Genomic DNA, 404,090 nt, shown 5'->3' with positions numbered 1-404,090 from the left:
CCATCACGTGGACGGCATGGTTGTTCCTAGCCAGCGACTAAGCAAGCCGGATATACGGTACGGATATTTTGCGCAGGCCCTTATCGTTGGTATCCACCACTTGGTAAAGGGGAATCGTGAATTGAGCTATGCAGATTGATTGATTGAAAAGCCATGTTCAAAAATGTTTGTAACTATCTATGTACTATCTGATCTCAATACTTGGATTGAACGAGATGTGTAGGAAAGGGGCTCTTTATGTATCGACAAAGGAAAACACACAGACACACACACACACACACACACACATATAAAAAACAAAACAGACATAGTGCAAATCCTAGTCCACTCGCCCAAACTGAAATGATATGTCCTCCGAGTTCCATTTTTGAGTCATTCAAGTTCAATTATAGCCAGTTGAGACCATATTCTTCTTTGTTTCCTTCGCTGCCAACTTTTTGTAATCATTTCGCTCGTCATCAAAATTCCCGGGGTATCTCTGATATTTGAATCTTTCCTTTCCTTCTTCTGGTGATCATTACATCTATCCGTCATTACAATTCGTCATCAAGGGGGCTTTTTGGTTTTTGATTTGTTTTGGTCCTGGTCATGGCCTTATGGGATCGAGATTAACCTCGTCCTTTATTTGTTGAGCCATGAGGCGAGTTCCATCACCTCCTTGCGGCGTTCGTCTTCCAACTGGTCATCATCGGAGAGGACGGCCTGGAAGATGGGAAGAAGCTGAGGAGTGAGTTGACGCACGGTAGGGTCCTCCCATTTGTCTAAAATCATATCAGCAGATGTTAATAGATGTTATTGTCACGAGTAACTTACAGAGCTGTGCAATCATCTTGTACAAGGGCTCATTCTCCTCATAGTCGTTCTTCAAGGGAAGAATACTGACAATGGCAGGGAGCACGTCCGCAATTGGAACCTTATCGTGCTGCTTGAGGATCATGCGAGACAAGCAACCAGTGGCGTTGTCAGGCAGACGAGAAGCCTGCTGCTGGAGGCAAGGCTCGAGCTTCTGGAGGATGGTAGGGAACTGAGAAACGATAGACGCATCATTGGTTGCCTCGATCAGACGTCCGGTGGCATAGGCAGCGTTGGACTTGGTCTGAGGGTCCTCGTCATCGAGACGCTTCAAGAGGAGAGGCAAGAAACGACCAGTCAACGGAGTGACGGCATCCTTCATTCCAGTGATGACCTCAGCGAGGGTACCAACGGCAGTAGCGCGCTCGATGTTCTCAGAGCTGCTGACGAAGCGGAGAACGCTCTTCTCAAAGATCTTCCAAAGCTCAGGGAAGTCAGGGCCAAGCGCTGCAGCCAATCCCGAAACCACATCAAGAGCACGGTCAATAACAATCCAATCGAACTCAGATGTCTCATCACCAGCCTCTTGGAGCTCTTCATCTTCGGCAAATTCCTGCTGGCAGGGGTGCTTCTTGTTGATGAGGTCAGTGACCTGTTGGACAACGTTGGTCAAGACCGACTCGTTGGCAACAAGGGCGGGACCGGTGTAACGAAGGTTTTCGGCAAGGTTTCCGCAGAGATCACCAACAGTGGCCCTATATTCGCATCTGATTAGCATATATCAAAGTATTTTTTGTCGCGGGTAAATGTGCATAATGATATAACAAATCAGGTTACGTTGGAATACGTTGTTAACATCAATCATGCTTTTATATAGCATGTCTGAGTGAGCTGGGTAACGGTGTTGTCATCATATAAGACTGACGTGTGGGCCAGGCGAGTGTGGAATAGAACACAAAAGAATATTAAAAAGGGGGATACGTACGGGTCACTTTCCTCACCCCACAACTTGATGGTGGCAGTCATCAGAATCTCGGCGAACTTTTGAACCTCAACAGGAAGCTGCACCTTAAGCGGAAGACCGGCTTGCCACTTGGGCATCTGGCCGTTCTCCTCTGCCAAAGCGAACAATGTGGCATAAGCACGGTGGAGAGTGCTAATAGTGCTCTTGCGAACACCTTCATAGGGGTGTTCAGTAAGAGGAAGAACCAACTCAATGGTCTTCTCGAAGTATGGGAGATAAGCACCCTTGGTGTGGCTGATCAAATCGCCGATAACCTCGACGGCAATCTCCTTCTCAAGAGCCAAGGGCGTGACGGTAGTGAAATCCTCCCAGTCATCCTCATCATCGAGATCAATGTCCTCAATATCACCATCCTCGTCATCAGAAGCTTCGGCAACCTTGATCTTGCGGCCACCGATGGTAACTTCCTGGCCAACAAGGTCCTTGGCGGCATCACCAAGTTCTACCTCAAGATCGGCTTCTTCCTGTTCGATACAAGCACTCAAGCCCTTGAAGACGCCATCGAGAAAAGGCTTGAAGTCCTCTCCGTAAACCTTGGAAATAGAGCCCCACAGCATGTAGGTGCTCTCCTTGAGGCGAGAGTGGTCGAGATGGAGGGCTTCCTCGCTAGCACGCATCAAAGGCTCAACATAAGGTTGGTAGTGTTGAGGACCAGCAGCAGCGGACATCTCACCCATGGCATCAATGATGCTAGCACGAAGGTCAAGCTCATCCTCGCTTTCCTTCTTGGTGGCATATTCCTGCATAAGGTGCATGGACTTTTCGAAGAATGGAAGGAAAGCTTCGCCAGAAGAAGATGCAAGGGATCCAATTGCGCTAGCAGTGAGGCCCTTGATCTTGAAGTCAGGGTGTTGGAATAGCTTGTGCAAGAGAGGAACAAGCTCATCCTGGTAAGCAACGACATCCTTGTCATCGAGACCGTCAACAACGGCATCAATGGCGCTGACAGCTGCTTTCATGATGTTTACAGTAGGGCCAGTCTCCTCGCCCTTGTAGTTCTCCATAGCACTGGCGAGGTTCTGGACCAAAAGGGGCATGAGCTTGGCATGTTCTTTGCCAACATCCTCTGCAAGATCGTCGGCAAGGCGGGCAACACCGTGCAAGGTGGCCTGACGGACCTTGGGTTCCTTATCGCTGAGGAGGTGAAGAACAATAGGGAAGATTTCATTGAACTGGCTGCTAATGAAGTCTGGGGCACCTTCAACACACATACCCAAGGCCAAGATACCGGCACGACGATAATCGGGGTTTTCACTGTTGAAGTATTGGCCAAGGGCCTGGAGGAGAGGAACAACAACTTGGCTGGGGGGCAAGCTCTGGGCAAGCATGTCGAGGAGACCAAGTGCGGAACGAGCGGGAGTAATTTCATCCTCGTCGTCGTCATCATCAAGTTCAGTCGCAATGTGAAGAGCGGTGCGGGTGAGCTGTTCACCAACACGCAGACCCTGAACCTTGAGCTTGCGGTATTTGACGCACTGCATCAAGAAGCTAATTGACTGTGTACGCGTATCCTCGGCAAGCTGTATATTTGCAGAGACTTCGTTCATGAAAGTGATCAAATCCTTAAGATGGACGTTCATCAAAGCAGGATCACATCCAAGCAAGGTTTGGAAGACCTCAAAGGCCTGCATGATGCGGTCCTCATCAGTAGTGTCAATGGCATCCTTGAGAACTCGGACCATGTCGGGGAAAACCTGCTGGAATGCCTTGACAGGAGCGGGGTCCTCATCTGAGTCCAGGTGCATAGCCAGCTTGCTTAAAGCCAAGAGAGTATTGATGCGGACTTCGGCACTCTCGGGGTCACGGATGGTCTTGCTGAAAAGAGTGAACAAGTCCTGGAACTTATCTTCGAATCCTTCTCCTAGAGACTCCAGGATGGTAAAGAAGATGTAGACACCGATGGCCCTTTCGTCTTTGTTTCCGCTCTGGGCAGCCTGGAGCAGGAAGTTGGGCAAATCGGCCCACTCGCCGTCTTGAAGGTCGATCTTGGCTACGGAAGAAACGATGCGGGCAATAGCGTGACGAACGAGTTCAGAGCTGCTGCTCATAGTTCCGCGTAACAATTGTTCACGGATCTGAGGCTTTTGATTTGCAGGAACTTTGAGCCAGAATTTGCCTACAAGACCGCGGGCCTCGACGGCAGCCAACTGACGGAGGTCATCACTTTCGTGTGAGGTGGCCAACTGAAGGAGGAAGAGGAAGGATTCGGGCTTGTTGTAGTATTCTTTTTGGAGGACGCCGGTGGCTTCCTTCAAGTCCCCGGTGGAAGCTGTATTGTTTGGAGGTTAGTTTCGCACGAACGGATCAGCAGTAGCAAGAAGATGGTATGCTCACGATTGAGGATAATTTGCAGTTGCTGCAAAAATCGTTGCTGATCCATGATGGACAACTTATATATGCGATATACTTTTCTCTTTTTATAGATCTATCCCCTCTTTTTGACGCGAAGCGTCGTGGTGAGGTTTTCAGAAAAAGAAAAGAAAACTTGCAAGATGCGGGGCTACAAGCGAGAAACTTGATGCCAAATCTGTTCAAATAAACACAAACTTCTGCAGTCTCCTGAAAGGCCGCGTGGAGAAAAAGAAATACAAAATAAACGCAGAAAAGAGGAAAAAAAGAGAAATGTGTGTGTTTTTGATTTTCCACTTAACGGAATTAATAGAGAGGAAACGAGGAGGAGAAAAAAAGTAAACGTCGTACGTAGTAAATTTTTTTGCGGTTGTCCCACCAGCTATTATACCTGATTAGGTCTAGCGTGGCTCTGACGAAGCTGCTGTAGCCAATCAGACCGTCACACGCGTCTCCACCCCGCACTTTTCCCTTTTGGGACTTTTGTTTTGCCCCTCTAAGTTTTCTACTCTTCTTTCTTTCGCCTCGAGCAGAACAGGGGCATCTGTCAATCCTGGTAATCTGAGGAGACATACTCATATCTTCAGTAACGTAGGAAATCTTGTCGGGAGTTGCGTCGGACCTATCGTGAATGGCTAGGAACGTGGGTGTAAGTACAGTTGTATATATATATCAATAGTTATCCCAGCTCGACATAGCTAAGTATTTGTTCGAGTCAACACTGAACATGCACGAGTGTGCTCGTAGGTTATTCTTTTTGAATAGGTCATTTGCAAGGTCTTTTGGATTTCTCATAAAATAGTAAGAGGGTAGCGAAGCCTTTTGCGATTCTCTCACACGCTGATATAAGGATATGACGTACCGCCTGTTTCCCTTGGTTAGGGTTTGACTCCGTGAGACCCTACAGTCCTAAACACCGAGATAGTTCTAGGGCTATTATGTGATACGTGTCGATATTCTGGGTTCTGGTTGAATTTCTTGTCGACGGGGATTGTCCAGATCGTAAGGAATCTTGTACCCCCCTTTGGTTCTCTTGACTTCGTGACGATTGTGACGATGTCTCAAAGTCATAAGCATGAGAGCCAAGATGAGGCTCAACAGGTGAGTTGCCCTTGGTCTAAGTCACCTGTACGTTAGCCCCCCTCCCCTATCTTCCAATTGCCTATTTTGCCTAGGTCGTAGGGTATCATCTGTCCAAAATCTAGTTCCTTGATCTCAGCCCTAGCCCTAACCTCAAGACCTAATATTTTTCAAGTGTCCATCCATCAGAAGGACATCGATTGATGTTATGTAAATCCTTTATACTAGTTACTCCACACTTGGATCAAAACAGAGAAGTGCCGATGTTCTTGGACACAGTGTGAGCGAATACCGAAATAAGACGGGTTTTGCTTTCTAGTGGCTTCTTTAGCTGTCAATGCTCTGACCTAGCTTTTCGACCGTTACCGGTATAAATGAAACTATTACTCTTTACATATACCGGTATTAATGACGGAAAGTTATCGGGAAATTGTGCTCACGCCTCTGTTGAGCTCATTTTCGAAGTGCATTCTTCTACTCGGTTGTTGTAGAGATTATCGGGTTAATTTCGCTGCAGTACGTACCAGATTAGGAAAGCGTCATGACGTTCAATTCTCCTTCTGATGTCGGGATACCATGGTCATGATGATGGTTCTGGCACGCTTTGTAGCATTGGAAAACCGGTGAACCTGCTAGACCTCAGAGAGATCCATAAATAATCAAATTCGAATTTCTTAAGCGTGGTGTGGCGCAGATTCACATACCTACCATCAATGGTATGGTTCAGGTCCGGTAATTGTCCGTGTGCGGAGAATTGACTTTAACCAATCCTTTTCGTTTTGAATCATCTATTTTCCATGATTGCCTCACGTAAGCCCATGTATAGCAAGAGCGGATTATGAAAGGCGCCTAAAATGAGGCGTTTACTGAATGTAACCTCTTTTCCGTGGATGGCTTCGTCGTTAGGCCAGGTGATCAGCAAAAAATAAACAGAAAATGATCCGGGTGTTCTGTTTGAGGTTTTGAGGCCTCTGCACATGTGACGGTGTTTTGGGTAGTGAAGAGTCATAATGGAGTCTGTTATTCTTGGGGTTTATCCGTCTACTCTACGGAGATTCAAGACTCAAGAGAGAGCCCTGGAATCTGCCTCTGTCCAGCGAATAGTAAATAGTCTGGCGCGTGCCCTACCAACATCCAGATGAGTGAGTACGTACTCTTTCGACTGGGAAGACCGTAATAAATTAAATTCGTCTGTGTCATTAATTTAAACTCATGAAGATCTTCCAAATCACCGGAAACACTCACTCTTTTGCCAACAAGAGAGCAATATCCGCCTCATCCAATTGGATATGAGCGAGACGCCTAGAAACGAACCGAATACGACGGAGTAGGATCAGGACACGCAGTGCCAATACGAACTAGTCAGGAGGAAAGGTAAAAGAGGCTTGACCCCACGTTGCTTGGCCAATGTCAGAATTGGCTGCAGACAATGTTGTCCAGTGCATAGCGCGGGGGTTAGCGTTTCGGCAATGAAACATTCCATGCAGATTAGGATTACGCAGTTGATGCTTTGAGAATAAACTAGTAAAACTTCTATACTCCGGAGTATTTCAGCTAGCTCGATACGCACTAAAAATAGTCATTTGAAGGGAAGGAATCAACTGACTGGTGGGAGAGTCCCCGGCAATTGAGACTGGTCGACATTAGGGTTTTGCTCTGCCGGCAGCATCTCCAGTGTTCTCCACGTAACCCCAGCAAGCCACAAGCGCCCTTTTACGCTGTGAAGAAACTAATCCCAAAGGAACAGCCGGCATCCAGCCTTCTTCCAAATTTGTCGAGTATATAAAGATGGAGAAAATCGCATCAATATGTCCCTTTCATCAAGAAGTAACTGCCTCTTGAGTTTGTGCAAACACTTCGGCAGTAGCTGAACCATCGCCAAAATGAGGCTACCCACAGCTTCCCTTGTTTGGAGCGCTCTTGCTAGCGTAGCACTCGGATTGACCGCGAGTGAATGGCGCAGTCAATCAATCTACTTTGTGCTTACGGATCGTTTTGGATTGACGAGCAATTCCACCACGACTTCTTGTACTGCCGCTGATGCAGTGAGTCAAGATACCTTTTAGTCCTTCGAGTATTTTTTTTAGGGCTAATATTAACCCGGGTAATAGGTATACTGCGGTGGTAGCTGGCAGGGTTTGATCAACCAAGTATGTGATTCACAGTCATATCAGACATTGAACCAAAGTCAGTGATTGACTTGTTATCCACAGCTCGATTACATCCAGGGTATGGGCTTTACAGCCATATGGATAACACCCGTAACCCAGAATTTTGAAGGCAACACCCATGATGGTGAAGCTTATCATGGCTACTGGCAGCAGAACGCGTACTTCATCCCCTTGATTCCACATATTGAATTTTAACAACAGAGTGTCTGACTTTGAGGCCATTTTAGTTACGCGACGAACCCTCACTATGGTACTTCTTCAGACTTGCTCAAACTTTCCAACGCGTTGCACGCACGAGGAATGTACCTCATGGTCGACATTGTGGTGAACAACATGGTGCGCCATATTCTCCATTAGGATCAGAAATCTGCCGAAATAGCTGACTGAGACTCTCGTATGTAGGCATACAATGGAGTGGGCACCAACGTCGACTACAGCATTTTCAATCCTTTCCCATCTCAAAGTTATTACCATCCCTACTGTCTGATTTCCAACTATGACAACCAGACCAATGTTGTGGACTGCTGGGAAGGAGATACCTATGTCTCTTTACCGGATCTCGACACTACCCAGACATATGTGAAGAATACCTGGAATGCGTGGGTCAAGTCATTTGTAGCAAATTACTCCAGTATGATTCTCCCAGATCGATTATCACCTCTGAAAATCTGTACTGACCACATGATCCAGTTGACGGACTTCGTATCGACTCCGCAAAACATATCCAGAAGGATTTCTTCGCCAATTTCGAAGCTTCAGCTGGCGTTTACTGTATCGGAGAAGTGTTTAACGGCGATCCAGCATTTGTATGCCCGTATCAGAGTGTTATGAGCGGAGTTTTGAATTACCCAATGTAAGTTGACATCTGTGCATCTGGTAGCTTGGACTGGTTTACTAATGGTGGGTACCACGCAGCTACTGGCAATTGCTCTACGCCTTTCAATCTACCAGCGGCAGCATCAGCAATTTGTACAACATGATCAACACCGTAAAATCCGATTGTGTCGACACATCTCTCCTCGGAAACTTTATTGAGAACCACGACAACCCTCGATTCGCATAGTAAGTCATCCATCTTCCTTCCTCAATGCGAAGATTGGCGGCGTCTTTCTTACATACAATTCCAATACAGCTACACGAGCGACTACTCTGAAGCCAAGAACGTCATATCTTTCATGTTCCTGACAGACGGTATCCCAATCATGTACTATGGACAAGAACAGCATTACAGCGGAGGAAACGTTCCACTTAACCGCGAAGCTCTCTGGCCATCGGCCTACTCGACCACTGCTCAATTGTACACTCATACTGCAAGATCAAACACCATCCGCACGCTGGCCATGTCAAAAGACTCTGCTTACTTGACTTACCAGGTGAGACTCACACACCCCCCTCCTTAAACACATGCTTGCATGATGACTAACAGCAAATAGAATAACCCCATCTATCAAGACTCCAACACCATCGCAATGCGCAAAGGCACAACAGGCCTACAACTAGTCACCGTCCTCTCCAACCTCGGCGCAAGCGGTAGCTCATACACCCTCACCCTCAGCGGCAGCGGCTACGCATCTGGCACTCTGCTTACAGAACTGTACACATGCACCAACGTCACCGTTAGTTCTAGCGGCACCATCGCCGTGCCCATGACCTCTGGCTTACCAAGAGCATTTTTGCCCTGGTCATCTGTGTCCGGTAGCTCGATCTGTAATAGCCGTAGTTCGGGGTGCACAGCCGCATCAACGGTTGCGGTCACGTTCGAGGAAGTAGTCACCACTACATACGGCCAGAAAGTCTATCTCGTCGGATCAATAAGTGCACTCGGTTCTTGGAGTGCATCCAGTGCTGTCCTGTTGTCGGCGAGTCAATATACCGCGTCTGACCCAGTGTGGACTGGCACGGTGAATTTGCCAGCTGGCGAGTCGTTTCAGTATAAGTTTATTGTTGTGAACACTGATGGCAGTGTTAAGTGGGAGAGTGATCCCAACCGGAGCTATACTGTGCCGACGGGTTGTCAGGGGTTGACTGCCACTGTTGATGATACTTGGAGGTGATGATGTTCATGATGATGATAATGACGACGATATGAAATGATCTTCCTGCTCTCGTACCGATTTTGAGGGGCAGGTGCATGTAGTTGATATGGATTAAACATTTGTATATATTGAAATCCAATACACATTTAGCTATCCAGCAAGTCATGCCCTAATATTAGGCAGACGAAGAATCAAATCACAAAGACGATAGTGTCACAAACTCATTTTCTCTATTGCTCGAGAAATGTTTTATATTGCCAGAAATTTGCTATTTACATTTCCGTCTCTCATAAGATAGATGTACGGAATATTATCTACTTCGCCTGCCCATTAAAGAGAAACCAACTCCATCCGAAAAAACACCCAACCAAAAAGCGAAAACATAAAGAAAAATTCCAAGTTACATGAGGGGTCTTTGAGTTACGTATAAAATATAAGACTCCATACGATCGATCCTAATCTTCTTCTTCAGAGTCATAGTCGTCGTTCATTAGAAGTGACCGATAGCCGCGCGCAGCGAGGTTATCCTCCAGGCCGCCATCTGATTCGGGATCCACGTAGCCTAATACAAGAGATAATGATTAGTAAATGGATACGAAGTTAGGAAGCCGGATATGAAAACTCACCCTCTCCGCCGAAATAACTCAAAGCAACAGGCAAGAAGATTAAGGCATGTGTGGCAGCGAAGATCACGAGGGCCAGCCAGATACGGAAGTAGTAGATTTCAAAGATCTTACTGCGTGTAAATGCAAGTACACAGACGCCAAGCAGCTTGGTAATGGTAATTCCACTGAAGACGCTACCTCCCACATTGATGAGGGCAGCCCACACACGTGCGTCCTTACCACGCAACTTGGAGCTCTTTTCCAGCATATTGCGGGATGGGAACATGAAAGCACGAGCAATATGCGCACAGAACTCAACTCCGATACCCGCGCAGATGACCAGGTTGACGAGGGAAACTGCATTGAGCGAAACACCGGCAACAGCCATGGTTCCAATAACGTCTACGACTATCATAACGACAGTCGTGGTAACAACTGCACCAGTAGCCAAAGATCCCAGTAAAACGGAGCTGACGACAAAAATGATACCGATAGCGGTTCCGAGCAGTGTGCCGGTGAGGCGAACAATAGACGCATATTGATCAAAGAAAATATAGAACTTCGAATACGGGAAAACGTCGATGTCATGTTCCTTGGACAGATAGTCCGATATGCGTCGAGCCGAGGCTTGTGCATTGATGAAATCAGTCTGAGTCTTCAAGGGAGTGTGGCTCGTCCGGAAATGAGTGGCATTCGTGGTAACGCGTTTGTGGTCTATCACAAGCGCATTGCTATATGGAGCTTTGCCTCCAAGAGGACAATTTTCATCCGTGGGTGATTCGAGCCACTTCTCAACGTAGTGGATAAACTCTTCTCCCTCCGGCATGCCGGATAAGGTAATATTCCAAGCTGGTGTACGATCTTCAAAACAAACCTTTCCATTCTCTTTGCAACAATTCTGTTGAGGATTGAGCCAGTAAAAGAAGTCGTCCAGCCAACTAGCGGTAGATCCGGATATATAGGAAACGTTGGGGCGTTTAGATTCTTGTTCCAACACAAAAGGAAGTGAATATTCTTCGCATGTGGAGAATCTACCACAAACCTGGCGTTGGTGTGATCTTTCTGTTATGTTGACGTTGCGTGTGACGAAATACACCGGGGGACCAGTTTGGAAATACTGGTCAAGATCGTCAAAGTATTGGATAAGATGAGAGTCAGTCGGGAGCGCAATGCGTTGGTCAAGACCTAGCTGGACTTCAGGTATTAGGGCCAGACCTGCAGTGAAGAAGCCAAGGAAGATGACTATAATAGCTGCCTTTACTCTCCGATCTAGCAGAGCTGGTGCATAGACGCGGCGGATGAACCTTTGCAGGAAACTTTCTCCAGCCATATCATCATAATCGACACCATCCGGTAGACCGGAAGATGTTGCCCGCCGAACGGTGAAACAAGGAAAACAGTCAGCACGAAGACTCTCAACTCGCCTCTGGTTGAGCGCGAGAACAGCAATGAACATGGTGACCTGGAGAATGGCATTGATGAAAACAGCACCAGCGGCATAAGCAGCAAAGTTCTTGACTGCTGGCATGCCGACGAATATACCCATAGCAAACGCCACAGTTTCAGTAATGGCTGATAGGAGAATGCTAGGTCCCATGCGACCAAGAGCACGGCCAATACGCTCGTCGATTTCCTCATCGGGATGACTGATGTTCACGCGGTCAAATTCGTGGACAATAAGGAAAATGTTATCGACTCCAACGGCAAGTACTAGGAATGGAATGACTTCTGCGATAATGAGGGTCACTTTGATGCCAAGCGCAGAGAACAATCCAATTGAAGAGGAAACCGACATCAGAACAATTACGATTCCGACAATTGCTAGGGTGAATTTGGACTGGACCAGTGCGTTCGATGGGTTAGTCAACAGCGACCGAAGAGTTAGTGCTCCAGATCCCAACGCAATAGATGCATAGATGAACATGATCACATAACTGACAACCACAATCTTGGCATCCGTATTGGTTGATTTGTTCAACTCCTGCTCCAGGCTCATCTCTGTATTGAAAGATAGACGGAGACCGCGCTCCCATGCTTCTTCATGCACGACCTCCAAGACTTGCTTCAAGCTTTCTTCCCAATCGATTGCTCTGCTTTCGCCTTCGGTACCCGGCGCAAAATTGTTTACAACCCATGTGACCACAATGGCGTTTGCATCAAGCACATTGTTGGTATCCTCATAGCCACCAAGAATCATGGTAGGTTGAAGAGGTTGTTTGAAATCGGGGAGACAGCTAACATCACCGGGTGATTCAGTGCAGTGAGTGAGGGTTTTTTCCCAGTTCCAAGGAGTAACGCCAGCCAACGAGCCACCATAATATCCTGTGAGGGATTGTACCACGCAGGCATCACCCGTCGGCTTGAAACACACATCATCTAGAGTCAAACCCTGCTTCAAGGATATCATGCGGCGAACGCGACTTTCAACATCGAACCACCAGCTCAATGTATCATAGTTCAATACAGGCCCCGTATCGTTGACCAAAAAGGCTTGCTCAGCGCGGAAGAATGGGCCGAAATTTTCATCGAAAAACTCCTTGTCTTGAGCGGCGTCTGAGGTAGGGCTAACCCAGAGGCGAACGGGATCTGTCTCTACAGTGAATTGAAGCCAGCCCAAGCTGAGGAGCCCGACGATAAGAATGCTCCCGAAGATCGTAATCGCAGGAAAACGGGCACAGATATTGCCAAGGCAATTGAACGCTTTGTCGCAGATAGCATTCAACTTGTAGTGCTTATGAGGGGTGTCCAAATAGCCAATGCCACGAACAAACTCACCGTCGTCCTCGTCATCACTTTGTACCGGATCCTGCAACAATCTGACCCGTTCGGGTTTGCGATATCGTCGTTCCAGGTATGCTACATAGCTCGAAATTGATACAACGAGAGATAGGAATACCGAGTAGATGATAATGACTGCGAAGGACATACACGGCATAAGTCCAACGTGGCAATAATCTTGAGACTTGACTTCCGGCAACGTTGGGCAGACTGAGGGGCAATCCACACAAGAGCAACGATAAGCTGGATCTGAATCATTGCAGGCCTTTGGAACGATGGGTAGAGCTTCCATGCCGTGAGGATCCGGGTTTCGAGGCTCCGTTTCGTAATTGATCTGGAACGGACTGCCGAGCAGCTTCTTGTCTCCTAGAAATTTCATGAATTGGGTGTAATTCTTGGCTCCTCCGCCGATGAAATCAATCGCCTTGCCTCCTGACGCGCCATTCTTCACATTCTTGCAACTGTCGTAAAAGCCGTTCTGGTATTCTTCCGACCAGAGATTGTCTATTTCCGTGACCAAAAATTTGTCTCCCTTGGGCTCGGTTTGTGTGACATTGACGAACAGCGACTGGTCGGGCGAGCATGTAAATGTACAGAACATGTTGAAGAAATTATCGACGCATGCGGGACAGGAGGCGATAATACCCTCTGCGAGCTTCAGGTTCTTTTTCAAAGCGTCAACCTATTTCATCGAGCTTCGTCAGTAAACTAGCCCAATATCCGAGACACGATGCCTACCTGTTCTTCTTTGCAACACACAGGGCCCTCAGACCATTTGTTCCCACATAATGAGACCAGCTTTTCTCTCACGGCGTCATCCGGGTCATGCGCCAGCCCATTGTCCGGACAAGGCAACTCCCCACCAAAAATGCTCTTCTTTCCACAGTGACCACGGATAGCGCATCGACCAGGTTCATGTATAGCAGTGATTCCCTGTGCCGTAACCGCAGAAAGCAACGTGCTGCAGATCAAGCCTGCGGCCAGGCTTTGCAAGCCTCTCATCCTCTACAACCAGTGGCGCGTGACCAACCAAGCCGGCACCGGCAGTCGCCCAACAGTCTTATATCCCTTCCTTCACTCTCTGCCGACGTGTGATGCGTTTCAGTGTTATATAATATAAGAACAGGTGCGATTATGCATGAGAAGCGACCGAACGGAACGACACGAAGCTGTGGAAAAGGCGTTGACGAGTGTTGGTTGCGGAGTCGTGTAAGCCGTTAACTTCGCAAAGACCGATCCACACAAGACCGACGGCGGGGCTGCTACGGTAAGTTCGGGATTAAAAGATGATAGAGTTCGTAAAAGCGACAAATATAGAGATAGAACCGAGAAGACCAAGAGACAATCGGTGTGTTAAGGATAGTTCGGCGACCGGCGAGTTGTCTGAAGGGTTTGAGTTGAGTCTGGGAGGATGGTCGCTGATGGGCGACGGAACTAAGGAAGGGAGGGAGCGGCAGTGCCTGGCGACTCACGGTACCAAGGCACACTAACTGAAGGGTTAACGTTAACTTAACGAGGTAGTCGATGACATCAACCGCTCTCCACACTGGTTAACTTAGTTACAACTTACAACCTCTCTGTACTCCATTCATCTGTTGCACTACACTGCATCTCATATTGAATCCATCCTGGTTATAATCCCCTGGCTCGTTGGTAAACGATGCTCATGTGCCTCGAAAGATTGATGGCTTATGGCTCCGCGATAGTCTGGCCTCGGTCGGACACCACCCGGACAGGCCGATTTATGACTCGTTTCCACTGGATGCCATTCGCAAGAGGTCCCTGATCCGCATTGGCGCCACGTGTTCCGGCAGATTGGGACGAGAATATCCTACATAACAGGGCTGTTGGGACGACTAGACAATGCTCTCTTGATGAAGCTAGCCAACAGGCGGCAGATGCAAGGAGCGCTGCTTAGGGGACGTGTAGACTCAACTGGTTACACTGTCTTTGAAGGTGGAATTGGTTGCACCAATGCTCCAGACCATTGATTGCCTCCGGGCTTCGATGTTCAGTTCCGTGATCACATGCCATAATAGTGCTCATTACGGTGATGTATATATAATGGTAGTAGTGTTCTAACAAATCCTGCCGGATACGGTAGGTCTAGCTCTTGGCTGAGCCTCATCTATTCGTCTACTTCAGAACACCAACCCGCGTCTATCATACCCTTTCGTCGGTCACATCACAGGCTTGTGTGATGATCTTGACTGATAGGAATTCTGTTTGTGGTGTCTTGATGGCTTTTTTCTTTCTATTGCTCTTGGAAGGTCAAATAATGCGAGCCTAGTGAAGCTGTGTTGTAGTAAAGCTCGCGCTGAGGTTAAGAGCCTGCATCCTAGCGCCACCAGTCACTACGTAAGCATATCCAGTAGATGCCACTCATTGATAGTAGAAATTAGACGAATAATTCATACAAACTGCATTTCCGAGTGCCTCGAACCTGGTAACAGCTAGCTCAGCTGGTTTGCTTTGTGCAGGGTATGGTTTTGGCGGAGGGCCTTGGATGACCTCAGGAAGCAATCTCGAAATTTCCCAGTTGCATCATCAATGGTTAAGAAATAAAGGAAGGAAAGCTGAGTACGGGGAATACTCATCCCTGCTCAACTCAGGAAAACCCTAATCGAACATCTTATTGCACTGGTTGATCTTATATTCTTTCTTTCATGGCAATGTTGATCAATCTGGTGGCGGATTCCAGGTTATTTGTTAGATATATAATTATATATAGTTATGTAACCAGTTTCCATAGCATAAGATATTCCAATCTTAAAGGGAAATCCACGGTAGTTGTTCGATCAATCACTGGTGAAAAGCCAGTCACAGTATTGTGTAGGAGAGACCTTGAACTTGTCAAGAACAATGAACCACTCAGAGACTCCTTAACTCAATAACATCATCGACAGAAAGATTGTCCAACGACTGAACTCGGCGAAGCATATGTTCGATCCGGTCTCCTGCCTGATGCTCCATGCTGATGATAGATGGTTATATACTGGAGGGGTGGTTGATATAATAACGGTAGGATATAGCTTTCCATCATATACCGTTGATATAGTGACGGTGTAGTAAATATGGTTCTTAATACTATGGCATAGAGAGTTTTTGCTCATTGACTACTGTTACGTTTCCTTCTGCCCCTACTATGTAGAAGCTGAACTTTCAAGTCCTCCCGATTTAGCGGGCTATACTCGTAGCTAAGTGTGATATATCCCTATGGGGATGAAAACATCTTGTTGGTGCTAGTGTAATTTAAAATCGCCATTTTGGGATTAGTAGATGCCACGATATCGCCATCAGCTAGTTATATGTCCTTTCACCTCCTATGGGATAGCATTAAAGTGATCCTGTCAACTACACGTCCTATCCTGGTGCGGCTGAACGTGCCATACAAAATGACCTCAACCCTTCACATTCTATTTTGTCCTTCTAACCGCTTCACCATAGTTCATTGTATCTCTAGCAGGCAGTCTCCCATTCATTATCACTCTCAACATGGCCTCTAGCTCTGAGCTGGGAGTTGTTCTGGTCGTCGGTGGCTGTGGCTATCTGGGTTCCAATCTGGTCAAGGCGCTACAGGCAGAGTCAACATGCACCGCCATCCACGTTTGTCAGCCGGAAACCAACCCAGAACCTATATCCAGACGACGTCACTTACTATGCAAGAGATATCAGTGATTCCCAGCAGGTCGGTGACCTCTTCGCAAAAATCAATCCACATGTGGTTTTCCACACTGCCTCGCCAAAGGACATCGCTCTAGAACCTCTCTTGCGCAAGCCAATGTAGACGGCATCCGCAACCTCTTGAAGGCTACTCGTGAGACGGAGAACACGCGTGCCTTTATCTACACTGGTTCACACTCTGCGTTGGAGCAAATGCCTGTCATAAAACAGACAGAAGAGACCGCCAAGCTCTACTCTGAGTTCAGCAAAGATGCTAATCCATATGCCAAATCCAAGGCTATCGCAGATGCTGAGGTGCAGGCTGCAGACACACCATCCGCCCTGACCACCGCTGTCATACGCATCCCTGAACTTTATGGCGAAAACGACGATAACTGTGTGGGCACACTGCTGGACACAATCAAAAAAGGCCAACACAACGTGCAGCTTGGCGATAACAAACCACTCTTTTGAATTCGTCTACGTAGAAAAGGCCTGCGAAGCACATATTCTGGCAGCTAAACGAATACTTGAGGGACGTCTCAACGGCGGCCAAGCTTTCTTCATTTCTGACGGTGTAAGTCTCCCCTACTTTGATTTTGCGCGTAAATTGTACGCTGGTGCCGGTCATCCGGTTCCACCAGATCAAATCAAAGTCATACCGCTCTGGCTTGTGGTCAGCATTGCACAGCTTGGCGAATAGCTTTATTGGGCTTTAACTTTGAATACTAGATTTCCGGAAATGCGCAGTCAGCGCCTTAGATACCTTGCGGGTGGTTGCCAATGGGATATCAGCAAAGCAAAGAATCAACTGGGCTATAAGCCAGTTGTAGACCAAGATGCGGGTTCTCGAGAAGGTTGCGCAAGCCGAAAGCATACGTTTGGGCATCAAGAAATAGCCAGCATACATGATGAACGGCGATTCCATCTGTCTTCAAGACGTTTCAGGAGTCATCCGACGCATCGTTGTCCTTCTCTATACGCGAGATCACTCTCCTAGTTCAACCGATAGTTAGCTAAATGTATATATTTTGTATAAGAGCACCTAGAGATATATCTTCTATGCAATGCGTTCGAGTGCCACTGGTGCTATGAGTAGATTAGCCAAGGAAGTTGCACTCTGCAATATTGACGCACACTGCGATTCCGGAGGCGATTCAGAATCCTCGGTTGATATCTAGAACCGTGGTAGTCGCAACAACGCCCTTGGTACTTGGCATAGCTGGAAGGAAATAGGACACATCGGCCCTCCCCAGTCCAAGCGCTAGGTAGGTAAAAGGCTGGGACAGAAACGTGATAAAAAGAGCGAGGCACCAGGATTGAAGAGTTGTTTGTAATCCCACCAACGTTTGTCTCCAGCGTTCAACCCAAGCTCCTCTTCCAACTCTCGCAGCTGAAGTTTCACATATAGCCAGTCCGTGTTGAGGTTTCGTTCATTTGTGCTCTAGTCAGCCTCGGTTTCTATGCGCGGCTATCCACAAGCCTACTCTGTGAAAACTGAGTCGCCAGTACCAGCGTATGAATCACCACTCTAGACCCAGATGTGAGTGATTAACAGTTGTCAATCTCTTGGGTCGTTGATATATGTTCAGTGTCAATGAGAGTTTTCCTTCCCGGCTGAGAACTTAATGCCTGGCTTGGATCTCGTTTCATCTCAAGTTATCCGACTATTGCACTAAAAGTGTTTGGATATAACCGCTTATGTTGATCAATTGCATTGATTAATTTCAGATTGTCTTGTCTCAGTACGTTGCAAGTCTTATATTTAAGGCACATTTAGCTCACTTGAGTTATTACTCAGAGAAGAGAATTAGCAACTGAAGTTTAATACTGAGGCAATATCCTAAAGCGGCAGACATTTCAAGCTTCTCAGCTATTGATCTTATTTTGGGCAGGCAGTCTTATCTTATATTTTCCTGAAACTTTTCTTTACTTTCTCTCTGTTAGCAGAATGAGATAATCCAACGAAGGGACTGTCCAATCACTGGAGCGCCCGAAAGAAGTCCTCGACTGCAGCAAGCGCGTAATCCACATCCTTCTCTTCGTGCATCAAGTTGAGCGAGAGGAAGCCCCTCTTCCCAATATAAATGGACCTGCTGATCAGGAAGAAGAAAAACGTATCCCGGAGTCTCGTTGGATAAGGACCGCTGTAGTGAAGACCAATCGTGCTCCCAAAGCCCGTTGCCTGCAGCCAATCGCTTTTATAACGAGCCACAATCTCGTTAATGCCTTCTCGAAGCTTCTCTCCGAGAGCGTTGATGCGTGATATGCTCTCTGCTGTCAGAATCTTACTGGCGGCAACGCCGGCAGCCATAGAGAAGGTGTTGTTGTTGTGGGTGCCGGAATGGAACAACCCGTTGGGGTTGAGAGCAGACATTATGTCTGCGCGTCCACCAAATGCGCCAAAGCTGAAGCCACCCGCCAGGTATTTACCAACCGTGGTCATATCTGGATAGATCCCGTGGTATTCCTGTAGTCCTCCCATATGGAACCTCGACGTTATAATCTCGTCGTAGATGAGGATTGCACCGGTTCCCGTAGCTGCGTTGCGCAGGTATTCAAGGAATGCCTTGCTTGCTGGTATCATTCCGTTTGCGCCCTGCATTGGTTCAACTAAGATAGCAGCGAGTTCTTCGGTGATGTATTTGTTGTTGTAGCTGGTATCGTTGTATTGACCGATAACAAATTGGTGTGGCAGATTCAGAGCATTTGGGCCGGCCGCGCCGAAGTGTGCGAACGCCCCGTGGTAACCTCCGGCAAAGACGAGTATCTAATATGATCAATGAAAACAGTGAGTTGTTGCGGACAGTTAATGGGTCAGGTAGGGAACTCTATGGACGGCTACCTTTTTACGTCCGGTGTGTGCTAACGCTACTGCGAGTGCCATTGTGTTGGCTTCGGTACCCGAGTTTGTGAATCGCACTTTCTCTATGCTCCTAAATCGATGAACAATGTGCCGAGCCAAGATGACTTCATTCTCGCTAGTACCTCCCAGATTGAAACCTCGGCTCTGAACAGTATTTTGGACGGCCGTGACAATGTCAGGGTGAGAATGTCCGAAAAGGGCGGCCGAGAACTCGGACACGAAATCCAGATATTCATGCCCATCTAACGAGGTGACACGACACCCCTTGCCTGATTTGATGCTCATTGGGAAGGGATAATAGTGTAGAACAGAGCGTGTATTACCGCCTGGCATATACTTGAGAGCCTCTTCGTGATTGGCTTGGGATTTTAGATTCGCGGCAGAGTATGACTCAGTGACTGATTCATATAACGCGTCCAATCTATCAGATAAGTTTATTTTGCTTGCGAGCTCTGTGCCAGACAACGGCTTCCGATACTCTGATTCCACGTAGATGGTGCTCAGGTTTTTGCTCCTCACAAGCACCGAGGTCGACCCTTTTGGAAACCAGATCATACTGCCCGACTTGGCGATAAAGCGCCGTCTAGAGGTGGCATCTTCCCATTCTGACTCGCCTAGCTGGGAGTCAGTGGTCACTCGTGAAGCGCAGACCACGAAATATACTTACCTGTTAAAACGTATTTCATCTCGTCCCATTCAGCCGTAAATTGTTCCTTGCCATCCTCGACGTCATCCGCATTCCAGACACCGCATACTACGGGAGCCGTCGACGACGGACTAGATCCTGTCAGCAATGACTAATTGCCCTTCATCGGTAACGTTATTGGGAAGGGGTTGTCGATACCTTGAAGCCACCAGATCGGAATACTCTCCAGGGCCATCCCGAACGCAACGAGGCAAGGACGGTACGTCCGACAGCACGCTGAGAGACGGCAACTGCTCCATAACAAGGTAATGAATGAATAACTTGTTCTCACAAAGGGTAATCGTTAGTGTGAGGAAATGCGCGAACTTGACAATGAATACGTGTTTTTATACCTACCATCTATACTGTACCTAAATGACCGCCGGGCATTTCCACTACCGGTATCGTCTCCAACAGACTTGGTACCTAGGTATTTCCCGCCGGAGCACCCCACCAGATTCTCTAAGGTCACGCAACCACGGACTTCACTTAAAAATATAAGGATACTGACATAGCAGCGATATGTCAATCGCAATTCAAAATCGATTCAGCCGAGTGGCCCGCAAAGTTAACAATGGCGACTTGGATGGAAAAGGAACAATTTGCGTCCCAAGTGGGCGACGCGGACTTGGAAGCCCAAGCCCCCAACCCCGCGGAATTTCCCCTGCGGACAAAGGAAGGCATTAGCTATTGGATCGGAGAGCACCATATTGACTGGGATGATGAATTCAGAGACCGAAGCCTACCCACTGAAGTGGACGTGGCCATTATCGGCAGCGGAATCACTGGCGCTACAGTGGTCCACGAACTGTGCAAGGCGCGACCTGGCCTCCGAGTCGCCGTCCTGGAAGCTCGCGGAATCTGTACAGGAGGAACTGGAAGGAATGGCGGGCACCTTTGCCGACCGGAGGCCTTTGATATTCGTGAGCTAGCGGCCACTTTTGGCGTCGAGGATGCGGTACGACTACGCCAGTTGATGCTTGTCAACCGGGACATGACTTTGGATGTTGTGGCCGAGCTGGGAGTTGCCGATGAAATTGACCTTCGCCTAGACGGTACGATTGTAGTTTTCAAGACGGCGGAACAACGCGAAGCCTACGCGGAAGATTTGAAATTTGGCATCGAACATGGCCTCCGTCATGAAGGTTACCTGCTGACCCCTGAGGAGGTCCTTCAAGTACGTACTCTCCTTCCAGATCAGGGATCTGCAGTTGTGTTACAATGGAACTGACCGCTACACAGAGAGTAGATATTCCACCTACATTAGCGGAGAACGGAGCTGCTTTCATCGAAAAGTCGGGGACCTTGTACCCTCGAAAACTAGTCCACGCCATGCTCAAACACGCGAAGTCGCAAATGCCCTCTCTAACGCTTCATCCATATGCACCAGTCTCGAATGTCTCTTATGATGCGAACGCTGCAAGCTACAAATACACAGTAACAACTGGAAAAGGCTCCATCTCTGCACGCTGCGTCTTCCACGCAACGAATGCATACGCTAGCCACCTTCTTCCTCCCTTGAAAGGCACCAAGGGCGTGTTTGCTGCTAAATGTCATGTGATGGCGGTCCAACCGAATGTTCCCAGTCGACCCGAACTGAAACCTGGATTCGGGTACGATGATATGTGGCAGTGGATGATCCAGAGGAAGAACGGAGGCCTTTTTCTCTACGGCGACTCTACGGCTGAGTTTATAGGCGATTTTGACGACTCTGTCACACTTCCCGAGACTCACCCGGTTCGTAAAAATATGTTCGACTTTCTCGAGACAATGTTTCCCAGCTTTTTTGAGAATATTGATTCAAAGGATGTGACCTATGACTGGACGGGTATTCTAGCATTTACGAACAACGGGGCAAGTATCGTTGGCAGGCCGTACAAGGAGCGCAAGGGTGAGTTCATGTCCGTGGGACACAATGGAGAGGGGATGACTCGGTGCGTATCCTGCGCATCGGCTTTGACAGGGGCTCTGATTCAATATCTGGATGGGAATCCGGAGACTTGGGTTGCCCCTACTTGGCTTCCTATAGGATTTCGTCGGAATATCTGAACCACGCGAAGGGTACAATCTACTATTTAGTTCAGTATACGTATGAATACATCGGTTTATTGCTGGCTATACTTGTCTCCTGTAAGGCTAGCAGTTCGTCATGCGATACTCATTTCCACGCCACAGCCCTCTATTTTACCGACACTTTCTGAACATGTAGTCACAGATGCCAACGGCAACTAATTTCTGTTCACCTTCCCCGGAATTATTTCTCCTCGAAAGATCATATCGCAAAGGAGAAGTGCCCCGCACAGGGAATTGATCAAGCTTGGGACTGTCTTGCAACAATCTGCATGGAGGCTCTTCGTGTCTGTGTACCATTGCTTCCTGCGTCACAAGCTCACGCACTATGGCGAGAGTATCTAGCGTGAGCTTCACGGCCTTGCCGGTAAAGTTACATGGCTTTCGTCAGCGTTGGTCAATCCCTGTTGCTCCGGAGCAGAGCGTTTGGAACTGCTGCGACTTTATTATATGGTTTCATCCTCTGTGAACGTTTCGTAAGGAGAGGCTCTTCTAGCTTCTACGTGTTGGAAATCGCGTTATCAGTCAGGTTCTGGGAGAAGCTCCGGCGGGTCAAGTTTCGGAGTGGATAGGTAATCAACATGGTTAATTTTCTGGCTAATGAACGATTTCGTGCTTCTCAATGTCCGACACTAGCTACAACAATTCATACATAAGAGTTTTAGACCAAGAAACTGCCTGGCGAAGGCAAAAAAGTGTAAAGTAATGGTAGAGTAGGTACATGCTGGTGAGTACCCAAGTATCGTAATAATTCCCCGGCGGGGGATTTTTTGTTTTCCATTTAGGTCGCCCCGGCAAACGAGACAAAAGAAAGGAGTGAGAGGAATAACTTATGAAACACGACATCTCTTGATTTATTTTCTGAATTCTGCATATAAAATTTGTATAGGGACGAACGCTGCTCCAGATACTCGTACCGCTCTCAAATTATCATCAGAAAATGGTAGCCAACATTGAACTCACGGCACCTAACGGCCGGACCTTGAGTCTGCCAGTCGGACTTTTTATCAACAATGAATTCGTGGAAGGAGTCAAATCACAGAAGCTCACGAGCATTAATCCCGCGTGAGATTCTCCAAAACCAGCGCTGAGGTCAAATTTGATGACAACTGACAGAATAGCATAGGGACGAGAATCCGATAGCTACAATTGAGATTGCAACAGCCGAAGATGTCGACTTGGCCGTTGCGGCTGCTCAAAAAGCTTTCTCACATCCATGTTGGGCCGGTTTGGATGCTTCGAAAAGAGGAAAACTTCTCTATGCCCTTGCCCAGCTCATCAGAGACCATAGAGAAGACCTCGCCACGCTCGAGGCCTGGGATAACGGGAAGCCATACAAGGCCGCACTAGAAGAAGATTTGGAAGAAACAATTACCTGCTTTGAGTATTATGCTGGGTGGGCAGATAAGACCCATGGCGCAGTTGTTCAGGGCCCGCCGGAGAAGCTGATTTACACCCTGCGCGAGCCAATTGGAGTTTGTGGACAGATCATCCCTTGGAATTATCCCTTGAGTATGGCTGCATGGAAACTCGGTCCAGCACTTGCGGTACGTTTTGCCTTCATCTAAATCCCTCCGCCTCGTTGTATCATAACCTGACCTTAAAATAGTGTGGTAACACGGTGATCCTCAAGCCTGCTGAACAGACACCGCTCAGCGCTTTATACCTCGCCCAACTGATCAAGGAAGCTGGATTTCCTCCAGGAGTAGTTAATGTACTGAATGGATTCGGTTACGATGTGGGCGCGGCTATTGCGAAACACCCGGGCGTCGAGAAGGTGGCATTCACGGGAAGTACGGCGACAGGAAAAGAGATTATGAAGCTGGCTGCGGGAAATTTAAAAAACATCACGCTTGAGACAGGAGGAAAATCTCCCCTAATCGTATTTAACGATGCAGATCTTGACCAGGCAGCTAAATGGGCATATGTTGGGATCATGAGCAACCAGGGCCAGATCTGCACGGCAACCAGCCGGATCTTTGTGCAGGATACGATTTACGACAGCTTCCTGGAGCAGTTTGTCGGTGTAATTGAGCAGGAAACTCATGTTGGAGATCCATTTGCTGAAGAAACATCACACGGGCCTCAGGTGAGCAAAGCCCAATACGATCGTATACTCAGCTATATCGAGCGGGGCAAGAAAGAGGGAGCTACTGTTCTACTTGGAGGAACTCGATCTAGTTACCAGCAGAAAGGGTTTTTCATCATGCCTACAGTGTTTACTGAAGTCGCTGATAACATGACAATCTACCGAGAGGAAATATTCGGTCCTGTGGTGGTGATCTGCAAGTTCTCCTCGGAGGATGAGGTCATCCAGAGAGCCAATGACACGCTCTATGGGCTAGGAGGAGCGGTGTTCACCGAGAGTATCACACGAGCGCATCGGGTAGCTCATCAGATCCAGGCAGGCTCTGTTTGGGTCAACAGTAGTAATGATGGTGATATTCGGGCCCCCTTTGGTGGCATGAAACAGAGTGGGATCGGGAGGGAATTGGGGCAAGCTGGTCTAGAGGGCTACTCGACTATCAAAACTGTATACATCAATACAGGACTTAGAATATAGATGTTAGCTTCTGGAATCAGGCCTTACTAGAACCCTTATGTGCCGTTGATTATGTTAGCTCGAGTAGCTTCCAGAATACCACCCGCTAGTCCCCATGCCGTGCAAGCATTGATATTGATCCTAGAGCTGCATCGTAAGTCGTAACTGAGGCTTTCAAACAGACGTTAACCCAAGAACGGCATCCGAAGAATTATTCCTTCGGAGATTTCCACGGTGGCGGGGAGTCTGGGGGAAAAAGGAACAAAGAAAATGATGATTGATCGTATTTTTTGGCTTGTTTTTAAGAGAGAGGGGGCTACTGGTACATTACCTAGGTAGTCGTAACTGACACGATAGTTGAACTAGCAGAGGGTTTGAGCGTCTCTCTAAGGTACCTTCCTGTGAGGCGACCATTTATATAGCACTTATTTGTATTTAGGGCAGTGTTGCAGTTAAAGAGGCAAGAGAGAAGAGCACTCCAGGTACCATCTATGGATGGATGATGTCCAAAAGGTCTATCGACCTCCCCTTCCAGACCTCGGAATTAGACACGCATTTGAAGTAAGAGAAAATCCGTGATTGGCATAGACTACTAGCATTGAGAAATAGGCATTCCATGCAATACAGTCCCCGATGCTACCTAGATAGTACAGGCAACTATAATGGATGTACCGATTTAAACTATACGAAAATTATTCAAGGTGATCATGACATCATTGGCATATGTAAATATAAGTATTCGATCGTGCAAAGAGCTTAGCAGCTATGAAACTCTAATGAATGAAACAAAGAAGAATAGATGAATCATATCCACAAATAAAAACGCCTATGATTCAAAATAGGGGTATACAGAGATCAAATTGTCGGCTCAGTCCCTGTAGATTCAGCATGCCCTGCATTCCGGGAGAAGCCTCCGAGACAGGATTATCAGCCCGAATCCACAGCTCCTGTAAGAGACGAGATACATGGTCGAAATGAGCTATTGAGAAATGTTTTTGCGCTCGGTCCAGCAATCGCAGAACTTCCTGACGCAGCATCGGCTGCATGCAGCACTCATTTCCCACAACAACCAGGCTCCAGAGCATGGCGTTGGCTATCGTGAGACCTTCCGATTCAGCATGATCAACTAGGCTGCCAATGCTGTAGGTTAATAGTCGAATGTACGATTCAGAGATCTCGCTGCGGGTTGAAGTGAGTGCTATCATCGGGTTCGCTTCGAAGCCTCCACGCCACAAGTAAATCAAAGCAGCTTTCCGAATACATTCCCAGGCGGTCAATACTGAAGTAGCAAGGTGAGGTGAAAGATTATTAACTGCGCCTGGAGGAATCCATGATTCGAGAAGCACTTCTATCATCGTGACACAAGAAAGGCCGTTTAGTGTGTTGTTGACAGCGGGGTCATTGAAAACTGGTAGCCGTGATTCCGCCATAGTGTTGTCAAAGGCATGTTTCAGGCGACCATATAGTGATGTGCTGATTCGAGCACAAATCCGCTTTTCTTCGAACATGGCTGACATCATAGCAATAATCGTAATGAGGGATTCAGGGTACCCGATTGTGACTTCAAACGGGGTAAAGCTGGGCGTTTGAGAATGGGGATAAGCCTTGCCAGATCCCCCGACCGGGCAGATATTCCACTTTAGCCACGCCAGGTGGCTATCCTCCAGACGTCCGAGAGAGAAAGCCGAAATATCATTATAAGCGGCACAAGTACGCACGAACCGAGCAACGGAAAGAGAATCAATGATAGTCGGCTCGGTAGATTCGATCAGTGCGATCATTCCTTGAACGTGCAAGGACCAATTATTGACTTGCAGTGGAAATCCGAACATAGAAAGCAATAGGGACGCAGCTAAGACTTCCTTTAAATCACCTTCTTGGGTACCTCCAGATTGAAGACGAATCAGTTTTGATCGAATACCCGAAATAGTAACCTGATGCCAATTCAAAGCGTCTGTGGATGGCGATTCTGTGTCTGAGATGGTTAGATTGTCGTCAACAGCTCTCACTGCTATATTTGCAGAGTCTACAACTGTTTGCAATCGGGCTGCGAGGGCTAGAAGCGCGGTCAGAATGCTTGAAAATGTGCTTGCAAGAGGTAGAATCTCGTCCAGCAATGGGCAGCCGGATTGTCCGATGGCGACGAACGAGCGATGGCATCGCCGTATAACTGGCCACAAAAGATAGATTAATAAACGCCAACCCTCCTCTGGGTGGATGTTGGATCATAGAACTTACGGAAGCGGATGGCCTGGTTTTTCTGGCCGTTAAGGACCAGCCGTCTTATATCTGAGTTGTCGTTGTTTCTGGTCGGTAGCTTCTGGTCACATAGGGACAGATCAAAATATCCAGGTTGGCACATTCGCATGGTGGGATCACAAAGCCTTGTAACTACAGCATACAGAGTCACTTCCAGTTCACCATTCCATGACCAAATTTCCTCGTCAGGCGGGACTGGGAATGTCCACTCTGAAAGTGCAGCAGTATTGCTCAAGGCGAGGATGCCAGTACCATGCCCGCACCATCTGTATTGCATCAAAACAAGAGCAGATATTTTGCTGTGGTTGGTAGAAGATCGATCAAGTGCTTGAGAAGTGCAATAGAGAAGCAAACGATATATCTCCGACACGACAGGGTGTTCCCATCGTCCCACATTCTCATGGAGTAGAGAAAGGACTTTTAAGTGGATACGGGAAGAATTGTCCAATTTTTCGGGTACAACAATAGCGGGATTCTCCAGACCATCGGCCAAAGAAATGTATTGACGAAGAGCCAGACACTGGATAACAGAGGAAAGAACAACGAAATAGACAGAAGCGGGCGACAGACATGTCAGATAGGGGTCGAGCCGTATTAAATGAGGTAGGACCTGAAGAGTCAGTCCATTTGGTTAGCGAGCTACGGGCGTGATATAGAGATCAGAGGATTGACATTACCTCAGCGATAAGAAGTGAATGATCCAATAAATCAGCAAATTCGGTGTGTTGCAGGAATTGTGGATCAAGAAGAAGGTTAAGTAGATCCATGTCGCCATCTAGACTTGTTGAGTCAGAAGCGTGATGCGGTAGTCTGCATACAGAAAACGGGCTGATACTAACAGAGTATTAGGAATATTCCATGCAGCCATATCATTGACTCGGCCTGGTAGAGGAGACTCAAAGCATTGAAGTTCAGCAACTGTGGTGGAAAATCGAAAAAGAAATCCTTGGCCAATTCAATAGCCAGTTCCCAGTTTCTGTTGCGCTCGGCATAATTATCCAGGACGTAGTTTAATAGTCTTGTATTGCTCAGCCTAAGATCAAAGTCTGATGGTAGGAATAGTAGAAGGGTGGGGGACTTACTGGACTAGTGGACAATACAACTGAAAGTAGGAATGTTGAGGGTTTGTTGTAGTTGTCGACTCCTGGTGCATGGCAAACTGCTCCCGTGATATCCCTCCATGCCAAAGATCATCTGGTATGAACGGCATGGAACAGCAACGGGAACCAGTTTTGGAAGCTGGGGGGCGTTCATGATGTAGTAAGGCAAGGATACTGCAGCGTGTTAGAGGTAAGGCGCGTTGGTGAAGGAGACTGGAAGGCAGGCCATGCAAGTTACCTGTCTTGAAAAGATAAGCCCATTGCGGTGCTTCATACACATTGTTAGTTTGAAGCCGACACGGGGAAGAGATGATTCTACGCTGACGTACCGCCTCTCCACCTCATGTTCGGCTGATGTGCAGTCCCTGCCCCGGACCTGGTCATTGAAAATGACCCACGCAAGATGGTTCCAGCGTATTGCAATCTCTACAAACTCACTACTTAGACAATATGTGTAACTGAGAAATAACAGACAGAGAGAATTACAGAGCTTGACCTGACGGCTTTTCCACGACAGGTTCGGTGTCAATGCCAAGGCACTCATGCGAAGAGTATCCTTGGCTAACGCGCGCTCATTTTCGTAGTCCACCCCATCGTTATACGGCAGGAGCTCAAGCGATATGGCAAGCAGCGCGTACAAAAGCTCGATGCCAAGCGACTCTCTGAACGAGTGGGTAATGTGGCAATTCTGGGGTAAGATGCCGTATAGTCCCAGCTCGCCCGATTGTGAAAGCAGCTGATGCAGGAGATCAGCCGCGGACAGAGCATCGATGGGCAAATTAGGGAGGTTTTCGACCAGGGTCAGACAGTTGACGAACCCACTTGACGAGTCTGCCGGCCTTGGCCGCCTGGCTGAGGGTACCACCGTGGCCGTTGCCGGCGAGCTGGTCTGGGGTTGTGGGGAATCTATGCAAGATGGGTCGTGATCGGTCGCCAGCGATGGGAGGCTAGGAGAAGCGGCCCTTTCACTGGGGGTCGTAGCAAGGGGGGACGGATAAAGGACACGAGAGGATTGCTTTCTCGGCCGGCCCCTGCTTCGCAGCGGCCGTTCTCTTTTGCATTGCAAGTTCAGCCGAGTGCACCGCGCACAGGGGTCTTCATAGTTGCACTGGGTTTTCTATAGCATCTGTTTAGTTGTCTCTGCAAAGCGAAGAACGAGGAAATTCCACGCACTAGCTTCGAGCAGCGGTCGCAGGCCCTAGACATGGGGGATCTGTCACAATACCGAACCGAGTCCTCCACGATCTGGCTGACATTCATTCAGGGGGCTCAGTATTGAATAGCAGAGAGAGTAAAATCGACGACGGGAAATAATGCAGGTGGGAACGGGGGATAAAGTAGAGAAATTGATGCTTGTGCGAGGTCGTCGAGGCGACGACCCCGCATCACAGCGGGAGTTCCGGTACAAATTCTCCGGCGGCAATATTTCCTGCAGTTGCCAATAATGTCAATACGTATCTGCAGAGGCCGAGGCCGGGGCTGAGCTGCCACATAATTCTGGCCAGGGGCACAGAATGCCGTTCAGTATGATTTGTCCCTTGATTCTTCGCTTTCCTTCCGCTTGCTCGCTGTTGTGCTGGGTCGAGTTCATTACCACTGTTCCCTCTGCACCATGGGATCGATTACAGCCAACGGCCAAATGGCGGACTGGGAATCTCGTGCTTTGAAGAAAAGAAAGGAGCGAGAAGACAAGATCTATCAATGGGGATTGGAAACCCCTCGTGTTCCCCCGGACGTAACCTGCGTCAAGAACTTCCCCCAATCCTGCGGCGCCTTGACCCAGGAGGAGATTGAAGTAACCGAGACTCCGCCAACTTTGATCGTCAAGAAGCTGCAAGAACGTACATGGTCAGCAGAAAAAGTCATACGCGCGTTCATTTCTCGCACAGTCATCGCACATTCCCTGGTGAATCCACTCACTGAAGTTTTCTTCAACGATGCCATCGAACGCGCCCAACGGCTGGATTCGTTCTATGAGAAGACGGGTAGGCCGGTAGGCCCATTGCATGGGTTCCCGATGAGCATCAAGGACGTGATGATCATCGATAATCATGACGCAACCCTGGGGTTTGTGGCTTGGATCGGTCGTAAACGTCCTGTCGAAGATCGCCTTGTGACGAAGCTACAATCCGCCGGCGTCGTGTTTTATTGCAAGACCAACGTCCCACAAAGTCTGATGTCTGGAGAGTGCGTGAATTTTATATTCGGAAGAACTTCCACTCCCTGGAACACTTGGCTGTCTGCCGGGGGATCGAGCGGTGGAGAGGCAGCCCTCATTTCTCTAGGCGGAAGTCCGCTGGGTATCGGCACTGATATTGCGGGATCTATTCGGACCCCCGCTAATTTTAACGGGATCTACGGTCTTTGTCCATCTCCAGACCGGTTTCCATTGCATAGTGCAGAGAATAGTGGCGGCTCTAGTATCATCCGCGCGGTTGCCGGGCCTTTGGCTCGTGGCGTGGATGGTCTCGAGCTGTATGTTCGAACTGTGCTGGGTTTCAACCCTTGGGAGTGGGATTTCAGCACTGTGCATCTCCCCTGGAGAGAGGCGGAGTATCTTATTGGAAAGCGACGAAGACTTTGCTTTGCTTTCATGCCGCACGACTCCGTGGTCTTACCGCACCCACCCATCCAGCGGGGTATGAACCTATTGAAGAATGCGCTCCAAGAAGCGGGACATCAGGTTATAGATATTGAACCGTTTGACGGCAAAGAAATCATTGACCTATCACGCAAGATATGGGCCGCAAGCGGAAGCGAAGAACTGATCGAGATCCTAGCAACCTTACAAGAACCTCTGATTCCAGAAGCTGAGCAGCCTGATCTATCCCAAGCACTCACTTCCAGGGAATACCAAGATTGCTACGTCCAGGCAAATATAATCCGCCAGAAATATTTAGACAAGTGGCAGGAAACAAAATACCGTACCAGAACCGGCCACCCTGTTGACGTTATCATAATGCCTTCAGGCGGACATGTCGCCCCTCCACACGGAACGATGGAATACTTTACATACGAAGCAATTTCGAATCTTTTAGAATGGACTTGCGCGACTGTGCCGGTAACTCATGTTGACCCAGCATTAGACCAGAAGCCAGACGACCTCACCTTTGTGCCAATGTCTGACTTTGACCAAAGGAACTGGGACAGGTGTAAGTTTCTTTCTTTTATTTGTTTTTTTATCTCCCCCCTCCCCGGGGCGCCTCTTTCTTTCCAATAACACATCGTCTGATTGACAAAACCCGTGACCAGACACACCGGAGTTATATCAGGATGGGCCTGTATGCCTTCAAGTCTTGGGACAGCGGTTCACCGAGGAAAAGGTATTGGGCATTTTACGTGTGATTGACCAGGCCTTAGGACGGGATGAGTACTATATGGCATGAAAATGATGTACATTGGGGAAATTGAATTTAGAATGCTCCCCGTGAGTATGCTAGTCAGTGGGTCTGCAAGCCTTCAAGTAAGAAGGAATTATGCCCATAGTTTTGGGCCTTTCGTGAACATCAGGCTGATAATAAATAGACATAGAAAGGTGATAATGTGGCCCTTAACTCTAGGTAACTCTCCATACAGCCCTAATCTGTACGATCTAACTATCGGCTCTATCCTGAGACGTACTGGTACACCTCTCGCACTTTTAATCAGGAGACCCTTATAACCTACACTACTTTCCGAGGGTGATCGGCGAATACCTCCGCTGACAGTTTGAATTCATCAAATCAAAAATTGGGATATAAAGGCCATGCAAAAATGTTCACCCATTGGCACCGTAAGTACCCGTCAGAGGGATAATGTACATGAATAAGTGGCGAATTATTGACCCATGAAGCATATTTAACATTGTTGTAACCCGTTCATCGAAGCCATCCTGTATTCTCGATGCCGTACCCTCCTATATTCAACTGTGTTTCTTCCCTTCATTCCGAGGTGGATCAAGAGAAACCCCAATCAACGCGCTTCAAATCCATGTCAATTTCCTAAGGTGCCTGGAATTTCCAGAAGCTATAGGATTCGCGAGTTTCCCATCGACTTTGAGGAGCAATGCAGCGGTCTTTTGACGCTGCCCGAAGAGGTAGATACGGTCATCATTGGACCAGGGATATTCAGGCGCACGCAGCGTATCAGCTTTCTATAGCGAGACTTGATCTGCGAGTCCCGATGATCGACGTTCGTGGGATTTGCATTGGTGCCACGGGTCGTAACGATGGACACATAAGCCATCCTGCGGTTTATCATCTGAGACAGCTTGCAAAGAAATTTGGTGCAAAAGAAGCGGTGCAAATACGACAACTCAGTCAGAGGAATGAGACATGATGCTAGAAGCCATCGAGCGCCTGGACGCAGTCGCTGAAACGGACATGAGATTGAATGGGACTGTTGTTATTTTTGAGATGGTGGATGAGAGACAAGAATTCATCGATGATCTTGCATTATTCTGTATTGCCTTCCCAACACTTATGACTACCTTAGAACAATGATTAAAGACTTGCATTTCAAATTGGCCTGGGACCAAGCCAATACTCTCCTCTAATCATGATGTATGTAGTACTCTGGACTTGATGAACGGATCGCATGGTCATAACCAGCACTAGGCTACTAAGTACAGCAATATGCTATTTACAGACAGTTTCGCGAGGAGAAGCAATGATAAATCGTGCATAGAGGTGAACAAGAAGGCATTAGAGTGGGAAGCTTCTACATTAAATGTATGTAATGATTTATCATTCGCAACGCCGCTCAGATTTTACTCGCTTGGACCTCCGGAAGTTGCACCTCCCCAATCGACCGTTCCAGCGTCAGAGACGTTTGCAACCTCTTGTCAGTGATCAAATAACAATCTGGGAACCACTCCGGTGCGGTGCCTCCTAAAGCAAGCTTAGCTAGAACCTCTCCCACCAGCCAACAGTTAGGCATTCCATATCCATTGAATGCCACAGCTGCAAACTCTCCAGATCCGCGACGCAAAGAAAGAGATGATGGGACCTGCCCAACGACAGGCACGCCATCGGCGGAGAAACCCATCGTCCCGGTCCACGCAGATACAAGCTTGCCCTTTTGAGGCGGCACGTCTTTCTCCTTCCCTTCGAAATAGAGGGGCAAAGTCTTTTGTAGGACGTCAACGGAGGTATCGCACATTCTACTATCATCGGCATGCAGCAATTCCTCCCAAGTTGCGTAATCCCCACCGAAAAAAAATAGATTAGACTTCGGACTTTGAATCAGATATTGAAGACCATCCATGATCTTCCCGGTTTGGTAGTCTTGCCGCATCAAATAATGGAACCCCCAAGAATAGCTCGTGCCTCGATTCGGAATGCTAGATTGAAGATTCTGTACTGTCATGGAGCCAGTCAAAGGAAACATGCATCCCCGAAGACCTGGCAGAAGGTGGCCAGCGTATCCATTTGTACAATGAATCACCTTGGTACAACGCACCGTTCCTCGGGGAGTATGAAGCTGATACGGATGGGAACCGGGGCCGTCGTATGTGATGCTAGTGACAGGCGTGTTTGTTTCAATGGTGAATCGAGCCCGATGTTGCTCAAGTAGCGCCTCAAAAACTTTGGTAATAAAACGATACGGCCACACACTGCCTGCGCGATGCAGCATAGCTCCGTAACCCTTGCTAATGCCATAATCCTGAGTTGTTTTAAGACCCACCATTAGCCCTAGCCCCAACAGTTCAAGGTCATAGGGTGAATTTTTGCTTACCTTGATCTTTTGGGATCCAATTATTTTGAACTCGCCTTTCAAGAGTGGATGGTCTCGCTCCAACTGCTCGACGCTCGATTTGGCTGCCTGGAATGAGGCACTGTCAAGGTATACCCGAATTTTGGTAGTATCTTGAAAATCGCACGAGGTTGGGGCGTATTTGAGAATCATTTCTCGCATCTTAGACGTTGTTTTTATGGTAAGGTTAACAATCTTGCCGGCTGTCTCAGCTCCAAAATTTGCGACAAGAGAACTGTAGTCACCCCCGGCAGCTGTTGCAAGTTGTCCACCATTCCGACCGGTGGCTCCAGAACACAAAGTTCGTGCTTCAAAGAGAGCGACTCGTAGCTTAGGATCATTTTCTAGAATTGCTTTCGATACACTAGCACCGGTGACTCCAGACCCGATGATGGCGATGTCAACAGTTCGGGGGAGGACTGGGGAGCGAGTTGATGCTAACGCGTGGGGATCCCTCTGCCAATAGGACTGAGTGGGACTTGCCACTGGAAGTCCAGGGTCGGCAGTGAGCAATCGGACGATTTCATCTAGTTTTTATATTAGACGCATAATCCAGTCAGTTTAAAGCGTGTGTGTAACAGCTTTTCCTCGCCTCGTAGAAAACGTACTAACCTCGCGTTTGCTGCGGTCTCATTCTGCACCGTTTTGTCTCCTAAGCTCCGTGTTGATTTCGAAAGGCGGCACGAGCTTGACTTGACAAACTCATGAAGGAAAAGAGAAAGATATAAGCTGCTGCGTCCAGCTGGTGAACAATCATACGATCCATGCGCTTTGCTTTTGCGAGCCGGGAAAGGAATTGCATCGTCTGGAAGCTTGGAGCTCCTCTTTCCAAGGTTGTTAACAGATAAGATAAAGAGCGTACCGGTATCTAGGTACAGGGGAAAACTCGCCGGCGGGGAATTTTGGACACCACCCAAAGGACCAGAACGAAGGCCATCGTACGACCGGAGGGCTATTTGATTTTCATATTGTCTTACTATTTCTACGTACAGAATATCTCAGACCCATGAGGGAATAGGTAAGAACAGGCATCGCTACGATAAGAGTCCTTATAGAGACCCAGTGATAGATTTTGGAAAATCAGCACCCACTAGGAGCGAGTACATCACTGTAAAACGACAGGGATTTCTTTCCTCGGAAAGTTCGTTAGGGTGTAATCTCCAACAGTCATTAACAGCTTTTCCGTCTGTTCTTGCGAGAAACTAACGCTGATCGAGCCCTCTTCGTCAATGGTCAATGAATTCCTCAGTAACCAGTAGGCGTGATTTAGAATTTATATATTTTAGTGCTCATGTTGTCGCTGTAGTGAGTACATCTTTTAGGAGGATTAAGAATCGGTTTGAAGGTTCATAATACAATGTCCAGGTATGATACTTTAAGCTAGAAGATATATGGGAGACACGATTCAACGGTCAATGTGTGATGATGGTCGATTCAATAAAACCGACCCAGTCGAAAGAACAAGGTAGCATCAGGTTGAGCAAATAGGTTTGTTTCTTTAAAAGTCCCTCGACAATGGCTGTAATTTCGCGAAGTGTGCGTATCTTCCTGCTGTCCGGATTCGAGCCTTCTTGCCCCAAATGATCATCGGAATGGAGACATTGAGGGTTATAAAGGACAGGGCCCCGCAGAGAATAAAAGTATTCCGGAGGCCCATTCCGTCCAACCAAGGGGTGATAACAAACATAATTATCACTGATACGGCGTTTCGCAAGAATGCAACTCCAACAAATGCATCTCCGAGAATCTGCGAGAGATTGTCAGCTTTTTCTGGGATCCCCTTCGGCATTCAACGTATCAGCCGAAGTTCACAAACACCTATACTTACATCTTGGTAACAATCCATGAGGTAGGTTAATGCCACATCACCCCCAAGTCCTAATCCGACGCAGTAGAGGGCGTTTGCTACAGCAAGGACGATCCAAGGCAATTCCTACAGAGATGAGTTATCATGTTTTCTAATGAGGGGGGTGGAACTTACCCTATCCAGCGTGAAACCAAAAAGCAACAAACCGGCTGCAGAGAAGAACGCTGTTGGAACGCCGAGATATAAACGGAATTCGGGTTCATAGATGCCGGAATTTCTCTTGGACAGTCTCACAACCACAAAGTCATTCAGTGGTCCACCACATATAGCGCCAATTAGGGTGCCAACCAATGAGGATAAGTTAAAGAGACCAATTTGCGCGCTGTCGAAATTATAGGGGGGATAGAGTAGCCATAGCGATTGGACTGTTCCCAAAACAGAAACCCACACGAGTAGACTGGCATAGATGATAGCACTATATGTAACAGCCGGGAATTGAATTAGAATAAAGAACGGATTCCACGCATGTTGGAAAAGCGGAATGTCCGTCTTGGTGATGAGACCCAATCGCTCACGACGCGACTTCTGTCGCCACATGATCTCTTCGCTCTGCGGGACGTCGTCTAAAGAAGGTTCCGGGGATTTGGCGGTCGTGGTAGTTGGCTTTGAGGCTGATGCTGTCGATGATGGGGCAACAACCTGCCCTCCGATCTCAGGTACATATTTCGTTTCTTCGAAGAGCCCAATAGCTAATATCAAGTTGATGCCGATAAGAAGGGCAGTCCACCACCACATATACTGCCAGCTTTGGGCTTGGATGATATATCCCGCAACCAGCGGCCCGAGGAAGGAGCCTATAGTTTCCATGGCCAAGAAAATTCCATTTGCCATGCCGCGTTGATGAACAAAAAAGAGGTCGGCAATGGTGATCTGAACGATGGTTTCGCTGATGGCGCCACCGAGGCCGGCGAATAGGTTGAATACAATAAACTGCGCCGCAGTGTCGGCCCAGCCTGCCCACAGTGTCACAGCCAACTGCAGCGTCAAACTAAACAGGTAGATTGGCCGCCGACCATATTTGTATACAAATGGAATGAAGAATAGGCATCCGAGACCCAGGCCCGCGTAGTTGGCCGCAATGGCATTGTTTAAGTCTCCGTACGAGAGCCCCATTTCTAGATAAGGCCCGTAAGCAACGCCTGCGATGTCAAGCATCACGAATGTCGAAATGACATAGAGTAAAGCAATGGAAAAATTAGTCCATTTCCTCCCGGTGGTCCAGTTCTAGATTCTTGTGTCAGTTCTGCGTAGCTATTGAAAGGACATCCAGGCCAGGGGCTTCCCGTACTAGGGGATCATTGGGATCTTCCGTAGGTTTTGGCTGAAGGACCAAGTAGTCTGATCGTTCAGTTTCTGTTTTTATGTGTTATTTCTCGATTAACACAAGAATTTTCAGGGTGTATTTTCTTTTCAAAGGACAGCAGACTCACTGTTCTCGAGCCGGACGGTGCCTGGGGCCCACACGTAGCCCTGGTCGTCGGTGGTAACATGTTGATCCATGGTGAGATCCTCAGGCGTTCATAGTCCGGGACAATTGGTAATTCTTCTCTGTAGACGGGTAACGGAGCATGAAGTATCCAGACGTCATGGTCCACTCCGTGCTTCACAGGGCATTTTTATACGGGAAACGTGGAGACCAATTTATTGCAAATACCCACGAATACCTTAGAGTTTACCCTTTTTTTCCCCACACATCTCAATGATCTCACCCCAACCAAAGTTGCCCTGGCATTGTATTTCCCGGCGGAGAGTCATGCCAGAAAATCGACCGGTGGCTAATTCATGTCTGTCCAACTGCCTACTGGGCCAATTGGGTGTCGGATGCCTCCTGAGCCTGGTCCATCAATGCTGCTAAGGGAACTCAGGGGACACCTAGGTTTGAGAGATAACACAGCGAGCTAGCATTGGAGACTACTCCTCAAAAAGACCGCCGGACGTTATCAACCTGCGCATCCCAAGGGCAGCTGGTCGTTTTCGCAGACACTTTAGGACGATAAGAGATGCTCTGCCTCATATCAATATCTTGCATAGTTAGTTAACTAGTTAGTTACTACATAGGCTGCCATAAATGATTATGTATAAGACGGTGGGGGATCCTTGGCAAATCCTTGTAACGAGGACCGGTTGATAGCTTGATATCCAATGAGAGCCATCGCCTTTATCTCAACTCAGCCGCCATAGTGAAGGGTGCACCGCCTCAGTTTGATTACTAAGACGAGTTGTTAGTCTAGTTAACTATAAAAGGAATAGGAATAATGATGTTAGTTGGTGTGGCTGTGTTGAGATAACAATCGCCCTATCCGGGATGGCCATAGAGTAATTGGATTCTATCACATTAGTTGCTATCGAGTACGGATCCATCCATGGTCGGGGATGAAATACCAGCGAGGATCGCAGGCTTGTAGATTACGGACCCCCTGACAAGATCGAAATTCCCGACGCTTCTTTCTTTCTTCGTCTTTCTATAGGTACGGTACCGGTTCCGCTCCCCCAAAACACCCGACGGGGAATCAAAATTCTCCCTCCTTCCGCGCACTGTGGCTCTCTCTCGCGCGCGCGGAGCCCCAGCTCGAACGCTGCTTGTTCGTGACGACCGTGAAGATGATTGGACTAGAGAGTGCCACTGGTGCTTTGAAATTTTGTTGCGGGGAATGAAAGGTCAAACAGTTTTCTTTACTCCTCCGTCGCGGTGTTATAATTAAGAGGCGGACTCCCCAGGGCCGTTGACCAGAGCTCCCGTCACTAGAACAACACGAACTGTCCATTTTTGACAGTCCAAAAGAAGAGAAAAAGGAAAAATCATGTCCGGATTCCAGAACCCTACAGGTAAAACCCGTCTCGCAGTCGATGGACTGGGCACGGTTGAAGGTCTAGAGTTCGCGCAAGGTGTCTGTCAGTTTTCGGGTATTCCCTATGGCACGTTGAGCAAACGATGGACTCGCTCAGGCCTCCAGACTACTTGGCCTTCAGGCTTTCATGATGGCACCAAACTTGGGTATGCGGCCTGGTATTGAACGAGATCCACAGCCACTGACATCCGTATCAGACCGAATGCTCCCAATCCCACCGAGTACAACAGCTTCCCCGGGATTTTGCCCGACTTACCTCATCACCCGACCCCCATCGAAGATGAACTCAACTGTCTCGTGCTCAACATCGTCAGCCCTCCCAACACTGCCGGCCAGAAGCTTCCCGTTCTCGCTTTCATTCACGGCGGATCCTTCCTGTCTGGCGGCGCCAATATGTCTGCTTACGATTGCGTCAACCTGTGTTCATTCTCGGTCTCCCGCGGCACACCTGCTGTATTCGTGAATTTGAATTATCGTGTCGGACTTGGCGGCTTCTTAGCCTCCAGGGCCATCAAAGCTGATCTCGAACGCGATGGCTACGAGGGTTGCGGGAATTTTGGACTGTATGATCAACAGATCGCACTTCATTGGATTAATCGTTACATCAGTTCATTTGGAGGTGACCCCGAACAAGTCATGATCTTTGGGGAGTCGGCCGGTGGAATAAGTGTTTGCAATCAAATTGTCGCAAAGGACCCTCCTCCCTTCCAGCGTGCAATCGCGATGTCGGGCCATCTTAACACGATTTTTGCCTGGAGCCTAGAACAGCATGAGAAGCATTATCGAGCGTTACTGACCCATCTAAAGATCGATCCCGATGCATCTGACTCTTTGGAACAGCTGCGAACTCGCTCCCAGGATGAGGTAGCAGGCGCGACCCTGACAGTGGCCGGTACGGTCATTGCTACCGGTAATCCTTGTCTGGACGGGAACTTTTATGCGGATACACCCGGATTTGATAACGTAACAACTCCTCCGAGCTGGCTCAAGGGCTATATGGTCGGGGATGTAATGCATGAGGCAATGATTTTTGATCAGAGTTTTAAAGAAGAGACCTTCGACTCTCTTCGAGCTCGGCTCACTATTCACCTAGGCGAGGAAGACGCCGACTTCGTCCTCAATCTTTATGGAATTCACAAGGACCTGTCGGATGACGAGCGATTTGTCAGATTAGAAGAACTTGTTAGTGACATCTACTTCAAGGCACATAATTGGGTCGCAGCTCGTCGCTCCAATCTCCCCCAAACATTTGCCTACCATTTCGATCAGAGGTCTGCCTTCGAGGATGACCCTTTCAAGGGACTGGCTTACCACGCAATCGATCTCCACTACATATTTTTGAATTCCATGGAAAGGCATACACCAGAAGGAAAGGAGCTTGCCTATGCCATGGCTGGTCATTTTATTGATTTTGCCTACGGCAAGGATCCCTGGACCAAATATGCTGATGGGTATAGCTGGATGCGTTATGGTCCAGACAACAAGTGCACCGTTGTCACCGAGAGCGAGGACGAACCAGTCCGCCACTTTTCTCGGATGCAAAAGATCATTGACAAGGGCATTTTCCAAAGGGCTCTGGAGGCTGTGGATGACATTTCAACTAAGAGATACCGGATGGGAACAGGCTATAAGGTGCCTGATTTGTCACTTTTCATGGAGAATCCCTGCTAGGTTAATAATATTTTGTTCAATATTATAATTAAAATCAGGGGCCGCGGGGAGGGGGGGATGAGCGATGTCTCACGACTATTACTGTGAAGCGTAGTGGGATGTATAACGTTTTGTACGAAGTGAACGATATTATATATCGCAGCGTCATGTCTGATTCAACATGGAGAAGCTCATTAACATCTCCGCAAAGACTTTCGGTGGGGAGCGTTGTGTCCGTGTGGAAAACTTCAGCAATAGAATGTTCAACAAAAGTTTCGTCCTCACTATGTAATATGTAAACGAAGTTGTAGGAAAGTCCGGCCCCATGTATATAGATGATAAGGGTCTGACAAAGGGCAATCCACTGACTGCACCAGTAGAGTACATTACTAGTGATGAAGACCAGTTTTGATGCCGAGGATCGAGGCCCCAATCTGCTCCTAGAAGAAAGGCATGTCTAGCAGATTGCTCATGAGACTTGCATCATATCCTGATATACCATCACCAACAAATACGACGCCATAGATAACATATAACTGTACCATTCATTTACTCAGCTTCGAGGCGGGCTCTTGACTCTCAGTTCAACAGGAAGTTACTTGACATAGTCAGGCATTGGGCCTTTTGTCCTGTTGTTAGACATGATTTGGATAGCTGAAATAGTGGCTGTAGACCAGGAGCAGCAAGTAACCCCGGCTTAGCGGATTCCTCTAGAAGGTGTTGAGGGTTGAAGAACTAAGTGACAGTACCACTGGAGAAAAGAGCATATCCATTTATAAAAGACCCAATTATGAAAGAAGTGCGATGACGACAATTGATCCCTCACCAAATATTGCTCTTAATATCTCGATGTTAGGCGCAGGTTCTTATCCAAAGTGGGCCGCCAGTAAGTTGGAAATTCTACACACGGCTATCCTGCCTCGTTTCAATTGGCCTCTACATGTACCCCCATGGGGTTTTGTGCACAGAGCAGAGGCCGTGTTGCATGTCACATATTGTTTTGATCCAAAGAGCCAGGTACCGAAATCTCCCACAACACCGTCCAATTGGCATCTGTTCTGGAGAGATGCGTACCCCAGTGAACCTGGGGCAAAGAGAAGAACAAAGTCCGGTTAAGCATGGCCCCAATCATTTTACTGGGGCCGTAAGGTTCGGCCAAGCTCTGTATACCGGTATATATCCGCGACTCCTCATTCATTAACACTAGAGCCGAGGGGTGTGAGGGGGTGGAGGGGCGATCCTGTTAGCCTCCAGGAGTCAAAGCTTGCAGACATGTGCATACCTACAAACCGAGAGTCAATAAACTTGCAATAGTTGGTCACCAAAATGGACACTTTTGAAGCACACATGCAGCAGGCCACGGCCCCGGGCCCTGATCGAATACTCCCAGGCGTTGTTCTGACAGTTGTAAATAAGGATGGTGCGTACCTTTCAGCTGTCAAATAGTCTGCAGACAAGCTCGAACAATAGCGATCTCCCTCACCGTAAATAAGACGAGCAAATTGCTAATCACTGACCATGTCCAGGCATCGCGTACTCGAAGAGCTTCGGCTCAATGTCGATGGACCCTGCTTCAGAGCTATCGAGCCCACCTCTTACTCCGGACACAACCATGTGGATAGCGTCATGCACGAAACTTATGACAGCTATCTCTGCTATGCAGTGCGTGGAGAGAGGACTTCTGAAGCTCGATGAAGATGTGTCTAGTATTCTACCCGAGTGGAAAACCCCGCAGATCCTTGTCGGATTTGAGGATGATTCCGGGAAGCCCATTTTCAAAGATACAAAAAATAAAATTACGCTCAGAATGTTGCTCTCGCATCAAAGTGGACTGGGATACGGCTTTGCAGAACCTGAACTGAGACGCTACTGTACATATGCAAATGTGCCGGGTATCGGCCAAGGGCCTGTTGTATGCATCTCACGTATATTCAAATTCTTTGTTTTTTTTGGGAGGGGACTTGTTGAAAACACTTACTGAACAACTTTTCATAGGTCGAATCTTACTTCCTTCCATTATTACATGAGCCAGGAAGTTCTTGGACTTATGGGGTCGGCCTCGATTGGGCGGGTCAGATGATCGAGCGCGTGACCAACAAAACCCTAGGCTCATTCATGGAAGAGAATATCTGGAAACCACTTGGGATGAACTCGACGACGTTTAGGCTCCAGGAACGACCGGACATTTTATCTAGGCGCGCAGACATGGCAGAGAGAACCGCCGACGGCACTTTAGGCCCTAGCCCAACGCGGTTCTTCCCTGATGAAGTTAGCGACGACCAGGGCGGTGGTGGGATTTTTTCTTGTCCAGCAGACTATGCGAAACTCCTGATCTCGATTCTTAAGAATGATGGTACTCTGCTCAAGGCATCCACAATGGACGATCTTTTCACTCCATGCCTGACCGCTGGAGGAATTACAGCAGTACGTGAAAACAGGGCTTCGAGTTATAAGAATTTCCGAGAAAGCAAAGCAGGCTCCGAGGCGACCAAGCAAGTCGTTCTGCCGCACGAAATTAATTACTCAGTTGGCGGTCAAATATCAGAGAAAGGTTGGGTTAATGGCCGAAAGGCTGGAAGTATGTCCTGGAGTGGCCTACCCAATCTTAATTGGGTAATAGATCGTGAGTCTGGTATTGCTTTTCTCTATTTCAGCCAGTTATTGCCAGCTGGAGATGCTGTGTCGAGAGCAACACTTGAGAGATTTGAATATGCGATATATAACGGAGAGCTTGAAGACCTCAGTCCTAAAGCGTCATAATCATGTAAGTAGATATAGGATTTATGACAAGACTGTAGATAAACACTAAATTTGAAATTTGGTATCAGACTGGCATAGAGCGTATTATGGAAGCGAGGTATCCATCATATTTGGCACTGACTTGTACATTCAAGACAAGGCGGCGAGAACCCCAGAAGAGGAGGCAATATCTACTTATGTCCGTAAAGACTGAGCAGCCTTTTCCAAAGACCATGTTAATGGGCTGATAGAGTGAGTCCTTCCTTTGTGCACCATTTCCTCCGACCTACCTAGAAATGAATTCTCCTTGAGCGTCTCGTATGTCCGATATGAATTGCATTCTCGTGCTTTGATGTTTATCCTACTAGCCGCATGTATTACTCAGTTAGTGAACCAGGTTCGGGCTAGGATTATCTATTATGTGTGGATTAAATCTAATAATAATCTCTATTAGCTCCACTACATGTATATAAATCTCTCACTTAGAGCAAACAGGCCTAGTGTCAACTGGAGAAACAAATCTGAACCTCAAGACGAGTTGAAGGCATCACTCAGGCTGGACTACGCAACATCAGGTTCCACCCGCTGCAGAGCCATCTTCGGCATGAATTGATCCTTGTAGATGTCAAAGAACTGTGGCGGCTCAATTGGATGCGAGCCTGTAACATCATGGAAGCAATTGGTAGAGATGTAATTGGTCTTTCCTTCTCGTACCAGAGAGTAATATTCCAGTAGATACTGTCTTTCTGCTTCATCTTGGCTGGTTTGGAAACGGAGGAGACGGCGAGCCTCGTTGCTTTGTTGTACGTTAGTCACTACAAATTTTGTGGATTATGACATGAAGAGCTGCACAGTACCCTGAAACATCATCGAAGGCCAATTTGACACCAAGCGTTTTGCTAGCGATCTCGGCTAGTTCGTCGCCGGTGACTAGCATGGGTCCTATTTATCCAATTAGATCTCGCAAAACCAGCTTCAAAAGATGGCGGCTTACCTGTCATGGTCATAAGTTGACCGCGATGTTGATCGCTGAAGCCGTGTTTCCCTTTGCCGGTAAGCACATGAGCCGCCAATTCGGCGACATCCTAAACCGTGTCAACTTTGACTCTCAACTTTAAATCCAATACCTACTTTTAAAGCAATGGGAGGGAATTGATGATCCTTTCCAATGGGGATTGGAAGTAGCCCTTCCGCTTGAGCCTCAGGAGTATAGAGCAGAAGATTCTCCGCATAGAAACCCGGCCTGTCCTCGTAAGCATACTTTAATGAGATGGGCGGTAATCCCAGAAAGGACAAACCTGATAATGCAATTCGAATAACCTGTCCTAGTACTTGGATTACCCTTCATCTTCATCAAAGCCACCTCCAGCTCAATAAACTCTCTCAATCTCGGCTGCGCATCTCGATCCGCCAGATCACAACCGGCTGCACTGAGCAGACACACATTCCCAATGTTAACTCTCTTTGCAGCTTCGAGGATCTCCAACGTTATATCAATCTTGTTCACGTGTGCTGGCGGAATAAGCATCAACGTATCCGCTTCTGTATATCGGAGGACTTGGGTAGTATCGCGAACACGACCGGGTCTGTGTTGAGCGATTACTGCGCCGAGTTTTTCAAGTTCTTGGACATATGGTGATTGAGTATTTATAGCCAATGCTGTGACCCGATCAACTTTCTTTCTGAATTTGGGGTCGGTGAGAAGGAGTTTTGTGATGAGAAAGCCGGTGTTGCCCTCGGCTGTGGTAACGCATATGTTTCGCGACATGTTACAACAATGAGAACAGAACTGATACCATGTATGGAATGTTTTTAATTTTCAATTTTCAAAATAAGTGAAGAATATCATATATAATTTGAGGAATTGATACTTTTTCAATACTTATAGAGTGTCGTGATGTCATTTTGACTCTCGGAGTAAAACTCCGCTGGCAAAGTGGCATGTCCATTGAGTTGTTGAATATAGAGAATAAAGGCAAGGATTGATCGACCTTTCCGATTCGCTGATATATTATGTGACGATGGGTATTAATGATCTAGATACAGGCATACATATAACAAACATGCTTCGGCGAGACGCTTCAACAAGAATTACCTCCAATATTTTTTGGTACGACCCCTTGATGGCCTCTAATCTCCTTGAATAGCCTCCATAAGTGAAACAACCAATATCCCCAAACATATGATCTTCCATTTTGTCATAAGGACCTCTATGCCACTCCCATCAGCCGTGAAAAATTGGCTACAAATATCCTCAAACTCGTCAAGAAAGAAGGAGTCATCTCCAATGTAGTAACAGTAGCACTAGGCGTCGCTGACGAAGTTGATGTCGGGTCGGCTTTGTCTGCTTTGTCTGCTTTGTTTGCTTTACTGCCCGCCCCGATATCTGCCAAGGGAGGATTGGGGAGAAGGCGCAGTGTCGGATGTGTCTCGGGCGTCGGACCAGCCGTTGAGCTCACGATTTGACTGGTCGATTGCATACTGAAAGATTCTGATGGTAATGGTAAAGTCTGTGTCGGTGTGGTGTTTGAGCGTAGGACCTGTGTTGCTGCCTATTAGACATGTGTTTCCTATGATGATGGATATGGACGTACCCTCGGTAAAGCACTAACAGAGACCAGCAAGAAGGCGAACAGCGCGAAGAAGAAAGTCGAGGGGGTCTTGGTGTGCATGTCGAATGATTATAATGCGTTGGTAACCTAGATCTGTCTTGTCAATTGTTCAATGTATCATGTATAACTCACGACTTGAAGCACTATAGAGCTTCCTTTCCGTTGATAGGTGCGGCGGTATTGGGAGGAGATTGAAAGAACAAGGTTGATGGTAATGAAAAGTTTTAGAGAAGGCCTTCGGTGTCGGACAGGTGGATGTAGTAACATGTTTATATTTTCGATATGGCAGACAAATATTGTTTACTTCCATCCGGCAATTGTCGGTGAAGTATCAAGTATCCATAGAGTTAGGGTGGAATGCGGACTCCCCTAGATACAGATTCCAGCCAGATAGGCGCAACACGTTGCTACCATAGCAACATCTGGCTATGGAATGTGGACTTACTACCTACTCAATGCTTATTTTTGACAAGCACTACAATGCTAGATCTTTCAGATACAAAATTCCTTCACTGAACTCAACAGCCACATTCAAGATGCTACATGCCACACCTTAGTCTTCCAAAGTAACAGATTGAACATCAAATTTCTACCTCTTATAATCAACAAGGAAGCAAACGGCCACCACATATTTGTATGACTCGAGCAAAGGAAGGAATGCGATGTTGTATCCGTACGTCAACTGATGCATTCCTTAACTTGTCGTACGGGAAACATAGGTTCAGGGTGCTGATATCCAACATGCCAGGATGTTTATAACTTTAGTATTCCATATGTCTATACGTCCTTCTACCATCTACTGGTGTCTGGTACCTTCATATCCTCACGATGAAGAGAACAAATAACAAGTTAGCGTTCCAGTTAGATCCTATTACAGGGTTAGCGTTGAGCCATCATCATTACTAATTAAAACTATACCTATAGGTAAAATACTAAAGAAACTGTGCATAAATTGATATCATTAAAAGTAGTTAACCAGGATCGATCGATGCTAGGCTCGGTATTCATATTCAGTGTGGAACAGATTTTCGACTTTTCAATATTTAGGTCAAATAGGTGAGGTCGCATCAACTGCCGTGCTTCTTTCTGAGACACATTGGCATATCGTTCTGGTTCACAATGGATATTATGCTGCCAATTCCTCGACTGTCAATCTATACATCTTTTCCGAAATGATTATCAACATATGCGAATTGAACTAAACCTAATAGCCTTGACGATGAGGTCGTCTTCACAACTTGGGATACTTATAGATGTGGATTCATCGACCTCGCCATTGAACGTTGGGTTCTTTCAAACCCTTAAATTACTGCCAGAAGACACAGTTCTCATTCGAGAGAAGCTGTACGGCGAACATACCGGTTCGGAGCCAATATTAGTGGAACTACTTCGTTCTCCTACATCCCTCCAATTGATAGGTATCTGTCAATACGGCGTAACAGCTTTATTGGGCTTCACTCCTTAAGTAACCCACTTCAAGCACTCTGTAGGCGCATTCCTACTGGTATAGAAAGTCTGCTCCAGTCTCGAGGAGCAGGTTGCTGGAGATTCTTACCAGGGTTTTTGGCAGTTATTGCGGAGTGCATCTCATCCTAACGAACCGGACACAATGAAGCCGTTCGAGTGAGACGGTCTGGGGTTACTGAGAGTATCTTCTCATGACTATCTAGAACGATAACCAGACTGCTGCCAATACCTAGGTATACAGATGGTTCCAAGGTTGTGGATCCATCAACATCCTCACAAGTACATAATCACGTACCTTACCTGTGAATATATAACACACTGTACAAATTAAAAGATCCAATTCCTAGAAACATGCCAAGCAACCTCGAAAACAGGTGACTGACTGATTGCTACCAAGCGCTTGGCCGTAGCCCTAAAATTTCCCTTTCCGGCAATTCAGAGCGCAATCTTAGGACACGGCGCGCCAATGAGTGCTGCGCAAATACGATGTTCGATGGATCAACCATCCGGGATTAGCCTCACAACGTAGTCTAAGTTCACGAGGCGGAATTGAGTGATTTTTTGTTCATTGATGAGGTATATATTTGACCGTATCCCTCATGTTTTGGATCTAAGGATCAATAACATATCATATACCGATTACTGCGATCAAAGAAGGACGGTTTCGGAAGACCATCCTGACAAGACAACGAACAAACGCATCTCTGGATATCAGAACATTGAGCACTTCCAAAGGCTTCAAGCAGTCGTACTCTCACCTACAATAAAACGATTCGAAATAATAAAAAAAATGGCCGGAGGTAACAGTAACAAAAGCGACAATGCTATCCCCGAAAACGAAATATTCTCCTGCTTCACCGACACCCACGGCGTCATCACAAGCACCATGAACGACTTACCCGGCTACAAAATCACCAAGGTCCTAGGGACAGTCTACGGGCTAACCGTGCGCTCACGCAACTGGGGTGCTGGCCTAGGCGGCATTGCGCGCTCAGTGGTTGGCGGCGAAATTCGCGTCTTTACAAAATTGCTGTATACGGCTCGCAATGAAGCTGTGGAGAGGATGGTGGGAGAGTGTATGTCCAGGGGTGGGAATGCGTTGGTGGCGATGAGGTTTGATATTGTTGATATGGGCGGGTTTTCGCAGATTTGTGCTTATGGGACTGCTTGTCTTGTGGAGAAGTTGGATGATTGAATATGCCTTAGGTCTACCTCCTGGGTGCTCATTGTTTCGACGATATATCGTGATCGTTCTCATTGACTGGAACAGTTGTTTCCAATTCCAGTATATACCCGATTTTCGATTAACACCTGGATTTTCCAAGTCTTTCTCTTGTGTATATTAATGTTTTATTGAGAAAAACGTGTATGAATTCAGACAGTTTTGAAACACAAACGAGAAAATGCAGAAAACTTTCGACCAATGGGATGAGCCTACTGGAGTAGTGCTCCATATTCCCATATTCCCGTGGACCACCATCAATCTTGTCCCTGAGCATATCCTCAACCTGAACTCATTCCTTTCATCACCGGACAATGTACAGCCAATCCCCAATAACTATCCCGTACAAATGGAGTGCCGTCTGATATCAGTCTGGCCAGGCATGCCAGACACCAATCCAGCCGCTTACCACTACCTAAGAAACAACGACCGGTAAAGAGCTGCAACGCAACCATGACCTCCGAATCCAACTCCGCAATAACTAGAAAAAACTACAACCTTCTCCTAAACCTCCCCCTCGAACTGCTACTCGTTATAATGGACAGTCTAGACAGCATCTACACCCTCAAAGCCCTCCTCGACGCCTTTCCGAACGAACTTCTTCCCCTTTTCAAAGCCCACTCCAAATCGATTCTGAACACAATCTTCTGGCGCCCGGTGCGGCATTACAGTGATGAGTCAGGGGTTGTATATCGGTGGATGATACGGGAATTGGAATTGGAGTATTTATTCAAGTCGCCCGTTGAGGAAGGAGAGCAAGGGGTTGGTAATGGTGGCGCCGTCGGGTATGGGAATGGAACCACGGCCCAAGCCGCAGAGACGGATTATAGGAAAGATATGTGGGAGGGGTTTAGGCGGAAAATCAGGGATAGATTTATCTTCTCAGATGGAAATGATATCGATTGAGAGGTATATCTGAGGACATAGTATTTATGAAGAGAGGAGGCTTTGAGGTTCTTGATACGATCGTCCACTACACGATCAAGAATGCATGAATCGCATGTCAAGCAGAGACATGTCACGTCCATGCCTAGATTCGATAGCTGCATGCAACGGCATGAGCACACTACGAAGGCCGACAGACACAAGCCTAGCCTACAGGTACTGACCGTTCCTGAACAACACTAGCATAAGCACAAATCTCGAAACGGGGCTCATCAACACAAACATTCAAACGAGGATGCATGATACCCAGCCATGAACAAATTTCATATTGATCAACTATAAATACGCCTGCGCCACTAACACCATAGTTAGCCATGAGATCAAATCAGAAATAACAGAACATAACATCAAAGAAAGAATCGCTCTGGAGTAATGATAACTGTAAGAATGGTCCACCATTCCCGCCTATCTCACAAAGCTTCAGTAGCCTTCTTCCTCGCCTTGCTGGTAAATGTGACGGCTGCGCGTGGGGTCCTTGCGCATTGCTTGACCGGAACCAACGAAGCCCACTATCACGAAATGTAAGTACAGGCACACGTAAGTAATAGCTTGAAGTGAAAACATACCTCTAGCGTTGACACCTTCCGGTGTGCGAAACATACTCTCTTTCTTCGCCGCCTTTCCAAACTTTGACTTGCTCGTAAAATCTTGCCATTTCGATTTCCCAGCCTCCAGTTCTTTGTTCGCCTTCACCTTTCGCGGTACCTTGTTCGGTCGTGTAGGTCCATCGCTAACTTTGCTGGGCTCGTTGCGAGCCTGGTCGGCAAGAGTAGGATTAATATCGGCCGCCGCCGAAATGATACCCGTATGTTGCGGCGTGCTAGACTGCGATGACGGTGTGCCTGGCGTTCCATCAGCTTTGCGTTTTCGTGAATCAGCTCCACTTGAAATAGGCTTGATATCTCTCGCCGACAATGTCTCAGTCGTGCCATATGACTTAAACGAAATAATATACACCGGGTTACTGGATGATCCGGTAATCGAAGTTATTCGTGCGGGATAATATGAACCATCTCCAGATTTCCACCGCGCGAGCACGCTATCATTGACGGAGAATGAGACAGGGGCGGCAGGTTCGTCGGGCGGGGCAGAATCCGTGGCTTTGCGATAACCAGACTGAAAAGCGGGATGACTATCTCTAGACCACTTCTCTTTTGCGGATGGTTGTGAAGGTGCTGGCGTAGGTGTAGCCGGTTTGAGTTCGGCGATCGATGCTTCTGTCAAGCCAATGAATTCTTCTAATTCAGCCTTGAGGCTTTGAAGCTCCGCATTATCGGGATCTACCTGCAAGCTTGATTGAACAGTTTCAAGCTGGAAAAATCAGTCCAAGAATCCGCACGATGTATGCGCGCTACCTCACCTGTAATTTGAATTCTTTGACCTCTGCCTCGAGGGCCGCCACATCGGACGCCATTTGCGGGTGTGAAAGATTTTGCGAGACGCTGCGCGAAGGTGCTTTAAAAATAAGAACGTCGTTGTAGGATTACTCTGAAAGTAATGCGGGCTAGGCCTATGTGTAAATATAGAAGATGTCGAGTCACTGCGGGGATTGCTCTACAATCTACGCTGGTGACGATCCTCTTCAAAGGGGAGAAACTCACAAAATAGGTCACGTGGTTCACGGTCGTCCAAACAGGGACTGTCAAGCAGCACACTAACCAAATATGGAATAGACCAACCAGGAATCGGTTTAATATTTGGATAGAGTCCGCATTGACGACTACGGAATACTCATGTTGGAATGTCTATTAAACTAAACTTAAATATGCAACAACTTGTACTACGTAGTGGCTTATTGCGGGGTTTCAATGCACATGACTTATAAATTCTCCTAGCTCAGTAATCGTATCACAGAGAAATGCTGAAATGCCTGCTTCTATCCTCATTACTCTTAAATTGCAACTTTTTGATTGATATCCGATACATCACTATACAGAATGTGGCCACGTCCTCCACCCCCTTCCGTTGAGCCAAAACCAACGCTACCTATACCTTACAAGGATTACCTGCAGGGGCCGTCTAAGGATAGTGTCCAACACTTTCTGACCCTCGCAGAAACTGGGTGTAGTTCTTCATTGATCAACGAATCGTATGGGCTCGTCCTCGCTGCCATTGACCCGGAGACGGGCGACTCGGTGTTACATCGGATCGGGCTGCTGCTGTAGGCAATGTGGAGTTCCTCATTGCTGTCAGACGTACATTTGGCAAGCAGCTCAGTCAGTCGCCCAGGGTAGAGCGGCTTTGGTCTAGGATGTAGTCACGGCGGTGATTGCATCGGTCCCCTCTGCGACCATGGTGGCGGGTGCGGACCATTGCGATGTCCTCCTGGGGATTGCTTTGGCCCGGACTGCAAGACGACTGGCAATGATGACGGCGATGATGATAGCAATGACAGCGATAAGTTACACCCTTTTGTTTTTACTCATATAGAGCTTGCAGATTTCTGATTCCAACAACCCCAACAGCGTCGACCCTAGTTCGCAATCATGCACTACCGGCACCTTCAGCTCTTGCAGAACACTCTGTGTCGCTGCTTCCACTGCGTCCTGTGTCTCATCATCAACTACCTGCAGCGATAGTATTGGCTGCCAACCCACAAGGACTGTCTGGGCTAGCACGATAACACCATGTCTAGCCCGACATCAACCACTTCTGCACCTTCCACGAGTAGTGCATGCTCATTTCCCACAAACACAGCCATCAACACCGGCAATGCACTTTGTTTCTCGAATTACAACGACGATGGCAAATACCAGTCATTCACCTTATCAGACGCCCAAAAAGTTATCGACGCGTTTTGTGAAAATAACTACGTTCTAGATCCAGGAAATACCTACGGATACGTTGAGAACGGAGCTAACAACATCTACGTCTCTATCTCCTGGACAGAAGACCAAAGTGGATGTGGTACGGAGGTAGACTTCCCTTTCGGCGTACCACTTTGTGAAGATGCCTGGGATCTTCCTTTAGCTATATGTAAGCCAGAATACCTAATCTCTGGATTCCATTCCAAAAATTGAATCAACCAACTGCCCCAAAAAGACCAATTTGACCGCAGGTGACGATGGAAGCACGACTGCTAACTATGGCGGCGGTTTTGTTTTCGAAGTGAATCCACCAGGTTCGAGTGGATGCGTGCTTATAGAAATTGAAGCATTAACTTCAGAAGATGCGCATACAGTGATAAACCCCCATTTTTCATCGGCGCATAACTCGAGTCAGACACAATGGTATGCTGTATCTCGTGCAAACCCAACACTCGATGAATAGCTCAGTACGGCCACCTTGACTTCGACGTCAGGATCGTCAAGAATCACAGCTTAGAAATCTTACTATTTGATCAGAAAGTTATGTTGAAGTCGGTTTATATCAAGTGCTTGTGGATGCGACTAGGTGAAAGACTTTCGCTAGCTAAAATCAAAATCGAAGGACTTAGGGCTTGAGTACCAAGCCCTAACTTGTACCACGAGACGCAACCTTGACGACTTTGAACAATGACTCGGGCAATCAAATCTCCATTGTAAATATGTCCATTACAAGATATACAGCGCTACTACTACAGTAGAGCCTTGCTATAACGAAGAGAATCCTCCCAACATCCGAATCTGATGAGCGCTCAATATAATGACGTGTCTTATTAATGATGATTCTGTACACTCTCCATGATCATATGAATAACATCTAAATTAATGTCGAAAAGGGTCCATCTGTTCTTTATAGCTAGGCTCTATTGTAATAGATCTAACGATATCTAATATCTCTTTCTTCTTCAGATAGGTCTAAGATCGAGCGATATCCCATTGATGACGCGGCTCGGCTGAGGTATCCCGAAGGGGTGAATGCCGCTGATAAACCAACCAATCGGGGGATAATTTTCATATATCGTTCTTCTAGAGGGGCTGATTACCCCAAAAGCAGGACACAGGAGCTATGATAGGTAAACGGGATGTGCGTTGATGGTTCTAGACAAAACTGAACCTTTGTGTAGTTATATCTCGATTGGCTTAACTACAAAAGATGTTCAGAGAACAGGAAACAAATCTAGCCTAAGACTCGCGCTTTGGCGCGAGCAATAACGATCAAGCGAATTCTATTCTCAATAAATCAACACTAGTGATCTGACATGGTATGAAACGCAGAAGATCCGAACTGCCTTGGAAAAGCTGCTCATAGCGGGAGTTATTGAGTTCCCTCTCAAAAGTAGTGATTAGAGAAGCGCTTCGTTACAATAGTTAGGGGTTGATCTCGGCTTAGACGAATGCTATACACTGTATAAATAACTAGCAATGCAGCCTGGTGGTTGAAGGGATAATCCATGTGCTCCGTAATGCTCTGTGACTCACCACCCACCGCGATACGAACGAAACGATGCCCATTCCAGCAAATGCCCTGCGGCGCGCATGTAGCGCTTCGGCAATTCCCATCGGGTGCATCCCAGGGTTGGTTAGTAAGTGCTAAGCCGTGCGCTATTTTCAGGCTGGAAGTAGGTTGGGCGTGGCTCTGATTGGCTGCCCGCAAGTAGTCATCGACCAGTTTCTGGATTTATAAGCAGATGGTGGAGGATGGAACCCTTCAGAGCAGCCACGCCGCATCGCCGGCCTCTGATTGGGCAATCCACGCTCGCGCTCGCCATTTATGATTTGCCTTTGGCCCTTTTGCAGCATTCATCCGAGGCGCCCCGCTGCTCGCCGCTTTTAACGGACGGAGTTAAGTCCCTAGGCTGCCAGCGCCAGGATCAGCAACGCTCGCTCCGACTTAGGTGCTCCGTAGTAAAAGCTAACTTAACTAACCAACCTAACCTAACTCTCAGATCAGCCCACTGCCCGGACAGCCGAGAGCCGTTCTTGCCCGCCGCCCCAACTGCCCATTCGCCTCCCATCACCTTCCGCAGCTTTCTCTCCACTCCATCCTCCATGCCCTTGACTACTACACCTTAGTACGGAGTACTACGTTTCAATCACCCATGCGACTCGTGTCCTCTTCGTGCTAGTCGAATTCGAGACTGCAGTTGACACTGTCCTCGGAGTGCGCGCAGTGCTGCCTTTTATCTTTTCCTCATCCCTCTGCGTATCTTCTAGAATTTCCTGCCTTAGTCATCCAGCTCTCCATCTCCGACCTCATCCCGTCCTCCCGCGCCCCGCCCCAAAATCTCTACCACCGACCATTACCAGCCTGTACGTACGTCAATCGTGCCATCCATCGCTACTCTTCGTCAGTGCCTCTTGCCAGGTATCCCGGGCTCCTGGCGTTGGAGTCTTGATTGAGTGGAAACGTTGACTATCGGCTCTATCAACTGAACTGGTAAGCCACACCCGACAGACGTTCGTTCCTGAAAGTCTGTTCAAAGCCCGTCTCATCTCTATCTGTCCTAGACCTCGTCTTTGTTCAAGAATCCTGGTGCTGTTTATACCTCTTGCCTCATTATGCTTCCCCTCATATAGAAGAATATATATCACACCCTTGGTTCCATATCATACGTCGACCGGACTCGTTCTACTATTCTTGCTTTAAACAGCGTTGATTCCGCCCTCAACTAACACGGTCTCTTTCAATAGAACTATTCCAGAACTTACTCGGATTATTGGTCTCTTTGATTGATATTCGTCAATCAATCAGTCATCGACTCAACTGTAGTCGATTGTTGAATACGTGCCGAAGCCAGCACGGGCGGGAAGCCCGACCTTTTACTACACACACATACACACACAGACACGATATTTATCGACAGTCTATCGGCATCTCCACACCTCATCTATACTTGACGTCTAATATTATTCATCATGTCCGACTTTAATTCCATGTACCAACAGGGTCTTTATCTGTCACCCGAGCAGCAGAATCTCCTCATGGCTGCTCTGAACTCCAACAACCCGTCTCAGAAGCAGGATGAGAACCAGAAAGACTCGCAGAATCGTTCTCGAACACAATCTTCTTCCAACGACACGACACCATCGAATAGCAATGGTTTTGAACCAGCATCATCGAGTTATTTCGAATCTCCCCTGTTACAAGATGCCCCCGGCTCGGGCCGGTTGGGCTTCGGAACAGATGAAAGTCCATTCCTCGATTTCGATCCCGACGTTGATTTTGATTTCCAGGGTAGCGATCAATTGATTGGGGACCTTCCTGAATTCGAAGGTCACGAGTTGGGTGACAAGAGGAAGTCCTTCGACGGAAATGAAGATGATACTAGTAATGGCAAGAAGAGACGGGAAAGCGATGATAAAGATAAGGCCGCTAAGAAACCCGGCCGAAAGCCACTCACATCTGAGCCTACTACCGTACGTATATCATGTGAACTTCTCGTTTTGGACAACGACTGACTGTTATAGAAACGGAAAGCTCAAAATCGCGCTGCACAGCGTGCCTTCCGTGAGCGCAAGGAGAAGCACCTCAAAGATCTCGAAACCAAAGTAGACGAACTCGAGAAAGCATCACAGACCGCCAACCAAGAAAACGGGCTTCTCCGAGCTCAAGTTGAGCGATTGCAAGTGGAACTGAAGGAATATCGCAAACGAATTTCCTGGCTCAGTGGAGGAAATGGCTTATCAACTATGGCCGCTATGAGCACCATGAACTCGCGCAACCTTTCTAACCTCAACAATAATGACTTCTATTTCGACTTCCCCAAATTCGGTGACTTGCCTGGAAAACACATGTTCAGCCATGGGCAGAACAAGCAAAAGCCTACTACCCCCTCGACAACAGCCGTGTCACCTACGGCTCAGGTCCCCGACAATAGTCGTAACTCATTGAACAGCAAGAATTTGTCCAACGCGGCAAAAGCCAATGCTTTCACTAATGGACAATCAAATTATCCGAGTCAGACCAGTACCAGTTCGGCAGCATCAAACACCGATTCGCCAAGTGCATCTTCAGAGTCTCAGCACGGCCAATCGTCGATAGGTACTTCACCCGAGCCGAGCTTGAACTCGCCGAATGTTGGAAAGATGGGAGATAATGTGTTTGACTTTTATGGAAAGGAAGCTGCTACGAATTACGGCACCATTGATGGTGAGAAATCCTTCTGTGAGAAGCTAGGCATGGCCTGTGGCAATATCAACAACCCGACGCCGGCGGCTTTGAATAAGAATAATGACAATCCACAATTATTAGGCCAATTACAACCCGCTGCAGCTGATCAATCCCTCTCATTCGACTGGTTGGCCCAACAGAATGGTGGTTCCTTCGACCCCGTACTATTCAACGACTACCGTGAGCCACAGGATGCTATATTGTCCCAAGACTTTGGAGCGTTTTTCAACGATGCTTTCCCATTGCCTGACCTCGACAGTCCATTTGGTAACTCCAACGACGTCAACAGTCCTAAGGATTCTACTGGCACTGCCAAGACGGGGTCCGCTGCTCAGAAGCAGGACGATGAGGAAGAAGTCGTTCCTGGAGAGGATAAGGCACAGATTATGTCATGCACCAACATATGGTATGTATTATCTTGTAACGAATTCCTACCCCAACTCGCTGACTGTATTGTAGGGATCGTCTTCAATCTATGGAGAAGTTCCGCAACGGCGAAATCGATATTGACTCGCTTTGTACGGAGCTGCGCACCAAAGCACGCTGTTCAGAAGGCGGCGTAGTTGTCTACAGGAAGGATGTAGATGATATTGTTGGACGTGCAGGTCACGAAACGCATTCCCACTAGTCGTCCCGGTATCCAGAAACTTGTTGATTTTTTTATTCCCCTCATGCTTCCTTGTTCGGTCGTTTGGTGTTGCAGTTTTTCTTAACTGGTCGCTTTATATCTCGTCCCCTCTCCACGTAGAGGATGCATCGAAAATGGAGAAATGGTAATGGTACGGCGAAAAGATATTGGATCCGGAATCGATCCTTTGATGATAGTATGTCTGTCTATTTTATATTTTAAAACTTCAGGCTTTCATTATGCCTTGCCTTATTTCTGGTATCAGGTTCATGTATTTCACGATTTTACATTTGCTCACCTTCGGAACACGAATAATCAGGTTGGCGCGAAGGCGGAATCTGTCTTGATAATAAGATGTATATCCGAGTTCGTCAATGAAATTTTGTACAATTTGAAGAACGTAATGTCGAGATGTCTAGAAAAGAATTTCGGAATCATTTCAACGAACATATATTGTCTGGCATACTTTAACACTGAAACTTCGCATTCACGCTCTCAATCTGTTCCGTTCTGATTCATACCTCTCACGCAGCCTTCCAAGATTCAAACATGCCTCCTTTCCCATCCATCATGTCGCTTATCTATCCTGCTTTCCCTCCCCAGTGCCCATTTTCCACGCCTCCTTTCCTACTGTTCTAATCCCTTAAGGAAACACGCCAAGTAAACCCTCACATAGAGAGGGGGGAGAAAGAAGAAAAAAGGAAAAAAAAGAAAGAAAAAAAAAAGTTGATACAAAGGGTACACAAAAGAAGAGAATCGAAAAGAGAAAGGCCATTGAATTTTTTTACTCAAACATAGAAACATAAAAAATGTTTTCAGTTTCTGTTTAGAAGAAGAGGTAAGGTAGTTAGTTAGTTAGACACATACATGGACGGATGATGAGTTTCGCTCAAAAAGGAAACAGAAGAGTAATTAGGAGACGGAGGATGGGAGGAAAAGGGGGGAATCAGTAAAAAAAAATTATTGGACATTTTTCTAATGGAAACTGAAAAGGAGGAAAGGTATGGAAGGAAACACAGCACGAAGGGTAAAAGGTAAAAGATAAAAGAGAAAAAGCATGTCGTCACGAGATAGAAGAGGGTTTCGTTGAATTACATTCAAGACTCGCCGCCGGTAGAAGCTGCTGCAGGCTTGTCGGTGGCAGGCGAATCGCCGGACCTGCTGAATCCACCGCGTCCACGACCTCGTCCTCCACGATCAGATCCGCGACCTCCACGCCCACGGCCAAAGCCTCCGCGGCCCCGTCCAGTTTCGCTGTCGCTAGCACCGCTCTGGTAGCCGCCGCGGGTTGGTGCAGAGGCACCACCGCGAGAGCTAGCTTGCCATGTGCCTGCATTTCCTTCACGGCGAGAGCCGCGGTCCTCGAAGAACTTGACGTTGGGCTTGCGGGGTTGGCCTTGGGGTGTGGGTTTCTTGTGGTCAAGAGGCTGTCGGTCGAGTGCTGCCTTGGCCTCTTCGGGTGTACCAAAGGTTACGACATGACCAAACTTGCCCCATTTCTCAACCTTGACGATTTTACCTTGGTCCTCATCTGGGAATAGATCACGTGCTGCCTGTTCGTTTTCAACGTTGGAGATAAACAATCCGTTGCTGTGTTTCTTCTCTCCCTTGAGTGCCGGGGATTCTGAAGTCTTTTCGGCTTCCTTGTTGCCGTTGGTCTCCTTCTCTGTGGCGGTAGGTTGAGGAGTAGCGGGTTTAGGGATGATGGGAGCTGGAGAAACTGTGGTGGCCGGAGGAGCTTGAGGCTTGGCTTGAGCAGCCTGGAATGGTGCAGGGCGACCGGCAGGAGGAGCTTGGCTGAACTGAGGAGCACCGGGTCCACCGCCGAGCTGAGTGGCAGCAGGAGCTGCTACGCCTGGCTTGCCTGTCCTGTGAGAGAAGTTGAATCCCTGCGCGCGCATTTCAGTACCGATTCTACCGTTGTCGATTTCAAGTACAAGGTAACCAAAAGCAGCATCAGCCAAGTTAAAGTTCCACATGTTCTTAAAGGCACTCTCATCCACCTGTCCTCCAGCGTTGGCGGCAGCGACGGGGCCACCGAATGGGTTTCCACCATTGGCCACAGAAGGCATCTTTTCGACAATGTCAAGTGCATTTTCCAAAAGCGTTTTCTGAGCTTCGTTAGAGGAGATAGCCGACTCGACCTCGCTGCGGACAGTATCCCAAACATCGTTGAATGATGCTTTGGATGCTGCGAGCTTGCCACGATAATGGTCGAGGGTAGGATTGACAGAGAATTCGTTATAAGAAGAGCCATATCGGAAGTGGAGACCAGCGGATATCGAAAAGTCGGCCTTCAAGGTAACTGAAAGCTGGTTCAACATGCCCTCACGGGCAGGGGAAGCATGGGTAACGAAGACACGGGTTTCGGAGGGATCGTAGACACGGTTGGCGGTGTCGACGAGCTCGCCCATTTGTAGCAAAGTAGTCCACATGGTTCCCTGGCCACCAGCAATAGTTGTCTTGCCCTCCCCGTTGTCAAACAGTTTGTGCATGACGACAGCACCGCCAAGACCCAACAAACGAAGCCTAATGCCGCCAATATCGAGAAGTCTAGAGTTGGCTTCGTCGATAATGTGAAGGTTGTCGACTTTATATTCGCCGGAGCGGAACTTTTCCAAAACTCTGACATCCTCACAAGCACCCCACACAGTATAAACAGGCACTTCAAGGGTGAGTCGCTTGTCCAAGAGCTGGGGGAGTTCGGAAAGAGGCAGTTGGTCGGCGGTGAAACGAGCCTTAACGGGCTGCTGTGGAGGAATCTGTGAAATGGAGCGCTTCACGTGGTCAGGCAGGAGAGGAGAGTACTGAACGACATGTTTCAAGGTCCTGTTATGCGAAGCGAGAAGCGTTAGCAAATAGAGCTGCGTCAAACACCAAGCGTTTCCAACTCACTTGTCAGCAATTCTCTCCAGCGATGTGTCATCGTAGAATCCAAAATCGCCAGTATGAATGATATGATCGGCGTTGGCTTGCTTGGCGAGCTCGTTTAGAGATTTCAAGTTTCCTGGATGACAACGACGTCAGCACGCTTCACTGTTGATAACTTCGTCATAGCTAGCTAGCTCCACGACATTCGCCCAAGCTCCAGCTATCCACAAATGAATCATACCTCGAACATCCGCAACACAGAGAACCCTCACAGGACCGTTCTGGATGATTCTGCCATTATTTGGGAGAAGGGGGGTTGCGCCTGGGACGGGGCCACTGGGCGCCGCACCGTTGGGAAGAGGACTCGAAATACCGAAGTTGTGAGGAGGGCGGGGCTAACGTAGAGAAATAAGTAAACCATCAGCAAACTATTAAAAGAAAAGAGAAAAGAGAAAATCCAAGGTAAAGCTGTGAATCTGCCTCTCAGACACGGCGCAATGCGTTCATGGACAGGTCCAAGGGGGTTTTGCGGAGCTCAGAACAACAACTTACTGAAGCCATGAGTGAGATTTAAGGCAAAAGGTGAGAGAGCTATGTGCTGGTCTTGTGGTCAACAGCCAAAAGTATGATAGAGCGAGTTGGAATGAGGGGTATGAGAGAGGAGGAATGAATGAGCGAGGCCGTAAGGGGAAGGATGAGGGACAGAATCGTTCTTCTTGATGGACGAAGTTTGCTTAGTTTGATGAATTTGATGGCGGCGAGAGAGAGTCAGGAAATAAGACGCGCTAGCCCAATACGGAACCTTGTTGTTGCCGCCGCCCAGCCATTCGTTTGACCATTTCTTCTTTTTTGAAGAACAAAAATGATTATCATTTTCACTACTAAATGAATTAATTACAAAGAGCTGCTTAAGCAAGCACATTAATCTAATGAAGCTGCGAGGGCAGCAGGGGTGGTACTGCCGATGCTGTGGTCGCAACCCATTCATCACCCGCGCTCCAGCTACACTTGAATGATATTTCTCAGCCTTGCTACGTGATTATCGGAGTATATTTAGAAGTACATCAAAATATGTTGAATTTTGCCTAATCAAACGCCTAGTATGCACAACATCCTCCCTCAGCTTCTAAACAACTTCAAGCCACCCTCTTCTAGATCCTCATCCTCCGACGCAGCTCCATTCATTTGTTCATCCTCATCTTCTCCGAGCAACCCACTAGCAGTCTTACCGAGCAGAGAAGCAAAAAACTCGTCTCGTGCTCGGTCGGTCCAGGTACCGCGATCTTCAGGTGCCATGAAATTCTGGAGCTTTTCATGAATATTGTAGCGCATTTTACGGCCCTTGGATGCTTTGGTGTCGACATCCTTGCGGACCTTGTCCTTCCGCATACCCGAAGCGGGATGCGTTGGAATTTGTAAATGTAGAGCATCAAGGCCGTTGGTGACGGCGTCTGAAGATGACATTCGCTGTTCCACCAGGTCGCGTAGGAGGGTTTGGTAGAAAGATGTGTCATCGTAGACAGCGTCGGATGGTTCGGCAGTACGTTGTTTCTTGGTGGATCGTTCACTAAGCTCCGTAGCGACATGAGCGTCGAGCACAGCCGTGATGGAGTTTTCCGAGTTGGCGATAAGTTTGCCTCTCGCGTTAGGGAGACTGGCGTTCGTTCCCCTGACTTTGTGGTTCCATTTCTCAAGAATGGCACGGCGATGGGTCTGAGAGTCCATTTCTAGATCCTGCATACGCTGCCAGAGTGACTCAGTAGAAGTGGCATGCGAGACTGGGCCTGATCGCTTTCGCTTCTTGGCACCTTCTTTTGTCTGGACATCCGCAAGAGTTAATCGCAGATCTTCCAGTGTTGACCACAAAGCCAACGCAGCTGACTCCGCTGATTTTATAGCGTCGGTATTTTCTTCGGCTGTCTCCCAGGAGATATCGGACGAGTTGATGATTGCTGTGAAACCTTTCTGTAATTTAATTCTAGCATTCAGCAAAGCATCGAATGCGACTCGTTGTTGCTTGACCGCGAAACCCTTGGCGGCATCGGCTTTGGCCGCTTGGGATATTGTTGCAGCGACAGATTTCTGGTCAGTTGCCATTAATCTTCGCAGCTCTGCGCGTTCGTCAGACAAGGCCTCCTTGTTCGCCTCCCCGTCGTCCGAGACATCTTCGTCATCGTCCTCCGAGAGATCCTCCTCCTCATCCTCCTCATCATCATCCTCCATCTCCTCTTCGTCGACTTCAGATCCCCTTCTTTCCTCGTCATCTTCTTCATCAAGGTCTTCATCGTCCTCCTCATCAGAACCTCGTTCAAAAGGATTTTCATCGTCGCTGCCATCCTCTAATGCGTCCCTGCTCACGCGCGATCCTGCATATTCTTTTCCGAGGGTAACTGTTTCCGGTTTCCTAAGTTTGCTCTTGCTGATAGCACATTTACGTTAGCCCGGCCTTATAATTCAAGGACATCATATATTACACTTACCCAACTTTCTCGTAGTGTCCACGTCCAGCATTCTCGTCTACCTCAGCTCCAGATTCATCCTCGCTACCTTGTTGTCCATTGTCTTCATCTTCGGGGTCAAAATCTGCGCAAGTATCGTTAGCGAATGTAACCCATTTTTCCCTTCAATGCGATCGCAACGAACCTTTAGGTGTAGGATCCTCCAAATCAGCAAGCTGATCTGCAAGACTTCTAAATCCAGATTTCTTGGCTGCCATTGTAATTCATGAACTTCGTGGTCAGGTGTTGAGTTGAGGAACGAGTCAAAATTTCTTCTGCATCAAAACTTTTTTGAAGATGCGGAGCTAAGAATTTAAAAGTGGGGCCGCTTTTTAGCCAGAGGGAAAGTGCTGCCGGATAACGAAGAGCTTCCATAGCTTCAATCTTTAACTACAACTTCAAATCATTTGTCCAGTGGATTGCCGAGTTGAATGAGTAGCAGGACTATTGATCTTGAGATCGCACGTTTATTGTCTAATAGCTTTTGCAATATAGAGAAGAAAGATGTGCCTGCGGCGTTTCTTTTCCACTGTCCGTGCTCTACAACATGAGAATCCTCTAGTAAGTCCATCATCAATTACCACTTCTTTCATTATGAGATCCCAATAACCCTATCGATGTTTGCAGGGACTACCACAATCAGGAACGCCTCCAACGTTTAAAAGCCGCCGCGGCCTACCCCAAAAACGCAGAATCCGTGATGTCGCAAAAGTTGTCGCAGTGTCTTCGGCCAAAGGCGGGGTGGGAAAATCAACAATTGCTGGTATGTAAGCACTTTCCGGCAGCCAGCAGGATCGATCGCTCATATTTCTCCTATACAGTGAATTTAGCACTCGCTCTAGCCCGTCGAGGTATTCGCACTGGTATCCTCGACACCGACATCTTCGGACCATCGATACCCACTCTTTTAAATCTTCACGGTGAACCACGCCTCGACAGCAACAATTGCCTCATCCCCTTGACAAACTACGGACTAAAATCCATGTCAATGGGATATCTCCTCCCTCAAGCCTCGTCCTCTACTACCTCCGATAACGAACTCACCCCTTCCTCTCTTCCACCTATGGACACAACACCTATAAGCTGGCGCGGCCTAATGGTCACAAAAGCAATGCAACAGCTCCTTCACTCCGTATCCTGGGGCCCCCTCGACATCCTAATCCTCGACCTCCCGCCCGGAACAGGCGATGTCCAACTCACAATCGGCCAAGAAATCATCCTCGACGGCGCCGTGATCGTCTCAACACCACAGGACATCGCCCTTCGCGACGCAGTCCGCGGATTCGGAATGTTTCAAAAGATGAACGTACCCGTACTAGGTATGGTTCAAAACATGGCATTCTTTGCGTGCCCGAATTGCGGGCATGAGACGAAGATATTCTCCCATTCACATTCGCATGCTGCTGACGCCGCGGGTGGTGTTGTGGCGCAGTGCCAGAGACTGGGTATTGAGTTTTTGGGCGATATACCTCTTGATGCGAGAGTGTGTGAGGATGCAGATCGGGGGATGCCGACTGTTGTTGCGGAAGAAGGGGATCCGAATAGTGCGCGGAGGAAAGCGTTTATGAGGATAGCGGAGAAGGTTGCCAAGGGGGTGGGGATAGAATGGGCGTAATCTATAAAAATCACTGTATTATAATGACCGATTGGTCATGGCATATGTACTATATTGACAGGCTTTATCTGGTTATTGGCTAGTGTATACTATTTACGAAGAGAGAGATAAAGGCACAGATTATGTATAGATAGATCAAAAATATATTGTATGGTACCTAACGCTAACTGATGCAACTTTCACTGTATCCCAAATCTTCAAAACGCAAATCAAAATCGCTTAACATAGAAAAGGCCGATATGGGATATCGTGTATATATATCGAATCAAAAAAACTCCAAAAAACAAAAAAATCAAGAAATCAAAAATATAAACCAGTAACCAAGAATCACGGTATATATTTAGTACAACTCAAGTCCGAATTTCCTCAGCAGTCACAAACTCATCTCGATCAGAGATTTCAGGTTGCTCCTTCTCCGAATGGAATGGCGACGCATCTTTATGTTGTCCGTTCATTTTAGGTATTTCAGCTCCATTGCTGATAATTCCATTTGCAGAAATGTCTCCTTCAGCGTGTGGCAAGACTTGGCCAACTGTACTCGGTCTGTTATGCTTTTCATCCTCATGTTCCTTGAGAATGTAAGGAACATATCGAACATCAATCGTGATAGCGTTTGAGTAATCTACTCCCAGTTCTGCGGCGGTCTCCGTGGTGATGCTTGAGTTATGAGGTCTGCCGTCTCAGAAAGTTGCATTGACGCTGCCATTTTGATCGCCTAGTGGTCAGGGCTTCGGGACAGTGCTGGCGTCTGATTGTAGTGTTGGGGCGTTTGTGGTGGTGAGGACGCCGTCAGCATTCAAGACTGCGATTGTGCTCATGTTGTCTGGTGTTTTATCAGACGATTCGGCGTCCGCGTGGATGTTGACTCGAGGAATCGAGTACGACAGGAATGGAGGTGCTTTCGGATTGATCGGTGTCATGTTCTCTGACTTGACCGGCATCACTCACAATTCGTGACCGACTACGAGAACGACTATGAGATCGTTCCCCAACAGGAAAAGGAGACAATTCGCAACGACCTGGTGCTGAGATACTCTCCTCCTGTCGTGATCTGGTCTTTTGCACAATGCTATCTGTACCTCCCTGACCCTTCTGACCTTCCCGTGGTTTATTGGTGATATGCGGAATGGTATCTTCCCTTGCCTCTCTCGTGACGATATCCTTGTCATGCTTACTAGCAAGAAGAGACCACATCATCATGCCATAACTCTTGCGTATCTTGGCTGCATTCAGGTCCTTCTCCATGCGTCTACTAGCCATGGAGCATGCGGGAGGGAGCTCGCCATCAAACCCGAAATACCCCGCTTCGAAATCCTTGATTCGACGACGTTGAACTGCGAGTTTCTCCTTTGCGAATTTCTCGTCCCACGCCTTCTTTGCACCCATCCATTTCTTGACGATATCAGGATTCAGGGCGCCGACTTTTTCACGCGGGTGTTGAAGAGCAGGCAAAGATTGAGGGGGGTCGAGATGGCATACCATACCATGTCTGTCAACTCTCTGTCGAATAATGTGTTTTCGGAAAGGGGGTAAGGGATCTCCTGCCTTCCCCACGGATGCTGTCGGCTCTTCATTGTCTTCATTGTCCGACGTCGAAGCTGATTCACTCGGATTAGAGGAGCCATCATCCTCGGGAATATCGATCTCCGCATGTTGAGCGTGTGCCAGGGCCCATGCACCAAACTGCGCAATGGAGCGATACATGAACTTTGCAGGTCTGGTCCAACTCAATGTGGGAGCAACGTGACATAGATCATCCCAAACTTGTAATTGTACGTTCGTTGGCCCATACTTATGTATTAAGGTTCTGTCTGGATCATGTTCGTCGAGAAAGATATCCGCTGGAAGGTAGGCCAGTGGATCTGCTGCTTTGTGCGCCAGGTAGATTTGCTCATCTCGAAGTAATTCTCCGCCACCTGTGAGAATCAACAATGGCGGCAAACCGCCGAGGGTAGGTTGCAAGACCGGAGATACCAGCGGATGGGACACCATCCGGTTCGGAGCATACATCTGAATCTGGTCCTTGATCTCGACGACAGTATTGTCTGGCATGGGAACGACGATGTTGTCTGCATGGGCTGTTCCTACATCCGCCGCTCCGACTTGGCTGATGCCACTGTGTAAACCGGGATATGCATGGGTAGCACCCGCTGTGTCTTCCTCCCGGACGGTGAATCCTTGAATTGCGGTTTGCTCGTCGTAGTTGTTCATTTTCCCAATTCCATCTGTTTGCACACGATTGACCATATTGCCCGGCTCTTTCTGGTGGGCATTCTGATAAATGTACGCCAAATCATCTGAGTTTGGTGGTGGCCAGCTCGGTGACGGACGATGCAAGAAGCCATACTCTGGGATGTAGTCGAAATTGCTAGCCCTTGCAACGGATGGAAAGGAGTGCGTCAGGTCTGCCCATGGAGAGATCAGAATCGCGCCAGCAGGTAGTGGGATACCCTGGTCACGGAGGATAACCAACATGCTAGAAACATCAGACATCAAGAAGTTCGCAATTTATTTTGAGACAACTTACGCAAGTACCATGCCGCCACCAGCAGAGTCGCCAGCCAGGATAATCTCCGTTGGGTCTTGCAGCGTCAAAAGATAAAGATATGCAGCTAGACAGTCATGCAACCCACATGGAAAAGGGAATTGTGGCGACAGGCGATATGCAGCTATCAACACGATTAGGTAAAGCCGTTTCCTCTCGAGCGGGAGCACTTACTAGACGCCAGTTAGTAAAGATTAGTATCAATCAATCTATAACAAAGAAAACATACCGAGCAAAAACACGAGCCTTCAGCTTCCGCGCATGACGCTGCATTTGATACCGATGCGTCTCCAAACTACCAAAGAAATACGCACCACCATGCACATACAACATCACCCGCTTACAATGCGCATTCGCCTGCTTCCTCGCCCTATAATCGCTCTTCATCTCAATCCATTCGCATTTCAGGTCACCCTGCTGACCACGCCATTGCCACCATGTCTTACCACCAACGCGCTTTATGCCTCGCTCGCCTAATTGCGCATTTACATGGTCCGCGGCTTTGGTTAAGTGCTCGCTGGGGATGACTTGTTCCTGAACCTTGACCCACGTTGGTGAGGGGATCTTTTGGGCGGTGAAGGCTTGCAAGTCTTCGACTGTGTGGTGCGCGGCATGTTTAAGGAAGGCCCGGACGATATTGAGACCTTCGTCGTAGGAAATGTGAGCGGTGGGTTTGAGGTGCCGGGTTTTTCTGTCGATATACTATCGCATGTCTTAGTTAGTTGATCTGCTTCAATTGACTAATATTCAAGGCAGGTATAGCTCACATGAGCGAGCCACGTTGATAGCATCGTCGGAGCGACGCTGGCGCCAACACAAGCTGTGTTTAGAGGCATATTAGCGATTGCGAGTGTCTCTGGTCAGTCCCAGATGCACTAGAACAGACGAGCTTCAATGGAAATACATGCGAAACAAAACAAAAACATCTAGAATATATGCTGGAATATGCTAGTAGAGATAGAGCAGAGATATCTTATGTATGTACAGCCATAATGGAGGGCAAAAGAGGAGTTCGGCGGAAGATCTTGCTGCCTCGTTCGCGATGTGATGTCATTGTGTTCCCGATGCCTCGGTCCCCTTGATCGTGCGCTAGTCCGTTTTAGGCTGCAGTTCTTGCATGAATGCCGCGTGGCCTTCCTGACTGCCTGAGGCATGATAGACAGTCTTTGAATGCTCTACTCGTATGATTTACAAATGAATTCAATTATATATCGTAGGCAGTTCCACCATGAATAGTCCAAAGGGCCAAACCGTCACAGGATTGCCCTTTTGCCCTTGTCAATTTGCGATCGATCTAAGATGGCCCGTGCACACGTCTCCATCTTTTGGGTTTGGAGTCTCACCTCTGTATCAGACATTTCCTTTCCTTTACCTTCATCATTTAGCGACTCAACTCTCTACAATTCTATATTCAATTCATCCTACCAGGTAACTCAATCTATGATAGTGGCACCATGACAGACAACACCTCCCAAATCCCCTCCATCATGACCGCTTGGCTCTGGTCCAGCACAGCGGGCGGTCTCCAAACAAACCTCTACAAGTCCGACACAGCGTACCGCCCCGGCCAGACCCTACGCCCCCACCAATGCCTCATCAAAATCTCGTCCACCTCTCTGAACCCAGCAGACTACAAAGTGCCCGAGGACGCACCGTCCTTGCTCTGGAAATGTGTAGTCTCATCACCGGCATCGCCCGGCATGGATTTCAGTGGAGTTGTAGTCGCCACCGGCGCAAAAGTGACGAATGTCAGGATTGGGCAGCGAGTGTTTGGATGTTTGCCTTTACCGCGCCAGTATGGCACGTTGGCGGAGTATTCGGTTGCGGATGCCGGGCTTGTTGTGCCTGTGCCCGAGGGCGTGGATCTTGATGATGCCGCGACTGTGGGGATTGCGGGCCAGACTGCGCTGCAGGTTATCAAGGGACAGGTCCAGTCTGGGGATCATATTTTTATTAATGGTGGTTCGGGGGGTGTGGGCACATATGCCATTCAGATCGCGAAGGCATACGGATGTCATGTAACAGCTACGTGCTCGACACGGAATGTTGAGCTGCTCAAAAGTCTCGGCGCCGACGAAGTCCTTGATTATACGACAGTCGACGTTGTCGATTATCTGCGAAAACAAGGGCCTTTATTCAGTCTGGCCCTAGACATGATCGGAAAACCAGACGATATGTATCGCGAAAGCCACAATTTCCTGCTTCCAGGCAAACCATATGCACAGGTTGGGAATGAATCTCATCTCTCGACTGCAGGACGGCTGATCACCCCGCGCATTCTGGGTGGTGGACAGCGACCATATCAACTCGTCTTCTTTAAGAATAGGTATGAAGATATGAAAGAGATTGCAGATTTGATGCAGGATGGCAAAGTGAAGCCGGTTATCGATACGGTGTTTGAGTTTGATGATGCCGTCAAGGCCTTTGAGAGGTTGAGGACGAACAGGGCTAGAGGGAAGGTGATTGTTAGGGTTGCTCCTAGAGTAGAGTAACTTAAATCATGTGCGATTTCTTAGAGTTAATACTTGTATAATATTGTTGGCTGGGCTAACCGAGGTCCAGACATCCCAGAAGCTTATTGCAACACCAATGTCAGACGATGGTGGAACCTTCGTGTCAAGTTTAATCCAACGGTCTTGTTGCAAATTGTATGCAATCGGTATTCTGGTATAAGTATAGTACTTGATTAAATACATAATAATACACAAATTTCGTCCGCATTAGTCTAGTATCAACTAGGTCGCGTTAAAATTAGCATATGTATATGTATATGGCATAAGCTATGCAACATGCCTTGCTCCAAAATCTCCAGAGATGATGAAATCTAGAAAAGAGTTCCCTTGTTCTGGGCCTTGTCCACCCGGTAGTTCTTCCACATTCCAATTGCAGGAATCAACAAAATGGTGACGCAGGTTGCGGCAATGGCGCCGTACTTCTGACTGTAACCCCAGGCATAGTTGATTGCATCCCGTGTTGGGCTTCCAACAGGGTACAGAAGCTGTGTTGCATACCCACCGAGATAAATAGCCGTGGCATTGACTTTTTCTTCCTCAGGAAGAGCCCGGAGGAGACCTTGGGGGAATGTATGGGAGTAGATAGCAGTAGATACGGCGGATCCAATAGAACTGCCAATGCTACTACACAAGCTGACGAGAGAAAGCATCATAGGCAAGCTCTGGCGGTCAGAGGCTGCCATGACAGCCATGTCTTCACCAATGACCAAAGTACCACCAGCGAAAGCGATGAAGATTTGACACATGATGATATAATTGATAGACCCATCTTGGCCACGGAAGTGAATCATCAATCCGGCTCCCAGAAACAAAAGTGGGATGCCAAAACAGAAACAAAACCACTTGAATTCCTTGGTGTATCGAACGTACATACCGAAAATCGGGCCAAAGAAGCAGGACCCGACATTGTAAATCTGTGACATGTATCCGGTCAGGGAAATATCAAGGTTGTATACTACCATAATGAAGTAATAGTAGTACAAGTCCCAGCAGTAGAAGGCAAAATTGACTGTCGCGGCGCAAATACAAGCACCAAGAACAGTGCGGTTTTTGAAAAGTTCCCATTGGATAAATTGTGTGCGCGCAAAGTATGCCTCCCAGATGGCAAAGGCTGGAAATAGCAAAATACCGATAACAACCATGGCAATAAAAGCGGCGCTGTCATAAGTGATGCGGTTGGATGTTTGCAAACTGAATGGGAGTAGGAATAGAACAAAGGCAGCCATGAGCAGGAACGCGCCGATGACTACAAAAATGTCAGCATAAGTTGTCAAAAACTAGGCATATGCGAACTTACTATCAAACTCATGGAAATAGTGAATAATTGACTGCATCGTTGTACGACCGCTAGATTCCCGTTTGAAGAGTCCTAGCTTGATAGCTTTGCGTTCATAGAATTTAAACACAACCGCCAGAGGTATGAATACGAAAGGCATGATAATGGTGAAGGCTCCGTAACCCCATCTCCACCCGCTCGTTCTGACAAAAGATTGAGCAGCCAATGAGCCAGTAAAAGCAGTGCAAATAAATGGGGTAGTGACGAATCCAAAGGCGAAAGCACGGTTCCGCAAACCCGAGGTATCGGCCATGAAGACGTCGAGGATCAGGTAGATGGCGTTGTACCCGATCCAGTACAGTACATAACCAGCTGCATAGGCATCTGGACCATTGCACGAGGCAAGCAATATGATGCCCAAAATGTAGACAGCCACAAAGAATAAGAGCCCTTCAGCACGGCCCACCAAGTTGAGCGTCTTACCAATAGCCAATTTAAGTACACCACCGATGACGCTGGCTAAGATGCTGGCGGTCGATACGGCGGGGGCTAAAGCGAACTCGGAATACGCAGTGTAAAACAAGTTGTTACCTACGGCTGACTGGAAGGCCAGCATGAAGAAGCAGATCCAAATCCTTCGACAAATTAGTGTATATTCACTTCACAGCAAAAGATCCGTACCCACCATGCGTAAACTGCATAGACAGTCCTCTTGCTCCAAACGAGAGTGACAGCTTCGGCCTTTTGGACACCAAGCTCTGCATTAGCAGTAATTTGGTCTGGGTTAAGCTGGACTTCCTTTTCATTTCGAGCCTCCAGACTCAAGGTATCGGAGTCGCTTGCAATCATATCTTGGGTATGGCCAGGAGATTTCTGCTCAACGGGAACATCAGCGGGTTCCGAGCGGTACACAGCAGCGTTGAGCTGAGAAGTGTCGCGACCGCGAATGTTGTCGAGAACACCCATGCTGTCGGTATGGACTTGACCGATAATCAACAATTAACCAATAATTGATTATTGAAAGGCAGCCGCACTGAAACCGATCTGAAGTACAGGTTCGGATGGAAAGAAAGCATGCCACAAGAGGAAGAGAAAAGAAGCCGGCTGGTAAGGGGAGGGCATACGATGGGAATATATATATGCCCAACTACGCACCAGCACTGCTCCGATGCAGGAATAGCATGCGATAACTATATTTCATAAGAGAGAAAAGAAAGAAATTTGCCTAGGCTGCGACGACTAGGCAGTACGGCCAACGGTCAGGAACGGCAAGAGGGGCAGGGCGCACGCCCGGATCAGATAACTTTGTTAGTGTGTGTCGAAAGCGGATCTGATAAAAAAATCAACGCATACGCAACCGTACCATCTAATCATTCCGCCCGCTGATTGGTCGATTGTGCACTGTTTGGATACAGCTGCATGTACCGTCACGTCCGAAACAGTCTGTTACGGCAATTTCTCTATTCAAACTCTCGTAATATTCAAGTACATACACGTAATCAATTTGACGCCGATATACCCACGAGATCTAAACGAACTTCAAGTGGAGATCTTGCCAGGCTTCGATCTGATAAAAAATGAAAAGTAAAAAAAAAGCCACCGACTCCACATCGCCTGCAAGGAGAGCGATTTTCACGTGGGCTGCGGCTGAAGTATCATCTTTTCTATTTGCCTGCGATTGGCATTGTAGTGAGAGGGCCCATGTTCGACTGACAGATCGGGAGATTGGAAGACAAGGTTTCCCATATCTGTGCATGACATGCAGGAGTTTCAATGAAACACCAACTTAGTAAGTATACCGTCGTGGCCTCGCGAGGCCGAAAAAATCTTTCCGTCGAGCCACTCCGAGGCTAGAAGCCTCGGACTCCACCTACTGCACTTCTGGACGGATTTTATTCCATGTGCTAGCAGCTACTGGCTAATTGTCCCTGTCTCCACAGTAAAAACCCTTCATCATCTGATGCCCAGCTCAAGATGACTCCATGCAATTCCTAAATCGAGTCACCTTGAACTGTACTATTGTCCGATAGCGGAAGGTGCTTCTTCTTCTATAGGACGATGTCGTGACTCCGGATCGAAACAATCGGGTCAAGCTCGAAGATTCTTTTGACCAATACTGTCCGCCAGACAAGCACACACAAGCACACTAGAGCTAAATTTTTTTTATCAGATTGATAATCTCTCTGGTGGAATTCAAGCTTCTTTAGTCGGCGCTATCTTCCATGTGGCTTTTCACCAGAACACCAGCGTCAAAATCAAGATTCAAGAAGGAATTGAGTTTGTTATAGATTCTACACTGGCATTGCGGTGATCAATTAATTGATGGTTCTGGGAGCATTTCGGGCTCTTGATAGTTTGTAAATGCTAAGTAGGAGAAGCCGACGAATACGCTTGAAAGTTCGTATTTGTCGGAGTGGTTAGAACAGTGTCTGATAAATTGTTGTTCTATAGATCTTGCTTCTCTGATGTCTCGACATGGTCGACAGAGTGCAAAAACCATTGGATTCCAACCATGATGGGTGATTCCCACAAAATGAAATCTTTTTTTTCCGGCTGCTTTTGATTGTGTGCGGGTTATTTAGGGTTATGAACATTAGGGTTACTACTAACCCTAATGCATCAGAATTTTCTGAAGTATACATCGTATGATCATGTTTACTAGTTATATCTGGAGGTATGGGATTACTTACTATACATCTAGTCATATTCTAGAATATGTTCAGCCCCCGACGCGCTCGGCGTTTCATCAGGGACGAGTGTTCGGGTCAGGATCAGGCCAGTTCCAGAGGGCTGGGATCACCCATATAGAATTCTCTACGCGGGTCCCCTGGAATCATTAGCGAATGGGGCTTTTTTCTCAATATCAAGCCTGACGAGGCTGACAGGTCCGCAATCGGGAGATGCAGGTACGAGTATCCAAAATACATACTTTGAACGAGAATTTCATAACTTGTATTTCTCAACGCGGGTCCGATGAAATGGTTATTGAACTAGCTATTACCACGACCTCGCTCTCGGTGCATGAGCATAAATAAAATCATGAGGTCCCCAGACAAGATGGTGAAGATGCGGGATAACCGTCTAATCGAGTCCAGACCTTTGCGATGCGAGCAACAACTGTTTCAATAGTCGCGCTCACGGGCGCATTCGCTGCCCTAACCAGCGGGTCCACGACCGGCCGACCGCTGAATGGTGTGCAATGTGTAAGTTAATAACCTAGAGAATGCTTGGTCTGTTTGATTGGAATCAATGATCCCTGATCGATGTCTGTCTTTGCCAGTGCCGTGCCTTGAAAGGAATCCTGCCTGACGATACCTCGCTTCACAACACCACTGTATACAACGCTGAGTATCATGACTATTGGTGTACGTTGGATGTTTACAAAGAATGTACTCGAGACAACCTAACTGAGAATAGCATCCACTGAGAACCTCAATCCTGCTTGTGTCTTTCTCCCAGACACGTCGGACAAGGTGTCGCGAGCCGTCCGGCTTTTCACCCGCCTCAACTGCCAATGGGCCATCAGAGGTGGTGGACATAGCCCCATTCCGGGGGCAGCTAATATTGATGGAGGAATCCTCATGGGAACGGATAAACTCAATGCAATTGACATTAAAGATGGTTATGTTCGCGTCGGTGCTGGCAACCGTCTCGGTGCAGTCTATACTGCAACTGATCCACACAACGTGGTGCCCATTATCGGGAGGTACGAGGATGTTGGTCTTGGTCTCGCTGTTGGGGCTGGATTCTCATTCTTGTGCAATCGTGAGGGTTTGACGATCGACAACGTGCTCAACTACGAGGTTGTGATCGCAAACGGAACGGTTGTCAACGCCAACAGTACCAGCCACCCGGACCTCTTCTGGGCTCTGAAGGGCGGTAATAATAACTTTGGTGTCGTCACTCACTTTCATCTAAAGACATTTCCATACAATGGCACAGTATATGGAGGCAACATCGCTCATCCGGAGTCCTCCTTCGACCAGGTCGCGGAGCTCTTTTATGACTATTATACATACCAGGCGATCAACGACACTCTAACCCATGTAATGCCCTCCTACGAATATATAGGTGCCACCGATGTCGCATCTGCAGTCAGTCTTGTGGTATACAATGCCCCCGTCGACGAGTTACCTCCGATCTTGCAACCCTGGCTCGAGGTCCCATATGACAGCGACACATTTTCTCGGAGAACATATGGAAGCCTCGCTAAGGAGGAGGGGAGTGGCGTCTTTGATGGCTCTTCGTTAGTACTTCAATTTTCTTTCCCTGCTCACTTCCGCATGGACAAGCAGAGGGTAGAACGCAGGGGCTGACTGATTCTATAGCGTGGACCAGCGTCTGTTCAGTGTCTTTGCCGACCGAGAATTCCTCAAAGAGGCATGGGACATACAACTCAAATGGCTCCGGGCTCGTAAGGATGTCCCGGGTCTGTTTGGAGTTCAGGTTCCTATGCCTATCACCCCCAACCAGATCGCACAGGGTGTTGCCAAAGGCGGAAACGCCCTTGGCTTGGAGTCAACCAATGAAGGTAAATCCATAGTAGGTAAGTATCTGCTATTCTCAACAAAATATCATCATGGAAGTATAGTGGATGCTTATGATTATTGTTTTAGTCATCTTGATGCTACTTAGCTTTAATAACCTCTCCGATGTCCCACGTTTGAGGGCAGAGCACAATGCCTTGATGGAACAGCTGGTGGATCTGGCGAAAAAGCGAGGCGTTTACCATCCTTATATGTACAAATGACAATCCTGCCCCTAGCAGCCGTTCAAAATTGAAAACAAAGCTAATTACGCCTCGTCACAGAATGCTTACCTACTCGGGAGCCGGCCAGCCGGCCATCGCCTCGTACGGCGCAGACAATGTTGCGAGATTGTGGAAAGTTGCCAAGGCTTACGACCCAACCGGTGTATTCCAGCGCCTGGTTCCCGGAGGTCAGAAACTCCCTCCAGCCTAGAGCCAAGAAGTAGACGATATGGATACGAAGACTGAGTGCGAGGGGCTTGAAGGGTTGGTTTTAAAAAACAGATAGCAGTGGAAAATAGAAATTTTGTCATCTTGCCTAGGGGTCTTTCCATAGCCGCAATTTGGATCACTATTAGAGTTCCAATGCAACAAGTAACTGATTCTGGACAAGTATCTTATCGTCTGTTTATCGTCTATGCATACACGTTCATTTGCGTTGTCCCATTCCACTGGTGAATTCTTCACATATTTTCCATGACTGTAGATATCCACCGAGCTTCAAAGCCTAGCGGAAATGCCCGCTCTCTAATATTTAACCTACCTCATAAGTATGTGCATATCACTCTATGTACTATATGATCCGCGCAGGAACTCATTCCCGGTTCACGATTTTTACGTCAATTGGTGTGTTCCATGAGAGCAGCAAATCCATGACACGTGAGATTTGCTCAGGTTGCATCTGCTGAAGAATCATAGTCCTGCTCTTGATAGATTCCCGATCTTGCGGCTCCAAGTCCGTATCTGGGATTTGATCCCAATCCCACCCAAGACTTGATTGCAACTCGTCGACTGCAAGCCTCGGATCAGTGTTGGTGGAAGTAGTAGTAGTAGTAATAGTAGGGTCAAGTTGCATTTCGCCTTCTTCGCTCCGAGTCGTGTCCATTCTGCTATCGTCGTCACAGAGTGCTGGTGGAGAGCAGTCGGTTCCCGCCAGTAAACCGTTACCAATCACGTAATCTACCCAGGACTCTAGTGACGATGCTGTGGGCTCTGTGTCCATCTCTCCTAGTATTTCAGAAGTGCTACCACTCGGTCTCATGAAAGAAGGGCTGGCTGTGTTTGAAGGCTCCTTGCCAGCTCTGTTGGCACTTTGGAAAAACATATTATTACTACCAAGATGGAAATCGTCATGCCCTAATTCCGCGGAGACATGTGCCTCTCCACGTATCTTAGGGTTAGAGTTTACATGAGAGCTACCCATGGACTCAGGAGTCATGCCGTAGAACTGCGGATTAAAGTCGGGCTGTGGTGAAGGTGAGGACTCTGCAGTAGCCGTCGTCGGTCTGCTTGTAGGCCGTGGGGAGGCAGAGTTTGAATTGTTCGTAGTTTGTCTCATGCGGTGTAAGATTGTGAACCTGTGGTGGAAGTATTAGTTAGCAGATGTGATATGTGTAGGTATATCGTCAAGCAGCATCAAGATAACCAACCTGTTTTTTGCATCATTGGCGGACCTACGAGGTAGCACTTCATCAACTATCTGTTTCCAATTTCGACCTTTCTTCTCAACTTCTGCGAGCAAGATATTGTCTTCCTCTGACGTCCATTCACTGCGATCCAAGCCCGGGTCCAAAAAGTGTTGCCAACGTTTGGCACATTCTTTGTGAAATCAGTCAGTTCGGTCATTCGAATTTGATAGAAGACATTCGAGTAGTATAGTTAAGTAAGGAAGCTACTCACGGTCTGGTTGACGAGTGCCGACTGCCTGAGCAACCTCGGTCCATCTGCAATACGGTTAGTTTCAATGAGTAACAACGTGGATATGCACTGCAATGGCGTTGTTTTAAGTGGAGTGTGAAGGGGGACTGACACAGTAGAATACTTTGCAACGGCCTCATGAAGGCGCTTGTTCTCCTCTTGACTCCAAAGACCCTTGTTGATCTTACTATCCAGCTTGATCCAGCGTTTCCTACAATCTTCGCACTCCACCCGTCAGAATTGGTGTCCAACAAAGAAAAAAAGTCGTACCTTTGTTACTTCTCCCCGGCAACTTCTCGGCAATTGCTCGCCAGTCTCTAGGCTTTCCCAGTCTCGATGCTGTAGACGGCAAACTACCATGTCAACCCTGTGTTCTTGTCCCAGAATACATAGAACTGACTCAAGAGGCAACAGTCTCATTACAGGTAGGACATTGTACCTTGCTTGATAACCTCGCTACGCAATATTCTGTCCTCTTCTTCCGCCCACAAGTTTCGTGCTTTCAGTGTGTTCTCGCCATTCATTGTACCGCATGGACATCAAAAATGATAAATGCAAAAGGGAAAAATGTTGCATGAAAAAAAGAAAGGAAAGGAAAAAATATAAAGGTCAACGTAATTTAGGAAGAAGGATTGCGGCTCTCGGGAGGCAATCTTGGGTTGGTAGGGACATCAGGCCCTGGTCACCTACATAAACTTGCAGCTAAAAGTTTGGGGAAAGTCATAAAAACATAACGAAGATAATTAATTGAGATGAAAGGTGTGGGATTGTCCAATACGCGGGTCCCGGAAGCATCAACACATCTGAATAACTACTCTACAGCATTTCAGCCCTGGCTTTTGTCATGCAGTACGGCCGGCACGAATTGCAGTGTTGCTGGAATTGCTTCCTTTTAGGTTGAATACGGTCTTTTCGCGGGGGCGAAATAGCGAGAACTAACATGGATAACAGCTGATGATTCGACGTCTTACTCAGCCTTTAGCCAGTGGCCACGCGATGCTTGCATTTTCCCCCTCGTTCATTCGACTGCATCATAACAGGGCTGTACATCTTATTTACGAAGAAGCTCACGAATCAAGAAGCTAGCCCGATAGTAGAGGCCAAAGATAACTTAAAAGGTGAGCTAATATTCTAGGCCGCCGCCCATTATTGTACCTTTGGAGCGCTCGATCGCTTGGCTTTATCGCGCAGCAGACCTGATTGGCGGGAGGCGGATGTATAGATCCCAGCTGCCAGCAGGGTTACTTCCACAGGCCCTTCCATCATTGATTATGTTTGATTGTCTTTTGGGTTTACGAGGCAGGGTCCACCTCAGCACCATATTTTGTGGCGCACACTCCCCATGCTCCTAAATATTAAGTCGACGACGAATCTTATATCAGAGATATGCATGATGAATCAGAGCGTCACACTTGATTTGCGTTCTTCGTCAGCTCAATATTTTTTTCTAACTGTATACAGATCGAGTCGATAAGGTGTACCGAGAATAAATTTGATGTGTGACTACATTGTTGGAAGAAAACCACAACGTTGCAGTTTCATTAGTTGAGCATATATGCGGGGTTCGGAGTTCCACTAAAGCAAGAAACCCGCTTTAGGTATTAACCTACTTAAGTTAACTAGTTAGATTGCTGACTGTACTCTGTACAGAGTAGTTAGTTACACTCTGGCAGGTGCCCCTCTCCATATAACTAGAGGTCATAGCCAATGATTAACTTTTATGGGGGATAAGCACCCTTCGTGTGTAGTAAGGCTGTCTTCACTGCCTTGTTCGGGTTAGCCGAGGTGATTAGGGTTTGTCTACACTGGGTAGGTGATACAGTATACACATATCAGTCGATAGTTAGTGGGAAGGCTGCTGGCCAATGTGTGCTAAACCATTGTAACCCCACGTTTCGTTCTTCGTAGTCTCGTGTTTCGTTCCGTCCCGAGGTTGACGTGTGCGAGAACAACTAACTATAGCTTCTAGCCAGATATAGTGTCAACCTCCCCTCCCTGTCTGCCTCCGGGTTACGATTCAATTCCAGCCCGAAGCCTGCAGGACTGATCGTTTAAACCGACATCAGGGGCTCCAAGCCAACACATAACAAAACTCCATACCAAAGCGCTAGGGCAGAAGTGGAATGAAGCTTTAAACAAATAACTAACTTATAGTAACTAATTAACTAACTTAGTTAAGTTAGTTAGTCAGTTAGTTAGTTAACTAGTTAACTAAGTTAGTTAACTAACACCAATATAAAACCCTTTATGTAATCATGGTGTTCCTTCCTTGCGTTAGCGCTAAACGGGTACCCCATAGATATTCATTCTACTTCATTACGAGGTGAGTATCCTAAATCTTAAAGGAGCATATAGCGCACGGAGCAAGCTCGGCAACTCGGACTTATATCCACGGTTTTAGGTATATTTAATTCCGGTGTTTGCACTGCTGTTTACTTTAAACACGGTGGTCCATATCCTCACGATACCACCAAAGCTAGCGCATACCGGTATAGGTACCAATTAACAAGGAAGCGTACATCCTCTTATATGGATCCATGCCTCGGTCTCGTATACGCCAGTTGAAAAGCCATTTAATGAGCAAGCATACGTGTTCCCTTATGGTTTCTAGATACGTGCTTCGATAAAAATCCATACATAGCTCACATGCGTGCCACCAAGGAAGCTAATTTACAATTAAGTAATTGGAATGGGCATATAGACTAACTAACTTAACTAACTAGTTAGTAAACAGGGTCTATAAGCTTATAGTTATATATAGTTTAAACTACACATTCTCACTGTGCAGAAAAGAAGCTTGAAGGAAGATCAATTGTGGAAATAAATAAGTATATGTGGCCAAATGTATTTCTGATGGATGTACGACGCTGTGGCGCCTTAAGAACGAGCCACCAGCCCCACATTACATGTATATTCCCCATATTCTCGTGTTTCGTAACATCCCCATGATTTATGTAACATGCGAGGTAAACATCTGGTTACTGTTTGGTGACATGTGGCGAGCGCTCTGGAATGCCCCATGGGTCAATGCAATGCAAGGCTAACTGGACAAATTGTCCGATGAGACTTGAAGCCGGTTGGTCAGAGGAAAGGCGTCCGTGAACGAGGCCTGGTAAACCGTTTCGATAGAGGCAATGATGGCTAATCTGAGTGCACACTGCACATACGACCTGGTAGTGGACCTCCAGAAAGCTCGAATGGTTAACTGGAAAAGGGTTAGATAGTAAGTTCAAACTTATCTCGACGGCGTTTTCCCCGCCCGGCGCCAGCTTCCCTTGCCGCAAGTAGATCTGGTGATTTTAGCCGTACGAGGTGTATTGCCTGAAATATGATAGCTTGCAAAGAGGAAAAAATGGGGGCTAGAAACAGAATAAATATACGAGAAAGCAGAATGAGCAGGAATCATCTGAGTCATGCTTGGCAAGCGTGACTCTGTAGTAGTGTTGGCGCCTTGTAATTACAAAAAGTGTAATTTCAATGTAAATTAGAAATGCGTAATGTAAATAAATTTACATTTGTAATTACAAATTTACTAACAATTAGTATGCGCCCCAGAAATTCTCGATATTTTTACATTTTTCAGAATAATAACAGCACCCCAACCAAATTAGGCGAATAAAGCACCGAAAAGACACGTAAAAAGCGTATAAAAATGTTGCCAATTTGACACATATCCTCGTCCTCAATATTGGCCTATCCAACTATCCAACTAATCATATTACCCAATTCGCAAGCGCTTGTACGCTCTCGGGGCCTCCAGCTCCAAATCAGGCTCCGGCGATGCCTCTATAAGATCTGTTGCAGGTTTCTGATCCATGGAATTGAGGTTATTCAGAATTGAAGAGAATTCAAGGCTCTGCTCTCTATAGACTCTTGCTGATTCGGCCTCCTCGTCCTCTAACTGTTGCTCTGGCGTAGGCTCTTCATTGAGCTTCTCTTGCAGTTGATATTCATTGATTTGTAAAAAAAAGAAGCTTTTCAACCTGCTCAACGCTGAGTCGATTCCGTATCTTGGTGTGCTGTAAATTCATCAAGGAAAAGGCACGTTCGGCAGTTACTGAGTTAGCAACTGTATGAATAAGACGATTTGCGAAGGAAGCGAGCTTTGGAGCGATATCAGCCTAGAAAATATTAGTAATTAGAATATAAAAAGGATGACTCTATTCCCACTTACTGCTTCAAGCCAGAATATTGTAATCTCGCTTTCTTCCCAGCACCGTGCCTTATAAAAGGCGCCATCTTGTTGCCGGAAATGTAAGAAATCATGCCATACTTCTTGAGGCTCTAAAATTGCACGAATTTTCTCTTTTGTCGAGCTCTCAAGCGGTTGACGAATTCTCTTCGGATCGAGCCAATATGCGACCCAGTGGATAGATAATATTTGTAGATTTGCACGCGCTGTAAAGCCTCCTTCGTTAAAATATGCCTTTATATCCTCATGAAGTTGTGTATATAAAGCTGCAGTCCTCATCTCATTCTCAAGCTTCAACCAGCGTGGTATGACGTTGAAGATAGTCGCATTCAAAGCCTCGGAGTCTTTTTGAGCGATATGTAAAGGTTTAAAAACCCTACACAAATCATTGAGGATATTCCAAAAAGTGATATCTTGAATGATTCCAATAATCTCAACAAGCTTGCTTTTATCGCTATCCTCACTAACGCTTTGAGCCCACTGAATAAGCGATTCCTTTAGCTCATTAACCGAGTTAATGAGGTTATATTGAGATCCCCAACGTGTTATAACAGAGGCAATAAGCGCCTTCTTTCTGCCATTCCTAGCTTTCTCAATCGCTTGTAAATCGGCGTATCTTAATGGGCTTCGGTGGAAAAACGTCACGATATCGTTGGCTTCTTTGAAGATATGCTTCACGGTCATCGCTTGCGAGACTTTCATATCTAAAAGATCCTTAAAAATTAGCTGTAGGCCATGAGAATCACAAGGAATCATAAAAGCATGTTGAAGTGGTGATTTGCGCTGTAAAATTTCCCAAACAAGCCTCATTGTAGAGCACGTATCTGTCGATAAAGAATTGATACATTTCCAATCAATATCTCCATCAAAAAGTGTCGCTAAAAGTGCTTCAAGTTGGTGTAAAAGCCACTCAGTAATATTCTTCGCATTCAGACGTTCATTTTCCATATCTTTGAGGCAATAGAGCCAGGATCTTTGCGGTGTAGTAATTGTAATCACCATAACACGTTGATGATTGATATTTGAGGTCTCATCAACCGTGATATTGAGATGCTGAATCTGGCGCCAAATGCCTATCGTTTTTGTATAAGATTCGGTATAAAGCTCAGTCAAAAGACTGCCTCCAATTCGGTGCCGATCTGGTGGGATATAGCCTTTTCTCAAGAGTTGTAAGGCTTCACGCATAAAAGGCTGCGACCACATGGAAAATGGTCGGTTTCCAGTAAAAGTTGCACGAGCAAGAGCGCAGTCAATCCGCGTTTCTAATGTATCAACTTTTATCCCATTTGGTAGCTCCATTAGGGTCTTTTGCCTTGTTCTTTGAAGCAATTGTAGCGCTGCAGGACAACTTTCAATGTGCTGGTGGAAGCGGGTGTGATTCTTAGCCCAGGTGCGTTGACAGCCGCGGCAGCGCGCAAGGCCTGACTTTAATCCGGTTCAAAATCAGAAAAGTATTTTTAAGCATATTTGTATGGTAAATCACCTTATTTTTACTCGGAAGAATTTCGAATATCTTCTCTCGGTCTCGCTCTCTCTGCGCCTGCTCTTCTTTCCGAATTTGGCCCATTTTTGGTGGTGTTGGCTGCTAATATTGATGCTTGGAATGCCAGGCGCTCAAAATATTGATTCAATTATATATAATCAATATTGACATTGCTCTTGTTTCTAGGGGGATACAGGAAGAGCGGCAAAAACTATTTCAGAGGCTCTGATTGGTTTAAACAGGCTCACCGCCGGCTACTGCAGATCACGTGAGACTTGGCATAAACATGGCGTATGTACGTCTGTATGTAAATTAATGATCAAAATTTTGGTGGTAATTACAAATTACTGTAAATTAAAGAAATTTTTGTAATTACACCAACACTACGGAGTCGGAGTCTGTAGTCGTACGCGGGTCCAGCGATGGCGGCTCTTGGCGGCCCGTCCCGGATTTCAGATTTCAAGAATTACTATTGGCTAGGCACGGTTTAAAGTTTAAACTGCATGTATGGTTAAACTCTGTTATATTCGTCTAGATTGGGGACCCGCGTACATCGTGCCAGGAACGAAGAGAGGTGCAATGCACAGATGGCGCCACCTCCAGCTCGAGAGGACTGGCTTCTGGGCCGTTGCCACGGCCACTACTGCAGTGGACTCTCGCTCTTCCAAAGACACCAAATCAACCTGACCTCAACTCGTCTTCTTGGGTTGGCCAGCCGGGCCCGAGTCTTTCCCCCGAAGTCCATTAAGGCTGTTTCAAACTGACATAATGTGAGCTGAGACACATGCCGGAGAGTTTGGGCATTATCCAGACTCTGCTTTTTCTCGCGAGTTCCATTCATTGAAGGGGAAGGAAGAAAAACAGTGGGACAATCAATACTCACAGCCATGTTGTTGCCAATCCTCTACACATGGTTCGGACTGTCAATTTTTACTTGGTATTTGCGATCATATCTGCGGCTGCGACATATTCCCGGGCCATTCTGGGCTAAGTTCAGCAACCTGCCTCGCCTCCTCTGGGTTGCTGGAGGAAAGTCGCATGATGTTCACATTGCCCTGCACCGCAAGTATGGGGATATAGTACGGATTGGCCCAAATATTGTCTCCGTGACAGATCCAGAGGATGTTCCAAAAATATATGATTTTGCAGGAAGATATCTCAAGGTGGGACAATCCGGCTTCCAGTGACCAAAATACACGCTATTTCAATTAAAAAATGTCGAATATAACAGGAATGATGAATGGAAGGAAAATGGTGCGCTGACATACCTACTAAACAGACGGACTTTTACCGTGTTTTTACGTTCACTGCTAGGGGGAAACTCGTCCGGACGATTTTCTCTACTCAGGATAGTCAAGAACATCAGACCTTGAGAAAACCAATTGCCAACTTATACTCAATGAGCTACATTGCCTCCCATGAAAAACTTGTGGATCAGACAATAGCTCATTTTTTCAGGCGTCTGGACGAGCTTTTTGTTGAGACAAATGGTGTTTGCGACTTTGGTACCTGGATCCAGTATTTCGCCTGGGACGTGATAGGGAATCTCACCTTCTCCAAGCCGCTCGGTTTCTTGGAGCTTGGTGACGATGTGGAGAACATCACTGTGAACATTGAGAAGTTCTTTGGTCTCAACGCAATGGTATGTATGCATCTCTCCATCCTGGTAAATCTCCCCATGATTCTAATCAAAATAGGTAACGCAAATGCCTTGGCTGGACTACCTTTTCTACAAGAATCCCATCCTCCAGAAGATGAAGAAAGAGAATGCAAGCCCGGTTGTTACATTTGCCATGGCAAGAGCAAACGAAAGACTTGAGGAGCTTGAAAAGAATAAAGAGAATACAGTCCAGGATAGAGATTTTCTCTCAGGATTTATAAATGCGATGTCCAAAGATGCATCGATTCCAAAATCGTATGTCTTTTCCCTTTTCAAGATTTAATAGTAAACTATTTTAATCCTTTTGTCCCTTGCTTATATCCAAACCCCTGCCTATACATACAGGGCCTTGGCTGCATGGGCAACTTCCAATATGACAGCTGGCAGCGACACGACCTCCATTCTAACCCGAAGCGTTTTCTATCAGCTCCTGAAACACCCCGACAAGCTCCAGCGTCTACTGGATGAGCTTCACCAAGCGGAGCGAGAGGGTCGTCTGTCTGAATATGTGTCCTGGCAGGAAGCGCAACAACTCCCATATCTGGATGCTGTGATCAAGGAAGCGGGACGCCTGCACCCACCATTTGGACTTCATTTGGAGCGTTATGTGCCTCCCGAAGGTGCAGTCATCTGTGGCGCACATTTGCCTGGTGACACCATTGTTGGGATCAATTCATGGGCGATTCATCGACGTGAAGATCCGTTTGGAAAGGATCCCGACGAGTTCAGACCGGAACGATGGCTGTGCGATGAGGCACAACGACGGAAAATGGGACGAGCTCTCCTAACTGTACGTAAAACCCTAGTTATTTCTGTTTTGTTTAGCCTTCGCTTTCAACATGATCAAACGCTTAATTTACCCTTCTCTCTCTAGTTTGGTGCCGGTCGTCGAGTTTGTCTGGGTAAGCACATCTCGGTTATAGAGATGTATAAACTTATCCCCAGTGTTTTTCGGCGGTACAAGGTTGGTTTTCTCTTGCGACGTTCCTCAATGCGATTCATAGAGCAAGAGTCGATTTTCAGAGCTGACAAAACAATAACAAAACAGCTTGAATTTGCGGTGCCTGATGGCTGTTCCTATCATGTGCACAATAGATGGTTTGTACATCAGACTGGCTTGGATATTAAATTCAAGAAGCGGGCCGCTTAAAGCGTCGGATATAAGTGTACTCATCTCAGCATCTCCCAGTGCATCTCTGTTATTTTTCATGCTGCTGCATTGTATAGCATTTACATACGTAGTTCATATTAGATAAGAGGATGTCTTGCGATTGTCGGGCCGGTCTTCGTTATAAAGCGTTGATCAGGCAATAAAGCCATCAAGACGTATGGCATGCCGCCTGTTGAAGATCCGTTCCTCAGGAATCAATCTCCTTACCATATCCTACTATTTTAGGAGCTATAGGGGCCGGTTGAGCGATTGAGAAATCACCCTATTATTTATTTACTATTCTAGCAGCTCTAGACTTAGTCCTAGGGGTTGGGTGGGGTATTAAGTAATTGAAAAATCAGGTTAGTTAGTTAGTTGATAGGTTCGTTAACTTATATATACATCTTCAGGTCAGTGGCTTGGCTAGCCTTCGTAATATACAGACAGGTTCCCTAGTAATGCCTCCTTCCACAACTTGTTCCTCTCCTGTTTCTCACCGTCGTTCGTGTACCTAGGTAGCCTTATCCCCTTTCCTGGAGGAATAAAACTATACTCCTTTCTGTCACCACGTTAACAATGTTAGCCCTATTAAGGAGGTTGCTTCATATTGCTACACCCTACCTGTCACTCTAGGCGGCCTTGTAGACACTGACCATAGTGATCAGCTGCCTATTACGCACCATCATTACAGTAATTTATAAAGCGAGGATCAGCGCACTTTATTTATTTCCAACACCATCAGTCGATATGAATATGAAAACCTTGAGGAACAAACTTACGCCTATAATTGTACACTATATGTGTGTTAGCTTCAGATTTCAACAATTGGCATAATATTTTACTTACCCAAACTGGGTTATGTTCACATATAGTGCCTTTTGGACAATCCGTGCAATCTGTCACACAATCACAAGCGTGTGCAACACTTCCAAAAAACATAATAAGAACAAGAAGTTTTGTAGGAGACCACATTATGATAGTTCAATGATAATTTTCTGACCTTAAAATAGATCTAAAAGGACGCTGTAGAAAGTCTGTATAATTGTAGGAAAGAGAATTGAGAGATTTTTGTTTTTGTTATCTCTAAATGCCTCAAGCGATGGGGTTCCCTTTTATGTCGAAACTGCAAGAGTATCCCAACTTGAATAATCATGAATGATATGTGCACATGGATTGCAACCTGACTTACCCAATGCGTAGCAAATATATCGGCATATTAATGATGCGAGGCAGTGCCTTCATCTTTCGTCTATTTTAACGTAATCATGACGCAGTAACTAACTAAATGAGATAATTGTGTAGAGCAATAGTTAGTCAGTTTTACAATTAACTAGCCCCTTATTCAGATCCACATGGCACCGCACCATGGGAATTTATCAAACAGTTTACCGGTACTGTTTTGATCCTTGCCCAAACACACGGCAAACAGGCAGGATACAGCAACAAATCGATTCTAACCGGGGTTACATACCAGTAGAGCTAGTAATTACCACCGCCAAGTCCAAGTTGGTACCAATCCTCGTTGCAGACGGCATAGTTACTCAGTAAGCGAGTGCCCGAAACCGTTGGGCTAGGAGGACCTTGGAACGGGATACCAGTAGAAGCATACGGTAGATACTAGTACAATCCCGGCCAATTACGTGCAGATGGCGGTTGGACGTCACTCATCATAACCTACTATGTAACTAACTAGTTAACTACATACGTAGTAACCATGCCCATAAGGAATTAGATCAACCAATTTATGCTTCATCAAATAAGAGTTTCACAATTCGCCAACAATTAAAAAGTCATTCATCAAAGTTAGTGCTGACTAAGAGTACAAGAATCCTACCTAGTTACCTAAGTTACCCCTCAGCTAACCTTCAGATAGCCTTGGAACTCTTTTAGAAGTCCAAGTCCCTCCTCTCAAGATGTTAATCGGCTATTGGCTTACAAGGCCACGTGAACTACGACAGAGTGTGTGCCCGTGGAACACTGTCAAACAGGCCTAATACCGGTAACTACCGGTAACTAGGTACCGTGTGGATTATTGAGAATTTGAGTGGGACGCTGTAATGTATTGTATTGTGTGTCTACCTAAGAGGGAAAATTATCTGGCACAGGTGGCCTTACATAATTGTGTGTAGATGTCACGGACCTGGATCCACCTTAGTTAAGCAGTGTTGTGTCGAGGTACGCTAGGCTTGGTTGAACCACACAAAGGTTCCTTGAGTTGCAGAAGATAAAGTAGCTTGAGTAAACAAAGTAACAATAGTCGAACTGGTGTCTGGAAGTCTTAAACGTAACTAAGATAGAAGAGATCCCCCATACAGCCGGGTGCCCGTACGAGTTAGAATGCCTTGCTGACTCTCACTGTCAAAGTCTAATATCAAGTGACTTAGATTAAAGAGCTATGAAGAACTAAATACATGATGGTGAATGAGTGTCCTTATATATCCAGTCCTCCCTGTTCCGTATATTTTATATTATATACTTTATACTCATTCCTGAGTATCCCATAGCAAGTATATAATATACTATCCAATCACGTTCCTTCATAAGATATATTCGTATCTTATCGGTGTCTTTGTGGTTTCGAGTATATCTTTGGTCACGTGATTTCTGTAGTCCAATTATCTTTCTTGGGTTTTCCGTTTCTATTGTCCAATCGTTCCTTCCGGTCTGTTTCTTATATCGCGTAGCATATGCAGGTGATTGGTTTCGTAACAGTAGAACTGTGCGCGCTATTTTAGTAAGGAGGTCTCTTGGCAAATCCTTGTAATGAGGACCGGTTGATATCCAATGAGAGCAGCTGAGTGGATTTATGCGCTGCAATAACCGTATCCGGGATAGCCGTAAAATAACGTCTGTCAATTATGTACTATGGAACGAGAAATGGCCATGCCAGCCGCCCAGAGTCGCATACCGGTATATACTCTAGGCGGAAATTATACGATCCTTACTTACTACAAACAATAGCCGATTCCCAAGATTCCGAACCGGGCATTACTGTGAATTCAACAGATATTCGCAGGTGTTATTTGATGGAGTTGGAAGTACAGTACTACGTAATAGAGTGGTAAATTATTGGTTCTTTTGTGCCAAGATTTTGCTTCTAAAAAGGATCAAGATCCTCTAGGGTTAGGGTTACCAATACGAAGCACTCCGCAGCGGCCTTACAATAGGTATCAATAATGGCGGACCCGCGTACACAAGTGGTATCTTTATGTACCTGCTACTTAGCGCTTAAATCTTTTCTTCCAGTAGATTAGTCACACCAAAAAGCAGCCTATAAAACACTTTGCTGCAGTCTTTATCGTCGGCTTTTCATACTCCTGTAGTAGAAAATGTGTCGATAGTGACGGACCCGAGTATTCGTATCTTTGTGTGCTACTTGAGACTTCCCTTCAGATAGATTAGTGCCTCCTATTCAGAGCTGCAAATTTAACATAAAAAGTTTGGATCTATTCAATAGTGAGATTCGCTGTTTGGTCCTTGTAATAACGCCACACTCTAGTGCATACTCGATAAGGAAGGGGTTTGCTTCTTCGATCGCTTGAATCAGCAAGCTCGCCGACACTAGGTCTAGGGCTTCGCCCTAACCATAGCTCAATTAATATAACTTGTACGCTGGGTTGCAAATTATTGGAGCTTATGTTTCAATGATTCAATATTCCATTCAGGCCCCGCGTGCTAGCAAGCCTCCAGCTTAGGCATACGCCCCCATCATGACTCGGTGTACGAGTGTGCATATAACAATGCCTGTTCCCATAGCTTTAGGTTTGAAGACCTCCCTTTGGAATCGCATGTCATCTGTTTCGGTGCAAAATGCTTTCGTTTCTCCGATTCAGCCACGCTTTGGGGCTGCTTGCGCAACTGGCTGTGGCCTCCGGACCCTACAACCTATCTCCCCTGGTTGGACAACTGTCTCCTGGCGCAGAAGTATTTTATCCCTCCGCCGCGAACTGGTCAGAGGTAACTCCACGATGGTCAACCAACGATGCCCCGACTTTCTTTGCTGCTATAAAACCAAACACTACAGGCGACGTTCAAAAAATCGTCCGTTATGCCTCAAAGAAGAAAATTCCTTTCCTTGGCGTGGGGGGGGGTCACGGCTTCACGACGACGTTGGGTGAACTGAAGAATGGCCTAGAAATAGACCTAAGTTTGTTTAACACGGTCTTGGTCGACGGTCCAAACAACCGCCTGACAATTGGTGGGAGTGTAACGTTTGGGGATATTTTAGACCCCGTATATGCTGCTGGCAAGGAAATTCGTAGGTCAAACCCATGGGATTTCGTTACAATCTACCCAAACTCAACTGCTAACGGGAGCATGGCCCTCGGCGCTTTGTAGAAACCGGAAGTTGTCCCTGTGTCGGCATGGTTGGAGGTTCTCTCGGAGCTGGTGTTGGAAAGTATCAGGGCGTTCATGGACTGATCATCGATGCCTTGGAATCCGTGGAACTAGTTACTGCTGCAGGAGACTTGATCACAGTATCCAAGGAGCAGGAACCTGAGCTTTTCTGGGGTATGCGTGGTGCTGGTTTCCAATTCGGAATTATTACCCACGCCACTTATCAGCTTCATGATCTGACAAATAACGGTTCCGTGATGAATGCCGATTTTCAGTTTGCAGGAAATATCAATGAGACTGTTTTCGAGATCTTGGCCTTCTTTAATGGCAAATTACCTACGAAGTTAGCCTTATTTGGCGTTCTCGCCAACGATGCCACCCACGGGGTGAGTTATATCCGATCACCATCCAATGTACCCTTTGTGAGCAAGCTCGACTGACTCGCCTTCCTGTAACTCTTTGCCAGCCTTCGATTCTTCTGAACGCCGTATATATCGGCCCCCAAGAGGAAGGTCTTTCTTATCTTAAACCTCTTTTGGACCTTCCCTACCTCCAACGGAATATTACTCAATTGACGTGGAACACGTTATTTGCTGCACACATGTTCGGCTCTATAGCGGCCACCTGCGAAAAGGGAAACCCACAGAACAATTGGTCACAGGGGCTGGCTAAAATCGACGTACCAACGCACGTTGCCTATTTTAACGCGTTGGCCGATCTCTGGACCCAACATCCTGCTGCAGCCAATGCGATTCTTTCAATAGAGATCTTCTCTCCACAGATAGCGCTTACTGTTCCTGACTGGGAGACAGCGTATCCATGGCGCGATACCGCGGTCCAGATGTGAGTAAAATACACACAAGCGAGCAGCCTTGGTAACAATTTTGATCACTAGTGCATTGACGGACTGACGTGTTTTGTTCTACCTAGCATTCTCAACTTCCCTGTCAATGATGATACGGTGACGGACTTTGCGAAGCAATGGGTCCCTGAATTCACCGAGACTGGCGGCTTCAATGAGTCGCGGGTCTACGTGAGTTATGCGCACGGCGATGAAAGTCTTGCGGAAAAATATGGCAAGAGAAAACTGCCTCGTCTCTTGGACTTGAAAAAGAAGTGGGATCCTAAGGGCCTTTTCAGTTTTAATAACGCGTTGCTAGTTCATTAAGTTGAGGAACCCCTGTAGATGCGGACAATGGGTATGTGACTCCCAAGAGGGTTCACTGATTCTTCTACAGCGTATTTCACTGTTAATTCTTGAAAGTCATAAGAAGATAGACGTCCTCATACCTGTAAATACCTAATGGAATAGATCTCACATGTTGCGGCCTTTGTTTCCTCCCTTCACTTCCTTTTGTAGTATTAAGGGTTTGAAAAAAGTAGTCCTCAATGGCATAACTCACCAGTCCAAATTGAACAACATACTACAATCAATGTACTACTTCCCCTTTATTCCGGCTGATGGGGCATCTGATGACATTGACTAGGGCTGGTTTTCTGGAATTGAGGAGATGGAAGTTTTCATGAAATTTGAGGTTTAGAGAAAGGAAAAGAGGGAAAAATAAAAGGATAATAGCCATACTAACCCAAAGGCTAGAGAAGCAGGGAACGTTCCAATATTCTACTAAAACCTTTTTTCCTTATCGTACTTGATACTCGTCACGTCCCCAAGAAGGTAGGCAGGCATATTTGGATGTATTTCCGAGGTCTCTCTCTTGAGTAGTCACCTACATACCTGCGATAGGTAGGTAGCTATGGAGGAACTAGATCCAAATATCAAAAGGTGACGTTAAATTGAATTGGTTGGGGAGACATGGCGTTGGTGATCATGGTAAGACAACAAGGGTGACGTCTCTCCTTCAGTGTGAGCCCCTAGCCGGACTCCAAGAACTATCTTAACACTCCCTGAAATCTCTCAGTTATCGGAATACTCAATTAATGAATGACTGAGTGACTAAGGTGGTCGTCAAGGATTCCGAAGCCCGCCGACCCCGCCGGTCTGAACCACTTAGGTCTTCTCCCTGCTGCATCTTTGCAACACAAGAGAGATAAACAAATAGATAAGAATCTTCAGGACAGCACTGATGCGGGCCCGCGTGGAGAAGTTTTGGAGGTGTCCCTGATACTCCAGTGAGCTCCTGAAACTCGACGGATGGGGCCTGGCGCCGCATCTGAGGGTCACCTAGCCCTAAGACGGGACCCGCGCAGCAATCGACTTGCCTTTGCGAAATATTTGAACTATTTTCATATTCATTTGAATCGAATATGAATAAATTAGAAGCCTTTCATATACTGCTTTTGAACATCACACTTGACTTTCTTTTCATCCAAACATCTCAACACTCTTTCCGCACTCTTCAACGACCGGAAAAGGGATTGACGATCAGCTCACCCCAAGAAAATGGTTGACGGTTACCCAGACAATGCCGTCGCCGTCATTGGCATGGCCTGCAAGTTTCCAGGCGCCGACTCCTTAGAAGAGTACTGGCAGCTGCTGGACGAGGGCAGGTCTATGTGCGAACCGGCACCTGAAGGTCGCTTCGCCACAACAGAAAGTCGACGGCACCAGGAGAAATCCATTTACAACGGCAACTGGATTTCCGATATCGACGCCTTTGACCACAAGTTCTTCCGCAAGTCCAGCCGTGAAGCTGCCTCGATGGACCCTCAGCAACGTCTTCTCCTACAGGTGGCCTATCACGCGCTCGAATCATCGGGATATTTTGGTCCAGTCCAGCCGCGCACAGATGTCGGTTGCTATGTCGGTGTCTGCGCATCCGATTATAATGATAACGTAGCAGCACATCCACCAAATGCATTCTCTACCCTAGGAACCCTTCGTGCCTTTTTGACCGGGAAGATCAGTCACTACTTTGGCTGGACGGGCCCTTCTGTATCCGTTGATACAGCGTGTTCATCTTCTATGGTGGCCATTGATGCTGCCTGCCAGGCGATCCTGCTTGGAAATTGTTACAGCGCCGTCGCGGGTGGTGCTTCCCTCTTTACGAGTCCATATTTCTTTCAGAATCTATCCGGAGCTTCATTCTTGAGTGCAACAGGGCCAACAAAGTCATTTGATGCAGATGCAGATGGTTACTGCCGTGGAGAGGGTATTGGATTGGTCGTATTAAAAAAGCTATCGAATGCGTTGGCTGACAACGATAACATTCAAGGCGTGATCTTATCCACTGCCGTAGCTCAGAGCAGTAACCTTGTTCCAATCACTGTGCCATACAGCCCCTCACAGACCTCCCTATACCGCAGAGTTCTGCAGCAAGCGAATGTATCTCCACAAGAAGTGACCTACCTGGAAGCCCACGGCACTGGGACAAGGATCGGTGATCCACAAGAATATGACGGTATTCGAGAGGTATTTGGCTGCCAGGGACGACGTGAACAGCCTCTTTATTTCGCTTCGGTAAAGGGCAACATTGGCCACACTGAAGGTGCATCGGGTGTGGCTGGCCTTATTAAAACATTGCTGATGATGGAGCGAGGTGTGGTACCCAGACAAGGCAGCTTCAAGCAACTAAACCCGAAGATCAAGTTGGAACAGAACCTGATGATTCCAACATCCTCTGTGCCATGGACGGCGAAGACATTAATTGCTTGCATCAACAACTATGGTGCCGGCGGCAGTATCGCAGCCGCAATGGTTAAGGAGGCTCCCAAGGCATTTGCACCGACGAGACCCTCTTCGCTGGCTTCTCAGGTTCGCTATCCTGTTTTTCTCTCGGCACACTCCCCTCAAAGTCTGAGTGAGTTGGCTTCGCGACTGCGCACGTACCTCAACCAGCTGCCCCCTTCATCAAGCAGGAACACCCTGGCAGATTTTGCCTTCAACCTCTCTGATCGACAAAATCGATCCCTACCGAATATCATGGCGACTTCTGTTTCCAGCATGTCGGAGCTGGATGATCAGCTGCGTATCGTAGCTTCCGTTCCCGATTCTGCTCCTTCGCAGACCGCCGTGACTAACCCCAAGCCTATTGTGCTCGCATTTGGGGGCCAGACAAACCGATCTGTCGGCCTCAACCCGGCTGTGACGGAGGCCTCAGGACTATTTCGCTCTTATCTCGATGAATGTGATCGAATTTTGAAAGCATTCGGTAGCAACAGCATTTACCCTGGTATTTTTGAGTCCAATCCGCGTGATGACATCGTTGGTCTTCAGACAATGCAGTTTGCCGTGCAGTATGCCTCCGCCAAAACCTGGATGGACTCTGGCCTGCACGTTGACTATATTGTGGGCCACTCGTTCGGCCAGCTAGTTGGAATGACTGTCGCAGGGATCCTCTCTCTCGAGGATGGCCTAAAGCTGGTTCACGGCCGCGCTGCGCTGATGCAACATGAGTGGGGACTTGAGCGCGGAGAAATGGTTGCCCTAGACGCCGACCTTAAGACGACGCGGGAGCTCATCGCAAGCTCATCGCCAAACGACAAGCTAGAGATTGCATGCTTCAACGGACCGAAAAGCCATGTTGTGGTTGGCTCTAACGCCGCCATCGACGAACTTATCGACAAACTTCGGCTTTCCTCGGCGGTGAAGTATAAGAAGCTGAACGTAACGCATGGCTTCCATTCTCGCTTTACTGACGATATTTTACTGGCTCTAAAATCTCTGGCGGAAACTTTGACTTACTGTTCCCCACAGATTCCTCTTGAAACCTGCTCAGATAGCTCATCATGGCCCGCGCCCACTCCACAGCTGATCGCCGAACATACCCGAGTACCAGTATATTTAGGCCAGGCGATCAATCGCATAGCAAATCGTCTTGGGTCTTGTATCTGGCTTGAGGCAGGATCCAACTCATCCATCACAAGCATGGCACGTCGTGCCGTAGGTGACGACGTTCAGAGCCACAGCTTTATTCCCCTCAATCTTAGCAGCCCTAGTGCTATTGGGTCTTTGGCGGATGCGACAGTCCAGTTGTGGCGTAATGGCCATCACCGTGTCCAGTTCTGGCCATTCCACCGTGTCGAGAGATCCTCTTACACTCAGCTGAATCTACCCCCCTTCCCGTTTGAGAAGACTAGGCACTGGCTGGAGTGGGTGGAGGAAACGCCTGCCGCTGCCCCAGTCTCCATCACTCAGGACGCAGACAAGGATACTAACAATAACCAGCTGCTTTTCTCTCCCATGTGGCTCAACGGTAACCGGCAAACTGCGAGGATTCGCGTCAATACCCGCAGCGATGAATGGCAGCGAGTAGTCCAAGGCCATGCTGTCCTCAACAATCCTCTCTGTCCTGCGCCGCTCTACATTGAGTTGGTCGCCCGGGCGATCAAAATCCTGGGGCTTGGTGATGTGTCCTCATTCCGCTCTCTCGAGATTGTGGCGCCTTTGGGGCTCAGCCAAGATGCGGATTTGGCTCTGCAGCTTAATCAGCAAACCGACAGCTGGTCGTTTTCCTTTGTCTCACAAGCGCTGAATGCATCACAGCACCAGGAGCCGGCTGTGCACGCGACTGGAGCTGTCACTATTGTCGAGGACAGTAATAGTACAAAGGCCGAGTTTGCTCGAACTGCGCGGCTACTTCCCTATAACCGGGTCAAGGAACTTCTTTCCCATGCCGATGGTGAGGCCATGAATGGTGCTCTCGTTTACAAGGTGTTTAACCGGGTCGTCCAATACGACGACTATTACAAGGGGGTCTCGCGCGTTGTGGCCAAATCCGGCCAAGTTGCCGCCGACGTCGTCCTTCGCAATCCGCCATTGCCGTGGGCCGCAGAGCAGGTCTGTAATCCTCTAGCCTTGGATAACTTCTTGCAGGTTGCTGGACTGCATGTCAACAGTCTCCGAGACTGTGCGGACACAGATGTTTACGTTTGCACCAAGGTTGATCGACTATCAATAAGTCCAAGTTTCGCTGCTTCATCGTCACAACCTGGGCACGGTAGCTGGGGAGTATTTTCGAATTTAAACGTCGTCAATGACAAGCAGGTTGAGAATGACGTTTATGTCTTTGATGCTACAACCGGGGAGCTCATTTTGATGGTTGTTGGTGCTCAGTTCAGCAGAGTTCTCATCACATCGCTTAGCAGGGTGCTGTCGAGAGCTAATAACTCGACGACATCTACCACCGCAGCAGCACTATCCATCCCTGTAGCGGCATCATTCTCTGATATTCCCTTTGCTGCTCCTCGAACGCCTGCAGCGCAATCGTCAGCTCCCGCAAAGGCCCGGGCGGTGCGAAAACAAAAAGCGCCTGGTATTGAAAAAGAACTTCGACAGCTTCTTTCAAAGATCACAGACGTCCCCGAGCAGGAATTCCGCAGTCAAGCAACACTGGAAGATCTCGGTATTGACTCATTGATGATCACGGAAATTGTCTCCGAGATTAGCACAGCATTCAGAATCAACATTCCGCAGGAAGATCTTGCAGATTTAGTAACCTTTGAATCCCTAAGCACCTATCTTGTCCGCAGGGGTGCTCGCGGAAACAGTGCCAATGAGGAAGAGGATATTGTTGAAGATGAGGATTCGCAAAACCAGGTGTCTCTTCCCGATATCGCAGCCGCAGTATCGAAGGCTGCCCGGCCTGACTCTCAGAGAGACGAAAATCTCCGAGTGCAGTTGGCCCAATTGGTCGCCAGTCACTTGGAAGTCGCGGCCAGCAACTTTGTTCGAACAACAAATCTCGCTGATCAGGGACTTGACTCACTTCTCTGCATGGAACTAGCAAGCGATATTGAGCGATCTTTTGCTGTGAGAATTGACGTAACGCTGCTCACTACGGAGTCTACCTTTAGTGACCTAGCCGACATGGTTTTTGGAAAGGGTAGTGGGAGCGAAAGGGCACTACTTCCATCTTCATCACCATCCAGTTCAGAAACCGAGAGCTTAGGAACTTCTACCCCAGCAGGTACTGATACTGACTATGAGCAGATCTCACTCCCAGACAATGGGTACAGTCCTCAACAGGCGTTTGAGAAGATTCAATTCGACTATGATCAGTATGCAAAGGAGTTAGGGTTCATAGGGTTCTGGAAGAATGTCTATCCCACGCAGGCACGACTTGTACTTGCTTACGTTGTTGAAACCTTCCGTGACCTGGGTTGTCCACTGGGTGCGCTCCAGCCGGGACAGACTATCCCACTACTGCCCATCTTGCCCAAGCACGACCGTATCCGTGGCGTGTTTTATGAAGTCCTGAGAGACGGTCAGATCGCGGAATACACGGGCAAGGAGTATATCCGCTCTGAAAAACCCCTTGACCCGGCAAGCTCCGCAGAGATCTACTCAGAGATCATCCGCGCTCACCCACAGCACGCTAAGGAGCACGAGCTACTCCATTTGTGTGGCTCAATCATGGCAAAGCTTGTCAGCGGTGAACGGGATCCCCTTCAACTGCTATTTGGAACCAAGAAGAACAAGGAGTTGTTGGAAGAAGTGTACAGCAATGGGCCAATGTATCGGGCAATGAGTCAGTTACTGGCTGCGTTCCTCAAACAGGCACTGAGTAACCGCTCAATGCCGGTTCGCATCCTTGAACTAGGCGCGGGAACAGGCTCGACAACAAAATGGGTCGTTGATATCCTCGTACGTTCTGGGATTGCATTCAATTATACCTTCACCGACATATCGCCATCGCTAGTCGCCGCTGGAAGGCGCAAGTTCTCCAAATACGACTGCATGGAGTTCCAGGTATTGGATATAGAGAAGGACATCCCTCAGAAATTCTTGAAGTCCTTTGATACCATCCTCTCGACAAACTGCATCCACGCAACAAGTAACTTGCCGAACTCCCTTTCCCATATTTACCAGATGTTGCGACCTGGTGGATTTGTTTCTCTGGTCGAGTTTACCAAGAACATGTTCTGGTTCGATCTTGTCTTTGGTCTCTTGGAAGGTTGGTGGTTGTTCAACGATGGTCGTCAGCACGTTCTTGCCGATGAAGCCTTCTGGGAGCGTTGCATGCGGAATGTTGGGTTCCAACACGTCGCAATGACCGAAGGTCCGAGCCTAGAGTCTAACACCGTGCGGATCATCACTGGCTTCACTAACAAGGCGACCGAACCGCCTCGCACCGCGTCATGGATTGACAGGAAGAAAGACGAAACCGAGATGGAAACAGTGGCTTTCAACACCACTAAGGATGGTGTGATCTTGCGTGTCGATATCTACTATCCATCAGCGTCTTCAACGATGGGCTCGTCAGGATCATCCTCACCTAAACAATGGCCGGTTGGTACGTACTGTTTATTATTTTCCTTGTATTCATTGCGACTCAATACGCTAACTCTCTCGTCACTAGCGCTGTTGATCCACGGAGGCGGACATATCATGCTTTCGAGGAAAGATATTCGAACAAAGCAAGTCCAACATCTGATCCGTCATGGTATTCTTCCTGTCAGCGTGGACTACCGACTATGTCCCGAGGTTAATATTGTTGACGGCCCAATGCGTGATGTCCAGGATGCCTTCGTCTGGGCTCGAACCCAGCTGTCTTCCCTGAAGCTATCCGCGTCGCCCTTCTTGTGCATTGATGATAGCCGTGTTGCCGTAGTTGGCTGGTCCACTGGTGGCACATTGGCTTTGACGCTAGGATGGACTCCTGAAGTCAAGGCTCCAGATGCGATCCTCTCATTTTACTGCCCGACTGACTATGAAGATCCATGTAAGTGTTATGCTGCAATTGCAACTACAAGTCGAGAGAAACATCAGACTAACTTGAACTCAAGGCTGGCAAGCACCAAACTTCCCCAGTAAATCCGAGACTGAGGCCCAGAATGAAGATTATGATCTTTTGGATGGAGTGTATAACCAGCCTGTAAGCTTTCCTTCTCTTGTACACATGCATGCTGCCTGTTGGGTGTTGACCAATGGCGTGAATTAGATCACGAGCTACAACGTGCCGCCCTCAAAGCGGGCAACTGGGGGATGGATGTGCCCGTCAGACCCGCGATCTCGCATTATCCTCCATATGAATTGGCGCGGCCAGATGCTCCCAGTACTTTTCAACGGCCTACCGTCCAAGACTGCTGCTCATCAACTGTCACCCGAGGAACAAAAGCAATTAGCGTGTCTCCCGCAACCATCTCCTGAGCAGATCGCCAAGTTCAGCCCTCTTGCCCACATCGTGAAGAACGAGGTCCAGTCGCCCACGTACCTTGTGCACGGGACTGAAGACGATCTGATCCCATGGCAGCAGTCGCAGCGGACATACGAGGCTCTTGTTGCGGCTGGGGTGGATGCTGGTATCTCAGTGCTGGAAGGCCAGCCGCATCTCTTTGATCTGTTCAGCGATGGGGATGGGAAGAAGTGGGAACGAATATTGGAGGCTTTTGACTTTGTTTTCCGGCACCTTGGTGTTGCATAAAGCAATAGATAGATGAGTGTTTGTGTTAGAGTCGTCAGCTACCTAGGTAGTCTCATCTGAATTGTTATATATATTTCGAAACTTTCTCATTCTTCTATCCCACGCGAAATGGAGATTTGGGAAACGCTAACGTGATAGCGATGGGCAGTGGTAGAGAAAAAGTTACCATGATATCACACAGAACGCGTTACTATTTCTATGGCTGTAGGTAGCTAATCCGTACCAGGCAGTCCCTAAGTATTAGGCTAGATTCCGTGATATAGTTTCCACTATAATATCCCATCTGAAGCGCTATATATTTACGGACACCTCAACTAAATGTCACTCGTTCTAAATAGGCAAGGCAAATATGATGTTGGCGCGGGCCTTGCGGTGTTTTGGCTGTCAATAAAACACGTTGTGGATGTGGTTGTATTGTACCTTATTGTAATAGCCTACCTGAGTTACAAGATGTACCGTGAATTACATACCTACATTTCTGCTAATATTATACGAGCTAAGGATGTAATGCGTGTGTATAGGCCGTGAAATTTGACAGGGTTGTGGAATTCCGTGAGATCGTGGGAGAAACTGACAAGTAAACTGAGCGTTTAAGACTTGAATTGTGAACAAACGAAAAAAAATTATCTATGGTCGCCAAACAGCCTCAACCAGAGAAACTATGCTGCCTTCAGGAGTCTTCGTCCCAACAAACTCCAAACGAGGGTCAACTGACGCAAAGAGGGATTGCCAGTCCGATTCTGTACGTTCCAGGGAATTCCAGCCTAACATTTGAATCATATCAAGATTCCTAACAAGGTAACAGTCAATGCTTGTTCCAAAATGTATTAAGGGTTAGATGAGGATTCTTACCGCCACTGTTTCTTCGTCCATTCCGGCTGCGAGACGTCGGGTAGGAGGAATTCATAGATTATCACACGAGATCCGGCTTTCATCGCCGGGATCAAGTTCCGTAGGATCTGAATTGCATACTTGTCTGCCCAGTTGTGCAAAATGTAACGGAAGAAGTAGACATCAGCGTGCTTCACAGGCTGCGGCGTAAAGAAATCATGGGATTGGAAGCTGATACGATCCTGAAGATGCTGAGGCAAGATGCGCTGGCCTTCAAGGACCGTGCCCTCGAGGTCCTGGACGACGAAGCGGATATTAGAAGTTGCTCCAGCAAGAGCCTGACTTACGCCGCCTTGACCACCTCCAACATCCACCACAACGCTACCTGGCACGTCCAGGGACTTCCAGTCATAACCTCGAACCAGATGAGAGATATCGTAAAAATTCCCGCTGGTCATGAAGCGCATAGCAGCACCAAAACGCCTCGCGCGTTCGCTTGTCTTTGCGATCTCCAGATAGAATGAATCGGCGGTATTGAACTCGACGTTGAAACCTGTCTCGTTTGGCTCTGCCGAGTCGGGCCATCTAGCCTCAGCTTCGATGACCTTAGTCCCTGCCGGCGCGAGCTCTTCGACGAGGAAACCCACGGTGTCCAGAGCTGCGGGGTTGACTTTTAGGAGACGGGAAACTTGAGAATGGGCAACGAATCCCGGGCGGGACTCGACGAATACGCGATACATCATGGTGTGCTGAAGGTATCTCCGGAGCCGGATAGGATCTAGCTTGGTCTTCTCGGCGAGGTTATGGATAGAGATGTCGCCTTCGAGGGGAACATAATGTGGGATATTATGTCGGTAGATGAAGCGAATGCTCATAAGATCCGTGAACTGAGAAAGTCAGTGGTGTGACAGTTCCTTCGCTCAAAACGGATTTGCACACATACTGCGAACAAAACATCGTAGAGCTGGCCGATGGGGCCTTGAACTAGAGCTTTTAGCTCAGTGGTTGAACCTACGAGCTTCTTTCGGACTACCTCTATATCTCCAGAGAGAGTTGGTAGAGTATGCTGGGTGAATGATGTGGGCTCTAGCCCATGAGATTCAGTGTACTCGTCAAGCGCACGAGCACTTTCGAGGATGTTCTGAGCAATTTCTGTCAAGGTAGGCATTGTTCTGTCTTTCGTTCAATTTCTTCGCAATCTATCTTCTTCTTCTCTCTTTCATTGATTAATTGATTGTAAATCCCCCCTTTTTGTAAAGAATCTCCCAAATCCTCCGTCAATGGACCCGAGTGGAGCGGACCCGAGCCTGAGGATTGTGAAAAGGACTATAACTTTGTGGGAAACAACCTATCAAGAGAAATAAAATGTTAAGTACATTAAATCCGTCATGCTTGATAAGGCTTGCGCTGAGGAGCTCTGTACGGAGGTCAACGCTTGAAGCATATGGCGTTCCTGGATATGTATTTCATGTAGATACATCAGGTCCAACCAGCCACTTAGAGGTGGGGATAGAGATTTTTGTTTTGGAGATTTTAGTGAATATTGGACGAATGCCCATGACAGAAAAGGTTATTGCCTTGTCTTGGAATGCAGTGGAATTTACTAATAAAAGTTACTTTCCAATACAAAATCAATTATACGGTTTATCGACTCCCTGTGCACTGCGACAAATCCTCTAAAATGCTATCCGTTGAATCTCTTTTTTGAAGTCCTTGTAGTCCCTGCAGGCAAAAGTTACCATTTTCTAGGTATGGGAAAAAGGAGCGTTTCTTGTCTATAAGTTTTGTAATCGAATTCCTAACCCCTCGTAGTAGCTGGATATAGTCCGCCTCTCATGTGTTTGAATGTACTTCCTCCCCTCCGTTCACGGTGAGATTTCGTCGACCCACCACATTGCCAATCGTGGACCTTGCTCGCTTCTCCCAATCTCTATCTCTTTTAATAAAAAAGGAAAGAATCACTGCAAGGGCACCGCAGATGATTGGCACAATGTATGCCTTGCTGAGGCTAGCGGCGATACTCTGAGAGACTCTATCCCTGTCTGCCTGGTTCAAGGAGGAGAGGATATCAGACCCTAGTCCAGAAAGGATTTTTTGGATACTGTCGCGGGATACACTGGGCAGAATATCGCTAATTTCCCGGATCGCAACGTTCAAGAACACGCTGTTAGAGATCGCCAGGGTGAAAGCGGCACCACCCTGTTGCGCAAAGCCCATGAAAGCCACCGCTTGTGGAATCTCCGCTTTATTGTCCACTTGGGTCTGTGCCGCTGCAAAACACAGCGTCACGAAACAACCCGCACCGACGCCGATGAGGATTGTATAGCCGTATACTCGTGCGTCGTTGGTTGTTTCGTCCACAGTATACAGAAGCACAGCACCTACCAAGCCGAAAATGGATCCCATAAGGAACCAAGGTTGGAACCAAGGATAACGTGAGGTGGCCATGCCATTACCAATGATGGTGACAACCAGAAATATGACCAACGGGAAACACTTGACTCCAGACTGGAGAGCGGTATCTCCCTGGACCAACTGGAAGTACAGCGGCAGGAAATATATTGGTATGAAGGTGAGCGTTATTGCACAGATCTCTGCGGCAAATATCAAGAGTACCTGCGGGTTACGCAAGAACTGTGCTGGGAACGATCGATTGTTGGGGGTGGTTCCGAGGCAGAAGGCTTGTTGAACAGCAAATGCGATTGTCAGGACCCCAGTTACAACGAAAAGCGCAATAATCTGTCCGCTATCCCAGGGATAGAGAATGCCCCCAAAATTGATTGCCATGAGACACGAGATGAGCAATCCAACAACCAAGATTGTACCCAGAAAGTCGACCTGCTTCCACCGGGAGATAATCGATCCTTTCGCCGTTTGCAATGCTGGGATCATTAGAAAGTATACTGGGGCTGCGATCGCGCCAAATATTAGATTGATGTACAGCCCCCATCTCCAGCTTACGTGTAGGGCGAACGCGCCGCCGATAATTGGGCCTAGCACCGTCCCTAGGCCCCAGGTGAGTCCAGTCAACCCCAGATACGCCGGGCGTTCCTCGGGTGTTGTAAGGAAGCTCAACATCGTCATCACTCCTGTGTACATTCCACATCCTCCAAGACCGCAGATTGTACGGCCCACAAGGAATGAAGTCATGGACGGGGCAGCACCGCACACCGCAGAGCCCACCTCGAACATCGTGACGCAGATGATGTAGGTCCATTTCACATCGAATAGGCTATAAACTTGGCCCGTACACCTCACATATCAAAGGTCAGCATATTTTCAACTTAATTGTGCAAGAATCACAACACTTATCAGAAGAAATTCGTGGATGCCGCTCCGATCAGAAACGTGACCGAGATCCAAGGGAGTCTGTCGATAGCGTCGAATCTCTGAACCACAGTCGGCTGGATGTCTGCCACAACTGTGTTATCAAGGCCGTAGAAGAAAGTTGAAGAGAGAATAGACAACACCACGACAACCCATCGTAGACCTTGAATCGATCGGGTGGAAGTTGGCGCAGGGGGAACATCTCCCCGTTCGGTGTCTGATGCAACTTTCTCGGACATGTTTTTGAGCGTTGATCGCGAACAGTCTCTAACCTTGAATGGATGATATTCGGTTCTAGAATACTTCCAATACGGCAAGTGATTCCATTTTACTACGTAGTAATAGGTATTTCAAGACATTTCGGGGACCCGCGTCGTTCGCTATATCCACGTGATTGGTGCGCTACACTTGTTCGTATTTGGCAGGGCAACATGCATTGTGGACAGGGTATGGGCGGCCTTATAGGGAACCCCTGCTTGGGCATTGCTGTGTTAGATGAAAATTATGCCGTTGATTATCTCCGTCGTGTCTCCGATGTTAGGTGCGAGTTTACTCCGTTAGTTATTCCCATTGTTTCTCAGTTTTAACTTTTAACAATATTTTCTTTGATTCCATTGGAACCATTGCATGGCCAGTTAGTCCGTAGGCCTTCTGTGTCGTCTGTGTCCTTAGGGTTATAAGGGCTAGGGTAGTAGGGCACCATGAAACGCTGCCTGCAATTATTGGTTCCAATCTTGGGAAGAGCATTGTCGACTTTATGCTATCCGGACTACGGGGGTAAATGTAGATATTATTATAAGAAAAGTAGTCATATTTCTCAACCAGTGAAAGTATTGTACTATCAGCGAAAGCGCCTAGGGGTTTCAAGTTCACTTCTTGTAGCTCTCCGCGACCCTACGGATCATGTGTTGCTCGACAGTGAGCGGATTATCCTCCTCCGACCCATCCAGCGGAGATAGCTTTGCATCACCATTTCCATCAAAGAAGAACACAATACTATACCGGTCCCCGGGCTCGCGATTCACAACACGATGCACGCTGCTCTTGTACTCGTTCTTGGTCCAGAAACTGAGCATGTCGCCAATATTGACCACGTACACGTCTGGATTTGGTGGAACGGGCTTCCAATCGCTGGTTCGGGAATCGAGGACCTCCAACCCAGGACTCTTCTCCTGAAGTAGCAGAGTAATGGCGCCAAAGTCGGTATGCGCGCTAGCACCATATTGGGTAGTGCCGTTTCTCTCCTCCTCCGTGCGCGCTGGCGGGTAATGTAGCACGCGCATCGGTGTGATGGGATCGTTGGCAATAAATTCATCGAAAATGCCTGGTCCGTACGGAAGCGTGCGCTCAATGAGTTTCAAGACATTGATAGAGAGCTTCATCAGCGCGTCGTGGTACTTCTTAGCGGGCTTGCAAAATTCATCCTTGGGAAGCAAGGATGCATCGGGCCAGACGTTGGTTCCCATTAGGAACCGTCTTGCCTGAACACGCGGGTCATCAGCCGGCAGGTCAACGCCCGTATAGAAGCCTTCTTTGAGGTCAGGCAGGACGCCATCTTCGTAAGACTGCGAGGCCAGTACGTCGTAGCCTCTAAGACCCTGGTTCAAATGAGCATCTAGGGCCTTTTTAGTCTCATAGGGGAGGGAGAAGAATTTTTTTGCGCCGGCAAACACCTCCTGTTGAAGATCCTTGTCAATGCCATGGCCAGTGATCTGGAAAAACCCTGTTGAGCGGCAGGCGGACCGCACGATGGGAATGATGGCCTGAGCCTCGGGAGATTCTGGGTCAGCCAAAAAGCTCGAGATGTTAACAGTGGGGATCTCGAAGCTATCGCCTCTGTCGACTGCAGTGGTCGCCTTGCTCGTGGGATTTACTGTAGCCGAAGTATTTTGCTCGGCGATGATGACACTGGGAGACATGATGACGGAGACAGTGGGTGGGAGGTTACCTGGAAGTCCTTACGCGCCAATCAGAGAGCGCAACTATTGTTGTTTGAGTTGATTTTACAATTAATTGTCGACCAGACCACGGTCATTTTTGAGTCTCGCCCTTGGGGACGGCTGACGGACCCGCGTATGGCAGATGTATATATATGCCATCGGAGAGGTTTTATTGAGGGAGAAAGGAAAAGTCCGGCAAGCAAGCTGATACATATGACTGCAATGGATTATGCTCGACCAAGAGCAAAAAATAATGTACCTGTTTGTTTATGAGGTTGAAAATCCAAAACCGCCGGCCTGATAACATGTGCATACGCGGGCCCGACCGACTGTCGCGTCAAACTTTCGATCAGATCGATTTGGCCCGCACGAGTGGGGAAAAGTACGAGAGCGGGGCCGATTACTCCGTACTAGCGTCATACCCCAACTCATTCAGCCACGCCAGTTTATGTATTTCCACGATCGATGTTCATTTACTTCACTAAATATCTGTTTTTTGCTAATCAGGGTATGTAGTTAACGAGCTAAGACTGTTCATCTAAACGTATAGAGTCCGCCGATCAACTGATTCAGCCATAAGCCGATTAATTAGTATGGGGTATCTACGTATGTTTCTGGACTAGCTTAGGGTTAGCCACCATAAGTGGGCACGGAAGAGGAAGAGCCTCTCGAGGACGATCTGCTCCGCATTTGCATCTGTACATTCATGCATAGAATGATGTATGTGAAAGAGTGTAGTTATAGTAAAAGTTGAACACAAGATGATGGATAATACTAGGCTTAGGTCGAGACTTCGGATCCTCGGGCGGAAATAATGCTAAAACCGAGTTCGATGGAATAAACCTAAAACCGAGCAGGGGTGAACTCAACAAAGAAAACCCGTTGCCGGCCCCGCGTCTACCAGATGACGTCCAACATCAGACACATTATAAGTTAGACCAGAGCTCAGTTATGTTAGGATCTGACTTGCATGAAATCGTTCCACAATAGCGACAAACACACACACACACACACACCTGTACAACTCCATTATACTAAGCCAGCAGCCATGACACGAACCCTTCTTACCGGGGGAAGCGGCTTCATTGCCTCTCATATTCTCGATGCGTTGCTCAAACGCGGCCATTCCGTTGTGACTACCGTCCGCTCACAGGAAAAGGCAGACCAGATCAAGGCATCGTACCCGGCTGTCTCGCAGGAGAATCTGGATTTTGCAATTGTGCCTGACGTTTCCGAGCCTGATGGTATTTATCCTACTTAGCCCAGTGTTTTGCCATTTGGATGACCTATATGAACTAACTGTATGTGATATCCAGCCTTCGATCAGGCGGTTGTTTCTGACCCACCATTTGAGGCGGTGATCCATACAGCCAGCCCATTCCATTTCCGGATTCAGGACATCAAGAAAGATCTCATTGATCCAGGTTCGTGCCACAGATTTTCAGGACTCCACTTGGAAAGGGACTTACTTACGAGACTGTCCTTCAGCTATCAACGGCACCGTTGGTATCCTCAACGCTATCAAAAAGAACGCCCCGTCAGTCAAGCGAGTGGTGGTTACATCTTCCGGCGCCGCAGTCATGGACTTTTCCCAGCCTCCGACACATACTTATACAGAGGTAACAACCTGATGAATTTTGTATTATGAGAGAAGTTATATACAGTACCCATGCTAACTTTGAACAAGGCGGATTGGAACAACATGACCTGGGAGGAGGGTACTTCCACCCCCCTCAATGGTTACCGCGCAAGTAAATCTTTCTCTGTGAGTTCACAATTGATCTCTTGGGTTTGAGGACTATGCTGACTATTGAGCAGGAGAAAGCTGCATGGGACTTTGTGGAAAAGGAGAAGCCCAACTTTTCCCTCACAAGTGTAAGTCAGACAAAGTAACCACCGCAATTCTACAGCATTACTCACACGTATTATTACTTATCAGATAAACCCACCCATGGTATACGGTCCTATAATTCATCGCATCAAGGATCTCGATGCGCTGAACACTTCCAACGAGCGCATTCGGGACATAGCCTTTGGTAAGACAAAGGATGGCTTGCCATACACTGGGATTTTCATGTGGGTGGATGTCCGTGACCTGGCAGTGGCACACGTTCTAGCAATCGAGAAACCTGAAGCAGCTGGCCAGCGGTTCTTGGTTTCTCCAGGCCAGTATTCCAACAAGGAGATTGCCGAATGTATCCGGGAGGCATTCCCTGAACTCCGAGACGGTTTGCCGACGGGAGACGCATTGAAGGGGGGTGATTTCCCTCCTACAGGATGGTATGGGTGGGATAATACCAAGTCTAAGGAGGTCTTAGGCGTCACCTATCGGCCGTTGAAGGAGTGTATTGTCGACGCGGTTAACAGTCTTAAGCCGTTTGTCAAATAAACCCGAAGGCAGAGACGATAGCATTTGAAATATAAGCAAGGAAGCCTGCTAAAGATTGTATTAGAATTAGTCATCAGCTATCAGATAGATGGTGGTTGATTTTAATTACTTATGATATTTTTATGCAAAGGGAACTCAATGTGTCTTATCGTAGTGTGCGTGGATGAGGCGGCCGAGCAGCAAGCGGAGCGCTCGATCAACTGGCTTTCCGTGACCGCAACAACTAGCTAGGCAAACCGTATTCCTTCGTTTTCTAAATCTTGCCGCGGGTTGGGAAATGGGCCCCAGTGGACTGCCAGCAGTGGGGGAAGCGACGAGACGAGTAGTAGATGAATGCGTTTTGCACACGGACCCGCGTACGTCGTCTAAGATTGGCCTGGGATCAAGCCAGGCGCAAAAAGATAATATAGAATCCGAACCGAACTTTGTGTAGTAGGAAAGATAGACGGCACAGAACAAAAAAATATCTGGCCATCGGTTCTCAGTCACATGGAATGATTGGACATCTTATTCCATTTTCCCTGTCCATTTATTGCAGCTTTTTCTCACCAAAAGATCAAGATGACTGTGAATGAACTTGGGACAGCATTTACATGGCCGAAACTCAGCCTTCTGGAAGGGGAAGGCGACGCCAGATCGCTTCCAGAGTTAATCGACTTCCAAGCCAGGGTAAACCCGCACCGCCGATTTTGCATCCAGGCACAGAAAAGCACGGATGCACCACTGCTAGATGTAACATACGCACAACTGAAGCATGCTGTCTCGTGCTGTCAAGACTGGCTCGGCAAAAATGTGCCTGAGATCCAGCTAGAGAATGGCACAAAGGACCGGCCAGTTGGCTTGCTCATGGACAGCGATCTGACACTCGTCATATACCTCTTTGCATTGATGGGTCTGGGGATACCCACTGTCTTACTTTCGACGCGACTCAGTGCCGAAGCTGTCAAACACCTGGTGCAAAAAACACGGACGAGCGCGATCCTCGTATCGGCGCGGTTGGATGGCACAGCCAATGAAGCCCTGTCGTCATGGGATGCGAGTGATTCTTCTCCACCGTCAAAGTACTGTCCTGCTGCGTACAGGGATTTTATGACCGAAAACACAACATCATCCACTGCTTTCACAGAAAGTAACGTCGGCCGAAAGAATCACTTTGTCTCGGAATCGGACTGTAATGTGCTCATTCTGCACTCCAGTGGGACGACGGGTCTACCTAAACCAATTTATACCTCTCATCGGCATTATCTCAGCTTTGCTCTTTGCCATGAGTTCAAGAACGCGGAAGAAATGCTCTCACCAGCCCTGTCGACATCTCCGCTGTTTCACGTAAGTCTTTCTCTCTCAACTATTCCTCTATACATCGATGAGGGGGTGACTTACTAGGTCATACTAACAGGGATTTGGATTGCTGCCACCGTGCCTGTCACTGGGCATGGGAAAACCATTTTGCCTTCCAGAGGCAGGCACCATCTTCACTGGTCCATCAACAGCACAGCTCTTGCGGAACAGTGGTGCAAAATCGCTGCTTACAGTGCCGTCAGTTCTTGAGGAAATTGCTCTGCTACCAGATGATGAGGGAATCCATGTCCTGCAAGAACTGCACTTCATCGTTTTCGGCGGCGGATTGCCCAAGGAGACCATTGGCGACAAATTAACAGCTGCTGGAGTGAAGCTCCTCAATCACTACGGCGCCACCGAAACGGGGCCCTTGGCTCCATTGTATGTGCCACAACGGGGTTATGATTGGCATTATTTCAAGCTGCGCACAGATATCCAGGACGCGCTACAGGTTTCTCTCGAACCCATCGTTGAAGAAAACCAAGAATCAGAGAGTCGGTGGAAATTGAGTCTACAGCCAGTAGGCTGGACCGAAAGATTTCCGCTTCAGGATATCCTCGTTCCTCGTCCATCATCAGATTCTGATAATGAGTATACAGTGCTGGGTCGAAGTGATGATCTTATTCGCTTGGCGACGGGCGAAAAAGTCCGTCCTACGATCGTCGAATCCATGCTCGCTCAAAGCGAGGCCGTCAAAGCTGCGGTGGCATTTGGGGACGGCCAGTTCGAGATCGGAGTGTTGATTGAGCCGACGTTTAAAATCTCGTCTGCAGAGGAGGAAGATGCATTGAAGTCCAGCCTCTGGCCAATTATTCAGCTGGCTGGTGAGAAGATGGATGCCCACGCTCGCATTTCGTCTTCTCAGGCAATCGTTGTGGTGCAGGCAGGGAGTCTCCCTAGGTCTGATAAAGGGACAGTCTTACGACGAGAGGTCAACCAGCGGTTTGAAAAGGAGATTGCTGAGGTTTACCGTAAACTCGATGGGGTGATCGACTATTCGATCCCGCCACTCCGATTAAACTCCCTCGAAGCCGATCTACGCAAGCTCATTAACGACAATTTGAAGTGGACAAATAACAGCGAGTGGACGGATGAACGGGACTTTTTCGAACTGGGCATGGATAGCCTCCAATCAACTATATTGCGTAGGTTGCTTGTATCATCTCTACGCGACGGGCTCTCCAAGGTTTCGATTGGTCGGGATTTTGTATACCAACATCCGTCCGTTGCTGAACTTGCCAAAGCCGTGAGAGAAGGGTGCGGAAATCAAGCTGCATCGTCAGTGGACGGTAGCCTCCTTGACGTGTTCATCGACATGTACTCCCTGCAGCGGCAGCAGAAATCTAACGGGTACGGCGAAAATGACACCGCGACTGTCCTCTTGACCGGAGGCACAGGCAGTCTCGGGTCACACCTCCTAGCTCATCTCGTTCAGAAGTCCGTGGTACGTCACGTCGTCTGCATGAATCGTCCATCTACAGGGAAGCAGGACCCGTATGATCGGCAGGCAGCGGCTCTGAAATCGAAAGGCCTAAGTATCTCACCCGAGGAATGGTCCAAAGTTATTGTATTTGAGACCAATACGGGTTCCCCGAAATTGGGTCTGTCGGGGGCTGATTATACCTGGCTGTGCGAACGAATCACTCACATTGTCCACAACGCTTGGCCCATGAATTTCAAAATGCACGTATCCTCGTACAAATCTCAGTTCCGTGTGCTGCAGCATCTTTTGCTACTTGCTAGAGATGCGCATGCCCATCAGCAACCAACAAGAAGAACCCGCGTTCTCTTCATCTCATCAATATCTACTGTTGGTTGGTACGGGAAATTCACTGCAGAGACGATCGTGCCTGAGACGCCAATACAGGACTTCCGTACAGCTCTCGATTTAGGATACGCGCAGGCCAAACTAGTCTGCGAAAAAATAATCGAACGAGCGCGTAACGATTTTGGCACCGAGATCGAAGTTGGGTACATTCGCATTGGGCAGATCGCTGGCGCTCAAGGGGGATTTTGGAACACAGACGAACACTTTGCTAGCCTTGTCGCATCGTCAGAGGCGCTAGGACACCTTCCAGACATCCGCGGAGTAAGTTCACCCCTTGCACTAACTTATATTTCTGTGCAATTTTCCCAACTGACTGACAATTTTTTTTCTTTCCTCTGTCCAGACACTCTCATGGCTTCCCGTTGATCTCGCCAGCACTGTGCTAGAAGAGATCATTTTCAGCCCAGAGCCTATGGAACTCGTTTATCATCTGGAGAACCCAGTGCGGCAGCCGTGGAACGAAGTGCTCGATATTCTAGCTTCGGAGTTGGACGTGGACAAGCACAACCGTATACCGATGGCCGAGTGGCTAGAAGATATAATGAAGCGGCGACCCGATGATGGCAATCCCGCTGCCGCGCTTGCAGACTTTTTCCAGGAAGATTTTGAGTGGATGTCTGGAGGGAGCATAGTATTGTCTACAGAGACATCCAGACGGCATTCGCCCACGTTGAGGCGAGCAGGTCCTGTGCACGACGAGACGATTCGAAGATATGTCCAATATTGGAGGGGTATTGGCCTCATTCGCGGGCTCAAGAACCAGGCCCTCCCTGTCGATTCATCTTCGTTACTTAGTTTTTCTTAGAATTTCGTTAATATTCTTAATTTTAGTGTTACACGCAGAGTGTGGTTGTTCTTATCTTGATTCTCAAGCCGTGATGCAGCCCCGATTCATAGTACCTTCATATCTGGCCGGCCGGTGTCGCTAATAGACAAGACAGCATCTTGTGTTTTTGTTGTTCTGGTCCCCACACTATGTAGAAAATATCTATCCATACAAAGGACTCTGCGATGCTAGCTTATGCGCTCAGAAGGATTCAATGCAGTATACTATAGGTGCTTAGATACGCTCGCTTATCGGAGAAAGTCCAGCAAGTATGTCTATACCAACCACAAGAATAATACATGTACCGTTCCGAGACATAGGGATATATCAGCCTACGCACTCATGCTTAGAGCAGCTCACATAAAAGGAATATTTTTATACCTAAAAATATAGCTGCTTGTAGTACGAGTTTTGTGAAACTTTCAAGCTGCTACTTAGCCATTGGCTTTATATTAGAGCCTTTCAAAAATAGTAAAAGTTCTTCGACAAGCAAATACTGCAGCCTGGGGTTATTTAACCCAGAGGAAGCTATTAGAGGGTGAATATCATTGTTCCACCGAAGTCCGGATACCTACCTAAATGTTACCGTATTCCAGTCATGCGCGGTCACTTCCCTTCCAGATCGTCGAAGAACAACCAAAGCTTGAAGTTCAGCCTGCCTCCATAAGTGATGTTGCAGAAATATTGAAAACAACTCTCAGATCATCTCATATTCGTTTCTTTCCCTTGTCGTTGCCCCATGGCTGGTGAAGGATCGGGAAATGATAAACATCACAAGTAGCGACGACATCAATGATATCCATGCTAAAATGGTATGAAGTTGCTAACCATAACTCAGCAAAATAGAATCCTAAAATGGTCACAAAACCCGCTAATCGAGCGATACAGCCGAACAGTCAGCCGAGCTACTTGAAAAGCACAGCGGCTTGATTTACCAAAAAATGTTAATATTGTGCATCTATCTTCTACAACTGTATTGAAAGGCAGAGAATTTTTTTTAAAAACATGATGTTGCAGCCCCAGGTGAGATGCAAACGATATTCTCCGAACAACTAGTCTCATCAAAAATCATAGTGGTATGGTTGGCCAGGAGTGCGCTGGCTACGCTGATGCTTCGTCGACGGATATGCCCAACATTACAAGTCAAGCAATTTGACTGTAACCGAATTATACCGGTGGCCCTCAAGGGCCTCACGATTAAGTTAAAAAAAATTAAAAAAATTGAAAGGATCTGCGCATTCTAAAATTCAGCTCGACCTGTGGACAGCCAATATCTAGCGGGTGTAACTATTTGAGCCAGCAGTCATTTCTTTTTCTAGAATCAGTATCTCCGAGTTGGTGCTCTATACATGTTCTTCACGTCCAAGCCATAGGTATATAAAGGCTTTAGGTACTCAAAGAAATTGCATCTTATTTCCATTCTGATCAACGTTTGAATTCGAACTATTAGACTGCAGTAAAGAGCGTATCACGCAACAACCACATCAGTGATCATGGCTATCCCTTTGCACCGTTTCCTGCATACTCTCTTAGCCATGTTGCCATTGATCATGGCTTTACGACAGGTCCGGCATGACAGCAACTTTAAGCCCGACTACGTTCTGAGAATCACTGCCGAAAATATCACCACTGCATGTAGGACAAGGCTTTCTGCTGTGGTTAATAGTATGTCGATCAAGCTAATGTCTAACAAACATGGGAACGACTTAGTGTTAACGTATCTAAGGAACCTTGCCTGGGCCTACTCTTTATCTGAAAGAAAATCAGACCACATGGATCAGGGTATACAACGATCTACCCTCTGACAATTCAACATTAGTGCGTGGGAGAACGTGTCCATATCTCAAGAATTAATTTAATTGTTTCTGATATTTACAGCATTGGCACGGTTTAAGTCAATCCGTTGCACCGTGGGCAGATGGTACTCCCCAAGCAAGCCAATGGCCTATCAAAGTGAGATTATACAAGTCCTGCCATATATAGAGAAAAACACTAATAATGATAAGGCACAACATTTCTTCGATTATGAACTTCGACCTCAGATCGGTGAAGCCGGTACTTACTTCTATCACTCTCATGTTGGTTTCCAAGCAGTCTCCGCTTCTGGACCACTGATTGTGGAAGAAGCGGAGAGACTCGTTCCGTACGAATATGACGAGGAGCGGATGCTGTTCTTGTCGGAGTTGTTTAACAATACGGATAAGACGATTCAAGAGGGACTTACTGCTCCTCTGACTGGATTCCTGTGGTTAGTACGATCTTTTTGTTGAGGTTATCTCACCTACAATTTTGTTCGGCTGACTTGTACCTCTTTTTGCTTAGGCCTGGAGAATCAGAGTCGATACTTGTTAATGGTAACGGGCTCCCAGCACTTCTCGGAAACGAAACAGATGCCAACATGCCTCCTGACAATGCAGATCTGTCTGGCGGCAACACAACATGTCACCCTGAAATCATCGAAGTCGAAGCAAACAAGACATACCGTTTCCGAGCAATCGGAGGAGTGGCTTTGAGCCCGTTAGTCCTTGCTTTTGAAGACCATGGCAACCTTACTGTTATCGCGGCGGATTCATCGTATACGCAACCGGCTGAAACTGATATCATCCAGATGGCCGCGGGACAGCGATATGACTTTTTACTCCATACGAAGACAGAGGAAGAGCTACAAGCCCTTGCCAAGAACAAGTTTTGGATACAGATCGAAACGAGGTATCGTGAGCAAAACGATACATTTTATGCGGTTCTTTCATATACGCAAAACAACGCCAGCGCTAAGGCATTGTCGCCGCCTGCTCAATCCCCAGTGTCGATTCCGTATGACTTACAAGATTGGTTGGAGTATACTTTGGAGCCATTAACGCCAAATGACTTTCCCAGTTCTGATCAAGTAACTCGCCGAGTAGTCATGACTGCCGCCCGACTAAACGCCGCATCTGGTCAATTTTGGACCATCAATAACCACACGTGGACAGACACCAATCAACACGAAGGAGATACACCATTCAATAGTACTACCCCAACTGATGATACTCCCTACTTAGTGAACGTGTATAAGCAAGGCGAACGAGCCCTACCAAACTATGAAAATTCCATCAAAAATAACGGGTGGGATGCCGAGCTCAACGTGTTCGCAGCTGAAATGGGCGAGGTAGTCGATATTATTCTTGTTAATGAACCAGTCGGTGTTGTTGGGGGATACGATGCCCATCCATTCCATTTCCATGGAGCTCACGTGTGGGATATGGGAAGTGGTCCAGGAGTATATAACGCTACAGTCAATGAAGAAAGACTGAAGAGCTATAATCCCATTGTTCGAGATACGAGCTTGTTGTTTAGATATGGTAGTTCTTATCTTGGAGATGGCCATAATTATACCAGTCAAGGATGGAGAGCTTGGAGGTTGAAAGTGACGGATCCTGGGTAAGTCAAGTTTTCCCTGTTCTTTGGAAGACTTTGCTAACATTCACAGTGTCTGGATGGTGCATTGTCATATTTTACAACACATGATTCTGGGTATGCAGGCTGTCTGGATTATGGGAAATGCAACGGAGATAACACATGGTGCGTTCCCGGAGTTGGTGGCAGGCTATCTTACTTATGGTGGAGATGCATATGGGAATGCGACTTATGCTCCATTTGTGACTCACTACTATGAAGATTGAATTACGCCTTAATTTTACATGGACAAAGTGCTATGCAGAATGTCGGCATGAATGTAAATAATGATATGTGTACGGATAGGCCTTTATCTCCGTCTCCGGCGACTTAAATAATGGGACATACACATGGCATCATGTTTGCATCTCCCTAAATACTTGTGTATTTCTTGAAATACACATTTGATAGCGTTAGAAAGGTCTCACAGAGAACCTTTATACAGTTTACCCCCTTTCCATACATGTGTGACCTTCTCCGGTTCTCCCAGGATCTTGATATCGTCCAAAGGATTACTCGCCACTGCTATCACATCAGCATCATATCCTTCCTTTAACTGACCCGATAAGGGCGCAAAATGCGACCCCAGTGTTTCTGGACATCGAGCCGTACAAGCCTCAATAGCTTGCAAGGGAGACATGCCGGCTTCAACAGCATAAGCGAGTTCCTTTCCATTCTCGCCGGCTGTCCAGTCTGTACCGAGTGCCACTTTGACCCCGGATTTGATGGCCAATGCGTATGCTTTTTTATGCGCATCACTGATCTTGAGTAGCTTCTGATAACTACTTGGTGGGAAGACGTTGGGATTTTTGAGGCCCTCCTCAACAATCAATCTAGTCGAAACGAAAATAGCATTCTTTACCCTCATCAATGAAGCAACCTCCTCATCCAGATAACTTCCATGCTCAATAGTGTGTACACCATTATTCAGAGCATTCATTATACCCTCTTTCCCATGACAGTGTGCTGCAACTATTCTCTTCGTGCGTGCTGCCTCGTCGACAATGGCTTTGATTTCTTCTGGTGAGAATTGGGCATCCTCTGGATCATCCAGCAAGGAACCCACGCCACCAGTTGCGCAAATCTTAATAAGTGTCGCGCCTCTGCGTACCATTAATCTAACAGTCTTGATGCAGTCCGAAACTCCATCGCATACAACAAAAGGGCCAGTGCTCCGTCTGGCAAGAACTTCTTCGATGGGTACGTTATGGATATCTGAATGACCACCGGTTATGCCCAACACGCCGATGCTGGAGTACACGTTCGGACCAACGAGAGTACCCTTTTTTATAGCTGGCCATATCTCTCCTGCTATTCCACCTACCTCGCGTATAGTGGTAACGCCGGCCATTAAGGCCGTCTCAAGCTCCTTCGCAGCGCGTGCACCTTGCAGCGCCGCAGAGCTGAATAAAACTTGTATATTGTCGTCTTCGTTATCCATCCCTTGGAAGTGTGTATGACAGTCCCAGAGACCCGGCATCAAGACTGGGACGTCTTTGAACCCAACGTCTTCATACTTGGTTGGAATAGCGGACTGATCGCCGACCCAGGCGATTTTCGGGCCATCAATCACAACTGCGCCATCTTTTATGGGCTCCCCACGGCCGGGTATCAGAAGTGAAGCCTTCAATCCTTTTAATTTTTTATCAGAGATAATCGAACGTTGTGTCGTCGACGCTGGGCGCTGTGGTAGCCTAGAGCTGGCTTCCTGATCCACACGTACACGCATTTCAATGTTGTAATACCTAGTTTTCGTCTGCAGAATAGTAATAAAAGTTTGTCGGATTGTTGTCGCTCAGATTCTTTCTCTTAATGATTCTGAGGCCTGATTTATGTATGTATTTGTTTATTTCTGCCTTGTAGACAAGTAAGGGAGATAAAAGTTGATAAGGATGAAGTCTCCGCATTTATATTAAAGCTGGCACTGGACCCTCTACGATAATCGGAATTCGGATGGTGGCATTACTCGAAATTACTTAGGTAGAGTAGGCTACTCCAACTCCGAAACCAACTCCGAGTTTTCTATCCTCTGGTTTTATTGCTATCCATACACGAGGATTCACCCAAATGGTCAATTTTGATACTATGTTTCGCTCCATAGATGCTATTTCTCGATCTTGATCTAGACACCAAAGTCTCTCGTGAATGATTCCTCTGGGTTGAGTCGATAGAATCTACCTACCTATGTGGATGAGATATATGTATCTGCAACACGGCGAAGCGGACATGATAATCATTCATCTGTGTATACTTCCTGTCCAAGACGATGTTTCGATCTAGAAAGACACCATACAATTTACGACAAACAGGGTGCCTTGATTGAGAATATTGTAACATAACATGTGTCCTTGCCTAGTTAGCGCATAGACAAACAATCCTTAAGTAAAAGCGGCTTTGATCTGCTAGTTGCATGTGGAATACTCAAGATATATGGAGGTTGGCTTTTAATATATTCTTACACGCAAAGTACCAGTAGAAAATGTCTTAGAATCCCGTTTGTATTCCTTTCTGTAGAAATTACCTCACATAGTCAAGTGTGATTTTTGAGTTGCCATTGTTTTTTTTCCATAGTTAACTTCCATGAAAAGAGTGAAATATATTAGTCTTTGTGTCTTTGCCTTATTGGAATGTCGTTCATCTATGTCAAAATTCTCAGATATGGAGACAATAGAAAATACGTGAAAGAACAACACTCCGAATTTGGAGTATATAAGTCATGTAAGACTCCCTGCTCAAGAATCTCCATCTAGTTATCATCGTTATTATCATCATACCTGAAACCCCTGCCAGTTCCAATAAACCAGCGCATATTTTCTCCTGTTTCCAACGAATCAATTGTCGATGACCAGGTTCCACATCAAGGCAGACCAGGTCAACATCAAAATGCCTTGTCCTGCCAACCCTAAACCGGGCTTCTCCGTGCTCCGCATCCACAGTAGCAAAAGGCCACACAACATCGCGAACCTATCCAGCAAAGCAAAAAAAGAGCTGATTAATTCTATTGCGCAAGACATCGAAGGTTGCATCTGGGCTGTCGGTCATTATGTGAAGCTTGGTGTATTAGACTCCACACACACGCTCGGGTTTGACCAAGTCATCAATGACATCCACAATACTGAACGCTACGAGAACGAGGAGGTCCTACATTGGGCAGTTCGCAGACTGAAGCGATACAAGAAGCGGGCAAGAGCAGAAAGAAAGAGATGCAAAAAACTTGAGACCAAATTGAGAAAAGAAACAGAAAAAGACAGTGAAGAGGATTCCACCGACTCAGAATCGTCGCCTGTGTATTCAAAAATGGCTTCCATGCAAACAACGTTTTCGTCAAGAGACAACGGCAGCCCCGGCGAAGGGTGTTCGACAACAATCAACACGAGAAACGGCATAGGACAAGGAATGAAAGGTAATGTATCGATCCAGTCGGTAGAGTCTGTTGATGAGCCTATGATTTCTCCTCCCCCTGCTCCTCTGTCTCCTCAAAGAAGTATGGAGGTTGAGTTTGAGAAACACGTGCGTTTTGAGACTCCCTCTCAATAAAGGACTGTGCCTTCGATAACCTTTAACTCATGAGGGTATATTTAGAGGCAAGCATTAGCCATATTGGTCGAGGCTTCCTCTTCATAATGTACTTTAGTCAGTTTGGGTAATAAGGAGCTGAAATCAACATAATTACACATGTAATTACACCTGCAATGGCCATGCTAACTGCCGGGTCGCCTAGATGTACGATTTTAATGTACCATTGTGCGTAAAACTGAATTAATTTCTGGATAGACTGCAAGAGATGCTGTACTTCATATTGGGTCGATCTTGAGGTCAGGGCATAATTCCTACCTGTTTCGGACCACATCCATAGTATTGTTTCTTGACCTTATCTAACCAAAAACGGTGAAGTCTACTGCACGGACGCTGTTTGTCTTAAGAGTATCTAGTTTGGGCGGCTCTCACATGCAGATATGTCAAACGACAGTTTTGAGAGCAATATTACCGGTACGCAAGGTAAAAATAGTGACAACATCAACCAGCACAACGCACAAAATGGAGCGACTACCGCGATTTACCTCGGCAAGTCCTCCGTCGGATGACGATAAGGAAGTTGAGATAAGAAAAAAAAATCATCGGTGTGGAGCTCCTTATCAATTTCTGCGGTTCTCGTTGGTAATTTCGAGTTCTCGTTCCACTCGATGGCGATAGGAACAAACTGCGGGCCCGTGGGTGTTCCGATATTGTTGCAGCACCCGAATCAACACTTCGTGAACCTCATCCTTCCTCTTTCCAAATTGTCATTACTCTGTATATCCTACAACAGCGAAACGGTGAATTTTGAAACGATAGACACAAGTGCGAAAAAGACAGAAGCCATTTCTTTCAATCACAAAAATTCTTTCGTTGTTCTCGGCCGAAAGGTACACAAAAATGGTCAGTCAACCTGACGACTACGCAGCGGTGCGTAAAGACATCGCCGCCCAGCTTGAGAAGCCCGGCTATGACGACGGTAGTGCAGGTCCCGTGTTTCTTCGTTTGGCATGGTAAGTCCTATCTTTTCTTGCGCGTGGCTATCGATTCTCAGGTCCCATGATGCGGGTTTTTGTGCACCTCTGAGACGTGTAGTGGACTCTGTTAACGAGCATGTATGGAATTCAGGCATTCAGCCGGCACGTATGATGCAGAGACAGACACGGGCGGATCAAATGGAGCGGGTATGCGATACGAAGCGGAGGGCGGTGACCCAGCGAATGCAGGACTTCAGATTGCGCGTGCGTTTCTCGAGCCGGTGAAAGAGCGCAATCCGTGGATTACGTATGCGGATCTTTGGACATTGGCCGGTGTCGTTGCTCTGAAAGAGATGGGTGGTCCAGATGTGAAATGGTTGCCTGGAAGAACGGATTATGTTGACGACAGCAAGCTGCCTCCACGCGGTCGCTTGCCCGATGCAGCCCAGGGATCTGACCATTTGCGACACATCTTCTATCGTATGGGTTTTAACGATCAGGAAATCGTCGCACTAGCGGGTGCACACAACTTAGGACGCGGACATATGGATCGAAGCGGTTTTGAAGGTCCTTGGGTGAACAATCCGACGCGATTCTCGAACCAATTTTTCAGGTTGCTTTTGAATCTTGATTGGAAGCCGCGGACTCTCTCGAACGGTGTGAAACAGTTCAGCTATAGTGACCCTGACGCATCCGAAGACGAAAAGGAAGAGCCGTTGATGATGCTGCCCACTGATATGGCGTTGATTTCCGACACAGGGTTTTTGCCATGGGTCAAGAAGTACGCGGAAGATAAAGATATGTTCTTCCAACACTTCGCCGACGTATTTGCGAAATTGCTGGAGCTTGGAATCAAGCGTGACGCAAAAGGAAACGTGATGAACACGGACAATGTACTCGGTGGTTACATCTCCGCTCCCAAGAAGAGTGCAGCACCTACAGGACCGCTCAAATCAGAGGAACAGAGGCAGCAAATTGTTACGAAGGCACGATTGTAGGGTGTTCGCAATATATTCTGATGAGGTTTTCGCACATACAACGTTGGAAGGGATTTGTCATTCGAGGTATAGAGTAATAGAGAAGGACTAGATGTAGACAATAGATCGAATAGAGCGTTTTGGAAGTATCCTCACCAGATCATAATGAAAATCGAGAGCAGAGTGTGAATAAAGAAGTAAAATGACGGGATGAGAAGAGGAAGAAGAGAAGAGAAACGGTGGGGATAAAACGGGGGAAGGAAGGCGGAGGCGGCAATAAGAACGCGGGGAAAGCACCTCCGTTCGGGGCAGGTTCATCATTTATCAGGTGACCCCAAAAGCCCTAAGCGCCCATCATGACTTCAAATCTTTCTCAATGATTACAGAAGCATAAGACGAAGTACGTAGTCCTTCGACCTCTTGCTGCAACTTGTTCAGAGCGCTCAAAATCTCCTGGTGACCAGCCTCAGCGGCACTATCGGCTAGGGTTCTAATCCATGCTGCGGCCAATAACGCCAAATCTATTTCTTCTCAATTGAAATGATAATCTCAAAGTATGGTCTTGATCTTTCCACAACTCCCATGCCGCAGGGTTTTGGGGGCTTTCCGTAGATGCGACTAGGAGAGGACGGGAAAGAACCCATCCTGCGTTGAAGGCTACTGGTAAACAATTGATGCAAGAAAACCCTAGCCAATATTTCAATTTAATAGTTCGATTTATAGCTCTCAGCTTCAATCCCTTGCCTAGGTAACGTCAGAACTTGTTGCTCACAAGTTGTACTAAGGATTCCCTACGCAGGATTATGCGTTCACAACGTAACTACGTACGGAATATTCGTCTTAATATTGTAAAATACTCTCAGACTCGGCACAAGTTATGAATGGTATGTGTCTCAGATTTAGCTAGTGCAAATTGATTCGACTTTACTTCCAGCGAGACGTGAAGTCTAGAAGATGCTTCTCGAGTTCCTGCGGATGCTTAGAACCCAGGAAATGAACCCCTTCGTTGATTACGACAAGTTTGGCATCAACTGAATTGATAAAACGTGAAATCCCTTCTTGCGCATTTGCAATGCTAAACACAACATCCGAAGTGCCCTATGTGAAGAGTAAGTTAAAGGCCACATATATCGTGGGACATTCTGCGTATAAAAAACTCACATGCAACCAGAGAACTGGACATTTTATGTATGGAAGCCGTTGGTACAATCCATCTCGCGAGACGAGGTTGATTGCAGACATGCAAATCCTCTTTTTACCCTCATCTCCTCGGTACGTGTGTTTGAGGGTCTCCGCCCAAAATGCCCTCGTGGAGGCGTCAGCATCTTTCCCAAGCCCGACGTCCACGACATAATCGCAATACTCTTGCACTGGCTCAAAGTCAGGAGTGGGTGTCAAGTCAGCCCCAAGCTGGACAAGTCCGGCAGTTGCTGCTGGGCAATCCCAGCAGCCTAGTTCACGGCTTTGAGGAGACTCATAATCCATCGATGTGCCCAGCACAATAAGTCCTTGAATCTTTATTTGTATAATAACAAATATTAGTAAGGTTGATTTACTATAAGGCCATGTAGGAGAAGAGATCAACCTTTTCTGGCGCCAATAGTGCCATCTGCGTTACTATCCATCCACCTTGAGATGTGCCTAGTGCAAACACCCGGTCAACACCAAGTGACTCCAAGAGTTGTACGTTGACCATTGCAGAGTCCCAATATGTCCATGTCTCGCTTTTTGTGACTGTTGCTCCATGGCCCAGTGGCTCGATTGCGATAAGATTTAGGGCCTTTGTAATTTCGGGGTTTTCAAATTCATTCTTATAATAGTCGACAGTGGCCGTAAAGGGATTCACCAGCACTACGGTTGGCTTTGTAGGATCAAGACTAGGCGTAGATAACCGATAACCTACTGTGGTTCCTCCAAGGTGAGGTACTTGTAAGGTTTGTCGCACGGTAGTCGCCATTGTATACCGATCTTGAATAGGAATAGTGATATGTGTTTTTGAAAAGTAGTGAAGAGAATAATTAGAAAAACGGGTCGACTCTCTCTCTTATACCTGTTTTCTTACTAGCGAGAATGCAAGCGGGACGGGTATTGTATTGTATTCTGTCTCTATTTAGGAATAAACTCTCTGGCATACTCCGTCGGCCTCCATAACTACATGATACCGGGATAGTGCAAGCACTACTGTGTGCGCTAGTTTAGTGAGGGGATTAATCTTTAACAGATCCTTATAACGAGGACCGGTTGACATCCAATGAGAGCATACGAGTGGATTTATGTGCTGCAATCACCATGTCCTGAATAGCCATAAAATAACCGTGCCAGGAATCTTAAGATATAACATCAGAAAGATGAGGCAGACTTTCTTCATGCCGCACATGTTGGGCCTCGACAAAGCGGGGGAATGCTACAAATACGATATCAGTCCCACTCTAGGCCGTCTCATGTACTAAATTTTGACCCCCGTATATCCACTAAATATTCTTGGTCCAGCCGAGCCCATATCTGAAAGTTGTGATTGGGCGCTTCCTAACTCAAGCCAACCAAAGCTAGTGGGTAGGCTTGGGGTTTGTAGAGAGCATATACCGATACATAGTACACTTTCCTAGTGAAAGCTAACTTGGCATGCAGAAAATCACAGCTTGCGAATACACGAGCGAGAACTAGAAACGTGGGTTTTGAGATCCATGCTAGTAATATCACCCAGTTCAAGCAGAATTACTCAGAGCTTGCAGGTACCGTCAAGCTCTTTGGGCGGCGGGACCCTAAAAATAACATCTTCCAGCCTGTGCATGACTAGCTGTGTATATTAAGAATGGAAAGTAGGTTCTAATATTCGACAACAAATGTCGGGGATGCTCATTTCCTTATCAATCGCCCTGATCACATGCAGGGACAGGCTAGTTGTGAAAACACCGGAGCGAATCGCCCATTGCGAGAATACCTTCCGGGAAGTCCTAATGGATCTCTTCTAATAACATCGCAGAGCAGGAGGCCGCACTGCAGCTAGTAGACCAGCGTAATATTATTGCAATCGACCTGATGGATGAGGGCAATGCACAAGCACTATGGAAGATGAAGCTGGAAATGAAGAGTGAGACAGAGTACGATAGCCAGGATATTATGGAACTTACAGCATTAGAATGCATCCCGCTGACAATTGTCTAAGCTGCAGAGTATATTCCCGACCTGGATCGGGACTACTCAATACAACAGTATGTCGATGAGTTCTGAAAAAGCGATTGCAAGAAGCTTCATATATTAGATAGGCGAGGATGGCAGGTTGTAAGATCGAAAATGTATCAGACCTATCTGGCCTTCCTGAGCCGACCGCACACAAAGGGGCGCAAACCAACCTATTTGCACGTCGTGAGGGCCATGGGTAGATGTTAATGAACATGGTGACGATGATGCCGTGAGTTGATATTTGATCCTGGCACCCTACAACCGTTGCTTTAGAGATCAGCAGAGCTAAACAATAGCGTTGAGTTAACCCTACTATCGTTAAGCTATTAGAAAAATTACGGAGCTAGCACTAACTCAGCAAGAGGTCCTAAAAAGATACATGTAATGTATTAGAATTATCACCTATCTTTATTCCCTTATTTCTATGTAGAATATCTAATCCTTTATATATATAAAATCCTTACAATTTCTATTACTTATCTTGCTCTCCGATGTATTCGACTCTGTGTAGGAATGTTGGTTCTAAGTGCTCCGATTCCGTGGGAAAAGGACTCCGTTTCCTATCCATAGTTGAACTCTGTTTCCTAGTTAAAATGTTAAATACATTAATGCCTTGGCTATCTCGATTAGTACTGGCGCCATTATCTCCAACATGAGCCAGGAAGTGGGACTTCCTGGCTTAATGCATCATTTTGGTCCGGAAGTCTATGTAGAGTATCCAACAAGACACGAGTTGGTAACCGACTGTAGATGAGGGACCAAAATATCCAGTTTGCCCTCGAGCTATGTCCTTATAACATTGGTGTCCTGGTTCTTTTGGCCATTGCGCTTGCAAATCGAGTCGGTTGGCTGGCATTTTGTTGGGACGACGCTGGGGTGGGGTAAATTTGGCTATCTAGATATCTAGCGGATATATGGGGGTCAGATTTGGTGTGTTGTAACCCGTGTTACACCACTTTACTAGGCAGATTACTATGTGTTGGATACCTTAAGCTGTTTTATCTTCAGTCCTAACCTAAAGCCTGCAGCAGATATATCAATTTAAGAAGTATAATAGTCCGGTCGCTAGTAGTGAGAACTATTTAAGATATCACTAAGGAGCCCGTCAATGTCAGACATTCCATTCCATCTCCCATGATCTGCATGTAGGAGGTCATCAAATAGGTTCGGATACTCTAAAGATGCATGTGGAGTAGAGGCATATGGTTGCGTAGTGGCTCGTACTCCTGCAGAGGTATTTCCGGTGTTCTCTGCAGATGTCTGTCGTTGGATATTACTACTTGGAGTTACTGGGATTTGATCGGAATCTCGAGAGGACCGTTCCAAGTTCGTTGCTTGGATATCTTCATGTCGCAAAGTCATGTCACTGAAAGGCCCGCCGGTTGGTTTTTCAATAAACGCTGGATGGTAACATTCGACAATCGAGCAATGCAATCCCGTGCACTGAGAGCTTCAGCCCAGTGTTCTCCAATGCTGCTTAATATATTTTGTGCAATGTTGAATTTGATAATGAGCTGATCGATTGAGAATTTCGAAGCTGTCCTTGGAAATTTCCAGATGCAGTGCAGCATGACCAGAGTGCCTAAAAAGACCGAATGTACTATGAACCGGCTGTACAGCAGATTCCCCTTCTCGTACAAGTCACCAAAACACTGAAGCAGTGCAAATGCATGATCGGAGCATATATCAAATATTTCATCTGCTGGATCTGGAATTGCTGGACTAGGCCGTAATAGTAGTATCATGAGCTCATGATACTTTGCGATACAATATTCTTTCATCCCACTGTCGCCATCTTCTGTATGCTGCAGCGCATCGTAATACCAGCCGTCAAGAGTTCTCATCATGTCTCGTTGCCACGTGAGGATATCCTTGACTGGCGGATATGCGTAAGAGGGAATATCCCGACGAATACTGTGCATAACGTATTTAATCTCGGAATTGAGCTGTGCCAGTCTAAATAGGCGAATCGAGAGTGACATGTGTGAGGGATTTCCGTCAGATGTGGATTGGTTAGCGACGGTGTTAATGATATCACAATCTGAGATATCCAAAGGGAACTGGTATTTATTTATGTATGCATCAGCTCATCAATGCCGATATAAAATGTCTTGATTTGGATTGGCTCACTCTTATCTCTCAGGCTTCATCTCTAATTCCAATCGGCCGACCCATCATCGTGCATAGCGTTCGATCAATTGTGTATACCACCCAAAAGACGCGAGTTCTCATTTCTTGTTTGAACAGTGACATTGGATAATTTGGCGAAGCACGAACGTCACGCTGAAGTCCAAGATCGATCACACTAGCAAGACATTGGTAGTTGAGATTCCAGATATTTATCTTGCATGATGGATTGTATAAAGCGTACGCCATTAGTAGCAATAGGCACTGAAGTGCTGCCATTGACCCATGATAACAGATATGGTCAACATGTTTCATTGCAGATGCGTAGTATCCCTCCATAGGTAATAATTGTTTACATTGGCGAGACAAGTTCAATGAAGCGATTGCCATGACCATATATATCTGAAAATTGCTTATGGGATCGGAATCTTTCTCCTGTAATTGGTACACCTCATCGATCATTTGCATATGAGTCTGTTCATGCAGAAATGGGTAAATAAGGTGGATACTCCAAAAATATTGAACTGAGAGCTTCAAAGCTACCTCCTTCTGCTGTGGTAATGGTGTCGGGAAATTTAACAATTCGATGGGGAAATGAGACACATTTCCAGTTGTTGTGGCTTCGATGGAGTCATGTCTTCCTCGCCAGCCTGTATTTGAGAATATCCGTTTAGTGAAGAAGTAACCGCTGGATGGACCGATATATCAAGGGTCCTCGCCCCGAAATAACGAAACCAAGCCGATTTCATGTCCCTGTTGTGTCTCATCTTCAACAACGGGGGCGGAATTTTTCAAGCTTGACTGCTCCCGCGGTCTGTTGTCTTGATCAGAAAGCCGTATCTGGTCTTGAATGGCCCGGGGAGTAGATTGAGTTTGAGGATTATTCTGGACACTGGCTTCAACCAGCGCTTCAATCGGCGGCTCATCCAAAGAATCTAGGTTTCTGTCGGTGCAATTTTCCAGGTCAATAGTAGAACATCTCTCGCGAATTATTGATTCTAGCCATTTGATCCGATTTTCCATATTGGCGATGTACCTTTTTTCTGTCAGCACGACTGGAGCAGGGGATAAACAAACCGAAACTCACGAGCGATGAACTTCTTGTGTGCCGTCATTGACACAGCCAACGCCTGCCTTTTGGCATTCACCGCATGAAGGTGTGATTCCATCGCACTGTGAATGGATTGACAAGATTGAGGTTATAAAAATGGCACTAAATAGTCTTTTCAACAACACAAAGCACATACGCGGATTTTCCGCCGCTGACAGCGCCTGCATGCGGCTCGGTTCCGAGCTCTCCTTGAAGAATCCATTTCTCATTCATGTTTAGGCGGAGTAATGGACATGTAATATCAGCAAAATCACTGTCCAACGACTAGTTGAAAAGTACTGGCAATATTATAAGGTCTTGTCTATGGCGATTCTTAAAATTAGAGAGTTTGCTCTCAAGCACTACACACCTAACTGCTTTTGGATGGTGGTTCCGAAATATTGGAGTTTTTTACCACTAGCACAAAACAGGTGAAGTTCGAATCTATGGGTGGAAAATCCTTGTCATCTTGATCTCCTCCCTCTATCATTTCTAGCTGAGATTCCTGTCCCTTTTATATATGCGAATCCCATACAAATAATCGACTGTGATTCTTTCAATCTGTGTGTCAAATGGTATGCCTCATAATGTGTCATAATGGGTCATATGGTGTTGTGAATATAGCGTATTTTATGTCAAATAGATTCACGCGCTATATCCTTTCTTAGCGTAGCGGTAAAATATGGCCAACACCAACACGAAAGAAGGGTTAGGGCTATATTCCAATCTGTGTATTTATACTGTCGCATTGAAGCATTTCAAAATTTGTAAACCGTTTTACGCTTCAACAAGTCTATCTGGTAGCTAATGGAAGAAATTGGTACATTTCCTCGTCTTCAGGGTCAACTTCAAAATCAAATCGCACCAAATCCTCCTTGTACGGAAACATGAATGTCGAAGTTATCCTACAAGAACGTCAGTATCGATCTACTCTATAGTTTTTGCTAGATATAATTAATACCAGTGATACTCTTGACTTGCTTGGTATTGTATCAAAGCTGCCAGGTTCTCGTGGTAGCTGACCAGGGCGATCTGGAATCCCTTGCTGCGATCAATGGGATCCGTGACACTAGGGCCCCCAACAATAAGTCGTCCGTCTTTGACGCAGGAGAGTTTTTTTCAATTTCTTGAGTTCGGTAACGAAATTTTTCTTGTGTTCATCGCTGACTTCGGAGCGGAACTTGAAAAGAACTATACAAGACACCAATTAGCAAGATGCATGGAACTATTCAAAATAGAGGAGGGAACGAACCAATATGTACGAGAGTCATGGCGTCCAGGTGTGTATACGATCAAGCTCATATGATCATATGATGCAGTCAAAAGCGTATGTTTAATAATCAGCTCTTACTAAAGCAATTAGCTACGTTAATTTATATGATTGACCAGATATTGACCAGGTGCTTGGTCCGTAATCGCATCGGATGATAACCGGTCAGCCCGCGGGTGTCTTCCGAATGGTACGGAGGTCCGTGAGCAAGGACCTAATTTTGACGAGCAGTTGTATGGTTAATTTATAGGCATGATAGGCCCTGGCCTGAATGGTATTAAGACTGTTATTGCATCGTCCGCTACAAGTTGTATCAGGCAGCAACTAGACTATATCATGGAGCCTATAAACCAGGATTACAACTTGCAACAATCGATTGTTTCCATAACAGGATTACGAAGAGGTCTTACTTCATATGGCGATGCCCGTTTTACATTGTTCTTGCGAAAAGTCTTTATCAAAGCTTTGGGATACTCTGAAGATGCACTTTCGTGTCCAATCATTGGAATCGTTAATATTGGCTCGGGCTTCAATCCCTGTCAGGGGCAATGTGCCCCAACTGATCGAGGCTGTATGAAATACCATATCATCAATAAGTTTTTTACGGACTGCTACATAATATGAGGCAGACACGGAAGTTGTCAAGCTGATACGAAATAATATCCAAGTCAGGAAGATATATTCACAGAGGATTTTCGTCAAACCGGAGTGAGCTGTTAATCATACTGTAGTTCCCAGCGGAGACGTTCCAAAAATTCGGATGCATCCTACTTCGTAAACATGCTAGCATACCTGAACAATCAAAGTGATGGGTTTATAGCAAGATTTATCCCATTCAAAGTTCTTGCGCGAAGGGTCTCCAAATCAATCTGATTTCAGATTTACTAAAATCTTGACCAAGTCTGAAACAATGCTAAGACTAGACAACAAAGTCGTCTTAATCACCGGCCTCGGCCAAACCTCAAACGAAGGCTGGGGTATCGGCGCTGCAATAGCATGCAATCTCGCGAAACAAGGCGCACTCATCTTCGGCGGCAACAGATCATTAGCATCAGCACAGCTCATAAAATCTCTCATCGAGGATGCTGGCGGTATATGCGACGTCCAGGAGACAAATGTCACCGATTCGGTATCGGTCAAAGCATTGGTAGATGCCTGCATGCAACGTTATGGTCGCATCGGTATCCTCATCAACAACGTCGGTAAATCCGAACCGGGTTGTCCAGCGACAATGGTTGAGGCGGTCTGGGACTCTCAGGTCGATCTGAATTTGAAAAGCGTGTACTTGACTTGTCACCATGTCCTACCCATCATGGAGAAGCAGACAACCGGTGACTCGGTCGTTAATGTTTCCAGCATCGCTGGATTACGATATATCGAAAAACCACAGGTCGCATACTCTGCAACCAAGGCAGCCATTATGCAATCCACAAAAGCTACTGCTGTTATATACGCTGGGAAGAATTTGAGATTGAATACAATTGTGCCGGGTTTGATATACACACCGTATACACAGGAAATGGCTAAACGATATGCACCCGGAGGAGATGAGGGGGAGTATATGCGTAAAAGAGATGGGCAAGTTCCTATGGGCCGTATGGGAGATGCCTGGGATGTGGCTAATGCAGTCTTGTTTCTTGCTGCTGATGAGTCCAAATACATTACCGGACAGGAGTTAGTAATTGATGGTGGGATTACTTCATCGACAGGAAGGGTATAGCATGTCTTGAATCAAAACAAAGAAATACAAGCAAGTTGTACTTCCAGTACATAAGCTCAAATAATAAGAATATTTGATTACTTGCGTATCTAATTAGGTCAATCTATGTTATCCCATACATAATCTAGAAGCAGGGTCTAAGCTTTATCGTTCATGGATTAGTCGAATACAAATCTGAAATCAAGAATCTAAAATGGATTTCATAACCAGTACCTAGGTACTAAATATTCAACTTTTCAGCACCAACTAACTCTGCTTCCTGATTCAAATTTGCAATCTCGAATTCCGTGAATGGAATGCCCTCAGCCAACCGTCTATCTCGCGTAATCTGCTCGATTTCTCCAGGGTAGTAGATCTTGTCGACACCAACAGCCTTATCAGCGGTAACGACACGCTGGTACAAGTAATCCATGCGCGATTTAAATTCTTCCAGATCCATGAACAAGTCAGGTTTGATAGCAACCAAGAAATGACCAACATCCGCTGGCTTCGACGGGTCGTATGGCCCCGTTACATGACCTGCAAATGCAGATCCAGAAAGGACACCAGAAAATACATCCATCATAATCGATAATGCAGACCCCTTTGGTCCACCCATAGGAAGCATAACTCCCTCAAGAGCCTTCGCAGGATCATCCGTCGCATTACCATCCTTATCAAGAGCCCAATCAGTAGGAATCTTTTCGCCTCTTCTGAGAGCTTTGTAGATCTTGCCTCGTGCGGCAACTGAGGGCGCCATGTCCAAAATGAACGGCCGCTCTTCGCCAGCTGGTGCTCCGCAGGCAATAGGTGACACACCCATAAGCTGAGACTTACCTCCCCAGACAGGAAGTGCGGGCGAGGAGTTGGTGAATACTAGCGACATCATGCCCGCATCAATAGCCTGTTGAACCAGCCACGCCGACATGCCAAAATGATTCGAATGCTTGATTGATACCATTCCAATACCAATCTGTTGCGCCATTTCAATCGCTTTCTGCATTCCCTGATGAGCTGCGACAAAGCCGAAGCCATTCTTTGCATCGACAATCGCCACGGCTGGGGTAACTTGTTTCAGCTCTGGGGTTGTAGATGCATCCAGCACCTTTTGGCGGATACGCTTCATGTATGATGGAATACGATTTGAGCCGTGTGTGTCGACTCCTCGGAGGTCTGCTTGGACGAGACATTGCGCAACTATGGTAGCATGGTTGTCCGGTACGCCGTTGCCGACTAGGACTCGATGAACGAAGTTTTGAAGCTCATCTGGCTGAATATGATGGACTTGTTGGGTGGTGGGTTCAGTCATCTTTGGTGATAAGCTCTATTTTTGGTCGGGGAATTTAATCTGTCAAAGATCTTAAGTCGCAGAGCGGATGTCATCCGCATAAGAGGGGTGCCGTGCGGTATAGTGCCGAGGGGCATCGGTTACATTTAACTATGGCTAAGGCTAGGTTTATTCTTACAAGCTGGCATGATTTCGTCAGATTCGACAGTGGTACCATGCATCTACTCTGGGTATATACACCCACAATACATTAATTCATAGATCAGCATATTAAATGTCTATTTTAGATCTGGGTAGGATATAGGGTCCGAGTGATCATGCCATGCATTAGGTAATTCTGTCTAATAACTTATAACTAACTAGCCAGGATATGTGACTAGGAAACTCAGAGCGCAAAAGGCAATGGGGAAAAAAATAACCGAGCATGGGGGTGATGTCACTATGCAAATTCCCCATCACAGTATCGTTTTATACCCTGTTGAGACTGATATCCTCCTGACGATGTTCCACCGGGGCAGCTCGGCAGCGTATCCAATATATCTCGCGGAACCTGTGAAGAGTTCATTGGTATTGTGGAACCAAAGAGATCATCATAAACATTCTCGAGCTTGTCGCCAGTAAAATCTTGTTCTCCATAAGTTTCTAGTGGATTTCGTAGAGGCGCGTTTAGATTAGCCAAGTGAGGTGTTATTTGGATGAAGTCGCTGAGAGTGAATGTAGGACTAGGGAGTCCGCTGCCAGTATGCGCGGTAATTGTCTGGTTTACAGAGTTCAAAGGTTGAGACAAACGTATATCGCCCTTCCCGGGTACTACCGATTCAAACTGAGCAGTCACTTGTGTGTTTTGAGCCGTAGAACTCAAACCCTGGACGGTTGAAGGTTGAACAGGTATAAATTGTAAACGATTGTCGAGATCGCGGGGAGCAAAGTTCGAAGTGGAGATTTTTGTGGCTGCGGGTTGACTATAATGCTCTGTAAGCAGGCTTCTAGGTCGATCAGGTGCTACTTGACTCATGTCACTGTTGAATGCACGAAACATTCCGTGATTGTCTGAGGCTGGTCGGGTTGATGGAGGCATAAGGCCTCGGATCAGATTCGAATTGTATCCAGCCTCAGCATCTCCTGTGTTTCCATTATTCTGGGAGAAAGTATGGGACGGCTGTGATATTTCGTTGTAATCAACACCATCTTGCATATGAACATCTCCAGAATCCAGATCGTTCAACGCCGTATCAAAGGCTGCACCTGCATATCCTGTGATATTTTCATAAGGTGAGGTTCCCGATGGGCCCCCAGTTGTAGGAGGTGGATTGGGACGCGGGGAATTAGAGTCACCCTGGTCCCTAGGCTGGTCGTTGGACAGTGGTGAAAATTTCCACTGAGGGTCATGAACCTGCAGTATATATTGGCTGTTATCGGACACATGCTTCATATCACCAAGTATAGCAGCAGCGAGAGTAATATCCAGCATGTCAGGATTAAATACACGTTCATAAAATAGAACTGGTTTGAATTTATCCTGCCACCATCCTGCCGGGATAGGTTCATTCTGAGAAGCTGGGAATACTCCCTCAATCACCTGACCATCCGCTTGAAGTGGATCGTAAATTGAAATGGTCTCGCTCGGTTGTCCTCCTCGCAGTGAGTCAGTCCAGTAAACTCTATAATGTGTAATCGAATTCTCGATTTGTGTATCGGCATAAATCCCGCCGACCCAGCGGTATACAGCGATATCCTCCGCGCCTCCTTTATCATCATTGTAGAACTTGATCCTGATGTCATTGCTTGTATGACCTACTGGCGAGACCTGTGAGGACAAGCTGACTGCTATGCGTAAAGGCATGGAACGGTGGACAATTGTTTTATTGGGCTTTCCTTCACAGATCTTAACCGTACAAGGATGATCGTGGGTCTGATCTTTATATACCGGAGGAAGTTCCTGCTGCGGGAAGAGCGATTGCAAAACTTCCTGCATGGTAGCACGAGTAGCGTCGTCTTTGGTATATGGTTCATCAAAACAAACTAGCGAGGTCGTCACTGTATCTGGTGGAGCAGTCATTTCGTGATCATTCTCGCATTGAATTTGGCGAGAGATAGTGTGACTGAATTGCGGGCGCAAGAGAGTTGATTTGTACATAAGATCCCTAAAGTCCTTGGCCTCGAGGTCATTAAATCGCCGATGAAAATACAATCTTGCTAGCTGGCTTTTATCACTGTCGCCTTGTTTCCAGTCAGTTTGGACCATATTCAAGAAATTTCTATGAGAATTTGTCTGCTGTGCACCATGAGAGTGGAGATTTTCAGTATCGACTTTCGTGAACCCAGCATCAAGGAATTTGCCAGCTATCATTATACAGTCAAATCTCGAATTGTTGGCAGGTTCAAAGTCGTTACCAACAGGCCCCTTTTCTCGAGATGGATATTGCGGCTGAGTAAAGCCACCAAAATTCGGTTCCACTTTATGATTATTGTCGAGTGTCAAGGGTACCTTTCGAATCGGCAAGCGCTTTCTCCGACTCCCCTCGGACGAATCAATTAGGGCATGGAATAGTTCCTCCTCCCGTGTCGGATTCACTACTTCCAGCTCTCGATACCTCAATTGAATCAGGAGTCTCTCCAGGCACTCTCGAATGAGATCCAGATTAGGCGGAGTTTCTTCTAAAGCGAGAGCACCAGGTCCATCCCCGTCTTCGCATCCATCATTTCCTCCTGACGCTTGATTCTTAGGAAGATGTGTAGGGCGGATCCGCTGTTCCTCCCAGTCAGTACCTTCTGTGAATTCCGGATAATGTCGACTAATAGGCAGCTTCCCAAGCCGACGAAGGATCTCTGGTTTCAGCAACCTAGGTCCGGCATCGCGTGTCAGGTCAGAAAGCTCCCTAAGATCGCGAGGTCTATGTTGTTCATCTTGATTGTAGGCTAATTTCCGGAACAGTTTAATTCTATCCCCTACATTTTTTGGATATACCTGCGGATTTATATTCCAGAAATGATGTACTAATAGGGCAAATCCATCAGCCATTTCTGGATGCCTAGTATCAAGATTCTGGATTTTGAAGTTGTCCGGCGGGTCCAGGAGCTGGGATAGATCGATGATTTGACTATCGACTTCTTCCGGGTCCTTATAATTCTTGTGATTCTCTTTTACGAAGCCCCTGTGCAGTTTTCTTGTCTCTCTATTATATTTTTCCCGTAGCTTCGATTTCGCTTCCTTGTTAGTGAGTCTTGGGTTCTCTGAGGCTGCGTTCTCGTTCTCTTGCCATACAGGCGTTGCCGCGATGTTTTCATCTGCCATGTTCGTTGTGTATCTGCGATGATTCTACTTTTCGTCGTCGGTTGTTGGTTTGTCTGGAGACCACTATATATAGCGACACTGACTATCATCTCCCTCGTTTATATAGACATATGACTCCCTCCATCCTGTCGAAATCCTCTTCGATAGCAAGGAGTTATGACACATAATGAACTTGAATAAAGTATCGGATATACGGCGACGTCTTTATTCTCAACAAGACAAGGCCGAATGAACAAGGCTATTGTATCGATTCAAAGAGCCTGACTCTCCAAGTCTGAGTGGCAATATCTTGGCCATTGAAAGTTGACGCAAAACGTGCATGCAAGTGTGCCAGTTGGTTTGCGTTCTCGTTCTACAACGAATGTGGTTTTCCATCGACCCCTTTATTGGAGTTAACAACGGGGTACCATCATTGTCCTCTTCCACCTGCTTTGCTCGAAACATTCTTGAGATCGGGGTTACGGCCGAATGATCGATCGTGTTCAAGCTTATTAAGGTGAGATTCATGCTAGAAGATGCGCTATTGAAGGAAAACTTTTTTTCCGTATATCCCGTTACCTAGGTATGGAACACGGCATTCCCTGAGAGAAATAGACGCGTCAAAGAGCGGATCAGATGTGGGCGGATTGTCCTTGTTCTCAAGATGAGATCCTCGCCAGTAGATGTAACTATAGAGCATTGATCAATCTCCCATCTGACAATATTTTTCCCCAGTCGGGAAAATGTGCGAAGAACCGTCCGACGGCTCGATGAAAGTGTCCCAACCCCAAAAGTTAGTGTGCTTTAAACCTTTTTAGCCTCAGACGCCGGCCCTCATACGTGGCTCAGTAGCGCATCGACCCCCCTGTGATGATGAGGTGGCGCCAGAGATCGCCCCACGAGTCCACGCCGACCTTGGAAGACCTGAAGGATGGCTTTGCGCCGAGCTATCCAGACTCCACAGCGAAAGTTACATCAGCTTTGCAACTCGTGGACAACATGTGTAAAGTGTGAACCCACCCGAAATCTTGGGCTTTTGAAACACCCGAATACACATGGAGACGCAAGCAATCACAATCATTCCCAATTTTTGCGGTATGCGAAATGTCAGGATACTGTTATGCAAGGGGTATCCGGAACCGTCCCATCTAGGTCATCCGGCTTCAGGGCATCCCGAATTGTATGTAGCAATGCGCCATATATATTCCTCAGCATGATTGGCCGTCCAACGATCTGTGGCGGTGTAAATCGTACCGTATAAGGTTAGTCGATATCGAGCCCGGGGTTTGCTTTGAGATCAAGATTCAAGGCAATAGTTGCTCCGCAACCCTGACTAGCTCCGTGCATAATGATGTACGGCAAGCTAAGGAGAGCTCACAGACTGGTCAATTCGGTTGTGGAGAAGAGTATGCTATTGGCTCTCCTCAGATCCCAAGCTTGAAAAGATTTCGAATCGAGAAAACTCAAGGAAATTGTCATCAGGATTGGGCAACAGCTCGCCTTGGTTACCCCACCTAATAGGTACTCCGTGCGCAGTGGTCATTTCATCCGGTTTAGGGCAGGTTCCGTTGGCGACCTCGAGGTTCTTGGGCTCGTTGCGATTGGGCTAAGCTGAAGTTACTCGAGGCAACGTCGTTCGCTTGCAGCTCCATGTAGTGCAGCTGCTGGCCAAGTTTTCGGCGGTGGATGGGATGATGGGATTGGCTCTATTCCGCGCAGAGGGGCCAACAAAGCCCAGCTCCGTACCAATTGCACGCCGGAATCAAACATTGGGACGTGGACGGCCGGAGTGTGGCCGATAGATCACAATTGATATGGATCAGCCCGACAAGATACACAAACAAGCCCGCACTAGGAACTAGCGTGCAAAGATAACCATGGAGACGGCGTGTTCGTGGCATTCAAGGAACAGAGTTTATGAAATGAAGCCGGAGAAAGGAAGGGGAGTGTCGTCGTCAGTCAATCACGCCCTGAACACTTCCTAGGAAGGAAGGAGACTCCTCCTTCCCCGCTAGCATCAGTACTCCCTGCCTCCTCTGTATAAGATCTCGATCATCGTACCCTTTTCCTCTCTCGCCCTTTGTTTCCTCTCCTCTTTTCTTCTTCACCTCATCTCTCTTTCCCCATCCCATCCACGGTTTTACCCACAACATCCAATCTCTTCAGAGTCGCTGGTATTCACACCCATCTTCAACATGAAGGCCGTTACACTCTCCGCAGCTATCCTCGCGACCTCTGTCGCTGCCGTCGACATCAGCTCTTGCGCTGTAAGTCGTCCCACGATGCAATCAAACAATGAGGGTACTAACAGCTACAGCAAATGTGCTACAACAATGTCGTCGCTCTAGCTCCGACTTTGGGATGTGCGCCCAACGATCTCGCCTGTCTCTGCAACAACAAGGACTTCGGCTACGGTATCCGCGACTGCACTACTGAGGCCTGCTCTGGTGTCAATGTGCAAGACGTCGAGGCATACGCTGCTGCCATTTGCGCTTCAGCCTGTACGTACTCTTGTCTTTCTGGTCTTTCAATCGTCTCTAATGGAATGTGACTATAGCTGCATCTGGCGCTCACTCTACCACTGCTACTGGAACTGGGGCTGCTGCCTCAGGCACACATTCTGGCGCAGTATGTTACCTGCCTGCCTTGGACGTCTGAATCAAGCTAACTTTACATAGGGAGCCAGCGAGACCGGTGCTAGTGGTACCGGTGCCGCCGAAACCAGTGCCGGTGCCTCTTCGACTGCTATCACTACAGAAGCTGTCGTGACCACCATTACCTCCGGTTCTAGTGTCATCACCAGCACCATTGGAAGCACTACCTTGTACAGCGCCATCGGTGCAGGTGCTAGTGAAACTGGCGCTGCATCCATCCCATACACCACCGAGCCTGTCGTGACAACCATCACTTCCGGATCTGAGGTAATTACCAGCACAATCGGCAGCACTACCCTTTATACCGCTGTTAGTGGAGCAGAAGCATCCTCCACCGGCTCTGCTGCTGGCTCGGAGACTACTGGCTCAAGCACTGGAACCGAAACTGGAGCTGGAGCCGGAAATGGTGCCAGCAGCACTGGCTCTGGATCTGGCTCTCACTCAGCTACCTCCGGTGCATCAGGCGCAGGTGCTAGCAGCACCTCATCTCACGGCGCTGCAGCTGCCATGGCCACTATCGGCAGTGGTCTGGCTGGCGCCGTCGGTATTGCTGCCCTTCTCGTTCTCTAAAAAAGTCGCATGACATGTCTGAAAAGCGTTCCTTTTCAAAATCTGACGACACCGAGAATTGAGCCGACGTTATGACGTCCTTACGATTACGTACTTAATAAATTTTGTTCATACCACTTATGTGCTTAATGAGTCATTCTTTCGATCGATGTATGTATGAGCTTGGACAGGTAGTTATATAACAGGCACGGACTATTATCATGGTCTATTGGTTGTCTGTACTTAGGTACCTATATAATAAACATCATTGAATAACAGTAGTAATACACATCCTCCCTCCTCTATTCTCACTAGTCTAAGAAGACACATACGGATGTAGTCCAAGGTTCATTGAGTGCCTAGTTACAATCAGACAAGAGAACTGAACATCAGGAGCATAATTAAAAAGTGGCATACAGACATATATACAAGACTAGAGCTATATAAACAAGACACTTCTAAACGCCTTCGACAAATCATTCAAAGATAAATAATCAAAACCCCCCCAAAAAAAGTTCTCCCAACTAAACAGACTCCGATATCCCGGTAGATGGTACAAAGACATCCAATAATGCAAAATTGTTGATAGGTGATCATGGTAGGCAGAATTAGTATATCAACTTCTCCTCCCCTCTCGCGGTAGCACCAAGTGCATCAAGCTCCTTATTATGCACATCGAGTTGTGTTTGCGATCTGATAAATGATCCTCTATCATCACGCACGGGCCCATAGCGGAGATCCGGGTTCTTGCTGAAAATAGCGTAGAAGGCGGAGACGAGAACCATTATGAGCAGGACAAGAGCGAAGATGGCGTTGTAGAGGACTAAGACGACGCCCATGACGGAGTTTACGATTGGCTAGAGAGGAGAGAAAAAAAAGATTAGTCTGGGGGCATGCTTAGAAGGAATTGGGGGAGGGACGTACAGGTTGATCGAAGACACTGGTAAACATGAGCAGGAACACGGCGTTGATGAAGTGGACAGCACAAATGGCGATGTTGAAGGTATTCGTTTTCTTGTCCATCCATGGTCTGAAGACCGATGAGAAGATGAGGTTTGTCGTCTCAATGCACAGCAAGCCAATAGTTTGCGTGAGGGGAGATGACTGCGAGAGACCGATGAATGCGCCTTTGATGAAAATGTAGAATAACGTGGGAAAGACCCAGTAGTAAGCTGTGGCACGGTAAGAGACGTATATGAAACCCCAGGTGTGGAGGAACGTCGGGTTGGAGTAGAGAATGTATCCTGGGTTTTTGTGCATTGCTACCGAGCGCTTGGCGATTCGGTGTACATTAAAGGCAACCCATAGGAGAATGGAGGTCATGGAGACGATTATCAAGACGGCCAGAATTACTTCAGCAACTGAGTCGCGGCGTGTGAGTTCCCACAGGCACAAGACGACCATTTGAGGGTATGCGATAAGAATCTGCAGGAATATTAGTCAATAATATATAAGTTATATCCACTAGACATTGGCTTACAAGTCGAAACAGAATTCCACGTATGACGCTAGTCCCATTGCGGAATTCATGAAATGCTCCAGGGCTCATCCATTCCCACTTGATCGCAACTTTGATATACAACTTGAACATAAAAATGAGAAGTATGGCGGTGATGAAAGCGGCGGCAAGGAAAATCAAACCGGTCATGAAAATATTGCTGGGTTCGATATGCGCTCGGAAACCAACTCGTAAAATGCCTTTTATAACGGTGATACCTGAGTACATGGTATCATCTGTTGCCCGAGCTGTCAAAGTAGGAAACGCCCTTTTAGACAAATCCCAAGATCGCTTTTGCACACTGACTGATTGCACGGATAGACTAGCGAGTAATGTCGACGGTTTACCGCCTGTTGCCTGCTGATACCAAGTGCTTAGGGATTGCAGAAAGTTCACGTGAATGATGCCCATGGTCCACTGGAAATTCTGAGTCCAGGCTTCAACAATAGGCGGCATAGACACTGAAGTCATTCCGTACATAGCCTGGGCTTGGAAGAACCCAAAGAATGACAGCGCATTTGCAGCAACGTGCGCGGCTGTATTCGAGAAACCAAGACCGGACGCGATAGCTGACGCAGTCAATGCCACAAAAGCGATGGCTACCAATGTCCATCCTACGGCTTTTTGATAGACTGTCTTGCCGTTGGTGAGTTGGGCTTGTAGACATGCGACTGTGGCGTTTTGATCGGTCGAAGAAATCATGATCCGCACCTTTCCGTCGAGATCTGGCACCGTATAGGCGATTCCTGCGTTTCTTGTTAGCAAGTATCAAAAGCGTAGAAGAAGGGTTCTTTGGTACCAGGAATCCTGCTCGCAATGTCAGATGGCACTTGACTAGAAGCTTGCAAATCGATTGGCTCGCCGGCGGTTTGGATAGGACAGAAGTTGGTCGACAATGACGAACCGTCACAAGGGTTGATGTCAATCGGCTGCAGATAGTAGCCGTACGCAATGACTTGTAGGGTCATTGAGACGTTACCCGTAACTGAGGCATTTGCGTTGATATCATAATAAATTGTATCATTTCCAGGAAAGAACGTAACGTCGAACAAGCTTGCGGTAATGAGAGAGTCTTCTTGGCATGTGTCCAGAGATGTCGATGCTAGATAGCTCTCAGCAGCCACATATTGCAGGCTGCATGCTGCCAACAGCAGCGAAACGGAAGAACGCAGCCACATATATATAATCCGATAGGTTTGTAGACACGTCGAGTCGCAATCTGCCTAGACCTCTTTCTTTCTTCGCCTTGTTGTAGCGTCACTTTTGTTGAAACGGTTTCCCGTCACGCGATCCAGATCAGTCTGACTGTTGTGAGTATATTTTTCCCCTTTCTATATTTTTCGTAGCGGACAATTGTCGCAAGAACGAAAACGGTAGTGCGAGGATTCGATACAAGAGTAACGATAAAATCCCAACGATTAATGAACAGCGCGCCGGACAGATTCCGGGAAGAGCGGGAAACCGATTGAGAAAGATACGGTATCTATCGGTAGGAGTTCGTCGAAATGAGTCGGCAGGGATGAGTACGCGGCCGTGGCCTTTTCGGATGACGTGAATAATGTAGGAGGGAAGTTGAGATGAGGCGGACGTTGGAAACCTGAATCACTCTTTCATCCCTCCTGGTGCTGTTCCAGATGTCGGAATGAGAGAGGCTCAGTGAGACCTCTGTGCCCAATGAGAAAGCCGTGAGAAAGGGTGTCCCACTGTCCCTAAAAGAGTCGAGGCGCTAGTCCCGGTCTGGGAAATGTGTCTCGGCGACATTCTTTGGCCGTTCCCACTACGGCAAGAATGGGGGGCTGCTGCTGGGATGAGCCAATCACCATCCGTTGTGTCCCTCCATCGGAGTCCATCCCACCAGCCCGTTATCCCAGACCGGCCTAGTGCGGTCGTAATCTGCTGTTTCCACCACGATTGGTCCATCGTTTTGTTGATACAGAGCGCATTCTCCAGGCCATTTTACTGAGATGGTCGACCTACCAAGAGATCATTTAACTTGGAACATTGAAGGATCGCAATACCTAGAGTCAACTGTCAACTGTCAACTGTCAACTCGTGGTTTTTATTTCATGGTCTCCGTCAGGCTGTGCAACAAAGTATTGAGGGATATGGACCCGGGATGATATATACATCAACAGTCGACTCCCTTCTCAACATTGAAAGCCATGATCTGATTACATATCAATGTACCTAGGTATAATCTACAGGTATGGTCCAGCTGTGCCGCGGCTCACTACATATCAATGTGGATACTTCGAGTCGGAGCGTCGCCTACATGTAGTGCAGTGTTCCCAATATGGAAGGAACACCCTGCGAGGAGCGGATGGGCTGGTCGCGCCTTCTCTCCCAACGGTCCGTGGTTTCCGTCTTTCCTGGACTACTTGGGCAGGCACGGAAAGTCGCAGATGACATCTGGGACGTCTGGTTGACAAATATCCATCAGAAGCACCGTTCCTTGTCAACCCCGTCCAGGAGACCTTGAAACATTGTCAGCCATCGGAAGGAAGTGAGCGCCTGTTCTTTCAATCGTCCCAAGTGCTGTCCTGATATTGATCTTCTCTTTCCGCAGTTGCCTGTCAACTCCGAATTAATCATTCTTTGTTCAACAGACATCGTCAAGTGGAAAATGGCAAAGTCGTTCCGGCTGTCTGTACTTTATGCCCTTGGGCTCGCCGCTTCATCCATGGCAGGAACAAACAACTACATCAACCTCTACGACAACCACAACTGCACCACTCCATTCACTGAAATGGCAATCTCCCACAACGAGGCCTGCCTCAACTCCTTGTCTGGTGACAAGCTAGCCAGGGCGAGTTCTGGTGTTTTGATCGAAAAGGGGTGCTTTAGTTCGTTCTCCTCCGCCGATCAACCACCTGACATCCGGTAAGCTGACCCACGAGCAGTCCTGGGATACGAGAATGCGCAGTGCAACGGCAGCGCTGTCAATATGACTTGGACAAACGCCACCGACTGCTTCACTCCTTCCAGGAATGATGCGTACTTTGAAGCTTTCCAGTTGATGAACTGCGACTGAATTAGCTTACCGAATCAAGACGCAGAATGTGTGGATGAACATGTAGCTAATATTGTCTAGAGTGGAATGGTGAAGGGGTCTTGATTGGCTATCTTGCAGTGGCCATGGTTTGATTTATTTTGAAAAAATTGTAATCGAAGAGATACCCCCAGGTTAGCAGAGCAATTCACTCTGATTGACTGCATCGAGCATTATGTGGCGGATTGAGCGTATTGCAAGCCGTACCGTAACTTAGTAAGTCCGAATCGCTCATACATCGCTATTTCATTTTGTACCCAGTAGGTATGTCTGGACGAAGGCCATAGTATTGAAGTTCAAGAGTGTTTCGCGTGTGGTACTGTGTCTGCTAATAACTACATATCCGCCGATGAATGCAAGTGTGTACCAGCCGAGCTCTAATCAGCTTCATGAGATAGATGGCTCTCACAGTGTACGTAGTATGTAGTAGTAGTAGTAGTAGCACATGTGGCATGTTGTCCAGCAAGGCCATACAGCGTCAGTGAACAGGCCACGCGGAGCCCAGGCGACGTTGCATTCGGGCCTAAACAGCTTACCTCAGCTGTCTATCCGCCGTGGGGCCCCTTCGGAAGTTATCCATGCATCCCTTCCCGTTCTCTGAGTCTCAAAAGAAGAAAAAATTTCAGACAGCCAGACACAAAGAAAATAAGTGATAGCCCATCAGCATAGCTTCTTTATTCACCCTCCTTGCAAATGAATTATAGAGCAACTTCTGACAGGTTGCTGAAGCCGGTGCTCCGAAGACGAAGGGATGACTGACATCGTCTAGCTAATACGTCACTGACGCATTGCCTACAGCTACCCCACGTTTTTTATACCTACACGAAGTGAAGCCCACATTGACAACGCGACCTGAGTAGTGGGTATTAGGACTGAATATGGAGATGCCACAAGAAGGAAAAATAAGCAAACCGCCGGCGGTTGTCATCATTGCTAGGTAATTCATTGCGACGGGTTATATGAGCTGTTAACTAATGTATGGATGCGCAGGCACGGCGCGCGGATCGATGCGGTTGACAAGGAATGGCATCTCACTTCTCCCACACCATACGACCCTCCTTTGACATATGGCGGCTGGATCCAAGGACGTGCGCTGGGTGCGCGGATAGCTAGTCTATTGAAAGCGAGAGAAGATTCAGTACATGACGAAACGATACCTACAACGAACATCTCGGTATCCCTAGCAAGCAGCTCCATGAGTGAGATCATATCACCCGAGGACAGTCACCCAAAACCGCCTAAAAAAGTACGGAAACACAAAGTCATAATTCACTCTTCTCCATTTTTACGATGCGTTCAGACGTCCGTTGCGATCAGCGCTGGCATGAGCCAGTTCTACCGAGCCGACAACGAGCCTTCGAACAGCCACACCCCAGTTTCATCTACTCCGGCGTCTGAAGATATATCGCCTATGGGCACACCATCACGATCATCCACGCCGACGTTGTCGGATCAATGGAACAGACATAATGGAAAGGATAGGTTCAGCCATGGAAAACGCGCCAAGGTTGCTCCACGTACACGCCTTCGCATTGATGCATTTCTAGGAGAATGGTTGTCGCCGGACTACTTCGATCAAATTACACCACCTCCAGGGTCAGTTATGATGGTAGCAGGTGCCAAAGCAGAGCTCTTGCGACGTGGGGAAATTCTTCACCGCGCGAATAACCTCGGGAGCAACTCTTTCTCTGGAAATTTCCCCGGTGGTTGGAAGAGTAATCAGCCACCTTTATCACCGGAGATACTAACTGATACAACTTTCGGAATGTCTTCACTTGCCGAGGCTTTACCTTTCGAAGACCATTTAGGCACCGAGGATGGTCGCTTTAGTCGTTCGATCAAAGGAATAACCATTCGAGATGTGCTTTCACGATCACCATCACGTTCTCAGGAAGACCTCTCGGCCGGTTATATGCCACCAACCCCGTCATATGCTATTTCGCCATCTGAGCCGATTCCAACGGGCTATGTTTCGCATGCAAGAGATTCTTGTGTTGACGTGGACTATCAGTGGGATAGCTTGAAGGATCCACAAAATTGGGGTGATGGCGGCGAATATGACGAGGAGTGGAGTACAATGCATAAACGCTTCCGAAACGGACTTATAAAAATGATAGACTGGTATAGCCATGAGAAGCCGCCCAGGTCGCATCGTCATCATCATCATCACCACCACCATCATCATGAAGACGATGATGAGACTGATACAGTACTTGTCCTTGTTACTCACGGAGCTGGCTGTAATGCTCTTATCGGAGCATTGACGAATCAGCCTGTATTGATCAATGTGGCAATGGCATCCTTGACGATGGCAGTTCGCAAAGACATTTTTAAGACAAAGGCCTCGAACCACCAATCGGTTGATACGATGCGTAACGGTCGCACTGAACATCATCATCACTTACCATCTTCCATTCCTCTTTATCATATCTACAACCTGTCTCTGATTGCATCCACCGAACATCTTCGCGTAACGTCGAACCCTCTATCCATTCCACAACTGCCGAGTCCCACTCTTGAAAGATCGAGATCAATATCTGCCTACCGACACCGCACCGCATCCAGCCCTCTTAGAATTACGGCCAACACCTTAGGCAACAAAGACAACAAGTCTGCGCACCCACGTGGCCTTCAGCGATCGGCGACAATCACCTCCACACATCAACATCATCCCTCTCGCAGCCTGGTCGGTTTATGGGCATCCAAAGATAAGAAAAATACCATCGACGAAATTCCGAGCTATCAATTTGAGCAGCGCTATCCCGACTCCGACACGCAAACAGTCACTTCCCCCAGTCTTCAAGAACAAAAGGAAAATATCGAAGACCCTATTGCAGAACAGCCGAAATCACAGTTTGGTCTATGGGGCAGTGCAGCCATCGCGCAGGCACGCGAACCAGCTTTGAAGAGACGATGGACCGTGACCGACCAGCATAGACAGTGAATCTGATCTGCTGCCATCTCAAACCCCTATGATCGTACCATGAAGACATAAGGTTTTCCATTCTTATTCTTATCTGAAGATCCCACCTCTATTATGAGCTCATGAAAATCATGCCTCCCGACTAGAACAATGATTCTACCTACTCGGACAGGTTCCCACTTGCCACTCTTGCTTTTCATATCAATACCCCAGATATTTCGTTGAAACGAATCCAAAATCTATGCATGTACCTATTATTGCAATGAAGTCATTCGTCCAAATTATTTCCTCAACTTAACCAAGCAATCGTACACTTCGGCTCTGTAGACTGTATATACAGTATGGGTTTGAGGCAGGCGATGGGCACATGACCAGTTGTAGGTAACCCTAACTTCCGACCTACACTTCCCGAAAATTCAAATCCTCAATCTGATCACCATATCGAAAAGATCGGCTATGCTTAGCTTTAACATGCTTGTTCATCGAATTAATCACTGCACAATACCATATCAACAAGTTCTCCAGATTCTGACGGTGGTGATTTTCATCTGAAAATGTAAGAAACTTAGTCTCAACCCCTTAAACTGCAAGGCGTGAAACGCAGCCAGTCCCTAAGCAATCGATTGCCGAAGATTAAGTTCGTTACGGATGATCAGTGGCGTTTTTCAATGACCGGCATGCTGCGCTGGATCCCATTTCTGCCCTTCAGATGGATTCTCCCACACGATCTTTTGAGAGGATAAGGGCCCAGATCATAGAAACGGTGATTTGTAGTCATATTATCCATTGACTCATTATGTTGTTGGGTGTATCTTATTTAGCAAGCTGGAGTGGGAGAATATTCCCATGTTTTGGCCTGCATCTGATATCAGCAAGTTCGTCCGAACAATGGGACTTACGGTTTGCCAGACCACCTCATTATCATGACACCATGTTTTTGACTCAAGCACAGGGAGTCGCCATTGGAAAGAGTAATATTGGTTCATCGGCTTGGCTCAAGCTTATAAAGAGCTATGGCTCCCTGTTTCACATACAGTCACTCCGCTCTGTTCTACTCGAGAACCACATCCTCATTTATCAACTTCTTGGCGTTGAATGCCAACAATGGCTGCTAATAACGATGAACCAAAAATTCCATGTCTCGATGGTGTAGAGCAGGCCGCCCTGTTCGAGGAAGCTATACAGCTCAAAATGGTCCCATACGATTTCAGGGTCGGGAGTCGATACCTTTTTGATCAGTGTGACTCTATATAGTCAAATTACAGATATGGTAAATCTCCTTTTGGACTTACTAAATATTCAACAGGTTGATGGTCTACAAATTGGCATCTGGTCCTCGACAGGCAAGCCTTAAACCGACAGACTCGCCTCATACGCCCCATTATGTATCAATTCCACTTTCAATATAACCAAATCGAAGCCAGCTTGGATCTTGAGGCTTATCCTATGTATATTTTATCGAAACAAGCATGTTGTGCACTCTCTTAATTAAGGGCTTATGTCATTATTCTACATGCTTAGCTAGCTATCTAGACTAGCGAAAAGACTTTTTTGTAAGGTTGTTCAGTTTGATATTAATGACCAGTAATTTCTGCAATGCCAACCTTGGAAGCCTTCAACATAAAAGATACACGAAATTCACGCTATACTTCCCTATTCTTCTCCACTTCGCCCCATATCATTAATTATGACAGTAGATTGGACTCATAATAGCAATCACAATAGAAAGACTCATACTAATTCATTGGCCCGGCGTGAGTGCTCTTACATGGAAGGGGATACCCTCGTATATGGGATATAAAACAGCACGACTACGGGAAAGCCGCTTCATCAAGGAACTTTGGAGGCACTACGGCGTGCTGATAACCGAAATCTTGTCCTACCTAAACACCTCTGAAACAGGAGTGATAGAAAAGGCGTAAAAAATAGATCAAAGCATAAGCAACAAGCCTACTTGGTCCAGTTGGTAGTTATACCAAGGCGTCCTTCGAGTTGACGATCCGTGATGGTATAATACCATCCCTGACCTGTATCCAGCCTCGAAACATTCGTTTCTATTAATATATTTCCCATACATGCATTTTTTATTTCCGGGTTTATGCGCTATCCTCAAATTGCCTTAATTTCTTGTTTCCACATGCTGCGTTGATTTGGCGATTTCAAATATTAGTGGTACATTTAATCCAGATTGAGGCTTCAATAGAATACAAGACTACAGATGTTTTAGTACACAAGTAGATTAAAAAAATGAGATATTCCCGTAATCTTGGTCCATATTTGATAATATTATTACCCATTTCGGCTGAACTTGGGGAAGAATCTTAAAATAGGAGAGCATAAGCGTCACACCTAACTTATCAATACTTGTGCATCTCATCTCATCTCATTTAATGAAGGATGACAACATATTTGAGTCAGACAAGAGTCATGACTAGGGAGTCACATTGATTCATCAACGTAGCACAAGCTTATAAGGAAGGTAAGTTCTCCTTCATAGAACTAAAGCTTGACAACATAGAGCACTCTTTCCGCCCGTTGAGTTTCAACCCTAGGGTACGATCGTTGTTAACCCCTTGTTTGATTATTCTAAGTCTCTCGATTGAAGTGCATTGAAAAAAAAAACATGGCTTCCAGTGTGGATGAAATCCCGATACCTGCAGAATATGGCAACATCATCAAGGAAGCTGTGAGGCTTAGAATGATTCCCTATGATTGGAATGTGTGGAATGCGTACCTCTTTCCCGGTCTTAGAGATCATCTGTCAGTTGGGAAATTACTTGATATTTATGATCAATTACTTCTTGACCATGAAGTGGATGCCCTAGAAATAGCCCGGTGGTGCAGGGATGGAAGTTTTCGCGAAGAAGCCAAACTCAGACTCGAAAGAAAACACCATCCCTTTCTCAACACGCGTCCTTTTTCTAAGCTCGACAATGAGTTCCACAAGGACCAAGCAACATACAATGTGTGGAAGCATCAAGCTGAAGAATGTTATGAATGCAATGAATGTCGAGAGAGTGCACGTGACAATGGTACGTCGATGGAATACCCATACCCTTATTTCCTTTTTGGAATGATTTTAGGGGAAATGGAATCAAGGCCAGAAAAACCTATCAATCATACCATTTTGCGACACTTGGGATTTGCTGCAGCTGAATACTATACGCACTTGGGTTTTTTTGATCAGTACGCATCGCCTTTTCTTCAACAGATTGCTGAAAATAGGACTACTGCCTTGAAAGAACAGCAAGACTGTGACGAATTCACCCTACAAATTGTCATGGTCCTACTACAAGACGATCGCTCTACTAACATATCTTTGTATTCAAAGCTCGCCATATTTTTCAAAAATGTGCCGACAAGAACTGAAGGATGTGCCTGGCGCTTGAGATATGCACTATCTTCCGAACTCAACTGGAAATATCTTCTGCTGGATCCTCGATTCAAGAGAACTCTAGAAGATTATGGCATTGGGAACCTCTATATGATAGCGGGAACTGACGACTTTGTTGAAAAAGTGTATTTAAATATCAGACAAGCATACATTTCAACCTTCGATAATGCTGGTCCCTTCATGCTATTTATTGCGCTAGAGAAACACTCGATGCTAGACCTTGTACGGGCATTCAACCGGCAGACACTTCGTCCAGAGTCTGAGCAAGTGCTGGAACTTCTTGATAATGTCGACACAATCCTATCCGATACCTAGCATGACAAATAAATGTCAAAGGACAGAGGGTGAAAGAAAACAATTGACAATCGCACGGAAAGCCTGCTCCATTCAGATGATGTGTACCTAAATACCATTGTGCCCGTTACATTGATTATCTTTGGGGTCCATTTTGAGAATATTCATTTTAATATTTGATGGTCTACATCTTTCCTCTATATATCTATTTCCTTTTATTTCATTTCTTATTCCTGTATCTCTCATGACTTCCCTCATATTTTACTTTCTTGTGTTACTTTCCTTCATTGCCCCCTATTTGTTGCGTTCATGTACTCATGTCATGTGCTACTTATTTATACCCAGATTGAAGCCTAGATAGAATGAGAGACTCTTTCTCTACGACTGTCCACTTTCCCAACTCTCCCATTAACCTCATGCAGCGTATATCGTACCCATAAGAACAGTTGCGTCTCCGCCGTAGGCCTGGAGACAGAAGCATATAGTCTCATACTCTCTCCATATGCATTGGAACCCTTTCCGGGCTAGCCAGTACCTCATCTTGAATTACCTTTCCGTTGCTATTACTGTTCGTTATTGTAATCTCAGAGAATACTCTATCTTCTTCAATGGCAATAATCGTAGCTAATAGGTCTACCGTATGTATACATGTATACCTAGGTACATATTCTGAATAGGAGGTATCTAAACCAGGTACCGCGGCGCTTGTCTTCGTACCAATAGTAATCGGCATTGCAGCAGTGTTGAAGAGTGGCAATCCAATGCCTCACTCAAATGTGAAATGTAGTCTTAACCAGTTTGTAAACGAGCCAAGATGGTATCTCTCTTATATTATTCTAGCAAATCTATTGCGTAAGTACCATGCCACCATTGATATTCTCCGTTCTCTTCCCCTCTCCAAGTCCCACACCGCCATCCTCCACAACCCTCGCCCTCACCAAAATCCTCCCTTCACACCTGGGCGCAATGCCCCATGTCCACGGCGGCGTAAATTCTTCACCCGCCTCATCAACAACACCTGTCTTACCATGCACACCTGCAAGACGCATCCACTTTTTGAGGACTTTTCTCGCTAGTCGTAAGCGCTGGTCTTCCTCGGCGGGCGATGTTGCTGTTGTGGTGATGTAATTCGTTTCTTCATGCGAGGAAACAAGGATTTCAGGCTCGGAGTCTGAGTCCGAGTCTAAGTGTGAGTCGACTGATCGCTTGCTGACTGATGAATCATTCGAGGACGAGTAGGAAGTTGAGAGAGGCGTTGTTGGTTTGTTCTTACTCGTACCGTCATGGGTATGATGGCGACGGGGTTCATAGTAACGACCATACCTCCTAACATGGGGGCGTGGTTTACTTTTTGTATGTGTATGCTGGATATGACGTTCAATTATAGTTGTTGTGGTTGTTGTCGTAGTGGTGGTGGGACTGGCGGTGGCTATGGTCGAGTTAAAAGGATCATTATTCAACATACTCGGTTCCGTCCTTTCAACATCCGGAGAGGGAGTTCTGATCCAATTTCCCCCAATTTGTGCGTGTAACTGTGCATGCACACCATCCCAATGCTTGTGCAAGGATGCACTCATTCGTTTCCATTTACCCATAATCTTCAAACTTAAAAAGTACTGTCGCAAGATAGCAGAGATCAACATCCCGTTCTCTTCGCTAACGACTTCTTCAATCTCGCCGCCTTCTGATTGCACCAATAATGATGTATAGCCATCTTTGCCGCGAGCCATATACCCCCGCGTTGCCAGGGTGTATTGTTGCTTATAATCGACTGGTTTGTCACCAACTTTGACCCAGTTAATGCGGCTGCCTGGAGGTGACGAAGCAGTGTATTCAAATGTGATGTTCGACACCTGCGGAAAGCGACCTTCAAGAGCAGGTAACTGGCTTACGCCATTTTCCAACGCCTCAACTAAATCTCGGCCAGTCACTTTGATGACAACGACAGGGTCCTCAAAGGGAAAGCAGTTCAACACATCTTTCAATCTCAAGAGACCAGGCGGGTAGACTTGATCGCCACGGATAGTACCGCCAGCCATTATAGCACAATCCGCATGATAATAGAAGCGCATTAAATCGCATACAAAATTACCCAAATTCGACTCTCGTGTCCTCACAGTCGTAAAGCGTCCGTCCAAAGCAGACGCGGTATACCCAACGGGTTTTTCCAACTTAGCCTTGAGCGTCGAGGTAAGCTTGTCGACAAGAACTTGGCATTCTGGATCAACGGGGATAGATCTGACAATATCACGACGAATGATATTGAAGTCCCAACCCTTGGAATCCGGTTTGCGAAATGCTTCTATGTAACTTAATTGCCTGAAATCAGTGCCAGATCGCAGAACGTGAATGTTATTTATCACGGAATGTGCGTAAAAATGGTCATGACCACCAAGAATAATATCAATTAGTCCAGGCGGCATTTTCTCGGCCAGCTTGATATCGTTGGGTTCGCGCTGATGGGTAAGCGCAATCACAATTTCCGCGCCTTGTTTGCGTAGCTCTGGCACTAGCTCGATAGCAGTCTGGGAGGCAGACTTGTATATAAGACCTGGCGGTAGAGAATTTATCGTACCTAGCCTGTATATAGTCCAAATTAGCGCCGCATATTCAAGCAAGAGAGATAAAACTCACCACTCTCGCTCACCTAGGCCAATAATGCCTATCTTTATTCCATTGGACGAAGTCAACATCACCGTTTTTTCGCAGTTGGCGAGCGGCACATTATCTCCAAGCGCTGGGTCAAGCACATTGGCCAGCAGCCAAGGAAACTTGCATTGGCTTCGTAAATGTCGAAACTGCGCAACACCAAAATCTAGGTCATGATTCTTGTCGCAAGTTAGCAAGTCAAACCACCAACTGGAAAAGGACGTTCTCAAATACCCCGATACAAGCGACATCCGTCCCAATCTTGTTCAAAAATGGTATCATATGCTGTCCCTTTGTGACTGTACTTTCCAAACTTGGATTGAACACATCTCCGGAAAACAGGGTGATCACTTCCGAGAGACCGTTGTATTGAGGCGCGGTTCGGTAGTCTTTGATGACGGTTTGGAATCGTTCAACGCCGCCGATGGGATCGGATGAGCCTGGTCTAAACTCGAGAAAACTATATCAGCCTGGCTGTTCCAAGAAAGATAGATAATTGTTATCTTTCGATATCCCGCATGTGCTCATAGTTCTATCTCCCTTGCTAGAGGAGCTGGAGTACACCCACAGATGATCGTATGATATAGGACGTCAAACTCACTCCACATGGTATACATCATTATAATGGATCAGACGCAGATCCGGAGCTCCTTCGCGACCGGACGAATATGTTACCGTAAGGCCTTCGGCCATTTCCGGTGCTGAGCTCATCGTTGCTCAGCACACTGAGCTATCTACGTAGATTGTAGGTAACGTGTGGAGAAATCGCGCGTGCGCGGGGAAGTGCACGGATCGTTCACGGGTAGATTGGTAAGATTGTCCTGAACGACTCTCTAAAGAGCTAAAGGAATGCCGTAAAAAATTGAAGTAGTCAAGGAATGAAGAGATATTCAGAACATAATGTGGGAAAGAGTTTTGTTGACTAATGCCATTGATCGGGAATGGCAGTGGGGAAGTACCGTGGTGTGCTGAATCCAATGCTTGTGCCATCTTTAAGCGCTTGCATAGCAATCAAGCCTATCGACACAAAACAGCTGGTAGCACTTGACAACAGCTTGATTGTCCAGCTATTATTTATCCAAAATTCTAGTGGGAGTGCTGGGTTCATATCATATGCGAGTCGTCGAGTCCATGTGAGATTGAAGTATTTAATACAGGCAGATCTGATATCACATGCGTCCAGACCTATCTAGGTATCTAAGATTACGTTAATGCATGTGACCACTAGGTAGCTATCTCTCTCTCTTTTCAATATTATCAACACAGAAAAGCACATAGGTACTTCATGGCAACATTGGGAATTAGATACAAGCTATATGTAATCCGATATGAGATCAAGTCTCCAATTTTTGTTCTCCATGGGGTGCACGCAATGAGATATCGCTGTAGATCCGCTGAGATGGTGGTCTCCAAATTGAAAGGGAAACAGCATTGATTTGGACTTTCTGCCGAGCTCTCCTTTGGGGGAAGAAGATGATTAATGGCGACTAATGCCAGAAAGTGCCGTGCTGCATTAAATAGCGACAGGGCGCTGTCATGATCCGACCACTAGCATTGCACAAGGTGTCGTCTGTCAAAGAAGCAACCGAGTGTGGAGTGCGTCAGATGTCAGGGTTGAGAATGTTGCGAGCGTTGTGAGGGAGGTTGTTCCTTCAGCCTTCCTTGTAATACGTGCCTTTTGAAGTGGCCAGACATTTGCAAGGCTGAGAGGAAGCAAGGCAGAACAAGGCGGATATAAACCCTAATATATCGTAACAGGCTCTTCCCGAGCTCGCCGTCATACTTTTCCCAGTCCTCAAAATGGTAGAGAATAGGTACTATGATATCCTCCAATTGGAATATAGATCTTCGGAAACCTGCGTTTGACCGAAAACACATGAATTCGGCAGAAGGGAACTGATATTTCAAGTGAAATACATTAAGACACTTGTTGAACCTTACGAACCAACCGCTTTGGCACCCTTCAAATTGACAACACGGCCACCAGCAGAAGAAGCAACTGCAGAGAACGCTGCCTGAGTGGGGAACGGATGTTTTGCAACAATCCAAGCTGGCACATCCTCGCCGTAATTGTGCTGCTGGCTGCTGATTGTTTGCCAAATGTTGGGAAATCCCTTCGCCAGAGCGCCTACATGTTTTGCTCCGGGGATGACAAATCGTGCTGGATTGTGCGTCAGGTAACCACCAAGCAGGTTTTGTTTGATCAAAGATGCCACGATCGATTCGATTTCCTGTAAAAGTTTCGGTGCATGCTCAGTGTCGGTATAGCTTCCATGGATTTCTGGATATAGATCATCTAATGAGTCGATATATTGTTCATATTCAGGTCCTGGAACAAGTTGTCCACTGATATTCTGGATTAATTCCCCGTTCTCGTCATAATACCCTTTACTGAACAAATAGTCGTGGACTTCGGGGTCAGATGTGGGTAACACAAGGCCGGCGATGCCATCGAAATCACTATCATCGGACAAGCGGATTGTAATGACCCTTATCCCTGAGGGTTTAGATGTTGATGCGTCTAAAGAAGAGTTTACTCCATGACGATTCTGCAACAATCGCACCGCGGTTTCGACTTTGCTCAGATGTAGGATTGGTGGAGGGCCGCGTGTTGCTGAGGGATCTCCATGAAACCCACCAAGAATAAACACTTTCCGAATCAAGGACCGCCATACGAGGAGTTCACAACGATTTCGCATCTGATAAAGCAGTTCTTTTTGTAGAAACCACTGCGCTGTCGGGCTGCCAATATCAAAGTGTTTCCTGAATGCCAAATAGTCACCTGATCGAATAATCATGCACACTGGATAGAAGATATCATAAAGGCCTTGCGCTTCGGGTTTTTGTAGGAGCTGAAGGGAGGGAAACCGTCCCATTATGATGTTGCATGATATTAGGTATGTGAGAATGAGCCGTTTCTGCTTAAGACATTGCACATGACATTGGTTGTAAGCTTCTTGCAGCGCGTTTCGAGCGAGGTAAAAACTGTTGTTTGCAAATAGGTATCGGCCAAGATAGTAAAGATAGGTGACTCGATGGGCTGCGGGATAATACTCGAGTGGAGGTGACTGTGCAGAGATGCTTTTGAAGATTGTGTCGGCGCTTCTAAGTTTTCCACACTGTGCTTTTTAGTATGTGGTTCCCCGGAATAACAAGAAAGAACCTTACTTTGTGAAGTAATTTCAGACAATGGTTGGCCATCAAATATATTCCAGCACGCTTGCCCTCTGGTTTTCCCTTTGGGCCAGCCGCGCCGCCACGATCAGATAAACACTTGATGAATCCTTCTCGCACAACATTCGCAGCGTCTTCTACCAGACTTGTCCGTTCAAAAGCATCTTGCGGTCGATCTAGTCGTAGTTGTGCCAGCAACTGCGGGTTTTTCTCAAGTGTCATTGCGAGACCAGCGACGATTTGGGACAAGTACACGACGGTGCGAAGGACGATGGCGCCCATTTGCGTATCTCCGAGAGCCTGCAGACATTGGCTTGTTTTATGTCAATGGAATTTCGATATGCATCTTTTGCTGTTGCACTTACTTCAGAAGTCCGCTAAGAGCCTTGTAAGCTTCCAACAAATTCGAGACCTTGCCATCTCTGAGATAGGCGAGGTAAGATCGAATGAAAAGAGGAAAAGCAGGCCATGTTGTTCCGTCCGCACTTTTTGGGACCAATGCTTCGCATCGTTTTAACAAGGCATCGTCGCCAGGTCCTTTGGGATAAGACTTTTGTAATTCCACAGCCATGTGTCGGTATCCATCTCGCATCTGTTCCGGTACGACTTGGAGATAGTCTTGGAGATTATCACCTTGTCGCTTGGAGACTAGGTCTGCTACACCAGCGAGAAACTGGTCGAGCATGGGGGTCGCCATGGTAGGTGTCGTGTTGGAGCTATCTCGTGGAGCTCATCTAACGGAAAGGCGATCGGACGAGATTTGAGGCCGCAGACAAGTATCGGCGCATGTCGATCAATCGCATATTATCAGAAATGTCGATTGTCTAATCCATTGCATTGACGTCGGGGGCGCGGAGGGGGATTGAGCTGTGGTATTTCGCGTTGATGTCTGATGAGGTTGCTTGAAATCGATTGTTTTTCCACCTGCCGGACCCATACGTACCGTAGAGTCGTAGACCCATGACGGCAGCCACTTTTACCGCTCGACCACAGTGGCAGACCCATCGAATCCGGCAAGGTCGGCGATTCGATTCTCCCACGGGAAGAATATTCTACACTCAACAACATCATCAATTCTATCAGCTCTATCCTGAACCATTTATATTTTGCTGCTCACATAGCTTTCGAGACTTTGACTGGGGAATATTGGTATTACATCCCTTACCTCAACGGTAGAATAAGCCCGTGTCTTCGGTCTCGTCACATCCATGGATGTCAAGGCAACAACCACCATCTTACTGAGACGCAGTCACGATGAAATGCCATTGACATACTCAATGATCGACTCAAACAAGGCACACAGCGGGTCTACTACTCCGTATAGATCTCCACTGGCACTGATCCAGGACACACAGAGCGGCTTGAATGCTTGAGACTCGCGACATGCCCGCAATCACATGCAGATACCTACGTCATCGGTTTGCAACCACAATAAATAGCTGCATCTTCCACTTCGAAAAATATGATCCCACTTGCATCAATTGTGATAGCAGACTTAATCTAAGAGTCTTCCTTGTAATTCTTTTTACATCCAATTTGTTTTGTTTTGTTTTCTTCGCCCCTTCGTTTCTCTTGCTTCTCCTGAAGCGCCTTCACAATGGAGAAGACCGCTATCCAAGCAAAATCCATCCTCTCCTTCGCCATCACACAGCCATTGGGCTTTGTTTATCTCGTCATCCAGCAGATATTAAATTGGATCTTTTCACCGGCACCTCCTCCACCATCAGAAAAGCTTCATCGACCCAGAATTGCGGTTATTGGAGCTGGTCTGACAGGAGTATCATCGGCAGCGCACTGTGTTGGCCATGGATTCGACGTGAAGCTTTTCGAGGCAAGGTCTAGAGAGAAGGGGCTAGGTGGCATTTGGAGCGTAAGCATTTTAACTCTCTGAAAGTTAGATGGTGAAATTTACAATTCATAGCGAGTGAACTCGACATCCGCCTTGCAAATCCATTCAATTATGTTCCGTTTCCACCCCTCTGTAAAATGGGATACGGCTTACCCTACCCAGGAAAAAATTAAAGAGCAAATTGTGTCTGTGTGGAAACGGTACGGTCTCGACAACAAGACGGTCTTCGACACTCCCATCACTTCTGTCAAAAAGACCTCGTCCGGACGATGGGTTATCAATGACAACGAAGCAGAACACGGAACATTTGACGGTATAATTGCAGCAGTTGGCTCATGTGGAGATCCTCAAATGCCCCATCTACCTGACCATGAGCAATTTAGCGGTCCGACTTTCCACTCTTCGGAACTCGATGGTAAAGACGTTAAGGGGAAGAAAGTGCTCATCATCGGCGGTGGAGCGAGTGTAGTTGAAGCCTTGGAGTTTGCAGTTCGAAGTGACGCTGCCGAAATCGACGTCTTGTCTCGATCGGATAAATGGATTATTCCTCGAAATGTCTTTGTCGATGTCTTGCTATCCTTGAACATATTCGGAGGGGAAACCTCCTTCTCCTGGATCCCAGAATGGTCTCTGCGAAGATTCTTTTATCGGGATTTACAAGACATCTCGCCATCTAAAAAAGGTTTATACACCGACACACCTATGGTCAACTCTGAGCTTTTCGAGCAGATCCGTGCTGGCAAGGCTCGCTGGCTACGAGGGGATATTCTTGCTTGCAAAGAAGAAGGCATCCTGTTCAATAATCGTGCCCAGGGAGTGCCCAAGGGCGGTCCAGGGCATGAATCAATCGTAAACGGAGACGTTATTATCATGGCCACAGGATACAAACGACCATACCTTTCTTTTCTTCCGGATAACGTCTTTGAAAAGAAGTATCAGCCACCTAATTGGTACTTGCAAGTGTTCCCTCCACAAGACCCAACCATCTGTGCTACCAACAGCACTTATCTCAACGCCATCGGAACCGTGGGCAACTACCACATTGGCATCTATACTCGATTCCTATTGATGTTTCTCGTGGATCCTCTAACACGTCCTCGCGAGGGTTTGATGAAACTCTGGATCAACTTCACACGGGTTGTCAAAAGGTTCGCGCCTACGGGAGCCTTTGACTTTTTTACATATGCAGAACTGATTTATTGGTACTGCTTTGTGAGCATCATTAACCCATTCCGATGGAAGTGGGTGCCGTTCATCTTCTTCGGTTGGTTCCGGGGCCTACCATTGGCCATTGTTGAGGAAGAGGATCGCTTCAGACAGAATGGAAAGACTAAGTGATATGATGTATACATCGATTTATCCGTGTTGTTACAATGATATGTAGATATATTGATATGTTTCCTATATAACCGTTCTTCCGGGGTTTCTATCTGGATTCATAGATTCAGCAAATTAGTATTATACATTATTCTCATTCTAGTCGTACATATCAGTATTATACAAACCTCCAGCCTCATTAAACATTATCCAATCTTAATATCCCAACCCTCAATTCTCCACGATAACCCCCTCCTCATCCTCTGATCTATCATCCTTCGCAACCCTATAAACCAAAAACCGATACACGCTTCTCCCCAAACAATACAACCAAAACAAGTTGAGTGCCTGCAAACACGCCAACAACCCAAACGTAACGATTTGCGAAATCCAACACTTGTACTGCTCCGTCGCCCAGTTCAGCTCGTAAGGGCCAACAGTCTGAAAGGCACCACCGGGAAGAAGAGAAACTAAAATACGGAGATTAAGGTAGTGTCGTAGATAGATCCATGCCGTGACACAGATTGCAAAGGCCGGTGGGACGAGGGGACTATTCGTGTATTGGAGGGATTTGCCAATCTACATCAATCCAATCAGCCAGCATCCTCTAATACGCATCAGAGGGGGAAGAAAGGGGAACTTACAGCGAGAAAAAAATCACTAACATCATGCGTAACATAAACTGCAATCCCCATATAGGTAAAATGAAACCGATAACTCAACCCAATCAACGCCAATGTGACCACATGATGCACCACCAACTCCTTATAATCCTTTCTCGGCTTTTCAAGTCCCATAATCATAACAAGAGCCTGTTGAGCCCAATACGCCGCTTGAAACAGATAATAAAACTTGAACATCGCATCGTGCGATCTGTGCGGGAAAGAAGAGTACATGCCCGGCGTGTTGAAGTACCATACTTCCGGCACGCTGTGGCGCATTACGTACAACCCCAAAGGGCCCATGAGGCCAAAGTAGATGACGGTGTACATTTGTTCTATGTACCGTAGTTGCTTGGCCTTTGATTTGATGCCGTAGTGGATGGATAAGGGGCGGAGAAATTCTTGCATTATGAGTTCGCGGGTGAAGGATAGGAGAATGGTGTAGAAGAGGGTGAAGGCAATGTCCCATAGTCCTTTACCATATTGAGCGGATTGAGTTTCTGGTCGTTGGAATTTGTATGAGAGGAATAGGAAGTAGTGGATAATATTTGATTCCGACGGATTGAGAAGGTATGCGAATATGAATGCAAGAAGAGGGACGAGTGGAATGGTCCAACGATGTTTGATTGAGAATCTCGCAAGACGTCTCCAGACTGGGCGGTGTTTGTGCTTTGTTTTCTTGATGTTGGACTTTTCGTTTGCGGGCTCTGTTTTGTCTGTAGCATCGACCAGTCGACGTTGTCTGGTGCCAGCATGCTTTGATTCGCCCGCAAACGACGATGTAGTGGTCGACATCATGCTTTTCGAAAGGGCTTTCAAAGTAAAAAAGGTTGCCTCCGAAGTGACGCCGAAATAATATAAATATGAAGAGTTAGAATGCTGTCGACAAACAATTCCTGATTTGGATGAATTAGGGCTAGGAGAAAAAGTGGGGTCTCGCAAGCGACTCGCAACATCGCAATGTTGGGACATCCAATCACTTGATGCTGATTTGGCGATATTCAAGCCATATTACAGATGGCTGTTCCTGTTCCTGGACTACCGCGATTGCGCTTTTCCTACTTGGTGATTATTGGTCACAGACCGGGGTACGTCAGGTACGGCTCGATGACTTGCTTGACTTTGGTAAAGTGCTCATTACAAGGACAAGAGTAAGCAAAGGGATTTGATATGTTGGTCATGTTAATGTTGTTCTTCTATCAGTCAAACTCTGCTTAGAATGTTCCAAATACTCGACACTAAATAATTCATCTCATCACATCACAAATTTTACTCTATCAGGGCCTGAACGACACACATCCAATTAGGAAGAAATACAGACAAAAGAAACATCACACCATCTGAGATCGATACGGCTCATTCCCGTCAGTCCTGTCGTTCCTGCCATTCCTCCACATTGGTGAAGTGCTCGTATAAGGATCCCGCTCAACCGACGTCAACTCCTCCTGCGACGGACGCTCACTATCCACAGTCACAGTCTTCTTCTTACGTCCACCCCCACAACATCGACAACAACAATAACCGCAACAGAGAATCCTCCCCAGCCCACTAGACGGTAGTTTTGCATCCGGCCCTGTAAGAATCCTGCCGGGGTGCATGATACACCAAACACCCCCAGCCAACAACATGGGGAACGCATCAAACACATACATGAACCATTCGTGCGTTGTGATCGGATTGTTGAGTCCAACACCAGAGGTGTACTCAACCAAACGATAGATAATCCGCACGCTGATAGCAATCAAACTGAAATACAGACTGAACAACAATCCCTTCCACCTCGTCTTATCCCCCTGCAACGCACCTTGTCTTTCCAGCTGAAGCATCCGACGATGAAACAGGACTGTTAATACCAAAAAGCAGCAGATGAAAAACTGCTGAATACCGATTCCGCCCATGTATATATTCAAGCCGGTCTGGATCGTGGACGCGGTCCCTCCAGGACTAGCAATTGAACCGCCAGTGGCTTGGACCATGAAGGAGCCGAAATCGAGGCAGACGAAGATGATTGCTAGTAGGGAGGGTTTGAAGAACCAGATGCGTTTTTCGGGAACGAAGAAGTATATCATTCGTGCGAGGACCATGTAATCGAATGCATTGACCCCTACGTCAGTCATTAGCCATTGTCCATCTCTAGGGAAAGAGGGTAGGACATACACAAGGGCGCAAGCAAAACCAGAAGCTGCGTAATAATCACCAATCCCAGACTCTGTTGATTTTTAGTACTGAAGATTCGTACTAGATAACCGCCAAACTCCCATGCAATGCCCATGATGATAACCCAGACGAATCCGGTCTTGTACGTGAACATTTGCACGGTGTGCGCTAGCAGAAGCATTCCGAAGAGCACGGTGACAGCAACAGCGGCGCTGGATGATGGGTAGTAGTCGTATATGGCATTACACTCCGTTGGAGGAACGTAGCCATTTTTGTCGGGTGCAATGGTAGGTCTGCAAGTATTGGTCGGTAAGTCTAGTGAGAGACTGAGAGAGAACTGTGTTCGGGTGGATGTTGTCGAAGAAGAGTCGGTCTCGGCGGGTGCTCGCCGTTGCAAAAGGCCTGTAGGGGTTGCAATTGGAGCTGTAGTCCTGATTGGGGTTATGGCAGTTGAACTTGCTGTTTCGAGTGGTATGGCGTGGACGGTTTGGAGTGATGCCAGCAATGGTATCAACAAGCCGATGAGATGCATTTTCATGGTGAGCGATAACGATGGCAATGGAGCGCAAAAAATGAATTAAATGCAAGATTAAAACAATGATTGTCTTTGGTTTTGATTCTACTTCTTGAGATTATTTCCATCAATGGACCTGAGCAGAGGCCATTTAAATAATGCATCCATCACGAACAATTCGGTATACGCAACTATTTTTAGATAGCAATAACTGTCAATTACCTATATGTAAGCTCCATAATTTCTAATTAGATTAATACGAACTCAATTAGCCTCCATGTCCAAGCCTGAATGAAGCCCAGGCATCCTCATAATGCGGCCCGCTGATTGGCTACGTCGTCTAATGTTCAGGCAGCTTAATTTCTTCAACATCGTAATACCTCCACGACATAGCTCCATTGAGCTGAGTGCTGTGCAATTTTCCATAATTTCTGTCGGGTTGTAACATATGTGCTTCAGACAAATTTAATGTGTCTCAGTATAGACTGTTGAGCTGAGTAAAGTGCAGTTTTAGTCGCACCAGCAATGTCAGCTTGTCATTGTAACGATCTAGGTAACTACATTTTTCCTCTCGTCCACCTCGGATGCCCAAAATGGACCTCGGGGCAGATGAAGAAATCATCGCATGCGTATATCCAAGTCTAATATCTATCATAACCTTAACTAAATTCATCAAGGCAACACCCACGTTGTCACGCTCGAATTCGGCACATTCCCTGCCCAAGCACCGCCACTCTCCAAATAAACCGTAACATTAACATCATTCTCAAACGTATTCTCAATCACTACCGTCCTCGATCCATCCGGATTCAGACTTGCGATCGCCTGGATTCCGTCGCCGTTGCCGTCAACTGCGCTCCCGTCGGTTTGTAGGATGCGTGCGCCGGGAGGGATGAATTTGCTGAATTGTGACATGATATAGTACGAGAGGTTGAATGTATAGTCTGTACCATCGTTGCTGTTGCTGCTGCGATCTGCGCTGACGGTAGTATTTACGCTCACTATCCCATCGCACGACGAGCAACCGCCCGACTCGAGATGAGGACCGGCATTGTCGTTCGTCCCTAACGTCCAGGCCGTAACGCCATTTGCCCAATTCTGCAGAGGGCCCATGGTAAAGTTGACGACGTGCGTCCAGCTGAGATTGGTCGGTGTCCAACATTCAGTCATATATTGGCTGATATTGGGGTATTCGTTGTGGAATTCCGTCAGGACGGTCCAGTTTAGAGTCGATGCGTAGCAGTGCCAGGCTACTGCGTCGATGTAATCTTCTGCATAGTCCATGACGGTGTAGGCATAATCGGCGTCATCTTTCTCATTAGTATACTTTCTACTAATTGAAGAGAAGGGGAGAATACCTGTATTATCATCAAGAGCCCACACGGTCGTACGCAAATTCGCCTTTTGCAACGCTGGCCCAACATACCCATTAATCAACTTTGCCGACTCATTAGCCGCAACATACATAGTCGGATAACCCGCCTGACTATTCAACGGCTCATTCTGGATGGTGATAGCATCAATATTCACGCCCAAATCGGCATATGCCTGAATATACTTGACAAAGTACTGCGCAAACGCGTGGGTGTGGCCGGTACTCCCGAGGCCGTGGCTGGTGCTGTATCCATCATTGAGATTATTGTTGGTGGTATTTCCAACCAGTTGGCCATTGAGTTTCATCCATCCGGGTGGACTCCACGGCGACCCGAGGATTGTTATATCGCTATTCAATTGTTTCATTCGCGCCAATAATTGCGCCATTGCCGTTCCCTGCTCCCCCAGCGAGAAGCTCGATAAATCATCATCCACCGTTCCATTATTGTCGTCGTATGTATATGCGTTAGACGATAAATCACTTGATCCGATAGTATGTCTCATCAATGAAAAATTCGCGCCATCGCCAGTCACCAATTTCTGCAGAATTGCTTTTTGCGTTTCGTTAGTTTGTGAGCTGAGCGAAGAGACCGTTGCATCTGTGACCGTAGCGCCGAACCCGGCGATAATTTGTTTGTAGCCGGATGCTGTGTCGTCGACACTCAGATGCCACATTGTTTTATTTGTATATGTAGTTGACGATGACCCGGCGTTAGCCGTTGAATTGTTAGCAGCATTGAGTCTGAGAGGAGCGGTAATGTTATCGACTTTGTATGATCCAGCGGCATTAGAGCAAAATGCCGTCGCGTTTCTCGGCGGATTGTGATTATGATGCCCTTTGAGGCCGACGCCTAATCCGACTCCTAATGCGATTGCGAGAACGACAATGGAACCGACAATAATCCATAAAAGTTTTGAGCGTCGAGTTGGCAACCAGGACGGTTTGGTGAGTTTGGCGGGATTTTTGGCGTCCATCCTCGTTATTCTTTCCGATCGTCAAATTGGCTCGGAATTTTCTTATTTATTTCTACTCGATCATATTTTCATTGCGAACTCAGCCATTTTGGCTGATTTATCTGCTGTGTAAAATGCGAATGAATTCCGTGTGGCGCAAGACAAAGTGAACAGTCCCAACTCGAAAGACGGAGTCAAAAAGAATTCCCTTATCAACGTGCATGAAGTACGTTTCATCGTCCGCCAACGAAGATCACGGTCCGATTGGCTGATGATCTTCCTCAGGTACTCAGCCACCTTGTTGATGAGCAGCGTTGCACTAGTTAGATATAGGAATATTGTCCTTTAATCGACACATTTCCGGGGCTGAATTCCGAGGAAGCATTATTGGATGAGACAAGAGCGGTAAAGCTTGTCGATCACATAAGCTTTTCTCTGTGGCATTCGGAGGATAAATATATTTATCTTCAACCCTTCTATTGGTTCTCACTTTCTAGGAACCATCATTCCCTATCATCGCAGCATGGAGTCATGTCCCTCTGTCGAAGCAAATATGAATATATATATATCTAGGTACCAAGCCGGTAAGTAAGTCGGGAAGTACCTACGCGATAGATATATACAGTACAACAAGAGGCAAACCCGGTGCCGGGCTCTTTATTGCTTGTTTGTCAAACATATTCTAAGAGGGTGCTAAACTACTTTTAAGTTAACGTGATAAACATTGGTTGGCATATTTGTAACACGGGTCATAACTGCTTTTTACACGAACTTGGAGATGATCACTCTTGCGACATCGTTCCTCGAATATTCACAGTCAAATACATGTATTGAGCAGTGTAGATGATCATATGTAGGTAATTCTGTATAGGATCGAGATGCATTCGGAGAAGCTTTGATCTGCGATCCGCCCCCCGATTAGGTTGCATACGTAGGGTTGAGCCATGGTTTGACAAACTCCACTCCAGATTCCGTGCTTAGTCCAAAGTGTGCCAACAACAATAGGGGAAATAACACTTTTTAGAACTGTTACGCAGTTTGGTAATTTTGAGGACGGTCAAAACGTACGTTGTAGTTGTTCTATGATTATACAAGGGGCTATACATACAATATTGATTATTGCAATCCGGTATCTAATTTACGCTCAGAACGAGACAAGGTAAACTCATCATAAATCATGACCACAAACTTTCCCACCAAGGCAGTTTAGTAGCGCGTGGAATTTCCACCAACAGGGCGGCTGTTGTCCAAGTCTGAGTCGACACGAAGATCAAGCTTGTTGGCAATGCTCGAATCGTGAGGACCAGCAGCGCCGCTGCCAGGGGTCGTGTAGCTGCTACCAGCGGGAGCACCGCTATCACCTAGATTCTGGTGAGGGACGTGGTTATCGAAGTCAGAGTCAACGCGAGGACCAGCCTATTAGCCACGTTGCAGTCGTGGGGACCGGCGTTGGTCGAGTGACTGGGCTTGTCGTGGTGGCTGGTCACGGCGTCCTTGACCTTCTACACGATGTTCGACATGATGGTTGTTTGATAAAATGCGATGTGGTTAACCATTCTTGATTGCAATGATTGAGCCATCAGGGAGATGCAGAAAAAAGAAAATCCGGGTCTCTATATAACCTATCGTCTCTCTATTTCAAGGTCGGCATGACGATATCGTGTCTGTCGGCACCTTCATCAGACTGATGATAAATGACATCACGCTGCTCTATACCGTGCGACAAATGACATGACACGAAGCAATAGTTGTCATACGAAGAGTTGCCAAGCAGACCACGTAGAGTAGCACATCTGGGGAAACGATGGAAGCGTGGGTGTTGGACAAACGAACGTCATGCCTGATACGTCCATGGACGATGCCAAGTAAGCATTGCCAAGCCCCGCCAAGCCGCACTCTGGGGAGTCAATCAAAAATAGGTAAGTGGCGGCAGCCCGAGGAGTCAGGACACAAAAACAACCGTTTTTCTTTTCCGTGCGTTTTGGCATCATCAAAGTTTATCCCTTTACCCCTGATCTACTCCCTATATGTAAATAACCATGATTACAACTTACGCATCCAGTCTGTTTGCATGTTTTCCTGTCACTAAATCGTGTGCTCCGTACTTCCTTCTATTCGAAAAACATCATGTTTCTATGACTTACCTAACTACCGCAATTACCGGATCTCCAGTAACTATGTCTCAGTACTGTCCCAATCAGGAAAAGCAGCGGACATGATCGACATCCCCCCACCACAAACAAGCCGAAGATCCCGATAAGTCATCAGATAAGGATCTCTCGGACGGGGACGGTGCCTCGTACTCAGGTTCCTCTATGAAATATCACTCTGGCAATAACCCCTCTCTGTCATCCCCCCGCGAACAGCTTCACGACCCGGTGATTATACAGGAAAACTACGCCGTAGCATTTGCCAAGCCTGCCTGTCTGTCCAAATGGCTTCGGTACAGCAGGATAGAAAGCGAAGCAGATTCAAAAGCTTGTTGCTGCCGTCTTCGCAATCGGGGCTGTCTACTTCGATTTCGCTTTTAGAGCAGGCCATTTTTGTCAATGCCTCTCTATCGGCGCCGTCGGTGCTACGAGGATGCATCAATGTAGACGTTTCGAAGAATGTACAGGTTCGAGATTTATGCATCAAGTTTACCGGTGTAAATCGGGTTCACAAATTTGGTCGTACGTAGAAATACTAAAGTATACTGCATGGAAGACGATGAGGCTAACTCTGGCAGGCTTCTATGACAAAGAACATGTAATAGACCAGTCGTGGCTTGTTCCCCGGCTCGAAGCTCGAAATGCTTCGTCTCAAGTACATATAATCCACCTAAACCAGACCGACCACGGAGAATGGCCAACGCTGCTCCAACCGGGTCACTATCTGTACGATTTTGAACTGACTTTCAACGAACCCCTTCCTGAAACATTCAATGTCGGTGGATGCAAGCTGAAGTATCGCATTCAAGCTATAGCCAGTCTGCACGGGCTTCGACAGCAACTCTCGCCGAATCAAGAAGTCATTGTTGTGCACTGTCCGCACGACGAGATCTACCTCCACGGCGCGAACCAGATTAGTCTATCGCGAATATGGAACAAACAGATCATGTACAACGTCGAGTTGGCCGACAAAGGCGCAGCAATCGGTGGAAACATTCCGATTTCTATCCGCATTGGATCCTCGCAGATTATGTATCTTGCTCTGCAGGTTTACTTGGTTCAGAAAATCAAATTTCCTGGGATTCCGGGACGGCAACCCCAATTACGCAGAAGACTGTTACTCAAGTCGAAATGCAATGATCCGTCGATAGGCAAATTCGGTGAAACGCTATCGCTGAACGTGGATGGAGAGTCAAATTCGACCCTCATTGCAGGCAGTGTGCCCTTGCTTAACGAATCGAGTTCACAGTTGAGACTGCATCCCGATGTGAATTCTGTAAAAATAAAAGTGAGCCATACGATACTGGTAGGTCTTTTTTTTTTGCTCTCACTATTGATTGAGTTGTTCTAACATTTCTAGTTCCTTATCGACATCACCATACCCAACCCACAAGACAACAAAAGATTCACCGTCTGTCGACTCACTGCCGAAGCACCATTCCGTGTCCGGTCATCACAGACGCACTTGTACGATTTGTCAGTCCCTCGATACTCCGAAACACATAACCTGGCCATCGACTCGGGTGATTTCAACAGTTCCAGACTCTTGCCGCCGCCGTTTCCTTGCGAGACCCTATCCCCGCAGTCGTCAGAAACCCCTACGATGGATTTCGAGGGAGTCGGATGTTCGCGACCGGTATCGACGTGTTCTCTGTGGATTGATGAATTAACACCGCCACCTGCATATGATCCCCCAGCGTACGATTCGATTGCGGTTGCGGCTAGTTGAGATGTGACGGATATACCATCGCGATATAAATATTACGACCACTGCTGCTGTCGTCGTCGGCCTTGTCGTCCCGACCCGATATAGAAACACATCAACTGCTCATGCAAGCAATGTGAACACCGCGGTCTCTGCCCGTCACACGTTGCATTTCGTTCGTTGCAAGCTTTGCACGCCACGCCGACGGTGGTAGGTTGAAGAGAATGACTATGCAGCAAGTCTGTCGATGACGATGACGTCGATGACGACGATGACGAAGCGTCACAAGAAACGATAGAGGCAGCTTCCGGCGGAGACGACGAAAGCCATTCCAAGACCCGTTCGATACTCGCCCTGGTCCTCATTGTGCTGCCGCTGCTGTCTTCACGATGGCATTCCCGGGTGTGTTTGGTATATGTTTATGAAGTAATGTCTGATTCTGTTAGTTCTCAGCTGACTGGAGGCGAATATGACCGATGGCTTACCCTCATCCCATTATTTCATGGGTCAAGGATCATGGGACATAGAACTAGAGATGGGCGTCTCATCTGACTGTTCCTTCGGTTCGCAGATACGTATATATAACTAAACATCGAAAGGCCAACTCATCACAGCCCCTCAGATGGGAAAAATAAAAATAAAAAAAAATAAGAAAAAGCAAAAGAGAGAAATAAAAGCACCCCTCAAATTCTGCCAGCTTTCTAGGTCTGTGTTGTCGCATACAACGAAAAATTTCAATTTGTTAGTTACTTGCAGAGTATAAGCATGTAGCATCGCCCAAATGCCCGAGCAAATGGTTCCCGGACCCCATTCCCCGTGTCCAATAGCTTGTGTTGGGGCGGGATTTCGATCCGAGCGCAAGATCCACTGTTTCGGTTCGATGAGAATCTGATTTGAGATTTTGGCGTGGTTTGAGTCCGGTTTGAGTCCTTTGACACGCTCCTTTTTGGCTTGGCGGAAGTGTATTGTTGGGTGTAGTGTAGCCAGCGATCGCGTGAGCTTGGCTACGCGGTACGGGCGGGATGATGGACGGAGTTGGACGGCGAGATTCGAATGGAAGTACGTAGTATATATATGTACCTAGGTAGTAGAGAGAGAGAGAGAGAGAGAGAGAGATAGAGATATATATATATACACTATGAGTATATCCAAGGTAAATAAATTCTTGGTTCATCTCACACAGAACGGTCATGCCATATTTTGGCGGGCACCCTTTTTCCATTCCACGCCATGACACGGTGACACCCGACAGAGGTCCCTGAGTACCTTGTTGGAACTTACTCATAGTACATAACTACTCCGTAGTAGAAGGGCCCACACAGCATCGTTCCGATATTACGGAGTACTGCCGGCTAACTATGGCATGCCTCCTTGCGTGGAACCGATGGCCTCGCTAGCCAACCAACTCAACAATATTTAGTTAATATTTTTCTCCTGAATGGCTGTTTTGTGTGCATTTGCTCATTCTCAATCTAGTATATAATTGTCCCTGTCAGTCAAGACCAATGAACAGTTCGCACGCATCGTAGTCGAGACATACCTCATACCACACCTCCTCTCGGCCAACCGGAGGTGTCACATTCTTCAAGACCGTCCTAATTGTGCCGATGCTGTAAGCCTCTCTGTCTATAACTAACCGCAGGAGTCAACAGGAACGAATCTGATTATTGCAAAAATTACTGCGCTAGCACAAACCCAGCAAGAGGTCATGAAAAGGTCTTGTATTGGATCTGTCGCTTGTCCCTAACCACATTTCTATCTGTACTGGTTGATCCTTTTTATATGTGAAATCCTCCCAATTCCGATCTCCTATCTTGTACTCCGATGTCTCCAAGTCCGTGTAGAAACGTCGTTTTCTGGTGCTCCGATTCTGTAGGAATAGCACTCTATTTCCTGTCCAAATTATAATCCTTTCTAAGTCAAATACATCCGTTAGCTATCTCAATTTACATTGGAGATGCCTCGTCAAGTAGGCGAGTACTAAACAGAGGATCAACCACATTGTCATGTAGCCTGCGCCTATGTGAGGAAGATAACCAATACCAATATCCTATAGGAGCCAATGGGACAGCGAACCAATGTACATAGACCAATCTACCAATCTAAGGAGTGATGATATTCTATATTCTCTCTATCTACGCTACGCTACTATATATATAATAATATAAAGGACAGGCCAGAACAATAAAAGACTTAGACTATAATCTATTATATATATAAAAACACAGACCACTACTACATATACAACCAGACCTAAAGTTAACTAACCCCTAGACTTCTGTTTAGACTGTTTAATTCATACAGCACTAGTCACATGGCACAGTAGCTGCCAGCAGCCACTTGACCGCGCCTGCGGGACACGGCACTCCCCTGCATAGCGGCATGTATATATATATATAGCTCGCTCTAATAGGATCGAGTTCAAAGCTGGCCATAGTTACTACACAAGGGTAATAGAGACGCACTTCCATAATATTCTTTATTCATTCGAATTGTTCAACTCAATATTTAAATCGAATCTTGGAACAATACATAACATACAATCTTTGCATCCATTCTCCTCTCCATCTATTAGGAATTTAGGATATCACATTATTGATATAATACCAGTAATAGTCTAAAACCATTGCCGAAGCGCCCTTAATATAACTATCACCATTTCTTTTTCCATCAGAGTCAATCTTCTATAGTAGATCCTCAAACCATTTAATTAAAATATTATTCCTACTTTCCTAAGCTAGAGCAGCTGTGACAGCCGTACGGTAAGCTATCACCAAGGCGCCGTGACGGAGGCTCTCGGCAGAGCTGATAGGGCTGAGGAGGGTATTCCCGTCGATAGGGCTTCGAACCCTGACAGTGCCATATTGGGATTGCTCCTTGAGCGGTGCCTAGTTGGGAAAGGCCCTCACACAAAGGAAGGCATAAATATCCTTTGCCAGGCGGATAGCTTCTTCTTCTTTCCTTTTCTTTGTGACAGTGGTCAAAACCATGGATTGAGCTATCTAGGTGCACCGAGTCTACAGGCAATATCAAACATGGAGAAGAAAAGGAAAGAAGAAAAAGAAGCTATCCGCCTAGCAAAGGATATTTATGCCTTCCCTTGTGTGAGGGCCTTTCCCAACTAGGCACCGCTCAAGGAGCAATCCCAATATGGCACTGTCAGGGTTCGAAGCCCTATCGACGGGAATACCCTCCTCAGTCCTACCAGCTCTGCCAAGAGTCTCCGCCACGGCGCCTTGGTGATAGCTTACCGTACGGCTGTCACATCCTTCTCCATGCTTGATATTGCCTGTAGACCTGGTACACCTAGATAGCTCAATCCATGGGTTTGACCACTGTCACAGCAGCAGTATCTAGTCCATCCTTATTCTTTATACAGACAAATATCATAGCTTAATAAATATAGAATAAATCCTCCTTAATATCCTACTCCCATTCATCGGCTGGGGGATTATTATTATTATTATAATCCTCATCAAGCACCTAGTTATAATAAAGTAGTCTATAAATAGCTTATACACCCTAGAGGCTATCCTAGTGAGCTACTACATAAAGAGCAGTATCCTTAATAATATTCTATTATATTATCAAAACCTGGAATAATCGTGAACGCCCTATATCTATACTCTAGCTTTTACCAAAGCATTTATGTATATTATTCAAAAACCTAGTATTTCCAACAGACGCCGCGTGATGAATGACCGAGTCTCCTGTAAGTGGGTTAATAGCTACGAGAAGATTAATAGACCTGTAACGGGTTGAAACTGATTTAATCCCTGTGATTGCAGAGTCTAGAAGCCTCTAAAGTCCATTCTCTAGCATATAGCTATTGAGAGCCTTATACCGGAGAGGCAGTTCTGGTTTAGGCTTCAGAGGTGGCGGTGGTTGGTTATGTATAACGGATCGTTTCGACTGCAAGCTCGCCTGATCGGTTTAGTGTAAGAAAAGGAGCAGACTCACTAATATTGAAAAGATGGGAAAGAAAATAGTTGGGAAGAACTGTGCTGAACTAAATTGAACATTCTGCCTCGCATACCTACCTAACACAGTAACACTATTATTACTATAATAAGCTCCCATGCATTCTTCCCTAGTATAATCATTTATACCTTGGTCAATGAGCATGTCAAGTGTAGTGGCAGTGGGATATATGTATATGGAATGATATCATCTTGTATAATTTGAAACGAAAAGGCGGGGGAGTCTGAATGTTGTGTTGACATGTGGAAGCTAGATTTCGTTGATATTACGTGCTCTAGATTTGCTGTGATATAACATGACGATTTGGTTGACTTCTCTTGCGGTAACTAAACCATCCAGAAGGCTAGGGATTGGATCAGATTCATTCAATTTGGAGATTCGATTTATTCCAGAAAAATCGAAATTCCAGAATTAGTCGAATCCCAGCATTAATCGAAATTTCCAGGATTATCAATTCTGGAATTCGACCAATTCGAATCATTCGGGAAAATCGAATTGGGCCGACAAATTCAGAATTTTATCAAAAAACCGAAACCGAAGCTGGAGATCAAGAATATGAAGCCATATTCAACTCAACGTGTCACGAAACGCAGAAACACGAATCAGGAGCTGCACTTACCATGGCGAATGAGGTTGCAGGAAAGAAGTAAGAGAAGAGGGTCAATGGGACCCCGCGATTATTTTTATGTGTGGGCGCCGCTGACTAGCACCAAAATCATACCTATATGACTACATCTGAACGGACAAGTGGTGTGACGGGCACCTCAAATTACTCAACAACCACAAAGAATTTGGATCTAGAATTTGACTAGGAGCTTCGATTCATGGCATGCTAGCTACCATTCAATTTTGGCCCCGAGGCCGTGACCCTACAAGAAGGGGGATAGCTGTAAGACCGTGGAATGAATGACACTGCGTATAGCTTCATGTACCGACGGCACGTGACTCACGTGACTGACCTCGGCTAGCGCTAGTCACGCTTTTATTACCATATATTCTTGAAACTGACAGTGGCTAATATTGACTCTATCGGACTGACTGCTGTCTCTCTCTCTGTGTGTGGAAGGATATCCCCCCTCTGTCTAAATGCGCTAACTACATGCGGAGGGCGATGCTGGAGACAAGGGCAGGGAACTTCTCGCCAACGGCTGATCATATGTCGGCCGAAGTGATCTCTTTCGCAACTGGATAGTCTGTATACCCGATAGTATTATCCTCAAATGGACCGTAAAATCGAGTACGATCGTACGCCGCGAGCGGGATACCATCCTTCAGCCTGGTTACCAGATCTGGGTTACTGATAAAGTAGCGGCCATAAAGCAAGGCATCATATTTGCCTGATTCAATCACACCCCAAGAGTTGGCGTCGTTCCAGCCGCCGGCTGAGAAAAAAGGAGTGTCTCCAAAGATCTCACGGAACCCGTCTAAGGTCACATCGGGAAGACCCCAGCTGGCGAGAAACTTGCCTTTCTCTTCGTAGCTGAATATTTGTTCGTACCGCTTATGCATGTGTCAACGACTATTCAAATCCAGATCGATTTCCAAAGGATTGGTAGTCGATACTTACAGGCTCAACGAAGCTGACATAAGACAACGCCGGATGAGCGTGCTTCAAAGATTTGCAAAGATAAGTCCAAGTTTCCAAGCGTTGCTCACTACGAGCTTGATTAAAGAGACCAAAGGGCGAAAGACGAATGGCAAGACTTCCTTCGCCGATTCGCTTAGCCACTTCATCCATCAACTCGAGAACAAAGCGGCATCTCTTTTCCGGTGACCCGCCGTATTCATCTGTTCTCTGGTTAATGTTCGAGCTTAGGAACTGCTCTGGCAAGTAGCCGTTTCCTGCATGGATCTCAACTCCGTCGAAGCCTATGTGCATAGCCTTCTCCGCCGCGTCGCAGTAGTCTTTAATAGTCTTTTCTATATGCTCGACGGACAATTCCACCGGCGGATGGTTCGCATAGCGAACAGGCTTCGACTCACCTACAGGAATGTGAGAATAGCATTCGTCCGGAGAATCCCAGACACTGGCAGAGGCTGATACTGGGTGTGAACCTGAGATCTGAGGAATAGTAGCCCGACCGGCATGCCAAAGCTGGCAGTAAATATAACCTCCTTTTTCGTGCACGGCATCGACAACTTTGCGCCAGCCGTCGGCTTGCTCTTGAGTGAAGAGACCGGGCACTCCAGGCATTCCATTGCTCTAAAGGTCATCAGTTGATAACACCAGCTGAATCCAATTGAGACGACAAATTTAGGGAAAGGGGGTCCGAAGAGTCAAAAAAAAAATAAATAAAAAAAAATACCTCAAGTGAAGGTGGAATGCCCTCTGAAATCAAAAGACCGCCTTTCGTCGTTCGCTGAACATAGTACTCAACCATGAGATCCCCAGGATACCAAATGCGGTTTGGGTTCTGTGGAGTGCTGATGGGATTCAAAGGCACTCCTCGATTTCTGGTCAATGGGGCGAAGACAACCCTGTGATCAAGCCATACTTTTCCATTTCCAATCACAAGAGGCTGAAAAAGTTTGGATTGAGCCTTGTCAATCATTCTAGTAGATTTTGTTTTTTATCTTTCCTTTATTTTCGTGCAAGCTTTTCGACCTTCTGCTAATGAAACGATCGATTTGTACACTCCACAGGCAGCCGAATGATTGATACTATTTTTCTCTGACAAGGGTCTGGAGGATTTTTTGGGGGGGAGGGGAAACCTTTTTCAATTTGTTCGTATCAACATAATAATGATCACACTAAGAATCCAAAAGGTTCCCATTCCCTGGCAATCTTGCAGGACGACATACGACTACACTATTAAGACAGGATTATTTTACGGCTATCCCGGATATGGTGATTACAACTGCACTTGCCTGTTATTATTGGATGGCAAGACTTCCCCGATATAAGGATTTGCCAAGAAGCCTCCTTACTAAATTATTGCACACGGTCCTGCTGTTACGAAACCAATCACCTGCGAACGGGACGCGATATAAGAAACAGGCTAGAAGGAATAATTGGATAACTAACAACAACGGAAAAGACATTACGATTGGACACGAAGAATCACGTGATCACTGAAAAATACCAAGGCACGATAATCTAGATACGTACTAGTGACGCGCGCTCCCGCACGCTATGCCCTGAAACAGTACAACACGTGAGATGGTATCGAATTGGGCCAATGAGAGAGCCGTCTGGGGGTGGTCTTGGCGCGAGATTTTCCCTTCGGTCGTTTCAGGGCACCAAGTAATAAGTATATCTTACGAAGAAACGTGATTGGACGACATATTGCATACTTCCTACGATATCGAAAAACAAGTAGGAAGTATACGATATATATACAATATACAGAACGAGGAGGACTGGATATATAAGGACGCTAGTTACCATCATGTATTTCACACCTCATTAATCTAAGTCACTTGATATTAGACTTCGACAGTGAGAGTCAGCAAGGCATTCTAAATCTTACGGGCACCAGGCTGTATGGGAAATCTCTTCTATCTTAGTTACGTTTACTATGAGTAAGACTTTCAGACCATCAACTGATCTATTGTTACTTCGTTTACTCAAGTTACCACCATCGACGATCCAAGGAACCTGTGTGAGCTTCAACCAAGCCTAACGTATCTCGACACACCACTGTTTAACTAGGGTGTGACACCTGCGCTGTGTCATGTATGGCACACAGATGTCAGTTACTTTCATTCTACGGAGTACGTAGTAGTAGTAGTAGTAGTAGTAGTTTTAGACACACATGAATACAATACAATACACGTTCGCACTCGATTTCTCAATTAATTTCTAACTGGAAAAGTTGGCGTGGGACACTAATGTATGGTATTGATCCTTGTCTACCTGAGTGTCAACCTGTAATCAAGTCTTAATCATGCTTCACAGTGGGCTGTTACGGTACTAATGGGATAGCTGTATAATATTGCTGTCACTAATATACAGCAATTATTATAAAAACCCCTTCCTTAGTTAGTTATTTAACCAGGTCAACTATAGTACTCTGTAGTATAGTAATGTTCCAAAAAAGGGAGAGATCAGCTATTTTACTCCGCACGGAATCCTGTCACGGACCTGAATCCACCTTAGTTATCACTGTAGTATATTTAGCGTCATGCAGGCTTGTTCGTAACACTTTCCTAATCCTGTCTCTCAAGGGGAGTAAGACCCCCTTATTAAACTTCCCGGACTGGAAGGTCATGGATTTCTCAAGGCATACCGTGTTTGACTTGGGGCTTACAGGGATTCTGCCAGCTTTTTTGTAAGTTAGTAACTACTTAACTAGTTAACTAGTTAGTTATTTCTTATTGATTATTAAGCTAATCGGCGGCCTATCACGGCTTGACATCCATGTGCTATATCAGGTAGGCGGTAATTACCAAGGCAAAGGCCTAACCACCTAAAATAATCAAGATGCTCTCTACTCTGTACTACGTAAGCCACCGTACTATGGAAATCACCGGGATCAACCTGTAGTAGTTATGTACCTGGTCCTGGATTTAACCTCGAGGGGATTTGCGAGAGAGAATAGAATTCAAGTCTTCCAGGTGAAGGGTAAAAGTTCTTTGTTGAATGGATTTGTTGCTCTTGCATTCACATCTTGAACGGCTTCGTCCTCTCTCCCATAGATCCATTTTCAGAGGTTGACGATGTCAGGGACCGACCTGCCTGCTCTGGGCAGTCCCAGTGGGATGACGCCTAACTTTACTCATCCGAGAGACGCTCTTCGCACTATTCTTTTCGTTACACAATGTCTCTGCATTCCCATTGTTTCCATCCTTGTCGTGCTTCGGTTATATGTGAGATTTCGGTTCCAGCAGCAGCTAGGAGTTGACGAATGTAAGTGTTGTATATAGGCAACTTGGAAATAGGCTGATCTGTGTAAAGATTTCAGCTTTGTTGCTTGGGTATGTAGACCTGATAGTCAATGCTGTTTGTGCCACGCACTTACAATTGCTTAAGATCCATTTTATGGGATATTGTATAAGTGCAATTTTGTGTAGGTGCTCTCAATCCTGCTTGTACCCAGGTTATGTTAACTGCTGGTTCAGTGTCGAAACATGGCGGTGGTTGCTATCAGTGGGAGCTTTATAGATCTGAGGTGGTAGAATTCCTAAAGGTGAGCCTGGCACTCACAGATCATTTTACTTGCAACATTGAGCAATTGATCAAGGTACAGATTTCCTATATTGCAACTCTATTCTACGCTCCGATGGCCCTCTTTGTCAAGGTCGCACTGTTAACCCTCTTAGCCCGCGTTTTCAAACCATACCGCAAATGGGTCATCTTCATCTATGTCAACCTTGGAGTTATTTTGACCTAGTACATACCTGCCTTCATCATCAAAGCCCGTATATGCAGTCCCGTATCGGCCTACTGGAACGGCACCGACAGCGGCGGCTCGTGCCTCAACCAGGGCAAAGTCATAGTGGCCGACTCTGTCATGAGTGTGGTGACCGATTTGGCGATTCTCATCCTCCCCTTGCCACTGACCTGGTCGCTTCAGATGCCGCTCGAGAAGAAATTGAAAGTTATTGGACTTTTGAGCGCGGGAGGGCTTGCGACGGGCTTTAGCCTTTATCGATTGGTGATGATTGTGCAGGATGGACAGTCCCCCGATCAAACAATGGTGTTTACTCGCGTTGTACACTTACAGGGTATGCTTCATCCCCACCTGCAGGCACACTCCGTACTAACTTAAATGATAGGAATGCAGAGGGTGCCGTCGGACTGATATGTGCCTGTCTTCCGGCACTTAACGTTCTCATTTCTCGTACCCGCAAAGAAAGCTCATACTATTCGAAACAAGAATCGGATAACGGCTCACGATTACAACTAAGAAACATCCGAGGATCAAAGAGTGATCATCGGCCTAGGATAAACAGGAACGCAGAGGACGGAACAGCGTTTGGCTCAGATGAGAGAGTCTTAATATCGAATGCCGATGCATCGCATAGTGTTAATGACTTCTCTGATCCCACTCCATTTGATGGGGTCAAAAGTGTCGCAGTTTCTCAGTCAGTCGAGATGACGGGCACATTAACGTCATGGGTTGGATATTGATAAGACAGTATGTAGATATTCCCTTTATCCTCTAATTTGCATGTAAAGACATAACGATCATTCTCTCAAGCATATTAAGCATAAGCCACCCTTCAAAGGTCTTTATCCTTGAATTTATCTTATTTCAATATATATGAACCAGTACTTGAATAATCAATGGTTGATCCTATTGCATCATTTACGCTATTGAGAGTCACTCACGCTGCTTAAAGACAAAGATCATCATGATCATCAGTTCAGATAGTTAAATAATCCTACTGGTATAACTATAGGGTTAGTTCCCACCGGCGAAATAAACATCATTCATTCATTCCAATTCTTCTTCGCAGCAAAAGTGGATGAAACGAAACTCCGAGCCCAAAGCCCTACCCACCGGTGGGCTCATACTGGCCCAGAATCAGCAACACCTCCGGAATAATGCCAGATTGGAGGCCCGTACAATTGAACTGGCATATCAATTCCAACGGCAGCGGGCTCTGGCCACCAATAAGTCGTACGACAAGCCGCAGGAGGAATACCGAGAATGGTGCCATGAGCATGGATTTGCAGATGGGAGCATGTTACTGAGAAGTTAATCGAATTCCAGAATTATTCGATTTTCCAGACCACTTGTTGATCATTAAGTGAGTCTCGTTCGAACCTGGTTAGGCCCGTGTTGGACTGGAAGACACAAGTGTTTCAGTTACTCATAAATCATCAGTTATATCCATTGCTGCCTAGACCATCCAGACGACGTATCAAGAAGTAGGTTAAGTAAGAATGATACAATCTGGCTGGATAAAGTCAAGATTGACCGCGACAAAAAACCGACCTGAGAGAAGCGATGACATAGCAGAAGATTGCGTTTAGGACTGGTTGATCATGAATCCAGACACGACGCGCTCTGATTGGCCGACATCGTTGATGAAACTACATCTAACAGACTCACTCGATGCGAGTTGCTATCGTATTATATGTTCTTTCTTGCTAGTGGGTTGCTTCCTTGTATTGATGCTGCTATTACTAGCAGCAAAGCCGCGACACATGATATCATGCTCAACATCCGACGCTATGAACCGTTGTCGTGCCCACACTGACGTTCCAACTTTTAATCGCTGGGCCGTGTAGCGATGGACGATGATAATGAGCAATCATGATGAAGGGCCATGCTTACGAGATATAGTGATGGAGCAAGCTACGTGCTGGGTGGTGTGATATATAAATATTGCACTTCCTCGTACTAAGAAGACTAGCGCCATCCGTCAAGCATCTCAGACCGACACATCTACAATTCTACCTACCTAGGTACTAGATGCATTATCAACTATAAAAACCATCGAAATACCGTCAAAAGAAAATGGCACCGGGTAAAATAAATATCAGCAACGGGACAGCAGAGGCACATATCCAAGAACCCCCCACCCCCAACCCGGGAAACCCAAGTCAACACCCACCAATGTTTCCGCGAATTCGACCTCCAAGACAAAGTCTTTGTCGTAACCGGCGGCGCCCGCGGTCTCGGTTTCAGTCTCGCAATGGCCGAAGCCCTCGTCGAAGCAGGCGCTCAAGTCCACTGCGCCGACCGTCTGCCCGGACCCGATGAAGAATTTCAAAAGGCAGAAAAACGTGCAAACCCAGCCTTTGGCAGCTCGTTGCACTACCGACGCATCGACGTCAGGGATGTGGATAATGTGGCCAAGACGTTCGCGGAGATTGGAGAGTTGAATAATCGGTTTGATGGCATATTGGCTGCCGCGGGGGTGAATCATGTCGATAAAGCGGTGGCGCATACACCGGACGAAGTCAATGAGGCGACGAGCATCAATTATACCGGTGTCTTTGTCTGTGCGACCGAAGCGGCGAAGCAGATGATGAAATACAAATGTCGGGGCACAATCTTGCTGGCCGCGAGTATGAGTGGTATGATTGCGTACAAGGGTATGACCTCGCCGGTGTACAACTCGTCAAAAGCAGCTGTCATTCAACTCACGTGCAGTCTGGCGATGGAATGGGGCGAAGTGAACGAAAATGGAGAAGGCGGTATTCGTGTCAATTGCCCCTGTCCGGGCCATATCATAACCCCTATGGTCCTACAAGTGTTTGGGGAAGAGCCAAAGTCGAAGGAAGTATGGTAAGCGGAGAATATGATGGGTCGTCTGGCTCAGCCGGAGGAGTTTCGAGGTGTGGCTCTGTTCTTGCTCAATGATGCGAGCAGTTTTATGGCGTCGCTCGTGATTCATGGAGGACATACGGCTTGGTAGATACGAGCTTGACCATCTGTTCATCCGTTGAGACTTTTGCTCATATCTTGCGGTTGTGGAATGGTTTCACAACTCGCAATGCATGACGGCGTTGTTGACTACCTTTGGGGCTATCGTATACAGCAGTTATGTGGATATTTGGGTCTTCAATGTTAGTTGGGGCTTGAAGTGCCAGCGCATGGAGGCTACTGTTTCAGCGCCAACCTCTCTTCAACAGCGCTTTTACAGGGTTGACAACTAGTTCAAAACATCTGATTCTCTAGCTGGTTTGATCAGTTTAGTACTGACGTATATGGTGCATCTAGATTCAAGATGGATTGATTAGACTGATTCAACAAGGTCATACTCATTCCGTGAGACAATAATCAATAACAGGACAGGACGCATTCTCCGATGTTTGCCCGTCCACCTAACACAGACCTCTACATAGTACGCCTTTATTCCCGTCTGAGACGATCCACGGAACTAGGAAAGTAGGCTGTTCGAATCATGGCTCGAATCCAGAAAAAGAAATAACCACGCATGTCATCATGCGAGTCAGGTCAGTCAGTCGGCAGGCTTACCCCCGCAAAAGCCAGTTAGATTAATTAATCTACGGAGTATGTTAGTTAGTTAATAAACTCTGTATTAATAATAACTACTACCTACGGTATACTTACATATGTACGTACTAACTACTCATAGTATGTCCGGAGTAAGTGGCTGGCATTTCCAGAACAGGACTAGCTTGCGACATTTATAAGACGGAGTATGCATTGGATTCCATAATCCATGACATGCACTTAAGTTATTTGCATGTAATCACGATATTAATTTGTTTGGACGTTTTCTACTGCCACAAATGGGTCGATAATTGCATTATCTTCACGCATCATGATTGGCCACATCTGCTGCCATACTCTTGAACAATCTTGCGTCGCGTGACCCGGCTTCTTGGCATCTTTGCTTGTTTCCTCTAGATGACGGCGAGTTTGGTACGCCGCGGTTTGCGAATACTGCACAGAGTAAGTATGACATTTGTAGGGCAGAACTCGTTGATGGTGACGTCAGTACACCGTATCAGACAGTATGAGCCACTTCGAGATGGGTTTAATTTACCCCGCGAACTTGCAGGACGTGTACCATGTTCTCGTCGGTCAAACGATTGATGCAATTGGATCGACGACTCAGGTTAAGCCGCGACGCTTATTCACGGGAAAGAAACATGAAACAAACCCGAGGCAAGTGAAACCCCCAAGCGTTGGTAAATAAGCATTAGAGTTGCGGGGAGAATTCGAATACGGCTGAACCATATACGCGCGCAACGTATTTGGCCGTTGCAAAGTCAATCTGTTCCTACTGGAAGAAAGAGTTTGATCCGTGACTGGTAAGCCTCCAGGCAGGAAGGAACTGCTCAGATGAGCACATGTTACATCACGACTTGTGTATGAATCATAGCATGTATAGTTAGTTCAGTTGTACTCGAGTCTGCCTCGCTCGCCGCTCTTGCGCGTCAAGCATCGAGTACTATGGTAGAGTGTTGATCGTGTGACCCTCTCGTAGGAACTGCCGGATGCTCACTCTTCGGCAGCCGACGCGCTGAGTAATTAATTGTCTGGTGTCAGTATGGGTGGCAGGAATGGAACCAGATGAAAAACTCCCGGCATGACCAGCATGCCGCCAATCAGAAAACGCAGATCTGCTGGATTAGGGCTTAGGGCATGCAAATTTGGACCCTGTGCCTTCCGCGTTGCTCGTAAGAGGCAAGCGCGATCCTGGATCGGCGCCCGGGGTGGGTTGTTACCCGCTCTTTCTGCCGCCCTCATTGGGCGTAAATTAAACAAGAGGCAAAGGTGGATCTGCAACGGTAGCTGCGCTAAGCCCTACTTGGTAATTACAAGATGTTCCTGGACTTAAGCCAATCAAGGCTATGACAGTTACGCAATGGATGGATCAATTTTCACCCTCCGAAACCGCTGAGCCGACGGTTCTCCTTCCAGTGCCGAGTCCTTACTTATACGATGCTCTCCTCTTTCTCCCATCCTCGATCTCAGTACCTACCTGGTCCGATACTCCATCCGATCATCCCTCGTCTCGCTCAACGGCTACCTCCGCAGGGAGACCCAGACGATAATACAAACACCATGTCGTCCCAAGACACCATTTCCTCCTCCGACCATGAGGGCAACAAGACCTCGCTGCCCGAGTACACCATGGGCGAAAAGGAGATAAAGAGCAATGTCCCATTCGACCAGGAACTTGGTGAGATGATGACAGAGGAGGAACGTCGTGGTCACGCCAAGTTCAACCGCCTGGGTTGGAAGCGTCTTACCGTCGTGCTTATAGTCGAGGCCATTGCGCTAGGAAGTCTGTCGATTCCGTCCTCGTTTGCAACTCTTGGAATGGTCGCCGGTGTGATCAGCAGTCTCGGTATAGGTTTCCTCGCTATCTACACTAGTTACGTGGTCGGTCAGGTCAAACTCAAATTCCCCCACGTCGCCCACTATCCCGACGCTGGCCGTTTGATGTTTGGTCGATTCGGATATGAGTTGATCAATGCCATGTTGATTTGTATTTTGACCTTCTTGGTTGCCTCCCATTGCCTGACCGGCACCATTGCATGGATGAACATCACCAGCAGCGGTGTTTGCTCGATCGTATGGACCGTCGTCTCGGCCGTCATTCTGTTCGCTCTCGCCCTCCCTCCCAGTTTCGCCGAGGTTGCTATCCTGGGATACGTCGATTTTGCATCTATCATCATGGCGATCGGTATTACGGTTATCGGGACCGGTGTCCAGGCAAGCAATGCTCCTGGTGGGCTGTCGGCTGTGAACTGGTCCGCATGGCCAAAGGAAGGTGTTACATTTACCGACGCCTTTATTGCCGTCTCCAACATCATTTTCGCCTACAGTTTCGCCATGTGCCAGTTCTCTTTCATGGATGAGATGCACACCCCGAAGCATTTTGTCAAGTCTATCTGGTCTTTGGGAATTATAGAAATCGTTATTTACACCACCACCGGTGCACTGGTTTATGCCTTTGTCGGACTAGATGTTTCAAGCCCTGCGCTGACCTCGGCTGGTGATCTACTTAGCAAAGTCGCCTATGGTCTTGCGCTGCCGGTCATTTTCATTAGTGGTTCTATCAACGGTACCGTCGTCGGCCGTCTCATTCATGGCCGCATCTACAAGAACTCTCCGATTCGATTCGTTAACTCGAAGATGGGTTGGCTTACATGGACGGTGTTGATTGCTGTCATCGCCCTGGTTGCCTTTATTATTGCCGAAGTGATTCCGTTCTTCTCTGATTTGTTGTCCATCATGTCTGCGCTTTTTATTTCCGGATTCACCTTCTACTTCCCCGCCTTGATGTGGTTTATGTTGATCCGAGAAGGGTCATGGTACTCTTCCAAGAATTTGCCGTGGGCTATCCTCAATGGTATCGTATTCATCATTGGTGTTATTACGTTGGTGGGTGGCACCTATGCAAGTATCGCCGACATTGTAAGTTTTCCCTCTTTCCATCTTATTGGCTTGTGCTAACTGCGGTTCACTAGATCCACAACTATAACAATGGCTCCATTAAAGGCGTCTTTACATGCGCCAGTCCTGCATAAGCGATTGCCTTATTTGTTGCATTTATTAGACTACATGTACAGCATCATGATTATTTGATTCCACAATACTCTGGTCGATCCTGGTGATTTCCATAGGACTGTTTTCTTTTTCCGGGGTTAGCTATACACCAATGAATTCTAAAGAGTAGAACCCCGTAATTCTTGCTTACTAAGCTAATATTTTGTAACTAGTTAGTCGTGCCACCATCGGCATCGATTACGGCTTGATACCTAGCTTCCATGGAATCAAGCAATTCCTTGCGAAATCCCTGCTAAAGCATCCCAAGAAGTCCGCATAGCCTGGACATTGCTCCTTCATCCAATCCTTCATCCAATTTATACTGCTTCAATTAGGTTGAGATCAGGAGAAAAAAAGCCAATGAATAGGATATATGTTCCGGATATGAAGTTCCCCAAGAGTATCTGTATCTTGTCGATTCAAGTGAATATATAACCCGGCTACCAAATCTAGTAGGCGGTAAGGCCTAACATCGTGACCGCCACAGGAATCGAATCCAAATATCCCATTGGCCCTTGTAACGGTAGTACGATAAGGCCCCACTGCACTATGGAAATTGCCGATACGTAGTAACTATTGTCCCTGACCATATAATTTCTGCCTTCTGATTGGCCCAACATTTTTATTTTTCACCCTTGTCTAACCATCTCCAGGCTAGTGTCATTAGAATAAAGCAAGATTTCATCGCGGCTCCAGGCATCAAGGCATCAAGGCACCAAGCCAGGGGAGCTTTATCGCCTTATCTCGTGCTTCCTCAAAGTTTTCATCGGTGTTGGTGCCCCTCCAGACTCTGCCGTTTTATGTCTGGAGACAAGCTTCCCCTTTTCTTTTTTCCTCCCCCCTCATCTCTAAATTTCTCTTAGTCAAACCTACGACGCAATTGTCCATTTTCAGACTGGCTTCATGTACCACCATGCCACGTATCGCATCATCACAGAGCAATTGATTTAACTGTAGCCGCACCTCGCGATCACGCCGGACATACAGCTAGGCTTTGCAAAAGCCTCATATATATACCCGATCACGCCTTCGCCAGTCCACACAGTACGATTGACGAATTTTCTATAGTTTCTGGCATTGTCAGAAAAATCCATGCCTAGTGTTCGATTGTAGACAGTGCATGCCGTAAGCAACAAACCACACACAATGACGAAAGGACTGCCTGTGATCGACACCACCAAGGACCTCTCGGCTCTTTTCATTAAGCAAGCTGCTGTCAGTCCCGATGCTGTGGCTCTGGAGGATGGCGATGTTACATATACCTACGCCCAGTTGGATGCCGAAGTAGACACTCTCGCTGCGCGTCTACGTGGCTATGGCGTTGGTCGCAACACACAAGCCGGGGTACTTCTACCGCGATGCGCTCATTACGTGATTGCCTGTTTGGCCATCCTACGGGCGGGCGGTGCCTTTCTCTCCCTCGAGTTAGCCTATCCCCCGGAACTTCTATCAGACGTGATCGAGGATGCGAAACCGGTGGTCGTGATTACACACGCTTCTGAGGAGCCCAAGGTCGTTAAACAGGTACCCGTCATTTGTCTCGATCAGCCTCCAACGGAGCTCAATGGAAACGGCAAAGACCCAGGTCCCCTGCCCACAGATGACGATTTGGATCGACTTTGCTTTGTGTCCTATTCATCCGGCACCACCGGCAAGCCCAAGGGTATCGCAAACCCACACCGAGCTCCTGTGCTTTCATACAACCTACGATTCCTCGTGCAAGATGTGAAGCCTGGAGACCGAGTTGCATGCAATGTGTTTTTCATTTGGGAGATAATACGTCCGCTTTTGCGAGGAGCTACCGTCGTAGTAGTACCAGACGAAGTCAGCTACGATCCTGCTGCACTGGTTGACCTACTTGCTTCGAAGCGTATTACGGAGACTTTGATGACACCCACTCTTCTCGCTACTGTTCTCGCTTCCAATCCAGATATCCAGTCACGCCTGCCAGAGCTGCGCACTCTTTGGTTTAATGGTGAAGTCGTCACCACAGATCTTGCCGGCCGGTCAATGAAAGGGCTCCCTCATACGCGTCTGCTGAATTGTTATAGCGCCTGTGAGACTCACGAAATTGCTTGTGGTGATATTCGCGAAATGTACGACGAGAATTCTCTATATTGTCCTGTTGGGCCACCAATGGACCCTGAGCACACCTATATTCTTGACGAACAAGGAAAACGAATTACCACGAACGAGGTCGGAGAGCTGTTCATTGGTGGATCAATGTTGGCATGGGGATACATCAACCGTCCAGAGACCACCGCCGAAGCTTTCACTCCTAATCCATACGACACGGCTCCTGGTGCTCGCATGTACAAGACGGGCGACCGAGCGCGTATTTTACCTTCCGGCATACTCGAAATTAGCGGTCGAGTGGGCACCATGATTAAACTGCGTGGCTACTCGGTTGTTCCAGGAAAAGTTCAAAGCGAAATCTTGAAACGCTTTGCTGCCTGCAATTGCAGTGTAGTCGCGCACGGTGAAGGGCTGGAAAGACAACTAGTGGCATATGTAGTACGCGACCGGGAAGCTTCACAAGATCGCCTGCCTATTGTCATCGATGAATCAGGACGCAGTCCAGAAGCGCGTCGTGCGCTCGCTCCTTATCTTGCGCATTACATGATTCCGACACTCTGGGTTGAGATGGATGCTCTACCCACAAACGAAGTCTCCGGCAAAGTAGACGTGAAGAATCTCCCACCTCCGCCAAAACCAGTGCAAGTCAACGGCAACCATAAGCCAACTGTATCAGATTCTGTCAGCTTCAAAGATATTGCAGCGTTCTGGGCTGCCATCCTCAAAGTACCACAGAGCAGTCTCAAACCCGAGGATGACTTTTTCATTCTAGGTGGACAGTCATTGATGCTAGCTGATTTGTCCTCAAGGCTCGCAAAGAACTACGGTTTCCGTGTGTCTATTGCACGATTGGCTGAGGTTCCAACTCTCGCTGGACATCTTGCGGCAGTTCGTGCAGCAAGAGACGGCCACAGCGCGGCAGTACAAGCTGAACTCCCTTCCATTCTACGAAAGGACTCTACGTTAGACGACGACATCAAGCCCTACAATCTCAATTTACGTCCCATTGATACCGCAGAGACCGTGCTTCTGACAGGAGTCACTGGATTCCTCGGCGCTTTCCTTCTCAACGAGTTGTTGGAGAGCACGAGTGCCCATATCATCTGCCTAGTGCGTTTCGGCCATCCGACACTGGATGGCCAGCCGGAAGCCGTTGCAAGAATACGCAAGAACCTGCTGGATTTGGGCTTGTGGCGTGATTCGATCATGGAAAGAGTAGAGATTCTCCCCGGCAACTTGTCTTTGGATAGATTCGGTCTTTCTCACGAAGAATTTGACGATTTGGCATCCCGTGTTCAAGTGATTGTTCATGCAGCCGCCACTGTCAACCTTGTATACCCATACGCGGCTTTACAAAAGGCCAATGTTGAAGGTACAAGAGAGATCATTCGTCTCGCATGCAAGAGCGGTGCCACATTACAATACGTGTCCACAAACGGAGTATTACCACCATCAGGCAAGGATGGCTGGTCAGAAGACACCATCCTGCCTGTCGAGGATGTACCCGAAAAGCTTCCCGATGGCTATGGGCAAACAAAATGGGTAGCTGAGCAGCTTGTACTGGAAGCTGGTCGTCGTGGATTACCAGTGAAGATTCATCGAGCAGGAACGATTAGTGGACACAGCACGACTGGTGCTTCCAATGCCTGGGACTTGTTGTCTGCCATAATCGTGGAATCAATTAGACTCGGATATGCGCCGGATGTGGATGGTTGGAGGGCCGAGATGACCCCGGTAGACTTTGTCAGCAAGTCAATCATTCATCTTTCGTCTCAAACCGCTCCCCAGCAGACTATATTCCACCTAGGTGATCCCGACCCCATCACCATCAGATCAGTTTTCGATCAACTTGAGCAATTGGGCTATCCAACAAAACCTCTAGGATGGGGTGAATGGGTTACTCTATGGAATGAGAAGCGGGGTATTGTGAAAGGTGGGGACGGCGCGTTTACTGTGGATATTCTTCGAAGTGGCATGCCGACCGTGGACTTCTTGAAAGGCATTGTTGTCTTGAACAACAGCAAAACGCGGCCTTTCCGAATTGCAGTCGAAAGACCCAAGGTTGATACTGCCTTGCTCAGTACTTATACTCGCCATTGGTTCGCAAGAGGCTGGTTGCCACAAGCTCCACGAAAAGGTGTTGCCATGTCCGCAAAACAAGTGAACAGATCGCCATTGTATGGGCGCGTTGCAGTGATTACTGGTGCATCTTCTGGTATTGGTGCTGCTGTTGCCACCGCATTGGTGAAGCAAGGATGCCATGTAGCACTTGGTGCTAGGCGAGTGGAAGCTTTGGAAGCTGTCCAGCGCAACTTTGGTACCGCCGAAGGCAAAAGCATCATTCGGGCAACGGATGTAACGGACAAGAAGCAAGTGGAGGAACTTGTTCGTACGGCGACCGATGAGCTTGGAGCAGTGGACATACTTGTCTCTTGTGCCGGTGTAATGTATTTCACCATGATGGCGAATGTGCAGACCGAAGAGTGGGAACGTACCGTGGACGTGAACTGCAAGGGTCTATTACATTGTCTGTCTAGCACAGTACCAGGAATGCTGTCCCGTGGCAGTGGCCACATCGTCGCTATTTCATCCGATGCAGGACGAAAAGTGTTCCCCGGTCTGGGCGTGTATTCAGCCAGCAAATTCTTCGTTGAGGCGACTCTGCAATCACTGCGTCTCGAAACCGCCGGTAAAGGACTACGTGTTACCAGTGTGCAGCCAGGAAACACCGCCACTGACCTACTCAACATGTCGACCGACGCCGAAGCAATCAAGAAATATGGCGAGCCGACGGGAGCTCAAATACTCGACCCGAGTGATGTTGCCAACTCGATCGTCTACGCGCTGTCGCAACCGGCACATGTTTCTGTCAATGAAGTATTGATCGAACCTAGAGATGAGCCTATATAGACACGTCACAAATTTTGATGTTTATGAACCTGTTTCGGGTGTATTAGAGATAGATATAGATTGGATAATCGATAGTGCCTCATATAGGATCTAATATAACAAAGTTCTTTAACCGAAACATACGACAGTGCCGGACGTAATCAAATAGTAGAAACAAAACGAGATCCTCTGTTCTTCAGGAACATTGCCGACTGGAACGAAGCCGTTACCCGTTTTTGCTGGCCCTATTCCGATCGTCGGGTATGTTCCGAGGCCCCATTCATATCTATCGTGCTGTCTCACTTATCTGTTCCATTTTCAGATATGAACAATTGCATGCCTTTTTTTTTCCTTTCTTTTTAACCCAAATATGAAATCTCAATTGATCCCTAATATCAATCAAAACTGCATCCACGAATACAAATTCCCAGCACTGTAGTAGACACTAACATAACACAATGTTCGTGGACATCAGCAAGCCTCCTCCCCCGCTCCCCGTGCCGCGCTGCACAGCGATAAGCCCTGGAGTCTCTCTTCTTCAACCACTCTCTCGTCGCGGCACGGGGCCTGGTATGATCATTGTCGTGCCAGACTCGACTCAGTCGAATCTTTCAATCATTGAAGGCGTCCCGTCGCCGCTCATCAAATGGGCCGAGGAAAGTTATACGGTTGTCGAGATACAGGAAAGCGCTATATCGTCCGATATTATTCAGCGTGCGATCAAAGCACTTTTTGAGTCAGAAAGTTGTGTGCCCAAGGAGAAGGTTGGTATAGTTGGTAAGTGAAAAAAGTTACCTACATAGTTGAGTCCTGGAGACTGACAACGGCTATAGTTTACAACGGCCACGTGTGGAATCTCATAGCTCCATTGCTGTCATCCACACCCGAAATTTCCGGCGCAGTCATTTACACAAACGCAGAAGAACTATCTTCACTATTAGAATCTTCAATCCCATGTCTAAAACATCTCTCCGGAAACCCATCTTCTACAAACGACAACACATCCTCGGCCCGGCTATACACCTACCCGAGCGCAAAATCATCTTCCTTCGCGCTTCCATTCCAAGACGACTTTTCCTACTCCCTTGAAGCATTATCTCACACCCGAAACTTGACATTCTTGAAGCCATTGATGAATGGCCCATACTTTGACCTAGAGCAGATATGGGATGAGCATACGTACTTCGAGTTTGAGAATCGGTCTGTAGAATGGACGATGAGTACCATGGTGCAGGAGCCGTATGTTAATCATATCCCTACTGTAAGTTTCTCCTTTTTTTTGGGGGGAGGGGGGATGTATACCTGGAGGCTGGGCTGACATGGAACTGATGTAGATGACTGGCGGCGTTGGCCGAGAGAAACTCTCGGATTTCTACGCGAATCACTTCATTTTCAAGAATCCGGCTGATGCGGAGTTGGAGGTTATCAGCCGTACTGTCGGTATAGACAGGGTGGTCGATGAGTTCATCTATAAAATCACGCATGACTGTGAGGTTGACTGGCTGTATGCTCCCCTTTCCACATCAGTCTTGCCTTTCATACTAATTTACCTACAGTATCCCCGGCATCCCACCAACAGGCAAAAAAGTCCAAGTCCCGATGACGGCAATAGTCAATATTCGCGGTGACAGGCTGTACCATGAACATATCGCATGGGACCAAGGCACGGTTCTGAGTCAGCTGGATATTATCCCCGAGTACCTACGGTTTGCGTATCCAGTAGCAGGTCAAGAACCAAAGGAAGGGAAGAGATTTGAGATCAAAGTACCCGTAGCTGCAGCGACGACGGCGGCGAAGATAAGGGATCGGAATGCAGTGGAGTCGAATGGGATGTTTGCATTTAAGGTTCGAGAGGTTGAGAATTGAAGATATTACCGGTAGAGGTCGCTTAGATTTATTTAAATCGTTTCAAGAGAAACGAAATGTATTCATGTCTTTTACAGTACTTTATGTACCCGAATCATTCGATCAACGAAATAATCATCTCACTATACCTAAGTGAACACTGAAATTCTATTAGTCCTTGTTTTCTACTCACTCAACTAGAATCAGGTTTAATCTCCTCCTCATCCAACGGCCAGTTCTCAATCGTCACCGCATCACCCGTCAACTTAATATCCCACACCACCGACCGGTCCACATTTAGCGTCAATTGATAATCACCAGGATACACAATTCTATTTCCATTCTTATCAACACGTGCAATTGCGCCAATAGGTACGGGAATAACGAGATCCGCTGATTTTCCGGGCTCAATGCTTGGGAGTCTGTCATACCCGACGAGCCATTTGTTAGGATATGGGGCTGGGCCGGCGTTGGTGGTGTTTGCAAAGAGCATTGCTGTGTATGGAGAGGCGGTTTTGCCAGTGTTTTTGATTGTGGCGGTGACATTGAGGAAGGGTACGAGTTCGCTGTATTCGTAGCTGGGCGAACGGGGTGAGGAGACGATTTCGGAGATATCGAAAGATGACGACGATGATCCTAGTTTCTTCGCAGTTTCTTTGAAGGTGGTATAGAAAAGACCATAGCCGAATTCATAGACTGGTTTGCCAATGTACCACATATAAGTCTGACCAGGGTTAGACTTGCCATCTGGTCGAAGACTCATGTCCGTAGCTGGAAACTGAGTTGCATACTCGGCAGGGTATTGTGTCGATACCAGACGACCCGCTGGAGCACGTTTGCCCTTTAGGATATCAAAGATGGCCTTGCCACCGGATTGACCGGGATACCCGCCCCAGATAAGAGCGTTAACCTTTGAGTTGCTCTTGATGGACGAAGAGTCAACCTGTCCACCGCCCATTTGAAGCACAACCAAGGGCTTTCCAGTCTGACTGAGCTGCTGGATGAGGTCGAGCTGATTTCTAGGCCATGTAACATTCATACGATCAGTACCTTCGGCTTCAATGGTGTTGTCAATTCCACCCAGATACACGATGACATCCGACTTTTTCGCTGCACTCAATGCGTTTGCAAAGCCATCTGTTGTGTTCCCCGAGATGTTGGTTCCGAGGGCATAGTTAACCTTGTATCCCGCATCACTGGCACCTTGCAGGGGGGTAATCAGATACGGAGCGGTTCCAAAATAGTTGCCCTGCAACTGTTTAGTAGCATTTGCCCAAGGCCCAACGAGGGCGACACTCTTCACATTCTTGGATAGTGGCAATACTCCATCATTCTTGAGGAGCACGATACCCTCGACAGCGGCCTCATAGGAAATGTTCCATGCATCTGTCGTCACGACATCATTCCAGCCGAGCTGGCGGTACTCGTTCTTGTCGCCGTCAAAGTAGCCAAGCTTGACGAGGTTGGAGTACAGACGAAGTATAGAGCGCTCAATCTCGCCACGAGTCACGGAGCCTTCGATGAAAGATTGATTCAAGTGCCAGGAGTAGGTCTGTCCGCAGTCAATATCCGTTCCAGCTCTGAGAGACTCTGCAGCAGCAGAAGATTGGTTGCTCGCATAGCCGTGAGGATTGAACACGTTATAGACCGCATCACAATCCGAAGAAACATAACCGTACTCCGGGAAATCCCACTGCTCTCTCAGCAAGGTCTGCAAGAGAAAACTGCTAGAACAACTTGGAATACCATTAACAGAGTTGTATGAACACATGAAACTGCGCGCCTTGGCATAACGAGATGCAGCTAAAAACTGAGGAGTATAGTACTCGGCCAGGTCCTGTTGGGTGATACGCGCATCGAACCCTAGACGCGAGTTACCGCCCCAATTCTCAAGGTCATATCCAGCAAAATGCTTTGCAGTAGCAGCTATCTTGAGGTTATCCGGGTCAATTCCGCCTTGTAAACCGGTGATGTACTCGTATGCGTACGACGAAGTAAGGAAATTCGCGTCTTCGCCGGGGGTCTCTTGACCACGGCCCCATAGCGGGCTACGGAAACCGTTGATGTTCGGCGCATAAGCATCAAGTCCGTATCGACCAACATTGTTGAAAGCGCGAGCCTGTGTGGCAATGATGCTAGCAATCTGGTTGATAAGTGTGCGATTGAGAACAGCCATAGACAAAATCGGCATAGGGAACGAAGTAGCCCACGTCCATTCGTCACCAGATTTCACAAAGTGGGCGCGATCAAGGCCGTGTAACCCTTCACTCCAGACTTCATATGGAGGCAAACCCAGGCGCGGAACTCCAGGGCCGCTGTTTTGAGTGTTGTTGATTAATTCTTCCAGGGTGAAGAGAGCGATTAGGCCTTCTGCACGGTCGACGTAGTTCGCGGATGTGTCGCAGACGATATTGTCTTTGAGTGGGCCACTAACACAGTCTGGAAAGGAAAAGTTCAAGGCTGCCATTGTCTGTGGGTAGAGGTCCGGCTGAGACTGGGAGGAGTAATTGGCATATGTCTGGTTGTTCTGTGCCAGCACTGCACTCGGCAGCATGGCCGCTGCCAATGCCAGGAATTGCGTGGTGTAAACCATCCTTAAGCAGTGTGCCTTCACCAACGAGTTGATACTTCGTTGCAGCGTGTGAGAACATGACTGTATTTATAACATTCGTCCCGTTTCCGTATCACCCGTCTTGCCCTTGCTATAACTGCCCCAAATTATTCTCTACTTCCCCACACTTCTAACCCATCCATCTATTGATCGTCACGGGTAATTCGGTGCGGTGTACATGTAGATCATCTTGTTTAGATTGCTTGGCTGTATTTAGCCTGAAGGAGCCTGCTTACTACATAAGCATGCATGTCTGTCTCCCCACATGCGGCATTTAAGTAAGGCAGTCGAGGTTGGCCTTTTCGTAATGATGGGGAGATTCTCGAGGGAAGAAAAAAGAGCAGGATGCCAACAGGCGGGGTGTGGAGAGATATCAACCCCGAACAAGTTGATGTGCACAGACTGTAGAGGAGTTGCCTAATGAGGAAATAATGCGTGCTGGCTGGAGAGTGTGTGTTGTATCACGCACGCATTCCACGAGCCTCGATGGATGCAATTTAGGAATTGAATGAGGGGCTATTTTAAGCTTATTGTAGTCGGCAGAATTGTTTTCTGGTGTTTGAAATCTAATACAATGAGCAGGTTTTCCTAGGGGCTGCCGTTGTTACCGAGTTGAGGGGCTTCACGGAGATGCTCCGCAGCGCAAACCAACAGTTATTCAAGCAATCGCAAGGTTATTTAGCCTAATTATTGAATTTGGAGAAAGTTTTGTAGATCAATGCAGTTTTTGAGTTATACGTTATAAACGCCATGGCGTGAGTTAATATCAACCTGTATCTTTATATCAGTGAATATATGTTATATAGTTCTAGCCGAGCACTCTCATTATTGCCAACATTCATTCAAACCAACCGACAATTGGGAAGTCAATTATATTGATGGACATATTTAAAGATGATCTAGACTATGCGAATTTCGAGCTGATGGATTAAGAGGTATACACGTGGTTCCCTCGCGTTGCTTAGAAAGGACCAAACCGTATATGGTCAGATTACCTATTTAGGAAGGTTATGAACCAACTAGCAGGTCATCATAGAAACCTTGAGTGCTCGATTTAAGGAGCATCGTGTTGTGTTCTATTAAGTTGACCAGTACATTAGCATGGCTAGCAAGGCCGGTAGCTGGTCATCTTGTCCAATACAATAAATGAACTAGCACATATTCAACTAACACATATTTCATCAAATTCAATGTTCTAGATATACGCGGTCTAAACGCATTGGCCAATCACGTTAGCTACGGTACGGGTCTTATCTTGCTATTGGCCCTAATTGGTCAACCTGGACACAGTAGCCCTAATCAATAGCCCTAACGACCTGAAAAGCATCTCACTTAAGCATAGATTGAATGACGACTAGGGCTGAGTGAAGCTAATACGTTAACTTAGCTATATATTCATAGGTATTCCTTAAACCAAGCTATCGCCTGTGCGAATGCCTGTTCCTTGGACCACTTGTGGTGCCGAGTCTCCATTTCACACTTGACAGCAAAACCATGAGACACTCCACTAAATAAATTGATCTGGTATGGCTGGCCGGTCTTTGCAAGGATATCTTCCGACTTGTGTCGCAACTCTCTTGTGAAGATGGCGTCGGTTTCTATCGTTTGTTAGCCAATGCACTACCCCGAAGCAGAGGAGATACGCACCACTCGCACTGATTGCCAATGGTTTTTGAATGGCTGCAAGTTCGTCCTCGGTGACGAAAGAGGGATGAGCAATGTATCCCGCGTCGATAGCAGTGCTGCGTTGCCCCGCTAGGAAGCGAACAACATACTGTAAATTAAAATCAGCAAGCATGAACAGGCTAGATAGTTACAAGTGAAATCAATGACTAACCTTGCCACCAAAGCAGTAACCAACAGCGCCGATCTTCTTGAATTGTTTCTCCTCTTGCAGATACTTGATTGTCCGTTCAATGATAGGATCAACGGTCTCAACTGTATGCTTCTGTAGCCACGAATTCAAATCAACAAGCCCCTTCTCAAACGCATCGGCCGGAATAGCATCCCCATTAAACAGATCCGGCATGACAACGGTGCATTTCAGTGTCTGCGCAAAGGCGTCGGCTTGTAGTTTAGCATTGACGTATATCCCTAAAATGTCGGTGATGAAGAGGATTGCCGTGTCTGAGGAATCGGTTGCTGTATCGGTGCCTGCGTCGGGGTAGGCAAAGTATGTAGATACTATTTAGACATCATTGGATTAGTTAGTTGGCTCGTTGGGCTATAATAGACATAGAGGAAATTAGTTTTCCAAACGAAGCAACATACTCTGGTCGATCTTCCCTAATGTCCCTTTAGGAGTTCCATCGTGTGGAAAGTTCGCCACGCAGCATTGTCCTGGAGGATTTGAAGCCATTTCTGTTGTAGATTTGATTCCTTTACCGTACGGTAGTTAGGTAGCTGTCGGCGATATGGAGTCAACGTTGGTTTAAAGTCGGTTGATGTCAAACGCCGGTGTTTTTCCTCGGCGGGGAAGCTGTCTTTTATGATTCCCGGGAACTGGGGAAAACAATTAGTCAAGTTAGTTAACTAACTAACTAGCTAATTAGTTAGTTATTTAGTTACCTATCAATGAAGCTGACTAAGGATACCGTAATGATTCGGTGAATTTGTGGTACTCACTTCAATCGCTGAATCGCTGTGTGGGAATCTTGGCACTGGTTCTCGCTGCGGACACTGCGGAGAAGTCCTGTGGAGCTCCCGTCCAAAATTCCCTCAAAACTCGCTACAACATGCCTTGGGAACCCATATACTCCGTAGATTTGTACTCGAAAAGTTTATCGAGCGCCAAAAACTTGTGGTTTAGGGCAGTAGTTGCGCACCTAGCCGGTCTTGCGTGCGGACTGTCGGACCGATGCACTGGCGGACTTGCGGATTTATGTGTCAGTTACCGCCTGATGACTAGAACCACCTGATGACTGATTTTGACGGGTTACTATATAAAATATTTTGAAGCTTTACAACACCATATATGAATAAATTATAATAAATTTCTGGTGTAGCACTAAATAAGATATAAGGAATCGAACAAGCATAAAAATTAGTCCCGAAAACGCGCAGGGGGCCGGATCGCGCGGCCCCTACGATTTGTAGTAACAACCGCCCCATTATCCTCTGTATGAGCCTCAGGCTGCGCTTTTACCTTTACTTGCTTGGAAACTTGCTTTTTTGCTCTTTTTGGAGCACTTGGAGTTGCTAGAACATCATTTTGAAGCTGTAAATGAGCTAACTTAGCGAGTTCTTGCTCGTCCTTAAGGCGTTGTTTTTCCGTAGCCTCTTGCAGGCGCTGTTCTTGCTTTTCTTGCCGGATTTGAGCTCTTTCAGCCTTTTCTTGCTCTTTGGCTTGCTTTGTAAGCTCTTGTTGAAGCTTTTTATCATCTTTACGAGCCTGCTCCTGCGCGGCTTGCTCATCCTTTTTGAGTATATTATCCCGCGCTTGCTGCACCTTTGACGGGCTCATAAAAAGTGCTCCACCTTCATTTTCTGTAGGAATATCGAATAATAAAGCCCTCCCCTTGGTTGAGCGCTTTTTCGAATGAATGAGGGCTCTTTGTAGACCTGCAATCTCATTTTTGAGTAGAATATTCTCTGTAGAAAGGTGGAGCACCGTATCCTTGAGTTGAATCGCTTTTTGATCATATAAATCCTCAAAAACGCCTTGTACAAGCTTCCGAAGCCGTCTCCAATCCTCAGCGGGAATAATTGAAGCTCCAGAATCGCTAGATGAGGGCCGGCTCTCGATTTTCTTAGTAAATTTCTGTATAACGAGGTCCGGATTGAAGGGACATAAACCGGTATGCTTGAACGCTGAGAGTATATTCTCGCTTGTAAAAGTAGCCTCCCAACTCGCCCAAAAAAAGCCTAAAAAGTCCCGTTTTGTAAGCCGGGTGAAGCCCTGGCAATCGTTTATAAAGCGCCTCAGTTGCTCCGTATAAGCCGTAGAAAGAGGTGAGAAAATAGCGACATCAAGAGGCTGCAAAGTATGTGTTGAATGAGCTGGGAAAATTGCTAATAAGATTCTATTTTTATCACAATATTCAATAAAGCGCATTGTGACGTGGGAGCCATGGCCATCTAGGATAAGCAAGCGCCATCCCCGGCTTGCTTGAGATTTGGTCTCTTTATCAAAAACATTGACCAACCAGGCGAATCCGACCTCATTATTGGTCCATCCTGACTCTGAGGTTGCAAAGAAACAGCGGTGTTGCTCAGCATCAAAATCTTGAAGCCATGAATCCTGCAAATTACCTGATTTGGCCATATAGATAAGAGCAGGCGATATAGCGGTTCCATTGGCACAAATACAGCCAATTGTAGTTATCCATTCCCGGTTTCCATCCTGTAGGTGTTGCTTATATCCTCCTTGCTCATATTTGCGCCGGGTAAAGATTCTTCGCTCTTTTGTGCTTACACCAAGCATAAAGCCCTTCTCATCCATATTATAAATTTGGTCTGGCGTGAGGTTATATTGCTCGATTTTCCGGCCAATAAGCTCAAAATATAATGTGTATTTGTATGCTGAATCTGCCTTCTTTCTATCCGAATCGAGGCCTTTGGAATAGCGAGAAATGACCTTATCCGAATGAGCCTTGAGCCAGCGTGAGGCCCAGTTTTGCCAGGCTCTTTACCAGATATCTCCCTTGCAAAGTTCTCCAACATGGAATTCGTAGGTGGCAGGCCGCGCTCAGTGAGTTGATTGATCCATTTTATAAGCGTTCTCGATTGCTCCTTGCTCAGTAATCGTTGATTATTATATTGTGCTTCTTTTGAGCCTGTAACACCGCGGAAACGCTTTGAAAGATTTGATTGGTTGACACCGTATGTTCTTGCAACTAAACTGATATTAGGCTTTTCGTCCGGCTTCAAGGAGCGTAACGCTTCAAGTGCGAGCTCATATGAAGCCATATTGGTTGATATATCGCGCTTTGAATTATTCGCGATTTTTCGCGATTTCTACAAAAATCAGTCATCAGGTGGGTCTAGTCATCAGGCGGTGAAGGACGGTATAGGTACCACCGATTTCCCATTACCGATTCGTGTTCCGAAGAATTTCAGATGAACATGGATAAGACACGCCTTGCCTTGACAGCAGTCGCGAGTTCCAAGCTTGCAACAATGCCTCGATAGAAATGTGCCATTCTGTTTCAATGATGCAAATAGCCTAAAGGATCATCGTCGCCGTCCTGAAGCACAAAATGTTTCTCCTTGACGGATGTTTTATCTTCCACCAAACAGACGGCTCTGGGATGAGTGGACTTAAATGCAAACATGATCTGTTGCAATGTGGTACCTGAACAATTGAGAATATGATTTTGTTCACAGAGAAATCAATGTATCGATCTTCAACTATTGCACGGCTAGTTATATAATGCTTTGATTGTTTGCTATAACGTACCTGCTGGCAGCCCACATTGTAAGCAGCACAGCCCTTCCGCCGTCAAAAACAATCGAGAAACGTGCTATCTGTACGCCCGGCGGTTATGGCAACGCATCAAAAGACGATACACCCGCAATTGCATCCGCCATCGCAACATGCGGTAAAGGTGGCAGTATTGTGATTCCGTCCGGCACAACTTATAACCTCAGAAGCACCCTTGACTTCGCCGGCTGCTTCGGATGCGAATTGCAACTGAAAGGCACATTGAAAGTATCTAATGACTACCAGTGCTGGAGTGACTACAAGGCAATTATCCTCGTGAGTGATATCACCGGAGCAACTATTACCTCGACGACCGGAGCCGGTGTCATCGATGGGAATGGTCAAGATGCTTACGATGCATTCGCCGCTGATAGTTTGCTCTCTCGGCCCACCCTTGTGTACATCATTGGCAGCTCGGATATCACTATGTCCGGCTTCAGAGTTAAGGACCCGCCCAACGTGTTCTTCAGCAACACCGGATCTTCGAGAAATATCGAATATGCCAGCTTGACCATGATTGCTTCGTCCAAGTCCACTAATGCCCCCAAGAACACCGATGGTTTTGATGTCGGTACAAGTACTTTCACTACTATCCATAATGTCTATGTCAGCAACCAGGATGACTGCATTACCTTCAAGCCCGGCGCAAACTATGCTACCGTCGACAACGTAACGTGCGCCGGAACAAACCACGGCGTCAGCATCGGCTCATTGGGAGAGAGCGGAGACAATACCGTGACAAACATCTATGTCACCAATCTCAGCGTGAGCGGCTGCAGCAAGGCCGCTGGTATCAAACTATATGCGTCTGGACCCGACTACGGAACAGCCACGGTCCACAACGTTACTTATCAAGGCGTCACCGTTGATGACTGTGATTATGGTCTTCAGATTCAGAGCTGCTATAATAGCAATAGTTCATACTGTGCAGAGTATCCCACCACTGCGTCGTTGACGGATGTCTATTTCAAGGATTTCTCAGGTACGACCAGTGGGAAACATGGATCTGTAGTGGCGAACTTGGACTGTTCTGCTGATATGACTTGCGATGTTTATGTTGAGAACTTTAGTATCAAGCCACCTAGTGGCACGGCTGAGGTGTTGTGTGCAAATTTTGATGGTAGTCCAGGCGTTACCTGTACGCCTGGGGCATCTGGTTAGCCAGTACGGTATTTAATTGGTCAATTACGGTACAATGGATATCTGAAACGTGTTTGAAAAATGGTTATACTTCTTTTAGCTCAAAGTCAAATGTGCATAACTTTAAAAAAAAAAGTCTCATCAGATCGTACATCATATTAAAGTTGTTCGTCATAAAAGTCTCCAGAACGCCCAAATCATAATTCCTCCTGAAAGAAGTCGCCCGCTTATATACCTTCACAAACACGATAATATCTAGTCTATAATGACTAATTCTTTCTCCTCCGAGGCAAAAGATTATCTTTGAGAATCCGAACTTCGCCCTCCAAGGCACGATTCCTCTCTTCGAGCTGCTTGATATATCTTATAGCTTCGCTGAGGACTTCGCCCTTGTTCCGATGCTGTTGCACGGGCTCATCGTTTTGGTCTTGTTTTTCCAGTAAACTCTGCACCGTCTCGGATACAGGCAATATATTATTGAGAGCGGTGAATTTGGCGTTAATGTTTGATCGATATCGCTTCTCCACTTTGTTGTGTGCCGCTTTGTTGACAACGGGGCTTCGTTTTCTTTTTGGTTTCGCAACTGCGGGGAGCTCCTCTGATACCGGGCTAGTGCTGCGACTGCTGCTCTGGCTTGAGCTGTGCGTCAGGGAGGGAGATGACAATTCCATGCCAGGGCTGGACATGCTCGTGTGCATAGCGTGGTCTGATTGACTGGGGGCATCACATTGTGATGATTCAATTTGTTTTAGGTTCTACGTCGATTCATCAGCATCGCACTACTACACGTTGGGACACTTTGCGGGTGAACGCACCTCGGTCGATATAGTGTATGAAGGCGTATCAAATAATTTAGAATCAGCGTCGTTGATGGCGAAATTTGTGTAATCGAAATTCCACAGCAGGTCATCCATCTGATCGGCTGAGGTGGTGTTGTTACTCAGGCTAAGTAAATTGTCGGCGGGATTGTTGTTGTAGATGAGAAAATCATCATTCGCCATCACAAAATCTTGGAGATCATAGGGAAGAGCATACGATGCCGTCATGTTGAAGTATGGATTATATAAAGCGGAATAAAAATAGAGACTGATTTAATTGATTCGAAGGGGGGGGGTTGAGTGGCGATTTTGTTTTCGCTCTTCTTGATGTTGATGGGAAGTTCAAACTTGTGATGACGATTGTACCGTTATTTTCCACCAACGTTCTGAGCAGTCTACCCACATCTACTTATACCTGAATGCGTCATTGTGGACGTGTATCCAGAGTCTAGAGGATGAAAAAATCATGATCCGAGGGCAACCCGACAGAATGCCGAGATGGGAAACGTGTGTCGATAGCATGTACTCTGTTGTAGGGCTAGGATAAGAGTATATTCGTTGAATCATTGAATCATCCATGGCCTGTTCTAGCCGGCGCAGCCACTCGTACTACTTTTGAAGGAGACAGTCATGTAGCTATGGACGTATTTGGTTAGCGACAGAATGCAACGAGTCGCGCAGCCAATAGTGCGACGCCCTCATCGGCTAGGCTTGTCGATGTTGTATAATGTTTTGCCGGCAGTGAGCGTGGTGTTCCGTCGTGCAGTCCGACAAATGACACATGCAGGGAGTGTATTATGTATGTACATGGCCTACTCCGTAGTTACTCTCTCTACGTTATCAGAGTAGGTAACTTAACACTAGTCAGTAGTCACTATAGCTTAAAAAGTTTAATTTTTTTTATTTTTTTAATATACGTACGTACTCCGTACATATATTTTTCTTCTTAACCGGGGATAACTCGGCGAGGACTTCCCAGGGCAGACCTAGCCTGGCCTGGCACGACAACTCCGAGGCGGCTCCGAGGGATTTTCTTTCTTCCTTTTCTTCTTCCTAGAACTATGGAGTAGTTACTTGCTACTTACTGGTGTATGTACAGAGCAGTAGACCAGCGGAGACCTCCGGGCAATCGACAAATACATTTAGTCGTCTTGTTATCGTCGGCGGTAACTACTCTGTAGTACCAGAGTACCCAGAGTGTATACTAACTATAGCATACCGTAGCAGGGGACATAAGAGGTACGTAGGAGGTACGTAAGAGGTACGGCTTTACCCAGGCGGCCGATTCGTGCACGGACCACAGTGATTCGCAGCCGGCCCCGAGATCACGGAAACGGAAAAGAAATCTTTTCGTACTATATCCCCTGGTCGATTTAAGACACACACCGGAGGCTGCGACGCTCAGTGAACGTTGAACGTGAACTTGTTAACCTCGTTGGCCTCGAAAGGTTGTTTAACAATGTTAAACAGTTCGAGCTTATCGGAACTCGCCGTGGTCCAGCTGCCATCCTCTGCGGCTTGTAGTACACCCGGATATTCATTTATGACCTTCACAAACCTCGGGATTTCTTCGATCATATTCGGACGAGACCAATAATAGTAGCCGTTTTCGAGTGCATGCGTACATACTACTCCATACGAGTAGTATGCCGGTAATATGTGCGTAGTATGGGAGCAATATGCGGTGGTCCCCGTCAGGTGATGATGCAACGGATCGGTGGGCAACGTCATACAAGGGCGAATCGTATGGTGTTGCACTCACGGTCGCCGTCATTGACTTCAACCACCCCCCATCATAAGAAGGGAGTCTGATACTAGGAGAAGACCAGAGAAAAGAAAGAAGGCATGTTATTTGATAGCATTTGCACAACTCCCAAAACACTTCAATTGCTATTAATACCACACACAACCTCCCGTGCAAGAAAAAAGATACAATCAAAATGGCCTCGACTCGCGACATCCTCCACCCCAAGAACAACGGCATCCCACAGCTCTTCCACGTTCTCTACATAAGCTACCACCTCCAAAATGACCCCAATGCCGTGATCCAGAAACTCCGCGTGATCGGCTCATACACCTCTCTCGACGCCGCCAAGACCGCCGCATATAGCTGTCTCTACGACGCCGGCTACTCAAAGTCATGGTTCACACAGTACGACGTACACCGCGACAGCAACGACGGCAAGGTGGTAACGGCTACAGGAATCGACGGGACCAAGTTTGCCGTCCAGATTCTAAATTCTGTGATTGACGGCGGTGTGCCACAAGGCGCCTCGAAACTATGGAACTACAGCGTCGAAGAAAAGAACCAACGCGTCTCCACAGAGTTGTTCTACGTCGTGCAGGTGAAAACCCGCTACGACGACGAGGAACGTCGCGAAATCAACATTGAGGGCACCTTCCTTACATACACCGCTGCACGGGACTATGCCAAGGTGGTACTATTAAGCCCCGCGGACGGCATCGATGCGAAGAGCTACGCCGAGTACGACGAAGCAGAACCCGATCAACACGATTGTGGCTTTGGCGCGAATGTAATTGTGCATGCTGTGGGCGAGCATGGAGAGAACTTCTTGGTTAGCGTGGTCAAGAGTCAGACGATGGAGAATGTGAGGCTGGGCGAGGCGGCGATGCGGGTTGCTTGATTTTGAATCCATGGGAGAGGGATATGGACTGCGGTAACTATGACGTAGGATGATTAGCTAATGTTGATTTCCTAGCTAACTTATGTATAACTAAGTTATTAGATGAATAATGATATCTACTACGTACATCCTTATCACGAACATTTCCCACCGCGGAGAGGCTGGAGAGCTACCATAAACGGCCAACGAGGAGGACGAGGCTAATCCAGCTTCGCCTCATCCTTATTATCCCTGGAAGAGGAATGTTCGGCGGGACTGATGTGGCCACTGGGGCTGGTAAGAGGCAACGTCTGCCCTTCAGTAATATGTCCACTCTCCAACCCATGCAGACTGATATGACTCCTCTCTCCTTCGAAAAAGAGAGCATACGCCTCCTCACCGTGCACAGCGTCATCGCCAACCATGAGATGCTCATCCGACATGCGCAGCGGGATCCGTAAGACGTATTTGATAAACAGACAGATAACGCTGGTCATGAACAAGTTCAGGCCGATGATGAATAGTGCGCCCACGATCTGGAGCCAGACTTGTTTGCCGTTTCCCTCAATGGCGCCACCGGGATTCGTGAGGCCAAACGCTGCGCACCCGTCGCTTGTCGCGAATATGCCAGTTAGAAACCCGCCGGTGAAGCCGGCAACCATATGTGTATGCACTGTACCCACTGCAAGCCGTTAATCCTCATCTACATTTTGCCCTACCTACCATAGTAGTATGTACTACATACGGAGGCAGTAAGGGGGTCGGCCAATACATACTAACGTCATCAACCTGTTTCATCCACTTCTGCCGTCCAAGGACATTCATCGAAATCCAGGGAATAGATCCCGAACAAGCGCCAATGACAATAGCACCCCAGCCAGTCACGAAGCCCGCCGCAGGAGTAATAGCGACGAGTCCCGTGATCTCACCCTGCACCGCACCAATGACCGACGGTTTCTTGAAAAAGATGTAGTCCAGCGTTGTCCACACTAAGAGGCTCATGGCGGTGCAGATGTTGGTGTTGAGCACGGCAACGCCGGCATCGGGACTGGCGGCGTAGGGGTCACCGCCATTGAAGCCGTTCCAGCATACCCATAGGATGCCTGCACCGACTAACATGAGGAGGATGTTGTTGGGGTAGAACGAGTCACGATCTCGCTGTAGACGTGGACCGAGCCAATATGCAGCCGTGAATCCTGATCCGTCAGCCCTAGCGATCGATCTACATCGATCGACTGGATAGACTTACCAGCCGTGCCGGAGCTTAAGTGAATGACATAGCCGCCTGAATAATCGAGAACCCCCATCTGATACAAGAAGCCTCCTCCCCAAATACTGTGTCCGATCAAATTAGAGAGTAACGTACTCCGTACCCTGGGGGACAACTCACCTAAACGCACCAACGGTATAACTAAACGTAATCCACAACGGCACAAACACCATCCAAGCCAAAATATTAATCCTACCAAGCAACGAGCCGCCCAGAATAATGACCGTGATGGCCGCAAACACAAACTGGAAATAAATCATAGTCGACAGATTAAAGTTGGTTGAGAGTGCCGCAGCTGGTAGTTCGGTTTGAGCGAGGTTCTGTTGCATTGTCAACACCGGACCAGGGGCGCCGACCAGGGGAAATGCACCCCATTGTGTACCAAAGCCCATTTTGTAGGCCCAGATTACCCAGCAGATTAGTGTGGCGGAGAAGGCGTAGAAGACCTGATATCAAAAGTCAATCAATAGGGCCCATATCTCTTCAGGCGGTATGATGCGAATTCGAACCATGAATGCGGAATTGATAGCCCATTTTCTAAGAAGGGGTTGATCAGCTTTTGATCATGGCAAGATCGGAGCTTGAAACTAACTTCTTCACAAAGCCGGCGTAGAGAATAGCGAGACCTGGAATGGATTGCAGCGCAACCAGTGTACCTGCAGTCAACTGCCAAGCTTGATCGCCTTTGTTCATCCAGCTACACCAATGTCAGGGCACCAGCCGTTAGTAAACAATCTCCATAAGAATCTGCTGAAGCGAGTACAACATACGCGGGATCAGGATTTGTCAAATCTGAAGACATGGCTGCTGTCCTGAAATGCCCAACTCAATCTCTCAGTTGAAACAAGTGCAGTGAGTCTCGAAGAACATTCGTTGATGCTAAGCTTCCGATGACAAAAAGTAGAACTTCTGTTCTCTCAACAACGCGATACAAGAACAATATATACCCTGCCCCACCGATGACAGCCCTGTTCAAGCTAGTTCAAGCTACCTAGGTAGTCACGTCGAACTCGGACTTGTATCAAAGCCCTATCATTTACCTATGGACTCCATCTAGTGGCTTGCTAGATGCAAACATGCGCATGGCATGGCACGTTATCAACTATGTGTCGATTTGAGTTCGTCCTTGACCATACGATAGCAAATCCCACGACACGTCCTACTCCATTTGTAGCAGTCATAAACGACAGAGATAAGAGTAAGCACCTCCTAGGTTCCAGTAACCAATGGCAACGAAGGCATATATCATTCGGTCCTATTCCTCTCAGGCCCTCGAATGCGTCATTCCGCCATTAGAGCGTGGATGATATGCCGGGATTAGTATGGGGTACTTGGTGCGAGCACGGCTAAGGCGCAAGGAAGTCCTTGATGTACCAGTCATAACTCGAAGAGCTATCTTTCATGATGGATTGAGCATCCGAGTAGTTCATATCCAAGAGTCATGCCTGGTTAGTATATTGCTTAGTCGAGTAGACTGGACCTTATCGGTGCCGCTTTGTGAAGAATACATCTGGCCCAGGGTCAAGGACTCACACCTTGGGGGGGGGAAGAAAAACCAACAAAAAAGAGACTAGACTGGTTGGAGATTGACGAAATCCATAAGGCAAGCATATCGATTACGAGCACAATTTACCACATATCATCCCATAAACCTTGGTACCAACACAAGGCAGTGGGAGTTATCTCAAAGCTATAAAGTTGATGTTTATACCAACCAGTTACCGGTAATCAATTCTTTTACGGTAGTTAGTACTACGGAGTAGCACAGAATAAAACGCCAACCCAATCCCCTCGAAGCTTAGCCAAAGCCTCCAGCCCAGACAACCAATGACCATCGCGAATGTTATCTCTGCCCATGTCGCTCTGGCAGGGGGGGGAAATTACTCCAAACATGGCTACGTAGTATGGTAGAACTGCCTGTTTTGACCTGCTGTGTTGAGAGGTACGATGGCGATCGTGACTCCCTCAGCCAGTGAATATGGCTACGTGTAGCTCCGGGCTCAAAGGTGATATTTGATCAAATGGTACTGTACCGTAGAGTGAGTCCGTGTCCGTGTCACACTGTACACGAAGTAACTAAGTTAGTCATTGTACACGCAATAGTTACTAGAGTCAATACCTATGTCAGACCACACAAGTGATCGCTCGCGTAACTAAACAAGTCGGCTACAGAATATAAAATAAGTTGTATGACCGTATCGCTTCGTCGTAGTACAAATGACTACTATGCAGACAAATGTCTAATCGCACCGGCCGGTCTGAAAAATCTATGGGTGAGTCTTCCATTATTAGACCCTCAATATCAGACTCTCGTCATCGTCAGAAAATCCGGGGAAGCCAAGCAATGCTAAGCATTTTGTTCCCACTTCTCATCAGATAGCGGCGCCAAACAGTTTTGCGTCTGAAATCATTCTCCATACTAGTACAGAGCTAGCAGCATACCTGCCTACCCAGGTGGCTCGCAGACGAAAATGCTTGGCTTCCGCTGGCCAAGCTCGCCATCTTCTTGGCGCAGGACGATATCCAACAAATACAAACACAACAATTGCCATTCTACTTATTATGGAGATAATGGCGATGACGGCGATGGTCAGGCCCAGCGCCTTTTAGTAGCTAAGCCGGCCGTTGAGCAAGTGCGATATGTGGGGTTTGGGATTGGAGGCGCGGGGAATATTCGCAGGTACGAATCAACCTACCCTTGAAGTACCATACCTACGGGTGCATTCAAAAGTATTGTGTCAATACTAAAAGCTCCAGGGTATCGATATACAATGGACAGGTTGTGCTGTGAATAATGACATAAGTTGTACCTTTTTTTTTTTACTATTGATACAGGATAACCAACGAAATATACCACAAACCCCACAACCTGCAATATAAACAGAGAGAAGCACAATCGCCGGAATAGTATGGAGTAGTATGAACTGGTAGTAAAATAATCAAAGCATATCCAAGTGAAAGAAACTTCAGCCGAGATGTAGACAGTCTGGTCTACATATCAAGGACATAGATAGAATTCGGGGGAAAAACATATCATCAAAGAAATTATTCACTGCCTGCCACCGTCCAGTAGACGACTGAGATAATGACAACAGCAAACAGAGCAGTCAGAATACCAGCTCCGGCTCTATCAGCGGAAGTGATAGCCTTCAAATTTGAGGCCTTGTTGGTCGAATCTTTTGTTCCCGCGGTAGGATCACTGCTACTGTTTCCTCCTGTGCGCGACGTGAGCGGAGCATATGCACTAGCGTTGGGCATCATGATTAGATTCGACCAAAAGATATTCAAAGCGCTCATTTGCTCTTCCAGTCCGATCTCGCCGTCCCAGGATTTAGTGTACCATTTCACTCCGCAGGTGTTGTTGTTGTCGCCCGAGCAGGACGCGGCGGCGGCGGCGCTAGATGCTTGCAGTTTCGGCACGATCGTGCCGTATATCGACGGAACGATCAAAGCGGCCAAGGCCATCCAGCCAGCAGTAAGGCCTTTGAAGAGAATCTCGTTACGGTTGCAGATTTCCGTCGTTTCGCATTCGAATTCAGTGAGAATGTTGCCGTAGGCGTCGGATGCAAAGGTGTTCCAAGTTGCGGTCAAGAGTCCATTGACCGGGGTCAACCATTCGGTCGATCCGTTGGTCTGTCGAGCAGAGCATGAGTATAAACAGATCGAAGGGGGAAAAAATATGATTTAGACGACACTTACATAGTTGTACATATATGCCGCTCCGCTAAGATATGTGCCGTAATTATATGACCATCGCGTGGAATCCACAGTCGTACAATTGTCGCCCATGCTGACCGAATCGCCAATTTCCCAGGTCGCGGTGTTGACCAGCGGACTCGCAACACTCCACTTCCAGATCTTGTCTGCCCACACGGCGTAGGTATCGTTATAAGTATATCGGGCCAGTCGCGCGGCCAGCTGGAAGAGACCGCCGTTGGAGATACTGTTCTTCATCGTATAGCCAGCCTCCCAGCCCCAAATCTGCCATCTCATTCCTCCACCGCAAGCGGTCGTGTCCCATCGGTCGATTTGCGTGTTGAAGACACCTTGCGCGAGCGAAAGCCAAGAATAACCAGTGGACGCTTCGGGGTATCCCAGCTCAGCCGCCGTCATGGCAGCGAGACCCCAGAACATTTGATCGTCGTTACCCTGCGACACGAGTAATTAGACTTCGTTCTAGAAGGCTTGGTCTTTTGCCAAGATTCCCAAGAAAGCCCAGGAAAGCCCAGGAATGTCAAGAAGGCAAGGGCTTACAATATAATTACTGTAATTCGACGGCATATAGTCGCCATACCCCGCCTGAAATTGCATACCCACAGTCACTTCGTTGTTGTAGGTTGTATCACCGGTGAAATGCCAGTATTGAATAAGAGCCATAAACATCGCACCGCCTTCCCACCAGGTGTCGATCAGCTTTCCAGGAATCTGGCCGGTCTCGTTCCCGGCGTACCATGTCATCATACCGTACGCCGCCTCGCTCGCCGCATCGATGACCGATTCTGTCGTGAAGCAAAAGACATTAGCGTTATCATCTAGTGGTACCCCGGCTCCTACGTACGGCGGTTGGTAGGATCAATCGTAATGGCTTGTGTCGCTGGTGCCAGCAGCAGCGACAGTAGCAACGAGAGACTCCGCCATGATCCGTGGGTCGGCATCGTGGCCAGTGTGAATCCAAATCGACTTATCGCACGACGCCGTTGATTCGTCCTCCTTTTCTTTCTTTTGTTTGACCTGGGGACGAAAACGCGACAAACGACCGACCGCTCGAATGAAGGCCGGAAAGTGTATGGCGATATATTGAACGAGAGTACTGTACGACGCAAAGACGACCGGAAGCAAGCAAAAAGGGTATGATCAATAATGAATGAATGAATGAATGAAAGAGCGATTGTTCTAGGTTGGTGTGGATCAACGTTTGTCGCAGAGAGCAGAAGGGGGGGGGCGGTCGGCTAGGCTGTGCTAGTCTGGGGGCAGCGCAACGCAGAGTGTCTGACAAAGGGTTTCAGCTTCTCCAGCAAAGGGAGTATTCAACTGGCGCCTAAAATACTAAAATAGAGTCTCTTCTAGTGTTCTTTCCGTACATACTACGAGTACGTAGTACGGAGTGCAGGGCTGTGCTAATTGTACCGGCCACATCTTAGGTAACCGACGCATGGAGTACGAGACAGACGAGACTCCGAGGACGGGAGCAAAGCGGCGATGCGATGCGAGGATGTCGCCGTCGGCAAGAATACCCATCCAAGGACGGAGTAAATAACTCTACCAGAGTACTAAGTTAAGACGAGTCTAGTGGGGCTTTGGTGCTTGTTGACAGTAAAGCCGGAATCCCCATTGGCCGCGGAGTCTCCAGGAGGTACGGACTCTACCGAGATTAATCTGGTGGGCTACATACTAGAGGTGTTCCGCAAAGTTTTGTGGAAAACCGAACTTACTGCCGGTAAACCCCGAATAGGTTTAGCGCGTCAAAAAAGGTATAGCGTAGCATAAATAACACCTTTCCTAATATGGAATATACAGAACCTCGGGAGCGGCCTCATATCGCGTATAAACGTGTAGAAAAGGGGTTACGATATTTGTATGCCCCCAATATTGAGCCTTAACACCAAGAAATGCCTACAAATGGAGAAATATTTGTTATATGGAGATATCTGCAGAGACGGCGATTTTCAGATGCAATGATTTGGGCTCTTATTGCTAAGAAATATCAAGAACGACAGATCCGGGAGTCATATTATATGCCGTTCGAATTCGACATTGATCTAATCACGGATCAGCAATTCGTGGAGCAATTCCGGTATGCATTTCTAAAAAGATTATATAAAATATATTAACAATCTTTATACAGATTTACTAGAGCGGAATTTATGGAACTGCTAGTCCATTTTGAATTGAATACGATCATATACCGTGACCGGAGATCGCCCTCGGAGGAGCTCGCTTTTGCTATACTCCTTCAACGCCTTTCATTTCCTCATAGAATTCGAGATCTTGAGGTTTTTTTTGGTATGGCTTACGGCCCAATCAGCTCAATATTTAATGATGTTTTACAACACATTTACAAGCGATATAAAACCATGTTAGATTGGCACCCTTCATTAACTCATGAACGGTGCTCTCAATATGCTGCAATCTTCGAACAACAAGGAGGAATCCCCGGTTGCTGGGCCTGCGTTGATGGCACTTTTCGAGCGTTCTGTCGCCCAATTAGGAATCAAAGAATTTATTACTCTGGTTACAAGAAAAAGCACGGCTTCAAATATCAGGGAATCGTTACACCTGACGGTCTTATATTATTATTGAAGGGCCCGGTAGAGGGCAAATGCAGCGATATTACTCTTTTTAGAATAATGAATACGGCCGCAAAGCTTCAAGAGCTTCAAAGCGAAAATGAACCACTATATTTATATGGGGATATCGCTTACCAAAGCTGCTTCGGTGTTATAACTGCATTCCGCCAAAATCAACAGCGCACTATGAGTGTGAATTGCTTCAACGATTGGCATGCCTCACACCGGATTACAATCGAGCAGATGTTTGGTGCAACAATTATGCAGTGGCAGGCTAATTCTCTTACTACGAATCTACGCTCTCTTTCTCAATCAGTAGCTGCTTGGTACGCAGTATCGGTTTTACTTATAAATTGTTTATCTTGTTTACGTGGCAATTGCTCTAGTGCAAGATATAAAATTAATACAATGAGCCTTAGAGAGTATCTGATTGCTGATATTGAAGTTATTCTAAATAATATACATACAAATTAGTTAGATCTCTTCTCTAGATGTTTCAAAATCAAATCGAACTTCCCATTAATATTTTCTTCCAGCGTATCAACTCGCTTACTAATATTCTTGACCTGTTGGGCTAGGGCATCATGATCCTTATTACTAGAAGGTGTAATAAGGCTTTTAATAAGGCGGCGATCCTGCTTTAGATTCTCTTGATGTAGAGTCATAAAATCCTCAAAAGAAAAGGCGGCTTGCCCACGCTTCTGTTTCTTGCCCCTAGAAGCCTTCGAGGATCCCCTAGTAAGCATATTATTATCCTCAGAATCGTCTTCAGAACCAGGGTTTGAAGTGCTGGATTCTAAACTGTCAGTTAATTGACTTGATTGAGCACGTCTCTTGGCTGCCTTTTCCATAGTTTCAAGAAGACCGTCACGGTAAAGAACTTGTTGCTGTTGAAATAATATATCTTGCGTTTTTGAGCAGACTCCTCCTTCTCTTCCTCTGAATACTCTTGTAAGAACTCAATCCACTCATCAATAGCGACATCGAGAGGTGTTGAGGCCTCGGTTTCCCGGCCGGTCTCATATTTCTGCGTGTAGGCCTCCCTCGCGCGTACGCGAGCCTCAATTTTGCTCTTGCAGGATTTCCATGAGTAAGAGTGTCGCGCCTCAATGATAAATTGAGCCTCCACGAGCTCCCAAAAGCTCTTTTTACCGCCATTATATTGATCCTGAAGCGCTAGAGCGCAGTTGAAAAGAACAAGAACCTCATCTTCGTTGAGGGTCCTGCCACGTGCGTTTGAACTAATATTTCTCAATTGAGAAGCCTCACGCAATTGGCTGCGCTCAATGCTTGGAGCAATTGGTGTTTGTGAGGTCTCACAGTTAGGTGTAACCGGTGTAAATAGCGCTTCAATTGGTGTTGAGGATTGACGTGGTAAAGGGGTTGATATTGGTGGTGCGGTTATTCCACGCTGGGGAGTGGAACTCGCATTGGAATTAGGAATTTGAAAGAACTCAATATTATCCATATTGATACTTCTAATTGTAATTTTATATGGCGTTTATATGGTAATAAGAAAGTATGCAGATCATGCGTTATATATTGAATTATTTAGATTTGGTGCGGCGTAGTCACCTGACAGGGCAGCTAAACCCAATAAGGATGAGGAAGTTCGGCACCAGGGGGGTCGAACAGATCGACCCCCCTGGTGCCGAACTTCCTCACCGCTTACTGTTTTGAGCATGTGGTCACTTCTATATTAGGCTTAGCGGTAAAAAGTTCGGTTTTCCACGGAGTTCGACCCCCTTGCGGAACACCTCTACTACGTAGTCGTACGTACCACGCATGCGTTAGCTTCTTGATTGTAGCAGGAGTTGGCGATTTTGTTGTACCGACCCTAGCTACCCTAGTAGCTCGGTCTTGCCCCAGTAACACTGGGATCCATCGACCGTAGCTCTTGACTCCAGGAATAAACCGCAAAATTTAGTCCTCTTTGACCGGAACTGGGCGGGCAATTTCAACGATTTAATTCACGTAGAAAGACTTGCTCGGTCTTCTCAACCTCGAACTGCCGTAGGTACCTAATACCGGTAAATATATTTAATAGGTCCTGCCCTCCTAGAGTTTCTTACCCCTAGTGAATTTCATAAACAGTTGCTCTCCAATGTATCCGATTCCATCGACATGTCCGTTTCTATACATATGTATGCTCCGTTATGCGCAGAAAGGACTCTGTACCCCATCCAAACTCCCTCCGTTCCTGCTATGCTCTTGCTCAACGCAACCAAACATTAGGCCTGGGCCGCGATACCGATCTGCGGATTTTTGGGGTTGCCATAGAAAATAACATACTGGCCCTTTAGGAAGAGATCGCCGAGATAATTCCTATCGCGTCTAGGGGTGACTTGGATACCACCATAGCAATGGGTACTATTAGTAGCTCTAAACTTGATGAATTTGCCAGGAATGATAGCGATGTGATGACCAATCTTAAGTCTGAATTCAGGAATGACACTCGTCTCAGTGCACGGGAAGATGTATCCGCCCTCATAAATGGAGTAATCGGAATCAGGAACCCTTTGATAGTAGGCTTGGACAATGCTCTCCTCAAGGAGTACAAGGGTGGTACCAGTGTCGATAACAGCAAAAAAAGGGGTAGAACTAAACACATCGTCGCCAATACTATATCCACTAACGGAAATATTCCATAATCCCAGGCTGGCATGAACAGGCGTCCAGGCAAGACTCCCCTGATACTTGCTAGAATCAATCCAACCAAAATCATAGCCACCAGGAGCCTGATGCCTGAGGAAGGCAGCAAAGAGAGGAGCTTGAAGCATTTCTCTAATATTTTCAAAGAAGGTCGGCTGCTTTACAGGCTTAACGGTATTCTTTTCTGGGAAGGCCAATCCCAAAATAGCATCATATGCTCTCGCCGGATTGAGCATAACTTCGATGGGTTGAACAAAGTCAACAACCTGAATAGCCTGTTCGGGATACAGAAGATGATTAAGTTTAAGCTTATCCAAGAACACGCGACCGCCGAAAACGATGCTCTGTCCGCTTCTGGATCGCCAGTAATAATCTGATAACAATCTACCAGTTTGAGGGTTATAGACACCGTGGGATCCAACAGAGGGGGTTTCAGCAGTATAGGCCCAAGTATTACCAGAGGCAGTATCAAGGTAAACTTGCAAGGTGTCAGCACCGAATTGAATAGGAGTGAGGTATACGATATCATGGCTATAGGGAAGGGCGATAACAGAGTCCTTCCAACCACACCTCGCTGCTAAGGCTACGTGATGAGGAACCTCAACACCAAGCCTAGCATGAGCCTCAGCGTATATAGCAGCTGGGTGCGCAGCAGGAATCTTAACAGGAACTTGTGAGATAGAGAAGTTGGTATTGCTGGAGAAAGGGGCAGCAGCAGTAAGGGCCGAGAGGGCCAAAGTAGAGATGGTAGTCTTAGAATTAACCATTTTGACACAGATGCTAATAATGACATTTCATTACCTAGGTATGAGCGGGAAAAGCTAATCGTGGACCTGGCTTGATATTTATTATTCTTTTAATCAGAAGAATAATCTAATATCGGCCTATACCTGTAATATCGTATCTTTGTTTTTGTTATTCCTGATTTGTCTGTACCTAATGCTTCTACCGAGGAAAGCTTAGCTACCATGTTGATTCATCTACTTTATGAGACTTAACCAACCAGGACTACTAACTGCTGGGATAGACACATGGAGAGACACGGTTATTGCACACGGCTATCAAAGGATCTCCAATCAAGTCCTACTGAGCTATATATGTAGTGGATGAACACTAAAAACAGTTACCTTTTTTTTTTTTTTTTATTATACTTCTATACAGTATCGCGATAAATGGTTCCATGTCCTTAACTCAAAATTAGTAAGAGTTGATTCTCCTTCATGTGATTAAATCTAATATCCTACTGCCTAGTACTGTGCCCATTGGTATGGTAGTCTCCAGCCCGCACCTGTCCCCGACTTCAAATGCTCAATGTTCTTGGTGATGTCTTCATAAAGACCCAGTCCAGTACACTTATTTCAACGGTGATGACCTCAGGAAAATCCCAAGTTGGTATCGGTTCCCAGGCCCCTTAGTTGGCGCTAAGCCACATGACTAGGCTGGCTGTTGGAGGATGAACGGAGTATTGATCCTAGGACCTTGGTACAAATTGAGAATTCAGAGAAACCTCTCTCTATACCTAGGTATGTAAGCTGTCTAACCTCGCTGCGGTCAGCCGTGGAATGGACATTTGACGAAGTATGGTTTTATACAATCGGCCAATCAGAGTGCGTAGTCTAAACTATCCACGAGCTCCAATAGAGCTTATCTACTAGCCTTTATTTACTTGATAGTTATCAAGCTTCTTTACTGTTCGAATTAGTCACCGGCAGCGGAAAAAAAAGGGTGATAAAAATATGAAGCAGTTAATTATAGGATTTGTCGGATTGGTGGGTTTACTCCAGGCCAATCCTAAATAGTATCTTATATGGATGGAAAGGAAGAAGTGACTAGCAAGATTGTATATATTCAGTTGTTGCTCTCTCTGAATACATCAGGTTCCAAAGCCGGGTTTATATAGACATATTGGCGGGGTGATTTTTGTGAGCTATCAAGAGGGGTAGACATTGGGCTGAAATCTAGGTGCCCAAATATATATCCTAAGGTCACTAGCTGGCCTTCAAGATGGAGAGTCCAGTCTTTCTGTCTCGTTGGATATCCGGATTATCTGACAGGATTCATTGATGACAGACGTTATTTTACGGCTATCCCGGATACGGTTATTGCAGCGCATAAATCCACTCAGCTGCTCTCATTGGATATCAACCGGTCCTCATTACAAGGATTTGCCAAGAGACCTCCTTACTAAAATAGCGCGCACAGTTCTACTGTTACGAAACCAATCACCTGCATATGCTACGCGATATAAGAAACAGACCGGAAGGAACGATTGGACAACAGAAACGGAAAACCCAAGAAAGATAATTGGACTACATAAATCACGTGACCAAAGATATACTCGAAACCACAAAAGACACCGATAAGATACGAAGTATATCTTATGAAGGAACGTGATTGGATAGTATATTATATACTTGCTATGGGATACTCAGGAATGAGTATAAAGTATATAATATAAAATATACGGAACAGGGAGGACTGGATATATAAGGACACTCATTCACCATCATGTATTTAGTTCTTCATAGTTCTTTGACATAAGTCACTTGAATACAACAGTGAGAGTCAGCAAGGCATTCATACTCGTACGGGCACCAGGCTGTACGGGGGATCTCTTCTATCTTAGTTACATTTAAGACTTCCAGACACAAGTTCGACTATTGTTACTGTCGGAATATTGATCTCATGATTCGGCGCTTCTACACCCCCGGCGCAGAACCGACATGTACGTACGGAGCGGGATTACTATATCCCTAGCGCCCCCGGAGCAACCTCGTATATAGCTCACTAGGCACCCCTATGCCCCTACGGTTTCGGGGAGTCAGTCGTTTATAATTGAATATTTATGCTTATAAGCAGGCTCACCACGTAGGGCTGTTGGACCGCCCTTGCTCCCTAATCTATGCTTCGTGATACGGATTATAGCTAAACCAACAGTTACTTCGTTCACTCAAGCCACTCTATCGACGATTATCAAGGAACCTTTGTGTGGTTCAACCAAGCCTAGCGTACCTCGACACAACGCTGTTTAACTAAGGCAGATCCAGGTCCGTGACAGGTATCCTCTCATTGGCTAGGAAGCTACCAGTAATCAACTTGCCTACTTTTGCTAGGTCTGAGACGTGAAGATATCTGACTGTTCTGACAGACCGTCTGTTATTGTTTCCCTTAGTTCAAGAGGGCCTTTGGAAATATGCCTACAGATCAGACCAAAGCGCCACTTATCGAGACCGCAAGTATGCTTGTGATACGTATCCTGCTGTTCGCATACTGCTCAATAGTGTATGTATTTCATACTACTTGTATCGTCCTGTCGCGCCTCATCCAGGAGTCTCCAAATCCTACGGCGATTCAGCAAGGCTTCTGGCAAGCATTCTAATACGCCGCCCAACTCAAAAGAATCATATCGCGCCAATTGTCGAACTAAACGCTCCCAGTCCCATAAGTCCTCATCTAGCTCGATGCTAGGAGATTGACCCATGTCTGCCTGAACCGCTTGTTTATTGACACTCAAATCTCGAATTGATCCCGTGAGGATATCCCGGTCTATAACTGTCACTTCGGGTTCCTCTAAGTCCCATAACCAGGGAAGAAGCTTTCCATGGAGTAAAAGATCTTTCCAAGTTGAAGAGGCAAGATGGCGACTGCATTCAGTTGGTGGATTCTTGAATGGGTGCAAGTATTGATATATCTGCTGCTGAATTTCTATGAGAAGTCGATTCATCTGGGACTGCAGGGTGGGAGCAGAAATACTAGAGGATTCTGCGGGAAGTGGTTCAAGGTAGTATAATATTTCTGATACTAGGTCCTCAATTGGGAAAGGAGCAGCTTCGTATTCCTGTTGTTGTTTAATAGTTTTTGTCAGTATATGAATCTCGTTATTTATAGTTATAGGGAAAGTTCAAGATCCACATACAGCGGTATAACGAGATCCCCATGGCCACTGAACCGTCCCAAAGAGGTCTACGTGCTTGTCATTGTGATATTGTCCATTATAGTAATATCAGTGTGGCTCTAACACTTTCCATGAGGGATGAGTGTGGCTCGATCGCCAGTGGACTCCGGGCATATTATAGATTCGAGATTGATACACCTCATACATCTCACCTATATTTGTCGGAACGCGGATGCTTTTGTGACCAGTTCGAAGTATAGTATCATCCTGCATGAGCTCAAAGCATTTCACATGCAACCCGACCCAGGGGAAGAGTATAAGGCTGTTATTCAGTATTCTAGGTCCCTCTGGTGCATGCCATTGATAAAATTCGAAATTCCCTTCATGAGGTTAAAATTTGGTATGAGACTCGTGATAATGAGGGAGCAGTGGAGCACACACCATGAATTAGAAGAATCTCTAACGGCTTTCCATCGCCGTGAAATCGTTCTGTCTTGGTATTCCGATCTGGATGCCAGCGGGATGTCTCCCGATCCGTACCTCGTTGTAGTGATGATGGGCGAAAAGCGACCGCATCTAAGCACCAACGGAATTTCTCTGTCTCAATTTCTAATATTGGTGCTGGACTTCTAATCAGACCAAGAGTCATTCGAAAAATCCCGATTCTATCACTTACCAGCACATTCAAGGGGACACCGCACACAGCACAAAAGGTGTCATTATTATCACCATAATCATCACCGCGCCTATCTGGAAATATGCCAAACAACGGATCATCCGTTTCATGAGTATCATCTCCGCCTCCGATGTCGTCCATATTGCCACTCTTGTTTCGCACGGCCACAGCTCAGGATGGGAGCAGACAGAGACAATGTAGAGAATGGAAAAACAGCAACACCAGAGCCTCTTATTGGCGCGGCTCACATTTTTCTTGCCGAATTTGAGCCTTTTTAGCGCTTTCAATCTCCTTCCGAGGTTAGCTTGCTTGTTCTCCGTAGAAAGATGAAGCACCGTATTGTTGAATTGCATAAACTTTTCATCGTAAACATCCTCAACAACGCTTCTCACAAGCTTCCTAAGTCGTCTCCAGTCCTCAGCGTCGAATTGCTTGGCGATGGCTAGGTCTCGACTTTCCTAGTAAATTTATGTCCTATCTGAATCGCGGCCTTGAGAATGGCGAGAAATAACCCTATCCGAACGAGACTTTATCCAGCGTGAGGCCCATTCTTTACAAAGCTCTTTTCCAGAGGTCTATATTGGTCCATATTGACTGATTTATCGCGTGAAGTCTTCCCAGTTTTTCATGATTGGAACCAAGCTCGTGTTTCAGGCGATGAAGGCTCCGACCAAGCCCTTTGCCAAGACCAGCCGAGGCTACCGGTACCGGTAATGTCGGACCGGCGCCACGTGATGTCCGTTGATGTTTTCTGCTTTTTCGTTCCCTCCTTCAGTTTAATCGTCGACGACGTGGTTTCTATCGTTCGTGGAACAGTTAGGACAATGTCTATCAAGTTAGGGGAGCTATCAGATCTCATCAACGCGCGCTATGTGGTCCATCTATCCGATGGCAAGCGTCTAGTGCTGTTCCGCCTACCATCGATCGAATCATCCCTCCAGAAGCCCCACGAATCTCTAGATGGCTGGTCATACTACGCCATGGAGGCAGAATGCCCACACGCAGGAGGCCCAATGGAAGAGTCAAGCGTGGATATAGAAGATTCGGCATATATTGTGTCATGTCCTTGGCATGCGTACGATTTCAATGTGGAGACTGGTGAATCTAGCATGGGTATGAAAACATGCACTTACCCTATTCGTATCCAAGACCAAGCCGTGTTTTTAAACTACACCCAAGAAGACCGTGGCGTGGAGGTCGTCAGGCTTGAGGCTGTTTCCGAGAACGTCAAGCTGAAGCACCATCAAGATTCGGAACATTTTACAACAACGCACACTAGCAAGATTGCTTCACGTTCTTTGGACGAAAATTCCTCATTTTGTGACTGGGCCGTGGAGATCCTTAACAGTGCGGATCCAGAGCGCAAGATCGAGCTCACTCACCGGCTGTACACCGTATTCAACGACAAAGAGACCTCGCCATCACCCATGGCATTAGGAAAGGGGACGGTAGTACCCCCTGATCAGCCTCCTCGCCAAGGCTTAGTAGAAGTCATGCCATGGCAATCCCAGTATCATGGACGTGGAGGTTCGGTAAAGAGCAGAATCGCGATGCTACACGCTCTAGCAAACATTGAATTATGGGCGATCGACCTTGCTATTGATATTTGCGTTCGGTTTGCATCTTTTCACACAGAACAAAACGAACATGAGCTACCACGAGCTTTCTTTCAAGACTGGTTGAAAGTGGCAAACGACGAGGCGAAGCACTTTTCACTGCTCCGCACAAGAATTGAAGAGCTAGGCTCACATTTCGGTGCTTTATCGGTACATCATGGTTTATGGGAATCAGCAACTCGGACAGCCCATGATATTAGAGCACGAATTAGCATCATCGCATTAGTTCATGAAGCTCGTGGCCTGGACATCAACCCGATGACCATCGAAAAGTTTCGCAAATCTGGAGATCTCGACAGTGTCAAGGCTCTGGAGATCATCCACCATGACGAGATTACCCATGTCACCACTGGTCACAGATGGCTGACTTGGATTTGTGACCAGGAAGGAACGGATCCTATTCAAGTTTTCCGCAGCAACGTTCAAAAGTACTTCCGAGGTTCTATTCGTGGGCCTTTCAATAAGGAAGCACGACTGCAGGCCGGAATGGATCAACGATGGTACGGCGGTGACAATGCTGTGAAATCTTAACATTCATTTCTTGATTGATGCCGAAAGACTCCATGGTCCGGCTTGTCATTAGCTGACTTGACTTCGCTTCCTCGGCCCCACACGTTATAATCCATCAGAACTCATGTCGAGACAGCAAACACGCTCAGGCTCGACTCTGCGTATGGCTTTACGACCTCATAGCACGCTGTTCCACACTTTCATCTGATAGAAGTAGTTTCAGAAGTGCGAAGTCAGACCGCACGTCACCAGTCAATGTGAATTTCCCGGATTGGTGTCCTGTCTGCCTTGAACGCCGGGCACAGCTAACTAGATGTAAGTCTAACTACATTTTACGGTTTTTGGGTGCTTGATTCTCACTCAATAACGTCTCGTTTCGCAAAAGTGACTCAACAACCGTTGCTTAAGGTGCATGTTCAAATGTGGCTGGTACTCGGCAAGAATTCTACTGTCCGAAGAATTAACAAACGCGATTACATGTGATTAAACCATGTCCAGATCTTGGTAGACAAAAAGAACAGCATCACCACTCGCGAATGAATAATTCTAGGCCAAATCCTTTAGAAGGTTGGCACAATATAAGGCATATACTTAATCTTTGCTTTGTATACTAGAGTATATTTGATTGGCACAAATGACACTTTCGATACACCACGCATTCACACGATGGCAGCGACTTCCAGATGTTGCTGGTATATTACTGACCTCTCCTTGGTCGAATGAATCATATACAAATTGTGATTATCCTTGTATCCTGCTGAAAATTGCTGGCTTTCAAGAAAACTGTGGTAATTTTGATAGAATGGGGCCGATTACGTGGATTGTTTCTAGGTCGAATGCATGAGGTGGCCAATTGAGTTCAGTATGTTGTTGTACTGCGGCATATACACAAGGATAGACAATCGGCTTGCCTAAAATGGAGCAATAATGAGATATATTTCTAGCGGCCACTGAAGGAGGGGCTGTGTAAATGTCCATGTCTCGTCTCTACTGTATTGGGGATCGCCTGTTTATTGCGTACTTCTAATTCGTTGGGCTTGCATAATTGAGCAATACTTTTTCCCAATGAATTGTATTTCCCATACCATAACACCCACTTCATATATCCGAACATTCAGCTTTGCGGGCGGAACTGAGTTCGTCTCTTTAGTAACCGATTTTACGAGGCTGTGTATACGTAATGGACCAATAAGTTACAAAGTATGACTGATTGACGTCAAACTGGGTTTAAATCTATCTGTATTTATAGGAAGAATCGCTCAAAGACAGAGACCTCTGTGGCAAGCATCTGACCTTGAGCATATAAAGAGAAATCACCTCTTTCCCAAAGCATATAAAGATAGTAAACATACAAACAAACCCAAGTAGAGCCAGATTTCCATTGCCCTCTTGTCTTTCCAAATATGATTGATTCTAGTCCATAACATGGCATCTACAAAACCAAATGTGGCCATCATAGGCTCAGGCCTGGCCGGCTTAAGCCTTGCACTGGCTCTGCACCAAGAATCCATTTCAGTTACTGTATACGAATCTCGTCCAGGTCCTCTCAACATCGGCGGAGCAGTGATGCTGTCGCCTAATGCATTACGCATCCTTGACAATCTAGGAATTTACAAGTCAGTGAAAGAGAAAGGTTACAATTTTGAGACCCTCCATTACCGAGACATATCTGGCAAGCTGCTGGAGACTTATGATTTTGGAGGAGAGGAGAAGTACGGGTACAAGGGTCTTCGTATCTACCGCTACGTCCTCATCGATGAATTGCTGGAAGCAATCAAAGAGAAAGAAATTCCAATACGGTTCGGAAGGAAATTTGTGAACGTCATCAAGGACTGTGCTACGGATGGTGTAACTTTTGCATTTGCTGATGGCAGCACAGAATCCGCCAGAATTCTGGTCGGTGCCGATGGCATTCATTCAACAGTCCGCAAATATCTATACCCAAATCTGGAACCAAAATTCATCGGAATGGCAGGTATCACAGCAGCTGTACCATCAACCCAACTCAAGCTGCCCGAGGACTACCACATCCCGGTGACAATAACCTCTCCACAGGGGGGATTTGTGATAGCTCCCCAACAGATCGATGGTTCTGAGGTATTGATCGGCAAACAGCAACGCGTGTCCGTAGGTGGACGTGGTTGGGATCGCGAATTTGTTGCTGATAAACAAGGTGGAGTGGAGTTTCTTCAGGCAGATAATGCGCATTTCCCAGACTTCGTTCTCAATGCCGTCTCTAAAATCGATCCTGCTAAGGTCAATAAATGGCCGTTCTTTATTGTTCCTAAACTCGATAAATGGACTTCGGAGTCGAAGAGAGTACTCATTGTAGGAGACGCTGCACATGCTATTCCCCCATCCGCTGGACAAGGTATCAACCAGGCTTTTGAGGATGTTTACATTCTAGCCTTGCTACTCGGCAAGGCAGGCAAGATTACTAGCATGCAAGATGCTTTAAGCTTTTGGCAGAGCTACCGCCAAGAAAGGGTTGATAAGATTCTGGAACTCAACAAACAGATTGATTTACGGCGAATGCCATCCGATGATGCAGTGGTTGGTGTTGATAGCGGTTTTGTTAGGGAGAAATTTGATCTGACTTGGTTGTACAACACGGATTTTCAGAAGACTGTTAATGATTGGGTTTCTGTAAACCGGAAATAGATCATTATTTCATGTACACCGATTTGATTACCCCGCAGAACTTGACATCACCCTTCTGATGTCTTTTTGATGGTTTGCCGTCACAGCTAGCTAGATTCTTCTTCCTCAACTGTTGTGATTTGAATTTTCATTTCTGATTAAATATCAGTAGTATAGGAAAGGCATATCATGCAAGACTAACCATCAAAGCTGACAATGAAAGCATAACAACCAAAAGCTTCCCAATGTCTGTGAAACCGGAGAATAAGTCGATACAGGAGACGTAGAATGAAAATTACTAACGTGGCCATCGTTAGAAGCGCTGGGGTAAGTTTGAATAAAATATCCATCTGTGACATGCATCGCCCAAATGAGATAATTCTGACTATGCAACGCAACGCTCCTGACTGAACCATCGCTTGCCCTACCTACTTACTCAGCGCCATCAAGCTTACACCGACAAATCACCAACGACGGTAGATTTACCCAAAACAGTATATGTGATACGTTAAAAGACTAATAATTTGTACCTTGAACATATATGACTGAATCTGTTAGCCCGAAGTCTAAAAAAGTACACTTTGATGTGGGTGAGAACCATCGGAGTTTCCCGCGTATCCTAAATGTGATGCGCTTCGCACAACTCCGCTGCATTGTGTTCCACAGTAGGAACTTCACAATGGCCAATTTTGTATCCGCAGACCGAGCAGAACTATAGTAATATAGCGGCAACGGGTCAATGATTGAGCAATCTTGGGAAATGAGAAAACAAGATACAATGTCAACCGAGCTCAAGTCAGTATTGGTCTTCGGGGCCACTGGAGTTATTGGACAATATGTAATCACTTCGTTGATAAAAGCAGAGACCTGCTTCGAGCGCTTAGCAATATTTACGTCTCCATCAACTGTGGATAAGAAAGCAAAACAGGTTGGAGCACTCAAAGAAAAGGGAGTCGAGATCATAGTAGGCGATTTTACCAATAAGGAAGATGTTTTGAAGGCTTATGCAGGTCAGTCCCTCGTTTCATGCGATATCTTTCTATGGACTCTTGAAAAAGACTACTGACAGTTCTGGTTTGAACGAATAGGCTTCGACGTTGTCGTTAGCTGCGTCGGTCGGAACATGATCACGGCTCAGATTGATCTAATCCGATGGGCAGAGGAGTCCAGCCCCAACATCAAACGATTCTTCCCATCAGAGTACGGGACTGATATTGAATACGGGCCGGAATCAGCTTTTGAGAAGCCGCACCAGGCAAAATTGGAAGTAAGGAATTACATCAAAAGTTCAATTCGTCGTGTGGAATATACGTATCTTGTCACTGGGCCATATGCGGATCTCTACATTGCAAAACTCAGTCAGAATCCTCATTTGGGATCGTTTGATCATGAAGAAAAGAAGGCCACACTCTTGGGATCCGGTAATGATCCAATTAGTTTGACAACCATGAATGAGTAAGTTGCTATCTTGTGCATTTAAATCGAGAAAAGGCATCGTATAAGTACTGATCTCCACCTATAGTGTCGGAAAGCTTCTCGTTGCTGCGCTTCGGAATCAAACTGCATCTCGCAATCGAGCCCTAAGGGTGAATTCGTTCACCACAACCCCAAACCAGATATTGGCAGAGTACGAAAGGCAAACTGGCACAAAGTGGGATGTGAACTATACATCGCTCGAAGAGTTGAATACGTTAGAGAAGAATGCCTGGAAATCTGGGGATTCGTTGGCTGCCATCTATACTCTGAGAAGAATCTGGACCGAAGGAGGGACCGTCTACGAGTCCACTGATAACAAAGATATAGATATGCATCCTGTTGACTTGGATTCACTGGAAGATGCAGTCAAAATGGCTGTTTCATTGCACGGACAAGAAGCGTTTAGGAGTGGAGACTTATAGCTTCTAAGAATAGGCAAAGTTATTGAAGTATGTTGTAGAACATGAAGCTCCAGGCCTGAAAATAGAAAAAAGGATTCGATTATGGATAAGGAAAGATGCAGTTCTTATTCATCCGGCTCTAGTCCTCGTCCGAGGAACGTCGACTCCCCTAATTCTCGTTCGGCCACTTGGAAAAGAGGCAATCCCATGAAATAACCTCCGGACTGATGACCAAGGGCTTGCCATGTCGAAAGAGCTTCCGTCTCTCCAATTTTCACCAAGGGCTTTCCCGTGCCATTCGCACTAGCATCAGCAGCCAGTTGGACCTGGCAGCATTTATCAAGTAAAACAAACCACGCAACGACCGCTTCAATTGAAGATCCCACGGTCAAAAGCCCATGGTTGCCCAATAAAGCCGCCTTTTTTGGGCCTAACTGTTTAGCTATGGCTTTTCCTTCTTCGGAGGCAAGCACAACACCAGCAAAATTGGAGTATAGAATATGGTCATTATAAAAGACACAGGAGTCTTGGGTAAGCATGTCAAGTGTCCTCCCAGTAGCACAAAAAGCACGACCATAAACACTATGAGAATGTGCTGCACATAGCACGTCCGAGCGGGCAGTATGAATCTCAGAATGGATGGTATACGCGGCATAATTCAACCGTTTATTCTTGCCACCCTCGACAACCTTTCCCGTATGATCAACACGGATGAGGTCTTCATCCTTCATAAGACTGAAATGCTTGCCGAACGGATTGACCCAAAAGCTCGTAGGGTCAACGGGATCTCGGACTGTAATGTGGCCAGCAACACCTTCACTAAATCCAAATTGAGCAAAGACACGAAAGGCAAGGACGAGTCGATGTTTGAGGTACTTTCGCTCCTCGTATGGATCGGAGAATTTGGGTGGAGCGCTTGTTTCGTCACGAATGAATGCGAGATCTGGGTCTCCGGAAGAGTGTACCGTGGTGCTTGCAGGCGCTTCCTCTGTGATAGTTGTACTCATATTGAGTAAAAGTTGTGATTTATGCTGGCTTGTATTATTGCAAGACTACAGATTGCAATCAAGAGAAGGCACTGGATGGTAGCTGTCTGGACGAAGTCTACCGTGTATCAAGATGACGGGGCTATTTACTGCTGTCTCGCTAATTCTGACAAGCTAGGCTGTCCCATTCGTATGACGGGTCGGTATCCATCCGGTCATTTTCAATTTTCGTGAGCTTGCCCCGCCATAGTAAAGGCCGAGATAAGCTCATTTTGGTGGTCGCTCTTCTCCGTCGATGGCATTTGGAGAGATGTCCGACTCGATTCCGATGCCCACCGCGGTAGGATAGATCTATTCTACAACAAATAAAAAATTGAAATGTACAGAAAGCAAGGATTAATTGATACGTGGGATTTGAAACACAACCACATTGCAAATACATAATTTACGTCAGAATGGCAAACCATCAAACAATCGTTGCATTAGAAACATTCGTGTGTCCCATTCCGCCTCTGGATTCACTTCCATGTCCTTATACCCTCCATTCATACGAACGAACGCATATATCGGAAATCCACGAGCGAATCGCACAGGCCACAGTCCTACTTGTCACTACAATCCCAATTCGCGCAGATGCCCTCGACGTTACAGTCTCTCCGCATTTGCGAGCTATCGTTGTTATGGCGTCGGGCACGAATAACATTGATCTCCACGTTTGTGCACAACGGGGCGTCGTGGTCATGAACTCGCCGGGAGCCAATGCCAACTCCGTGGCACAGCATGCTTTGACACTTTTGCTGGCAGCTAGGAGACAGCTTATCCCTTCTCATGTAGCCACCGTGGGCTTAGATCAGAAGGATGATGAAGAGAGTCAGTGGGAGAAGAAGGGCACATTAATGATGATGTTGAGGAATACAAGAGATAATCGGTTTCCTATAGCATTGAAAGAAGAAATTATCGGTATTATCGGTTATGGAATTGTTGGTAAGCTTCGCTCCATCTACTTAATACACCGCCCCATCCCATCACTAAGCAACGGGCGAATAGGTAAACTGGTGGCAGATATGTGCCGAGCTCTTGGTATGACCGTGATAGTCGCAGATCGCAAAAATCCATCGACATCAACCATAACAAGTGGCGATCGCGTTCCATTCGAAGAGGTCCTTCGAAAATCGACTGCAGTGGTGCTTTGTGTACCACTCACATCGTCAACCATGAACTTAATATCCGTCGCAGAGCTGCAGTTGATGGGCGAACAATCGCTCCTTATAAATGTATCAAGAGGAGGCGTCGTGAACGAAGATGCGCTAGCTGAGGCTCTGAAGTCGGACTCGATTGGCGGTGCTGCCACCGATGTCTTTGCAAAAGAGCCGGCATCCTCCACAACGAGCCCATTGTTACGAGCAGATGTGAGAAATACCAACCTCACAGTTACACCGCATTTGGCATGGTTGGCTCAATCAACAATTGGGAACTATCAACGAGTATTGATAGAGAATTTATGCTCATTTTTCGACAATAAGCCAATCAATGTCGTAGCTGCAGTGGCATAGTTTTGTTCCATCTTAGATAGTGGTCCAAATGAACTGCTGAGCTGCTACCATACCATTTTCTTGCATGCGTCTAGCAATATCTTCATCATAATAATTATTGGGTAATTGTACAAGATCATTGAGTGGTTATTTCGGCAAAGCCATCATCCATAAACCAATGATCAAGCAAATCCCAGTCCAAGTGAGTGGTACTATCGTGAGGATTAGGGGCATGGTCTCCCGTAGCAGTCACAGCATACTCGTTCGTAAATGATTCGAATAAATCATCCGGAAGACTCATTAGATCAGGACCCATGCCAAATCGTAGCGGTTCTGATTGTGCGGGTCCAGGGTACAGGTAGCGATTAAGTTCTGAGTCTTGGGTGGGACTAAAATGAAGTACGTGGTCAGGAGAGAATACAGACTCCAGTAAGGTGCCGAGGAGTCTTTCGTATATTCCTGCACAGGCTGCTACCTCTCCCCAGCCCTGTGAGGCAATGATAAGAAAGTTTGACGTGAGCAATTTCGTTCGCTCAAATAGCTGCTGGGTATCAAATTTCCGACGAATAGCAGTACCAGCATGCCGAAGTGAGAAAAGCACAACCATGGCCGCTTCAAAATTGTGGTGTGTAGCGAACCATGGTCGACGAAAATAGCCATGTTCAAAGTGCTCCTTGGCTATCTGGGCCCATTGCGTTGCCGCTTCAAAACATGTAAGTAGACTACTCTCCGAGGGAAACGGCACACGGGGTGATGGCCGATGTAAGGTGAAGAGAAACCGGCAGAAAGAGAAGTGTTTCATCTCGTCGACTCCTTTAGTTGTGGTTTGCCAGTGTTTATTCAATGTGCGGCCCCTTTCCTCCATATAGACTAACCAGTCATCCCATGACATTCCTTCTGGTAAAGCACCTCCTTGAAAATGAACCTCGATCATCTCCGATTGTAGACGATGCAGCTTTGACCATTGGATATATGCTCCCGACATTGCGGCAAGTATCGAATTTTGTTGTGGGTTTTTTTGTATTGAGGGAAAGGGTGCATCAATAGCCGCGTCTGGAATCGACAAGGGCCGATGGAGAACACTACATATTGATCGATCTAAGCAGTATGCAGACCAGAATATTCGTCGGCGGAGGTCAAGTGTTTCGGGGCCCAAACTCCACTTCATCTCAGCGGCCTCTCTATGCAGGCCCAACTGGAAACATAATCTCATTGCAGTGCCGCAAAGAACCCACACGTTTCCAGCTCTCGGATTAATAGATGCAAAGAGTAGAATCAACAACGTGAGTTGTACTTCGGCCAAATCTGATGGAATAGAAGATCTGCTTGGCCAATGCTGGATTCCTTCTTCATATAAAGCATTGGAAAACGCAAAGCAACGACCTTGATGACCGCCCTTTGCACTACCAAGGGTCACTGATATTGCCATGATCAGGTATATGATCAAACAATCATAGCTGGAAGCTCGACAAAGACCAGTGGAGCTTACTGGGGATGTCACATTGGCACGATGAACGAATTCAAGAACACACTCCAGTTGATCGCGAATGGTGTCTGGTTGGAGAAACGGGTACTGTGGCAGTAGATGATGAATGTATTTCTCAGTCAAGCTTTTGGCAAGAGAGACCGGAAGATTTTTCAAGACTTTTATATCAATAGTAGATCTATCTGCACGTGGGCTAATTGCACTTCTCCGAATCTCTGTCGGAGTCGTCGAAACTTTGCTGGAGGAAGGTGTAAGTCCCATGCGCACCTGTGAGACAAGATCCGTCAAATCAGATTCAAGTGGCGACACAGCTGCAATCATGGTTTGAATATCCTCACTTTCCAGGATCGCCTTGTGTATAGGGTCCAGAGTCAGAGATGGGGTCCCCCTATGATCATCCTCAATATGGCCCAGCCTATTGACGTCAAAGCCATGGACATCTCGGTGCAAGTCCAGTATCAGGATGTCAGATGCATTCAAGATATCCAAGCCACCCATCTGAGAAAGCTCCGTCTCCAGGGTTGCAATTTCGTCTTCTAGAAATTGGACGATGCTTCGGGGTACTGGAGCCTCCCCGCCACGCGGGTTAGAGCCAGCACATTCGGCCCTAGCCTTGATACATTGGGAACAAGATGGGATCCTTCGATCACACTTCACTCAAACCATATTGTGTTAGAATGAGCTAAACAGTAAGCATGATCTATAGGGTAGCTGTTGGACAGAAAACTGACCTTGATTTTGCGCCGTCGACAACGACCGCATGACAGTATACTCCTTTGGCATTGGCGTTCTCCCATGTCTGTCTACCAATTGTCATTTTATCCACATTCAGTACCCCGCTATTGATATAAAACGGACAAAATGTACAGATGTAGCATACGCTGGGACATTTGAATCTTCGGAGTGTAGCGACACATGCAATTTGCGAATAGCTGAAAGTGCGAAGAAGAAGAAAAGATGAAGGTGCGGCGATGTCCGCATCAACAATTCCCGCATCGTTAGCCTTATCGGAGCAAGGGCTGTTGATTGGCCAACACCAGGTTAATGAGTACTTCGGTCATCCTAGTTGAAGATAACCTGTCGTTGTTTTTTTTTAAAGAAAAAAGAAAACGTAAATTAGATATTATCATACGATCAAGAAAGAGTCTGTGGTTGAGGAAAACAAGTGCAATACTATTTATCCTTCCATCAATAACAATGGCCACCCAGTCAGTGCAGCCCATCGAAGCATCTGGGCTATCGCCCAAATATGCCGAACTCAACATCAATGCCGAACGGCTGATGAGTACCTTGGAAGAGTCCTGCTCATGGGGAAAGTAAGCATGCGGGAGTTGTCACATAAGTTATGAAGCAAATTCACTAAACGATATAGCACACCGGACGGAGGAATGAACCGCCTCGCCGCAAACGACGACGACAAGAAAGTCAGAGCCTGGTTTATCGAAGAGACGGGGAAATATGGATGCCACCACAAGGTTGATGAAATGGGCAACATATTCGCCATCCGGCCGGGAAAGAACAATGACCTGGCACCTATCGGATTGGGTTCGCACTTGGATACCCAGCCGACCGGCGGAAAATATGACGGTATCTTGGGAGTAATCTCGGCGATCGAGGTTCTCAAGGTCCTCCATCAATATAACATAACCACCTATGCACCGGTTGCTGTGGTTAATTGGACAAACGAAGAGGGCGCTCGATTCCCGCCTGCAATGCTAGGTTCCGGGGTTTGGGGAGCCAATTTTGATGTTGACTGGGCTCACGCAAGAGCGGATCTTGAAGGTCATACATTGAAGGAAGAACTGCAAAAGATTGGATATCTTGGAACAGTTCCATGCTCATACGATGCCAATCCTCTCCTTGCCCATTTCGAAGTACACATTGAACAGGGCCCCATATTGGATCGAGCAGAGCAGCCGGCTGCTGTAGTCAAAGGAGTGCAGAGTATCCGATGGTATAATGTTCAAATTACCGGACGAGAGGCGCATACTGGAACCACGCCTATGGAAAGTCGAAGTGATGCTCTCCTTGGAGCTGCAAAGATGATTGTGGCTACCAACAAGATCGTTACCGAGGGCGCCATCTTTGAGCGCAGTGCTCGTGCCACGATTGCCGTTATCAATTCTCTGCCGCAAAGTATCAATACAATTGCTGGTAATGTCCGTCTAGGGCTGGATATCCGGGCACCTGTCGACTCCGACGTAGAATTGATTGAATCATTGTGCAAGAAGCAGTTTCAGGAAATCTGTGACGAGCATGGTCTCAGAATGGAGATTGACAACTTTTGGGTTTCACCAGCTTTGAACTTCGACCCTACTATGGTCCAGTGTGTGAGAGATTCCTGTGGCTCCGTCAGTTGTGACAATATAGAATTGGTGAGTGGAGCAGGGCATGACAGCGTATATACCAGCCGTAAGGTACCCACTGCCATGATCTTTGTGAGGTGTCGTGATGGTGTCAGTCATAATCCGGCTGAATATTCAAGACCAGAGGAGTAAGTTTCTTGCCATCGCAACGCAGTTCCATAGACTAACATTTCTGGTGTAGTTGTGCGGCTGGTGCCCAAGTTCTTCTCGGTGCATATCTCAGATATGACGAGCTCATTCAACGATCTACTGAAGCAAAGATTTGATCTCTCATTCATTGTGGTCACATTTCTTGGTTGAAGGTCTTCTAGTGTTGGTATATAATCATTGGGCAGATAGCTTCAATAAGAAACATAACATGATCGCGAATAAAATATATCGAACAACTAGGCAAAGAGTTATCACGAAATTGTTGCCATATGTGCATATGTAAGCAACTTCATTATCCTATACACCTACATATATACTCAAGATAGAAGAGAATCGAGTTAGATCATTCGGATTGTTGGCTAACACTATTAAAGGGAACAAAGAGAAAGTATATATGTCTTAAGCAGCCACCTCCTGAAGCGTAGAATCTGCATGCCTTTTTTTAATGTTCGCATACAATGCTTCGTGTTTCGTGGCAATATCCTGGAATAAATCATACTCCATCACCCATCGCATTCGCTCCCGCATCACGAAATAGTTGAAAATTTCAGGCCACTTCTCCTCTGGAATGTCACAACTAGCCATCTTCCCCGTTTCAGCACTAGTTTTTGTGATTCTATCGGTACGGGGTTTGCGAAGGTCTTGGAAGAATTGAAGGGCGTCGTCGAGGTTAGATGTTTTCCATTGCTGGAGAACTTGGGCTAGAGCAAAGCCGGACTCGATGGCCATGCATGCGCCTTGACCTATAATTGGAGTAGAAATTAGAACCCATAAACATTCGATTAAATTGAGACACAAGCTTACCTTGATGCGGTAGGGTGGAATGTACGGAATCACCAATGAGAATAATTCCACTGGATGGTGAGCTAGTCTCAGTTGCGAACCATTTGTCCGTAGGCTCACGGACGTAAAGTGTTTGTTTCAGTATGCGTCCATCAGGGTGACCTTTTCGTAGACCAGCAATGATCTCCTGTACCGCGCCAGTCCAGTCTTTCACGTGTTCAAAAAAGTCATCAATAGGCGCTTTATCAAGCCAACTCTCCGATGTCCAGCCCTCAAGGGGCTCTGTCATAAACGCAATAATTCCAACTCGTGAAGTATTGGATTCGTCATTTCCGATAGGCAGTGTCAGAACGTGTTTCTTTGGTCCACGGAAGTTGACGGTCTTTCTTAATAGAGCCGAAGTCGCAGGAGAAAGATCTTCGTATGCCACGTAGCCACGGTAGACCATTTGGCCGGAATAGATGGGGTGGTCTCCATGACCCAAATGCTTTCGTACTACTGATTTGATGCCGTCGCATCCAATTATGATATCAGCTGTAGCAGAAGTTCCGTCTTGAAACGACAAGACATACTCCTTTCTGTTGTTATCCCAACTGATGGTTATCAGTCGCTTTCCGGTCGAGAGCAGTTCGTTCGATACATTTTTGCGAAGAGCTTCCAGAAGATGTGCCCGGTGAATCTGGCGTGATTTTGGGTTTCCAAATTCGTCGATTTGTCCGAGATATTCGCCAGTACGGTAATGGTAATATTCCATGTATGAAGGAGGATTCCTTGATGATTTCCACAGGACGTCATCTTTTAGGCCAAATGCATCGAGTGCTCGGTTTGCATTCCTTGTGATGTTGACACCAGCGCCAACCTCCGTGAACTCGGGTGCAGCTTCGTACAAGTGGACATTCTGAAGTCCTGCATGTCTAGCGGAGTTCATGAAGGCCATGCCACCTAGCCCTCCCCCAATAACCGCAATCTTCTTGTCGGCGAAACCCATACTGAAGTCACGGCTGATATAATCTAATGGTTTGGAAAAATAGAGGAACGGTTAGTACTGTATTTTATTTTCGTATTTGTCCTGGAAGGGATTTGGAATCCTTTTGACTCCCAACTTAGTAAAATCAACAAATCGGAATGAGATCATATCCAGAATTGACGCTGTTGATTGAGCGGAGATACCCGAGGGCCTGCGATAAGAGGGCGTGCTAAAGCACCCCGCTTCGAATGAGTGCCGGCACTAGACGGCTTGATAGCCGCTTGTACACGTTCAACATGGAAACCATTTCTGGCCATCTATCTGAGCACCACGTTAGTAAAACAAGACAGGATGCCGAAACCTCCGAAATGGCGCTAAAGTCTACGCCGGGATAAGCAGTCTCTTGCGGCAGGTCGGAGAATGGCGGCATGACGGGGATGCGTTTGTCCACGGCTAAGAGACAGTGCGTCATCAAAGTAAGACCAGCAAGATAGATGTAGTGTGCGGAGAGGAAGGTCATGGGATATGCACTCAGAGCAGATTCGTGCGGTGAGCGAATCACTTTTTCGTATGTGCGGATTAGCTCGCATGCGGCGTAATAGTTATCCTGAGGAATCCAGTAGGATTCACTATATGCTTCGTCGTTGGTCATGGTGGCACTTTGCTTGGTTCTCTCAAGTAGAGTCATCATCGCCGGCTGAAAAATGAAGCAGATGGTGGAATAATATCCCACGTCACAAGTTACCGTTGACACGCCAGTCATCTCATCGTCGATTTGCATCTCACGTCGCCAAGTCAGAAGGCCCTTGAACCGATCTTTGTACCATCCTACGGGAAGCACAGGCATATCTGTGGAAAGATACAGGTGTCGATAAATCTCGGACCGTATATAGACAAGTCTGTAATGATGAGCAATGGTGATAGCTTGAATATTCTCAAATTCGTCCGTAGACTGTGAAAGCCTGGGACTCGGGTAATGCACAGTGATGATGGCTTCTGGTAAGTCGGCCCCTCTTCCCAAAAGCTGACCAACAATTCTCTCTATAGCATACAATCCCCAAAAAGTGGACCTCCGCAGGTTTCTTTGGTCTTCGTTCTCATTCTCAATGTCAAGCTCAGTGTGGTATCCTAATTCAATGCTTAGGCGACAAGCATAATCCAATAGTTTCCACAAGTCACCTTTTCGTGGATAGAATAGACAAAATACTATGAGCAGAAGCAACGCTTGTAGGGACTCCGGCGAGACTTCGGAAGTCACATCTTCCACGCATGTGACTGCAGCCGTAAAAAATGCCATGCTATTAGCGTGCTCAATCGGCTCATGTCTGGCTCGATTGGCGCATGCAATAGCACATATCATGTTGATGCGAAAGTATTGATGGGCTTGACTACTTTCTAGATTCTGTGACACGACGGAACTATCATGTGTCAATTGCAAGTAAGCCTGCAGGTCCGCATCGGTCGTCCACGGGTCAATAAAACCATACAGGATATTTATTGAGGTAAGGAACAAGCCGATGAGAATATTCAATCGTTCCCTAGAATGGGTGGTAGCAACGATGGGATATTCAGGTTCCTGCTTTGGCGGATAAGAGCTTCTAGGTGTCGATGAAGTGAACTCATCTGAAATTAGTCCCTTGACAAGCGCACTGTTCAGTAGATGAACCGTTAAGGGAAACACAGAGCTAGCACCAAAGTATCGAGTGGTCGGCCCACTCCGTAAAAATAACGTGAGATTGATATCAAATGATGGACGATGCTCGCTACCAAACTCCTGGGTATCAGGAAGTACAAAGGGTTCAGATATCGCCATTTGCTCAAGCGACTGGCCAGTCTCACCAGGACCATCGGAGTTTGTAACAGGAGGCGAGCTAGATACACGCGCTTTAACGGCTCTCAGTTGCTCCAGTCTAGTGATTAACGCCTGCACATAACTATCGAGTCTCAGGTTTTACGCTCAAGACAGTAAATGGATATGAATGCGATACTAACGCTCGTGGTCGAACCTCCTGCATAGCATGATCGAATATCATACATTCCACCTTGGCCTTCTGACACAGTCGACAGGCCGGTAGTTGTGTGTCACATTTTCGTCTTTGACGGTGACACCGTTGACAAGTTGGGATCAAATTGAGAAGCACCTGGGATTGCTCCATTGGGGCATCCTCGTCTACCATAACAGGCGTCTTGTACGATCAAGACTTGTATGTATATCATACACTACTGCAATCGTATAGAAATAATCAGTATCCCACTCTATCACCGGCTCACTCAGGTTCGGTGGTCGGACTTGTCTGGTGGGGGAAAGTCAGTGGACAGGCGACGGTTGACTTCGTTCCTCTAACATTTGGTGGGCTTGGTACCAGTCAGTATATTACAATCAAAATACAATTAATTACGTATTCTGGCTGGTGCTCGAACCGAGATCGAATACGATACGGGGCCAAGAACCACTAGTCCTATTCAGGACAGGCGGAGCTTAAGCTTATCCGCCCGCGGCGCCCGATAAGATAAGCGCGCCCAAACATTTTTATCTTTCATCTTCTCTCAGCAATGAACACCATTCTAGCTGTCCGACGATCAAGTCCTCGAATCAAACATACGTCTAGCTTAGAACTAGGGCGATACGTAGTTTAAAGGGAAATGTATGTTGGTACACAATACTCGATGCTTCAAATTTGTCCAGGTGCACACCCTATATCTAGTGAGTCTAATCATTGTCCAAGCTCCCCCAATTCATCTAATTGTAACAAGACCGAACTCGCGGCATCTAGCCGAGTCATGGCTGATCCCCAAGCGCATATGCGGACTTCTCCGTTTTGGTTTACCCACGGCGGATCGTACATCTCCGTTCTATCACTTTACCTGATTCTCATTGGAGCTTCGCTAGCAGTCTGTCGTACATCTAGAAGTGGTCTATACGTATAGAATAAATACTGTGAAATGCTTATGTACTATATTTGTGGAATATGATATATCTATGTTGCAACAGTAAAACTGAAAGACAATTACGATCAGCATATAAAACCACCAACCCGCACAAAATGGGCAAGATCGTAGCTGCTATTGGTCTATCCCATGCTCCCGGTATGTAGACAGTGACTTTGCTCATCAAATACACAAAATTGACTATCTGCATAGGAGCCATTGGGTTTCCGGAGACAGCACAACCAGATGCGCGAGCTCGTACCGAAGAAGCGACTCTCAAACTTGGTGAAACACTCACAAGAGCCAAGCCAAATGTGATCTTTGCGTTCCTTGATGATCATTTTGAGAACTTCTTCCGCACGAATATGCCCACCATCGCGATTGGCGTGGCCGAGACACACAGTGGTCCGGCCGACCAACTCATGGAAGCCCTCCGTGTGCCCAAGAAACACTACTTTCCAGGTAACCCAAAAGTTGCAGAGCAGCTACTCACAGCGCTTGTCCATGATGGCTTTGACTGCTCGCGGACAGCCGAAGCCGAATTTGGTCAAAATGTGCTTATGCCCTGGGTCTTGATGAAGGCGGACCTTCCGGACGTGAGCGTCATTCCTATTTACCTCAATGTCTTTACACCACCTCTCATGAAATATTCTCGTGCATATGCTCTCGGCCAAGCCGTTCGAAAAGCAATCACGGACCTTCCAGACGATTGCCGAGTCGCATTGATGTGCACGGGTGGCCTTTCACATTGGCCGCCATACTGGAACCCAAACCAAGCTGGTGAATTACCAACTGATCCATTTTTGCAGAAGATGAAAGAATATCAGACATATGGTCACCCGGTTTTGAAAAAGTATCCCAATTTGTTCGTTGAGCTAGACGAATACGAAATCGAGATGGCAAAGAAGAATGAATACCCTCTTAACTCAAAGCATCCGTTGATCAACGCCGAATGGGATAAGAAATTCCTCAAACACTACTGTAATGGTGATAGTGAGTGGTTGAAGAACCTTACTTATGAGGAGGTAGAAGAAGAAGCCGGTCATGGAGGCCATGAAGTTCTGAATTACGTGGCTGTTGCAGGTGCTATGGATGGCAAGAAAGCAAAGCTCTTGTTGTATGAGCCGGTACTTGAATGGATTTGCGGTATGGCATATGTTGATTATGAAGTTGGGGAGTCTGAGACTGAGAACGTGAATGGTACCAATGGAGTTCATTGATGTAATTATTTTATATATAAAGTCAACTTTTTATCTGCTTTCAGATGTTTACACAAAAGCTCTTACACAACATTTAACACGTTCGCACTTTAGGAAACAACTACCATGTTGAGTTCTACACGGGTTCGAGAAAGATAAAGGGCGTCTAGCTATGGTGAAAATATGGATCATCGACTTAAATTTGTATTTGATACCTATCAGGAGAAGTTTCCATTACCCGTGGGGGTAAGCGGAGAATTCCGCCAACATTAGGTAACTGATAAGAAGCGCCAACCCTGAGAAACTCATTACCGACATGGAGGTCCACCATAAGTAGCGGCTCGCTTATATGCTAAAAAAAGTTGACATAGTAGAGAGAATACAGACACCCAAGATACTTGAAAGACTTTGGTCGATATGAATATCGAAGAGCTCACTATCTCGCAGGTACATGAGGCCTATCGTGATGGCACCTGGACCTGTCGGAATCTCATTCAAGCATTCTTGAACCGCATTGAAATGCTGGACAAAAATGGCCCGTGTATTAACTCAACACTTGCAATTTCCGATGTCGCCGTTCAGGAGGCCGCCGCTCTCGATGACTACTTCAAAACGAAGGGCCAGTTCATTGGCCGTCTTCACGGTATTCCGGTACTGGTCAAGGACCAGGCTGATACCAAGGGAATGGTGACTACGTATGGCTCCCATGTTGCTAAGAACAACATACCAACCAAAGACGCTTTTGTAGTTGAAAAACTAAAAAGCGAAGGCGCAATCATTCTGGGAAAGACTACGATGGGCGATTGGGCGACTACATGGTTCTCAACGTCATCTGTGACTAATTGGAAGTTTACCCACAATCCCTATAAACTCGGACACGATGTTGGAGGCTCATCTTCCGGATCTGCTGCGGCTGTGGCGGCTAATTTCTCAATTCTGGCCGTAGCAGAAGATACTGGAGGTTCAATTCGCTGTCCTGCATCATTCACAAATCTTGTTGGCCTTCGTTGCACTCCTGGGCTGATCAGTCGGACTGGATTCTGCCCGCTTGTCAAAACTCAGGATACACCGGGCCCGATTGCCCGTACCGTAAGCGATTGCGCTTTGATGCTGGATTGCATGGTCGGCTTTGATCCAAACGATGAATGGACCGCTGTGGCGGTTACTGCACCCAGACCAAACGGTGGAAGTTATGCGGCAGAGCTCGACCCTAACGCTATTTGCAAGTCAAAAATTGGGATCATACGATCACTTTTTGGGTCAGATTCGGATCCCGCTTGCAATGCCGTAAACAAATTAGTTAACCACGCGATTTCAACCCTCCAAAAAACGGGGACGATCTTCGTGGACGTAGAATTACCACGTCTGAGGGACTATATGACAACTACACCAGCATATGTGGTCCGCTCACGCTCAGATATCAATGCTTTTTTGTCCACTAAACCACACCTACCTCAGGATGTTGCAGACATTGTTCCTGAGAACCCCCCTCATCCTTCTCTCGATTTTACTTCCCAAGTTGCACATGGCCCATCCGATCCAACAACCGACCCGACGTATCTACAACGTCTCCTCGATCGTGATGAGTTCCAGAGACGCCTCACTTGTCTTATGGCAACACATGGTCTTGATGCATTGGCCTTTCCGGATGTCCAAATCCCACCACCACGTCACGAAGATTCGACAAATGGTCGCTTTCCGACCTGCTGGGAGTTTCCCACTAACACATTACTTGCAAGTCAAGCTAGGGTCCCAGCGATCAGTGTCCCCGTAGGGTTCACAGAGGATGGACTGCCTGTGGGGATGGAGCTCGTGAGCTGGGAATACCGGGAACAGGCGCTATTAGAAATGGCCAGGGGAATCGAGTATCACATTCCTTCGCGTCGGGCACCACAGCTTTGAGCTTTTGAGACCGGAATGGGGTTTGAGGAAGTGCTTAACAGGTGAATTATCTATGATAGGGCGATGAAAGATCATCGGTTGATTTAGAAGGACCATCCCTAACTCTAAGACCAGGATGGGATTTGCACGGGGATTTTTTGCACCACTGTCTACTAACTACAGAGTATATATACTGTCAATATGCCTAGGTAGATTCGGCTATTCTCGGCTCATTCATCCCACATACCTAATTAAATAAATAGGTAACTAACTTACTCCGTACATTTCGAACCCGAACCCAATCGGAAGGATTCAAAGGATCCAACATACCCCACATATCCCCGCGTATTTCCTTCATATCCTTCGGGTAGTAATACTACTATGATATACTACTATACCACGCTGTGGTAAACCAAGCACTACTGATCCATTTCAAACACTTACATGAAAACTGCGAAAATCTACACTCTAAGGCTTTAAGCTGTTCAAGAAAATGTCGATCAAGCTTGCAGATTATCTCTTCACCCGCCTCCGCCAGCTGGGTGTTGACTCCGCCTTTGGCGTACCAGGCGACTTCAACCTCCGTTTACTAGATTTCGTGGAACCCTCAGGTCTGCGATGGGTAGGCAATTGTAATGAGCTGAATGGCGCCTATGCAGCAGATGGATATGCTCGCATCAAAGGTCTCTCGGCGTTGATAACTACTTTTGGTGTCGGAGAGCTCTCGGCAATCAATGGGATTGCAGGCGCCTTTACCGAAAAAGCACCGGTCGTTCATATCGTGGGAACCCCACCACGACCAAAACAAGAAGCTCGAACTTTTGTGCATCACACCCTTGGAGATGGAGACTACCGGCACTTTGCAAATATGGCCACACATGTGACAGTGGCACAGGCGAGTTTGAGCGATCCACGGCTGGTTCCCGACCAGATCGACTGGGTGCTGAAACAGGCGATTGTGCACAGTAGACCAGTCTATCTGGAGGTGCCAGATGATATGCCTGATGTTCTTGTCGAGGGAGGAAATCTCAATAATGTGATCAAACTTGATTTTGGCCGTCAGATTGAGTCTGATACAGCCGCCTTGGAACAGGTTATGGAAAGAATATACCAAGCCAAACAGCCCATGATCATAGTTGATGGGGATACCAGAGCTATGGGTATATCAACCGAAGCTGAGGCTTTGGTTAAATTGACTAATTGGCCGACGTGGACCACGGCATTCGGAAGGGCTTTAATCAACGAACAGCTTCAGAATGTATATGGGATTTACACTGGTCAATTTGGTGATCCACAGTGGAAGGAGTACCATGACACTGCTGATTTGATCATAATCCTTGGGCCGCATTACAGCGATACCAACACTTCGATATTCACAGCCTTGCCTAATCCGGCAGTTTCAGTTGCATTTTCCCCAAACACCATTCAGATCGGTGACATCATTCACCGAGACGTTTCTAATAAGTGTCTCGGCCATCTCGTCAACAGTCTCGATGCATCACGCATCGCAAAGGTTGAGGGCCCTTCTAAGTCGATTATAACGGAACAAGCTCTAGATCCATCTGGTCTCATCACACAAGAACACTTCTGGCACAAGGTGAATGGTCTATTTCAAGAAGGTGATTTGATTCTCGCAGAAACTGGAACTTCCTCGTATGGAAGCCAGACCTTCACGGTTCCCAAAAACGCGCGTCTTTTCAACGCTGTCACGTGGTTGTCAATCGGATACATGCTTCCTGCCACGTTGGGAGCCACTCTGGCGCAACGAGACCGGACTAAAGACGACACAACACGTGCGTTTCTTTTCATTGGAGATGGAAGTTTACAGATGTCGGTGCAAGAAATTAGCACGATGATTAGGGAGAAGTTGAATGTCGTTATCTTCGTCATCAACAATGGTGGATACACTATTGAGCGAGCAATTCATGGGCGCACCCAGAAATACAACGATGTTGCGAATTGGAGGCATACTCAAGCGATGGGTTTCTTTGGTGCAGATGAAAACCACTCTATGAACAATAACTTCGTGGCTAGGACCTGGTCAGATCTAGAGTGGATATTGGAAAATGAAAATATCCAAAAAGGTAGCGGTGTCAGGTTGGTCGAGGTCTTTATGGAAAGGGATGATGTGAGAGGGATTCTGTTACAACTAATGAAGACTCGAATTGCCAATGGTGACTAGTTGAATCGGTTGACCTGGCTGATAACGACATAAATGGGTTGTGATAGAAATACCATGGTCGATTTGATTCCTTTGCTTCATGAAAATTGACATTCCAGATATGTATGACTTCCCTGTTCCTTTTCAAACAACTTGCAATCGCATACCTACATGCAGTAGTAACATTGCTCACCCATAGATCCACTAGTACTACTATCCCATAAGAATGAGGTGAGGATCGAGGCCATTCACGTATATTTGCTACTGTTATTCAACCATAGCTAGCTACAGCAGGTATATCAATTTTATTACTACTTCTGCTGCTTCTGTTATTCCTGGTTTGTCTGTATGCTTCTACCAAGAAAAGTTTACCAGATCATCGCATCATGCATACGCCGCGACCAATAGGTATTTAGACTCATTCTAAGTCACGAGGGTCAACAATCATTGCTAAAGGACAGTCCTGGTTGGTAGAGTCTCACAAGTAAATCATTGTGATTTAGGGCTAGGCTTGATTGTACCATGAACCCAACCCAGTCTTGGCACTAACCAGAACCCTGAAGGATTAAGTCGAGGTGAGCAACCTCACAGCGCTCCGGCATCCCAGATAATGGCATCTTGCATAAGCTGCCGTCTATAGATATTTAGACCCATTCTAAGTCATGAGGATCAACAATCATTGCTAGAGAGTAGTCCTGCTAGGTTAAGTCTCATAAGCAAATAGATAAGCCAATATTAGATTAGCTTTGTGATTAAAAGGTATAAATTTGATCTGGAGATATCCTATTGCGGTATACGCACACTCCTTCCGCGCCAATTAATAAGCATTTCACAGCACCAGAAGGGGAACCTGGAGATTTGTTATCTACATTTATTTGTATGGGAATAGCTTCATGTTTTTATGACATAGGTTCTTATATTGTCTCCTGAAAGCCCCCTTTATCCAAAAGTTGTTTGAATGAGCCCAGATAGAAGTATTTGTGTGGTTATACGTATAGGACCTCTTCCCCAACAGATAGTCTTAGGAATCAGCTCATCATTAGTTATCAATTGGAAGCTATTTTACTATACGGATTAATTCACCCTCGACAGGCTCATCGGACTAGCCTTACACAAATCCTTGCTTTGTTTCTATGACCCTGTAGAACTGACATATACCATATTCAAATCTATGCCGCGCTCACGTACAGTTCAGTTGACGAGCGTACGTATATACCCTATTCAAATTCGTGCCGCGCTCAGGTATCCGAGGAATCCGGTTGACGATGAAGCGTACATAGCAGTTGACAGGTCTATATGTATACAGGCTCACGTATTGTGTCAGTATAGACGGCCGTGGAATAGAAATTTACCAATATAATGTTTTAAAAAATCAGTTAATATTCTTTTTAGCCGATCAAAGTGCGCAGTATAATTATTTCATTAACTTATATAAAGCCTACTTGATGATCTATATCATATACACTTTATTTACTTAATAGTTATTAGGCGCGCGTAGTGAGGCTAGATAGCTTGTATAGGTATAGAGAGATATTCTCTAATTCCCAACTTGTACTAAGATCAATAACTTTCCAACAGCTATCTCTTGGCGTAACGCAAACTAATAGGCCTGGGAAGCAATACCAACCCTGGGGTTTTTGGGGTCACTGTGGTCCAAAACGAGGTACTGGGTCTTTATGAAGATATCACCAAGCACACTGGTGTCGCGTCGACCGCCCGGTAAGGACTGGGCACCACCATAGCAATACGTACCGTTGGAAAGATACTTCATATAATCACCAGGAATCTCAGCAGAGTATGGACCAATATTAAAAATGAGGTTAGGAATGATATCATCGCATCTGAAGACCCATCCACCGTTCGCGGAGTCGTAATAGGCACTGGAAATCATTTTGTAGTACTCTTTAACAATCTTCTCCTCAAGGAGGAGAATGCTGGTGCCAGTGTCAATAATGGCATTGAAAGAATAAGGACTAGAAAACTCGTTGCCAATAGCGTATCCGTCAACAATAATCTTCCATAATCCCTGGCTGCTATCAACACCCATCCAGACAAGGTCCCCCTTGAATTTCTTGTCATCAACCCAACCAAAGTCGAAGGCACCAGGAGCCCCATGCTTAAGGTAAATACCAAGGACGGGATCAACAAGCTTGTCTTTAATATTCTCAAAGAAGGTCTGTTGCAGGTTGGGTCTAACAGGATTACGTTGAGACAGGGCGAATCCGACGATACCGTCATATGGTCTCTTAGACAAACCAGCTGAAGCGGGAATGACGATTTTAACAGTCTGAACAGCCTGGTCCCCGTAGGTAATACCAGCAATAGTAACCTTATCCCTGTACACACCACCTTGTAAAGTGACGCCCTTTCCGTTTTTAGCACTCCAGAAATAATCCTTCATCAATCTGCCAGTGCGGGGGTCATAGGTCTTATGGGATCCAATATCAGGGGTACTCTTAGTCATGACCCATAGACTAGCAGAACCAGTATCAAAGTTCATCAATAAGTTGTTGTTGCCAACTTTGACAGGAGTGAGGTACGTAGCATCATTTTTATAGGGATTGGTGATCACAGAGCCCTTCTCACAGGTGCTGGCAGCTCGGGCAATATGCTCAGGAACCTCAAGATCAAACCTGGCAAGAGCCCTAGCATATAGGGCAGCTGGGTGGACATCATGGCCCTTGACAGCAACCTGTCTAATAGAGAAGTTAGAGGGGGCAGGGGCAGCAGCAGCAAGGGCTGAGAGGGTCAAAGCAGAGACGATAGTCTTAGAGGCAATCATTTTGACAGAGATGAGCCTGGAAGGTTATAATGATGATGAAACGCCACTTATAGACTTGACTTAATAATTATCCCTTTTAATCATCGGGATAATCTAATATTAGCGTATGATTTTGTATCTTTGCTTCCATTATTCCTAGTATATTTATAATGCTTCAACCAAGGAATATTTACCATGTTAATATATCTTTCTACTTTATGAGACGTAACCAGCCTGGATAATTCCTTGGTAATGATTATTGATCCTTGGAATTTAGATAGACCTTGACAATGCCCATGGGACTTTGATGAGGTCGCTCCCAAGTCCCATGCCCATACTCCCATGGAACCTTTACAAGCTCCTTACTCCCGCCCATGGGAATTCCCAAGGTCCCATTGGGAATTCCCATTAGTCCCGCCAAGACCGAAATCTGTGCATAACTAACCAAGATAGGACGGAAGAATTGCTGAGTCATTAGTGTAAAATATCGATATTTACATCTGTTTTAACTGTTACACCGAAATCGTTCAAATAGCGATCAAGAGATTCGTCCAGTTCTTCATCAAATGTTATCCATTTTCTATAATCCACAAGTCAAGCTACTTTTTGGGTTCGAAAAACCTATATGAAGCTAAGATTTCGAATGATTTAGAGGAGTACTGACTCAAACGTTAACTATGTACTCTTATTCAAGCAATACCCATTGATATATATATATATGCCTACACAATATATTAGGTAGCAATGCTCGTCGCAATCAATCTATCAGGTATCTATTGTTTAAGTGTCATTCCAGTCATTAATTTAACTGTTATCATAACTATAGAGCTAACACAATCATCTAACCAAGCTCTAACAGCTTTCTATATGTCAATTCCGACTGTTGTTCTCGATAGTGGTGCACAATTCTCGCTATCAATCTCATCCCATGACTCCATTTTCTATGATCAAGTTTGGGAGTAATGGGAACTCCCATGGGACTACTGGGAAATTCCCAAGAAAACTGGAACTTCCTATGGAAGTAATGGGAATTCCCATTACAATAACCAATCATAATTATATTTACACGGGGCTTTACATTAGCTTGATAGATCTATCCAAAAGTTATTGCTTTTTATAATAACTAGGTACTACGACTCCCCCTCAGAAATGGAGGACTAATATACTCTTTCTCCTTCAGATTGATTGTTCCAAGTAAGTTCTTCACATCTATTCCCCAAATCGTATGATATACCTATGTCTCAATTAAGTCAATTCTCTGATGCTGGTCCGTCATCTCTCTATAAAGATGATACAGATACCTTTTCATATTTCCCAACAGACGAGCTACCTATATCTGCCTCAGATCCTCCATCTTCGATTGCGGATACAGACTTCTTACGACCACTTTCTGTCCCAAGTACTCTTAAACGGATCGGTCCTGACTATAAGAAACTCTGGGTTCTTTTTTCTGATATGGGCAAGGACGAATTTATCAACTAGTGGCTACAAACAGAGTATGGAAGTCAGTCAGAATATCAAAAGAAGATTCGCTGGGATGCGAAGCGCTCCTCTTCTACGTGGAAGAACTATGATCAAGTAGCTCACCATATATCTGGTGAGCCAAAGGTAATATATCGGAGATGTGGAAAGGATTTTACCCATCCACATCAATATGCAAATGGCACCAATTTAATGAAGAGACATTTCGAGGCAAATAAATGCAAACGGGTAGGTGATCAAGCAGCAAAATAATAGAGTATATAACAGTTAATAGAATTTGCAGTAGGTCTTATAATACCTTATTATATTTACTAAGATATTATTAATCTTGATTAACCAGACTCATATTTCTTCTATACCAAAGCGTTTCAGCTAAGAAAGTTGGGAACGAAAACAAGTTATATTTCTTACTAAGTCCAATCTTCTATTTCAAATTCTCGCACATCTAGAGCTTCTAGAGCTTATCAAAACTGCACGGCTATCTCCAACAACTCCTTCATTACTCTCTCCTAAGACTGCTCGGCGTCGGCTTCAGACTATAGCTAAAGAAGGGCAAGAAAAAGTTCTCTCAAGCCTTCCAAAGGGTTCAAAACTTTCAATTGCCTTAGACTGTTGGACGTCACCATTTCAACAAGCTTTTATGGCTATTACCGGCTATTTCCTCGATCGAGACTGGAATTATCATGAGATTCTACTGGGTTTTAAGCCTATTCATGGAATGCATACAGGTGCCAATCTTAGCGCGGTTCTTCTTAAGCGACTACAACAATTTGATATCCAGGACCGTGTTCTAGCAATCACAACAGATAATGCATCTAATAATAATACACTGATCACAAGCATACAAGATTCTATGCAATCACTCAACCTACCCAATAACACTCTAATTGTTCAGATTCCATGCCTAGCACATGTTATCCAACTAAGCCTAAAAGAGCTCCTAGGTCTTATCAAGGCCAATCCTAAGAATGATACCACGGATCACCAATGGTCTGACAGCCAAGCTCAGTCTCTACGTACCTGTCAATAACAATAAGGAATTATCTATACTCTTTCTAAGATATGTATATGATAATTACAGAAGCTATTATAAGAAAGAACCCTGTGAAAAGTATCTAATCTATGAAGAGCTTTCCCAAGGTCACCCTTTGATATCATTCTCTTGCTAGTGCTGGTTGCTAATCTATTCCTTAGATTCGTGGCTTAGCAGTCTTTATCAATGCAAGTCCCCAGCGTCGAGAAGCTTTTCTCAGCCTTCAGACCGAAGCAATAAAACTCGTTCCAATCTAAGATATGCGAACCCGCTGGAATTCAACATTCCTCATGCTCCGACGGGCAAGGCGTTTATCTTCGACCTATAACAAATACTGTATTAAGCATAATTAATTCCAATTCAAGCTTAATAAAGAAGAATGGCGGCAAATTGATTATCTCCTCAATATTACACAACCATTCTATAAATGGACGACTGGTCTTTCAAAGATCAAGGATGTTACTATCTATAATGTCTTTAGAGTCTATAACAAGCTCTTCGATCATCTTAAGACTTCAATCCGACAGCTAGAGCAAAAACGGATACCATGGAAACAAGCAATACTCTGTGCTCTTTACGCAGGAAAGGAAAAACTGACAGTCTACTACGCTAAGACCGAGCAAATCTATAGCAACCTCTATACGATTAGCACTATTCTTACTCCACAGCACAAGCTTTAATTCTTTTTAAAGAAGGATTGGGCAGATAATAATTTTGAATGGCGCACATAATATAAACAATACTTGGAGAGATACCTTGAACCTTATTCTCAACAATAATCCAAGAATAGACCACACATATCAGTCAAATCCTCTAATCATATTAGAGATAATATAGAATGTCTCTTTGCTGAAGACATGCCTTAAGCTTCTGCACAGCCAAAGTTGAGTTTTCACAATGAATTAACTCGATATCTAGAGAGTGGTATGTATATTCTTACCTATTTTAGCTTTGAGAACTTATTCTTATATATGTAGAAACTGTTAATATTTCTCCTTATGAGTTCTGGAGGGGGAAAGAAAAACAGTATCTAATATTAGCTGCACTTGCTCGGGATATATTCTCTATTCCTGCGACAGGAGCAGGTGTTGAACATCTGTTTAACTCTGCTCGTGATGTGTGCAATTATCAACGAGGCTCCTTGAGTGCTACAACAATCCAGGATCTTATAATGTTCCGGTGCATCTCTAGCTTTGAGATTGAACAGGAAGATAGTCTTAACCCTGACGATCTAATCCTAACTCAAGATGAAAGATAGGCAGAGGATGAGCGTAAAGAGGCTCAATCTGCTCAACACAACCCTGATCCAATTAGTGATGATAAGGAAGAGATCGATGCTTCAGTTTCAAATAATCAATCTTCTATTAAGATACAACAGCATTCTAAGGATAAGCAGCCACAGAACGTTATAGATATACCCGAAATAGAGGAAGCTGAAAGGTCAGAGAATGAGCTAGATCTTCCACCACCTCATACATAACAACGAACATCGCAAAGAGTTCGGAAACGTCCTCGACGAGAAGATGAGGAATATGATTATTATTAGTATGTGTCATCAATGGCTATGTTGAGATATCATGCTTCCGCACCTAGGATGTTATACTGAGCATATTGAGTCGTGAGCGCACTGAGTACACGGAGTACACACGGAGCATACTAAGCGACCTGAGCGAAGCTATTACTCTAATAGAATATATATTTAGTTTTACTCTATCATCTTGAATTAACTGTTTAATCTTAAGTATACGATTACTTATAGATCTATTCAAGTAGGCTCCTTTGAATATCTCGTAGAAGTTAGGCCAAATAGCTTCATAAATTCGAACTTTGAGTGAAATCAGAATACCGAAAAATACAGCTAAGAATCATGACTTTTGCATACCGTCCTTCACCGCCTGATCACTAGAACCACCTGATGACTGATTTTGACGGGTTACTATATAAAATATTTTGAAGCTTTACAACACCATATAAGAATAAATTATAATAAATTTCTGGTGTAGCACTAAATAAGATATAAGGAATCGAACAAGCATAAAAATTAGTCCCGAAAACGCGCAGGGGGCCGGATCGCGCGGCCCCTACGATTTGTAGTAACAACCACCCCATTATCCTCTGTATGAGCCTCAGGCTGCGCTTTTAGCTTTACTTGCTTGGAAACTTGCTTTTTTGCTCTTTTTGGAGCACTTGGAGTTGCTAGAACATCATTTTGAAGCTGTAAATGAGCTAACTTAGCGAGTTCTTGCTCGTCCTTAAGGCGTTGTTTTTCCGTAGCCTCTTGCAGGCGCTGTTCTTGCTTTTCTTGCCGGATTTGAGCTCTTTCAGCCTTTTCTTGCTCTTTGGCTTGCTTTGTAAGCTCTTGTTGAAGCTTTTTATCATCTTTACGAGCCTGCTCCTGCGCGGCTTGCTCATCCTTTTTGAGTATATTATCCCGCGCTTGCTGCACCTTTGACGGGCTCATAAAAAGTGCTCCACCTTCATTTTCTGTAGGAATATCGAATAATAAAGCCCTCCCCTTAGTTGAGCGCTTTTTCGAATGAATGAGGGCTCTTTGTAGACCTGCAATCTCATTTTTGAGTAGAATATTCTCTGTAGAAAGGTGGAGCACCGTATCCTTGAGTTGAATCGCTTTTTGATCATATAAATCCTCAAAAACGCCTTGTACAAGCTTCCGAAGCCGTCTCCAATCCTCAGCGGGAATAATTGAAGCTCCAGAATCGCTAGATGAGGGCCGGCTCTCGATTTTCTTAGTAAATTTCTGTATAACGAGGTCCGGATTGAAGGGACATAAACCGGTATGCTTGAACGCTGAGAGTATATTCTCGCTTGTAAAAGTAGCCTCCCAACTCGCCCAAAAAAGCCTAAAAAAGTCCCGTTTTGTAAGCCGGGTGAAGCCCTGGCAATCGTTTATAAAGCGCCTCAGTTGCTCCGTATAAGCCGTAGAAAGAGGTGAGAAAATAGCGACATCAAGAGGCTGCAAAGTATGTGTTGAATGAGCTGGGAAAATTGCTAATAAGATTCTATTTTTATCACAATATTCAATAAAGCGCATTGTGACGTGGGAGCCATGGCCATCTAGGATAAGCAAGCGCCATCCCCGGCTTGCTTGAGATTTGGTCTCTTTATCAAAAACATTGACCAACCAGGCGAATCCGACCTCATTATTGGTCCATCCTGACTCTGAGGTTGCAAAGAAACAGCGGTGTTGCTCAGCATCAAAATCTTGAAGCCATGAATCCTGCAAATTACCTGATTTGGCCATATAGATAAGAGCAGGCGATATAGCGGTTCCATTGGCACAAATACAGCCAATTGTAGTTATCCATTCCCGGTTTCCATCCTGTAGGTGTTGCTTATATCCTCCTTGCTCATATTTGCGCCGGGTAAAGATTCTTCGCTCTTTTGTGCTTACACCAAGCATAAAGCCCTTCTCATCCATATTATAAATTTGGTCTGGCGTGAGGTTATATTGCTCGATTTTCCGGCCAATAAGCTCAAAATATAATGTGTATTTGTATGCTGAATCTGCCTTCTTTCTATCCGAATCGAGGCCTTTGGAATAGCGAGAAATGACCTTATCCGAATGAGCCTTGAGCCAGCGTGAGGCCCAGTTTTTGCCAGGCTCTTTACCAGATATCTCCCTTGCAAAGTTCTCCAACATGGAATTCGTAGGTGGCAGGCCGCGCTCAGTGAGTTGATTGATCCATTTTATAAGCGTTCTCGATTGCTCCTTGCTCAGTAATCGTTGATTATTATATTGTGCTTCTTTTGAGCCTGTAACACCGCGGAAACGCTTTGAAAGATTTGATTGGTTGACACCGTATGTTCTTGCAACTAAACTGATATTAGGCTTTTCGTCCGGCTTCAAGGAGCGTAACGCTTCAAGTGCGAGCTCATATGAAGCCATATTGGTTGATATATCGCGCTTTGAATTATTCGCGATTTTTCGCGATTTCTACAAAAATCAGTCATCAGGTGGGTCTAGTCATCAGGCGGTGAAGGACGGTAATTTGTGCAAGTCCTATGTTTGCACTGTTTACAGTCCCATTGGGAAGTCCCAATTCCCAATGGAACTTCCATAGCAATTCTAGTCCCGCCCATTGGGACCAAAATTTCTGAATTTTAGTCCCATGGACGGGCATGGGAATTTCCCATGGACAAGGTTCCATGGGCATTGTCAAGGTCTAAATTTAGAACAAGGTTAAGGATATATAGGCATGAGGTTTACACCAGATCTATCATCTAGATATACCTTATCTCGACAAGAACTACACTGTATAGAGTTAAATAGCCTTAAAGATATATATAATAAGGCATCAGTATAAAACTTGTAAGCATTCTTTATTAATATCGTTAAAATCCAATCAACAGAATAGAGAAGGATATGAAGCAAATACCTACCCTGGTAATTAGGGCAGGCTATATCCCATTTTGGGATACCTATTGCTCGAGTGACCAGTGGAGAAAGGATCGATAAGAAATCTGGCCAATCAGCATAAAGTAGCGAAAAGGGGCTATAATGAAGGGCATAAGCCAACAGAAGGAACACACAAAAACATACCTTTTTTTAGCCAGGCGATGTTATAATGCTAATACTTACTTAATACGTGGATCCCAACAGATCCTTGATTCCTTGGTAGGTAACCGTCACCGGTTAGATATCAGTACCGGTCCACGTGAACAGGTACAGGTAGGTACCTATATGCCCCACAGAAAATCAGATAACGAGCTGTGCACAATTCTACTACAGTACTAAGATAGCTTCCTTCTACCATGGACCTTCGGATTGGCTCACTAGATCTCGCGATGGAATCAGTCCTTGCATTGAGATTAAGTACAAAGATGATGCCGTCATCGAATGCGCAATTACCTATACCTACGGTACATACGGTAGGTTTAAGATAGTAGTAGTATCTTTTCCGGTAACTACGGCAAATGACCCAGCCTCGTGTGTCGGTAATATGCCTTCTTCGGGAAGGAAATTTGCGTCTGGCTTACGGCCGTGAACCAAACTAACGTCAAGTCTGGTTAATTGCACGTGTCGAAACCTATGTGCAATTGCTGTGGTTTCATCCCTAGCATCCACGTGATTTCTCATATCTACATAAACCTGCTAACCCAGGCTTTTATAGCCTTCTATCCCTGGGTGACAATGAGACTTCCGTTTGAGATATGTGTACTTTTCTACCTGACAATTGTCACCAATGCTGTTCCTCTTCAAAGTCAGCGGAAATATAGAGGGGCAGAGGCCATGTATCGACGAGGCTTTGCATGAGGAGTCAGCCGTGTATCAACGAGCGCTCTCTAGCACTCTGAATCTGTAGGTTCAGTACTTGAAAGCTGGGTGGAATACGGGGTTTATAGACCACAGTATTCGTCATACCACAGGTTGACCAAAAAATACAATACCTCCAATTTATATTGCTCTTATTTTTCGGTTTGCGGCGGGATTTATCTCGAAGTGCGTTTAATCTCAGAATTTACGCTGGACTACACACTGCTATTTACATACGAGCTTAGTTGTCAGACAGAGATGACAAAGCAAAAAGGACAGATACTTGACTACTCTTTACATAGGGTTCATATAGATAGTGTCTCTACAGTGAGGCAGAATTTAAGAGAGGGTGTGTAAAGCGTGAAACAGGTTTCGAATCTGTCTGTAACTACAGAAATCGAAATTGAGTAAACCAGAAGGTTGATCGTTCTGTAAACGGCCAGCCCGATTGCAACCCGAAGAACCCCTAAGTTGGTATCGGCAGATAAGTATGTCGTAGAAGACGTATTGATTCTATTTGGACATCAAAATCTCGAATACTTGAATAGTCCATTATGACCACTAATGGTCTCACATTCAGCCATGGACTGACATCTGTCACATTGGGGGGCTACGTCGCTCGTAGATGGTCGTAGTACTTATCGTAGCTCATTTATGCATATATGACGTCTTCTAAATAATCCTTTCTCTATCTTATCGTGATTCATTAAGTCAAGCATCTGGACTGACTCGAGATGCTATTAAGGTCAATTGTCAAGTCCCCTTCACCCAATGCCCTCTCCACACCCTGTGATTAAATGGTTGCTATCAGTAACGTGGAAAATGGTGTTCGCAATGTTTGTACAAATTAAAAATCATTGCATCCACAGGATCATGGAAAGACAGTCACGTATCACACATCGACAATTAATAATCGTAAGTCACAAGGAGTTTCGCATCACCCGGCGGAAGAATGGCGTGCGAGAGCTGATAACAGTTTACAAATACTACAAGAACAACCAATTTGCCACAAGATTGCTGAATCAATTATCCAGCGTTAATTGTTATCTTGCTATTTTCCCGGGATATTTGACAATCCCAAAACATTGAACGTGTCATGGTTTTGCTGCCATAAAACCATAAAAATGCTCCAGTCAGTTGTCCGGTAGACACAATAACTCATTCTTCATTACGACTTGCGTAGGCGAACCAAAAATGTCAGACATTGAATCATCAGAAAACACACCTTTGCTTTCGCCATCATCAACCCCCTCATCCGATACTATTTGCCCCGACGCCCCAGACCGCTCCGTCGAACATGATACCATTCCCGAAACCGCTACATATGGAAGGAACATCTCATGGTCTAGCGCATACATCCTGGTAATATCACGCGTCATCGGCAGCGGCATTTTCGCAACACCGGGTGCAATTGTCAAGTCCGTTGGGAGTATAGGGTTGGCATTATCGCTCTGGGTGGTAGGGACCATTCTTTCCGCAGGTGGCTTGGCTGTATCGCTCGAATATGGATGTATGCTGCCTCGTTCAGGAGGCGACAAGGTATATTTGGAGTTTACGTATCGATATCCACGATTCCTGGCCTCAACTCTGGTAGCCGTGCAGGCAGTTTTGCTAGGATTTACGGCGAGTAATTGTATCATCTTCTCAAAGTATACCTATTTCGCATTCAGTATTGTGCCGAGTGATCTACAAAACAAGATTTTGGCTGTTGGTTTGCTGACTTCGGTCACAATTATGCATGGTTGTTCCATGAGGACTGGTATCATCGTACAGAATGCACTGGGATGGGTCAAAATCTTCCTAGTTGTTTTCATGGCGCTCAGTGGAGTTTATGTGATTCTCTTTCATCGAGGAGGCGACTTCACAGGTACTCTAACGATGAATGATAGAGGCGACCCTTGGAAGGACTTGTGGGCAGATTCCGATTGGAGTTGGAATACTATCTCGACGTCATTATTCAAAGTGTTTTATTCCTATGCGGGCCTGAGTAACGCGAATAACGTCATGAACGAAGTCAAGAATCCAGTACGGACGCTGCGTAGTGTCAGCCTAGCAGCTTTAGTCACATCGTGCCTTTTATATATGCTGGCGAATGTAGCTTACTTTTTGGTTGTGCCACTCGATGAAATCAAACAGAGCGGCGAGCTAGTTGCCGCACTTTTCTTCGAGCGTGCGTTTGGCCCTAGATGGGGGAGGACCTTCTTACCTCTGATGATCGCAGTCTCGGCGGCTGCGAATGTCATGGTGGTGACGTTTGCATTGGTAGGCGACCTGTTCTTTCAGTATCAACGTTCTCCTGACCTAATGTATAGGCTCGCGTCAATCAAGAAGTTGCCCGGCAGGGATTTCTACCTTTTTCAAGAATAATCTCCAGCTCCAAGCCCTTCAACTCTCCATTTTGGGGATTGATAATTCACTACATTCCATCTCTGCTCGTCATCGTGCTCCCTTCCCAAGGAGCGGTATACAACTTTATTCTGGATGTTGAAGGGTATCCCGGTCAGATATTCGGTCTAGCGGTCACAGCTGGACTAGTATTGCTTCGTCATCGAAGACCAGACTTGAAGCGACCATTTAAGGCCTGGTTGCCCGCTGTCTGGCTAAGAATTGCTACAAGCATTGCGTTGCTCGCTGCACCATTCTTTCCGCCGCCGGATTGGAAGGGTGATGTCGACTTTTTCTATGCTACGTATGCAATTGTTGGTGTTGGAATGTAAGTCTTGAACGACCCAAAGGGTCAACCCTTTGAAACTAATTGTTTATCTCTAGCATCTTATTCGGCATCATATATTGGTATATCTGGACAGTCCTACTTCCCCGGCTAGGAAACTATACACTAGAGGAAGAGACCGAAGTTCTCGATGATGGTACAAGTATCACGAAACTCGTGCACAAATACAGGATGTGAATTGCATAATTTAGGTAGATGGTCTCTGTTGTAATCGGTAGATATGAGTTACTATATGAGTTACTACATGCATTTGCGGATTGTTTTAGTATGTACCTTACTCCAGCCTATATCTCAAGTTAGGTAGACAAAGATCTTGAAAGATTTGAGATCACCGGTTCACCAACAAACCCGATTTTCAGTGCTAAGTACTGACGAATCTTTCACTTCCAGTCATCGCAACCGTATTGGCGAGCAGACTTGTCCAAAACTAGAGTAAATAGCGGAAGCCTCTTTTCATATCAAGTGCTTCATCAAGCGCGTCCAAATGCTCGACTCGGGCAGTCTCCTTGACGACATCATCAGCAGTAACCCCGTGCCGCTTCACCGGCCTCCAAGTTGTTGTTTAGGCTCGCCAAAAATCTGACGGAATGTCCAGCAACAGATGGTCGTTGAACAGAACATAAGTAAAACAACTCCATGACTTCACCATTATCCATTTGCAGAAAGATTCCAGACGTAAGAGCCGACCCTAAGCATTTCGTGCTGTAAGTTCCTTCTGCGTATACCACTTTGATAGTATGAGTAATGCCCCTAGAAGAAACGCAGTCTCAACGATGCGGAGAAAGAATCGAATCATAACCATCCCAGCAAAGTTATTAACACAGCCATAGAGTTTTGAAAATAAGCCCCCAGATGGACATTACAACACCTATATAATAGTTTGGACGCGATATTCGATTGATGAAGATATACGATGGAACCTGGGTCAAGACGTAACCAACATATACCACACACAAACATGTGATGTATTGTGTATTGTTGAGTTGAGGCTCTGTCTGAAGGCCCCTGAGGCGGGCAGTAGCAATGTTGTTGCTATCAAGATGATTCATGAGGCAGATTAACACAAATATTCCACAGCACAGATCCAACTTTAACTTCAACCTCCTCTCAATGGTAGCTTTTCTACTAGGATCGACCGTTGATCAATGATCATAATATCTTCTGTCTCCTTGCAATCGTACTACTGATCCCAGCGGGTCACATAGGACAGGTCCTCTGACGACATTGTGGATGAATACGATTGAGCTTAAAGACTGATGAAAGTTGGAAATGCGTTGTCATTTATCGACTACGACGAAGACCGGCGTTTTACACTTGTTTTTCATCAAGAGCCGCCTCCTAAGCTGTCGCTCCACTCTCCCCATGGGAGAAGCTGCCGAGAATACGCACTAAGGCCTCGCACATTCATGGAGTATGACCTAATACCTCGCTCGGAGGAATATGACTGAAGGTATATATCGTCAAACAGCCGTCAGATCGCCATTGACCTTGTCGCTAGTTACTCCTTTCAGGCGAAGGCGGGTCGCAATGGATACATTGCGCTGCCGACAAAACCGCATGTCGATTGGGCCAATAATATTGTTTTTTTTTTGCTGTTTGGGAGTTAGGTATATACCAGTACTAGCCACGTAAGTAGGTCACTAATGCCTCTCTCCAGTCTCCCGTCGCCAGTCGCTCAACTACTGGATTAGCACTTCTACCGAGAATGACACTATTCTTTTGGATGCAGATGCTCATGGATGGGTATATCCAAGCCATCAACATTAGGAGTAATGAGTAGGAGAATGTCTGTCTCGAGTTGGGTCTTTCGTCCAGGGTAGGAGCAACTCCGAAGTGTAAGTGCTGAATTCTGTTATCAGATCTCAAGGCGTCATTTTCCAAGACAGTTGAAGTAGTAGTTTACTAAATAAGCTAGTCGAGTCCTGTACACGAGGCATCACGGACTTCTCTCCGGGAGATTGTAAACAATCAATATGCTATCAAACTAAGTACACCACTGATCCCACTTTCCAGTGTCTCTTCGTTGTCGAATCAGCTCAACTTGGGGACTCCGCATTACTGCGGGGAAGATAAAAAACCGGACTCACTTTAATAACACCTTCACCATGCTATCTCTCTCGTCTGTCACAACGCTAAGATCTCTTTTGAAAGCAAGGACTTTGTACATTTATGACCAGGAACTCATTGACGCATAGTTATTTCTTAGATATCACAGGCTCAGATATAATTCTCAGCTTGGAAGGACCTTCATGAAACTTTTGTACCCCACCTCTCTCAAACTCGACATCCAGAGCCTTAAAGGATTCTCGGTCACTCTACATCCTTACGATGTCAAGGCACCCATACCAGAGGAGCTCCTTGACGCTGAAATTATGGTGACCTGGACCAACAACTCGGAGAATCTCACTGATGCGGCAAAGCGTATGAAAAATCTTCGGTGGATTCAATCACTTGCGGCCGGCCCGAATGACGTTCTCGCAGGCGGTTTCGATACTTCTAGAGTTGTTATCACTACTGGATCTGGTCTACATGATAGAACGGTTGCCGAACACACTCTTGGCCTACTCCTTAATGGCGCCCGAAGATTCTATGAAATGCGTGACTATCAAGCCCAGGGCAAATGGCCTGGGCACCTTGGCGGCTCCTACCCACGCAGTGACTTCACCACCTTACGCGATGCTCGCGTTCTTATCTGGGGATTCGGCAATATTGCAAAGAAATTGACTCCGTATCTGACTGCACTTGGTGCTCACGTACGCGGTGTGGCGCGCCATGCTGGTGTACGCTCTGGCGTCGAGGTTTCGGCAGAAGACAAACTTCCAGAACTACTTCCAGAAACAGACGCACTCGTCATGATACTGCCGGGTTCAGAATCAACAAGGGACGCGCTTAATGCGGAGAGACTTAAACTGCTGCCCAAGCATGCGTGGGTTGTAAACGTTGGTCGTGGACTATCCATTGATGAGGACGCGCTAGTAGATGCTTTAGAAAATGGTGAAATCGGCGGGGCTGCGTTAGATGTCTTCAACATCGAACCGCTGCCAGAGTCCAGTCGCCTGTGGAAAGCGCCGAATCTTATCATCTCTCCCCATGCTGCAGGAGGAAGACCGGAGGGTTGCACTGATTTAATAGCTGACAATCTGCGGCGATATCTTGCCGAGCAGCCTCTCCGGAACAGGATCTCCGAATGAAAGAGGTGAGGCTTATTGAATATTAGAAATTGCAGATTGGGGGAAGTAATGCAGGTATATTGATCAGCGAAGTCTTTAGTCTCAGACGAGGCCCGTTCACATCAAATCAGATAGATTTCACAGAAGTCAGCCCTTGTTCCAATCACAAGTATAAATCCCTACGCTGATGATCGTAAGTGAATAGAAGCATATCCATTAATAACTCCTATAGTCTAATGAAACCTGATGATTACTAGCTCTGCTTAACGACATAAAGAGAGACTAAAAAAGGATTTTAGATCAACAAGAAAGTAACCACCGAGAGAAGATGGTAAAACTCTTGACTGATGATCACTATTATTACCACCAGGCATTCAAGACATTAACTTATGAAAGATTCAAAAATATCAATCCTAACCAAGTAGAAGGGACTTGTAAATGGGTATTGAAGAGCCCTGAGTACCTGCACTGGTAGAACTCTTCAAGTAATGATCTCTTGTAGATATTGGCTGACCCAGGATATAGTAAATCTATACTTGCCAAGTCCCTGATTAATATAGTATTTCCAGTCTCTGACTTAGGTATCTTAATTATATACTTTTTTTTTCAAGGACAACAATAAGCAGAATAATCTTGCTACTGCATTATATACTATACTTTATCAGCTATTTAGTTTGCAACCTCAACTGTTACAATATACATTATCATTCTAGGAAAAGAATGAGAAGAAGATTCAGCATGAAGTAGAGGATATGTGACGCATTTTTATGGCGGCCACGCCTAATTCAGCGGGGTCAATATAATTTGTATGTTTGATGCTCTGGATGAGTGCCATGATCAAGATCAGACACAGCTGATTGAAAGGCTTCATGACTTTCATACCCATCGACCGGCTCGCCAAGGGAGTTGGTTGAAGTTTCTCGTGACAAGTCGACCACGTGTGACAGCCATACACGGCTTAGGCCTTCGTCCTGGAAACTCCCGTCAATATCCTTTGTTTACGGGACATACCTGAATCTTTGTACGTAACTAGATAGTATTGGAAGGAGATATCCGGAGCATGAGGATATGAGCTCACGTGCCTGTTGCCTATATATATGGCTCCAGTGCTCAACTCAATCCTAGTCTTCTATTCTCCTCTCCATGCTTAGTTTTCTCGTCGACCGCTACCCAATAAGATATATTGGCCTGGGCACTTTCACACCACGCTGATATTCAAGATCATTTTCGTCCGGTGACTGAGTGTTTCCCGCAAATCCATCTCCGCGGCGAAGAAGAAGATGATCAAATTAATTCAGAGATTAATCTGGTCGTGAAAGTTAGAGTGACTGAGCTTGGAAAAAGCATGAGCCTCCATGTCGACACGCAGAAGCGGCTTGAAAAAGAGCTATGCGAAATGAAGCATCGTACGTACCTTTGACTATTTAGCAATCGATGATATCAAAAGAACGTTGAAAAATAGTCTTTGGCCGGACCGTGAGACAATTCTCCCACTTCCAATGAATGTCCCTGAAGCATATGAATAAATACTCAATCGGGTTTCTGTTCACGAGAAAGGTAAAGTGGAAACCATTTTGCGAATAATTATTGGGGCACGACGCCCATTAACAATTGGAGAGATGGCCATGGCTTTGGGTGTGGCGACGACCTCTGAGGCAGAAACAGCAATAGAGGCAAGCCTGAATCCTGATGGACTAGCCGAGAAAATCCGGCGACTATGCGGCCTTTTCGTCTTCATCAAAGATTTAAAAATCTATCTAATCCACCAGACCGCCCAAGAGTTCCTGATTAGCAAGGTCAATAAATCACCTGACTTGACGTGGTATCTTGAGCCAAGCCAGACGGAGCTACACATGACTCAAATCTGCGTTAGATACCTCCTTATGAATGATTTAATCAGTAACAACGGAAAATCGGTCCGGATTTTACTGTATTATTGTGCAGAAAACTGGGCGGATCATTTTCGATATGTTTTAGCCCCGGAAGATGAGATAGTGCACCGGGTCTGGAGGCTTTATGATGTTGGCACCGAGCTATTTCGCTTGTGGTTTCCGATATTTTGGAAGACAGCAATGCCGTATCACCGAGACAGGAAAATAAAGAAACTGCACTTAGCGGTGTTCAATGGCCACCGGGATATACTGACTCTAGTACTTATGAGTAAGACAGGGAGTATTGAAGAAGTCGACGGATGGAAAACAAATGCACTACAATGGGAGAGTATAGCAATGCTCTCCAAGCTGCTAGTGCAGGAGGATATCTTGATATTGTTCAACAACTACTTGAGAACGGGGCCAATGTCAACCAGGATGGAGAGAAGTTAGTAGGTTAGATTTAATATACCTGAAAAAACAACACTCTCGGCGTGAATCGAATTTTTGAAATTGGGCACCCAGTCCCAGTCGTTCCGACTGCAAATTTAGCACTAACCTTATATGGGGTTTGGGATCACACTTAATCTAAGCTCCAATGTGTTGCAAGTTGGCGACTTGGGTTTCGATTAGTTGGGTTTGATCGTCTTCATTGAGAGTGCTATTATATCTAGTATCAATATATCTAGCGTCAGCATCTAAAAATACAGATATCATCCAGTAGTCATGGCCCCATCCATCCATCGAGCAAGCAACATGGTTTTTGCATCTTTAGAGCTCCCATAGCGTCTCGTTTATTGTTCCATCCGCGAGTACGCTTGGTGGTAATGGGTTTCGCATATTTAAGACTCCAGGACGACTTTTTGCAAACCCCCATTCTAACCACACATGGCTATCCCAGGCATCCTCGACGGTTGCCTCACAGCAAATCTCAAAGCTAAAGATGTAACTAGAATGAAAATTATTGGTAAGCTTCCAATTCTCATATGACGATATAAGAAATGCATGAAGAAAAAACTAAGGATAGGTCAGCATAACCTACATTTTCTTCTGGGTTTTGTCCCAAAGCAAGCTAGTGCCTAGCGCGCCATCGATCGGAGCAATTCTATGGCCCACACAGTCCCTAGAAATAACGATGTGATGAGTAATGGTCGGATTGGACAGATTATACCAGTGAATAAGTAATGAGAGAACATACTTGTACGCTTTTTCAAAGGCCTCATGAATTTCCTCGCGTTTTTCATCTGAAAACGTCCAGTATTCGTCGGGACTTAGAAGAATTCCAGATAACTGCTCAATCACTAAGTAGACAACAAAACCACCAGGAACAAGCCCACGGTCATTTTAATACTCTCTTTTGCAGTTGATGAGTAGTGGAGCCGATTCACATCCCAGTTTTGTGAGAGTACGCAAGGCTGTTTCGTCACGTATTTCCGCTTCAGGCGATGCTTGCTCAGCCCTTTCCTCAGACGAATAACCCATCGATTCTGTATATGGTATCCTAAAACTTCAGTATTAGAAATCGAACCAACAGTATGCAATAAGAAGTGAGCACAAACTGGGTGTAAATTTTCAATCTTTGATGTTGGATTGTTTACGTTCTTTGTGGCTCGTCCTGTGGCGCGCCATCCGAGACTGCGCCACGATTTTCTTGGTGGGATATCGCTTTGGCTACCCCAGAACAGACCAACTGAAATCTCAGTGCAGACAATTCACGCGGAAAGAGACTTAATTGTCTTGTTTCTTTGTCCTCCGCAGAGTCTGCATAGACCGTTTTGCGCGTGCCTTGCCTTTGTTATATGTAGTTTAGGGCGACTTGGGACCCAAGGATACATCTTTCGCTGGCCGGCCACGAGAATCCTTTCTCCTCGAAATCACACACAATCTGTACTCAAAAATAATTGCTTGGATCTTCCAAGTGACTATGTTTCATTCCATCAGACGCGCATTGAAGTCCATCCTTGGAGGACATGAGGATATATATGCCTTGGATCATGCTATTATCAACATGACTTTGCCCCCCGAGCACATGTGGATGAATATGGGCTACTGGAAGGTATGTATGATATATACAAACCCTTCTTGTGATAAATGGTCGACCTTTTATGGATATCTCTAATTCCGTGCCCTGTCCTCAGGATGCAAAGTCATTTCCCGATGCGTGCGAGGCTCTTCTCGTGAAGATTCTGGTTACAGCCGGACTTATCAGTCAGGACAAGACTTTGATGGCAGAGAGATTGTCAGATACCCACATGGACGGAGGAGGGCAGCAAGCTGTTTTCAAGTTAATCGATGTTGGACTGGGATGCGGCGATCAATCTCTGTACTTGACCAGAAGGCTTCATCGTTCGACAAACACTGGCAGTGACAACGGTAACGTAAGAGACACGACGGCAAAAGACCAGGAGCTGGTTCCCTTGTTTAACTCGTACATTGGGATCAATATCACTCCGGCTCAAGTGAACCTTGCACGGCATCGTCTCAAGGCAGCTTCGGAAAACAAATCTACCTCACCTACAGTATGGACGTCAGACGTAAAGATTTTTGCGGCGGATGCTGCTCGGCCCGCTTCCTGGGACCAGACACTTAACGAAGCTATCTTTGGCACCGGATCGCCACAGTCCACACCAGATACATCTACTGCTCCATTGAGTGCGAAAGAACATACGTGGCTGTTGGGTCTAGATACTCTTTATCACTTCCGACCGTCTCGCGTACCACTCTTTGAGTGTGCATACAGAGATATGAATGCCTCAATCATGGGATTTGATCTATTATTGGGAGACTCCTTGTCATTATGGGGAAATCTTCGCTTGCGTCTGATATGCCTTGCAGCGGGGATCCCTTACGCCAACTTAATGACCGTGAAAGAGTACGAAAATATGTTGACCAGTGTGGGTTATGCACACGAGAATATCAAATTGGAGGACGTTTCCCACCATACATTCGCAGGTGTAGCAGAATTCCTTCGAGCAAAAGAAGCCGAATTGAACAAGTACGGTATGACAATGGGCAGGCTGAAAATGCCAGGAAAAGTCTTTGACTGGTGGGCCAAAAGTGGTGCTGTCAAGGGCTATGTGATTGTGGCCCATAGATAAACATTCGGAAGCTTTTGAGATTTGACATTGTCCTGAAACATTGAACCTCAACCGTCTATATACAACAACCCACATGTATGCATATATATACCTATATACCTATATGTTCTTTGTAACGAGAGATATATAGTGCCCTGGAGGTCTGGGCATCCTGTGTGATTCATCGTAACTAGTCCAGAAGGAAAGAACAGCGTTATTGTCCATCCATCCATGGTATGTCGACTCCCAAGCTAGTTGCAACCCTCATCGCCGACACAACGCAACCTTCGAGGAGAACCATTCCATCCCAACACCAGGAACCAACAAGCCAAACGTTGTCAGTTCCATTCCGCCAGATCTGGTCCTTCTCTGGATCTTTCAGCGTTGAGTTCTTCTTGACTTCAGCGAATATTTCGTTGATGATTCTCCTGCTTTGAGGAGTTCGCAACACCCGATTGAGTCGAGCACGGTGTACTATCTGATCTGGCTTGATGAGAGAAACAGGAAAATTTGTTACAAAAACAGATGCTTTGCCATACGCCGTCTCTGTTGACTGTAAATTGGAGTGAACGTGCACTACCTGCACGTCGCCCTGAGCCTTAGCAGCGACTCTTTTCAGTGACTCGGAACACTCAGCAATCACCGATTGGTCGCGATGAACTACCGACTCTCCTGAAAAAACAGGGATTACCTTCATTGCTTCGCGGAGAGGGCCATACAGTGCACCAACCACATTTGGTGTGACAGCCATGATGACGTGGTCAAAATCAGCAGAGTGGCTCTCCCCATCAAAATCGACCCAAGTAACCTGAGACCTTGCGCCGATGTTCTTTACTAATGTCACCGTCGCGCGAAGATTGACGGTCAGATTCTTGGCCACTTTCTTCTCAACGACTTGAACACCACCGAGGACTGCGTAATGGGGTTGGCGATAGGTTCCCCTTGCATACCCCGTTATGTCGATGGCCGGAAAGTCAAGCAGCGCATCATGCGGACAGGTCGTTACACCTGACATGAGAGGCAAAAAGTAATCCTTGACGTAGCGCTGTGGTAGTCGAATCCTTTCGAGATACGTTCGCAACGTCTCATCTTCATTGGATATAGGATCAGTTTTCGGCTTGACATAGAAGCAACAAAATGCGAACCAAAAATAGCACGTCGCCAGGTATATCATCTGCATAACCCATTCCACATAGCCTTGACTTCGTAGTCGAAGTGGTGGTACTTGATGGTTGCTGGAAGAGTGTAAGAAATAGGGACGTCTTTTCTCATTATCGGCCGATGACTTGGACAGCAAGTATATAAATTTCTGTCTTGTGTATCCAATTCCGAGAAAGTCGTACATTCGCTTGAGCTGCACGTGGAATCCGTTGTCAAGCACGCGCATTGGTATATCGACACGATCAGGTAACGAGTTCTCTCCGTCTAGCGAGGGAATGGTGTATGAGGCAGAGTCCAACGACAACCGATCTTGCTAAGAGGTGGATATGTTAGTAGGGGATTAAAGAAGCAACGAACAAAATAAAGCAGGAAGAGTCTAATCACCGTCTCGAATATTTGCACGTCATACCGTGAATGCTTGTCTTGCTGGATCAGATAAGCAACGACCAATCCTGCCATCCCGGATCCAATGACAGCGACCGCTTTCCTATTTTGCCGCGCTTCTGCCATCTTCGGCAATTTCGTGCGAGTTCGAGCTGCTATTTCCAGATTATTTGAACAAAGACATTCAACATTTCTTCGTTTCCGCCCGCGAACGGAGTTGTGTCGTTGAAAATTCGCAGCACGACGGTGATAATAGGCTCGACTAAGGACTTCGGGAGGTGTCAAAGGGGATCGGCTAAATTGAATTTGGCCAAACACATGCATGATGCGCCAGCGTTTTTGCTTGGCGCGCCACTCCAGGTTAGGTAATGATCCATCCTCAAGGTAGAAAATGGTAAATCGTTTGTCGGTAGAAATACTTCGGATGGGTGCGCATTATTCGAGTTCGAGAATTGGATAAATATCTAAAATACAGATACGACCCAACATCCTTGACACAACTAGCCTTGGAAGCCTTGGGGAAGCCACGTGCATGCAACACCAGACGGAGCAGTATAGTTATATATATATACCAGTTTATATCCATAATGGCCTTTCGTCTCCAACCTCGGCAACCTTGGAACCTTCAAGATTACCTAATTCGCTGTCTCTCAAGTGCTGCATCGAACACTATTACAAACAGGAGGGTTCTGCAATTATCACTCGACACAGTTTAGTAATAGATCCGTGCTTTATCGAGCACGCTACGAGTCTCGCCCATGCGGATTTCATCGTGGGGACATATGCCAATACTTGATATCCCGGCCATTGCGTTCCAAAAGACTAGTTGATGAATTCAACATCCCATTAGCTACATGTAGGTACGGCAACACCGTACAGTATCCGAATTGATCACGGACTACAGACCACCTCGCCGTCTGACAGATAACCCGCGAATTCGCGATCTTACACCAGATCTGAGCGTTGCTCAAGAAGTCAAACGATTGAGATCATCCATCGATGATTTACAAAAACGGTTGCGTCCACGTTAATTGATTCGAGATTGACGATTTAGGGACGCTCTTCGCTGCTCGTCTAATACAAAACACCGTATGATGAATAGTGGTCCAAGTTGAAAGCCGTCGGCCACGATTCACAATCGACAGACTTCGGCTCGGGCTCCGCTGGCACTGCTTGGGCCGTTGATAATACTCCAGACGATATGGCACCTGGCTTGATGGCCAAGATAGCCAAGACAGCCAAGATAGCCAAGGTAGCCAGCCAAGTATAGGCTGGACTCCACTCGTCTTTGACGTTTCTATCACCAAGCCTCGATTTAAACACAGCGTGAAATAAGAGTTAGGGCTGATGTGCTTGAGCCCCGCTCGCTGGATAGCCTAGGGCTCCGAGAAGCTATGACTGATCTACTACTAGTGCGAACATAATCTTCCAGGCTTCTAGAATCCATGTTCCGAGTGACACTGACTGGTTGACTACGGAATGCGGTCGTGTCACAATGAGAAGGTGGTAGGACACAAGGCGAGCGCCCTCCGAGTCGAGTGTATGTTTTCACCAAAGCGTAGATACTAGATAGACACGGTTGAGGATTTCATGTCGCCATGTAGAACTGCATTCTCACCAAGATTCTCGTCGACGTAATTCTCGATCGCGTTTCGGGGTTATAGCTATCGCCTGCCTCGTCTCGAACACCACCCGATGTCCTCAAAGCTATCAGGCAGCTCTGTCTGTGCAAGACCACGATGAATGTATATACGTACGTAGTTAACCACATACTAACTACGGAGTACATATGGGTTCTGTTTTCGATTAGACTACCCGATCTGCCACCGCCTTCAGTCTTGGCGCCGCCCCATGATGTTTGCCGTCTTCCGACCCGAGAGGAAGTTGCGTGTTACGTTACTCTGTCACTTAGAGCAGTTAACTGCCTAGTTACGGAGAACTCCGTCGCCCTGACTTCGTATTCCTTGCTCCCCAACACGTGCCATGCCATGTCGCGCCTAAGTCGCTTGCACAAATAAACACCCGTCAAACGTAAGCCTTTTACTCTTATGTAAAATGTCGACGGCGTGTGTACAACAGCGCAGTAGCGTACCTGAGCTGATTCACACAGCGAGACAGTATGGACATGCACGTGGAGCCGTCCTGGTTGCTGATTAGCTGCAGCAAGCCAAGACCGGGCGCTAAGCCACGGCACCGGCCATTCCGCTCTTGGCGTTGGCTAGCTGGGGCACGTGTTGGCTGCGACGACGCGCAGTGGAAGGGCTGCTCTCAGACCGCGCCCATTACACTTCGCACCCCATGGTCGAACTCACAAATTATATAGCTTAGCACCTCTTCACATGCTCCATTGGATCGCCTTAATTCTGATCCCAACTCAATAATAAGTTAATAACCTAATATTACTGAAATTGGAACTCGGCGTTCAATGAAAAAGTCTTCCATGCATACAATATTACCCGATCAAAGAAGCAACAACTCCGAAACACGACCAGGGTATGTCGCCCATCCCCTCTCATTGGCATTGCAGCATCAGAATTCGCCAAATCGGACAGTCAAGCAGTCCATGGATTGGTCGAGGATGCACGTGGTGGTTCAAAGAAAGGGTCTCATGCATGCATGAAAGATGGATGGCTGAAATGCGAACGATAATGTCGTATGCTCACGTTACGGCTGATGGACTTGGCTGCGATGACCACTCGACGTGTTGTTGCGTTGGATCGCAAAGCGGAAGATAATGTGCGACAGTGTCATTGTTGTCGGCCACAATGAATAGATCTGCTATGACCCTCGAGATCAACATCATGATGTCGACCTGCAAAAGTAAAAGTTGATGATGGCCATTGTCTACTCCGTAGTATCTAGGATAAACACTAAACATCGAACCTAAAACACAAAGGATGGACTGAGGAGATTTGACTTTCGCCACACCAACGAAGCTTTGCCCAGAGAATATTGGCACAGGCAAGCTTCCTGGGCCCATTCGCGCCAAGGTGCCTCACCCAGATCAATCTATTGGTCCGACTTTGGAAACGCATTGCAGCCGGCGTGTCTCGATCAATCGATCATATTGACCGAATCAAATGCGGCCAGGGTTCACATGGCTGCTGCAATCTTCGTATTTTCCTGAAGCGCCAGGCGGATCCTTCCAAAATTGTCGTGTCAGACTCTGCCTTGGCGTGCTCACTATTTATACAAGGACATCTCCCTCCCTGTCAAAGAAATTTTCTTTTCTTTTCTGCAGTCAGCTTCTCCCTTGCCATCCATCTTCTACCTGACAGCTGAGATCAAATCGTCCAGCTTCTCTCACAATGGCTGATCAAGGCAAATTGAACGACCCCGTCGTCGGGACGTACTCCGCCCACCCTTCTCCCGTCATTGATCCCAATGAGCGCCGTCGTCAGGCCCTCGAACAGATCGACAATGCCGAATTCGGCTGGCGTCATGTTCGTGCCTGTGTCGTTGCCGGTGTTGGTTTCTTCACCGATGCCTACGATATCTTCGCCATCAACATGGCATCCGCCATGTTGGGTGTAGTCTTCTGGGTCGACAGCAACAAGGGTATGGATGCCCCGACGACACACCATCCTCTTCATTCGCTAACTTGAGACCCAGGAAAAATCCCCAGCAACTCCGATACAGCCATAAAGGTTGCCACCTCTGGCGGTACCGTCATCGGTCAGCTCGCTTTCGGTTGGCTTGCGGATCACGTCGGTCGTAAGCGCATGTACGGTCTTGAGCTCATCATTATAATCTTTGCCACCCTCGCCCAGTCTCTCTCCTCTGATTCTCCTTCCATGTCCATCGTCGGCGTCCTTATCTTCTGGCGTGTGATCATGGGTATTGGTATCGGTGGTGACTACCCCTTGTCTTCCATCATCACTTCTGAGTGAGTACCAATCTTCAGACCTTCATTTCACGAGGCTGTAAACTAACTGACGTAGGTTTGCTACAACCAAGTGGCGCGGTGCCATGATGGGATCCGTCTTTGCCATGCAGGGTATTGGTCAATTGGCTGGCGCCATCATCGCTTTGATCGTAACCGCCGGTTTCAAGGAATCTCTCCAAACCGCCAGCACTGTCGCCAAGTGCACTGGCGTTTGCAACCTCGCCGTCGACAAGATGTGGCGTGTAGTTATCGGCTTCGGCGCTGTCCCCGCTGTTATTGCTCTTTACTACCGCTTGACTATCCCCGAGACTCCTCGTTACACGTTTGATATCAACCGCGACGTTCTCCAGGCCAGCCAAGACATCAGTGCTTACTTGGAAGGCGCCAGTGAAGGCCACCCCGATCAGGTTGAGCGCGCTGCTGCTCTCCAGAAAGACAGCGAGCGCCTCGCTGCCCCCCAGGCCACATTTTCTGACTTTCTCGCCTACTACGGCCAATGGAAGAACGGCAAGACCCTTCTCGGTACTGCTGGTTCTTGGTTCTTCTTGGACGTTGCTTTCTATGGCCTCGGTCTCAACAATTCCATCATCCTGTCTGCAATTGGCTGGTCTGGCGGCCACAACGTTTACGAAATCTTCTACAATACCGCTGTTGGCAACTTGATCCTTATCTGCGCCGGTGCCATTCCTGGTTATTGGGTTACCGTTGCTACCGTTGATACCATTGGCCGTAAGCCTATCCAGCTCGGTGGTTTCATCATGCTTACCATCCTCTTCATTGTCATTGGTTTTGCCTACGATCCATTGAAGAACTCGCACAACGGCCTCCTTGCACTCTACGTCTTGGCCCAATTCTTCTTCAACTTTGGTCCCAACGCTACTACCTTCATTGTCCCTGGAGAGTGCTTCCCTACTCGTTATCGTTCCACCTCTCACGGTCTCTCTGCTGCCTCCGGCAAAGTCGGTGCCATCATTGCTCAGTGTGTCTTTGGACCTCTCATTCACCGTGGCGCGCCTGCTGGTTCCTCTGACACCCCCTGGCTCAACCATGTGATGCAGATCTTCGCTCTCTTCATGCTTTGCGGTGTCTTCACCACTCTCTTGATTCCCGAGACCAAGCGCAAGTCCCTCGAGGAACTCTCTGGCGAGAACCTTTACTGGGACAGCACCCCCACTCTCGCTAACCAAGAGAAGGCTGCAGAGGAGGGCCTTGCTAGCAATGGTAACGGCAACTCTCACTAGACTATCTCGACTCGAGAACACACTTAGATACACTAATTTCTTTCGTTCGTTACTGTTTTACATACCTCTTTTATTGATCGCACTTCGCATCGCATATGGAAGGATTTCATTGGCACGACTAAAAAGGCCAGGGAGAACAAGAATCCAGATACCCTATACCCTTAAACCCCTGGTCTTTTCAGTTCGATGTGGTAGTCTTTACTAAATCTACTAATTAAAACAAGATTGTTTGCTCTTTTCTCCGCCTTCGTAGTTGCATGTGTCTTCCGAACGAATCGCAGCGAAATAAACACAACGATCGCACACCTCGACTCGACTTAATTCACCCCGAGAGATAACTCTACCAAACGATGTGATGTAAATTCCAGTATTGTGGTAAATTTAAACCGGCACAAAATGAGAAAACCACGTTTCTGGTGAGCCGAATTATGGATTGGTTGAGTGCCACCCGCTGGCATTCGAGCATTTAAACAGTTCGCTCCCCTCAACTTGAAGAAATTTTCATCCATTTTTCACTCCACGGCTGTTGCATTTTCCAAATCACTGTCGCGATATTGGTTAGAACACCACACTTAATTTTCTCCGAACACGACGACGGAATCCACCGTTTTTTCTCGACGATCTCGAATACGCATTCCAACTCCGCTGCAAAGACAACGAACTACAATGGACACTTCGACGACCGTAACTGTCGCGCCAGAAGTCGCAACAACAGAAAAACAAATTCCAGCCTTGATTACATTTCAGACACAACCAGACAATGACGAACACGAAACGGATCGCATCAACGCATTGCGCTTGATTGCCGACAGCGTCGCACAACAGCGCCAGGAAGCAAGTCGAGCCATAATCATCCATCCGATCACCATCGCCGCTGTTTTAGCCTTGTGTGCTGTCTTGTCTCATCACATCAACGATCTTGCTACTATTGTGACCACGACGGCAGGTTGTTTGATGGCGGGAATGGCTGGAGTGGGTTACCTCACTTACGGATACTTGGAGCTTGCGGAAAAGACGGGGACGTGGTCATTTTTACGCCCAGATGCGAATTCCGACAAGGAAGACGTTCTGATTGTCACCAAATACGGCGATGATATTATCGGCGCATTGGTTTTGAGATTGTTATCCGTCTCCGAGAACAAGAAGAACCCCAAAGTCAAGGCGGTCATTCGTGCATGGACCGTGAAACAGAGATATCGTAACAAGACCTTCGGTACGGCTCTGCTGGAGGAAGCGATCGCTTTGTGCAAGAAGAATGGATGGAAGGGCCCTGAGTTCTCGCCGGATCATGCAAATTCCAAACGTATTCTTCCAAGCATGTTTCACAAGAGCTTGGATCGGAAGGAAGCGAAAGCTCGGAGGTTGTTGGAGAGGTTGATGGATTCCAGGAAATAGATTTGCACCTCATATACGGAGCAAAGTGTGGTAGTCTAGAATTTGGCAAATCTTCCACCTGTATTATGATTAATTGATTCATTGGCTTTTCATTCATTCATACACGGAAATAGACAACTCTCTCTAATGGTCGAATTTTTGACCATAGCAATGGCCCAAGGTGAAAATCTCGTTCCGCAAGGCATTCGTCGCGACACGACCGAGCCACCACAAAGTCAACAAGAGCAAGAACAACAAGCAGATCACAGGAGCTGATATTGTGGCCTTTAAAGTGCCAATTATACCACTGGCTGGTCATATGATTTGTTGGTTTTCTCGCCCTGTTGCCGTTGGAATTGATATGCCAATTCTATTGTACGTGCCTCCAATCTAGCATGATTCCTTAGGTGTTTTTGATTCTGAGCCTCTTAAGACCGCTGGTAGCTACATCCCTAGCATCAACACCCTATATTTCGGTAATATTATCTTCATATCTAGTTATTATGATTCGCTCAGCTGATTGGATAAGCTGTTCTACCTGTCTATGCTTTGTCAGAGGGGCCATAGAAAAATCAATATTTACATTCTATATATGTACGGATCAATCAGATTGGCCCGTATACCGGTATCCAATCAATTATGCACATAGCCAAAGATCTATCTGGTACAAATAACCTGGAACCTAAGGAATCCTACCACGACAGAAGAGCCAGTGATTCTCTCTTGTTACACCAGACCCCTAGTAGGACTTTCCAATATAATAGCTCTACTATCCGATTAGTAGTAATCGAGTCGATTGCTTTGTCTTTGATTATACCCGCTACTATTAGCCGGATCTAGCCAGCCACTTATTACACCTATCTACAGAACAAGGACGGAAGCTTAACATTTAGATTACTGGCTGCCTTCCTCGTCGCCTCTCTAAGAAGCTATTACCGGTAATGTGGTATTATCTGGTCACAGGCCTAGGATTAAAAGCGTACTTTTCTTATAACGCGTACGGGAACTAGGTAGCCAATTATCCAACATCAGAGTTTGCTAACTTTGCATAGATCATGTTGTATGCTCTGATGGGATATCCACAGGGTAAATGGAAGAGAATGAGGATTGAGAGATACGACATGTGTATGTATTCCGAATATGTAGGTCTGATTCGTAAGGTAAAAACTATTTACATATGAATCAATGGTCAAATAATACATCGTCCAAGTTTCGTGGGAATTGGTTGCAAAGGTTGCAAAAAGCTGATTGTCAACTACCCCTGTTAGATAATCCGGATATCCAGGAGCAGTCAAATGAGGCAGTCAATCAGAAGCTCTACATTATGGCCCCCAGATTTACCCCTCATGATAGATCACAAATTACGTCGACCATACACAAAATCAGCTCACCAGAATGTCTATAAGAACCCGGCTTTGGAACATCATGTAGACGGAGAGACAGAGAACTAAACAGATACAATCTTGCTAGTCACTTCTTCCTTTCTTATACTTGTAAAATACATTCAGGGTTAGCCGGGAGTAAACCCGCCAATCCGACAACCCCCGAACCTGTCGGATTGGAGGGGTTATTCCAGGCCAATCCTGAATAGTTGCTTACAAGAAAGGTGAAAGAATAAGTGACTAGCAAGATTGTATCTATTCCGTTCTCCCTCTTTTTCCGTACATCAGGTCCCAAAACCGGGTTTTTATATAGACCTTCTCCTGAGCTGATTTGTATGAGATCCGGCATGTAAGGTTTGTATGATTTGTAAGCTATCCCACGGAGTAAACTTGAGACATTTCTCTTACACATAACGGTTTCGGATTGATCACTTCATTCGATGGCTTCATTGGAAAGCCAGCTTATCTGACAGAATGTCAGATAATCCGGATATCCCAACAAGACAGAGATATCGATGGTATCAATCCTTGGGCATGTATACAATATATTTGGGCCCCTAGATTTCAGCCCAATATTTACCCCTCATGACAGGTCACAAATCATCCCACCAAAAAGGTCTATATGAACCCGGCTTTGGAACCTGATGTATTCAGACAGACAGAGAGAACACAATACACACAATCTTGCTAGTCACTTCTTCTTTTCTTATCCTTGTAAGATACATTCAGGATTGGCCTGGAGTAAACCCGCCAATCCAACAATTAAGAGTCTGACTACCCCTGCCTACCCATATCGAAGGGGATTCCATTCGACATTCGACACCATTATGGCTTCAAGCATCACCAACGACGTACGTCTCGACTCTCCGGATGACTGGGATGAGTGGGAAACCGCTCTACTCAACCAAGCTGAGACGTACCATATTCTCCTGGTCCTCCAAGGAATCGAGGACCCTATCCCTAAGCCTGAAGTCCGACGTATCAAGGACTTCATGCTAAAGGATATACCACTGCCCTCTCAGCCACCAGTCGCACCTCCGACTGGCCCTACTCCTTCAGCCTCGACCGCGAGGATTGGAGCGGCTGCAGGTACTCGTGGCCATACTGCTAGTCAACCATCCCAGGACTCGGAGACCGTCCAAAGCACTGAGTCCCAGGAAGACGTTCCTAGCACTATGGACACGATGGATAAAGAAAGAAGAAAACAGATAGAGAAAGACGCGCTTTATGCCTTTAGCGTCCATAACAACGAGTATAGAGTATTGTACCAACTCTGGGAAACTCAGTGCCGAGATGTCGACAAGGTTTTCAACTGGATGAAGAAGACTGTACACCCAAGCTATCTCAAGATGTGTGTCAGCAACACTCCGGATTGGAGAAAAGCATATCGAAATCTTAAGAGCCATCTTAGTCAACCCCAATCTGACGTTTATCGTAAGATTAGTAGTGACTATGCTGCGGTGTTCATCCTTCTCAAACAGGCAAGAACGACTAAGGATTTAGAGGCCTGGATTGTGAAATGGGATGACGTTCTTACTCGTGCAGAACGTAAGAAAATGTCTATTGCCACCAACACAATCGAATGGGCAGATAAATTCTTTGACGCTATTGACTTCCTTGACCACTCCTGGATAACGACTTTTAAAGTCCACTTTCATGAGAAGATTGATGACGGGACTCTGGAACGAAGAGATCTTACTAATATGTTCCGAAGGCTTATTCAACAACCACATATACGCCTCCGGGGGCGTCCATCAAGAGGATCCTTTGCCACTCAGGCTGGAGGAAATGATAATAGAAGTGACTATGAGGCTCCACAACAGCCACGACGTCAGAATCGCTCCCTGGACCGCTCCCGAGGACGCTCACAATCTCACTCCAGAGAACGACCAAGTAAGAAAGCCAGGCTTATAAAGCCAGAGGATATGAGGACAACCACTACACCAATCTGCCCGGCATGTGGAGGACGACATTTTCTCCTAGCATGCTTTTATATCCTTCAACACCTTGGGCTTCCAGTTCCAGATAACTTTGAACCTTGGATATATCGTCAAGAGAGAGCAAAAGAATGGACTGAGAAAAACACCAATATGATTGACGAATTGGTTAAACACCATGAGCAGTTGACGCTCAGTGCTAACAAAGAACATCCTCGCTCTCGAAGCCGATCCCAAGGCAGAGCAAAGGAAATACTAGGAATCACCCAAGATAAGACGATATTCCAGGGAGAGCCAATACCCTCAGAATGACTTCCAAAATTGGCAGTTGGCCGGTGTAAAGCCACATACTTTGTCCAAATGGAAAAGGACCTGGCCGCACTATTAATAAATGATTATCCGTTGAAGCATTCATCCATCTTAGACTCAGGCTCCACGATACATGTCTTTAATGAGATAGAGCGCTTTATCAACTTTCAGAAAGCACGGCCTGGAGACTATCTCTGGGCAGGAACTCACAAAGTTCCAATACTCGGGTATGGAGAAGTCGATATCGAGGTCCATGGCGCTAACAACCAGCTGCGTTTTCTCCGCCTTTATGAGGTAGCATACTGCAAGGACTTCGTTGCCAATCTGGTGTCACTCCGCCAGCTAAGAAAGCAAGGAATCTGGTGGGACGGCCGGCAAGGATACGACTGCCTCCGACACGAGGATGATCATCAAATAGTGGCATATATTCGAGATATGGAAGGCCAGTTCATTCTTGAATATATTAATCATGACCATCCTATGATAAAAACTGGTTTTATTATACGACGTCACCAGCACACTTCCTGGACCGCTAGGAAAGAGAGAAAAGCGAGTGCAAAGCGATGGCATGCACGCCTCGGCCACCCTGGTCCTCAGGTTATTCAACACCTTGCTAATGCCACTAAAGGTGTACGAGTGACCGGTCTTTCTAAGGGGCCTACAACAGTTCAATGTGAGGCATGTGCACGGGCGAAGATTCAGCGTATGGTACGAAGGGAATATAGGAAACCTGCTGAACTGCCCAGAGACGAATTAGCTATCGACATTCACGATTTTGAGAAAACAACGTTGAAGGATGATAAAGATATAAGAACACTGATGTTAATCACTGATCGTTATAGTGGTTATACCTGGGATTTTTATCTCACTAGCCATACCACTCTTGAGGTCCTTGACATGTTGAAATGGCTTTTCGCTTATCTCAAGAAACAATATAATCTCACACCGAAGAGGATGGAAATGGACAACGAGATCACAATAGTTATCCCTGGAGTAGCTGACTGGCTCACTGAACAACACGTCAAGTTGCTGCCATCTGCACTATACGCTCAAGCGCAGAATGGAGGAGCAGAAAGGGTTGGACGGATCATTAAAGATAAAGGCAGAGCGATGAGAGCGAGTGCACGGTTCCCTAGGGATCTATGGCCAGAGATATGCCGTGCAGCCGTATATCTTTATAACCTATCCCCCCGGTATGGATCACAATGGAAGACACCATTCGACGTCTTTCACACCCAAGTTGCCTTGATGAATGGGATAAGTATTAAAGACCAGAAGCCTCAGATTGGCCATTTGAAGGTATATGGTTGCCGGGCATATGCTATGACCACCAACGCACTGAAAAAGGAGAACCGCCTCGAACGATTCAATCCAAAGGCCTGGATAGGTTATCTCGTGGGATACTCTTCTACTAACATATACAAAATCTGGAACCCAAAGACGGGAGCTATCGTACGTGTACGAGACGTGATTTTGATGAAAGCCGTGTCTTTAGTGGACATCTATTGGAATTGGAAGATGAGTTACTGTGTGTCTCTATTGAGGAATTAGCCCGGTTGCTTTTGCGAATTGATGTATCCAACAACCCTGAATATATCAATGACTTGGATGAGGAAATGGAGGATGCTACTTTTAACCAAGATAGGAACAATGAGCATACGACCACTCAAGGGTCAACTGGTTTAGAATCCGAAGAGCCGAGCAATCGTGTCTCTGAAGATTCAAGCGGCCCATCTCTCACGGTTGGAGAAAGATTGTTAAACGGAATAGATAAATATGCTTACCCTACGCCTCCAGAGTCACCCCCGAGTGCTTTGCTGGCGGGCAGCTTAACTATCGTTCAAGATAATGATCCGACTCTTCGTGAAGGCTCTGAGCACGCTGCTGGCATGTCAACTGACAGGGAAGGTAGCGCTGCTGCTCTCGTTCAGGAAGCAACCAATAGGGGAAGGTGTCGCTGGCGCTCTTATTGGCGAAAATATTGGGGAAGGTAGCGCTGCTGCTCTCAATACGCGTGACTCCATAGACTCCTCTCAGAGGACTCGTGGCAAGCATTTCCTTGAGGCTGGGAGCGCTGTTTCACTCAAGAAGAGTAGGGAAGGTGTCGCTGGCGCTCCTACTAGAACCGTTGATACCGTTTTGACACGATGCCGGGATAAGCTCAATCCCTGGAGAACCGCTTTTCTAGCAGGCACGCGAGATCGTCAGTATAAGGTTAATGATGTCAAATTTGATCACTCCAGCCTTCGAAGGAAGCTGCGCGCTGCCGTTCAGCTTCAGGCTACGATGACTGGAGACATTTATGACCACGAGCGACTCACAAGACAGGTCCTGGGAGGACGACGACTTCAGTCCTTCCTGGTCCGCGATCTTCCGCCGGCTCCAAAGACTCATTGAGATGTGGAGTCTCACCCTTTAGGTCTCCTATTCCAGAAGGCCGAGATAGGTCATCTTGACAGCCATGATCCAGCGGGTTCTTGGACAGAAGTGCCTCAATCGGAGGCCCGAGAAAAGCAGATTCTGGATTGTATGTGGGTATATGTCTATAAAGCTGATAAAAAGGGGAGATTAGTGAAATGCAAAGCACGTCTCGTGGCACGTGGAGATCAAGAGAAGGAAGACGACATGAGGGACACCTACGCTGCCACTCTCGCTGCTAGATCTTTCAGAACACTCATGTCAATATGTGCACGCTTTGGTCTCGAAATAAAAGGATTTGACGCCGTTAATGCCTTTGTCAACGCTAAAATCGATGAAGAAATGTACATGAAAATGCCGCCAGGTTATCGGAAGAGAGGTCTCATCTACCGGATCAATAAAGCCATATACGGGCTTCGCAGGTCACCTCTTCTCTGGCAAGAAGAACTAACTGGCACCCTCAAGGACCTTGGATTCAAGGCCGTTCCTCATGAACCCTGCTGCATGCTTCGCTCTGGGATTATCCTCTTCTTTTACGTTGACGATATTGTACTCGCATATAAGAAGGAACGAGAAGCGGAGGCTAACGAGATTATGGCCCGTCTGCGGAAAAAGTACAATATTACCGGCGGCGAAGACTTGGATTGGTTCCTAGGAATGAGAATAGTTAGGGACCGAGAGAAGAAGCTTATATGGCTCAGCCAGGCCACCTATATCGACAAAATCGCCAAGTTAGTTGACTCACACCAGAACGACGATGTGCCTATGTCACGAGAGGAACTACTCCCATACGAAGGCACTGCTGACTACTCGAGTATTCATAAATACCAACGAAAAGTCGGCTCAATAATGTACGCTGCTGTGAGTACGCGACCTGACGTTGCTTTCGCCGTCTCAAGGCTTGCGAGATTCCTCACCAATCCTGGACCTAAGCACCATAAAGCTGCCGATAAAGTGCTCTCCTATCTCAGACGATTCCGTACATATGCTCTTAAGTTGGGGGGTGGAGACGATTACACTGTGTCAACAGACGCCTCCTTTGGGGATAATACACTTGACCGCAAGAGCTCGCAAGCATACGTTATGACTCTTTTCGGAGGAACGATTGGTTGGCAAGCCAACAAGCAGGATACAGTAACAACATCAACTACGGAAGCCGAATTGTTAGCTCTCGCTCAGGGGGTGAAGGAAGGTAAATATATCCTCCGACTGCTCTTGGAGTTAGATATTCGATTCCAAACACCTACCCTCCACGTTTACTGCGATAACAAACAGACGCTGGGACTGCTTGAGAAAGATGCTCCACGATTGCGTACAAAGCTTCGACACGTTGACATTCACAACCACTGGGTTCGACAAGAGGTACAGAAGGGAGATGTCCAAGTGCACTATATGTCCACAAAAGATATAATCGCCAACGGCCTCACTAAGACACTGAGCAAGCAGGAGCACCAAAAGTTTCTTAAACAAATCGGAGTAGAGAATATCGACAGCTATCTAGCTCCTCAGCAAAAGGATATAGAGAAACTGGATTTCGAGGAACTGCTTTCTCTCAACGACATGCCCGATGACATATGAAGTAATTTCCAGCTTTGCAAGCAGTGCCTTCTGCAGCTGAGGGGGTGTGTCAGATAATCCGGATATCCCAACAAGACAGAGATATCGATGGTATCAATCCTTGGGCATGTATACAATATATTTGGGCCCCTAGATTTCAGCCCAATATTTACCCCTCATGACAGGTCACAAATCATCCCACCAAAAAGGTCTATATGAACCCGGCTTTGGAACCTGATGTATTCAGACAGACAGAGAGAACACAATACACACAATCTTGCTAGTCACTTCTTCTTTTCTTATCCTTGTAAGATACATTCAGGATTGGCCTGGAGTAAACCCGCCAATCCAACACAGAACCCCAGATGTTTGTTAGTTTAAATAACCCTAACCTAAACCCTGATTGCTGGCGGCCTGATAAAAATCAAGTATTTTGGTTAATGGATTTAACGCTGGTTAGCGATACCGATCCGGGGCTTATGGAGGTTGCTGCTATTGAAAACAACGTACTGGCTCTTTAAGAAGACATCACCAAGAATACCATAGTGCGGGTGATGGCTTGTCTGGAGACCACCATAGCACCAAGTACCATTGGAATCGTACTTGATATGATCACCAGGAATGACAGCACGGTGGTGACCAATAATCAGAATGAGGTCGGGGATTTTCTCATTACACCTAAAGATGTATCCACCGGCATGTTCCGAATCATGGGCACTAGGAATATCTCCATAGTATCCGTGGACAATCCTTTGCTCAAGGAGGAGAAGGGTAGTACCAGTATCAACAATAGCATGGAAAGGGATAAAACTAGCAAAAGAGCCAACAGCATATCCACTAATAGTAAGATTCCAGAATCCATAGGAAGCATCAACCTCGACCCAGACGAGATCCCCTTTGTGTTTTTTGTGATCAATGAAACCAAAGTCATAGGTACCAGGAGCTTTGTGTTTGAGGTAAGCAGCAAAGACAGGCTGAGAAAGGTCATTCTTAACATTTTCATAGAAGGTATTCTGCCGCACAGGTATAACTGTATTGATTTGAGAGAAGGCTAATCCAAGGATACCATCGAATACCATCCTATGGTCTTTGACGAACTCCGGGGGTCTAAAGCCTTCAGCAGTCCCAATAGCTTGCTTATGGTAGGTAATGCGACCAACAGAAACTTGATCTAGGTATATATCGCCGTAGACACTAAATCCGGTACCGTAGCTGACACTCCAGCTATATTCCGGTAGATATATCCCAGTATTCGGGTCATAGGTTCTATGGGATCCAACCCCAGGGGTGTTCTTAGTGAACGCCCACCTATACTAGTTAGCTGTAATCCATGTGAATATAGAGAATTGAATTAATATATACAAATTAGAAGAACCAGTGTCAAAGTCAAGCATTAACGTATTGCGACCAAGTTTGACAGGACAGAGGTATCCAACATCATTTTGAAACGGAGTGGCGGCAAGAGAGTCAAACTTAGCAGACCTAGCGGCTAAGGAGACGTTATGAGGAACCTCAACACCATACTTGGCATGCGCCCGGGCATATAGAATAGCTGGATGAATAGGAGGAATCTGAATAGCAACCTGTTGGATAGAAAAGCTAGATTTTCCGGAGGTAGTTAGAGCAGCAGCAAGAGCTGAGAGGGCTAAGAAAGAGATAATAGTCTTGGAGTTCACCATGTTGATAGAGATGAAATTGAATAATAATAATAATAATAATAATACGATAACAATAAGAAGAAGAAGAAGGTAATTAACCAAATGTTTAACAGTCTTGACTTGAATCACTTAATATTTATACATTTTTTCTTTACTTCCATTATTCCTAGTTGGTTCGTTAAGCCTCGTGCTTTAGAATAAGACCAACGCTCCATGGGCCTCGGCCTATATCTAAGATATATTATGAACTATATCTATACTGCAGCCTTTTTGGAAGGTTTCAACTATACTAGACCTAAGTGTATGGTTCTATTACCGGTCTTGTGATTGAAGCGAGCTGGAGAGCACGTTTTCTAAGACCCAGTTCTATGTTCTCCGCAATAAAACAGATACCAGAACTGGTAACATGTCACTTCCTAGCCTCATAGGCCTAATAACTAACCCTAAGATACGTGTAGTACTCCTACCGTACATATTAGGTTAGTATATTGTTAGCGTTCTACCTTGGGATTGGCTCACTAGATCTCGCATTGAGGATGAGTACAGAGATGACGTCGTCATAGACGCGCAATCATACATGGCACCTGTATATTTGAACTACGGCAACTGCTACTGGTCCATAGTACCTGAAGACCGAGTATGGGTATGATGACGCAATCGATCATCCTTTTCTCCCCCACGTGACAAATAATCCTCGTTTCGAGAAACTCGTGCCGCCAAGCCCGCGACCTCATGCGCAGAAAGAGTGAGATTAATTCCTGGTTGAAGATAGCGATAAAGACAGAATGCACAAAGCCGGAAATCCAGTTATGGATCCAACGGAAAGCTTCTCCAATACAAAATCCAATCTCTGTGCGAGAGTCTCGTCCATGGCTGCATTAATCACACATGTGTGATTAATCGTAGGTGGTATCTCACTTGGACGAGGCTTAAAATGAAGATCGAAGGTAGGATTTTGAAGGCAGGGAAACCCTCCAAGGGCCTCATAGAGCATGCTGCTGCTCAGTGTGATTTCCTCTCGAGCGTTCAACTGTCAGCTGTAGGTCTCGGATTCAGGGAGCCTTCTTTGCAAGGTTTAAGATATCGTCATAGACAAGCGATGGGTATGCGTGGTAGCGATGAAGCTCGTTGGAGTAGTTTCTTTCTAGGGTCGTCGTCAAGATTGATCAGTAGTCATTCCAGATTTCGTAGACAAGAAAAGAGGGCAACAATTTCCGAGATGTTTGAGATGCGTCCAACGTCCAACGCCCGGAGATTAGAAAAATCAAAGAACTGACCCCGGTTGGTCATGAGAGATTCACTATCAATCTCGCCTTTACTACAGGTGAACGAAGTCGAGCGTGGTGGTGAGGTTGAGGTTGGCCCAAATGAAGTCATAAAGCTCTCCCATCTCTGGTCGCTTTTGAGAATGCCATAGGTAGGACGATCAATATAGTCCGACTAAAATTGAAGGAGGCTGCTGCCTGGATGGGGGAAAGCTGCGCCGCACGAATAAAGGACATCGGAGACACGGAGAACAAATAGGGGCAGCGTTTATTTGTATATCCAAGTAGTATTCTAAATCTACCTGTGCTCGACAATGCTGGATTGCACACGTGTCTCCTTGAGCAAAAGTATAGCAGTCTCCGCAGTACTGCGTCGTCCCATCGGCGACTCTGGAGTTTGCCGGCACAGATGTCGCATACTAGTAGGTAGTTTACGTAGTACGTATACCTACCGGTAAGTTAGTCGTGGAAATGACTGGTCATCAGTATGACTATTCTGCCATAACACTACAGAGTAGTCGTTTCGGAACATAGATAGATAGATAGATGTTTATTACGCCCGGAGGCACTAAGCCTATAGGGCACTAGCGTATTAATTACATAATCCATTTCCCACAGATCCGACGTAAACTCGTGATAGCCCATAATTTGTTCTCGTACCGTGTCAGCTTGGTGTTCGGGTTCTCCGGTTGGTGTTTTTTAGGGTGGGGAATTTCCCTTGTTAAAGGTGTTGGCTAGTAGATGGTCTTAAAGGTTATCTTCTCCAAGTGTGCGGTGTCCTATCTTCGGCGGCCGCAGCAGTATCTACCTGGGAAGGGATAGATTACTTCCTTTCCCCTATGTTGATGGAGGTCCGGCTTCGGGTTCCTGTTCTAATCTTCCTGTTGCAATTGCGTACTTGATTACTGCCTGGACGGCCTTCATGTCTGGTTGCCATCGATCCGGGTCGGAGCGTGATTTTCCGCCTAGGAAGAAGGACAGGTTACCTCGTCTCGACTCTGTGCATTGGTTCATGCCTTCTCTCATCGCTGTCCATTTTGTGCAGCGGAATAGGAAATGTTCCACTGTCTCACTTGCTTGTCCACATGCGCAGAGATCGGAGTCTGCTGCGCCTATCCTATTCAAGTAGCTGTTGAGCCCTGTCATTCCTGTCCGAAGCTGGGCCAGGATTTTTGCCTCTTTCCGGTTCAATCTGTCGTACAAGCTCCTTGTATGTTTTCCTGGAAGAGCTGCATCTACAGCCTTTGAGTATTTACCAACATTCTCTGGGAGAGTCCATTCTAGCTGCCGTTCCGCAAGGGCGAGCCTGATAGCAGTTGATCTAGCTTGGGATGGTTGTTTCTCCGGCAGATGCTCTGTTCCTGTCGCTTTCTGTGCTTCAGCTTTTGCTCGTTGTTTCAAGTTGATATCTGCATGTGCTGGTATCCAGATTGCATTTACTGCGTTTCCTCGCCGGTATAAGGTCTCAATCTGCTTATATATCCGCTGGATGGTTTCTTGACCAGATTGCTGGCGGGGTTGGCTGATTGCTGCCACTGCGGATCTATTACTGCTAAGGATAGATATCCATCTACAGCATGCCCCAGGAGGGACTCGTTCTAGGGCGACCGCCATCGCTTCTAGTTCTGCTGTATAAGGATTCTGCTCTGTCCTTTTGCCCAGGGTGATCGAGAAGCTGGATATGTCGGTTCCATTATTGTCTGCCTGGGTGTCTCTTATATGGCCTCCTATACCCACTATTCCGGATCTAGCAGATGCACTTGTGGCAATTAGGATACCAATTGCCTTCTTAGCAATTTGAATGGTCTGTTCCCCGTCTTTTTCGTGTATCGTTTGTATACGCGCTGTCCATGGTGATATTGTGAATGCTTGGATAGTTTCTATCCGCTCGGTTGTTGTTGTTGTCTCTAGGGCTCGAGCTATCCTCTGTAGCGGAGACCTGAACCTCTGGGTTGTGATAGTCCTTAGTTTGACTAGGGGGTTTGATTCAGGTAGTGTTTGGATGTCGATGTGTAGTTTTATAGCTTTCTCCATATGTCGATTGTGGAACGGCTGGATGCCTGCTTCTGCCTCAGCCACAGCAGTTGCTACTGTCCGAAAGGCCCCCGTTACTGCAATAGCTCCATGTTTCTGTATTCTGTTTAAATATTGTGTTCCCCTTGCTCCACAGGCATGCATCCAGACACTAGAAGCGTAGTCTGTCACTGGAGCTACTGTAGCTCTAAATAGTTGTCTTGCTGACCGTGGGGAAGTCATCTTTAGCCTTCTCAGCGCCATGGCTGCCGTGAGTCCTTTGGTAGCAGCATTGGCAATGTGTTCCTTGAACCGTAGCTGGGAATCCATCACTATTCCTAAAATCTTTGCACTTTCCTTTGGTTCGACTATTTCGCCTTTAATCAAGAATGGTATGCTGCTTGAACGGCTTGCCGTCCGGGTGAAGTGAACTATGGCCGTTTTATCACATTCAAATGTTGCCCCGCTTCGTCTTTCCCAATCCAAGGCTCTGTCGATTATGGCTTGTATGCTAGCCCGGTTTACTTCTGCTGATGGGCCTGATACCCATGCCGTATAGTCATCCACAAATGCAATTGCTCCTCCGGAGGCACTTATCCTGTGTTGTACTAAATCCGCATTGAAGAACAGGAATAGTATTGGGGACAGTGGTGATCCTTGTGGTAAGCCTGCCTGTGGTAGCTCCCGTTGTTCGCTTGTAGATCCATTAACCAGGATGTTTGCTGTGCGTCTTGAGCAGAAAGCATCAATCCATCGAACTATTTGGTCAGGTATTCCTCTTGCCTTGAGTCTCTGCAGCAGTCTCTCTTTGAAGACTCCATTATATGCCCCTTGGACATCAAAACTGACCAGGCTTAGTACCTTCCTATTTCTCCAGGCCTTATAGATCTCTTCTTGCAATAATAGAAGTGCCTGTTCTGCCGAGCGCCTCTTCCTTGCTCCAAAGTGGTTTATAGGCAGCAGGCCGAACTCTTCGACAGCGTATGATATCCTTTCCGCGACGACCGCTTCCAGTATTTTACCCAACGTGGAGAGCAATGATATTGGTCTCCATGCTTTAGCCAGCGCGTAATTTTTCTTGGCCGGCTTCTTTAGCGGTATAATCTTAGCATTTCTCCATTGGGAAGGGAGATCGCTATCTTGAAGTGATATCTGAAAGATACGGAATACTCTTTCTTTGACCACTGGCCAGAGCTGCCTCCATACCATTGCTGGGAGGCCATCCTCTCCGGGTGCTTTCCATGGCTTAGCTTCAAAGACTTTTCGTTCAATCTCCTCCATAGTGAGATCAGGCATGTGTATCGGCTCTCTTTGTGGCCGAGTTCCCTCATCTTCTATTCTCGTCGGTAATGGTGGGAAAAATGTAGCAAGCAACTCTTTCATCTGCTCTCCTTTATCTTTGGTAGTAGATCCATCTGCCTTTACCAATGGTGGTATTTTGTCGCTGAATGAGCTGCTATTAGGTTTTAGATATTTAGTTGCCTGCCATATATTTGCATCATTAGCAAGGAAATCTTCCCAGTGTATCTTCTTCTGTTTCCGGATTGCATCATGATATTCTTTTGCCGCTTTATGTGCTTGTTGTTCGAGCTCATGGATTATACATCCTGCTCTACGCCGCGATCTAGCCTGATTTCTCCAGTATGTGTATATACGGCGAAGCTGCGTTAGATCTGTCGTCCACCATCGTTTCGCGTATGGTGAGGGTTTTGCCTTTGGTGTAAGTTTTGAGACTGCTTCTGTGACCGCTATCATCAGGCGATCCGTCTGCAGCTGGACTGAGCCGTCCAGGGGAACCCCTTGTAAGCTGGTAGTGACTCTAGCTCTAATTTCTGTCCAAGGCGCGTTCTTCCAGAGCAATCTCTCAGTGGTAGGTCGATCCGGGACTGATATATCAAACTCTGTTTCAATAGCTTGGTGGTCTGATCCATGGTTTGTATAGTGTATGCCACATTTAACCATCTCTTCTGCTAGCTCCGTCGATGCTAAGACTAAGTCGATTGTTGTTTCTGTATCCCCTGAATGCCATGTCTTTGTGCCTCTTGGTAGAAGGCTGTGGAGTGAGTGTTCGGTCATATAGTCAACTAAAGCATCAGCCTCCCCCTGTCTTACTGGAGATATTTGGTCTCCGCCCCAGAGTTGGTCATGCCGATTGAAGTCTCCCATAATTAGAACATCCATCCGTTTTCCATCTCTTCCCCGTATGTCTACCACTAGGCTATGTAGTAGCCTAGTTGTAGATATTAGTGCTTCCTCATTGTTCCCCTCCACATAGACTGAGGCCACCAGTACTGCCCTATCTGGAAATTGTAGTATCGCAGCTGTCAGATCTGAGGATTTTACTGGGATCTGTTCTGCCTCAATGTCGCTCCGAACCCATAGCATGCTCCGGATTGGCCATCTTCCTTCATGTCTCTCCGTGGGTGTCATCTTAGTCCAGTAGCTGTGTCCCATTGGGCTTGTTATCATTGTCTTCTCAATCATCCGCGCGTATGGCTCGGATATTGCTATCGCTCCATAATCTCTAATTTCGTTATCGTTCATTAAGCTTTGTTGTATCATATCTCTTTTGCCCACATTGAGTTGTAGTACGCGAAATGATCTATGCATGAGACTGTATAAGGCGTATTCGACAGTTTTTGCTGAATGACTCATGAGGCCCTCCACAGGGAACACACTTTAGAATTGTATCCTGGCAGGTGCTGTGATGATGTCCCTTATTTGCACATCTAGCGCAGGTTTGAGCCTTCTTGCAGGAAAAGGCCTTATGCCCCATCTCTTGGCAGTTATAACATTGAGCAGGTCCTGTTTGTGGTTCAAAGACCCGAGTATATGCGGATTCTCCTGCTATATCAAAATAGTTGCCTTCTATCAGACGTCTGGCTTCCGTCGCTTTGGTAACGTATATTACCATAGATCCATATGCTTTGTTGGAGTCTTTTTTGCTAAGCCAAGAGATCTTAGCAATGCTGACGTTATTTTCTTTCCCCAGGATTTCGGCTGTCCCTGATAAGATATTTCCATCTGCATCTAATACTGCTGTCCGGTTAGCATTGTCGATTTTGACCGGATATAGCTGGTTTCGTAGGATTCTTATTCCTGGTATCTCAATCTTTTGGGCGGCTTCTTTGATCTGCTGCATCTCGTCTTCATGTCTGCAAACCACCTTGATCCGGTCTGCAGTTTTTGGGTCCTTGATCATTGCTGCACACCGCCAGTTTTCTGTTTCCTCATTCCCACGCATCTCTTTTTCGATCTGTTGTCTTATATTGGCTATCTGGGTCTTCGCTTTGTCTTGTTCTCCGACCCGGGACGTGTCGATTGTGCAGAATAGCGTATTAACTAATGTAGGACGGGCTAGGGGTACTAGCTGTGTATCCTGTTGATGACTGGGCTGTCTATCAACTACAGCCGCGTATGTTGTCATAGCCGGAGTACTTGCGACAGTGTCTAGCTGTTCCTGGAGTTGCTTGTAATCTTCTGTAGCTTGGCTTCGGATTGCTTCTACTTGGGTCTGCAGCGCTTGAATTGTATTGCTCTGTTCCCGGATCATTTCAGACTGTTCCTTGATCATCATCTCTTGTTTGATAAGGGCTTCTTTCAGTCCTTTAACCTCTTGGTAGGTGCTTTCTAGGTACTGGCCTATCTTTTTAAGCATGTCCCTGTTTCCATCTTTTCCGCTCTGTTTCTCCTCAATAAGGCCAGCGGCTTTCTTTACCGCTGTTAATTCCACTTGGGTCATTGATTTCTTGGACGTTCTAACGGCGCTGATATTGTCGCTACCCGAGGCCTCTCGGGCCCTTGTTGAGGGCATTACGACGCGTCCCGAGCGCGTTGTTGCCGGCTCCTCCACCATCGCGTCCGCCATCCCCAGCTGGTCGTCGAACCGGCTGTTGTAATGACAGTCGAATTTTCGAAATGACAGTCGAAACAGGTCACTTTGCCTCTCTCTCACCTTCAGTATAGTTTCGTCAAATGCCGGTAGGGTACTGCCGTTCCGTTTCGGAACATAGATAGATAGATAGATGTTTATTACGCCCGGAGGCACTAAGCCTATAGGGCACTAGCGTATTAATTACATAATCCATTTCCCACAGATCCGACGTAAACTCGTGATAGCCCATAATTTGTTCTCGTACCGTGTCAGCTTGGTGTTCGGGTTCTCCGGTTGGTGTTTTTTAGGGTGGGGAATTTCCCTTGTTAAAGGTGTTGGCTAGTAGATGGTCTTAAAGGTTATCTTCTCCAAGTGTGCGGTGTCCTATCTTCGGCGGCCGCAGCAGTATCTACCTGGGAAGGGATAGATTACTTCCTTTCCCCTATGTTGATGGAGGTCCGGCTTCGGGTTCCTGTTCTAATCTTCCTGTTGCAATTGCGTACTTGATTACTGCCTGGACGGCCTTCATGTCTGGTTGCCATCGATCCGGGTCGGAGCGTGATTTTCCGCCTAGGAAGAAGGACAGGTTACCTCGTCTCGACTCTGTGCATTGGTTCATGCCTTCTCTCATCGCTGTCCATTTTGTGCAGCGGAATAGGAAATGTTCCACTGTCTCACTTGCTTGTCCACATGCGCAGAGATCGGAGTCTGCTGCGCCTATCCTATTCAAGTAGCTGTTGAGCCCTGTCATTCCTGTCCGAAGCTGGGCCAGGATTTTTGCCTCTTTCCGGTTCAATCTGTCGTACAAGCTCCTTGTATGTTTTCCTGGAAGAGCTGCATCTACAGCCTTTAAGTATTTACCAACATTCTCTGGGAGAGTCCATTCTAGCTGCCGTTCCGCAAGGGCGAGCCTGATAGCAGTTGATCTAGCTTAGGATGGTTGTTTCTCCGGCAGATGCTCTGTTCCTGTCGCTTTCTATGCTTCAGCTTTTGCTCGTTGTTTCAAGTTGATATCTGCATGTGCTGGTATCCAGATTACATTTACTGCGTTTCCTCGCCGGTATAAGGTCTCAATCTGCTTATATATCCGCTGGATGGTTTCTTGACCAGATTGCTGGCGGGGTTGGCTGATTGCTGCCACTGCGGATCTATTACTGCTAAGGATAGATATCCATCTACAGCATGCCCCAGGAGGGACTCGTTCTAGGGCGACCGCCATCGCTTCTAGTTCTGCTGTATAAGGATTCTGCTCTGTCCTTTTGCCCAGGGTGATCGAGAAGCTGGATATGTCGGTTCCATTATTGTCTGCCTGGGTGTCTCTTATATAGCCTCCTATACCCACTATTCCGGATCTAGCAGATGCACTTGTGGCAATTAGGATACCAATTGCCTTCTTAGCAATTTAAATGGTCTGTTCCCCGTCTTTTTCGTGTATCGTTTGTATACGCGCTGTCCATAGTGATATTGTGAATGCTTGGATAGTTTCTATCCGCTCGGTTGTTGTTGTTGTCTCTAGGGCTCGAGCTATCCTCTATAGCGGAGACCTGAACCTCTGGGTTGTGATAGTCTTTAGTTTGACTAGGGGGTTTGATTCAGGTAGTGTTTGGATGTCGATGTGTAGTTTTATAGCTTTCTCCATATGTCGATTGTGGAACGGCTGGATGCCTGCTTCTACCTCAGCCACAGCAGTTGCTACTGTCTGAAAGGCCCCCGTTACTGCAATAGCTCCATGTTTCTGTATTCTGTTTAAATATTATATTCCCCTTGCTCCACAGGCATGCATCCAGACACTAGAAGCGTAGTCTGTCACTGGAGCTACTGTAGCTTTAAATAGTTGTCTTGCTGACCGTGGGGAAGTCATCTTTAGCCTTCTCAGCGCCATGGCTGCCGTGAGTCCTTTAGTAGCAGCATTGGCAATATGTTCCTTGAACCGTAGCTGGGAATCCATCACTATTCCTAAAATCTTTGCACTTTCCTTTGGTTCGACTATTTCGCCTTTAATCAAGAATGGTATGCTGCTTGAACGGCTTGCCGTCCGGGTGAAGTGAACTATGGCCGTTTTATTACATTCAAATGTTGCCCCGCTTCGTCTTTCCCAATCCAAGGCTCTGTCGATTATGGCTTGTATGCTAGCCCGGTTTGCTTCTGCTGATAGGCCTAATACCCATGCCGTATAGTCATCCACAAATGCAATTGCTCCTCTGGAGGCACTTATCCTGTGTTGTACTAAATCCGCATTAAAGAACAGGAATAGTATTGGGGACAGTGGTGATCCTTGTGGTAAGCCTGCCTGTGGTAGCTCCCGTTGTTCGCTTATAGATCCATTAACCAGGATGTTTGCTGTGCGTCTTAAGCAGAAAGCATCAATCCATCGAACTATTTGGTCAGGTATTCCTCTTGCCTTGAGTCTCTGCAGCAGTCTCTCTTTGAAGACTCCATTATATGCCCCTTGGACATCAAAACTGACCAGGCTTAGTACCTTCCTATTTCTCCAGGCCTTATAGATCTCTTCTTGCAATAATAGAAGTGCCTGTTCTGCCGAGCGCCTCTTCCTTGCTCCAAAGTGGTTTATAGGCAGCAGGCCGAACTCTTCGACAGCGTATGATATTCTTTCCGCGACGACCGCTTCCAGTATTTTACCCAACGTGGAGAGCAATGATATTGGTCTCCATGCTTTAGCCAGCGCGTAATTTTTCTTGGCCGGCTTCTTTAGCGGTATAATCTTAGCATTTCTCCATTGGGAAGGGAGATCGCTATCTTGAAGTGATATCTGAAAGATACGGAATACTCTTTCTTTGACCACTGGCCAGAGCTGCCTCCATACCATTGCTAGGAGGCCATCCTCTCCGGGTGCTTTCCATGGCTTAGCTTCAAAGACTTTTCGTTCAATCTCCTCCATAGTGAGATCAGGCATGTGTATCGGCTCTCTTTGTGGCCGAGTTCCCTCATCTTCTATTCTCGTCGGTAATGGTGGGAAAAATGTAGCAAGCAACTCTTTCATCTGCTCTCCTTTATCTTTGGTAGTAGATCCATCTGCCTTTACCAATGGTGGTATTTTGTCGCTGAATGAGCTACTATTAGGTTTTAGATATTTAGTTGCCTGCCATATATTTGCATCATTAGCAAGGAAATCTTCCCAGTGTATCTTCTTCTGTTTCCGGATTGCATCATGATATTCTTTTGCCGCTTTATGTGCTTGTTGTTCGAGCTCATGGATTATACATCCTGCTCTACGCCGCGATCTAGCCTGATTTCTCCAGTATGTGTATATACGGCGAAGCTGCGTTAGATCTGTCGTCCACCATCGTTTCGCGTATGGTGAGGGTTTTGCCTTTGGTGTAAGTTTTGAGACTGCTTCTGTGACCGCTATCATCAGGCGATCCGTCTGCAGCTGGACTGAGCCGTCCAGGGGAACCCCTTGTAAGCTGGTAGTGACTCTAGCTCTAATTTCTGTCCAAGGCGCGTTCTTCCAGAGCAATCTCTCAGTGGTAGGTCGATCCGGGACTGATATATCAAACTCTGTTTCAATAGCTTGGTGGTCTGATCCATGGTTTGTATAGTGTATGCCACATTTAACCATCTCTTCTGCTAGCTCCGTCGATGCTAAGACTAAGTCGATCGTTGTTTCTGTATCCCCTGAATGCCATGTCTTTGTGCCTCTTGGTAGAAGGCTGTGGAGTGAGTGTTCGGTCATATAGTCAACTAAAGCATCAGCCTCCCCCTGTCTTACTGGAGATATTTGGTCTCCGCCCCAGAGTTGGTCATGCCGATTGAAGTCTCCCATAATTAGAACATCCATCCGTTTTCCATCTCTTCCCCGTATATCTACCACTAGGCTATGTAGTAGCCTAGTTGTAGATATTAGTGCTTCCTCATTATTCCCCTCCACATAGACTGAGGCCACCAGTACTGCCCTATCTGGAAATTATAGTATCGCAGCTGTCAGATCTGAGGATTTTACTGGGATCTGTTCTGCCTCAATGTCGCTCCGAACCCATAGCATGCTCCGGATTGGCCATCTTCCTTCATGTCTCTCCGTGGGTGTCATCTTAGTCCAGTAGCTGTGTCCCATTGGGCTTGTTATCATTGTCTTCTCAATCATCCGCGCGTATGGCTCGGATATTGCTATCGCTCCATAATCTCTAATTTCGTTATCGTTCATTAAGCTTTGTTGTATCATATCTCTTTTGCCCACATTGAGTTGTAGTACGCGAAATGATCTATGCATGAGACTGTATAAGGCGTATTCGACAGTTTTTGCTGAATGACTCATGAGGCCCTCCACAGGGAACACACTTTAGAATTGTATCCTGGCAGGTGCTGTGATGATGTCCCTTATTTGCACATCTAGCGCAGGTTTGAGCCTTCTTGCAGGAAAAGGCCTTATGCCCCATCTCTTGGCAGTTATAACATTGAGCAGGTCCTGTTTGTGGTTCAAAGACCCGAGTATATGCGGATTCTCCTGCTATATCAAAATAGTTGCCTTCTATCAGACGTCTGGCTTCCGTCGCTTTGGTAACGTATATTACCATAGATCCATATGCTTTGTTGGAGTCTTTTTTGCTAAGCCAAGAGATCTTAGCAATGCTGACGTTATTTTCTTTCCCCAGGATTTCGGCTGTCCCTGATAAGATATTTCCATCTGCATCTAATACTGCTGTCCGGTTAGCATTGTCGATTTTGACCGGATATAGCTGGTTTCGTAGGATTCTTATTCCTGGTATCTCAATCTTTTGGGCGGCTTCTTTGATCTGCTGCATCTCGTCTTCATGTCTGCAAACCACCTTGATCCGGTCTGCAGTTTTTGGGTCCTTGATCATTGCTGCACACCGCCAGTTTTCTGTTTCCTCATTCCCACGCATCTCTTTTTCGATCTGTTGTCTTATATTGGCTATCTGGGTCTTCGCTTTGTCTTGTTCTCCGACCCGGGACGTGTCGATTGTGCAGAATAGCGTATTAACTAATGTAGGACGGGCTAGGGGTACTAGCTGTGTATCCTGTTGATGACTGGGCTGTCTATCAACTACAGCCGCGTATGTTGTCATAGCCGGAGTACTTGCGACAGTGTCTAGCTGTTCCTGGAGTTGCTTGTAATCTTCTGTAGCTTGGCTTCGGATTGCTTCTACTTGGGTCTGCAGCGCTTGAATTGTATTGCTCTGTTCCCGGATCATTTCAGACTGTTCCTTGATCATCATCTCTTGTTTGATAAGGGCTTCTTTCAGTCCTTTAACCTCTTGGTAGGTGCTTTCTAGGTACTGGCCTATCTTTTTAAGCATGTCCCTGTTTCCATCTTTTCCGCTCTGTTTCTCCTCAATAAGGCCAGCGGCTTTCTTTACCGCTGTTAATTCCACTTGGGTCATTGATTTCTTGGACGTTCTAACGGCGCTGATATTGTCGCTACCCGAGGCCTCTCGGGCCCTTGTTGAGGGCATTACGACGCGTCCCGAGCGCGTTGTTGCCGGCTCCTCCATCCCCAGCTGGTCGTCGAACCGGCTGTTGTAATGACAGTCGAATTTTCGAAATGACAGTCGAAACAGGTCACTTTGCCTCTCTCTGGCCTTTTCAGTGATTTCCCGTATAGTTAGACAAGCGTGAATCCGATTACCCAGATGGGTGCTAGTCTACAAAAGGAATAGGCAATATAATTAAATTGTTTATCACCAGCTTGCCTGATTTGGCGTTAGTCAGTCAACCGCTCTCGGAGTCACGAACGCCTGGGCCAATGCGGCAGAATGGGTCCTGCCGGCCGGGCGGCTGTATTGAGCCCCCACAGCCGCTGGTTGTGGGTCGCTGGCTGCTACGGTTATTTCCTCCAGGATTCTCGGTGTAACTAACTTACGCCAAGTCGAAAGGAACAATTTGTATATTTAGTCATCCTTTTGCCAGGAGAGGATCAAGTCCCTTCCGTTATGGCACCGACTCACGGAGATATCATAAGTGATACTCCTAGCAAAGGTAGGACCAGCTTGTCTCCCTGAATAATAGGAATGATAATTAAGCAATTACAGGAGCATCTGGTTCTTCTTCTTTCAAGTCTCTAGTCGAACGAAGTATCACTGCCTGGGATTCACTGGCTTACTATGAGGACCCAAAAGAAAAGCAGCGCGAGTTTGACAGGGCTTCCAGCGGGCTAAGGAGACTTAGGTCTGTCGATGGCCTTTTTGAACATAACACGTTGTACTGGTTTTTCTAGCTCAGACGATCGTTTTCGCAGCAAGACACTTTCATGAAATGGGAACCAGATCGGCTAGAAGAATACATTCTCCTGCCTGTCACACCGGGATTTGTGAACAAGCAAGACTGTTTCTTTGTGAGTCACTATTGGCGTACTCCAGAACATCCCGATCCAAATGGAGAAGATTTCCGATTGGATTGTGAGGACCTTGACAAGCTAGAATGGTCTTATATTTGGCTAGACTGGACTTGTATGCCGCAAGTCCCACGAAGCGCCGCACAGAATAAGTACTTCCGGAAAATGCTGGCACGAATCCCAGCGGTTATAAGGGAGTGCGGATATACATGGCGGTTCCCTGACTTTCAACCTCGCTTATAGGTTCTCTACGAGGTTGCGGAATTTGTCCTGAGCTGTTTCCCATTATGGAACAATCCCACTCCCGATATAGCTCCATTTGTTTTAGATGTGCTAGCAATGACGAAGATTGGAGTAACGCAGGTTGTACGACGACGCGGGTACCACTGCATGAACGATAGTGATTCACGAGTTATTGGGTGGTTGGAGATTCTCGTTATCGTCTTCAAGATCGGTTTGCACAGAGTGGAGAGGAAGATGATCCTTGACTTGCTCATGTAGCCAAGTACGGGAGATGTGACCTGTTACTCCAGGGTGCAGGGGGGAGAAATTACGATCAACAAAAGCAAGGGCATCATATCGTATAAAGGGTCTACATATACGCTTACTCCTATATTTAAGCTGGGACTTTCAGCGGCCGGATATAACCTCAAACAATTCTACCAGTGTGACCAATGACTTAGAAGCCTCTCCATCAGTGCTGTCCGTCACCCCTTCGCCTGCATACGAAAGTCGCTGAGATCGGTAAGGCGACCGCTGCGACCGATGGCCTTGCCCCGGTCATCGACAGCGTCAGCGAGGCGGACTTTGACTACTTGTCCGATCAGTGGGGCAGCGAAGAGATCCTCGTTCTGGACAAGGCAGCTATTGACGGATGGATTTGACGCTAATACTAATCCGGCTGGTAAACAAGAGGAACGATAGGGACTGGTAATAATTGATATTGATGCACACATTCTAAAACATATCTAGCTAGGGATTTGGATCCTTTTTATATGTAAAATCTTAGCATAGAAGAACCGATATTTTGCCATCCCATGGTCTCCATGCCTTCAAACATTGCCTCCAGATGCCCATTAGTATGCCCAATTTGATGCCGGTTATCAGCCGATATATGGTCGTGTATGAGAAATTTGATACTCTTGCCATCAACCAGATCTCGGTGTTTTCCTTGGCTTCGCTAATTCCCCATTGGGTTAGTGTACTGTTCGACAGCTATCAGCGAACTGCTGTATAAAGTGCTGCAAGATGACCAGACTGCCGGCTTCCGCAGCTGCGACGTCGTCACCCACGAGGGAGATGAGCAGCAACCGCCTTGTAAACAGCTCAACTCTATCAGCGAGATATTTCGACAGTATCGGATCGCGAAGCGCCAGGACGGTCGACTCGTCCTCTATGGCCATGCGGCTCTATACCGAGCTAAGCGCGCGTTGGGCCGTACAATGGATCCATCCGTCACACCGTCAGCAGCAGATTTGATTACCGAGCTTATCGACGTCGGTCATGCGGAGGGGAGGCTGCTCGGCCCCACGGGCTCGGAACTCCGGGGGCGGGTCCAGTCGATTGGGTCAGAGCTGAACGATATCGGTGGTAAAATCCTCATGCTGCATGCGCACGAAACTGTTCGCAACACACTTGGAGCCACCTGTGCCCGCGGGTTGGAATTCGTCTGGGACGGGGTTGGTGATTGGCTCGGTTAGCTCACGATATTGGCCGATGTTGGCCCTGGAGGCCGAAACGCGGTCACTGGTGACAAGGATCTCCTTTCTTCAGATAGAAATGTAGTTATTTTACGGCTTTACAGTAATAAGTTAGTACATTCAACAGGTGCTTGCATATGATTAGGGGAGCGCCTATCACACAAATACAGGAAATTTATGACTGTATCATCGCTCCGCTTCTATTGAATAGTTTCTACTACGAATTTTAAATTCTCCGATCTGGCCCGTCTTCAAGTTGAAACCAACTAGACGCGTGTTCGTCCAGAAGGAACCCATATTTCGGTAGAATTACCCGAGGGAGGCTTTTTGTCAAATTGAAGGCGTGCCTGTCACCGACTTAAAAGGTGGCATCGACTTATTGGTTGTACACCTTGACATATTGTAAAATCCACCACACGTAACTCATCATCGCGTCACAGCATGGTCACGTAGGTTGGGCATGGGTGTTATAATACTGTGTGAATCAAGGCAGTGTTCTTTTTTATTAGCAGCTTGAAGAATCCTTCAGATGAGACACAAAGTTGTCTTTTGCCTCGTACAGAACATAGAAAGCCCAACGATGCCAAATACTGTCTCTTGTTCATCATCCCATATCTGTTGTAAGGCATTGAACGCATTTAGCACTGTTACCATATAACAGCTCTTGTCCGTAATTAGCATTCGGTGGCCTGGATGGCGCATACACGAGCCGATCATGACCGTTGGCCATAGCATCATCGACCAGACAGGCGACTCCTGGGGAAGAGTTGCCCTCAGACGCAAGAACTCTTCTATCAAAGGGTCGATCAGTGTGAACAGGGCTTCGTCAGGCGGTCGCCTACCATGTCGACCCGTATAAAGCAAAGCTAGTAGGGCTTGATGGTATATGTTAGCAACCACCTGTGCTTCATGATGCCATCGCCTTAAGATGGATGGAGGCTCTGACCTGTCGGAGATTGTGTCAGAAAGGTTAGGTATCTTGGTATCCTGGTCGTAAGATGGCACCCAGCTCCGGAGTTCGGTTTGAAAGGAGAGAAATGCTTCATCTGTGTTCGAGGATTCGAGGTCACAGTCCTGGCTGATCCAACGGCCAACAGTTTGCCCTAAGCGAGGAAGCAGCTGAATGAGCTTGCCAGCGTGTCCTACCATAAACCCGTACCCCCTTGAACCACAACGCAGCGATTGTAACCAGTCGTACCCCGCGTCAAAGGTGAGCTTAGCCGGGCGGTCGTCGAAGACGAATGTTGTCCCTACAGCAGAGGTGTATAGATATAATTCCAGAATAAATGCAAGCACGGCCGGGTCGATGGTAATGCTCTTCCTATGGCTTAGTTGGAGAAGTTCACGGCACGCCTGAAGGTGGTACAGAAGTACACCTCGGGAGTCTCCAATCATAGTCTAGTATCCACATCAGCGTCCGACAATTAACAGTCGGTTGGTGAACGTGAATGGGGCGAGTAGAAATAGCTACCTCGAATATGGACAATGCTATCGCTGTTACTAAGGTGTTCACTAGATGCGAAAAATTGCCTTGTACGAGTTCCGTCATCCTGTGTTTCATACTCCTCAATATGACGGCATAGAAGGTGCATGCCTGCTTAAGAGCGTGTCTGGAATAAGTGCACAGACTGGCACCACCCAGGGCCAAGAGCGTTGACATAATCAGGTCATCCGCCATAGCTAGCGGGACGAAAAGAGTGAGCCATGGATTTTCAGGATCGTTGCGGCTGGACAACTTCAAGGCAACTAGCTCCAGGAAATGCTGGAAGAGGTGCGAACCCACTTCGGTCTGTAGGAGCTTGGGCTTGGAAGAGAGGCCGCAAAGGAGCCGACCCACTGTATATGTAGGTGGTCGTTTTGTTGGATTGCTTGTATGAGAACCCGGGATCCAGTCTTCTCGGGCTGAGTGTGGTTGTTCCGCGACTGCTGGAAGAGTTTGTCGCCAGGATGTGGCGTCGCTGTGAAATTTTTCATTCTGCGGTGACGGCCATCGACAGATCAGTGAATTCCGTGCGCAACCCCTACAAATGGGTTTGTCCTCATCACATTTTTTCCGGCGTAGGCGACACACTAGACAGCCAGTCCTGCCCCGCGTGATGCCACGCCTGTGATAAAGATCTCTGGTCTGGGGCATGCTGGCCGAGTAGCGGCGTTGCTATGATGCGAATTAGTGTATGTGCTGCGTGGAGCCAGTACGTAGAGAGACAACGAGAGATCAAGTTCCCTTGAGGCGATGGAAAGAAAGCCTTTGGAAGGAGACTCGGCTTTGGAGATTGATTGGTACCGAATGTGTGTCGCCCTGAGCATTTTCGCCACATCGTCGTACTGCGGGAGTCACGGACAACATTGCGTGGGGACCAATAATAAACAACCCTCTCCTTATCTGCCCTGAGAATTCCGAGCATTGTTCCGAGAGCGCGCTTATCAATGCCAGCCAAGCGCCTAGCCACTAGTCACAACTAGTTGCAGAGTTTAAGCGAAGATTCTTGAAGATTACCCCTCATAAAATCACCGGAGATATCGGAGTTGTCATCAGACCGCCTATCACCGCTAGCGATATACCTTAGCACTATCGCCCCAGATGTCTACGAAGTATAACCTGGAGCATCTATAGCGATGCAGATAGGAAGCAGTGACAGTTTCTATGACATGCTGGGTTGAACAATGTCGACCTATCTACGAGATCATACTTATCTCGCTCTTGATTCGGTGGGTACTCGGCTTGTTCAATGATGTTCGTCAGAAGCCCCGGTTCCGAGCCCCAGTTCCGAGTCTTGAGGAAACGAAAATGCATAAGAATGAGCAACCACCCTCAATTGTAGGCAACTATTTCGTTCTGTCACCGTCCTAGTGAACCATACCTAGTGTTGAAGAAGATCCTAGGAGAGGCGCAGCAAAGGAAAGATGAGGATTCTCTCACCAGGCCTCCTGACCCTCGGTGGTCTAGCAGTAATCGCTTCTGCTTCGCCGTTCAATATGAAGAACTTCATGCCAGGAGTGAAGCCCTTCTCCATGAAGGACGCTTGGCATAATCATCACGGTCACAAAAACGCAACTGAGTCCTGCAACTCTGGTACCTTATTGACAACTAAGGCACCACTTGAAAACATCTTTGCAGCACTGACCGCCGATGAGGCTGCCGCCGTGACAAAGTTCCTCCATGAGCGACCGGAGCTTAACCTCACAGCCAACACCAATGCAACCAGGCGCGTTACCCCTCTATGTCATTTCTTTGTCCGGTATGCTGATATCATCTTAGTTGGGACAATGTCATCGTGCTTGTACAGGTGTTGCAACCCAACAAGACTGATGCACTTCCTTACCTGAACGGCGAGGGGTCCAAGCCGCTGCGATACGCAACAGCGACGCTCCAGTTCCAGGCCACTCTAGAGCCATATTTGCAAGAATACATCATTGGCCCATTACCAATATCAAAAAAGACAACTGTGCAACCGCTGAACTATCCTTTCAATAAGGGCGTCGGAAGACAACGGATCTACAACGCTGATGCGGGGGCGTATGGAGATTTCCTAGCAAACGTCTCTAAATCAGTAGAGGATATTCTAATGGAGATGTTCAATGGGGTCAGCATGACTTCCTCCTCAGGTCAGCTCATGTGGGCACAAATGACTGACACCTTGATCTAGACTTTTACAAACTCACCAGGCGATTTTCTGGGTCTCGGGCCAAGCGACCCTCTCTGGATTGATGATGTCACCGGCGCAGTTACCACCTGGAATGAGTATACGACGTCTCCTACGGACATCTACGGTACTGGTTCGCTCTTGCGGAGTGGGTTGGCTGTTCGAACTGATCTGACTGGTCGAGACCCTTCAAAATGGTCTGTGTTGGGATGGTACTACAACGGAGAGTTTTACAAGACTACGGACGACTTTCGGTCCGCTTTCTACAACGGCACCTTTCAGTATTTCACGCCGAGCGCTGATGGAGATTGGGGGGCGACCTCTCCAACAAGCCCTATGCACTTACGCGATGACACTCCACCGCCAGTGAGCGTCCAACCAGCCGGTCCCCGTTTTGGAGTGGATAAGGAAGAAACCTATATTGAATGGAGTACGTGTCTACCAGTGGCATTTGTAGATTCATGTACAGTTTGACTAACATACCTCAGTGGGTTTCTCGTTCTTTCTCACCTTTACCCGCGATACCGGAATGAGACTGTTCGATATCAAATTCAACGGCGAACGCATTGTGTACGAACTGGGTATGCAGGAGGCGATGGCACACTATGCAGGGTCTAACCCAGGCCAGTCAGCTCTCTCATTTCTTGACTCTTACTACGGATTCGGTCCGAATGCGTTCGAGTTGGTCAATGGATATGACTGCCCTGCGTACGCAACGTACTTAAATACGTCATTCTACTGGCGTGAGGAGAGACGATCGCACCAAAACAGCATCTGCATATTTGAAATGGACGCAGGTTACCCGGTGGCACGCCATACCGCAAACAACTACGTCTATACAGCCAAGAATATTCATCTCGTCGTCCGCAGCGTGAGTACCCTCGGTAATTACGACTACATGTTTGAATACGCCTTTTTCTATGATGGGTCGATCCACGTCACGGTGCGTGCCTCCGGTTACATTGCCGCTGCATTTTGGGCCGCCAACAGCGATTATGGCTTCCACATCCACGACACCGTCTCGGGCTCCATGCACGACCACGTACTAAATTACAAGCTCGACTTAGACATTCACGGCACGAAAAATAGTCTAATGAAGCTCGAAGTCATTCCAACCACCGAAGTGTGAGTGTACCTACTATAAACAAACCACTTACGACATAGCTAACAGTCCTGCCTTCACAGTTACCCCTGGTCAGACGGTCAGCCGCGGAATACAATGAAAGTGTCTAAGACATTCATCGAGAGCGAGGATGACTCAAAGATCATGTGGGCTCCTAACGGTGCAGCCACCTACGCAGTGGTGAATCGGGATAAACCCAACAGGTTCGGCGAGTATCCAGGATATCGCATTACTCCGGGAACTGCAAACACAGCTCATCTTACGGTCATAAATTCAACAAATCTGAAGAACAGCGTCAATTGGGCAACCCACCACCTATACGCTGTGCAGCAAAAGGACACAGAACCAAGAAGCGTGTACGCCTTCAGCTCGTTAGACACGGCCCGCCCGGTTGTCGACTTTGAGAAGTTTTTTGATGGCGAGTCTCTTGAGCAGGAGGATCTGGTGATGTGAGTCCTTTCTAAACACCACGACAGAAGCGGGGGTTTTGCTTCGCCCACCTTTCTCTTTTGTTTGATCAAACAGAACCAAAGCTGATTTGGATCCTTTAGCTACTTTAACTTAGGCATGCACCATGTTCCTGACACCCAGGATCTTCCCAACACCGTCTTCACGGTACGAATTTCCTTTTTCTCATTCTCTATACATACTGCCTTTATCGATGGTCGCCGAGCCAGAAAGAACTTGTGCCTAACGGAACAACCAGAATGCCCAATCTACTGTAGTTATTGCCCCGCAAAACTACTTCATACGAAATCCAGTTTCGCAGACCGTTCAACAGGTCGAGATCGACTATGACCTCGATACCGTGGTAAATATTAAGAAGTTTAGCCCTAACGATGCTGTTTGCACATATGACATGGTACTGTCCCTACTTTATTCCACTATTAACAAGATACGAAGACCCCCCCTCCTTAGGACAGATAGCTAACTTAATTATGACTAGACCCATACCGTTGCAAACTTCAGCAACTACATTGGCGGCGATATCATTATCCGCAAGTGGCCCTACGACCCTTCAAACCCATTTTACGGTATGACCGAGATAGAAGGTGCGTGAGTATTAGGGTTTGCCATAATGTAGCCCATGTTGTGAACCTGGCCTATAAGCATATTGGTAGCTATAAAAGCTCTATAAGTAGTTACAGTAAACTTTATAGTTAATTAGAACTGCTTACATTGAACGGTGTGAACGAGGGAAGTGGACAGCCCACCCCAAAACCATCTATATAGGAAATACTTTGTATGAGCTATGGCTTACCGGTATATAAGCAATTCCTAATATGATAACTACTTAGTTAACCTAGTTAGCGAAGATATCCAATGGATATTCTCTATCTAGGAACGAGCAAGGACAACTTACCCGTACAATAATCACCGGTCGTCGGGTCCTTAAGGCACGTTTGGTTATATCCATCCCAGATATATCCGCCCAGTAAGGTCGGAGGTGTATCGCCACCAATGGCTTGGTTTGCACAGTTGGACGCGACGTTGTCGAACCAACTTTTAAGAATTGCTCCACAGCTGCTGTCACATAGGAGATCAGTCATTGTGATATTGCCGGTAGATCTGCCCACCATTGGTGACTAGTATTGTAGAAAATTGTCAGCACAGGAGTAGATGGTCTGAGTCAAGGCTGTTGCACAGGAAGCTGTCAGTCCGTTAAGACCAGCCAAATAATAAAGCTGGAAGCCAGGAAACTGTTCGGCGCCAATTGTTTCGTTGTTTTCCCGCCATAGACTAGGATGGAAGACATGAATCCGTTGACGTTGTTTGCGGACAGAGTAGCATTCTCATTAACCGGTCTGACCATTTCAATCATGCCCTCTGTTACCAGATTATAGAGCACGTATCAGTGGTTTGAGAGATTTGAATGTCTCTCTTTTGGCAGTCCTTGGTGTTTATAAATGTTTTGTCATAATCTGAGAACCAGCTGTAGAGGCCGGTGACGTGATCAGTCAAAGATGTATTTCAATTGAAGAGTGCGGATATAATGCATACCGCTCGCATTGAGTATATCATCGTAGAGCTATTAAATGAGCTTCTGAATTCACTGGCGGGGTTTTCTGTGGAATCTAAGTTAATAGTTAGTAATTGCTTTTAGAATATGATTGCTAACAGTCGTGCAGATGACTGTAAAGTGAGCTGATGATTGGACTACTTGACTTACTATAAATCAATGCCTCCAAATCCTTATCACAAACTGCGTGACGAACCTCATTCTTACTACTGAAAAGCTCCTCAGCGGCTGATATATCGTATTGTAATAAAAACAGCAACGCTGCAGAACCGTAAGCTATTCAAATTGATAAAAAAAAAACGGGCCACCAGGTGTAAAATATGAGGCTGTAGAGAGGCGAAGAAGAGAAGAAAAAGAGGAATCGAGTAAGGCTCATATATGAAGATATTCTGAGGCCTCCAAATAGCGCGCTCTGATTGGCCGATTCGAGGATGATATATACAAACGAAACAACCAATCCCCACCACCGAACTATTGAAAATGCTAACCGTATTGAGGATACGCTAACCTAATTAGGCGAGAGCTAACTGAATTAGGCAGGGATCTGAAACACCAATCAGAAGATTTTCGATTTTCATATGATTAAAAATCGTCCACCGGTCGAGCGTCGCGAGGACAGAAAGCTTGTTTCACCCAACCAGTCAGTCTTAGCATTAACCAGAACCCAACCCCAAGCCCACCAAGAAAAACCTAACCAACCAAACCAAGTGCCAGCTCTATATTTGTGATTTGTCTATGGTATCCGGTGATATGTACAGACTAATCACTTCAGTTATATCACACGAGTCATGATAATACATGTATAGCATTAAATTACGTAAATACACCAACAAGTAGTTAACTAACTAGTTAATTAAACAAAAGGCTGAGGATATTTGATCATATTTCTCGTTAGATATGCACATTACGGCAATCAACTAGAGTTGATGAGCAAAAATTTTGCCTGTAGGCTGTAGCCAGTTAAATCTCCTCCAAGATATGCCCCTACAATTTCTCCATCCCATCTGCCGGAGCCTGAGCAAGACGCTTGTCCACTTCAATAGACCCATTATCAGCGTCAAAGTCAATCGTGTAACCACCACCACTGCGATTACTATCCATACCTCTAGCAATGGTGACATGGTCTGAAAGAAACACTCCACCATCACTTCCATGGCCCACGGCCAAGCGTAAATCATCCTCAGGATCAAAATTAAAAAGGTATAAGATCAAGTTAAGTTCACTCAATTAATCGGCTTATTCTTCTCTTTATTATTATAATAATTTTAATCCTATCTCTGTCAAAATGGTTAACCATAAGACCATTGTCTCTGCCTTGGCCCTCTTGGCACTCGCTACTTCTGCCCCTACCCTTGGTAGTAGTTTCTCTATCAACCAAGTTCCTATTAATGTTTCTTGTGTGCACCCAGCTGCTAAATACGCCTGGGCTTATACCAAATATGGTGTTAATATTCCTGATTATCTCACCTTAGCCGCTAGGTCTGGTAACCCTGGTCAGGCTGGCTCTGTTATTGCTGATCCCTGTTTCAATGATGCTGCATACCTTTCTCTTATTAGAGTTGGTAATAACGAGTTATTAGTGGATCTTGATACTGGTTCTTCCGATATGTATATACCTCTATTCTCTATATTTACATATATAAAAACTAACTAATATAGGTGGGTTAAGATTAGACAAACCCCTACTGCTGGACCTCGTACCTATGATCCTATCACTGGTGTCGAACTGCCGAATCATTATTGGCATATTAAATATGGTGATGGCAGTACTGCAGGAGGTAGAGTATATAAAGATAAAATTCAGGTCAGTAATGTTACATACCCTCACCAGGCTATCGAGGTTGCCGACTACCTCACTTCACAAAAGATAATCTTTAGAGATGTATTAGATGGTGTTATGGGATTGGCCTTCCCTCGGTTAAATACGGTGCAACCTACACCACAGAATACTTTTTATGAGAATGTTAAGGAGAGCCTTGATATCCCTGTCTTTGCTGCTTACCTTAAGCACCGTGCTGCTGGTACCTTCGACTTTGGCTATATTGATAGTCAGAAATACACTGGGGAAATCATCTATAAGGCTGTTGATCCTATCCAGGGATTCTGGAATGTTACTTTGGATGGATTCTCTATTGGTTTTTATACTGCTTTTATCGACTTCCAGGCTGTAGTTGATACTGGTAGTAGTCTTCTCCTCTTTGATGACTGGATGGTCAGCATGTACTACACCTATGTTGCCACTGCTTATTATTCTTATCAGCATGGTGGATGGGTCTTTGATTGCAAGGAGAATATTCCTCCCTTTACCATTATAATTGGTCAACACGACGTTGTTATTCCGCCTGAATACATAAAATATGCTGTCATAAGTGGTACGGTTTGCTATGGTGGTATCCAGCCCACCCCTCACGACTACAATATTCTCGGCGACATCTTCCTTAAGACCCTGTATGTTATTTTCGATAACGGCACTCCTGAATCTCCCCGGCTCGGTTTTGCTAAACAGGCCTAAGTGGGTACCTATCTTGAATACCATGGAATGGTATTTTGGGTTGGGTGAGCCAGTGAGGGTTACCTATACGAAAGGGAAATACAGACACTATTCGTACTTATCAAGACTCTATAAATAATAAAACATACTAATTTAAAGAGTCTCTATATGTAAAGGGGGGTTTGCTAGGCAGCCTAGGCTAGGTGCGAGAAGAGAATGAGTGAGAATCGGCAAAGATATGATAGTACGATTCGTAGGTGTCAGAGAATCAGCACGCCACAACCAATAGATTAACGTATTCGGTAAGCAATCCGGCCACCTTCAATACACATACAAAATAGCATATGTTCGTACGCTCATTATTCTACACCAAGGACTTGTCTCTACTTCATCTAATGTATACGTCTTTATGTCAGAGAATTAGCACGTCACAGCCAATAGATTAGTTATAATCTTTTGGGTCATATTGTCGACTGGATCCAGACTTCATCTAAGCGCATCACTATTCAGCGTTTCGCCTTGGAGAATGAGGATTCTTGGATGACTCTATTAAGATAGGAAAAAGTGAGGCAGTTGCATGCGCCAGCTCTGCATACCTTATCACCACTATTATTATTACCATAGTCTACTCAGTCTATTCCTGAGCGGCCACCTTCGCCACCGCCACCATCTATTTTTGACCTTCCCTGGGCTAAACAGCAAGGTGAGTCAGATGAAAGAAAATCAGCAAGCCTCCCAGGTTTATTTGGTGCGAGAAGGAGGGTCAGCTACAGATATTTACTAAAGTGCGCCCGATAGCCTCAAATCGAGGAATTTCTATCGTACGATACATATTATTATAACTATTTTTTTTAACTTTTATATCATGAGGTTAGCTACTTCAAATCATACAAATAACTTTGAAGAGAAAATCTGCGCGGAGAGAGTGGCTTCTTTGCTGTAATAGTTGTGACAGCCGTACGGTAAGCTATCACCAAGGCGCCGTGACGGAGGCTCTCGGCAGAGCTGATAGGGCTGAGGAGGGTATTCTGTTGGATTGGCGGGTTTACTCCAGGCCAATCCTGAATGTATCTTACAAGGATAAGAAAAGAAGAAGTGACTAGCAAGATTGTGTGTATTGTGTTCTCTCTGTCTGTCTGAATACATCAGGTTCCAAAGCCGGGTTCATATAGACCTTTTTGGTGGGATGATTTGTGACCTGTCATGAGGGGTAAATATTGGGCTGAAATCTAGGGGCCCAAATATATTGTATACATGCCCAAGGATTGATACCATCGATATCTCTGTCTTGTTGGGATATCCGGATTATCTGACACACCCCCTCAGCTGCAGAAGGCACTGCTTGCAAAGCTGGAAATTACTTCATATGTCATCGGGCATGTCGTTGAGAGAAAGCAGTTCCTCGAAATCCAGTTTCTCTATATCCTTTTGCTGAGGAGCTAGATAGCTGTCGATATTCTCTACTCCGATTTGTTTAAGAAACTTTTGGTGCTCCTGCTTGCTCAGTGTCTTAGTGAGGCCGTTGGCGATTATATCTTTTGTGGACATATAGTGCACTTGGACATCTCCCTTCTGTACCTCTTGTCGAACCCAGTGGTTGTGAATGTCAACGTGTCGAAGCTTTGTACGCAATCGTGGAGCATCTTTCTCAAGCAGTCCCAGCGTCTGTTTGTTATCGCAGTAAACGTGGAGGGTAGGTGTTTGGAATCGAATATCTAACTCCAAGAGCAGTCGGAGGATATATTTACCTTCCTTCACCCCCTGAGCGAGAGCTAACAATTCGGCTTCCGTAGTTGATGTTGTTACTGTATCCTGCTTGTTGGCTTGCCAACCAATCGTTCCTCCGAAAAGAGTCATAACGTATGCTTGCGAGCTCTTGCGGTCAAGTGTATTATCCCTAAAGGAGGCGTCTGTTGACACAGTGTAATCGTCTCCACCCCCCAACTTAAGAGCATATGTACGGAATCGTCTGAGATAGGAGAGCACTTTATCGGCAGCTTTATGGTGCTTAGGTCCAGGATTGGTGAGGAATCTCGCAAGCCTTGAGACGGCGAAGGCAACGTCAGGTCGCGTACTCACAGCAGCGTACATTATTGAGCCGACTTTTCGTTGGTATTTATGAATACTCGAGTAGTCAGCAGTGCCTTCGTATGGGAGTAGTTCCTCTCGTGACATAGGCACATCGTCGTTCTGGTGTGAGTCAACTAACTTGGCGATTTTGTCGATATAGGTGGCCTGGCTGAGCCATATAAGCTTCTTCTCTCGGTCCCTAACTATTCTCATTCCTAGGAACCAATCCAAGTCTTCGCCGCCGGTAATATTGTACTTTTTCCGCAGACGGGCCATAATCTCGTTAGCCTCCGCTTCTCGTTCCTTCTTATATGCGAGTACAATATCGTCAACGTAAAAGAAGAGGATAATCCCAGAGCGAAGCATGCAGCAGGGTTCATGAGGAACGGCCTTGAATCCAAGGTCCTTGAGGGTGCCAGTTAGTTCTTCTTGCCAGAGAAGAGGTGACCTGCGAAGCCCGTATATGGCTTTATTGATCCGGTAGATGAGACCTCTCTTCCGATAACCTGGCGGCATTTTCATGTACATTTCTTCATCGATTTTAGCGTTGACAAAGGCATTAACGGCGTCAAATCCTTTTATTTCGAGACCAAAGCGTGCACATATTGACATGAGTGTTCTGAAAGATCTAGCAGCGAGAGTGGCAGCGTAGGTGTCCCTCATGTCGTCTTCCTTCTCTTGATCTCCACGTGCCACGAGACGTGCTTTGCATTTCACTAATCTCCCCTTTTTATCAGCTTTATAGACATATACCCACATACAATCCAGAATCTGCTTTTCTCGGGCCTCCGATTGAGGCACTTCTGTCCAAGAACCCGCTGGATCATGGCTGTCAAGATGACCTATCTCGGCCTTCTGGAATAGGAGACCTAAAGGGTGAGACTCCACATCTCGATGAGTCTTTGGAGCCGGCGGAAGATCGCGGACCAGGAAGGACTGAAGTCGTCGTCCTCCCAGGACCTGTCTTGTGAGTCGCTCGTGGTCATAAATGTCTCCAGTCATCGTAGCCTGAAGCTGAACGGCAGCGCGCAGCTTCCTTCGAAGGCTGGAGTGATCAAATTTGACATCATTAACCTTATACTGACGATCTCGCGTGCCTGCTAGAAAAGCGGTTCTCCAGGGATTGAGCTTATCCCGGCATCGTGTCAAAACGGTATCAACGGTTCTAGTAGGAGCGCCAGCGACACCTTCCCTACTCTTCTTGAGTGAAACAGCGCTCCCAGCCTCAAGGAAATGCTTGCCACGAGTCCTCTGAGAGGAGTCTATGGAGTCACGCGTATTGAGAGCAGCAGCGCTACCTTCCCCAATATTTTCGCCAATAAGAGCGCCAGCGACACCTTCCCTATTGGTTGCTTCCTGAACGAGAGCAGCAGCGCTACCTTCCCTGTCAGTTGACATGCCAGCAGCGTGCTCAGAGCCTTCACGAAGAGTCGGATCATTATCTTGAACGATAGTTAAGCTGCCCGCCAGCAAAGCACTCGGGGGTGACTCTGGAGGCGTAGGGTAAGCATATTTATCTATTCCGTTTAACAATCTTTCTCCAACCGTGAGAGATGGGCCGCTTGAATCTTCAGAGACACGATTGCTCGGCTCTTCGGATTCTAAACCAGTTGACCCTTGAGTGGTCGTATGCTCATTGTTCCTATCTTGGTTAAAAGTAGCATCCTCCATTTCCTCATCCAAGTCATTGATATATTCAGGGTTGTTGGATACATCAATTCGCAAAAGCAACCGGGCTAATTCCTCAATAGAGACACACAGTAACTCATCTTCCAATTCCAATAGATGTCCACTAAAGACACGGCTTTCATCAAAAATCACGTCTCGTACACGTACGATAGCTCCCGTCTTTGGGTTCCAGATTTTGTATATGTTAGTAGAAGAGTATCCCACGAGATAACCTATCCAGGCCTTTGGATTGAATCGTTCGAGGCGGTTCTCCTTTTTCAGTGCGTTGGTGGTCATAGCATATGCCCGGCAACCATATACCTTCAAATGGCCAATCTGAGGCTTCTGGTCTTTAATACTTATCCCATTCATCAAGGCAACTTGGGTGTGAAAGACGTCGAATGGTGTCTTCCATTGTGATCCATACCGGGGGGATAGGTTATAAAGATATACGGCTGCACGGCATATCTCTGGCCATAGATCCCTAGGGAACCGTGCACTCGCTCTCATCGCTCTGCCTTTATCTTTAATGATCCGTCCAACCCTTTCTGCTCCTCCATTCTGCGCTTGAGCGTATAGTGCAGATGGCAGCAACTTGACGTGTTGTTCAGTGAGCCAGTCAGCTACTCCAGGGATAACTATTGTGATCTCGTTGTCCATTTCCATCCTCTTCGGTGTGAGATTATATTGTTTCTTGAGATAAGCGAAAAGCCATTTCAACATGTCAAGGACCTCAAGAGTGGTATGGCTAGTGAGATAAAAATCCCAGGTATAACCACTATAACGATCAGTGATTAACATCAGTGTTCTTATATCTTTATCATCCTTCAACGTTGTTTTCTCAAAATCGTGAATGTCGATAGCTAATTCGTCTCTGGGCAGTTCAGCAGGTTTCCTATATTCCCTTCGTACCATACGCTGAATCTTCGCCCGTGCACATGCCTCACATTGAACTGTTGTAGGCCCCTTAGAAAGACCGGTCACTCGTACACCTTTAGTGGCATTAGCAAGGTGTTGAATAACCTGAGGACCAGGGTGGCCGAGGCGTGCATGCCATCGCTTTGCACTCGCTTTTCTCTCTTTCCTAGCGGTCCAGGAAGTGTGCTGGTGACGTCGTATAATAAAACCAGTTTTTATCATAGGATGGTCATGATTAATATATTCAAGAATGAACTGGCCTTCCATATCTCGAATATATGCCACTATTTGATGATCATCCTCGTGTCGGAGGCAGTCGTATCCTTGCCGGCCGTCCCACCAGATTCCTTGCTTTCTTAGCTGGCGGAGTGACACCAGATTGGCAACGAAGTCCTTGCAGTATGCTACCTCATAAAGGCGGAGAAAACGCAGCTGGTTGTTAGCGCCATGGACCTCGATATCGACTTCTCCATACCCGAGTATTGGAACTTTGTGAGTTCCTGCCCAGAGATAGTCTCCAGGCCGTGCTTTCTGAAAGTTGATAAAGCGCTCTATCTCATTAAAGACATGTATCGTGGAGCCTGAGTCTAAGATGGATGAATGCTTCAACGGATAATCATTTATTAATAGTGCGGCCAGGTCCTTTTCCATTTGGACAAAGTATGTGGCTTTACACCGGCCAACTGCCAATTTTGGAAGTCATTCTGAGGGTATTGGCTCTCCCTGGAATATCGTCTTATCTTGGGTGATTCCTAGTATTTCCTTTGCTCTGCCTTGGGATCGGCTTCGAGAGCGAGGATGTTCTTTGTTAGCACTGAGCGTCAACTGCTCATGGTGTTTAACCAATTCGTCAATCATATTGGTGTTTTTCTCAGTCCATTCTTTTGCTCTCTCTTGACGATATATCCAAGGTTCAAAGTTATCTGGAACTGGAAGCCCAAGGTGTTGAAGGATATAAAAGCATGCTAGGAGAAAATGTCGTCCTCCACATGCCGGGCAGATTGGTGTAGTGGTTGTCCTCATATCCTCTGGCTTTATAAGCCTGGCTTTCTTACTTGGTCGTTCTCTGGAGTGAGATTGTGAGCGTCCTCGGGAGCGGTCCAGGGAGCGATTCTGACGTCGTGGCTGTTGTGGAGCCTCATAGTCACTTCTATTATCATTTCCTCCAGCCTGAGTGGCAAAGGATCCTCTTGATGGACGCCCCCGGAGGCGTATATGTGGTTGTTGAATAAGCCTTCGGAACATATTAGTAAGATCTCTTCGTTCCAGAGTCCCGTCATCAATCTTCTCATGAAAGTGGACTTTAAAAGTCGTTATCCAGGAGTGGTCAAGGAAGTCAATAGCGTCAAAGAATTTATCTGCCCATTCGATTGTGTTGGTGGCAATAGACATTTTCTTACGTTCTGCACGAGTAAGAACGTCATCCCATTTCACAATCCAGGCCTCTAAATCCTTAGTCGTTCTTGCCTGTTTGAGAAGGATGAACACCGCAGCATAGTCACTACTAATCTTACGATAAACGTCAGATTGGGGTTGACTAAGATGGCTCTTAAGATTTCGATATGCTTTTCTCCAATCCGGAGTGTTGCTGACACACATCTTGAGATAGCTTGGGTGTACAGTCTTCTTCATCCAGTTGAAAACCTTGTCGACATCTCGGCACTGAGTTTCCCAGAGTTGGTACAATACTCTATACTCGTTGTTATGGACGCTAAAGGCATAAAGCGCGTCTTTCTCTATCTGTTTTCTTCTTTCTTTATCCATCGTGTCCATAGTGCTAGGAACGTCTTCCTGGGACTCAGTGCTTTGGACGGTCTCCGAGTCCTGGGATGGTTGACTAGCAGTATGGCCACGAGTACCTGCAGCCGCTCCAATCCTCGCGGTCGAGGCTGAAGGAGTAGGGCCAGTCGGAGGTGCGACTGGTGGCTGAGAGGGCAGTGGTATATCCTTTAGCATGAAGTCCTTGATACGTCGGACTTCAGGCTTAGGGATAGGGTCCTCGATTCCTTGGAGGACCAGGAGAATATGGTACGTCTCAGCTTGGTTGAGTAGAGCGGTTTCCCACTCATCCCAGTCATCCGGAGAGTCGAGACGTACGTCGTTGGTGATGCTTGAAGCCATAATGGTGTCGAATGTCGAATGGAATCCCCTTCGATATGGGTAGGCAGGGGTAGTCAGACTCTTAATTGTTGGATTGGCGGGTTTACTCCAGGCCAATCCTGAATGTATCTTACAAGGATAAGAAAAGAAGAAGTGACTAGCAAGATTGTGTGTATTGTGTTCTCTCTGTCTGTCTGAATACATCAGGTTCCAAAGCCGGGTTCATATAGACCTTTTTGGTGGGATGATTTGTGACCTGTCATGAGGGGTAAATATTGGGCTGAAATCTAGGGGCCCAAATATATTGTATACATGCCCAAGGATTGATACCATCGATATCTCTGTCTTGTTGGGATATCCGGATTATCTGACATATTCCCGTCGATAGGGCTTCGAACCCTGACAGTGCCATATTGGGATTGCTCCTTGAGCGGTGCCTAGTTGGGAAAGGCCCTCACACAAAGGAAGGCATAAATATCCTTTGCCAGGCGGACAGCTTCTTTTTCTTCTTTCCTTTTCTTCTCCATGCTTGATATTGCCTATAGACCCGGTGCACCTAGATAGCTCAGTCCATAGTTTTGACCACTGTCACAATAGTTCTGTTTAGCTAATACCAGATTAAGACGGGTGTGGAAGTATACAATCTAGAAAATAACAAAAAATAGCGCTTTGTATATATAGAAGAGCAGAGTAGGCCATTAGAAGCAGAAAGAAGGTCTCTTACTCCAGCTTTTATTATAGTGGAACTCGATTATTAGATTGTCTGGACACAGATGATAGGGTTCACTTCTAGGAGTTGTAAATCTTATAGATGGACTATACCTTCACGTTAGTTTCGACCATAATTTGACGACTTATAACCTTAGAAGCTGTCGATAAAATTCCTTCTCAACTTTCATTCTTCCTTTAATACGCTATTAACACACCACCGGTAGCTTATAATACCTACCTAGGTATATCGCTGATTTCTAGCCTACCAAACCATATATTAGCTACCTATCTAGATTTGCTTGTGAGGGTAGGTGTTTATAGTCTAAAAATATCTTAGCAAATAAGTTGTCTCTTAGTAAGGAACCATTTCATAACAGATATAACATAATTTTCCACCCTAAGATATGATAGTGTGTCTTCGCGGACTATTTGTTCCCAATGCGACAAGCTGTTTCATATTGTTATTTGAATATGGATTGGACCCTTTAGGACTCATTGCTGCTAGTATTGAGGGGTACTTACACATGTCGCATCAAAGGGCATATTTATTGTATTATCTAGTAGACATGTAGCATAGTACACGGCCATGACATAGACATCTTGGCTTGGGACAGATGTACGGCAAGAAGTACGAGAAAAATAGGCTCCTTAATCCTAATGGCTTAAATTTGATTATCCCCACTAGGAAACTGTAGGATAAAGAACTGTTTTGGCTACAGGTATCGCAATATATACTAGGCTTCCTAACGGCTACTAACCCTTCATCGCATTCAGGCTAAGATAAGACCTCAATGCAATAGCTAAGTAATCGGTCTAGGATAGGCAAGAATGAGGATAGATACTACTAAAAAAGACCCTAGGAGATGACATGAATTTCTTGACACAGTAGATTCCGAGATTCTGCCTTGTCAGGTTCTCTGCTAAAAACGGCAAAAATGACAAAGATAGAGAGTCGTCGAGTCGTGTTCCTATATAAGGTAACTCCTAGAGGCCTTAGGATAGTCTATCTTAACTAATATTAAGCAGACCATGGAAACAACAACGAGATTCATGTAACTTCGCCTGATCCAGAAACTCTGAGCGAGGTGACAGCCTGCGTTCCGTCATCCAGCTTCACCGATGGGAAACCCTTGGAATCATAGGCAGATGCGAACCACACGCAGCCGATTATACGAGACGAGTCACAGCCGCAGGTCCAACTCAATGAGTACAGACATGATTCGAAACTCTAAGGCCTGCCAGAACACTACTGGGGACTACTTCAGTGCTCAGAACGTCAATATCACTGAAGTAGCTTTAAGCAGCAAGCTACTAGCTTGCTTTTTCAATCTACCTGTCTTACAACTTTATCCCATCACTATTCAGAGCTAAACGTATAGCCCTGATAATGAAATGAGCCCCTGCTTTCTTACCCATTATATAAATATCTCAATACATCTGCCCACTGTTGGACAAAGCTATCTACTGCTGAATCTTGTGCTGTCTTTTGATAATTCGCACTATACTTGTGGATACATATACTGCCAAGGAACGACCAATGGTGTCAATGCTGTATGCTTATCTTACTCTACGCAGGATATTGAAGAAGCCAACACTGCTTCTATACTCTTCTGATACACAACAGTGAAATCCTACCTAGCTGACATTGAATTACAGACTCAAAAGAAGCACAATATAACTACCAACGATTACTGAGCAAGGAGCAATCGAGGGCGCTTATAAAATGGATAAATCAACTCACCGAGCGCGGCCTGCCACCTACAGGATATAAATGTGACGGCCGTACGTGAAGTTATTCGGAAGCAAGTGCGGTTTGACGTTCGCGCGGTTGCGGAGACGGAGAAACGTAGTCCCGACCACGTGGATCCAGAGCACGCGGGTAGGGCTGCGGGAAGAGGGTTATTACTGTCACGTGAGCACGCCACGGATATAGCGACTGGGGAATAGCCTCATGTTCCTGTTTCTTTCTTTCCTTCCCTATGCTTAGTTTTCTCGATTCTAGCTGCCAATATGATTATTGTTTGAGCCTTCACATAAATCGGGAATGGATAACTACAATTGGCTGTATTTGTGCTGATGGAACTGCTATATCGCATACTGTTATTTATATGCCCAAATTAAGCAATATACACGATTCCTGGCTTCGAGATTTTGATCGCAATTATTACCACTACTTCTTTGCATCCTCAAATTCCAGATAGATCAATAATGAGCTTGGATACATTTGGTTGGTTAATGTTTTTGATAGAGAGACCAAATCCTAAGCAAGCTGGGGATGGCACTTGCTTCTCCTTGATGGCTATGGCTCCCATATTACTATGCGGGTTATTGAATATTACGATAAAAATATGATTTTATTGGTAATTTTTCTAGCTCATTCAACACATACCTTATAGCCTCTTGATATTGCCATTTTCTACCTCTTTCTACGTCTTATAAGGAACAATTAAGGCATTTTATAAACAATTCTTAAGGCTTCATCCGGCTCACAAAACGGAACTTTTTTAGGCTCTTTTGGGCAAGTTGGAATACAACTTTTACAAGTGAGAATATCAACTCAGCGTTCAAGCACACTGGCTTATATCCCTTCAATGTGACAGCCGTACGGTAAGCTATCACCAAGGCGCCGTGGCGGAGACTCTTGGCAGAGCTGGTAGGACTGAGGAGGGTATTCCCGTCGATAGGGCTTCGAACCCTGACAGTGCCATATTGGGATTGCTCCTTGAGCGGTGCCTAGTTGGGAAAGGCCCTCACACAAGGGAAGGCATAAATATCCTTTGCTAGGCGGATAGCTTCTTTTTCTTCTTTCCTTTTCTTCTCCATGTTTGATATTGCCTGTAGACTCGGTGCACCTAGATAGCTCAATCCATGGTTTTGACCACTGTCACAGTATTCCCATCTCTGTGCAATTCAAGGGCAGTACGTCCTAGTCGTTTTAGTGGTCTCAGTCTTCGTCAACCATTTTCATATAATAGTATCGCCATGATGGTTCACTTAACTCTGATGAGCTATGCGGGGAGAAACCTGGCCAGGAAACACGAAGTCGATGAGGCGAAGCTCATTGAAGAGGCTGAGACCTCTTTACGTGCCATTCACAATCTTGGTGTTCTCCACAGCGATCCAATCCCGGGGAACATGATATGGAATGAGAAGGACCAACGGGTCATGTTCATTGACTTCGAGCGCGCCCGATATCAAAAGCGAATACCATTGGGAACTATTACTGCCAACTAAAAACGGAAACGGGTGACCAGCGTCTGGGACAAAAGTCCAAACAAACGCTCCGACTCCTTTCAACGGGAGCTATCACGCATGCGGTCAGAACTGCGATATTGAATCCTGAGACTTGGCCTGTCGATTTCATCTGTAAGCGCCCTCTAGCCTGTGTTCATATAGGTTATAGAATCTGTTTTTGGATTATACTACGATCATGTCAGAACATGGAATTAGAATTGTTTGCCTACAAGGCAAGGTGGTTTTCAGACACATTCAGTCGTTCTCCTTTTAATATGTGTGACGTCACAACAATCTACCAGAATATTGTGCTTACTAAGATTAGCCAATCAAGGGATGCGTACAGTCTACCCGTCCTGCCCCCAGGCATACTATATAGGGGTGGTTAGGGAAGGCAGCCGGCCCTATTTCGGCCGTCCATTTGGATGAGAATATCTGATTGGATAAGATTCCAGATACCGTCAACACTATCTACGTAACTAAAACGCGGAGTTAAGTCCGATGAACTAGTGGGCCTTATGAAACATTTTGTAACCAATGATGCTGGATCTATCTGGGATCCTTCCTCTTTCTCGCCGGTTCTTCCACCCTTTGACTGGTGACTCTCCTTCCTTATCCCGTCTTTTCTGGAAACAAAATCACTTGGAGTTTTTCGTTGGGGGATGGGATAATATGAGTCCTATTTCCGCGATTAGCTCCGAAGACCTATCAGCAATAGAGTATAGTTGTCACGGACCTGGATCTGCCTTAGTTAAACAGCGTTGTGTCGAGGTACGCTAGGCTTGGTTGAACCACACAAAGGTTCCTTGATAATCGTCGATAGAGTGGCTTGAGTGAACGAAGTAACAATAGTCGAACTTGTGTCTGGAAGTCTTAAATGTAACTAAGATAGAAGAGATCCCCCGTACAGCCTAGTGCCCGTACGAGTATGAATGCCTTGCTGACTCTTACTGTTGTATTCAAGTGACTTATCTCAAAGAACTATGAAGAACTAAATACATGATGGTGAATGAGTGTCCTTATATATCCAGTCCTCCCTGTTCCGTATATTTTATATTATATACTTTATACTCATTCTGTGACAGCCGTACACGGCTTGGGCCTTCGTCCTGGAAACTCCCGTCAATATCCTTTGTTTACGGGACATAATCTTTGTACGTAACTAGATTGTATTGGAAGGAGATATCCGGAGCATGAGGATATGAGCTCACGTGCCTGTTGCCTATATATATGGCTCCAGTGCTCAAATCAATCCTAGTCTTCTATTCTCCTCTCCATGCTTAGTTTTCTCGTCGACCGCTACCCAATAAGATATATTGGCCTGGGCACTTTCACAATTCCTGAGTATCCCATAGCAAGTATATAATATACTATCTGTGACAAGCCAAAACCTGGTGTATTGTGAAATAACTAGGTGCGCTATCTACAGCGAATATTAAGCATGGGAGAGAAAAAGGAAGAGAAAACTACTCCAGGCTCCAATCCTCCATATAAATACTCCTCTGTGCGCGGTGCCCCGGCGGTGCCTAATCCGGTAATCATGAGGGAACTCCCGTCTGCTTCCTTACCGTCTGGCAGAATACCGATCGTAGATCGTTCGCCTCACGCTAGCCGCTTCATGCTAGCCGTCACGGTTCCTGGACGTCCAACTATCACATCACTCCCCCCCTTCGGAAGACGCTTGCCCGCAAGCGTCAGTGACCGGAGCATCATCATCGTCCTCGTCATCCACAAAGCGGTCCTCCTCCGCTGCTCGTATCCATTCCTGCAATCGAACCGGCGGTCCTGGTGACTGGGGATTGCTATCATGAAAAGCTTGTAATGCCAACGGCGCGTTCTTCAAGTAACTGGCCGGATACCACTTGGGATCAGGGTCGTGGCCTAACCAACTGACACGATAACGCAGCTTCTTCCACATAACCCGGGACGCTAAGATTTTATCGATCTCCCATTCCGAATGGCTATTGACCTGTAGCTCAGGGGTCGGCTCCTCAAGTTGTCCAGTAAGCGGTTCCGTCGCGGCAGCTAACCGGAGCTTCTCAGGTGAAAATATCGGGTGCACCCTCATGCCTTCTGGTAACTCCAGCTCAAACGCATTTCCTACACGTCGAAGGATCCTAAAAGGTCCTTCCTGCTGATTCCCGAGCTTCCTACCCGGTCGTCCGGTATCCCATCCTCCATTTGTGACATAAACCTGATCTCCTTCTTCGAAGTTGATAGGTCTCCGTTTCTTATTGGCCTGGATGCTCTGTCGCTCTTGTGCTAAACCCATATTGGTCCTCGCGAATTCCCATACGCTCTGCAGCCGCTGTACCCAGCTTTGAGCTTCCTTCTCGTTCAAGGTAAGCTTCCGTGGCGGAACCGGTCCTTTCCAATCGAATGACATCCGAGGCTGGTACCCTTTTTCTATCATAAATGGAGATATCCCCACAGATTCTTGCGGTAAGGCCGACGTTGCAAAATCAATAATAGGGAGATATTCCGACCAATCATCCATCGCGAAGCTGACATACGGCCGCAGGCGTTGCTGCAGGTACTGGTTAGCGATCTCTGTCTGTCCATCCGTCTGCGCATGTCTAGCGGTTGACAGCTTGATCTTGATCCTCAAGATTCGGCAGACTTCGTTCTAGAATTCCGAGATGAATTGCCCTCCTCGATCCGAGACGATACTATCCGGCAGGCCTGTCTAGGGGAACACAAATCGAATCCATAATCGTGCCATCTCCTTCGCGGTAGTGGTTTTCTTGTGATATGGTACTGATACGGCTCTTTTGCTCAACCGATCTACCGTGACAAAAACCATGTCGTAACCGTGCCGGTCTGGTGGCAGTTCCATGAAGTCCATCGATAAATGTTGCTATGGACGTTCAGGTATTGGCAACGGTTGTAGCAATCCTGGAGCTCGATCTCTCCACGTGGTCGTACGTTTGCAAGTCTTACAGTTATCCACATACCGAACGACATCAGCACTCCATGATTCTCAATAAAACCGCTCTTTGACTATCTTCTTGGTCTTATCCCTGCCAGGATGTGCCGTTAACGGTGGTCGATGAACTTCATCCAATAACCTTGCACGTAAATCTCCGTCGTCTGGGACATACAACCGACCTTTATACAACAAACGGCCATTCTCCTCATGCCATCCTAGGTCCTTCCCATCAAGGCGCCTCCGCGCCTCCGGTCCGGCTACAAACTTCTCATTAGTCTCAAGAACCCGGTAGATAATATCGCCGGTCCCTATTGCTCCTTGGAGCTCCATGATCGCTAGTTCAATCTGTATCTGTTCATCTAGCACTCCCGCGGGTAACAGAACTAAGTTACGGTGATCCAGATTCCGAGCTTCTTCACCTTCTCTCCGCGTCAAGGTGTCAGCTAGGACATTGGCCTTTCCAGGGCGGTACCGTAGGACAAAGTGGAATTCTTGAAGAAATTCATACCACCGTGCTTGTCGTGCGCTCAATACCTTGGTTGTCATGAAGTATTCTAACGCGCGATGGTCTGTTAATACTTCAAAACTTTCCTGGCGTTGCAGTCCTATAAGCTCAGGTCTCCATTCTCGGAAAGCTTTAATAATCGCTAACATCTCCTTGTTATGGATGTCGTAATTGTGTTCTGCTGACGACATTGATGCCGAGTAGTAACCAACTAGGTGCCAGTTCCCATCCTCACACAATTGTGATAGTACAGCCGCGACTACTCCATCCGAAGCGTCCGTTTCCACGCGCGTGGGTCGACTCGGGTCGTAATGAACCAACACTGGAGCCAATGCTAATGCTGTCTTAAGTTTCTCAAGGGCTTCCTTGCACTGTGCGGACTATATAAACGGGACATCCAACCGAGTAAGTCGATGCAGCGGTCGAGCGATCCTACTATACTCCGCTATGAACTTCCGATAAAAGTTGCAGAATCCTAGGAATGACTGGACTCCCTGTACTGTCGTAGAGGTCTTCCAAGATAGCACGGTTTCGACCTTAACAGGATCAACCTTGATCCCTTCAGGTGTAATAATGAACCCTAAATACTTAGTCGTAGTCACGTGAAACTCGCACTTCTTGATGCTAGCCTGCAGTCCTGTGTCCCGTAGCCGTTGTAGTACCGTGCGGACGTGAATCTCGTGTTCCGTCGCGTTCTCGCTGTAGATCAGCAGGTCATCGATAAATGCTATCAGAAACTTATCAAGACAATCAATGAAAATGTCATTGATTAGTCTCTGAAAGGTCGCGGGCCCATTAGTCAACCCGAACGGCATCACTCCGTACTTGAAGGTCCCGTATCTGCACCTGAACGTCGTCAGATCGGAAGAGTCTTTGTGCATGCGGATACAGTGGAATCCCTGGCGAATATCCAGCTTTGTGAAAATCTTTGCTTGACTAATTCGCTCAAAGACCTCATCAATAAGAGGCAATGGATATCGATCTTTCTTAGTGAGTTTGTTAAGCTTTCGGAAATCCACACAGAAACGGAGTCCACCTCCAGGCTTCTTCGCCATGAGGATTGGCGAAGCGAATGGTGCGTTGCTAGGCACTATGAACCCTTTGTCCAAGTTCTCCATAATATATTCCTTTGCGGCTTCCAATTCCTCAGCAGATATGTAATATAAAGGACAGTATCCTAACTGCACTTCTTATTCCAACTCAATACGATGATCGTACTCTTTTCGTTCGGGCAATTCATCGGACTTGATCTTCGAAAACACATCCGCGAATTCGTGATATCTCTCCGGGAGCTGTTCCTTGATCTCCTGAGCTTCCGAGTCGGCATCGTCCAGCTGCCGTTTATCTTCAATTGCCTTCTCAAGTTCGCTTAGACTGGTGACGAACGTTTCCGATTCCTTGTCCCTTATATGTCGTGCAAACCCTGCTGCTCCAATTAGAGCAATGTCCGTTTCTGGATATTGGTCTTGAAAGCGCACTCTCTTGGCTTTCTTGGTGAACGACTCAGGCTTCTTTGGGATGACTGCTTTATTAATTGCTTCATTAAAACCCTTCCTCATCCTATCAAGATCTAGTGTGTGTCGGCGACGATACGTCTTTCCATGTAATATAGGGATTCCTTCTTGTAGTCGAGGGTGGATAAGAGGATCGTCCTGTCGCTTCTGGATACTATATACAGAAGCATCCTTCACCGCCTGCGATTGGAAGTTCTTATCCCGTCGGTCCGCATCTTCCTAATATTGGATATCTATCTCGCGGTCCCTTAGCAACAGCTTCTTTAGTAGTTGAATAAATTGCTGAGCTTGAATCTCTTCTCGCAAGGACACCTCCTCTGGCCAGAGTAATCGTCCCCGGTTGCAGTCTACTAGCACCTTATACCGTGCTAGCCACATTCTCCCCAGAATAACATCATGCTTCCCTAATCGCACTATTAGGAAGGGGAGGTTGTACATCACTCGCTTGTCGATCACTATCATCAAAATCATAAGATGGGTGATGGAATTCTCTATCTTGCCATCAAATCCTTTTACCCTACACGGTTGCTTCAAGGGTACGACATGGTGATGAAAATGTTGAGCTAGTCTTTCTGCAAGAAAGATATCTAGAAAGGCAAATCCATTTGCTCCTGTGTCTGCTAATGCTTTCGTGAAAATTGATAATCCATTCTTAGCTAACTGAATAGGTACAGTCAAGCTTTCTCTATCACTACCAATTAATTAAGAAAGGTCCAGAGCATTAGCAGCACAAATCTCGCCTAAGAGGGAGACTTCTCCTAGGCGTCGTCGTTTTCCGAGTCAGAGTCGTCATCAGGCATCTCCTTGGCTAGTTCCAAAGCCTTAAGATCTAGGTTCTTAGCTGCACTCTTAAGATCGCAATCAGAAGCTATATGACCAGGCATCTTATAGACGAAGCACTTCCTTTCATCCATAAGTTGCTTCTTCTCTTTCTAAGAGAGCTTATCCTTCGCTGTATCGTCCTTATTCTTAGATCCGATGTTTACGTCCTTCTTGCCATCCATGCTGGCACCATTACCATTGCTGCCCTTGTTTCCGCGGGGACGAATGCGTTTCTCGGTCTCGGCGATCTGTTCGAGTCGGTTCGCGGTTTTATGACACTCTTGTATGAACGTGGCATAGCTCATGGTCTGATCGTAGCTCTCCTTGACCATATGACGTTGCATCTCTAGAGACAGTTGCTCATAGAGTTCATCCTTCCACTGACTAGTCGCTAACTCAGATTCCTGCGCATACAACGCGAATTGAGATAGGAAGACCTGGAACTTTGAATCTTTCATATAGAGACGTCGAAGCTTGCTCTTAGCGTTGACAATGCGATTCTCGTCCATGTACAGAGTTTTCAAGTGCTCGATGATGTCCTCTGCGTCACGGTACCGCTGCGGTGAGTCCTTACGGAAACGAGGAAGCAAATGAGTCGCTGCTTCTCCCTTGCACATACTCTTCACGTACTGCATACGAGCAAGAGGTGTTGGATAATGATCTGCGTTGGCCTCCAACTTGTTTTCCACATCAATCAACTATGATTCGAACTGGGGATCGGTTCCATCCATCAGGTGCTGCCCATCTGGCAATTTGGTGCTCTTCTTAGTGATAGGAGACGCGTTGACAGGCGTTCCTTCTCGCTCAAGCTGTTCACGTGCTTCGTCGCGTTCTTGAATCAGCTCAGCCATCGCATCACGCTGATGCTTCACACGTTCCTTCAACTGTGTAATCTCCTCCGCGCGTTCTTCTTGGAGGTCGTCGTCCTCGAGGTTCCGTTCCGCAGCCTTCTCGGCCTGTCTCTCGAGTCGCGTCAGGTGATCATACAGACCGTCAAATAACGCGTCAGGTTGCTCAACACACAACCGCAAAAAGGCTTCTCGATCTAGAGCACCGGTCTGCCCAGCTCCTCTAAGCTGGTCGGTCAACTCCATATCTCCGAAGTCGACAGTAAGACGCCTATCGGAGACACCCGTCTCAACGTCTTCTCGTACTGTCGCATCAGGCACCGTCCCGGTACCTTCATGACCTGGTCTCGCCATCTCGATGACTCACAGGTTCACGAGCAAAAGAAATAAAGAAATGATAGAATAAATGAATAAAAGGGGGAGGGGCTTCGCGCTCGAGTTTGATGACACGGTCATACACTGTGCAAGCCTGTGAAGCAAGAGAAAAAAGAGGGGTCTCTCGATCAGAGCATTGAAGACTGAGATGCTTCGCTTTGCTGATGTACGAGAGACGAAAGAAAAAGAGGATGCTTAATATTATGTGACAAGCCAAAACCTGGTGTATTGTGAAATAACTAGGTGCGCTATCTACAGCGAATATTAAGCATGGGAGAGAAAAAGGAAGAGAAAACTACTCCAGGCTCCAATCCTCCATATAAATACTCCTCTGTGCGCGGTGCCCCGGCGGTGCCTAATCCGGTAATCATGAGGGAACTCCCGTCTGCTTCCTTACCGTCTGGCAGAATACCGATCGTAGATCGTTCGCCTCACGCTAGCCGCTTCATGCTAGCCGTCACGGTTCCTGGACGTCCAACTATCACAAGATATAGGTTTTGGAATATTTCCATTGATGGATTCAGTATTGGAAGAGATCCCTCTAGTTCTATCCCTTTCTCTGCTATTGTCGATACTGGTAGCAGCATTAACCTCTTACCAGAGTATATTGTCAATCAATACTATAAAAGGATTCCTGATTCCTATAAATCTACTCAACATGGCGGATATATCTTCCCGTGCACTCAGACGAGTATTATTCCTGACTTTAGCCTTAAGATTGGTCAATACATCGCTGTTACACCTGGGCAACTCTTGAAGTTTAGTAGCAATGGCACCCATTGCTTTGGTGGTATCCAATCCAGTCCTTTTTCCAGCCTCAATATACTCGGCGAAGTCTTCCTAAAGAACCAGTATGTGATTTTCTTTGACGACGACAGAAATGCCCGGATAGGTATCGCTCCCCAGGCCTAATGTTTGCGTTGCGTAAGAGCATAGCAGGAATTCTATATAGGCATTTCAGTCATATACATAACACCACGCTAACATAGTATTGAAAGGAAGGTAAGGTACTGAATAGTCCTTATTTTTCTCAATCTATCTATATATTTTTCTTTTCTCTTCGACTAGAATTAAGGGTGTTGTGGCTAAATCAACTTTAAAGATCTCATGTAACAATTTTTCCCATTTCGGCTAAACCCTCAGTACAGCATTAACTAGAATAAGAATAAACATTACATACCCTTTTACTCCATCATACCAGGCTTAATCATACTAATATTAGGCTGACCTCGGATTAGGGCATCATAAGCACGGAGTTACCTACGGACACTTCCTTCGTTGTTTTGATGTAGATAGGTGGTAGGAGACCGGCAGATCACTAAGCATAGGGAACAACGCTGGATAATCGAGTGCCTTTGGGGAGTGCCTTTGGGTCATTTCGACAACTCGACTGTCATTTCGGCAGTCAGTTCGACAACCAGTTAGGGATGGCGGACGCGATGGTGGAGGAGCCGGCAACAACAACGCGTTCGGGACGCGTGATAACACCCTCAACAAGGGCCCGAGAGGCCGCGGGCAGCGACAATATCAACGCTGTTAGAACGTCCAAGAAATCAATGACCCAAGTAGAATTAACAGCGATAAAGAAAGCCGCTGGCCTTATTGAGGAGAAACAGAACGGCAAAGACGGAAACAGGGACATACTTAAAAAGATAGGCCAGTACCTGGAAAGTATCTATCAAGAGGTCAAAGGACTGAAAGAAGTCCTTATTAAACAAGAGAGGATGATTAAAGAACAGTCCGAAATGATCCGGGGGCAGAGCAGTATAATTAAAGCACTGCAGACCTAGATAGAAGCTATCCAAAACCAGTCTGCAGACGAATATAAGCACCTCCGGGAACAGCTAGACAATATCGCAAATGCCCTAGTTAAGGAAATATATGCAGCTGCATTAGGCAGCCAACCTGGTCACTAGCAGGATGCGCCATTAGGACCTCCAGTGCCACCTACATTTGCCAATATATTATTTTGCACAATCGACACATCCCGTGTGGGAGAAGATGACAAAGTCAAGGCTTAGATAGCTAATATTAGACAGCTGATTGAGAAAGAGATACAGGGGAATGAGGAAATAAAGAACTGGCAATATGCAGCAGTAATTAAAGACGCAAAGAATGCCGACCGAATCAAAGTCGTTTGCAGACACGAAGATGAGATCCAGCTTATCAAGGAGGCAGCTCAAAAGCTAAAGATACCAGGATTGAGAGTACCACGAGACCAGCTTTACCCGGTCAAAATTGATAATACGAACCGGAAGGCAGTCCTGGATGCAGATAAGAACATCCTACTAGGAGCAGCCGAGGCCCTGGGAAAAGAAAATAATATCAACATTGCGAAGATCTCCTGGCTTAGTAAAAAGGACTCTAACAAAGTATATGGATCTATGGTGGTATATATCACAAAAGGCACCGATGCTAAGCGCTTAATAGATGGCAACTACTTTGACATAGTAGGAGAATCTGCATACACTCGAATCTTTGAACCATAGATGGGACCTGCTCAATGTTTTAACTGTCAGGAGATAGGGTATAAGGCCTTTTCTTGTAAAAAGACTCAAACCTATACTAAATGTGTAAATAAGGGATATCACCATAGCACCTGCTAGGCTGCAATTCCGAAATTTGTTCCTTGCGGAGGACCACACGAATCATTTAGCAAAAACTGTCGAGTACGCCTTATACAATCTCATGTATAAATTACTTCGCGTACTGCAACTTAATATAGATAAAAGGGACACGATACAACAAAGCTTGATGAACGACAACGAAATTAGAGAGTACGGAGTGATAGCAATATCCGAGCCATACGCGCGGATAATTGAAAATTCAACTGTGACAAGCCCGATAGGACACAGCTTCTGGACTAAGATGATACCTATAGAGAGACATAATAGAAGATGGCCAATCCAGAGCATGCTATAGGTTCGGAGCGACATTAAGGCAGAACAGATCCTGGTAGAATCTCTAGATCTGATAGCTATAATACTACAACTGCTAGACTGGACAGTGTTAGTAGTCTTAGTCTATATAGAAGGGAATAACAAGGAAGCACTGACATCTATAACTAGGCTATTATATAGCCTAGTAGTAGATATACAGGGAAGAGATGGAATATGGATAGACATTTTAATTATGGGAGACTTCAACCGGTATAATCAACTTTGAGGCGGAGATCAAATATCTCCAGTAAGACAGGGGGAGGCTGATTCCTTAGTTGACTATATAACCGAGCACTTGCTCCACAGCCTTCTACTAAGAGGCACAAAGACATGGCATTTAGGGGATATGGAAACAACGATCGACTTAGTCTTAGTATCAACAGAGCTGGCCGAAGAGATAGTTAGATGCGGCATACATTACACAAACCATGGATCAGACCATCAAGCTATTAAAACAGAGTTTAATATATCAGTTCTAGATCGACCTGCCACCGAGAGACTGCTCTAGAAGAACGCGCCTTAGGCAGAAATCAGAGCTAGAGTCACTACTAGCTTGCAAACGGTTCCTTTAGATAGCTCAGTCCAGCTGTAGATGGATCGCTTTATAACAGTAGTTATAGAAGCAGTCTTAAAACTTACACCGAAGGCAAAGCCCTCACCATACGCTAAACGATAGTAGACGATGGATCTAACGCAGCTATACTATATATATATATACTGGAGAAATCAGGCTAGATCGCGGTATAGAGCAGGACGTGCAGTCTCTAAGCTCGAACAACGAGCACGAGAAGCGACAAAAGAGTATCATGACATAATCCGAAAACAGAAGAAAGCTCACTGGGAGGATTTCCTTGCTGATGATACTAATATATGGCAAGCTACTAAATATCTAAAACCAGGGGGTAGCTCATTTAGCGATAAGATACCACTATTAATAAAGCCAGATGGCTCTTCTACTAAAGGCAAAATGGAACAGGCTGAGGAGCTACTTGCCACGTTCTTCCTACCTCTACTAGTAACGATTGAAGATGAGGGAACCAAGCCACAAAGGGAACTAGTACACATGCCGGAGCTAACTATAGAGGAAATCGAACGGAAAGTCTTTGAAGCTAAGCCATGGAAAGCACCTAGAGAAGATAGCCTTCCAGCAATAGTATAAAGGCAGCTCTGGCCAGTGGTTAAAGAAAGAGTGTTTCTTATCTTTTAGATATTACTTCAAGATAGTAACCTTCCTTCCCAATGGAGAAAGGCTAAGATTATACCACTAAAGAAGCCGGCAAAGGACAACTACTCGCTAGCGAAATCATGGAGACCGATATCATTGCTCTCCATGCTAGGCAAGATCCTAGAAGCAGTTATTACAGAAAGGATATCCTATACAGTTGAAACATTTAGTCTATTGCCCACAAATCACTTTGGAGCAAGAAAGAGGCGTTCTGTAGAACAGGTACTTTTATTACTTCAAGAAGAAATCTATAAGGCTTCGAGAAATAGGAAGGTACTTAGCTTGGTTAGTTTTGATGTCCAAGGGGCATATAATGGGGTCTTTAAAGAGAGACTACTGCAGAGACTTAAGGTAAGAGGAATACCGGACAAAATAGTCCAATGGATTAATACTTTCTACTCAAGACGCACAGCAACTATCTTGGTCAATAGATTTATAAGTAAACAATAGGAACTACTACAGGCAGGCTTACCACAAGGATCACCACTGTCTCTAATACTATTTCTCTTCTTTAATGCGGATCTAGTGCAATATAAGATAAGCGCGGTAGGAGGATTAATTGCATTTGTGGATAATTACACAGCCTAGGTAATAAGTCCGACTGCCGAATCAAACCGACTCGGCATCCAGGCTATAATTGATAGAGCTCTAGACTAGGAGAGACGGAGTGGAGCTACATTTGAAAGTGAAAAGACAGCTATTGTGCACTTCACCCAGAATATAGACCGATCGAGCAGTACGCCATTTACAATTAGGGGGAAAATAGTCAAACTAAAGGATAGGGCAAAGATCCTAAGGGTAGTGATGGACTCCTAACTACGCTTTAAGAAACACATCGCCAATGCTACCACTAAAAGACTCACAGTAGTAATAGTACTAAGAAGACTGAAAATGATATCCCCACGAATAGCAAGACAATTGTTCATAGCAACAGTTGCACCAGTGGCAGATTATACTTTTAATGTCTAGAGATATACCTATGAAGTAAAAAGAACACAGTATTTGAATAAAGTGTAGAAATATAAAGCTATTGCAGTCATAGGAGCTTTTTGGATAGTTGCAACCATAGTGGCGGAAGCAGAGGCAGAAATCCTTCCCTTCTACAACCGATATACCAAGAAGGCTACAAAGTTGTGGATCGATATCCAGACCTTGCCTAAATCTAATCCACTAGTGAAGTTGAAAATAGATATGACCCAGAGGTTCACTTCCCCTTTACAAAAGATAGCTCAGGCACTAAAAGCAACAATAATGAAGTAGATAGAGACCATTCAGGCATTCATTGTCTCACTATGGATATACTAGATATAGACAATATATAAAAGGGATAGTGCGAAGGCTACTGAGCTTGCAAGTAAGGCAGTAGGCATTCTAATAGCAACTAGTATATCTGCTAGAGCAGGGCTCGTAGGCATAGGAGGATACATGATAGACACCTAAGTAAATAGCAATAACGATACTATGCCCAGCTACTCTATAACACTAGGCAAAAGGACAGAACAAAACCCTTATATAGCAGAGTTAGAAGCAATAGCAGCAGCACTAGAACGTATCCTAGTCAGGATATGCCGCAGATGGATCACTATTCTTAGTAGTAATAGATCTGCCCTTGCAGCAATCAGCCAACCTTATCAACAGTCCGGCCAAAAGATCATCTAACGGATATATAAACTGGTTCAGACCCTACAGCGCCAGGGAAACGCGATCAACGCAATCTGGGTCCCAGCTTACATAGATATGAACGTGAAGCTTAGGGCAAAAACAGAAGCACAGAAATCAATAAAAATGGAATGCTAACTAGATATACAGCCATATCAAGCCAAATCAACTGCGATTAGACTTGCCATTGCTAAACAACGACAAGAATAGACTCTCCCAGAGAGCGTCGGAAAGTACTCAAAGGCTATTGACACTGCACTCCTAGGAAAGCACACCAGAAGTCTATATAATGGACTGAATCGGAAAGAGGCAAAGACACTAGCTCAACTTCGGATAGGCATGATAAGGCTCAATAGCTATTTGAACAGGATAGGCGTAGTAGACTCTGATCTCTGTGCCTGTGGCTAAGTAAGCGAGACGGTGGAACACTTTTTATTCCGCTGCACGCAATGGACAGCGATGAGAGAGGGCATGAATCAATGCATGCAGACGAAACGAGGAAATCTGTCCTTCTTCTTAGGCGGAAAATCACGCTCAGACTCTGATCGATGGCAACCGGATATGAAGGCTGTCCAGGCAGCAATCAAGTACGCGATTACAACAGGAAGATTGGAGCAGGAACCTAAACCTGAACCTCAAGCAATACAGTGAAGAATAAACCAATCCACCTCTTACCCCGTACCCCTCTCCTTCCTCTTTCCCTGCCCCGTCCTAGGTAGATACAGCTGCAGCCGCTAAAGATAGAACACTGCACACTTAGAGAAGATAACCTTTAAGGCTATCTACTAGCCAACACCAAGGGAACCTCTATAACACCAACCGAAGACCCCAAACACCAAGCATATGTGACACGAGAACAAAAATATGGATTGAATGAATGATATTTATTACGCCCGGAGGAACTAACCCTATAGGGCACTAGTACGCTAATTACATAATGAGAATTTGAGTGGGACCCTGTAATGTATTGTATTGTGTGTCTACCTAAGAGGGAAAATTATCTGGCACAGGTGGCCTTACATAATTGTGTGTAGATGTCACGGACCTGGATCTGTCTTAGTTAAACAGCGTTGTGTCGAGGTACGCTAGGCTTGGTTTGAACCACATAAAGGTTCCTTGATAATCGTCGATAGAGTGGCTTGAGTGAACGAAGTAACAATAGTCGAACTTGTGTCTGGAAGTCTTAAATGTAACTAAGATAGAAGAGATCCCCTGTACAGCCTGATGCCCGTACGAGTATGAATGCCTTGCTGACTCTCACTGTTGTATTCAAGTGACTTATGTCAAAGAACTATGAAGAACTAAATACATGATAGTGAATGAGTGTCCTTATATATCCAGTCCTCCCTGTTCCGTATATTTTATATTATATACTTTATACTCATTCCTGAGTATCCCATAGCAAGTATATAATATACTATCCAATCACGTTCCTTCATAAGATATACTTCGTATCTTATCGGTGTCTTTGTGGTTTCGAGTATATCTTTGGTCACGTGATTTCTGTAGTCCAATTATCTTTCTTGGGTTTTCCGTTTCTGTTGTCCAATCGTTCCTTCCGGTCTGTTTCTTATATCGCGTAGCATATGCAGGTGATTGGTTTCGTAACAGTAGAACTGTGCGCGCTATTTTAGTAAGGAGGTCTCTTGGTAAATCCTTGTAATGAGGACCGGTTGATATCCAATGAGAGCAGCTGAGTGGATTTATGCGCTGCAATAACCGTATCCGGGATAGCCGTAAAATAACGTCTGTCATGTATCTACTTTGAGTGAGAGCTAGGGACACTCTTATTTCTTCACACTCTTATTTCTTCACACTCTTATTTCTTCACACTCTTATTTCTTCACACTCTTATTTCTTCACACTCTTATTTCTTCACACTCTTATTTCTTCACACTCTTATTTCTTCACACTCTTATTTCTTCACACTCTTATTTCTTCACACTCTTATTTCTTCACACTCTTATTTCTTCACACTCTTATTTCTTCACACTCTTATTTCTTCACACTCTTATTTCTTCACACTCTTATTTCTTCACACTCTTATTTCTTCACACTCTTATTTCTTCACACTCTTATTTCTTCACACTCCTACTTTATGCGCGCTCTTCCGCTGCGCGGTATGGAAAGGAGGCTCCCGCGCTACTTATCTAGCGCGTATAATCGCGGGTTACCCTACGCGTCGGAATCTGACGCGTAGAATACCCGTGCATATGGATCCGAGTGGACACCATATTAAACCTCTCCACATTAGTGGAGCAGTCGATTGAAAGATGGGCTGAGGCAACCGAGAATCTTTCATCTGCAGCGCAGGAAAGATGCCTAGGGGCTTGCATGCAAGCCGAAGTGATCGCAAGAGGGATACCGGGATAGGAAAACCACCCGACACAAACCTGTTCTAGGGGAGTGACAGGGCACCCTCGAGTTCAGCCCGCTCTGAGATTGAGACAGAACCCCAATGTTATGCAGACACTAATAAAGCTGTCTCAACGAGGGCGGGAACGAAACCTAAGTGCTCTTGGAGAGTAATGGAAGTTGTTAAGGCTGGCGGAGACGTGGTTGCCGGATGTGTTAAGGGCAAGGCCCACACTGAGACCGAACCATGTACCAATCCAATCAGACACAGCGCACCGCTTTCCAAGTATCAAGGCATACGGTGGGAACTGGGCTAGGTTAGTAGGAGTCAAACGAGTATGATGCCAGGCGGATTGTACGAGTATTGGCTTCTGCAAGACATGGTCGGCTGCTAGAGGGAGACCTTTAGTAGTAACGGGAAACTGCTTCGTTGTACCAATGAAGTGGCGGGCCGTAGCGCTACGCAGATGACCAGCGGGTAACGACAAAGGGTGTGCTCCTAGCTCGTACCTAGGCCATGGTTCTGAATTGGGTCACTGCTTCCAACTCGTACTTGGGCCACAGCAGCGTGGTGTCGCTGATACGGGCGCCGGTATGACACCGGTATTCGTGTTTCCAACTCGTACTTGGACCGCGGCTGTGTGGTATCGCCGGCATTGACCTTGATTCTACGGACCATGGGGTATCGCCGACACATTCTTTGGAGGAGGCCTACGGAGATCTGGTGGTGGCTCGAGAGGACGGATGCGCATGTCGGTCAGCTTAGAGAAGGAATGCATTGTGCCTGACTCGTACTCAGGTCCCTGGGACATCCATCCTAGCGCGGTATCGCCCCATGATGCAAAGCCTTTGCGGCTGGCTTAAGGTGCAAACTCCAGAGATGTTGATAGCAGCAGATCTTTTTTGGTCGGGGGATCTGCCGATAAGAATGGGTAAAATCACCGCTGGTACAGAAATCCTAGTGGAAGATGGTATTGGTATCGACCGGACTTGTTAAGGCTTTGCCACAGGCGACCGCGAACCACCTAACTCTTATTGTCTCTGGCGCCCGGATCGACCTACCACTGAGAGATTGCTCTGGAAGAACGCGCCTTGGACAGAAATTAGAGCTAGAGTCACTACCAGCTTACAAGGGGTTCCCCTGGATGGCTCAGTCCAGCTGCAGACGGATCGCCTGATGATAGCGGTCACAGAAGCAGTCTCAAAACTTACACCAAAGGCAAAACCCTCACCATACGCGAAACGATGGTGGACGACAGATCTAACGCAGCTTCGCCGTATATACACATACTGGAGAAATCAGGCTAGATCGCGGCGTAGAGCAGGATGTATAATCCATGAGCTCGAACAACAAGCACATAAAGCGGCAAAAGAATATCATGATGCAATCCGGAAACAGAAGAAGATACACTGGGAAGATTTCCTTGCTAATGATGCAAATATATGGCAGGCAACTAAATATCTAAAACCTAATAGTAGCTCATTCAGCGACAAAATACCACCATTGGTAAAGGCAGATGGATCTACTACCAAAGATAAAGGAGAGCAGATGAAAGAGTTGCTTGCTACATTTTTCCCACCATTACCGACGAGAATAGAAGATGAGGGAACTCGGCCACAAAGAGAGCCGATACACATGCCTGATCTCACTATGGAGGAGATTGAACGAAAAGTCTTTGAAGCTAAGCCATGGAAAGCACCCGGAGAGGATGGCCTCCTAGCAATGGTATGGAGGCAGCTCTGGCCAGTGGTCAAAGAAAGAGTATTCCGTATCTTTCAGATATCACTTCAAGATAGCGATCTCCCTTCCCAATGGAGAAATGCTAAGATTATACCGCTAAAGAAGCCGGCCAAGAAAAATTACGCGCTGGCTAAAGCATGGAGACCAATATCATTGCTCTCCACGTTGGGTAAAATACTGGAAGCGGTCGTCGCGGAAAGAATATCATACGCTGTCGAAGAGTTCGGCCTGCTGCCTATAAACCACTTTGGAGCAAGGAAGAGGCGCTCGGCAGAACAGGCACTTCTATTATTGCAAGAAGAGATCTATAAGGCCTGGAGAAATAGGAAGGTACTAAGCCTGGTCAGTTTTGATGTCCAAGGGGCATATAATGGAGTCTTCAAAGAGAGACTGCTGCAGAGACTCAAGGCAAGAGGAATACCTGACCAAATAGTTCGATGGATTGATGCTTTCTGCTTAAGACGCACAGCAAACATCCTGGTTAATGGATCTATAAGCGAACAACGGGAGCTACCACAGGCAGGCTTACCACAAGGATCACCACTGTCCCCAATACTATTCCTGTTCTTTAATGCGGATTTAGTACAACACAGGATAAGTGCCTCCAGAGGAGCAATTGCATTTGTGGATGACTATACGGCATGGGTATTAGGCCTATCAGCAGAAGCAAACCGGGCTAGCATACAAGCCATAATCGACAGAGCCTTGGATTGGGAAAGACGAAGCGGGGCAACATTTGAATGTAATAAAACGGCCATAGTTCACTTCACCCGGACGGCAAGCCGTTCAAGCAGCATACCATTCTTGATTAAAGGCGAAATAGTCGAACCAAAGGAAAGTGCAAAGATTTTAGGAATAGTGATGGATTCCCAGCTACGGTTCAAGGAACATATTGCCAATGCTGCTACTAAAGGACTCACGGCAGCCATGGCGCTGAGAAGGCTAAAGATGACTTCCCCACGGTCAGCAAGACAACTATTTAAAGCTACAGTAGCTCCAGTGACAGACTACGCTTCTAGTGTCTGGATGCATGCCTGTGGAGCAAGGGGAATATAATATTTAAACAGAATACAGAAACATGGAGCTATTGCAGTAACGGGGGCCTTTCAGACAGTAGCAACTGCTGTGGCTGAGGTAGAAGCAGGCATCCAGCCGTTCCACAATCGACATATGGAGAAAGCTATAAAACTACACATCGACATCCAAACACTACCTGAATCAAACCCCCTAGTCAAACTAAAGACTATCACAACCCAGAGGTTCAGGTCTCCGCTATAGAGGATAGCTCGAGCCCTAGAGACAACAACAACAACCGAGCGGATAGAAACTATCCAAGCATTCACAATATCACTATGGACAGCGCGTATACAAACGATACACGAAAAAGACGGGGAACAGACCATTTAAATTGCTAAGAAGGCAATTGGTATCCTAATTGCCACAAGTGCATCTGCTAGATCCGGAATAGTGGGTATAGGAGGCTATATAAGAGACACCCAGGCAGACAATAATGGAACCGACATATCCAGCTTCTCGATCACCCTGGGCAAAAGGACAGAGCAGAATCCTTATACAGCAGAACTAGAAGCGATGGCGGTCGCCCTAGAACGAGTCCCTCCTGGGGCATGCTGTAGATGGATATCTATCCTTAGCAGTAATAGATCCGCAGTGGCAGCAATCAGCCAACCCCGCCAGCAATCTGGTCAAGAAACCATCCAGCGGATATATAAGCAGATTGAGACCTTATACCGGCGAGGAAACGCAGTAAATGTAATCTGGATACCAGCACATGCAGATATCAACTTGAAACAACGAGCAAAAGCTGAAGCATAGAAAGCGACAGGAACAGAGCATCTGCCGGAGAAACAACCATCCTAAGCTAGATCAACTGCTATCAGGCTCGCCCTTGCGGAACGGCAGCTAGAATGGACTCTCCCAGAGAATGTTGGTAAATACTTAAAGGCTGTAGATGCAGCTCTTCCAGGAAAACATACAAGGAGCTTGTACGACAGATTGAACCGGAAAGAGGCAAAAATCCTGGCCCAGCTTCGGACAGGAATGACAGGGCTCAACAGCTACTTGAATAGGATAGGCGCAGCAGACTCCGATCTCTGCGCATGTGGACAAGCAAGTGAGACAGTGGAACATTTCCTATTCCGCTGCACAAAATGGACAGCGATGAGAGAAGGCATGAACCAATGCACAGAGTCGAGACGAGGTAACCTGTCCTTCTTCCTAGGCGGAAAATCACGCTCCGACCCGGATCGATGGCAACCAGACATGAAGGCCGTCCAGGCAGTAATCAAGTACGCAATTGCAACAGGAAGATTAGAACAGGAACCCGAAGCCGGACCTCCATCAACATAGGGGAAAGGAAGTAATCTATCCCTTCCCAGGTAGATACTGCTGCGGCCGCCGAAGATAGGACACCGCACACTTGGAGAAGATAACCTTTAAGACCATCTACTAGCCAACACCTTTAACAAGGGAAATTCCCCACCCTAAAAAACACCAACCGGAGAACCCGAACACCAAGCTGACACGGTACGAGAACAAATTATGGGCTATCACGAGTTTACGTCGGATCTGTGGGAAATGGATTATGTAATTAATACGCTAGTGCCCTATAGGCTTAGTGCCTCCGGGCGTAATAAACATCTATCTATCTATCTATCTATGGGGTACAATTAGGCCTAGGCAGGTGTTCCGGGTAACCCAACTGATACATGTGTCAAACCCAACTTGGGCTGGGTTTTGGGCTCATGTGGGGTGTTCCGAGTTGGGTTCTGGGCTTTCATATAGAACCCAACTGGGTTTTGGGTAACCCAGTTGGGTAGACAAACCCATAGATCATGTGATATGCATTAATTATGTAGTCCCATCTTGTATTTATAGGTATTCAAACCGTATTACCTTATATTATTATATGTATTGTCACAGAGTGGAAGAATAAGAATTTCAAGAATATCATTTTTAATTGCCCTTCTATTTATTCCCTAACGACTAATAATGAAGGAACTGATCATCCTCACGGACGCTTGCGATTTCGTCCTGAGATACGTGGTTGCGTGTCAGGTAAAGGAAGAACCACTTCATCATCAGATGAAATAGGCTCCTGGCACTCTTGCTCCCCATCAGATACCATACTCATTCGTCTCTTGCCCTGAGCATGCTTAGATAGCTGTTGAGTAGCCGGTTGGACTATACTAATCTCTAGGCTATTATCTTCTTCATTATCACTGATTGGCTTAAGAGTATCTTGAAGCTGTTGAGCATCTTTCTCTTCATCAAGTGCTTGCTGTTCCTCATTCAAAAGATATTGTTTTATAAGGGAAAGTTCCTTTTCTTCCACTTCAAACCTTGATGTATATATGAATAGCATTAGATCTTGGATTGTCGTAGAATTAAGTGAGCCTCGACGATAATGGCAGACATCTCGAGCAGAATTAAAAAGCCGCTCAACACCAGCGCCAGTGGCAGGTATTGAGAGTATATCACGTGCCATTTTTGCAAGAGCTGGAAATTTGTGTTCATGCTCTTTCCAGAACGTCCGCGGAGCAATTGGGACTGTTTCTATTAGAGGATATTAATTAGTAAAGTGTCGGCAGGAAAAATAATATTACTTACCACTCTTAAGGTACTGTGTAGCCTCGTCACTACTCACTGATTGATTGAAATCAGGAGCAAAAAGCGCATCGATCTTTGATGTCTGAACACCCAAAGAAGGTATCTGTGGAGAGTCTTGTGTAACTAATAGGCGTTCCTTATATAGACCTGCATAGGTTTCAAAGCTTTTGCGATATTGATAACACAATTTAGGACCCCAATTCTTATTATTAAAGAACTGAAGCTTGTTTTGTGGTGCAAGGATTGTACCAATTGCAAACAGATCACCATGAACCTTATCTGTTTCTCTATAGTAGATAGATAGCTTCTCCTTTGCTACATATAGAGCACTAAGCATAAGCTTCTTCCAGGCTACTTTCTTTCGCTGAAGCCGATGAATTGATGCTTCAAGATGATTAAAAAGTTTATTATAGATACTGAAGATGACATAGAAGGTCACGTCTTTTGTTTGAGAAAGCGCGGTAGTGAATTTAAAGAATGGTTGAGTGATCTAAAGAAGATACTCAATCTGGCGCCATTCTTCTTGGTCAAGTATCAAGTGATCATGCCCATTTTGCGAGCAGAACAGATTAAAGATTGGCTGTAGTCTCTTTGCTCTTCGCAGCATTAAGAAGGTGGAATTCCAGCGAGTCTTAATATCTTAGATTAGTATGAGCTTTGGCGTTTCAGTCTGGAGATTATAGAAGGCTTCACGACGTTGAGGGCTTACATTAATAAAGATTGCAAGCGCTCTCATCTAATAGTGGAGCAATAATTAATATAATGCAAATGCTATGTTGTAAAGACTCACTTAAAGACTTACTTTATTAAGAGTATTAGCAATCTCTCGCTTTTGCTGCCTTGCTCGCAGTAACTGTGATCGGGCCTCTAACTAATTTATCTCTATTGTCTTATTCTTTGGATTAGCTTTTATCTGACCAAGAAGCTTCTATAAACTAAGCTAGATTATATATATGATATAGGGAATATAGATAATTACAGTGTCAGTGCTGATTTAATTTAACTGGATCGAATCTTATATACTTTCCATTAATGTAACGTTATTTGCTGCATTATCTATTATGATAGAAAGCACATAATCTGTAATTTTATACTGCTAGAGTAGGTTAAAAAGAACAGCATTTAGGTTGGCACCAGAGTAAGATCTATACAGCGGTTCAAAACTAAGCAAAATTTCTCGATAATTCCATTCGTTGTCAATAAAATATCCTATGATTGCCATAAACGCCTGTTGAAATAGAGATGTCCAGCAATCAAGGGCAATTAATAGCTTTGTACCAGATGGAAGCATATCAAGTATCCTTTGTTGCCGTATCTTAGTTGTGTCCTGTAACCGCCGTCAAATAGTTCGGGGGGAAGGGATATTAGGCTGTGAAGGAGTAAGTCGGGCGAATTCAATTAATTCTTGAAACTTAGAGTGTTCAATAAGTTGAAAAGGAAGCTTTGCCCTTGTAATAAAGGTAAGAAGCTTCTCCTCCCATACCTGCTGAGAGAAAACTGGTGTCGTTGTAAGACGTTGCGGCTATCAACATTAGTTAATGTATAATAGAGGTTAGGATAGCTTACCGTGTCCTGTACAAGTGATATAATACCTTTCTGCTTTATATAATTGGCAGAGAGATTACAGTATTGCGATCCTTTTAGATGCCTTGCCATAGTTGATATGCCATACTCATTATTATGTGGATGATCAAGGATACCACCACATTTCTTGCACATAAGCTTTGCTTTGCCATCACTGGCCTGGGCGACTTGATCAAAGCTATCCCACATGCTTAAGGAGCGCCTATTACTATCCCAACGTATTCTTTTCTTTACTCCATACTCTGTTCTAAGCCACTATTCAACAAATTCCGTCTTTAACATCGTAGTATAAAGCACGTAGGATTTCTTGCGATCAGGTCCGACGCGCTGGAGGGCGGAGGGCGGTGGTGGCGCTGGAGTTCGAAACGTAGAATAATTGTTATCTAAGTTAAAGCTCTGTTGGCTATAAGAAAGATTGGATGTAAGATTATCTTATGGGATATTTGTGAAGGTGTCAATACTATCAGATCCATATAAAGATGGAGTGAAAGAGTCAGAGAATTGAGACATGGTAAAATATATGCTAGGGGTAAAAGCAAAGTAAGTAATAATTAACTTACAGAAATCTTTAAGTCTAGAAAATAAAATATTTAGATGATAGATGGGGGGCACATGATCACACCGGTTAGCTAGCAGCCAAATTGATCTATCATATTTTAACCCTCCTGCAGGTAGAATAGATGGTATGATTGGATAGTATCATCTAGATACACTGAGTTTTCTGGGCTACCTAATAGATCACCCTGAACATGTTCCGGAACGGGCCCATAATATCTAGAAAGCCCAGTCTCCTTTGATATTCTTCTAAGTTCGAGCTTTTCTATAGAATAACATCATCACTAGATATAGAAGATCCTTCTTCCTACCATCTCTTCTTCTTAGTATCTTAGCCGTTAGCTTGGTAATAAACAATACTATCTTTCTCACTATCCATCCCTCCCAGTCTCCCTTAAGTGAACTGGCGTCTACCTCAGAGACGACCTAACATTTGAGTCCTACTATACTCTATAGTTTAAATATATTCCTATAGTGATAAAGAGTACGTTGACAGATATTGTGATAACGCTCAGACTTCTGCCATTTAAAAGGTAGCTATCTCAACGAAAAACTAAGCTTGGGAAAGAGAAGAAGGAAAAACAACTATATACGGCTCCTAGCAAGATTTTTATATATGCGCTCTGCTATTGTCGGGGTCCCAATCAGGAAACCATGAGAACAAAGAAATATCCTCGCCAGGGTTTAGGGCTCCGTCGAGGAGCTGAGGCGGCTGCTTAGTCAATTTAATGTCCGCGCCGTGATATTGCTCATAGATCTGAACAACTAGGCCTTCTTGTTTATTACTTAGGCATCTGCCCTTTTATTATCAGAATACTATTTAACCGCACGTTAAGTGACGAGTTCGCTCTGCCAGGCATCGGTTTACGACACTGGAACAGGTGTAAATAACAGTATTTTATTGAAGTTAGTCAGCAGAATTATGCATCTTGGCATGGCCTAGTTGGGAAAACTATACTAAAACGAAACAACCTGGGTAACCCAACTGGATAGCCCAGTTGGGTTCTGGGCTGGGCTTGGGCTCAGGGGGGGTGTTCCGGGTTTTACCTGGGCTGGGTTTTGGGCTCAAGGGGGGTGTTCCGGGTTGGGTTTTGCCGATGTCTAGGTACAATATCTGCTTCTCTCCATCAGGATTCCCTTATATATATAAAGACACTCATTCACTCTTAGCTACTTTCCTTTATCGTCTTCTTGAATTAACTGTTATAACTTGAGTATACGTTCTTCTATCGAACAGGATATATACTTGATCACCTTGTCATCTTAGACTTAGCTTCCAATAAGCCTTCTGTTAATATAACTATCCTAGTTATACTCTGACAGTCGACAACTGAAGTTTCCGACAAACTCAGTGCTCTGGCTGCTATATAAAGGAAGGGGAGTACCAGTAAATAAGAATTATTTTTATAAAAAATCAGAAACTAGTCCAAATCTGGAATCTGTAAATTGATACCTGCTATCATTGACACTTTTAAGCTTGAGCAGCGAATCCAAGCAGTGGTTTTTTATCGTTGGCGAAAACAATGTATGAACCCTTGAAGAAGATACTACCTAGAATGTTAATCCCGTAGCCGTTGTCGGACTGGATACCTCCAAAGCAATACCCATCACCCAACTCAGCATACTTTATATATTCACCCGAAACGGTAGCAGCGTAGTTACCAATCTTGATAATCAAGTCTGGAGGGTCAATATTACATGGAAATACAATACCACCGACCGCGCCCGAGAAGTGGGCATCTGGAATAAAACTGTAGTAGTTGGTGACCACCTCATGGTTGACGATAATAAGGCTGATAGCAGAGTCCAGAACAGCACTAAAGCCCATTCCACGTGCGAAATCACCACAGTCCCTAACACAGTACTCATCGGTCATAAACTGCCATAAGCCCCTATCGGTATTAACAGACGTGAAGTCAATCTCGCCTATATACTTAGTAGGATCAGTAAAACTAAAGTCATAGGTACCAGGTCTGTGGTGTTTAAGAGAAACAGCAAACAGAGGCTCCTTAAGGGAGCCCTTGACATTCTCAAAAAAATTATTTTGTGGTATGGGGTGAATCTGATTATTACTAGACAAGGCCAATCCCAAGGCACCATCGCCCTCCATATTGTAGGTCACTGATGGGCTAGCGTACTGCGCGGCCTCGACGGTCTGTCCAAAGACGACGGCGCCGCCAACCTCAACTTTGTCCTTGTAGACCAAACCACGGACATTGCCACCGTCTCCGTAGTTTAGACTCCAGGTATAACCAGTTAACTGATTTCCAGTGCGCGTATCATAGACATTATGGGCTCCAAGGCCTTCAGTTCCCTTGGTAAAGACCCATCTAGGTAGGTTAGCTATCATCCATACAACTATGGAGCACTAAAGTAAATACATACAGTTCATCATGGGTAGTGTCAAAGTTAAGTAGTAAGGTGTTCTTACCAACTATGACAGGCGCACGATATTCCCTATCAAGCCTAGTGGGATTTGCGACAACAGAGCCAGTCCCGTTAGAGATAGGGCCTGTCACGATTGGTTTAGGATTATAACCATATTTTTTAAGAGCGTTGTGGTAGTCGGTCGTGGGATGCCAACTGACAACTGGAGTCACGAGCCAAACGTGAGTATACCAAGATCTAGTCCCCGCATTGAAGAGACAGAAACATAAGCTCATATGAATGATTCTAGAATGCATCCTTTGGCTTCGTAGTGATCACGGCTCCAGACGAAGTCTCAGTGAGCTTAGACAAAAGGGACGGTGCTCCCTGGGAAGTATTCGACTTCCTGGACTCGGAGAGTGAGGGTGAGCATACAGTTCGGGTTATATGCACCGATAGCTCTCCCGGTAGTCGGTGTAGGGATATTCACCTTGGTGATGGGGTGCCCGGCACGATCCTGCAAATGCCAGCCGGTTGCGGGCCAGGGAAATATGCCGTGGCTAAGGCCATGGATTTGTCCCCCGTCCAGGATTTACCCCATCACCTAGCGCGAAGATCAGACCTCAGTGGTGCCCCAGTCTACGATCTTAAATTTGACTACGATTTCCGCCGGGTGCCACGAACCTACGGGGACAGTCAGATGCGGATTGACTTCAGTAATGAAGAAGGGTACTGGGATGCGGTGGTTGACCGACCAGGTCAAACGAAGAAGAAAAAACGTGATCTCGAGGAAGTGCGAAAGAACCAAAAGAGATGGCTCGAAGAAGAATGGCGAGAAGCATACCACAAAGGGGGCTTGTCTCGCCATGAACTTCATCGCAGATGGTTTGGCAGCGATGTCATCGCGTGGTTGGCCAACCTGGTCGGTGTTGGGCAGGCTGAAGCAACCGTGGAGCTGAACCACCACGTCGACGAGACTCTCCAGATCATCTTAATGGATGAACAATATGGCCCGTGTCCATTTGGAGTGACTCAAGTAAGCGCAACGCCCCGTATCTAGATGAGAAGTGCTAGAGATTGTACTGAACCAGACTACAGGTATAGGCGAACATTCGCGCCACGCTCGAAGCGAACGTGCAAGTAGACACATCGTTCGGCATCACCATCATCGTCACGTTGGGGTCACCGCTAGACCTGAGCAACTCTTATTTATACTTTAAGAATAAGGGCAAGGTCACGGCACAGTTCCAAGTGGATGCCGTCGCTTCAATCTCCTGGAATTCTGGTGATATCAAACTGATCGGGCTCGACAACTTCCCAGGGGCCACCTTCAGAGTGCCCGGTATGTGATGTTATACCATGACTATGCATCCAGATCAACCTCGCTGACCATGAAAATTCACGGATAGGAGTCGTCACGATCGGGCCGAATATGGCGGTTTATGCGTCCGCTGACGCTTCGGTAACGCTTTCCGCGCATCTTCAAGCAGAGGTCAACATCGTATCGTGGGACATTCAACAAACCTACCCTCAAACAAATCAGTATCCCGTCTCTGCTCTTGATTCTCCCAACTATGACGGGACGCAGACACTCGGAAGCCTATCGGTCTCAGCCTCGGTCAGTGCCGTCGGAGAACTAGCCCTGCATCTCAAACCTAAGGTTATATTCGGTATTGTGTTTGATTCCCGGTGGAATGTCCCCGATTGCAGTGTGGATCTTGTTATGGACGGATTTGTGATCTTTCACGCGGAGGCGGGTCTCTCGACAGACTCGGACAATACCTGCCCCTTCACTTACGGCATTGATGCCGGAGTGAACATATACGGGCAACTGACCGCACCTAGTTTCTACAATTGGGGAGGAACCGCGCAGGTCCCTATCGCCAGTGTTCCTCGTAAGCAGATCACGCCCAATACCTGCGTTGGCTCGAGTACGTCATCCAAGAGAGACGTGGTCCTTCTCGACGAGTCTATAAATCAGTCAACACAAGCAGTCACAGCTTCCCTGAGATGGGCACATGGTATTTTTTTTGAAGCGGATGAATCGGCAGGCTGGCAAGTCGCAGACTATAGATTCCGGGAGCCCAATGTCGCGTTACTTAAACGTGATACATTCAGCATCAGACCGATCATAGCAATCCCGGAGAGTTCACTTTCTTGTCCGGGAGAGAATGTGACGGGATGTCTAGTTTGTAGTTCTTACGGAAGTGACGATACTAACCTGAAAATTCGTGATGAGACGTACGAAGCAGACGCATGTCCTTGGGCTCCTACTTCTGACACTGTCTGTATAGATAGCACACTTTCCAAGCGGGCCTCCGCTGGGGACAAGGATATGACCCTATCGTGGGCTGGTACCTTTTTCTTTGCGTATTATCCACCGTGCAATGCCGATGATTTGAGTGGCGTGAGTTCAATTTCAAAGGTATGCACCCAAGTTCCCCCACCTTCTCTAGCTAGTCTAAAGGGAGAAAATATACAGTGGTATATACCCAAAGGTGCCCAATTAAATCTCTGTGATCCCACTATCGCCAAATTCAATAAGGATAACGGAGCTGCCACGGTGAATGGCATAACTATTCGATATAACTTCGAGAATGACTATATATTTAAGGTTCAGCTAATTTCACTTTTCCTTGAATGGCTCTGCAACACGAATAAGCAGTCAAAATACAGCGGGCTAGGAGTACTTGATTCTATACCAGGCTGGCAGCGTGCCAATGCGACATAGTGTGCATATGTTTTTGGCAGTGAGTAACCTTCCGTAGTAGAATACAACGGAAACACTAATCTGCTCGATCTATTATAGGTAATACAGATACTGGGGGCTTTGATTTCCCCCTAGACGCTCAAGACACTTCCCCGAGTAATTTCCTCGCCAACACCGCCACCAAGGTAGGAGGAAGCGAGAATTCGAATTTGATGGCTTTGCTTTATGCACCAACGAATGGAGTTAAGGGGACTTGGGTGGGAGGGAAGAAGCCGGATTAGGATAACGTGCCTAATACTGCTAAAGAAATTGCTAGTGCTATTCAAATTGTCTGTACACCTTCCGCGCCCCATGTGGCGACTAAACACAAGACTGACTCGTTTCAAACAGAGTGCTAGCGCGTTCAACTACCTGTTAGTATTATATATCACAGCCGCTTGGTGGGAAACGTCCAATTCCATCGAGCTCGTCTGCGACGCCTTTGATAACAATTTCTAGGGTTCTGCCTATGCCGCCGCTGCTCCTGGGACACTACTCTCATGGCCCGCCCGGCCAGCCGGGGTGACCAGCTGGGGACTGCAAACCGCGTGGTGCTTCTGGATTGACAACCATCTAGCGAAATCCGAGGCTAACGTTGGCCCGTGGTTGAACACGGGGAAAATTAGACTGCAACAGTTTACAAGCAGGTCTAGTCAGTTGGCGTCCCGTTTTATTTCGACATATATAAGCCCTAACGGACTGGCGAGCACTGCATGGATGCACTTCCCTCAGGCAGACAACTTTAGAACGACACCTCTTCCAGGCACTGCAGGGAGTGTAATTACGACAAATAGTAGGTACGGTATGTGGGGAACCCATGAGAACAATAATCTAGGTCCATTAGGTGTGTGATAGGCAAGAATTGTCAAAGGTACAGGATTAGAGAGTACTTATGTATAATAGAAATACGTATGCGTAAATAACCCGACGCTAGTGGATTTGAAAATAAAGGAAGAGAAGAGAAAATACTCAGTAGAAATATCTTATCTAAGTCATCTCATACTATAGTTTAAGGTATATAATATCTGTATAGGTAGCATCATTGTTCTTTCCTGAGCATTGCCAACCTCTGAGCCACTTCGGGCATCCCAGCACTTTGCTAAACCTACCGTAAGTTTACATCTAAGTTTCCATCCTCTCAGTGCTATATGTTCTATAGGTGACTTCTATTCCTACAACGTAAGCAACCCCTCCACAATATTATTCTCCCTATACTGACAAGTTGAAGCCTGCCGTGAAAACAGACTGTACTGGCCTCTAAGCATTTATTTATGTTTATATTGGCCTTAGTGGCCTAGCGACGACAATTACGACTGGGATACCTGTACTGGTGCCAACATCATAGATATATAATTCTTCATAGCAATTAATACAGATATCATCTCAATAATATGTGATATATGACTGAAGCATCATAAAACTGTAGCAAGATGGATTGCATAAGAAGCCTCAATTTCCACTTATATACGCGGTAAATGTCTAAAATACATTCTAATTGCAGGTATAGCCAGAACAAACAATTTATCCTTTTTTATGTTCGTTTAGTGACATGCTTAGGAAGGCACCGCAAATACCAAGGCATCTCGTGGGCTCCTGTATATATCTTCCTACCATGACTTAATGAAAATGCCAGACTCACCCACGGTGGCTTACCCAGCATGACACGTAACCGGGCATGGTATATCGCGGAACGTTCCCAGCGTGAAGTTCGATCCATCATCAACCCCGAAATGCCTCGCATACGACTCGGGGACCAGCACTTCAAAAATTCCCAGTTTCCCTAGCTGTTTGAGCGGCCCTAGCCACACTTCCTTAAGATTGTCGGGTGGTGGATTAGGGCACTCATAGGCAGCAACACTGATCCTGATGCGCTTGAGATTGGGCATGCCTCCAAGCATAGCCCACATGTCATAATAACATTTCTGGTCCGCAACAGAGATGGTCGGTTCGCCTAGACCGACAAAATTCCATGTTGTTTCAATAGAACTGATAAGTGCGAAGCGGTGCGGGAGAACTAATGACGGAAAGCTAGAGAGGAGCTGGCGAGTGGCGAAGAGGAAGGTTGTGGTACTATAGAGGATATCGATTGCTTCGGAATATCTTGCATCAAGTTAGTAATCTGCTCCAGAATCTGAAAATCAGGTTAGCCGGAAGGTTATGTACTTACATTTGTCGACATGTCAGCAAGATCGCGAAATTAAGCTTTATCTTGCCCATCATTCCATTTGGGGGACCTGGATTCCCATCTACCCGTCCTGACCTGCAATTATCGAGGTAGTTAGAATACAAATCGTCACGTTGGTCCCAGGTACAAATGCAATGCCACCATCGCCACTCTAAATGCTCCCTGCGTTTATATGTGCGGTATTCGCGTAGTCCAAATTCGAATACCACATGGACTCTGTGATGGCCGAGAACTTCGTTATAGATGAGAAGGCGGAGCTCAATCGGCAGCCTCTCCAAGAGGCCCGCTGTCTGTTGGCTAGGTTCCTGCAGAGTCAAAGCTCGTGGACGAGTTTGCGGAAGGCGTGGCACGACGTTTTTATCTTGATAATCTGGCCGCTTCATGCGAGTATTGTTGTGATTCTATACTCGGTTAGAACGATTGCACTCATCATTTAGGTAGCCATAGAGTAAAACATTTATACTGAAGAGTTTCTTGAAGTTCATCGTCATTTGCCTTCGTTGATAGTTACCACTAGAGATGGTTCTACGTTTACTATGTTCGTGGTTACAGAGGTCAAGGAAATGAGGAGTGGATGTAAAGTTAAGCGATGTTATGTTGAACAACGTTCTCAGTAGTACGCTGTATAGTGTAGCCTGTATACTACTGTGATAAGGGGTCACTGAACTTAGGCAGTTACATATAATCTGGGATCGAACTAACTACTTCCCATCAGTTTTAATTCAGCGGCGTCACTACTAAGAATTTTTCTTTTCCAGTCAATCCTAGGAACTTTTTTTATTATTCTGATTCACTTTCAACTTTCTGACCGCACGTCCGGAAAAAGCTAATATACAGTTACAATAACAGCCCACCCGCCGGGGAACTGCTGTATGACCGGGCACATCCATTCAGGCACCCCAATGGGCGAGATGACTACTCTTGGAGGAGGTGTTTTTGATTCTTCAAATTGCTATCTACTCCTAAACTAATCTAGTAACCCAGTTTCAATGTACGAATCTAAACCTAAAGAGCCTTCCGTCCGTGCCCTCCTCTTCCTCTCTGATGCCTGCGGGCACGCCTTTATAAATAACCAGCTCCTCGCCGACGGTTATACTACAGAAGGAGGGTACCACGTCTTCATGCCAGACCTCTTCCACGGTGATCCGCACGGGTTCGGAAGAGACGATATCAGTGTTTATGAGTGGTTGACACTGCATCCGCCAGACAGAGTGGAGCCTGTGATTAATACTGTGCTGGCTAAGATTAAGAGCTCTGGTGACAGAGACCATAAATTTAAGACGGTCTGCACTGTTGGATTTTGCACCGGGGCGAAGTACGTTACGCGGTTGCTAGGGAGAGAGGACTCCGGGATCGCTGCGGCTTATGAGGCACATCTAAGTTTTATGAGCGTGGAGGAGCTTAGGGCTGTTAAAAGGCCGTTGAGTATTGCTGCTGCTGGTAAGTTATATACTATTCTTCCTCTCAGTGCCCCCATTGGCGCTTCACTTGCTTGATTTAAGGGGTGGTTGAGATCCAATAGAAACGGACGAAATCTTCACGACCGAGAAACGTAGGGAGAGCGAGGATATCCTAAAGGAGATTGGAGTGCCTTATTAAATCAACCTGTATTCCGACGTCCAGCACTCCTTTGCAGTGAGGGCAGATTTGGAGAGTAAGAGGCAGAAGTGGGCAAAGGAGCAGGCCTTTTTACAGTCGCTTGCATGGCTGGAGGAATGGTGGTCTCCACAGTAATAGAGCTGATGAGCACTACAAGCTCGTGGATTCTCATCTAGAGAGACAGACTTGTGGAAAGCAGCAGCTCGTTTGTGCCGGTTCACACGGTCTATAAACAGAATTGATAGCTGGGGATAGAGAGTTGCGTGACAAGGGCGGACGAATGAGGATGAACTGGAACGACCAGTGACGACTGAGCATGAAGTCGCTGTTAAATAGCAGAAAATCTCTCGTTAATACTGAGATGTCACACATTTGCATCTAAAATGCAACTTTCCTCCATTGTTGTGCCATTCATATCCACATAGTATTTATCTGACAAGTCTCCAGCGCATCCCTCTTCGTTTCAGGGCGGCAGCGTGCGACAGCACGCGCTACTAGTAAACCTATATTTCCAATCCAGACCCTGTCGATCACCTGTCGACTGAACCACTGAGCGCCGACGTTTATTAGTATTTTCAAATCCGTGAAGGGTTATTTCCAGCTGCCAAGCCAGCGACGGGTAGGAAACTGTTAGATTGTAAGGGTGGGGACCATCGTTTTCTGCCGGATTATTGCCAAATACGGGTTGGCATAGGATTACAGCCAAAAACAGGTGTAAGGCTGTGAGCCATTCGCAGCTTCTATAATTTACACCTGTTTCCACAGTTTCTCCGACAAATCAGAGATGGGCGGTGAGGACTAGCGCGCTGAGGGGTGCAACACCAAAAAGGCCCGGATTATCAAGCATACTAGATTACAGGAGATAACAAGCAAGAATACCATTCTCATCCTCTACACCAATTATCTTTCTTGATTTTATCGTAACCGTGTGCTGGATTGTATCGTACAATCCAACAGTTCTTTTCTTCAGCTCACGTCTTGTTAGTTTTCTATGCCATACGTTTTACATTGATATCCTCGCTCCGTTACATTTTATAAAGAATAAAGAAGAATAAAGAGGCAAAGACTTTTTGTAATGTCACGGTTCCAACCTGGGAGCAGGCTCCAGGTGTAAGCGCTCCGGAACACGCCAAGGCGGTGAGGTTTGACAACACCAAAGAATCCGCCGGAGACCTTTGTCATATGAGTCATACAATGTGGGAATAGCTTCATGTTGTGCTTTGTTGATTGTTTTGTTGCTTTGTATTGCTTTGGGATCATTGTATTGTTTTGGAAACCTGCTCCGTCAGGATCAGGCCTGGGAGCAAGCCCTGCGCAGACATAAATACGGGCTTGCTCCCCTGTAGTTTAGTTTCGCTCTTCAGCTCACGTCTTGTTAGTTTTCTATGTCATACGTTTTACCTTGACCTTTTCTCGCTCCGTTACATGTAAGAATAAAGGAATTTGTTGTAATATTTTGTTCATCTTATGATTAGGTGTACTGTTCCAGGCCTCATGCTTTTATGAAAATATTGAATTGTTGTCAGAGAATCAAGAAAGTCACAGCCAATAGATTAGACGCTAGTCTACGGACACTACTGCACGAGGGAACAAAGGATTATCTGTCAGATAATCCGGATATCCAACAAGAAAGATCGGCCTCTTCATCTTGAAGGCCAGCTAGCCACCTTAGGATATTTGGGCACCTAGGTTTCAGCCCAAATATTTACCCCTCTTGATAGCTCATAAATGACCCCACCAATATGTCTATATAAAAGCCCGATATGGGACCTGATATACTCAGACAGGGACAACAACAAAAAAACAGATACAATCTTGCTAGTCACTTATTCTTTCACCTTTCTTGTAAGCAACTATTCAGGATTGGCCTGGAATAACCCCTCCAATCCGACATTATCCGTAACCTTAGGGTTAGGGTAGCATAGCAGAACATGTCGGATTGATGGGTTTTGTTGGAATCCACGTATATGCTAGTAAACGGGTAACATAGGTTACCATACAAAATTGATATGTGAGTCGATGTGTCCTTGTTGTTGACTATGTTGGGCCCCCACGTCGCCCTTTTTTTTTACTCGTTCTTTCCCCTTTATCGTGGGTATTTGCCAAGATGCTAATATACATTTTACAGCCTCTTATTGGCTGAAAGTCCTGACCGTTTTGAGATTAGCCTCGGTCATATTAGCAGGCTTCCAACACACCCCCTCAGCCGCACCGCAGGCAGGCTGACCAGATATCTGCGAATAGCCTCATATACCTCAAATATAGTTGATATTCCGTACGGGCATCCTTTTTTTGTGGATATTGATATCTTTTTGGTGAAGCCTAATACGTGCCTGGAAGCCTCGTTAAAACCTTGATATGTAAACCCAGTGGGATAAACCGTATAAAGGAAAGAGTGCTTCGGTGTTGGAAAAGGCCTCATATCTGCAAGCAATTGAGCACGGTGCCCATATCAACTTCCTGCGTATCCTCCTTTTGCTCGTGGAGATATCTTGATATATCAGTCATCTTTATCTGCTCCAAAAACGCGTCAAATTCTCCTTTCGGTAGCGCCTTTGTGAGGCCATTTGCAATCATCTTCTTTGTAGGCACGTAGGTGAGCTCTACGCGTCCTTCCTGGAATTGTTCCCGTAGCCAGTGGTGGTGAATATCCACGTGGCGAAGCTTCGTTTTCAGGGTGACGATATCCTTCTCAATGAGGCTTATTGTCTGCTTATTATCGCATTCGAGATGCAGTCGGGGGTCTCCAATTTGACGTCCAATTCCTTCAGTAGGTGCATAACGTACATGCCTTCTTTTGCTGCCTGAGATAGCGCTAACAATTCTGCCTCTGTAGTTGATGTTGTAACCGTATTTTGTTTATTCGCTTGCCACCCTGTTATTCCTCCATACAGCGTCATCACGTACGCCTGAGAGCTCTTGCGATCGAGGGTATTATCGGCGAATGAGGCGTCACTAGCAACCACGAATCCATCCCCACCCCCGAGTTGAAGAGCAAGGTGCCGGTAGCTTTGGAGATATAACAATACTCGGTCTGCGGCTCGGTGGTGTGTAGGTGACGGGTTTGTGAGGAAACGAGATAACCGGGATACGGCGAAGGCAATATCGAGGCGCGTACTGACGGCGGCGTACATTAGAGATCCGACTTTGCGTTGATAACTGTGAATAGTAGCATGACTTGCTCGTCCTGTATAGGGAAGAAGCTCATCTTTTGCCATTGGTGTATCATGAATTGGGAACGTGTCAGCAAGCTTTGCAATCTTATCAATATATGAAGCTTGACTTAGCCATATGAGCTTCTTCTCGCGGTCTCTTATAACGCGGATTCCTAAAAACCATTGGAGCTCTTCTCCTCCAGTAATGGTGTATTCCTTTTTCAAATTATTCATAAGGCTTCTCGCTTCTTTCTCTTTATCCTTCTTATAAGCGAGGACGATATCGTCCACGTAAAAGAAAATCAATATCCCACTCTTTATCATGCAGCACGGCTCATGAGGCACGGATTTGAAGCCTAGTTTTTGTAACGACTCAGTCAACGTTCTCTGCCATTGTAAGGGCGACGTCCGTAGGCCGTATAGCGCTTTATTTAGCTTCAAAATCGTTCCTGGGTAAAGATGCCGATATCCCGGAGGTATCCTCATAAATACCGTTTCTTGAATCGGGGCATGAACGAAGGCATTCACGGCATCATATTGAGCCATTTCCAAATCGAAGCGAGCGGCGATAGCTATAAAGGTGCGGAATGACCTTGCAGCAAGCGTTGCAGCGTACGTATCACCTTGGTTGAGGCCAACTTGTTGATCCCCACGTACGACTAGGCGCGCCTTGCACTTAAGGAGCCTCCCATGCTTGTCAAATTTGTAAACGTAAACCCACATGCAGTCAAGCACCTGCCTTCCTTTTGCATAAGAATATGGCACCTTTGACCACGATTTGGTGGGTTGGTGGCTGCGTAAGTGTTCCTTCTCAGCCTCTGAGAATAGTGCTCCAAGTTCATGAGTTTTTAACTCTCCATGCCCCTTTGGAGGCGCGGGTAACATATTCCGGTGTAAATTAATGAGCTCCTTTCCGCTTTCCAGAACGTCCTTTATACGCGCACTAGCTGCAGGCCTCTTACCCATAAAGAAAGACTGTAAGCCAGTTGTCGAGCGTAAGGCACGTCTCAAGGATGAACGGTTGAAGGGCTTTCCATTAAGTGATCCGTATATCTTGTGAGAGGTGCCTGCGGTAAACGCTGCTTCCCACGCAACGGCTTCTCTACAGCCCGAATCAAGATAATTGATTCTATTCAATTCATCTTTAACCAGATTCTGTATCGTAGCGCTCATAAGCACCGCCGGAGGTGAGTCCGGTGGTGTTGGATAAATAATATCCTTCTCTAAGCTCTGACCTGATTCGGGAGCGAGATTTGTGCTCTGACCTGTAGCGGGAGCTGGAGATAGGCTCTGACCTGATTCGGGAGCTCTATATACGCTCTGACCTGTAGCGGGAGCTTCATTTTAGCTCAAACCTGTAGCGGGAGCATGAGATAGGCTCTGACCTGATTCGGGAGCTCTATCTTGGAAGGGGACTTCGGCGTCGATATCCGCTGCAGACGGCGCACCGGGTGGTCCTCTTCCTTCAACCCGTAGGTTGATATCCTCATTTTGGGCATCTCCAGTGGTTAACCGGGGCTCGAGGCTCTCTTCATTGTTATACGAGTTGGGCTCGTCTTCCTGCGTCCAGGAAGGTCCTCCAACCGTAGCACTTTGAAGCTTATCATTTTGAATATGGACACTATTAAGTAATTCAGCAATCTCATCAATTGTAGTGGTAGCAAGGTCATTGCGAAGCTTATCCAAATTTCCATCAAAAACTTCATCTTCGTTGAAAATAACGTCACGCGCACTGACGACGACTCCTAGTTTCGGGTTCCATATCCGGAAGATATTCGTAGAGTCATATCCAACTAGATAGCCTATCCAGGCCTTGGGGTGATATCTTTGAAGCCTCTTTTCTTTCTTCATATATTTTGTTGTAAGCGAATAGGCCTTGCAACCGTAGACTCTCAGATGTGCTTGATTTGGCTTCATATCTTCAAAAACTTTGCCATTTTGAAGCGCAAGATAGGTGTGAAAAACCTCGTATGGCGTTTTCCAGTTCGATTCGTACCTTGGGGTGCGATTGAAAAGATAGACTGCAGCGCGATTGATTTCTGGCCACAAATCGTGAGGAATTTTTCCACTTGCAGCCATGCTTCTTCCTTTATCCTTGATTACACCCCCTGAGCGTTCAGCTGCGCCGTTTAATGCTTGTGTATACGGAGGTGAAGGCTCAAGTCGTATAAAGAAGCTTTCGAGATATTCCTTCACTAGCGGTCGGTTCATATATATCTCATTATCGCACTCAATAACCCATGGGACTAACCCATATTGGGCGTCTAGTTTTGGCAACAAATCTGCAAGAGCTGCCCTGATTGTCTCGCCGGTGCGGTCCGTGAGGTTATAATCCCAAATGTATCCCGAGTAACGATCCGTAACGAGCATTGTAGAGCTATATCCAGAGGTGCTGCTTTCAAAATCGTGGAAATCGATTGCTAAACGTTCACCGGGTTTACTAGGCTTTTCTCGGGGCTCTCGTCTGATTTGACGCTTCATCTTGGCGGTAGCGCAGGCATCGCATTCGACCGTTTTTATACCTTCTCCTTTTGTAAGATTTGACTTCGGTGATATGCCCGTTACTCGCACTCCTCGAGATGCGCTGGAGAGGTGCTCAAGGGCCTGAGGTCCTGGGTGACCGAGCCGTAGGTGCCAGCGTTGGATATCTGCTTTACGTGGAGGCCTCGGGGTCCAAGAGTTTGATTCTTTGTGTGCGCTCAACACTGTACCACGCGCCCTTTCTTTCCTATATTCAAGTACGAATTGGCCATACCGGGGCTGAATTGAGCCCACGAATCGGCCGTCGTTTCTGCGTATGCAGTTGTGTGTTGGGCGTTGATCCCAATAATATCCCATCTTCCAAAGCGACTGCATGGACACCAGGTTGGTTGCAAAATCTTTGCAATAAGCAACGTTATATAACCGTATCGGACTGCTCTTCTCATTTGGGCCTTTTAGGTGTATAACCACCTCACCGTAGCCTTCAATTCTTACCTTCGAATTACCGGCTAAGAGATAGTCGCCGGGTCTCGCTTTTCGATATTTCTCGAAGCGGTTGATATCGTGGAAAACGTGAATTGTAGAACCGGAGTCGAGGATAGTTGACCAGTGTAAAACGTAGCTTGTAGCAGTAAATGAGGCCGTTGTTGATATATAAAAGCTAGCTTTATCTTCGTCAAGATGCCCGACTTCTCGATCGAGTCATATAAGCGATTCTTCTTCCTTGCTTTCCTTGCTTCTTCGCTCAACGATCTGGAATTGAGTTGACGCGAATTTCTTCCGTAAATCTTCAACTTCTTCACAAATCCTTTTATCTCGCATATTCCTTTCGACAATGGCTGCCCTCGTCTCGTTCGGTATCCACCCTTTTGGAGCGAGGAAAGGAAAGAGATAGAAGCAGTGAACAACAGGATGCGTCATACCGCATCCGATACAAGCAGGACCGCTGCTTGCGCGAGCTGGTTGATAGTTCTTGTTGCCTCGTTTTCCTCCTCGATTACCACCTCGGTGGCCTTTTCCTCTGTAGCTCTCGCTGCGGGTGTTATTCTCGTTCTCGTTGTTATTATCTTCGTCCGAGGCGCCGTCTTGTTGTTGATTTGCGTTAAAGGCTCCTCGTTGGAAGCCTCTCTTCGCTGTCACTTTGGGCCTGGTGCGATCTTGCTCTTGCACCTGCTTAGCGAAGTCGTTATATGTGATATTCCCGGCTTCAATCCGGTCGCTATACGTTGTTCGTAGCACGGTTACCCACGCCGGATCAGCTTTATAAAAGGCGTCAAAGAAATCCTTAGTCCAATTGACTACATCCTTCGCAAATGTGAGGTTATATTGCTTTCCACGTTGCATGATAGACATCCACTGGGTTACCCAAGAATTGATATCCTTTGGCCAGGTTTGAAATTCCTTCATATGCATTCTATATTCTTGTCCTATTTGATGAGCAATCGTCATGGCCGTACGTCCAAAGAATTGCTTCAAGTTTTGATATCCGGTTCGTACGTCTATCCCTACCCCGAAGCACGCATCCTTGATATCGTTACTAACCGACGTCTGCATCCATTGTATAATGTCGTCAATTTTCTTCCGTTCGGCTTCATATCGGCTCTCTTGCGTTCGGTAATACGTCATCAGCGTGTTGAAGTGAGATAGCTCTAGCGAATATTCATCCTTCCATAGCTTGAGAGCTGCTTTCTCCGCTGAGGTTGCTGGACCGGTGGAAATAGCTTCATCCTGTGAAGCCTGGTCTCCTTCGGTCTGTGTGCTTCGTTCTCGGTCTCGATTTGTGGTACGATTCCTTTCTCGCAATGCTTCGATTGACGGGGGAGTTGGTGGTATCACCGTCATCTCGGGCCTCGTAGGCAGTTCCCTTTCTCCGGTGAGATATCCCATAAGATCCTTCTGCTCTATCTTGGAAAGGAATATCTTTTCCCATCTTTCCCAGTCGTTAGGGCCGGTGAGGGTCTGCTCGGTGGCAGGTTTGCTGATCTGCTTAGATAACATGTCGTTCAATGAATCCCGTGTCAATAACCTCAATTTTTCTCGATAAAGGTATCAGACTCTTAATTGTTGGAATCCACGTATATGCTAGTAAACGGGTAACATAGGTTACCATACAAAATTGATATGTGAGTCGATGTGTCCTTGTTGTTGACTATGTTGGGCCCCCACGTCGCCCTTTTTTTTTACTCGTTCTTTCCCCTTTATCGTGGGTATTTGCCAAGATGCTAATATACATTTTACAGCCTCTTATTGGCTGAAAGTCCTGACCGTTTTGAGATTAGCCTCGGTCATATTAGCAGGCTTCCAACAGGTTTACTCCAGGCCAATCCTGAATAGTAGCTTACAAAGATGAAAAGAAGAATTGACTAGCAAGATTGTCTATATTGAGTTCTCTCTGTCTGTCTGAATCCATGAGGTTCCAAAGCCGGGTTTTTATAGACATCTGGTGAGCTGGTTTTATCGAATCCGGCATGTAGGGTTGACATCATTTGTGACCTATTGTCAGATAATCCGGATATCCAGAGGCAGTCAAATGAGGCAGTCAATCAGAAGCTCTACTTTATAGCCCCCAATTTTACCCCTCATGATAGGTCACAAATGATGTCAACCCTACATGCCGGATTCGATAAAACCAGCTCACTAGATGTCTATAAAAACCCAGCTTTGGAACCTGATGTATTCAGACAGACAGAGAGAACACAATACACACAATCTTGCTAGTCACTTCTTCTTTTCTTATCCTTATAAGATACATTCAGGATTGGCCTGGAGTAAACCCGCCAATCCAACACCTATCATGAGGGGTAAAATTGGGGGCTATAAAGTAGAGCTTCTGATTGACTGTCTCATTTGACTGCCTCTGGATATCCGGATTATCTGACATACCCCCTCAGCTGCAGAAAGCACTGTTTGCAAAGCTAGGAATAGCTTCATATATTGTCGGGCATGTCGTTGAGAGAAAGCAGTTCTTCGATGTCCGGGTTCTCTATATCTTTTTGCTGGGGAGCGAGACGGCTGTCGATATTCTCTACTCCGATTTGATTGAGAAATATTTAGTGTTCCTGCTTGCTGAGTGCCTTAGTAAGGCCGTTGGCAATCATATCTTTCGTGGGCATATAGTGCACTTAGATATCTCCCTTCTGCACCTCTTATCGAACCCAGTGATTGTAAATATCGACGTGTCGAAGCTTTGTACGCAGTCGTGGAGCGTCTTTCTCCAGCAATCCTAATATCTGTTTGTTGTCACAGAAAACGTGAAGAGTAGGTGTCTCAAATCGTATTTCTAACTCAAGCAGCAAACGAAGCACATATTTGCCTTCTTTCACCCCCTAAGCGAGAGCTAACAATTCGGCTTCCGTAGTTGACGTTGTCACCGTATCCTACTTGTTGGCTTGCCATCCTATCGTTCCTCCGAAAAGTGTCATGACGTATGCTTGCGAGCTCTTCCGGTCGAGTGTATTATCTATAAATAAGGCGTCTGTTGATACCGAAAAATCTTCACCTCCTCCAAGCCTCAAAGCGTACGCACGATGACGTTCGAGATAGCATAAAACTTTGTCGGCAGCTTTATAGTGCTTGGGTCCTAGATTTGACAAGAACCGTGCAAGCCGTGAGACGGCAAAAGCCACGTTAGGTCGAGTGCTTACAGCCGCGTATATAATTGAGCCAACTTTACGTTGATAGTGATGTTGACTCTTGTAAGTGGCTGTTCCTTTGTATGGAAGCAACTCTTCTTGAGACATTGGTGTATCGTCAGTTTGCCGAGTGTCAGCTAATTTAGCGATTTTGTCGATATAGGTGGCTTAACTAAGCCAGATCACCTTATTGCTTCGATCACGTATGATTCTCATGCCTAGGAACCACTCTAGATCCTCTCCTCCGGATATATTGTATTTGGCGCGAAGTTGGTTCAGAACTGAGTCAGCTTCTAGTTGACGGCTCTTCTTGTACGCGAGGACGATATCATCCACATAAAAGAATAGCATGATCCCTGATTTCAGCATGCAACACGGTTCATGAGGCATGGCCTTGAAGCCTAACTTTGTGAGGGTACTAGTGAGTTCCTTTTGCCATAGTAGTGGTGATCAACGCAGTCCGTAGAGGGCTTTGTTCAGCTGATAAATCTTGCCAGGTTCACGATATCCAGGAGCTATTCTTATAAACATCTCTTCATCCAGTTTGGCGTTGTCGAAGGCATTGACAGCGTCATATTGCTTGAGTTCTAGATTAAAGCACGCAGTAATTGCTATAAATATCCTAAAAGATCTTGCAGCAAGTGTAGCAGCATATATATCTCTTACATCATCTCTTTTCTCTTAATCACCTCTTACCACAAGTCGTGCCTTGCATTTGACTAGACGACCTTTCTTATCCTGCTTATAAGTATATACCTATATACAATCGAGAATCTGCTTTCCTTTTGCCTTTCCGATAGGCACCGTCGTCCAAGAGCCAGATAGATTATGACTTTTGAGATAAGCTTTCTCAGCCTCTTCAAATAACCAACCTAGAGGGTGAGTTTCCACTTCACGGTGACTCTTGGGAGCAGGCGGCAGATTGCGGATTAAGATTGACTGGAGTCGACGTCCTGACCTCAAACGTCGTTGGAGACTCACATGATCAAACCTGACCGTGTTTATCTTATACTGACGATGTCTTGTGCCTACTAGGAAAGCAAACCTCCAAGGATTGAGCTCTCCCCGTTGCGTAGTCAAAACGGTATCGACGGTTCTAGTAGGAATCTCTATAAGGTATTCCCTACTCTTCTTGAGCGATCCTGTGGACCTGTCCCCAAGGAAATACCTGCCACGAGTCTCTGTGAGGCGTTCCGTGGAGTCACGCAGATTGAGAGCAGCACCGCTACCTTCTCTAAACTCAGTATGTGACCCTGTGGGCCTAACTATACCTATACTAACAGGAGCGCCACCGACACCTGCCCTGTTGGTTGCTTCCTGGACGAGAGCAGTATCGCTACCTTCCTCGCTAGTTGACATTCCAGCTGCGAACTCAGAGCTCTCACGAAGGACAAAGTCGTCGTTTTGAACGATAGTTATGCTAGCCGCCAATAGAGCGCTCGGAGGCGACTCTGGAGGTGTAGGATAAGCATATTTATCAATTCCGTCCAATAATCCTTCTCCGGTCGTGAGAGATAGGCCGCTTAAATCATCGGAATCAAGACAGCTTGATTCTTTAGATCCTGAACCAGTCGATCCTTGAGTTGTCGTGTGCTCAGGATTCAGCCTATCTTCGTCAAAAATAACATCTTCCATTTTATCTAAAAGGTTAGTAAAATCGTCAGCATTTTCTGATTCTAAAGAGATATCGACTTTTAAGAGTAGGTTAGTCAAATCCTCTGTTGTGACACCGAGGAGGTCGTCCTTGATTTGTTGAATATCTCCGGTGAATCCTTCATCCTCGTTGAAGATAACATCTCGGGCTCGAATAATATTTCCGGTCGAAGGATTCCAAATCCTATATACATTCGTGGAGTCGTATCCCACTAGATAACCTATCCACGCTTTTGGATTGAAGCGTTGGAGTCGGTTCTCATTCTTCAGGGCCTCCGTTGTCATAGCGTAGGCCTTGCAGCTATATACCTTTAAGTGAGCAATTTGAGGCTTTTGTTCATATACACATATTCTATTTTGCAGCGCAACCTGTGTATAGAATATGTCAAAAGGTGTCTTCCAATTTGAGGCCTGTCGAGGCGTTCGATTAAGTAGATAAACTGTCGCATAGTATATCTTAGGCTATAGATCTTGAGGGAACTTTGCACCATGTCTCATAGCTCTTCCCTTCGTCTTCACGACACCCCCTGAGCGTTCGGCTGCACCATTTTAGGATTGGGTATAGGCAACAGAGGTCTCAATAGTAACGTGTTGTTGTTCAATCCAATCCTTCACTTCCAGGTGTCTATAAGTAATCTCGTTATCCATCTCAATCTTTACTGGGGTTATATTATAGCGTTTCTTCAGATATTAGAAGAACCACTTCAGTGTTTCTAGGATCTCAACCGTCGTGTGTCCGGTTAAATAGAAATCCTACATAAATCCGCTATAACGGTCAGTAATCAATATTAATATTCTCTTATCCTTATCATTCTTTAGTGTACTCTTCTCGAAGTCATGAAAATCAAGTGCTAGGTGTTCGCCGGGTCGTTCAGCGAGGCGTCGATCTTCTCGTCTTATTAGGCGGTGTATCTTCGAGCTGGCACACGCTTCACATTCCACCGTTGTTGGACCTTTCGAAAGGCCGGTCAACCTAACGCCTCTAGCAGCTCTAGTAAGATATTCAATAATCTAAGGTCCAGGATGACTAAGACGTGTATGCCACCGTTCGGCATTGGCTTTTCTTTCTTTCCTTGAGGTCCACGAGTTGAAGCGGTGACGCCGAATCATGAATCCAGTTTTGATTATAGGGTGGTCATGAGTTATATATTCAAGTACAAATTGACCTTCTCTATCTTTGATATACGCCACGATTCTGTTCTTTTCGTCACGAAGGCAGTCAAAACCTCTCCGGCCGTCCCACCATATTCCTTGCTTTCTGAGTTGGCGGAGCGACACAAGGTTGGCAAAAAAGTCCTTGCAATAAGCTACCTTATATAGGCGTAAGATTCGCAGCTTACCGCCGAGTCCGTGGACTTCGATATCATCTTTCTTATATCCAAGAATAGGCACCTTATAGGTTCCAGCCTAAAGGAAGTCTCCAGGTTGTGCCCTTCGGAAGTTGATAAAGCGTTCTATCTCATTAAAGACATGAATCATAGAACCTGAGTCCAATATTGATGAATGCTTCAATGGATAGTCATTAATCGACAGTGCGGCCAAGTCCTTCTCTATTTAGATGAAGAATGTTGCTTTGCACTGGCCAACTGCCGATTTAGGGAGTCATTCAGGAGAAAGTGATTCTCCCTGAAAAGTGGTGTTATTTGTTCCTGAGTTATCAGGCTTCTTTTGACGTTCTTGAGACCTGCTCTGTGAACGTGATTTTTCTCTATTTGGTCCCAATGTCATTTGCTTATGTCGTTCAATAAGCTCATCGATCTCAGGTTGGTATTGACTCACCCAACGTTCAGCTCTTTCTTGTCTAAACTTTTGAGGCATAAAGTTTTCCGGTACCTTTAGACCAAGATACTGAAGAATATAAAAGCATCCTAAAAGGAAATGTCTACCGCTGCAGGCAGGGCAGAACGGTGGTGTTGTTCTTTCTTGCTCAGGTCCTGCAGTTTTCTTGCGAGGTGGCTCATTAGAGTAGGATCGTGAGCGTCTTCGAGTGCGTTCTCGGGAACGAGTTAGGCGCCTAGAGTGTCGAGTATTCTCATCCTCTGAGTCGTTATTATCATCATTTTTGTGAGTTGTAAAGGAGCCTCTTGACACGCGTATACGCTGTCGATTTGCTGGCGAATGAAGCCTTTGGATAAGCCTTCGAAAGAGATTTGTGAGATCCTTATACTCCAGCGTGTTATTATCGATTTTGTCATAAAGTTGGATCTCATAAGCTGACACCCAAGCGTGGTCAAGATTCCGAATAACGTCAAAGAATCTAGTTGACCAATCCATGGTGTCGGTTGCAATCATCATGGATTTACGATTGGCTTGAGTCAACAACTCGTCCCATTTCACAATCCAAGCTTCTATTTCCTTTGCTGGTCTGGTTGTTCTGAATGGCCTCATATAGAGATCATACTCGTTCTTGATCTTCTTTTGGATATCCGCCGTTCCTTGTCCAACATGGGCCTTGAGGTTCTGATAGGCTTGTTTCCAATCCGGAGTGATTAAGACACACGTTTTGAGATAACTAAGGCATACCGTTTTCTTTATCCAGGTAAAGACCTTGTCAATATCTCGACGTTGGATTTCCCACACCTGGAAGAGAGATTTATACTGATTGTTGTACACAGTAAAGGCGTGCCATGCCTCTTTCTCGATTTCTCTTATTCCAACCGCATTTCCAGTATCGTTGGTATCAAATCCGGGATCTCCGGATTCGGTGCTTTGGGAAGCAGTCGTACCTTGAGCCGATTGACGGGCCACATGTCTGCGTGTGCCAGCAGCTGCACCGATCCTATCGTTGAGATCTTCAGCCGGAGGTGCAGTCCCGGTGAGAGGCGGCGGTTCAGGCCGTGCTGGCATGAAGTCTTCAATCAGTGGCACCTTAGGCCTTTTATATGACGTCTCAGTCCCCTGGAGGATTCCGAGGAGGTCATAAGTCTCGGCCTGATTGAGGAGAGCATTTTCCCAATCGTCCCAGTCGTCTGGGGAGTCGAGTCTAACTTCGGTTGGAGCGTTCAACGACATATTGATTCGGTTGATCGGAGTCGATTCGATATCTAGTCGAAGGATAATTGGTATCAAGTCGGCAGGGGTACTCAGACTCTTAATTGTCGGATTGATGGGTTTACTCCAGGCCAATCCTGAATAGTAGCTTACAAAGATGAAAAGAAGAATTGACTAGCAAGATTGTCTGTATTGAGTTCTCTCTGTCTGTCTGAATACATGAGGTTCCAAAGCCGGGTTTTTATAGACATCTGGTGAGCTGGTTTTATCGAATCCGGCATGTAGGGTTGACATCATTTGTGACCTATCATGAGGGGTAAAATTGGGGGCTATAAAGTAGAGCTTCTGATTGACTGCCTCATTTGACTGCCTCTGGATATCCGGATTATCTGACAGAACATAGCATTGATATGTGTCAGATAATCCGGATATCCAACAAGAAAGATCGGCCTCTTCATCTTGAAGGCCAGCTAGCCACCTTAGGATATTTGGGCACCTAGGTTTCAGCCCAAATATTTACCCCTCTTGATAGCTCATAAATGACCCCGCCAATATGTCTATATAAAAGCCCGATATGGGACCTGATATACTCAGACAGAGACAACAAAACAGATACAATCTTGCTAGTCACTTCTTCCTTTCTTATACTTGTAAAATACATTCAGGGTTAGCCGGGAGTAAACCCGCCAATCCGACAATATGCTCTGATATGATGACTCTGGCATAGCAGACATAACAGCCGCTATGATGGCTATGTTCACGATGGAATATATAAGGACACTCATTTACCATGTATTTAGTTTTTATTCTATCGTCTTGAATTAACTGTTTAACCTTGAGTATACTATTGCTCATAGATCTAGTTAACTAAGGCTATCTTGTTTATTACTTTGGCTACCTGCCCTTTCCTAAGCAGAATACCACCGAACCGCCGTTCAGTGACGAGTTTACTCCGATCTAGACGCTTGTGAAGCACCGGTTTACGACAATTGTGATCATGTGTTTCCAATGCAATCTCGAACTATAGAAATCCGTTGGATTTCAGGCGCTAGGTAGGGGGACTTGCCTCTCGGGGACCAACAGGACAACATTTTTCATCCACTTTATCTAAATATCTTCAGGAGCTAGCAGTATAACACCTCATGTTTGAAGTCAATAAAGAAATCAGTGGTCTATCTGCCCATCATGATCATCACTTAGGTGCAAAGCAATAAGTACAAAGATTTATTCGTTGGACAAAAATTCCTCTTATAACGGCTATTTGATGGTAGACCACTGGGCCATCGCATACCTCTGCATTCATGGCTGGTGGATTCTAAAGGGTAAAGTGAGACAGCCTTCGGGAATAAGGGGTCTCCAAAGACATTAATAAGAGTATAATATATATTTTCTTCATGTATGTTATAGGATAAGCTCATGTAAGGTTCAGGGGTTAATAGACCATTTGGAGTGACAGTAACCTTTATATCTATATCGCCGAGAGAGGAATATATAGCTTCTACATATTGACCCTCTGGCTGAAGCATAACATTTTGATTCTCAGGAGGGCCTATAGTCCAGACCCAAATCGGAAAGTCGCACTTATTCAAAATAGTGATATTGCCATTCTGACTCAAGACTAAGGAAGAAAGAGTACCTATAGCAGTAAGAATAGTGAATAAGGTATGCATTTTATTTTATGGTATAGATAGATCATCATAGATGATAATAGTAACTATAGTCTAAGATAATTAAGGATATTAGAGAGATATTAAAAGCCTTTATATCTATCTTACTAGTATATTATTACAGTATTACTTAATGCCCTACAGCGTATTTAAAATTCTCTATACAAGTTTTAAGACAGTAATACTAAATATAACCTTGGAACCATCTTATCTAGATAATAAATACTACTAAATTCTATTATTACCCAACTGTCTAAGACACAACAAATCATATTATTCATATACTATAGCTAAAGTATAACTTTACAAGACAGTCAGGTAATAGAATTTATTAGTATAACAGTGTTATCAATACATGACAGTTCTAAGGTCCTGCTTAGCATTATTTGTGCTACTTCCAATGTCTCAGTATAGATGATATATTTATTTATTTCTACGTTCGCTAATTATTGACTAAGAGTAGAGTTGGTTCCAGGTTGAGCTTAACCAGGACCTAATCTAATCTTTTGATGTGGGTCAGTGTCACTGACCTGGATTCCACATTAGGTAGTTAAAACAGCGGTGCGTCAAGATATATTTAAGATAGGTTGAACCTTGCATAGGTTCCTTTGGTTGTCGACTTTGGTTGTCGAGTAAGGTGATTTGAATAAACGAATTGACAATGGATCGGTCGATGCTTTGGAAGTATTAAGCGTAACTAAGATAGAAGAGATCCCCCGTATAGCCTGGTGCCCATACGAGTTAGAATGTCTTGGTGACTCTCACTGTCAAAGTCTAATATCAAGTGGCTTGGATTAAAGAGCTCTGAAGATTCACTAAATATATAGTGAATCGGTGCGTTTATATAGGCCTTCTTTCCTACTATCCTCCTACTATCTCTCTACCATCGTGGTATATCTCGCAGTATTCCTCGAGGTATATCCAATGGTTGTCGTCCTTGTTGTCTACCGTGCTCCTGCGATCCCAATGCTTGCTTTGGTAGATTACTTACGGAGTAGGTAACGTAGGTGGTAACTAAGCTAACTAGTTAACTAGTATATGATTTGTTATGTCTAAGACAGTCGGGTAATAGAATTTATTAGTGTTTATGTGGGAGGAGGATAGGCGCTTTTATAGTCGGAAATACTGAAAGTCTATATGGCTACCAACAGTTGGGCCCTCAAGCTCCGTTCTCACCTACTTTGGTAATATGCGCCGTATAAGGCTCTCTTTGTTGGTTCCTTTGTCGGCGGTCAACTACGTGTGAAAGGATTTGAGGGAGAGGATAGCACGGCAGTTGACCACCGATGATACATCTGGACACCATCCCATCGCCCCCAACATTTCACCATATTTCACCATATTTCACCTTTTTCATCAACATCTGCGGGAATAGTCGGAGAACAACTGGCTTATGTCCGAAGCCAAGATCTGACTATGCATGTAACGGAGCGAGGATATCAGTGTAAAACGTGTAGCATAGAAAACTAACAAGACGTGAGCTGAAGAAAAGAAACTAATCTACAGGGGAGCAAGCCCGTATTTATGCCTGCGCAGGGCTTGCTCCAGGGCATGATTCCTGACGGAGCATGCCTACAAATCCGTACAAAGATCCTAAACAAAACCATGCAACAAAACCAACAACAAAGCCCTTAGTGAGGCTATTCCCAAGACGTGAGACTCATAGAACAAAGGTCTCCGGGGGGTTCTTTGGTTTTGTAAAACCTCACCGCCTTTGCCTGCTTGGCGGTGTCGCCGCCCAAGGCGCCTGAGGCCCCAGGGTTGGAACCGTGACAATGCAAGAACTTCAATCTCAGTGATATAATTGCATCTGTGAACTCTAATACTGTATCAGGGTTCTCTTGTGGATGACTGCTGAATCTTATCCCCATATGAGATGGTGGAGGAGGATGGCTGCTTTCGAAGGTCCCACAAGCCAAGGAGATGGATGCGGTACGAAAGTTCACTGTCTCAATCTGTAACTCACGCAACAGTTCTGCCTACCATCTAGAAATGGGAGAGCATGAATTTACCGCCTAACCCAAGTTTGTGTACATGTACTGTACCAACCGTTCCATGACTCAAGGAAGTGCGGAAGAGGTGCTCTTTCGACGGAGGATACGACCAAACGTAGGGATTATGATGTCGCGGTTGTAGGTGTAGGTGTTGAAGGCTAGAGAATGGTGATCATACTGCGGAAGATGTTGAAGTGGTGACATCTGCCAAGGTTACGGAGAGAGCGGAACCGGAAATATGGAGTCAAATATTGAGACAGATGGTTACCACTGAACCGTGTTTTCGGGAATAAGAGGGGAAAATCAGAAGAATAAAGAGAGAGTCTTCGAGTAGGTGAAAACGTCGGACAGGAAGATCCTGGGCAGTCTATTATTCGCTTCCAATCATCTCCCATCCGCTCAACCACATATATTGGAGCACGTTTTCCCAAAGGGTCGGCATCGAGAAGACAGCGCTGTCGACAAGTCTCCGTTACCACCATTGTTATATTCCGTTGACTGATCCCGGATCGCTTTTCATACCTTATCTGGTTCTGAATAGTAACCTGAATTGACCCATCGAAGTGTTTGAGGAGATCGCACTAACTTCCTTTAGCCAGTGGCGCATCAGAGGATCCAGTTTTCTCCAGCAACATGTGCCCTCACGCGTGAAGACAATCTTATTGAACGCCAAGGCGCTCTAAGCCTGATTAGGAGCCTACTTACGGCAGCCTATTTGTTTCTGTTGGTTTAACTACTAACTATGGTTGGGGCCGGTTATATTTGCTTACTAATCTAATATTTTGTATGGCCACCTTGCGCATCAATTAACTACAGCTTGACACCTAGCCTGCATTGAATCAATCAAATCCTTGAAAAATTGCTCTGGCAAAGCATCCCAAGAAGCTCGTACAACCTCACGTAATCGATCATAAGAAAGCTGCTCATCATTTGGATATTGTTCTTGAATCCAATCCTTCATCCAATTCCAAACTGCTTCGATTGGATTGAGATCCGGGGAAAAAGCTGGCCAGTAAATAGGATATATATTCCGGTTATGAAGTTCCGCTTGAGTATCCTTGCTCGCATGCCCTGGTTCACCATCCTGCATAAGTTGAAGATGTATAGATTGGTGTCGATTTAAGCGAATATATCCATCGATAATAGGCACAATCCGCTCGCAATAGGTCTCAGATCCGATTGTACCCCATTCCTTTTCCCAAAATAGACATGGGCCTTTAATATTCCCATGAAATGAAGCCCAAAACATCCATCCACGTTTCCGGGCTGGAGATGTACGTAAGCACGTATCATCTAACTCCTCCGTAAAGCTATACAACGTGTATAACCTCGTTTTTTAAGAGCTCGAGCCAGAGCATGCTTTCCTACAGATAAATTAAGCTCTTGTACAACCTTATAATAAGGCATACGGCGGGTTCTTTTTGAAGAAGAAATCCATTCAATAATATAATCAACTTCAGCCTCAGAGAGCTTAGGAGGATTGCCACGGGCTTTTTTAGGGGTTGCTTGCTGGTTTTGGCATGTATATTGAACTTGCCGGTAGCTGATTTGAAGCTGTTGAGATATTTGAAGATATGTAAATCCAGCGTCTCGAAGGGTTAAAACACGTATTCGTTCATCCCTATCAAGCCGTATTGAATTTTGCTTTGGCTTAGAGGGCTCGGGGAGCTCTGGGGTGGCCATATTGAATGAATGAATGAATGATATTTATTACGCCCGGAGGAACTAACCCTATAGGGCACTAGTACGCTAATTACATAATCTTCCTCAAGGTGCGGCATGAACTCGCAGTAGCCCATAATTTTGTTCTTGTGTCCCATATGCTTGGTTTGGAGTCTTCGGTTGGTGTTATAGAGGCTCCCTTGGAGTTGGCTAGTAGATGGTCTTAAAGGTTATCTTCTCCAAGTGTGCAGTGTCCTATCTTCTGCGACTGCAGCTGTATCTACCTAGGAAGGGAAGGGGGGAGGGAGAGGGGAGAGGTTAGCGGTGGATTACCTTATTCTTCACTGTGTTGATTGAGGTTTAGATACGGGTTCCTGTTCCAGTCTTTTTGTTGCCATTGCATACTTGATTGCTGCATGGACGGCCGTCATATCCGGTTGCCATCGGTCAGAGTCTGAGCGTGATTTTCCGCCTAAAAAGAAGGACAGATTTCCTCGTTTTGTCTGCGTGCATTGATTCATGTCTTCCCGTTTTGTTGTCCATTTCGTGCAGCGGAATAAAAAGTGTTCCACAGTCTCGCTTGCTTGGCCACAAGCACAAAGATCAGAGTCTACTGCGCCTATCCTATTTAGATAGCTGTTGAGCCTTGTCATGCCTGTCCGCAGTTGAGCTAGAGTCTCTGCCTCTTTCCGATTTAGTCTATCGTACAGACTTCTTGTGTGCTTTCCTGAAAGTGCAATGTCGATAGCCTTTGAGTATTTTCCGATGCTCGCTGGGAGAGCTTATTCTTGTCGTTGTTTAGCAAGGGCCAGTTTAACCGCCGTTGATTTGGCTTGAAATGGCTGTATCTCCGGTTGGCATTCTGTTTCTGTCGATTTCCTCGCTTCTGATTTTGCCCTAATCTGCACGTCCATGTCTGTGTGTGCGGGGACCCAGATTGCGTTGATTGCGTTTTCCTGGCGCTGCAGGGTCTGAGCTAGTTGATATATCTATTAAATAACCTTTTAGCCAGACTGTTGATAAGGTTGGCTGATTGCTGTAAGGGCGGATCTGTTACTACTAAGAATAGTGATCCATCTGCGGCATGTCCCAACTGGGATGTGTTCTAGCGCTGCTGCTATCGCTCCTAACTCTGCTATGTAAGGGTTTTATTCTGTCCTGTTGCCTAATGTGATAGAATAGCTGGGCATAGTATTGTTATTGTCGTTTGTTTGGGTGTCTATCATGCATCCTCCCATACCTATAAGCCCTGCTCTAGCTGATGTACTAGTGGCTATTAAGATGTCTACTGCCTGATTTGCAAGCTCAATAGCCTTCTCGCGGTCCTTTTCGTATATTATTTGTATCCGGTATGTCCATGGTGACACCAAGAATGCCTAAATAGTCTCTATCCGTTCCCTTGCTGTTACCTTAAGTGACTAAGCTATCCACTGGAGCGGAGACCTGAACCTCTGGGTTATAATGGTTCTCAGTTTGACCAGAGGGTTTGATTTAGGTAGTGTCTGAATGTCGATCCACAGTTTCGCCGCTTTATCTATATATCAACTGTGGAACAGCTGAATAGCTACTTCTGCCTCCACCACTGCCGTTGCCACTATCCGAAAGGCTCTTGTCACTACGATAGCTCTATACTTCTATATTCTATTCAAATACTGTGTCCCTTTTATACTATAAATATATATCCAGATATTAGAGGTATAATCCGCCGCTGGTGCCACTATTGCTCTGAATAATTATCTTGCAGTCTATAGGGCGCCAGAGACAATAAGAGTTGGGTGGTTCGCGGTCGCCTATGGCAAAGCCTTAACAAGTCCGGTCGATACCAATACCATCTTCTACTAAGATTTCTGTACCAGCGGTGATTTTACCCATTCTTATCGGCAGATCCCCGGACCAAAAAAGATCTGCTGCTATTAATATCTCTGGAGTTTGCACCTTAAGCCAGCCGCAAAGGCTTTGCATCATAGGGCGATACCGCGCTAGGATGGATGTCCCAGGGACCTGAGTATGAGTCAGGCACAATGCATTCCTTCTCTAAGCTGACCGACATGCGCATCCGTCCTCTCGAGCCACCACCAGATCTCCATAGGCCTCCTCCAAAGAATATATCGGCGATATCCTATAGTCCGTAGAATCAAGGTCAATGCCAGCGATACCATATAGCCGCGGTCTAAGTACGAGTTGGAAACATGAATACCGGTGTTATATTAGTATCCATGTCAGTAATACTACACTACTATAGCCTAAGTATGAGTTAGAAGCAGTAACCTAATTCAGAACCATAGCCTAGGTACGAGCTAGGAGCACACCCTTTGTCGTTACCCGCTGGTCATCTGCGTAGCGCTACGGCCCGCCACTTCATTGGTACAATGAAGCAGTTTCCCGTTACTACTAAAGGTCTCCCTCTAGCAGCTGATTATGTCTTGTAGAAGCTAATACTCGTACAATCCGCCTGGCATCATACTCGTATGTTTGACTCCTACTAACCTAGCCCAGTTCCTACCGTATGCCTTAATACTTAGAAAGCGGTGCGCTGTGTCTGATCGGATTAGTACATAGTTCGGTCTCAGTGTGGGCCTTGCCCTTAACACATCTAGCAACCACGTCTCCGCCAGCCTTAATAACTTCCATTACTCTCCAAGAGCACTTAGGTTTCATTCCCGCCCTTGTTGAGACAGCTTTATTAGTGTCTGCATAATATTGGGGTTCTGTCTCAATCTTAGAGCGGGCTGAACTTGAGGGTGCCCTGTCACTCCCCTAGAACAGGTTTGTGTTGGGTGGTTTTCCTATCCCGGTATCCCTCTTACGATCACTTCGGCTTGCATGCAAGCCCCTAGGCATCTTTCCTGCGCCGCAGATAAAAGATTCTCGGTTGCCTCAGTCCATCTTTTAATCGACTGCTCCACTAATGTGGAGAGGTTTAATATGGTGTCCACTCGGATCCATATGCACGGGTATTCTACGCGTCAGATTCCGACGCGTAGGGTAACCCGCGATTATACGCGCTAGATAAGTAGCGCGGGAGCCTCCTTTCCATACCGCGCAGCGGAAGAGCGCGCATAAAGTAGGAGTGTGAAGAAATAAGAGTGTGAAGAAATAAGAGTGTGAAGAAATAAGAGTGTGAAGAAATAAGAGTGTGAAGAAATAAGAGTGTGAAGAAATAAGAGTGTGAAGAAATAAGAGTGTGAAGAAATAAGAGTGTGAAGAAATAAGAGTGTGAAGAAATAAGAGTGTGAAGAAATAAGAGTGTGAAGAAATAAGAGTGTGAAGAAATAAGAGTGTGAAGAAATAAGAGTGTGAAGAAATCTCCCACATTGAATGAATGAATGAATGATGTTTATTACGCCCGGAGGGACTAACCCTATAGGGCACTAGTGCACTAATTACATAATCCATTTCTCTCAGATCCGACATGAACTCGCGATAGCCCATATGTGGCCATATTGATTGTTGAACACTTGACAGACGTTATTTTACGGCTATCCCGGATACAGTTATTGCAGCGCATAAATCCACTCAGCTGCTCTCATTGGATATCAACCGGTCCTCATTACAAGGATTTACCAAGAGACCTCCTTACTAAAATAGCGCGCACAGTTCTACTGTTGAAACCAATCACCTGCATATGCTACGCGATATAAGAAACAGACCGGAAGGAACGATTGGACAACAGAAACGGAAAACCCAAGAAAGATAATTGGACTACAGAAATCACGTGACCAAAGATATACTCGAAACCACAAAGACACCGATAAGATACGAAGTATATCTTATGAAGGAACGTGATTGGATAGTATATTATATACTTGCTATGGGATACTCAGGAATGAGTATAAAGTATATAATATAAAATATACGGAACAGGGAGGACTGGATATATAAGGACACTCATTCACCATCATGTATTTAGTTCTTCATAGTTCTTTGACATAAGTCACTTGAATACAACAGTGAGAGTCAGCAAGGCATTCATACTCGTACGGGCACCAGGGTGTACGAGGGATCTCTTCTATCTTAGTTACATTTAAGACTTCCGGACACAAGTTCGACTATTGTTACTTCGTTCACTCAAGCCACTCTATCGACGATTATCAAGGAACCTTTGTGTGGTTCAAACCAAGCCTAGCGTACCTCGACACAACGCTGTTTAACTAAGGCAGATCCAGGTCCGTGACAACTATACTCTATTGCTGATAGGTCTTCGGAGCTAATCGCGGAAATAGGACTCATATTATCCCATCCCCCAACGAAAAACTCCAAGTGATTTTGTTTCCAGAAAAGACGGGATAAGGAAGGAGAGTCACCAGTCAAAGGGTGGAAGAACCGGCGAGAAAGAGGAAGGATCCCAGATAGATCCAGCATCATTGGTTACAAAATGTTTCATAAGGCCCACTAGTTCATCGGACTTAACTCCGCGTTTTAGTTACGTAGATAGTGTTGACGGTATCTGGAATCTTATCCAATCAGATATTCTCATCCAAATGGACGGCCGAAATAGGGCCGGCTGCCTTCCCTAACCACCCCTATATAGTATGCCTGGGGGGCAGGACGGGTAGACTGTACGCATCTCTTGATTGGCTAATCTTAGTAAGCACAATATTCTGGTAGATTGTTGTGACGTCACACATATTAAAAGGAGAACGACTGAATGTGTCTGAAAACCACCTTGCCTTGTAGGCAAACAATTCTAATTCCATGTTCTGACATGATCGTAGTATAATCCAAAAACAGATTCTATAACCTATATGAACACAGGCTAGAGGGCGCTTACAGATGAAATCGACAGGCCAAGTCTCAGGATTCAATATCGCAGTTCTGACCGCATGCGTGATAGCTCCCGTTGAAAGGAGTCGGAGCGTTTGTTTGGACTTTTGTCCCAGACGCTGGTCACCCGTTTCCGTTTTTAGTTGGCAGTAATAGTTCCCAATGGTATTCGCTTTTGATATCGGGCGCGCTCGAAGTCAATGAACATGACCCGTTGGTCCTTCTCATTCCATATCATGTTCCCCGGGATTGGATCGCTGTGGAGAACACCAAGATTGTGAATGGCACGTAAAGAGGTCTCAGCCTCTTCAATGAGCTTCGCCTCATCGACTTCGTGTTTCCTGGCCAGGTTTCTCCCCGCATAGCTCATCAGAGTTAAGTGAACCATCATGGCGATACCATCATATGAAAACGGTCGACGAAGACTGAGACCACCAAGACGACTGGGACGTACTGCCCTTGAATTGCACGGAGATGGGAATACATCATCTCCTCGCGTTTAGCACACTCGATGAAGTCGATCGGAACACCTTTCCCAACAAAGGTATACCCATGCGACCAGAGAGTGATCTTGAAAAGAGCTCCGCGCGTGCCATATATGTGAAGTGATTCGCATCCAAGCTCTTTGTTCGGTTCTGGGTCCTCAGAGAGCTGTCGATCCAATAATTTAATAAGCATCACGGTATTGAGTTGATGTCGATCGGTTCCGTGCTCGCTCGCGTTGGGACATTTCCTATCCAGTGGTCCCTTACCACGCAAGCCGCGAAGGCACTGTTGAGTACAGTACTTTCGAGACTTGCCTTTTGAAGCCGATTGTTGTGATCTGGTCGATATTCGGGTTGTGGCGGCTGTGGCTTGACGCCAAGGAGACCGAGAGTCACGGGGCGCTCGACTGGGAGTGGATGGGTCCAAGCTATCATCGGCATCGTCTTCGTAATCTAATAATCGTGATTCCTGCGATGGCTCACAGGAAAAGGCCATCATAGACTTCGACCTCGTCTTCACGGGAGACTGGCGGTAATAATTCGATCGGCTGAGCGGTGGTCTATAGTCAGAAGCCGGAATGGCTTTCTCCTCAATTTCCTCCAGTAGGTCATCATATACCATTTCCCATGTTTTCAATTCATCCATGTGTCGATTTCTCTAAGCAATATCCCGCGGAGAAGTTTGCAAAGCTCGCAGGGTGAAAGCGAGAAGCTAGCCGACTGCGGTTAGATGTAGCCGATTGTCATCTCTAGGCCATTTAGTGGTATTGCCAACATCTTCTTGCGGTACCGATAGATAGTAAAGAACAGTCGAAGGGTTATTGTGAGGCACACGGAGGAATATGAAGGCTTCGCCCGTTGCCACGCAGCCGTATTCATTTCCGCCTTCGTACATGTAGTAGAAGAGCTGTGTAATCACTGCAGCGACAACACGACGGCAGATGTCCTCTGGTGATTCGTCTTTCTAGTATCGAACGATGCGGTCCAGTTCCATGTCCTGCAGTCCGGTTTTGATGTGAGCAAGAGACAGCTTAGATAGGGCTTTGTATTCGATGAGAAAGGACGGAACCTTCTCGTCCGGGCCCCGGTTGTAAACGCAAAACTGGTCTGCTCGAGGATGAGGGCGGCGTGGCTGTGCGGCTGTTTGTCTTCTCACCCGTAATGTTGACCTAGAGGTGTCCCGAGACCGTCTCGCTTGGCGCTCAGAGCGACGGGGTCCTTCCGGCTCCAAACGGAGAGAGCTCATATCGGTGACGATTCTGGATTCGTCTGTCAGTGTGTTGGCATGGTTTTCAAAAGTCACGTTTCCACGAAGGTTGAATTTTCGCCGCAGTTGCCGGCTGGCATAGAGCTCTTCGACCACGGACGCAACACGCGACTCCACGGTCTCGCGTTGAAAATATCCGATATCGAGTTCAGAACCGTGCATTCGTTTTATAATGTCCTTTCCGGATTCCCTCAGTGCTAGCAACGATGTAAAGTGACGTTCGGTCACAAATCTGCATCCATGAGGTCCGCTTATATTACCATCTGCTGGTCTGGAAAGTCTATCCACTCCTGGATTCTGCTCGGTCGCAACTTGCGGTCCGCATTGGCAGGATCACCCTTTGTTGACGACTTTTTGTCCTTCTGAATAGTCAGACCGAGGAAGAGATCTGTTCGTGGCACGCGTCGAGAAATTCGGGGAGTGTGGTATTTCGAGTCTGTAGTATTTCGAGGTTCAGTTTCCGTTCCGCTTCCTCTCGTCGTCGTTGTTCTTCTTCAAGACGCTTGCGTAGTTCATTTAGCTCTTTCTGCGACATTTCGACTTGTGTTGACAAGACACGCTCTTGCAACCAGACATGGGAACTTGTTTTGGTCAGCCGGGCGCTAAGATCAGATTCAGTATAGCGTTAAAGTTACGTGACGGTTGTAATGGATGGGTGAGGACGAATGAGGACGAATGGGAGCAACCAGGGACGGACGATTCAGAGTCCTCGTGAATTGTACTATGCAGGTCAGGTAGATGTGACACTAAACACCTCAACTTCTTTATGAGCTCTATAATCTATTCATTTCCAGAAATCAGTTTTTACGAATGGATGATTACTATCCTATGAATTAAAGGGAGTCTGCATTATCAAAGAATACTGTGGGCTTACTAATACAAGCTATCATCCGACGCCAAGACACCTGTTGGAAGCCTGGTAATTAAGGCAGGCTAATCCTTTCTGGGATGCTGCTCAAGCAAGAATCTGGCCAATTAGAGAAGCTCAAATGTATACTAGTGCCTTGGCAGAGAGTAGCGATAAGGGGCCCACAACGAAGGGTATCCCCTACTTTGGGGGCTTGTGTAATTAGCTATGCCGTTTAGGGATATTAGTAAGTTTTTGTTGGATTTAAGGCCTCCGATTGGCCTCCTCGGGCGGCAGGGGCCCGCTGATATCAAATGAAGGCCTCTCATTGGCTAGAGTAGTAGCAGAGGCCCGTATCAAAAAACCGGCAGAAAATCTCCAGCCCGGAGCCCCTTTTACAGTCAATATATTCAATTTGAAGCCGTACAAAGACGTCAAAAGGTATGGCATTGGCGCCTTCAAATATTGTTACGGAGATGTATCCGCCTGGCTCTGATCCCCAGCCAATATTAACAGGAAAAAGAGCCGAGGCTGTGGCTATTCTAAAGCAGATTCCTGAGGCGAATGAGGTCCGCTTTGAGCCCATACAGACTGATAAAAAGCGCGCTCCTAAGCTGCAAATTCCACCCTATATTGATATTATGGAGCCGTATCAAATCTTTAGCCTATTCTTTACCGAGGATTTATTCAAAGTTCTCGCTGATAATACAAATATGTATGCGTACGCGAAACTATCAAAGAATATGAACCCACACCACCGAAATTGGCGATCAACAACACCTGGAGAACTCAAGGCTTTTGTGGGAGCTCAAATATATATGGGATTTACTAAGGAACCCCAGCTGAAAGATTACTGGGACGAGGAGAAGCATAACAAATCAGTTCATGCCAACCACCCGTTATCTAACTATATAACGTGCTTCCGGTTTGAGCAATTGAAGCGCTTTTTTCATATATCTGAGCCCTCTGAGGTCCCCGGAGGCTTTATATCAACATATTACCGCCCGGAGCCTACGGAGGAAGAGGAATTACAACTAAGCGAGGAGCAATTGAGCGGTATCTGGTGGCATAAAGTTCATACCGTGTTTGATATACTGCGAAAAGCTTCAAAAAATCTATATATTCCTTCGTCCAATATATCGATTGATGAGGCAATGGTGTGTAGCCACGGAAGATCTTCTCACACATATAAAATGCCTAATAAACCAATCAGCCAAGGCTTCAAGATATTCGTTCTTGCGGATCATGGTTATTGCTACTATTTTTACCCGGCAAGCCGTACAAAGGGGGTTGTTGAGGTGGGAATGGCAAAGGAGCTTACTAAAACGGGCCAAATGGTGTATGAGCTCGTACAAACGCTGCCAAAGGACAATAAAACATATGATTTGTACCTTGACAACTACTTTACTAGCGTTAATCTATTCAAAGCGCTTCGAGAGATACAAGTTGGGGCTCGTGGCACTACTCGGCCTCATAAAGAGTTCCCCAATCTGCTCAAAAAACTCAAAGATTTGGGGTCATATATCCCATATCACAAAGTTTGTGCTATCCCTGTCAATGACGTTCTCTGCGTTGCATGGCAAGATAATAATATTGTCCTTGCACTCACCACAATTCATACGGTTGATCAGACAGATGATTATATTGAGCGTACGCGCCGAAGGCCTCAAAAGACCTCAACAAATGGCCCCCTGGTGCATAAAGAATTCGGCGAACAAGCGGTCAAAAATATGCCTATCCCACGCTTTATTGATGATTACAATTCCCATATGGGAGGGGTGGATATAGCCAATCAGCATAGAGCAGTATATGATACTCATATAAAAGCTTTTCGCTCATGGTGGCCCTTATGGAACTGGTGCCTAGATGTAGGCATTGTCAACGCCTATAAAATTCATTCTGTACGTTGTAAAGAACTGGGAATAGCTTCACTTACCCATTCCCAGTTCCGAAGGCAGCTTTCTAAGTCGCTTTTACTATTTGCTCCTCCAATGGCGCGCTATATGCAGCCGACAAGCACAAAGAAACGCAAGACAGAGGATCTACAGCCTCCAAAACCACAGAATAACACTTCCTTACCACATTTGGTAGTAAAAAGTTATTTAAAGGTTCAAAAACGCTGTATTTGGTGTCTATATAAGAATCCTAAGCGTCAAACCGGCCAAAGCCCGTCATTTACGACGTTTATATGCCAGGCCTGCGACGTGCCACTTTGCCGGCCGGAGACCGGAAGAACGTGCCTCCGGAACTTTCATATGTGTTAACCGTATATATCTAACCTTTTGGGATCTGGGAATAGCTTCAAATTTGTATTATGTGTTAAATATTGATGTGTTTAGGGTTTGATACATTCTCCTAGTAATTTGTATGGGGCCGCGAACACTAAAAAAAATAGGCGGTGAGAGACACCGAGGGCGGTGATACCTGCTAGCCAATCGCATATCAAGGATCCCTAGTTAACCGGAAGAGGCATAGCTAATTACACAAGCCCCCAAAGTAGGGGATAAGCCCACGCCCACTCGTACATTGGTCAGAAAAACAACAACATGGACAGACATACAATTTTGTTAAGCAAGCTGTGTTACAAGGATAATACACAATACACGGATTCCGACAACACCTTGAGTGGGAATACTGTATTGAGAATTTAAGTGGGACGCTGTAATGTATTGTATTGTGTGTCTACCTAAGAGGGAAAATTATCTGGCACAGGTGGCCTTACATAATTGTGTGTAGATGTCACGGACCTGGATCTGTCTTAGTTAAACAGCGTTGTGTCGAGGTACGCTAGGCTTGGTTTGAACCACACAAAGGTTCCTTGATAATCGTCGATAGAGTGGCTTGAGTGAACGAAGTAACAATAGTCGAACTTGTGTCCGGAAGTCTTAAATGTAACTAAGATAGAAGAGATCCCTCGTACACCCTGGTGCCCGTACGAGTATGAATGCCTTGCTGACTCTCACTGTTGTATTCAAGTGACTTATGTCAAAGAACTATGAAGAACTAAATACATGATGGTGAATGAGTGTCCTTATATATCCAGTCCTCCCTGTTCCGTATATTTTATATTATATACTTTATACTCATTCCTGAGTATCCCATAGCAAGTATATAATATACTATCCAATCACGTTCCTTCATAAGATATACTTCGTATCTTATCGGTGTCTTTGTGGTTTCGAGTATATCTTTGGTCACGTGATTTCTGTAGTCCAATTATCTTTCTTGGGTTTTCCGTTTCTGTTGTCCAATCGTTCCTTCCGGTCTGTTTCTTATATCGCGTAGCATATGCAGGTGATTGGTTTCGTAACAGTAGAACTGTGCGCGCTATTTTAGTAAGGAGGTCTCTTGGTAAATCCTTGTAATGAGGACCGGTTGATATCCAATGAGAGCAGCTGAGTGGATTTATGCGCTGCAATAACCGTATCCGGGATAGCCGTAAAATAACGTCTGTCATGTATCTACTTTGAGTGAGAGCTAGGCGTAGATGACTTGCACACACTCCTGTGTTTTCGCTCATCGCAACATTATGGGCTATTTTCACAACGTTTTTGATCTGTATCGTGACGGAATTAGCATTAAATGTTTCAGATTCTCACAATGGTCCTACCTGGCGGCCATTTAGCTTAACCTCCGAGAACTGTGTCAAGGCTTCTTCCTCGATAACCGCCGAATATTCCTGCAGAAAATGCTGGAAAATCTTCTTTCTGGCCGGTTGATCTAGATCCTCGTACTGCAGTTTGAGTTGGATTTGATCGAGGATGGCTGAATCGAAATCTCCATATATCTGCTAATTAAAAGCGGGAGCCCGTACATTGTCTGTCTCAGCATTGTAAATCGAAGCTCCATATCATTTATGTGCGTGCCTGGAGAATCACGGTCGATGTAATCTATGATTGGCAAGGTAGAGGTCAATGAATGAAGGCGGAAAACTATACGTTTCAGTCTCCTCTCCATACATGAGCCTCGCATAAGTCTCTAGGCTGGCGGCAGAGTATGTCCTTCTATAGGGCAAGAAAGCAGCTTAGGCGTTGTTTGGAAAATGCTAGCGAGAGTCAGGTAATGTATGTTGCAGGAGGCGCTTGAGATGCTAGCCAATCAAGCTGCTTTAGTTCCCTCCTGCATCATCCCTGTCAACAGACGTACTATGTTAGAATTTTAACGGGAGCTTGTTGCCTAAGCAATCACTTGGTTGATCTAGCCTACAGTATCGCTGGAAGGTGACCGGAAGCGAGAATTCCTATCCGGTGAATCATCACGAGCAGCGCTAACTCATTGTATGTCGCGAACCTTGGATCTTTTAGACATCATTGTTCTTAAACTCAACCTATTCTAGTAGCAGTACTCTATTGAACGCAAGAAGTTTCAGAAAGAAGCAACCAAATCTGCTTGATCATGTTTGGCTCGCACCGCTCGCTACGTTTGTATTTCCTCAATGTTCTGTAGAATAAGTACTCACAACAACGACTAATAGAAGCCAGCATTAAGAGAAAAGTTGCACCGAAAACCATCCGACACCTACGGGAGAAGATTTTGCCTCGGTTTTCGGAATATATTGGCCTGTGAGATACTTGACCAGTTTTTGGATCCTCGCACACTCACCGTACTACGAGTTGGGTGAAACATGTCTGTCAAAATTGCTATCATGTTCAAACAACTGGACAAAGTACCATTACCAGAAGCGACGACGACGCCATTCTAACTACCATATCCGAAGAAGTAACTAGTCATTCCAGCCACAATTTGCTATGCCACAGTTTCCAAGCGACTCCAAGCCACGAGCTCTCCCTCTCCCAACCTGGATGTGATTCTTTCTTTTGGTTTCACCACCCAGTCTTGAACGCAGAACGAGACATTTGCTCTTGAGATTGTGCCACACTTGGAGCCCCTACTTTTTCTCCTCCTTTCTCTTCTGAGACTCTCTCCCAGCCTTGGTCATCAACTCCTCCTCAACGGGACCAGCGAGCTTCATCTCGTCAAGGTTTCCACTACTGGGAAGTACTCCACGTGATTTTTGAGAATCTCTTCCACGTTCCTGAACTTGTTTCGCCGTGTCGCTGGAGATATCCAGATTAAACCTGGCTTCCTCGCGAGACATGATGTCGGGATTTCGGAATAACGATGCCGGATTGAATCCTAGTGGATTCTTTAAATTTACTTAGGAAAACAGTTTAAAGCAGGTGCTTTGGTAGGAAGAACTCTCACCACAACAGAAGGGATATGTAGAAAAAGATATGCTGTGGATTGAAGCAGGAAACTCTTCGTGGATCTTCAATGGGTCTCAATGTTCTGATAAACAAAGAAAACAGCTTAACAGGATGGTGATAATTCATAGTTCAAGCGAGAGATCTGATGATTGCAATTGTGTGAGATGAACGTCCGTTTTATAGCATCCCTAATATTCGCTTCTACTTGTCATAACACAACATCCAGCGGACCACGATACACCAAGAAATTGCATTAAATCAAAGCACGGCGTTCTATAGGTTTCTGCCATTGGTTCTAAAAATCACGCTTCGTGCTGGCACCGTTGGCGCTTGATCAATACTAGAATCCTATCCAACTGAAGGTAACACTTGTCCTATAGCTCAAACATGGGCCCAAACGTGAAGGGACCATACAGCCAATACCATGTGGCTAGTAAGTAACTAAACGCTGGACTGTATGTTGTGTTACTGGGGAATAGATGCCTGCGGCACTCCAAATATTATTGGCCCTTCTTTGTGGTGGTTTGTCGCCATGTCCCCTTCGTGAGGCAGCCAATCAAGGCAGAAGCCTCTGAAAATTTCTATCACGTGATACCTCGCTCTCGTAACACACACGTTTTGAAAAGCTGACTGGTCAGTTTCGCGCCTTTCTCCCCATGCAGCCATAGCTAAGAAGGTAAGCAGTCTTAAATTGACGTGTTTGCTGCGACAGTCTTCCATTTCACTACCAGATCTGAGATATTAACCACCACACACATTTCTTGCATATTCCCTTCCACTTCATTATCATGTCTTTCCCCATTCTTACCGCAAAGTGTATGGATTTCGACGATGTGGCATGGGAGCAGAGTGGGAAGCGTTTCGATACCTGGAAAAAAGAGAAGCTTTTGAAAAGAGAAAATCTAGTTGCCGTGGGGAACCTGATAGATAAATGGAGAGGCGGTGTTCCCGACACGCTTCTTACGCCTGGCCGAGGCTCTTTCAATGTCTGGGTGCGATTGAAGTTTGTCGATGGTGGTTCTGCCATTATGCGAGTTCCTTGCTATGGAGTGTCGATGTTTCCAGAAGAAAAGGTTCAACGAGAAGTTTCCGTAATACGTTTCCTTGAGCGCCATACCACTATTCCAGTGCCTCATATTCTTCATTATGGCATGACCAGGGAGAGTCCAGATGAGCTAGGTCCTTTCATCATTATGGAGTATATAGAACACGAATACGACCTCGTCGATGCGCTCAATACTCCAGGGATACCAGACGATAAACGACCAATTTTGGATACCCAAATTTCGGAAGAACGGCTAATATTCGCTTATGGTCAAATGGCCGATATTATGCTTCAGCTGTCAAAGCACACATTCACGGAAATTGGCTGTATAGCCAGAACAAATGAGGATGATGAGTTTGATGATCTATGGATCGTTAAGCACCGTCCATTGACGTTAAACATGAATGAGCTTGTCCAAGTTGGAAACTTTCCCCCTTATCTACTCCCTAATGGTCCTTTTATGACATCGTCATCCTACTACCGGGCCCTTGCTGATATGCATATATCCCACCTTATTACTCAGCACAATGACGCTATTGACTCACCAGAAGACTGCAGAACAAAGTGTATCGCAAGGTTTCTATTCAGGAAACTTGCAAGGGAGGATCGGTTTTGCAAGTATAATAACCAGGGCCCGTTCAAGCTATTCTGTGACGACTTCCGTCCTGCAAATATTCTGGCAAATTCAGAATTCAGGGTCGTTGGGGCAATAGATTGGGAATATACCTATTCAGCGCCACTTGAGTTCGCTTATAGCGCCCCATTCTGGCTTCTTCTGGAACTTCCCGAATACTGGCCGGGAGGGCTGGATGACTGGACCAATGTCTATGAGACACGCCTAGTGACATTTCTTAGGGTACTTGAAGAGAGAGAGAAAGTGGCGCTCGATCGTGGACTATTAGCCGAAGAACACCGTCTTTCTACATATATGAGGGATAGCTGGGAAAGTGGAGATTTTTGGGTTAATTATGCAGCAAGGAGAAGTTGGGCTTTCGACATGATATATTGGGCGAAGATTGACAGAAGATTTTTCGGCGAGGGGAATCTCGCCGATCGTTTCCAACTACTAACTTCGGAAGAGCGGCAAGAGATAGACAACCTTGTGGATAAAAAGATGAAGGAAAAAAAGGAGCGGAAACTAACGGACTGGATGTCTTGACTCATATCTTGACAGTGAGCCACGAAATGCGACAATGTCATACCCCCGATCCTTTTTGAAAGACTATTCTTCCCGTGTGACGGCCCTGCCAGAAAAGAATTGATTGATTGTGTCCTCAAGAGAATAATAAGACACCCCGGCTGGGGTTACCATTGCTAGGAAATGAGTAGAAAGTTCGTGTCCAAAGCAAAACAAGGGAGCGGGTTTGGTATCAAGGAGTAGCTAGCATAGCGATCAAGCCTAACATACCCAATATCAGGTGATGTAAATTCAAACGTAGTTATCGCGCCCATCTCAGCAGACAGAGGACAAAAGATAGAAAAGATGGAAAAGTGCAGCAAAATTTTGGTTTATTTTGTACGGGATAAAATAATCAGAGTGAAAGTGAAAGAGAGGCTTAAAGAACAGGGAAATGTTGAAACTTGAAGTATGTGGCCAGCTGGGTATGTGAGTAGGACTCAATAATTGACAGACGTTATTTTACGGCTATCCCGGATACGGTTATTGCAGCGCATAAATCCACTCAGCTGCTCTCATTGGATATCAACCGGTCCTCATTACAAGGATTTACCAAGAGACCTCCTTACTAAAATAGCGCGCACAGTTCTACTGTTACGAAACCAATCACCTGCATATGCTACGCGATATAAGAAACAGACCGGAAGGAACGATTGGACAACAGAAACGGAGAACCCAAGAAAGATAATTGGACTACAGAAATCACGTGACCAAAGATATACTCGAAACTGTCAGATAATCCGGATATCCAGAGGCAGTCAATCAGAAGCTCTACTTTATAGCCCCCAATTTTACCCCTCATGATAGGTGTTGGAAGCCTGGTAATTAAGGCAGGCTAATCCTTTCTGGGATGCTGCTCAAGCAAGAATCTGGCCAATTAGAGAAGCTCAAATGTATACTAGTGCCTTGGCAGAGAGTAGCGATAAGGGGCCCACAACGAAGGGTATAAGCCCACGCCCACTCGTACATTGGTCAGAAAAACAACAACATGGACAGAAATACAATTTTGTTAAGCAAGCTGTGTTACAAGGATAATACACAATACACGGATTCCGACAATAGGTCACAAATGATGTCAACCCTACATGTGTGACAGCCGTACGGTAAGCTATCACCAAGGCGCCGTGGCGGAGACTCTTGGCAGAGCTGGTAGGACTGAGGAGGGTATTCCCGTCGATAGGGCTTCGAACCCTGACAGTGCCATATTGGGATTGCTCCTTGAGCGGTGCCTAGTTGGGAAAGGCCCTCACACAAGGGAAGGCATAAATATCCTTTGCTAGGCGGATAGCTTCTTTTTCTTCTTTCCTTTTCTTCTCCATGTTTGATATTGCCTGTAGACTCGGTGCACCTAGATAGCTCAATCCATGGTTTTGACCACTGTCACACATGCCGGATTCGATAAAACCAGCTCACCAGATGTCTATAAAAACCCGGCTTTGGAACCTCATGTATTCAGACAGACAGAGAGAGAACTCAATACAGACAATCTTGCTAGTCAATTCTTCTTTTCATCTTTGTAAGCTACTATTCAGGATTGGCCTGGAGTAAACCCATCAATCCGACAGAAACCACAAAGACACCGATAAGATACGAAGTATATCTTATGAAGGAACGTGATTGGATAGTATATTATATACTTGCTATGGAATACTCAGGAATGAGTATAAAGTATATAATATAAAATATACGGAACAGGGAGGACTGGATATATAAGGACACTCATTCACCATCATGTATTTAGTTCTTCATAGTTTTTTGACATAAGTCACTTGAATACAACAGTGAGAGTCAGCAAGGCATTCATACTCGTACGGGCATCAGGCTGTACAGGGGATCTCTTCTATCTTAGTTACATTTAAGACTTCCAGACACAAGTTCGACTATTGTTACTTCGTTCACTCAAGCCACTCTATCGACGATTATCAAGGAACCTTTATGTGGTTCAAACCAAGCCTAGCGTACCTCGACACAACGCTGTTTAACTAAGACAGATCCAGGTCCGTGACATCTACACACAATTATGTAAGGCCACCTGTGCCAGATAATTTTCCCTCTTAGGTAGACACACAATACAATACATTACAGGGTCCCACTCAAATTCTCATTATGTAATTAGCGTACTAGTGCCCTATAGGGTTAGTTCCTCCGGGCGTAATAAATATCATTCATTCAATCCATATTTTTGTTCTCGTGTCACATATGCTTGGTGTTTGGGGTCTTCGGTTGGTGTTATAGAGGTTCCCTTGGTGTTGGCTAGTAGATAGCCTTAAAGGTTATCTTCTCTAAGTGTGCAGTGTTCTATCTTTAGCGGCTGCAGCTGTATCTACCTAGGACGGGGCAGGGAAAGAGGAAGGAGAGGGGTACGGGGTAAGAGGTGGATTGGTTTATTCTTCACTGTATTGCTTGAGGTTCAGGTTTAGGTTCCTGCTCCAATCTTCCTGTTGTAATCGCGTACTTGATTGCTGCCTGGACAGCCTTCATATCCGGTTGCCATCGATCAGAGTCTGAGCGTGATTTTCCGCCTAAGAAGAAGGACAGATTTCCTCGTTTCGTCTGCATGCATTGATTCATGCCCTCTCTCATCGCTGTCCATTGCGTGCAGCGGAATAAAAAGTGTTCCACCGTCTCGCTTGCTTAGCCACAGGCACAGAGATCAGAGTCTACTACGCCTATCCTGTTCAAATAGCTATTAAGCCTTATCATACCTATCCGAAGTTGAGCTAGTGTCTTTGCCTCTTTCCGATTCAGTCCATTATATAGACTTCTGGTGTGCTTTCCTAGGAGTGCAGTGTTAATAGCCTTTGAGTACTTTCCGACGCTCTCTGGGAGAGTCTATTCTTGTCGTTGTTCAGCAATGGCAAGTCTAATCGCAGTTGATTTGGCTTGATATGGCTGTATATCTAGTTGGCATTCCGTTTTTATTGATTTCTGTGCTTCTGTTTTTGCCCTAAGCTTCACGTTCATATCTATGTAAGCTGGGACCCAGATTGCGTTGATCGCGTTTCCCTGGCGCTGTAGGGTCTGAACCAGTTTATATATCCGTTAGATGATCTTTTAGCCGGACTGTTGATAAGGTTGGCTGATTGCTGCAAGGGCAGATCTATTACTACTAAGAATAGTGATCCATCTGCGGCATATCCTGACTAGGATACGTTCCAGTGCTGCTGCTATTACTTCTAACTCTGCTATATAAGGGTTTTGTTCTGTCCTTTTGCCTAGTGTTATAGAGTAGCTGGGCATAGTATCGTTATTGCTATTTACTTAGGTGTCTATCATGTATCCTCCTATGCCTACGAGCCCTGCTCTAGCAGATATACTAGTTGCTATTAGAATGCCTACTGCCTTACTTGCAAGCTCAGTAGCCTTCGCACTATCCCTTTTATATATTGTCTATATCTAGTATATCCATAGTGAGACAATGAATGCCTGAATGGTCTCTATCTACTTCATTATTGTTGCTTTTAGTGCCTGAGCTATCTTTTGTAAAGGGGAAGTGAACCTCTGGGTCATATCTATTTTCAACTTCACTAGTGGATTAGATTTAGGCAAGGTCTGGATATCGATCCACAACTTTGTAGCCTTCTTGGTATATCGGTTGTAGAAGGGAAGGATTTCTGCCTCTGCTTCCGCCACTATGGTTGCAACTATCCAAAAAGCTCCTATGACTGCAATAGCTTTATATTTCTACACTTTATTCAAATACTGTGTTCTTTTTACTTCATAGGTATATCTCTAGACATTAAAAGTATAATCTGCCACTGGTGCAACTGTTGCTATGAACAATTGTCTTGCTATTCGTGGGGATATCATTTTCAGTCTTCTTAGTACTATTACTACTGTGAGTCTTTTAGTGGTAGCATTGGCGATGTGTTTCTTAAAGCGTAGTTAGGAGTCCATCACTACCCTTAGGATCTTTGCCCTATCCTTTAGTTTGACTATTTTCCCCCTAATTGTAAATGGCGTACTGCTCGATCGGTCTATATTCTGGGTGAAGTGCACAATAGCTGTCTTTTCACTTTCAAATGTAGCTCCACTCCGTCTCTCCTAGTCTAGAGCTCTATCAATTATAGCCTGGATGCCGAGTCGGTTTGATTCGGCAGTCGGACTTATTACCTAGGCTGTGTAATTATCCACAAATGCAATTAATCCTCCTACCGCGCTTATCTTATATTGCACTAGATCCGCATTAAAGAAGAGAAATAGTATTAGAGACAGTGGTGATCCTTGTGGTAAGCCTGCCTGTAGTAGTTCCTATTGTTTACTTATAAATCTATTGACCAAGATAGTTGCTGTGCGTCTTGAGTAGAAAGTATTAATCCATTGGACTATTTTGTCCGGTATTCCTCTTACCTTAAGTCTCTGCAGTAGTCTCTCTTTAAAGACCCCATTATATGCCCCTTGGACATCAAAACTAACCAAGCTAAGTACCTTCCTATTTCTCGAAGCCTTATAGATTTCTTCTTGAAGTAATAAAAGTACCTGTTCTACAGAACGCCTCTTTCTTGCTCCAAAGTGATTTGTGGGCAATAGACTAAATGTTTCAACTGTATAGGATATCCTTTCTGTAATAACTGCTTCTAGGATCTTGCCTAGCATGGAGAGCAATGATATCGGTCTCCATGATTTCGCTAGCGAGTAGTTGTCCTTTGCCGGCTTCTTTAGTGGTATAATCTTAGCCTTTCTCCATTGGGAAGGAAGGTTACTATCTTGAAGTAATATCTAAAAGATAAGAAACACTCTTTCTTTAACCACTGGCCAGAGCTGCCTTTATACTATTGCTGGAAGGCTATCTTCTCTAGGTGCTTTCCATGGCTTAGCTTCAAAGACTTTCCGTTCGATTTCCTCTATAGTTAGCTCCGGCATGTGTACTAGTTCCCTTTGTGGCTTGGTTCCCTCATCTTCAATCGTTACTAGTAGAGGTAGGAAGAACGTGGCAAGTAGCTCCTCAGCCTGTTCCATTTTGCCTTTAGTAGAAGAGCCATCTGGCTTTATTAATAGTGGTATCTTATCGCTAAATGAGCTACCCCCTGGTTTTAGATATTTAGTAGCTTGCCATATATTAGTATCATCAGCAAGGAAATCCTCCCAGTGAGCTTTCTTCTGTTTTCGGATTATGTCATGATACTCTTTTGTCGCTTCTCGTGCTCGTTGTTCGAGCTTAGAGACTGCACGTCCTGCTCTATACCGCGATCTAGCCTGATTTCTCCAGTATATATATATATAGTATAGCTGCGTTAGATCCATCGTCTACTATCGTTTAGCGTATGGTGAGGGCTTTGCCTTCGGTGTAAGTTTTAAGACTGCTTCTATAACTACTGTTATAAAGCGATCCATCTACAGCTGGACTGAGCTATCTAAAGGAACCGTTTGCAAGCTAGTAGTGACTCTAGCTCTGATTTCTGCCTAAGGCGCGTTCTTCTAGAGCAGTCTCTCGGTGGCAGGTCGATCTAGAACTGATATATTAAACTCTGTTTTAATAGCTTGATGGTCTGATCCATGGTTTGTGTAATGTATGCCGCATCTAACTATCTCTTCGGCCAGCTCTGTTGATACTAAGACTAAGTCGATCGTTGTTTCCATATCCCCTAAATGCCATGTCTTTGTGCCTCTTAGTAGAAGGCTGTGGAGCAAGTGCTCGGTTATATAGTCAACTAAGGAATCAGCCTCCCCCTGTCTTACTGGAGATATTTGATCTCCGCCTCAAAGTTGATTATACCGGTTGAAGTCTCCCATAATTAAAATGTCTATCCATATTCCATCTCTTCCCTGTATATCTACTACTAGGCTATATAATAGCCTAGTTATAGATGTCAGTGCTTCCTTGTTATTCCCTTCTATATAGACTAAGACTACTAACACTGTCCAGTCTAGCAGTTGTAGTATTATAGCTATCAGATCTAGAGATTCTACCAGGATCTGTTCTGCCTTAATGTCGCTCCGAACCTATAGCATGCTCTGGATTGGCCATCTTCTATTATGTCTCTCTATAGGTATCATCTTAGTCCAGAAGCTGTGTCCTATTGGGCTTGTCACAGTTGAATTTTCAATTATCCGCGCGTATGGCTCGGATATTGCTATCACTCCGTACTCTCTAATTTCGTTGTCGTTCATCAAGCTTTGTTGTATCGTGTCCCTTTTATCTATATTAAGTTGCAGTACGCGAAGTAATTTATACATGAGATTGTATAAGGCGTACTCGACAGTTTTTGCTAAATGATTCGTGTGGTCCTCTGCAAGGAACAAATTTCGGAATTGCAGCCTAGCAGGTGCTATGGTGATATCCCTTATTTACACATTTAGTATAGGTTTGAGTCTTTTTACAAGAAAAGGCCTTATACCCTATCTCCTGACAGTTAAAACATTGAGCAGGTCCCATCTATGGTTCAAAGATTCGAGTGTATGCAGATTCTCCTACTATGTCAAAGTAGTTGCTATCTATTAAGCGCTTAGCATCAGTGCCTTTTATGACATATACCACCATAGATCCATATACTTTGTTAGAGTCCTTTTTACTGAGCCAGGAGATCTTCGCAATGTTGATATTATTTTTTTTTCCCAGGGCCTCGGCTGCTCCTAGTAGGATGTTCCTATCTGCATCCAGGACTGCCTTCCGGTTCGTATTATCAATTTTGACCGGGTAAAGCTGGTCTCGTAGTACTCTCAATCCTGGTATCTTTAGCTTTTGAGCTGCCTCCTTGACAAGCTGGATCTCATCTTCGTGTCTGCAAACGACTTTGATTCGGTCGGCATTCTTTGCGTCTTTAATCACTGCTGTATATTACCAGTTCCTTATTTCCTTATTCCCCTGTATCTCTTTTTCAATCAGCTGCCTAACATTAGCTATCTAAGCCTTGACTTTGTCATCTTCTCCCACGCGGGATGTGTCGATTGTGCAAAATAATATATTGGCAAATGTAGGTGGCACTGGAGGTCCTAATGGCGCATCCTGCTGGTGACCAGGTTGGCTGCCTAATACAGCTGTATATGTTTCCTTGACTGGGGCATTTGCGATATTATCTAGCTGTTCCTGGAGGTGCTTACATTCATCTGCAGACTGGTTTTAGATAGCTTCTATCTAGATCTGCAGTGCTTTAATTATGCTGCTCTGCCCCCGGATCATTTCGGACTGTTCTTTAATCATCCTCTCTTGTTTAATAAGGACTTCTTTCAGTCCTTTGACCTCTTGATAAATACTTTCTAGGTACTGGCCTATCTTTTTAAGTATGTCCCTGTTTCCGTCTTTGCCGTTCTGTTTCTCCTCAATAAGGCTAGCGGCTTTCTTTACCGCTGTTAATTCCACTTGGGTCATTGATTTCTTGGACGTTCTAACAGCGCTGATATTGTCGCTGCCCGCGGCCTCTCGGGCCCTTGTTGAGGGTGTTATCACGCGTCCCGAACGCGTTGTTGTTGCCGGCTCCTCCACCATCGCGTCCGCCATCCCTAACTGGTTGTCGAACTGACTGCCGAAATGACAGTCGAGTTGTCGAAATGACCCAAAGGCACTCCCCAAAGGCACTCGATTATCCAGCGTTGTTCCCTATGCTTAGTGATCTGCCGGTCTCCTACCACCTATCTACATCAAAACAACGAAGGAAGTGTCCGTAGGTAACTCCGTGCTTATGATGCCCTAATCCGAGGTCAGCCTAATATTAGTATGATTAAGCCTGGTATGATGGAGTAAAAGGGTATGTAATGTTTATTCTTATTCTAGTTAATGCTGTACTGAGGGTTTAGCCGAAATGGGAAAAATTGTTACATGAGATCTTTAAAGTTGATTTAGCCACAACACCCTTAATTCTAGTCGAAGAGAAAAGAAAAATATATAGATAGATTGAGAAAAATAAGGACTATTCAGTACCTTACCTTCCTTTCAATACTATGTTAGCGTGGTGTTATGTATATGACTGAAATGCCTATATAGAATTCCTGCTATGCTCTTACGCAACGCAAACATTAGGCCTGGGGAGCGATACCTATCCGGGCATTTCTGTCGTCGTCAAAGAAAATCACATACTGGTTCTTTAGGAAGACTTCGCCGAGTATATTGAGGCTGGAAAAAGGACTGGATTGGATACCACCAAAGCAATGGGTGCCATTGCTACTAAACTTCAAGAGTTGCCCAGGTGTAACAGCGATGTATTGACCAATCTTAAGGCTAAAGTCAGGAATAATACTCGTCTGAGTGCACGGGAAGATATATCCGCCATGTTGAGTAGATTTATAGGAATCAGGAATCCTTTTATAGTATTGATTGACAATATACTCTGGTAAGAGGTTAATGCTGCTACCAGTATCGACAATAGCAGAGAAAGGGATAGAACTAGAGGGATCTCTTCCAATACTGAATCCATCAATGGAAATATTCCAAAACCTATATCTCTTATTAACATCCGTCCAGACAATCTGCCCTTTATACTTCCTAGAATCAATCCAACCAAAATCAATAGTACTAGGAGTCCGATGCTTAAGGCAGAAAGCAAAGAGAGGGGCATTAAGGAAGCGCTTAATATTGGCAAAAAAGGTCTTCTGCTTCGTTGGTCGAACACAATTCATGGAAGAGAAGGCTAATCCAAAAATGCCATCCTGTGGTTGGTTAGGATTATACATAGCTGATCGAGGTGTGATAATATCAACAACCTGAATAGCCTGGTTAGGATAGCTAAGATGACCAATCTTAACTAAATCCTGGAACACACGACCTCTTAAAGTAGTTTGGTCTCCAGTTGTACTAAACCAGTCATAACCTGGCATTAATCTACCAGTTTGGGGGTTATAGGTAGCATGAGATCCAACACTAGGGGTTTGAGGAGTATAGGCCCATAGATTAGCAGAGCCAGTATCAAGACAAACTTGCAAGGTATTATCACCAATTTGAATAGGAGTAAGGTATATAAGATCATTTATAGAGGGATTAGCGGCCACAGAGTCAGTCCAACCAGATCTAGCTGCTAAGGCTATATGATCAGGAACACTAATACCAAACTTAGTATAAATCTGGGCATATATTGCAGCTGGGTGGACAGCAGGAACCTTAACAGCAATCTGTGTAATAGAGAAGTTTGTATTTATAAGGAAAGCGGAAGCAGTAGCAAGGGCTAATAGGAATAAAACAGAGATAATAGTCTTAGAATTAGCCATTTCGATATGGATGCTAATTATGACAATATCTAGCGGATAAGAGGGAAAGGATGGTAAGTATGGACTTGACTTAACATTTATACATGTAATTACTAATCATAAGGATAATCTAATATCGGCTACTATGTAGTACCCGTAATATTATATCTCATTTTTGTTATTCATAATTTGTCTGTGCTTAATGCTTCTACCAAGGAAAGCTTACCTACTATATTGATCTATCTTAATCTACTTTATGAGACCTAACCAACCAGGACTACTAACTGCTGGCATAGTCACACAGGGACACACACGGTTATATACACGGCTATCAAAGGATCTCCTGTCACGGACCTGGATCCACCTTAGTTAAACAGTGTTGTGTCGAGGTACGCTAGGCTTGGTTGAACCACACAAAGGTTCCTAAGTTGTCGTCGATGGAGTGGCTTGAGTAAACAAAGTAAAAATAGTCGAACTGGTATCTGGAAGTCTGAGCGTAACTAAGATAGAAGAGATCCCCCGTACAGCCTGGTGCCCGTACGAGTTAGAATGCCTTGCTGACTCTCACTGTCAAAGTCTAATATCAAGTGACTTAGATTAAAGAGCTATGAAGAACTAAATACATGATGATGAATGAGCGTCCTTATATATCCAGTCCTCCTAGTTCTGTATATCGTATATCGTATACTTTAGAAATAGCAAGTATAAAGTATACGATATCCTTCCAATAATATCGTGTTGTTTTCCCTATTCGTTATCAATCCGAATAATGGTATATGATTCGTATCTTCACGTGACTTGGTGCGTGTTCCATACCGAGGTGTCCCATCCTGACATCCTTCCACTGGTTCTGTCATCGTATGGTTCATACGCTCGCAAATCTAAAGTGACCTTTCCTTTCTGGTCATAGTATAATTTAGCGTCATGCAGGTTGATTCGTAACATCTCCAATCAAGTCCTACTTATCTATATAGGTGTCAAAACTTCAAAAGATTAATAAAATTATAACTAATAGATTAGACTACCTAGGTATACGGAAGCTACCGGCAATTGTCGGATTGATTGATTGATTGATTGATTGATTGTGTATACTCAAATCGAAGCCTGCTACTAGGCCAGCGGCGCCTTCTAATTGGGCAGCGGGCGTACTACCATACAAGAAGTGAAGTGCCAAGGCTCCCGGCTTGGCGCTGGCTGAATCAGCCGACACCAAGCCGAAAACCTCGACACGTATCCCCAGCTTCAAAACAACGATAACAACGCGAAAACAGTACGCCGAAACGCCAACAAATGAAATATGCATACGTACCCGATGACTTAGTAATGGGATGTGGAAAGCAGAGCAGCTAGCACTAGGAAATATACAACGAATGACAAGCTGGGGTGGAAAAAGCCGTGGTCCGCTCGTCTTCTCCCTCGGCATTTCCTGTTCCCCAAGTATCATCAACTTCGAGATTGAAGACCGGATCTGCGATGTTGGAGCTGGGGGGATTCGGGAAGAGGTATTCCAGTGGAACAGGCAGAAATAGACTTTGTCCACTCGCAGGCGTGCAGCAGAACGCCCGCTGTCTTTCATACCTACAGTACATAAGCACGGAAGGTCTTTGACTTGACTGAGTTGCCTCCTCAACTTACATTGGAGCACACGTCTCCCCTTCACCGAAGTAGCTTGTTGTCAACTCCACTTCAATCCCAGTATTACAATGGTTATCGTCGCAGCTGTTAAGGAACTTGCCGGTCGTTCCCTGGTAAGTAAAATCTAGTGAGCCATGTCTACTATCTTACCTCACTCAAACGTCGTCGGTTGCTGGGGAATGGAGACTTACAGCCCAGTAGCAGTCTTTCCAGTTCGTTGCCTCTTCCTTTCCGCAGCAGTACTGCTTCTCATTATCAATATCTAACTGGTCAAGCGCATCCTCAAGGTCCGGTCCAAACAAACCCGCGAGACCCGCGATAGGCGCGATATCTTCCAGAAATGTACCGGCAAAGGTTAGGATAGTCTGGTCATCCGAGCATTTGTCCTTCCAACCATAATTGATCCCAGCGCCATCCGCTACCTCGGGGATAGGACAACAGTAAAATTGCCGCCCTAGATAATATCCTTAATCAGCTTACAATAGCGTCGGTCGTGTGCTCGATTACATACCATCTGAACAGTGACTATTACCACCGTCTTTACTGGAAGCTAAAGCCACTTCTCCTCCGTGGCACTATCCATTGCAGAGACCAGGTCCACCCCGCCAAGTGCAAGTACTCGGATCTGGGGCAGAGGCAATGGGGCAACACAATTTTTGCGGCTTTTTCCCACCGGATGGACACGTCACGGTGGTAATCTCAATAGTACCTGGTGAACAGGATCCGCCGCAGCTCGTGGTTTCGCAGGCGCCTGGCTGTTGATTTTCCCAGTAGCTTATATTATCGCCAATATCATTCTCTGCCTTGACGTCGTCTGGGTATAAAACACCCCTCAGAGCATCTAGGTTGCGGTCATCCTGATCCACAGACCAAATGAGAAGCCCTCCAAGACCTTGCTCGTTCGCGAATTCAATCTTCTGTTGGAATGTCTCCTCATCATCATACGAAGCCCACTGGTCCTGGTTCCAGGTGAAGTACTTGATTCCAGCCTTCTCGTCGTACACGGGAGTGATGTTTTGGGAGGCCAGGACATCCGTGATCTCACTATAGGACAAAGTTCCGGAGTTTTGAGTACATGCGCCTGCAATAGCACCCCCCTTAAACGGGCATCCGGGGGTAGTACACGTTTTATCGCTTAGCTGGAAGGTTCGTGAATAAAATGCCAGGCCTATGTTAACCTTCGCCGGAGGCACGTTATTACGCCACAGCAGTTCAAGCGCTTCCTTGATCTCTGTGAGATTAGTGTGTGCAAGAACTTGATTACCGATGGGGTTATTCGAGTCCCATACACCATGGAGGTCGTATGTCATGAAGTTAATATAGTCTGCTGCTTCGGCCATCTTGCCAATATCGAACCAACGGAGGTACCTTTTATACCGCCGTCAGTATCTCTTTTTGGGAGGTAATACCGGGTGCAGGAAGGGAAACCGACCAATACGAAGTTGGAGCGGTAAAGGAAAGCACCAAACTTTCCGGTTGAAGATCGAAAGCCGCTTGGATGTCCTGCATGAGTAGAATATAGTTCGCGCCATCTTCGGCAGAATTCAACTCATTAGGTTGCCGGTCAGTCGCTCCGGGGTACTCCCAGTCGAAATCCACGCCGTCGAAGCCATAGTGCCGCATAAACGCGAGAAGATGGGTAATGAATGTCTACCGCTTATCATGCGTAGATACCATATCTCCAAACACCGGCTGGGTGGTGGTGTCGTTGTCGTTAAAGTTCCAGCCTCCAAGAGAGATACTTACCTTTAGGTCACTATTCTTGGACTTCAAGGCTGTGAAATCAGAAAAAGTCGAGGCATCTACACCGGGCATTACGCCAATCTTATACGTTTCTGGGGTGATATATCCAAACGCATCTATAGTTTATCACAGCTCATTCAGTTGGTCCCCGTGGCAGAAATATACGGAATTAAAAAAAATCCAGGAGCATCATACGCAAGCAACGTACAGTTCAGATGAGTCAAACTCTCGACTAGAATTTGGTTGATATTCATGCCCATGCATTGTTTTCCATTTGCCCAAGACTTATAGTAGCCGATAATTCTGTTCTGCGTGTTGCTGTTCGTTGCTCCCGAGCTGGGTATATTACACCCATTTTGGCAGCCAGCTCCACAAAACTCATCTGTGGTCCCACAGAAACCATACTAACTGCAACAGACATTCAACAGACAGGTTGCATTGCTAGAGATTGAATCCTTTCCACACTCGGCGTGGGCATCGTAATTACTCTAACACACATCATTGGGGGATATTCTAGATGTACCACAGTATGTGGAACTATACCTACAGAAGCTAGACTTGCCGCAGCAGGCTCCATTGTCACAAGGTGAGGTCTCGTTGCAGGTATGACTATCATCTCGTCTTAACAAACTCCCAGGACTAAGAGAGTGGGAGTGCCCAGGGTAGATATCGTCATTTTGTAATGATTCAGCCGCGATACACAGGCTATACAGGCTGGAAAATAGAATAGCAAATAGAATAAAAAGAGGCCGTTGATGTAATACCATTGTGACCATGTATCAAGCAACGATGACTATAAGGATAACAGGAGAGTTTAGAACCAAAGAGACTTTTTCTTTCACCTTCTGCAAGGCTACTCTGAGCTGTAGTACTCTCGTTATATTATCTTGCGAATAGCCCTCGTGGAGGCAAAAGCAGGCGAGAAAACATTCAACAATGACTCTCAGCCGCTCCATCCAAATCGGCCAAGCACATATGCACTGTAACCTCATAATAGTCCAATGTTGGATACATTGACTACTGCAGGGAGGACCGTGAGCATCCAATTTCCTGCCAACACCCTGAGGTCGTAAGATGATGTGTGGTATAACCAGGATAATGAGACTAGTAGTCAAGGCATTTAGTGCGCTTGGACCTATTTATTCTTAATTTCTTATTAATTGAGAAAAATGCGCCACAATTTTATTATTAGTAGATACCCTAGGTCCAGTCCGGTAACAAACCGTGATTGATATTTTGACAGGATTACTTTACGGCTATCCCGGATATGGTGATTGCAGCGCATAAATCCACTCGGCTGCTCTCATTGGATAGCTAGCTTTCCTTGCTATAAGGATTTGCCAAGAATGCTCCTTACTAAATTAGCGCACACAATCCTGCACTGTTTTATGTATGGCACACCTATGCCAGTTACTTTCATTCGATTAGACACACTTGAATACAATACAATACGCGTTCCCACTCGATTTCTCATATTTCAACCAGCTGAGAAATCGAGCGGGCACGCGTATTATATTGTATTCAAGTGTGTCTAATCGAATGAAAGTAACTGGCATAGGTGTGCCATACTGACAGACGATATTTTACAGCTATCCCGGATGCGGTTGTTGCAGCGCATAAATCCAATCGGCTGCTCTCATTGGATATCAACCGGTCCTCATCACAAGGATTTGCCAAGAGAACTGCTTACTAAATTAGCGTCCACAGTCTTGCACATAATTATGTATGGCAACCTATGTCCAATAGTTTCCCTTCAGATAGACACACAAGACACACAGAATACGATACGTTACACGTTCCCACTTTATTTCTCATGGTAGCATGTCCCGTAGGGAGTTGCAAAAGGGGTAATATTGAGGTTATTCGGAAACAGACCGGCTTACAGAAACGGCAGGAGAGCAGCCTACAGAAACGCGTGCTCGTGGACCCTTGCGCGGAAGCCTTCCATAACTTGACACCCAAAAACAACCGATCCTAGGACTCCAGAGAGTGGACGTTAACCTGATTCTTATTGTGCCCTTCGTGAAGCTATACAGGATGTCTTCCGAAGATAAGAATCAAACCATTCTCTCCAGTAAATCAGACTGGGAGAGATGGCTGCGACCAATCGAGAGCAAGGCTCTTGGAACCGAAGTCTGGGATTATATTAATCCAGACCTCAAAGACTTTGAAAAGAAGGAGCTCACTGAACCTGCAGCTCCAAAGAAAGAGATAAATGAGACCTCCGAGGATTTTCAATATCGACGAGATATGCACAAACGAGCCCTCGCGAAGCATGATATCAAGGAAGCAAATATTGCTTCAATCCGAGCGTATATTTTCCGAACGATCGACTCCTCGGCGTACCTTCTCGTGAATAAAAAATCGAACGTATACGATATCCTATCCGAGCTTCAAAAACGTTATAAACCCGATGCGAGCCGAGAGCGCTTTGATATCTGGAACGAGTGGACGACGTTAAAAGCTGGACCGGCGGGAAAGAAGCAATTCAACGCATGGATAAAAAGTTGGATAGAGACGTATAACCGAGCACGCCAATATCAACTTCCCGGAAACGGCTCAGATGAAAAATTCGCGATGATGGAGTTTATGCACACGATTCGGAGAGTAAATGAGACTTTCTACAGCACATGGTATGAGGCTGTTTCCAACGACAGAGAGAAGTCCTTTATTGAGCTTGTCACCAAATTTGAAGACTTCACAAGAGCTGAACGCGGCACAAGTGTATATGCCACGTTGGGAGGCAATAATGCCAACTCAAATGACTCAAATCAAGGCAACTTCAACAGCCAAAACCGGAATAACAATAAGGCGAAGAAGTGCTGGTGCGGAGAGCTGAAATCGGTCCACGAACGCTGGGAAAAATGCCCATATCTAAACGAACAGATTCGTGAGGATAACTGGACCCCAGATCCCAATATCGTCAAGAAAATTGCTGAACTGGCCGCATCGAGAAAGGGCTTGAAAGACTTCATCGATCAACATAAGAAGCAAGGACGCCCGCCAGTCAATATCAACGCCGTTTTCACAACTTCCGGTGATGAGGACCCGTTGGTGGATAGCGTTATTCACGACGGTGGCGCCACGGAGAGCATCTCCAACAACTTTGACCGCATAGAGGATTTTGTGCCGGAAAGGATCCGTATCAGAGGCTTCGGAGGCCATCTTTGGGCTCAGGGACGAGGCACGATGATTGTATGGGCGACTGCACCAGGGGATAAGGAAAAATCTCAGCAGTTGAGGATCCGGAATGCTCTATATTGCCCTGAGGGCCCAGTATCGCTAGTCTCTGGGAAGGCGCTTAACCGCTCAGGTGTCTTCAAGGATGAGGAAAAGAATATCCTATATTCGAGAAACGGAGGATATCACGTGATTGCGACCCTTCAGCCAATCAACGACCAGGCAGTTATTGAATATAATGCCCCAAAGCGATCAACAGCATATGTGTTGAAGAAAGTAAGATTCTCAACAGAAGAGCCTTGCTCAAAGGCTTCACTTGAGAGGTGGCACAAGAGATTAGGCCACCCAAATGATGAGGTGATTAACCATCTCAAAGATAGCGTCACCGGCGCTGAGGTTGATACAACAACCCGGCCAATTTGTGAGAGCTGCAAGATATCAACAGCAAAGCAACAAATCTCTAGGAGGCCAATGGCAACTGGCTCCGCGCCATGGGAGATAGCCCACTTTGATATCATTCCAATGTCGGAATCATGGGACGGCATGAAATGGTGTATACACTTTTATTGTCTGCAGTCTGGCGACCACGAGGCAGTCCACGTTCATTCAAAAAGAGTGCTATCGAGCGCAGTTATAGACTTCGAAAAAGAGAAGGCCCGGCAAGGCCTTAAGATAAAGGTATTTCACACAGATGGTGAACGGTCACTCAACGAGATGTTTATAGCGCATATCCGGAACGAGGGAATACAGCTTCATCAATCAGCACCATATTCTCCTCAACAAAATGGCCCTGCGGAGCGTTCTGGGGGGGTGATAATCGCCATGGCAAGAACGATCCTTACCGAGGCTAACTTACCAGAAAATTTGTGGCCTCTAGCTATCGATCATATAGTCTATTTGCTTCAGAGACTCCCAAAGAAGAAGCTTGGATGGAAGACGCCTTATGAGCTCATCCAAAGCATCACAAGGCTTGAGAAAAGCATGACACCAAACCTAGGCCATATCAAGATATTTGGCTGCAAAGCATATCGAAAGATTCCGTCAACGCAGATCCCACGGTTGCAAAAGATGGCACCAAGAGCAGAAATTGGCTATCTTGTCGGATATGATGCCTCAAATATCTTCAAAATCTGGATCCCAGAGGAGCGCTCAGTCATACGTGCGAGAGACGTCGAATTCGATGAGGATGCCTTCTTTGATCCCACAAAACCGGTAAAAATCCGTATACGTAAGGCGATCGAGGAAGAGGACTATCGGGTTGACACTATCACAACGCGAGCACCTGTTAGCGAGGACTCAGATGACGATATTTTCCAAAAGATGGAAGAGAACCGCGCTTGCGAGCAAGAAGCACCGGATTTTCAAGGGGTGCAGGCCCAAGGTCGTCTAAATAAGCTTAAAGATAAGCTTAATACTCAAAATAAGCTTAATAACAAGCTTGATACCCAAGATGAGCTTACCTCAGAGCCCACGAACGAGGCACCGTTCGACAACGGGGCAACGCGTCTCCCAACACCATCGTCACCAGGAACGGAACATAGCCAGGAAGTCAACTCTCATACAAACTCAGTGGAAAGGTACTCGACACCTATGACTATCGAACGTCTAGGTGTGAACGCTGAAGAGCGAGAATCTGTGCGACTCCTCACACCAGAGTCCAACCCCTCGCTTGAATTACGTGATTTTGATGCCGAAGCAAGCGAACAACTTCAATTTGAAGCCGCACATGAGCCAGACGACCAACCACCTCGCGCAAATGAGATATCAGCAAGCTTTTCAGAGAATAATATTATCTCTGGAAAAAGGAGCCGACGCGCTCCAAAGCACAGAGATGCGGATATCTATTTTACCTGGGCCTTCACCCTAGGCAGGGCCCTCCAAGACGAGCGAAAATTGACTCCGGAAGTGCGACTACACCGCGATAACCTCCCCCGAGAGCCTCAAACGTGGCAGGAGATGCTGAAGTTGCCAGAAGCACACCGACAAGGCTTCACCAAAGCTGGATATGCAGAATATGACTCCTTGGTTGATATGGATACGTTCGAAGAGGTCCACTGGGAAGAAGCCTTACAACAAGAGGACTACGAGCTTCTAGGCACAAGATGGGTTTTTACATACAAACTCGACAGCGCCGGCTTCCTGCTACGATATAAAGCACGACTAGTTATCCGAGGCGATTTGCAAATGAGCTGGGATGACACATATTCAGCGACGATTAGCTCAAAAGCAATACGGGCGTTGATAGCCCTCGCCACTGCCTTTGGATACGTGATGTGGCAACATGATATGATTACAGCATATTTGAACGCAGGAATCGACAAAAACGGCTATTTTATAAGGATGCCACAAGGCGTGAAAGGAGACCCTGATATCTGGCTCCGTCTGAGGAAGGCTTTGTATGGGTTGAAGCAATTGCCGTTATTATGGCAACAGGAATTCACCGCAACCCTCATTCAGCTCGGTTTTAAGCAGATATCAGAAGAAGTCTGCCTCTTCAAGAATAAGGACGGCATAATCTTATTCTTTTACGTTGATGACGTCGTTACGCTCTTCCGCCCTGAGCAAGAAGCGCTTGCAAAGGAGCTTTGGGATAGACTCATGAACAAATATCCTGCCAGAGCTATGGGGGACCTAAGCTGGTTCCTTGGAACCCGAGTCATCCGAGATAAAGAAGATGAAGCGTCTTACCTCTGCCAGGATTCATATATCGAAGAGGTGGCAAAGCGTTACAATTTGGATACGAGCAAGAGGCCATCAACGCCATGCTCCCCAACCATGAAATTTATCAAATATGACGACCAAGCATCAAAAGCCGAGATCAAGCTGTATCAACAGAAAGTTGGATCCGTTATTTACGTTGCTATTATCACAAGACCTGATGTCGCCTTTGTTGCTGCAAAATTGAGTGAATTTATGCAGAACCCGAGTCCAGCGCACATGCAGGCAATCGATCGAGTTATTCTTTACCTCTATAAAACGCGCTTCCTTGCGGTTTGTTACAAAAGAAAAGATATCGAAGACGCCGTACAGGCAGCAAGCGATGCCTCCTTTGCCGATAACCCAGATCGACGAAGCTCTGGAGGATTTATCTTTAAGCTCTTTGGAGGACCAATCGACTGGTCAGCAAAGAAGCAAAAAACAGTGTCAACGTCGACCACTGAGGCCGAACTACTTGCTCTATCCGAGGCAGCGAAGCAACTCCTCTGGTGGCTACGTTTCTTCGAAGCTATCGAATTCGACCCCGAGCAGGGACCTATCACTATCGAGTGTGATAACCGCCAGACCGTGAGAGCGATGATAAAGCATGAAGCTATCCAAACTCGCCTTCGCCACGTTGATATTCACAATCACTGGCTCCGTGAAAAGGTGAAGAACAAGGAAATCAATATCCGTTGGGTCGACACCAATTCGATGCCTGCAGACGGCCTGACAAAGCCTCTCCTCGCTGAGAAGCACGCACGCTTTATTGAGCAGCTCGGGCTAGTTGACATCTCAAGCCGGATTTCCCAGGCCAATATTTCAAACTGATCTTCCTCCACAAATATCTAACCTGCGGCCCGTTTTACTACACTAAGCTTTCTATACAGACTGCCAAACCGTGCTTTCTTTTGTTTCATTTCTGATATCGTGGTATATGCGCTGAAGGGGTGTGACAGACGATATTTTACAGCTATCCCGGATGCGGTTGTTGCAGCGCATAAATCCAATCGGCTGCTCTCATTGGATATCAACCGGTCCTCATCACAAGGATTTGCCAAGAGAACTGCTTACTAAATTAGCGTCCACAGTCTTGCACATAATTATGTATGGCAACCTATGTCCAATAGTTTCCCTTCAGATAGACACACAAGACACACAGAATACGATACGTTACACGTTCCCACTTTATTTCTCAGCACCCCATCCCCCTACGTTTCTGGGGGACAGTCATTATAATACATACGAATTCGTGCTTATAAGCAGGCTCACCCCGTAGGGTTGTTGGATCGCCCTTACTACCGTCTATGCTTCGTGATACGGACCGTAGTTAAACCAACACATACCTTTCCTCTAACTATAGTACTAGTCTGAAGTCCTTACGTCTCCACTTCTTCGTCACGCTAGTTAATTAATGGGGTTGTAAATGCTCCCTAGGTTGCGAGCAATTAGCTATAGAGTACAGGACTCTGTATCCCATCCAAATTACAGTCCTCCCCTGCTACGCTCTTACTCAACGCAAACGTTAGGCCTGGGTAGCGATACCGATCCGGGGACCTGCGGGGTGGTGATGGAAAATAATATACTGGCTCTTAATGAAGGCAGCGCCGAGATAATTGACGTCGGGTCTAGGACTGGGTTGGAGACTACCATAGCAATGGGTAGTATTGCGATAATACACCATGAATTCACCAGGAACAACGGCGGTATGTTCACCAATGTTAACCCTAAAGTCAGGAATGATAGTAGTCATAGTGCACGGGAAGTAGTATCCACCCGTTGCATAATATTTATAGGAACCAGTAATCTTTTTGTAGTATGCTTGGATAATGCTCTCCGGAAGGAGAATAAGGGAGGTACCAGTGTCGATAGCAGCATAGAAAGGGATAGAACTAGAGGAATCGCCGTCAATACTATATCCATCAACGGAAATATTCCATAGTCCCCGGCTAGCATCAACATTCGTCCAGACAAGCGGCCCCTTAAACTTCTTAGGATCAATCCAACCAAAGTCAAACATACCAGGTGCCTCATGCTTAAGATATGCAGCAAAGAGGGGGGCATTAAGTCGGCTCTTAATATTATCAAAGAAGGTTTGCTGCTTTATAGGATAAATAGTATTCAATGTAGAGAAAGCTAATCCAAAAATACCATCATATGGTCTGTTAGGATTGAGCGCCTGTGTGATGGGTTCAACAACATCAACAACCTGAACAGCCTGGTCGTGATAGGTAAGATGCTGACCTATACAAACTGTATCCCGATGCACTCGACCTTGGAAAACGACGCCTCTTCCGTTTATAGACTTCCAGTAATAATCCTTCATCAATCTGCCACTTGCAGGGTTATAAGTAGCGTAGGATTCAACATAAGGGGTTTCAGCAGTATAGGTCTATAGATTACCAGAAGCAGTGTCAAGGACAACTTGCAAGTTACTAGTACCAACTTTAATAGGAGTAAGGTATACGATATCATGTTTAAACGGAGCAGCGATAGCGGAGTCGGTCCAATCGGACCTGGTTGCTAAGGCTATATTATATAGAGCTTTAACAGCAACCTGTCTGATAGAGAAGCTGGTATTAGTAGGGAAAGGGGAAGCAGTAGCAAGGACCAAGAGGACTAGAGCAGAGATGATAGTCTTACAATTAACCATTTTGACACAGATGCTAATAATAATATTACCCTAGGTATGAGAGTGAAAGGGCAATTGTGGACTTAACTTGATATTTAATTATTTACATAGTAGAGCTGGCTGTGGGTTGGGTTTAACTAGAACCTAACTAGAACCCAACCCAACCTTTTATGTTGGGTCGGGTTCTGGTTATTGGGTTGGGTTATATTCTTCGACCCAACCCAGTCTTGCAAGCCAAAACCCAACCAACCCGGCCCAGTGCCAGCTCTAATAAAAGGTTAGGTTCGTGTTGGGTTCTGGTTAAAGGTTAAACCTAACCGGTTCACAGTCAGCTCTACTCACCGCCCGGCAATACCTACCTATAGTGATCGCTTTAATGAACGCCTCCTTGGGAACCAACTATCACACATGTACCTCTAGCAATGGTGACATGGTCTGAAAGAGACACTCCACTATTACTTCCATAGCCGACGGCAAAGAGTAGATTATCCTCGGGAGTCAGGATCAACATTAAAAGGTATAAAGATCAAGTTACGGTTACTTAATTAATTGGGTTTTTCTTTTCGTTATTATAACAGTTTTAATCTCATCTCTGTTAAAATGGTTAACTCTAACTCTAAGACTATTATATGTGCTTTGGCTCTCTTAGCCCTCGCTGCTTCTACCTCCACCTTTAGTAATCGTTTCTCGATCAACCAAGTTCCTATTAATATTTCTCGTGTCCACCCAGCCGCTATATACGCCAGGGCTCATACTAAATATGGTGTTCATATTCCTGATTATATCACCTTAGCTGCTAGGTCTGGTAACCCTGATGTGGCTGACTCTGTTTTCGCTAATCCCTATCTTACTGATGTTACATACCTTTCTCCCATTAAAGTTGGTAATGACGAGTTATTGGTTAGCTTTGATACTGGTTCTTCTGACTTGTATATATTTATCTTTATTCTCTATATAAGTATACATACTAACTGATATAGCTGGGTTAAGACTAGTGCCACCCCTTATGCTGGATCTCGTGTCTATAATCCTAGCACTGGTATATTGCTGCCAAATTATTACTGGCATGTTACATATGCTGATGGCACCGCCGTTGGAGGCACGGTATATAAAGATGAAGTTATGGTCGGCAATATTAGGTGCTCTAACCAGGCTATTGAGATAGCTGACTCTCTTATTGCATCAGAGATGGTTACAAAGTATGTAACAGATGGTATAATGGGATTTGGCTTCCTTGAGTTGAATAAGGTACAACCTATACCACAGCTTACTTTTTTTGAAAATGTTAAGGCGACCCTTGATATACCAGTCTTCGCAGCTTATCTCAGGCATCTAACCCCTGGTAGCTTCGATTTTGGCTACATTGACCCCCACAAATACACTGGGCAGATCAGCTATATAGGTGTTGATCGTAGTCAAGGATTCTGGAATATTTCCTTGGATGGATTCTCTGTTGGTTCTGTTTATTCTGTTTTTTATCCCTTCTATGTTATACTTGATACTTGTACTTCTCTTCTCCTCCTTGAGGACTATATTATTGGCAGGTACTACACCCATATTACCACAGCTTATTATGCTTATGAGCATGGTGGATGGGTCTTTGATTGCAGGGAAGATATTCCTTCCTTCAGTCTTAAGGTTGGTGCATATGAGGCTGTCGTTCCGCCTGAATACATCAGGTATACTCACCTTGGTGGTAACGTTTGCTTTGGTGGTATCCAGCGCAGCCTACACCCGGGCTACAATATTCTCGGTACTACATTCCTTAAGACCCAGTACGTTATTTTTGACGGTGGCACTACCGGACATCCCCGGGTCGGTTTCGCTAAACAGGCCTAGGTGTACCTATAGTTTCAGCCGTAAGGGAAACACAGTCATAACTTCATAAGTAGACTAAGACAACGATTCAACGAATATAGAGACTTTGCATCTCAAATTTGACTCAAAGATCCTTGTTATGAGCTGACCTCATATGAAATAGGTTCGGGCAGTCAAGCCCTCACCGAGAACGTGCGAGACGTGAAGATATTCCCGAGTATCGGACAGGCGCTGAGCATGACACCTAAGGATAACACCCTTGGGAAATGCATCCGGTGTGACGGCCGGACGTGAAGTTATTCGGAAGCAAGTGCGGTTTGACGTTCGCGCGGTTGCGGAGACGGAGAAACGTAGTCCCGACCACGTGAATCCAGAGCACGCGGGTAAGGCTGCGGGAAGAGGGTTATTACTGTCACGTGAGCATGCCACGGATATAGCGACTGGGGAATAGCCTCATGTTCCTGTTTCTTTCTTTCCTTCCCTATGCTTAGTTTTCTCGATTCTAGCTGCTAATATGATTATTGTTTGAGCCTTCACAGTACGAGCTGAGAATCTTGTTGTTTTCTCTCCTTCTTTTCTTCATGTTATGTTTTCTATTTTAATATGCCCTTACAGTGCGCATTAGGCGGGACTAGCCCGTAACACCATACTGGCATTCACGGCATACCACAACGGGGAAATCCACCAGTCGTGTAAAATATGTTATTCTGGGATGGAATGGTGCTCATTATGCTATCGTTGTAGGTGATATATAATACCTAAACTGGAACGATGGAGTCAAATGGTGGAAGTGAATGGAAATCCGTTGAATAATGTATGGAATGTATAACTAAACAAACACTGTCTCTATCTAGCTACGGATAGACCACAGCCTTAGCTTCCGATGCACCCCAACAAAACTATCTTACCAGAAAACTCATTGACTTTCCTATGCTTCCTGTAAAGAGGTCAGGTCCTAGACGGGGTCTGGCAGGGGGAGCGATGGTCCGAATGTGGGTTTAGGTTACGGGAAGCTTGAAGTACCTAGCGATTACTATGGAGATTGTATGACCGGATCTGCTAAGTAGTCTCTCAGCAAGAAATGTAGGATTGTACGAGAATAATCGCTTGCCCTTTCAAAGTCTTCGTTAGAGCTTCGCTCTATATACATGAAGACAGGCACCGGTCAGGTGCCTTATCGGAACGGGGCTGTAAAAATGAAAACTCTAGTTTTCCGGAGTGCGCGCTTGCCGCCATAAGTATATAAGTCTAAGGCCGGCACTTGACATATCCCGTGCGTGCCTTAGATCGTAGGCCATAATTATGTAAGCCCGTTGATTGGCCGTAGGGATCTGGCGATGGAATCAGTCATTACACTTCCACAGGATATCAACATGGTCGAGCATGGTGAAAGCTTCAGCGTGTGGAGATAAATGGGTAGATAATAGTTGGTGAAAGTTCCACGCGGATCGGGCGTAAAACGTTGATTGTATGCTACATTTTGCGGTGAATGTATCCTACTTGCATACAATCAGGTATGCAACCTCAAGTTACAAGGCGGGTTATAAGCCCGCACCCGGATAACGTGATTATCCAACCCCCAAAATCCACTTTGCCCCAAAGTATCTCGGATATCTAGGGCCAGATGATTGGCCGGTTACCATACCGGGTACAAAAGACTATGCACTTCTCCCAGGAAGCGATTGTGAGACCGTACGGGGCTAGAATTAGTATGGCAGGCGGTCGCAAAGGCGGCCGGTAATCTAAATCTTCGGATCCTTCGC

General features: G+C 46.1%; 133 protein-coding genes across 133 annotated transcripts; 63 read left to right on the top strand and 70 right to left on the bottom strand.

The window, feature by feature from the left end:
* Nucleotides 1–621: 621 nt before the first annotated feature.
* Nucleotides 622–4,196, bottom strand: EYB26_002492 (uncharacterized protein; the record flags this gene model as incomplete). The annotated part of the gene is made up of 4 exons (XM_054261797.1): nt 622–761; nt 814–1,547; nt 1,778–4,085; nt 4,151–4,196. The coding sequence occupies 4 exons, from the start codon at nt 4,194–4,196 to the stop codon at nt 622–624; spliced, it is 3,228 nt and encodes a 1,075-aa protein (XP_054117772.1).
* A 2,932-nt stretch (nt 4,197–7,128) lies between these two features.
* On the top strand, nt 7,129–9,470 carry EYB26_002491 (uncharacterized protein; the record flags this gene model as incomplete). Its single annotated transcript, XM_054261796.1, has 9 exons — nt 7,129–7,290; nt 7,357–7,395; nt 7,459–7,574; nt 7,644–7,752; nt 7,819–8,047; nt 8,107–8,269; nt 8,332–8,478; nt 8,549–8,789; nt 8,850–9,470. 9 exons carry the CDS (start codon nt 7,129–7,131, stop codon nt 9,468–9,470), a joined length of 1,827 nt encoding a protein of 608 aa, XP_054117771.1.
* Nucleotides 9,471–9,907: 437 nt separating this feature from the next.
* On the bottom strand, nt 9,908–13,837 carry EYB26_002490 (uncharacterized protein; the record flags this gene model as incomplete). Its single annotated transcript, XM_054261795.1, has 3 exons — nt 9,908–10,014; nt 10,079–13,517; nt 13,574–13,837. 3 exons carry the CDS (start codon nt 13,835–13,837, stop codon nt 9,908–9,910), a joined length of 3,810 nt encoding a protein of 1,269 aa, XP_054117770.1.
* A 2,588-nt stretch (nt 13,838–16,425) lies between these two features.
* EYB26_002489 (uncharacterized protein) lies at nt 16,426–16,972 on the top strand (the record flags this gene model as incomplete). The annotated part of the gene is made up of 2 exons (XM_054261794.1): nt 16,426–16,523; nt 16,597–16,972. 2 exons carry the CDS (start codon nt 16,426–16,428, stop codon nt 16,970–16,972), a joined length of 474 nt encoding a protein of 157 aa, XP_054117769.1.
* A 1,507-nt stretch (nt 16,973–18,479) lies between these two features.
* Nucleotides 18,480–20,309, bottom strand: EYB26_002488 (uncharacterized protein; the record flags this gene model as incomplete). Its single annotated transcript, XM_054261793.1, has 4 exons — nt 18,480–19,268; nt 19,344–19,978; nt 20,032–20,141; nt 20,209–20,309. 4 exons carry the CDS (start codon nt 20,307–20,309, stop codon nt 18,480–18,482), a joined length of 1,635 nt encoding a protein of 544 aa, XP_054117768.1.
* A 314-nt stretch (nt 20,310–20,623) lies between these two features.
* Nucleotides 20,624–22,098, top strand: EYB26_002487 (uncharacterized protein; the record flags this gene model as incomplete). The annotated part of the gene is made up of 2 exons (XM_054261792.1): nt 20,624–21,226; nt 21,292–22,098. 2 exons carry the CDS (start codon nt 20,624–20,626, stop codon nt 22,096–22,098), a joined length of 1,410 nt encoding a protein of 469 aa, XP_054117767.1.
* Nucleotides 22,099–23,059: 961 nt separating this feature from the next.
* EYB26_002486 (uncharacterized protein) lies at nt 23,060–24,682 on the top strand (the record flags this gene model as incomplete). The annotated part of the gene is made up of 3 exons (XM_054261791.1): nt 23,060–23,184; nt 23,246–23,666; nt 23,729–24,682. 3 exons carry the CDS (start codon nt 23,060–23,062, stop codon nt 24,680–24,682), a joined length of 1,500 nt encoding a protein of 499 aa, XP_054117766.1.
* An 812-nt stretch (nt 24,683–25,494) lies between these two features.
* EYB26_002485 (uncharacterized protein) lies at nt 25,495–29,226 on the bottom strand (the record flags this gene model as incomplete). The annotated part of the gene is made up of 8 exons (XM_054261790.1): nt 25,495–26,831; nt 26,900–27,530; nt 27,598–27,695; nt 27,760–27,938; nt 28,003–28,194; nt 28,259–28,288; nt 28,350–29,137; nt 29,194–29,226. The coding sequence occupies 8 exons, from the start codon at nt 29,224–29,226 to the stop codon at nt 25,495–25,497; spliced, it is 3,288 nt and encodes a 1,095-aa protein (XP_054117765.1).
* A 406-nt stretch (nt 29,227–29,632) lies between these two features.
* On the top strand, nt 29,633–31,406 carry EYB26_002484 (uncharacterized protein; the record flags this gene model as incomplete). Its single annotated transcript, XM_054261789.1, has 2 exons — nt 29,633–31,172; nt 31,273–31,406. The coding sequence occupies 2 exons, from the start codon at nt 29,633–29,635 to the stop codon at nt 31,404–31,406; spliced, it is 1,674 nt and encodes a 557-aa protein (XP_054117764.1).
* A 1,354-nt stretch (nt 31,407–32,760) lies between these two features.
* Nucleotides 32,761–34,387, bottom strand: EYB26_002483 (uncharacterized protein; the record flags this gene model as incomplete). Its single annotated transcript, XM_054261788.1, has 3 exons — nt 32,761–33,663; nt 33,736–34,280; nt 34,366–34,387. The coding sequence occupies 3 exons, from the start codon at nt 34,385–34,387 to the stop codon at nt 32,761–32,763; spliced, it is 1,470 nt and encodes a 489-aa protein (XP_054117763.1).
* Nucleotides 34,388–35,251: 864 nt separating this feature from the next.
* EYB26_002482 (uncharacterized protein) lies at nt 35,252–37,120 on the bottom strand (the record flags this gene model as incomplete). The annotated part of the gene is made up of 5 exons (XM_054261787.1): nt 35,252–35,500; nt 35,582–35,686; nt 35,735–36,844; nt 36,909–36,973; nt 37,051–37,120. 5 exons carry the CDS (start codon nt 37,118–37,120, stop codon nt 35,252–35,254), a joined length of 1,599 nt encoding a protein of 532 aa, XP_054117762.1.
* Nucleotides 37,121–38,421: 1,301 nt separating this feature from the next.
* Nucleotides 38,422–40,140, top strand: EYB26_002481 (uncharacterized protein; the record flags this gene model as incomplete). Its single annotated transcript, XM_054261786.1, has 2 exons — nt 38,422–38,615; nt 38,667–40,140. The coding sequence occupies 2 exons, from the start codon at nt 38,422–38,424 to the stop codon at nt 40,138–40,140; spliced, it is 1,668 nt and encodes a 555-aa protein (XP_054117761.1).
* A 1,305-nt stretch (nt 40,141–41,445) lies between these two features.
* On the top strand, nt 41,446–42,879 carry EYB26_002480 (uncharacterized protein; the record flags this gene model as incomplete). The annotated part of the gene is made up of 3 exons (XM_054261785.1): nt 41,446–41,539; nt 41,646–42,031; nt 42,115–42,879. The coding sequence occupies 3 exons, from the start codon at nt 41,446–41,448 to the stop codon at nt 42,877–42,879; spliced, it is 1,245 nt and encodes a 414-aa protein (XP_054117760.1).
* A 540-nt stretch (nt 42,880–43,419) lies between these two features.
* Nucleotides 43,420–44,626, bottom strand: EYB26_002479 (uncharacterized protein; the record flags this gene model as incomplete). Its single annotated transcript, XM_054261784.1, has 5 exons — nt 43,420–43,654; nt 43,716–43,800; nt 43,853–43,943; nt 43,990–44,101; nt 44,157–44,626. 5 exons carry the CDS (start codon nt 44,624–44,626, stop codon nt 43,420–43,422), a joined length of 993 nt encoding a protein of 330 aa, XP_054117759.1.
* Nucleotides 44,627–45,068: 442 nt separating this feature from the next.
* On the bottom strand, nt 45,069–45,530 carry EYB26_002478 (uncharacterized protein; the record flags this gene model as incomplete). The annotated part of the gene is made up of 2 exons (XM_054261783.1): nt 45,069–45,398; nt 45,453–45,530. The coding sequence occupies 2 exons, from the start codon at nt 45,528–45,530 to the stop codon at nt 45,069–45,071; spliced, it is 408 nt and encodes a 135-aa protein (XP_054117758.1).
* Nucleotides 45,531–47,727: 2,197 nt separating this feature from the next.
* EYB26_002477 (uncharacterized protein) lies at nt 47,728–48,132 on the top strand (the record flags this gene model as incomplete). Its single annotated transcript, XM_054261782.1, has 1 exon — nt 47,728–48,132. The coding sequence occupies one exon, from the start codon at nt 47,728–47,730 to the stop codon at nt 48,130–48,132; it is 405 nt and encodes a 134-aa protein (XP_054117757.1).
* Nucleotides 48,133–48,612: 480 nt separating this feature from the next.
* On the top strand, nt 48,613–49,065 carry EYB26_002476 (uncharacterized protein; the record flags this gene model as incomplete). The annotated part of the gene is made up of 1 exon (XM_054261781.1): nt 48,613–49,065. One exon carries the CDS (start codon nt 48,613–48,615, stop codon nt 49,063–49,065), a length of 453 nt encoding a protein of 150 aa, XP_054117756.1.
* A 459-nt stretch (nt 49,066–49,524) lies between these two features.
* On the bottom strand, nt 49,525–50,518 carry EYB26_002475 (uncharacterized protein; the record flags this gene model as incomplete). Its single annotated transcript, XM_054261780.1, has 3 exons — nt 49,525–49,613; nt 49,671–50,415; nt 50,465–50,518. The coding sequence occupies 3 exons, from the start codon at nt 50,516–50,518 to the stop codon at nt 49,525–49,527; spliced, it is 888 nt and encodes a 295-aa protein (XP_054117755.1).
* Nucleotides 50,519–54,884: 4,366 nt separating this feature from the next.
* On the top strand, nt 54,885–56,767 carry EYB26_002474 (uncharacterized protein; the record flags this gene model as incomplete). The annotated part of the gene is made up of 3 exons (XM_054261779.1): nt 54,885–55,385; nt 55,437–56,545; nt 56,599–56,767. The coding sequence occupies 3 exons, from the start codon at nt 54,885–54,887 to the stop codon at nt 56,765–56,767; spliced, it is 1,779 nt and encodes a 592-aa protein (XP_054117754.1).
* A 1,097-nt stretch (nt 56,768–57,864) lies between these two features.
* On the bottom strand, nt 57,865–60,199 carry EYB26_002473 (uncharacterized protein; the record flags this gene model as incomplete). The annotated part of the gene is made up of 4 exons (XM_054261778.1): nt 57,865–59,596; nt 59,663–59,774; nt 59,880–60,033; nt 60,191–60,199. The coding sequence occupies 4 exons, from the start codon at nt 60,197–60,199 to the stop codon at nt 57,865–57,867; spliced, it is 2,007 nt and encodes a 668-aa protein (XP_054117753.1).
* Nucleotides 60,200–60,757: 558 nt separating this feature from the next.
* Nucleotides 60,758–62,354, bottom strand: EYB26_002472 (uncharacterized protein; the record flags this gene model as incomplete). Its single annotated transcript, XM_054261777.1, has 3 exons — nt 60,758–62,057; nt 62,119–62,221; nt 62,282–62,354. 3 exons carry the CDS (start codon nt 62,352–62,354, stop codon nt 60,758–60,760), a joined length of 1,476 nt encoding a protein of 491 aa, XP_054117752.1.
* Nucleotides 62,355–62,640: 286 nt separating this feature from the next.
* Nucleotides 62,641–63,751, top strand: EYB26_002471 (uncharacterized protein; the record flags this gene model as incomplete). Its single annotated transcript, XM_054261776.1, has 3 exons — nt 62,641–62,697; nt 62,764–62,899; nt 62,958–63,751. 3 exons carry the CDS (start codon nt 62,641–62,643, stop codon nt 63,749–63,751), a joined length of 987 nt encoding a protein of 328 aa, XP_054117751.1.
* Nucleotides 63,752–64,585: 834 nt separating this feature from the next.
* On the bottom strand, nt 64,586–67,132 carry EYB26_002470 (uncharacterized protein; the record flags this gene model as incomplete). The annotated part of the gene is made up of 5 exons (XM_054261775.1): nt 64,586–66,227; nt 66,279–66,333; nt 66,385–66,420; nt 66,641–66,998; nt 67,064–67,132. The coding sequence occupies 5 exons, from the start codon at nt 67,130–67,132 to the stop codon at nt 64,586–64,588; spliced, it is 2,160 nt and encodes a 719-aa protein (XP_054117750.1).
* Nucleotides 67,133–67,750: 618 nt separating this feature from the next.
* On the top strand, nt 67,751–68,788 carry EYB26_002469 (uncharacterized protein; the record flags this gene model as incomplete). The annotated part of the gene is made up of 1 exon (XM_054261774.1): nt 67,751–68,788. The coding sequence occupies one exon, from the start codon at nt 67,751–67,753 to the stop codon at nt 68,786–68,788; it is 1,038 nt and encodes a 345-aa protein (XP_054117749.1).
* A 332-nt stretch (nt 68,789–69,120) lies between these two features.
* EYB26_002468 (uncharacterized protein) lies at nt 69,121–71,051 on the bottom strand (the record flags this gene model as incomplete). The annotated part of the gene is made up of 3 exons (XM_054261773.1): nt 69,121–70,055; nt 70,107–70,720; nt 70,771–71,051. The coding sequence occupies 3 exons, from the start codon at nt 71,049–71,051 to the stop codon at nt 69,121–69,123; spliced, it is 1,830 nt and encodes a 609-aa protein (XP_054117748.1).
* Nucleotides 71,052–73,189: 2,138 nt separating this feature from the next.
* On the top strand, nt 73,190–75,046 carry EYB26_002467 (uncharacterized protein; the record flags this gene model as incomplete). The annotated part of the gene is made up of 6 exons (XM_054261772.1): nt 73,190–73,288; nt 73,366–73,450; nt 73,503–74,331; nt 74,414–74,631; nt 74,702–74,825; nt 74,896–75,046. The coding sequence occupies 6 exons, from the start codon at nt 73,190–73,192 to the stop codon at nt 75,044–75,046; spliced, it is 1,506 nt and encodes a 501-aa protein (XP_054117747.1).
* A 381-nt stretch (nt 75,047–75,427) lies between these two features.
* EYB26_002466 (uncharacterized protein) lies at nt 75,428–77,054 on the bottom strand (the record flags this gene model as incomplete). The annotated part of the gene is made up of 6 exons (XM_054261771.1): nt 75,428–76,190; nt 76,263–76,431; nt 76,513–76,556; nt 76,643–76,748; nt 76,801–76,869; nt 76,970–77,054. The coding sequence occupies 6 exons, from the start codon at nt 77,052–77,054 to the stop codon at nt 75,428–75,430; spliced, it is 1,236 nt and encodes a 411-aa protein (XP_054117746.1).
* A 3,426-nt stretch (nt 77,055–80,480) lies between these two features.
* EYB26_002465 (uncharacterized protein) lies at nt 80,481–82,289 on the bottom strand (the record flags this gene model as incomplete). Its single annotated transcript, XM_054261770.1, has 3 exons — nt 80,481–80,651; nt 80,705–82,147; nt 82,206–82,289. The coding sequence occupies 3 exons, from the start codon at nt 82,287–82,289 to the stop codon at nt 80,481–80,483; spliced, it is 1,698 nt and encodes a 565-aa protein (XP_054117745.1).
* An 803-nt stretch (nt 82,290–83,092) lies between these two features.
* Nucleotides 83,093–85,015, top strand: EYB26_002464 (uncharacterized protein; the record flags this gene model as incomplete). Its single annotated transcript, XM_054261769.1, has 6 exons — nt 83,093–83,368; nt 83,485–83,847; nt 83,903–84,120; nt 84,211–84,655; nt 84,740–84,829; nt 84,914–85,015. 6 exons carry the CDS (start codon nt 83,093–83,095, stop codon nt 85,013–85,015), a joined length of 1,494 nt encoding a protein of 497 aa, XP_054117744.1.
* Nucleotides 85,016–85,536: 521 nt separating this feature from the next.
* EYB26_002463 (uncharacterized protein) lies at nt 85,537–85,987 on the bottom strand (the record flags this gene model as incomplete). The annotated part of the gene is made up of 5 exons (XM_054261768.1): nt 85,537–85,574; nt 85,637–85,663; nt 85,705–85,732; nt 85,795–85,809; nt 85,862–85,987. The coding sequence occupies 5 exons, from the start codon at nt 85,985–85,987 to the stop codon at nt 85,537–85,539; spliced, it is 234 nt and encodes a 77-aa protein (XP_054117743.1).
* Nucleotides 85,988–88,825: 2,838 nt separating this feature from the next.
* EYB26_002462 (uncharacterized protein) lies at nt 88,826–90,521 on the top strand (the record flags this gene model as incomplete). The annotated part of the gene is made up of 4 exons (XM_054261767.1): nt 88,826–89,273; nt 89,354–89,739; nt 89,820–90,196; nt 90,284–90,521. 4 exons carry the CDS (start codon nt 88,826–88,828, stop codon nt 90,519–90,521), a joined length of 1,449 nt encoding a protein of 482 aa, XP_054117742.1.
* A 1,233-nt stretch (nt 90,522–91,754) lies between these two features.
* On the top strand, nt 91,755–98,676 carry EYB26_002461 (uncharacterized protein; the record flags this gene model as incomplete). Its single annotated transcript, XM_054261766.1, has 4 exons — nt 91,755–97,545; nt 97,612–97,974; nt 98,039–98,127; nt 98,194–98,676. The coding sequence occupies 4 exons, from the start codon at nt 91,755–91,757 to the stop codon at nt 98,674–98,676; spliced, it is 6,726 nt and encodes a 2,241-aa protein (XP_054117741.1).
* A 627-nt stretch (nt 98,677–99,303) lies between these two features.
* EYB26_002460 (uncharacterized protein) lies at nt 99,304–100,675 on the bottom strand (the record flags this gene model as incomplete). The annotated part of the gene is made up of 3 exons (XM_054261765.1): nt 99,304–99,466; nt 99,529–100,394; nt 100,451–100,675. 3 exons carry the CDS (start codon nt 100,673–100,675, stop codon nt 99,304–99,306), a joined length of 1,254 nt encoding a protein of 417 aa, XP_054117740.1.
* Nucleotides 100,676–101,340: 665 nt separating this feature from the next.
* On the bottom strand, nt 101,341–102,699 carry EYB26_002459 (uncharacterized protein; the record flags this gene model as incomplete). The annotated part of the gene is made up of 1 exon (XM_054261764.1): nt 101,341–102,699. The coding sequence occupies one exon, from the start codon at nt 102,697–102,699 to the stop codon at nt 101,341–101,343; it is 1,359 nt and encodes a 452-aa protein (XP_054117739.1).
* A 1,004-nt stretch (nt 102,700–103,703) lies between these two features.
* Nucleotides 103,704–104,753, bottom strand: EYB26_002458 (uncharacterized protein; the record flags this gene model as incomplete). Its single annotated transcript, XM_054261763.1, has 1 exon — nt 103,704–104,753. One exon carries the CDS (start codon nt 104,751–104,753, stop codon nt 103,704–103,706), a length of 1,050 nt encoding a protein of 349 aa, XP_054117738.1.
* A 1,069-nt stretch (nt 104,754–105,822) lies between these two features.
* EYB26_002457 (uncharacterized protein) lies at nt 105,823–107,163 on the top strand (the record flags this gene model as incomplete). Its single annotated transcript, XM_054261762.1, has 6 exons — nt 105,823–106,018; nt 106,091–106,198; nt 106,263–106,393; nt 106,462–106,539; nt 106,593–106,649; nt 106,714–107,163. 6 exons carry the CDS (start codon nt 105,823–105,825, stop codon nt 107,161–107,163), a joined length of 1,020 nt encoding a protein of 339 aa, XP_054117737.1.
* A 561-nt stretch (nt 107,164–107,724) lies between these two features.
* EYB26_002456 (uncharacterized protein) lies at nt 107,725–111,134 on the top strand (the record flags this gene model as incomplete). The annotated part of the gene is made up of 3 exons (XM_054261761.1): nt 107,725–108,489; nt 108,560–110,590; nt 110,673–111,134. The coding sequence occupies 3 exons, from the start codon at nt 107,725–107,727 to the stop codon at nt 111,132–111,134; spliced, it is 3,258 nt and encodes a 1,085-aa protein (XP_054117736.1).
* Nucleotides 111,135–112,648: 1,514 nt separating this feature from the next.
* On the top strand, nt 112,649–114,817 carry EYB26_002455 (uncharacterized protein; the record flags this gene model as incomplete). Its single annotated transcript, XM_054261760.1, has 6 exons — nt 112,649–112,820; nt 112,882–112,973; nt 113,034–113,108; nt 113,162–113,403; nt 113,478–114,575; nt 114,625–114,817. The coding sequence occupies 6 exons, from the start codon at nt 112,649–112,651 to the stop codon at nt 114,815–114,817; spliced, it is 1,872 nt and encodes a 623-aa protein (XP_054117735.1).
* Nucleotides 114,818–115,014: 197 nt separating this feature from the next.
* Nucleotides 115,015–116,319, bottom strand: EYB26_002454 (uncharacterized protein; the record flags this gene model as incomplete). The annotated part of the gene is made up of 1 exon (XM_054261759.1): nt 115,015–116,319. One exon carries the CDS (start codon nt 116,317–116,319, stop codon nt 115,015–115,017), a length of 1,305 nt encoding a protein of 434 aa, XP_054117734.1.
* A 1,154-nt stretch (nt 116,320–117,473) lies between these two features.
* Nucleotides 117,474–118,127, top strand: EYB26_002453 (uncharacterized protein; the record flags this gene model as incomplete). The annotated part of the gene is made up of 1 exon (XM_054261758.1): nt 117,474–118,127. One exon carries the CDS (start codon nt 117,474–117,476, stop codon nt 118,125–118,127), a length of 654 nt encoding a protein of 217 aa, XP_054117733.1.
* Nucleotides 118,128–119,006: 879 nt separating this feature from the next.
* EYB26_002452 (uncharacterized protein) lies at nt 119,007–120,081 on the top strand (the record flags this gene model as incomplete). The annotated part of the gene is made up of 2 exons (XM_054261757.1): nt 119,007–119,119; nt 119,235–120,081. 2 exons carry the CDS (start codon nt 119,007–119,009, stop codon nt 120,079–120,081), a joined length of 960 nt encoding a protein of 319 aa, XP_054117732.1.
* Nucleotides 120,082–120,984: 903 nt separating this feature from the next.
* Nucleotides 120,985–122,017, bottom strand: EYB26_002451 (uncharacterized protein; the record flags this gene model as incomplete). Its single annotated transcript, XM_054261756.1, has 3 exons — nt 120,985–121,158; nt 121,222–121,575; nt 121,646–122,017. The coding sequence occupies 3 exons, from the start codon at nt 122,015–122,017 to the stop codon at nt 120,985–120,987; spliced, it is 900 nt and encodes a 299-aa protein (XP_054117731.1).
* A 2,584-nt stretch (nt 122,018–124,601) lies between these two features.
* Nucleotides 124,602–125,225, bottom strand: EYB26_002450 (uncharacterized protein; the record flags this gene model as incomplete). The annotated part of the gene is made up of 1 exon (XM_054261755.1): nt 124,602–125,225. The coding sequence occupies one exon, from the start codon at nt 125,223–125,225 to the stop codon at nt 124,602–124,604; it is 624 nt and encodes a 207-aa protein (XP_054117730.1).
* An 850-nt stretch (nt 125,226–126,075) lies between these two features.
* On the bottom strand, nt 126,076–126,648 carry EYB26_002449 (uncharacterized protein; the record flags this gene model as incomplete). The annotated part of the gene is made up of 2 exons (XM_054261754.1): nt 126,076–126,406; nt 126,458–126,648. 2 exons carry the CDS (start codon nt 126,646–126,648, stop codon nt 126,076–126,078), a joined length of 522 nt encoding a protein of 173 aa, XP_054117729.1.
* Nucleotides 126,649–127,253: 605 nt separating this feature from the next.
* EYB26_002448 (uncharacterized protein) lies at nt 127,254–127,762 on the bottom strand (the record flags this gene model as incomplete). The annotated part of the gene is made up of 4 exons (XM_054261753.1): nt 127,254–127,365; nt 127,422–127,557; nt 127,629–127,651; nt 127,713–127,762. 4 exons carry the CDS (start codon nt 127,760–127,762, stop codon nt 127,254–127,256), a joined length of 321 nt encoding a protein of 106 aa, XP_054117728.1.
* An 878-nt stretch (nt 127,763–128,640) lies between these two features.
* On the top strand, nt 128,641–129,450 carry EYB26_002447 (uncharacterized protein; the record flags this gene model as incomplete). The annotated part of the gene is made up of 1 exon (XM_054261752.1): nt 128,641–129,450. The coding sequence occupies one exon, from the start codon at nt 128,641–128,643 to the stop codon at nt 129,448–129,450; it is 810 nt and encodes a 269-aa protein (XP_054117727.1).
* A 220-nt stretch (nt 129,451–129,670) lies between these two features.
* Nucleotides 129,671–130,738, bottom strand: EYB26_002446 (uncharacterized protein; the record flags this gene model as incomplete). The annotated part of the gene is made up of 1 exon (XM_054261751.1): nt 129,671–130,738. The coding sequence occupies one exon, from the start codon at nt 130,736–130,738 to the stop codon at nt 129,671–129,673; it is 1,068 nt and encodes a 355-aa protein (XP_054117726.1).
* A 418-nt stretch (nt 130,739–131,156) lies between these two features.
* Nucleotides 131,157–134,012, bottom strand: EYB26_002445 (uncharacterized protein; the record flags this gene model as incomplete). The annotated part of the gene is made up of 1 exon (XM_054261750.1): nt 131,157–134,012. The coding sequence occupies one exon, from the start codon at nt 134,010–134,012 to the stop codon at nt 131,157–131,159; it is 2,856 nt and encodes a 951-aa protein (XP_054117725.1).
* Nucleotides 134,013–136,186: 2,174 nt separating this feature from the next.
* EYB26_002444 (uncharacterized protein) lies at nt 136,187–137,215 on the top strand (the record flags this gene model as incomplete). The annotated part of the gene is made up of 4 exons (XM_054261749.1): nt 136,187–136,258; nt 136,309–136,492; nt 136,549–136,619; nt 136,670–137,215. The coding sequence occupies 4 exons, from the start codon at nt 136,187–136,189 to the stop codon at nt 137,213–137,215; spliced, it is 873 nt and encodes a 290-aa protein (XP_054117724.1).
* Nucleotides 137,216–137,802: 587 nt separating this feature from the next.
* On the bottom strand, nt 137,803–139,660 carry EYB26_002443 (uncharacterized protein; the record flags this gene model as incomplete). Its single annotated transcript, XM_054261748.1, has 4 exons — nt 137,803–138,051; nt 138,119–138,619; nt 138,675–139,438; nt 139,492–139,660. 4 exons carry the CDS (start codon nt 139,658–139,660, stop codon nt 137,803–137,805), a joined length of 1,683 nt encoding a protein of 560 aa, XP_054117723.1.
* A 1,325-nt stretch (nt 139,661–140,985) lies between these two features.
* Nucleotides 140,986–141,723, top strand: EYB26_002442 (uncharacterized protein; the record flags this gene model as incomplete). Its single annotated transcript, XM_054261747.1, has 4 exons — nt 140,986–141,113; nt 141,183–141,195; nt 141,259–141,535; nt 141,593–141,723. 4 exons carry the CDS (start codon nt 140,986–140,988, stop codon nt 141,721–141,723), a joined length of 549 nt encoding a protein of 182 aa, XP_054117722.1.
* Nucleotides 141,724–142,619: 896 nt separating this feature from the next.
* EYB26_002441 (uncharacterized protein) lies at nt 142,620–144,685 on the top strand (the record flags this gene model as incomplete). Its single annotated transcript, XM_054261746.1, has 3 exons — nt 142,620–142,678; nt 142,732–142,987; nt 143,042–144,685. The coding sequence occupies 3 exons, from the start codon at nt 142,620–142,622 to the stop codon at nt 144,683–144,685; spliced, it is 1,959 nt and encodes a 652-aa protein (XP_054117721.1).
* A 2,602-nt stretch (nt 144,686–147,287) lies between these two features.
* EYB26_002440 (uncharacterized protein) lies at nt 147,288–148,373 on the top strand (the record flags this gene model as incomplete). The annotated part of the gene is made up of 1 exon (XM_054261745.1): nt 147,288–148,373. One exon carries the CDS (start codon nt 147,288–147,290, stop codon nt 148,371–148,373), a length of 1,086 nt encoding a protein of 361 aa, XP_054117720.1.
* An 824-nt stretch (nt 148,374–149,197) lies between these two features.
* Nucleotides 149,198–151,712, bottom strand: EYB26_002439 (uncharacterized protein; the record flags this gene model as incomplete). The annotated part of the gene is made up of 4 exons (XM_054261744.1): nt 149,198–150,932; nt 150,987–151,180; nt 151,236–151,446; nt 151,603–151,712. 4 exons carry the CDS (start codon nt 151,710–151,712, stop codon nt 149,198–149,200), a joined length of 2,250 nt encoding a protein of 749 aa, XP_054117719.1.
* Nucleotides 151,713–152,938: 1,226 nt separating this feature from the next.
* Nucleotides 152,939–154,872, bottom strand: EYB26_002438 (uncharacterized protein; the record flags this gene model as incomplete). Its single annotated transcript, XM_054261743.1, has 3 exons — nt 152,939–154,120; nt 154,170–154,488; nt 154,541–154,872. 3 exons carry the CDS (start codon nt 154,870–154,872, stop codon nt 152,939–152,941), a joined length of 1,833 nt encoding a protein of 610 aa, XP_054117718.1.
* A 900-nt stretch (nt 154,873–155,772) lies between these two features.
* On the top strand, nt 155,773–157,362 carry EYB26_002437 (uncharacterized protein; the record flags this gene model as incomplete). The annotated part of the gene is made up of 2 exons (XM_054261742.1): nt 155,773–156,045; nt 156,097–157,362. The coding sequence occupies 2 exons, from the start codon at nt 155,773–155,775 to the stop codon at nt 157,360–157,362; spliced, it is 1,539 nt and encodes a 512-aa protein (XP_054117717.1).
* Nucleotides 157,363–157,572: 210 nt separating this feature from the next.
* On the bottom strand, nt 157,573–158,801 carry EYB26_002436 (uncharacterized protein; the record flags this gene model as incomplete). The annotated part of the gene is made up of 2 exons (XM_054261741.1): nt 157,573–157,920; nt 157,986–158,801. 2 exons carry the CDS (start codon nt 158,799–158,801, stop codon nt 157,573–157,575), a joined length of 1,164 nt encoding a protein of 387 aa, XP_054117716.1.
* Nucleotides 158,802–159,334: 533 nt separating this feature from the next.
* Nucleotides 159,335–160,698, bottom strand: EYB26_002435 (uncharacterized protein; the record flags this gene model as incomplete). Its single annotated transcript, XM_054261740.1, has 2 exons — nt 159,335–160,107; nt 160,161–160,698. 2 exons carry the CDS (start codon nt 160,696–160,698, stop codon nt 159,335–159,337), a joined length of 1,311 nt encoding a protein of 436 aa, XP_054117715.1.
* Nucleotides 160,699–161,346: 648 nt separating this feature from the next.
* EYB26_002434 (uncharacterized protein) lies at nt 161,347–163,023 on the bottom strand (the record flags this gene model as incomplete). Its single annotated transcript, XM_054261739.1, has 2 exons — nt 161,347–161,984; nt 162,033–163,023. 2 exons carry the CDS (start codon nt 163,021–163,023, stop codon nt 161,347–161,349), a joined length of 1,629 nt encoding a protein of 542 aa, XP_054117714.1.
* Nucleotides 163,024–165,436: 2,413 nt separating this feature from the next.
* Nucleotides 165,437–166,881, top strand: EYB26_002433 (uncharacterized protein; the record flags this gene model as incomplete). Its single annotated transcript, XM_054261738.1, has 3 exons — nt 165,437–165,674; nt 165,731–166,458; nt 166,513–166,881. 3 exons carry the CDS (start codon nt 165,437–165,439, stop codon nt 166,879–166,881), a joined length of 1,335 nt encoding a protein of 444 aa, XP_054117713.1.
* Nucleotides 166,882–171,990: 5,109 nt separating this feature from the next.
* On the bottom strand, nt 171,991–173,390 carry EYB26_002432 (uncharacterized protein; the record flags this gene model as incomplete). Its single annotated transcript, XM_054261737.1, has 3 exons — nt 171,991–172,338; nt 172,406–173,041; nt 173,145–173,390. 3 exons carry the CDS (start codon nt 173,388–173,390, stop codon nt 171,991–171,993), a joined length of 1,230 nt encoding a protein of 409 aa, XP_054117712.1.
* Nucleotides 173,391–175,497: 2,107 nt separating this feature from the next.
* Nucleotides 175,498–176,582, top strand: EYB26_002431 (uncharacterized protein; the record flags this gene model as incomplete). The annotated part of the gene is made up of 7 exons (XM_054261736.1): nt 175,498–175,687; nt 175,736–175,755; nt 175,811–175,847; nt 175,900–175,967; nt 176,028–176,170; nt 176,243–176,505; nt 176,557–176,582. 7 exons carry the CDS (start codon nt 175,498–175,500, stop codon nt 176,580–176,582), a joined length of 747 nt encoding a protein of 248 aa, XP_054117711.1.
* Nucleotides 176,583–178,425: 1,843 nt separating this feature from the next.
* Nucleotides 178,426–179,025, top strand: EYB26_002430 (uncharacterized protein; the record flags this gene model as incomplete). The annotated part of the gene is made up of 1 exon (XM_054261735.1): nt 178,426–179,025. The coding sequence occupies one exon, from the start codon at nt 178,426–178,428 to the stop codon at nt 179,023–179,025; it is 600 nt and encodes a 199-aa protein (XP_054117710.1).
* A 2,126-nt stretch (nt 179,026–181,151) lies between these two features.
* On the top strand, nt 181,152–182,746 carry EYB26_002429 (uncharacterized protein; the record flags this gene model as incomplete). Its single annotated transcript, XM_054261734.1, has 2 exons — nt 181,152–182,633; nt 182,687–182,746. 2 exons carry the CDS (start codon nt 181,152–181,154, stop codon nt 182,744–182,746), a joined length of 1,542 nt encoding a protein of 513 aa, XP_054117709.1.
* A 1,165-nt stretch (nt 182,747–183,911) lies between these two features.
* EYB26_002428 (uncharacterized protein) lies at nt 183,912–187,751 on the top strand (the record flags this gene model as incomplete). Its single annotated transcript, XM_054261733.1, has 1 exon — nt 183,912–187,751. One exon carries the CDS (start codon nt 183,912–183,914, stop codon nt 187,749–187,751), a length of 3,840 nt encoding a protein of 1,279 aa, XP_054117708.1.
* A 437-nt stretch (nt 187,752–188,188) lies between these two features.
* EYB26_002427 (uncharacterized protein) lies at nt 188,189–189,596 on the top strand (the record flags this gene model as incomplete). Its single annotated transcript, XM_054261732.1, has 4 exons — nt 188,189–188,507; nt 188,564–188,991; nt 189,065–189,234; nt 189,287–189,596. 4 exons carry the CDS (start codon nt 188,189–188,191, stop codon nt 189,594–189,596), a joined length of 1,227 nt encoding a protein of 408 aa, XP_054117707.1.
* A 172-nt stretch (nt 189,597–189,768) lies between these two features.
* On the bottom strand, nt 189,769–192,168 carry EYB26_002426 (uncharacterized protein; the record flags this gene model as incomplete). The annotated part of the gene is made up of 2 exons (XM_054261731.1): nt 191,324–191,378; nt 191,438–192,168. 2 exons carry the CDS (start codon nt 192,166–192,168, stop codon nt 191,324–191,326), a joined length of 786 nt encoding a protein of 261 aa, XP_054117706.1.
* Nucleotides 192,169–193,581: 1,413 nt separating this feature from the next.
* EYB26_002425 (uncharacterized protein) lies at nt 193,582–194,545 on the bottom strand (the record flags this gene model as incomplete). Its single annotated transcript, XM_054261730.1, has 4 exons — nt 193,582–193,784; nt 193,834–193,960; nt 194,024–194,370; nt 194,458–194,545. 4 exons carry the CDS (start codon nt 194,543–194,545, stop codon nt 193,582–193,584), a joined length of 765 nt encoding a protein of 254 aa, XP_054117705.1.
* Nucleotides 194,546–197,384: 2,839 nt separating this feature from the next.
* On the top strand, nt 197,385–198,769 carry EYB26_002424 (uncharacterized protein; the record flags this gene model as incomplete). Its single annotated transcript, XM_054261729.1, has 1 exon — nt 198,122–198,769. The coding sequence occupies one exon, from the start codon at nt 198,122–198,124 to the stop codon at nt 198,767–198,769; it is 648 nt and encodes a 215-aa protein (XP_054117704.1).
* A 248-nt stretch (nt 198,770–199,017) lies between these two features.
* EYB26_002423 (uncharacterized protein) lies at nt 199,018–199,794 on the bottom strand (the record flags this gene model as incomplete). Its single annotated transcript, XM_054261728.1, has 2 exons — nt 199,018–199,503; nt 199,564–199,794. The coding sequence occupies 2 exons, from the start codon at nt 199,792–199,794 to the stop codon at nt 199,018–199,020; spliced, it is 717 nt and encodes a 238-aa protein (XP_054117703.1).
* Nucleotides 199,795–201,506: 1,712 nt separating this feature from the next.
* EYB26_002422 (uncharacterized protein) lies at nt 201,507–202,211 on the top strand (the record flags this gene model as incomplete). Its single annotated transcript, XM_054261727.1, has 1 exon — nt 201,507–202,211. One exon carries the CDS (start codon nt 201,507–201,509, stop codon nt 202,209–202,211), a length of 705 nt encoding a protein of 234 aa, XP_054117702.1.
* A 200-nt stretch (nt 202,212–202,411) lies between these two features.
* Nucleotides 202,412–204,262, bottom strand: EYB26_002421 (uncharacterized protein; the record flags this gene model as incomplete). Its single annotated transcript, XM_054261726.1, has 7 exons — nt 202,412–202,872; nt 202,967–203,386; nt 203,440–203,525; nt 203,581–203,906; nt 203,970–203,997; nt 204,053–204,157; nt 204,231–204,262. The coding sequence occupies 7 exons, from the start codon at nt 204,260–204,262 to the stop codon at nt 202,412–202,414; spliced, it is 1,458 nt and encodes a 485-aa protein (XP_054117701.1).
* Nucleotides 204,263–205,931: 1,669 nt separating this feature from the next.
* EYB26_002420 (uncharacterized protein) lies at nt 205,932–206,251 on the top strand (the record flags this gene model as incomplete). The annotated part of the gene is made up of 2 exons (XM_054261725.1): nt 205,932–206,140; nt 206,218–206,251. The coding sequence occupies 2 exons, from the start codon at nt 205,932–205,934 to the stop codon at nt 206,249–206,251; spliced, it is 243 nt and encodes an 80-aa protein (XP_054117700.1).
* Nucleotides 206,252–206,505: 254 nt separating this feature from the next.
* EYB26_002419 (uncharacterized protein) lies at nt 206,506–208,115 on the bottom strand (the record flags this gene model as incomplete). Its single annotated transcript, XM_054261724.1, has 4 exons — nt 206,506–207,093; nt 207,160–207,609; nt 207,715–207,959; nt 208,019–208,115. 4 exons carry the CDS (start codon nt 208,113–208,115, stop codon nt 206,506–206,508), a joined length of 1,380 nt encoding a protein of 459 aa, XP_054117699.1.
* A 2,440-nt stretch (nt 208,116–210,555) lies between these two features.
* Nucleotides 210,556–211,215, bottom strand: EYB26_002418 (uncharacterized protein; the record flags this gene model as incomplete). The annotated part of the gene is made up of 1 exon (XM_054261723.1): nt 210,556–211,215. The coding sequence occupies one exon, from the start codon at nt 211,213–211,215 to the stop codon at nt 210,556–210,558; it is 660 nt and encodes a 219-aa protein (XP_054117698.1).
* Nucleotides 211,216–211,978: 763 nt separating this feature from the next.
* On the bottom strand, nt 211,979–213,166 carry EYB26_002417 (uncharacterized protein; the record flags this gene model as incomplete). Its single annotated transcript, XM_054261722.1, has 2 exons — nt 212,178–212,183; nt 212,264–213,166. The coding sequence occupies 2 exons, from the start codon at nt 213,164–213,166 to the stop codon at nt 212,178–212,180; spliced, it is 909 nt and encodes a 302-aa protein (XP_054117697.1).
* A 2,507-nt stretch (nt 213,167–215,673) lies between these two features.
* On the bottom strand, nt 215,674–217,111 carry EYB26_002416 (uncharacterized protein; the record flags this gene model as incomplete). Its single annotated transcript, XM_054261721.1, has 4 exons — nt 215,674–216,237; nt 216,316–216,362; nt 216,507–216,674; nt 216,736–217,111. The coding sequence occupies 4 exons, from the start codon at nt 217,109–217,111 to the stop codon at nt 215,674–215,676; spliced, it is 1,155 nt and encodes a 384-aa protein (XP_054117696.1).
* Nucleotides 217,112–217,794: 683 nt separating this feature from the next.
* On the top strand, nt 217,795–219,117 carry EYB26_002415 (uncharacterized protein; the record flags this gene model as incomplete). The annotated part of the gene is made up of 1 exon (XM_054261720.1): nt 217,795–219,117. One exon carries the CDS (start codon nt 217,795–217,797, stop codon nt 219,115–219,117), a length of 1,323 nt encoding a protein of 440 aa, XP_054117695.1.
* A 1,404-nt stretch (nt 219,118–220,521) lies between these two features.
* On the top strand, nt 220,522–221,757 carry EYB26_002414 (uncharacterized protein; the record flags this gene model as incomplete). Its single annotated transcript, XM_054261719.1, has 1 exon — nt 220,522–221,757. One exon carries the CDS (start codon nt 220,522–220,524, stop codon nt 221,755–221,757), a length of 1,236 nt encoding a protein of 411 aa, XP_054117694.1.
* Nucleotides 221,758–222,514: 757 nt separating this feature from the next.
* On the top strand, nt 222,515–223,634 carry EYB26_002413 (uncharacterized protein; the record flags this gene model as incomplete). Its single annotated transcript, XM_054261718.1, has 3 exons — nt 222,515–222,746; nt 222,825–223,191; nt 223,259–223,634. The coding sequence occupies 3 exons, from the start codon at nt 222,515–222,517 to the stop codon at nt 223,632–223,634; spliced, it is 975 nt and encodes a 324-aa protein (XP_054117693.1).
* A 104-nt stretch (nt 223,635–223,738) lies between these two features.
* EYB26_002412 (uncharacterized protein) lies at nt 223,739–224,620 on the bottom strand (the record flags this gene model as incomplete). Its single annotated transcript, XM_054261717.1, has 1 exon — nt 223,739–224,620. The coding sequence occupies one exon, from the start codon at nt 224,618–224,620 to the stop codon at nt 223,739–223,741; it is 882 nt and encodes a 293-aa protein (XP_054117692.1).
* Nucleotides 224,621–225,054: 434 nt separating this feature from the next.
* Nucleotides 225,055–226,152, top strand: EYB26_002411 (uncharacterized protein; the record flags this gene model as incomplete). The annotated part of the gene is made up of 1 exon (XM_054261716.1): nt 225,055–226,152. The coding sequence occupies one exon, from the start codon at nt 225,055–225,057 to the stop codon at nt 226,150–226,152; it is 1,098 nt and encodes a 365-aa protein (XP_054117691.1).
* A 115-nt stretch (nt 226,153–226,267) lies between these two features.
* Nucleotides 226,268–228,414, bottom strand: EYB26_002410 (uncharacterized protein; the record flags this gene model as incomplete). Its single annotated transcript, XM_054261715.1, has 2 exons — nt 226,268–228,268; nt 228,349–228,414. 2 exons carry the CDS (start codon nt 228,412–228,414, stop codon nt 226,268–226,270), a joined length of 2,067 nt encoding a protein of 688 aa, XP_054117690.1.
* Nucleotides 228,415–228,814: 400 nt separating this feature from the next.
* Nucleotides 228,815–230,249, top strand: EYB26_002409 (uncharacterized protein; the record flags this gene model as incomplete). The annotated part of the gene is made up of 3 exons (XM_054261714.1): nt 228,815–228,933; nt 228,990–230,111; nt 230,165–230,249. The coding sequence occupies 3 exons, from the start codon at nt 228,815–228,817 to the stop codon at nt 230,247–230,249; spliced, it is 1,326 nt and encodes a 441-aa protein (XP_054117689.1).
* A 283-nt stretch (nt 230,250–230,532) lies between these two features.
* EYB26_002408 (uncharacterized protein) lies at nt 230,533–231,904 on the bottom strand (the record flags this gene model as incomplete). The annotated part of the gene is made up of 2 exons (XM_054261713.1): nt 230,533–230,876; nt 230,938–231,904. 2 exons carry the CDS (start codon nt 231,902–231,904, stop codon nt 230,533–230,535), a joined length of 1,311 nt encoding a protein of 436 aa, XP_054117688.1.
* Nucleotides 231,905–232,112: 208 nt separating this feature from the next.
* On the bottom strand, nt 232,113–233,898 carry EYB26_002407 (uncharacterized protein; the record flags this gene model as incomplete). Its single annotated transcript, XM_054261712.1, has 2 exons — nt 232,113–233,817; nt 233,876–233,898. 2 exons carry the CDS (start codon nt 233,896–233,898, stop codon nt 232,113–232,115), a joined length of 1,728 nt encoding a protein of 575 aa, XP_054117687.1.
* Nucleotides 233,899–234,927: 1,029 nt separating this feature from the next.
* EYB26_002406 (uncharacterized protein) lies at nt 234,928–236,031 on the top strand (the record flags this gene model as incomplete). Its single annotated transcript, XM_054261711.1, has 2 exons — nt 234,928–234,970; nt 235,025–236,031. The coding sequence occupies 2 exons, from the start codon at nt 234,928–234,930 to the stop codon at nt 236,029–236,031; spliced, it is 1,050 nt and encodes a 349-aa protein (XP_054117686.1).
* A 396-nt stretch (nt 236,032–236,427) lies between these two features.
* On the top strand, nt 236,428–237,912 carry EYB26_002405 (uncharacterized protein; the record flags this gene model as incomplete). Its single annotated transcript, XM_054261710.1, has 1 exon — nt 236,428–237,912. The coding sequence occupies one exon, from the start codon at nt 236,428–236,430 to the stop codon at nt 237,910–237,912; it is 1,485 nt and encodes a 494-aa protein (XP_054117685.1).
* A 472-nt stretch (nt 237,913–238,384) lies between these two features.
* On the top strand, nt 238,385–240,073 carry EYB26_002404 (uncharacterized protein; the record flags this gene model as incomplete). Its single annotated transcript, XM_054261709.1, has 1 exon — nt 238,385–240,073. The coding sequence occupies one exon, from the start codon at nt 238,385–238,387 to the stop codon at nt 240,071–240,073; it is 1,689 nt and encodes a 562-aa protein (XP_054117684.1).
* Nucleotides 240,074–241,652: 1,579 nt separating this feature from the next.
* On the bottom strand, nt 241,653–242,834 carry EYB26_002403 (uncharacterized protein; the record flags this gene model as incomplete). Its single annotated transcript, XM_054261708.1, has 1 exon — nt 241,653–242,834. The coding sequence occupies one exon, from the start codon at nt 242,832–242,834 to the stop codon at nt 241,653–241,655; it is 1,182 nt and encodes a 393-aa protein (XP_054117683.1).
* An 8,963-nt stretch (nt 242,835–251,797) lies between these two features.
* On the top strand, nt 251,798–253,511 carry EYB26_002402 (uncharacterized protein; the record flags this gene model as incomplete). The annotated part of the gene is made up of 3 exons (XM_054261707.1): nt 251,798–252,865; nt 252,916–253,316; nt 253,373–253,511. The coding sequence occupies 3 exons, from the start codon at nt 251,798–251,800 to the stop codon at nt 253,509–253,511; spliced, it is 1,608 nt and encodes a 535-aa protein (XP_054117682.1).
* A 2,072-nt stretch (nt 253,512–255,583) lies between these two features.
* EYB26_002401 (uncharacterized protein) lies at nt 255,584–256,525 on the top strand (the record flags this gene model as incomplete). The annotated part of the gene is made up of 1 exon (XM_054261706.1): nt 255,584–256,525. The coding sequence occupies one exon, from the start codon at nt 255,584–255,586 to the stop codon at nt 256,523–256,525; it is 942 nt and encodes a 313-aa protein (XP_054117681.1).
* Nucleotides 256,526–259,146: 2,621 nt separating this feature from the next.
* EYB26_002400 (uncharacterized protein) lies at nt 259,147–259,857 on the bottom strand (the record flags this gene model as incomplete). The annotated part of the gene is made up of 4 exons (XM_054261705.1): nt 259,147–259,324; nt 259,418–259,498; nt 259,574–259,676; nt 259,764–259,857. The coding sequence occupies 4 exons, from the start codon at nt 259,855–259,857 to the stop codon at nt 259,147–259,149; spliced, it is 456 nt and encodes a 151-aa protein (XP_054117680.1).
* A 442-nt stretch (nt 259,858–260,299) lies between these two features.
* EYB26_002399 (uncharacterized protein) lies at nt 260,300–261,473 on the top strand (the record flags this gene model as incomplete). The annotated part of the gene is made up of 2 exons (XM_054261704.1): nt 260,300–260,431; nt 260,514–261,473. 2 exons carry the CDS (start codon nt 260,300–260,302, stop codon nt 261,471–261,473), a joined length of 1,092 nt encoding a protein of 363 aa, XP_054117679.1.
* Nucleotides 261,474–261,666: 193 nt separating this feature from the next.
* On the bottom strand, nt 261,667–263,123 carry EYB26_002398 (uncharacterized protein; the record flags this gene model as incomplete). The annotated part of the gene is made up of 2 exons (XM_054261703.1): nt 261,667–262,926; nt 262,998–263,123. The coding sequence occupies 2 exons, from the start codon at nt 263,121–263,123 to the stop codon at nt 261,667–261,669; spliced, it is 1,386 nt and encodes a 461-aa protein (XP_054117678.1).
* Nucleotides 263,124–266,305: 3,182 nt separating this feature from the next.
* EYB26_002397 (uncharacterized protein) lies at nt 266,306–268,124 on the top strand (the record flags this gene model as incomplete). Its single annotated transcript, XM_054261702.1, has 3 exons — nt 266,306–266,555; nt 266,610–266,883; nt 266,939–268,124. 3 exons carry the CDS (start codon nt 266,306–266,308, stop codon nt 268,122–268,124), a joined length of 1,710 nt encoding a protein of 569 aa, XP_054117677.1.
* A 666-nt stretch (nt 268,125–268,790) lies between these two features.
* Nucleotides 268,791–269,519, top strand: EYB26_002396 (uncharacterized protein; the record flags this gene model as incomplete). The annotated part of the gene is made up of 1 exon (XM_054261701.1): nt 268,791–269,519. One exon carries the CDS (start codon nt 268,791–268,793, stop codon nt 269,517–269,519), a length of 729 nt encoding a protein of 242 aa, XP_054117676.1.
* A 2,188-nt stretch (nt 269,520–271,707) lies between these two features.
* On the top strand, nt 271,708–273,129 carry EYB26_002395 (uncharacterized protein; the record flags this gene model as incomplete). The annotated part of the gene is made up of 1 exon (XM_054261700.1): nt 271,708–273,129. The coding sequence occupies one exon, from the start codon at nt 271,708–271,710 to the stop codon at nt 273,127–273,129; it is 1,422 nt and encodes a 473-aa protein (XP_054117675.1).
* Nucleotides 273,130–274,974: 1,845 nt separating this feature from the next.
* On the top strand, nt 274,975–275,523 carry EYB26_002394 (uncharacterized protein; the record flags this gene model as incomplete). Its single annotated transcript, XM_054261699.1, has 1 exon — nt 274,975–275,523. One exon carries the CDS (start codon nt 274,975–274,977, stop codon nt 275,521–275,523), a length of 549 nt encoding a protein of 182 aa, XP_054117674.1.
* A 228-nt stretch (nt 275,524–275,751) lies between these two features.
* Nucleotides 275,752–277,122, top strand: EYB26_002393 (uncharacterized protein; the record flags this gene model as incomplete). Its single annotated transcript, XM_054261698.1, has 1 exon — nt 275,752–277,122. One exon carries the CDS (start codon nt 275,752–275,754, stop codon nt 277,120–277,122), a length of 1,371 nt encoding a protein of 456 aa, XP_054117673.1.
* Nucleotides 277,123–277,547: 425 nt separating this feature from the next.
* Nucleotides 277,548–278,780, bottom strand: EYB26_002392 (uncharacterized protein; the record flags this gene model as incomplete). The annotated part of the gene is made up of 2 exons (XM_054261697.1): nt 277,548–278,409; nt 278,464–278,780. The coding sequence occupies 2 exons, from the start codon at nt 278,778–278,780 to the stop codon at nt 277,548–277,550; spliced, it is 1,179 nt and encodes a 392-aa protein (XP_054117672.1).
* Nucleotides 278,781–280,861: 2,081 nt separating this feature from the next.
* On the bottom strand, nt 280,862–285,851 carry EYB26_002391 (uncharacterized protein; the record flags this gene model as incomplete). Its single annotated transcript, XM_054261696.1, has 2 exons — nt 280,862–284,639; nt 284,716–285,851. 2 exons carry the CDS (start codon nt 285,849–285,851, stop codon nt 280,862–280,864), a joined length of 4,914 nt encoding a protein of 1,637 aa, XP_054117671.1.
* Nucleotides 285,852–287,664: 1,813 nt separating this feature from the next.
* Nucleotides 287,665–289,695, bottom strand: EYB26_002390 (uncharacterized protein; the record flags this gene model as incomplete). Its single annotated transcript, XM_054261695.1, has 2 exons — nt 288,635–288,664; nt 288,736–289,695. 2 exons carry the CDS (start codon nt 289,693–289,695, stop codon nt 288,635–288,637), a joined length of 990 nt encoding a protein of 329 aa, XP_054117670.1.
* Nucleotides 289,696–290,131: 436 nt separating this feature from the next.
* Nucleotides 290,132–291,343, bottom strand: EYB26_002389 (uncharacterized protein; the record flags this gene model as incomplete). The annotated part of the gene is made up of 1 exon (XM_054261694.1): nt 290,132–291,343. The coding sequence occupies one exon, from the start codon at nt 291,341–291,343 to the stop codon at nt 290,132–290,134; it is 1,212 nt and encodes a 403-aa protein (XP_054117669.1).
* Nucleotides 291,344–291,820: 477 nt separating this feature from the next.
* On the top strand, nt 291,821–293,921 carry EYB26_002388 (uncharacterized protein; the record flags this gene model as incomplete). The annotated part of the gene is made up of 5 exons (XM_054261693.1): nt 291,821–291,866; nt 291,920–292,055; nt 292,110–292,221; nt 292,465–292,675; nt 293,422–293,921. 5 exons carry the CDS (start codon nt 291,821–291,823, stop codon nt 293,919–293,921), a joined length of 1,005 nt encoding a protein of 334 aa, XP_054117668.1.
* Nucleotides 293,922–294,759: 838 nt separating this feature from the next.
* EYB26_002387 (uncharacterized protein) lies at nt 294,760–296,228 on the bottom strand (the record flags this gene model as incomplete). Its single annotated transcript, XM_054261692.1, has 4 exons — nt 294,760–294,796; nt 294,868–295,319; nt 295,393–295,879; nt 295,993–296,228. 4 exons carry the CDS (start codon nt 296,226–296,228, stop codon nt 294,760–294,762), a joined length of 1,212 nt encoding a protein of 403 aa, XP_054117667.1.
* A 597-nt stretch (nt 296,229–296,825) lies between these two features.
* On the top strand, nt 296,826–299,748 carry EYB26_002386 (uncharacterized protein; the record flags this gene model as incomplete). The annotated part of the gene is made up of 8 exons (XM_054261691.1): nt 296,826–297,127; nt 297,181–297,505; nt 297,569–297,995; nt 298,054–298,690; nt 298,751–299,137; nt 299,240–299,303; nt 299,395–299,550; nt 299,635–299,748. The coding sequence occupies 8 exons, from the start codon at nt 296,826–296,828 to the stop codon at nt 299,746–299,748; spliced, it is 2,412 nt and encodes an 803-aa protein (XP_054117666.1).
* A 2,245-nt stretch (nt 299,749–301,993) lies between these two features.
* Nucleotides 301,994–303,220, top strand: EYB26_002385 (uncharacterized protein; the record flags this gene model as incomplete). Its single annotated transcript, XM_054261690.1, has 2 exons — nt 301,994–302,316; nt 302,368–303,220. The coding sequence occupies 2 exons, from the start codon at nt 301,994–301,996 to the stop codon at nt 303,218–303,220; spliced, it is 1,176 nt and encodes a 391-aa protein (XP_054117665.1).
* Nucleotides 303,221–308,554: 5,334 nt separating this feature from the next.
* EYB26_002384 (uncharacterized protein) lies at nt 308,555–309,976 on the bottom strand (the record flags this gene model as incomplete). Its single annotated transcript, XM_054261689.1, has 1 exon — nt 308,555–309,976. The coding sequence occupies one exon, from the start codon at nt 309,974–309,976 to the stop codon at nt 308,555–308,557; it is 1,422 nt and encodes a 473-aa protein (XP_054117664.1).
* A 5,581-nt stretch (nt 309,977–315,557) lies between these two features.
* On the bottom strand, nt 315,558–316,397 carry EYB26_002383 (uncharacterized protein; the record flags this gene model as incomplete). Its single annotated transcript, XM_054261688.1, has 1 exon — nt 315,558–316,397. One exon carries the CDS (start codon nt 316,395–316,397, stop codon nt 315,558–315,560), a length of 840 nt encoding a protein of 279 aa, XP_054117663.1.
* Nucleotides 316,398–316,880: 483 nt separating this feature from the next.
* On the bottom strand, nt 316,881–318,893 carry EYB26_002382 (uncharacterized protein; the record flags this gene model as incomplete). The annotated part of the gene is made up of 3 exons (XM_054261687.1): nt 316,881–317,714; nt 317,835–318,469; nt 318,542–318,893. 3 exons carry the CDS (start codon nt 318,891–318,893, stop codon nt 316,881–316,883), a joined length of 1,821 nt encoding a protein of 606 aa, XP_054117662.1.
* An 887-nt stretch (nt 318,894–319,780) lies between these two features.
* Nucleotides 319,781–320,287, bottom strand: EYB26_002381 (uncharacterized protein; the record flags this gene model as incomplete). The annotated part of the gene is made up of 1 exon (XM_054261686.1): nt 319,781–320,287. The coding sequence occupies one exon, from the start codon at nt 320,285–320,287 to the stop codon at nt 319,781–319,783; it is 507 nt and encodes a 168-aa protein (XP_054117661.1).
* An 81-nt stretch (nt 320,288–320,368) lies between these two features.
* Nucleotides 320,369–320,872, bottom strand: EYB26_002380 (uncharacterized protein; the record flags this gene model as incomplete). Its single annotated transcript, XM_054261685.1, has 1 exon — nt 320,369–320,872. One exon carries the CDS (start codon nt 320,870–320,872, stop codon nt 320,369–320,371), a length of 504 nt encoding a protein of 167 aa, XP_054117660.1.
* A 291-nt stretch (nt 320,873–321,163) lies between these two features.
* On the top strand, nt 321,164–321,805 carry EYB26_002379 (uncharacterized protein; the record flags this gene model as incomplete). The annotated part of the gene is made up of 1 exon (XM_054261684.1): nt 321,164–321,805. One exon carries the CDS (start codon nt 321,164–321,166, stop codon nt 321,803–321,805), a length of 642 nt encoding a protein of 213 aa, XP_054117659.1.
* Nucleotides 321,806–329,999: 8,194 nt separating this feature from the next.
* On the top strand, nt 330,000–331,868 carry EYB26_002378 (uncharacterized protein; the record flags this gene model as incomplete). The annotated part of the gene is made up of 2 exons (XM_054261683.1): nt 330,000–330,018; nt 330,082–331,868. 2 exons carry the CDS (start codon nt 330,000–330,002, stop codon nt 331,866–331,868), a joined length of 1,806 nt encoding a protein of 601 aa, XP_054117658.1.
* A 1,972-nt stretch (nt 331,869–333,840) lies between these two features.
* On the bottom strand, nt 333,841–334,776 carry EYB26_002377 (uncharacterized protein; the record flags this gene model as incomplete). The annotated part of the gene is made up of 2 exons (XM_054261682.1): nt 333,841–334,385; nt 334,440–334,776. The coding sequence occupies 2 exons, from the start codon at nt 334,774–334,776 to the stop codon at nt 333,841–333,843; spliced, it is 882 nt and encodes a 293-aa protein (XP_054117657.1).
* A 3,273-nt stretch (nt 334,777–338,049) lies between these two features.
* On the bottom strand, nt 338,050–339,216 carry EYB26_002376 (uncharacterized protein; the record flags this gene model as incomplete). The annotated part of the gene is made up of 3 exons (XM_054261681.1): nt 338,050–338,908; nt 338,964–339,090; nt 339,198–339,216. The coding sequence occupies 3 exons, from the start codon at nt 339,214–339,216 to the stop codon at nt 338,050–338,052; spliced, it is 1,005 nt and encodes a 334-aa protein (XP_054117656.1).
* Nucleotides 339,217–339,513: 297 nt separating this feature from the next.
* EYB26_002375 (uncharacterized protein) lies at nt 339,514–342,073 on the top strand (the record flags this gene model as incomplete). The annotated part of the gene is made up of 8 exons (XM_054261680.1): nt 339,514–339,981; nt 340,050–340,287; nt 340,355–341,370; nt 341,428–341,508; nt 341,677–341,695; nt 341,755–341,912; nt 341,962–341,984; nt 342,046–342,073. The coding sequence occupies 8 exons, from the start codon at nt 339,514–339,516 to the stop codon at nt 342,071–342,073; spliced, it is 2,031 nt and encodes a 676-aa protein (XP_054117655.1).
* A 1,270-nt stretch (nt 342,074–343,343) lies between these two features.
* EYB26_002374 (uncharacterized protein) lies at nt 343,344–344,364 on the bottom strand (the record flags this gene model as incomplete). Its single annotated transcript, XM_054261679.1, has 4 exons — nt 343,344–343,794; nt 343,862–343,954; nt 344,021–344,280; nt 344,335–344,364. The coding sequence occupies 4 exons, from the start codon at nt 344,362–344,364 to the stop codon at nt 343,344–343,346; spliced, it is 834 nt and encodes a 277-aa protein (XP_054117654.1).
* A 417-nt stretch (nt 344,365–344,781) lies between these two features.
* Nucleotides 344,782–345,478, top strand: EYB26_002373 (uncharacterized protein; the record flags this gene model as incomplete). Its single annotated transcript, XM_054261678.1, has 3 exons — nt 344,782–344,809; nt 344,864–345,319; nt 345,402–345,478. The coding sequence occupies 3 exons, from the start codon at nt 344,782–344,784 to the stop codon at nt 345,476–345,478; spliced, it is 561 nt and encodes a 186-aa protein (XP_054117653.1).
* Nucleotides 345,479–351,816: 6,338 nt separating this feature from the next.
* Nucleotides 351,817–353,112, bottom strand: EYB26_002372 (uncharacterized protein; the record flags this gene model as incomplete). Its single annotated transcript, XM_054261677.1, has 1 exon — nt 351,817–353,112. One exon carries the CDS (start codon nt 353,110–353,112, stop codon nt 351,817–351,819), a length of 1,296 nt encoding a protein of 431 aa, XP_054117652.1.
* A 2,390-nt stretch (nt 353,113–355,502) lies between these two features.
* On the bottom strand, nt 355,503–356,684 carry EYB26_002371 (uncharacterized protein; the record flags this gene model as incomplete). The annotated part of the gene is made up of 1 exon (XM_054261676.1): nt 355,503–356,684. One exon carries the CDS (start codon nt 356,682–356,684, stop codon nt 355,503–355,505), a length of 1,182 nt encoding a protein of 393 aa, XP_054117651.1.
* A 1,317-nt stretch (nt 356,685–358,001) lies between these two features.
* EYB26_002370 (uncharacterized protein) lies at nt 358,002–359,411 on the bottom strand (the record flags this gene model as incomplete). The annotated part of the gene is made up of 1 exon (XM_054261675.1): nt 358,002–359,411. One exon carries the CDS (start codon nt 359,409–359,411, stop codon nt 358,002–358,004), a length of 1,410 nt encoding a protein of 469 aa, XP_054117650.1.
* Nucleotides 359,412–369,864: 10,453 nt separating this feature from the next.
* On the bottom strand, nt 369,865–370,584 carry EYB26_002369 (uncharacterized protein; the record flags this gene model as incomplete). Its single annotated transcript, XM_054261674.1, has 1 exon — nt 369,865–370,584. One exon carries the CDS (start codon nt 370,582–370,584, stop codon nt 369,865–369,867), a length of 720 nt encoding a protein of 239 aa, XP_054117649.1.
* A 342-nt stretch (nt 370,585–370,926) lies between these two features.
* EYB26_002368 (uncharacterized protein) lies at nt 370,927–371,764 on the bottom strand (the record flags this gene model as incomplete). The annotated part of the gene is made up of 2 exons (XM_054261673.1): nt 370,927–371,526; nt 371,606–371,764. The coding sequence occupies 2 exons, from the start codon at nt 371,762–371,764 to the stop codon at nt 370,927–370,929; spliced, it is 759 nt and encodes a 252-aa protein (XP_054117648.1).
* Nucleotides 371,765–372,519: 755 nt separating this feature from the next.
* On the top strand, nt 372,520–373,942 carry EYB26_002367 (uncharacterized protein; the record flags this gene model as incomplete). The annotated part of the gene is made up of 2 exons (XM_054261672.1): nt 372,520–373,854; nt 373,904–373,942. The coding sequence occupies 2 exons, from the start codon at nt 372,520–372,522 to the stop codon at nt 373,940–373,942; spliced, it is 1,374 nt and encodes a 457-aa protein (XP_054117647.1).
* Nucleotides 373,943–376,964: 3,022 nt separating this feature from the next.
* EYB26_002366 (uncharacterized protein) lies at nt 376,965–377,409 on the bottom strand (the record flags this gene model as incomplete). The annotated part of the gene is made up of 3 exons (XM_054261671.1): nt 376,965–377,222; nt 377,282–377,335; nt 377,392–377,409. The coding sequence occupies 3 exons, from the start codon at nt 377,407–377,409 to the stop codon at nt 376,965–376,967; spliced, it is 330 nt and encodes a 109-aa protein (XP_054117646.1).
* A 662-nt stretch (nt 377,410–378,071) lies between these two features.
* EYB26_002365 (uncharacterized protein) lies at nt 378,072–379,487 on the top strand (the record flags this gene model as incomplete). Its single annotated transcript, XM_054261670.1, has 1 exon — nt 378,072–379,487. One exon carries the CDS (start codon nt 378,072–378,074, stop codon nt 379,485–379,487), a length of 1,416 nt encoding a protein of 471 aa, XP_054117645.1.
* A 7,971-nt stretch (nt 379,488–387,458) lies between these two features.
* EYB26_002364 (uncharacterized protein) lies at nt 387,459–388,643 on the bottom strand (the record flags this gene model as incomplete). Its single annotated transcript, XM_054261669.1, has 1 exon — nt 387,459–388,643. The coding sequence occupies one exon, from the start codon at nt 388,641–388,643 to the stop codon at nt 387,459–387,461; it is 1,185 nt and encodes a 394-aa protein (XP_054117644.1).
* A 1,331-nt stretch (nt 388,644–389,974) lies between these two features.
* EYB26_002363 (uncharacterized protein) lies at nt 389,975–392,254 on the bottom strand (the record flags this gene model as incomplete). The annotated part of the gene is made up of 8 exons (XM_054261668.1): nt 389,975–390,200; nt 390,258–390,367; nt 390,449–390,711; nt 390,769–390,807; nt 390,877–391,625; nt 391,690–391,907; nt 392,004–392,116; nt 392,209–392,254. The coding sequence occupies 8 exons, from the start codon at nt 392,252–392,254 to the stop codon at nt 389,975–389,977; spliced, it is 1,764 nt and encodes a 587-aa protein (XP_054117643.1).
* Nucleotides 392,255–394,037: 1,783 nt separating this feature from the next.
* On the top strand, nt 394,038–398,708 carry EYB26_002362 (uncharacterized protein; the record flags this gene model as incomplete). Its single annotated transcript, XM_054261667.1, has 1 exon — nt 397,779–398,708. One exon carries the CDS (start codon nt 397,779–397,781, stop codon nt 398,706–398,708), a length of 930 nt encoding a protein of 309 aa, XP_054117642.1.
* A 694-nt stretch (nt 398,709–399,402) lies between these two features.
* EYB26_002361 (uncharacterized protein) lies at nt 399,403–400,530 on the bottom strand (the record flags this gene model as incomplete). The annotated part of the gene is made up of 2 exons (XM_054261666.1): nt 399,403–400,269; nt 400,324–400,530. The coding sequence occupies 2 exons, from the start codon at nt 400,528–400,530 to the stop codon at nt 399,403–399,405; spliced, it is 1,074 nt and encodes a 357-aa protein (XP_054117641.1).
* Nucleotides 400,531–401,109: 579 nt separating this feature from the next.
* Nucleotides 401,110–402,575, top strand: EYB26_002360 (uncharacterized protein; the record flags this gene model as incomplete). The annotated part of the gene is made up of 3 exons (XM_054261665.1): nt 401,110–401,438; nt 401,490–402,284; nt 402,491–402,575. The coding sequence occupies 3 exons, from the start codon at nt 401,110–401,112 to the stop codon at nt 402,573–402,575; spliced, it is 1,209 nt and encodes a 402-aa protein (XP_054117640.1).
* Between the last annotated feature and the right edge of the window lie 1,515 nt (nt 402,576–404,090).

This window comes from Talaromyces marneffei, chromosome 2, assembly GCF_009556855.1.
Source record: "Talaromyces marneffei chromosome 2, complete sequence".
Lineage (NCBI taxonomy): Eukaryota > Fungi > Ascomycota > Eurotiomycetes > Eurotiales > Trichocomaceae > Talaromyces > Talaromyces marneffei.
Note: the sequence above shows the minus strand (reverse complement) of the source record. Positions and strands in the feature narration are given on the sequence as shown.